The 490,767-nt window shown below is 48.4% G+C and overlaps 22 protein-coding genes and 1 long non-coding RNA gene across 53 annotated transcripts; 8 read left to right on the forward strand and 15 right to left on the reverse strand.

Moving 5' to 3' along the window:
- The first annotated feature begins 3,961 nt into the window (after positions 1-3,961).
- On the forward strand, positions 3,962-26,359 carry IHO1 (interactor of HORMAD1 1). Its single transcript, XM_064453702.1, has 7 exons — positions 3,962-4,017; positions 11,263-11,422; positions 12,797-12,954; positions 14,771-14,819; positions 15,492-15,579; positions 22,948-23,051; positions 23,849-26,359. Exons 1-7 carry the CDS (start codon positions 3,962-3,964, stop codon positions 25,169-25,171), a joined length of 1,938 nt encoding a protein of 645 aa, XP_064309772.1. The 3' UTR covers positions 25,172-26,359.
- Positions 26,360-29,804: 3,445 nt separating this feature from the next.
- PRRT3 (proline rich transmembrane protein 3) lies at positions 29,805-33,573 on the forward strand. The gene is made up of 3 exons (XM_064453670.1): positions 29,805-31,006; positions 31,093-31,233; positions 31,669-33,573. The coding sequence occupies exons 1-3, from the start codon at positions 29,899-29,901 to the stop codon at positions 33,417-33,419; spliced, it is 3,000 nt and encodes a 999-aa protein (XP_064309740.1). The 5' UTR covers positions 29,805-29,898; the 3' UTR covers positions 33,420-33,573.
- A 108-nt stretch (positions 33,574-33,681) lies between these two features.
- On the reverse strand, positions 33,682-37,316 carry CRELD1 (cysteine rich with EGF like domains 1). Of its 4 annotated transcripts, none has more exons than XM_064453685.1 (10): positions 37,136-37,316; positions 36,374-36,456; positions 36,177-36,287; positions 36,011-36,102; positions 35,711-35,887; positions 35,487-35,582; positions 35,260-35,343; positions 35,024-35,119; positions 34,797-34,940; positions 33,682-34,684 (listed from the first exon to the last, which is right to left on the reverse strand). In XM_064453685.1, exons 1-10 carry the CDS (start codon positions 37,301-37,303, stop codon positions 34,464-34,466), a joined length of 1,272 nt encoding a protein of 423 aa, XP_064309755.1. In that variant the 5' UTR covers positions 37,304-37,316; the 3' UTR covers positions 33,682-34,463. The 4 variants fall into 4 exon arrangements, with proteins under 4 accessions (XP_064309755.1, XP_064309759.1, XP_064309758.1 ...); XM_064453689.1 differs by having other exon boundaries at positions 34,509-34,684; positions 35,721-35,887; XM_064453688.1 differs by having other exon boundaries at positions 34,509-34,684; positions 35,255-35,343.
- Positions 37,317-38,124: 808 nt separating this feature from the next.
- IL17RC (interleukin 17 receptor C) lies at positions 38,125-42,276 on the reverse strand. Its single transcript, XM_064453675.1, has 17 exons — positions 42,060-42,276; positions 41,962-41,983; positions 41,503-41,873; positions 41,208-41,319; positions 41,094-41,138; positions 40,779-40,918; positions 40,518-40,577; positions 40,301-40,355; positions 40,016-40,200; positions 39,889-39,939; positions 39,771-39,816; positions 39,562-39,674; positions 39,415-39,483; positions 39,288-39,345; positions 39,068-39,163; positions 38,948-38,986; positions 38,125-38,755 (listed from the first exon to the last, which is right to left on the reverse strand). Exons 1-17 carry the CDS (start codon positions 42,141-42,143, stop codon positions 38,145-38,147), a joined length of 2,157 nt encoding a protein of 718 aa, XP_064309745.1. The 5' UTR covers positions 42,144-42,276; the 3' UTR covers positions 38,125-38,144.
- Positions 42,277-42,492: 216 nt separating this feature from the next.
- On the reverse strand, positions 42,493-47,475 carry IL17RE (interleukin 17 receptor E). Of its 4 annotated transcripts, none has more exons than XM_064453671.1 (16): positions 47,021-47,475; positions 46,772-46,938; positions 46,104-46,262; positions 45,904-46,010; positions 45,708-45,831; positions 45,496-45,635; positions 45,341-45,409; positions 45,153-45,219; positions 44,881-45,068; positions 44,658-44,705; positions 44,521-44,566; positions 44,254-44,402; positions 44,110-44,178; positions 43,970-44,033; positions 43,793-43,894; positions 42,493-43,595 (listed from the first exon to the last, which is right to left on the reverse strand). In XM_064453671.1, the coding sequence occupies exons 1-16, from the start codon at positions 47,473-47,475 to the stop codon at positions 42,997-42,999; spliced, it is 2,553 nt and encodes an 850-aa protein (XP_064309741.1). In that variant the 3' UTR covers positions 42,493-42,996. The 4 variants fall into 4 exon arrangements, with proteins under 4 accessions (XP_064309741.1, XP_064309742.1, XP_064309743.1 ...); XM_064453672.1 differs by having other exon boundaries at positions 42,494-43,595; positions 43,970-44,021; XM_064453674.1 differs by having other exon boundaries at positions 42,495-43,595; positions 43,970-44,021; positions 46,923-46,938; positions 47,021-47,152.
- On the reverse strand, positions 47,249-48,498 carry JAGN1 (jagunal homolog 1). The gene is made up of 3 exons (XM_064453698.1): positions 48,409-48,498; positions 48,053-48,159; positions 47,249-47,959 (listed from the first exon to the last, which is right to left on the reverse strand). Exons 2-3 carry the CDS (start codon positions 48,139-48,141, stop codon positions 47,497-47,499), a joined length of 552 nt encoding a protein of 183 aa, XP_064309768.1. The 5' UTR covers positions 48,142-48,159; positions 48,409-48,498; the 3' UTR covers positions 47,249-47,496.
- RPUSD3 (RNA pseudouridine synthase D3) lies at positions 48,447-50,646 on the forward strand. 3 transcript variants are annotated; one of them, XM_064453692.1, is made up of 9 exons: positions 48,447-48,574; positions 49,135-49,202; positions 49,285-49,329; positions 49,431-49,527; positions 49,618-49,725; positions 49,823-49,907; positions 49,987-50,113; positions 50,194-50,333; positions 50,414-50,646. In XM_064453692.1, the coding sequence occupies exons 1-9, from the start codon at positions 48,447-48,449 to the stop codon at positions 50,627-50,629; spliced, it is 1,014 nt and encodes a 337-aa protein (XP_064309762.1). In that variant the 3' UTR covers positions 50,630-50,646. The 3 variants fall into 3 exon arrangements, with proteins under 3 accessions (XP_064309762.1, XP_064309763.1, XP_064309764.1); XM_064453693.1 differs by having other exon boundaries at positions 49,648-49,725; XM_064453694.1 differs by having other exon boundaries at positions 48,530-48,626.
- A 481-nt stretch (positions 50,647-51,127) lies between these two features.
- TTLL3 (tubulin tyrosine ligase like 3) lies at positions 51,128-54,767 on the reverse strand. The gene is made up of 12 exons (XM_064455659.1): positions 54,639-54,767; positions 54,364-54,546; positions 53,953-54,264; positions 53,683-53,811; positions 53,479-53,593; positions 53,275-53,382; positions 52,842-53,010; positions 52,623-52,771; positions 52,304-52,550; positions 51,787-52,222; positions 51,527-51,696; positions 51,128-51,248 (listed from the first exon to the last, which is right to left on the reverse strand). The coding sequence occupies exons 1-12, from the start codon at positions 54,765-54,767 to the stop codon at positions 51,128-51,130; spliced, it is 2,268 nt and encodes a 755-aa protein (XP_064311729.1).
- Positions 54,768-55,312: 545 nt separating this feature from the next.
- On the reverse strand, positions 55,313-57,249 carry ARPC4 (actin related protein 2/3 complex subunit 4). Its single transcript, XM_064453700.1, has 6 exons — positions 57,051-57,249; positions 56,764-56,882; positions 56,315-56,426; positions 56,145-56,240; positions 55,854-56,024; positions 55,313-55,515 (listed from the first exon to the last, which is right to left on the reverse strand). Exons 1-6 carry the CDS (start codon positions 57,051-57,053, stop codon positions 55,510-55,512), a joined length of 507 nt encoding a protein of 168 aa, XP_064309770.1. The 5' UTR covers positions 57,054-57,249; the 3' UTR covers positions 55,313-55,509.
- Positions 57,250-57,435: 186 nt separating this feature from the next.
- Positions 57,436-60,424, forward strand: TADA3 (transcriptional adaptor 3). Its single transcript, XM_064453681.1, has 8 exons — positions 57,436-57,919; positions 58,043-58,293; positions 58,457-58,562; positions 58,742-58,883; positions 59,039-59,142; positions 59,239-59,348; positions 59,471-59,656; positions 59,751-60,424. The coding sequence occupies exons 1-8, from the start codon at positions 57,713-57,715 to the stop codon at positions 59,941-59,943; spliced, it is 1,299 nt and encodes a 432-aa protein (XP_064309751.1). The 5' UTR covers positions 57,436-57,712; the 3' UTR covers positions 59,944-60,424.
- Positions 60,425-60,766: 342 nt separating this feature from the next.
- On the forward strand, positions 60,767-64,761 carry CAMK1 (calcium/calmodulin dependent protein kinase I). The gene is made up of 12 exons (XM_064453680.1): positions 60,767-60,899; positions 61,403-61,536; positions 62,339-62,470; positions 62,724-62,798; positions 62,871-63,009; positions 63,122-63,248; positions 63,348-63,423; positions 63,509-63,621; positions 63,732-63,810; positions 63,922-64,009; positions 64,092-64,218; positions 64,298-64,761. Exons 2-12 carry the CDS (start codon positions 61,451-61,453, stop codon positions 64,351-64,353), a joined length of 1,098 nt encoding a protein of 365 aa, XP_064309750.1. The 5' UTR covers positions 60,767-60,899; positions 61,403-61,450; the 3' UTR covers positions 64,354-64,761.
- On the reverse strand, positions 64,710-66,737 carry OGG1 (8-oxoguanine DNA glycosylase). The gene is made up of 8 exons (XM_064453695.1): positions 66,651-66,737; positions 66,291-66,439; positions 65,944-66,206; positions 65,688-65,867; positions 65,438-65,616; positions 65,224-65,365; positions 65,101-65,150; positions 64,710-65,024 (listed from the first exon to the last, which is right to left on the reverse strand). The coding sequence occupies exons 2-8, from the start codon at positions 66,398-66,400 to the stop codon at positions 64,941-64,943; spliced, it is 1,008 nt and encodes a 335-aa protein (XP_064309765.1). The 5' UTR covers positions 66,401-66,439; positions 66,651-66,737; the 3' UTR covers positions 64,710-64,940.
- A 58-nt stretch (positions 66,738-66,795) lies between these two features.
- Positions 66,796-79,838, reverse strand: BRPF1 (bromodomain and PHD finger containing 1). Of its 8 annotated transcripts, none has more exons than XM_064453666.1 (13): positions 78,892-79,838; positions 76,759-77,718; positions 74,290-74,446; positions 73,053-73,184; positions 72,631-72,759; positions 71,337-71,649; positions 70,102-70,413; positions 68,606-68,893; positions 68,350-68,497; positions 67,760-67,896; positions 67,562-67,680; positions 67,306-67,460; positions 66,796-67,242 (listed from the first exon to the last, which is right to left on the reverse strand). In XM_064453666.1, the coding sequence occupies exons 1-13, from the start codon at positions 79,485-79,487 to the stop codon at positions 67,038-67,040; spliced, it is 3,651 nt and encodes a 1,216-aa protein (XP_064309736.1). In that variant the 5' UTR covers positions 79,488-79,838; the 3' UTR covers positions 66,796-67,037. The 8 variants fall into 8 exon arrangements, with proteins under 8 accessions (XP_064309736.1, XP_064309732.1, XP_064309731.1 ...); XM_064453662.1 differs by having other exon boundaries at positions 72,613-72,759; XM_064453661.1 differs by having other exon boundaries at positions 70,102-70,416; positions 72,613-72,759.
- A 193-nt stretch (positions 79,839-80,031) lies between these two features.
- CPNE9 (copine family member 9) lies at positions 80,032-87,250 on the reverse strand. Of its 2 annotated transcripts, XM_064453683.1 has the most exons (21): positions 86,991-87,250; positions 85,405-85,445; positions 85,281-85,327; positions 84,908-85,011; positions 84,670-84,709; positions 84,497-84,499; positions 83,967-84,043; positions 83,690-83,753; positions 83,496-83,599; positions 83,310-83,414; positions 82,917-82,958; positions 82,732-82,807; positions 82,606-82,659; positions 82,471-82,532; positions 82,163-82,209; positions 81,892-82,073; positions 81,600-81,727; positions 81,398-81,500; positions 81,263-81,320; positions 81,047-81,120; positions 80,032-80,932 (listed from the first exon to the last, which is right to left on the reverse strand). In XM_064453683.1, the coding sequence occupies exons 1-21, from the start codon at positions 87,065-87,067 to the stop codon at positions 80,780-80,782; spliced, it is 1,641 nt and encodes a 546-aa protein (XP_064309753.1). In that variant the 5' UTR covers positions 87,068-87,250; the 3' UTR covers positions 80,032-80,779. The 2 variants fall into 2 exon arrangements, with proteins under 2 accessions (XP_064309753.1, XP_064309752.1); XM_064453682.1 differs by lacking the exon at positions 86,991-87,250 and having other exon boundaries at positions 84,497-84,564; positions 84,670-85,327; positions 85,405-85,446.
- Positions 87,251-87,435: 185 nt separating this feature from the next.
- MTMR14 (myotubularin related protein 14) lies at positions 87,436-121,613 on the reverse strand. Of its 3 annotated transcripts, XM_064453676.1 has the most exons (19): positions 121,427-121,613; positions 121,201-121,346; positions 115,267-115,375; positions 114,166-114,241; positions 113,346-113,406; positions 112,678-112,800; positions 111,768-111,841; positions 109,224-109,294; positions 108,552-108,626; positions 106,031-106,097; positions 105,013-105,098; positions 104,635-104,711; positions 104,349-104,385; positions 102,823-102,893; positions 102,140-102,189; positions 101,780-101,918; positions 98,838-99,014; positions 91,050-91,205; positions 87,436-87,802 (listed from the first exon to the last, which is right to left on the reverse strand). In XM_064453676.1, exons 1-19 carry the CDS (start codon positions 121,547-121,549, stop codon positions 87,625-87,627), a joined length of 1,896 nt encoding a protein of 631 aa, XP_064309746.1. In that variant the 5' UTR covers positions 121,550-121,613; the 3' UTR covers positions 87,436-87,624. The 3 variants fall into 3 exon arrangements, with proteins under 3 accessions (XP_064309746.1, XP_064309747.1, XP_064309749.1); XM_064453677.1 differs by lacking the exon at positions 91,050-91,205; XM_064453679.1 differs by lacking the exons at positions 121,201-121,346; positions 121,427-121,613 and having other exon boundaries at positions 112,695-112,800; positions 115,267-115,369.
- Positions 121,614-121,774: 161 nt separating this feature from the next.
- LHFPL4 (LHFPL tetraspan subfamily member 4) lies at positions 121,775-139,160 on the forward strand. Of its 2 annotated transcripts, none has more exons than XM_064453696.1 (4): positions 121,775-124,977; positions 136,520-136,756; positions 136,976-136,992; positions 137,232-139,160. In XM_064453696.1, exons 1-4 carry the CDS (start codon positions 124,572-124,574, stop codon positions 137,238-137,240), a joined length of 669 nt encoding a protein of 222 aa, XP_064309766.1. In that variant the 5' UTR covers positions 121,775-124,571; the 3' UTR covers positions 137,241-139,160. The 2 variants fall into 2 exon arrangements, with proteins under 2 accessions (XP_064309766.1, XP_064309767.1); XM_064453697.1 differs by having other exon boundaries at positions 137,590-139,160.
- Positions 139,161-140,464: 1,304 nt separating this feature from the next.
- SETD5 (SET domain containing 5) lies at positions 140,465-209,548 on the reverse strand. Of its 6 annotated transcripts, none has more exons than XM_064453657.1 (24): positions 209,366-209,501; positions 183,052-183,226; positions 179,159-179,264; positions 178,071-178,282; positions 177,692-177,750; positions 177,096-177,283; positions 176,035-176,073; positions 174,252-174,494; positions 168,808-168,956; positions 168,366-168,483; positions 167,827-167,936; positions 167,295-167,541; positions 167,015-167,095; positions 164,416-164,679; positions 163,223-163,543; positions 161,410-161,652; positions 157,738-157,867; positions 156,249-156,502; positions 154,303-154,359; positions 152,326-152,793; positions 150,301-150,587; positions 147,177-147,310; positions 143,337-143,410; positions 140,465-142,784 (listed from the first exon to the last, which is right to left on the reverse strand). In XM_064453657.1, exons 2-24 carry the CDS (start codon positions 183,120-183,122, stop codon positions 142,185-142,187), a joined length of 4,455 nt encoding a protein of 1,484 aa, XP_064309727.1. In that variant the 5' UTR covers positions 183,123-183,226; positions 209,366-209,501; the 3' UTR covers positions 140,465-142,184. The 6 variants fall into 6 exon arrangements, 4 of the variants coding, with proteins under 4 accessions (XP_064309727.1, XP_064309729.1, XP_064309728.1 ...); XR_010373305.1 differs by lacking the exon at positions 140,465-142,784 and adding an exon at positions 144,260-144,749; XM_064453659.1 differs by lacking the exon at positions 183,052-183,226 and having other exon boundaries at positions 209,366-209,548.
- Positions 209,549-210,878: 1,330 nt separating this feature from the next.
- Positions 210,879-221,063, reverse strand: LOC104047989 (SRSF protein kinase 3). The gene is made up of 10 exons (XM_064453706.1): positions 220,940-221,063; positions 220,356-220,443; positions 217,604-217,691; positions 217,260-217,366; positions 214,915-215,077; positions 213,651-213,736; positions 213,099-213,206; positions 212,601-212,670; positions 212,419-212,511; positions 210,879-211,146 (listed from the first exon to the last, which is right to left on the reverse strand). Exons 1-10 carry the CDS (start codon positions 221,059-221,061, stop codon positions 210,959-210,961), a joined length of 1,113 nt encoding a protein of 370 aa, XP_064309776.1. The 5' UTR covers positions 221,062-221,063; the 3' UTR covers positions 210,879-210,958.
- On the forward strand, positions 211,081-225,524 carry LOC135313819 (uncharacterized). 3 transcript variants are annotated; one of them, XR_010373309.1, is made up of 3 exons: positions 211,086-211,160; positions 217,154-218,578; positions 219,739-225,524. It is a non-coding gene; the product is annotated as an uncharacterized LOC135313819 (long non-coding RNA). The 3 variants fall into 3 exon arrangements; XR_010373308.1 differs by lacking the exons at positions 217,154-218,578; positions 219,739-225,524 and adding an exon at positions 212,454-212,599 and having other exon boundaries at positions 211,081-211,160; XR_010373307.1 differs by having other exon boundaries at positions 217,154-225,524.
- Positions 225,525-228,490: 2,966 nt separating this feature from the next.
- On the reverse strand, positions 228,491-308,806 carry PLXNB1 (plexin B1). Of its 4 annotated transcripts, none has more exons than XM_064453703.1 (38): positions 308,736-308,806; positions 285,871-285,932; positions 266,772-267,915; positions 261,961-262,143; positions 261,414-261,542; positions 259,572-259,672; positions 258,735-258,867; positions 257,863-258,019; positions 254,878-254,986; positions 254,676-254,784; positions 253,192-254,052; positions 252,640-252,765; positions 251,452-251,574; positions 250,358-250,451; positions 249,942-250,108; positions 248,733-248,884; positions 246,705-246,810; positions 244,918-245,054; positions 244,135-244,311; positions 243,767-243,935; positions 242,397-242,639; positions 240,851-241,027; positions 240,364-240,512; positions 239,881-239,981; positions 238,854-239,071; positions 238,498-238,676; positions 237,744-237,810; positions 237,015-237,161; positions 236,362-236,539; positions 234,768-234,871; positions 234,019-234,103; positions 233,134-233,300; positions 231,912-232,072; positions 231,551-231,698; positions 230,755-230,819; positions 230,589-230,664; positions 230,143-230,217; positions 228,491-229,605 (listed from the first exon to the last, which is right to left on the reverse strand). In XM_064453703.1, the coding sequence occupies exons 3-38, from the start codon at positions 267,903-267,905 to the stop codon at positions 229,501-229,503; spliced, it is 6,612 nt and encodes a 2,203-aa protein (XP_064309773.1). In that variant the 5' UTR covers positions 267,906-267,915; positions 285,871-285,932; positions 308,736-308,806; the 3' UTR covers positions 228,491-229,500. The 4 variants fall into 4 exon arrangements, with proteins under 4 accessions (XP_064309773.1, XP_064309774.1, XP_064309775.1 ...); XM_064453704.1 differs by lacking the exon at positions 308,736-308,806 and adding an exon at positions 294,764-294,888; XM_064453705.1 differs by lacking the exon at positions 308,736-308,806 and adding an exon at positions 288,480-288,502.
- Positions 308,807-316,871: 8,065 nt separating this feature from the next.
- On the reverse strand, positions 316,872-322,246 carry CCDC51 (coiled-coil domain containing 51). Of its 2 annotated transcripts, none has more exons than XM_064453709.1 (5): positions 322,208-322,246; positions 320,395-320,655; positions 319,918-320,264; positions 319,451-319,615; positions 316,872-317,749 (listed from the first exon to the last, which is right to left on the reverse strand). In XM_064453709.1, exons 3-5 carry the CDS (start codon positions 320,224-320,226, stop codon positions 316,973-316,975), a joined length of 1,251 nt encoding a protein of 416 aa, XP_064309779.1. In that variant the 5' UTR covers positions 320,227-320,264; positions 320,395-320,655; positions 322,208-322,246; the 3' UTR covers positions 316,872-316,972. The 2 variants fall into 2 exon arrangements, with proteins under 2 accessions (XP_064309779.1, XP_064309778.1); XM_064453708.1 differs by lacking the exon at positions 322,208-322,246 and adding an exon at positions 321,994-322,131.
- On the forward strand, positions 322,212-327,280 carry TMA7 (translation machinery associated 7 homolog). The gene is made up of 5 exons (XM_064453710.1): positions 322,212-322,339; positions 322,413-322,468; positions 322,625-322,863; positions 324,793-324,880; positions 327,106-327,280. The coding sequence occupies exons 1-3, from the start codon at positions 322,324-322,326 to the stop codon at positions 322,826-322,828; spliced, it is 276 nt and encodes a 91-aa protein (XP_064309780.1). The 5' UTR covers positions 322,212-322,323; the 3' UTR covers positions 322,829-322,863; positions 324,793-324,880; positions 327,106-327,280.
- A 9,263-nt stretch (positions 327,281-336,543) lies between these two features.
- Positions 336,544-349,674, reverse strand: CCDC174 (coiled-coil domain containing 174). Its single transcript, XM_064453711.1, has 11 exons — positions 349,563-349,674; positions 348,032-348,136; positions 346,995-347,095; positions 346,343-346,401; positions 345,117-345,297; positions 343,071-343,166; positions 341,508-341,644; positions 341,012-341,106; positions 340,618-340,765; positions 339,459-339,593; positions 336,544-337,721 (listed from the first exon to the last, which is right to left on the reverse strand). Exons 1-11 carry the CDS (start codon positions 349,602-349,604, stop codon positions 336,766-336,768), a joined length of 2,055 nt encoding a protein of 684 aa, XP_064309781.1. The 5' UTR covers positions 349,605-349,674; the 3' UTR covers positions 336,544-336,765.
- Positions 349,675-490,767: the final 141,093 nt, after the last annotated feature.

The raw sequence follows: 490,767 nt of genomic DNA on the forward strand, positions 1-490,767 counted from the left end.
AGTTGCCAGGATACTGAGAAATAAAATGAGATGTCTAATGATGCCGGGGCTCCTGGGCCCCATCCAGCAACACAGCCCAGCCTCAAAGGATGTAGCACAGTCTGGTGCCTGGGAAAGCCAGATCCAGCTGTCTCCAGCTCTCCTGGAAAGAAACACCACATCTCCAGCTTACCGGTGCTGGGATGGGAAGGTAGGCTCCATACCGGTGCTGTCTGTGGGTGACACTTAGGGGTGCATAGACTGATGGGGGGGTGACCCCCCAATTGCCTGGTGCCGTGGGCTTGCCTGAGCCTCCTTGGTCTTGGCTCCATGCAGAGTCATGCACCCCAAAGCACAGAGTGGCGGTCGCAGACTCAGGTGAATGAATCGATCTTTCACTGATGTGACATTAGAAAGATCTCGCAGGTCTGGGTAAATATCAAGCACGGATGCCTGACCTTTCAGAGAAGACAGCTGGTGCAATCCTCTGATGGGTAGCAGAGCTGGAGAGGTGTGAGGCCAAATCCTAGCAGAGCAAGGCAGCATCCGGCACACCACTGGGGCAGGTTGTGCTGTCTGCCGGGGGCGTTACAGTGTGGGGAAAGTTGGAAATGATTTAGAGAACAGCATTCGCAAGACGTTTTCAGTGTCATTGCCCCTTCGCCTCTGCTGCCTGCCCGGCACAGTGACTGTGGGATCTGCCCTGACGTGCCGCATGGCTGTTTGCTTGGGGTTTGAGAGGAACATCCTGGGATACCTGCGCTGGCAGTTCCTTGGATGAAGCCATCCCTGCATCCGCCTCTGGAGTTGCCATAGAAACCACCACTGTGCCAGAGCCAGCATCAACAGGGAGCCCTGAATTAGTGATTGAGCTCTACCTCAGCAGCCGGGGGGATGTGCCGGCAGCCAGAGAAGGTCAGCAGCTTGTGCTGTGCCAGACAAGCTGGACAGAGGGACCCCCTCCTCTGATCACAATGTGGGTCCAGCCTTCTCCTATGAATATTGCAGAGCACCCCATTCTCACAGCGCTCACTGACCTGTGCTCAGCCCCGGTGGGCTTTTCCTTCCCAGGGTCCTGACCCCCTCAGTGCTGCTGTGGGCTGGGGTACCTCCTGCCAGCCTGCTGGCCCTTTCCAGAAGCCACTGAGGTACATAAATAAATAACTTCAGTCTCACTTCACTGAAAAAAAATTCAGTCATGGGGGACCCTAAATCACAGATCTGCATTGGAAATGCAGGCCTGGTTAATAAGCCTTTCCCACAGGAGCATCGCATGGATGGGATAAAGCAGACGCTGAGTCACTGGCAAATTGACATCCCTGTGTGCCAAATTCACAGCTTTCCCTGCGGCTGATGGGGCACCCAATGCTACTTTTTCCGAATTCAAGATGATGCCAGCTGCAAGAGCTGGGAGATGCTGGTAGGGGAAGCTGCAGCTCAGGAGCCCTTTGCTGTTGCAGTGTTTCCAGCAGTGACCAATGGTCCCTGCCCCACAAGGGGTTTGCCCCTTTCTCTGCAGCACCTTGCCTTGTGCATGCAATTGCCTGGCACATCGATGCACTGCAGTGCCGTTTGGCTTGGCTCTTCCACCTAAGGCAAATAGAAATCTATCACCTCTCCTAGAAGTGTGGATTTCTCATTCTTTTCTATCCCCTTTTTTGGGCACAGGACCAGTGTCCCATCCAAATGAGGGGAGAAGAGCAGCCAGGATGAAGGCCAAGGACATCTCAGGGTGGATGGAGAGTTCTTCAAAGGAATGATGGTCCTGCCCACCCTTGGAGACTGACATATTAACTGGAGAGGTCCTGTGAGTTTCTAATGAAATGTGCTACAAAGGAAAAAAAGTCAAGGGACATACCAAATATATTGCTGTCTATCTCCTGGCAGCTTCTGCTAGTTTTTACTAATGAAGGGCTTCAAGTAGCTGGCCACACTCCCTAACGCTAGAAGCACAGTTACTTCAGATGTAAGGAGAGCTACGAGCCAGTGCCTGGCAACATGGCTAATCTCCCCCGAGTGTGTTATGGATGGGGAAGACTGGAACTGGAGGTAGCTGTCAGACCTATAATTTTAAAAATGTGTTTCCTTATAGAAATTTCTTTCCATTGTCAGGAGAAATGGAAATAGAAAAATCTCATTTGTCATATTCCACAAACTCAGTAGACACTCAAACCAGAAAGCTCCAGCCACACCAGAAATAGGAATAGCCCTGTATAATAATCTAAAACAACATGCTGAGCCTTATCACCAGTGTGCAAAACACTGGCAAATCCTTTCCTAAGGGCAATGGAAGCGCTGTAAATGGGTACAGGGCTCTACAGTCTCTTCTGAAGGGAGTTCTGGGCCAGCTTTCCAATTATGAGCAATAAAATAATGGAAAATCACCATTTATGATCCAGGGCTGTATAGGACCTGGACGCACAGCAAGGCTCTTGGCGGCAGCGCCACGCACCAGGCTGTACAACGGAGCTGTAGGCAGAGCAGAACAAGGCTTTTATTTACTCAACAAGTGCAATAAACATTAATGTTCCCATCAGCATGGCTCTCTGGAGGAAGGTTTGCCCTCCAGCTCATGGCTGCCTTCAACAGCCTGGCCATTATCCCATCCCTGAAGCAGGAACACAATCCAGGCTGTGATTCCCCACTCCAGTCCTAGAAAATCAACTTGTTAGAAGCTCAACGTGCAGCTGAGAGTTAACAAGCTGCCATGATAAATAGCATGTATTTATACCAGCCCTAGCACTGCAGTGACAAGCAAAAACAATGCAGCAAAGCTACTCCAAGAAGTTTTTTATGGGTAAAAGTCCAAGCTTTTTTTTTTAAGTGAAAGCTTTATTTCTGTGGGATTTGATTAGTAAACCAGATATACACATCAAGAAAGCCATTATATTAACACCTCTGAGCTCCAAGCTGCCTTTAGTACTAAAGCCAAAAGAACATAAAGGGGAATTTGAGCAGTTCCCTTAATCTGTCCATAAATTTATATCAACCTTATTTCTAGGGTGGTTTAGTACTTACAGAGTATCTTCAGAACCAGCAACGAAATATTTCAACAAGTACTGAAATTGTTTTGAATTAACGGAGAAAAAAATAGGCAAGTAAGCATGCCTGTTTCACATTCCTGAAGACAGAGGATACAGAAGTACAAGGAAAACGTTCCAGTAAAACCATATTTGAGAATCTTTCTCCAGGGAGTGTTTAGATGATGGGTTATTTTTGTCATACTTCTAATGGGTGAAATTAAATCATTCTGCATTTCTGTGAGAAGTATTTACACGAGAGACCACACAGTCTCTGGACATGAACTAAACGGGCATTGCAGCTGCCGTGCTCCCATGGGAGCAGCCCTCGGAGTGCCAGGCTCTGAGCCTCCTCTTCCTCCCCCTGCCCCATGATGGCCCCTGAATGCCTGAGGGTCAACTCCCAGGTGGAGGGGTGGGCTGCCAGGGCCCAGCCAGGTGCCTGCTGTGGGCAGCCTGGGGAGAGCCTGTAGCTGGGACTGATCCTGGGGGCTGCAGCCTCAGGGTGAGATCCAGGGACCCCCAGCCCATGGCTGACCCCCAGCCCCAGGGTGAGATTCAGGGACCCCCAGCCCAAGGCTGACCCCAGGGACCCCCAGGGTGGGATCCAAGGTGACCCTCAGCCCTGTGCTGTGATGCCAGGACCCACAGGCTCCTCCCTGGGGCAGGCAGGCCAGGGGGGCAGCTGTATTCCTGGCCCATGGAGACCGACCAGGCCCAGCCCTGGAGCGGCCATGTCGGCCTGGCCTGCCCTTGGCCTGCAGGGCCGTGCCCCCACAGGCTCTCCCCACAGTGCGGGGGCTCATGGGGATGTTCCCCCCTGAGTGGGACTTGTCTCCATTTTCATCCTCCCGGCAGGGGAGTGTGGTGGCATGGCCACCACAGGGTAGGAGAGGCCGTGAGCGCTGGGGCCATGGTGAGGGCCCAGCACTCCTGGAGAGCCTGTCAGCTGTGAAAAAAACATGAATTTTAATGTCTGGAATATCAAGGAGATGTTGAGCACGCCGACAGCCACTGGGTGAGCTTGGGCTGCAGGGTGGGAGGAAAGATCGTGAGGAAATTGTCTATAAAATTAAACACTTCAGGTGTTGGATGGTGATGGGGTGAAACACATCTAGAATTGCTCTATGATTAATTCCGGTCTAGTTAACGATGGTTAATTAGCCTATGTCATGATCCTGTTTGTGCCTGCATTGCTCCCAGCCTGCCGGGCACCGCAATAGAGCCGCCATTGCCAGGAATTTAAAAACCAGCATCAGCTGAAAGCTGTTCTCAGGTTTATTTGGGGAAGTCCTGTGACCCACCTCCATCTAATTAGATAAGTTAAATGTTCCCTCTCGCCTTGTGCAGAGGGTAGATAAAATGAATCATGATTTGCAATATTGTTAGACATTATGTAACTCTAAAATTATTCCATATACTGCATTTATATGCATGGCTTAATTTTTTTCCAGCAGAAGCCAAAGAGCAGCTAGAACTCCCCACATCTACAACAGTGAAATAGCAAATATTATTTGGATGTAAATATCTGGAGAGCAAATACATAGGACAGGCTGCATTTTTGTACAACAGATCATCACCTCTTGCATCACATGTCTAAAAAGCAGAGCAAGATTTATCCCTTGTTTGATGCTGGAGAAGCTCATTGATGAATTCGGTCCTCTAAGCCTCTGTTGGTTAAATAACCCACTTACGTAACTAACTGTTGTTCACATTCAGTTTTAGTCATACTGTCTCTTTGGCCTGATGTGACCACAATGATGGATGATAATGGAAACATAATAGTAGTTTCCTTGCCCATTACAAAAATACTTGTCATATATATAAGAATTAATTGAATTTTGCACAAATGTAGGGGTCGAAGGGGAGCCAATTCAGGGAAAAACATGTTTATATCTGTCATGGTTTTGTCTTTATAAATATACATTGCCTAATTCTATTGTCTTTTTGGTACCTGCAGATTTCTTTTTTTTTTTTTTAATTTTGTTTTCAATAAGTTACTTCTAAGTAGTTGAAAATCTGTTACTTTTATTCTGGTCAGTGACTGAGCAGGGGAAATTTAAAGAATATATATAAAATATATATAATTTTTTTAATATACATATAAATCATTCTGTGGAATTGTGCGGTAGGAAAGAAAATAAGTGGAAGAAGTATGGGTGCCTGTTTGGAAAGGGTTCATTTGAATTCCATCCTCTTCCAAAGTATCCTATCAGCTACAAAGTTTTCCCTTTTAACTCATTTATTAATGCAGGAAGAAAATACAGGCAAGATTTTAACACCCACTCCTCAGCATTCCACATTTTTTGCAAGTGAGTTCAAAAGGGTCAAATAGGGCATAAAATGTTACTGAAAAATGCAGCTCAGTTTTGAGAGGAGTTAAGAAGGGGGAGAAGGTTCTCAGGAGGCAAATTAAATATTTTTAAAGGAAAAAAAGTTACTTATAGGAGCATATGTGTGTGTGTATTTGAAATGGGGGAAAGGTGTTGGTTACTTTTTCCCAGCTCTCTTTTGTTACCAGAAACCTTTCTCACCACAGCAGGGTATGCTGTATAATCCCCAGAATACTGTCTTTCAGGGAGCTTTAAAAACAAAACTTAAAATCAGCATATATTCTAGGCAGGGTATGAATCATGCTGTGAGTTCTTTACAAGTTTGAGTCAGGGTGTTACTTCTGAGAGTAGCTGCCACCAGGTCCCTAAGAAATGCAGAGCTCCAGTGACACAATACCCTCATAGCAGTGGTTCTGCAAAAGCCCAAGGTTGCTCTGGGTTTTATTCATTAGCTATCTGTCAGAAACACACATCTGTTTCTCTGTAATCGCTTGCAGCCTGAGAAATAGGGTGAGGGAACAAAAGTCCCTGTTTTACCTGTTTTTACATAAGAATATTGACATAATAGAGATCCTATAAATGCAGGAGAGGACAGATTATCTAACTGGACACTAATATCAGGGTGCCAATTATTTAAGAAGGTGGGAGGAGGTCAGAATGACAGCTATACAGTGGAGAAAACTTAGTCTCAATTTAATTGTATCGACAAATGAGAGAATTTTGGTGGGTTGAAATGCCAGAGTGCTGCTTTAGAGCAGCACTGCTGCCTGCCCAGGCAGGAGGGCAGGCCAAGAAAGATCGTGGAGGATGTGCGAACAGCAGCCGCAAAAGCAGTGATGCTTCAATCAGCCTTCTATCAACTGGATAAACATCACTGGGGCGTGATGCTGAAAGTACACTTTCAGACACCATAAATACCTGCCTTGGCCACAGAACTCCCCAGGGAAGAGATACGTCTTTCCTTAGGCCCTGAGCCAAGCACAAGATCCATGTTCAGGGTATTACTCTTGCAGTGCTACCTTAAGAGTGTCAGTAGGGAACTGGAGTAGACATCTTTGCAGGAGCAACAGAGGCCAAAACATCCACTACTGTTTAATCTCAAAAAAAGACATTGATGTAGTAGTAAGGGAGCTCATTAAAAAGAAATTAAACTGGATGGCCAAAAGGGTTAAATGCTTGCCTGAGGCATAGAGATTATTTAGACCTCATGCTGGAGCTCAGAACAAATGCGTACCAGCTATTAAATCAGATGCGAGAAGGACAAGTACCAGACTGGCACAGTAAAGACGACTGCTGAAAATGAGAAGGCACCCTTCAAGAAATGGAAGACAATAAAAAATAGAAACGAATGTATTATGATTTTAAGTTGAAGTTACCAGAATTTCTTTGTTCCATGAGAAAACTTGCTAAAGACATAAAACCTACTAATACACCTACTGCCGAAGACAACAGAGGCAGAAAGCCTGCCAGAGAGTGTGTAAAGCCAATATATGATGAAAATATTAAAATAGCATTCAAAAGAGATGCTGTAAGTTAAGGCCTACTTGGGCCACTACTCACTGTGGCTTATTTCTGCTGTTGAGAAAAAACTTCCAAACTTAAGAACCTAATTCAATCCATTATCCCATGAAATTGCATCCAACATAGCAGGGCCACATATTCTGAAGTCACCTTAAGGTCCCAGAATAAGCAGAAAATGAAGGAGACCGCAAGGACAATGACCGAGAGAGCAGCTGTAAAAATCCCAAGCCTTGGAGGAATGAAAAACTGAGGCTGTAAGTGCAGGCTGGAAGATGGCTTCAGACTGATGAGGGGGCAAAAACCCCTGTCTTCAGCTGTCTAATTCTTTATATGGTTGGAGATACATTTTGGGTAAGTACACAGGGCTGCTCCATGGAAATCTCTTAGCACCCCTTCCCAATCTCCTCCTAAGGAAAATGCCCTGTGAGCCCCTGCAACCGGTGACTGGCTCAGGACAAAGGGCTAACATGGTTTCCAAGGTGAGGAACATCTGGGCAGTATTGAATCACAGCCAAATGAATATGGAGTGGCTCATAGAAAGTAAAAATTACCTTGAGGAATTAAAACAAGACCAGAAGAACTCTGAGCCTGAAATCTAGAAACTGGAGGCAGTGTTTGAGCTAAATAACCAAGAGGGTTTTTGTTGTGGTTAATGCATTAGGGCTAGTGCCAAAACCTGTTTTTAGAAATTCCTTTTAGGATACAGCACGAATGATTTGCAGCAAGCAGGTCACGCTATTCCAGAGCACAGAAAGCAAATGATAGTTTTATGCTGTGGCTGTTCCCAGTGAAGAGATGGCAAATGGCTGGAAGCAGTAATAGCAGCTAAAACCCCTTGATTTAAACTCCTCCAGGCCCCTGGATGCTGAAGTTCCTCTGCACCCAAAGCCAACGCTGATCCTTGCTCATTTGCTGAACACTTTGGCAGGCAGCAGATAGTGATGACGGGAGCAGCTGAGCAGAGCTAGAAACAGTTCCTATAGATACCGACTAAAGCCAGGAGGAAAAGCAGGTGAACAGGAGCTCCCAGAATTTCAATTGGATTTGTTGTGATGCAGCCCTGGTCACTAAATGAGGAGGAGCAGAAAGGGCTGGGAGATTTTCTGGAGGGAAATCAGGAGAAGAGGAACATTATGGCACTGATCCTACTCAAGATTAATACCAGGAGAAAAAGATCTCTTCTTTGGGAAAGAGGCTTTACTGCATTTTGAAGAAATGTGTCAGGAAGGTGTAAGTGAGCTTCACCCACAGTGCTTGGGAAGAAGAGGGATGTTGGCACAGGTTCAGTGGGGATGACAGAACCAAATAAAACCACTTACAGCAGCACCGCAGATAAATTTTATTTTGCAAACTGTAGAAGACTCAGTTTGCTTTTCCAGCTGACTCTTGAACCTTGGTGTTGGCGTGTAAAGATGGATCCAAACAACAGAGTAAAAATTACTGATTTTAAAAAAGATGATAAGGCCTATGACAATTTATGGTTAGGAATTTTTAGCTTGGCAATGCCCCTAGAAGCATCTAGGAAACACAAGAAGAGGGTATTTATCACCTGCTATGCTCCTCTTGGTGTGTTGTATCTGACAGCTGGGTGGGGGCAAGGCAGAACCTTTGAATGAAAGGTGTACATTTGCATATGGTTGTGTTAAAATATTTGGAACTGGAAATTAGAACTTAGAAAAATGAAAGATGCTCCAAAAAGATCTAACCTTTCTTATGGAGATGGAATTCTCACTGACAACAGGGAAACTGAGACTACAAAGAGCTAGCTGCCTCCCCTGATATGCAGAGGGCTGCAGATTTTTTAGATCACGCTCATATTACAGAAAGGACTGGAGTTGCCAATATTGCAATAACTTCCATAAAGTTAGGTGGGAAAAAGAAACCATTCCATCGGTCAGCAGATTTAGCATTTTTTGGAGCTGACAAGAACTTACAATGGCACTTGCCTTACCTATCTAAAGCTGGTTTTGCTTTGGACTCACATGCTAGTGCGAATACCATAGGAGCATTATGGGCACAAATGCACGAACAACTTGTGGCTCATGGAATGGCTCGTGTTAACAGAAAGCTAAAAGTTCTTCTGAGATCGACTATTGCATCACCTAGGAGGGACTTCTAGCTGGAATTGCATATCTAGGATGTTTCCTTGCTGTTTATAAGGTAGGGTTTATATTTAGGACAGAGCATGCATTCCCGCAGCTCAGGCATCCTGAAGGGAACGGTCACAGAAGAGCTGTGGTTGTCTGATCTTGCCATCAGGGATAGGTCTGGGCCAAGTGTGGCCATGCTGATGTCTTGCCCAGATGGGGTTGTTAGTAAATTAATTGCTGGCAGTGTTAAGCAAGGGGGAAAGAAATCCATCGCTCAGGGGAATGAGCATAATCAAAAGAGACATCTGTTTCATCTCCCCCCACAATGTGCAGAATTTCTATCATTCCTAAACCAATCACTGAGGTAGTGGACTTAAGGCAGAAAAATTAGGCTCCGGAGCAGCCAACAGCCACCTTTGGTCATAGTGTCAGAGCAGAGCAAGCCTGGAAAGTCACTTGGATCATAAAATCCTCTCAGCTCAATACCCCTCAAAATACCAGTCATAAAACTCTTTGTTATAGGAATCTTGTACTTCAGGCACTAGGTAATGTGACTGAGAAAATGAGCAGGTTGTGGGATGTGATATTCACCAGCTGTACCAGACACTTTCAAAGGGGGTTTGGCAGGACAGTAAAGCACTTAGGGATTATAAAAACCCTTCCTTAAACCAAGAGGGGGCTTTTTTGGCTAGAATACAGGAGGAGTTAGAAAACTAGTGCAGGGGATGTGGTACTCACATTGCAAGCATGTGTCCTGCCCATGTGGGGCCTTGGCAGCCCTTGTGAGCACATCTCTGCCTGACACGCTGGCAGTAGATTAAGATTATTTTTTTTAAACAAAGCTTAGCTGAGATGGAAACAAGAAGCTGTGCTAGTGAAAGTTGTATTCAGATTTATTTCTTAGTAGATTTGGGGTCCACAGGCAGATCAAGGGAGAAGTTTTGAATTCAGACAGGCTTTTGGGGAAATCCAGAAACCCATACCTCATGTATTTTTGCCTGCGGCTCAGTGTACTCAGTGAGCTCAAAGCCAAAAGTATTAATATGATATTATCACTGACACTACTATATAATGAAGAGGGAGACCAAGCAGTTGAAGTACTGCTACTAAATCCCTCCCCTGTTGTGTGTTTGATGTTTGGGCTCCCTCCTGAACTGGGGATTAACCAAACGCATCACTGCTAATGAATGTCGGGGTGATCATCTTTTGCTATACACATGAATTAGTCTCCTGTTCCTTCTCCTTTACTTATATGATTTGATATGGAAGGAAAACCTTGCATAAGAGACTTTTCATTAATTTTTGTCTGTAATTCCCAGTTCCAAAGGCAGCAACACATCTCTCCATTTTGGTAGCTTAAAAAACAGCAAGAGCTGAGAGTATAAACCCGCCCAGCTTTTCTCATGTTGGGACCTGGCCTAAGCACTCCATCAGGCCTTGTGGATTTGGAGCGATGGAATAGTGATCATGTGAAAAATGAAAAAAGCCAGACCCTGACACAATGAGTGCAGCTGTGCGGGGAAACCCTTGTCTGAGGGAAGCTGGTACCGTGCCATGATCCTAGCCCATAAAGCGGTAGAAGCCATGTCTCTGAAGAGGAGTAGAATCAGAGCACATAGTGCAAGGTCAAGGCTAGCTGGAAAAGGTTTATTTGGGTGATGCTCAGGGGAACAAAGAGAAGTTTTGAGTAGCGTGTTATTATGTTTGCAATATTTCTAACAATTCAGATCAATTTGTCTGCCTGTATGCTACCGATTTATTTGTTGTTCCAGTGTGTCAGACTTCAGGCATCGGGAGAATAAATGCCTAAGAAAAGTCAGCTACCAGTCAGAAAGGTTTACTTTGTTGGAACTGCCTTCCAAATAAGCCAAGTAGCATCTGAGTAAGAACAGAAATTATTATTCAGAGTAGTGAAAAGGGAGAGACCTGGCACTTGCCAGTAGCAAACCCAAGGTGTCCCTTAAACTAGGACTGACCGACAAGGCTGGTAGGATGGACTGTTAGGTGGCCAGTCCTGGTTTAGGTCTTCTGTCTGCAGGACATGCTGGAGAAACACCTTCACCCCTGCAAGGTGAATGCGGAGCTACCATACCGCATTCGTGTGGATGCAGCAGTTTAAGATAGGGCAGTTGGCTTTGTGTAGCAAAAACACACTGTTAAATGTTATCCAGTTATAGGGTCGGTACTCTCCGAGTGGAGACCAAAATGAACATGTTGGCGTGGGCCATGCTTGAACAGTTTCAGCAGGTCCTGTAGGGAATTCTGTTTGGCTTTTTAATTGCTCGAGACTCATTCACAACCCACTCTGCCCCATTTCAGGCCTAATAAGTTTTCCACCCGGAGCAGTGCTCCTAGCGACTACTCAAGTTTGAGTGATTCTCAGCTGCTCTTCGGCTCCCAGTTCTGCCCAGAGAACGTGCAGTCGGCAGCGGCGCCACTGGAACTGGGCACGCAGCTGGGACAGCACAACTCCCAGGACGTGAGTCTCACTCTCATTCAGCTCTGTGCAGACACGCAGCCACCATTCAAAGTTAATGGAAAATACTGAAATCAGGTGGTAACATTTGCAAATGTTAACAACTGCAGAAATCAAGTTATCTTATTGATACATATAAATATTTACTGTTACTAGACCAAATAGCAGCCTGCTCAGCTGAAAACTCGGTATTTATAACAGATTGCTAAAAATTATTACAGGGATAGGTATTATTTTCTTTAATCACATTTTTAATTACTAAAATAATATGAAATTATTCTCAAGCTAATGTCTTTAGACCACCTAGCTAAGGCAGAATGTTCCATCTATTCCTTCTTTGAACAATACTGTCCTCTTCATTAGCTTTCTGCAAGAACGAGAGAGGTATTCAGTATTTACTTTCATTGACTAAAATTACGTTGCCGTAGAGTTGTTATGGCAGAGGCTTGAACGATTTTGGACTATGAGCTTCTAGGCTCAAAATCTTTCTCCTACAGCACATGGTTTCCGATGTTATCAGCCTCACTAAAATAGTTCCTGCACTGCTAACAGAGAGCACCAAATCCAAATAAAGACACTTGAGAGCAAAGATTAGGAGAGCAGTGGTGACAGTTCAGTGGCCCTAGGCTGTCCATCAGTTCCAGATCCTATCTGCTGTCCTCCAATGTTTGCTGGAGATCTTATCCATTAACTGCAGTAGCTTTTCATCAGACACAAAAGAGGAAATTCATTCTTCACGATGAAAGAAGACAATTTAATTGAATTTGCATTTTCCTATGTTTTAAGGAAAAGGCATTTCCATTTTGGTCACACAGTGTCTGGAAAGTTTGTAGAATGAAGAAGGTCTTTACAGCTTTCATATTAATATTAAATTTCTTGTTCTGAAATATATATTGAAGGGTGTGAAAACTCATCTACAGTCTGGTGGTGTTGCTAGTTGGCAGCAAAATGATGTCATCCACCAGGAACTTCAACAGGTTTTTCTTTAGACTGGTGTACAGGGATGTCCCACTGGAGTTTTTAACTTTTCCATAAATTCCAAGAAACTGGAATTAATTTATAGTCTCTGTGTTGCGCAGACAGGAAAAAAATCTGCACACCTGGTGATTGCAACCAACTGAAAACCCTCAAGATGGGAGAAAAGCTTGAGTCTGGAAGAATTTGGGCTAGGTCTCAATTCCACAGGGAGTCGATCTAACTAGGCACACTAAGTGAGCCATAATCTCATTAAATTCTTAATCTCCTCATCCAATCTAATCTGTCACGTCCAGTCGCTGTGATCTCTGTCTGCAAGGCACTGGGTACACAAATGTTTTTTGCTAATTAATGTTCTGATTATTTTTATACTTCAACAGTTTTCTTTCTTTTGTGCAACAGAGCGAGCCCAGTATTTTTACCAAATACCAGACAAAACCATACTTATTTGATGAAGATACAAAGGAAAAAGGTTCACTTAATTTTGGTGCAGGAAGAGTGAAAAGTGTCTTGGAAAATTTTGAAGTGAATAAAAACAAAATAAAGGACAAATATGATCGGTATGTAGACAACCCTTGGAAATTCTTTCTGTGCTGGTGGTTATCACTCCCTGCAGCTCCTCCTTCCCCTCTTAAAAATCACATATGACAAGGCTGCTTAATTCTCCAAGAAAAGTATATTTTCAGGTTTTAGATAATCTCTGATTGGAAAAAGTGACAGGATAAGAGAATAGGGTTTATTTGCAATGCGATTTATGTAATACACTCAGCCATAAGCCCCAAGGAACAACAAAACTCTAACCTGAATTTACCTTTGTCCTTCTTTATCTAATCAGCAGGTTTTTTTCTGTATTGATTCTCCGTGAAAGCCCATATTCCTCAAAGTTTTATAGGCTGTGCTGGGACAGATGAAAGCGACTCCAAGGACGTCCTTCACATTTGGGCCAGATGAGGAGATTGCCAAGCTTTCTTGTTTGTAGTGGAAGATGCAGTGATTGCACCTTTACAAATCTGCACATATTTCTAGAATTTTACTTGCATACAAGATTTTTATAGCTTGTGTCTTTGGTAACAAGTGTAATTTGCTAATGTAATTTGCATCTGCTCTTTATCAGATGTTAAGAATTAAAAGTATGTGTAGGTCCTAAAAGGCTTTAAGGAGCAAATTAACCATTTCAAGCTCAAAAATGAAAGATGGCAAACTCCCCAGTGCACCTATAAATAATTCTTGGCACTGCACATTTTGAAACGTAACATCCAAAGTGAAGCGCATTTTTGTTTAAAGGCTGAGTATCTCTCTCTCTTTTGCAATGGCCGCTATGCTCCTGATAAGGCAAAATTTGATTCTCTAGTACCTATTAGAGAAGAGGAGGATTTTTGTAAGTGGATTATGAGAAAGGAACAAATAGTTTTAAATGTTTAGGCAGAGCTTTTAATTATCCTTTATTTCTTCTTTAAATGAATTATGCTCCTTCCTACGCTCCAGACTCACTCCCAGATTAGAAGCCTGTTTATAGAAATAGCTTTATTATCTTTAAAAAGGTAATGTATAATTTGTCAATTTTTATACCCCACAAGTTTGACTAATAAAATGAATATCTTCCTTTCCATAAGACTAGAAAGATTGCAGAAGCCCTGCCTAATTCTCATAACTAGGCTCTACCTGGCCTCCACCTTTTTGGTTGTTGCAATTTAGAGCACTAAATGATTGATTTTAAATTACTTGAATCTTCAGAGAGGAATAGGTTATCGCTTTGCTTAGCAACCATCCTTGCATTTTGGTTTGATAGGTTAATCTTGAATATAGCCTGGTTCCTGATAGGCTCGCTCAGTTTAAAAGCATGGATAATGGAAACCACACGTGTAATCTCAGGAGAAAAGGATTTGCAGTATTTATTCTTTCTTGATGCTGCAGCTTTTCCCATATTTTTCCCCACAGTTATTTTAGTCCAAATACAATACCCATGTATCTCAGCAACTGACATGTCACCTCCACCAAGGCTGGGTCTTTCCGGAGCAGACAGCGTGGTGGGAACACCCAAGCAGCTAATGGACAGTTGTGTAAATGCCAACTAAAACTTCCAAGAGAGGCTCAAATGCTAGGCCAAAAATGGGAGAGTTAAAAAAAAAATAATGTATGTGACATATATGTGCATGTGTATATTTGGGTTTTTCTTACACTACATAGCAGCACCCACGCTTTCCTAAAACAAGGTGACTTCAAAGGGTTATGCCCCCTGAAGTCAGCGTGTTTCTGTGCTTACTTTATTCACTAGACTATGCTTTGCAGTGTTTCATGTCTCATGTTTACGGTGATCTTTTAAATTTCTTTCTATTTCAGTAACTTACATGTCTGTTTTATACTTTTTTTTTTTAGTGAGGTTTTAAGCACCTTTATTTCCAGTATCAAAGACAGGCTTCAAGGGGTAAGTTAATTCAAATTCAGAGTGCGGAATAATGAAACGTTAAAAATGCTACAGAACATTCACCTTCTCTCATTTACTGTGCTGATATCTGAATTATTACACTGTTTGCCTTGAGCACGCAAACACTTTAAACCAAGTTGTAAATTTTTTTGTATACACCATCGTCTTTGTGGCCTGCCCTTAGGGTCAAGGTCTTTTGGGTCTTGCCTCACAGTCAGCAGTGGAATTCCTCTGACTCTTGAGACCAAGAACAGGCTGTGATGGCTGTCTGCAACTATCAATTCCTTTTTTCCTTCTGCCTGAAGAAAGCAGTCTACTCTCAGGAATAAGTCAATGTGGTCTTACTGTCTGAGGGTGAAGGTCTCTCCCCCAACACTTTTATAATTAATTTGATTAATGTTGTTATTAATGCTTTTTTTACAGATTAGTATCTCTATTTCAAAATCTATTAAGATTTCTGCAGCATTTCATGGGCCTTTTGAGCCATTCCAGATCTCCTGTAGGGTTGCAACCAGCAGCTGGACAAATTGTTTCAAGCGACAGATAAATAACCATTTTCAGGCTGTTCCATTCCACGAGTTGCAGTCGTTGTTCTGTAGCATTTGGGGCTGTGTTTTTGCAAACGAAGAAAGGGCAACGTATTAATTGTCTCATTTACCTTTGTTTTTGCAGCTGCAAGCATGCTTGGACAAGTTTGGAGAAATGTTTGATTCCAGAAACAAATCCATTTTGGTTCACCTGGAAACCATCTCCAAGACGCGTAAGTTCTTTCTGTATTTCTGTTAACAGCAGAGGGCACAGTCAAACTGCTGAATGTCAGCCCGCTGTCTCCGAGCTGGGGTGAACTAGGCAAGTCACGCCACTCACAGCTGCTCTTCATGAGGGAGAAAAGCAAATACAACCTATCCACGGTGTGGGCTTGTCTATTTTTCCATACTTGCTCTATTATTTTCTCCTTTTCTCTGTTCTCTTGGGACTATGTCAAAGAACTTAGGTTGCATGGTTAGACGCCATGCACACAGAGATAAATGCGCCTCTAGGTTTTTGAGGTCTGCCTGGAGTATGATAATTTTTAGACTATCTGGAGCACTAATGGAATACACAGTAAAAATAACTTAGATATTTATATCTTGAGCATCCAGTGTCAGTTTTTAGGGCTTTCTCAGATTTTCACATGTTAGTTTGAAGTCTTCCATCTCTCCCCTGCACTTGAAGTGATCGTATTTTAGATATGAGCAAACCTAGTACTGCTCATTTCTTTAGTAAGCAGCACATAGTGAAGCACACTATTGCTATGATAAAAAGGTGACCTCCCAAAAAGCCAACAATGTAAAAAACTTTTGAACAGCCCCATCTCTGAAGTGGCTAGTCACAGCAGTTTTTACTGAGGGAAAGCGCCTCAGAGAAATTGTTTCTAATCTGGCTTAGACCTGAGACTTTGAGAGTGCATTAATTTTTAACGCTGGCATTATTTTATATCAACACCCTGTCAGGACTCTGCTCTGTGCTCGCCCTGCTCTGTGCAAGAACAAGGGTCCAGCTTCAATACATGCAAGAAATGTGACGTGAGTTATACCCTGTGAGTTCAAGATAGCAGACCTTCACAAAAGCACTATAGTATTTACTGTGCAGTAAAATGAGGCTTCCACGAAGCACAGCTTTGACAGACACCCTTTAAGTCAACACAGCCTTCTCAGGCAAAGAGAGTGGAGTGTGGTGCCTTCTGCATGAGGCCGTGATAGCCTGTACGTTTGAAATACCAATCTTGTTATACTAAGAACACTCCCTTGCTGTGCTTGGCAAGTGCTCTTGGTGGGACCTTAATGTAAGCAAGAATCTGTCTGCTCTGGCCAGCACAAAAAGCTTGCTATTACACATTTGCCCATCTCCTAATTACTTCAGTGCCTCAACTTGTCCACTCTGCGGCAGGACTTTGCCTAATTTCATATACCTCTTGCACAGAAATTGTTGTCATGGCACTGAAAATCAAATCTATTTGTTCACGATTCCCCCCCTTCATTCCATACCATTTGCTCAGCTGTCCTGTTTCTTCTCCAAACCCATTTTAAATAAATGTGCCTTGAATGAAATGAGAAACCTCCCAGAGGTGCCTGCTGCTAGATTTTCAAAGCAACTGAAAAGAAAAATTGGCACTTTCTGTAATGTATCATGCTGCAGAATTTTGAATATATAATGAAAATCATTGCACACTCCACAATGTTGTTCTTTTTATATTTCTGGGAGGTTCATCTGTCACTAGTTAATTGCTGATAAATACTGCCATTTGACTGGTATCACAGCGACAGATAATTAAGTTCGCACTAAATAAATTCCTGCACTAGTGCCTTGAAAAAATCCCAACTGAGGCAATTGCCTTGAAAAAATGGTATAAAATTCCTGAACTCAGGTGATAAAGAGCTAAATTCAGAACTGATAAAGCACTGAATGCCAGTGGCCAATGGCACAGTAACTTGGGACGTGGGTGACGTGGTAGAGATATATTCAATCATTGGCAGCAGAGGATTTCACACACAGGAGAGGAATGTGGGAAATGAAGACGCTCTCTTCAAAGAGAGAAGTAGTACACCAGGACATTCAAACAGTTCTTACAAAGCAAAGAAAGGTGGAACTTGAAATCAAGTCTGTCTTCATTAAAAGTATATAAGGAGTATCCCAGGCTTCATTTGTAGCAGTGGGTAGCAAGCCCATTTGGCACAGTCTGCATAGCCGCTGGGCGAGAACAAAACAGAAAATATTTTTCAAAATATATTTCCAAAGTGTTTCCAAATGCTGTTGGGCTGGCATGCTCTATGCAGTAAGCCAAAAAAAATATTCTCTTTTGAGTGTTTGTCCATATGTGCTTTCACACAGTGGATAGAGCTGTGTCTGGCACTGGAGATGAGACATTTGCCTGAGCAGCTTCCACAGAGGCACAGCTGCTCTATACCTTGCTCACACCTCAGTGTGCTGTGCACAGAGATGTAAAGAGGCAAGGACCCTATGTCCTCCATTCTTCCACCTTATATAGAGTTTTTCTAGTTGACTTTCCCACTCATCGTTTGTTCTTTCCTTCTGGTTTCATCTCCTGTAACTGATTTCTTTTTATATTTTTCTCATTTTCATTTATATACCCACACTTCTATCAGAACTTTCTATTTTGTTATACAAATCCTTATTTTCACAGCTCAGCCCTCTCTGAACTGCTTTGCTTTTCTGGTATCTGGTTGTTCCAGCTGTGACAACTTGTAAGAGCCATATCCTCCACACCACCTTGACTTCATTGCAAATGAGAAGTGTATTCCCAGCCAGTATACCACAAGCAATCCTCTGACCCTCCTGCCATCACGAGTGACAAAATAATGTGCAATGTGTCCCTTACAGAGGTGCCTGGTGGGCAGTTTTCAAACACGACTTGCTTTAAGAGTCCACAGGCTCAGTAGTTGCTGGCAAGGTTTCTAGGGAAATTCACTGTGTTTACAAATGTGTGATGTGAGCTTGTTCACTGTGAACAGCGTACTCTGAACTGCAACACCCAGGCAGTCCTCTTGTGTTCTGTGTTTGTAGATATTTGAAAAGTCATAAGGTTTAAAACTGATAAAAGAAATGCCTTTCTCATGCAGCTGCTAACTAGCCATGCAGTGACTGGCAGTGAAAGTTGTTGAGATGAGGGACTTAATCAGGCTCCAAAACACCTCAGCATGGATGGCGAGAGGCTGTGTGGTTGTCGTGGTGAATACTGAAATCTCTCAACATCACACTTCGGGGCTTGGGCACTATCTGCCGTAGAGCAGGTTGAGATCGGGGGCAGTTCCTCCCATCGTCCCCCAATGCAGACACCTTCTGCCATGTCGTGGAAGGGGACCCAGGCTAAGCAGGCACAAACCTGCCAGCTGACTGCTCAGGGTGTGTCTGAGCAGGATGCAGCTCTGACAGCCCAAATGTCTCACCCACTGTCACAGCTTGGTTACTGCCCAGGAAGAAAATGAAGTGTTCTGCTGAGCATCATAGCTGTCTTCCCTGCTCACGTCTCACCAGGTTTATACCACCTTCTATTTCCCCTACAGAACCCAGGCACGAGGGAACCAACCTCCCTCCAAAGTGTTATTAAAGCCTCTGCACTGTCAGTGCCAATCTCAGGATGAGTTGCATAGACAATGATAGATAGGGATCAGAAGCAGTTGCTGTTTAATATTCCTAGGCTGGGAGGCTGACGCTCCCTCCCTTGGCTTCTCAGACTGTAGTTTTCAGCTGTTGGGAGGGCAGCTGCACCCAAGTGCAGGCTGATTTCTGGGGAACCCTCTGCAGCACAGGGTGGCAGACCTACCCCAAGGCCCTAAAGCCTTTTATCACATGCCAGATTTCACATTCCGTATGTTATATTAATATAAAACACTAGCATCCAAAAACAATGGTACCGCAAATCAAAACACAGTGCTGCTCCAGGTTGAAAAAACAGTTTTGTTTAGAGTAAAATACCTTAAGAAAGGCACAAGTCTGTGCATGAGCCACCCACTAACCAAGTAAAGGTTTTCCCTCTATGATCAAGTTATTCAATAAGTATCTGCTGTGGGGTTTATTTGAAAAGAAGTTACTCTGAAGCAGCCGTTCTTGATTGTTTTCAAAGACAAGACGCTTGACTAACAGGATCCTTGATCTGATCTAGTTTGGCCATTTTGATGCCTATTTTTTTAAGTCTAGATTAACACTCATTTTTACTTTGTTTAATAGCATTTGACAAGTCTGAACACTCCTCTGGTGTGAAAGCCAGAGAGGGAAGGAGAGTACCCCTCCTCTGTACTGAGGGGCTTTTTATTGCAGAATACTCCTACACATACAAATGAAACGCATTCAAAAGACTGGTTGTTGGTTGCTTGCCTGCAGCACGCTGTGCTGAGTCAAACGTATGTGCAGATCACAAGCCCAGTGGATGCAGTGCTATTTTTAGACTGAGGATACCATGTTGTAGAAGAACAGACAGACTAGGGAAATCAGAAAGTTTTAAAAATAAATCTGAACTAAAATTAAGCGTATGGGGAAGAGCAGCAAGCCGAGGTAAGCTTGCTGATGCTGGCCTTCCTATACCCTCACTATGTAGAGATGAAAGGTGATGAATTGTTGTGAAAGGAGTTTCCTCCTGCAGTCACTGCTGCTTTCCTCCTCTTGCAGGCCAGGAGGCAGCTGGCAGGCTCCCCAGAACCTGCCCTTGGATTGCAGGTAGCCCTTAGGTTTAATCAGGAAGATGCAAAAGGCCCATTCAAACATTCACTCCACTGTTACAAACCCATTCTGCAAGCTACAGCTTTCCCCTGGTGATTTGTAAAAAAGTCTAAATCTGTCAGAGCAAAAGACTAAAAGCTTAAAAACAGCAGTGAAAGAGCAGGGGCAACCAAATTGCCTGCAACAGCAGAGAGCTTATTAGCTGAAATATGTGCATATAATCCTCAGAAATCAGCCACACTCCCACAGAGAACAAGGCAAAGCCCTGTGGTGATGGGCATCCTGAAAAAATAGAGAAATTCCCCCCGAGCCTGGGTCCGGGAGGTGGTTTAACTCGATGCGTGTGAGGAAGACGGATGGATGAGGTAACTGCAGGGTTCCTTCTCCCAAATGACAGTAGCGTGCACTGTGCCCAAGCATCACTGCTTCAGAGAAAGGCAGATAAAGATTAAAATAGAGCCTGGCACAGCACTTCCCTGCTGCCGGGAGGCAGCTCTTGGCAAGCACCCCATCCCTCGAGTAGCAACCTCACCACACCTGAGCAGCACCTCCAGCCCTGTGCCACCAGACACCTCTGGTTTGCATGGCTGAATAAACCAAACGCTTTCAATCTCCTTTCATAAGAGGAGATTATCACCTAAGCACTTAATTATCTTGTAGCTTTTCTCTGCACGTGTCCCAGTTCAAACTCTCTTCTTTTCCTTACACGTAGAGGGCTGGGACTGCGCAAGGGCTTCCAGCCCCCCCGGGGTGCACAGCAGTTCCCATCAGCCAGAGTCTGCACACCACCACATACCACACTGTCCAATCTCACCTGTAGCCCCTGGTGCTGGCATTTGCATCTTTGTGTCAGCAGCTAATTACCTAAATACCCACTGGCTTTTGCACCCAGGCCACTACAGCAGGTTTTAAGCAGGTCTTGAGCACCTTCCAGAGCTGCCTTGTCCCTTCATGCCTCTCAAGAGCTGGTGGTTTCCCTTTAACTGAGGCTTATCCACTAAATTTTTTCTCAGCTTTTTTCATATTACATGACAACTTCCACTGAAAAGCTTTGTTTGAATCTACAGAAAGGCCACAGCACTGCCTTTATCTAAGAAGTCACCTACCTTATCCTAGCGTATTACTTTAGTCAGGTACAAGCTGCCTTTTATAAAATCTTGTTCCATTTTATTACGTTTCCCTCCATGTCTTTGAGTACACTTTCCATTAAGGTCTATTCTAAAACCTTGCACAATATGAGAACAAATGAGTAAGCCCATAATTGCTCAGATCTTTCCTTTCTTCCTTCCAAAATGTATCTTTTTTAAATTACCCTGTTTTTTTACAGAAACAAAGCCTGTACAATCACTTTCTGCTTGTCTCTCCCTAATAGTTTTCAACTCTTTGACCAATTTCATCTAGAGTTCGATGGCAGGGCACAGCTCACTGAGATAATTAAGTCCCTGCAAGCTTAATGAAAATAGCTGGGCAGGAGGAGAGGAGTGCTCTGGAGCTCTGCAGGCTGTGAGCACACCTCTCTGGGGTGAGAGGTGCTGCAATGAAAACCTGAGATAAATACTCCACGTGCAGGAATAGCTTCAGTTGGGCTTTCAGCTCCACTGACACCAAAGTCAATCAAATGCATTGGATCTGTAGCAAAAGAGGATTAAGTAATTGCAGAGGTCTTATAGTCACTTGTTGGAACATAGGCTTTATTCTGGTTTTTCTCAGGCATGCAGTGCTAGTCCAGGACTCCAGAGTTTCAGTTATCCCGGCCTGGTGGCTTGGCAATACTTTGTTTTAGCGGGAGTGCTTTGCATCCTGTTTTGTTCCAACCGGCCAATGTTCCATCCCAGCCACACCGTCTGTACACACCTTCCTGCACTGTTCACAGGGAAGACCAGACGTGTTTAGCAAACACCTCATTCTCTCTGTCCTAATTTACACTTTTAAAGGAAGACTTCCATAAGACTGCTAAGGATTTTTCATCTCCACATATGCTACAAACTGCACTCCCATGAAATAGTGTAATAGGCACAGCAGTGGCTTCTACAAGGATAATTGCAGCTGCCTGGGGGAGTTATATTATTGTCCTATCATATATAACAAAATTTCCTATTTTTTATCAGTTTTTCAACAAGACTGACTGAAGCCAAGAGCATCTTGCTCCGATTTAAAACCCTTCCAGGGGGTCTGTGCCCCTACAGGACACTGCCAGGGCCTCAGCTGCTTTCCAGTGTCCCTGCTGCAGCTGTCCAAGTGCTGGGCACGGCTGCCTGGTTCAGAAGTTTTCTGGCCCCGTCTCTTCCTGCGTCCAACAACTGGAAATCCCAATTCTTTGCACACTCCTCCATAATTTCCCACTATCCCTTCAGGCAATTTTCCTTCAGTTACCAGCCTCCTGGGCATTTCTGTCATGTAGTCTCTGGTTGCACTTCTTAGCTATGAACCTCTTGCACCTCCTTGCCGTTATCAGCAATACTGTTCATCCCATCGCATGTTCAAGCTCCCGTTTACTGGTGACAGAAGAGGGTCAGTTACACCAGGGTGGGTCAGATATATTGAAGTCCCCCTCCCCTGGCCATGCCTTTTGTGAAGCTGGCATACAACTAAGCCTCAGCCTTCCTTGTATTGAGCCAACCAAGTTTTGCAGCTTCGCATAGCCGTTCATCTCCAGCTGCCATATTAATAGAGCACAGTAAGTGAGCTTTGGCCTATACTCAGCATCTTATAAATTTCAAGTGCTTTGCATTAAACATCTACCCTATTGCTAATCGCTTGGGGCTCAGGGAGATCTCAGCAGGCGAATCACTCTGGCTGCACAGCACAGTGAATGCCAGGCTGTGGAGGAAGTAGCAATAGTATTGATAGTACTTTATTCACATTTACAAATGAAAGACCAAATGTGGTTTTTATTGATTTCCCTGTTTAGTGCAAGATGCTCTTCAAAGTCACTGTGGCTCGGTGCTGAAAGCTCTGACAGATAAAAGCCAAATGGAGGAGGCACTGCTGGAGATGGAGAGGAGGCTTGCAGCCGTAAGTGCAGAAATTAATCTTTTATTCTGAATCTTTGTTCTGAATTTCTCCTGCTTCTTCAAAATATTAACTGAATATTAAATTGCCTTTGAATTGTGGATTATAAAGTAGACTGCTTATGTTGTAATGAAGGGGGAAAGATGTGTTAAAATGCTAATTCTAGGCCATATACTGATTGATGCTGACCCAAGTGCTGGTTAACAGTGCTGTAAGCTCTGGTGAAACCCTGGTCAGTAAGAGGGGAGCCCAACAGTGCCCTGTCGTGGCAGGCCACGATGGAGCACTGCTTCCTCACTCTGGCACATGCCTTCACTGGAGGAGGTGGTGCATTGTGTGCCTGCGAGGGGACAGCATCTTGCAGAAGTGCAGTTCCTTTTCCCTTCAGCTGGGTGGTTTTCCAGGGAGAGGAAAAAAGACCTCACAAAGAAAAAGGGTGTGAAAGGCAAAACAGTGGACTGTCAGAGACCTCCTGGACAGGTCTGGTTTTTCCAGAGACCCTGCTGCAAGAATTCCTTCCAGCAAGGATGTGTTGTGCCAGCATGTGAGAAGGCAATGCTCCTGGGAGAGGGGGCACACAGGGGGTTAGGGGTATGCCCCAATCCCAAGCCTCTCACTTGTGTGGGACAATTTGAGAACATGTATTACACAGGGAGATACAAATTGGTGATCTTTAGGTCAATACAAAAATTAAGGGGTCTAACTGGCACATAGTACCTAAAAGTTTCTTGCTTGAATACTATTATTGAACTTTTTAATGTGTTGCTTACTGCTTCTACTCTGCTCACTGTCCCCCCCAGAAAGATGTGGAGATTTTGGACATGAAATCCAGCATCCAGCTGCTGAAGGAGAGCCTGGAGTCGCTGCCAGCTCAGCTGAGTGATCAGCACCTGAAGCTGTGTGAAGAACTAGGCTTCCTGAAGCTCCCTAATGCCTTAGCTGAGCTGCACACATCCATTTCCAGTGCCAGAGCCCCCCCACACATGGCAGATAACTCTTCCCAGACATCCCCTGGCCCATGCCAGGGCTGTGCTTTGGGTGAGGAGAACGTGCACCAGCCGTGTTGCCAAGGTGGGGGAGGTTGCGGCTCCTCAGCTGGGTCTCAGCCCCCCTGCATGGCAGTGCGGGAGCAGCACAGAGACCCCACCATGAGGAAGCAGGTGACTGGGGATGGCACATCTCAGCGTGACCTAAACACAGCTTCAGGAGGGAAAGTCAGCCCCATTGGTATGGCAGCATGTGGCAGAGAAAACACCTCTTTGCAGGAGGTGAAGTATGGTTTGGAAACAGAGCGCTGTGCTAACTATCCTTGCACATGCTGCGCTAACAGTCATTTTTTGGGGGGTAGTCAGAAGAAACATTGTCCTGTACCGCAGGAGGTGCCTCTGCCAACTACACTGAGGAAGGCGGTCAGGAGAGGCACCAGAGGGTTTGGACCCGTGACACTGTCACAACAGAGGCAGCCTCAAGTTTGCCACCTTTCTGTACAAAAAGATACACCTGGGAGAAAAGACAATCAGCCGCCCATGGACAGTGAGGTGGAGAATGCAGCTGTAGGGAAGAAGGCAAAACAGAGGCCACGAAGGATCCCCTGGAATAAGGCAATGGGGAGGAAGAAAACAGGCCCCGCTACAAGAAAAGGTGAGCTCTCTCAATGTGCTGATGGTGGGCTGAAGCAAAGGAAGGCAAACAGGATTATTGAGTTGGAAAGCTCCAGAAAAAATTGTTTTCCCAGGTACACGGTTGCTCTCAATTTAGGAAGCTCTAACCTGGTTTCTGCAGCTCCCAGTCAGCAGATCCTTGGCAGTCCTCAGCCGAGGCTTCCAAAGACTTTCCCACCAGTGCCATGCTCCAATAAAAGCCTGCAACAACTTAGAGACAAAAGAAAGAGAAGTTTGGAAATTAAAAAAAGAGCAAATGTTTCCAGTATGAAAAGGAACCTCTGGGATTCCTCTCCCCAGGAGAATATATTTCCCCTGCGTAGCACAACAGGTGAAAAACAGATGAGCTGCTTCAGTCTCCAAAGCCCTGCATCCTCCAAGAAACAACATCCCATCAGTACACTGGCTCAGCAGAACATGGCCTGTTGCTCTTTAGTTTTTGATAGCGATTATTCTGATTGAAGGGATCTGTTTTGTGTTTGGAGTCCTCAGCGCGGGCTCAGCCCTCCCAGTCGCAGTTCATTCCTCCAGGTACGTTACCTGCTTAATCAGAGAGAAGGCTCATGCCTGGATGTTGAGAGTGTTATTGCCCACTTTGATACGTTGTGAGGGACCACGTGGGATCTGAAGGGAAGCTCTCCCATAGCTTGCGAGGCAGATGGGATCTGTATTATTTACCTTCCTGCTCCCAGAAGAGGTGCCCTGAGCTCCAATTACCATCGTATTTATGCAGCAGAGAAGCACCTGCAGCATCTGCCAAGACGTTCACTGGGGAGGAGAGGGCTGGCAGAGCACAGACACGCAGCTCAATTAGATTAAGCATTGAGATCTGCCTGAAACTTTTCAACTAGATTGATGTAATAATATCTCTGTGGCCAGAGGTTCTACTCAGTTTCTCACTTGCAGTTTCTGTGTTGGTTTGTATGTCTAAAAGTTCAGCTTTTTAGCTCCCTAGGCAGTAGTAGTTGGTGATTGATTTCCAGAGTGGTTGATTTCCATAAGGTTCAGATTTGTCCCAGGAGTTGTATGTGAGCTTTGGACAGGGACAGGTTTATCCGAGGAAAACCAAATCCCAACATCTTAGGTTCATCGACTGTTACATTTCTTCTTCTTTTAGGTTGAATTTTCTTCATTTTTCTTGAATTTTCTGAAAATTCAGGGAATTATTTTGTTTCTACTTTATTTGCCTCTAGTATTGCTCAGCTCATCAAGCAATTCTCCAGCACACGCTTTTCGAGGGCAGTGGTTCTCAAACAGAGGCCAAAAGATATGACATTCAGATTCAGCAGCTGAAGTCACTGATAGATAGTTCTCATCCTTTAGAAACCTGTACCTCTCTAGCAAGGAGTTGCTCCAAAATTTTCAAGTCAGAAGGGACCGGCCCGCTTGCCCAATCTGCTGTATACAGCAGCAACATCGTTAGGCAGCCCCCCCACTCCCACCCCGAGCAACTCATTCAGGGTACCCAGCTGCGACTCTCATCTTCCACTGCCTCAGATATTTGTATCGTGTTTGATTTTTTGATCTGGGATGTTACTAGCAAAAGAAGCACATCAGTGCTGACAAAGCAGGTTGATTGCCATGAATCCAACCAGTCCTGCTTTGTCCCCCTGTGGGGGAAGACTAGGATCCCTTTTCCCTGGCTTTAATAAACTCATTGTGTCTTCACAAAAGTCCAGCGTCTTTGTATCGGGTCTTCGGGAGAGGGAAGATCCTATTTCAGCGGGTAAGCAGGCGGCTGCTCTGTAGCTGTTTAACTCTCCTGGATTGTGGAACTGGGAGGATTGAGTTTTTTCCGCTCCTTTCTGATGTTTAAAGAAGGAAACCTCTGCCCTTCCAGTTTAAACATGGGTTCTGTGAGGTTAATTGGCAAGGAAGAGGTGGCAGAGGCAGCTGTGGGGAGCCCCCAGAGCCTTGGGACTCCGCCAGGTCAGCGGAGGGGCTGGGTGACAGCTGCCAGCAGCAGCAGCCATTCATTTCGCCTTGCCCTCCCGTACCCGCCTCCCTAGCATCCCCAGCACGGCCTCTCCTGGGCAAAACCTGCTCCGCGGGGCTTGCCACTGCCGGGGGTCTGCACGGTGGACAGGCGCAGGACCCTGCGCAGCCCCGGGCCCTGAGGCTCACCCAGGCTGTGCTGCGGTGAGCTCGGCAGCACATGGCTGAGCTTGGAGGGACCTCTGGAGGTGCCTGCCGCAAGCCCCTGTGCCGAGCCAGAGCGGGCCCGGCACCCAGAAGATGGAGTCCCTGTGCCGTGGGGTACAACGCAGGGCTGCCCTGGGGACCCCTGCAGCCCCACCCCCCACCCCTTCCCCAGGCACACGGTGGCACACGGTGGGGTCGTGAACAAAATCCCCAGAGAAAGGAAGTGTAACGGCACCCTGGCCCCACGCCTTGTCCCACTCAGGGTCTCCTCATGGGTTTTTGCTGCCAGCAAAAGCATTTGTCCCAGTGTTGCCACGACCATGGCAAGTCCTCGCCAAGCTTTACTAGACAAAAATGGAAGAGTGTGTGTGCTGCCGGCTCTGCCGGCTGGGAGCCACCACACTCCTGTGGAACCCAGTGGCCTTCCCGCAGCACTGTGCCCGTGCCCTGGCGGAGTAGATCCCATCTCCCAGCACACACGGCCGCCAAGCGCACCATCTCCGGCTCTCTGCTGGTGCCAGCTATGCCGCCAGGCATGCGGCACCCTGCACATGTGGCTTCTCTGGCCTTCACCACCGTGGGGCTGCCAGCACCCGTGTTTGTGGGGTCTCATCCCCACCCTTCACCAACGCTCCCCGGGAAAGATGCCTGGGGTGCTCCCCACCGGCAGCATAGCCAAGGGGGACTGCAGAGGGCATGGGGCAGCACCATAAATCACATGCAGTTGTCATGAAAATGCAAAGCTGGACTCCAGGTTGTTTGTGGGCACTTAATTGGGGCAATTTTCTCCTGAACTGGGGTTTTGTCTTTCTTCCTTGGGGAAGAGCCTGGGAAAAGGGGGAGACAGTGGCTAAAAGCTGGTGAAACCCAGGTGGCCGCAGGCACAGGGGTTTGAAAGCACAGGTGGCATCCTCTGCCCAGCGTCCTTGGCTGCGCAGGCATGCAGGCAGCCACTGCGGCAGCACGGAGTAGGGTGCTCATCCTTTCATCTGCCAGTGACTCAGTTGGCAGAGGAGGAAACCGCTGACAGCACCAGGGATGTGGAGGTGGCTGCTGCACCCGTGCCTCATGCTCAAGGCGCCCCGACGACTGCGGTGTCTGGGGCACAGCCAGCTCCCTCCCCACGGCCCCACGGCACGCTCAGCACCGCAGGGTGAGGTCAGCCGGCTATGGCACAGCGTGGTGCTGGCAGTGCCCAGCACGGTGCAGGCTCGCCAGCCACCCCCCGGGCTCTGCTGCTGCCCAGCTCTCCCCGCATGCGGCCTCCCCGGCGCTAATCCCTGGATTAGCTGCCTGCCCTGCCTGCTTTGTGGGAGCCAGCACGCCGGCATTGCCCAAATTCCCCGGCCCCTGTGCTCAGCTGGCTGCCGCAGCCCCCCCGGCCCCGCTGTCCGCGCCCAGCAGCGCGGAGGGGCGGACCAGGGCCCGGGAACGCGCCCGCGGTGAGCCCGGCCTGGGCACGATGCCCCCGGGGACGGAGGGGTGTCGAGGACCGGGGCACTGCGTGCTGCTGCCGGCGTGGCGCTGCCGTGGAGGGGCCTGAGGTGCCTCATGTCCCCGCTGTCCTGCGCGAGAGGAGAGCGATTGCGGTGACAGGGGTTTGCCAGGGCTGCGGCAGCTCAGGTACGGCCTGAGGGAGCCCGGGGTTCAGGCAGGGAGCCGGGGTGCATCACGGCCCTGAGTCGGTGTGACTTCGTGGTGCTGCGGCCGTGCCGATGCCAGCCCGAGCCCTAGCAGGACGGGCAGCTCTCCAGCGGGACAATTAGCTGATTAGCTAATTACCTGCACCTCGGCAGGGTCCCAGAGGCCAGCGGCTGCCAGGGTGCTGCGTGCTTCGTGCAGGGCGGGCAGGAGGCGGGGGGCAGGGGGGTGCCAGGGCCACCCACGGACCTTCCCGGGGACCCTGCTGGGGCCCACAGCCCACGCCGCCTGCCCCACGGCTGCCCTAAGACCGGGCACAGCGACAGCCCCCCACTGGGGACTGCCTGCTCCCGGGGAGGGCGCCTGCCCGCCCCACAGGCAGCATCCCCCTGCTGTGCCCTGCCCCGTGGGGACCTGCCCCGGTGGCCCAGGAGGCCACGCCCCGTGGGACCCGCCCCACGGGGGTCCTGCCCCAGGGGACCCCACCCGAGCTGAGCCCCACGGAGGACCCACTACACCTGGGAAAAGGGGGAGACAGTGGCTAAAAGCTGGCGAAACCCAGGGGCGGCCCCGGGCGCCCCACGCCCCCCCACCCCCTCCCGGTGCCGGGCGGGTTCCCGCGCGGGTGCCCGCGGCTCGGGGCGGCGCGTGACCGGCTGCCGCCGCCGCCGCTACCGCCCGCTCCGCCGCAGAGCCCGGCCCGCCCGCCCACACCGGCACCGGCACCGGCAGGTCAGCGGGGGGGCTACGGCCGGCACCGGGGGCCTCCCGGGCTGCGGCGGGCGGCGGGAGGGGGCTGGCGGCATCGCGGCCCGAGCACCGGGCCCCGAGCAGCGCTCCAGACGGGGTCCGCGGGATGCGGCCGGCGGCACCGGCCCCGCTCCGGTCCTGCGGGGCAGCCCCGCCGGCTCCCGCACCCGCACCGCGGGGCTGCCGCCGCCGCCGGGCGGCCCCGGCCCCGGCCCGGCGGGGCTGAGCCGCGTGTGCGGCGGGGACGGCGGCGGGGCGCACCGAGCCGGGCATCCCCCGGGATGCAGCCGGGGATGCGCCAAGGTGATCGGTGCACGCCGGAGCGGGGCTGCCGGCAGCGGGGACATCGGGAGGGACACCGGGGAGGGGACACGGGCGATGCTGGGGGTAGGGACCACTAGGAACCGCCAGCATCGGGGACACTGGGAATGGGGCCACTGGCAGCAGAGACAAGGGGGATGGGAACACTGGGAACAGGGCCCGTGGCCAGCCCGGGCAAAGATAGCCCAGCCGCTGGCTCTGTCCCCGGGCAGTGGGTTGCTGTAGGCATAGCAGCCCCATGGCCGCTGGGGTGAGCCCCCCTGGGCAGCCGCCACAGGCCTTGGCTCACTAAGCCCCCTGTCCCCGCAGGGCGCAGGGCCAACTGGGCACTCACCATGGCTACAGCACGGCTCGTCACCTGGGGGCTGCTCATGGCTGCCAGGGTCCCCGCTGGGGCCTGGGGGACCCTGCCAGCAGGGTTGTCCTCAGGTGGGACCCTGCAGCAGGGCAAGGGCCCCCTGCACGGCCCTGTCTGGGAGGCATCGGGGGAGCCAAGCGGTGCTGAGGCCCCCGGGAGCGAGCGCTGGGGGGGCAGCAGCCCCATGCGCTGGTCCCCACCGCCACAGGCTGGGGATGCCACCGGGTCACCCCTGGGGATGGAAACCACCATGGCAGGCGCTGGCACCGAGGCCTGGCGGGACAGAAGCACATCCCTGGCTGTGGCGGAGAAGCCCCTCATCACCTGGCAAGGACACGAGGCTGAAGGCCAGGACAGCTCCCAGGGGGGGAACTGGCTGCCCCACGACTCTGTGCTGGGGACACCAGCCCCCGAGGTGCCCACAGATATGCGGCCGGTCTCCCTGGGGACACCCTGGGCAGGGCAGGGCCTGTCCCCAGCCAGGCAGAGGGCCACCGGGCCAGCCAGCACCCCTAGCCATCGTCCAACTGTGTCCACCATCACCCTGACCCCCGTGCCAGCAGCGTGGACAGAGACAGGGACAGCAGACACCCACACAGGGGGACAGCCAGCAGCAGGGGGACCCATGGCATCCCTGGGCCTCCCTCGGGGTGCACAGCTCACTCTGGCCAGCAGCCAGCTAGTCCCTCTGGGCACTGTCCCCATCCCCCACGCCACAGGCACAGGGCCAGCCCAGGGTCCCCACACCAGCCTCAGCTCTGTGTGGCCAGTGGGCAGACAGGAGGGCCTGGGAGGGTCCCCCAGCCCCTCCCTGGCTTTGCCCAGCTCTGCCACACAACTGCCACCCGCAGCCCCTTCCTGGGGGCTGGCTGAGCCGTGGACCCAGGTGCTCCCAGCCCACCAGCGCAGCACCCGGAGGGCCCTGCTCAGCCGCGCCACTGCCAGCCCTGGGGACGAAGCCTCTCGCATGGACACCAGGCCAACAGGGCAGTGGGGACCCCAGCTTGCCCCGGGGGGTGCCTTTGGCACCAGCCCGGCACCGCTGCCTGCCTCCAGCACAGTGTCCCCCAGCACCCCTGGCACAGGTAGGAGCTGGTGTGGCATAGGGGGACCCCTCGGCAGGGACCAAGCCCCCACAGGCGTCAGCGCCCGGCTCTGCCCTCTCTTGCAGGGCTGCTGCCCGAGGAAGACGTTGGCTCCCCGCAGCGGGTCCGGGGTGCCATGGGCCTCGTGACTGCCCCAAACACCACCGAGGCTGCCCCACAGCCAACAGCACATCCCACCACAGGGACGTCTGGGACCAGGCGCTCAGGTGATGCAAGGCCACGGTGGGGATGCCATGGGAACCCATCCCCAGGGTGTCAGGGCTGGCAGGGTGGCTGGCAGCTATCTTGGGCTGCCCAGCCATGATGCGGTGACACCTTCAATCAGGATTGTGCCTGGCAACAGCCCTAATCTACTCCTAAGATTAGTGCTAAGTGCCCAGTGTGTGTGATCTTCCCTGGGTTGGGTCACAGACATGCCCAAGTCTGTGCCACCCCCTGCACCGCAGGTCCTGCCGGAGACCCCCGGTGAGTGCCAGTGGGCACCGGTGGGCACAGCCCCGGCTGACACAGGGCATTGCCCCCTGTGCTGTGCTGGCATGCTGTGGCTGATTCATCCTAGCCATGGGGTGCCAGGTGTCACAGAGCTGCATGCGTAGGGTCCCCCACACCCCACTGACCATCCCACTCCTTCCTCCCTGCAGACACCCCGGGGACGCAGCCCCACACCCATGGCACCGCAGCCCCCTCGGCCACGTGGCGGCAGGCAGGGGTGACGTCGCAACCGGCCCCCTGGCATCCATCCACGCGGCAGCCACAGCCCAGCCACCCACCAGCACCGGAGGCCAACGGGACTGGGCTGTGCTGGGCTGAGCTGCGGCGCCGGCTGGGCTTCGCCTGGGAGGCCCACGTGTATGGGGTGGCCGCCATCTTCCTGCTGCTGGCACTGGGCTGCCTGGCTGGGCTGGTGGGGGCAGCCGCCCTGCATCCCCCTCACCTGCTGCACATTTTAGGGGCCCATGGGTTGCTCCTGGCCGCCTGCTTGCTGCGGGGCACCTTCCTGCTGCTGGACCCCTACGGAGCGCGGGGCCGCCTGCCCCCCCGGGCCTTGCTGCTGCTCAGCACAGTCCCCTTCCCCCTGCTGCTCGCCGCTTTTGCCCTCCTGCTCCAGCGGCTCCAGCGCCTGGCCCAGCTCTGGCTGCTGCCAACCCAGCTCCGGGGTCTGCCAGCGCTGGGGGCTGCCGCCGCGCTGCAGAGCACAGTGCTGGGGGCCGCCGACCTGCTCCCACCCCGACTGGGCCCCACCGCTGGGCTGGGGCTGCAGGCACTGGGCTGTGGGGCTGGGGCCCTGCTGCTGCTTGGAGGGCTCTGGGGGTGCTGGAGGGTGCTGCGGGCACCCCAGGAGGTACCAGGGGGTGGTAGGGAGCCGGGGCTGCAGCGGGGGGCCTGGGTGCTGCTAGTGGCTGTGGTGGCGGGACTGCCGGTCTGCGGGCTGCAGCTCTACAGCACCCTGTGGCTGCGGGGGCTCCTGGGCCCCCCCGCACGCTTCTCCCAGTCTGGCTGGGCAGCACAGCTGTGGTTGAGGGTTGGCGAGCTGTGCACAGCGCTGGCACTGCTGGTGGCTGCCGCTGAGCCACTGTGCTGCAGGTGCCGCCGCCACCCCACCGGCCACTCCTGCTGGGCCAAGGCGCTGCGGTACTTCTGTGCCAGCCACAAAGTTGAGGCACCTGAGTACCCCAACAACTGCTACGACTGGGCTGGCGGCAGCAATGGCCCTGAGCGGGCACCCACCAGCGACATCTCCAAAAGCCTCATCCGCAACCCAGCGGAGCAGCTGCCCCTGCGGGCACTCAAGGACAGCAACGAGGCCTGGGCGGCTGCTGCTGGCACCACTGGGACACCGGGGCTCAGCCCCAAATGTCCCAACGCGGTGGCCGCCCGCTCCTGTGTCGCCTTTGAGCAGGGCTCATCCCCCTCACTGGGAGAGCTGGCCTTCCGCCCGCCATCCCCCATTGACCTGCGCCGCAGTATCGACCAGGCGCTCTGCCACCGGCACCTCCTGCATGATGGCCTCTTTGGCCGGCCTCGCCGTGGCTCTGGCACCTCGCTGCATGGCTCCCTGACACCCACCGAGACCCCTGGCTTAGGGCGCATGGTGCGGTGCAGCTCGCTGACGGAGCTGCCCGGCCCCAAGCAACCCCTGGGCACCATCACCGTCACCGTCACCGCCTCAACCAGCTCGCTGGAGAGCAGCTCGCTGAAGATCAGCTGGAACCCCTGGCGCCATGGGATGTCCTCACCTGACAGCCTGCCCCTGGATGAGGCACCTAGCCGTGCCCCCCTCCTGGTGCCCGCCATCCCCCCTGGCTTGGAGCACGAGGGCCACCGCGGTCTCCCGGCCCTCGGCAAGGCGGTGGACACCCGCAGCCTCTCCAGTGACACCATCGAGCTCTGAGCCAGGGAGATATGGGGATGGCAGAGACTGAGTGGTACAGGGACAGGCCCAGTGGGGGGCAAGCCCAGTGTGGGGGTCCAGGGGCCTGATCCTGTGCCCCTGCAGGGCCGGGCAGGAGGGGGGAGCTGGGCTGGGCCAGCTCTGCTTGTGCCAAACCAGAGAAATAAAAAGTTTATGTTGGGAGGAGGTGTCCCCATTGGTGTGCGGAGATGGTGGCAGGAACAGCACCCCCAGGACCATCCCCCCGCCCAAGCAGTCAGGCTGGGTGTGCAGAGCTTTTATTTCCTGAGATATGAACACACAGACGATGAGCACACCCTGATGGACAAACCACAGACAAATGCAACAGCCACGCTCATGCATTCGGCAGGGCCCCCTCACCCCCACCAGCACGGCACCCCATGAGCAGTGAGGGGTTCCCCTGACCCCCCTGCTCTGCAGGAGCCCCTGGCCTCCCCAGCCTGGGAGGGGTAAGCTGGACTCTGCCCAGGGATGTGGGAAAGAGGGTTTGGAGGGGCACAGGCCTCCCAGCCCCACAGCTCAGGGCAAAGGGGGAACCCAGCCCCCTGCTACCCCACAGGGAACAGTCTCACAGGGGGACACAACGTCCACAGGGTCCAGAGGACACTCGCTGGGCAGGCAGCAGGGCCGAGCTTTGCCAGCATCACCACCCTGGCACCCAGCCATGCCAGACCACCCCCTGGCCTGCCCCCACGCCCTCCCACCTGCCACGGTGCCAGGTCTCTCCTCCAGAGCACGAGGGGCTGGGGCAGCATGCTGTGCCCCCACCCCATCCCAGTGCCACACTGCTCAGCATCACCATGCCAGACAGAGGGGGCTGTGGGGAAGGCCCTGGGGACCACCAGGCACCCCTGTCTTCTTCTGCAGGGGTAAGGCAAGACCCTACACTAACAGGGCTAGGGGACACATGCAGGGCACAGCACCGTGTGCAGGATCTGGCCTCGGCAGCCAGCCCCGGCGGCGGAGGCAGTCCCGCACCCCAGGCTGAGCCTGTCCCCCCTCCCGCGCCTGGCAGCCCCAGAGCTATCTGCCCTTCATGAAGCCATCAAGGACGCGGTCACTGCGGTCAGAGAGCCAGTAGCCAGCCATGGCAGCCACGGCACCAATGAAGATGGCGGTGAAGACCATGTCACCCTTGGCGGCCAGCGTGGCCAGGGCGCAGATCATCACGCCGAAGAACATCTGCTGCAGCACCACCACCTCGTCCTCTGTCACGTCGTCAAAGAAGCCCTTCTCTGGGGCATCTGCAAGGATGGTGCTCGTTGGGAGGGGGAACAGAGAGGTGGGCAGAGACCCCCACAGCCCTGTACATCCCCGCCCACAGCCCATGCCCCTCCCTGCCACGTCAGGCTGTACCAGGGGGCTTGTCCTCCACACAGTGCCCATCCTGCCGGACGTGGCCACGGGCGCAGATGCAGCGGTAGCTGCCCTCCGTGTTCTCGCACACCTCCTGTGCCCCCGTGCACACCGGCTCCTCGGTGCTGGCACACTCATCCACATCTGCAGGGGGAGGCAGGGCTCAGGCAGGGCTTGGGCAGCAGGAAGGGGGCAGAGCTGCCCCCCAGCCCACGGGAGGCACTCACCCAAGCACTTGGCTCCGTCCCGCCAGTAGCCCTTGTTGCATTTCTTGCAGCGAGCCGGTCCAGCGCCCATGCAGCCAATGCAAGCCGTGGAGCAGTCTGCCATGGGGAGAGGAGCTGGGGTTGCTGCTGGAGCCCCCTTCCCAGCCCAGCCAGCATCAGCGTGGGCCAGGAAGGGATGGCACCAAGCAGGGAACAGCCACCTGCATGGAAAACCACCCCCACTACCTCTGCCTGACCTCGGCACTCGTAGGAGCCCTCCGTGTTGACACAGAACTGGTTGGCTCGGCAGTGTGCCATCTCCGTGCCACATTCGTCGATGTCTGGGGGGGAGAGGAGGGGGGGGACATCCCCACTGAGCCCCAGCTCCTGGGATACAGCCCCTCCCCCTGGGCCCCGAGCCCACAGCTGTGCCCACAGGCCCCAAAAGTGTCTGCTGTCCCCCCAGTCCCGCCACAGCCCTCACCAATGCAGCGGTGCTCATGCAGCACCCAGCCCCTCTTGCAGCGAAGGCAGCTGGAGTCCTCAGGCCCTGTGCAGCGCCCGCACGCCCGGTAGCACTCTGCGGGCAGGGGAGAGCGGGCATGGGCACAGGCAGGGGGAAGCTGCCAGCACCTGGTGCCAGGGCAGCACCGGGGCAGGCTCCTGGCTGCACAGCCCCCCTCCCCACCAGGCCAGACCCCTACGTACCGGCACATACCAGGTGGCTCTTGTTCCGTGAGGCCTCGTAGTAGCCGTCACCACACTCAGCACAGAAGGGGCCACCGTAGCCTGGACTGCAGACACACAGACCGGTGCCACGGCGTGTGCCGTCGCCATCGCATCGCCCATTGCCACTACAGGGCTGCCGGGGCCCGCCTGCGCAGGCTGCATGGGAGGAGAGCCATTGGCCAGCAGCCGGGGTGGGGGGTGGTGTGCCAGGGGCCTCTGCAGCCCGGGTGGCACCGCTGGCACCCCCACCAGCACCCCACTTTTGCTGCAGCTACTCACGCCGGCAGTCAGGGCCGTAGGTGCCAGGTGGGCAGCAAAGCGCCAGCCTGTCCATGCATAGCCATTGGAAAAAGTCAGGGTGCTGCTGCCGCCTGAGGAGGGGGAGACGTGACACTCAGCCCCCCACCATCCCATTGTTGCCCCACGTCTCAATCCCCAGACTCACTCATGGAACCACCACTGCTCCACGTGCTCCTCGCTCTGCTCCAGCAGCTGGTGGCAGGTGAAGTCCGAGGGGGAGCAGACACCCTCCAGCACCTCCAGCAGGCGCGTCTCGCTGGTGGGAGAGGGGAGTAAGTGCGGAGACATGTACCCTGGGAGCAGCTGGGCACCCCCGGAGTCCCCTGGCTGGGTGGCACCCACCTGTGCTGGTATTTGGCCAGCTTCTCCTCTTCCCAGGCTGTGTTGCCCCCGCCAAAGCCCTCGTGCTCTGTCCGCTCCAGGCCCTGGGCATGGGGCGGGGGTGGGCAGTGCAGGCACGGGACCCCCAACAACCCCCTCTGCATAGGGTCACCCCCCCAGCTGTGCTACCCTCCTCTCCCCAGGGACCTGCCACCCTTTCCCCTCCCCAGAGCCCAGCTGCTGTGCTCCTCCAGGACCCCCTCCGCTCCCTAGGGATGCCATGGGGGATGCCCCCTGCCTCACCAACGTCCTGCCACACCACACACACACCTGGTCTGGGCCCCCCCCGGGCCCTCCAGCTACATCACCCCAACCAGGACCCTCTTTACCCCTGCTCGCCTGTCACCCCCAGACCACATCACCCCGCACCAGGCCACCCCCACCCCCCCCCTCAAGGCTGCATCCCGCCATGCCTGTCACCCGTGGGATCCCCACCCTCACACCCTTGCTCCCGGCTGCCCCCCACAGCAGGGACTGTGTCACTCTATCAACCCCCAGGCCGCACCACCCCCCCGCGTCCCTCCCCGCGCCACGGCCCCCATCACCCCACCGCATCCCTCCCAACGCCACGGCCCCCATCACCCCACCGCATCCCTCCCAACGCCACGGCCCCCATCACCCCACCGCGTCCCTCCCAACGCCACGGCCCCCATCATCCCCCCCCGCGTCCCTCCCCACGCCACGGCCCCCATCACCCCCCCGTGCCTCCCCCACGCCCCGCACCCTGCTGAAGCTGTCGGCGAGGCCGCGGCAGGCTCGACAGGACTCGGCCCCGTCCCGGTCCTGGTCCGCGCGGGCGCGGGCAGCCACCAGCAGGACCCCCCCGAGGAGGGCGGCTCCCAGCAGGGGCGCCCCGCGCCGGGCCGGTAACGGCAGCAGCCGCGGCCCCATCCTCCCCCGCCCGCCCCGCCCGCCCCACGTGGGCCACGCCCGCTGACTCAGCGCCCACCGCCCCCGCCAATGGCAGCGCGCCCGCCCCCGCCGACCGCCCGCTCCCAGCCAACCCGCGCCGCCCGCCGGGTCCCGCCTCCCCGCGCCTTAAAGGGGCCGAGAACAAGGGCACTCGGCGTGGGGAGGGGCGGATGGGTGGGGGCAGTGACCCCCGCACGCACCGGGAGTGGCTCCGCGGAATGCACCGGCCCAGCTCTCGCCTGGTGGGCGAGCCCCTCAGCCCCCGACCCGACTGGGCCAGTCCCCAGTCAAACCAGTCTAGGTCACCTTCCCCCTCCAGCCAAACTGACACAGTTTCCCCTTCATCCCCCCGACTGGTTCAGTTGCCCCTCATACCCGCCCCATTGTACCAGTTCCCCCTCACCCCTCCGTGAATTAGCCCAGTTCCCCTCATACCCTCTTAAACTGGTCCAGTTCTTTCTTGCCCCCCCCAAACTGGCCCAGTTCCCCTTCATACCCCTGAGCTGGTCCAGTTCCCCTTTACCCACCTTGAACTGGCCCAGTTCCTGCTCATCCCCTCCTGAACTGGCCTGGCTCCCCTCATACCTCTCCCAGACTGGTCCGGTTCCCCCCCACCCTGCCTTGAACTGGTCCAGTTCCCCATCTACCCTCCAATCAAACCAGCCCAGTTCCCCTTCACTCCCCAAATTAGACCAGACCCCTCTCCTGCCCCCAACCCTCCCCTTACCTCCCCATCACCCCTCACCCATCCAATGCAGTCCCTATCCCCACACACACCACAGAGGATGGACACGTGCGTGTCAAAGCCACTGTCACCACTTTATTCCCCCACCGCCCGCCGCAGCCCCTCAGCCACTGCTGCCACATACGGCTCCAGCCACCGGCCCTGCCACCGACCCGGTCCTGCCAGTGCCCGCAGGAAACCCCCAGTCTCACTGGGCAGGGCGAAGGCAGGGGCTGCCCGCAGTGCAACCGGCACTGCCGGCACCAAGGCCTCAAGCCAGGCCACCACGTAGTGCCCACCATTGCCCGCTTCCAGCACTGGCACAGCACAGGACAGAGCCGCTGCGAACACCTCACAGGGTGCTACAGCAGGGACATCATCAGGGCTGGAGCTGTGCCGGGGGCCGGGGCCACTTCCAGTGGCCCCGGCCCCCGGCACAGCCCCAGCCCTGGTGTCCCACTGGTGTGCAGCAGCCACAGCTGCCGGAGAGAGGAGGAGGATGATGGTGTCACCATCATGCAGCGCCCGCTGGTGCTGGGCATGCAGCCAGGGCAGCGGCCCCCATGCTGCTACCCCGCTGCCACCTCCCGGTGCCACCACCACTGCCAGCCCCAGTGGGTGCAGGGCCGCCATCAAGGCACACGCTGCTCGCTCTGCCACTGGCTCCGCCGCATGAACCAGCAGTGCCCGCCGGCCTCGCAGCAGGCCTGAGGGGTACCATCAGTGCCTGAACCCCACCTGGGCACCCCCTACCCACCCTGTGGGGTAGCCAGAGTGGGAGGCAGGCTGGGACCATCCCTGACAGGGGACCCCCCCTGCTCTGCCCCCTAAGCCCTCTGCAGGGAAGGCATGGACATCCCTGCACACCCACCCAGACCCCAGGCTTGCCCCATGCTCACCCTCGGAGCCATAGTCAGCCCTCAGGGACTTCAGCCAGCCTGCAGGGAGGAAAGGCAGTCAGGCAGGGTCCGCGGGGGTGGTCCTGGGCCAGACACGGTCCCAAGGCGGGCACCACTCACCTTTCACATTCTCCTTCTTCAGCAGGAGCAGGAGCAGGAGGCAGGCAGCTCCCAGCAGCATCCCCATCCACGCCAGCACCCAGCGGGTACGCAGGTCTGCAGGCAGGGGTCAGTGCCTGCCAAGGGTCCCCGGCACCCACCCAGTAGCCCCACCGGATGGGTGCCCTCCCTCAGCCCCACACCGGCTCCCCTCTTCCCCAGCGCAGCTGGGGACACTCACACTTGTGCAGGGGACAAGCCCAGAGCATGACCCCAGTGCTGTTCTTAGGTTGCCAGACCTATGGGGATAGGGACATGTCACATGCTGCCTGGTCCTCATCCACTGCCCACCCACTGCCCACACTGACCGGCCTGCACTGCCCCGTCGCCACATCCCGATGCAGCTCCTGTTCCAGCAGCCCAGGGTGCCCAGAGCCCTGTGAAAGCAGCAGGGGGTGAGCCGGCTGTGCCGCCAGTGCCACCACCACCAGGACACAGGGTTCCCTGTCCCTTACCATGCTGGCGAGGGGGTTGCAGGCGCCCCATTCCAGGGCACACAGCGAGGTATTCCCACCATCCTCCCTGTGCTCCAGCAGCAGGAGGTCATCGGTGCGGCCAGGAAGCGCTCCTGGGGATACAGGGCGTTGGGAAGGAGTGGCTGGGGGGGCTCACCTCCCAACTGGACCTGGGGCTGCCCCTGCCCTCCCGCCCCACCAATACTCACGGTCCCGCAGGCACTGGGTCAGCCGGACCTGCCCGCTGCTCCACACCTGCCCCAGAGAGTGGGTTAGCAGCACCTGGGGCTGCCTGTGGGGCAGCTGTGGGGCAGGGAGGTATCCTACCTGCACACAGAGGTTGGGGTGCAGCTGCAGCCCCCCAAAATCCTGGGGTCCCTGTGGGTGGAAGGTGTACTGTCAGGGCCACCTGCATCTCCCCTGGCTCCTTGGCGCCCCACAGAGCCCCACTCACCTGCCCCACAGCAGGCTGCTGCAGGCCGGGCAGGGCTTGGCAGGGCCCTGTGGGCTCTGGCTGCCAGCAGGGCACCAGCTTGGCCGGGAGGTCACAGGGGGCTGAGAGGGAGCAGGTCAACGCCTGCCCCCCAGAGTGCAGCACCAGCTGGCTGCGTGCCCACAGCCGCTCCCAGGCATTGGTATCTGCGGTGACACCAGTAGAGGGGTGTCACCTCTGTGTGGTGCCCCTCGAGTCCCCCTGCATCCTGTCCCCCCCAATATTCCAGCCCCACGGTGCAGGTACCATGGGAGAAGGGGCACATGGTGGCCCGTGGTGGATCCTGGGTCTCTGGCCAGACCTGGAATGGGGAGAGAGAGAGGAAAGAAAGGATTTGGGCAGCCCAGGCTGTGACTGTGACCCGCTGGCCCCCTGGGGATGCTGGAGGGGGTGGCACGGTGCCCACAGCCCCTCTGCTTTGCCAGCAGCCCTGACACCCTCACAGTGCCCAGCAGACACTCACCTGCAGGCAGAGGCAGGGGAGCACCTCATCAACTGGCAGACTGTAGTTCATGGGGCCACTCTGCCACCGGGAACCAGATGTGGGTCACCCCGCAGTAAATCGCCCCCCGGCAGGGTCACCCAACACAGGGGGACCTGTCCCCGGGGGACCCTCACCCAGCACCCTGCCTGTAACATAGACACTGCTTCCCGGGGACGGGGGGCGGGGGCAGCACCTGGAGCCTGGCCAGGATGGGGTGTCAGGGAAGGGGTTCATACTCACCGCAGTCACCACACGCCCTGACCCACCAGTGCCATGGCTCTGGTTGTGATAGAGCCAGAGGGTGTAGCTGTGTCCTGCCGCGGCCCCCTGCACCTCCACGACCACCTCCTTTGGCCCCGGGGAGACCTGCAGCCTGGGCACTGTGCCGGAAGCAGCTCAGGGCACCCAGCACTGCCTGCCCGGTGCTGCAGCACAGGGCACAGCACCCCAGGAGTCACCTCTTCCCCAGCACCCACCACCCAGATCTCCCCAGGGGACGTGCGCCATGCCAGGGGGGTCCCAGTACTGCTACAGCCGGGGGATGCCAGCACCTACCTTGGCACTGGGGAATGGCAGTCTGTGCCACAGGCCACGAGCAGTCTGCAGAGACAGGGCGTCAGAGGGCCAGGGGAACAGGGGCCACCGTGGCAGGGCGTGCTAGGGGCTTACCTGGCACCCACTGCCACTGGCTCAGCTTCCGGCGGCCACGCGAGTTGATGTACGCCGTGACATGGATCTCAGAGCCCAGCGGCGCTTCGAAGCACTGGAAGGTCACCCAGCCCTGGGCAGGAAAACCACCACTGTGCTGCGGCGCACTGCTGGCACCCACCTCTCCAGGGCATGGGCAACAGGACCACTGTGCCATGGAGATGCACTGGTGCCAGCACCCACATCCCCATGCACCACAGTGCCTGGGACTGCTGGTGGCAGGGACGCTCATCCCTGGCATCCTACAGCTACGTACCAGGGGTCGGCCAGGCAGTGCAGGGGCCAGGGGCGCCCCTACCTCCACGGCCACGCAGCGGGAGGAGGCATAGGTGTGCCCAGAGAGCAGCAGCAGCCCACTGACATTGGGCTGGGACCAGGCAGCCCCATCCATCAGTGACGACTGTCCCCCCTCATCGCCATCCTCTGCCCCAGGGATGACCGACGGCACAGGGCGGCGGGGCTTGCTGGTGCTGATGCCAGGCGGCACGGCTAGGCGCAGGCGCACCGCCAGGCAGGGCGAGCAGGCCGTGGGCCCAGTGCAGCGCAGCGCCGGCTCCAGCTGCAGCCGAGCCAGGGCCGGCCCATGGCTGGGCCCCGGCAGCTCCATCCCACACAGCACATCGGTGTCTGGGGGCAGACAGAGGAGGGTGCCCGTGGGCATGGGGTCCCACGCCCTGGGTGGGCCGAGGGCCATGGCAGTGGCAGTGGCACTTACCCAGGAGGCGGCAGGCGAGGCCCTGGGGGGAGGCGGGGGTGAGGCCAGTGCCGGTGCCGGGGTGACTGCTGGCCCGCATGCCCGCGACGCCAACCCACCTGGGAGCATGCCAGGGTGTCGCGGGGGGTCCCGTGCCCACCCGCCACCGCCACCAGCAGCAGCAACTGCCCCAGCACACGCATAGCGGGGCCGGGGCTGTGGGGTGCCCCGGCCCCACGCCGTCCACTCCCAACAACCCCGCTCCCGGCTCCACGGGCCCCACTGCCGCCGCCGGCTCCTGCTTCCTGCTCCGATCCCGGACACCCGGGTCCTAGCGCAGCGCTGGCGACCGCCCCGGGGTGGGGCCTCCCCGCTCCGACCCACGGACAGGCTCCGTGCCCTGGCACCGCCGGGTTTGGCACAGTGAGCCCGTGGGTCGGGTTTGGGCCCTGCCCCTGCCCCACCGCATGGGCACGGTGCCCTTGCCAGCCCCAGCTGCCAAGGGGGCACCAGCCGAGCCCCAGCACACCAGGTGGACAGCAGGACAGGGTGAAACAGTGCTTTTATTGCTCCCACTGCAGACCAGGTCCTGCCAACAGCAGGGGAGCGAGGAGCAGGGCCAGGCTGTGCCCAGCACCCAAACCCCCCAGCCCCCTGTGCCCAGGCAGGGCAAGGAGCCCCACCACCACCCCACTTCTTCCAGCGCTGCCCCAGCCCTGTGCCCAGCCACGTTGTCCTTGGGGGCCTCCCCGCGTCCCAGCTCTCCTCCGGCACAGGTCCCTGTGTGGAAATAAAGCTGCCCCTGCCCAGGGCAGCACCTCTGCTCCCAGCCAGCCGCTCGCCCTGGCCCCCATGGCATTTCCCTGGCCAGGGTCAGCCTGCTCAGGCATGCACGGCCCCTGCCCGGTGTGCCCCATGGGCACCCCTCCTGCCGCCACAGTCAGCATGTTCAGCCTAGCCCCGCACCTCCATGACGGGGCCCCTGCCCTCACCAGGGGGCTGCACCCTGCCCTGCTGGCCCCGCAGCAATGCCCGGCTGAGGTCTAGCACAAACCTTCAGGTACCGGCAGCCACCCCAGGGGGCTGGGGGCTGCCCTCTCTGGCCCCCACCTCCAGCAGCTGGTGCAGGAGTCCCTCTGCCCTGCCCCGACAACGACGGGGGGCTGGAGGGCTGCCCCGCAGGGCACCCAGCAGCCTGGGCAGCTGCTGGGGCAGGCGGTAGGTGGGCAGAGGCCGGAGAGGCCTGGGGATGTCATGGGGGCTGCAGAGCTGGCTGAAGTAGGCCAGCACCCAGCCACCACCATACCCCGCTGCCCCCAGCTCCCCATGCAGACAGGCCATGGCTGCCCCAAAGATGTCATGGGCATCCCTGGGGGACCCATCAGCTGCCCCAACCCGCCACCGGTGGAAGAGCTGGGCACTGCCCCGGCTCCAGAGGAGGAGGATGGTACCATGCTGGCGGCCCACATGGCCCCGCTGGGCATAGAGCCAGGGTAGGGTGCCTGCTTGCCCCACGCCACCCGCTTCCCACAGGTCCAGGTGCACGTTGCAGCCCAGCCCGGCACGCAGCCGCTCAGCCAGGGCACACACCAGCCCCAGGTGCTCCTCCGAGTCCGGCGAGTACAGCAGCAGCACGGGGCGCCCACCTGGGGCACCTGCGGGATGGAGGGGACAGCAGTGACAGCACTGCCCAGAGATCTCCTGGCATCCCCATGGAGCACCCTGGCATCCCCCAAGGGCATGGCAGCATCCACCATACTGCCCCAGGACCCCCTGCAGCCCAGGGAGCTGGCACCTTCTGGCACCCCAGCCCCTGGCCACCCATCCCACAGCACTCTGGGGTGCCCCTTACCAGCGGCCGGCCTCCAGGTGCCTCGGCAGTTGAGGAGCACCACGGTCACCACAAGCCCCAGTGCCAGCGCCAGCCCCAGCAGCCCAAAGTGCCTGCGGGAGACTGGGAGAGGGGAGGTGAAGGGGGGCATCTGCCCATCCCCACCACCCCCCGTGGCCTCCCAGGATGCCCGCTCACCATCAGGACAGAGCAGCTGCTTCCGAGCAAAGCGCACATCCGAACGCCACACCTGGGGAAGGGGCTGGATGAGCAGGGGGTGCCAGGTTGGGGTCTGTCCCCGCTCTGTGGTGCAGGTGCTGACATGGGGGTCACCTTACCAGCACGCAGCTGCCCAGGATCTGCACCGGCAGCAGCAGCGCCAGCTCCCCCGGCGCAGAGCCCTCCAGCTGCAAAGCACAAGGTAGGGCAGGGTCAGCGTGGCTCAATCCCCACCATGTCCCCACCAGCCCCGCACTGCCCACCTGTGTGACGGTGTAGAGCGGGGCCTCGGGCTCGCACTGCCCACTCCGGCGCTGGCAGAGGGCTGCACTGAAGGCCGCAGGGACGCTGGAGGTGAGGTGTAGGTGCAGCTGCAGCCCCCGGGTGCTCACCGAGACATTCCAGGCGGTCTCTGCAGCCACCAGAGAGAAAGGGGGGAGATCACGGGATGCCCGAGGGAATGAGAAGTGTGAGGGACCCTGGGGCAGGGCTGCGCTCAGCCCAGGGGTGCCCCTGCCCGCAGAGCTCACCTGGATGGTGGGGACACTCCACATGGCTGCTGTTCCCGTAGGAGAACTGGGGGGAGAGGGGCAGGGTGAGCCACCATTGCCCACTGCCGCCCCCCAGCCCCTTCCCAGGCGGTGCCTACACCTCTACAGGGGCTTACCCGGAAGCAGAGCTGAGGGTGTATGTCCACCTTGTCCAGCATGTATGCCTGGTACGGGCAGAGAGCATGTCACCATCCCCAACCCACACAGCCCATGGGCACCCCAGTGTCCACCCACCGCCCCCATGGGGCCCACTAGTCCGGTGGGTGCCCCAGCCAAGGCCACAGCCCTGCACCCTTCCAGGCTGGTGCCCCATGGTACCTCAAAGCCAGGACCCCTCACCTGCTCCTCCTCACTGGCTGTGGAGTTGGGGATATCGTGGCAGGGCGCAGTCTCAGCTGCTGCCTCCCTCCAGCACAGGGTGGCCCGGGGGCGCAGAGGGCAGCTGGCACTCAGCACCATCGCCATCTGGTCCTTGCTGCTGGTGCTGTAGTCATGGAAGCGCACCGAGGACCACAGCTCGGGGCCATCTGCGGGGCACTGTGTCAGCAGGGGACACACACACATCCAGGGATGACCCCCGGGACCTGTCTCCCCTTGCCATGGGCACTCACAGGCGGCTGGCTGGTCACGGAATGGGCACCGCTTGCTGCGTGGGCTGTCATGGTGGGGGTAGGAGGCCTGGGAGAGCAGAGCAGGGGAGTCAGGGCAACGTGCCCCCACTCCTCCTGCCTCCCCTCGCCGCATAGGTGGAGGCAGACAGGGAGAGGGTCCCAGCGGCCACAAGGGACAGCGTCCACACCTCGACACACAGGCAGGGCACCAGGAACTCATACGGCAGTGAAACGTGGTGGCCCCCCAGCACCAGCACCTGCAGACATGGAGGCAGCATCAGCTTGGAAGAAGTGTGGCCGCCAGCCCGGGGTGGGGGTGGCTGGGGGGGGCCGGAGCCGTTACCTGCCGGTGGAAGGGCTGGGGCAGCTCCTCACACTCCAGGGCCAGCTGGTGGCACAGCCGCACCATCAGGGCAGGGCCCTCAGGCACCCACACTTTGATGGCCCGCTCCTCGGAGACCCAGGCATGGGCGAAGATGGGCCCTGTGGACCAGGCGGGGGTCAGCTGGTGCTGGTGTCCCCCCAGGACACTCCCGGGGTCCTCCCCAGCCTCACCAGGCGGCTCAGCAGCAAGCAGGTGGCTGTGGCTGATGGCCAAGCCTCGGTCAGGGATGGTGCGAAGGGAGACAAGGACGTGATGACCGCTCTCGGCCGGGAAGCAGTCGAACTGCACCTGCCACTGCAGGGAGCGTGGTGTCAGCGGGACACCCCCGGCCCCAGCGACTGCACCCATCGTGTATCCCAGACTCACCGGCGAGCTGCCCGGTGCCCGGTGCCGCCGCCACACCTGCAGCCAGCCAGCCCGGTTGGAGCCCAGCTCCAGGAAGTTGAGCTGCAGCCCACGGACATCGTCGAGCCCTGCGAGAAATCAGCGTGGAGTGCTGACACGGGTGGGAGGAGGAGCCCACCCCGCAGCCCGAGGGTGCCGGGCCCCCACGCCCCTGCCCGTACCTGCGGCGGGGAGGGCCAGGCGCACCCGCAGGCAGGGCTGGCAGGGCCGGGAGGGCGGGCACAGACGGGCCCCGCTCAGCGCCAGGGCGGGCGGCGCCAGGAGGGGCCCGGGCCAGGGCCGCGACTGGCGGCAGCGGGGACGGCTCAGCGTCCTGTCGGCTGTGGGGGGAAAGCAGAGAGGAGGGGCGGCCGTGCGACGGGGGTCCTGCCTACCGCCGGCACCGGGAGCCCTGGGGACCGGGAGTCCCAGGCCGGGGAGGGATGGGGGGAGCTCTGCACACCGGGAGCCCCAGGAAGGGGGAACTCTGCGGGGAAGGGGGAGCCCGAGGATCGGGAGGCCCCGGGGACCGGGAGGCCCAGGACGGGGCCGGGAGACTGTGCACACCGGGAGCCCTGGGAAGAGGGGAGCCTCGGGGGGAAGGGAGAACCCTGGGAAGGGAGGAGCCGTGGGGGACCGGGAGTCCCAGGCCGGGGGTGGGGAACTTTGCACACCGGGAACCCCGTGAACCAGGAGCCCCGGGACTGGGGAGCCCGAGGGTCGGGAGCCCCGGGGACCGGGACTCACAGGCGGGAGTGGGGGAGGAAGCCCTGCACACCGGGAGCCCCGGGAAGGGGAAACCCCAGGGACTGGGAGTCCCAGGCGGGGGCGGCGGTAAAGCTCTGCACACCTGGAGCCCCGGGAAGGGGGAACCCCGGGGACCGGGAGTCCCAGGCGGGAGCGGGGGAAAAGCTCTGCACACCGGGAGCCCCGGGGATTCGGAGTCTCGGGAGACCCCCCCCGATCGCGGTGGCCCCGATCCCGGCCCCGCCGCTACTCACCGGTAGCCCGGCACTCCTGCAAGCAAAGAGACGGGTTAAACACGGCGCCGCCCGCCCCCCTCCCCCGCCGTCCCCTCCCGTCACCCCGCGGTGCTCACGAAGTTAGCGGAGACCCGGAGGCGGGTGACGGCGGCCCCGGACCCCGGCAGCGGCGGCGGCAGCAGCAGCATCGCAGCGGCAACGACGGCGAGCAGCACCGGCTGCTCCATGGCTGAGCCGCCGCTCCCGCCCCGCCCCCAGCCCCGCCGCATTCCTCCGCCGGTACGTGCGGCCCCGTCCCCATCCCCCCCGCCGCCGGGCGGCGCTTCCTGCAGCGCAGACACGCGTGGGAGCGCGTAGCATACTTTATTTCCAGGTAACGACACGCGAAGGGACACCCGCGCCCCGTGGGAGGGGGGGCGGCAGGGACGCTCCACGGCTGGGGACCCGCCCCCCGCGAGTACAGAGCCGTGGCATGACTCAGGCACACGCATTGATCCCTGTTGACCCCGCACCCACGGGAGCTGCGCCAGCGCCGCCCCACAAGGCCCGGCTTCGGAACTCTGGCCCTCATGGAGCCCAGGCGTCCCCCTACTCATTTCTTCTTCTTCTCCTGCGTGCTGGTGAACCAGGAGTCCAGTAGCTTCTTGCTGTAGTAGAGCTGCCAGCCATGCACCTGGGCAGCCACCACCACTACCAGGTACATGACTGAGACGGCCGAGAAGCCGAAGATGAAGCGGTATGCTTTGCCATGCCGGTAGAGCTGCTGCGCCATGGGGAACATCTCCATGGCCCCATAAATGAGGGGAGCGATGGAGAAGAGGCCAGTGCTGATCATGGAGAGGACCAGGTAGCTGATGTTGTTGCGGGGGAAGGAGAGCAGGCCGAGGAGGGAGGGTAGGATGCTGAGCAGGTAGGGGTACTCCCACTGGTAGGGCATGGCGACACGGTCGTGGGGCAGCAGCTTGAGGTGCCCCACGCACACCTGGGCCAGCAGAAGCAGCCAGATCCCCACGTGTGCGTAGATAAGCTTCTTGATCTCCGACTTGAGGGTCACGCTGGGGAGAGAGGGGGCTGTTGGTGCCCGCCAGGGGGGGCCCTGCCTTCCTCCTCCCCCTCCCGCAGGCCCCCCCTCACACCGGGACACCCACCTCATCTGGTAGTGCGAGGCCACCCGCTCCCGGTGCTGGAAGTCGCTGCCATCAGTACCGGCGGCGCGGGGACCCCCGCGGGAGGCCATAGCAGCGACGGGAGCTGCCTGCGGGAGGGGGGGGGCACGGCGTGAGGTGGGCGGACCCGCTCCCGAGCGCAGCCCCCGCACCGCGCCCCGGTTGCGGGTCACCTCCCCCGTTCCCCGGGCCTCACTCCCTTGGTGACAGGCCCCCGGTGACAGCTCCGGGACCCACTCCCCGTGACTGCCCTGCCCCCGCCCGACCCCCCCCAGGACAGCCCCACGAGCACCCCCACAGGTGACGATCACGGGGACTCCCGCCCCGCCGCACCCCACCTGCCGGCGGGACACTCTGCCCACACTTCCGCCTATCTATGGCCGTAGCCGCCGGCTCTCAGCGGCCTAGGCGGCCGCTCTGTGCACCTGGAGGCTCGGCTCTATTAGCTGCGCGGGAGTGGCCCCGCCTCCCCGCGCAGACGCAGTGCCGACATGGCGGGCGGGGGTGTAGCCGCGCGCGTGCTGGCGCGCACGGGGCGAGGGGCGCGCGCCGTAGGGTAGTGGGAGCGCGCAGGGGGGCGCGTGGGTGGGAGCCACGAGCGGGGAGGTCGTGTTCGTGGAGGCGCGCATGCGTGGAGTGCAGGGACATTGGGGGTGCACACGCGTGGGTGCTCGGGCGCTTGCGGGAGGGACATTGGGGGTGCACACGCGTGGGTGCACAGGGCTTGCTGGGGGACATTGGGGTGCACACCCACCCACGTGGGAGCGGGGACATGCATGGGGTCGCACAGGGTGAACACAGAGGGGCTGGGGGAGCACAGGGGGTGCCGGGGCAGGCGTGGGGGTGCACACGCCGGTGCAGAGTGGCTGTGGGTGCAGGGGCACGCGTTGGGGGGGCGGGACATTGGGCGTGGGATCAGATTTGGGGGCATACACGTGGTGGTGGGGGTGCGGGTGAGCCGTGGGGGTGTGGGAACACGCAGGGTGGGTGGCTGGGGCAGGGGACATCCCACAGGTGGGGAGGGGGGCCCCACCCGTGCCCCCCACCCACTCCACCCCCCGCAGGTCGGGGCGACCACTGGGCTCCGAGGGGATGCTGGGGCTGCTGGAGGCCTCCGTGGTGCTCCGGGAAGGTACCGGGGGTGGGCGGGAAGCGGGGGGGTACTGTGGGGGGAGCAGCAAGGGGCCACATCCTGACCGGGCGTCCCTTCCCAGGGTCCCTGGTGGCGCTGAGCAAGCCCCCTGGCCTGCCCATCCTGGGTAAGTGTGGGATCCCTTGCGGGGGTGTCTCTCCCACTCTGGGTGGGAGGTTTGGCTGGGGATGGGGGGGTCCCAGCAGGTGCTGATCCCCCTTTTCCCAGGGTGCCCCGGGGAGCTGAGCCTGGCAGCACTGCTGCCGGCACTGAGGCGGCGCCTGGGCCTCCCTGTTGAGCTCCACGTGGTGAAGGCTCCAGCCAGGTATGGTTCCGGGGGGGGGGGTGGTGGTGGTGGTGGTTCGAGGGGTGCAAGCCCCCCCCGGCTAGGGCTTAGAGCTGCTGCATCCCACAGGCAGTGCTCTGGCCTTGTCCTCCTCTCCAGCAGCCGCCGTGCTACCGAGCAGCTCCAGCAGTTCTTCGCTGATGCCCGCCGGAGAGGCCAGTACCCTGCCACATACCAGTGAGTCCCTGGGACGCCACTGAGTCCCTAGGACCACACCTAGCTGGCGCAGGGAGGGCCCTCCCCTCCCCACCTCACCGCCTCTTTCTCCCTGCAGCGCTGTCACCATAGGGGTCCCGTCAGAGGCGGAGGGCGAGATCCGCACTGGGCTGTGCTGGCAGCAGCAGGGTGACACTGCCATGGTAAGGGGGTGTCGGGGGCCTGGGGGCACAGGGTATGGGGATGGATACAGAGGGTGGTGCTAGAGCTGTGCTGCCACAGGTGGTGCCGGTGCCGGCCCCAGGGCGCCGCAGCCTGGCCAGGAAGGAGGTGAAGAGCACCCTGACACGCTACCGGGTGCTGGGCGCCGCAGGGGGCTGCGCCCTCCTCCAGCTCCAGCCCAGGACAGGTGAGTGACCCCCAACACCCCTCCATGCCCCTCCTGGACCCTTGTGCCAGCATGGTCCCACCCTCTCCATGCCTCCCCAGCCTTCCCAGAGCAGCTCCCGGTCCACCTGACGCTGCTGCTGTGCCCGGCCCTGGGTGACCATGAGTACTCGTCCCGCGTGGGCAGGGTGCTGGGGGTGCCCTTCCTCCTGCCCCCTGCGGCTACCCCAACCCGCACACAGGTACGTGGCTGGAGTGGGGGCTCAGCACAGCTCCTGGGAGCCCTGCTGAGCTGCCCTCCCCACCCCACTCCCTGTTGCAGGTGCTGGACGAGGATCTGCTGCGCCGGCTGGGGCTCTCCTCGCAGCAGCTCCGCAACCTCCCACTCCACCTCCACCTGCAGCAGCTGGTGCTGCCCCAGGGCCCGCTCTGCGCCCCCCTGCCCCCCCACTTCCTACGCACCCTGCAGCGCCTGGGGCTCCTAGAACCTGTGGCAGAACTCCCCCCCCGATCCACTCCCCCTCTGCCCCCCCATTAAACCCCCAACTGCTGCCAGGGTGCCTTGGTGCCGTTTCTTTCCCTAGTACACATGGGATGCGTCCCCCTCATCCCCACAGCACTGCCAGGGCCACTGGCCACCCCCCCCACCCCAAGCAGAGCCGGTGACAGTGGCCTTACTGCTACCCCTGCACTTGACCTCGTTCCCAGCACCAATGAGCAGCGGCGGCACTGCTGCCATGGCTCTGTCCGCAGGCACGACCACAGGCAGGCAGGAGCAGAGGTGTCTTTTCCTGCCCCCAGCAGCCCCAGTTCCTAGCCACAGCCCCGTCCCAGGTTCAGTGCCGCTGTGCCTGCCCCCTCCCCGGACACAGAGGGTTAGAGCCAGGTTCCTTGTCACAGACATGTTTTGCAGCCACCCGCACCCAGTGGTGGAGTCTGGCTGTGACTGGGGGGAGCTGGGTGCTGACGTGTTGCCCCAGCTGGGATGGGCAGGGTGCTGGTATCGAGCCAGTCCCCTCCTGGGTGTCCTTCAGCGTCACAGCTCTTCTGCATCCCCCTGGGAGCCACCATGTGCCTCCTGGGCATGGGGCTCAGCTGCCCCGGGCCTGGCTGTGGTGTCCAGGCACTGGGTGCCAGCCCAGGCAGGTGCAGCCCCTCTGCAGGAGGGGAGAAGGGGGCCTGGCCCATGGGTCCCCAGGGGCTGCTGGCCAGCGAGGGTCCCCTGGGGCAGTGAGACAGGCGCCCTGGCCGGGAGATGGACACTAAGCCAGGGCAGAGCTGTGGCAGCCCCCGGCTCCTGGCACGGCAGCCCGGGGGCTGCGGTGGTGCTGGGTGGGCTGAGCTGGGGGGGCAGCAGCGGCTCCATTGCCCCAGAGGAGCCAGCTGCCCCTGCAGTGCTCTGGGCTGGGGGAGTGGGGCTGCCCTGCCCCAGGGCCTGGGAGGTGTGGGGTGCTGGGGCTTGCCAGCTGCGGCAGTGGGGGGCTTGCCAGCTGCGGTGGTGGGGGGCTTGCCGTGGGCTCGGCGGTGTGCCAGCTGGGCCTTCCTCAGGGAGCAGCCTTTCACTATCAGCTTCAGCCCCACATATAGAGGCACGGGCACAGCCGCCTGCAGGAGGACACGGGGGGAAGTGGGGATTTGGGGTGCCTAGAGGGTGCTGCTGGCCCCATAGCCCCCCCCCCCCCGCCCCAAGCCCACCTCCTTGTAGATGAGCTCAAAGGCACCAGTGGGGCAGGTGGGGTCGTTCCTGTGGTCGATGACCACGCGCAGCGTGTCCCGCTGGACGCTGGCACAGAGCCAGCCGGTCACTGTTGAGGAGGGGGCCATGGTGGGGCTGGCGTTGATCTCCAGCAGCCAGGGCTGGCAATCCTCCCCAAAGACAAAGTCGGCCCCATAGAGCTCAAAGCTGCCCTTGCGGGCCCCCACCAGGTCTTGGGCACTGCGCAGGGCGCCTACCACCGCCACCTTCATGCCAGGCACCATCACTGTGTGCCAGGCATCCGCGTGCCCCACATGTGCCAGGTACGCCTGGAGCTGTTGGCAGGACCAGGTCTGGTCAGGGGGCAGCTGGGGATGCCTGCCCCGCACTGGCCCACACTGCTTCTGGATGGAGACGTTGCAGAGGTGCCGGGCACTGAGGTGGGGAGAGCACAGCCAGGTCAGTGGGGTGCCAGCAGGTGCTGGGGTATTGGGGTGCAGCGCAGGGGGCACTCACGGGTCCAGGTGGCAGAGGGAGAAGGGCCGGGAGCAGAAGCGCAGGTAGCTCTCACGGTAAAACCAGACGGTTAGTGGGTTCCAGTCGGTCACCAGGAACCATTGCCGGACATCAAATTTGGTGCCAAAGATGAGCAGCAGCCGCTCCACATACTTCTGCACCACCCACTCACCTGCCCGCACCGGGGGTGCCACACAGCCCCCTGCCAGCCGTAGCAGCTCCTCCAGCTGCGCCTTGCAGACGATGCCTGGGGGACGTGGGGATGGTGGGGCCCCATCTTTGCCAGGGAGCCCATGTCCCCCACTTCCTCCAGCCTTACCCCTGCCACGGGATTTGGCACCGGGTTTGAGGATCCAGACGTTGCGGTCGCCCTCCATGCCGAGCTGGGGCAGCTGCCCTGCCAGGTGCCGCAGCAGGGCCTGGCACCGCTCCCGTTGCACCCCGCTCAGCACTAGCCTGGCCCCCTCGCTGTGGGGGGATGCAGGGGGCTCAGTGGCAGCCCCACTGCAGCAGCCCACCCATCCTGCTCGGCACTCACTGTGCCACACGATAGCAGTCCCGCAGGAAGCGGTCCCAGTCGGTGGCTGTCATGCAGGGTGCCGGGGAGTCCCCATCAATGTCCTGGTGCTGCAGGCTGCCCAGGTGCTGCTCACAGACCTGCAGGGCCTCCTCCACCAGCTGGGGGGGCAGGAGAAGCCCTGGACCCGCTGTGGATGGCATGGGGTCAGGGAAGTGACTCCCAGGGACCTGCTGTGCCACCCCTGGGGCTGTGGCACAGAGCCTGCCCATGGGATGGGTGGCTTTGGGTGCACAGGGATGGGCTGGAGGGACAGGGCACCCATAAGGTGGGGTGGTAAGTGAGTGGGGGGGGGTCCCAAGCCACAGCCCCGAGCAGAGGGTCAGCCCCTAGGCGTACCTCTGACCCCAAGCTCCCTGTCCCTCTCCTCCTAGGCCCAGCTCCACAAGCTCACCTGGCCCTTCGCCAGATTTCAGGGACTGCTCTGTCCCCACCAGCACATCCCCAGCCCTCTCCAGGGCCATTTTGAGCAGGCTGCGAGCTGCCGTCAGGCGGAAATCCTCTGCAAGGGTGGGTATTGTCCCCACCCGGTCCTGCACAGGACATGGGGGGACAGGAACGTGATGGCCACATTGGGTCATGCCAGGCCTGAGCTCACCAATGAAGGCTTGCCGCTCATCCGCGGCCCCCAGCCGGTAACACCGGGGGAAGAAGGTGTCGGGGTCCGCTTGGTCGAACCAGGGCAGGTTTCGCAGGTTGAGGCACAATCCCTCCTGTTTAGAGAAGGGTGGCAGCCCCCACTGGAGCCTCCCCACCTCTATTGTGTAACCCCACCCCCACCCCAGGGGCTCCAGGCTCCCACCTTGGTGGTGAAGGCGCCCACCCGGGCATAGTGGTTCACCACCTGGTCCTGCTGCAGCAGCTGGCAGTCAACAGCACCACAGCGGTTGGTCCAGATGAAGTATGGCACCTGGTCCCGCACCAGGCAGGACTGTGGGAGGGGGAGGCCAGGGTGAGGCACAGACCCCCCATCCCACCCTCACCCCCATCCCAGGCTGTGTCCTGCACCTGGGGGTCTTGGGGAAGGGTGCTGGGGGCTTGGCAGAGCCCAGCCCTGGTCCTCTCAGCTAACCATGAGGTCGTGGATGCCATCGGGTTCCGCATCCCGCTCCTCTTCCTCCTCTTCACCAGGTGGACATGGGGAAGACCATGCCCCACGGCATGCCGACCCCACCTCTGGCTCCAGCACTGCCTCCCCCTGCTCAGCAGTATCAGCATCACCTCCCTCCTCCTCCTGCAGCTGCTTCTCCCAGCTGCCACAATGCTGCTCCAGCTGGCTGCCCACCCTGCCTGTGCTGGGGAGCTTCCTCTCCACCCAGCCCCGGGCCCGCAGCAGGCTGCGGATGACAGGGTAGGGGCCCTGCACCGAGAAGATCTTCTTCTCCTGGGAAGGGAACCAAGGGTTCAGCTTTTGCCCTCTGGCCATAAATACAGTAAATGCAGGTGCATGGCCAGTTGCGGGGTGTGAAGTCATGCCCCTCACCTTGATGGCCCTCTCGACGCGCAGCTTGGCCCTCTGGAGCCGCTCAGGATTGAGTGAAGGGTGGTGGCAGCTGCAGCAGCTGGCGGTGGCAGATATTGCCTGCCCTGTAAGGACAGCCCCAGCTGACCCGACTGCCCCCACGTCCCCAGCCCTGTGGGGCAGGCAGAGAGGGGGAGAAGGGACCTACCTGCCTGCCTCTGCCTGACCCAGCCAGGGGTCCCCAGACCAGTGTTCACTGACCCGCCGAGCCTCATTTTGGTGCCCTGTGTGCCCACCGAGAGAACCCGCTCCCCTGCCGTGCTCTTGTTCCCAACCTGGCAGGCCAGGGGGCAGCTGGGACGTCTCCTGCTCTGGCAGTGCCCCGCCCAGCTAGGGGTCTGCATGCCCACAGTGCTGCACTCCATGGGGCACCCTCTCACGGCAGCCTGAGGGTGAGGGGAGCTGTGGGTGGCTCTGCCTCCCCCACGGACCAAGCAGATCCCCTGGTCCCCTCGTCCCACTGGGGATTGAGGTGGGGGGGTCCAGTGCAGGATTCAGTCCCCCAACCCTGGCCCTGCCATGACAGCAGAGCCCTGGGTCTGGCCACCGTGCTGGCTCCACTGCCCTGAAGTGGGGGAAAATAACCAGCCCCCCAGCGCCACGTGGTCACCCCACTGTGCCCACACCCCCTTCCTACAGCCCCCCCAGCCTCCTGCATCCCCCCAAACCCTTTCGAACTCCACACCTAGAGACACGCCCCCCAGCCCCCCTTCAAACCCTCCCACTCCCCCTGACACCCCCATACCCCTCCCTCCGCACCCCCAGCCATGCCCGCACCACCGGCGGCACCCCTTCTGTTTGCCGTTGCCATGGCGACCTTCCAGGCCCCGCCCGCCGCCAGGCCCCTCCCCCCGGTGCGGCGGGTCCCGCCTGTGCAGCAAGAGGGAGGGAGGAAGGAAAGCGACAGTGGTTACAGCAAACGACCGCTTTAAAAAAACGAGACGAGACAGCAGCAGCACCCGGGGCCGCTCTGCTGCAAAGCGGGGGCCACTCCTGGCCCGGCGAGGGGCAGGCGGGGGCCGGCCCGGCCACCCCCAGGGGCAGCAGCAGCAGGCACAGTGCCGGGGGGCACAAGCGTTGGGGAGCCACGGGGTCCTGCACCACGGCCTAAAACTGAAAAGCAAGAGGAGAAAAGAGAGGTGGCCATCAGTCCCTACCTGCGTGTGCTCCTCTGGCCCTCGCCCACCCTCCTGGGGTGTCACCAGGGAGGGGGACTCTGCATCCCACCACAGCAGCCACTGCAAGGGCTGCATCCCCCCAGCTGTTGCCCATCCCTGAGTGTGCTCTGGGGGTCTCAAAGCTGGCACTTCATGAGCAAAGGGGATGCGAGCTCCCCAGCTGCTCCCACAGATGGAACAGGGTGGGCTCTGGGCACAAGGGCCATAGCAGGTTGGAGCCCCCACCCCACTCCCAAAATAAGGGACCTGCCGCCTCCCGGTTCAGAGTCTCACATTCTTGAGGAACTCCTCTGCCACGATGCGGGCCCTGGCATTGACGGAGAGCTTCATCTCGCTGATCTCCTTGTCAATCTCTTCCATGAAATGGATGACAAAGTCCACCAGCTTGTGCTTGTACATCTGCTCCGTGTGGAAGTTTGTGATCAAGAAGCTGATGTCATAGCCCTGGGGACAAGAAAAGCACCCCAGGGATGAACACCTGGGCCACTGGCCATACGGCCTCACATCCCAGTTCCGCACTGGAGACCCCCCTGTGCCAGGAGCCGCTCCGCCCCATCATCTTACTTCCACAGGCTTCCTGCGCAGGATGAAGAAGTTCTCAGCCCTCATCATCATGAAGCGCATGAATTTGTGGCACAAAATCTTCTCGATCTCATCAGCCTGGGGAGAGGAAAGGGAAGTGAGGCTTCCCCTGTGCATGGCCTGAGCTGCAAGCCCACCGCCCCCTGACTCACCTGCTTCACCGCGATGCTGACACGCACGGAATTGATGGAGCCCTCGATGAGAACCTTCTCCTTCTCATTCCTGCTGATGATTACTGGCTGCAACAGCAGCTCTTTGCTGCTCCTGCGAGTGGAGGAAGGGCAGGACTGGCTCAGAAGGAAGCAGTTAGCGGTGAAAACAGGGATGGGGAGCACACAAGCAGAGGGCCACGGGGATTGCAGCTTTTCCTTCACATTGCCAGACAATGCTTTCCACCTCCCGGAGGCAGGCCCAAGCCAGACCCCCCCTGTTACCCGCGGCGAGCCCCATGCATGCGGGGTAGCAGCCAGTGGGTGCAGAGGCCTGCCCGGCTACACCGGGCCGCCCAGCGGACCGGCCCCGGCGGCCCCCAGGTCTGGCAGCCCGCCCGGCATAGAGCTCCGCCGATGCGTCTGTCCCCGCCCGCCCCCGGCCCCATTACCTGACTTCCACCTCAGGCTTGTTGTGCCGCTCCACCACCTGCGAGGAGAAGTTCTCCAGGCACAGCGCGGCCTGCAGCGTGGCGCGCACCGCGTTCAGGTACGGGCGCAGCGTGGCAGTCTGCGGGGACACGGCGGCGTCAGCACCCCCGCACCGGGACCAGCCGCCGCCCTCCGGCCCCGGCCCCGCTCACGACACAGACACAGACACCGCCGTGCCGTGCCGTCCCCCCGTCCCCCCCCCCATCCCCGCCCCCGGCCCGGCCCGGCCCGACGCCCCCCACCCCACCATGGTGGCGGCTCCGGTCCGGTCCCGGTAAAAGGAAGTGGCCGGTCCCTTCTTCCGGGATGCGAGGGACCGTCCACTGCGGCGGGAGGCGGGGGTAAGCGGGAGGTTCCCGTCCCGCGTTCAGGGCCCGGGCAGCAGCGAAGAGGCCTCGCTACGGAACAGAGCGAGGATGTGGCGGCGATGGAGAACGGTCACGGTGGTGGCGGCGGCGGGCGGATCCCGCACGATTCCTCCCCCCCCGCCGCGCTTGGTACGCTCCTGTCATCGCTTCCATATTAGGGAAGGGCGATGGAGAGCGGGCCGGATCAATGAGCGGCGGGCGCCTGGCGTGGCTGGGCCAATGGGAGAGCGCAGGGCGGGGCGCCCGCCGCCTACGGAGGCCGGAAGGGGCGAGCGGCCTAGGCTCGGCCCGGCCCCGCCCGGCCGGCGCCCCTCCGTGTCCCGGGTCCTCTCCGCTCTCCCCGTGTCCATCAGAACCCCCCGGTGCCCCTCAACCTTCGCCCCCTCCCCCCCCCCCCCCCAGTGCCGCCCCCCACCTCGTTCCCCTCAGCCCCCCGGTGATCCCCTCCCGGGTTCCTTTCAGCGCCCCGGTACTGCTCTGCTCCCCGTCCCCTCAGCTTCCCCGGTTCCCCCGCAGTCCCCCGTGCCCCCCCGCAGCCGCCATGAGCGAGCTGAAGGATTGTCCGCTGCAGTTCCACGACTTCAAGTCGGTGGACCATGTGAAGGTGTGCCCTCGGTACACGGCCGTGCTGGCCCGCTCGGAGGACGATGGTATCGGCATCGAGGAGCTGGACACACTGCAGCTGGAGCTGGAGACGCTGCTCTCCTCTGCCAGCCGCCGCCTCCGTGTCCTGGAGGCCGAGACCCAGGTGCTGGGATTGCGGGCGTGGGGTGGCTCCCCCATCCCGTTCCTTCCCACCAACGGGGCTGCCTCTAGTGCGGCCCTGCCCGGCGCTGGCTGCGGGACCCGACGAGGCATCCCTCTCTTCCAGATTCTGACGGACTGGCAGGACAAGAAGGGTGACCGGCGTTTTCTGAAGCTGAGCAGGGAACACGATGTGGGCACCTCTGTCAAGCACGGGAAGCCCAAGAAGCAGAAGCTGGAGGGCAAAGGGGGCCACGGGACCGGGCCTGGCCCCGGCCGGCCCAAGTCCAAGAACCTGCAGCCCAAGATCCAGGAATACGAGTTCCAGGATGATCCCATTGATGTGCCCCGCATTCCCAAAAACGATGCTCCGAACAGGTGTGTGGGTGTTGGGGGGCATTGGGATCATCCTCCTCGCAGTACCCAACGCGAGGCCTGCCCCCAGCTGGAGGGAAGAGGTGCCCTGGGGGGAAACAGGGAGTGCGTGTTGGCTCCCGTAGGGTCCCTATAGCTCTCCCTCACACTTTATGCGTCCTTGGAGGTTCTGGGCATCGGTGGAGCCGTACTGTGCCGATCTCACCAACGAGGAGGTCAGAGTCCTGGAGGAGCTTCTCAAGCCGCCTGAGGATGAGGCTGAGCATTACAAGGTGAAACACTCCTGAGCCTGTCCCCTCCCCTGTCCCCTGTTCCCTCCTGGCCTTCGGCTGCTCTGTCCCCTCCTGCACCTCAGAGCGAGCATTCCTGCCTGGGGATGATGCCATGGTGCTGGCGAGGCGGGAGGTGAGATGAGGGGCTCCGAGAGCTGTGCTGAGTCCTGCTTTCGCAGATCCCGCCCCTGGGGAAGCATTACTCCCAGCGCTGGGCCCAGGAGGACCTGCTAGAGGAGCAGAAGGACGGAGCCCGGGCAGCAGCTGCTGCTGACAAGAAAAAAGGCGTCCTGGGGCCACTGACCGAGCTGGACACCAAAGGTTCCTCTGTCCCCACCTGCCTTTGCCAGTGCAAGGGGTCTGGAGGGGCTGCAGGCACCCACGCTGGCAGAGCTGAGTCCTGGCCTCTCGCCCCCTGCCCCTGCTGCTCACCTCTGTGTGTTTGGGGTTGTTTTCCCCCTCCCACTTCTTCCTAGATGTTGATGCCCTGCTGAAGAAGTCGGAGGCCCAGCATGAGCAGCCGGAGGATGGGTGTCCCTTTGGGCCCCTGACACAGCGTCTCCTGCAGGCCCTCGTGGAGGTGAGGGGGCTCTGTGGGGCCATGCTGACCTGGCCCTGTGGGGCAGTGTCGCCCTGGCCCAGCACCGTGACCCTTCCCTTGTGCTCCCATCACTAGGAGAACATCATCTCCCCTGTCGAGGACTCCCCCATCCCCGAGATCGCCGGCAAAGACTCGGGAGCTGACGGCGCTGGTACATCTCCCCGCAGCCAGAACAAGCCCTTCAGGTGAGCAACTGGGGTGGCCCTGGAGCTCGGAGGTGCTGGGTGCGCTGGTGGCCCCCCTGCCCCAGCGAGTCGTGGGGAGCAAATGGTGCACAGTGGGTGGCAGCCGCTCTCTGCCCCGGCAGTGTCCCCCACACCAAGTCGTTGGAGGGGCGGATCAAGGAGGAGCTGGTGGCCCAGGGCCTGCTGGAGTCAGAGGACCGGCCGGCTGAGGACTCGGAGGATGAGGTGCTGGCCGAGCTGCGCAAGCGTCAGGCTGAGCTGAAGGCCCTCAGTGCACACAACCGCGCCAAGAAGCATGAGCTGCTGAGGTGAGTGTGGGCAGGGATGGGCACAGGCAGGGGGCTGCCCAGTGTGGGCTGACACTCCCCTTTGTGTGTGTGTGTGTCCGTTCTGTGCCCCCAGGCTGGCCAAGGAGGAGCTGCACCGGCAGGAGCTGCGGCAGCGTGTCCGTATGGCCGACAACGAGGTGATGGATGCCTTCCGCAAGATCATGGCCGCCCGGCAGAAGAAGCGCACGCCCACCAAGAAGGAGAAGGACCAGGCCTGGAAGACGCTGAAGGAGCGGGAGAGCATCCTCAAGCTGCTGGATGGGTAGCAGGGGCCAAGGACCGCCCCCTCAGCCCTGGACCTGGGCACCCAGGCATGGCAGCCGTGCCCCTGTCACCCTCAGGGTGCTGCTGTGCCTGTGCCCTGCCCGCACTCGCTCTGCCAGCATGGGACAGGGGGGAGCACAGCCCCCCAGGCCTGCTTGGCCTCCCCACCTGGGTGATGCCCCAGCTGCCGTCCCCTTGCTGTCTCCTTGCTGTCCCCTGCCTGCACGGGGCTGATGCCCACCCAGGCTGGGAACCCCACAGTGGGAATGGTCCCCCCACTGCTCCCTGTTATTTGGAGGGTGACATCAGCTTGGCTGCTGTGGGGGACAGACGTGGCTGCTGTGGTATGGGTGTGGCTCTCACAGTCCCCTGTCCACTCCCACGGCCCTGGGGAGGGATCCTGGCTCCCACGGGGTGGGGCGTGGGGAGGGGAAGAGGCTGGGTGGGGTGTGGATGTGACCAGACTCCCCATGTACCGGTTGGTTTCTGCGGCCGTGTGCAGGTAATAAAGGCAGCCTGCTGCAAGGTTGGGGGTGTGGTGGCCTCGGGGATGCCGTGGGGTGTGGGGACAGCCCTGCCGTGGGTAGGGTAGTTGTGGGTCCTGCTGGTGCTGGGCTCCGTCTGGGGCGGGGGGGGAGGTGGGTTGGGCAGTGGCGGGGCTGCCCTGCAGCCCGCTGTGGGGGTGTGCCATGCGTGTCCCCGAGGCACCCACTCGTGTCTACCCAAGGGACTCACAACGGATGCGCTTGCTCGCCGCACGCGTGACTCCCGCTCCCCCTCCCCCTTTTCTGCGCGGACACGCTCCCGGGTGGTCACGCGTGTCCCCCATCGGCATCCAGCCCCGCCCACGAGGGGCGTGGTCCCTCCCCTCTCTGTGACGTCACGGCTGTCCGGTGGCGCCGCGCCGGGAGGAGTCGCCGCCGCTCCGCGCGGGGCCGGGGCCGCCGCAGCGCCGTGGGTAAGGGCGGGGCAGGGGGCGGTGTGCCCACGCGTGGGGTGGGGGGTGTCGGCGGTTGCCCACGCCAGAGCCCAAACCGGCGGGCGGTGCCGGCGCGCGACACCCAGGGAAGCGCAGCCCCGTTCCCACGCGTGTCCCGCCCAGCGCGGCTGTACCAGCTGGCACCCGTGCGGGAGTCGCGGGTGGAGACCCGCCCCCATACCACCACCCCACACCCCCCGCCCCGCATTCACGCATGTGTCTCTGGCCCTCCCGTTGCCCGCCCATACAGGCAGGCAGGCAACAGGAGGGATCAGTGTGTGTCCCCCGTGGGTCACCCACCCATGCCAAGATTCCTGTGGGGGGGCTGTCTGTGGGACCAGCACAAAGGCACAGGGCTTGTTCCCATCACCCTACGATGACAACCCTCCTCTTGGCACCCCATCACCCTCCCCATAGTGTCCCCTTGCCCCCCACGCCCAGGCCACGTCACACTGACATCGTGCTTCTCATTCGTGTCACAGGTGGGAGTGAGTGCCCCCCCCCCCCCCACCTCCCCCCCACGGGGCACCATGCCGCTGGGGCAGGATGGGCCCAGCTGGAAGAAGAGGACCGAGGACATTCGGCACATCTACGACTTCCGAGAGGTCCTGGGAACGTGAGTCGCAGGCGACAGGACGGGGGGGGGGGTACACACTGGTGACAACTTACTCGTGTGCCTGATCCAGCTGCCCCTCTGGCTTTGCCAAACCCTCTGCATGGACCTGTGCCAGCGCAAATATTGGCTCAAGGTGGGGGGCTGCTGCACAAGGTCCCGCGCTGCCTGGTACCGGCATGTTTGCAGTGCTGCTGCCTCCCTCCAGCACCAGCTGGGCTTCCCGTGCCAGCAGCCCTGTGGCTGCGCCGGACCATGCCGAGGGTGTCCGATGGCTGGCAGAGGGCTCCCTGGTGGTGCCCAAAGCACCATAAGGCTCTTAGGCTGGATTAGCAGGTTAATTACAGCAAGGCTTAGGCCCTGGCAGGTTGCAAGCGTGCTGCCTGCCACCTGCCTCACCTGGGCGCCGCCAACGGCTCTGCCCTGGTTCCCACCTCGCCCTTCGGGTGGTCCCCAGGGCACCCATGATGCTGGGCAGTGTGTCCCTACTCACCCCGGGTGCTGTGGGATGGCGTGGCACAGGGTTGCCAGAACCCACCCGGGGGCTCGTCCCCATCCCAGCTTAGCCCCGGCCGTATCCTGCCTGATAAGGGGACGGGTGAAGCTGCACCGGGGGATGCCGGGCGTTCCATCCCCGGCAGTGCCTGTGACCGGCTGTCCTGGCGGGCGGTTCCCGTTTGCTTTCCTCCTATAAATAGCTGGACTTTCTGCCCGTCACCATGGCAATTGCGGCACGGCGGGGGGGTGGCGGCTCTGAGGCAGTGGCAACCCCTGCCCTGCTCACCCCTTGCCCCTCCCCCCCCAGGGGGGCCTTCTCCGAGGTGGTCCTGGCGGAGGAGAAAGCAACGCGGAAGCTGGTGGCCATCAAGTGCATCGCCAAGAAGGCCCTGGAGGGAAAGGAGACCAGCATTGAGAATGAGATCGCTGTCCTCCACAAGTAGGGGCTGTCCCAGTGCCAGTGGGGGGTGGGGGTAGGGTCCTGCTCTGCACCCCGCCCTGGCACAGCTCCCCACTGCCAGCACCCAGCGCTGGATGTTATCGGCAGCGCCCAAAATAGCCGGTGGCGCATGATGTCCCGTGGGGCTGAGCCCAGCTGCTCCCTGTCCAATGGGGACTGGGGTGGGGGGGCAGCGGGGCCCCCTCATCCCCCCCACCTCCCCCTTACCCCCCCACACCTCCCCCTCCCACAGGATCAAGCATCCCAACATCGTGGCCTTGGATGACATCTACGAGAGCAGCACACATCTCTACCTCATCATGCAGCTGTGAGTGATGTCATGGGGGGGACCAGATGGGTGGGTGGGGGCTGTGCTGACTGGTGCTGCCCATCCCCCCAGGGTCTCAGGAGGGGAGCTCTTCGACCGCATTGTGGAGAAGGGCTTTTACACAGAGCGGGATGCCAGTGCCCTGATCCGGCAGATCCTTGATGCCGTCAAGTACCTGCACGACATGGGCATCGTCCACCGTGACCTGAAGGTGAAGGGGGATGACAGGGTGGGGGGGGCAGACACACACGCAGATCCCCCGCATCATGGTGTCTGAGAGGGGACCCTGGCATTGCTCCTCCTTGACTCCCCCCTCTCTGCAGCCCGAGAACCTGCTCTATTACAGCCTGGACGAGGACTCAAAGATCATGATCAGTGACTTTGGGCTATCGAAGATTGAGGGCTGTGGCAGTGTCATGGCCACGGCCTGCGGCACCCCTGGCTACGTGGGTGAGCGCTGCCACGGGCTGCCACCATTCTGAGGGTGGGGTTGGGGTCCTCCGACCCCCAGTATTGGGGTGCCCCCTCACCCCTGCTGTCCCCCCCCAGCCCCTGAGGTGCTGGCGCAGAAGCCCTACAGCAAGGCAGTGGATTGCTGGTCCATTGGGGTCATCGCCTACATCCTGTACGTACCCCCCTCCTGTCCCCGCCACAGGGGCCTGGTCCCCCCCAGGCCTGCCCCAGGCCAGCATCTCCCTGCTGCCCCCCAGGCTCTGTGGTTACCCCCCTTTCTACGACGAGAACGACGCCAAGCTCTTTGAGCAGATCCTACGGGCTGAGTACGAGTTTGACTCACCCTACTGGGACGACATCTCGGACTCTGGTGAGCTGGGACCACTGGGGTGGTGGGGGCTGGGATGCGGTGCAGTGTTGTGGTAGTCAGGGGCCGGCGGTGTGCACAGGTGCTCACAGCTGGTCTGTGCCCTGTCCCAGCCAAGGACTTCATCCAGCACCTGATGGAGAAGGACCCCAGCAAGCGCTTCACCTGCGAGCAAGCCCTGCAGCATCCCTGGTAAGGGGGACCTGCTGCCCTCAGCTCTGCCCCGTGCCCCCTGGCTCACCCCACAGTAGCTGTGGGGCGGGGGGCCCTGCTGACACACACACACACACCCCCCCGCCCCAGGATTGCTGGGGACACAGCCCTGGACAAGAACATCCACCAGTCTGTGAGTGAGCAGATCAAGAAGAACTTTGCAAAGAGCAAGTGGAAGGTGAGGGCGGGGTGTAGGGGGTGCAGGGGAGTCCCCCCCCCGGGCACCCTATGCTAGGTGACGAATGCTGTGGGGTTGGCAGCAAGCCTTCAATGCCACGGCGGTGGTGAGACACATGCGGAAGCTGCAGCTGGGAACCAGCCAGGAGGGCCCTGGGCTGTCAACTGCCCCCAGCCCCCGTGAGCGGCTGCGGGGGAGCACCAGAAACGGTGAGCCCCGACAGCCCCCCCATCCCCATCCAGTATGCCCCAGGGGTGCTGCGGGCTCTCACCCCTCTCCTCCCTGCAGGGTCGGACTGTGGGCACCTGCCCATGCGGAGAGCTCAGTACCTGCCACCGGACTGAGCATGGCCCCACATAGGCACGTCCTGCTGGGGCCGGGGAGGGTGCCGGGGGTCCTGGCCCTCCCATGGGCCCAGTGTGGTGCAAGGGGCGCTGCAGTGCCAGAGCAGGGGGGTGGACACAGCACGGGGGCACCCTGCCCTGATTGCCCTGTCTCGCAGCCCACAGTGGGATGGGGGACCCTGCCCAGCCCCAGGCATGTGGGGCTGCCCTCTGCCGCAGGCTCGGAGCAGAGCTCTGCATCGGGGCAGGGGCAGCCTGGGGACCCCACCTCAGCTCAGGCCTGTGTCCTGGGCACCCTCCCACATTACCTCCCCACCCCTGGCACTGCCCCCCCCACCAAGCATGGTCAAGGAGAATTTTCCAAATGGATGTTTCTATTTTATTGCTTGTAATAAAGGTAAAAGGCCAGCACGGCTTGGCTTGGCTCTGCCCTGGGGGGGCTGGATACAGCCCTGCTCCCCCCAGGCACGCAGTGGGCAAAAGGCAGGCAGCTGCCCACACCCCTGCCCATCCCAGGCTGGGAGCGGGGGCAGTGACACCCCTCGTACAGCCACCGATGCAGGGGCTCTGTCCTTCCTGGGGCATCCCTAGGGGGACCCATCCCCACGGCTGTCCTGGCCCCGGCTGCTAGCTGGCTCCTGGCCCTTGCGGAGGTCAGCGCAGAACAGGACCTGGCAAGTGGGGGAGAGATGATGGGGTGGGGGGATGTGGGCTGAGCCCCAGGGCCCACAGGATGGGGGGACTCACCGCCTGTGCCCAGCCAGCGCGAGGGCCCCACAGCCCCCGGAAAAAGTCACCTGCAGAGAGAGGGTGAGCACCAGGGCCGGGGGCACCATCCCCCACCCGGTCAGTGCCTGGCCCTGCCCTCACCGATCTCCTGGTGGGCCCGGGGGGACAGGCTCCGGCTGCCCACCACCACGCCGTAGCGCTGCCGTGCGATGCGCCAGACATGGGTGTCCACCGGCACTGCCTCTGCCTTGTCCAGGGCCATCAGGCACACGCAGTCGGCGATCTGCCACCGGGCAGCGCTGTCAGCTACCATTCCCGCTCCCCATCCCCTGTTCTCCCCTTTCCCACTACCCACCTTGGCACCCACACCGGGCAGGGCGCACAGCACCCTCCTGGCCTCTGCATACGGTGTGGCACGCAGACGGTGCAGCCCCTTGGGGCCGAGCCCCTCGGCGATGGCCTGTGCGCTCCCGCTCACAAACTTGGCCCGGTACCCGAAACCCAGCGCCCGCAGCCGGGCCTCAGCGTCGGCACCTGCAGGGGGATGTGGGTGGGCACCGTCGATGCCACGGTGCAGTGGTGATGGCAGAGGGGTGATGGTGGACCTGTGAGTGCCGAGAGGGAGGGGAAGGCATGGATGGGCTGGGTGTCGAGGTGGCAGAGGCGGCGGCCGAAGGCCCGGCAGAGGCGCTCGATCATGGCGGTGATGCGGGAGATGTGGTTGTTGGAGGTGCAGATGAAGGAAAGGAGGCACTCGACAGGATCCTGACGCAGCACTCGCACCCCTGCCGACGGGACGCGGTGAGGGGGCGCCGGGCGGGCGCCGTAGCCGTCCCACGTGGCCCAGGAAAACCACCTCACCTGGGAAGTCATTGGCCACCTTGCGGAAAAGGGGGTCGGCCACCCCCCAGGTGCGGTACAGTGCAGTCAGTCCCACGTCCAGCTGGAAGTAGTCGTGCAGGATCTGGTCCAGCTCGGCACCGTCCGGCTTCGCCGCCTCTGTGGGACACCCCTCCTCCTCCTCGCCGTACACGGTGTACCAGAGGCGATCTTGGTCCTGCCTCAGCGTCCAGACGCGCTCCCCCAGCACGCCCGTCCAGCTCCCCGGGCTGCTCTCCCACCACCTGCCGTAGACGAGGACGTCGGGGCCGGCCCGGACCCTGCCGGGACCCCCGGTCAGGGGTGCCGGGACCCCCGGGCGGGCTCACCGGAAGGTCTGGCCCGAGGACAGCACCAGGTCCAGGCGCAGCTCGGCCGCCGGGCAGGGCAGGCAGCGCCACAGGGACGGGCAGGCGGAGGGGGTGTCCCGCAGCTTCATGGGGACCGGGGGGTGCGGTGGAGACCGGCTGCGTCCCCCCTGCCCCACGGATGTGGCGAGGTCAAGCACCGCCTGCCCCAGCTCTGCCGTGACACCCCGAAACCTCCCTCTGCCCCCAGAGCTGCTGCTACATGGACCCCCTCCTGCCCCGCACCCTCCCAAAGCCCCTCGCACGGTGCCCCAACCAGCCCCACACCCGCACATCCCCGTCCCGCACCTCGCCCCATTCCCACACCTCCCCAGCCCCCACCGCTAACGCGCCGCTCCGCCACCATAGAGTTCCCCTCCGCGCAGGCAGAGCGCCCAACGCCTCCCCCCAGCACCGCTCTAGCCCAACTTCCGCCCGCCCCGCCCCGCCCTTCCCCCCTCCCCCGCCCGCAGCGAAGATTTTATTTTCTAAGAATCAATAGATTTTTTTTTTTCTTCCTTCAAAATAAATACAAACAACGTCCGAGCGCGGGGTGGGGGGGCAGCGCGGGGGGGGTGGGGGGGGCCGCCCCGGCGGCCAGAGGATGGGCGGGCAGCGGGGGCGGTGGGGGAGGGGCGGGTCCCCCGCCCCTCCCCTGCCGCGGGTGCAGACCAGCTGCACGGGGGTCCCCGAGCCCCCTTAGCCCTGAGGTGCGTTGGGGCGCAGGGCTCAGTCACTCTCGCTGGAGTCGCTGCTCTGCTCGCCCTGCACCTTGTTGCGGTGCTGCATGGCGCGGTGGTAGGCAATCTGCACCGACTTGCGGATGTTGGACTTGCGACCCTCCAGCATCTTCTCCTTATCCAGGTCTTGGTTCACCCCCAGAGGCACCAGCTTCGTCCGGGGCAACCACTGCCTGCGGGAAGCAGGGGGCCACCTCGTTTGAGGGTTACAATCGTCTCCGGACATCCCGCCACCCCCCCGAAGCCCCCGGCCTTACCAAGTGCGCTTGTTGTCGAAGAAGAGGACAAGGTAGAGGTGCTCGCGTGCTTCCTGAGTCATCTGCTCCCCCAGCTTCAGCACCTCCAGGGGTGGCACGGGGATGGGGACCCCGTGGTGGAACATGCCTTCCCGCGGCATCTTGGGGTCGATGATCTGCCAAAGAGGAGCAGGCATCAGGGGAAGCGGGGGGATGCCTAGCACTGCTACACATGATGCGGGTGGTGGAGCGGGAGCACGCAGCCAGCGGAACTCACCAGTGCTGGGTAGGAGGGGTACCCCCGGCACTTAGCCCACACCAGGTCCAGGGCATCCAGGGAGGAATCCTCGTCCTCGGAGAGCCAGCCTGTGCCACGCCCCATGCCCTTCCGCACCACTGCACCAGGGGAGAGTGGAGAGGGGAGTCAGCCGTGTCCCCCACCAGCCTCAGTCGGCTCTGCGGCCGCCGTACTTACTGCCATGCCCCACGCCTCGCCCCGTGCCCACGGAGTACGACTCATTCTCGGTTCCCGAGGTGTCCTCGCTGCTGTCCTCTGGGAAGTTCACTCGGGAGAAGGAGGGCTTCCCTCTGCCCTGCTTGGAGGGCGTTGTGCTGCGGGGAGAGGGAGCAGAGCCAGTGGTAGGAGCCATGCGAAGCTCCCAAAAACTGCTTTCGAGGGGGCCAGGCTGTGGGCTCCAACCACTGGCCCTGGCACCAGGAAAGGCTCAGCTGGGGAGCTGGGGTCCTGGGGAGAAAGCTGGGCTGGTGCCTTTGCCAGGGTGCAGGCAGGAGCCAGCTGCTGGAAGTGCCAGTGCCAGAGCAGCCACTGTGCCAAGAGGGAATGCCCCAGTTCGTGCTCCCTACTGGCCCTTTGCCACACACTCACATCTTTAGGTTTTACATTAAAAATAAAAGGCACAAAACCCGCCGTTTAGCTCACAGCAGCCGGGTGGCAGGAGGGCTAACGAGACAGGCACCACCAAAGAGGCGCCTCATCTGGCAGCTCAAGGCCAAGAGCCACCCCGGGCAGCACCAGCACCGCCAGCGCTGGGCTGGGGATGGTACCTGGTACGGTCCGAGGCGGCACTGCTGCTGCTGCTGCTGCTGGACTCGGAGTCGGAGCTGCTCCGGGGAAGGTTGCAGTCGTTGCGGTACACCAGGAAGCTCTTCTTCACTGGTTGGCTCCCACTGCTGAAACCGTTGGCTGGCAGATCTACAAAACACCCCGCGGGAGGAACGTTATGACCATGTGGGACCCTGGCTGTGCGATCCCAGCAGGGCTGCCGCCGCCTGGCTGTGCGGGTGGAGCTGCCACACCCACCCATGGGAGCATCTTCGGTGGATTTATCGCTGTCACTGTCCGAGCTGGAGCTGGGACGTGGGCTTCTTCCTCGCTTCCTCTGCCGCTGGGAGGACCCCATTATGGGGAGCTGGGGGGGCCCAATGGGGCTGTTCCCGTGCCCAGGAGTGATCTGGCTGTCTCGATTCTTTGGGGGGCGTCCTGGACGTTTTGGAGGGCCTGCAGTTTTAGGGTTCTTCTTGGAGAAGAGCACCGAGGTCCTCCTCCCAACTTCATGTGCTGGGGTGGAAGAAGAATTGGGACCCAGACCTGGAAGAGGGGGGAGAAGGCATTGGCTGCAGCCTGCGGGATCTGGGAGGGGCCGCACGGTGGCAGCACCAAGAAACAGCTTCATTTCTCATGAATGTCATCTTGGAAGGTCCTCCATCCCGAGCTTTGCTGTGCTTGCACCCTCAGGGTCAAACTATCCAGCCTGCCAACAGTGAAAGCCAGACGGGGATACCAAAGAACGCTCTGCCAGCCAGGGACACCCTCCTTTCTCCCAGGCAGCAACCTCACAGAAACAGAAGTCAAGAATAGGAAGCAAGCAGGAATAAACCTTCTCCATGGCATGCAGCAGCTGAGAAGCTCCACTGCACCCCTGAAAGGCAAAGTCCCTAAAACACTCCCTGCCTGCAGAAAAGCCTGCTTTTCCCAGTCATCAGGGGGGCAGGACTGGGATGCAGAGGTGGTAAACCCCCAGTGACACCCAGTAGCATTGCCTGGAGCTTTCACAGTGCTCCCCATGGAGCCCAGCTCAGCGGCTCTGTCCAAGAGGCCAGGGAGCTGACAGCTGGCCCGCGTTCCGCTCACAGCCCCACGAGGGCGTTCAGAGCTTGGCAGTCAGGGCCACTGCAACTCCCGCCCATGCTCCCGAGCAGAAAGGGACACTGACAGCAGCCTGCTCCGTAATGACCCTGGAGAAACTGAGCAGTGGGGCAGAGCTGACAGGGCCTGGCAGGAGGAAACAACCCCTCTCATGCCCCACACCACACAGCTGGGACTGTCACGGCAAAGCACTCAGTCTCTCCAATGATATCCTGTTCCTCGGCCGCAAGCTCGCCCCAGCGTTCGGCCCCAGAGGCAAACGCACACCAGGCTGCAGCTGTTCCAGGGGCAGAAGGCGGCCTCCTTCAGTGCCAATACCCCCTGCTTGGCTGGCAAGGCTTACCGCCCACCACCCAGCAGGATACCGTTCTCACCAGGTACGCCAGGAGGGAGCCCGGGGAGGCACAGACATCATACTCTGCACCCATCCTGATGGGAGGTATGAGGAGCTCCCACAAGGGAATGGGAGATAAGAGACTGCCCCGCGAGGGGCTACCCACCCTGCTCCTAGGGAGGAGTGATGGGAGCTGCCCACACAGCCCTCCTGCCTCCAGAGGCACCTGGCAGGGCAGCCTCTCCCTTAGTCAGCCTGTCCAGAGGTGGTTCTCCACCCCTCCCCAAAGCCAGCAGTATTCGGGAGGCACCAGTACCTTTGCCTGTCTCCTGGCTGCTGCTCTCTTCTGCAGCGCTGTCTGTCTGCAGGTCCTTCTCGCAGGGGTTGTGCGACTGCAGGACTCCCCGGGCAGAGGAGCTGTGCCGCTCCAGCCCGTCTCGGCCTAGGTCCCGCGGGTGAGCGAGCTTCCGCCTTAGGACTGTGATCTCCTTCTTGATCATCTTGGCCCGGCGGGACCGTCCTATGCTCTGCTTGCCAGCATTGACCTCATCCAGCCGCTCCAGCAGGATCTTCAGCTGCTCCTCCAAGGGCAGGTGCTTCTGATTCTCTGAGAGCAGCAGCCGCACATCTTCTGGGGGGACAAAGAGGAGCAGACGGATGAAAGAAATTGGGAACTCTTTGGAGCTTCTCTATGTGAAGGGGCATGGGGCAATCCAGGAGGGAAGTAGCTGACATGGTACCAAACACCTTTGAACATGGGAAGTTACTGTAAAAGCCCTACAGAAGGAGCCCTGTGGGGGAAGCAAGCCAGCTGTGACTGCTGGGGCAGGCCTGCTGGTTGGCAGCTTGGAGAATACCAGAGTTGCCACCAGCTGGGGCAAGGACACAGCAGGAAAAAGAAAGGGGGTCCTAACAGGTAAACAAAAGTCAAAGGGATCCCGAAGTGTTTACAGAGCAGGGAGGTTCCCCTGACAGAGCCGGTGCTGGAGCAGGGAGAGGGGGACCCTGAAGGGATCCCTCTCTGACAAACTGTTTCTAGCAGCGCTCCCCACTGCCCCACAGAGACAAGCAGATCTCCAGCCACGGAGGCAGTGAGGTTTGGCTGAGAGCTATCAGGAGCTGTGGGGTAGGCAGCAAAGCCCACAGCTGGGGAGAGTTGGGGGAGCATGCAGCTCTGAGCAGGGGGAGTCCTTGCACCCCTCTAGCCAGGCAGCATGGCGGGAGACTCCAGAGCTCACAGGTAGCGCTGGGGATGGAGCAAGTGACAGCACCCACATCCCAGGCAGCCCCCTGCTCTGACCAAGAGGAGGACAAGGGACTGAAGGACTGGCAGGACATGCAGACAAGCCACTGCCTAGAACCAGCCTAACAGGGCCAACAGGTTACCTGGCTAGCAAAGCCCCTGCCTCTCTGGGGAGCAGGCTCACACAGCCTGGGCATCTGACTGAACCTCCCGTGGAAAGCAGCCCAAGCAGCCCCCTGGTGCTCCACTCTGTCCAGGCTTTACCTGCAAGCAGCCCTCGTACCCCAGGACAGGAGGCAAGTACCCACCGTCCTCAACATCTTGGACCTGAGCCTCTTCCACCGTGACACAGTGGGGGAAGTGCATGCCTGTCTCAAAGTCAATGCCCATCTTCTCCGCCTGCCGGCGAGCCTGCCGGAGAACGGCACCTCCCTGCTCCCGCAGACGGATGGCTGCCCGGTAGAAGATTGTGTCTTTGGCATTGTATTTCAAACAGTTGTTGATAATCAGGTTGAAATCCTCCTCAAAGTCATCAAAATTCAGATAGCGATAGGCTTCCAGGTTTTGTTTCATTGTCTGAAAATCCATCGGCTTCTTTATGTGATCCAAGTAGTCTGGGACCTGTGTGAGGAAAGAGGCAGAGCTAAGAGCCCGGGAGCCAACAGCTAGTGCTACCTGCTCCAAGAAAACAGTTGTTAGAGGAATCAGGTATCGCTCCCTATGTTCTGCTCAAATGCGCATCGGGGAATGCCGTCTGCTTTTGCAGCTTGAGGAACAGTAACGCCTCCGGACGAGGGAGCCCATGTGCTGTACTCAACGTGTTAAAAGCAGATACACGCTCCGAAGCATTTCTAAGGCTCTAGCGCACATGCCAGCATCCCATCTTCTCCTCCTGTCTGCGGGCAGCTGGGATGCAGAGCGCTACTACGCAGCATTCCCCGGGGGAGGGAGACACAAGTGCAGCCCCTGGGGGCGAGGGTGAGTGCAGACAGATAAAACAGAACCATCCAGGCAGCAGCGATGGCTGCAGGTGGGACCACGCTGCCTTCCTCCCCAGTCCCACCGCAACACCTCTGTGCCAACCTGCTGCCAGAGCGGTGCAGAGCCAGCACAGCCCTTTCCCCACCTCCCCAGGTGGGGACTCAATGATGGTCTCAGGAATCATTTCCCTTGCCCCCAGTGGTGACAGTCTTGGGGTCAAACCCATTCCTGTGCTGTGCTTGGTCTGTCATCTAGCAGAAGCCTTTGCGAGAGGACAGGTGAGAGTGTGCCGCCTGCCAAGGGCCGCTGCCTTTCCCAGCGGGAGTCCCTAATCACTTGCAGGCGCTGGGCAGACACCAGCGGCACAGTCAGAGGAAGAGCCAAGTGCAATGCTTCTGGCCCACGCCAGCTCAGCTGTTCTGCGTTCAGCTAACCCAGGAGGGCATCGCTGCACACCCGCCTCGGGTGAACGGTACTGGGATAAGCAAGCCAGCACTGGGCCGCCCAGGGGAGCTTCCAGACCAGGGAGCACCCTGGGCAGCCCTTGGCACGAGTGAGGGACAAGTTTGAGCGAAGTAGAAATCTGGGGGAGGGGGTTCTTACTTCGTAGATTTCTGTTACCTCAGACAGAGGGACCGGCTCGCTGAAGATGTTGCCCGTGTCTTTCTCCTGCAGCTGCTCAAGCGTCTTGCGGAGGAGGATGAGGAAGGGGGTCAGCTGCATTTCCAGTGCCACCTGCTGCACTTTGATCTGAAAGAGAGGAGCGGAGCGGGGCTGAGCCCCCGGCCCAGCGGTGAGGTTAGCCCCTGGGGAGCAGCAGTGCGGGACAGCGATGCCTCTCCTCCCCGGTCTCTGGAGAGCGGAGGTGTAACACCGGCGCCAGTACCTGTGCATCCCACCTCAGCCTTGCAGAGCAGCCACCTTTGCTCAGAGCTGCCGGGGCAGGGCGCAGCATGGCCGAGGGGACCCTGGCACAGCACCCTACAGAGCCCATGCTTGTGCCCACCCCAGCAGCTCCCGGAGGAGGGGCAAACAATTGTTACCGTCTCTCTCTTGAGCTTCTCCCGCTTGCGTATCAGCTCCACCAGCAAGCGTGCACGCTCTAGGTCATGGCGGAGGCGCTGCCATGACTTCAGCTGCTCCTTCAGGGCCCAGTTCTTATCCTCAGTGTCTCTCTGTGGGAACATCAGAGACCATGAGCTGACAGGAGATGTGTTCCCATCTCCACCTTCCTGACCTGTCCTGGGGCTCTTCCTGGGCAATGGGAACCACCACGCCTGACCTCAGCAAAGGCCCTGGTTCCCTTGTTGTAACCTAGGCAGGTGACTTGGAAACAGTCCAACGTCAGGCCGGAGCTGAATACCTGCTCCTTGGTCACCAAGCCCTTAGGCTGCCTGGAGGCAGACATCCTGAGCCTCTGGAAATGCTCTTCCTAACACAACCGACTGCCTGCAGGTGCCCAAGAGCACAGATGAATGATATCAGGGTCTGCGCTGCTGCTCAGAGCTCTGGCAAAGGGCAACAGGGCTCTGGTTGCTTTCACTGCTGGAGCACCAAAAAAAAAAGCCAACTTTTATTCTGCTGCAGCCAGAGATGAGCAGAAGCAGCCTCAACTCTTTGCCAGCAAATAAAAATGAGAGGAGGCAAAGGCAGGAGAATCCCCTGCCCGGTAACAGTCTTCAAAGGACGCAGAAAGAAAGATTTAGAGCTCAGACAGGGAGACAGAAGAAAAATCTTTCTGTCTGGCACCAGAGACTTCACATCTGTGAAGCACTGACTAAGGGCTGAGGCAGACAGTGGGCTGGAAGCGGCACCCACAGGGAGCGCTCCTGGAGCCATTTCAGAAACTGGAAGGAAGATTGGTTCCTTCCAGACCATTTCTGGAGATCTCCGGCCACCTCTCCCAACATGCCCTGGCACAGCAGCCTCAGACTAGTGCCATTTCTGACAGGTTTGCCATCGCCACCGGCTAAATGTGGGCGCAAGGATGGAGCTAACTTCTGCACAGCAGCATAAGAGGGCAGGATTCCCTTCCCATGGCAGGCTGCCAATGGCGCCGCTGCCTGGCAAATCTCTGAACGCCAAGAGCAAAGGAGAAGGCGAAGCAGCAAAAGCAGCTGGGGCTGCCCTTTCCTCATCTGGGAGCTCATACCCCTGGCCCCCCTTCTACACCCACAGGCACCACATGCAGCAAAGGCTCTGATCCCGCAGCTCCGAAGGTGCAGGAAGCACGCGCGCGCAGCCAGGATTCCCTGCAACACTCCAACAAGCAGGCCTTACCTGGTCGCAGTTTCTTTGTGACTGCAAGTGTGTCTGAAGGCGGCGGAGCAGAGGGACACCATTGCGGGACTGCCTCTTCAGAGTCCAGTAGCTGTGCAGCCTCTGCATGAACTGGCTCTTCCTCTGGATGGTTAAACGGTTTGTAATCTTGCTGAGCCTGAAGAGGGGAGAGAACCACAGACCCATCAACAAGGCAAGCCCAGCCGCTGCAGGAGAAGCCCTGCTGGGGAGCATGCAGCAGCAGGGCCGCCCCAGAGCAGCTGAGAAGCTCCTTGGGCAGAGAACACCCTTTCCCACGGCAGGAATTTCTGTAACACCAAGTCACGCAGGGTATCCACCCCGCCAAGTCAGCCGCAATGGAGGATGCCAGGAAACATCCAGCCTTGCCTCTCCAAACCAGACTTTTTCCTTCTACCCCCTGCCAATTTCCAGGCGAAAGCCTGGGGCTGGCTGTGCCAGGTTGGGGCACAACACAGCTGTATCAGGGGCCAGACCTTTCACAGCTCCCACGGTCCCCGATGCCACGAGTGTTACGGCACCGCTGTCCCAAGACCATTAAGTATCTGGCTGTGGGCCACTCATGGTGACAAAGGCCCTGGCCAAACATTAACAGAGAAACTCGAGCCCCAGGGAACCCATAACTTGACCAAGCCTGGCAAAGCGTGAGGAAGGAACAGGAGGCACGAGCACAACAGATCTCCTACCCAAACTAATGAAGGACTACCCTAGGTAGCCCAAAACACTACAAAAGGGATTTTCCTGCCCTCTACAACAGCAGAAAACCAGGAGAGGCTGGGACAGCCTCATTCAGCAAAGCTGGACAGAGATGCTCTGCTAGCGGGGTGCTGGAAGGATGAACCCCCAGCATCTCCACATCTCAGAGGGACAGTTCTTCGCAGGGGGTGACCTGGCCTGCGTCACCCTTGGCTGAAGAGGCTGGGGGGCGGCAGCCTCACGTGCCGTTGCCAGCCAAGCACAGCTCCCACAGGAAGACATTTGGCATTCTGTCGAGAGCCCTTGAAGAATAATTAATCCCAACAGGAAGGCCTGCGGAGAGGTTAACAGCTTCTAGCTCAGTATGGGTTTCACTGTGAGTGCAATGATAGCAGCAAGAGCCTACAAACTGCCCACCAGCGTGTCCACACATAAGAAAAGAGGCTCTGGCTATAGAACAAGCCCCGAGTGAGCAAAAACTGTAAGGTTAGGACAGAAACAGACCGTGGCAGAAAGCCAGCAGCCTTGTAGCAGACACCTGCCTCCACAAGTCACCAAAGCGCTGCCCAGACAGCAAAGCCCAGGGCTTCTGCGTGCTCCCCTCTGGCTGCACAGGAGATGGTCTCAGGTGTCCACAGGGACGCAGCGGTCCCATGTCCCTGTGCCATCATGGCCGTGCTCGACAGGCCAGCAGGTAGGGCACCAGGGTGTCATGGGGTTATGGCCCCGCACAGCTCCTGCTGCGGGGAGGGGGAGAGCTCAGCAGCTCAGGGTGGTGCTTCGCAACCACGAAGGTGAACGCTTCCATGCCCAACTGTACGATGCCTGCTGCAGGGGGATGGCAAGATCCAAAACCATCCTAAGATGCTTCTATGTGCTTTTGCAGGCTGCCAAGGACACCCAGAGTTATAAACTACACTGACAAATTCTGGCAAGGCTCTTAGGTGCTTTTGTTTCAGGATTTGCTGCCCACCCAGCGAACAGACCAAAGCGAGATGCAGGGCAGTTACCGCTGTAACTGCCAGGCGTTTGCGCCTTCCTGGGAGCCCTCGGCAGGCCTGAATCCTGCTTCTCTCCAGCCGCCCCTTGCAGGCAGCTGTGCAGGGGCTTTCTGTGCCCTGCTGCTGCCCGGCCCCATTCTGATGGGCAGCACCGAGGCAGAGCTGCTGCCTGCGACAGGCACGAAACACTGAGAGAGCCCAGCAAGAGGTAAGCGGTTTCTGGGATGGATGAGCTGTGCTCAGCAGGGCACGGGGATCCCGATAAGAGACCTCTCTGCTCCAGAGCCAAAACAGCCCCCAGGGTTAGCCCATTTCCCAGGCCTGAATCACTCCCACACTTCCCTCTTTTCCCCAGCACAGCCCAGAAGACAAGCCTTGGCAGAAAGGACAGCAGCCCCCTCCTCCCTCCCTGGTTTACTCTGGCACTGAGGTCAGCACAACAGGAAAGGATCGCTGGGAACCCCCAGCTGCTTCCTGACACGTCCGGCCAAGTTCGTTCTCTGCCATTAAACTAACAGCATCTATTTCCTGCCCCGCCGAGGGCCCAGACACCTTTGCGGGGCAGCGCGTTGCGCTGCTTCTCCACAGGACTCCCAAAGGAAACCACCAACAGCCCTCTGCAAGAAGAAAGTGAGAAGTACCTGTGCAAAAAGCTAAGGAGAGCAACAAGATAACACCCACGTGGAAAGTGGAACACGAGGCACTGAGAAAGGGAGAAGCTTCTCCCCAGCCAAGGGAGGGAGGCAGGCCGTACCTGTGGGGGGGGATGCAGGGCACAGACACCACGGGCGCTGCAGCTCGTTTCTCTGCCAGGATCTTCCGTGCCTTCTTCATCTTGATCCTAGACTTGGCCTTTGCTTTTTTGACTTTCTCAGAGCTCCATCCCTTCCCCTCCTCCTCCTCCTCCTCCTCCTCCTCTTCCCCCTCGCTGTGGGAGAGGGCGGGAAGCCTGCGCACAGAGCCCGGCGGCGTGTGGATGTCGCAGTAGGCGGTTTTGCGCACGCTGAAGGAGGTACCATTGGCCCCTGTCTCCCGGACGGGCTCCATCTTCATGTAGAGCCCGGCCTGCTGGGCACAGGTGACGTGGAAGGCGGTGTAGCAGTTGGCTTTATGACACTGGATGCAAGCCCCGGAGCCACGCTGCTTGCAAATGTAACAGGTCAGCTTCCAGCGCGCCGGCGGGATGTGCTCGATGCTGTCAATGGGCTCCAGGAAGACAGTGTTGGCAAAGCAGACCTCCGGGATCCAGAGGGCGCAGACCACGTGTGCCCAGCGCCCATCGTCCGTCTGCTTGAAGGCCCCTCCCTTGTTTGGGCAGAGGGCGCAGTCCACGGCTCGTGATGGTGACTGCAGGCACCGTCTGCAGAGCCACTGTCCCTCCGGGATGTAGGGCACCCCGTAGCACTCCTGATGCACCGCCAGGTTGCACATGTCGCAGAAGAGGATGACATTGCTGTTCTGACACTCCCCGTCGTTGCAGATGCAACAGACGGCATCCTCATCCACCAAGGCATTTGGATCCCCTTTGTTGTGGCTCTCAAAGTAGGACTCCTTCTCCAGCCGGTCCATCAGGTACTCAAAGATCTCCTGGGGAATGGGACTCACACCTTCAGTCTTCCGCCGCTCATTCATGATGTCCAGCCAGATGTAATCCTCCTCGTCCATGTCATACTCCACCTCCTCATCCAGCTCCTCCGCCGACTTCTCGATGTACCTGGAAGGCGAGCAGGGGAGGGTGAGGGCACGGCCGTCCGAACCCAAACTCCCATGGGCCATGGCGGAGGGAAGGTTTAAATCTACAGCCAAGCCACAGGTAAAAAAAAAATAAACAACCAACCCAGGGATGAGGCAGGAGGATGAAACGGGAGGTGCTGCTGCACCCCACGCAGCACAGCAGCACAACAGCACGTTGGGCACAACATGGGCAAAACGACACTTGTCTAATGGGCGAGGTATGGGCCTTGGAGGCTCAGCAGCGCAAGGTGGGAGCCTGCGTGAGCCACCGAGCAGGTGCCAGGTGCTCCAGAGACAGCGGCCTCATGCCCAAGGCACAACCAGGCACCGAGGCACCATGTTTCATTAATTCTGGTGAAGGAAGCTGTGCCCCCTTCTCTTTCACCCTCACTGGTGGGTGAGGGGGCATTATTTAGAGAGGAAAGTGCTTGAACCCCAAGGCTGCTGCTCCAGCAACTGACAGCAACCGCCCCCCACCACTGCAGCAAGCAGCGCTGCAGGTACCTCAGGGGGAGGTTTCTTTTCTAACACCCTGACACAAAATAACATCGTTATCCTGTCCCTGGAACACGATGCTGGTTTCTCAGGGTGTGTGGCAACTAGGACAGCAGGGATGGCTATGCAAGCCATACCTTGGCTCGATGTGAACTCCCTGTTTGAGGGATTATTTTGGGCCACTGCACTCACCAAACCACTCACAGAAAAAATGTAGGACAACAAAGACACGTTAAGCCTGCAAACACACACCTCTTCTGGGCAAACCTTGGCGCTGGGGGGCTCTAGAGCCATCCCAGAATACCTCTGAAGAGTGGTGAGGAGGGCAGAAGGACGCATTTGCTTTTTGTTATAGCTGCATCTGCCAGCCCAGCAAGGACAGAGCACAGCAATCCAACTGCCAAAACTGACCTATGCAGCGACTGAGTGCTCTGCAGGTGCAGGGACCCCCCAAAACCAGGGCATGACGCCAGGCAGAGCTCTGAGAGCCTGGAGGCACAGGATGGCCAGCTGCACACGACCCAGAAGGGTGGATGGAGGCCATTCCACGAGCTACGGACAAGCCGCCTGCACGGAGTGGGGCCAATTGTGCCTCCAGACCCAGGGCATGAGCTCGAGCCACCCCGGAGCCTCCCAGACCCCTGGCCACGGACAATACCTGTAGTAGGATGTGGGGCGTGGTGGGGCGTCGGGGGTGTCCTGCTCCAGCTCCCGGTACACCACCTCGGGGAGCTTTGGGGTGGCACCAGCCGAGGCGTTGTGGTGATGGTGGTTGGAGTCCTTACGCTTCTCCTTGTTCTTGTGCTTGCCGGATTTAGGTGGGACACTCTGGGTCTCCGTGTTCTCCTTATTGCTCCCGTTCTCGGGTACCTCCTCGGGAACCTCCTCATCCTCAGAAACCACGTCGAGGTTGTCGAAGATACTGATGCGATGGACACGGCCATGGAGGTCGACCTCTACCATGCGTTGGGCTTGGGCATAGGTCATCACCTCACGGCCCGGAGACTGGGAGGTCTCGGATGGGCTTGGGGATTGCTTGTTGGCAGCGCGGGCCTGGCGCCCCTTCTTCTTGTGCTTGCGCAGGGGGGTGTGCTGGGGTGGGGGCGGGTTGTCGTGGTCATAGTGGTACAGGTGGTACTCGATCCCGCTGTAGCTCTTGTAGATCTTGCGGCAGGTGCCCACCGGGCACTCGTAGGGGGGTTTGGTGGCCCGTAGGTTGTGGCAGAAGGTTTTGACGTCGAAATCTACGCCCATGGCGTCACGCACGCACCCGCCCGCCCAAGGGGGGGGTGGGGGTTGAGGCCGGGCCCCCCGCCCAGCCGCCCCCTCCCCTCCCTCCCGGGGCCGCGCTCACCGGGGCAGCGCTCACCGGGCGGAAGCGGCCGGCGGCGGCTCCATGGGTGGCGGCGGCGGCGGCGGCGGCGGCGGCAGCGGTGGCGGGGCCAGCAGCGGCGGCGGGGGCAGCGCTGGGCCCGGGCCGGGCCCCAACAATGGAGGCGGCGGCGGCGGCGGCGACGGGTGGCGCGGGGCGGCCCTGGGTAAAGCGCCGCCAGCGGCCGCAGCCAACGCACTTTCGGCACGGCCGGACCGGGCTGGGCGGGGAGGGGAAACGGGGGCAAGCGAGAGCGGGTGGCGGCAGGGGGAGGAGGGAGGGCGGCGGGAGGAACCGGGGTGGGAGGTCGGAGGGGGACGCCCCGCGCTGCACCGCAACGATTTGAGGCGAATCTGCCGCTCTGAATCACAGGCCCCGCCCCGCCCGCCGCCCGCCCCCCGGCCCCCGCACGGCATCAGGTCCGGTTGGAGCGGTTTATTTACAGTCGGTAACGCGGTACAGACCCGCCTGACCCCCGCTGGGCCCCCCCGGCACCCCCCGACTGCGGGCCAGGGCCAGGGCCCTGCAGCACCCCATAGCTGTGGGGCTCAGCCCTGCGCACCCCCCTGCTGTGGGACGCGGGCTGTGGCACCCCATAGCTTTGGGGCTCAGCAGTGTGCACCCCTCAGCTGTGGGGCTGGGGCTAGCGCCGGGGCACCAGAGCTGGAGGATCGGGGTGCTGGTGCTTGGCTGAGCGGTGGGGCGCAGGCAGGAGCGGGGCGCAGGCAGGAATGGGGCGCAGGCAGGAGCGGGGTGAGACCCCCTGCCCCGAGGAGCTGGTGGGGCTGGGACCCCCGGCGTGCACCCAGCCCCAGGGGCAGCCCCCTCCCCAGGAAGGGAGCCAGGCTGCCCTCCCAGCGGGGGACACACTGTGGCCCCCCAACAGCGTCTACCCAGGCACTGGCCCTGGCTGCGCTGAGGGATGGTACAGTCCGAGCTGGCCTCGCTGTGCTGGGGCATCGCTGCTGGCCAGGCAGGAGCAGAGGGTGGCTGGGGACATCCAGCCCCGTGGTCTCACTGACAGAAGAGGAGGGTCCCAGCCCCATTCACCAGCCACAGCAGCTGATTATTGGCCTTGGGGGGCCACATCTCGATGGCTAAGCCCTGACCAGCGGCAGAAGAAGGATGACACATGTTCTTGCCCCACCAGCTGGCCCCATGGCCCATGGAGGAGCTACTGGGGGTCTGCCCGGCAAGGCTTGATGTCATGGGTCTTCATGTAGGAGAGCAGCTGCTCGGGGATCTCAGCCAGCACATCCTTGGCCAGGCGGGCCATGCTCAGCACCTGGTTTCCCGAGTCGTCCACATAATCCCGAAAAGGCACAAACTTTGAGGGAAGGAAGTTTGCAGCCCGGTTGGAAACAACCCTGTGGCTGTGGGGGTCAGCAAGGGGCTGAGCATCTCTCGCCCATGGCGGGACCAGGCTCAATGTTGGTGTTACCTGTACGATGTCCCTCTCGGCGTAGCGTCCCCGGGAAGACACCCGTACCTCATCACCATCCAGCTCCTCCATGGCTGAGGAGTGACAGGTGGTGTCATTGAGCCTCAGTGGGGTAGCCACCAGGGATGGAAACAGCATCCCTTCCTCTGGGATGCCTCTGGAGGAAGGGATGGTGTTTCCATCCCCCTTCCCTAGTGTCCCCAAGCCCCAGCTCACCCTCAAACTCAGCTGGACCCACTCCCACGATGATGATGGACATGGGCAAGGCGGAAGCCTGTGGAGCAGAGGCAGGGTGGAAGCTGGGGCATCACCCAGTGTGGGGTGAACTCACAGCAATGAGGGTGTACTCACGGTGACGATGGCTTCCTTGGTCTGCAGCATGTCGGAGATGACACCGTCAGTGATGATGAGGAGGACGTGGTACTGCGAGCCGTCGGTCACTTGGGCAGCCGCCCTGTGGGGGACAAGGGATGGGGTCCCTCCAGCAGCCCCATTGCTGTGGGACCAGTGGCATTTGGGGATAGCAAAGGGGACAGAGTCCCCCTGTGCTCACCCAGCCACCTGGTTGATGACAGGGGCAAAGTTGGTGGGACCATAGAGCTGGACGGTGCGCAGGCTCTGGAGGTAGGACTCCAGCACGCCCTCGATGCCGGCACAGCTGGGGTTGTCCGCATTGTTGTTCTGGGGGACAGGGACGGGCCCTTGGAGGGGGACCACAGCTCCCGGTGTTCCCCCTGGGCTGCAGGACACCGGGGCAGAATGCAGACAGGGTGGGTGCTTCCCCCCCCAGTGCCAAACTGCTGTGGGCACCCCCACCCCAGCATTCCCCCCACTCCGGGGCGCACCAAGGGGAACTGGTGGGAGATCTTGCCGTCGGGTGGGAGTTTGGCGCCGAAGCCGTAGGCGGGGAAGAGCTTGTCGCTGTCGTAGTCCTGGATGATCTCCCCCACCGCCTTGAGCGCCAGGGCGTAGGCGCTCAGCTGGTAGGGGCTTGCGTAGTGCAGTGAGGTGGGCTGCGATGGCATCCCTGTGGCACAGTGCCCTGTTGGCACCCACCCCACTGCCAGCCCTACAGTTCTGCTGACAGGGATCCCCCCCCAGGCCAACCACACTCACCGTTGGAGGCCGTGAAGTCGATGGCAACGGTGAAATTCAGCTGTGTCCTTGTGGGGGGGAGAGCGAGGGAGGCTGCCGGCCCCATGGCATGGGGATGCCTTCTTCCAGCCCCATGGCGTGGTGTGTTCTCCCATCCCGGGACCCCTTTCCCCAGCCGCCACCCCACAGCCTGGGGCTGCTGTTCTGCCCCCCTCCCCAGCTCCCTCGTCACCCCAAGGCTGCACCAGTGCCATCACTGCCAGCCTCACCCAAGACCCTTGCTCATGGGGCAACTCAGGGAGACGGAGGGCACCTGGCCCCCCACTCACCCGCCCCGGATGTAGTCCACGAAGGTGAACTCGGACTCGACGGAGAAGGAGAGCAGCGTCACCTGGGAGCATGGGGGGTGGTCAGAGCCAGCCCCCTGCAGAGAGAACCCCCAGGAGCGCCCCAGCCCCACTCACAGTGCCGGAGTTCACATATTTCTTCTTCTTGCATTTCTTTCTGGGGTTCAGCACCTGCGGGCACAGGGGTGGGTCGGCCCTGGCATGGGGCACCCCCTGGTCCCCTGCCCTGGCCCCCAGCCCTACCTCGTACACTGTGAACTGGCTCTGTGCCCGGGAGAGCTCCCGGTAGCTGGTGGCAAACTCTCCGATGAAGTCGTGGCTGCAGGAGGAGCGCAGGGTCGGCATGGCTGGTCACCCCGGTTAGGGGCACTCCAGGAAGCAGCAGCAGCACCCCAATGTCCCCCACCGCCCCATGGGTATGGCCTCACCTCCCATCCCGGTCCCAGTCGTACACGTCTATCTTCACCGTCCTGAAAACAAAGGTGGGCAGAGGGTGAGCTGCCAGCCTGGCCAGCCCACCCTAACCCCCCGCTCTGAGGACACCCAACCCTGCAGTGCCCCAGCAGCAAGGACCCTGCCTGCCAGCTGCTGGCACAGCCCCCCGCCTGCCTGGCCCACATCACCAGGAGGCAAGCGGGAAATTTGGGTCACGGTGGGGGCCCTGGAAAGGAGGGGGATGCTTTTATATAATTTGGGTTGCAAAAGAGGAAAAATAAAACCCAGTAAGGACCCAGTTCTGAGCCACCTGCTGTCACGGGGTCAAACCTGCCATGGAGATGCTCAAACCCTGCTCCAGCCCCATGGCTGCCCTGTCCCCATACCGGTCATAGTCACCATTGCAGAGGGCGCGCACGGGGATGGTGAAGGGCTGCCACACTGGGTTGAGTGTGTTCTTCACCACCTCCGTCTTATGGCAGATGGTGAAGCTGCAGAGACAGGTCAGGGTTGGGGGCATGCTGTAAATTGATGCCGGCACCCTGCCCACCCCACCAGGTCCCCGCGCTCACGTGCCGTCCTCGTTGCTGCGGTAGAAGACGAGAAAGGGGTCGGATTTTCCAAAGAAGTCCTTCTTGTCCAGCTTGTTGGCACACAGCTGCATTGTGACAATATCCTGGGGACAGGGGACCATCACTGCCGGCCACCTCCTCGACCCCGGCCCCAAGCAGTCCCTGCCTTGCCACTGCTGGACACAGGCACTCACCCGGCAGTTGCTCAACTCCTCTGCCAGCAGCAGGATGGTCCCGCACCGCTTCCCTGGGACCCCCCTGGAACCAGAGACATCCAGTCAGCTTGGGGACAAGGACAGGACAGGGGCAGGAGGTGGGGCCAGGGCTGGGGCTCCTGCCCCACAGCTGGTGCTTGACAGCGTGGTCAGTGTCCCCAACAGGGGACGCACAAGGAGGGGTCCCATGGGGTGGGTGGGTGGCTGGGGACACGGTGCAGGACCCCCTCCTCACCCACCACGGGGTGTGACTCACGTGAGAGCTCTCTCCAGGCGGCCCCGCTGGGACCCGATCACCTCCCCTAGTGCTACGAACGCCTGCCCCAGGAAGTCCTGTGCCCCGAGCACAGTGCTGTGAGACCCCAGGGGCTCCTGCCCCAGCCTCCCGCTACCCACACCCACCCCTTGCCCTCCCAGCGTACCCATTGGACCTGAAGCTACCCTGCCCCAGGGCCACCCCAAGCACCCTGAACCCGCTGTGTGCCCCAAGAGTCACCCCCCAGCCCAGAACCCATCCTGCACACCCAGGACCACCCCAGGTGCACACTCCACATGACTCAGACTCATCCAGTGCTCCCAGGACTGTCCTCGACCCACCCTGTGCCCCTCCAGAGCCACCCCACATGCCCTGAACCCAACCTGCACTGCTTAGGCGACCCTATACCCATCCTGCACCCCAAAAGCCATCCCTGTGGTGTGTCCTAGCCCCATCCTGCCCCACCAGGCAGCCCCATGAAGGCCTGGCTCTCAGGGCAAAGCAGCGTCTGGTGCATGGTGGGCACCTACCTTCTGCCAGTCCCCGCAGGGCATGGAGAGATGGAGAGCAGGTTAGAGTCCCCTGGTTCTGGGGGTACCTGTCCCCCCCCAACAGCACCCGCATTGGGCATGGTCTTGGGGTGCCCCACTGTGGTGTCACACTGGGGTGTCACCGCGTGGCCCCCCGGCATGGCTGCACTCACCTGCTTTAAAATGGAGCAGCTCTTGGAGTCCACGTTGTAGCTGGTGACGGGAGAGCAGAGCCCTGAGCCTGTGCCTGTGGGGCTGCCCTGGCACGCAGCCCTGCTTCCCCCATCCTCTGTGCTTTTTGCTGCCGTATCCTCATTTATTATCCTTATTTATTATCATTATTTATTACCAACTCAACCCTTTGTTCCACCCTGAGCTGGGGCCGAGCCCTTCCCTGTCTGCCCCACTCACACGTCGAAGCGGAGGTTTTGCTTCTCCTCGAAGTAGTAGTCGAGGACAAACTTGCGGACGAAGTCAGGGTTCAGGGTGTTGTCGATCACTTCGGTGCGCCCAAACTGCAGGGAGAGGGGTAAGGGTGGCCCCCCCCCCGACTCCTCCCCATCACAGCTGCCCCGGCAATAATCCCAACAGGGGATTAGTGCTGCCAGCGGGGCCGGATCATTAGCGTGGACGCAGAGGGATCATTAGCATGGATGCGGGTGGCCATATGGGCCCGCTTAACCCAGCTGGGGATTAGCCAGGAATGGGGGCACAGGGGGCAGCAGCACCCCCAACACAGGGCTGTGAACCTCCTCAGGAACCCGGCAAGAGGGGTTGCTCTCACCTCCTTCCACTCACTGCTCCCCGAGCCCTGCACGAAGAGGACCACCACTGCGGAGAGGAGCAGAGCCAGGCTGCCGTGCCATGCCATACCCATGCCGTTCCCCCTGCCTGGTCCCACCACCCACCTGGGTCAGATTTGGAGAAAGTGTCCATGTCCAGCAGGTTTCTGGGGGGACAGAACCAGATGTAAGTCCCCCTGGGTGCCACCCACCTGGCTCCCCAGCTGGTCCCCATGTCCTCACTCTTGATCAGGGGATGGCACCACTCGGCAAGGCCGTGCTGGCACCTGGGGCCAAGAGCCCTGGCACCCTGGGGGACACGTTGGCTCCCACTGCAAGCTTTGGTGGGACAGCAGGGCGACTGGGGAGTGGCATCTCCAGCGCTGATGATGATTAAACATGACAGGGAACCCATTTAGAGGATGAAACCTTCTCCCATGCCGCTGGCGCCGGCGGAGTGCCTGCCGCACCCCGGCAGTGGGAGCATGGCTAATGGTGGGGCACAGAAGTGAGAAGAAAGGAGACACTTAGAGCCGGGCTGGGCAGTCAGCAGGGACCAGCTCCGTGTCCCCAACACAGCTGCCAGCAGAGCGATTGATCCTTGTCTTTTGCGCGGTGTGACACCGGGAAGTGCTGGGGGGCTGCAACCAGCTCCGCTGGGATCCTTCCTGCGCCCCCGGGGTGGCTGCACAGAGTGGGCTGGGGCACGGCCAAGGACTGTGGGGCTCAGCCAGACCCCCTGGCCCCAGCACGCAGGGCTGGGGCACAGGGGAGAGACCGCCAGGGTTCCCCCAGCAGCCCTGAACAGGGCTAGAGCTCTTAGGGGGCTGCAAACACAAGGCTTTCCCCTGCCCTGGGCCATCTCCAGGAGTAAACCCCGGCCCCTGCCCGGAGTTGCCAGGCCTCACGGCCTCGCAGCCCCTCTGCTCCTTGCCCGGGGGGCTGGCAGGGAGGGAAGGGGCTCGGCCGCGGGGAGAGAGCACGGCAGCCCCTAGCCCAGACTGGAGTTTGCAGAGCTCGGGGCCGTGCCAGAGCCGCCCAGCCGGGCAGGTGGACTTAGCGGGGCGGCCGCAGGCCTCCCCTGAACCCCCGGGGCGATGCTGCTGCCCGGAGGCCGCTGGTGCCGGTCCCTTGGGGCGAGACCCCCCAGCCGCAGGCACCGAGGGCAGCGGTGCCTCCGCCGGGCTATATTTAGCCGCTGACAGATGGGCTCAACTGTCGCCGCTTGCCCCGCGGACCCCGCCAGTAGCCAAAGGCACCGAGCAGCACCCCTCCGTTAGCCCCCGTCCCGCCGTGGGCCGGGGCTGTCCCACACACACCCCCCCGCCGCCTCCCGTGGGGCTCGGGGAGCCGGACAAAGGCGGGCAGCCTGCCCGCAGCCAGCATCGCTCCGAGCGGAGCCCTCCTGCGCCCCGGCCCCGGCTGAGGGCACCGGCTACCCCACGGAGCCGTGCCCGGTGCCAGCATCCCCCCAGGACCCCGCGGAGGTGACGGGACCTCTCCCCACGGGAGACAGCCGGGCGTTCGGAACACGTCGTGGCACTCAGCGGTCCCCGGGGATGGCGGGGTACCCGCAGCCCAACCTCCCCAGTCCCCCGGGGCGGGCGGGGGGGATGCTGCGGGACACGGGCACCCCGCGCCGCATCGCCGCCGTGTTTCGCACCCACCCGTGTCCGGGCACCAACCCACCCCCCGCCCCGCTCCCGGCTCACCGGCACGACACGGTGAGCTCCACCTTGGTACCCGGTACGCTGCCGGTCGTCGGTTCCAGCGCTCCCGGAGACGCCATCCCCGCCCGGTCGCCGCCGCCGCTCCGCACCGCCTCCTCCCGCGCCGCCGAGGTGGGGGCGGGCACGCCACGGCCACGGCACGGCGGCAGCACCGCCCCGGGTACCGGAGGGGGCTCGGCACCGGGGTCCGGCCCGACCCAGCCCTACCGGGACCCCCCGCCCGGGGCTGCGGGCTCAGACCCGCTCCCCAGCCCCCTCCGGCAGAGGCTCAGCCCCGACTCCTGCCCTGCCGAGGGCTCCCTCCCGGTCCCGGCTCGGTGCTATTTCGGTGCCGTCGCTCCCGAAGCGTGGGACAGGTTATTTATAGCCCTGCTCCTCCACCCCGGCCCCACCGCCCCCCACCCGCAGCCCAGAGAGGAGGCAGGAGTAGGCACAGCTCAGGTGTCTTTACTGCAGACGCTCATCAGAGCCACCCACACTCCCCCAGCCCCGGGCAGGGTGGGGCCGGTGGTGGGTGCTGGGTGCTGCAGGTGTCCACAACTGGGAATGAGGTCCTAGGGCTCTGCCAGGGGGAACCCTGGCAGGTCCTGGGTCTCCAGTCAAGGGAACACGGTGCTCAGAGTGTGCTGCTGCCTCTCAGTCCCACGCCCCGCACGAACTGCTCGAGGAGGCCGCCGATGGCCCCTGAGGGGCTGGGGGACACGGCCTTCAGGCCGATGGTCCGGCTGTAGCTGGCCAGAAAGGCGGAACGCACTTCTTCCAGCCGGGACTCACGGTCGCTCGCTGACACCAGCCTAGGAGAGAGAAGGGGGAGGTCAGCAATGGCAGCCATCCCTCTCTCCACCCTAGCTCGCACTCCTGCAGTGGGGCAAGAGGCTGGCAGTGGAGCTGGGGCTCAGACCACACAGCGCCTGTGGGGCTGTGGTGCTCAGCTGGCTCCAGGGGCCAAGCCAGCACCAGCCCCAGCCCCAAAAGGCTCCGCTGCTACAGGCGGCTGGTGCCACTGCCTCCCAACCCAACGCTCTCCCATGGAGCCTCTCGCAGCCCCAGCCTCCTACTCTCCCCTTGGTCTCCTCCTTCACCATCCCCCCCAGGTTCTCTCCCCACCACAGTGTGTACAAGGCTGTAGTTCACACAGCCGCTGCTTTCACCAAGTGAGTGCTGGCTGATGTCGGCTCCCTCCCCTCCTCACACAGCGTTCCCAGACAGAGCCTGTCCACATGTGCTGTGCCTGGGCAGTTGCTTCCAACCGGCCTCAGGCTCTCGTGCCTGCGCCAGCACAAGCAGCTTTGGGGCAGGGGGGATGCCAGGGGGCAGACAAGGTGACAAAAGCCCCAAGGAGTGCTCCAGCCGCACAAAGAGGAGAGCTGAGTGGTGTTTTACTTCTGCTCCCCGGCACGGCTGCTCTCTGCGAGCAGGAGGGCTGTATGCAGAGTAGGGCATGGCTTCCCCTGGGACCTGCTCCCCTCTCCAGCTGATGCATGCACCTGGTTAGGGGCAGGAGGAACGAGAGCAGAGGGACAGCGATATTTCAGCCAGAGGAGCAGGGGAAAGCAAGACTAGGGTTCAGAGGCACCTGTTCCAAGCACACTGGCCTGAAATGGGCTTGGCTGTGGCATCTCTGTGACATGCTGGTGGTTCCCAGAGAGAGTAAGACATTCCTCAAAGGTCACTCCAAGGGCACAGTGTGAACCTTTCCCATAAAAAATTCTCTTTAATCTCTCCAGCGCCTGGGCTGGCTATAAATTGGCACAGCTAATTTGAATGGAAGTGTTAACCACCCACAGCCAACAGCTTCGGTCCGGAAACAGCAGCAAGAGGATATGGTGGGAGGCCTATAAACAGCAAGCAATGCCGAGGCAGCCAACCGGGCCGCTGTTTACAGTGTCTGATAATGAAGGGAAGCCAGAGGGCAAGGGAGAAAGGCAACATATCTAAACACATTAAAAAGATGCTTCTTGGCAACCTAATTAGGACGTGGAACTCACAAACCTGCTAGCATTAAAAATAAGCTACATGAAAGCAGGACTTACTTGCACCCAAGTACAGTGATGTTAAACGTCACATGCAGAGGTAAGCGAGGGTGTGCAGCAGTTAGGTCCCGTGTCTTCTGGCTCTTTGTAGGGCAGATTTTGTATTTAGATTTTTAGGTTTCTGTCAGAGTGAGACACTCCAAGGCATGGGGTCGAGCGGCCGGCCACTGCCTGACACCAAGCCCTGCACTCCAGCTGCACCATTTCACTCTGAGCAGCTCAACCGGGGAGGCAGGTCGCACTTCCTCCCCAAATCCACAGCACTCTGCCCTGCTACACTTCCTACAGCCTGCCCGCTCATCTGCAGCTCGGGGTGCAGGATGAGAGGAGGCTGTCAAAGCCCCAGCTCTAAGTAAGCCCTGACAAGCCCCACACAAGCACAAGGAAGTAGGCTGTGAAAAGCATACCTTCGTCAAGCTGCTGCCAGCTGAGATGTAAAGTGGGAATTTAAATGGAATTTAATTTTCCAAGAACTCATGCTGTGCTGGGCTGTGAAAAACTGGGCTAAAACCACAATGGGCTCCTGAGCAAACAGAGCTGATGCAGAGCAGAGAAAGTGGAAGCCCTGGGTCAAGCTCAACACATCATCCTTGGGAATACTTCATCCCTTCCTGACAGTGCCTGGTCCCAGCACCACAGTCAAGCAGTCCCCACCCCCCGAGCACACCACAGCTCCAGTGAAGAGGGGCTGCAAAGCTCTTGCAGCATCTCCTGCACACCCAAGGGAGAGAACAGCACCACCACTGTTCCCCTCCCATTGAACCCAGCTGTCCCATGCAGCCGGCCTCCAAACCGCATGAACCTACGGTCTTGGCACAGGCAAACTCAGAGCTCAACTTCAATCACATTTCTCTCTACTGAATTCCCTATTCTGATGTTAGATCCGACCCCAAGAAGGGCAGCAACAACTTGCTGGTGATCAGCAGCCACCAAGCACGGCCAGATTGAGGGCACAATAAAGCAGTTGCTCCTTCAGCCACTCATCCTTCAGTCACTCCTGCTCCTTCAAAGATCTCCAAACAAATACAGAAGCAGCTCAACGTGCCCTCAGGAAAGGAGGGGAGCAAATCCCAGCCAGGCCATGTCCAACATTCCCCGAAATTCTTTGATCTGCCAGTTTGGGGGTCTTGTAGCTTAATCATAACTTGGGAGCAGCTGCTCTGCTCAGCAGCGCAGCACACAGCCATGTGAGAAGACAAGCCAGGGCAGCTGGCCTGTCTCATAGGAGATGTTAGTTTTCACATCACTTGTCCTCTGCCTCCAAACCATGTACTCAGACCTCGGCAAGGGACTGCAAGCTTTCGGCAGCACAGCTCCAGCACAGCTAGCTAGCAGCAACCCCTGATCTGCCATTTCAGTTTCTTGATCAAGAGTTTGCAACCTGATGGCACAAGCCAAAGTCCTCCTCTAACAGCAATTAAAGTGAATCTCCTGTCTTTCAAGCTTCCACAGCAGTGGCTTTCTGTCTGGGGAGGCGCATTTGCCTCCCAGCCATTTTACACAGTGAGATGCAGGGTCTCTGCTGCTCTGCACTGGCCAGATGCAGCACCTGCAAACGATGCTGCGCGTGATCAGACAAAAACTGGGGTGACAGGAAGAATGCCCGTCTCTCACTGCAGCAGGAATCTGAACCCAGCAGGGAGATGGAGACGAGTGAGATCCAAAAGCAAGAAAATCTGGGTTACCAGTCCTCTCCTGACAAGCATGCATCCTCAAATGCACTCAGTTATGCCCAAATTCAGCATCTTTAGAGAAGAGAGAAAAGTCTCTTCTTCCCACAGAAAGCAAAGTGCCCCCCATCATTAGGAAGAGAAAATGCCGGTTTCTTTCTGAGTTCAAAGCAGAGTGCTCAGTGACTTGATTTGTGGATGGAAAGCATCAGGGCAGGGTAGACAGGACAGCTTGTTACGGGCTCCCAGGCTTCTTTGAAAGTGCCAGGGTGATAAAGTTCCAGTGCACACAGCCAGCTGAGAGACCCAAGGAGAGATCCTGTATTTGAGACACTTACAGGCAAGTGCTAGGGAACTCATCCGGGAAGCTGCAAGGGAGAGAGGCGTCTGCGCTCAGGATTGCCTGCTCCTGAATACTGCCACACCCTGTCACCATCTGCCAGCTGCCAAAGTCTGTGGAAACGGAAGATCCGGGCAGAGAATGGTCCGCCGATCTGGGGCAGAGAGAGGGAGACGGCACGATCAGTCAGGTCATTCAGCCACATGCCTTTCACTAACACTGATGCCAGGGTCCCGCTGGGCTGATGGCCAGCAGCGCCTGTGCCAGCAGCTTTGACACTCTTGGGACCAGGGTGCAACATGCAGCTCTGGCTGGGCCCCAGGCCAAGCCTTTCCTTTGAAAGCAAGGGGAGAGCCAAGCTGGCTGGGGCCAACAAAGCAGCAGGAGTGCTCCGGGAGCCGGACGGGACAGAGCCAGCAAGAAGCAGATGGCCATGCAGAACTGTGAAACCCGTCAGTGAGATGCAACAGCACGTCCTGCCCTGAATCCCTCACAGATGTGGATGCCGTGCTGTACAAGGGGCATCCCCCTGCTGCTCGTTGTAGCTGTTAGCACATCCCAGGGCAGTGGCAAGGCCTGACAGAGAATCAAGGTTGTGACTTGGTTAGTGCTGAGGAAGGCTTAGAGATCCTTGGTCTGGCAGCCATTAGAAAGCAGATCACTCCTGAGGCATTAACATGAGATCTGAATAGAGCCAGTCACTGCTCACGATGTCCCCAGGGCACCCCCCAGCACCTGAAGACCTTTTTATTCCTGTGTTAGAAGAGTGGACTGTGCCAGAAACCAGGTGGCAAAACATCTTTAGGACAGGAAAAATAGCCAAGGGAGGATAATTGTTTGATGTATGCAACCTCCCACCAGGAAAAGAAGCAGCATGAAATCAGAAAAGTGAATCTGAGGCGTCCCTCCAAAATCTCAGACAAGAGGGTACAATTAGTTGAGACAAACCCAGAGCCCTTGATTTCCAGGGAGCAAGCAATTACTGTGTCCCGCTGCACAGCGGAGTGTACATAGCTGGAAGCACAGCCTGTGGCAGAGCTACTCAATTACACACTACCAAGATCTTCTGGATAATTTATCTGAGATCTGCTGGGCAGACAGCAGTGCACCAGCTCCAGCTCTGCTGGGCCAGGTACTTGCACACTGTCTTCACAGCTAAGAATAGCAGTGGCGCACTGCAGCTGCTCCCCAAGAGACCAGGAGAACAGCTAGAAAGACAGGATCTCCCACAACAAGAAGGACCTCAGTGAGACTGGAAGGCGAGGGTGGGGGGAGATGCACAGCAAGAAACCTATTTGCAATCTCAATCTAATTCCAAGCCTGCCATTTAACTAGTCTGATCAATACGGCCAAGTTTGAAAAGTCTGAAACACAGTCCTGAGCTGGCTGTGCAAGCAGAGGATGGGAAGCCACAGAGCTCCTTGAATGTCAGCTTCCCACCACAGCGTTCCTGCAGCTGCAGTTTGGGGGTGACATGGCCATCTGGAAGTTGAGGCTCTGGAAAAGCATCACAGGAGAAAATGGGAAGAGCAGATCTTCACCTGCTGGGTATGGCTCTTGTTCTCTGGCTGCTTGATGATCTGAGAAGTGATGTTCAGAGAGGTGCTGTGAGCATTAAGTATTGGGAGAACCCCTTCTTGCAGAAAGGTGTTTTTCTTGGAGCACATAACACTGTAGTCATAATGAGGGCATTTCATTGAAAGCGGAACTGCAGCATACACCCATAGAAAGACCTTTTGGAGATCAAACAGGGATAACCTTCCCTGGGATGCAAGGAATTCTTACGGGAAAGGGAGCAGCTGTTCAGTAACATCTATCCCTCTCCTTGACTTTGGAAGATAAAGCTGAGGAAATCAGCTTGACAGAGGAGAGGGGCAGGGCGTTTGGGCCGAGAGCACAGTGCCATGCTGGAAGCACAGTGGGAAGAGTGCAGGAAGCCAAGGAGAAGCATAGAGGAGCACTGCTTCAGTGCAGAGGGAAGGTGAGGATGTCACCTCCCTGAGAGTACAGCACAGCCAGCCAGGAAAACCAGGAGTGTCACACGCAGTGACAAGAATTTGAGCTAAAGCAGTAAAGAGATCTATAGGGTTGGGCTTGCTGCCAGAGAAGTAATGAAGCGCTGAAGAGAGGACAGATTTGGGGCCAAGCAGAAACAAAGGTTTTGAAGAGGGCGACTCTGGATAGCAGAGGAGGGATTGGGCCATGGCAGGATCTCCAGGTGAAGGTGAAGAAAACTGAGCAGAGCTCTGCAGTTCTTGCAAAGGGAGAGTAGTGTCAGGAGCCTGCCTAGGAGGCTGTACCTACGTGGCAAGCAAAGGAACAAGGCATGATCCAGGGCCCCAGGGACAGTAAAAAGTGTCCTCCTGCCCAGTATCATCAACCACACTGGCCAGATGAGTCTGTGTTAAAGAAGGTGAGCAGAAAATTGTTTCCTGCCTTGAGTATGTAGCCTCAGCTTCCAGCTGCTGGTCCACTTCCATGGCTGTCAGCTAAGATTAGACTGGAGATGGATCAAGTCACCTCTTGAATCCTTTCTTGGACAGGCTGATAGAAGCATCATGTACCTCCTGCAAGACTGACTCTCAATGGCTGTCTAGTTCTCTAACCCTTCCTGGGGTCCCCAACCCTGCCAAGCAGCTCTGCAAACTTCACCAAGTTACATCTAACCTAACTGCATGGGAGTTTAGGAGTTCAAGGCAGCCAATTCTGTGTCTTGCCTCCAGGCAGCAGAATAAACACTGTTGATTAATTAAACTGAATCACTCTGCAATGAGTCCAGGTCAGCTCTCTCTTGGCTTAGATACACCTGACCCTAGCCAGCAGAGCTAAGATATTGTGGCAGACTTTCCCCTCTATCCCCAATGCCTTCTCAAGGGAGGCTCCTGAGGAAGTGTCACAACCAACAAGCGCCTTCAAGAGCCTCGAGAGGCAGCAGAGGCCAAGGCTGGGTGAGACAGGCAGGGAAGGCATGGCATGAGAAATCCCATGTTTGCACTGCAAGGGCAGCAGAGCTACTTAAAAGCTGACCTTGGCTTGAGACCAAGACCAGATCTCTAGAGTGACTGTATCCCAGTGCAATCCAGTCAATGCTAGAGGTGAGAGTCTTCCTGTTATTTCTATCCCTGAAGGCTCCTTGTAAAGTCTTGCTGCAGAGACCCAAAAAGGGCTTCAGGGAGGCCCCCAGAGGAAGTCAGGGCTGCTGGGTCACCGGGACCAGTCCCCAAGCCTGTAAGAACAACAGATTTGCAACACATTGCAGCCATGCCAGAGGCTGGCGAGCTGCGAGGGCAGCGCCGAGGGTCTTGGGAAGCAGCCGGACGACTACAGCAAAGCTGACGTGGTTAGGAGAGATGAGATACAGCAAGTCTTCAAGTTGCTGTCTCTGCCACAGACATCTAATGGCAGACAGAAAGAGAATGAAAGTGAGCTTCACACACCCACCTCTTCAGGTCCATGAGTGGGAAGAAACTCCCTCAAAAGTGCAAGATTAACAAAATTAGATGAGCAAAACAGAGATGAGCTGCAAGCTGTTCCTTCACACGAGGAAGGACCTCTAGCAGGCCATAAACTGGCAACTCCTAGCCTGGAACGGTTCCTTTTAATTAGGTCAGTGCTTCCCATGCAACATGCTGCACAAGATAGAGTATTTCAGAGCACACAGACACCCACTTACCAGAGTGGAGCCAATACCGGAGGCAGAGCAAGTCATGGATCTTTCCCTTTCTTAATACATAACTGAGACGAGTGCCAGATGCCCAGCAGCTAGGCTCTCATCCTGCCCTGTGCCACCTCCACTCACCTGCCATATTTCTGCACACCTAGGACTATTTGCAAAGCAGCTCATTTGCCAGCATATGCTCTGTGCCTCAAATTGAAGAGCTAAGTCTGTAAGCACAGGCAGACTGTGGCAACCTGGAGAAAAGGGCAGCCCTGCCCACCTTTGCGTGGGAAATGTTGGCAAGGAGCACTTGGCAGAGGGCTGCACTGAGATCCCTGGCTGAACCCCAGGCAGCTATCTACAGGCTGCGTTAGTGCTCTAACAGCCTGAACAGCCAGTCCTCTGCGAACACAACCGTTTTTGATTGCACCACAGTCACGTGCCAGCCGGCAAGCTCATTTTCTGTCAGAGTTGTGCAATAATTCCAGAAAGCATTCCTGTAAACAACTCCTGTCCTGCTGCGATCACTATCACAAGTTGTCACATCGCAGATACAGCTTCCAAGCCAGGTGGCTATAAGAGGCAAGACACACAGTGCGTATGCAGTCTTATCACTACCAAACACAACACCCAAAGCCAAGGGACAGCAGCTTCTCTGTCCCCCTCTGTGCTCACTGCACTCCCTCCAGCCCCACACCTGAACCGCCTGCAGCCCTTGAAGTAAGGCAGCTCTCTCTTTCTGTTGACAAGAGCAGATCCTCCACAGTTTAACTCCTGCAGATCTTGACTCCTCAGATCACAGTACTTCAGGTTTTGTTTAATTGACTTAGCAAAATCACATTCAACCAAAGATTATCCAGCTGCTAATCCACATTAGTGCTATGTGCATACAGGCTAAATCCCTGACACAGATATGGGTTTTTTCTGCAGTGTCATGGGTTGCTTACACTATTAGTGTCCCATGCAAACACAGGACGTGGTTGCAGGCCGCTACCCACTTGCACACAGGGAGTTACATTCAATGCACGCTATCTGCCATACTCAGAGCTCTTCATTTGTACAACAAGCCCCACCATGTCCTACTCTACAAATAATCTATGCAGTATCTTCATGCATGTTTGCCCTCAGCAGATGTGATCTTACCATCCCATTGGGGTAAGCTAAAAAGACTGCTGTGAATTTGTCTTTGTACTGCTTTGCTACCAAGAACCATCCTGGGATTTATGGGTACCCAGGACTTTTGGATGAGAGCAGTTCTCAGGAGACAGGTTGGTGAGGTGACGTCAGCAGCAGACTGCTGATGTGGCCTGGCCAGGAGCGGGGCTTGGCTCCTACAGGCTGACTTGGTGTTTGTGACCCCTTCCTTTAGAGCACCCCAGTTCCTCTCCCAGGCCCTGCTTATCTCTCTCTGCTGACTTGCCTTCCCGTTCCCTCCGGAGCTCCCCCACCTGCCAGCACACGGACTGGGCTGTTTACGTGAGCTACCTGTAGGGTGCCTGCTGGCATTTTACAAGCAACCATTATTCCTCAACTGCTGCTGCAGTAGTTAAGTGTTTTGTTGCTATGGCCACACAACCAGTGGACTAGGAAGTCAAGTGCAGTAGTTTCTTCATCTTAACAGTCCTGGGTGTTAACCTGCCAACAATGCTGTAGAGATAAAGCTATCTTTGGCATCCTGATCAGTCTCTGTGCTCCAGCCTTTGCATCCTAGTCCCATCACTTTTCAGGGTATGAAGGAAGAGAATTTACCTCTTCTATCCATCAGAGATACACTCCTCCTCCAACCAAAATGGGACTCTTCCTTCAGGACAGAAAATGGTGGCTGAAGGTACCGTGATATCCATTACCTGCATGGAGCTCACCAGACAAATTCAGACTAACATTGTCCAGGCAGGGAGACCAAAGCCAAGTGGAGTTACACAACCCCTCTCTCTGTCGAAGACATACCATGTGCAGGCCCCAAAAAGCACAAGCCGTGTCAGCATCTGACCAGGCAATGCATTGCCCAAGTCCTTCACTAGCAGAGCCGTTAGCAGCATTACCCCAGGGGAGGTAGGCAGGGCACAGTCCGACTGATCTGGCAATGGCCTAGGAGGCAAAGAAGAATGAATGTGCCAGAAGACTTGGTCTGAAAGAGAAGCTCAGTTCAGCCGTTGTCTTGACAATTCCACCCACTCCCTGCAGGGTCTCCAGGCGACCCCAGAGATGGGGTGCATACAGGTGTACAGTCTCCACCCAGCACGAGTGTAGCAGGGTAACCATGTCTGTGTACAGGCTGATCTCACTGCTTTGGCTTTACAACTGATTCCCTTCTCCTGTCCCCTTGGTTCCAGGCTGTGCAAGGGGTTTGCTCCCTTTTTATCCCTTATTCCCATCACATGCTTTTTTTCTAGCCCAGCCCTTCACACTGCCTTGTTCACAAATGTTAACACAGGTTGGGAATGGACTGGTGCAACCTTGATGCACTGAAGGATTATAAAGTCTTTGTGCCATGGTAGAAGGTATCATAAAGGTCAGAAAAATGCTCATAGTAGAATTCATTGAATGTTTACCTGTTACAAAGACAGAATACTGCAACTCCTTCTCAGGGATATTTATTGGGCATAGGGAAAAGCCACCCCCAGAGGCTCTGGCCTGGAAATAATAAGCTTCCCTGCCATGCTTGCCTGCTGCCTCAAGCCCCGGGGGAGCCAGTTCTGAACACCTGACACCAATGGGCACTAAACATCCAACAGCTTATAGACACCTCGTCTAGACACAGCCAGAGGAAAGATTGACTTTACCAGCTCTGAGCCCCTGGAATGCAAATCCAGAGACTGTGTACGCAGCTCCTTCTCATGGTGCTCTTCTGCCTACTCTTTCTCCTCTTCGCTCTTGCGGAGCAGAGTCCGGCTGAAGTATTATAAACCATTTCTTCCACAGCATTGCTGCAAGCTCACTACCAGCCCAGCACTGAGCAGCCTCTCAAGTCTTGGCAATGGCATAAGATCACACACAGGAACTCTGGCATTACTGTTGTGAACAAAAGCAGCCTCCAAGACAAGCCGCTTTCTCTCCTATATCATCTTCTTTTCTTGGGAGATTTGTTTTGTCTTACAGAGAATGTAGAAGTGGGCCCCAGCAACAACAAAAAAATATCCTACCAATCTTTTACTTCAGGGACAATAGTTAGCACCATTTATGAACACTGTCAGACAGTGATTCTTCTCTGGAATCAAGAAACTTGGTAAGAAAGTCTTATAAATTTTCAATGCTTTACTTGTTTGTAATTTTATTTTCCATATGATCACAGAGTACCAAAATTTGGCTGCTGGCTGTTTCTGAAGGGAATCACTAGAAAAAGACTCATTGGAAAACCTGCAGAGACTACACAAGTGTTTGATGCTGTTAACAGCAACCTCTTGTCTAAGAGCCTCTTTATCCTCTGTCGGCCTAAACACATGGTGTCTGCTCCACAGACTCTGTTCTTTCTTCCCTAGCCTCACTCACTGCTCTGCTTTGCCCTACCACAGCATCAGACTCCGGAAGGGTGCCGGAATACCCTTTGTTACGGCATGAGATTAGGCCTGGGTCCAGGGTCCCCATTCCTTGGTTGCCCAGCAGGAACACACAACCTTCCGGGCCACACAGCCTTTGTGCCAGCGCAGCACTTGCACCTTGCTCCTAACTTGCTCCCAGCAGATTCTACTCCTGCTTGCCACCAGCACTCGAGAGTTTTTCCCCCCTACAGTGTCAGGAAGCTCAGCAGGTAGAAAGGGGGACAGGACAGATGCAGAGCGAGGCCTGCTTGGTTGAGCAGCTTTCCCCTGCCCCCAACACTGCCATTCCAAACCCCTGTAGATGCATTTGACAGAGAAAATGCTGTGAGCTCCAAGCATGCAGGGTGCAGAGATGTCAGAGTTCATGGAGTCAAGGCATGCGCTGGGGACAGGCAGAACAGACACCTAGCTTTTCACCTAGCCAGCATTTCACACAAGGTCAGGCTGGAGAGGAATAAGCCTCCTGAGGCTTGTTTGTAGATACAAACACATGTGCTCCAGGGTTCTCAGAGCCACACAAGTGCATCCTTGAGCTCCCTTTACCAGCCACTCATTTTGTTGAGAAATGCTCTAGTCCATCCCATCTCACCTGGATCTGGGCACCTCCAGTGGGCTGCTTCCAATCCTCAGGAAGTTATCAGAATGGGTTGATGAGGAGGAGCTGGAGGACTTGACTTCAACCATCCCTGCAGAAGGCAGCCTGTCTTCAGACTGCTGTGCCCTGCTCCAGAGCATGGCTTGTGGTGATGATGCACAGCTCTTCCTCCTGTGGGATGGAGGACTTCGGTGAGAAAGCTGGCTTTCCCATATACTCCAACTAGGAAGCCTTTCCACAACAGGCTGGATTTTACCCCAGCAGCTACAAGCTCTTGTTCCCATTGAACCTGCCCTCCTCCCTCCCAGGGAACCATGAGTCACGGGTAACTGCTCAGTGACTGGGGTAGACTGAGCTCTACCCATCTGAGCCCGTTCTTTTATAGATCACCCTCCACGTGACCTGGAAATCAGAGACAGGAGAATGCATCAGCCCACACACATACAGCGGCTGCTTTGTTTAGTCTAGCTGTAAAAATGCCTCAAGCAAAGGGCCTGCCAGCAGGGAAAGACCATTTCAACCTGCTCTGACTCTACAGAGCGTGTCAGCCAAGGAGCTCAGCCCAGGTGGGCGTTTGTGCGCACTGATGAGGGTGACAGGGCCACACCACCAGTGTTATTTTCCCTTTTAGTTATTCCCTTCAGGCACCACTGATCACACTTCTGACCATGTACTCAGAGCTTATAGTCTCTCCAGAAGTAGGTGCATTTCAGTCCTCTCCCTGTCTGTGCCGACCGCCTGGAATTGCTCTGGCTTCTTTTCTAGCCAGCACTTTCAGACTCAGGCGCAACTCACTGTTTGTTGCTGCATCAGGCCTTAGCTCACAGTACCATCCAGTTACATGTCAAACAGGCACACATATTTGGGACTAATTCACGTCACTGCTGCTCCACATTCAGAAGATTTTCTTTCTTACATCAGGTTTTTTTCTGCAGGAGTCCCAAGAAATTTCCCTTTCCAAAACCGCAGTGAATTAGACAAAGACTTCCCTATGTACACAAGTAAAAAGGAAAAGTCTAAAGCAAACAAACTCAAGGAGAAAAGATGCTGTTCTTCCTGGAATCTGGAAGGGCCTCTCAGCTTTGACTGAGATCTCAAGCACAGTCAGCAAGTGCAGCTAAAGACAGGCTCATTGAACAGTGGAAAGCATGATATTCTCTCTTCATTTCTTGAAGTGTGTCCACCCTCAAACATCACACCACAGCCTCTCTCAAGCATTATTTATCTCCTGTTGTCATAGCTGCCAACATCTCCAAGCACAGCCTGCAGAAACAGGCTTGTACAGCTAAAAACCAAATGTGTCTCCCTGCAAGAAGACCTCAAGGCCACTCATTTTCAGGACACCATAATGAAGCACATCCCCTCCTCTCCCCACTCATGCTATGCACAGCCCAGCTCACCCAGCTTGGAGGAAGCCCTACCTGTTCTCCAGGCTACACAGCCGCAACAGCCTGCAGCAAGACATCCATGACCGGTCCCCTCGCTAAGCACTCATGGCAAAGCTCACAATCTTCCCTTCCCAAAGCTCAAGGCCACCGCATAGGCCCAAACCATCCCCCTGGTAGCGGTAGTGAGCCCCAACACAGCCTGATGTCTCCAACAGGAGAGAAAGCAAACCAAAGTTAGAAAACACGTCACAAAATCAAACCCTGAAACACACAAGTGCAGCTGATCTCTTCCAGCATGCTCTGGCCACTTCACATCTTGTGAAAATCATGTATAGGTTCTGTGCTGCAGGATCTAGTCTGTATGTCCTGAGCATTCAGAGCAACATATATGCTTCCAGTTTACTACCCTGCAGACAGGCAAGTGGAAAGTTGTTGTCTACTTGCTGCAGTCACTTTGCTGTGGATAGATAGGCTCTGTGTGTTAAAGAGGACTCTGCACTGCTCGCTTGGCAAATGCGGTTTGGGACTCCCCATCACCATTTTGTGATTCTGCAGGAAGATTCTCTCTTGCCCTCTTCAGCATTTTATAAATTGAATCACAATGTGCTTTAGAAAGGCTGCTGCCACTAGCATGGCTGCAGGCTCAGTCCCAGAGGACTTCCAACTGCCTGCAGCACAACCCAGATTTAATTTAAAATAATTGCAATATAAAATAGCATCTTCACATGTGCTGAGGGAGAGGAGAGAAAAATTAAACTAAGAGGGGCAACCCTACAGCAAGGTTCTGAAATCCCCAAACAGCACCAGAAACTCCACAAGCAAGTACAATGCCTGTCCCAGAGCAGCAGAGTTGCCAGACACCTTCCCCAGTCCCCGCTTCCAGACAGCCACCTGCATCCCCAGGCGAGTCCTACGTGATCCTCTGTCACCCGGGAGCATTGGGAATTTCATATGCTCCCCCAGAAGTACTTCTACACAGCGCTGCAGACAGCAACCTGCTTTCAGCTCACATACCTCACACTGTTAGAGGGGCTAAAGTTTAGAGGGGATTCTTGGCCACCCAGCCTACCTACCACTAACTGCAGACACTTCCCTGTATAATCTCTTCCATAAAGTGATTAAGCTTCATTTTAGGGCAGCTAAACTGTCTCCACTTTTCCCTGGGGAGGCTGCTGCCAAATGTAATTTTTTTGGTAGTTTGGAACCACCTTTTAAAAGTAATGAAATCCTTTCTGGATTAAGTTTAACAGTGAAACTGGTGAAAAGGAAACAAAGCTGCTTTACTCTCATCAGGGGACAAAATTCAGGAGCATTCAGGCAGAAAAGCCCGACAGTCTTTAACATGGGGTGGTCTCCAATTTTTGGTGCAGAAATTCTATAGCACAAGTTGCAGCAAAGCCTCTGACAGCCAAATTCCTCCCTCCACCATAAGGAACCCATGCAACAGAGAGCAGACCTGGAGGGTGAGGGACTTCAGAAATATCTTTTCTGCTGTGCTCAGAGCCTGCCCCTTTTGATCTGCAGCCCACTGAGTGGTTATCTCCTCACCATGCTGCTTGAGCCTGTGCTCCGGCTGGCATCAGCTCCACTGCTTCATAGGTGAAGCTCCCAGCTGCTCCAGGGGAACTTTCCATCCCCAGGGAGAAGTCGCTGCTTAGACTTGTGGTGCTGCCTCGGTCTCTCTGCTCTAGAGAAAATAAAACAGAGCTACCTGAAGATTAGCTTGGTCTTGCTCACTTTCTTTCCCTTTAAGCAACACACTTCCCATGTGCCCCAGGGCCATGTTCTTGCGAGGTCCCACAGGAAGCATGCCCATTTGTTCCCACCTTGGTGCTGGGAACCCAAGCCCCAAAAGCAATCAACCATTACCAGCACCCAGGGGTGCTGGTGCTTGGCATCAGCACTCACTGAGCATGCAGATCTCTTCCAGGGTGAAGCCAGGTGGCAAACTCTTCCTTCTGGGGACAGAAAGACAAAGTTACCTCAGCCACACTTCAGGGCTGCGTGGAGGCTGGCTGGAGCCAGACCTCTGCAGCACAGAGTGGGCCAGAGCAGTGGGGAGTTAGCTGTGCTGGGGCAGAGGGGAGGGGATGGGGCCAGTGTGCAGTATCCAAGTCTCCTAACAGTCCCAGCCCACACATCCTGTGCTTCGAGAGGGTGGCAACAGGCTGCAGGCAGACATGTGCTTATTCAGAGTCTCCAGGGTGGGCTTTGTTTCATTCTGCCCCTCCTGAAATAGGAAGGGGTTAATGTTTAGTGGTCTGTTAAAAACCAGCCACCCTGCCCCCCCCAGCAGTGCCTGATGGAGCTTGCTGTGCAGCCTGCTTGAGCCAGAGCACACATCTCTGGGCTCATCCGTGCTAAAGCAGCCACGGACAGTCATTAAGCAGAGAGCACATTTCAGCATGGACAGTTTTTCAGAGCACAATGTGGCACCTCACAAGCCTCGGCCCCATTTTGCAGCCTTCAGAGTGCAGAATAAATTAAAGAAAACTGGGCCAGGACACCAGGGCTTCTGTCTCCCCAAAGGAACAGCACTAACAAGCTCCCTGGCTCTGCAGCCCATGCAGCAGCAGGCACAGGCTCCTTACCTCTGCGACTTCACAGCAGAGAACTCCTCAGAGGTCATGTGCTTCAGAAAATTGAAGCAGAAAAAGAAAATCTGAGCAAAGGGAGAGAGAAGAGCGGTTCAGGAATGAACCCGAGGCTTCATGCAGCCTCTTATCTTGGTGGAAAGTGCTGGCAGGAAGGAGATAGCAAGAAATCTGCAGCTACCAGCCTCCAATGTACCACAGGCTGCCACCATCCTATCCTGGGCCTTCTTTTACACGTTAAGCTGACCCTCTGTTCCCTGCTACGGGGAAGCCCAGAAAGGAAGGTGTAGAAGTCTCCTTATCAATCCGTTGCACACATGCTGCTAGCACATGGCAGGTACTTATGCCATCAGCGCAGCATGGAAAAGAGATGGCCGCCAGCAGCTGCTTATACACCCAGGTAAGCAGCAAACCCAGCAGCACTAGCAGGGTCAGGGCTGCATGCTCCACCTCAGCACCACAGCTGCATCAGACCTGGAAGCACACAGCACCTGTGGCGTCTGTGGTCCCAAGCTTATGCCCTGCCACATACCAGTCTGCTCTGCCGCATGCACCCTGCTGTGCCTCTGCCACCCCAGCTACCTGCACAGAGCTTGGCCCTTCTCCTCCTGCAGTGGAGAGCAGGGAGTGCTAGAGGCAGCCATGCCCCCCCTCTCCTGTTGCAGCTACCGATTCTGCCCTTGGCCAAGCAGGCACCAGAGCAGAGCTGCCAGGCTCATGCAAGCAGAGCTCTGGGAAAGGAATGAATGGGAGGAACAATACTCATACAGGGGTGCGGGACCCCTGAAAGATGGAAAATAGGCCAGGGTCCTGGCTCTGCTGCTCAGAGGCAGTGGATTCCTTAGTGAGGCAAGAGTCTGAGGAGCAGGGGATTAGCAACAGGGTTAGATATACTCTCCACCTCTTGATTTCTATCAAAAAATGATACTGCAGTGTACTGCAACTATAGTCAGAGCAATCATTTTTTGCGGTTAAACAATGATATATTTGAAGAGAGTTAGTTCCACCTGCTTCCCAGACCCATCTGTCCACCCACAGATATGCCCCGCCAAATACACACACTGGAACCAGCACAAGCTGCTCCATGAGCCCGTGATGACATGCGAGCCACATGCAGCTGCAGCACCCAGGCAGGAGGGCTGGCACTCAGGACAAGCACACAAGACTATATAGCTTTATTTCCAAGTCACAGGCCTTAAGCACCCCTTCTCATTGCTGAGCTGAATAGCAAGTCCGAGCACCCTTTGACCAGGGGCCTGAACACTAATGGCATAGCAGGAGAACTGGCAGGACTGACACCCACCAACCAAACTGTAGCTTGAGAGAAAAACAGTCCTATACCTTATGCATCAGGAAGTTAGGGGCAAGGCTCCTACATCGTAATTTCCAGCACCCGAACAATCTTTCTAGAGCCCAGCTAGACGACGGATATTACCAGAAGCAGGCAGTGAATGCTGCCTCCGTAAACAAGTACCCTGAGAACAAAAAGCAGTGCTCAGCACCGCCCCAGACCAGACACTCACCTCTTCTCCTTTACTGAGTCGATCGGCTAACATGTGCCTGGAAAGGGAGCAAGGGAAGCTCAGTCACACACTGGAAGCCAGAATCAGCAGAAGAGCACAACCTCTCAAGAAGGGCCAGATGCCTGAGCCTCCAGGTAAGAAAAGGCATTGGCCCCTCTTGTCACAGCTCATTGGGAGCTGCCCCAACATCCACGTTTGGTTGTGAGCAAACACCAAAGATGACCCCCTGAAGGCTTCTCCGCTGCTGCGCAGGGATGCATATATGAATAAAACTCTGTGTGCCTACCCAAAGAGAAACCAGTCATAGGCCACTGTCAGGTAGAGAATCTCAGACGGCTCCAGGGACGTGTGGATCAGCCCATCCTGCAAAGCAAATGAGAACAGCTTTCAGGCAGTAGCCCTGGGGATTGCGACTTGGGAATTCATGATCTGCTGAAAACTGTCATGGTGATCCAAGATGCCCAGCTTGCTCTACCTGCCTGTGATACCATGTCTGGTGGCAGGGCAGCATGTTGGGCTCCACATCAAAGCAAATTCACACCCTCTCTGAAGCCAAGACAGTCAAAAGGAACATTAACTGCTCCACCACCACTTCCTGGTGACGCAGTCACTCACCCTCCAAGCATTCACCCCTAGAAGCAGGGCAGGTCAGCCTGGTACTCACAGCCCATAGGGAGAGGCGCAGTAAGGATATGAAGAGAGGAGTTCTATCCCAGCCGGATATACAGTGCACCAGGAGCCCGCTGTCATCTGCTCCGGGCAGGGGTAGGAAGGAGAAGGAAAAAAAGGATGTTACAACAAGAGCAATGACTTTTCTTTATGGCAAATCTGTAGAGACAAGCTATTCTCCATCCCCACAGCCTGGGCTCAAGAGCAGAGCTCAGCCACCAAGCCAGAACATTTTGTCTTGAATACGGCAGCCAACAAATTGCTCAGAGTGTCCCAGGCTGTCAGCAGCCCCAGCTGATGTGCTGTCCTGGTCCTGACAGCTTCTCAGGACATGAAGTCACTAGGTATGAACATCACTTTGCTACCCAGGACATGCACCTACCCAGTCACAACCTACTATCACAATCTAAACCCATATCAGAGAGAAACCTGCTCCAACCACACACTTTTCCAGTCTCACCAACCCTCCTACTGATACACATTGAGCAGAGGCACACACAGGGCACAACTCTTGTGCTCTCCAGTGTGTCCAGGACAGTCTGTAGCTGGCCATGCTAGGTACAAAGTCACAGTGCTCAGAGGGAACAGGATGCCAACATAGAGCAATACACCCCTTCAAGGAGTTGGGGTGGCTATGATGACAGAGGGTGAAAGGCGCTCTTAAATAGGCACCTAATGAGACCCTGGGTTGGGGGCACAAAACACAGATGTCCAGTAAAAAAAGGGCAAAAGTCAACAATCAGAAACAAATGTTTCTTCTCCTCAGCTTTAAAGCAGTAAAACTCTAGGCAAAATGTTCGGATATCACTGCACTCTTAGGAAGAGAGGATCTTCAAGGGATCAGCAAGTCCTTCTCTAAGAGGGGAGCTGGAGCCCCGAGATGCTAGGACCATCACTCTGTTTCAAAGGGAGATAAGTGAAGCTCTCTATAAAGAGTGGCACTAACACCATCGGCTGTTCTAGTGACAGCGACTGCTCCAGTTAGACCGCTGGGTGCAAGGAATTTGTCTTACCATCACTATTGATGATGGAGATCAGCAGCTTCAGGTAGTTCTGTGTCTGCTGCACAAGGTCCCAGCTCTGCAGAAAGAGAAAGGTTGATGGTATGGGTCCGCCCACAGCAAAAGGTTACTCTGCAGTTCAGAGTCCACCATGCTCTTGACTTCTCTATCCAGAAGAGCAAAGCAGAAATAACCCCATGGCCATTCCTCAGAGCGACAGACTCCCTTGGTCCTCTAATCAATCCCCCCCATCCTCTAAGAACAGCACTCTGGGACAAGAAACCAGGTGGGGAGCGGGGTGGGGAATAAATAATAACAAAAATTAAGGGCCATCTCTTCTATCCGCCTGGCTGGCACAGAACCTGCTTGCCTGCGGCCCCGAAGCTCCGAGCAGACCATGCTCAGAGACACTACCATGAGCCAGCAAACACCTGTGGAGCGTTGATCCAGTTCTGCAGCCCCCTGCACGCGTGCACTTTACCAAATGGTCAGTAGCCGTGTTACAGCTGTGTATGTGATGCAAGTAGCATGATGGGGTGAGCAGGCCAAGGTCAGCAGCCTGCTCCCACAACCCAAGCAGTTTGCTCAAAACTCTCTGGCCCTTGTAAATGGCCCCAGCAGGCTGCCTGCATAGGGCTGACCCACTCCCAGCTGATCCAGACAGGCACTGGGCTTCTACAGTAACACCCAAGTAGCAGCAGCACCACAGAAGGGCTCTGAACTCTGAGAACTCCAACACTACAAGAGATACAGGTAAAAAACGTCAGAAGCTCAAGCGTGCCACTCTCGACCACTGTATCATGAGAAGATGCAGGGAATTTCAGCAGTCTGATCAGAGCCAGAACTAGCTCAAGGAAAATAGGATAGCACTGGCAAGGAAAAGGCAAGGAGAGGGGCACATGTTTCATTTTGACAGTGTTAGTGGTATATGTGATGTCTGACCACCAGCAATAGGACACTTGCTGTGTGCCTGCATGCGTGCACGTGTGCGTGTAACCACACTTAAGCCTACTGTCAGACAAAGAACATATTGCTCTGCCGAGAAGCCTGCACAGCAACAAAAGAGTAGGGAAATAGGGAACACACTCAGCCTGGGGCAGAAAAACACATAGTTCCAAAGTCTTTTATCTGCCCAATTCAACACAATCTTGTGCTTACGCCAGAAGGAATCATCTAATCATCCAGTCTAATCTCTCTGTACCACAAACCAGAAAGTTTTGTTCAGTTGCCCCAAATACAGCCTGAAGCTTGCAGCTGACAGCATCTCTGCCCAGAAAAGCACCTCAACTAGGGGTGACAGTTCATTGCTCCTTTAGAAGCATGTTCCAACAGATCATCCTCAAAAATAACATGCAAGACTGCTTTTCCTTAATTGAAGGTCTGATTTCATACTGCAGATATTGCTTCCTGTGCAGCTTTTCTTCCCCAGATTCAAGGGCCCTTTAGAATTAGTATCTTCTCCCTGCAAATGTACTTACACATTAATCAAGTCAACCCTCCATCACCTTTGTGATTAGCTCAACAGATTGAGAACTTCTGCTTTAAGTGAAGCACCTTCTCCAGTCCTCAGATTATTTCTGCATCTATTTATTATGCTCTCTTCAATTTTTAATATCCTTTTTAAAATACTGTCTGCTCAGTATTTTAGTGAACAAGTTTCTAGCCATAAACAACCTGTGGTCCCATCAGTTCTGCTTCAACACTGCAAGTTACTTTTCCCTGATTCTGCTTATGCTGGTACTTCAACATTATTTACATCACTGTGTGACAAACACCGGCCCACCACGGGGAGCTCTGCTAGTTCTGTGGTGCTTCCAGCCACAGAGCAGAGGAGCATGACACGCTCCAGCACAGTCAATCATCACAAAATCTGGGCAGATTGGTAGGTCCACTGATGTGTGGAATGGAGCACACTAATAAGCAGTACCAGGTGATGCTCCCTGGTATGAACAGACAAAGGTAAACCTTGAAGCTTGGGCAAACGTAAGAGTTTGAGTATTGTTTGTGATGCTGTCACAGTAATAAGGAACGGAGACGTGCTACCATCAGTTATGATTTTCTACTCTCTCATAGGACAGGTTCCTTGTGCACCCATGAAGAAGGTGCCTAGTCACTTGGCTACTGCTCACATAAGGGAAGGCTGATCTCTCTCAAGACTCTCCACAGCCAAGAAACTCTGCCCACTGCAGGCACTTGCCTAGTTAATATTGTGAACAAGCAATACTGCTTTCAGTTTGCTGGCATGTTCCTTGCCTTTGTTACTGACATATCTCCCTAATGGATTGCAAGCTTTATGGAAGCTACAGAAAAAGATTTGACGTTACACTCAGCTGCCTCGGGACACACCGAGCCAGGAAGCTTTTGGGTAGAGAATTTCCACCACTATACTGAACAATCAGGCCTGCAGCCCCACTTCCACTGTGTCGGTAAGAAGTGAGCCAGATTACTGCAACAGGAGCGAGTCAGACTTCAAATCTTTACTGATCCTTCCTGACTGATTCTGATCTCCCACAGAGACTCCTGCTTTTCTCACCTGGTACTCGCTCCAATCAATGTTCAGAGATTGGGTCAGAGAGACCGGGATACTTAATGGTGCATCTACGTAATCCTGAAAAAAATGCAAACACAATTGGTCAGAGAAAAGCCATGACGTGAAGGCAGCAAGTTCCAGAAAAACCAAAACAACAAATGCCAAAAGGTGTATCTAGAAAAAAGTGCCTCAGCAAAGCATCTTTAAATACAGAAACCTGCAGTGGTAAGAATTAACTCACAGCCTCTTAGAAGGACCAGCGGACAAGAGGAGCTTTTCTGTGCCCCCAATGGTGAAAGCCAGGTACAAGGCATGTTAGTTTTTTAACTCCTGTAGGGCTACTCCACTCAACCACCTCCCTCAGTAGGAGACAGAATACAAAGACAGAACTGAGAACCGAAGCTATCAAGATAACAAATTCAATAACAGGAGCAACCCATACCTCCCATGAGAGGTCATGCATCCTGGACTGCAGGATAACGATTCATTTATTCTACATACAAATTTCACAATGAATGCTTATTTTAGTACAGTCACTATCTGCTTTGTTCATCCTGTTGGTTTCCCTCTTGTGATCAGAAATAAGCACATGACAAACATACCATCGCTCAGGAACTGAGGCAAGACTTAAGCCCAGTAAAGCCCACAGCTCTCCATTTTGTAACATCCATGTACCTGTTTCCAGTTAAATATGAGACCTTCAGCTGTATAATCCCTGTCTTTGTACTCCTTAAAAAATTCACAGCCTGCAAGAAAAAAATAATGAACAACTGTTCAGCTAAGTGATATCTAACAACTGAAGTGTCCTGGGGACTGGAAGTGCTGGGAGCCCCAGGCTCCAGAGCACCAAGCCAATCAAAACTGCTGCCTGCAGGAAGGGAAGAGCAGTAATTGTCAGTACAGTGTGCTGCACGGCCTCCCAGCAGCAACAGCCCGGAGCACTCAGCAGTGAACACACTCACACAGCAAAGGGCAAACTCCAAACACACAGCAAATGTGGAGTTTGAGGGACTGATTTAATTCTTTGCCAAACAAGACGTTTGACTGAGGAGCTATGCTTTCCAGGGCCACTGGCTTTTCACAGATCTAAGGCATCAGCCTGGCACGCTGAGTGAGAAGGAACCAGCAAAAGGAGGTGCTGGCAGAGCCCTGGACAAAGCCAGCTTTCACAGGGCATCTGCTGCAGGTAACAAGAAAGGGCTCTAGCAGAGGCAGCTGTGATTTCTCTCACATTTAAGTCTCCTTTTTCAAACACGTGAATTGCCCTGCCTGAAGGAAGCAGGTACATAACCGCTTCCAAGGTTTCCCTCCAAGCCTTCCCCTCCTGAAGTTGTCCTTTGGCTCTGTTCTTCTCAAAAAACTTTTTGAAGTCTCCGCAGCAAACTGCAGTCACTTAGTCACATCCCAGCAGCACCATTAGCACTGCAGCTGCCTGCAGGCTACACAAAACATCTCTCCCAATGTACTGTGTACGCCCCAGCAGTGCCATGGTGCCCACATTACCAAGATACCCCTGTGCCAGGCACTGAACACGGGCAATGATTCTGCCCCTACAAGTCACAAGTAACTCCAATAGTGAAAAAAATATTTGTGCAGGACAGGATTAGCCCTCAAAAACACAGAGTCAGGAAGCAACCTGTCAGCTGAAATTTAACTCCAATTAAACAAAGGCTTAAAGCAAAAAATGGGGGATTAGGGCACTAAGTATCAGCACTTAAAAATGACAACTACCAGTCAAATGTAAAAGAGTGTTTTTCTGCACTGGAGAGCACAAAAGCTTCTACAGATACCCCATTTTAACCCAAGTCTTTCACCCTAGACAGTCATGTCTGGACACTGCCTCGCTCACCTAAGAGCAGGATCTCAGAAGAACTTCTCTCTGCGAGACAAATTGCAAACCAGAAATTTTTTCAGTGCAAACTTAGAAACATTAAGAACATATCACAGCATTAGGCCAGTCACTAGAGGGGCTGCTGATCCTTAGGTGTGTGTGCCTTAGATCTAACAGAATGACAATATTCTTTTCTGGACCAGCACTTCTGAAATCAGGCAACACCTGCAGGGAGAGTTTCCAGTTTTATAAGGTTTACCTCTAGTGTGGCAGTGAAGAGCTGCTAAAAGATAGCAGCTGTCCCAGATGGCAGAAAAGGAAGGACCATCACTGGATATTGCATATAATACACTGATCTCTATACAGTAACAACACTACAGCTTAACTCTATAGAATCGCTTCTTTCTCATTCGTTACAATCCCTGCAGAAGACCTCTGTGCACTCTCTCCCCCATGGTCTGTTTCACAAGGTATAGGGCAGCAACATATACTTGAGCCACATACTACAGAAACCAGTGACACTTATTTCTGTACACCTCAGCAATCTGCATGGCAAATTCGATACAAATCTTAATGCAACTTTTCTGAATTGTCACTAACTTCTGTATGAAAGGAAATACCTTTAAAAAAAATTAAGGGCAACAACTAGTAATCAAGGAAAAATTTTGGATCATACATAACAGTTTTGGGTTTTTTTTCTCCTCTCCCTTTCTTGGTGTGCAAGGGAGAAAGAAGAGTCCTTTCTTGCAGACAGACCTCACACACAGCAGTTTCACATTCAATCCTATCACTGAGCCTGACATCAGCAGGCAGGCAGCAATATTCAGCTCATCTTTAAGAGCTCAGCAAGTGACCCAGCAGTGGTTGCTAGGCACAGGGACTAATATAGCCAGGGAAACGGGTTGGAGTGGTCTGCATCTCAGTCGTGCGTTGCAGGCTCAGGTTAACAGTTCTGCCTAGCACTGAGGGTATCTTACAGTGGTGCTCTGAAACACTAGGACTAGAAAATACTCTTCAGAATTGGGGTTTTACATAACACAGAACAGGACATATATTTTGCATCAAGTAGTAATTTGGAGTTGTGGGAGTGTCAAAGGCCATCTTAACCCCAGCTCCACCCCGGGACTTTTTCTCCATGCTTGAATTAATTACAACTGCTGAGAAATTATTTTGCTACCTCAAAGAGTGCCTAATGCTGACTCACACCACCAGAGCACCCAGATTTGTTGCACTGTTCTTAGTTTAAAAGACCTTCTCTCCAGAGGGAGCATAGGAAACGCTCAGCATGCCTGTCATTGTACCACACGCACACAGAAAGGTAGTTCCCAGTCCCCAGAAACGGATTGTCACCTGTCCCTTGGGAGTCCCTCTGGACATCAGTCCTGTACCTGGGTATGGGATGGAGAGAAGTGTGAAATCAGCATAACGTTGAGCTTTGTCCACCTTCTCAGAAGACGTCACACTGCACAGGAGAAGAGGAAAACAGCAGACACAGAATCATAGAATCACAGAATGGTTTAAATTGGAAGAGACCTTTAGAGGTCATCTAGTCCAACCCCCTGCAGTGAGCAGGGACATCTTCAACTAGATCAGCTTGCTCAGAGCCCCGTCCAACTTGACATTGAATGTCTCTAGGGGTGGGGCCTCCACAACCTCCCCGGGCAACCTGTTCCAGTGTTTCACCTCCCTCACTGTAAAAAATTTTTTTCCTTATATCCAGCCTAAATCTACCCTCCTTTAGTTTAAAACCATTACCCCTTGTCCTGTCACAACAGGCTTTGCTAAGATATTGTCCCCATCTTTCCTATAGTCTCCCTTTAAGTATTCTACATTTGTAGAGTACTTTTCACAGAGATACTAGCACCCAAAATGCGACCGTCCCATCTCCCTGCAATGGCTTGACTCAGTAGTGAGCAGGGGCAGAACTTACTCAAAACATCCAAGTAAACAGGTATAGCCCCAAAGCACTAAAGCTTTCCTCTGCTCCTATACACAAGGAGAGGGCTCCTTTACCCTCCCCTTTCTGAAGGGGTGACTGTCACATCACTATAAGCTCTACAGAGAAAACCTACTCAGGCTGCAGAAGACAGACGAAAGCAGCTGTCTTGCCCATTGATACAGCTTTCGCTGGCCTAAAGCCCTGGGGTTCTCTACAGCATTGGCTAACAGATCCTGCTGTTAGGACTCTTCCAGGCACTGCTCCCAGGTTGCTGAATGTGTGCCCAATAACAATTCACATGTAAGGGCTACACTAGCGCAACCCAAAGCCTGCAGAAAAACAAATTAACCCAGACTCACTTCAAGCCAAACTTCACCTTCTTGTTTTCCACCATGAGGTCACAGATATATCGGACAGACAGGTATCGCAGCAGCTTGATGTCATGCCCTCTGACCTTGTCAAACAGCTGGGAGTCTGCATTTCTGCAAGGCAGAAGACGACAAAGCAAGATGAACATGAAAGACAGTGTTGAGTCTGACTCTCCACATAACACTGCCACGGTTCTTCTCTGAACTGCTTCTAGCCGTAAGCTGCAGAGCGCAAGCCTTGACTCCACAGGGTCAGAATCAAATTCTGAAATGAACTGATATGGCGAACTTCATGCTTAGGGTCCCTCTCCACATCTCACTCTGTGCTGCAACAAGCACATAAGGTACAGAACAATTTCTCCAGCATGGAGATGTACTCCCTGATGAAGTAAACACATATGTGTAATTCAAACACCTTTTTAAATGGCTCTATCCAGCCCTTCCCTCTGGCAATAGATTAGCAGGCTTCAGTTACACTGGATTCAGCCAGCCATTAGCATTCAAGACACTTTTTTCAAAAGCAAGGGAAGTACAACTGAGCTTGGTGATGGTCTCAAGTCTGACACAAAGCCCAGCCTAGGAAAGATCAGAATTGAGTGGCTGAGCCAGTCAGCTTTGGTCCAAACTCCATGTTCCCCATCCCAGTGATGTATACAAACCTAAGTGCAGAATCTTCCTCTGAAATGTCTTCTGCATCTGCCCAAGCATCATCAGAACCTCCTGCAAGGAAGACATTAAGAACTGACGCTTGTGTTTACCAACTCAATCCCCAATCTGACAAGACATGCACACACCCAAAAAGGTCATGGTTTGGCCCCCTCTCTCCACACATCAAGTGTTCTCTGGAGTTACCCACATTTCCTCTTCCTGAAAAGCCTGTTTTCTAATGTAGCCCACCCTTCCCTTGTCATTGCAAAGGACACAGGCAGCTCAAAGCCATTACTGACAGCCAGAAGGACACCCCAATAGCGCTACACAGTGCTTCAGTAAGCCAAGCTTCAGCTCCCACACTAAAGATACCCAGTACTCCCCTGAAAAGCCTTCCCTAGAGTCCAGTATATCTTACCATTAGCGGGATTTGATTCCCAATGATTAGCTAAGCAACAGCAAATTCTTATCCTCTTTCTTCCATTATTGCCACCCCCAATGTTTGGGAATCAGTACCCCGAATCCTTTGGGCTGCCTTACTTGCCTACATGCTTCCCAAAACCCACTCTTCAGCTTCAAGTTCGTTGCTGCTTCTTATAAGCTACAGCACTGTTCTGTAGTATGGTGCTTGGAAACAGATGAGAGATTTCAGTCTTTGCTGTATTATGCACGGTCTGATACAAGCAGCTCTGTGCTAGAGCTCTGCATTGGCTCTCAGGAAGAGCTTGCTCTTGTGTGTAGGTCAGGAAGAGCTTGCTTTCACGTGTAGGTCACTGTCCCAGCAATGACCAGCTTTACCAGGCAGACAGTGACAAATGGCTCCTCACTCACCTGAGAAGATATAATTGTAGCCAGTGCGCCCATAGAGCTCTCCCCAGCCGGCCAACGTTGCTGATCTGCAAATATGCTGGAGGAAGATTTTGTTATTAGCCACGCATGCTCCAGAGGCCTTTCCCTTATCAGATCTCTGGCCTATTTGCTGTCACGTTACACAGAAACGGTTGGTACCTACAGCTACCACCTCTCAGCAGTCTCCCCTGCAACCCTGGTCCAGATTGAGTTCTCCAAACACATCAAACTGCCAAGTGCCTTTATCTGTAGCTTGTTTTTAAATCACATTTTCACTTCCAGTTCTCCCATTCACTAATACAGTCAACTCCTAACAAATTAGCAACATCCATACTCTGTTTATACACTGCTTGAGCCTTACTTCCACATTCTTGTGGATAAGATTATGATGGTCCCAGTACGACTCTGGGCAGTTCACTTCTGCAGGAAAAGGTCAGCAGGTGAAGCACGATGCCTTCAGTCAAGCCAGATTATGGGTATGATTTTGCTCTTCATACAGTGTTTCCAAATTGAACTAAGAAACCTGAATTAAGCTACTTAAATTCTAAATGAGACTACTGCAGGCTTCAATACAGTTTAAGTAATCCACATAAAAATTAATCTAATTTCACTTTCTTACAGATCCCTTTGCAGACAAGCCCACACATTCGTAAGACCATTTATGCAATCTTGCCTCCCTGGGGAACAGACAAGGGAAACTTCTCTAAAGAGAAAAGTTATTAAAAGGGAGCTCGCTGCTGGGAAGAGTAAGGGGCAGAAAGTGACAATAGTTGTCTTTCCCCTCTCAAAGACCAAGTATCTTTAGTCCTTCAGAAGGGACATACGTATGGAGAAAACGTTAGCTCTTTGGTGCAATGCTCATGACATGGCAGGGTAAAACAGCCTGAAGTCCCCACTACTGATGACTCCTGCAGCCGAAACAGCAAATGCTACCTACTGCTACAGGCTGCCTGCTTGTACCTAAGAACAGATTTTCACAGCATTCAGGAAGGTGACAACCAACCGAAGACATGGCTGCACAGTTCGAACAACAGGGAGAGAGGTCATTTTCAAAGTTAAGACAGGTAACCCATGAAGCTTTACCTTTCCCTTGTACAGAATGACTGGGCAAACAAATCGTCCTCTACACCTCGCCATCTTACTTCGGTTGATAAGGTCCTGCAGTTTGCCAACCTGCACAGTGCTCTCAAACCTAGTGGACAGAGATTCAGTTCAGTACACAGAGCATCTTCTCAGACATCTTTCAGCGAAGCTGCTACAGACACCCTGGGCTGTAATCCCCATCCCTTTCACCTTGAAGCCAGCTCTGAAGTTAGCAAGCAAGAGGATGCTTCTTTAAGAATTCCTTCCACTGCTGTACAACATCTGTGGATGCTTTTCCATCTCCTTTTCTTTGTTTTGAAAGACCAGCTGCACAGTATATGACAGCAAGCATCTTCAGGGGCTTCCAGTATGAGTACTGTCAGAATCGTCTGCTACAGACTAACACTAACGAGGGACTACCACAGTAAGCCAGTGTCTACAAAAATACATGTCCTGCTTTCCTCCCCTGCTTTCCATCAAAAAGCAGCTCAGCACTACCATCAGAGCGAATTCATTATTGGAGTGATAATTTTGCAAGGCAAAATAAATAGAGAACCAAAGCTTTAACACTCAATGAACCTTAGTCCTGGTCACCTGAGCATTTGTGTTGCCGGATAATTACACAACTGTCTCCAAATCAGCTAGTAGGTTGAGCAGGGTAGTCAGATTAACGTCAGCTGCATCTGCATAACTAAATTTTGTTTGTTTCCCTGGTTAAAGTTAGAACAGAACTGTGTTCCAAGTCGGAGACGCTTTGGAAACAAGTTAAAATTGCTGCAATTTGTCCAAGCACCAGTCTACATATGACAGGAATCCAAACTGACTTCTGAACTATGCAGACCTTCAGGAGGAACCATCAATGCATGGAGGACTAGTGTTTCCACAAGGAACTGGAGAAGCATCTAGGCTGACAGAATAGAAAGCAGATAAAGTCTGGACATACAAGACTGCATGGCCATGCACATAAAGATGATTACCAAGAATTTCTAGTTAGCCCTTTCCAGTTGCAGAGCTCAGAAGACCCTAGATGAACTGACTGATCTCTGGACACTTGTCCATTATCAACACAAGTCATCTGAAAAAGGGACAAATAGGATCATGGTAAACTCTCCAGTGGGATGGAGAAGTACCAGCATTACCGTGCAAAGCACAAGACCTCAGCTGAGATACAGCATCTGATTCTAGTGACTTACCCATGCCTGAAAAGGCACAGTGAAATAATTAGGATGGCCAGGGGACAGCCTGTGCTGCAAGAGGAGCCACCACAGAATGACTGGCAGAGCAGATGAAGACAAAGTGAGGACACAACAATATATGCATTAGGGTGGAGAAGAGAACTCACAACGGAGGGGTAGGAGAACTCAAAGGCAAAGGACAATGCTGTCCTAGGAACAAATTAATACCTTCATGCTTGAAGTTATAAGAAAGTTGCCAAGCTTCAGGATCAGTGACAGCGTGGAGCAGCCTACCTGCAACTGCCATTCTGGGAAGGATTAAAAAAATTAATCTATTATTAGCATGCAAACTGACATGTTTGTAGAAAAGATCGTACAAGGTGGTACCAGTGGAAGCAGTGAAACAGCAAACAAGACCTTCAAATCTTACTTTTTTTTAAAAAAAAAGGATTCAATTCTCAGAATTCATAGCGAAGGCTTAACATTTTTCACGTGTTTCCCTACATACACAACTATTTTGGCTGTCCAGCCTCAAAGACCTTTGACATATACCAGAATTTAAAGAACAAGAACCCAGGCCAATCTTATTTAAGCACTGTGGATGTGGGGGAGCTAAGTGCAAAGACAGGAAGATACTAACACAACAAACTTTACACAGGAGCACGTGAGGTTGCGTGGAGGCAAGAGAAGCACACGCCTGATCAACACAGCCCAAACTCCACTCATCGCTGTCATTGCAGACAGCCAAGAGCTCTGCAATCTGCTTCCCTCCTCACAGAGCATGTGAATAACACGCCACAGGAGCAGCCTGCAAGCAGTTTGAGAAGAGATGTCTTTGTGTACGATTCCCAATACCAATCTATTCTGAAATTTTGAGAGATTCTAACATACAGATTTGGTTGTGGGGTTGTTTTTAAATGAATGCACACAATTAAGAGACACATCCTGCGTTCTGCTTCAGCTGTCTTTATGTTTCCCTTGTAAACGGAAATACAGAGGGAAACAAGAACTTTAATATGGTGTTACCAGAATAGTTCTGTGGCTGTGCTTCTAAGTCCAGAAAATGGCATTTGGCAAAAATCAAAAGCCTGGAAGAGGAGAAATAAGAGAAGCACCTCCCCGGGAGCTGAGACAAGCCAGCAGGTTTCACCTCTCAGCACACTAACTGCGCTTCTCCAGAGAGGCATTGCAGTGCTGGGGAATGAGTCCGGGAAGCTTGGCAGGAACCTGGGACACAGAGAAGCCCAGCACCCCACTGGGGACAGGGAAGGACGAGTCCCCCTCCCAGGCTCCCGTGCCTGTTCCCTGGGAAGCCTGCACGCACACCAGAAAGACCTGCTCTGCTATCCATCATGGCCGTGCTGCAAAGAGGGCCCTTGGACCTTCTCGTCTCAAGAACCATCATCAGTAAAGCTAGAGATAAATACAGTAAGTCGCACTGAGGCTACTGGAGCGAGGGGAAAGGCTGCTCTGAAGAACGGATGGAAAGCTCCTCAGGGCCAAGTGGTTAAATCCAGCATAGGTAGGAGTAAAATCTATTGAAAAAGGTTCAAGAACCAGAGCACTCCAACAGCAGTGTAAAAAAACATCGCTAAGGCTGCTTGGGACAAAGTAGAGAAAGAGGCAGAAGGAATGACATGGATGTGTAGCTTATCTTTTTATTTTTTGGGATTTTCAAGTAGGTTTTAGTGGCTTGGGTTTTTTGGGTGGTGTTTTTTTTCCCCCTTCAGAAGTTTGTTTTCCAGAAGATGCTGCGGGGCAACCTTACTTCTGCATTAGTCCCCTCAGCTCTCCCCACCAAATCACACCCCAAACCTGAATTCATCTTTTTAAACACAAGGGAAATATTTCCTATAAGAGCAAACAACTGTTTTGGCAACTGTGTATTTTATACAGGTCTGAAGCAGAGTGTTCCTCACATCATTCAATTACATACAACTAATCATATTCGTTTGGAGTACAGACACATAACAGCGAAGCCAAGCGTCTGCAAGTGAAACCAAAGACATGGCTCCTGCCCGAGACCTGCACATTTTCGTTAAGCCCAGACAGAGTAACTCTAAGACAGTGAGTAGAGAACTGAGTGCATCCCTCCGTTTCCACTCCCTGCAGCATCTGCCTGCTCCTTCCAGGGGGATGCCGAGCTCTCCAAGCATGAGGAAGCTGCTCCTGGCTGTGAGACATGCTCTGCTACTTCCTGTGGCTCTCCATGAGCAGGACCTGCCCAAGGGGAATACAGCCACCTTGCTCAAGAGCCAAAAAACACACCAAATTCCTCCCACTACCTCCTGCACCTGCCTAGATTTCAGAGTATTGTCAGCAAAGTTTGATGAAGCAACATCCTGTCCTCCCCCAGCTGCCCAGCTGCAGAATGATCAGGATCAGGCAGCTGACCTGGGTTAAAAATATCCATTTTTTGCTGTTTCCCCACACGGCTTCAGAAGCAGCTGTACCAGCAGAACTGATGGGGCATCACCAAGTTCACATAAGCGAGAATTGCTTCCAACAGACCTTGGTATTCTCAGAGGTGTGAAGTCTCCTGTACAGTTCAAGGAGCTCTTACCAGCTGACCAAGAACACTACAAAGATGAAAGGCAGCCAAAGATGCTCAGTCCTAGAGAGAGCATCCCGTTCACTTGAAGAGGTTCTTGTGTTCTGTAACACAAGAATTGCAACAGGCTTGTCCTGGTTTCAGCTGGGATAGAGTTAATCTTCTTTGTAGTAGCTAGTATGGGGCTATGTTTTGGATTTGTGCTGGAAACAGTAGTGATAATGCAGAGATGTTTTAATTGTTGCTAAGTGGTGCTTACACTGGTCAAGGACTTTTTCAGCTCCCACTGCTCTGCTGGATACACAAGAAGCTGGGAGGGGACACAGCTGACCCAAACTGACCACAGGGATATTCCATACCATATGACGTCATGCTCAGTATATAAAGCTGGGGGACGAAGGAAGGGTGGGGACATTTGGAGTGATTGTGTTTGTCTTCCCAAGTAACTGTTTTGTGTGACGGAGCCCTGCTTTCCTGGAGATGGCTGAACACCTGCCTGCCCATGGGAAGTAGTGAATGAATTCCTTTTTTTGCCTTGCTTGTGCGCGCAGCTTTTGCTTTTATGTATTAAACTGTCTTCATCTCAACCCAGGAGTTTCCTCACTTTTACTCTTCCGATTCCCTCCCCCATCCCGCTGAGGGGGAATGAGCGAGCGGCTGCTTGGTGCTCAGTTGCTGACTGGAGCTAAACCACGACAAGCATCTATTTCACAAGTATTCCACAGAGTACAATGATGCAACTAAAACCTGGATTTTCCTGAAACTATTTAGTGCCTTTTACAGAGATTATCACCCCAAAATCAGGAGGAGAGGGATGATGAAGGGTAGTCTGTTTCCATAACTCTCTGGAACAGCAAATCAAGACTTGGAAAGAATTCGTATTTAAAATGTCAATTGCTCCTGCTGCCTTGCAAAAGTCTTGGAAGAAAACAGGGCACTGAGGGTAAGTACACATGTTTTGAGCACTCATCAGAAAAATTAAGCATCCTTTGCTCTTCCACGAACAGAAAAAGCAGAAGCATTCGGTTTCTCTTCCCTAAAACCACTCTTACTTACATTTACAGCTTCAGACTTTAGTTTCCCTTTTTTTTGCAGCAAGGGGTTTAATCTTTCTAACCTGATCTAAATGTTAAGCAGAAATTCTCCCACCTGACAATCAGTTGTGGCTGTTTTCCAGAGACTCCTTCCTATGACACCCAGCCCACGTGCCCACGCAGCTGCTGACGGTTTGCCTTCCTAAGGCAAAGCAGCTGGCTGTGCCGCTGCCGCAAGGGGAACATGGTGACCGCCGTCCTTTTGAACACGTTACTCTTGGCACAGACACAGTTAAGACTGTGAAATTGCATTATGTTTTGTTGGAAGAGAAAATAAAAAACCAAGTGGCTGTTGTTAGAGCCGCAGGGAGCAGCTAACACTCAGCCACAAGCGAGACCAGGGCGATTCTGAGCTTGTGGGTCAAAGTCCAGACATGAGTTGGCTTAGACTTGAGCTAAAGTGCAAGCAAGCATTTCCCGTTAACTCGCTAAACCTTGGTGCCCACTGACCCACCCTCCATGGTGGGGGCAGACTATTTCTGTCAAGATTGTCTCGTCTGTCCAGCCCCTATCAGTGCTTCACCCCCTTCCCTGACACTTTCCAGACTAAAGTTTCTCTAATTAGAGGCCTTCTAGCAAGACCAGAGACACTTCGTCAATCCAGGGAGAGCATCACAGTCCCGCTCCCAGCCACGAGCTCTGGGAGCCTCCAGGTGAGCTGCAACACAGTGATCATAAGGATCCCACGCCGTGCTCAGGTCTGCCAGAGGAGAGCAGACAGAGGAGCTGGCACTGCCGGGGGCACCCCCTTTCCTTCGCGCCCCTCGGCTTCGCAGCTACCATGCCACCGAAACCCAAGAGACTCGGAGGAGCCCCGCAGGAGTCCGGCAGCGCGGCCTTGGTAGGCAGCGAGGGGCGCCCCGGGAAAGGCGTGCCCGGCGCCTGACACCGCCGGTTATAATTAGCCCCGTGCAGGCGGGAGGGGGGGGCTGGCGGGGCGGCCCCCGGGGGATCCGGAGCGACAGCGGCTCCCGGCAGGCGCGGAAGCTCCCCGGGGCAAAACGGGAAGCCGCCTAGGCCGGCTGTCAGCCGCGGAGGAGGACCGACAGAACACCGGAAGAACCGGGAGGGGACCTGGAGGGGGAACCAGGGCGGGGGACCCCGGTAGCCTTACGGGTCGCGGCCGGCGCCAGTGTCGCGCTCCAGGAGGACGATGTGCCGCGGGTAATGTGCGCAGACCTCGCCGTGCGCGTTGGGGATCACGCTGTAACGGTAATCGCGGCTGAAGAGCTCCAGGCACCGCCGCTCGATCCGCTCCACCTGCGGACGGGTCAGCCACCGGTCAGCGCCCGCCGCCCCGGTCCTCACCGCGCCGCCCCCGGCCGCCCCAGTCCCCTCACCTTCGCGGCGCCGCCGCCGTCCTTGGCGCGGTACTGTGCCCGTGAGAACTCCAGCAGCAGCTCGGCCAGGGCGCGGTCCCCGGAGCCCGCCGGGGGGCAGCCGCGGGCTGCCGCCGCCGCCATCCCCTCACCGCTCACCGCCGCCGCTCCATGGCCCCGCCCGTCGCTTCCGCCCGCCGCCACCGTCGCTTCCGCCCGGCCGGCCAATCACCGCTCGAGCCTACCGCTGGCGTCATCGGGACGCGACACGCTGCCGCTAGGTGCGCCCCGGCCGATGTCGCACGCCCCGGCCGATGCCGCACACCCCGGCCCTGCAGCCCGCCTTCCCCTCCCGCTCCGAGCGGACCCCCCTGGCCCCGATGCGAGCCCGCCGCGGGAGGAGCGGGGGCTGGGCCCGGGCCCGCGGGCGGGCTGCGCTCCCCGGTACCGGGCGCGGCTCAACGGCTCCGTGTCTGGGTGGGGACCGTTGAGGAGCGGGGTCCGCACGGGGACCGGGGGTATTTAACGTTTCCGTCAAAGACTTGGCGGGATCGCGCCCACCCTCAGCAGGTTTGCAGGTGACACCGAGCCGAGCGGTGCAGGTGGCACGGCAGAAGGACGGGATGCCGTCTCGAGGGGCCGGGACAGGGTGGGGAGGCGGGCCTGTGAGAGCCTCGTGGCGTTCAATCGGGCCAAGTGCAGGGTCCTGCAGCTGGGTCGGGGCAACACGGGTATCAATATAGGCTGGAGGATGAAGGGATTGAGAGCAGCTCTGCAGAGAAGGACTTGGGGGTACTGGGGGACAAAAAACTGGACATGAGCCAACAATATGCACTTGCAGCCCAAAAGGCCAACTGTATCCTGGGCTGCATCAAAAGCAGTGCAGCCAGCAGGGTGAGGGAGGTGATTCTACCCCTCTGCTCTACTCTGGTGAGACCCCACCTGGAGTGCTGTGTCCAGCTCTGGAGGCCCTCAGCACAAGAAGGACACGTAACTGTTGGGAGTGGGTCCAGAGGAGGCCACAAAAATGATCTGGGGGCTGGAGCACCTCTCCTACAAGGACAGGCTGAGAGAGTTGGGTTGTTCAGCCTGGAGGAGGCTGAAGGAGGACCTTATTGCAGCCTTCTAGTACTTAAAGGGGGACTATAGGAAGGATGGGGACAAACTCTTTAGCAAGGCCTGTTGTGACAGGACATGGGGTTTCAAACAAATGGTTTCAAACTAAAGGAGGGTAGATTTAGGCTGGATATAAGGAAAAAAATTTATATGAGGGTGGTGAAACACTGGAACAGGTTGCCCAGAGAGGCTGTGGAGGCCCCATCCCTAGAGACATTCAAAGTCAGGTTGGACGGGGCTCTGAGCAACCTGATCTAGTTCAAGATGTCCCTGCTCGCTGCAGGGGGGGTTGGACTAGATAACCTCTAAAGGTCCCTTCCAACACAAACCATTCTATGATTCTACTGGAGCTGCAGCGAGCTGGGGGCCACCGAGGCTTTGCATAAACCTCATTTTAGCCCTGAAGGGAGATGGGGCAAAGGTCTGTGGGCAGTGCTGAGGTGGTCTGGCCATGGCACTCTGCAGCTCAGCTGTGCCCAGGATGGGAGCAGGGATGAGGCCAGCTCATGCTGTTCATACCGGGGTTAGTGGAGAGCACTGTCACACCACTGGGGGCACAGGGCAGACCACTCCCTTGCTCTTGCAGGGGAACACAAAACCATTTTTCATCTGCGTATGTCCAGTTTGCAGATCAGCTGCAAACCTTGAGAAGGCCTGGATGAGAAGGAGGCCTTTGGAGCGTGTCATATAATCACAGAATCATTAAGGTTGGAAAAGACCTCTGAGATCATCAAGTCCAACCATCAACCCAACACCACTGTGCCCCCTAAACCATGCCCTGAAGTGCCACGTCTACGTGTTTTTTGAACACCTCCAGGGATGGTGATTCCCACCACCTCTCTCGGCAGCCTGTTCCAGTGCCTGAACACTCTTTCAGTAATTTTTCCTAATATCCAATCTAAACCTCCCCTGACACAGTTTAAGGCCATTTCCTCTCATCCTATTGCTAGTAACTTGGGAGAACAACCTCCCCACCTCACTACAACCTCCATTCAGGTAGTTTTAGAGAGTGATAAGGTCTCCCCTCAGCGGCCTGTTCTCCAGACTAAACCCTAGCTCCCTCAGCTGCTCCCCAGCCCCGCTGCCCTTCACACCCGTGCCGTGACGGCCGGGTTTGCGGCAGCTCCAGCCGAGCCTTCGGGAGGAGGGGGGCCCGAGGCAGTCGGGTCTCTGCTGGAGTTTCGGGGCCAGCGTGAGGCTGCGGGGCGGGGCAGGACCCTTTGCAAGGCACTCACCGCCATGCCCCCGCCTCAGGCTGGCAGCCTGCGGCGCCCGGACCCGGCATCCCCGTACCCCGGCCCGGAGCCGCCGGGGCAGGCCAGGGGCACAGGGCCGGGCCCTGTTGCTCCCGGTGCCGGTGCGGCCCACGCTGGCCGTAACTTGCTCCAGCCCTACCGAGCCGTCAGGGAAGCCCGCGGCCCGCCGCGTGGAGTGCTCCCCCGAGATCCCGGGAGGTTGAGTGTCCTCCCCGCGGGCCGGCTCCGGCCGAACGCGCCCACGCGTGTGTCTGCTGGCGTGAACCGGGGCGGCCCGGGGTACCGGAGGCGGCCCGCCGCCGCCTCGGCCCCGCTTCACCTGCCCGCTCCCAACCCTGCCAAGGCGGCCCGAACCCTGCCGAGACGGCCCCAACCCTGCCGAGGCTGATCCGAACCTCTCCGAGGCTGCCCGAACCCTGCCGAGGCTGGTCCGAACCCTGCCGAGGCGGCCCGAACCTCCCCGAGGAGGCCCGAACCATCCCGAGCCTCCCCGAACCTCCCCGAAGTCTGCCGAGCGCGATCCGAACCCCGCCGAGCCCGTCCCGAGCGTCGCCGAAGGTGCCCGAGCCCTCGGCGGGCGGAGCCGAAGGCGGCCGAAGCGGCCCGATCCCCGCGGGGCGCGCGCGGCGGGCTGGGCTCGGCTCCGCAGTGGCGGGGGGGCGCAGAGGCGGCAGCCAAGATGGCGGCGCGGGTGGCGCAGGGGCCGGCAGCCCTTGGGCGCTCCTAGGCCGCGGTCCCCCCCACCCCGGGCGGGCTCCCCGCCGTGGCGGCGCCCCCCGTTTGCGACCGGCAGGATGCTGCCCTCGCAGGAAGCCTCCAAGCTCTACCATGACAACTACGTGCGGAACTCCCGCGCCATCGGCGTGCTCTGGGCCATCTTCACCATCTGCTTCGCCATCATCAACGTGGTGGTTTTCATCCAGCCCTACTGGGTGGGCGACAGCGTCAACACCCCCAAGCCCGGTTACTTCGGGCTGTTCCACTACTGCGTGGGCAGCGGGCTGGCGGGCCGGGAGCTGTCGTGCCGCGGCTCCTTCACCGACTTCAGCACCATCCCCTCGGGCGCCTTCCAGGCGGCGGCCTTCTTCGTGCTGCTCTCCATGGTCCTGACGCTGGGCTGCATCACCTGCTTCGCCCTCTTCTTCTTCTGCAACACCGCCACCGTCTACAAGATCTGCGCCTGGATGCAGCTGCTGGCAGGTACCCACCGACACCGGGCACCACCGGGCACCGGCAGGCCTCCTCCCGGCCTTTGGGGCGTGGGGGGCGCAGGGTTTGGCCGGGACAGCAGTGCTAAGCGCAGGTGGTGGGTGCCTGGTGAGCCCCAGGCACTGGTAACGGGGCCCCTGGCTGCAGGGAATGCCAGGCTTGCCCGAGAAAGCTGGGCTGGGGACATGTACTGTGGATCCATAGGACGTCCCGGCCAGGAAATGGCCCCAGGATATCCCAGGGCTACCTGGGACACCCAGTCCAGGCACTAGTGCTGATGGAGTACCAGGAATGGGCACCAGCTCGGGGTGCTGGTACCCAGGGCTCCCCAGGCACTGGTAGCAGGGCCCTTGGCCACAGGAAACACAGAGCTTGCTCAAGTAAGCTGGACTGGGTCCAAGCACTGCAAGGCCATGGTTCCAGAAACCAGCCCCGGGGCTTCCTGGGACACCCAGGCCAGGCACTAGCACTGGCAGAGCACCAGGAATGGGCACTGGCACCCAGGACACTCCAGGGCTTCCTGGGACAGTCAGGCAAGGCACTAGCCCTGGCGGAGCACCAGGAAGAGGTGCCAGCTCTAGGCCCTGGCACCCGGTGCTCCCTGGGCAGAGGTTGGGTGCAGGGAACACTGAGATTGGTTCAAGGAAGCTGGGCAGGATATAAGCACTGCAGGGCCATGGGGCACCGCAGACAAGAACTGTCCCCAGGGCGCCCCAGAGCTTCCTGGGTCAGCCAGGCCAGGCACTAGCACTGACAGGGGGCTGGCAATGGGCACCTGTTCTGGACACTGGCACCCAGGGCTCCCCAGGGAATCACAGAACTCCCTGAGACACAGCGGGGAAGCTGGATGAGGGACCCACCTCAGAACATGCACCAGCCCTGGGGCACCTGGATAGCCTGGAGCACCCTAGGACAGCCGGGTCAGGCACTGGCCTTGGAGCACCCCAGGACAATCTGGGCTAGGGACCAGCCTGGGGCACCCCACTACACCCCAGTCAGGGACCAGCTCTGGGACACCCTACAGCAAGGACTGCCCCACAGCACCAAATACCAGCTGCAAGGATGCTCTAGGACACCCTGGACCTGGGACCAGCCCCCTGAGGACTCAGACCCCCCGGGGCACCCCACATCAGGGAACTGGTCTCCCTGTCTACCCAGACCGAAGGGCATCCCTAAGCGAGCCCACCCCTAGGATATACCCACCTTAGGGGGACCCATTCACTGGCAGGAACCCATGCACAGACCGCTCAGCCCTGTAGAAGCACCTGTGCACAGACAGACCCTCCAGCTCCCCCTTAAAGAGATGTTGTGCCCAGGCCCCCTCCCTCCAGCATCACGAAAGGGTTGTGAGGACAGGCCTTCCCCAGCTCTCTGCATAAAGAGACCCCAAGTATAGCACTTCCCACAGAGGGACACCATATGCTTACCTTGATGTCTCTTCAGAAGTGACCACAGGCTAAAGTCCTGTCACTCCCCCCAAAAGTGGCCCTGTCTATAGATCCTTCTTAGCTCCCTCCACAAAAGAAGCCCCACCATAGATGCACCCCAACATCCTCATAGAGTCACTGCTCAAAGGGACACTGTAAAATAACCCAGCGGTCTCCCTAGAAGGAGACCTGATGCATATATTATTACGGACCCCAAGTATCCCCTTGTGCACAGTCCTCCAAGCTGTCCTCACAGAGTGTCAGTCCTTTTGGGAGAAAGACCCTGAGAAGAGATGCTGAGCTTCCTCCAGTAGCGGGACCCTTTGCTTCCTTCTCTTGCCAGTTTTACCACATGTAGAAAGACATTGCATTACTCCCCACTACATGCAAAGTGGGAATAGACCCAGAGCTTCCACCAGAAGGACCCAGAGCCCCCTATATTCCTAATGGAAGGACCCCAGTCCACCCCTGTGGGAGAAGGGCCCCAGTCATTGATGTGGGAGGATCAGCCCCTCCCATGTCAAGGGCTTGTAACTAGCCTGGCTCTCTCCCTTGCAGCTGGCTTGGGCTGGAAAGCCTGACCTCTCCTTACCCGGATCAGGACCACAGCCAGACCTGGAGCTGCCTTGGCTTATCAGGAAATTCCTTCATCTTTAATTTTCCCTACCCCAAAGATTTACTGGTTTAAGGCAAGCTCAGAGCCCAAATCCTACCAATTGTCAGCAGCTTTATCAAGCGCTTGGAGCGCCTGGACAGTGCTGCTGCTGCGCAGGAAGCTGTGTGGCGGAGGGCACTGCACTGAAGGCAGCCCTGGCCTTCCTCCCCAGTGCTACTTGTCCTGGCCTGGCTCAGGCTTGAGTGGCCACAGCAGCACTCCGCTGCTGTCACCTCTAGGTACCCCTCTGCCCTGCCCTGGGGCATGTCCCTGCTCACACTTTGCCCCTCGCAGCTCTACTTGCGGGGCTCACAACCGCACTTGTGTGAACCCCGAGTGCGCGGCTTGCTGCAGCCACGGGCCGGCTCTCCTGGCCCCAGCTGGCCCCAGGCTTGGCTCAGAGCTCTCCCAGAGCAGCATGGCTACACAGCCTTTCTGTGTCAGGGAAAGTCCAAGGCAGCATTAACAGAGGCTGGCTGTCCACCCTGCCCTGAGGCAGCACGAGAGAGAGCTTCTGTCCTGCAGGAGAGGCTGGTGTCACCACCAGGGAGGGCCAGGGCACAGAGGTGGTGGTGTGGTGTGTGGAAGAAGGAACCTCATATCGGGGGAGCTGGGCAGGCCTGAACTTCCTTGGGCATGTCAGAGGCAGCCACAGGTGGATCTGTTACCTTGCGCATGGGGAAGGACCTGCCGTGACCCATGGAGAGGATGCCATGGGCCAAATCCCATGGGTAGGGCTGGGATGTGGCCCGACGTAGGCTCTGGTGCAGTGTGATGGCAAGCTTTGGAGATTCACCAGTCTGGGATGTTGGAGGGTTGTGCCAGAGCAGAGGGCTTGGTGGGGCAGAGAAGGGAAAGGCATTCCTCCTGCCTTGGTGAGGTTTTAGCTGAAGGAGGACTTGCACCACTCCAGCAGAAGCAACAGCAAGGCTCAAAGTTTCATGGGTTCACTGGTGAAAACCAGGTAAATGAGGTGAAAGGCAGAGAGACAGGGCAGAGGTGGGTCCACCCCGTCCCTATGGGATGGCCAGTGCAGAATACAGGGCTGCTGAGCAAGGGCACGAATGGGCTCTTCAGAGGAGAAAAGTCAAGAGCAGGACAGTGGGGGAGGAGGATGATCAGGAATTCAGTATCTCTTTCAGAAAAAAAAAAGTTTAAATCATCAATGTCTAATTAGTGGACAACAATCAAGGAAGGGTTTAATTAGAACTTCTCAGAAAGCTCCAGCTCAAAAGCCACTGCCCCCCTAGGAGGAAACTGGATCTAATTAAGAGGAAAGACTCTGCTTTATCGCAAATAGAAACATAGCCATCTGCCCTGTTCAAAATCCCTGTAATGCAAAACAGGAGATTTTGCTAAATCCGTCTGTTATAAAACCAGAAATGGGCATTTAACATGAGCATGTCAACAACTGTATGACTGACAGCATCCTGATGCCACCCCAGTCCTCAGAATTAGTGGAGGAGCTCCTTCAGAAAGTCCCAAGGGATGATGCTTACTTGAAGAGAAATGGGCTGCATGGGTAATCCCTCTCATCCACCCTCCATGGAAGGCAGGTACAGGAGTGAGATGAAGGCAGCTGGGCTGATTTTGTCTGCGTTCCAGCGACCACACAACAGTCACCTGCTGGAGACCCAGGCGCAGGAACACACCACCGCCACCACCACACACTGAGGTGGCTGCCCAGGAGCCTGAGATTTCCTCTGATTCCCTAATTCTCTGCTGTAACATAAGACGTGGTCACCCTGTGAGTTAACTCTGAGCTCTGAACATAGTTGTCCTGATGTCTGGCACTAATGCTGGAGCAAGAGACCCGAGCCACCTCTGTGTGGCACCACACTCACATACCTCCCGTGAGGATGGTCACCCTGAGTGGGTCCAGGGCTCTGTTTTCAGGGTGGCTTTGGTTTTGTACTTACAGTCTACTAAAACAGGCAGCCAGCTGGGCACACAGTCCCTCTCGCACAGAGGAAGTGGCTGCCCACATTTGAAGGTATTTCCCCATGCTTCAATTCTGGCAGTCAGCGTGGTGAGACCTTCCAGCGCCCTTAGGCCAGGCACAAGCGTGGCACACTGGGTGCTTTTCCACCCAGGGCCATGTCATTGCCCATGGGGCTGGGATTTGTCTTTATCAGTGGTATTTTGGCATTACTTATGCCGTGTCCAGGTGCCTTGCCTGATGGAGAATGTGATAATACTTATCCATCTCAGCCCTTTTCTCCTTTGGGAGACACCCTTCAGAGCTACACTCACCTCTCAGATGGGCCCTTCCCATCCACCAGAGCATGAACCAGGGAGCAGAGGCAGAGCTTTGATCTTCATCTTCTGCACCTGAGCTGAATTTGCCACCATCTGAGCTGGGACCCCTCACACGGTGCAGCTGCATGGCATCGTTTTGGCATGTCTGTGGAAGGGAGCGGTTAGGAAGCCCGTGGCCAACTGCTGGGCTGAGCATTACTGAGCTGCAAGGTGTGGTGGGTGGCTGCAGCCATAAGGGAGAGCAGGGTCTGGCCCGAGAGGATGCCGCAGCCCCAAAACACTCCCTGGTACTGGCAGCGATGCAGTTGCTCTGCTGAGCCACGTTAGGACAGGCTCATCTTCCCAACTTGCTGGAGAGCCAGCTCCTCTCAGAGAGAGTTTGAGGTGTCAAAGAAATTGTTTTAATGGATACAAAAGTCATTCACTGAAATTCTTAATGAAAAAAATGAGAGACAGATACCACTGCTCCAAACCAGCTGTGAGTGTAACTGGGACAGCTGCTGGGAATGAGGATGAAGTAGCCTCAAGCGCTTTCTCTGCCCAAGGGAGAAATAAGGCCAATATATGATCTTCCAGGTGAACTGCTTCCACCTGCTGACTCTGCAGTAAAAAAGACAACATCACTGCAAGAAAACTTTGCATTTGCTGAATTACCAGGTTCTGGCCCCAAGAAAAGCTTTCCTGAAGATTTCCCCTCTCCTTCCCCTGCCACCCCTGCCCTGCAGTGGGGATGGGCACAGCAACGCAGCACTGACCTCGCATCTGTCCAGTGCCTTGTGCTCTGCAGCAGCCAGCACTGGGGTTTGGAAGGCAGCGTAACCCTCCCATAGTAGCTGTTAATGTGGCTAGGGACCTGCAGGGAGGGGCTGAGCCAAGCATTCTGGAGCTGCTCATGTCCTGGAGCTTACATCCCTTAACTATTGTTCCAGATAAAGTAACTGTCAGTTCTGATTCATATAAACTTGTAACTATTCTGAATCCTGCTGATTTTTTGGCTCAGAAACAGCCTGTGGAGCAAAATGCCGTAAGGGAGCTCCTGTCTGTGTAAAAGGCTGGTGCTTGCTGTCCTGAGCATGCTGCCTTTAGTTTTCATTTATTTTTGAGGGATTTCTATTTTGGGCAAGGGAGGGGCTGTGTTTGTTCCCTTTCCTTTTGGTGCTCAGCTCTCAGGAGGCTTCCTAGTGAGAAGAAGTCACTGCAGACCCCAAAGGCACCTCATAGACTCTGTTTCCCTGGGGATTAGAGAATAATAGAACCATAGAATTGTTTAGGTTGGAAAAGACCTTTAAGATCATCAAGTCCACCACTAAACCATGTTCCTAAACACCATGGCTACACATCTTTTAAATACCTCCAGGGATGGTGACTCAACCACTTCCCTGGGCAGCCTGTTCCAGTGCTTGACAACCCTTTCAGTAAAGAAATTTCTCCTAATATCCAATCTAAACCTCCCCTGATGCAGCTTCAGGCCATTTCACCCATGTCCTGTAACTTGGGAGAAGAGACCAACACCCACCTCACTACAACCTCCTTTCAGGTAGTTGTAAAGAGCGATAAGGTCTCCCCTCAGCCTCCTTTTCTCCAGACTAAACAACCCCAGCTCCCTCAGCCACTCCTCAGAAGACTTGTTCTCTAGACCCTTCACCAGCTTCGTTGCCCTTCTCTGGACACGCTCCAGCACCTCCATGTCCCTCTTGTAGTGAGGGGCCCAAAACTGAACACAGTACTCGAGGTGGGGCCTCACCAGTGCCAAGTACAGGGGCACGATCACTTCCCTACTCCTGATGGCCGCTCTATTCCTGATACAAGCCAGGATGCTGTTGGCCTTCTTGGCCACCTGGGCACACTGCTGGCTCATGTTCAGCCAGCTGCCAACCAACACCCCCAGGTCCTTCTCTGCTGGGCAGCTCTCCAGCCACTCCTCCCCAAGCCTGTAGCGTTGCATGGGGTTGTTGTGGCCCAAGTGCAGGACCTGGCACTTGGCCTTGTTAAACCTTATACAGTTGACCTCGGCCCATCGATCCAGCCTGTCCAGGTCCCTCTGCAGAGCCTTCCTACCCTCGAGCAGATCAACACTCCTGCCCAATTTGGTGTCATCCACAAACTGACTGAGGGTGCACTCGATCCCCTCATCCAGATCATTGATAAAGATATAAAACAGAACTGGCCCCAAAACTGAGCCCTGGAGAACCCTGTTCATGACCAGCTGCCAACTGGATTTAGCTCTATTCACCGCAACTCTCTGGGCTTGGCCATCCAGCCAGTTTTTTACCCAACAAAGAATATACCCGTCCAAGCCATGAGCTGCCAGCTTCTCTAGGAGGATGCTGTGGGAAACGGTGTCAAAAGCTTTACTAAATTCCAGGTAGACAACATCCCCAGCCTTTCCCTCATCCACTAGGTGGGTTACCTGGTCACAGGAGGAGATCAGGTTGGTCAGCAGGACCTGCCTTTCACAAACCCATGCTAATTGGGCCTGATCCCCTGGTAGTCCTCATTGTGCTGTGTGGTGGCACTCAAGATGATCTGCTCCATAATCTTCCCTGGCACTGAGGTCCGGCTGACAGGCCTGTAGTTCCCCAGATCCTCCTTCTGGCCCTTCTTGTAGATGTGCATCACATTTGCTAACCTCCAGTCAACTGGGAGCTCCCCAGTTAGCCAGGACTCATGATAAAGGATGGAAAGTGGCTTGGTGAGCGCTTCTGCCAGCTCCCTCAGTCCCCTTGGGTGGATCCCATCCAGACCCATAGTCTTGTGTGTGTCTAAGTGGTGTACTGGCCACTAACCATTTCCCCTGAGATTATGGGGGCTTCATTCTGCTCCCTGTCCTTGTCTTGCAGCTCAGGGGGCTGGGTACCTGGAGAACAACTAGTCTTAGTATTAAAGACTGAGGCTAAGAAAGCATTGAGTACTTAAGGCATTAAGTACCTCAGCCTTTTGCTCAGGGGCTGGTGTGCAGTGCCCGGGGGCACCATGTCAGAGATCCCCAGTGGGGACCCCTGATGTGCCATCAGCATCATGGCGAGCGGCTGTGGGCACAGGGGAGGATACGGCACCGACAGGTTCCTCCCCTTCAGCACAGGTAGATGTGAGGGGCTGGGGGCTGGGGTGGGGTGTGTCACCGAAATGCTGGCAGAGAGGCCTGACTGCAGTGAAGGTGAGAGTGATGTGCACGAGGGCAGGGGCCAGCCAGCTTGCTGAACCCAAGGGAAGGCGAGCCACTGCCCATGGGGCCAAACACCTTGCTGTCCCCAAGCCAGGTGTAACAAGCCCCTTTAGGACCTAGCAGTTGCTGGTTTTCCCCCAGTTACCCCCACATTTTCTAGTTTTCAGTCCCTTGAGTGATGCCCTCTGGGCCAGTGCTCAGGGGGAAGGCCATGTCGCTCAGCTGCAGGGCATGTCCTTAACCCCTTCCACCCATGGCAGGTGAGAGCAGTAAAAGCCAGTCTTCACCCAGAGCTGCAAACTTAACTAGACAGCAAAAGTGATTAAAAATCACATTTGAATCCTGCAGGTGCAACTGCACAGGACTGGGGCAGCACCAGGATAACCCTTGTACTTGATGAACACACAGGTTACTCAGACAGTCCAAATTAGCAAATTCATCTTCTACCAGGGGATGTTACCCTGCCAGGAGGAGCTGCCTCATCTCTCCCTGCTAAAATCTTGCTCCAGTGCTGCAGCCTGAGTGATAACATTGATCTCCCTTCAACTAATTTCTTTTGCAAGGATATCAAAAGCCCTTGAGATGGCCATTTCATTTCTAGGGGACCCTGGCAAGGCGCCACCAAGGAGTGGGAAGCCATGAACCAGCTGCAAAACCAAGCCAAAAAATGCTGGTTTCCCTTGGGCCAGAGCTCCAGCCCCAGCCCCAGCAGGATCCTGCAGGCTGTTGTGAAAACTGCAGCCAGTTTGTCCTCCCTCTGCATACACCCTGCCCCGGTGATGACCAAAATGCCCAGTCCCAAATCCATCTGTCCAACTGGGAAAACTCTGGAAGAGGAAGTTGGAGCCTGGGAGGGAAGGATGGCAGCTGCGGGGCTTGACGAAGCGGCTGGCTGTCCTCGGTGCACCAGCAGTGGGGACTGGCACCACACCCTCAGAAGAACAGGAATTAAAACCAAAACAGATTATATGCATGATTTTTTTGCTTTTTAATAGTCTGTTGTAGGAGTCATCACTTGGTGTTTTTCATGTGGTTTCAAGGTGTAGAAATAGGCTGTTTTAAACAAAATCCAACATTTTTCTGCAGGTCCACAAGGGACCTCAGGGTGTTTGGAGACAGGTGCTGGCAGAAGGGTGCTGTGGGCAGAGGGATGGGCAGGCCGAGCCCCGGCCTTGTGCCCCTTGGACCTGCTGTGAGGGGTTGTTGAAAAGGGCAGTGCTGAGGCCTGTTGATCCTGTGGGGATCGCCTCCTTGTTCTTGCTCTGCGCTTCAATGTCGCTCCTTGCTGCGGGCATGGGAAGGTGTTTCCAGGACACGGGTTGGCCTGGGGACTTGCAGAAAAGGGAATTGATTGTGACAGAGCAGAGGACTCGGCTTACTTCTGGGAACACGTAGGACAGATGGGAAGAGGAGAGCACTGCTCTGCTCTTTGCTGGGAGGGGACCTGCCTTCGGTGGCATGTCCCCACCATGGCCGCTTCCCGGGGATCTGCACAGCAGTGAGGGGCTCGTGGGAACAGGCTGGTCGCCCTCAGGCAGAGGTGTTTGAGTGTGCATGGTGGCTTGGGAGCAACCCTTTGCCCTGGTAGTAAATTTGTGGTTTAATTCTCTGGGGCAAACAGGGGCTGTGAGATCTTGGGCAGAGCTCCTCGGGCTGTTCTGTGGGCCAGGGCACAGGGTCCCCTTGCCCCACTGCCAGCACAGAGCGTGCACCTGGGGAGAGGAGGAGCCAGGGCAGGCAGATACCAGCTAGAGCCAGCACCGGTGGTCCTGGCAGCAGTCATTGCTGCCTGTCTGCCGTGGCTGTGTTGTGACAACCTGCTGCACTGGTAGCTCACGTGCTCTGTGTTTTTCCCATAACTTTTGCCTTAAACTGTGTCTCTCGTGTCCTCCATGAGTGCCATAGCCCTCCAGCATATTAATCAACTGCCTCCTGCATCACTGCCCCATCCTGCCATGTTTGGGACCTGCCAGTGTCCTTGGAGGACCCTCACCATTGCAGCCTGTGGTGTTTGCAGAGCAGCAAGCTCTCAGCAAGCTCCTGCTTCACCCAGGCAGCCGGATCCACCTGGAGCCCAAATAAATGCTCAGAAATGCAGAGGAAATACTGATGCTCACAGAGTCCAGGGAAAGAGACAGGGGTTGCTGTTCTGCTCCTGCAAAGGACTGACCGAGGGCCATGCACAAAAGCTGGGAGCCAGCCTGAATCCCTGCTGATGCAGGTGAAATTGGCACCTGATTTTTTTTTTTTTAACTTAAATTTGCCTTCCCTTACAGCCCTGTTCTCTTCTGGGCTGAGAGGAGCTGTTGCCGAGGGCTGCTGCCCACCCAGGCAGCTGGAGTGCTGGCCTTGCTGCTCACCGTGCTTTCCTCTGGCCTCACTGTGCTTTTTTCCTCCTCACCAATTTCAGCAGAGCCATTGTAGCAGTGCCCATTTCCACACTGGGTCATGTCAGCCTGACCAGCGCCGTGGGGGCAAAACCCCACCCTTGCCAGGGGTGGCCACAGAGCACCTTAGCATTTTTTGCAGTTTCACTGCACCAGGAACTTAGTGGGGTCTTAAAATCCTCTCGGCATCTCTGCTGCCCCACGGAGAGTCCCCGGCACAGGCCTGTCGTCCCTCCTCGCTTTTGATTCAGTCACTCAGCTGAACTAAATGGCATCTAGCTTGACGGTGCCCAGGTTAGCAGGCAGGCCAGGTTGCTGCTCCCCAATTACCGTGCAGTGTATGGTGTCAGTGCTGATTATGTTTCCTTCCAGAGGGGATGGTTTTGGGTTGGTCTGGTCCCAGTGGACAGGGAGTTCCCCCAGATGTGGCCATGCTTGGCTGGGAGTCCCTGGTGATGGTGTGCTGGGAGATGCTGGCTTGCTGGTTCCTCACACGTGCACTGTGCTCTGCAGCTGTGCCGTGCCGGGGTGGCACGGGGGCTGTGTACGGTGGTAAATCAGCTTGCAGAGCTTGCCTCTGTCTGCTGAGATGCTTTTTCCAAGCAGGTTTGTAGTGTGGATGGAGAAGGCAGGCAGAGGCCAGGCAGCAGCTGGTGGGCGGTATTATGTGCCACTGTATGGGCTGCTGACAGCGACTCACCTTGGCATCCCTGCCCTTTCCCACGAGAGTGGTCGGTGCAGCTCATCAGGATGCCAGGGCCATGCCAAGTCCTGGTGCGATGCCCTGTGCTCACTTGCCCCCATTCCTGGGACTTCCCTTCCCCACCAAGAGCAGCTAAAAGCGCAGGTCAGCACCCCAAGAGCTAGCCAGGAGTTGCTGCCACAGCAGCACTCATGCCCAGCAGGGTTGGGAGGTACTTGTTGCTTACGTGGGCAGAAGCCTCTCAGGTCTTGCCTAACCTGGGACAAAAATACTCACAGCATACCCCAGCTTCTCTACAATGTCATTAATACTTTTAGCCTTACCAGCTGATGTGGGATGAGGAGCTTTTGCACTGGCTGTAGTTAGAAAAACCGTTGCCTCCTGACGTTGACAGTCACAGTCTTTGTCTCAGCATTTCCCTTCCCGTTCATCCTGGTGCTCCCTGACGTCTCCCTGCTCAGCAAAGGGTGCACGGGATGGAGGCACGCTGAGCAAGTGAGTCCCCACCCCGGGCATGGTGCTTGCAGGGCTGCGAGGTGGTTAGATGTGGGTGCTTCCAGGGATGATGACCCTCTTGGCAGGCAGCATCCCTGCCTGCAGCATGCTGGTAGCTCCTGCCCACGGGCAGGGAGCCTGTGGCGTTGAGGAAAGCCTGTGGGGAACCACTGGTCCTGTGGCTCATGCGTGAAGAAACCGAGCCCCTGATGTCCCCATTTGTGCGTGGGCCAGGTTTGGGGCAACCACATGCAAACACAGCCTCTGGGGCTGCCAGGGCAGTGGTGGCTGTCACCCGCTGTGCTACCTGCTTGTTGTGGGGCATGGTGGGCTCCCAGTTGGGGCACAGGCTGCTCTCAGGCACTGACCGGGGAGTTCAGCACCCAGCACTGCCACCCCTGTGTCCCCTCTGATGCCCCTGCCTCTTCTCCCCTCCTGCAGCGCTCTGCCTGGTGTTGGGCTGCATGATCTTTCCTGATGGCTGGGATGCAGAGACCATACGGGACATGTGTGGGGAAAAGACAGGGAAGTACTCCCTGGGTGACTGCTCCGTGCGCTGGGCTTATATCCTGGCCATCATCGGAATCCTCAACGCCCTCATCCTTTCCTTCCTGGCCTTTGTCCTCGGCAACCGGCAGAATGACCTGCTGCACGAGGAGCTCAAGACAGAGAGCAAAGGTGAGTGCCGTGCTGCCGGGGGTCCGGGGGCCCCGTGCCACGGTCCTGGGGAGGATCCTGGGTGGGAATAGCCTGGGGACTCAGCCCCTCTGGCAGCCTGCAGCCAGGCAAGGGTCCCACGGGCTTAACTGTCACCTGCAAAGCAAGGCAGGCCGGGCAGGTTGGGAGCAGGCTGCCAAGCCCCTGCCCTGCCTGATGCTCTCTTTTCTGTTTCCACAGATTTTGTCGGCACAGCGGTAAGTCCTGAGTGTCGCTGTCCCACCCCCTAGCCCTGACCATGCGGTGTGTCTGGGTGTGACCCTGCTGGGTGGCCCCACATGGGACGGGCAGTGAGGGGACCCTGGCTGTGTGGGGCAGCGGGGCTGGGGGCAGGGGGGAAGGGAGGCAGCTGGGATAGGGACAGGCATGCGCATGGCATGTGCTGGCGGCACGATGGCGGAGCCAGGCCTGCCGACCCACTGTGCTCTCCCTACAGAGGATATAAGGCCAAGTGCCTGCAGCAGGACCCTCTCTCCGCGGCCGGCAGCCTGGGTGCTCCCTCCCTGTCCTGCCCTTCATCTGCTGCCAGCGGCCACGCATCGTCCCACGCCGCCCCGGGCCCTTCTGCCCGCACCGGGGACACGCCGGCCGCCTGCTGCATCCACAGCCACCTCCATGTCCACGCCGGCACCGCCATCCCATGTGCCCTGCCAGCTCCACACCCCCCGCTGCCCGTGGGCCACCACCCAGGGAGGATGCCCCAAACTTGCTTCGTTCGAGAACAGCATCCAACTGTGGTTTTGTTTCGAGGAAAAAACAGTCTCAGAGTTTTTAACAGATTTCTACATCCCCAGGACTCCTGACCCGCTGCCTCCCACCCAAACGCACACCCAGTGATGCCCCGCGCCGGCTGCTCCAGGCCCCAGCCTCCTCCCCGCTCCCATTTTGTACAGCTCCGAGATCGTCTCCACAACTGGGGGACCCGGTGGCCAGGACGGGGCCCAACCCCTACTTTTACGTGTAAATTCATATTCTCTATACAGGGTAAAGTGACTTGAGCCCCCATCTCCCCCTGTCCTGGGAGCCTGGCCTCAGGACATGGTGTTTCCTGGCGCAAGGCCAGGGCCGCAGGCTGCTGCTTGCTCCCCCCCAGCGCGGGGACCGCAGGGGCCTCACTGCCGCTGGCTGCTGGGACACACGACTCGCGCCGCCTCCGCTGAATGTAAGCCCTGGTAAGTGGGAGCAGCTGAACATGCAAACACCCCCTGGGCGGGCACAGGAGGACCCCCCCCACCAGCCTCCTCCCAGAGCTGGCTGAGGGCTGTTGCCAAATGCCTTTCCCTCCCCATCCCCATACGGTGCTTTATCTCCACTGGTAACAGCAAGGCTCTCCCTGCCACGTGGTGTGGCTGGGGGCAGGCCTGGACACTCCTGCACCCACCCCAGCATCCAAGCTGTGTCCCCTGGCTGGACCTTGCTGGCATGTGGCGACAGCCTGGCGGGAGCCAGTGGCAGCTCCCAGGGCGGTGCTGAGCCCGGCAGCCTCCGACCACGACCCAGCCTCAATCGCACGCACATAGCACCCAGGAGCTGGCACCGACACCCCCGGCACCCTCCCCGGCACGGGCGGCCATGGCCCAGCTGCAACTCTGCTGGCCAGACCGGTGCATGTGGGCTTCCCTGGGTCCTGGCCGTGGGGGCTCAGGTCATCGCAGGCCTTGCAATGCAATAAAGTCCTCAGCACTGGCCGTGTCTCAGTGCGAGTAGCTGGGGGCTGTTTACAGGGCCCCCAGCTCTCCAGGGAGCGACAGGCCAAGGGGCTCGTGGGGGCCCTGGCAGAGCGGGACCTGGGTGCTGGGCAAGCTCTGGGAGTGGGGCTGAGCTGGGTGCCAGGAGCAGAGTGGGGCCCTGGGAAGGGCAGTGCCAGGCAGAGGAGCTGCTGCCAACAGGGCCAGGCTGCGGCGTGGGGAGGCTGCCGGGAAGCGGCAATGAAGAGCTCTGCAGGAACCACCGCCCAGCCTGGCGAGCTGGGGCAGCCGGGGCTGGCAGGAGCCGGTAAGTCATGCCCTGAGACCCTGTGGGGCAGCAGTGAGGGACGGAGCCATGCCAAAACACCGGCTGGGAGCCGAAGTCACCTGGGATGGCGTGGGTGCTGGCACTCCTCTGCCTACGGCTTCCGCCAGCCACAAGCCCGGCAGTGCCCACGTCCCTGGATCGGGGCCGGCAGGAGCCCCTGTGCCCGGCCCTGGCAGCACCCGGGTCTTGCCAGCTTGTGAGCGCTGTTGCCAGCTGAATTAGAAAAAACAAAGGAAGAAACATCAGTGGAGAAAGGAATACAGTAGCTGTAATATATCTGTATTTTAGTACAAAGTTTGATACAGTGTTTCACAAAACCTTATTGAAAAATATAATTCAAACCAGACAAGCTCAGAGCCCTGTGCTGTGGGGGGGGACTGGGACGGGCTCCTCTGGGCACTGCTGATGAAGATGAGAGGGTTTGCATGGAGGTTGTTGGAGGGCCCTGTGTGGGCACCAGCCATGGCACAGCTGCATGGGGTGGGGTGAGGGGCCAGGTGGGCACCCAAGCAGCGGCAGGGAAGGGAGGCTGGGGAGCTCGCCCTGAGCCTCTGGCTGTGCAGGCTGGCACACGAAGGGGGGGACAGCCCACAGGGAGGGAGGAGGTGGGGTGGGGGTCCCTCCCCTTCTGCCCAGCCACACATCCCCTGGGGCTGGTGAGCCACAGCACATCACAGGCAGGCTGTTGGCTTGTGGGCTGACATGGGCCAGCAGGAACCTCCTGAAATTCACAAAATTCCTGCAACTACGTGGACAAAAAAACCCCCCTAAAACTCATATGGCCCCGCAGTCCAATGGCGTGCTCTGGTAGACAAGCAGTGACAGTGCCTCCTGCGCTGTGCCAGTGTCAGGGCAGCCTGGGGTCCTCTTGGACATCTGGAGAGCTTCAGCCAGCTCTGGCCTCCCCGGTGTGGGACACACTTGTGGCCCTGGTGACCCCTGTGCAGGCACATGGCACAGAGAAGAGGAGGCCAAGGATGGATGGGCTTACTCAAGCCTCCAGGAGAAGAGAGTTTGTGGCTCCCCACAGCTGCCTCGGGGGAAGGTGCAGAGGAGATGGAGCCAGACTCTTCTTGTGGACACATGGGGACAGGACAAGGTACCACAGACACATTCTCCCATGGTGTTGGGGGAACATTTTCACAGTAGGGCGGTCAAACACAGGAGGCGATGGGCACCTTGGATGTGCTGGCTTTGAGGATCAGCACTTGGCACACCTGGGTGACCCTGCTCCAGGCTCAGCCCATCTCAGGCTTCCTAAGGAAAAGGCAAGCAGGATCAAAACCAAAAGCCCTGGGCACCAGCACACCAGAAAACAGGTTTTGAAGTGGATATAGTAGTGCAGGGGGCATCCTCCACCCCATCTCCTCCTCAAATGAGCTTGAGCAAGGAGAAGAGCAGCAGTGCAGCCACAATCTCACAACACCAGCTAGGAGGCTCTGGGAATTTCCCTTTCCCCAGGAATGGCGGCTCCCGGAGCAGCCCCTGGCTTCACCCGAAGTGCTGGCAAAAGGGAAGCTCTGCAGGGCCACTCCTGCAGGGATTCATCTACCCTCCAGGGACAGGGAGGAGAGACCAATGCGCACCCCCCTCACCCCATGACTTGGGCACCAGTGCTGAAGGCGGTAAGGAAACAGGGACTTTCAAAAATACTGGTTTTCAAGTTAAGTATTTTTATTATCAAAATTATTACATCTCTTGTGAAAGTTCAAATGTTACAGCATGGTGTAAAAACTCCACTAGAGTAAGAAGCTACAGCCCCCACCTTTCCAAGAGCTTTCCAGGGTCCCTCCCCTCCTGCCCCCCTGCTGTGCCCAAAGGTGCCAGAGCCTCCAGGCAGGGCCCCCCTGGCCGCCTCCTGCTGCCCTGGCAGGGCAGAGCCTGCCTGCCCCGTGCTGCTCAGAGCACGGAAGGGGAGGCTGCACCCCCAGGGCTAAGCCGAGTGAAGTTTACACCTATTTTATACAGTATACAGACACCCAACTGCGGGGTGACAAGTTCCATCCCAACACGCTCACAGCCAGACAGTGTGAGAAAGTTACTCTTTGTTTCAATATTTTAAAAGTCTCCCCTAGGTTGAACAAACACCTGATTTCAGTTGTGAATTAGAGAAACCTGTAACAGTCCTAAAAAAAAAGGAAGAAGACTGTGCATCTGAAAAGACAGGGGAGACAGACTCACAGCATTATGTTATCCAAGAGAAAGGAGAAGTTCCACTGCAGCACCAGGGATGACACCTGTCGTATATTAGCTAACCTACTATGGTTATAACTGAATATAAAATTAGATAAATAAAAACACGCCCGATATTACAGTAAACAAGTGAGAAAGAAGCTGGCAATCGTATGGAATTGAACAGACAGCGCACTGTGTCTGGGCTGGCTCTGCTGCCACACTCGGCGTGCGAGGGCAGCTGGGAAAGACACCCTGCACTGCACAGGGCGCGCCTGGCTCAGCACAGACCAGGGTCCCTGCTGAACACCTAACCACCCCGTCTGCAGCCCCTGCTCCTTGGCCAGGCGGCCCCACACGCGCCGCAGCGCCATTTCGCTTATCAGGCCCCCGGTTGCCCCCAGTGTGTCTGTGCACCGGCAGCCAGAGGCTCCCCCCGGCATGGTGGCAACGTGGCAGCGCTGCCACAGCAATGCTCCCGTTCAGACCTGCGACGGACGCGGCGATCGCGCCCTGTCGGAGCAGCACGCAACAGTGCATCCTGATCCTTTGCAGCGACAGGCACACGCACTCCAACCCCCCGCCCCGTGCTAGTTCACATTTGCGGAGACTCTTGTCCTGGAAAAAGCTCCGACCGTGGCAGTCATAACCCAGGCCCAAAGGCAGCTGGTGTGTGCTCGTCTGCTTGTGACTGGAATGATCGTAACGGATTAAAGCCCTCCCTAGAACGCACTGAGAACCTGACCTATAAAGAGAGCTTTGGGATTGGAGTTCAACTTCCCCCAACGTTTTCTTTAAACTGCTTTCGTATTCAAAAAGATGTCCGCACTGCATGAGTGACTATGGCCATGGGCACGGACAGAGACAGAGGCTGCACCACAGTCATTGCACTTGAACCATTTGCCTTTTTTTCTTTTTTTCTTTTTTTTCTTTTTTTTTTTCTTTTTTTTTCTTTTTTGCAATGTACCCACAAGTCAGGGAACGGCTTTGCTACAGTCTCTGCCTCAGAGAAATCTGCATTCTCCTACACGGCCAGAGGCCAATACTGCTCACAAACCTCACCCGTGCATTTCAGACCTCAGCCTCTGACCCCTGGCACCCCAGCATCAGGGGCAAGCTCCCAACACTGGCCCAGGAGCCACTTCCAGAGGTGACTGGAAGGAGCTATGGGCAGTTTGGTCCTCCTGGAGTCCAGGCAGCCCTAGGAAAGTCCTGTTTGAGTCTTTACTCCAGAACCTTGAAGCTGCTGCAGTCTGTACTGATGGACATTGCTTCCCCCGCGGTGTGGATAGTGTTGTGCATTGGAAATCACTGCCCCCCGGGAGCCCTGGTAGAGAACAGACTGCCCAGAATTCGGTAGACTGATAGTCCGCAAGTCTGACTGTAGTGACCTAGCACTTTGGGAAGCGGAGGTGGAGCCTGACGTGCCTGTGCAGGGCTGGGAGCCTGACTCGGAGGAAAGAGAGTCCACAGCCGTCTGCTGCGCTGGGCTGGCAGCAGCAGGGGAGCTCTTCTTCAGGAGGCTGCTGCTGATGCTGCCAGAGTGCTGCTGGCTGCTGTAATACCCCGAATTCCCTGTAAACAGGGCAGAGGAGTCTGTGGAGACCGAGTGGGCAGGGCTGGAATACGAGGTGGAGGAGAGGGATGTTTCTGAGGAACCATGAGAGAGGCTGTGACCTGTCCTCTGTGCTGCTGCTCGATAGCTGTACCCAGGAGATGGAGTAAGGTGTCCTCTGTAGGGGGAGGAACTCTGCTGGAGAAGGGTCTGTGATTCTGCCTGGGGACTGTCAGACTGCAGGAGCTGAACAAGTCGGTGGGGAGGGGGAAGAAAAAAAAAAACAACAAAAACCACACATCAGACTGACTTCCCTGTTTCCTACTGCCTTCTCATGCCAAAGGTGCTTAGTGTAGCAGCATTGGGAGTAACTGGCAGCCAAACCCAGTTTCACAGAATGGCAGGGGTTGGAAGGGACCTCTGGAGATCATCTCATCCAACCCCCCTGCTTGAGCAGGCACACCCAGAGCAGGGGGCACAGGACCGTGTCCAGGCAGGTTTTGAATGTCTCCAAGGAAGGAGACTCCACAACTTCCCTGGGCAGCCTGTGCCACTGCTCTGGCACCCCCACAGTAAAGAAGTTTTCTCCTCATATTTAAATTGAACTTCCTGTGTTCCAATTTGTGCCCATTGCCCCCTGTCCTGTCATCGGGCACCACTGAAAAGACTCTGGCCCCATCCTCTTGACACCTACCCTTTAGATATTTCTAAGTATTGACAAGATCAGTCTTCTCTTCCCCCCCAACCCTCTTAAAAGCTGTATTTCAGAATGGGTAGATAATACAGGAAAGAATTTACCTGGTAGCTGTATCGAGAAGGGCTGTAAACTGCTGGTCCTTTGTGGGCTTCTGGAGTGTCTCCTTCTGCTGTGTCTGCAATGTACAGGCAAGATGTTAAACCTTACCCTCTGGACTGAGGCCACAGCAGTCCCCGCTCAAAAGACACCTACACACACCCCAGCTGTCTTGTTCTACACCCAGCTACAGCTGAGACAAGAGCAGCTCCCTCCAGCCGTCAACATTTCAGAAGCTGAAGAACCCTAGCAACAGGCAACTGGAAAACCTTAACATGCATAAATCAGTTACACACATTAGGAACTGCTGCTTCTCTCTGATTTAGCACAAAGCTCACCTGCCTTGGGCCAGCCTATCTGAACAGCCGCACCTGGTGACACCACATAGACAGCTTGTGTTCCCTTGGCTTTCCAGAAGGATATGAGAGACAGAAGACAGTTTAAGGCCTCAGCAGCTCTCCGCTCGGCCTTGGTCATAGGAACCCACATTGGCTGCAGTTACAGCTGGGGAGGTAGAACTGTCTCTTCTTAGACGGCTGTCAGCAGGATCCTGCTGCAGGTTTTCATCAAAGGCAAATCCAGACACTATCGAAGACTGAAGTCTTGTGCTGCCAAGGCTGACAGCACCCCTGCTGCCATTCTGGGGATTATGCTTTACAAGTCAACTGAGCTGCTCCGAACGCAGTGACTCTTAGACCTCAGAAATGCCAATTCTGGAAACAGGGCAAGATGATGAAAGTGCTTTGAGGTTTCAGGGGTAACAGCAGCACAGTACACAGTGATCCACCTTAGTTATCTGAGAGATCAAGAGGAATAAGCTGCTTCTTGACAGGGCAAGCCTTTCTAGCACCTGTATCTTAGAGGGTGGGTGAGCTTCTTGTCCTACTAAATAACTGAACTTGAACTAGGGTAGGCAAGAAGTACTTACTGCAAGTGACCCAGCCACTTTGTCACGTGTTTTTCAGTTGCCACTGCTGTAACCATGGGGTTACAGCTGGCGATTGTGCTTTCTTTAGGAGGGAGTGAAAATGGTGGGACTCGAAGATTTCACATCAGAGTCATGCTGCAGTCTAATGAGACAGAGCTGTTTATCTGCAGCATCTCAGGGATTCTCAGCAGCTGTGTTTGAAATGCCTTGGTGAAATAGTGCTGGTATTAGTATCAAATTTATATGACAGCCGTGTCTCAGTCATGAAACAGGATACGCTGCCTTAGTCTGCTCTGTACTTCTGCCAGACAGGTCTGGCTTTGCACCAGATGCACTGGCATGAGCATCAGTGTCAGCCATGCCCATGGCTTTGCTGCGGCTGTCCTCTCCATGCTACATCACGGTTCCTGGCTTAGCTAAACAGGGATCTGGATGGAGTTGTCTTGTCTGCTGTTAAGGTTCAGAAGCCTTCTTCCTCAGGGCACAGGACCTGCACAGAGACCGGGATGTAAAGCTTCCAGCACATGCCCTGTGCCACCTTCCATCTTCTGAAACTACATCTGATGCAGCAAGTAGCTGTTTGCTGTAGGTGACATTCCAAATACTGCACTGAAGAGAGGCAAAACAAGCCCCAAACTTCAAGTTTTGTTAAGCAGTCATGCACAGAAAACATTAACTGGTCGACCCAGGAGATTGTGATTAACAGGAGTATGAGAATCGGAAGAAATCTAAAGATTTGTGGAAGAAATTGTGTCTTAAAGGGCCAGGCACACCAGCTGGACTGCATTGGCAGTGCCTGTTCACAAAAAACCCCCACCTTGACAGGTTAAAGACTATTGACAGGCTCTAAATTACAAGGTGTCAATAAAATATAAGCTTCCTGAATTTGCATTATGTAAACTTAAGAAAGACAAAGCCAACACTTCCCTTCCCCATTTCTTAATACCTGCACAAGGAGGGACATCAAGCAGACTGCTTTTCTGGGCAGAACTGGCCTGTGTCAATCTAAAGCATAGATGAAGCGACAGCTTTAACTGAGAGCAGCTGTAATACTCATGAGTGTGGCATGCACACAAATTCCACTTTGTTCCTACATGTCCCATCTGCAAATCATCAAAGCTTGGGGTTTTTAGCTTCCTTCACATTATTATCTGTAACAGCATCAAGTAAACATGTATCTTCACAATGCCTACAGGTGATACCAAGAATGGCAGGGACTCAGCCACTGCTTCACTAAGAAGCAGACCAGCAACTAGGGGAGGGAAGGTGCCTCCAAGAATCCAAACAAGCTACTGAAGAAATTGCTAGAATATGCAAAAGAAGAAAAAAATATTTTGCTGTACTGGGATGAAAGAGACAGAAAGAATTCTGTCAGCTACAGCATTAAGTTTTCACATCCTGGAGTGGGATGGGTATTATGTAATGAGGAAGAAGAATGGATCAATGTAGCTAAAAGCCTAACTCCAGCCTAAGTCTTGGGTGAGACCGAAGAGCCAGAGTCATACAGATTACAGTGGGCAGAAGGCCTGTTGTGAGTCTGGATTTTGCTTCCCCTTCTAAAAAAAACACCACCAAGAAAGCCACGCCCACTGATATGAGAAAGACAGGACACAGGCTCCCAGTGAAGTCCCATGAAACCAGTGAAATTTCTGATAGGGAAGAGGATTCCCTCTCAAGACCACCTATAGAAAAGGCACTGAGAAGAGATGTGCTTAGCGTACAAAAATAGCAAAACCCCAAACGAGAGGCCAGTTTTCAGAAAGTGCTCCCAAAACCACCTTACTGCAACTGGGGAAAAAGTCTGATCTGGGGTGAAGTAAATACCTACTCGCCCTAAAATGCTCAGAAATGAGATACCTCAAAGGCAAAAGTTGTTGTTGCTGCTGAATTACCCAAAGGGTGCTCTGTGCTAGCCTGGGTTAGAGGCTCTAGTCTTTCCATGTCTAAAACACCACATGACTAGGTTCTGGTTTCCAGAGAGATTCAGATCCCTATGACAGATCATCAGCAAGCTGTAACTGTATCGGCCAGGAGTCTCTAATGACAGCTCTCAGCTATGAGGAAGCAGAGGCTGATGGCAACACACAAAGTTATTTAAAGATGATGATCCATCCTGATAAGTCCCAAGGGTTCTGAGGGCACTATCTGTCAGAGAAAAACAACCATGTTCAACAGAGACTGCCGAATAAGTAAAAGAAAAATAACTCCATCTCACAGCTGAGAAATTGGGCCATGATAAAGTGCCCTGTCCCTCTCACAGAAAGCCATATCTCTCCTTTAGACCACAGATGGATAAAAAGGGGCATAATTTCAGCTCAAGTTACAAATGCTCACTGATCCTGCATGCTACCTGGTGAGGACAACGCTTTACTCAGCGAAGAAAGGAACGTCAGCACAACTGAATTAATCTCAGTAAGAATTTCACAAAACTGACAAATATCATCACTCAGGGAATCAGGTAACTTCAAAAAGAGCTGAAGTAAGGCTTGGAAGCTAAATTAGTTCTTGCACTGCCTAAAGCCTACACCTGCATTTTAGTGTGGTAATACATATTTCTGGATGTTCAGCCAACTAGAATTATTAAATGATAGCGCTTTTATCCCCAGTACACAGGGGCAATTGAGGCAATGCTGCTTAACCCATCTGCCCAAGGACAAAGAAGCTGTCGCTGCCAGAGCCAAGTCACAGGTAGTCTTGAATCCAAACCCTGGAGAAATCTGGAGGTCTTCCAGGCCTAACAGAAGAGCGATATTGCTCAGACAATATCTGAATAACAAAGTACGGTTTGCAGAAGGCTCTCATAAAGCATTGATAACGTTAAAGATGAAGGCACAACTAACTTCATAGACAAGTCTGCAAAGTTATCTGAGCCCATCATTTCCCACCAACCAAATGCTGAAAAGTTCCATCTTCCTACCTGCATCTCTCTCAACAGCACTGTCACAGGTAGGTGAGGATTCGTTTCTCTGGGACACCTTTGCACCACTTCGCAGCACCTTTTCGAGTATGCCTCGGCCCTCTCGAAGCCTCTCCACTGACGTTGGGACCATCCTGAAACAAAAACCCAGTCATAGCTGAGGACTGCCATTACGCAGCCGAAAGCAACATGACCAACGCACAAGGGGGCTCTGGGGTCCTTGGTATAATCACAGTTCAGGTTCAAGTTTTTGCTTAAATTCACTGGTATAACATTAGTGCAAATGCAAACCCCTGCCACAGGAGGGAGGGATCAGAGACGACCAGCTCTCTAGACAGATGAGGAATAAACTTCTGAACTGCTTTTGCAACGTAAATAGCCTCCTGTGGGATTTTAGACTCCAGTCACTGGCTACCATGATAACACTGCCCTCAGAAATACAAAATCTTTACTCTTATCAAAAACATGGTATAAACATCCAGTTCAGTAGATCACCTGATTACAGGACACATTCTCCCAGAAAAATTGTTTCAAGATTCAACAGCATTTTTAAAATCCTGGTATTGTTTTAAAATTAGATGCAGTTATTTTGCTTTGATTATTTTTATTCAAACTAAAGAGAAGCAAAACCCATACCTTTATGATAATATAGTGTCAAGATAGTACAGTCAGATAACGCAACATTCCTGGAGCAGAGCTAAGGTTGGCCATTTTGCCCATTAATGCTACTTTGTCCCATTTATTCTGTCATGTGAAAACTCTCCGCTCGAGATTAGTGCTAGATCTTGTTCCATTATATATTACAAGTGTCTAGTCTGAGGGTGAACACAGAAGTGAAGTGGCTTTCCTAAAGCCAATCTGTGAAAGGAAAACGGAGCCACAGCCAAACCCCAGACCCCTGCCTGGGTCAATATTCAATCTAGCATGCACAGGACCATCCAAATCTCTTTAGAAATGTGTTTTAACCTATATGATAGTAGCACCTTCATCAGGTATTCACAATGCCTTTACCCTAGACACTGAAGAAGACGCGCCTTAAAAATGCTTGAATTTAAATCTTTAATATAATATTAAATGCACTGCATACCATGTAAGCATGCAGCTTAACACCATACTATCAGATTTCTGTATGTAATTTTCTTTTTAGAAGATATATTAAAAACTGTGCTTTACATCAGCTTTTTTTTTTTAATAAATAGTCCAGACATTGAAGTTCACCCCTCACTGAAGCAGAAGGGAGAAGGGGCCAGAGTTGACACCTCATGGAGGTGAATGGGGTGAGGGGGTGAATTCACACCTTCGTTGCTGCTATTGTTTTGCTGGAGACAGTTTTCTGCAAGGCTGGGTTTACTGGGCAGCAGCACATCTGTTTACATTGTGATGGCTGTATCTTGGCAACTGAAAGAGACAGAAACTTAATTTTTTTTAAATGAAAGCTATTGGCAAATATTGTAGAATTCATCAAAAATCTGGACAACTCTAAAAATTAAGGCACGTAATTTTAGTTCCCACCATTTTCTTCTGTCCCTAATATATTATTGTGAATGTCTGGAAATGTATCTAAAATGTAAGCACTCAGAGTTAAAGATGAAATTGAGTCACAACTCTAACCCAGTAACATGCAGTTTCTAGTATATTTTTTCAAAGTAGAAGGGGACTGTACGTTCGTTAGCCTTGCCCATTAAAACACAGAAGAACAAGAATTTAAAAGGCAGCAAATCTGCTTAATCCATTTCAAACTGTATCAGCATGGTTTCAACTTTATATCCAGTGGCCCGTAACAATATGATCTTTATTCCCACACAATACTCACGAACCGTGTGAGAAACTGAATCCAGAGCACCTGCTGAGGAGCAGCAGATGAAGCTCACAGAACATAAAACATCATACTACAGCAAGGTTGCCACACTGACACCTCACCTCAAACTAGTTTTTTTTTTTCTTTCAGCTACGTTTTTCTTTCACCCTTTTGCAGGCAGAAGGAAGTGGCACAGGAGGAGGAGGGCATGTGATAAACACTTGCACAGAGTAATATTTGATTATAAAATAGTGATTATCATAGAATCATCAGCTGATGGCCTCAGCTGTGGCCAGTGCTGACATCTGGCAGAAGGTCACCTGGTAGACAGAGTACTGTCAGAGCAGTACAAGGCCAATTATTTCTATAAATGTCCACTTGAAGAGTAATGGAAGATTGGAAAAAGAAAGCAAGCAGATATTACTACTCCTGCAAATTCACCCAAAACAATGCGCTTCTCAAGCACTTTAAATACATAATTCACACTTCTCACTACCTTCAGCATTGCTTAGCATCTCTTCCCTTGCCACCCCCCTGCATTACATGAGCAGTGACACAGCTGCATACATGGAGAATCAGCATTAAGGAAGGTATGCCTTTCTTAATGTGTCCACGAACTGAACTTGAATACAAAGCAGCAGAGCCAGTGTATTACATCGCTCCAATCAGTAGAACACCCTAACCATCACTGCATTGACACTACAACACAACACACTGCATTTCAGTGCTGCAGTACTTAATTTTCTGGACCAGACATTACTATCAGGTTCAAGTTTTTGAAGACCAGCCTTTCCCCTTATCAAACCTTCTCATGGTAACATGATAAAGGTGGTTTTTTCCATGCCTTTGATAAGCCATCAACTGCAGTCTGGTAACTGCTCTTCAAGCTATATGTGCAAGGCATTAGGGAAGCTGGAGTTTCACTGTGCCTGCTCCTCACATGAAAATTTGCTAGCTTTCCTTCTGAATACGAGTTGACTTAATATCACACGTGTTCAAACAGGGTGGAGGTTCAGCAAGAAAGGACCTGGGTCAAATTCTCATCACAAGAGTAAGACCTTCAAACCAAGCTGGTGGAAGAGAGAGACAACTGTTTAACTTCATATCTTTCAAGACAGATTTTTGATATCTAAACCAAAAACTAAAGGGCAGGCTGAGAAGGCTGCTGGTATCCTTCATGGTTGTTTAGCAATTATGAAAGAGAACAATGCCAAGAGATGTGACAAAATCCATCCAGCTGCACTTATTGTTATGGAAATGCCCCCTAGACAGTTTGGTCCTTCTCTGTGGAGCAATCTCAGACTTGCTTGGAAGGAAAACACTCACCACCTACTGCTGATGCTCTCCTGGGATTTGCTGAGTGATGTTGAGGAACTAGCCCCCCTTGAGTCTGGTGGGCTGATGTCCTCTACATGAGGCAGGGAGGGATGTGAAGGGGAGAAGCCACTTTGTGGGGAGGACGGGGTTCGTACTACAGAGCCTGGCAGGCTGTTGCCATCTGTGTCAGTCACAGAACTGCTGCTGCCCTGTCGGGTAGGAGTCCCTGTACATCGTACTGAATCGCCTCCCTCCTTGGCTTCTTGTTTCCGCTTGCGGTATTCTAGTAGAGATACCTGGAAGAGAAAAACAGAGCCATGAGTCAGGGAATGCAGTGGACTAGGATAGGGGGAGGAACATGCCCACACACCATTTTAAAAATCTATTTCTCTGGTTTGTAGGTAAAACTTTAAAAGGTATACTGGGATTACAAAATCTTCCTGAATCTGCAGGTACTCTGGAAAGAGAGCTGAATGGTACAAATGTGGACCACTCATCGACTGCCATGCTCACCCACGTTTTACTCTTTATGACCAATATTTCAGTGGAAACATCCAGCTAGTTTACTTCTCTAACGATCTGGGATTTCACATTGCTTCAGTATATGCTTGCATATTCAAGCATCAAGCCTCTATATCCTCCTCTCAACACCCTTCACTCCTTTCCTCTGGTTTGTGACAGTATATAAAATATGTATCAGTATCTGTACATCTCAAAACCAGAGAATAAGAGCCTCCTTCACAGAACTGGTATCTTCTGAGACTCCTGTTCACCCGTACCAGTTCAGCCACATTAACACTAAACACCTGCTAAAGCCTTGCACAGAGTTTTAACCTGCTTAGAGCAGATTCCTACTACAGCGGTTCAGCAGCCAGTATTGCAACCTTCCAGCACTATCACCTAAATAAATTACTTTTAGCAAAGGTATAATGTATTTTGTGCAAAGCAGTCTCAGGTTTGTCAAAGGCACAGACCAAAAGGTCCCAGATAATGCAGTCGCATAACACAGGGACAGCAGAACCAGAAATACGCAAGTATTTCCAGCTGAGCACTTACCTGTCACTGTACCTTCCCTTAAGAGTTATCATGAGGCAGACCCCATGAAGTACTCACAGAAGGCAGCTCTGCTGAAGAATTCATCAGCTATGATTCAATGCTTGTACAGAAGGCTTTGAACAGGATGTTTCCAAAAGTAACTCAACTTATGAAGGTTTTAACATAAATGTAACTTTAAAAGAAAACCAAATGAAAAATCAAAATCCTCCAGAAATGGAATAGAAATAAGATATTCCACCTGGCTGGACACTTATACAAGTGATCTGAGTTACCACACTGGCAGTAAAACCCAAGTATAGGAAAAGCAACCACACAAACGTATGTTTATTTGTCCCGAGTACCCAGTTTTATCATAGCAACTCCTGATTTGTCATTTTCACTCACTTTTAGTCCCCTTAGGGTCACTGGCCTGCTGTTAGCAACCAATAAACATTTGCTTTTTTAAAAATAATGTTCCTGTGGTTCTAATTTCAAAGAGCTAGGTTTTAAGTAACAAACTTCATCTGCTTTTCTTGCAATGTTGCCATGTTTCCATATTAACAGAAATGTTCTAATACCTTCTAATAATGAGCCTGTGTTTTCTTTTGAAACAGTAGACCATCTTTCCTAGGAAGGATCCTTTTCATCCTGATAAATAACACCTCCACCAAGCAGTACAGTTGCACTGAGTTATTGCTTTGGGTCTTGTCTCAGTTTAAAAACTGTTTATGAAAGCTCTCTAAGCATTATGTTCTCCTTTCCGTGCTCCCAGAATAGTGTTTTCATTGTGGTTTTTCTTCCACCTCTCACATCAAAATCTTGCCTAAAGGGTAGCTTGCTCTCTTTTAACAACTTTTAGACTCTCTTCATCCAGGCACTGGACTCCTGGATTACTTGCTCAGCCTACATTTTAGTTTATTCTGCTCTCTTTCCTATGGAGCCCACTGTTCCTGCTCAGGTTCCTGAAATCTTAAGAGTTTCTTTTACAAGAATACTTGCCTTCTTCCTTTGTGGTGGATTCTGGGGAGCAGATCTGACGCCTTCACAAGCCTTCTCGCTGCAGGGAGACATGGATCCATGCACTGTCTCTTTAAGCAGCCCTGACTCGTGTCTGCTGAAATATCCTTCGGCAGGAGAGCTGCAGCATCCTGCTTCCGAATTCATTGGCTTCCTCTCTCCCAAAGGAGCAGATCCCCGCAACAACCCATCTACACGTGGCATAGCGTTCAATGGGGAGAAGGCATACATTAAATTAAACTCTGTCCGAAAAGCCTGATCAGAGCTTCGTAGCAGCATCTGTGCTTCCCCACTTTTCCCTGGGAAGTTCATCTCTGAAGTAGAGTTTATGGAGGATTGTGGAGTCAGATCAGAGGATCCGAAGCTGAGCAGCGATGGTCGTTCTGGGCAGGTGTTTGCACTGGAATCCAGGTACCCACCCTTCATATCCAGGTCAGATCGGAGGCAGAGCTGGAAAATCCCAGAAGGATATAGGAGGGGGGTGGGAAGTCAGGAGAAGGGTCAGGCAAGGTTGGGGAGAAAAACAGTCAGAAAGTACTCTGTACGGTGCTAGCTTACTGCTTTCTAGTTCCTTTCTGATCACCCCTTTGGTCCCTTCTTGCACTGTTCTGCTCATTCTACAGGGGAATGACTGAGACTAAATAATAACCAGTTTAGCTGTCCAGTACGACATGCCCCTTCCTCTTTAGCAGTCTTACTGCAGCAGAGGCTAAGGCTCAGCACTATCTCTGGGCAGTCAATGAAGAAAACCCAGCTTTTTCAATTGCCTCATATGTCCCAAGCTGATGTTAACATATAGTACTAGCTAGGTTTGTTAAGGGGAGAGAACAGAAAAAAATCTGCTGTCCATTTGCTGTTTTATTAGCCAAGTTCTTGACTGTCCCAAGTCAGCCACTACTAACTTCCTAACAATAAAACGCCCAGGACCTCCAAGCCATTTGTTTTCACTTATTGTGAGCTTTGGAAATCTCTAACAATAGTACATTCATTTAATTTATACGGCATTTCTACATTTTTATTCTCTAACAAAACCGTAATGGCATCATCTTTGCACTGTCACAGTTTCTGGAGCACTAGGCACTGACACAATGGTATACCCATTTATCTACTTTAAGTGCCAAAAAACCTCCAGGGCAACAGCATAATCGTCTCCCTCACCATGTTAATATGTCAGGATCTCAGACAATAAGCATAACTGACACAATTTCATCCTCTTTGCAGGACTATTGCGCTTAGGGAAAAACAGAGCAGCACCAAGCACCAGCTCTGTCCTACTGACTGCTGCTGCTGAGAATGTTTCCTCTGCTGTATCACAGTTCCGAGTAACCTGCCACATTGGAGATGAGTGCGTATTTTCTACTATGAAGCAATCTCTGTGCGAGGTACTTCCATGTAAAATATGAGTATTTTACAACAGGCCAGCAGACAAACAAAGTAATACTTTCTGGCATCTCCTCAACATTTTAAGTCTGCAGGTGAACAGGTGATAAATCAAGGCTGAGTAGAGCAGGTCAGGTGCTCAGACACAGGCCCCACTGTGTCCTCATAAGTCAAAACTCCTAGTGAATGCTTTCCCTTTTCTTCCCCCGTAGTCATTTTGGTGCTACTGAGTAAAAAATACACACCACTGATCTGCTGGGCCAGGGCTGAAGTTGATTATGGTATTTCCAGGGTCCCCAGACCTTTTGCCTTCACATCAGTAGCCAAGACATACCAGGTCTCCACACTGCCTGTTTCCCACCAGTGTCAACAAGTGACTAATGAATTCCACTACTCCATCTGCTTGCTCTCTTGTGATAACCCTGAAAACTCTGCTCAGCCTTATTGTGACTGATGCTCCACCCTTATTCCCAGCTGCCTCTGCACTTCCCATCCCTCTCCTCCCACCACAGCCTCTCATACACACAAAAGCACAGATGCTCCTGGCCTCAAATGCAACTGAGACGGTGTGATAACTACCTCGGGTGACATGGACTCAGGCCTATGCGCAGGGGAACTCTCAGGGGAGGACACGTTCTGAAGGAGAGAAAAGCATCTTGTTATCTACTTAAAAAGTCAAGAAACAAAATAAAAGACAATTAAAAAACAAGTACAGAGGTTAGCAATGGCTATTCTAAACACAGAGTAACCCAGGAACCAGTCCCAGTCTGGATGGCAACTCTGTCGGCTAAGTAATTTCTCAAGTTCCTGGAAGAACAGAGACAGGATTGGGTTACTATGCTTCATGCTATACCCAAGTCAGAGCACATAAATGTTAAGAAAAGCAGCAACTTATTCTTTGTATTTCTGATGCTGTCAGATACAGAGGTTGCACCATGAAATACAGAGAAAGCCATTTATGGCATTTAGTATGAGAACTCGGGAGAAATGGAAAGCCTGATCGTGCCCAAAAGGCAACTAAGATCCCTTGAACACTATAGTGAACTTTCATAGACTTTATACTAGAAAACAAACAAAAAAAATCTTTCTTTTCTCTTCCTACAGTGCCACAGGACTGAGGTATAAAGCTTTAAAGGTGAGCTGTATTCACTCAAGTTAGAATTAACAATAACTAAATGAAACAGACATGACACTGAAATAGAAGTGTTCTGAATAAGCTGCATTGAGGGAAATACAAAAGTTTAAACAAAGAAGCCTATGCTCTACCAGGCTGTTAAGACTCTTACTAGAGGCAAGAAAAACATGTAAAAGGGGCAGGAAGGTATGTATAGATGGCCAATGAAATCCAGGGTTCCCATGTCTTACACATGGCAACAGAAATAACTAACACTAAGGTGGGACAGGAAACCAGTGACTAAACTGGGGAGGTCCGTGGCAACACTGCCCTGACCTGCCACCTCACCCAGAGCAAAGGTAAAGATCACTTCCAATCAAGCTCTCTGCCGGAAAGAGTCTTTCACCTCTCTCCTCAGTGCTCCACAGTCTTCCCTGCTAACCTCTACAGATCTGCCTCTCAAGCAGCTTACAAGAAAAGGCTTGTGAGGAAAATAATCCAAAGCACACTAAGCTAAAAGTACCACAAAGGACTGTTTGCCCTGTTGCAGAACAGACGATGGATTCCTGCAAAATAGTCCCTAGTACAGAGCAGTCTGCCACTGCACAGTATTTTTTTAAAATGGTTTTAAATGGCAGAGTGTGAGCAGCCAGCCTGAAGAGCTCTGTTTTTTTAAATTAAAATAAGCAATACTAGAAAATAAAACTAAAATTGCAAACAGCATGATCCCTGTTCACAGGCACAGAGCAGCAACACAAAGTGGAAGGTCGTAGCTGGATGGATACTGATAACTCTCCCACAGAGTTTAGAGCAAGGGAAAGCACCCACAGAGCCTGCTCCGTACTTCTGCAACTTTTTGCAGAAGGAAACTGTCAAGAAATGAAAGGTATGAGGTATTTTCCTTCTACCCAGTCAAGGGAAAGGAAAACCAAAGGATATAGTGGAAGCGGACGTAAAGTATTTCTACCAAACTTGGCACTGTTGAAAGCTGTTTTGGGAAAGAGGAGCTGAGGATGTCAAACAGCCTTTAAGAAGTGGACCACTGCTGCACTCTTTGGAAGCCACGCTGGCACAGAGATCTGAAGCGGGGAAGGTGACTAAAGAACCCTGAAAAGCCTGCAAAATTTGGGAGCTGCTGTGCAGAAATGGAGAAAGGAATTACACTAATGTTACTGATAGCTATGAAGTGAGGGAAGGCAGAGCTGCAGCAAGGTTTGACTTTTAACAGAGCCGGAGATTTGGCCAGAAGTGGTGTAGAGGAGAAAGCCAGCAGTGCTCTTCAGTCTGACCCTATGATGCTGCTCAGGAATATAGTCACATACTCAAAAAGTAAGGTGTCCCTAGTGTTATCACTGCTGCAAATATTCCAGTTCCTCTCTTTTTAGCATTCCCAGTCCCCGGTCAGAATTACCTCAAACTGTAGTGGAGTATTGCAGCGACTAGCAGCTAGAGAAGGAATTGGTGAGAACATCACGCCATAACCATTGCGACTCTCCTCCTCTCCTGGCAGGGATGAGCAGGGTGTAGCCAGCTGTGGGCTCACTGAGCCAGGAACTGAAGGGATGGGAGGCGGAGGGGTGACGGGAGACAGTGGCCTCAGCAACTTCTTAACATTCTGCTCCATCAAGTAGCGAGACTTCCATTTCTTCAGGGGACTCAGCAGGTCTGAAAAAACAAACTGAGCTGAGGATAGGGCTGCACCATTAACTGTGTACAGATCACACACTGTCTCCTTCCCCCTACTCCCTGCCCAACTGGAACCCATGAATCTCCAATGCGACTACGAAAGCTTTCTAAAAATTAAGTACCACTGAAGTACTTTTACACCAGTCTTGAGATGTGTCTAGATACTGATAACAACAATACATAATGAGGAACATACAATGAACAAGGAAAGAAAATATTTCAACTAGAAGAAAGTAAGCACAAGAGGGACGTAGGGAAAGGGAGCCACAAAGGGATAAAGAGAGGAGAGGGGTCAGAAGGACATGTCACTGGCACTGCTATGAACAGACAGCTCAGTTTGCATTACCTGAGTCTAACAGTTCCCTACAGGCTACATCAATACAGCCCAAACACATTTCACTCCCACAAAGGATTAATGGCTTTCCCCCAGGCCTACCCCTATTTAAAATATCTTTTTTTGATGCTCCGTTTAAAAAAAACAAACAAACAAAAAAAAAAACCCACAAAACAGAACAAAACCAAACAGTATTCAGTAAATTCTGCAGTTCAGTTGTTTGCTTCTTCAGGTCTTGCTCAGGGACGTGCATTTATTGGTTCTGGCACTGTGTTCATTTCTTATTCATCTAACTTTTCAACAATCAATTCTGTATTATTTGTGTGCTGTCTAGCTTCCTGTCTGCCGTCCTTGGAAGACTGACCCCTGACTGGGCAGATCTTCACCCTCTTTCTCTGTAGAAAGATTCAGACACAATATTTAACCATTCTGCTGCTTTAATCACAGATTTTTAGCTTCTCCATCTTTGAGGCTTACTTAATGATTCACTTATTACATACGTGCCTGTGAGACTTTCCTATATCTTCCTACAGCCAGCAGATATAGTTGTCCCTCTAACAGCATCCTGCTGAAGAGATGATAGTCCTCTTTTTTCCCCTCTATTGAACAAATGATCACATGGTACTGAGACTGATGATGCAAGATAAAGTGATTATCTTTTCACAGGAAAATACTGAGAAACTTTACAAATGCTCAAACTAGAATGGGTCTGAAGAAATTCGAATGAATGGCAAAGTAACATTCTCACTTGCCATAAAGCTGTGCCATCAAGCAGCAGTACACGTTAAGATGTCATCTTATGCAGCTGCCTTTGTTATTCAGCAGCTTCCCCAATTGCACTCAAGTGCCCGTGCTGCCCTGGATGGTGCTAAGCACTTACCTGTGTCGTCTTTGCAGATGCTGGAAGAACTGCTGTGCTCGTTACTTTGGTATAGACATTGGGTTCTGTTCTCTTGTGGAGCTGGTGAGGTCTGAGTCATCCCCTCTTCCAGGGCTTGTTTGATCCAGCGCTGAAACAGAACGAGACTACATAAACGTGCAACCCCTCTGGTACTTTCCATGCAATCTTGCAGGATGTACTCAAACTCCTACACTTCTGCGCAGCACGGCAGACTGCTCAGAACACTGATATTACCTCCTTCGCATGCGCTCAGACAGGAACCCGTTAGAACACAGCTGTTAGCACTGAGTCTACCACCTACTGTGATGGGGCTGACTATGTGCTCTTGATGAGATGTATTCTGCGGATCAGCAGTCTTCAGCAATAACACAAAGATAAGTAAAGAGCAAATTATAAATAGATAAAATGCAAAACTCTGGCAGCTAAAACTATTAAAAGCAATCTTAATTAAAAGAAAAGGGAGATAAATAGGATGAACTATCTTAAAACCCTGATTTTCTGCAAAAAAGTTGTTTCCTGTCCAGGAGCACAAACACACTGTCCTCCAGCTCCACTAAGGAATATTAGAGCTTTACATAGATTCTGCTCTAACCATTCCAGCAGAGAAAGGTCTGAGTTTAATCACGTCACAATTCTTCCAGGACTGCGCTTGCTGTCAGAGACAAAGAGCAAAAAAATTTGATAAAGTACAAGCAGCAGCTTTCAAGGGGGGCTAAAACAAGAGGAGAATAATAAAGGCAAACTACTTCTTCAGCTACTAATACAGGAGATAGAAGTCACAGTGGTCTTCTGAACAGGGACCATAAAGAATGTCTCACATCTCATGCAAATGAATGTGAACTGAAGTCTCAGCAAATCAGCTGCTGCAGTGGGTGTGGTAGCCCTGTATCTTGACACAAACTGACTCCTGGTGGCAGGCAGGAAGCCTTTGCTTACTTTAGTATAAAAAATAACTGCCATAATATTAGGGAAGACACCCAGACGATTCAGTAAAATGACAACAAACTGCTGAGAAAAACCAAATGGTAATTTGCATTTGTGTAGTTTACCCAAGGGACTCAACTTTACCAGCCTTTTCTTCTCCCAGAGAGGTTTAAAATCACAAGTTTACCTTTCAGTAATCCAGAGTTCATCTGCGTGCCAGCAATATGTATCCTATTAGAGATACATGTATGTGTCTTATGATTCCTCAAAGCTATCATGAAAGTGCATCAGAAACTCGGTGGCCACAATCCTCAAAGTGAAAACTTCAATGTGAGGATGAAGAGCAGGTGACAGGATCTATTTTGATGGCCTTCACTACTGTACAGCGACGCTTCTTCTCTGTTCAAATATAACTCAATGGATTCCACTGCGGCCACCAGGAAAAGTGAGAAGTGCCGGCCAGTCTGGAGCGCTGCTACCTCAGATGTGGCATCTGATCTGACAGCCAAGTCACTATGCAACACGTGATTAACATGAGCAGGTTATACAGTTCAGTAAGACACTGGCATGCTTTGGATGCAAACTGAGATCATCAGCTGAGGTTTTTTGGCACAGTCCTCAGTAGTTTAAGCAAGAGGCCTGCTGACAATCCAAGAAAATATGTGATCTATTTCAACAGCCTTTATAAATCAACCTTCCTGACTGAGTAGTCAGAAGCACACAGGGCAGAAAGATCAGGTCTTGAGAGAGCAATGTCACCAAGTTCTGGACCATTTCTAGACCTCGGTTAGCTGTAAGAGTTTTCTAAACATTCCTGAACATGAGACAGACTTTTTCTACATCTCCAGACTGCTGGTGATAAAAACTACCAAATGCTACCAAGTGTTTTCCATTAAAAAGCTGGGGAACTCCTACAAAGTGGATGAAACCTTTAACTGGAACAGTTATCTATTATTTACTTACAAAAGGTTAAAATTACTTTCTGCAACATCTGTTCTGGACACAGAGAAGCTTTCACTATTTTATTGCTTCTTTAGATAACAGAACGGGCAGTGTATTTAAATTTACAGATTATACCAACCTGGGAGAAACAAAAACATGCTAGAAGACAATATTAAAGATTTTCCTACTAAACTGGGAAATGGATGGGGAAAAACAGCACACAGCTCAGCACAGGCTAGAACAACGTACCATATAAAGCCAGAAACAACCACATCAAAAACTACAGTCTAGAAAACTAATGGGTTGTTCTAACATAGTAAATTGTTAAATGAACACAACTTTAAATCAACCTGATAAAGAAAACTCAGTCTTCATACTGGGATGCACAAAAAGGGTGCAGGCTACAAGACACAGAGCAACTTTCTGCTTTGAAAACGCCCCAGCTGCAACACAACATCCAGTTGCAGACACTCAGCTTCAGGGAAGATGTGGACTAAATGGATGTCATCCATAGTGGGACCAGTCCATTCCCTTTCCAGCAGTGAGGATTATCATATGACTAGAAAATAGCCAAATGTAGCAAGAGATTGGAAGACTTGTTCCATGATGACAGTTTTCACCGAATTGTGATTTGCTGGCTAGTTGTACAGCAAATGCACCAAGCAGAGAACTCAGAACAACTCTGCCAGTTTTGCTCTGGATGCTTCTCTTTTCCCTGAGGCTCAAAAACACTGTTAAGATTCAAAAAAAGCTGCTCAAACCTTGCAGTTCTCAGTTTAAAGATGCATGGGGAGATTGCCCAGGCACATGGAAACAAACGTGGTTTTGTTCATATAAGTATATATGAACCAAGAGAGCCCTTAACTTCTTTTTGTAAGTGCCTGTTGGGGCACGACAACAAATTGCTGAAGGTGGAAACAGTAAGTCAGTAAGTCCAAAGCTTGTCTCTGGAAAAACTTCCTCAGAGAAAGGCAAAGAAACCAGGACATGGTACCTGATTTTGAAAGCTAGCAAGACTGGAAGATCAGAAAGAATTTCCATAAAACTGTTCTCAGGTAATCACAGAGGAACTGGAAAAGCCTCTGAGCAAAGCTGACAGGCAATAGGCAAGATGGATTCTGATAGAAATCTGACTGAGCTAACTAACCTGAACTACTGTTTCCCTGCAGATGGGTAAATGCTAGCATTTACTGGCCACATACCATCTCTGGAGGAATGAAGCCCTCAGCTGGGCTCAGTTCAGGCTTTCTGCACGGCCTCAACTATCTGTTATAGACAGTTTATGATCCCCAAAAAAGAGCTGTGGGCTTGCTCTTGTGAACAGGCAAACTCAGAGCCTTACTAAACAACAAAGGCTCTCCGAAGACAATGGATCTTGACAAAGGCACTGTATTCTTGACGCCTTTTGCAACTCTGCCCTATCCCCACAATGCCAACCGTCCTCTGACTGTGAAAGTAGCAACATAAAACATTAAGGGCAACAATTAGAACTCCTTGAATTGCATATGCTGGATAATAAACAGCCACTGCAGATTTGAGTGTACGCATTTCTGAGAGGACAGTCACAGAACAGTTGCTCTACCATGGTAAAAGGCAAGGATGAAGCCTGAACCCTGGGTAGGGGAGGGTCAGATGACATAGCCTGGAGACTGCATCAACACACCACAAGGTCAGCTCAGCAGGAATACACAGAAAGAGGTTCAAAGAGGACAACAACTTTACGAGGGTGCCAGTAAGAGCTTGATAAGCTTACAACCCCTGAAGGTAAGACATGAGCAAACGTACCTTTTTACAGGAGCTGTAAATTCCATCCAACAGAAAGGGCCTTCGACGTCTCTCAGGGTTGAAAGGTGAACCAAAACGAATGTAGTGTTTAGGTGTGGTACAAATTAGCGGGGAGTGGATGAGACCTGGCAACATATTTAGGGTAGTTGCCAAAACTGTTGGGTCTGTAGTAATGCGCAGAGGGCATTCAATAGGACACTCCTGCTTTTCTGCCTTGTCATTCAGCCATTCGGTAACAAGATACTGAAGGAGAACAAACACATGTCAATGCAACTAGCATAGGTGAAGAAGAAAGGCAATATGGCACAAAGGTGTATGGGGAAGCAATGCTCAGATTAGCCCACATGCTAAAACCTCTCTCCTCCTCAACAGGAAGGAACACAGCCAGGACTTCCTGTGTCAGATCCAATTCTCATCTGTTACAGGCACAGCAACAGGTAATCCTGTTTTACAGAAGTAGTCGATTTTATGCTCCCTTAATCTTATAAGAAGGTTCTCCCAAGACTTGACCACCTTGTCCAAAACTAGTTTCTAGCTGCAAGCCTAAAGACATTAATGGCTAATTTATACCCAGTATGTGGCAGCTGCCTGCTAGCTTCTACAGTTTTTCCTCCTTTCCCTTACAAGTTTCTCCCAGCTTGCACACTGTAGTCCACAGTCACATTCCCTCTTGGTCTTCAATTCTAAACTGAAAGCTAGCCTCTTCTACTTTGTCCCCCCAGCCTGCCATCCCACCCCATCCCAAAAAGATATTGCCAGATTCCCACACCAAACACATTTTTATGGCATTCTAAATCTATTCTTAAATTCCAGCTGATCTTCACTACATAATGGCTCCACTTCTCTTTGTTCTCTTGCTGGTATACTCAAGAGAACCTTTGTTTTGCTATCCTTCACAACATGCAACACCCTGGTTATTTCAAGGTGGTTTTGTTGTTGGCTTTTTTTTTTAAAGCAAGTCTCACTACAACTCTATGATGCTTGATTTAAGGTAACTTTCTTGGTTGACAGTCTTTTCCTCCTTGCTCCTAAGACACCAGGAATACACAGAAAACTTCTTGAGATCATACGCATCCAAACTTTTCCAATAAACATACTTTCTTTTGAGCTCAAAAGCTCAAAGTGTTTTTTTCGAAGTGCTCTTTTTCAAACTATCAGCTACCCCAGAGTTGTAACAAGCAGTTTCGCATGCTGCTGCCAAAAGCTTTTGCTAGCTTACTGTTCATAGATCCAAACACAGCAGCTCCCCCCCTTCTTTCTATTAGTACCTTGTTCCCCTGCAGGAACAACACAGCTTGTTGTCCTCATGGTCTTTGCCAGCCATCTCCCAGGCCACTCACTGCCCTCCACACGAGTACTAAAACACCTGCCTTTTGCTTCCCTCGCACAGGGCTCAGCCTCCATTGCCGAACTCCTTATGTTGCCAAGCCCCTCCAACCCTTCTCTCCCAGGGCTCCTCAAGCTGGAATCAGTTTCTTCCCACATACACAAAGCTGTATAATTTGTCTCTTTCTATACTTTTTGCCACACCCAAAAGTGAGACCCTTCCTGTTGTTGCACCTGTACCACACTGCCAGTATTTAAGGTCTATGTAGACTTGCTGTAAAGATCAGCTAATTTCTTTTTCTGATCTTTGTGTGTACAGGGCTGAGCAGCCAGGTTCTGAACCATGATGAGGGCTCTTAGCCACTATAGCACAAATAATACAGCAAAAGTCACACAATTCTGTTTTGAAGAACTGTTTCCCCTGAGCCCAAAGGCCAAACAAAACCTCTGTTTCCCCTCCCCAGTTTGAACACTCAATCATATTTACCTTTTTAGTTTTGGGGTACTTTACTGCAGCTCGATTAGACTGAGATCCTGCAGCGAGGATAGCAGCTGGGTCAGATCCTGCCAACTGTCTGCCTTCTCCTGGACCTTCTACATTGCTGACGTCTGTTGGGGCTACCAAGCTGGCAGTGCTTCCTTCCTCTGGGACAGCCTGTGCGAGTTCAGCTTGCTGGGAACTGGCTTGTTTCTGCCTTCTCAGTCTTTGTGCTGAACTGGTCCGGTATCGAGAGAAGCGACTTTTTGGTCGGGGCCTGGAGGGTTTTGCTGGAGCTGGCTTAGTAACTGTTTTTTCGGGAACAGTATCCTACAATATAAACCTGTCATTAGTCCAAGTACCTCCAAGAGTATTCCTTTTCTCTGTATACGTGATCAAGGATTAAGATTTGTTTACTGACACTACCTGACTCTCAAAATCTGGTTGGACCCTGTTTGTATTGACTCAAAAGATGGATTTGGGGACCCTTCTAAAACACTGGCACATTACCGTTTTGTCTGCTGCGTTCTTAAAGGGGTCAGCCAGAACACTGGTCTTAAGGAAGAAAGCAGTAGTATGAAACTTGCCACTTGTCTCAAGGTAACTGCTCTTACTCCTGCCCTGAGCTGGTATGTGCCATTCCAGACAAGCATCTGGGCCCTGCCATACAATGGGAACATGTGCATCCAAAGTAGACCAGGCCAAAAGACAAAGAGAAAGCAAAAGAATTCCTTAATCACTGCAGTTACACATGCAATTTAAGTTCACACCAGTACAGAAGAGGCCCGCTCGGTGAAGGAGCTGAGCTTCTTCAGCCCAGAGAGGATAAGACTTAGGGCAACCTAATAGCAGTCTTCCTACATCCAGACAGAAGCCACCAAGAAAATGCCGTGGTGCATCAGCATCTATACACTGAAATGAGAGGTTCAGACTGGATACCAGGCAAAATTCTTTCACCATGAGAACAGTCATGAATTGGAAGAGATTTCCCAGAGGGGCTGTGCAATCTCCATTGTTGGAGGTATTCAAGACAAGACCGGGTGAAACCCCTGGCCAACCTGGTCTGACCTCAGAGCTGACCCTGCCTGATGCAGAACATATTAGAACCCCATGAAGCTCCTCCCAACCTAAACTATCTTACGACCAGATATGCTGCAACTGAGGCTGGTACAAGCTATTGAACAGTCCTATCTTTGTCTTACCACTACTTGTGAAGACCGTCGTGTGTTCACCCCAGTACTGCTGTTACTGTTAGAAACATTTGAAGCCACGGCACTCAGTGCTGAACTTCCATCTTCAATTTCAGGAGTCTCTGTTTTTACTTCCTCCAGCTCAGGAGCTTCAGAATTGATGTTGATTTCAGCATCAGTGCTGTTACGGTCTGATGGTTGCTCTCGTCTCCTCTTTCTCTTTTCCAAGTTTTCAAACATGTGCATGATAGCTTCTACCTTCCTGTCTTCCCGGGACTAAAACACAAGAGTAAATTTAAGTCAGCACTGCAAATTATGCACATAAAGAGGAGGAGGCAAGAACAGATATGGGATGCAGCACAGGAAGGAGAACAACTGCCAAGTAGCAATGACAAAAGCCAGAGAGGGGACAGAGAGAAGCAGTTCTTTTCAGATATTTGCATTTTTCAACATGGCAAATTTCCCAGAATAACAACATAATCATGCGTTCAAAGAGTAACTAGAAGAACTAGACTTTGTTCTTAAATAGGACCACTTAGATACTACTGAGTTATGTTTATAAAATAGCCACAAGGGAATGCATAATTTTGAAAAAGTAAAAACTGTAAGAATAGAGTGAAGAGATGACTTGGAAACAAATAGAGCTACTTGCTAATGACCAAACAGTAGAAGCAAGCAGAAGTCAGAGGCAACAGAAGTGAACCATAATTTGCAGAAAGTATAACACACCACACAATCTGACTAAAATGATCCAGATTCATTCCTTCCCTGATATCAGGAGATCACCTAGCTCAAAAATAAAAGCTCTTGTCTAAGCAGCTTACATAGCGGATAAGAAAACCGGAACATGAGAGAATAGGGAGGCAAAACAAAGGTATTTATTAAGCAGAGAGGACAGGAAACCTTATCACCTAGCTGTGTCAGAAATAATTGGTAATTATGCATGTAAAACGCCCAGTACAACAAATGCTGCAGTGACTGGCAAAAAACAGGCTGAATCAAATGAATTTTAGCAAGTCAAGGGTCAAGTGCCTTCTGAGACTTGCCATGGAAAAGAAAGTATCTTGAAGCACACAGCAGTACTCAATTACAGGAGCCTGGGCTTTACAGTTTTCTGTTCAAAAATACCCAATACACAAAAAAAATCAGAGACTGGGAAAACTATACATACAGGTATTTACCTGGTGCCAAGTATATAAAACTGAATCTCATTAAAGGAGATTAACCGGTGCAACCTACAGGAACAGGGCTTACAGGCTCATGGGAAACTAACACTTCACTTAGTCTTCCTGAACTATACTGTCCCAGAAAGAGATCAGCTTCCCTGCATTAAAATGAAATCTTCCTTCCAAGCTTAAGGCTAGTCTAATGGATGACTGCTCTTATTCAAATGTCAGTAGAAACTGACTGCTTTATTTTGCCTTTTCTAAAAAAAAAAGTAAAAATCCATGAGATAATGCAAGGATCTCTGCTGGACAGCCCTCAGCCCTACAATTTGCTGCATTATCTTAACATTTAAAGAATTCTTAGGAAATTTACACATGGAACATCCGTATCTCTGATTAGAGAAAGACTAGTGATTAAGGTATTTGGTGAACAAATGAAAAACAGGGCTCTGTAGCTACAAAACATTTGTTGGCTGGCAGAAGGATGGGAACACTTTTTTTTTTTTTTCTTCCTTGGTTTTTGGGCCAGTTGGCTGATGTTTTTTTTTTTTGAGATTAATGAGTTGAGCCAGAACAGCTCCATTCACATTCACAAAATATTCTAACCCACAGAGCAATCCCAGGTGCCATACAAAGCACAACCATAAACCCCAGATCTACTCAGCACAGAAGGCAGCTGAAGAGGGACTGCATTATCAAAGATCCAAGAGCACTAAGAAATATTCTGATCAAAAAGACTGGTTAGGACAACAATGATTTGGGAGGACAAAGGGGTTTCCTAAAAAAGAATATAGCAAATTTTGTTGACTTGTGCCAGTAGTGCTGTTGGTTGTCTACCCCTCTTATTAACTTGTCACTTGATACTACCCTTTTCCCACATAGCAACATGTTTATGAACCCATACAGGGAACAGATACACATTAACAAACCTAATCCAGAAAAACCAGTCAAGTTTTAACAAAAATCAAGTTCTGGTTCATCATATGATCTAGTTGAAGATGTCCCTGCTCACTGCAGGGCAGGTTAGGACTAGATGACTTTTAAGTGTCCCTTCCAACCCAAACTATTCTATGATTCTATATGGCTCCATAAATTCTTGTACTGGCAATAAACAAGGGCAGCAGGAACATAAAAAGGGTGCAATTACCTGTTTCGAATCTGGTGCTGATTGTCTTGTTAACAGTATATTTTTGACTATGGAATAGCCCTGAATATAACAGTTAAAACTTTCAATCAGGAAACAAATCTGTCATATACCTTCTGATGTGCAGCAACCTAACATAAATCCTGTGATATGGAGTCAACCTGGGTGTTTTTTGTGTGGTTGTTTTTTTTAAAAAAAAAAAGTCTGTGTTGAAACAAGTGAAATTAACCAACTGGACCTGTTGGTCACTGCATGAAGCAAGTCCTAAGGGGGATGATACCCAGACTGACAAAGTACTTGCCCGTCGGCTGTGGACCAAGGCTCCTTGTTCATCTACAGGCTCCTCTTTCTCCCCTTCTTGTTTCTCCTCCTTCTCTGCCACCTGAAAAAGCCCAGATTTAGTACGTCAAACAAAATCTGGTACTGCTTTAAAGTTACCAAGATTCCCATGGTAATCTAAGGTGCTAAAGATTTAAAAAAAGGCCTCCTGCAGTTTCTGTTCTGAAGATCCCAGTGCTGACTGCATCAGATTCCACACCACCAAATGGTAATAATATGTATAACAGTGTCAAGGGTTTTACCTCATTGTCACTGACTGCTGCTGGTCCCTCAGGAACTTCATCCATTTGTTGACTGCTGTTCTCATCTGATGCTACACCCTGCTGTTCCATTTCGAGTTCCTTTCGGCGGGCTTTTCGCCGGCGTGTTTCTGCCCCAATCAGTGTGCCTAAAACAGGTGGAGGTAGGTGTTCTGCAGCATTTGGGCTACGTTTCTGCACAGGGCAATTCCGGTTCCCCTTGTGACACGCACAGTCCACTTTATAGTTGCTGCTCCAAAACACAAACATAATTCGTGTCACTCTTCATTTCTCAACCCTTGTACAGAGACATTCAATGCATCTCCTACTAAACATCTCACCACGTGCCAAAGCAAGGACAGCAGGCTACCTTATGGCCTCTATTGTAGAATATGCCAGCAGAACTGGACAGAATAGCCGGAAAATGCAATTCAGTAGAAAACGGAGCAAAATGTAGAATGCGAGGAAAGGGCTGGAGGAAGATGTCCAGTCCAGGAGGGCAGTGGAGAGCTCCTGGGCGAGGTGAAGGACTCACCAGATGTTGTACTCATAGTCAAAGGCGATGGTAACCTCTGTGTCCTTGGCAATGGTGGCAACAGCATAGATACACAGGTGGATCATCCCGTCAGCAATCACATGACGAACCTTGTTAAACAAAGTAGAGAGAAACTAACATCTCCACAAGTTGCACTTCTCACTTCCAAGAGGGAAGACTCCTTCCACAAAGTAGCTCTTATCTAATCCATGAATAATTATCCTAAATTCTCCAGAGGGAAAAGCCTGCTTCACTGCTCGTCTCATCCTGTGCTTTTCCACTTCCACTTACTATCACCTGCTTACCCTACCATTCTGCAGCCACATGAAAGCTATAAAAGAAACCCTTTCCTTCCAAAGAAAAACCTCATGGTCCCAAACTTTCTCATCTTCCAGGTATAAACCATCAAACAAGTAAGAGATGCAGACAATTTACCCCATTTACTGCATTTTAAGTTTGAATATTCATAAAAAGGGAATGCACTAGGCCTGTGTAAAACATGTATTTGCAGTTACAGCGATGGTGAAGAGAGAATTTACCTCTGCATTTGGAGTGCAGGAACGCCTGATGAACCTGGCATCATTACCAAAGGTGCGGGCATCAACACACATTTCAACGCCATTGAACTTGGAGTAGAAGAGCACAAAGGGATATGGCCTGGAGAAGTAATAGAATGTCTCAATCCCAAAATACCCAATTCCCATGGCACTTATAACAGGTATCTCTCACTTCACTGGAAGCAGTGCTTCCATCAGTGCTATTGCTCTGGATGCTTATGCACTTCCATCATCACAGTTTAACAGATCTACTTCAGAGGGTTTTGGTTGATAAGCAGAGCATCAAGCTGAGGTTGTATTTTTGATTTCACATTGCTATGGATGGCACAGCTGACAAGGCCCTTTAAGTGTACATCATCCCATAGAGGCACTAGGCCCTCTGTGCCATGATGCTCTCATACTAATCACTTCATAGTACTCTTACTTTTTGAAGAAATGCCCATTGACCTCGAATTGCTGTCGTAACATAACCTTCCCTCGATACTCAATTATAAGGGTATCTAGTGCCAAGTCTCTTGCTGCCCTTAGGATCTTCCGGTGTTTCTGAACCCGAGTCACCCTTCCCAGCTGCAGCTGTAACAAAAAACAGAGCAAAATATGAGAATTTAAACCAAAGGCCTTTAACTCATGAAGAATATCTTACTACATGAAAAGAAAAATTACTCTAATAGCAACACACAGAAACTGTCAGGCAAATATATTGTTTATTCTGTAACAGTTTAGTAATGACTAATGACCTTGATAATATTTATCAAAAGCAAAAAGTATTTATTCCTTTCCTTCAACAGCAAGGCTCACAAAGTATTTCACTCTTGCAGCTAGGAGGCATAACCAGACTTGTCAGTTGCTGCTAACACGGAACAGCTCTGCAATTATGTCCCCTTCCACAGCCAGAATAATTCAAATCTTCCCTAAATTGTGGGTTGTCACACATTAGAGAAAAACACCACAAGGTTTACCTTCTGCAGAGGATGGCAAATTCTAACTAACAGGCCAAAGACTTAAGCTGGCAATTTCTATCTCTACCCAGAAACTTCTCTTCACCTGCCCGCTCAACTACTGCTGTAGATTTTTTTTCAACATGAAGAAATAAATTTTTAACTAAGTAGTGACAGTTTGCTCAATCTTCTATATGTTGAAGTCTACAGCTCTATTACAGTGGATTTTCACAACAGCGCATCTTGACAGTGTGAAACCCCAACATTCTTTAAGCACACACATCCAAACACAACATATTTTACAAAATAATGGAAGGGATATTATAAGCACTAGGGCACAGGAAAGACTTCTTCCATAAAAACAAAGTACTTCTCTTTCTTAACAGATTGAACCTCTCTGCAAGTAAAAATTATGTGAAGATGGCTGGCTGCCTCACTACAAGAGCTGCGCCTGCTCTTTCCTAAGGACGCTATTCACTGCTCATAAGGACCCTGTTTTGATACTTCTCCAGAGTGAATTGAGGCATAAGTGTTCATACTTCAGTAATAACGACAGTCATCTATCTAAATTAGAAGTAAACCACAGATTTTATTAAAAACACGCTTGCAACTTTTAGTGCTAAAACTCTCTTTTTAGAAACAGCTACTGAGCAGTCTGCTCAAATGGCTAAAAATCACATTAGCTTAAGGGGCTCAGTCTGGACAATGACAGAACCCATGATGTTCTAACCTTGTGAAAATGAAGTTAATGCCTTAAGGCAGCACTCAGCACTGGGAACCAGACGAAACCCTCCGTACTGACCATATGAAACATTGAACCAGAGGGTTTTTTTTTAAGCAATCTTATATGTGCTCTGAATTAAACCTCTTTGGGAAGATGACTTTTGTTGTTTTAATATGACATTATTCTGCAGATCTTGGATCAGCCAGTAAAGTAAGCTCTATTTGTTGACATCCCTCACTCAGGTCCAGGATAAAGATAGCTTTATAAAAATATTCATTGGAAACCTATGCAGATGGGAGTAATGGTCTTGCTATTCCAGATCTCCTCTTAAAGATATATCCAGTGCTACATTTATCATGCCTACGGTACGTATCTCTTTTTCATACCACTGTATCTGCCGGCAATTGGAAAAACCTGCAAGTATGTATTGGAGACTCTGAAAAGCCTTGCAGGGTGTCGTTCATGTCTTCATATCTTGGGTCCTGATAGGAGCTGACAGAGGATTCCCCAAGTCCACTGAACTGGCATAAAATAAACATTTCCAGCCCAGGAAGCCACACTGCTGGCCCTGATTTCTGATCAACAAACCCATGACACAAGTGAACTGTAGGATAACAAGTCTTATGAGGAGTGGTTGAAGGAGCTGGGGATGTTTGGAGGAGGCTGAGGGGAGACCCTATCGCTCTCTACAACTACCTGGAAGAAGGCTGAAGAGAGGTGGGTCTCTTCTCCCAAGTTACTAGAGATAGGATGAGAGGAAATGCCTCAAGCTGCGTCAGGGGAGGTTTAGATTGGATATTAGGAGAAATTTCTTTACTGAAAGAGTGGTCAGGCTCTGGAACAGGCTGCCCAGAGAGATGGTGGAGTCACCATCCCTGGAAGTATTTAAAAGACGTGTAGACGTGGCACTTCAGGGCATGGTTTAGGAGGCATGGCAGTGTCGGGTTGATGGTTGAACTTGATGATCTTGGTGGTCTTTTCCAACCTTAATGATTCTATGATAAGACTGCTTAGACTGCCAAGAGTAGTGGCTAAATTATTTTAAAATGTTGCATACGCTTAGTACTATCCAACTGTGGTAACAGAGAATAAACAAACAAGACTAGATTTGCTAGTGTGTGACTGAAGGAGATAAGGAGAAAGTATCTGAAGTTAGTAGTTAAATTAGGACTGAGACATAAGTGTCTCCAACAGAATAATTTTGTGTCTATGCTACCGCTTGTTTGCTGTTATAATCAGTTTCTCATCTAAGCTGGCCCTACACAGGAGGGTAGGACCAGACAACCTTCAGTGGTTCCTCCCAACAGAAATTATTCTACTACTCTATCAAATTTTCTTAGTATCTTTCATAGATGAGAGTTAATGTCTGGTAGCTTTCACCCTCACCTTTGGCCCATGACTGTTTTGTATTACTGTTCCCCTGATGCTGGAAAACAGCTTGGGGAACACAGGTGGGATAAGGTTGGGTGCTGGGAAGAGAAGAGAGCCCATGAAGGAAACGGAAGCTCTGCATCTGTCAAATTTAACAATTATCTGAGTTTGGTAAAACAGGAATGATCTCATAGCTTTTCTGGTAAGACCCTAGCTCAGCTTGTTTTCTTTCTCTGAATTTAGAAATATGAAGAGGATTAGCTGCCATACTTTCATGTGTGAAAAGAACAAATGATTTTATTCATGTCATAGGCTAGGGATTGCTGACTGCTAATCAGACAAAACTGTTGTGATATGTTTGCAGATCAACATCTGCATAATACTCAGTGGCTTTATTTTATAAAGGCCCTTTCGCTCTTCACTTCAGAATGTGAAATCAATCAGGGGCTTGAGCTCAAGTCAGCAATTACCACAGGCAACAACGGGTAAATAGTGACCCTGGGTTTGGTCTGGCAGCAGCAGGCAGAAAAGTGACCCACAGCTTTCACTTTGTCAAGCATCTGGTAGTAGGCAGCACTAAGATGATTTTATTCATGACACTGAACAGCTTCGTATTTTCACAAGTTTCCCTTTGCATCATTAGGACAGTCAAGAACTGGTTTATCCAAAACATCGCAATGATCAAAATCCCATATCCTGCCTGTATAACTCTTAACTCCGTCTTTCCCTACTCCTCCTGGCTTGGGGAAGCTTTTAGGTCACACCTTCTCTTTCTCTTTTTAAAAAAGTATATACTTGCATCATTGCTTACCCAAGACAAACAACTCTCTCAACTGGGAGAGTATGCAGGACATACAAAACATTTTTATTCCTCTCTTCTCTCTCCAGAGTCTTCATGGACAAATAGAGCAGTTATGATAGCCATCTTCTACACACACCTGCTATCTGCATATTGACACAACCTCTTTAGTTTTTCTCCTAGCTCAAAGTACCTATCTCCTTATCTCCCAGAAAAGCTATTTTTATGTCCAGTAATGATATCTAGTTAAAAGACAACTGATGCAAACCAAGAAGCCTCCTCAGGTTGTCTAACAAAGATGAGACAAATGAGTGGAACAAAAATATGAAGCACAGGATGAGGGACCACGCACTCCGTACCTTACGGGCTATCCTCCTCACAACACTCCACAGCTGTCTGCTGAGCAGAGAAAACAAGGACATAAGGGCTGACAAAGAGTAGCCCAGGACAGCCACCTGGTCTTTCCTCAGTGTCCAAAAGGAGCTACAAAGCCACTAAGTCCCTTTAGACTCTCCCAGCATGCGCAATGACAGGTACCTACCTACAGCTTGTTTAGAGTAAGTGCAGCTCACTATGAAGTTTTGCAACTTTCTACCTTTTTATTTCTTTGGAATATATTGCATTTGGAGTCTTCTGATTTGGAATGCTGGCCACTCTTCCCTGTGGGGAAAACCTATGTCTGTACAGGGAAGGGACGTGGTAAGAAAGTAGGGCAAGAACAAGCACATTTATGTATGATATCTTTTATAATCATCTGTCCTGCTGTACTCTATGAAGGTGATAAAAAGAAACATCATATGTTTTATTACTTATTTCAGGACTTTTCCTAAAACTCATGTGAAGGAGGAAAAAGACTTTATATTTAGACTCAGATAATATTAAGATTTCTAGAGTAGCAGAACTTTTTCTTCCCTATATTTCCTCAGTTGCTCTCTCTAGGAAGGCTACGCACACAGTCAAGTAGAAGTGTTTCTCCCCAACCCCCCCAGAAGTCCTATTAGCACAGAACTAGAGTCAAGAGTAGAAGGAAGTTGAGTCCAAAGTTCTCTGTCTGCACTCTCCCTTACTGGCAGTATCTGTGCTCTGCCTGATGTGCTTCACCTACGTGAAAGCAGAAGGAAAGGTGGCAGGGAGCACGTGAACTTCAAGTGGTGAGTCAGCAGCTATCAAGAAGAATGATTCAAGCACAAACATATACCTGATATTCAGGTTTCTGACTCTGCTCCCCTTCTACAGAAGAGGTGCCCAACATCTGCTTTGGAGCCCATTCTTTTCAGTTGCACCTATCTCCATTCTCCTGGACAAGGAAACCCCACAAACCCTGAAACAACTGGGAATGCTGCTCTATGTTCAGTAAAGCACAGACCAGATGAAACATCAGCTGAGAAGAGTAGTGGGGAGAACATACACCACACAAACACATCCTTTTTCCTGTTTCTTCTTGTCTACGTGCACTCCATAAAGCTGGCAAGACACTAATCATTGCACATCTCAGAAGAGGAAAGTTAGGGAGAGAGAGTTCCTTAAAATAAACTGTAGCAGTGCAGAATTTGAAAGTTACCAGAGTCCAAATAATCATCCAAAAACATTGAAATAAAGTTGAAAGGTTCTTTAAAATAGCTTTCCACACAACAGAAGGGAAAAAAAAAAAGTAGTCATCAAAACCAAACCAAACCAAAAGGAGGACAGGAAAACTCAGCTGGAAAGCAGAAAATTTCCTATCTCCAGCAAGTGATAGATCTGGTTCTGCCTCAAGCCATTCAGTGACCAGAAGTATTTTACGGTAAAATACCTGCGAACCATATCACAGAACTGTACAAAATATCCCCAACTTAGCAATGCTGATTTGGTTGAATGCAAGTGTTTGTGAATCTGTCTTGGCACTGGCATCTCTTCTGTTTCTTCCTTTTATATCAAATCTATACCATTGGTCTGAAATTACATGATCAGCTACAATATTGCTCACCCATGCCCATGCCTCATGTCTAGAAACCAGAGTACCTGACCTAACCCTCTTCTGTCGCCATGGTTCTTACCTGCATCTGGGACCCAATAACAGTATTATTGCAGGCCAACTCTGTTTTGTTGATTGTGTCTAGCATAGCAGTTTTGCCCACATATTCTTTATTAGAGTTTAGATGACGCTCCAACAAATTCTGTACATCAGCGCTGTACTGGTTAGTAAAGGCTTCTTCGTACTGATCTGTCCAGAGTCGTATTCGATTCTCCCACCCTTCAGCTGTGTTTTCGTCCAAAGCATGTGCTTCAGAAGGGGAATTCTGCACCGAACAGCAAAGAGTGAAAGTTAGCACACAACAGGCAAAACCTATCATCCACAGTGCTCTGAGCATATGAACATGCTACGAAAAAAGGCAAATTTATTCCAAGCTAAGAAAGTGCTGGTTATGAGGACACCATTTTCAGAACCTGCATCCTCCAGAACACTGTACAACAGTGCCACTTATGAATCTATGGAGAACTCTGTGCAGGACTAAGGCCTCTTGAGAGTTGTTACATGGTACTGCTATATAGAAGAAAACTACGCTAGTACATGGGCAGAAAAAGTTTTAAAAATCACTTTGGAAAAATAATTAAGTAGGATTTAAAAAAAGGAACAGAACACACAAAGGCAAATAAATCTCATGTAGGCTTTTCCTAGAGTCAACCTGCTCGTGTCCAATGTAATGCCAGATGATGCTAGCTGCATCTCAATGTTTGCAGTGACTGATCCAAAAATACTTCTGAACCTTCTAGCTAAATGGTCATCAGGGTTTCAGGAAACTGAATGTAGCACATAAGCTAATACCCAGAGGGTTAAAACTGCAAGTCCTAAGCAGTGTAAAGAAGAGAGGGCAAAATCAGGTAATCCGTTTATACCACTTTGTAAGGGAGGGGAAAAAAGAAGCTAGTAGGAAAAAAAAAGCGCTTCATTCTTTATTTGACAATAGTTGAAGTAATTCAACAAATAATATTCCAGAGGTGAGTAACTCAACTGGCTTCATAAGGGACTGAGACATATGTGACACTGAGGTATTAGTGACAAAGATCACTGAAGAAGAGTCATTATTTTCATCATATACATTAAAAGCATTTAGAGTTTTCATGCATTTTTACCCTCTCATGGTGCTTGAGTACTAAGGAGATAGGTGCATACAGATGTGCCACAGCATTGTCCTGTTTCTCTGAGCCACCTGCTAGAAGCCACTGTCAGCTACAGTACTGGGGTGAGATGGAACTGAGTGAACTTTAAGGCACCTCTTGTGTTTGCAGGAACACAGTTAGCTCAAAGTGCAAGTTGTCTTTTTTTGACAAATAAACTTTCTATCAGACAGCCACACCTACCAGTATTGCAGAAAGTCAGAGATAAATATATTGTCCCATCCATCCCTAATAAGAGGATGTGGAGAGAAAGAAGGCAACTCTGCTAGGGACTCAACATTAAACTTGTGTACTGCTTTGATGCCCAAGCTTGAAACAGCTTTGATGCAATCAAATGATAACTGGCCTCACAGAAGAGTGGCCACAACCAGTTCTACATCCCTTAGATCAAACACCCCACTCCCAAGTGTCATGAATCAGTCATATTTCTTGGAATTGGATGACATTACCTTACAGAAAGCTATCTGAAGCAGAAGCAAGGTTCAAGGGGCAATTCCTGTGATACCCTTATCAATAGGCCTGCTTATGGTACATAGTAAAGGCTTCAGATTTTCTGATTGTAGGACCAGCCTCAGAATATACCCCAGGCAAACCAGGAGAGCACAAAATACAGGGCAAAAAAACCCACCACCATCACAGAGGGTTCTCGGTTCTACTCACCTTCATCCTCAGAGACTTTCGTGAGCCCTCTCGAAAGGCCTGTCCCCCAGTCAAGGAGAGGGAGAGAAAAAAAGCAAAGTATTATATATTTCCTCAGAATTAGCAACCCAGCACCTCATTAGATCTTACTCCAACAGACCAACCCTTAATAAAAGATGACAAGAATTACAGGAAGACCTACACAAGCAGCAATGGACTTGAACAAAAAGACTCTGCAATGCAAATCCAGTGGAAACTGCTGAAAAGCTTGTTGGCCAGCATTTCTGAACTAAAAAGGCCTGCATCATACTTAGTAAAAATCTCAAGATCAAAACCAAAACTGTCCTGACTAACCCACCTTGCTTTGACAGAAGAAAGGGCCAGCAACAGAATCAAGCTGGTTCACAACAAAAAAACCTGAAGACCTCACATGGCTCCTGCTCCCAATCTTTTGTTTAATCAGTGCCTACCAGAATCATGGTAGAGCTAGCAAAAGATGGGAAAGAACCAGCTGCTCACACACTTGCATTCCAATATAAACAATCCAAAATTATGTCAGGCCCCAAACCCTCAAAAACAAGGCAGTAAAGTGATCCCTCAACAAATTTTCATCATTACCTATGTAGTTTTCCACACAGGCACTACGCCTGTCCCTGAAGAACAGTGTCAAGCTGAAGCTCTGCAGCCCAGGTTCCTTAACATAGCCTGCTAAGAAATGCCTTGCTCCTTTCATTTTTCTCTCTATTCACACACTGCCCCTTTGCCACAAACAGACAGGCTCCAAAAGCTATTTCCCTAAATCCTAATAGAGCAGAAGGGAAAAATATGTAATTGAATCCAAGCTCTGAGCATGAATGGACAGCATTGGGAAATAAGGGTGGAGTTCAGTAAGGCAATTTTTAAACCAACAGCCACGTACTCTAGCAGGTCACAAACACAAGGCCTCACATTATTACACCAGAAAGAACAATTCCTGACAGGACAGAAGTTTCATGTCTACCGCCAGCTTGTCAGCCTGCTCTCAACAATACTCCCCACAGCATTTGGTAGGAACCTCAGCAACTTTGCCTCACTCCACATACCTTGATCTTTTTGGCCTTTGGAGCAGTGCGAGCTTTTTCTGTACTCCTCTTCCTCTTCTTAGGTTTGCTTCTACGGACGCGGTTGACAGTCAGCGTGATGCTTGTAGGGGTGTGCTGCGTAGCTGTGTACAGCACTGTAGAGGGAGATAGTTCTTCATCCCAGCTCTCAGTTGCACTGCTGTCCCCACCTATAGAGAGGAGTGCTTCATTAGCAACGTTTTTATTCATCCCAGAGAGAACAGCTTTCCCTTATGTCCATTTTCATCAAGATGACTTAATGACCCTGCATAGCTCTTCCCTGAGAAAACTATACCAGCTCAGTTTTCCCACCCAAACTGGGAACAGGTCTCCCAAACTTCTGGTATCTCACAGAACGGCACTGATGAACATTTCCTTTTTCTGTTCACAAGATAATCTGATTCTCCCAAGAGCTAACTGATGCGAGGCAGAAGGAGAAGAGAAAATCCCAGTGGCTAGGAGGCAAAGAACATTAGCGGGCACTGATCACAGTTAGATGATCACAGCAGCCAAAAGACAAAGGTCTTGTAGAAAGAATGCAAAAGTCACCATTATCAGAATTACACCCTCAAGCTCACCTGACACGTTGTCCTGCTTCCGGCGGCGGAGTCTGATCACCTTCCCCCTGCTCATTCCTCTGCCAAAGGAGAATGCACAATTGAAGCTGGTTTGTAGGAGTAAAGTCACTTGAAATTCAACAGGATGTCACAAGATGCGTGCCCTCAGTGGGGCCCAGGATGATAAGAACATCGATTTAACATCCTCATCTCCACTCCTGGTGCCACCAACACTTGTCAGGCTGACAACGCAAAGGAGGAGGGTCAATACTGGGTAAAGCACTGGGAAGAACGCTCCAGTTAGCAAAAGGAAGTCTGTCCCACAGCCCAAACGTGACACGGTTCGGTATGAGAAGTTAACAGAAGGAGCAGTCCAGATCTGCACTGCACCAAAGCTTACCTGCACTTTTCACACTTGAGGAGGAAACCATCTTGGGAGACACTGCAGTGGCACCAAGTGGGAATTGATTCTCCTTCTGAGGAGCTCTCACTGTCCCCGGAGTTCTCCTCATCAGGCGAGTGCAGGCCGTTCAGTTCTGCACGAGGTATAATGGTCTGAACAGGAGGAGAGGCTGGCGGTGTGGGAGGAGGAGGGGCTCCATAATTATGATCCTGAAAATGAGTATTTGCAGTACGACTTTTAACATGGAGATATAATGCCTAGAAACTGAAGTCCCAAATCCACAGTTCCCAGGTTATTATTTAACAACTGGTGTAAAACAGCAGTCCAAATTCCTCAATCTACCAAGAAGGTAAAGCAATATTTCTAAAAGATGTGAATGGTTTTCTTCTGCAGTAATGAATTAAATTCAAAACCTAAGAAAACAACTAGGCTATTTTGACATTAACTGTTGTACGGCTAATAATCCGAGATTACATCAGTGGTCAAACATGGGAACTGGTTGCCCAGAGACGATGTGGAGTTTCCGTCTGTTGAGATACTCAAAACCCAACTGGACACAGTCCTGGGAAACCTGCTCAAGCAGAGTCAGCTTGAGCATGGGGTTGGATTATGTGATCTCAAGAGACCCCTTCCAACCTCAGTGATTTTGTGACGTCCTGTTCATCCCATAATTTCAAGCCATGCTCCCATTCTTCCTGACCGTTCCTTGTTTCTCATAGTTGTAAATTACCAATAAGAAAATCTGCACAGTTGAAAAAAGTTTAAATAGTGCACAATAAACCAAATGGGGCATAAAATTACCAACAGGAAAATATTATATATTCACATATATTCACACTTCATTTGTATACTTCAGTTAAAAATCTATCACCTAGAACACTAATAAAGCTTGCTATAGAGTATGTGAGACTTCACAAACAATAAACACACAAATACAAAATATATGGCAGAACTCAGCTGTAACTCAGTGCTCCCTAATAAATAAGCCAAAACTCCTAAGGCTTAACAGGCAAAGAACTATGGAACAAGGAGAAAAGAGTAAAGTAGATAGTAAAGAGCTGATTCACTGCAGAGAGAGTACTCACTGCGTAAGGCAGCCCGCGATAGCTGTGTTTCTGGGTGGCCCCATAGCCGTGGCTGGAGTACACATTCTTCTCACTGACAGCTGGACTAGCTTCCACAGACTCTGGGCTGCAGAAAGGGCCAGAAGTAAAACCCATCAATATAACATCATTTTTTTTAGTGCCAGTATTTTGCTGTTCTATTCAACACATGAGCTCAAAATGAAGAAACTTCATGAAATCAAGGTGTTATGTGCTTCACCAGGCATCATGTGTGCAGAGGTTATACAGGATGAACCTGCTTTCAGAGAGAAGGAACTGAGTAAGGGCCACCCTGGATAACTCATTAAACTGGGTCTCAATCTGGGAAGTTAAAAAGATAATTAGCGTGCAAGCAGCTCAGTTTCCTTACAGCTGAGGAAGTTGGGTTTAGTTCAGCATTCCCATCTGAACTCAGCTAGCCTAATCTCAAACCTACTGAACAGTACTGCCACGTTATCTCTGCAACAGCTTATTTCAAATAGCAGCTAAGCAGCTTTCCTACATCTGCCCTTGTTTCTCTCTCCCTCAGATACTAATTGTTAGCTGAGTCCAACGTCCTGTGGTAAAAGTCTGCATGAAACCTGCAGCTGTCCTGACAGCAACTACCAGCAGTTGGAGATTCCTGCTTCAAAGAGGCAACAAAATTGATGACCTGGACAGGTAGTGGCCACAGACAAATCAGATTCACCCTGTTTTTTCTATACAGCAACATGGTGTGCAATGTGCTGAAGAGGAAATTTGCTGCTAAGGTACAATGCGCTTTTCCACCACACGGTGGTGAAAAAAAACAGCTAAAAATGTAAGGTATATCCTTAGCAGAAAGCTGCAGAAACCCTACTCAGAAAAGGTACAGCTGCAATTCAATGCAGTGAATATTAGATAATGAGGCTACAGACAGAATACCAGCAAGGAAACGTATCGTCTGCTTGTAACAGACAGTGGAAGTCAGCTAATCTTTGCACAGATCAGAAGTAGGGCCCATATCAGAATACAGCAGAACATTACCGAATCATGTCTGCAGGTAAAATCTTCAAAATTATAGCATGTAGCTGAGCAAGCAGAAAAGAAAAATACAAAAAGGAAAACTTTACCTTGGACCTCTGCTGCTCTGGTAAGATCTCACAGGATTCTCAGTGGGTCCTACATTGTCAGCATGAATCAGGCAGTACCCAAACAACAATGGCCAGTGGTCACGCATGGGGCAGCGTTTAGACACCACCCAAGAATGCTAACCCCTGTGCCCTTTGGACTTCCTATTAGCTCTTGAAATCTCTGCTGCACTGAAGTTTGCCCCACCCTGCCACTAAACCAGATATACTCTCCAACGCACTAACCTTCTGGCTTATTCTCGAGTAAGGTGGATCTATCTCTGCAACGTAAAGGAACAATAATTTTTTGTACAAAGAACTGCAGAAAGTAGAAGACCTTAAACCTATGCAAACTGCACTTCTGTAGCTCAGGATTTAGGAGCATGACACGATAAATTAATTTGGTTTTCAATATAACTACAGTCAGCTAAACTGTCAAAAGCAGGAGATATAGGTGGCGATACCTCTCAGAGGATACACTTAATAGAAGACATTGTGTAGAGCTCGTCACATAATCTAGCCTTGCTGGATCTTTGCAACAGTCCCTTAGGACTTCCAGATTGATAGAGTTAAATCCATTCAGGTTTAACCGTATTTTCAGAAACAGTATTAGAAGGAAAAGAGCCTCAACAGCATAAGCAGCAGATACGTCCTCTGTCCAAGTCACCCACATTCCTAACTACAGTCAGACCGGAATACCAGCAACGCTGCCGCAAGCATTAGCAATAAAACTTCATGATTGCTGGTGCAACAGTGTCCAGGGGCAACAACGCTGGGGCCCATGTTTCCTCAGCAGCAGCCTGCCAAGGAGCTTCAACAACGTCCAATATGCAGTCAGACTAACACAGCAGAACTACTCTGCAGCCTCCATGTCACTCTCAGATGAACACAAACACCCTTCATCATTTTCACTTCCCCTCTCTATCAGAGGCCAGGGGAAGATGCTAAAGTTCAGCCTGAAAGGAGGGCCAGCTGGTTTTCCTTTTACCTTCCCACTACCTTTGTGATGCACATCTTTGAAATGAATCTCTTCTAAGAGACAAGAAGCTCAGGTACCCCAGACTTCGTGCATGAAACTAGTAGAGTTTCAAAGGAGAAGTGGAGGATAGCCTTAACTTTGAACAGACTCAAGAAGGACACTTCAGCAGCAAGTAACAGTACATCAATGCCAAGCCTGGAGAATAAAGTCCTGGCATTCCCATTTTTTAGAAAACAGAGAAACCAATTCTGAAATCTTCAAAAGCTTTTTTTCAAAGCGCTCCAGCCTCACCTCAAGTTGGACCTACAAATTTCTTACAACCAGGGAAAAAGAAAACGCTTTGCAGAAGGTTTACAGACACTCTTTTTGATATTTAAATGTGACAAGGGACATGCGTAGTAGATATATCTGGCTCTCCTCTCTACCATGCTCAGCCCTGAAAGCAAAGTGCCTAGTACACGAGTAAACTATTTAGCACTCTTTCTCCTGTCATAAACAGTTTAAAATTCCTGCATGTTGAGTCTTTAAAGTGCTGGTGTGGGAGAAGCATGGTGACAAACAATACTGAATGTTAAACCTTGAGAAGTGAAGGATCATGTACCCACTGCAGATGAGTGACTTACTAGAGTCTGACTCCCCATTTAAAAACAACATGTAAAAATATGTGCTTTAGGGTGGAATAAAGCATCATGAAGAAGAATGCCTAGAACTGGGCCAGTGCCAAGACACACAAAAAAGAGCATTAGCAGTCTTGCAGAGAGTGCAACTGTGTAGTCAAACTCTGCGCATAGTCAAATCGGGACAAGAAGGAAGGGAAAAAACAATGATTCATACCCTAGCCCACTGCTCTCACAGCTCAAAATTAGAGTCTGGAGCAATATCTGCTCTACACTGATCAATCTGACATCAGGTATTTGTACAGTAGGTACCTTTAAGTAATACATGGGGAAAATCTATCTCCAAAAAGCCCTTTGTAAATTTTTGTAATGAGATGCTACACTCTGTACTTTAAATAAGGATGCAGGAAAGCAGGAGGTAGAAGCACACAGAAATAACTTGAGCCCTCCCTCTCGCCCCCGACAAAAACATAGTACTCATCTGAGCTGACATCATTCTAACAAGGGTTTTTAGAGGAGATCACAATGCAGTATGTTCTGGATTTGAAATGTTCCTGACTCCTTCAGAAGCAGAGTCTCAAAAGAAATGGTAAGACCCCTCCAACAGGCCTTCAGAGATGGGACCGCGGTGAGAGCCCTGCACAGGGTCCTGTGGTGGGGACCCTGAGGGATTGCCCACTGAGGTGTGCTTCTTGGAACGTGCTTGGGGTAGAAACAAAATAAAGGTGTCTACACAGGCTGATGCTGTCTCACACCTCTGGTCAAGCTCCAAAGGGGTCCAGATATCAGTCATGTAAGATTGGTACTGAGTCTGAGCTAGTAGGCTCTACTGAGAGGGAGGCTCAGCACGCTGACTCATATAACACAGCTTTTGGAAACGGAGCTGGATTGTACCTCACCAATGTCAAGCAAACACACAACTGCTTGCACTTGAGTATAGACTTACTAGCTAAGCTGATCTAAAACTTGTGGTTGAGTGCCTCATACTGTTGGAATTCTCCTTTTCCCCGTCTCCTGTATCAAACTTACCAATTTCCATAACACTGCATTTGTTAAACACTTAGAATCTGTCACAGCCAACAGACCAGCACCCCCTTTTTCTGGAGTGGGGAAAGCACCAGCACCAATCCTGCAGCCCCACTCCAGGGCAGCCTTCTAAGACCCTCCCCTCCTCCATGGGGTAACACTCACTCCGATCCTGCAGCCATGTCGGAGTAGGACGTATCTGGTGTAGTGACTCCCAGAGGGATTGCAATGCTCATGACGCCCGTCGGGGATCACGGAGTCCAGAGGGCAGCGACTGGCCGCTCCGAGGGCGGAGAGGAGCCGCAGAGCCTCGGCCAACACGTCACGGACATGGGGAAACCTACCAGGGTAGAAAAAAAGCATTGCATCTCCGTTACAGGGTGAGGTCCCCCTGTATACCCCTAAAGAAGGCTTTCACAGCAAAAGAAAAGCAGAAATAGATTTCCATCAGTGACATGCTGAATCATTTTTCCTTCATTTTCACATGTGGTGCCAGGGAAGAGGTAGATGGTAGTAGTTTGGTGGTGTTTTTTGGTTGGTTGGTTTGTTGTTTTGGGTTTTTTTTTTGTTTGTGGTTTGCTTTTTTTTTAAACAGTCTTGGATTGGCATGCAATGAGCTGCTCTGCCATAAAGCCGATAATGACAGTTTCCCCCTCCCCCAACTAAACTTAGGACTAATTATCAGATAAGCAATCTATTAGCTCCTTCTGCATATAAGCAGCAGATGTCACCTATCACCCACAGCCCTTCATCAGCATTTCCTAACTCCTTCCCCAAACAAGTTGCAGGCAAAGCCCCATCTGGGAGGACAATGAGACAGAGCCAAGGTGGACTGAGCTGAGACCTCTCACTCAAGATCAGCCTGTATTTGCATTCACCGGGTGCAGGGCATGGACGAGCGCAACCGGCAGAGTGGCGATCCCGGCGCCACCGACAGGCTCCCCATGGCAAGCGAGGTCCATCCTGGATTCTGCACCGATTACTCAGTCCGACGAGCCCTGACGCAGCGGGCCCCAACTTTCCGAAATCCCAGCTGACACCTCCCCGCGGCAGAGCCACGTCAGACATCTAGGCGCTCATGCATAGGCCGCTCCGATGAGAAAGACGGCGGGGCCATTGGCTCGGTGCAGGGAGCCGGGGTGAGTCACGGCGGCATCACGGGGCGCAGCCGCCGGCCGTGCTGGGGCTGGCAGGAAAGCCCGCGCCCAGGCTCCACCTTCCCTGCTGACCACAGCATTCTGCTAAGGCAGCAAGCGAAATTGCCAATAAACGCCAACTTTGAAGGGTCGGGTGGCAAATGGAAGTGCAACGGGATCAGCTCCTTGTTATGTAAATAACCTTAATAACACAGACGTTCATAAAGGACCTATTATTCTACACAGCTCTAAGGAAAACCCCCATAATACAGAGCAAGGCTGCATTTCAGCAAAGGTAGCTCCAAACCCAAAGGAAAACGGTGACAATTTAGCCACCCTCTCTGCATGTTAAACTTTAAGGGCAGCCTTGAGTAACTTTCCGCAGTCTTCCCCCAGCTCCAGCAGCGCGGATGAGCCAGTCTGTGCTCGCAGCCGGCCGTCACATGCTCCCCAGCATCTCGGGGGCTCTGCCAGCAAACCCTCCTGGGCTACAGAGAGGTGGCGAGCCATATTTTCCTGTGGGTAGTGAATTTCTCACAGGGAACTGCCTTTGGACACCATAGGCCAGCCATTGTTTAACACAAAAACCCCAGAAACACAAAAACACCTGCACACTCACTACAGGGACAAATGAAGGATGAGTGAGAGAGTCAAAAAGTTTAAATGCCACACACTGTATTGCCTTTTCCTGTCTTAAATGGCAGGCCCCTTCTCTTAGCACAAGGAAATATTTTCCTTCTCCAGTATATATCCCTAAGAGAAATCTTTCTGATAGTATGACAGGCATACAGCAAATTACAGAAGTAGCACACAAAGATTTTTAACTGGTCTGTGGCAATTCTCTGTAATGCCCCAAAGCAACCATCTTGCAGGGAGGTGGGAGATTAAAAAGAAAATAGGCAGGACTCAGCTCACAGGCAGCTCAAGCCCAAGACAGCACAGGTGTCCTTGAGTGTGTTTTTTGGAAAAATAAAAAGAAAAATTAAAGGACCTTTAGGAAGTGTCGCATTTATCCTTTCTCATGCTTGTGACAATGACACCAGATGAGACAAACTACTACTAAAATAAAGCTAAAAAGCTACAGACATCAATCCCTGCTTCAATCCAGTCACATAAACCCCTGGCAAAATATTAAAAGAGCCGGGACAGGTTTCTCAGCATCTGAAGCACCCCTCCCCCTTTCAAGGGACATAGAAACCTTTCCCTGCCCCATAATATTTTTAAATACTTAGATTCCACCCCCCCTGCATTGATCTCTTGCCTTTGCCATGACCATACCCAGCTGGCAGCAGCCCAAGATTTCATCAGGACAAATTCCAGCCTCCTGCCTGCTTGTGACTCAGCAGAACCAGAGTTTTTCAGGTGTGGCTTCTGGACTCGAGCGTCACAGAGTATCTGGTCGGACCTGGGGTAACTGGGACAAATTTTCAGAGTTTTCAGCCACTTCTCATAGGAAACCCTCTTTCCATCAATGCTGTACAAACACCAGACTGTTTCAGTAACTCCCACTTTTGGGAAAGAGACTACTGGAGAAATGTGAAATACCAAACAGAAAGGTTAGACAAGGCAAATTCCAGTTCAGTCGCTTTTGTGTTGACCCAGCAGTACTTGCCCAACCATCACCCATGCTCAGATTTTGCTGTTTGTTGCTGCTGTTTCATGTGTACTTTCAACTCTGACAACATAACATTCAAAATGAATTGCTGAGATGAATCTCAAGTGCTGCCCAAGACCACATCACCTTCAGGCTAGACTGCAGCCTGGTCTTCATGAAACTTGGCCTGGTAACACCCAAAACATTAGCCTGCACAGAAAATACTGGTGTTGAGATCAAAACATTCACCCATCCAACTAGCTAGCTAATCTCCTGTATATACATACAATCCCCAAGCTCCTTCATCCCTTCCCCCCCCCCCCCCCCCCCCCCCCAAAAAAAAATATACAGCTGTATCAGAGAAAAAAAATTGCACCAAGTTCTTTCCAGTGCCACTGGAAGAAGTTTTCCTAAAATTCAAAGTCTAAATGAAAATTTGATGAGCTTCAGACCACAGCACAGACCTATCTTCCTTGTCATACAATTCTTCTTGAAATCAAATGGAAACAGGAATTTTGATAGCTTAACAGGTAAATAATACTTGGCTGGTTTTGAAAATGCAGGATTTAAAGAGACATTTTGTTTTCCCATGTTTTACATCTACATTCCTTCCTCCTTAACCAGTTATACCAGTATAAAGACACCTGGTGCTCCCCAACAGCATCAAAACAGCCCAGATGAGCAGCCACCTGCGCAGCCAACCCAGCACTGGTATCCCCGATTCTCACTTGGCACAGGTCACACACCAAGGGACTCACCCACCTTCAGACCAAAACCTTAAGTGGTTGCTTTAGCTAAAATATAAATATATGCTATTCAATTATTTCAGATAACATCCTGTATCAACGGAAAGGACTGCAACAAATCTAAGCTGGCCAAGCAATGGTTAGCCAACACCTGCTATAACATTGGATTTAATTTTCAAAACTCTGCTTAGGATGCAACAGCTGCAGTGCTGCATTGGCTCACTTCCACAACCACTGCCGTCCATGTTACAAACAAAGCAGATGCAGAAAATTTACTGCTGGAAACTCTTTTCATTACTTGTGGTGTTAAAAGTCAGTATTAACAGGGACAATCAAGCATGGTCAGTCAAACAGCTCACTAGAGCTTTCTCCTTCAAGATGTGGTTGTTCCTGTTTTTCACTAAGGTCCTGGTCTCTCAGACACCTCCAGGCACCCGCGGTGGGCAACACTTGGTGACAGGCCCTACAAAATATTTGAGAGCTGTGAAAAACTTACCCCCCCAACAAAAACCGTGGGTGCAGCCTCAGAGACTGCATGTGTTACCTAAATTCAGATGCCTGGACTCTGTCACTATTCAGTGCTGCTGCTCATGTGCTGCTGTAGAATCTCGGGGTGGGGGAGCACTCCCCTGGCACTCTCCCACAGTCATAGGCTCAAGGGGAAAGCAGCTACCAAGCAGGGGGAGGAGGATGGAGACATTCAGCCCATTTCTCTGCAGTGTCAGCGCAGGTCTGCGTCTACAAAGGACTTGTATTTTAGCACTATGCGCTGCTGAGAATGATAAGAAGGTAACACTGGTACAAAACACACCATGGACAATCTGAGAAAAGCCTCTTCTGATTATATACAACTTCAACATGCGTGCTAGGGCAGGGAGGATGGGGAAATCCCTTCTGCCTGCACTAATGAAGGCCACTTTTCACATATCTCTTGTTTGCAGATAGCAAAGGACAAACCAGTACTTCCTGTATGACTCCCCACACCTCCCAACAACTTTAGTTACTGAATTCCCAAAATTGGATGCAGACCCAAGATTTCTGACAATCCAGGATTGCTGCCATCCAAATGATAACAACCATCCTCCTTCTTGTGCTTGGCAACAGGCCTGCAGGTCATCTATATGGGATAAGCTCCATATATAATGAGCTGCACATTATGCTCCCAAGCCATTACCAGTCACAAAACTCAAAGCACATTTTTCTCCTGCATCTCACACTGCCATAGGCCAATGCTGGTGGCAAACTGGAAATAGCAGCTCTGCCATGCAGCCTTTCTTGGCATCCTCTCCATTAACCTCATCTGGGGCAGAGCCAGCAAATTCTGACCGGTTCACACTTACGCTGTCATCTGCATCAGTAGCAAACCTCTCTGCAAGTGGAGCAGTATAAAAAATATGTTAGCAGGCTTATGGATCCTGTTCATTCATCTTTTCCCCTAGAAGTTTCAGAATAGCCAAAATCTATAGGGCATCTAATATAAACATTAGGCACTTCAATTACCGTATTGAAAACACCCTGTCTCATCAGCTGGTGCCACCCAAATACAAGTACAGTCCACCCAAGTCCAATCAAGCACTGCCCGTTCTTTCCAGCACACCCATACACCTCATGTCAAGGGCAGATCCTCACAGAAGGGCAAGCACCTTTAGTGCAAACAGAATCGGATCAAGGGTTTCTGTGTTTAGAAAGGCTAGCTCAAAAATGCGTCTAATCCCCAGAATTTCAGACGTACTGTTCCATAAGATCACCTACACAAAGGCAGGGGCAAAGCAGACAAATCCTTAAGTCATTTAACTCCAACTTACTCTGAAACACAGATTCCTAAAAGTACTTCAACTGTGCCTCAATCTGGCAATACAAATGCTTAGCTCTGCTCTGAAAAAAAAAACCTCAGTTCACTAAGCAGCAAGGAAACAGCTGTGCCAGTTTTAAAAAATGAAATATTAACATGAGTATTTACTATTATCATTAGTACCATATGTAATTTGCTAGCTGACTGACAAAGCAAGACAGCAATCCATCCATCCCACGGGGTCTGGGAGAAGTCAGGCCTACTCTACAACTGGAAGGATCAAAATAACAGGCAACACAAGTATTCATTACTAGCTACATACGGATACCATGATAGGCAAATCATTGACAAATGTAGTGCAATGGTTAAAGATGTATCCAGCTTATAGCTTTCTTAAGACTCTCTCCTGTTTTATATATAAGTGACTATATGCAAAAAGAATGCTTGTATGTATACATTTGGTTTGGAGTTCATCTTGCTCTCTGGGATCTGGAGAACCATGATTTGCTAAGTGTGTCAGAAAGCACCAACCCAGCGAGACCTGATCCTGCTCACCATGCTGCACAAGACCTGGACTCAAGGATCGGGGAAAGGCAACAAAGCTGCTTTTAGGACACAGGTGATTCCAAACAGCTTTTGGCATCCACAGGCATCAGTCAAGTTGTTCCACACAAGATACGAAATCATATTAATGGCTCCCATTTTTCTTAAAGTACTTTACGGAAGCACTGGAAACTACCTCAACACATGTCTACAAATACACCTACTTAGCTAAAGTCAGCATGATAACGCCATTCAGTGAAGGCTATGTAAGCCTTGTTTAAACCTGCAGTACAAGCAAGTTAAACTGATTTTGATAAAATTTGGTAAACAGATGGAAAGTAAAAGTCTTTTGATTAAATTTATTTAAACTAAGTTTAAGCTATTTTAAGGCAACTTTCATCGTGCTCATCCATGGGATTTCATCATTTTATCTGATGAAGAAAACACCAATTTTAGTTAAACTCTTCTGCAAACTACACCCTAAGGAACTACAAACGATGACAGTGAGCAACTGAAAGAGATTAAACCATCAAGCAGAGAAATTACAAAATGCCTAGTCAAGTATTCTCAGCAACTGACCCAAGACTGCGGAGATTACTCAAGGAAAGCAAAAAGAATAGCTTCAAAACTTTGCTGCTGCTTCATCAGTCAAGAAGTTCTGCAAAACCTCTTTGTTTTGCAGACAAAAAAAGAGAAAATCCTGTGGTTTTTCTTGTTGAATCACTAAGGATTTCAGGTATTATGATAAGAAACAAAAGAAAAATTTAGTAAGAGATCAAGGAAGGGCAGATAAGACTTTACTTCCAGAAATACCTTCTACAGGACAATCCAGCCACATTCTTTACAATCCAATACACTCCGGAGGTGGGGATGTCAGACAAGGGCTTGTTTGGACTTTCTTAAAACATCTAATTTTCATCATGGAACCTTACTGGAAAGTGTAATTTATATCGATTTGAAATTGGTTGAAGAGTCATACACAAGGATAATTCCATAAACAAACACATGCCAAATTAGAAAGGGGAAGCAAATTACAGGGTAGCGGCAATCCGTGGTAAACCAAATTATTCTGAGGTATGTTTATGGGGAGGTGGCAAGCAGACACCGGGAAACTTTGCCTGCACCCCACGCTGATGACAAGGGACCCAGCTGCATTTGCGTGGTCTGCACACACAGTTTGCTGAGTAGAATGGTGATAGAGATGACGTTTTAAAGGAATTAGAACCTCAGCGTAAAGGGAAAATTACTATCCCAACAGAGAACTTCACATGAAAGTCCTCATAACTTTACGGGCCATGAACAGAGGAAATCTTCAAGAAAACTTCACGGGACAATATTTTGAAAATCTAGCAACCTGTAAGAAATTGCTAACACCTTAAAAATGGTAATCATCAAAATAAAACTTAAAAAATAACAGTAATAGTGGAAGAATTCAGAAAAAAACGAAGACTCATTAGAAGAATTCTTGGTCCCTTTCTATGCTAAGAACACTGGTTTACGTTGCCTCTACCTCACAGCACGACAAGTTGATAGCGAAGATGACAAATTCTTCAAATCCTGAAGCATTTAAAATTATATGTTCAAAAACAAAAGGAAGGTGACCCCCTGAAAACACTTTTATTTTTGCAAATACTGTTTTCTATTCTTTCCTGAAAGATATGCAGCAATACAAGAGTAAAAAGAATTATACATGAGACCCACAGAAATGCTAATACAAAAATTACTGAAGTAAATGAAATAGGAAAGAGGAAGAACATCCCTCTCTTCTTTCAGTCCAACAAACTTTTGGTTTGGGACAGCCATGGGGTAAAATTATTCTGCAGTGAGGGGAACACATCCTAATTGCTGTGCTGGTTCTATGCTCTGAGATACTTGCTTTCTTTTCCCACGGCGTGAAGGAGAACAGTCAAATCTCTGTATGTCACAAAAATAAGAAATTGCAAACTAAAAGGTTCAGAACCGGTATTTTGAGATTAAGGGCTTGACAGCTAACCTCCAGTGAATCCAGCTGTGGCAGCTGATGTTACTGCTGCAACTGTCCCCTTTGCCAAAACAGCTGGCAGGAAGGAAACGTTGCCATGTCTCATCAAGTGCAGTTGATGGCAAGAAAACTGGACTGAAAGCAGAAACAGGTAAAATACATATTCCCTTTTACATACTGTTATAGGGGCAATAAATTTCTGCAACAGTAGAGCAGACAACTAGGAACAGCAGCACTAGAAAGCACCACTGCTCAGTTTGCCACACTTTGTACATATAAATCCTATGTTTCCAGACTCAAGAGGCCTCCCTACACCAGAAAATGGCTATGGTTAAAATAAGACTCAAGATTAAATTAAATAATGTAAATGATACTGGTTTAATCCTAGCAGACCAGGGTGCTTCTTTGTTCTAGGTTTTGTTGTTTGTGAATGTAATAGTACTCACATGAGTGGCTGTACCTGTGTAACTATTAAACTTTCCTAAGTGGACAAACCCTAAATTAAAAGGCCTGTCAGACAATACCCCCCCCTCAAAAAACCCCCACCACCTCTAGACCTTGAAATTGTGTTTTTAAGGCATTTCAGAGAAAAGCCTATACCCACATGCAAGGTCAGAGGTAAACAGAGCAATAAAGGGCAATAACTAGGATCAAATCCAAACCCAGAGAATTACAGTTCCCATGAGAATCTGGACAGTCCAGAGTCACGGGAAGTTGCTGAATATAGAAGGGGAATCAGCAGAATTTACTGGCACTGAGCGGTGTCCTGAAGTTGCAACCAGTGGAAGGCTAACCACAAACAAGTTGCCAGGAGTAGGATTGCAACCTCCAGTCCTAGAATTGGAAAAAAGATTTCTCCATAATCCCACTAAATACTCTCTGCCTCGCAGGTCTGGCTGTACGTCCTTTATGCATCTATTTAAGGCCCCCACGTGATGAAGGCTGCCTGCCTGGCCACTCCCAGCCGGGGCAAACAAGCCAGCTCCAGAGGAGACTCCAGCAGCAGCTTCCAAGGCAGACATTGCATCAGCCAGGTGTGCAGGAAGTGGCGGAGATAAAGCAGCTGTTGACGAAGGGGCTCTCGGACGGAGGCCGCTTCAGGAATCCCGTGGAAAGGACGACAGGAAGGAGAGAGATGCTCCGCACACAGAACAAGCTTCATCAGCTTCAGAAAGCCTTTGTGCTGGGGCTCCGGACCTGGCCTTTCTCCCAGAGATGATGCAACACTAAGGAACAAGGTCTGTGCCAGAGAAAACTATTCACAGGCTATGCAGATGGCAACGCGGCCAAAGGACCTTGAATCAAAACACGCCGGAGCCCATCCAGGCCTGGCGAGCACCCCCAGGCCTCCCTCCATGTCCCCCAGGATCCTCCAGTTCATGTTGCCACCTTGCTCCTAGCGCAACTATGGCTTCAGGCGGAACGAAGGACCTTACGATAGCAAGAAAGTAGTAAAAGCGGGTTTTAAAAGTCCTGCAAAATTCACAGCTTGTCCTCTGATCTGTTGGAGGGAAGAGATGGGGGAGAGACTGAGCTCAAAGCCCCAAATCTCCCCGCCGGGGATCCTCCTGTCACCGCAGCTTGCCAGCGCATGCCTGAGCTCCCCAAACACGTACGGCAGCTCTCCGCTCACCAGCAGCCTCGGCCCTGCTCTCACACACCAGGAAACCATGCAGGGACAGCCTGGGCAGCCATGGCAACATCAGAGTGTGGCAATTACGGAGCCACAGCTCCCAAGCGAAGGTTCAGCCTTGCTTTCCATTACAGGGCTCATTTTGACCCTTCCCCCCTGCTAAAAACCATCATGAAATGCCCTCCCGGCTCCAGCCTGCCCTCTGCGGTTTGTGACTAGCGGGTTTTGCAGCCTTGCACCTGGGCTCAAGATCACACAAATACGTTTTTCTCTGCATTGTAAGAAAGTTACTCCAAGCTTATGTAATGCTCTTGTGCTGCGCCCTGACAAACACCGGCTTGTCCAACGTGCCTCCAGTGGGAAGCCAGGCTATGAAGACACCTGCAACCTGCGCCACACAGAGCAAGTCGGATCCATTTACTAATTGAGCTATGCAATCACCGAGAAGCATTAAAATCCAGTGAATTTTACATGGTAAATAAGGATTTCAGCAAGCTCCAGTACTGTGGCAGGTTTCAGAGCTCAGCCCACTGCACTGCCCCACCACATCCCCTTCTCAGGGCCATCTTTGTAGGAAACACCGCTGACTGTGGCACTTGCCCAGGCACTGGTGCCCAGCAGCACTCTTGGTCATTTAAGATGGTTCTGGGACCCCTAGAAAATCCCTACATTTCCTGCAGATCTACTTTTTCTGCTTAAGAGAGCAGAGTGAGTCAGTAGGACAGTGACAGAGAGTAATCACAAAGCCCCAAAGGCAGCATATCAGCCAAAAAGCCTTATTTCGCCTTCTGGGGCTTCTACCTGCTTGCTGATCCTGACTCATGTTCAAGAGATATTCTTTACTGTCATTCACTTTTCTGGCTTATTGGCATCGCATGTTGTGTTGTATTTTGGAAAGATACGTGCTGATCCCAAAATGCTGGTACTACCGACATGGCAGCATGGCATGCCCTGGCTCTGCATGTTGGATCCTCCATGCACGGTCGATGTTCACCCAATTACATTGTTACAGTAGTCAGATTTACAGAATAAACCATCAGTAAACAACATATTGGACCATCAAGCTTTAAGGAACGTAAGTTTTGATAAGTTATTTTGATAGGTTTTTGGTAAAACAAGATAATCAAAGACTTGCTCTCACAACCACAGAGGAGAAGGTGTAACACTTATTCAGGAAGCTCCCAAATACCTGCTTCGTAACCACTGGCAAGAAATGCAAAGCTCAGTGGTACGGACAGCACTGAGAGCCACAGTCACTTTTGACTAGCCCATTTTTTGTCAACAAAGTGAAAGGTAGATAATCCAGTTGAACACATTTTCAAAGTAAATGCAGGTAACCAGAAATCAGCAGTCACAAACCTGCAACCGGTGACTGAAAAAAGACAAGTGTCACTTAAACCAGATTTATTTCTGGTGACTTGCAGAAAAATTAGTCATTTCTTCCTTTGAGAGGAGCTTCTCTATGAGTGCACAACACTATAACCAACCACCTTTACTGCACGTGGGTGGTAACACCAGAGTACTACATCAAACAGTTGGCCAAGACTGCTTGCTGTGGAGCTCATGCAAAAGGGATGCTGAGCAAGTGGTTCTGAAACACACCGGTAATGAAATGCTATCTGCTACCACAACCCCTGGGTTTTATGAATATTTAGTTATGAGCAGAGCAGTATATCGAGGATGTTTTCATGATTATCACAAATTCAACTAAGCACAGGTTTTACAACCCCACGATGAAACTAAGAGGTTGAAACGCGAGAGTTGCTCGTGCTGAAGAGGCTGACAGCCCTCTTCCAGCAGGTCATCTTGATCAGCCTCTCGATGGTGGGGAGAAGGGGGTGACGACAGAGCAGAGAAGAAAGGCAAGGAAGTGGGAAGATTTCTTTATTGCTAAGCCTTTGCAATCTCTTTTATGTGCAGCACTTTCTGTGAGCAGCCTCTGCAGGTTAAGACAGACAGGGCTGTCCGGAGAAGGTGAGTAGCAGGGATTGCTGCACTGGATCTTGAAGCTGGAGGCCTTTGCTTTACACACTGTGTAGTGCTCCAACACGTTTCTGTAGTTTGCTATCCCTTTCACCCTAAGCAAGGAAACTTGCAGTTGCTAGACAACCTCTTTCCCACCTCAGAAATAGCTCGATTTATGTGACAAATCAATAGCCTCAGCATTCGAAAAGCTACAGGGTTTTGAGCTGCCTCTTCTTCCTTAGGACACAGAAGTGTTTCTGTACTGCAAAGCTGCAGAGATGAGAGTGATGGGGCTCCTCCCTGGCTCGACCTGGAGGAGGAGAGGAAGGAATGCAGCCATGCAGGAGAACAGGCGAGAACAGCCCAGGTAGCTCCACGTCCTCCCCTGCGCTGGCAAGGAAGAGCATGTGCATCGGCAGGACCGACCAGAGCTCTACCTGCACAAAGCAGCAGATTTTGAGAGCTACCAGAAGGGAATTTAAGAGCTCTCCATGCCTGCAAAGCCACCTGGAACAAGGTAATCTATGGAAATCCAGAAACTCGGCAGCCATTGAGGGATTGGTGGAATGGACAAATGCAAATAAAACGTAGAACTATGATCTGGAGCCATTATCAAACGGAGTCACTCAATTCCCCAGGTGAATTTACAAAGTGAGGGAGGAATAGAATCACTGAAGTATTCTCATTTGGATGGCACGAAGACCAGCAAAAAAGTGCTATGAGAATACTGCTTCTAACAATTATTTAATATTGTTTCAAACACAAATAAACTGTCCGACTAAGTCCAGTTAACTTGAGAGGCAGAGAATATCCTACATAAATTTAAGAATGAAAACTACCAGGAGAGCCTGTGCTTACTTTGCCTCTCAGAGGAATTGTAATCATATTGCCATTGTACAGTTTCTTTAATACTGTTTCTAAAAAAGGATGAAAAGGATTTACAGACTTCTGCTGCAGTCAACTGGAATTCAGAAATGCTCATCTGAATACAGTGAGTGTACACAGTTACATCAGGGCTTCTCTGTAGAGGCTTTCAGAAAGCCTTAACCATATTTTAAACATCTGAAGCATCGCAGAATGGGAAAGAACTGAGTTCCAACGATGCAAGCCACAAAGCATTAAATTTCAGAGTTCCCTTCACATCTTACATGTCTTATGGAAGGCAGTATATCCTACCACCAGGTTAACTATTTCTCCTCTAAATTAATCTTAATTTCATGATCTTGGATTTGACTGAGGGTGCACGTATCTGAACTTGCACCAACTGATGATGGTATGAAACCTTTAAAGATTCTTAAACTCCATCATCAGGAAAGGAGTTTTACCATCATTAAAAAAAATAATAATCACAATATATTTTCTCCGGAAAGAAATGAGTTGGGCCTATGTTAAAAGACTAAGATGAACATTTGCTCCTTTCCCCTTTCCTGTAAACCAGTTTAATTATTATCATTGCTTAGAAACTGTCCTTCAATATTGAATTTGTCTAACCTCAGTTGATATTGCTATGCCTTTGTCAGCAAATCTCAAGCCCTTTCAGAGAAAGATCAAGTCTTCTCTCAATTGTCTTTTCAATAAGCTGAGTAAGTTGAGCTCCTTTAAGCCTCACATCATGAGGCTTATTTTCCAGTCCCTGGATCATTTCTGCAGCTGTCCTTTGAATTCTCTCCAAATACACTGGCATTCTTCTTGAAGCATGGAAACCAAAATTCAATTCCAATATCAGTCTCAGTGTTGCTGTGTTTATAAGATTACTTTTTTTGCTTCGCATTCCTTTCCCCCACTTTTTATTTTTCTCCTCAATATGCCCAAGAACCACATTAATACTTTTAAATAAAATACTGGCCCAAATACCACGTAGAGGCCACAAGCTATAAAGACCTTAAAGCCCTCTGAGCTACTGCTTTCCAAAATGCTGTTCCACAACATATAGTTTTGCTAACAAATGCATCACCTTGCAATGGATGGATTCACATCCTTTGTTGAAATGCGGCAAAACAATTCACAGCTCCCTAAACATACTTTATTATCCCACTAGTGTCTCTTTGACAGAAGCTTTATCAAATATTTTATGCTATCCAGACAAAAAGATTCTAAAGAGCAGTAAATTAACAGCTGATTTCATCTCACAACCTTCTATAAAGCTAGGTGTGTCCTTTCCAAGTCATAATCCCAGACATTTTAGATCTCCACTGTTAATGCAATTTTTCCAGCACAACCATTTCTAGTGTCAGTGTACCCTGCCTTCTTCCTCCCAACTCTTGCCCTCTCCACCCAAACCAGGCATGTCCCCCACACCTCCTACACCCAGTCCAGCTTCCACAGAGCCACAGAATAATCCAGGTTGGAAGGGACCACTGGAGGTTCACTGACTGAAACCCCCTCCTCTCCCCAAAGCGGGGCCGACTTGGATTGGGTTGCTCACAACATTGCTCATTTCTTCTCCAGGGCCACTAAGTGTTTGTGTAACTATGTGTTTTAAGGCCAAAAATAACCTTCTGATGATCTGACTTTCCACCTAACAAAGACTGGAAAATCTCACCTAGTCATTTCTACACTTGGCATCATAGCTTACAAATGAGCTAGACCATGTTTGTCGAGCACAGCCTAAAACAGCATATGGATTTACCACAGTTCTCTGGTGGGAATTTAAAATCATGCAACACACTGTGGCTTAGAGGTCCCCAGGCAGCATCAACCCAAGCCATTAAGTCTTCACAGTGAGCACAGTACATTTGTAGTTCTTATGGAAAAAAGTGTAAAACTTTTTTAAAACTAAAACTACATCAAACACTTTCTCAGAAGCCTTTGAAGAATGCTTCAAACTACCCAAGTGAAGCTGCAGCTCTAACCACCCCTCTGAAGGAGATGGTTCTTCAGCTGCATACACAGGTGACTTGAGATGTTAGCTTCCCCGTAGTTTCATAAAACATGTTAGTGGCAAACGTATCGATACAATTTTAAAAGTTATCTTCCATGTCCACAGTGGTAAGACTTACCAGCACCTATCCTTACCAGTTCGTTTATTTAAAAAACACTCACAGGTTCTGTTTCTTTGACTACCTAAGCAAGGATGCCCATCACCCCTTAACTAGCACAGAATATCTTTCAACTCACACAGGCCAGTTCCTACAAAGCTTACCAGTTCTTGCTTCAGTCACTAAAAAGATCTCCCCCATGCCTCCAAAAAACCCATAATTATATAAACAAAGGATTAATCTATCCATACAAAAGCATGTCATAATAGTCAAGTTATCCCCCTTTCCTTAAAGAAGTCCAAAATGCCTGAGAGCAGGGCTGGATTTAATGTAAGAGCATGAACTACTACGCTGAAATTAGAGACATTAGCCAAGATCCTGTGATCCTTTCACCTTACATTCTTCCCTAAGCATCAATTTTTGGCCCTGTCAGGTGAACAAAACCTTCAGTCTGACTCATGAGAGTCACTCTTGCTCTCATGTTACGTTCTCTGCTCTCCTGCCTGGGATTATCAGTGCTGTATTCCCTGCCAACAGCAAGGAACTTCTTTAAACCTGGAAAAATTGTGGAACAGAATAATAATAAAAAAACCCCTGAAACCCATCACGTGAATAAATGAGGCTTGACAGCATGATGGATGCTGCAGGTTCACAAGTATGAAGGCACTCCTAAGAAGATGGCTTGCGCCTGTTACAGCTTCACATAAGCATAAAGGATGCTGGTTTGCCACATTCAGGGGGGAGATGCTCAACTATTCCGATTGGACGCATTTTATATAAGACTGAAGATGACTAAGCCACAGCTGGACAGATTATGTTCTAGACACAAGCTACGCGCTCCTCCCTGTACTTTAAGCACCAGCATTTCCTCATCTGCATCTTTTCTCCTTTCCCTTTCAAACACAAGACGCTGAATTCTCCCAAGAAAAAAGTAGGCAGAAAATATTCAGGGCAACGTGCTTTAACTGAGAGGAATTTCACACGCACCAGTCATTGTAGGGCTAATTTGATTTTGTCATTATGGAAAAACTGAGAACTATTGAGACCTCAGCTGTGTAACAGTCGGATGGGAGACTGATCTCAACACAGGAGGAAAACAGCACAGACAGGAATTATCTTCCTGGATAATGCAGATAGACTTTGTGTGCACTAAACATCCAAACACAGTTTGCCAAGATACTCTGAAGTCTCCTTTACACAGTTTATCGGTCCTGATGGTACAAATCAGTAGCAACATTGTTCCTAACCCAAACTATCTTGTAGCATTACAATGCTAGTAAAACAAGCAGCAAAAATGCCCTGGCTCATACTACCACACCTGTCCATCAACAGCCGGCACAGGAGATTCTTCCACCTGTATCCACTACACAGCGTATCACCGCACCTATTAACGCCAGTGTTAAAACCACTGGTGGCTTTACTGAAAGAAACCAAAGGTACATACGGAACATGGATGTGCGGAAAGAGGTGAGGATTGTCGTGGGTGAGATGGCTACCTAAAAAATTCTGAGAGGCAATTTGTACCACTAGACCAGGAGTTTTACCTCCACGTTGTCTATGAGATGTCCTATGCAAGCTAATCCTTCTTTGCACTTCAATTTTCCTATCAGTAAAATCAGAATACTACTTCTGAGATGTCACATGCAATGTTCCAAGCCATACATGATAGCTAGAACTAAATCAATAGATTTAAACAGAACAGGAGCGGGGACAAACTGCCCTGACAGAACTGCATCTTGAAGTGCTGGGTGGGGAAAACACACCTGAAAAAAAATGTAAATCACTGCGGCCATTTCACTTGTTTCATTCACGGTCAGTACAGGCTAAGTACCCAGGCATGCATCCTGGGTGAGATGCAGCAGCCTCCCCAAAAGTTGTGATGATTTGGTTTAACCAGAAAAATTTTAACCTCAGCTAAATTAAACTTCCTCAATTCTCACAGAACTCCATAGTGAGTCCCATTGTTCAAGGTGAGTTTTTACATTTTAAACCCACATACCATTTCAGTAACAACCATCTTTCTTAACAACTTAGGTAATTTCGTTTTATAAAATGCTGAAAAGTTTCCATCATTTTTCAAATATGTGTCAAGGCCATTTATTTCCTCCCTCACAACCTTCTCTTTACATAAAACTGAAAATATCAGAATTCCTTGCAAATGTTGCCCCAACACAGAGACTCTCATGGGAACAGCCTACTTCACTATCACTCAGAAAAAGGAGTGATGCCTAAAACTTTGACGCTTGAAAAGCATCACAAAGCTACAAACTTTGCTCACAAGAAGAGCCTGCTCCTGCTCCTAAATCACCCTAATCCATCACTGATGTGGAACATGGTTTTAAAAAAAAGTCAAAGGATTTCTCCAAGAGGGTCCTGGTTATATTTTCATACAGTTCTGCAAAAAACAGAGAAGTTATATCAACATTTGGACATGCCATTTCATTCTCCCTGCTCCTTCAAGGTCCTCTTCTCCACGTGCATTCAACAAATTTCTGCCAAGCAGTTTCAAGCTGACAGCCCCAAGCCATGCCTAAGAAAGGCCTAACTAATGACCACAGGTTTCAGTGTATAGCCTCACTTTTTGAATATGCTAGCTCCTTTATTCTTTATTAGATTTTTACTTCTATTTTCACATTAAGACTTAGAAATACAGGAGCAGGGAATAGGAACTGTGACATATTAATTTCACTCTTACGTTCTCTGGCAGCTTGTGGGGAAAGTCTTTACCCAGTTTGTGAATTTTTCATCTTCTTACAACGTCTGTATCTGAACTTTTCCTAAAGGATATTCTGAACCCACAGTGGCTGAAGAGAATCCACTAAACAGTGGACTTGTGCCACCAGATACAAGCCCATCTGTGTTTGGCTTCTTGAATTTCTCCGACCAGCCCACACCGTGCTCGATGTGTTTCAGGATTTAATATGGAAAGGTAACAAGTGCCGCTCTTCCAGCAGCACTAACAGCAATTTCCATAGGTGTGTGAAGGATGCCTCCGGCTTGGCAGGTTGGCATCCAAGTGCCTCTCACCTCAGGCAGAGCACCCAAGAACAGCCTCTCCAAAGAGGACCATCGTGGGGCAGCATTAAGGTACTTTCTTTACATATCTCACAAGTTGTAGTTTTAACGTCAGCAGAGATCTTCCTACTGACAAGACGCTTATCTAAAGAGACAGGTTTGGGACGACATACCCCAAAATACAACGTCTATTTCTTAGTAAAACTTTCCACCTTCTGCCCGGCTGCTGTCAGATAAAGGATGTGTCCCAACCCTGGGTACTTATCTGGGGGCACGTGCAGGGAGCGGACGCAACGGTTCAGATGAAGTGCACAGAAACTCTACCTGCATACATCACCCTACTGCTCACCCAGGTATTCAGCTACCATGCTGCAATGTCAAAACAACTGCTATCAGCTGTGAAGCATAACACAGCAAATACAATCTGCTTAGTTCCCTTACTGCAACATGATTGATTTGGAGCTATTTGTGAAGATTCTCATTAAATAAAACATTACCCTCAAAACAGATGAGATTTCCTGCTTATGAGGCATACAGCCCACACCCAACATGAATTTTTTGCACAGCAATATGCATTTGGAGATGTCATGACATGCTAACTTTTAAATAACTTCATTCAAACTCAAACAGCCAAAATGCTGCCTCAAGTTCTACTAGACCAAATAGTCTCACCAGGTAGGAAACTAAAAGCCCCAACTCATAGTGAGCAGATGCAGCAGCACACACTGGGATTTGCAGTACACAGACAATTGCTCTGTTTCAAATATATGCTGCTATAACCAAGTTTTCCATATTAAAGAAATAGGATTAAAGTTTCTGCTGCAATTGGCATTGGCTGAATTAAATTTTTGCACTGTTCCAGTCACATTCATGTCTCTATACATTTTCAGCAAAGCTAGATGGAATTCATGTTACTGGTATTTTTACTACTACATTTTTTATAATTTGATTGACAATGCACCCTCAGAAAGTCATAATTTTCTGTATGCCTGGGTACCTCACAAGTCATAATGACTGGCAAGTAAATGCAAAATAAAGACTTTGTAATTACCAGATTTTAAAAAAAACAACCAAAAGGGTACGCTATATTGTGTGGTACGTTTATTTACACAGGTCTGTAATAGTTGTATACCAATTAATATTTTGCCATCTTCTGAAATAAGACATCACTTCAGCTCTGTGCTGTATTTACTTTCTGCAAAAATATACCTACAAGAACTGGCTGTTTTGAAACAGGTTATAACACCATTCCACTACCATAAATCAAGCCTACATTAAAACTCACATCTGACCAGCTTCCTGAGCAAATGAGCAGAAAGGAAAGACTAAACCGCCAATTTTCACACAGAAAACTACATGCTTATCTAAAGAAAGTACTTCATGCACAGCAAGCAAGGGCACAAACCCACAGTATTTCACAGACTGAGCTACCATGCACTGTGTGGTGAGCGCTCTCCTTTCAAAGGAGTGAAGTTCCAGGGGACAGCCTGAGCTGGCCGCACTGGGTGCTGCCACTGAAAGGCGGAGACCATACTCCCCTCCTCTGGTCCCCACCACATCCTCTGCGCTTCCACCCATATGCTCTCCCCCATTTATTTTGTATGGGCTCTGGACACTTTTCAAATCTCTTGGTGAGCCAATTCAGGTCTCTCTCGGCAAAAAAATAGTCCAGCAAAAACCAAAACATAAAATAACCCCAACATGGCTTTCTGCTGGGTTAGCGAGCTGGAGGAGTTCTGAAAACAGATCCGGCAAGAACCAGAGCTGGCAAACAGAAAAGGCAGAACTCCCCATTGGGTGGGAGAGGAAAGGGGAGCAAAACTTCCCCCATTCAGCAGCAGAGCTGTTGGACGTACTCAGCTGTCTCGTGTAACTTCACCCGGAGTAACCTCACACACAGGGTGCAGTTCTGCAATAGTTTCAAGCTGACTTCAGTTGGCACAGCTTCAGTGCAGCCTCCCCATCCCTTTCTGCACTGGTGCTAACCTGACCCCACAGGCAAGCAGTTCAGGCAGCAGAACACTCTTACTTCCAAAAGTGAAATGTACTTGTTTCTGTCATGGTAGCCTTCCTGAATAGCTCACTACTGCAGTAGGCATGGCCCAGAACAGAGGCAAATGTGAAGGTGGGAAGGAGAGCGGGACTGTGGCAGCAGCACATCACATCAGCTTGAATTGCCACGGAACCGTATCGCTAGTGTGCACCAAAAACCTGCACAAAGCCGTGCAAAGGATATACAGTGTGTCACAAACACCCATGCCAGTTTAACACACAAATTTCCATATACGAGCAAACCCTGAGGTAGATATTAGAACTGCACAACAAAGTGCATTTGTGGCAAGCTTAGAACCTGATTTTTACCCTACAAGCATCCTTGTTCCCTATTAATCTCCAGGCCATCTTGAACCCCTACATCCTTGAAATTCATGAAGCAGCAAAAGAACTTTGAATCAGAAAGCCAGCCTCCTCTACAGTCAAGCAGTTAACTTAACTTGATCAAGCAGTTGTCTTTTCTTCAAAGGTTCACTTTAGCTGTATTTATACAGGAAGCCTCCAGATCTCTGCTGTGGCAAAAGTTAATCTACAGCCACATTACTGAAAGCATTCTTGTAGCATGATTAGAAGTTATTCCAACCTAATGCCACCAATACACAGGAAATTATTTGTTTTAGTGTCTTTAGTTAAAGGCCACATGAATGCAAAATGCTCATACATTCTTCCAAGTATCTATAAATTGATACTGCAACTCAGGTTGAGACATGCCAGCTATTTTAAGGGCTCCATGCTGGGCCCCCAGGGTACTTCAGTTTCCTAAATCAGTGGTTCTTAAAACCTTTCCCAGTGTATTCCTTCCTGTCTACAAGCAAGCACATTCTCACCTCCTCGCTCTCTCCCATAAAAACATTTGAGAATTGCTCCTTGGGAGCAGCTTCCACACTGACATCCTGGAGGGGCATCAGTCCTAGAGAGCCACTGAGCATTACCAGAAAGATGTAATTTGGGCAGAGGCACAGCTGGGGAATAGGGCCACACTGAAGAACACTCCTCTGCTCCCACTCTCTGCACTACCTGGAGCTGTGACGAGAGCTCTGTCTTACCCGTCCCGTCCTCCTACAAACTATCACCTCTGCAGCTCCCACATGCTGCTCCCAGAAGCAAGCTGCATCTTTCCCCTCTCCAGTCTGAGCAACACTGTCAGACATGGGCTTCCTTATCCAAATAGTTCCATGCAACACAATCCTCAAAACTCCTCCAGCCACTTATTTTCATGATTCAAAGCCTATGCAAAACCAAGAGGCTGCATTATCTGGCACTGACAAACTAAAACTCCAAGCTGCATCCTGACTTTTTTTTTTTTCCTTTTACTGAATCATCAGCAGCAGGCACATTCTGTTAAAAAGTTTGATGGCGGGGTCTCGCACTCCTTCCCTATCAACGACTTGCATTTCAAACTGCTCACATCAATGTCAGGAGGATTCTTCTCAGTATCAGAACTTCAAACTGTTTTCTGGGCTGCTGGCATGGTCACTGAAAAAGTTTTGTCCTGTAAGTCTACAAGGCTGCAGAAGAAAACGCTGGTATAAGCTCTGTAAGGACAACAGGAATAAGCCTGAGTCACTAAATGAGCAGCTACCAAATCCAGACAATACCTTCTTGTCAATGTGTATGATTGCAATTGTAATCACACTCTAAATATGAACACATCAAAAGCACTGTGACCTTTCTACTCTGAAATTACTTCGAAATATTTTAAGGCTTAAGCATTTTTGTTTTAAAACTCATGTTCTGTCTCAAAAGGCCGCTTGTAAGTAAAAAAAAAAAAAAAAAACAAACCAAAAAACTAAGCTCCTTTAGAATGGGATGAATAAGCAAAAAAGTTCGCTACCTTGAAAACTGCATAGATCTGACTGCTCTGGATACCTTCTCTTTGCTAAACTTAGCCCTTCTGTGACCCTCGGGGAGGAATGCAAGACCTGTCTACGTTATCAAGTTTATAAGGATTAAACTTTAGCATAAACAACAGATGACTTCTAAACTTCACTCTAAAAGCCAAATTCCTGACTATTTCTCAATGCCACTCTTCTATGTTCCTCCCTCTTCCTTCCCCCTTTTTTCTTCATGTTTGGTGAATGTGGGACTATTAAATTCCTGACCGCAAAAGAAACTACTTCTCCTGCTCACTAAAAGCTTGCCACTCAAACTGCTGACAAGTCCTCCCACATTTTTCCACCTTGAAGTCTGAGCACTCCAGTACACTTCTCTGAGTATTTCCCATAATGCTCATCAAAATTATTGGGGTTTGTGTGTGTTTGGTAGGAAGAAAATAAAACTCACCAAGAAAGCTTGTCTTTCTCAAATTTGTTATTTAAAAATTTGTTTGTTCTACTGTTTAAGCATTTAAATTAGATTTAAGGATCAGAAAGTTGCAGGTTTACAATTTAAACAATACTAATGCTCCTATAGGGCTTGTGGCAACAAAAAGTAGCATTAGGGCTATTATTCACTGCAGATTTCTTTTGGGCTACAGCTTTTCAAGTTCAGACTCATCAGCTGAAGTGAGGGAAAAATCCCTTTAGCTATTTTTGTTACAGGAAAATAATACTTCATGAGCACAAGGGGAAGGGGGATGATGAACAAGAATCTCCTGATTTGTCGTGTAGATCATCCTCTGAGACAAAGAGCATCTTTACTAATTATAGAAGAAAAATAAATTTTAACTAGGTGCAGTTGAAAAAACCGTTTCTCAGCATGCTCAGTGGGCACTAGCTGCGATTTCAGCAGCTTAGCAAGTCCCACCCCTGCATGAGCTCAGCGGGGAGGCTAGGAGCACTGCACATTCTCCCTGCTCAGCAGGGACAGGGGCCGCCACTCGGCTGATTTGCTACAGGAATACTGGAAAATTGCCACCAAAATAGCAAATCCTGTGAAAAAAAAAAACCAAGCCACCCAAAAAACAAAACAACCCACGAACCCAAGAAACCCCCAGCAACTTCAATAAGGAATTAAGAAAAAAAGTGTTAAAAAAAACCCTCAGCTCCCACAGTTTCAAGATGTTGAACTCTTGCTGCATTACAGTCCAGGGCTTTTTCCATGATCAAAAAAAGCAAAGGTTTAGGCTAAGACAGATTTATACAAAACTCTAACAATATAAAAAGTGCAAACTTAGTGTGCACTAACTCCTGCCACAAGTCAGTCAGGGAAGCCAAGGTGTGGCTGTAGAATCAGCCTTAACATCCATTGCGCTTTTTTTTTAATTTGGAAGAGAAAAAGCTAAGGAGACAAGTGAAATGCAACAAAGTCTTTATTTTAACATCAAACAGCAGCTTAAGTTTCACAGCGGCAACTGAGACTTAATATCTCACATGCTATATATTTAAACATACATTTAATGCTTTCAACTCTAGTAGTACTGCTACTACATCTTGTATATATATAAAAAAACCTGCGTATTGCAACCTTTCTGATATACTGCACATAACACGAGATTTCACTGGCGAGATTTCAGAGTCACACACACAAGCAGCACCAGAGTAAGAACACAAATGTGCATCTGTAATACAGTAATATTGCCATGAGACCAATGATTTTTGAAGTTTCAAACCTCTGAACGCTCATTATGTTTGTTTTACTATTGCCAGAATAGATAGAAACATTTTTATCTCATCACATCATTCAAAGTAAGTTTGTAAAAGTCTGATCACCCAAAACGGGAGAAAGAATAGACTGGTCAGGCCAATAAATTACATGGCTGGGACATCGCACATTTAGTTCTCCCTTGTGTGCTTCACACCTGGAACTTTGAATTAAAAATGCCTTTTTTTTACTTCATCTGGAAAATTCAAATCAGCAGTAGCTGTTTGATTCCCCCCCCCCCGCCCCCCCAAAAAAAAACAAACCAAAAAAACCACACATAAGCCTTTGCACACTCTGAGTTGCCAGTTCAATGCCATCTCTTTCCTATGGGTTTTTTTTCTACCTATTACTTTCAAAAAAAGATATGGCTGTAACCAAGTCCTCTTTCTAAAAAGGAATTTAAACGTACGTGGGATTTCACTGCCTCACTTTGGGGTAGTGAAATCGCAGACAACGTTAGCTAAGGACTATTACTTTCAGGTCACTTGGGATATGACAGTAAACTGAAAAGCCAGGGCCTTGTCAAAGTGGTGCCAGTTATTCAACAGGATGCAAGGCAGCGGATTAATTCCCCATTATAACATACAGTGAGACTGTAAACAATGCACAGAGACTGTAAACAAAGACTGAGGGACCATGAAGACCACTTGCTGTATTTTATTAAACCGAGGAGCTAGTTTTCGTACTCACAAACCCCCAAGTTCCTTACTGTTGGCATGCCACGCCATGCTAGGCAGTGGATACCACATTCAGCCCCAGCTATGGAGGCATTCTAGGTGGGTTAAAAGTTGCTCACCCCCCTTGTGAAACAACTTGGGTGCTACAGATACTCAAATACAAGAGCTACTCAGAGTTTGGCCTCTACCACGTGACTGCTGCCAGTCAAGCAGATTTAACGGCATGCTTTAATCTCTCTCACATTATTCTGTGGTCCTAAAATTTTTCCTTCAAGGCTCATGGTAGTTCTGATTTTGGTAACTCAGGCCAGCGCAAGGGGCTCCCCATTAGAGGTGTTAGTTTACAAAGATGGCAGTTGTTTTCTAACACTAATGTATTCCCATTTCCCACACTGCATACCTCAACTAGCAGTTTCATCTTTAACAAATACACTGGAATACACGGATAGCTCCAAGTCAACAATACAATATCATACGAACAGCAGCCAGTGCCAAATGGCTGTTAGTTAAGCAGATAAGAAAGGCACTCATTCTTCCTTTGGGGGGAGAAAAAAAGAAAAAAGGAAGCTATTGCAGTGAAGTAGACAGAGTGTGGGGATAGAAGCTGGCAGATTCCACAATACAGAGTCATGTCAAAAATGGCCTCCTGCAAACTGTTCCTTCATTAAGCATTTGAGTCAACCAAAAGAGAAGAATCTTCCCCATTATTCACAAGAGGTTTCAACTCCCTATTCCACAGCAGAGCATCATTTTCTGTACATTTTGACATACAGCTGCCCAGGAGGTGCAGAGGGTAAATTTTACTCTGCAGTGGAGGAAAACTCCTCTCGCTCCTTTCTGTTTGCAGTCCCAAAGTTGAGCCGGGCCTTTATTTTGACTGCTCCCTGGTCTGTGAATGGAAAATCCCTTCTCAGCACTAGCAGGCTGGTGTCTGCTGCACACACCCACTGCACACAGCAGAAATTCCAGTCAATAAGGCAAGTGGGGCCCAGGCGATGGAAGGGGAGGAAGGAGACATACAAACAATAAGGAAAGCATCTGGCTCTGTTACTGGCTGGAAAGGAGACTGGACTTCAAACGAGACACGACTGCAGCCTTCGCTTAACAGGAAGATCATATCAATTCTCCCTATTCTACTTTTCACATGGACCAAAATATCTGGAAAGAGTAACTCGGGGTTTCCAGCCCACACTTTAATGCAATTCCATTAACTCAAGAACAGCGACGAAACCCACCTTGTAGGTTTTTGTCTCACCAGACAAAAACATACCCTGGCATCTGCTTTGGACCTGTGGAAACAGCCTGAAAAGTAAAGCCCTTTGCTGAACGCGAGCCAGCCATCTCCCCACCACCACACTAATGGAGGCTGCTCTGCTGTCCTTCCCTGGAGATAGCAGCCAAGTCTACTGAAGCTTCTCTCATAGCAACCAGAGCTCCAGAGCCAACAGCAGCTGCTGTCACTGCCTTCAACGCTTACCCACAGGATCCAGAGCAAAGCAATACCCTCCTCCCTGCACCTCTAGAGAGAGGAAAAAAAACCAACCAAAAAAAACCAGAAGGCTGGCGACAAGATGACTTCCTGGGTCAACCACAAGAAGAAGAAGAAAAAAAAATCCTAGTGTTTCCTATCCAAGTGAAAAGGGGAATCTCCTGTTCTACTGAAGAAATAGTTAATTCCTTTTCTGGGTTTGGGTTTTGCCTTATGGCAGTAACACCCAGCCGGGGGGGGACGACAACGGTCTGAAACCCCCGATGTTCCGGCACACGCCGTCGGACACCGAGTTCTCGGAGCCTCGGCGGCATCCTCCACGGGGGAAGAGACCCCGGCTCTCCCACGGCACCATGGCCACAGCCCACAGAGCCCCCGCAGCCCCAAGCCCGCCCGAGGACCCCATTTTCTGGCAGCGGAGCGGGGGATACGGCCAGGAAGGAAGGGACTGTGACACCCTCCCCCCCACCGTTACACCCATTTCCCCGCTTCCATGGGGCCACACGCGGCCTCGCACCTCGCCTCCCTCCGCCCCAGCCCCGGGACGGCGGGAGGCTGCCCGCCGCCGCTTCCCCGCCCAGTGAGCTCCGGTCACCGGCACCCAAGGACGCAGGCGACGGTGACCTTGTCGGTACCGTCAGAGAGAAGGCGGCGGGAGTCGGAGCGGGGCCGGGAAGCCCACCCCGCAGCGGCCACGCGTGACGGGAGAGGGGGAAATACGGGAGAATCCACGCCGCAGCCCCCGGAGGCGGGCGGGCGAGCCGGGGGGGAGCGGGGGGTTACGGAGGGGAAAGACGCCGCAGGGGCACCATGAGAAAGCAGAAAATGCAGGTCAAACACCGCCTCCCCCGGGGCCCGGCGGCTCGGGGCGGGTGGCGGCGGCGCGGAGGAGGCTGCCCCGGGTGGGACGGCGACTCCCGAGTCGTCCCCCCCCGGGACAATAAGGGGATGAATGGGGAGCGGAGGAACACAGCCTGCAGCGGGTCCTCCCCGCCGCTCGCCTCCGCCGACAAAGCCCCGCGGCCCCAGCCCCGCACCGGCCCCAGCCCGACCACCGCAGGCGGGCGCGCAGCACCGGAACCGCCATGATGGCCCGGGTCGGCTCGACCCGGGCCACTGCCCCACCGCGGCAGCGGCGGAGCCCTGTGGCCCGGACCCCAGACGCAGGGCAGTGCGGAGCGCCGGGCAGCGCGGAGCGCCGGGCCGCGGGCCGCACCGGGACCACCCCCCCCCCTGCCCGCCCCAGCCTTCCCTCCCGCCACCAGGCACGACAGGTCCCCGCTTCCCCGCGCCTACCTGGCCGGCCCGTTCCCCGGGCCCCCGCGCGGCACTAGGCCCGGCTGAGCGCCACGGCGTTTCCTGGGCAGCCGGCGGGAGCGAGCCCTCGGCGGCGGCCGCGGCGCCAGCGCCAGCCCCTCCCCCTGGCAGCGGCAGCGGCGGCTTCTCCCCAGGCCGGGCGGAAACGGCGCTGGGCGCACGGGGATCCCCGGCGCCGGCGCCAGGGGCGCCCCGGGCACGCCCACTCCCGCTCCCCGTTGGCTACCACGGCTCTAAGCCCCGCCCCGAGGGGCCGCCCACCATCCCTAACGCCCCACCTACCCCCTTTTCTCATTGGTTATCTCGCCGCCTTGCCCCGCCCGCGCTCCCGCCTCGTTGGAAACCGCCCATCCACCCCACCCCTCGCCCCACGGTCCTGGCGCCCCATTGGCACGGGGAGCTGCCAGTCGGCGAGAGGAGAAGGGAGGGAGGGGTGGTGGCGGCGGCCACCAGCGTCGAGGCGGTGCGGGCGGGCGGGCTGCGGCAGTGCCGCCGGCCGGGCCGCGCTACGTGCCGAGAGGCGGGGCCGGCGGGGCCCGTCACCGCCCCCGCCGAGGCGCTGCTCTCCGCGGGGTAACTCCCGCGTCGGGACACGTGGCAGAAAGAAGGGGCGGTGCGGCCGGACGGGATTCCTGGGCGGTGGCGGGAGCCGCCGGCTGCGCCGCGCATGCGCGGGGCGGGAGGGGAGGATGGGGGAGCGGGGGCCTGCCGCTCCGCACGTCCGCGACGGCGGCGGGGCGGGGTGGGCCTGGGCCAGGGTCCCGGTAGGGGAGCAGGGGTAGGGACCTCACCCCGCTGCTGTTGCTTCCTTCGCAGGCTAAGCTGCTCTGCCCCGGTGTTCACCCACTCGGCGGGTCCCCCTGAGGCGAGGAGGGGCAGGACGCGCCAGGGCTGCCGCCTTCCGCGCCCCCGCACAGGGGGCCGGCGCGCTGCGGGAGCTCAGAGCCGGCTGGTTCTCCCTTCCCGGAGCTCCCATAAAGACATGGCGTCGGGCGCTGAGGCGGCTGTGTGAGGCGGAGGAGGGGTGCGGGAGGGACGCTGCGGAGCCAGTGGGTGCCCGGTGCCCGCGTACCGCCTCTGCCCGGAGAGGGGATGCGGCGCAAGCGGCCGCCCTCCCGGCCGGGGGAAGGCAGGCTACGCCGCCGGCCCGCCCGCTGCCGGGGAACGGTGAGGAAGGACGAGCGGGGCGGGCACGGAGCGGCCCTCAGTGCTCCTACCCCTCGCTTAAACAGGACTGCGGGACTGTAGGAGGCCAGTTACTGCTCCTAGTTGACGCTGCGCGCGGACTAGAACTAAAGGGACGCTTAAGGAAGGCGAACGGAGCCCCGGTGCGGGAGGAGCGGCGGCGGCCAGCGCCCCGCCGCCGGGACCGCTCGGAAGGGGCCGTGTGGCGGCCCGGGGGCGGCGGGCGAGGGGCGGCGGGAGGCTGAGGTACCGCCGCCATCTTGTGCGCGGCGCCCACCCGCTCGCTGGCCGCTGCGGCGGGGCCCGAGCCCCGCAGAGCTCCGGGGAGCGAGGAGGAGAGGTGGTTCCGGCGGGGGTGCGGGGCCGGGGGTCCCCCCGCGGGGCCGGTCACGGCGGGCTCAGCCAGGCGTGCTGCAGGCACTGGGCGGCTGTGGCGCGGCGCTCGGGAGCGTACCGCAGCGCGGGGAGGAGGAAGGCGGCGAAGGGAGTAACCTCGTGTTTTGTCCAGTTGTGTCTGTCTGCCAGGATGCTGTGGAGGCTGCGGGGGGAAAGTCTGGAGATACGCAGGAGAGCGCCTAGCAAAGACAGCGTAAGCACAGTACCTTAGCTAACACTGGCAGGACCGAGAGGCTACCGCTTCTTGCCCTGTACAATTAATCCAAAGCATCGTGAAGGGTGTCCTCCCTTCGCCTCTGAATCTTCCTCTCTGTAAGCTTCACCTGCACTGCCCCTTGCAGGTTTGGCTCACGGGTGTTTATCAGAAATAATCTTTCCAAGCTAGTGTTTCGAGTCTCCCCATTCCTGAGTACTTTTTAGGTAAGCATGTGCCAGGAGTGAATGAAGTGTTCCCAGAACAGCCATGCCAAAGCTGCTGCTGCTTGTTCCCTCTGCCTGTCCACACACAATCCAGAATGCATCGGGCCATTCCAGTGCCAGAGCTCACAAGACACTAATGTTTATTATGGTTTGTGCCTGCTAGCTCCCTGGGGCCCAGAGGAGTGCCACTACTGACCGAGAAGCTGTTCTGGTCCCCAGGAGTATGTGGTGTAAATGTAGTGATTCAGGTCAGGCCACTTTGGTTCACATGGGGAATGAATATAGAACAAGAACTAGTTTTGACTAATTTCTTTTGAGTGCCATAGAAGGAATAAGTGTGAGCAAAGGATATGCATGTGCGGGGAGGTGCTTGTTCAGCTGCAGCGTGGGACTAGCACTCAGCATGGAATGAATGGTGGGTTGGCTGAGGCTGTGTGGCTGGTGAGCGTTGAAAGCTGAGAAGGAGGAGGATGGACTAAATTGCAGAAGGATGGAGTCATGTGATGACTTGGAAGTCAAAGACAAGGATTTCAAGCATCATGAGTCAAAGGGAAAGGAATCAGGGAGAATAAAACAGAAGAGATGTTACAGTTGGGTCAGGAGACTAAATATAGCAGCCATGTTGGAAGGATATGAGTGTCCCATTCCTGATCATCGTTCTCTGCCAGTGAACGGGTGAAACCCAGCCAGTTACACACTCTTCAGCCTTCCTGGCATGTAGCCATTTCCTGTCCATATTTCCATTCTCTCTAAATCCAAAGGAGAAAGAATGGAAATGTTTTTCCCTGTTGGGTGTTTGCTATGACCATTCTTCAGGATTTTGCATTCACCCCTGGCACGCTCCTGGCTTGCAAAGGTAGGCAGGGCAGGGAGCATTGGTGCTCTTTATGAAATTGCCACTTGTGTTCTGTCCTGCTTGTAGTCTGTGTTGTGTAATGTAACTTTGGGGGGCTTTCAGTGTGAGCTGAGTAGCAGCGTGTCAAGAGATTCACAGCAATTTTTAGAGTAAGCTTCCTTACTCCAATTCTTACCTGGCCTGCTGAAAAATTTTGTTGACTTGTTCCAGGAGAAAGCAATTTGAGGAGGAATTCTTCCCAGGAGCTCAATAATACGAGCAACGTGATCTAGACAGAGGGAGTGAAGATAGACACATCTAGATACAAGGACTGTGACACTTGTTTCAGTGAAGCGAATAAAACTGATGGAGTCCTACCATCATCTCTGGAGAAATACTTCCCAGGTTGAGGATCAAATAGACACTCCCCAGTTGCCATTTCAAATGCCTAGAAATGGAGTAGCATTGTTAATTCACTAACTGATGGGGAATTTTTCTTCTCCATTAACTGATAGTACCCATTTCCCTTGCTATCACACAAAACTGATCCTAAAACATGGATGTGGTCACACTGGTTTGATCCATACTGTGGTGAAACAGCACCTTTAGCTCATCAGGATGAAAAGCAGTGTGTGCCTGCTTCAGTCACGCCTATGAGTTAACATACTCGGAGTGTGAATTGCCTTATTGCTTAAACTAATTAAAAGTGAATTTTATCAGCAGCATACTTTCAATGCAAAGTGCATGAGTGCAGACAGCCCCTTTCTCCTCTGCAAGGAAGCCTTGCTCCCCACGTGGGTGGGAGCCGAGGACACGCTGCCTTGGCCTGTTAGTGTTGGTCACCCCCCACGCACACAGTGTCCTCCCCTGTCCTACCAGGCAGCCTGTGCTCCAGATATCTGCAGGTGTGCTGTAGTCTAATCCCAGAAGCACTTCCAGGGCACGGTACGGCTGGGTCTGTATCTCCTTGGAAAAAGGCTTGTACTGAAACAGAAACAAACTCCCTTTGGTTAGCCTCCATAAACGGGCAACAGCAACACTTGCGGTCGCGAGCTTCCCGCACAGCGAGGAGGACACTGCAGGGCAGAACCAAATGTGTGTGTGAAACTGCGCAGGGCACGGCAGGCATGGTCTTGGCCCTGCTGACACCAGCGGGGAATTTATCTCCCAACATTTCACATTGAACACAGTGTTGAATTTCTAACTGTGGGGGCTAACTGCAGGCTAAAAAACGTCCAGAGTTGACTGTCTCCGGAGTCCAGGGGCCAGCTCTGAGCTGGGAATGCTGAGTGTAGCATCACCCAAAATGGGTGTCTCTTCAGCACGCTGAAATAGCTGTTCAGGTGTAAAAGCACAGACACCCCAGGTGGGATGGGAAGCACACAGCATCCCACATTGTCACGGGATGGAGACTTGGACCAGACTCACTGTCCAGCATGCGCTGCCCAGATCTGCAATTTTCACTTCTATGCTCATTAAATCCAATTCTTCCAAACGATTCCCAAGATCACCTCCTAGATGGAGAGGACAGAGAGAAATCAGGTCCTTCCAAACGAACAGGTACGCATCACTTACCTCAGGAGAGGCACATAGGCCTGCCTCTCAAGTTTTTCGACCTAAAAGCTCAAACTGCTTTTTATCATCAATAGAATACCACCTCTGTTGTTTGAAGAAGCATCAAGGAGGAGCTGGTATCCAGCCAAAATCTAAGAGGACGTTTGAGGGGACAGTAGCTTGGAGTAGAGTGGTGTGACCACGTGTTCCTGTCCTGCTGCAAGGTTCCTCTAGTGCCGATGTTGAATACTGTGGGCCCAGAGGAAAGCACATCCTACCAGCAGTAGTCAGGCATAAAATGTCTGTTATGCCTCTGTAGCCTTCAGCATTCGTGGCTGTCACAGGCCTCAGACACAGCCTGCTTGGCAAGCACCGTAAAGGTTATGTTTTTATTTGACCCTGGAAAAGGGTAATTTTTGGTGTACTGCTTTACAGTGAGCTGTACATCTGTGCCTAATACTGTGTCTTTGTTCTCTGAGCAAGACTCAGTCACTAAGTTAGCATTCCCCAATTGCCCCAGAGTTTGAGAGACAAAACGGGACCGTCATGGGAGAAACGATCATGGGAGAACATTGTGCGAGGAAAATATTAAGGGTCTCATTGCTGGGATATAAGCTGATCTCTTGAGAAACTTTACAGCCCTATGTCTTGTTCAATATTGACACCATTCTCTGCAAATAAATTATGCCTCAAAAGGCCTTGAAGATTAGCAGTATGTACAAGTCTTCCACAAACCTCAGAAACGGGAAATAAAGAGCCAAAGTGTCACACAGCTTTTTTGAGCAAGTATGTAAAGCTTTCTGTGGCTGAAAACAACAGACACGCTGGAGCTATCCTGTACCTAAAGCCAGAAGAATGAGCTCCGCGGTCATGGTGGGGCTGTTAACGGATGCCTGCGATCTCTAGTTGTCCTCCCCACAACCCTACCTGTGAGACCACGTTTCTGTAGGTGCCTTGAGTAGCTTGTAGCTGCTCGGCCTGATGTTTGTACTGATCAGAGATGGGAGAGGGCCCTCAGCAGCGTAAGATGGCTGTACTGTTTTGTACTGGCTGTTGCAGGAGATGGGAACTCTATTTCCCTCCTGGCAATAAACACACAAGTCCCTTTTCTTTTTAAAATCCCCCCTGGAGCACTCACCTGGTCCTTTTAGCCTTAAATCTGTTCTCTGGTCACAGTCGAGCATATCAGGCAGGAGCCTTTGGAGGCTTTTGGCCTGTCCGTACAGCAAGATGTTCTCCGGTTTGATGTCGGCATGGATGATGCGGCAGCGCTTGTGCAGGAAGTGCAGCCCTGCCAGCACCTGGGTGAGCAGGCGGCAAGTCACGTCAGCCATGCCAGGGTCCCCACCAGCCCCCCTGCCCCAGCAGCCATCAGAGCAGTCAGGCACAGCAGAAATGCAAGTTGTGGATGTTCTGGTATTGGAGAAAGGGGACACTGATGATAACTGTCTGCAGTAAATTATTTCTGTGTAGCAAGTGCCCTGTACGAAGCCGGAGGTGCAGCCAGCAGAGCGGCGACGTTGGCTGGGGTGGCCCTGTGGGAGCAGGCATCAGGGGTTTCATTGCGAGAGGCGGCTGCAGGAGCAGGTGCCAGAGCCCCGTGTGCCCAGTGTGCCGAGTGAGGGTGTGCCTGGGGAGCCCAGCAGGGAAGGGACTGTTTGGGGGAGGCAGAGGTGACATGCGGCAGAAGGTGGCATGAAAATAGATGGGTGTCAGCACAGATGAGCTAAGCCCAGAGAGACAGAAAGTGGATAGGGTTACGAGGAGGCGTTATGATCACAAAGCTGAACTTTCTCCTGAAAAAAAACCACCCCTGTTTGTGTGGCTGTTCTGTCCTGGGCCCGCCATGCCTTCCTGCTGATTATTATTCAAATGGAAGTTGGGGGCTGGTTCAGAGCGACATGGCACAGGAGGGCGTCCCATTATAGGAGGAAAGACAAGGAGGTGCAGCATAACCCAGACAGGAGGAGGGAGAGATGATGAGTGACTGCGTGTAAAGAGAACTTAAGGGTAGTGCTGGAGAGCCATGTAGGGAAAGAACAGCTTACGACGGAGCAGGGAGAGTCTGGCCTGTCACAGGGGAGAGATGACGCCCACCAGAGAGAAACAGTCACTATTGGAAATCAATAACAGCAAAAACGCTGCTGGGGGTGGTGTAATATTTTTTTTTTTTTTCAACATTATGGTAAGTCATAAAGGACTGGCAAATATTCTCTGTATTATCAAATTCTATTCTGGGATGAGCACCAGCCCTGGGGAAATACCAACCTTAAATGGTAACTGTGAAACACGGGGAAAGATTTAAATAGCTAAACTGGAATGAATCAGAAGTAAATACTGCCCCAGTGCTGATCTGGAGGGGAAAAAGGATTCTGAGATTTTACAATTAAAGCAGGTAAGGGAATGCATCAAGCAAAAGGCTTGGGTGTGAAATGGGGTATGTAGATTAATGCCGCTGCTTTTTTGTATGACTTATTCAGGTGTTAGTGGAGCTTCTGTAGAGGAAGAAGAGGCTACTCCAGAAAACAGGATAAAGGAGGAAGCAGTTTTCTTTCTTAGTGTCCCTAGAAGGGCTCAGGAATCAGGGTGGCAAATCTCCTTCTTGGCAAGTGTGCAGACTTCTGATAAATCTCAGCGCGAGAGGCAAAATGAATTCTAACTATTCTGAGGCCTCACTCAAGTTTCCCACTCCTTAACTATTCTCAACCGATGCATAAGAAACTCAGTTTTCAGGGTCTTTTTGGTCAGCACACCACATCCTTACAGGGGATGAAGGAAGAGTTGGCTCTGAGCAGGAAAACCTCAACGTGGGTGGAGGACCAGCTGACCAAACCAGCAATTTAGAAAGCCCTGGAAAGACATCAGTGCTGAGGGAGCCCTCGAGCAGCCTTTGGTGGAACCATGCAGAAAGCTGCTGGATCTGCCAGCACTCCTGCAGCTGGATGCTGAGGGGAATGCCAGCAGGTCTGGCACTGCTGCTAGAGGGGACTTCTAAGGGTGGCGGGAGGGCAGAGAGACACACTGTTTGCCCACAAGAAGCATAACTATGGCAGGCTGTTTGTCCCCCTGCTACTCCTGCAAGAAGCAGAACTGTGGGAGACCTTGATGATTACTGAGATGAGGGGAACACAGGTGCCACCCCTGAGTCCCTGGTGTGGGTCTGCAGGCTGCTGACTCCTTGTGGTGGTGGTGCCGACTCCTTCCCAAACCTGATGAGACTACAGGCTTGGGCAGTAGCGTGCAGTGCCCCTGTATTAACAGGAGTGTGACGACTTCCCACATTTTATTTAATGTTTTCTCTCCTTTTACCCAAAAGAAATAGTTACTGGTTTTTAGTTGCCTTAGGCACTCACTATGCATTGTCCCTTTCTTTGCAGATGCAGCCATAGAATTCATGGCAGATGACCCCAGGATGAAGACTACGGCATGTCCCCTGGCCAACAGTCCCTTGGTGCCCTCACCCAGTTCCAGCTAACTTCTCACCTGCTGTAAAGATTTTTTCACAAAAGGCAACGGCAGTCCCTGGGCTGTGTATTTGCCCATCAGGCATCGCAGGGAAGGACCCAGCACCTCAAATACCAAGCACACATGTGGGAAGAGTCAGGGATTCACTAACAGAAGATTCTACCGCCAGCCTTCTCCCCCTCACCAGAGCAGCCCAAGTATCTCCTTATCCAACCTGTCCCCTCCAGTCACCTCCATGTGCCCCTGTCCAGCTCATCCTCCTCACGGGAGGACAGCGCTCAGCTTTACACCATCCTGGGACTGTCTGGGGCAAGCCCCGGCTTTGCTGACCCAGCGCTGCAGCACTCTCAGCAGAAGGATATGGAAGCCATTTTCTCCAATCATTCTGAAGTTGTCTAACAAAGAGATGATGTTTTCTCCTGCCTGGTCCTTCTTCTTCATACTGCTCACCTGAGGGAGGATTCCAAGAAAGCTGCAGTTAGAGACATATATAAGCACAAGGACATGTTTTACCCATTTTGTCCCATTCTACAGACTTTCTCTTCTAGGAGCTGGCACTTCATGACAAATCCCATGAAAACAGCATCAGGAAAAACAGGCTCCAAACACACAAGTCTGTTACCAAGGAATGAGTTTCTGTATGTTGTCCATCTCGTGGCCAGGTGGGACCATCACCTTCACAGTGTCTGAATAACTCAAACTGATCCTGCTAATAGTGCCTAGAACACTTTCCACTGCTTATTCTATCCCATGCAGGCCCAGAAGGTGCTCCTGCTTGTGCTGGAAGGGGATTCCCCCAAGAACACGCTCCCTGCTCCCAGAAGCAATGGCTGTCCATTTCTTTTGCCCCTCTGCAGCCTCTGCTCCTTGCCCTCAGAGCGGGGATGGCACTGTCCCTGCTCCGCTGAGAGCAGCAGGTGGGACATCACCTTTTAAAACCCACCCCTTCCCTTCAGCAATTTCTTGCAAGGGCTTGCAGAAAGGCAGAGACCTTGTGGTTGTCTCCAGCCACTTGAATCATAGAATCATTGAATCATTAAGGTTGTAAAAGACCTCTAGGATCATCAAGTTCAACCATCAACCTGACACCACCGTGCCTCCTAAACCATGCCCTGAAGTGCCACATCTACATGCTTCTTGAACACCTCCAGGGATGGTGACTCCACCATCTCTCTGGGCAGCCTGTTCCAGTGCCTAAACACTCTTTCAGTAAACAAATTTTTCCTAATACCCAATCTAAACCTCCCCTGATGCAGCTTGAGGCCATTTCCTCTCATCCTATTGCTGGTGACTTGGGAGAAGAGACCAACACCCACCTCGCTACAACCTCCTTTCAGGTAGTTTTAGAGAGCAATAAGGTCTCCCCTCGGCCTTCTCTTAAAGGAGGCTACCTGTCCTATCAGGTGGAGAGCAGCTTCCACGCCTGGAGGAAACCAGCAAACTAGGCTTCTTTGGGCTGAAAAAGGGTTATCTATGGGCAACTACTGCAGAAATCTAGAAGATATGGAGTCGTGGTGGAAGGAGTGAACACAGGTCTTTCGTACAAGAACCAAGGGGCATAAAACCTAGCACTTGGGAGGTTCAAAAACAAAGCTGAGGAGATGGGTCTTCACGCAGCACCTGGGTAATTGGTGGCAGTTCTTGGTTGTCACAGTGTGCTGCAGCTGCAGAAGCCAATAGGCCTCTTCAAGGTAAAGCCATTGAGAATTACTGCCCACACAGGCCTCACCCTTGGCCCAAGACATTTCCAGCTGGAAGCTGCTGTGGGCCAGGGGAGCATTCAGTGGGAGCAGCACCCTGTGCTTAGCTTGTCTGTACACCCATCTGGATATCTGCTGCTGGCCCGGGGTGCTGGGCTAGGTGAAGCCCCAGTCTGCCCAAGCATAGGTGCTGCAGTACCCCCAGCTCTTGCACCAGCCCTGTAGACCCGCATGGCAAGGTGTATCAGGAGTTTGCTCCCACAGAGCACTGATTGTGGTCCAGGATCCTTCCTCTTCACAGCCATAACTGTCAGGATTTTGGTTTTGTGTGCTGTGCAGCTGCCGATCCGCCTGCACCAGTGCCAGGAGGTTCGTGCTGGTATGACAGAGATGAGCAGCCGTGGAAGCAGGGGAGACCAGATCACCTCTCCTGGCAGCTCTGCAGGCACCGACCACCTCATGCTGGCGGGAACAGCCCTGGGAACCAGCTACATTGTGCTGAACAGAAGGCGTGTCTTTCAGAGTGAGTTAGTAATAAATTAAGAGTAAGGCTCGGTCTATACGCAGGATTGTGCTGATGTGTAGAAAAGCAGCCCTCTGATTACATTAAATTAGTGCCACTTGGTACTTCCTCTTGCATCATGAAGTCTGGCTCACGTCCGTTTGGACAGGGCCTCCAGATTTACAGGTGCAAACAAAACCTTTCTCAAACCTGTTGGAGAAAGGCCTCAGAGTAATTTGAAATGCAAAAATTAATGGCTTTTACTCATCTAAAGCTGATGTAACTTTCTATTTAGGCAAACTGGAAGAATTGTAACCACGAACTTTCTAGAACTAGCAGGTCAAGCCACCTTCAAAGGCTGAGACCCAGATACAGGCACCTAATTACCACATCCATTAGCAAAGGTAGGAGGAAGCTTTCTGACTGCAGAGTTTTATTACATTTTTGCTACATCCTGCCTTTTTTTTTTTTAGATATTTGCTTTTACTTCAGTATCAGTGTTGTGACAGAGGAATGCCCTCTGAGCTGTGAACAACACAGATAAAATGGACACACTCCCATCTCCTGTTTAGGAATATTACTTCTTTTTTTTCTGTTAGTTATCTGCCTTATCTTTCTGCGGGTGCCTCCAATTTACTGTATTTTGGTCTCTGCTAAAAGAAATGGGCTGACAGGGCAAGTGGGGCACAGCCAGCGTGTCCCATCATGACAGGAGAAAGGAGACGGTGCCTGTTTCTGAAGCCAGTGCTGAGCCAAGGTGAATACCATGATTATCTAACTTTTCTGGGGGGTTGTTTTCTGGTCCTCAGACTGAGACCTGGAGGGAGAAGGGATGATGAGACTGATATACTCAGACCTGAACTCAGTGGTCATCCCCGCGGAGCAAAGCACAGAGACCCAGAGCGTACATACACAGTGGAGGAGAGCGACCTCATCCTGGGCAGCCTCAGCAAAGCCTTCTCTGCTTTTCAGGACCTTCACAGCTACGTGTTTCTTCCTCCTGGGAAATGAATCACAGCTGCCAGCCAACATGTGCCAGTGTGGCCCTAACCAGCAGCACCTCCCCTTCTCCCAGGCACCCAGCCCTGGGCCCATGGGTGGCCACTGCCCTCTGACAGCCAGCCTTGCCCATGGTCTGCAGCACACCAGGCCCGTGGGCACCCCTCCAGTGATGCTGCTGGCATCTGGCAGCACAGCCTCCCCAGGGACCAGCAAGGGACTGCAGAGAAAAAGGCAGAGCATGGACACTGCAGGGTGTAAACAAGAAGAGCAAATGCAGTGGAAGGGCTGAGCCCACCTCATTTACGTTCTTTGGTTTCCAGGGAGCAGCTCTGCTTGTTTCACCCCAGCAATCTTGCCGCCAGGTTTGCCCCACGCTCAGGGGATGCCAGAGTGCTCCCAGGCAGGCAGCTGGTCTCCGCTGCTTCTGCCAGAGGGGCAGGTCCTACCCAGGAGATCAGCCTTCCCACCTCTGCAAAAGACCGTCAGCTCCTCACCTTGTGTCCTGGCACAGCCAGACGGTGGCAAAGGTGCCACAGCCCAGCTTGCGCAGAGCCTGGTATCGCATGTTGAACACCTCTCCTTCCCATGTGGGGTGGTGGCCTCCTGCGGGGACCATTGTCAAAAGACGTTACTGACATCTCTAAATGTGCTTAGACTAAAGGAGCAGCTGAGGACAGCTTTCCTCCCGGAGGAGGAGCAGCCGGACAGGTCCCGGCAGCCTCCTCTGGCCTGGGAAAAGCCTGGCACTATCTTGACTGTGGAGCCGTGCGCCTGAGGACTGACCTGTGCGCTGGGCTGCTGGCACCTCCTGCACCTGCTCCTCCATGGCACCAGGGGATGGAGGCAGTGGGGAACCGGGTCATGGGGCACAGGTGGTGTGATCTTCAGCCTATTACTCCTTTAAAGAAAGTTGGAGAGCTGCAAGGCAGCCATACCTCTGCTGCATGCCGTGCATGTCAATTCCCTCTTCTACCCCTGCTGCCTCCTCACCCCCTCCTTCCCATCTGCTTCATCAGCCCCTGGAGCCGGGCTGTTACAAATGCTTTTGGTACTTCACGGAGGCAGGGATTATTTTAAAAGTTCAGAAGAGGAAAGCTGGCAGGCTGGGGCCAGGCAGGGATTCTGGCTGGGCCAGGGCCAGGTGGGAGGCTCAGGTTTCCCTGTGCCCAGCATGGATTATCAGGGGCTTAGTGGGGACTGTGGGATCCCCTTCCGTGGCTACAGCCGGGGAAAGCACCCGCTCCCCATCCCGGTCCTGCCTGAGGAGGGGACACGGACATATCTGGGCTTTCGCTGGCAGGAGGAGCCTCACGCTCCACATGGGTGTGAAGCAGAGACTGTGTTTTATACACTGCAGTGCTGCACATCTGTCTGCAGCCCAGCCCTGGGCCCCAGAGCATGGGTTTATCTCTGACCATCCCCTGATGCCTGAGCGAGAGGCCGTGATGGAGAGGCAGGCTGTTCCTGGGGTTTGTTACTATGACAGCCCGAGGTACAAACACCCAGATGGTGCAGACGGACTGATGCAACTGCTGTCCCCCTGCCCCACAGCACTGGTGGAGAATTGGCTTGAGCACCAGTCACCTGAAATAGCAGCCCAGAGCCTGGGTTGCTAACTGAAATATAGATGTAAAGATGTAAGCCACCACAGCTGGGGTATTCCCAACCCAGCCTGGGAACTGTCACTTGCTGTACGGCCAAAGCTCCAGGCTAACACACGTTGCCAGAGCTCATGACAGGTGATAATAATCCCAGCAGACCATTAGCATGGGTAGAAATATCGACCTTTAAATCCTTCAAATCAGGTCGCTAAAGCTAAGAGCTCATCTGCACCAGAGAGTTTTCAGAAATAGTTATAGTGGGCTGGCAGTGGCGGTGGCAGCAGGAGCCGTTGACAGGGAGTTGTTCTGCGACAGTAACATCTTCCAGGTGCTGAGACAGAGGTGTGCCTTCCTCAAAAGACTAAAAGGTTTCTTTTCAGATGCTGATGGTCCCCTCCCAGCATAGCAGCCAGAGCTGCAGCCTGTCTTTGGGCAGTGAGCAAACTCCCAGCATGTTTCTAATTAAGGGTCAGGCTGGATTGGAGACTTCGATCCTGTCAGGGACAACCCCTATTGCCAGACCTGATGTTGCTCCATCCACCCAAGCCCATACAGCAGTCTGAAGGGAGCTCAAAATCTCTCTCCCTCCTTATACTTTCACACCTCTAACCATGGTGTGTACACTTTTCAGAATCAGTAATTTTTAAGCATAAACCTCCAGGATGCTGCACGTCCATATGGCCCCGCTTTTCAGCAAATGCTTACTAACGTCTTAGCTATGAAAGAGGGGAAATCAGAATTGTCCTTATTTGTGCACAGTCTGAGCGTGTCAGGAACCTTGGAAGCTCCTGCACCACCAGAGTCCACCCAAACCCTCTTCACTCATGTCAGGAGGACAACAGGAGCTGATCTGAGAGCTGGGCAACAACCTTAAAGATTTTATAATGTTGCTCTCTGCTCATCTGCTAAAGGGAAACTCAGAAGCATGTGGAGGCAGGAGTTCAGCAGCATTTTCTCTGGGTGGATTGTTATGGACATAGGAGATTTTGGTGGGAAAGTAGGACCCAAAGAGAGGCTCAGAGCGTAAAACGCATCCTAGTGCTGGCACAGATTGAGCTTTTGGGCAGCTCACCGGGCCCTGGTGTACTTGCCACGGAGGCGAGGCAGGCCCATCCTCAGGCGTGCGAGACACTCCCTCCACCCACCCTCGTTACATGGATGCACTGACAAAGGACGAGGAGTGCTGCTCTGCCACTCAATATAGGGGAGTGAAAAGTACTTTTCTAAGCTTTGTAATAAAGGACGATCAGTGCTCTAAAGTCCTTCATCGCTTAATGGCTTTACGTTAAAAACAACTGTTATTTTGCTTCTGTCATTCAAAGCTACGTTGTGCAGAACCTACTGGCTTGCTGCAGGCCTGGACCAGGGCAGACAGCTTCAGCCCAAAACCATACTGGTCCTGCCTGGTCTGTGAGAGCCATGGGCAGGCAGTGGGGCTTCGCCTCTGGCCTGGACAACACCTGGCCTGCATGGAGGGGTGTATGGAGCTGCCCACCACTGGTCACGCCTCAAAGCGCCTGGGCCTCAGGAGTCCCAGAGCTCACTAGCGACACGTGCCTTCACCTTCTGCACGAACACAGACCTGGCAAGCCCTCGCTGAACGCAGCATCCCTGCAAGTCGCAGCACGCAGCAAAAAAGCAGCCCTGTCGGCACACAGGGCTCCAAGCCCCAGGGGCCCTGTGCAGACTTACCATGCAGCAGCTCAGAGGCAGGGCATACTGCTCCGTTTGTCATCTGGCTCGTTCTGGAGCTCCCCAAAGTGAGATACCAGCTGGTCCTGCTCTCCTTTTAGTCTGCGCTGCCTGGGAGGGGTGTCCTTGAGCAGACCAAACTCTTCCTGCATCGCTGGATAGACGTGGTGAGGAGTGGGGCAGGGTATCGGATCACAGCACTGCTTCTGGGAACAACCTTGGCTTCGGGATAGCTGGAGACCTAGGACAGCTGCGGTGGGTTCACTTTACTGCTGGCCTCTCCCTGCCTCCCCCCAGCTTCCCTGGCAGCAGGTCCATCAGCCTGCTACAGCTCCACAGGAACTATTTATAGAGGGAAATTCACAGCTCTACTGAGATGGAAAGGGAGAAATCCTTTCCCTCTGTTCCACTATCCCCAGACCCAGAAACCATGGGGCCGCCTGGCACTTCCCACCACTCCTGGCAGTGTGTTGGCAGGACTTCTGGCCCAGCCTCGCTGCTGTGGCACCACCTCCTGTCCCCGCCTGGCACAACGGCCCTTGACCTGTGCCTGGCAGAGGAACAGGCTCCCCAAGCCCACCCATGTGCTGCACCGGCGGACCTGAGGCACCGCAGCCTCCCCCAGCAGCGCCCGCACGCAGCCGAACACAAATCATAGCGTGGAGCCTACGCTTCTCCCGTTCTGTTTTCGTGGAGAGCAACGGTGACAGCAGCATCCTCCCTGCTCACCCGGCAGCCCTGCCCCACTGAGGTGGGACCCGAGCACCCCAGCACCCACGCGACACTGAGGAACAAATGGCCACACACAGAGTAAAAATCACTTTTTTTTTCCCCCGCTGCCACATGCTGCAGCCTCACAGCAGAGCCGGGCATGCCCCGGCCTCCCCCTTGCTGGGGCCCTGCTGTTGTACAGCTCAGGTTTCCTCGCTGAGGCTGCAGAGACTGAGCTGCAGTCCTGAAGCAAAGGGTTAACACTGCCTAGCAGTAGCTCTGCTGCAGATCCAGGCTGCCAAACCGAGGTCGGGGCCTCCCAGAGTGTTTCTCCCCTTGCCTGTGCCCCTCTCCTCTCACCTGCCTTCCCCATGCTAAAAATAATGAGAGGGGGCAGAGGCTGCGGCAGGCTGGGTGCTGAGCCAGGGTAGCACCTGGGGGAACAAGTGACTTGCAACCCCTCAAAGGCCAGCAAGAACACACATCTAGGGGAAGGAGGGACGTGAGCAGCAACGGTGCGTAGATCAGAGCTGGGAGAAGCAGACTATCTAAAACTGTGCTAGTGAAGGAAAGGCAGCTTTTTGCCTAGGAAGAACTGTGCAACTAGTTTTAGAATTGTTTTGCTAATTTAGGAACGCTGGTTCCTGTCTCACACTGGCGGACAACAGCGATCCACACAAAGCGTACCTTGAGCAACCCCAAGGTTGGAAAGCCACAATGGGAGCTGTGAGGTGCCCAGTGCCCCCAGTCACAGCTGCAGCTGCAGCCCAGCTCCTGCAGCAGGAAGGAGCAGCAGGGATGGTAGTGCAGCCCTGGAAGCTGCAGCAGTGTCAGGATGCAGGATGGGCAGCGGAAGGTGGCACAAGGTTACCTCGAAGCAAGTCAGTCGTAGCTCCTGGACTAGGGAGGAGGGAAAAGCCCCACACTTGCTCCCGGCCTGGCTCCCAGGTCCTGGCGCTCAGAAGGACACAGTTGCCACACAAGAGGTGGATAGATTTTGGGCAATTGATCATTGTGCAACACAAGTGTGACACACAGATTGTATATTAAAATTTATTGAATTATTGTGTAAGAATTCTTTTTATTAAAATCATTTGGACTCTAAACTGATTATTTACAGACAAAACCTCTTATATCACCAATAGATTCCTACATCTCAGAACAGTATCTACAAACAGTTATTACACTATGTAACAAAATTCAGATTTTTTTTTTCAAGCTTTTTATATTAATTATTAATTCCAATTTGAGAAAGACAGTACCTCGGGTGCTCTAAGCAGAACTCAAGGCGTGGCAGGGCGTAAATGCAGGTCAGGCCATTCCGTAACAGACAAACACCAAGTCACAAGGCTGGGAGAGGGCAGAGTCACCAGGACAGGGGACTGGGACAAAGACTGTTAGAACAAACACATGGGGTGTTCTGGAAACCAAAAGAATCATCCCGACAAGAAAGGCACCAAAAAAGCAGCATCTCACTGCAACTGGGGCACACCCTGAAAAAGAAGTGGCATTCCACCGAGGCAGCAGCCTCCGAGAACCCTCTGTTTCCATTCAAAAAAAAAGAAAAAAAAAAAAATTAGCCATCTTTTCTACAAAAAAAAAAAAAGCACTTCCAGGTACAGCCTAAATTTGCCACCTGAGAGATGAAAGCCAGCGCTCTCACACCTACCGGGTGTGGGTGCCAACTACTCGTAGTTGTGCCAACGGGAGAGACATTCAAATACGCTAACGGGCATTTATCTTAATACTGATCAATTCTCAGTGCTTCATCCAGACCACGGTGGAAGCCAGTTTCTTTCTCTGACCACAGTACTAAATAAACCTTAGTGCCGGCCATTCAAGAATATCGTCTTTCTGAGAGTACGATTAAAGCAGCGACATCCCCCTGCTGCGCTTGTGTCTTGGAGAAGGGGAAACGGTCGCTGTGGCAGGGCGCTCTCAGCTGGTGCCCGCAGAACCAGCTACCTGTAAGAGAACAGGAACATCTAGAGAGGATTCTCCGTCCTTGAGAAGGAACATCCGTCTCCAGAGTGTCTGACAAGCTGGTCATGGAATCAGGCAGAGACTGGAAGAAACTTTGAAGGATCATGAGAAATAAATAAGTCTTCCCCGCAACAGGGAATTTCATAATAAAACCTGTTTTGTGCAAATTTAAATGCACAGAACCCTGTCGTAGTAAGGGGCTTTGCCACAGGAGAGGGGCATGGACGGAGAGAAGGGGAGCCATGGCTAAACCCGAGCGAGGGGCCTTCCATGCGTGTCCGCAGGGGAGGAGGATGCCAATAGCGAGAACACCAAGGACAGACGGATGGAGAGAGAGGGGCACTACCGGCTTTCTGCCCTCACTGCACCTGCGCTGGGCCATGTCTCCTGTCCTGCTGCGCAAGGACAGGCTCAAGATGTTAAATAAGTCAATCACCTATGTTTAGCTCTATTTTAAAGTCTTGATTATTGCTCTAATAAAAGCAGACTTTCACAGATACACTCAGAGAAAGCAGATAATTTCCAACACCCAGGAGCACTGCTGAGAAGCAAAGAGGATGAGGAGCCCATGTATCCCACGGCCCAGGTCAGCCACGGGGGCAGAGGCCATGCTCTCAGCAGACACACCTGGAGACCTGTCACTACAATTCCAGGAGGGCCACCAAGTCCTCCTCCCTTTGCCAATGTGAGGTGGATCTGGAATTAAGCCCCAGGCTGCCCTGTCCTGGGAAAGTACAGAGAGAATTCTACAAAAATAGGGGCAGATGTTAACAGCCTGCAGAGCCACAAATCCCGAACAGAGCCTGTGGCTCCTGGCAGATACTCAGCAAGGTGGAGAGGCCACAGACTTGCTGCCTGGGACAGAAAGTCCATCCATCAACACACAAGGGGACAGTGCTACTCTGCCGCTATACCTGCACCTGCCTCAAACCAAGGAATCGCCTCTTGTGGTTCCTAAGGGAATGGGCTTTACTAATGTGCATTGTATCTGCTTTTTTCCCATCTGCCAGCCCCTTCCTCCACCCAGCTTTTTGGGGGCTGATTTAATCAGATTTGATCGAGACAGAGGTTTCAGAGGTGCTGAGTCCCCATAAGTTTCATGGAGATGAACAGGCAGGAGCGAGACCCAAACTGGAGCCCACCTGGAGGAATAGAGGCAAACTGCCCCTGCCTTTCTGCCTGGTACAGCCAGCTCGCTCGCCTGCGGCTCGGTACAGCAGGACAGGAGCAGGAGGTGGCACAGGGATGTTGGCTGTACTCTGGGCACACCACCTGGGCATACTGCTGAGAGAGGGTCACAGAAGAGAGCTGGCTTTCTAGGAAGAGAGGCCAGCATTAGCTTGTTGTTATATTGCTCAGAGAACAGTTTTGCAACTGTGCAGCACTCACGCAAAGCCACAGGGCTGATCTGATAGGCCTGGGATTACTGCTATCTGCAACGTAAAGAGAGGCAGGGACATGAGTCTGCCCTGTGTTAGCTCTGGTCCCTCCCGGCCCCACAGTTTCAACCTCAGGGAAGTGACAGAGAAGTCAGACCAGTCTACTGCGCCCAGGCATGCAGGACATCATCGTGGGATTAGCAGTGGGGGCTGAGAACGAGTAGGGCACCCTTATAAATAGGAATTTGCTCCCAGAAGGGCAGAGCACCTGGTTTGGAAGGCGCAGGAACTGAGAAGGGAGCAGCAAGGAGCTGCCCAGTGACAGCTGGCAACTAACTGTGCTTGTGCCTGCTCCAGCCTCTCCTTCCTCATGCAAATCATTCCTGTTCGCAGGACACCTGATGCTCCTTGGGAACAACGCAGTTGTGCTTCATAGCTTCCTTGAGTTCACAGCTCACCAAATAACCCTTCTACGTGCCACAACAGGAGAGTTTGGGAAGTGAGACTGTGAACAAGGTGTAAGGCAAGCCTAACAGAAGGGCACACAGCTAAGCCTTGAACTGAGCTGTGGGGAGAAGGGAGCTGCTGTTACAACAACGGAGACATCTACGAGTTATCCCTGCAGACAAAGCAGTGGAGAAAACTTTGCTCCAGTGCTGACAGACGTTTGTCAGTAGAAGTGCACAGAGATACTTCTCCATGAAAAGCTTTGTCTCAAAGCCACAAAATTAAACATTCTCCTTTAGCATTTAAATACATTAACTTTCTGAGGGTATTTACAAGTCCAGTTCAGAGCAGCAGAACAGCCAGACACCAGAGGAAGGGGAAGTGGCACAAGGCATTTGTTGTGCTTTTCCAAAGAGCAGGGCAACCTCTGGCCACAAGGAACCAGGAAGATGGATCCTGAGCTGGGTCAGTGGAGGCTGAGGCAGGGCAGGCAGCAATTCTCACATGCTGAATTTGTCCTGAGGGGAAGGGTGAGGGACTGCTGTCCGTTTACAGTAGGCCCCTGGGCAAGCACACATGCTGGTGAGCATGTTACATCCAAGCAGGTGTCACGCACGAGCTGTCAGAGACCAGAACACCGGGGAGCAAGAGACCTTCGCCATCAGACAGTCTCCTTTCTACATCCAACATCCAGAACCCGTGGGGACATTGCTGCATGGAAGTTTCTCAGGTGTGATACTGCAGGAGTGCTTGCTAGCTGGGGACAGAGGTTAGCACAGCTGTCAGCCTGGGGAGAATTTCCTGTGTCCCCGCTGAAGTGAGTGGCTGCAGCCAGGGAGTCTGCAGCACTGGCAAGGGCATCCATTCAAGGCCAAGGACTCCACAGACACAGTGCTTGCTGTTGTCACCTGACTCTTCAACAACGTTGTTTGGAAACTTGGCACATTCACATAACATCTGTGGAAAGGAGCCGTGTGGTCCTTCTGACAGTCTGCCAGAGGAAAACCAAAGTCTGGGTTTTTTTTTTGTTGTTGTTTGTTTTGCTTTTAAAAAGAAAAAACGGTAAAAAAATATTCTCTGAGATGCAAGGACGCTTGTACTTTGTACTGCCTTGGCCACCCCTGTTCATGTCACCTGTGGGTTCCTTGGAGAGTCTGGTTCCAATGGCAGCAGGACACCCTGTGTAGAGCTAGGATGAGCACTGTCCCTGTTTGCCAGGGGAGAGCAGTTTGTCTGTGCCTGTCACAAATCTGTGACTTTATTCTCTACAGCTGCTGCAATCTGTTGTAGTCTGTATCCGAGCTGCATCTTCTGTGCCGTTGGGTCTTCTTCCAAGGCAGTAATGATCTGCAATGAGACAGAGCTCACCGGCAGCCCTTCTCCAGCACACAACACTGCCAGCCAGCTCACCCCCATGCACAGTGGAGATCCCCGAGCTGGAATCCAGCATGCTCAAGACTAGAGTGGGTATGTAGTAATTAATCTCAAATTAACCACAAAGTAAGTATTCTAGATTCGTCCTAATAATTTATAAACTTTATAGTGCAAAAAAACCTTCTCACCTGAAAATGATATCTTCAGTAAATGAACCTGAACTAACTGCATTTCTTTTTAGGTGGAGCATTTGGATACCAGAGTCAAAAAAAAAAGAAGCGTACATGAAATCCCAACAGCCACCAAGTTAGAGATAAGTTCTTTTTTATGATTTCCTCCCTCCCTCTTTGATAAGAATAAAGCAAACTTATGACATGGAAGTTATGCATGCCAATGAAACAGATCGCAGCATTGTAATAGTCTGGCTGCTCTTAATTAATCTTTGGAGGTTTTCTGATTGGATGGTAAAAGGAGAAGGCATGTTCATACCTGCTGGAAACACACACTCACCTGGTCATAGTATTTATTGATGTATTTGTACAATTCGTGTAGAGCCACCAGGGAATTGAGGTCACCTGAGTAATTCTGAACAAAAGAGGAAGTTAGACAAAACCTTGAGACACCTAACCATTGTTCTTTTAAGTTCTGCATCCTCACAACTCATTAGGAAATGTGCCTGTTGCACAAAGCTACAGGAAAGGAATTCACCAACGGTTCCTAGCAACGGAAAAATCACACGTACTCCTTGCCCTGAAAACCTGACTACACTTTTCAGCACTAGCTGGGCAGACCCTCACCCTCCCAGTGGTGCCACAAAGCAGAGCAGCCACTGGGAATGGTCAGTACATCTGAGCAGAACTGAATGCTCAGCTGGACTATCTCATCTTTGCATTACTAATGTTCTCTCGGATGCACAGGTGAGGGGTCAGGGTGACTTCTGAAATAGTTTTATTTACCCGTGATAGCTCAGCCAGGGCAGAGTTCATCTCCTGGTCACTGGCAGAGATGGTCTGACGAATGTCCGCATAATACCTACGCAGTGGTACACAGACAATTAGCACATTGTTCCTCCCAGCCTCCTTCTTACCGCTTGAACTGCGACTCCTCACATTCACTGCTTACCTTTCCACCATCTGCTTGTAGCGAGGAATGTCCCGGGCATAGAGCAGCTTATTGATCGGAGAGTCCTTGAACATCCAAAACCAGAAGTGATTACACAAAGCTCCTTCCTCATGCTGTGGACTAACCTTAGCAGGTAACACCATCACCGCTGTTTTCTGTCATTCATTCAGGATTGGGAACTTTTGTCCTCTGCATGGAGAGGCACTTAAAATACCAGGCTCCCTTCTAGTAATGCAGTCTGAGGAACCATGAGATGTGTGGGTGAAAGGACCTCTGGGGTCCCTAGGCCCAAGTGAAGGCCTTTCACTTGGAGCTGAGTGATCCCCAGCATGAGATCACATTGGCTATGGCTTTGCATAGCTGATTCCTGAAGTCCTCCAGAGATCCACCCATCCCATCTCTGGTGACCTGGGCAGGGCTGTTCCACCCTCAGTACAGGGTGAGGCACGGTGGTAAAAAGTTTTTCTAGTGGCCAACCTCAATCTCCCAAGCTGCATCCTGTGACTTACACTGCCACAGCCAGCTAAAGTTTAGCTCTGTCCCCCAGGTAGCTGAAGGCTGTAAATAAAGAGCACCCCTCAACAACTTCTGTACAGAAGTAGTATTTGTATGCTAAACAAAGTCTCTTCTCTCTCCCCAGGAGTCCCCATCAGTCTCTGGTGCTCCAGTGGCACATGGGAGCAAGGATGGGCCTGGCTGTCTGTCCCAGCAGTGCTACATAAGCATTATTGCCTTCCTGGTGCAGCACTGCTTGACTCTCTGTGCCAAGCACACTCCCTTCTCCCTCTGTACTTACCCGCCCTAACTTATGGTCAGCTATTGTACAGGAGTCCATGAAGGTCTGCGCAATGACCAGGAGCACAGCATCTACGTTATCTGACGTCTGCACATCAAAAACAAACTGGGGATTCTTGATGATGTTGATCCAGAACCGCAGGGGCAGGCTGTGGAGAAGACGGAAACACACCAGGGTATCAGCAAAGGCAGCAGCTACGGTGCTGAAAGATATTCTGCACCTCTCAGCTTTGCCCTCCCAGCAAAACCAGCTTTTCTGCTGCCTTGCACTCCCATTTTGCTCCTCCTCAGTAGGCAAAGGTGGCTATCGCTTTCAAGCGATCAGCTTAGTGCCTCCTCTGGGGCCCAGAGGAACACCATACCTGTTTGTCTTCCAGATATGGATGGTCTCAGGGTCTGCAATCCCATAGTGTATTGCCTGCTCATCCAACAGGTCAAAGAAGTATTTGACTGCCAGAGGGACAGGGCGGTTGGTACTGAGGATCACCTGGAATAAGTCATCCACAAACTTCTGCAGAGTGCCCTGTGAAGAACCGAGCAGGACTGAGTCAGCATAGGCAGAGGAGAGTGGAGAGCCCCGGCCTCACGCAGGTGAGAGGTGACCCTCTGTGGGTCAGCAACCTCCCCTCCACTGCAGGGAACAGCAGCAGAGGAGAAGAGGCCCCAGTGGTTTACGGAATAGAGGCCAGGGAAAAGCTCATGAACAAAGTGAAAGGTAGGGGGGAGTCAGATGCACTTGGAACCACTGCAGGTAAAGGGCATTGCTACAGGGGAGAGAGCTTACAACAGGATGGAATGGCACTGAACTGTAGAGACTGCACTGAACTGTAGAGACCTCCTAGCAGAGCGGGACTGCTGGCTGCCAGCAGCTGTATTCAGCCAGACAGAAACAAGAAGGGGTTTGCTCAGCAGCAAGAGGAAGTTCAGTAAATGTGAGAAGAGCACAAGCACTGCCTGGCAAAGTGCCTGGGCTGTCCCCTGAGGGATGGTACTACTCCAAGCAGGGCATTGCTGGGGAACCTGGATGCCAAAAGCTGATCCTTTCTTGAGAACAGAGCAGACACACAAGTTCCTCGGTCAATTTTTTAACAATGACACTGTAATAAGGCAAAAAGGAGAATGTGAGCAGGCATTATGCCTGATTTATGACGGCAGCTGAATCTGTGCATGGCTGGTATGTACTATTAACATCATCTTGCTGCAGCAGGTAACAGGTCAGTCGACCTTTTGGCCTTGGGTGGGGTGAAAGGTGAGCAGACATGGCAGACCAGTGGACACAGCTGCCAAAGAAACTCTGCTGCAAAGCACAGGGTACCTGCTTTTTTCTGTGGGACACACAACAACAAACATGGGGTGGACACAGGGATAAAACCATTTCTTACTCTCCTAGCAGCTCTGCAAAACTTAACCCATTAGTAGGAGAAGAAGTCTGGCACTGCAGTGCTGGGATCGGAAAGGAAACAACCAGCATGTACAGAAGCCCAGGTAAAGGGGCTCTTCATTGTCATACACATCCCTGCAATCTGCCAGGGACATGAAGGAAGGCAAGATCCAGAGCACAACGCAATCTGCGCTTCTTCTCACCTTCATTGAGAGTAGACGTGTCAGATAGATCTCCGGGATTGCCTTGGCTCGCTCCCGATCTCTTAAGCTCCCACGCCGATGCTTGGGAAGCTCTGGCTCTTCTGTTGGTTTTACCAGGTGCCAAAGTTTGATCCCACCTTCATCTGCATCCTCCAGCATTGGTGTTTCTAAAACAAGCAATTGTTTACAGATGAGTGTCAGTTCTCTTGGAGTAGAGCTTGGCCAGGTGAGCCCCAAGAAAGCAAGATTTCACAGTATGATAGAAACACAAATGGGAAGGAACCTCTGGAGGTCTCTATCCAGCCTTCTGCAGAGTACAACTGTTGCTTGTACTACAGCAGGTTGCCTTTGTCCACCCAAAACCTTCAAGGTCTTGGAAACTTCCCCAGACAGAGATCCCCCACCACCCCAGTGCTCTGTTCCAGGGCTGCATCACCCTTTTGCTGAAGAGGGTTTTTTTTGACATCCAATCTGAATCTGGTAAGCTGCAGCCTGTGGCTACTGTCCCTGGCACCACAGGAGTACCCATGGAGCTGTTTGCTCTGCCAGGCAGTAAGGTAACTGCCTGGTGACCCATCACCACCCTCAGGCCATGCTCAGCACCTGAGGGTATTAAGATCGTGCTCCACCCTAGGGAGTCAGAACTAGAGAATTGTCCTTATCCTGCATTTTCATGCTCAGTGTGGCTTTCCTCCGCTCTTACGCTCTTTTGCTTTTCTGTCATCTCGCCTGCCCAAGCTTTCAGTATTCTGACAATCCTATGAGGGTCCAAATTGTGTATCAGCCTTCTATAGCAGCATAAAGCTGGGGCTATGGCAAGAGACCTGTCTCCCTAAATGGCAAGTGCTATAAAATAATTTTATGAGAACAGGACATCAAACTCACTCTCTCCTGGGATGTAATCCTGATTCTCCCTATGGATGTGCTTGGTCAGGCGTGGGACCAGTGCTACTGTTGCTCCATCAGGCACCTGCACACAAGCAAAAATCAATGTTCAAAACAAATGGCATGTTTCTCATCAGTGCAATGGGCAAGTGTTTGTAGACCGAAACAGACTCTACCATTACTAGAAACAGGGACAGGAACTGGGATTCTGGGGTACCATCACTGTCTTTCCTGATGGTGGGGGAATCTTATTTGTACCAATTAAAAAACTGATGTGCAAAATACGATGAAGACGATAATACTCAGGGTCTGAGGTCAATCACATCTACAGCACGTTGCAGCAAGGTATGACATATTGGTGCAAGATATGACACGTTGGTGCAAAGTAGTTAAAAAACCTCCTCTTTCCATTCCTAGAAGCTACTTTGTGGATCAGTGCGCCATCACCTGCTAACCCATTTGGACTGGAACATTAACAGATCCAGCAGCATCACCTTCACTGCAACAGCCATCAGGCATGAACTTGGTGTCTCCTTCCAAGCCCTGCACCTCAGGTACAGGTTAAGAAGGGGGCTATGCTTGTGGAAGTCAGAGTGCAGGCCACAGCATTGGCTTAATTTGAACATGCTGCTGCAAGAAAGCTCCAACCTTTTGGCAGTGATCCGACCAGGAGCCAGAGCCACAAATAGAGCATAGCAGTGTGGAAAAGACAAGAGGAGACACGAGGCAATGGTAGACTGAATTCTGACCTTGTAATGCTGAAGAGTATTCAGGCGTTTCCAAGTTCCTTGAACAACAGATGTCACATCCTCATCGGACAGTATCAGATGACCTGCCAGCCCCGATCTCCACTCTACAGCCATTAAAACACAGAAAAATGAAAAGATAAACTCTTAAGTTGAGGCGTCTCTGAAGTCTGTTGTGCTTCAACCTGAACTAGTAGAACCCTATGCCAGAGGAGACTAATGCTCAAGCTACATCAGCATCATGGAAGGGCTGGGACTTCATCAGCCCAACACTCAGGGAATAGGAGAAGGGTCCCATGGACACACTGTTATGGTGCACACATCCAAACCATCTGTGTACGTAACCCACCCAGGATTAATTTTCTGTACATAAATCCCTTGCATCTACTGGCACTGAGGTTTTTTTACCCAGTTATCGAATAACAAAATCTTCTTCTGCAGCTTTTCAGAGACCGCTTCAGGTTTGACTGTCCTGAATAAAAGGGGGCATGATTTGCCAATTCAGTCTAACGACCACCTTGAAGGAAGAGGATTAACAGAAAAGTCTTTAACGTCAGATATTTTCTCCATTTTTAAAGGCACTGAGTCACATATCAGCCTTCTCTTCAACAAGCTGAATATGTTAAGCTCTTAACCCCTTTCAGGTTTGCCTTCCATCCCCAGGATAATTCAAAGGTCTTTGTACTTGTCTCTGTTATTTCCATATTCCCCTGGAGAGTGAGCAGCAAAATCTGGTCCTAGTAGTAGCCCTGCCTCAGCTCACAGCACCTGTGAGATCACTGCCTTACTTTGACCTGCCGTATCCCCTGTTACACACCCACTGATCCTGGTCAACCTTTATCCATGCTGTTTCACAGACAGCATAATCTGAGCAAGTACCTGTAACAACACAGAGTCCTGCAGCCTCCTAGAGCACAGGGAGAGACGGCCTGGCCACCCAGGTCTCTCATCTGACACTTGCAAAGTTCCTAGGAATTCTGTCAGATTGTGACTCTTCAAGTAGGTGATTCAAACCACAAATATGTGCTTACAGTTCTTATTACCTGCTATTCCCCCAGTACCTGCTCATCTATAAATGTCACCACTATTCAGCAACAGCCAAAGAATGAAGAAGATGGAAAACTGAGTGGCTTCCCTCACAATGCAAGTTCTACCTTTCATTAACCACTGTGGGAAAAATCCTCCCTGACATACATCACTGCCATTGACTTCGCTGGCAGGAAGAGCCAGTCTATGACTACAGCATCTCTGCCCTGCACTCAAATCATCCTCCTCTCCTACACATTCTCCATGCTTCCCCCCACCCTCGTGTGCCCTTGCCCGAGCCATTGCCATGGTCCAAAGTCTGGCAAAGAACACCGTGAAATGGAAGGGAGTGGACTCAGCTGCTTCTTTCCCACCCCTACCTCTTGCTGTTAGCCTCTTTCCTGCATCATGCCCTGTTGAGTCCAGCCGGAGTGCAAGATCCTTGGTCAGTGACTCTGCACACTCAGCAGAGAATGACAAACGTCATGCGTGCTGGGGTGCTGTGCACAGATAGCGCACGACAACTCTGCCACTTCCTTACTGAGTTTTGGCACAAAGGAGTTCTGCTCACCGAGGTCCAGGGTGTCTGGGTCTGGTCGGTGACAGTATGGTGTCCCTTTGTAGATCTGATCTAGGATTTTCTCCTTCACCTGTGTTATGGTGTCACAGTCTAGCACTTTTGCAGAAATCCCTTGGGAGTCCTCTGCCCCTCCTGTAGCACCTCCTGCTTGTGTCAAAGCGTTTAAGGTCTGGGAAAGAAAAGAAAAGGTCGTAGCTACTCAGCTGATAAGATTACATATGACATGTTTACAGCTTTGATAGTTGGCATGAAGGCAAGTTAACAGCTAGTCCTTTCACTGGGAGAGTTTCAGAAAAGAAGACATCACAGATGTGTTCTCAGTTTAGTGTCAAAAGCTGGAAGCCAGTTCAACAGCATTGGAGAGGGGCTTTCATGTACTGTTAGGAATTTCATCCCCTTATTTCTAGACACAGAGCACAGCACATACACCAGATTGCTGTGGTGATGGCTCCTAAAAGCCTAGGGCAAAAGTACTCGATTTACCAAAGCTCTTGCTCATCTGTGGAGTTGTGCTGCTGGAATAAGCCTGGCTCCCAGGAGACAGAGGCAGGGTGCTGCACTTCTGCTGTAGCAATAATAGGAGGAGAGACATTCAACCCTGTCCCATCAGAGAGCCCAGAGAGAACAAAAGATTTGGTGCTTACCAGAGTCCGGTACTCGAGGTCCTCTCTCAAAAGGCGGTTGTCATTTAGGGTATATTTGGCTTTCCCTGTCACCCAGTCAACTGGCCCTTTGTCCACCTGGTGCTTGATTCCTCGAAACAGCATGTAAAGTGGCTCCCCAACAGAGTCCTGACGCAGAAAGGAAGGAGTTTCACCTCAGAGAAATTCAGCTTCCTCCTCCCAGCAGAGCCCAATGGCTTGGAAATATGGACACCCAAACAGAGAAGCAGGACTGAGGGTACAGCAGCTAAGCCAGAGCAGGCAGAGACAGAGCCTCTGCGGACAGCTCCTACTCCATGCACAAGGGAAGTGCACGGGCCAACTACCAGGTGGGCGCACAGGACGAAGGCATTACTCTGCCTCTGTGTCACTAATCTGAGAGACTGTCCTTGCCACCCCCTCTCCAGGGAAGGAACCAGATCAGAATCTGTGTCCTCCCCACACACAGACCAGCCTATGGCCAGTGTGTCTCAGGACAAAGGAGGTACACTGAACCCTCCATGATCCAGCAAAACATCCTGGAAACACTGAGTGGTGTTAGTGCTGATTGAAGCATACCTCTCCCCAGCAAACAGTCCAGGTCTGTCATTCCCCACCCTGAAATACAGGGCAACTCTGGCACTATTTCAGCTACGAGCAAGGCACAAAGCAAATCTGAGGCTGCCTCCCCTCTTTTGGCCCCTCTGCACCACAAAGGGACAAAAAGCTTACCCTCACAAATGCATACAGGCAGATGGACATCCAGTTGGTTAACAGCTTCTCTACCACTGTCTCTGTCCTGAAAGAGAGCATGAGGTTGGTCACAGGGATATGGTGCACAGCAGGGAGGGATCTGGAGATAAAGATCACTCCAAAAGAGCATAACAAATGATGGATACAACATCAAGGGAGAGAAAAATTTTAAAAAGGACTTTAGAGACCAGTAAGGTGAATGCTTTCAGTACTACTTATTTGAGGCATTTCTTAGCCTGAAGGAGGCACCAAATTACAGGCAAGCAGGGGACAGAGGAAAGCCTCTGGTAGGTCTCAAACAAGGGAAATTTGTTCAGATCAGAAGGATGGGCCAGACAGGAGGCTAATGGGCATCCAGACACAGGAGATATTTCAGTTTCACTTCCAAACATGGCATGACTGTGAGCCCAGGGACCTCTAAACAGCAAGGAGAGATTAGCAGACCTGCAGAACCCAAGTACCTGAACAAAAGGAGAGAGTTAACGTACAGCAGCTTCAAAAGAAGAGGCATTTGGGGTGGGCAACTCCAGCTGCCTACTCTTCTCACACATTTCCTGCTATTTTCCCTGCCAATTGCTGACTGGGGAGATGGGTATCATTGTTACTGTTTCCTCCCATTTGGTGTGTGTTGTCTGAACAGCTGCAGCCCATGCCACGATGTTACCCTACCCAGAGGAGTTTCGGAGCTTGAAAGCTGGGCAGAAAGCAGTGGGACCATGACTGGCTTGCTCACCTCCGCAGCATCAGCTTGGGGTTCTTGGCCACATACTGCTCCACAAGGTCATTCAGGAGTGTTTTGAGGATGTCAGTGAAGTACTCCAGCTTTCCGTGCAGTGACACAGTGAGCAATGATGCCACATAGGCCCGGTCTCTCGGAGAGAAAGTGCGCTGGATTTCCAGAGTGTGGATGAACTGGTGGGAAAGAGATAAGCCAGTGTGTGATTCTGCTGACAACAAGGCACTCGCATCTACTGGCTCGTGGAAGAGGTGGTGCTGCAGGGAGCTATTCGGGAATGAACTTTAACAGACACTGCTTGCTTCCTGTCACCAGCTGCCAGTGATGTGGCCCTGCAGAGAGAGGGACATTACCTTGGTGAGGAAGAGTTTGCTGTTGAGCAGGTTGGAGAGCTGGACTAAGCCCTGCTCCACAGTTTGCCGCCGGCACTCAGGGATGTCCAGGTCCCTTTGCAGTGGTGACTCGCGATGGCCCGGGAAGAAAATGCGCTCCGCATAGGACTTGTAGTCCAAGAAGGGTATTCCTGTGCCCACAAGGTCACTTGTGAGGTCCATCATCTCAGTCATCAGGTCTGAGGGAAAGGAAATGTCCATGAGGTTGACTACACGATCACACAACTGATGGTGCAGAGCATGAGGTGAGTGCAGGAACTAGGCCAGCAGGATGGGACTGAGGAAGGATGTTTCCTATTGGGAAGAGGCACATTGGGGTCCCACTGCTAGAACATTTAAAACTAGGCACTGGGATAAACTGCTGTAGGAAGCTTCCAGCCTTGGGGAGGAACCAGAATGTGAACTTGGTGATTATTTTAATTTACAGTCAAGGGCTGTCTTCCAGCTTTATAAAGAGGAAGACATTGTTCAGCACAGATCTGTGGTTACAGGCATTACTTACAACAGTGTCTCTGATTATTAGAGATCTGCTCCTCACTGCTTCCCACATTAGTTGGAGATTACAATCTGAGTCACCTGCACAGTTTTAGAGCCCCAGGTCTCCCAACACAAGGGCTCACTGCTGTAAGAAGCTGAAGGTTTGCAGGTCCAAAATATGGGATGTAATTCAACTTGCCCTACACACACTGGACTAGCTGTCCTTAAGGTCTTTGCAAGTGCACTGTCTTGACCTTTAGCTCTTCATCTGAATCTGGAGGATGAACTGGAGAATCTGAGGGGTCAGTATAGAACACTGTGCTCTGAATTAAAGAGAAGAATTAAAGATGGAAGAATTTGGCAATCTGTTTCAATGCATCAGCACAGGATAAAGTTATTGCCTGCTCTGAGCTACCCAAACAAGTACATAGAAAGGGAAAGAGAAGTAGGGCTGAGAATGGTTATTCAAGCTTCCTTGAAGTTGCAAGAACCTAGGAGCGCTGTGACTGACCTGTGAATTCCTTTTTGCATCTGTCCCGAACACTTGTTTCCAGATTTTCCAGCTGGATTTGAACTTTCTTATAATCCCTGAGAGCCTGTTTGCTCTTCCTCCTGCAATGAGAAGCAGAATTGTTCCCAGTGGCCCTAGCCCAGGGACTGTCCTTGCCAACTGTTGTGTTGCTGCAAAAGACTCCAGGGCAGTTGGTGTTTAGGTGATTTCTACTGAACATCTCCTGAATAGGATACCAAACAGTGTTCTGTAAACTAGATGTGCCTCTTGGAGCACCCATTAGGTGGGGGCTCTGAATGAGCCACTGTGCAGGCTGTGACCAGCAGGTGCAACATGCCTCACAGATCCAACGCCACCACGGGCTCAGAATTTGGCACAAAATAAAGAAAAATAGGACCTCGTTTAGGCCCAACGCTTGGTCACATCCACTGAATAATGTTGTAGAGGCACTTAAAGGCCTCCTACAATGCCAGAGTTTCTTACCTGTATACAAAGACAATGACCAGAACAATCAGCGCCACAAAGGATGCACCAACACCCAAACCAATCTGTGCCTCCAGTGGGAAGGTGAGCTGGCTTTCTGTGTCATATTGCACTCGGCCCAGGAGGAAGTTCAGGTTTCCCATCTGTACCTGTGAGAAAGCACATGCCATGGTATGAACTCAGTGCGGCAATGCAAAGCCACGGGGCTTCTCCAGAACGGGTGCAGGTGGCATACAGCTCTCTAGCAAAGCTGTCCCACAGCACAACTCCTGAATCCAGCTACACCATTTGCTTTCAGCCAGTGTGTGGCACCTAAGTGTACAGTTGAGAACAAGAGCAGCTCCTTGCCACCCCTGGTGTCTCCCCTGACCCCCACCAGGGCTTCTGCCTTTCCTCCACTTCCCATCCCACTCCCTGTCTCCACCACTACTTCCTGCTTCTGCTTCAACAAACAATAGGATTTCTTGCGGTACTGCTGACTCCCTACCGTGAACTCCGGGAGCAAGTCTGTGCCCTCCCGCTTTGTGCGGTGCCGTGGAGCTGGCTGCTCAGGGGGAGGCTCACAGTAGAGGTGATTCCTTGTTAGTGTCTTCACCACACAGACTCCTTCCCCAATCATAGCCATAACTTCATCCTTGGAAATAGCCAGATCTAGATTTTCCCCCTAGAACAGATGTGGAACAGCACATCAAATCAGGGAAAAAACAACTCTGCACTTTCATGGTTCCAGAGAAGATGGAGAAGACCAAGAACATAGGATGAAAGCAGCATTTTTTTCTTCTCTGACTAGGCTCACATCTGAATTGGCTGCAGGAGTTCATTTTGTAAGCTAAATAATTCACTTGCACACAATTTACATTATAGCTTTAGGACCCAAACCATGCTTCATAAGTACAGTTATAAATAGCCTGTCTTCTGAAGACTCTTCAGCCACAGCACAACTAAGGTCAACTCTCCACTCTGCGTGCATATGCATACACATACACACGATGTGTATATATCTAAAAAGGTAGGCTCGTGTCAGTTAACCCAAGCACTTGGGCGAGTCAATCAATGCCTTTTGAAGCTGTAGCATATTCATGCTACTGTTCTTATCTGCTACACAAATCAGCTTTAATTTTGGGGATTAAGACCTTTTTTTTTTTTTTAATAAAACCATGCTGACTGATGTTAATTACATTTTTATGCTTTAATGCTTTCTAAGCTGAACCCTGCAGCAGTGTTTTCATGCTTTTGCCCAGAGCTCTGTCAGGGTACGCTGACAGGTTGGTAGATCAACAGATCAACTTCCTTGCTCTTTGAAAGTTTTCATCTTGTTAGTTCTCTGTCAGCCTTCTCAAATTGCCCTTCTTCTCCAAGATGCATTCAGTACTAATGGCAGCAGTCTGGATATTTCTAGACTAGTACATCCTCACAGTTTTTACTAATACACAAAAAAAGAGCAAGTGGAGAAGGTGCATCTCCAACTGCAACCATTAACTTTCTTAATGAGTACTGGACTAGAAAGTACCTTTCCATATAAAAGAAATACCTCAGATTTTTTTTCTCGCATGTACAGAAAAAAACATTAGCCACTCTGCCCTTCCATATCGTCTTTAAAGGAGGATTTTCCTACCTCCACTTAGTAATAGGTCTTCCCTACTGCCAAGATTCTTTTACTTCTAAGTTACTTCTATAAGAATCTTAAGAAGTTATGAAAAAGCCAGCAGCTGAGAATAGGATGTGGGGTTTATTTAGTACTAATATCTCATATACAAATAGTTTATTAGGATTAAAAATGAAAAAGCACAGCAGTTTCCACAAGCCCTGTGAAGCCTTTCACAATGATTTATGAGCTTGAGAGGCTTTTTTAATGCACTTTTCCCCCCTCTTCTTATGTACCATTTCTCACAGGCCAAAGTAGATGTGCTGTGACAGGTTGTAAGCCCATCAAATGCTTTCAAACTTGGATGCTGCATGACACCAATTTAAAACGCTCAGGTTAGAAACAACTTTGTACAAGGAACATTATTTCCAGCTAGTTTTTGTGTTACCTCCACAGAGATGACGCTTCCTGGCTTGTGACGATATGGTTTGGCAGGGTCTTCAGCATTCAGTGGTTTTAGGATGGGGTTGACTTCATAAGAGAAGGGCATGGGATGCAATGAGTTGAAATCAAAGCTCAGATTATCCAGAATAAATTCCAGCTTGATATGGACACTCCGCAACAGCAGGTTAATGGCTGGAGTTTTGCACAGGATCAGGTAGGAGGAGTTAACAAGACATGGTTCTTCAAACTAAATGTGAAAGGCAAAACAGCGTCAGTAGCGAACACTAATGCTTCTCCTGTAGCTTTGCAATGCTTCCCAACCCTGAGCAATCTGGGGCCAGTCTGCATTCCTCTCATCTGGAGCAACGCCAGAACAACTCTGCTTAATTGTAGAGGGAAAAATCCAAGATCTAAGGAATTCCCCATGTTCCTCTAAATAAAGTTTTCATAGCACTGCTTTTTTTTTTTAAGTACCTAGGTCTCAGCAGTGGGAATCAACTCTGACATTCCCCCAGCAGAAAATTCTGGAGGGGCATCACCTTTAGATCTCCCTGCTCTGACAGAATGGGACCAAAGAACTTCAATGCAAGGCTGATTCCCTAGCCTGAATGCTTCTGTGAAAAAAGTGTTCCTTCATCTGGTTTGATACATTTTATACATTTGGTGAAACTATTAAAGTAAAAATTTTTTTCTCCCCTACAGCAACAGATGCCTTCCATGAGTAAAACCAACTATTATTGATGCATGTGCATCAGAGCCATATCGTCCCAGTTTACGTACAGGAAGCTGCCCATCATTTGCACCAATAATGCAAACCCTTCTTGTACTTCGGCTGCCAAACACTCTCTACCTCTGCAAATTCTGCTGTATGACCTTGGTGACCACATCGATACCTCTGTAGTGACCCATCTCAGGACACTGGCAGCAGGAGAGCAGAAAATGTTGGTAGAACTGGTAGTTTTGCTGAACTCTGCCTGTTTTTGTATCTCAGAGTGAAAGAGAGCCCAGGGGCTATAGAGGTGGGCTGAAGTACACAAAAGGAAGAGTCTGGAGTGCAGAGATGCTGAGCCACACAAGATCTCTGGCTCAGCTGTAGATTTCTGTATCTCCACATGGCTGCCCTGCTGTTTCTGTCCCACATCACAAGTCCTGCCCACCTATAAGCAGAAACAGACCCAACTCCTGGAAATGTTTGTGAAAGTGCTTAACCTCTCAGTCTGGCAGAGAACACTTCCGCTTGGCCAAGACTGTTGGTGCAATCCAAGCAGATAACGGCAAGTGGGGGGAAAAGCCTTAGGGACAGAAAGTCCACCTCTCCAGAGGAACAACCACCCTTATGTACCCTCAGCTCCACTGAGCACTTGGCTGTGCTACCTGCTGGATGCTGCACAGAGCGTCCTCAGGGCACTCGGTGTCTGGGATGATTCTGCGCCATCGTCCCAGTCCTCGGCGCCGGCGTTCAGATGGAGAAACTGTAACTCGGATCTTTGGTTTCTGTACAACATCCAAGTTGTATCCATGAACTCTGAGCACTCTCCCTCCACTGAAAGAGAATAAATGCCTGTTCTCACCCACCTCTTACTCATTAGCTCTGCCTTTGCCCATACTCCCACCCTTCTGCTTATGCTCATTCCTACAAGCCTGGCTTTACTCCAAAGTGCAACTCAACAAACAGGTGCCATTGGTGCTGTGGTACCTGCCTCAGCACACAGCCCTGGGGAAGGGGCATTCAGTCTTTCTACCTGAGGAAGCTTTTAGGTGGCTCTGCAAAAGTGATGTTGGGATCCAGAGTATATCTGAAGAGGGATCCTTCCAGTCTCCGCTCTTGGTCCCCATATTTGATAGTGACTGGGAGTTCTGCAGACACATTGCTGGGACTTGTCTGGCACGCCAGCTGATCCTCCGTCTTCTCAGAGAGGCTTGGAGAGACAGAAGAGAGAACAAGGGATTAACACAGCCACTGCAGAGACATATTTTATAGTACTATGCCTTGTTCTTTGCAGACAGTCCGCAGATGTCTTCTGGTACTTTCCCGAATTTATTGCTGAAAGGTCTTCTGCCTTATCTAGTTAAGCAATAATAGCTGGGCAGTTGTCAGTGAGCAGCATATGGACATAGAGCATGTACAGTCACTGTCCAGACTGAAGAGACTGGAAGCATGCTTCCAAGGTCTGTGCATCCCAGGATGCAAAAGAACAAGCAGCTCTTAGTGTTAGTCTGCAGGAGCCAAAGGCAGCTCCCCATCAGCAAAAGCAGAGCTGTCGGGATTGGGTATAGTCCTGTCAAGAGACATGCAGAACAGAGGACATGCAGCACTCTTCACATCCAAGGGAACGTGGGCAGGAATGTAAGATGGTCGAGGTTGCTGCCATGACCCTCAAGGGGAGGATCTCCTGGAACACAGAGGACAGCAGAGCTCCAACAGCCTGTGCTAACGGCTGAGCTAGGCAGCATCACACCCTACAGGGCTCTGGGAAGGACTCCGGGCAGTGCACAGCCAGCACATCAGCAGGCTCTGATCTTACATGTGGCAAGGGAGGTCTCCAAGCAGGACACTGATCTCATTAGGATGCCCAGTCAGCAGCTTTGAGCCCAGAAGGGTAAGGCAGGTTCCTCCCGCTTTGGGGCCCTGAGTTGGAACAATGGATTTCAGCTCTGGGTTCTAGAAGAGGGGAAAAGAGAAAAAAAGAAAAAAAAAAAAAAAAAAAAAGAGGTGAGTGACAAGGATGTCAAAAGATAAGGCAAGGAAAGAAAACAGCAGAACGTGTTCAGTGACCTCCAGTGCTATGAAAACAACCTATAGGTCCCAGTCACAGGCAGGCCTCAGCTAGGCTCCAGCAGCTACCTTATGGAGCAGAGGCAACAGAGGAGGGATCAATCACACCGGCAAGAACCACAAACTGGGGACCAGTCTTTCCACAGACTGCAAAAGGCAGATAGATGCTGCAAACAGCAGAGCTGTGAGCCTCACACACAAACCCTAGGACTACCAGTTCAAAGGGATTGTTCAGATCAGTAACTGGATTAATCACCTCAAGTTAGGAAAAACAAGGTAGCAAATAAATTATCTGTTTGTCTAGCAGATGAGAAGATTAGCAGCAGGGAGCCCTAAGAATGTGTTGAGACCTGTGCTGTTAAACATACTTGTAGGTGACCTGGAATGGGGAAATGAAATTTGATGAATTACTCAGAGTAACAAAAACTTAGTACCGCTGAGGAGCTACAGCAAAATTTAGAGGAACCAGAGTGGCACAAGTAAGTCACTGCTGATAAAGAGCAAGATACAAGAAGTGAGAAGGAGCACGGAGACTACAGCAAAAAAGCAACCCAACAATATGAACACAGTTGTGAGTTTTGAAATAGCTCCTGCCCAATCAAGGGTGCTTTGGTACCTATAACAACTCTACCAGCTGTAAGCACAGATCTCAACAGAAACACACCAAGTGGTAGGAGTTACTGGGAAGGGAATTAAGAAAAAAGATTTTTATGCCACAGTAAAAATTCCTTTTGCACTTGCCTCTTGAACATAGTATGCAGGTCTCATTACCCTGCCTCAAAATGGTGATAACAGAACCAAAAGCAAGAAACAAGCATAATCCAGTATATGAAATGGTTCTATACAGCCAAAAATGAAATAGCCTAATACTTTTCAGGCCTCTCTTTTCCATTCCCGTGGGACAGAGAGACATGCAACTAGGTACATAGCTTGTAAGTTGCACAGCCAGCATGTAAAGCAAATAATTGTATCTAAAAACTACTTAAATATTATTTCATAATTGCTGGGTTTAATGTATCAAAAAGTTATCAGAAATGTGTTCAAAAATTAATAGGAAACATTTCTCCATACAATGCCCAGTAACTTTAGATTTAACTGCCTCTAGCTGCTGAAGATAAAAAGTGTGTTCAAGCATCAAATTGCAAATTAAAAGGAAAGTCAGAAGTCTTAATAAGATGTTAAGTCATCATCAACAACAAAAAAAAATCTCAAAATCAGAAAGGCACCCTGTATTTTTCCTTTCTTTAAGCATTTAATAGTTACCATTGTCAAAAAAACCCATCACTAGACTACAGAATCTTTAGTGTTACCCAGTACAGCTGTTCTTATAATCTAAGGGATGGTGGGGGTGTGTGGGGGAGAAAACCCACAAAACAAATAACCCCCCCCAAACACCACACAACACGAACACCAGAAAAATGAGATAAAAAGAATAGCAGCAAGTGCCTGGTAGAGTCCCACCAGTTCATGCACAGCCATTTGGCAGAGATACTGGAAGAGCAGGGAGAGGTATTAAAGAAGCAATAGTCACATTACCTGATAGGTGAAAATATGCCCAGAAACTCCTCGTCCTCCTCCAGGCACTTCCACCACAATGTGCCCAAATGTCTCAGCCCCGCTCCTGCCAGTGATGCATACGATACTGTAGGGCAATCCAAGAACAGTGTCACACCGTGGAAGAACAGATGAGCTGTACCCATTACATCATGTCCTAAAACCTTCTAGCAACCACAGCTCCCTTCCTTCAGCCTTATCACATGCTTGGAATATACAACCAAACATTGAGAAACACCTTTAAAACCTGGATTAGGTGCAGCAGGAAAAAGCAGGGGGTGGTTCCAAACAGGCCCATCCTATCCAAGATTATTCTTTCTGGGACAGACAGGATGAAGCCCATAGTATCACAGAGAGACGAGGAGTCTAAGAACTCTGCTGTTGTCCAGAGCTGATAAATCCATCACATCTGGAGTGACCCCAGGCTAGCAGTGGTCAATCCACACATTAGCACTGTGTCTGATGCAGAAGAAAACTCAAGACTGTAGGTTTAGCTGGCACTGGTCTTCAGCCAGTGGCCTCTGGGACTAGCCAGTTCCCCTGATCTGCACCAGCCATCCCTCCCAGCCCTTTTCACAGCCAGAATTTGGTATGGGAGATGCTGACAATGTGAAGTGTCAGGTTGCACTTAGAACAGGGCAACAAGGAAGCCCATGTTACAGCACCAATTTGCTAACAAAAAAAAACCCGTACTCCATGGGATACTTCCCAGCCTTCCTGCACAGGAGGAGATTAATTTTATCTGGGCCTTGCTCAGGAGTGGGTTCCAGGTTCACAGCTATATCCCCTCAACCAAAAGGCTCAGAATTTGAACCTAGGCAGCGGAGTCCCAAGCCAGGACCCTGTGATGCCAGGTGATTTACAGAACAAAGACAGTGCTAACCCCAGAAAGATTATGCTCTAATTCTAGAATGAAAACAGAAAGCAGATGGATCCAGACAGACAAGGTGCACAGACAGGACAACACTGCTCAACACAGCAGGCCATTTCCCAGCAGGCTCTTACCTGGCTCCGAGGGACAGGTGCTACAAAACTACTGCTACCATGGAATGGAAAAATGGGTTTATGATAGCTGTGATGAGAGGTTACTCACAATTGCTCTCCTCTTCTCCTGCTTGTTGCTCGGCTCATCTCCCTCCCTTGTCAAATGCTCCCACCTACCTGCCCTCCCACAGGCCAACTATATAAATATTCCTTTCTCCTTGCTTCCTACCTACTCCCCAGTCACACCTCTCAACGCCTGACTACACTGCCTTGTTATATGGTGCTGCCCTGGCCAGACACACCAGCTACCCAGTTATCTATCACTGACATGAGCTGGATTCAGCAGGACAGGTCTCTCCACTTCTCATCCTCCTCCTACCCACTACTTTTACAAGTATTGTGTGACCTGCCAGGCACTCCTAGCCACCAGAAGAGTGGCATAAGGTCCATCAGGACTCCCTGGTCTCTCCCTGGTTGAGAGGGTCCTTTCATGGGGTTTGTTCCTGGGAGGTAGAAGCCTGGCTGGCAAATGAAGAATGACAGCCTAGGGGTGTGCCCACTCAAGCAGTGGCAAGAATCTGTGCCGTACTTCCAACCACATGTTCCCATTCTAACCCTGTGCTAACATGGGTCAGGATATTTTCCTAGCAGTGACACTTGCACAAGCCATGTCCCTCACTTTCTTGAAATCACCCTGCGACTGGGAGAGACACCCATGGTTCCATGGTGAAACTGCATAGTTCCAAGCCTGTGACTCCCTGATCTGGCTGGCCTGCGGGCTCTGCCCTGGCAGCATGGTTGGTATATGGCAGCACTGTTTGGCCATTGCCTTGTATGCAATGGTAACTCTCCAAGGTCACTGCCTGAGTAACTAATCAGACAGTGACCTTACTGAGGGGCACTCCCTGGGGAAGGGGCAAGGCTCAATACCTGCTACAGCAAAGGCAATGACATCTCAGGCTGGTGTCAGCAGCCAAGGGAAAAGCCAGTGCCTGCCTCTGGGAGGAGGTTTCACAGATACTCTACCTGCTAGAGATCTCATACTCTTGAGCATCTACGGCACAGGGAATTCCTGCAACAGTGACAGTTTCTGCAATGTCTTGATGTTTCTGCCCGAGGTTTGAGCCAGTGATGGTGATTCTAGTGCCACCTTCCACTGGTCCAGACAGGGGGTACACCTGCAAAGACATCCGCGCATGTGTAAATGTCACAGTATCTCAGACCGCTGCAGTCTGGCAACTGATCTACAGCACAGGGCTGTTCAACTGCCCCATTACAAACTCTGCCTGGTTGGATCACTGCTATGGATTCCTTTTACTGGCTTGGACTAGTACCAAGTTGCACCCTCATCAGAAGAGAGGCCATAAAGAGCACCACAGTTGGAGCCTTCTTTCTGATACCTCACTCTTGCCAGCAGTCTCCCCCCTAGAGGTGATAACCCACTATAGTCTTCTAAAGGCAAGGACTGCCCTGCTTTGCCTTCTCATCAACATGCTGACCACTCCATAAGGCATTTCTGCTGAAGAGTGGGAATGCACAAGCCAATATGTGTTACTAGTATTGAAGCAGCAAGCACCATTCCCCCCTCAGCATCAGTACGACAATGAATTGCATGCTGCACAAACGTCAAAGCTCTGTCCCTGAGCAGCATCCAAGATAAACTAAGACAAGATGCAGCACATGGATGTTGTGTGCCACTGGAGGGAGGACAAGCTGACAGCAAAAGGGACACATGGCTACAGACACTTGTCATGTGGCAGTTAGCAAGAAACATTTAAAATAAACAGACAAAAATAATTAATTTCAGTAACCTGTCATGCCTTTCCCATCCTTGCTGTGCTGTTATCATTAGGTTTTGCTCTCTTTTGACTCAGGCTCAGTTGGGCCAACCTGTTTCAGGGTCTGGCTCGGGACAGTTGGAGGATCCAATCTGTGGACCCTTTCCCAGCTCCTGAATGATTCTGTTCCTTCTGGTGTGGCAGTTTCAGCTCACACGAGATACAAATGCGCCTTTCCTCACTGTTTTCTATCAGCAAACTGAATGCCCAGCACAAAAGTCTAGCATCCTTACAACACCGAGGGCTCGCAGTAGAATAGGACTAACTTGCTCTTCAGATGGCCCATGTATTATTGAGCTGCGCTGTTTGCACTCTGAGTTCACAAGCCTTTGATTTCAACTGGAGAATGGAGCCCTCCTTGCCCCAGATGCAGTACTCTAGCAAGCAAGTTACTCACAGAGTGAATGAGAGGTGCTGGACACAGGTCTTCTATCTCTTCCTTGCAGGAGCCCCTGAAGATACAGCTGGGGTTGCCACCTCCACACCATACACAGTTGTACTTTGAGTCAGCTGTTTGGCAGCGGCTACAATCAGTGTGTCCCACAGAGCAGTTGTAAAAAGTCACTGCAAAGGAGGAAAATTCAGAGGCATCTGCAAACATCCTCTAGGGCACAGAATAATCCACCAACCTGGCATCTTGCACAGAACCCTCTCCTGTATCCCCTGTGACAAGCAACAGAAATGAGGATATACATCTTCCTTAGTTTCCCTTTGACAGGGCTACTAGAGGTGGAAAAAGCCTCATTTGAGGATTTCTCAATTCTCTTCCACCTCATATGCTGTCTTTTTGCTGGGGAGGTATTGCACTCCTACCATGAAGATCTGCAGCACTGTCCACTCGAAGGTGTTGTCGCCTCTGTACAAACACCACAGCATTGAATTCGAGTTCAGGGGCTGTGTAACTGTACTGCAAAGACAAAGACCATCAGGACAAAGGACTTAGTAGAGGCACAAACAAGCCAGCTGAATAGGCAAAAAGCAACAGCATCCATCCTGAATAGAGCACTGGCACATGCAGCCTATGCAGATCTTCCTGTGAGTGCAGACAAGCCAACGTTAGCTGGGGCGGTGGCAACGCAGGCCTGTCCTCACTGGTTTGTGCAGTCACAATTCTGTTCTAGAAAGCATAGCAGGCATTGGTTCACTAGGACGAATGCTGAAGACAAATGTATGCTCACAACAATACTTGTCTAACTTCCTAACTGCATTCCTAAATGGCTAATTCCTAACTACCAGCCACCTGCTCAGAAAGCTGCTCAAGCTGCAATTTCTGCAATTTCAGTAGAGATGAAGATGTAGGATTACAATTGGTCCACAGGGCTCATGTGCACAAGAGCCTGTGTCATTACTCTCCCTTAACTATATGAGTTTGGGAACTAAAAATACCACCTCTACTTGCAAATCTTGCCCTAAGTAAAATCCACACATCATCCAGAACTGTACGTGGCTGGTTTAATTTTGCCTGTTAATCTTACAATCCCCAGGCTAGCTTCCACCACTAAGAAAAAAATGGTATTAACAGCATTTTTCTTTTCACAAAAGAACCACCATCACAGAAGTCACAATCCAGAGAAACATGAACAACAGTGCCTCGAGCTAAAGCAGAAGTGGCACTGTCCTGGCAGGCTGCAGTGAGTGGTGATTCAGAGATGGCATCACCCCGTACTACAGCAAATGCAACAACAGGTTGTATGGCTTAGACTACACAATCTTTCTGTAAGCTGAAGATACCAGTACCACCGGACAGCAGCATCACAGATGAGGGCCCTACAGTGCTAAATATTCTACAGATATTTTTGCAAAATATGTCCCTTTCCCCAAAGAGTTTGCCTTCCAGCCTGCTGCTTTGCTGAGCAAAAACAGCACCAGTGTGAACTCTGAAATAGCATTGTATTCCAAGCACTCACCTGGTTCATCTGGCAGGTGATATAACAGATGGAGTGGTTTGTTTCTTCTTCTTCCACGTAAGCATCCATCACCACTGTCCTCCCTTCCAAATTCAGGACACACTCATAGTCCCACTGCTGGTCCTGCAGAGAAGATACACATGGCACCATTTCTCAACTACACAGAGCTTCCTGCGACACGACAGTGTACTCCTGCCTCTCCAATTCAGTACTTCTTAGCAAGCCACTTACTGTGCAAGCAGTGTGCCCTTTTCATTCCCTTTGTTATGCCAATTCTACGCTATATTTAGAGGCTCTCTATGCTGTCACTGCCTCTACGTATGAAAGGTAAACCAACACAAAACAAAACACCTTGAAGGGAGCATGTGTACCAGTGGGACTGTGAAGTTATGCCTATATGTCTGTGAAACACTAGCTTGGAAACGAAGAGTGGAGTACACAGATTAGGGCAGTGCACCTCAAAAAACACTAAGTGTATTTTTCTTCTCTCTCTCTCCTGTAAATCTTCAACTGAATTGCATAGATACTTCCTGTAAAAAAGATGGATACGCAACTGTAACCAGCTCTGCTCCTCTGAGCAGTGCAGTATATCAGGTTTGACATATAAAGTAACAATTAGTCTGTGGGCTGCATGTTCCTGAGGCGGTCATTTGTGAAAGGCTGCTAAATCAGTCTTCTGTCTTGAGAAGCAAAGAGAATTTTTATCAGAGGCACACCCAAGAAACATAGCTTTCAAGGGTGGTTTTCCCTGTTGCAGAAGTTTCAGGTATGACAGGAATAGCTGCACTAACATGAGCATGCCAGAAAGGAAAGGGAACATGACTTTAGCTTATGGAGACACAATCAATCAGCAGAGATTCAGCAAGAAGTTATTCCAAGAACTACTATCTACAGTGCAGCACAGGTGCAACTTAATCCAAACACATGCAGATTTTCTTCAGCAGGTTGGTGCACACCTGTACTGTACTGTAGGAGGTGGGCGACCTCCTACCCACCAATAAATCCAGCTATGTAATCCTTTATTCACAGAAGTAGATAATTCCTCTAGGTGTTTCTGCGAACAGGAGAAACCCAGGCAAAGCCACAATTGTGTTTTACGGGTATTTTTAGTAGTCCAGTGGACAGGTTGCCCAAACAGTGCTCTGTATGAACACAGTTTCTCAATGCTGATGGCACTGTGCTGACTACCTGATAGAGGTGGAAGTTCTTTCCCAGCAGGGTTATCTTCCTCGCCACGTTGACTGGAAACAGTGAAGGCCCCTGGATTCTCTGCACACAGGGACATGCATCTGGACCCCAGCTAAGCTCTTCATTCTGAAAACAAACACAGGTCTTCACAGAGAGAGACCTCCATGGCTCTGATACAGGGAATCAAAGCTAACATGTCAACAGAGAAACAAGACCTGCCTGAATGAACACAAGGCTGTGCTTCTTTACCATGGAGTTACAAGAAAGCAGTGCAAGATCCCAAGGAGGTAAACAGCAGAAAGCTGTGAATATGCTGCATATCACAGCAGCTGCCACTTTCAGGCCAGCAGCATTTCTACAAGACCCAGGAACCTTGCACACATTTTTTTCCCTTAGGCTGCCACTTCTCATTCTGCACATTACAGCTGTCAGCTTCTACAGTCTCAGAGGGCACCACCTCTCCTGTGTGCTGAAATACTAGACCAGCAATCTGTATGAAAATTTCAAAGTGTTACAGCCTTAGACTGTGAATTCCAAAGCCCAGCAACTTACCTCCTCCCAAAACTCAGGGGCATCATACTGATAGTCGAGGTCAGGGTGGAGGATCCTGGGAAAGTCAGGGACATCTCTCTCTGAAGAATCACCATCACCCGACAGAAGAGTAGAAGCAGAGAAGGGAGATGTGTCATTCTCAGCTTGCAGCAGATCCATCCAGTCCTCTGTGTCCTGGAGCTCCGTGCCTTCTTCCAGCAACCAGTCTGGGGGAGCTGACGGCGGGAGCTCTGAAGCAGGTAGTTCAGTTCCCAATAATCTGGGAGAGTCATCAGAAGCAGCAGGGCCCCCTGGCACCTGGCTGGGTGTCTGGGGGGATGGGATGGCAGATGTCAGTGCCTCTGTGGTAGGAAAAGAACTCGGAGGCCACTTGAAACTGGTGACACGAGGGGAAGGTGTTACTGCTACTGCAGACGTGTGCAGAGGGCTACCCACTAGGGTGGTGGGTGGGTCGGTGTGCCATGGCTCCGGGGCAGCGGCTGGCCCTTCAGTGAGCAAGGCTGCGTGATCCATGTTTTTAGATGGGCTGGTGAGGACAGATGCAGCGGGAGAAGTTGTCTCTGGCACAGTGACAGCTGGTTTGTCTGCTGGTGGTGGTAGAGGGGATTCTGTGATGGCCTGGAGAGAGGCTGCTTTGGTTGAGAGAGTCACGTATGTATAGCTGAGGGTTTCTGTAGGCTCAGTTGTCATACCCAAAGCTGCAGAGAGTGTGACATGGTTGGGCTCTGTGGGGGGCACAGTGCTTGGTACCGCACGCATGGGGGGAGTGACAGGTTTTGTGGCCGTGGTTGGAGCTGTGGTAGAGGACTTGGTGAGGGGAGCTGCTGAAGAAGGAAACACACTTGAGGTTGGGATCTGGGCCTAGAGAAAAACAACATGGTGAGGTGAGAAGAGAGAAAGAAATGAAACAGAATAAAAGCCAAGCAGGAAAACACTCCATATTACTTCCCATAGCAGTGTTCACAAGAGGCTGCTTCACCCTCTGGATTTCAGTGACAGCTACATCTCGTGCCACCTTGTCTTGGGATGGGACTGGGGAATGCCCACAGTGCAGAAGATCCAGCAACATTCTCTCCTCTCACATATTCCTGCACTCGCCTCCACTCAGACGGAGGTCTGCCTGCCTTCATCCCCTGCAAAGCTGCAAGGCCACCTGTGGCAACCAAAAACTGGGCATCTGTCCACCTCCTCTCTTGCAGCCTCTCTACCAGCTTGCGCTTGTCCCTTGCTTTGAAAACACAGGCTGGATAACCCCAGAAGTGTGACCTGCTTCATCTGATGGCACTTCCTCAGAAACCTAGCAGGGCATTGTAACATCAGGGACACAGAGCCTTGTGTCGCTCCAAGGGAAGTCTTTGCTCCAGCAGCTCACCTCCTTGCTAATGTGACTGACAGCTGCTATTTTACCTGGGAAAAGATCTGACTCACTGCGACTTGCTGAGGCTGTTAGAGCACATGGGACTAGGACTGAGTAGGAGACTCACCCTTTCATTGTAGATAATGGTTCCTTCCTCACAGGCTGCTTTGTGGGTGCAGAGGTGCTGCTGGATGCACCAGTTACATCCCCAGAGACTGCTCACACACTTCTGGCACCTGGAACAATGATAGAAAAACAGCTGCTAAGACGACCCAGGAAGGGACAGCCATGCTCCTTATAACTACAGAAAAGAAAAAGCAGATGCTCACGGTGACGATTTCCACAGCAGGGCCACTGCAGCACAGTCATAGAAAGAGAAGTCCACAGAAGCAATGAAGATGTCATGGAAACGCACTACGAGCTTTATGGTGACATGATCTGAAAATGAAAATAAAAATTTCTTAGAAATGGAGCCACTATAAGTCTGCCATACTGTTAAGAGACAAAATATGCTTTAGAAAAGACACTGTCAACCATGAAGACAGATTCCCTTCCATGCTTCTTGCATCTCAATCACTGGATTATCCTATGGACACTAAAAACAGGTTGGACAAGTTTGTCAGGAGTAGTTTATGACAGCTTCTGCTAACCCACGGGAAAGAATAGTCTGAAGATCCCTCCATCTTTATCTACCTATAATCCCACTGTCACCTCTGTATTAGAGCAAGACATAAAATTCCAGGCTCAAAGCTGATTGTCTTCCTTTGTCATCCACAGGAAAACCAAACCCTTAGAACTGACATGCCCTTCACATACTGCCTTCACTTTAAGAGCTTTGTTCTATGTCCAGACTAAGAAGTGAGTCAGTGAAGAGGTTTATAAGACTTGTAATCTCACTTGCAATAACTGAAGGCTTATCTGTTTTAAATCCAGGTCTCATGTCAACTATAAGCCTCAGGGTAGCCCAATTCCCTTTGGGAAGAGACTATCACTGTTTTCTCATAGACCAAATAGCTGCAGAGATGGTCAAAACTTACTGCAGCTGATAGCATGAACTTCAAGGAGATATTTCGCATATGACTACAAAAACAGCTAATTAATCTAGTTCCAGACAAATGCCCCCAACCCTAGAGTTGGGTATTAGTTCTCCAAATAATGGAGGTGTATTGCACGCTCTGCTCAACTCCAGGAGCTGCCCTTTCTCCAAGATAGTCTGCTGTAACAATAAGTAACAAGAAGCTTGTCCATTGTTCCCCTCACAGAATTCAGACCTCCTCTTACAAGAAAGCTCTATTCACAATGAAACAATTAACATGTCTGGTGAAGGATCAGTCAGGCCTAAGCTGGGTTCCTGATAGGATGACAAGCGAAGAAGTATGTAAGTAAAACAGTGGATGATGAGGTGTGTATGAAAACCCACAATTAGGGGAAAATAAGTGTATCATACACAGCTGGAGGCAGGAGTCACTGCAGTACTGTCAACTCCCATCACTGTCATAGAGGTGATAGCATTTGGCAGTGGTGGAAGGGCTAACACCTCCTAGGATTTCGGGGTTATGACACCATATTTATAAATATTCTTTTCTCCAAAAAGGCCATTATTTCCCATGACTGCCAATAATGTTGTTCAACAGTACAGAAGATGAGGTCGAGCGCTTGTAAATTGAGAGCAAGAGTTTCTGCTATCAACTTAGACGTCAACAGCTTAAAGTGACAGATGAGCTGGTATGCGACCTTTAAAACAAAGCTGAAAAAAAGGCAAATATTTTAGTGAGCTGGGAAAAGTATTATAAGTAGGAATAGGAAAGTGCTGGTATCTAAGGCCCTGATGAGACCTAATTTAGAAAACAGTGTATGATTCTGGTTACCAGCTTTGAATTTGTCTCAGCACAGCACAGAAGCCATGCAAAGAAGGGCTAGCAATACAGTGGAGGAAAGAGGAAGTCTGAGTAACAAAAGAACACACAGAAAAAGTTGTTACAGTTAACACAGCAAAACTCTGTGCTAAGAATGCCTGGCCGTAGTTCACTGAGTGGGAGAAGAGCTGTGGAAGCAAAAGGGCAACACAAATATATCAAATGGGCACAAACCATTCATGACCAAGTTTAGGCTAGAAAACAGAGAAACTTGTTAGGCCACACAGATGCAATATGAAAATAACATAGGTAAAGCATCTATGGAATCTTGAAATAACAACAAGACTGACTTACACAGGAGTCATAAGAGTATCTGAATAAGAATACCTGAAGCCTGGAATAGTGAGAACTAGACTGTGGCTTTATCTGCACTGATTTTTCACAACTGTGCTTAAATTCAGGCCCACATTTGCAGAACTAAACAGAGGAGCCAATCCTGCCTGTAGTGGCAGTGCACAAAGTCCCTTCCCTCTATGCCTGACCACCCTGAATTGAGCCCTGGTTGGTTTGTTCCAGACTAAGCAGTGTGAAAGCCAACAGATACAATAATACTGTAAATAATATTGAGAATGAAGGAGTTTGAGATTGAATGAGTGTGTTAGCTGGGTTCTGCTGTCATGTTAGGCCCATGGAGGTTGCTTCAGACCTATTAGCCAGCTGCATACTTGCACAGAAAATCTGTTTAGCCATTTAGGTGAATTGTGTGGAATGTTTCCCAGCCAGCACCTGCCTTTTACTTCAGATGAACAAGCTGTTTGAAGAGATCAGCTCCTCAGAGCTCACACTGACAAGCTGGGTAAAATCCAATGCAAAGACTATAAACTGAGAACTTTCCAGGTTATTTAGAGTGGCCAATTGGCAATACTCAGCCAGTTATTGTTCACAGTAATAGAAGGCTGACTATGTATTTTCTGATGTTATGCTGCATTGCAGGTCCATTTCTAACTTCAAGGACTGTGGGTCTCTTCTTGCCTTTCCTTACATGTACTTCCTTCTCCCACTACTAAGTGGATTCTGAGAAGGTTTGCATTTTGTTTGATTTAAATAATAAAACAGTATTTAAGAGACTTCTTTCTCCAGATTTATGACAAAGCTGCCAAACCAGCCACCACTCATGACTGCATTTCAGATCATATTCAGATTTGCATATTACCCTTCAAGCAGGATCTCCTTTCCAACTACCAGAATTTGGCACTGGAATTTGGCAACAGCCCAAAATAGCACAGGATGCGTGTGACACACAAGTAGAAAGCGAACAGATATTATGACAGAATGAAATGAACACCTGCTGACATCCATTCATGGCTGTTAATACTGGCAATCTGATGGACCTACAACGTACTTTCTCCCAACAATGTTATCAGACCTATCATGCTCCATTTAAAGCATTTCACTGACCTGCTCCTGTTGGCAAAGCTGTTGCTTGGCTGGGATCTGGAGAAGGACACATGATTCCTGACTCTGTCAGAACTGCTGGGCTTTCATATTCTTCAAAGTAACATGAGTAAAATTCTTCCTCATGCAGAGAAGGTAAGTCCGAGATAGCCAGGAATATCTACCAATTCAATAATAGCCAGTAAATAATTTGCCCTCTAACACATTCTTCTTTATTTCATCTAATTTTCTGGTTCTATTTTTTTCAAATTAAGAGCCCATAGAGTGGTTATCTACTTATACACCCATTTTCTTATAAAGCCTTCTAGGACTGACTGTTCATTCATCATCTCTTGCCATTCCCAAACTGAACTTGGCATCCACCAAGCAATTGGCAACTTCCCCCTTTGCCCAAGTCTCTAGCAAATGACAGGTTCTTGCCACCTCCTGACACAATGACAGACTTCGAAACACTGCAGCACCTTCTTAGCTTCTCTGCCAGCTCTTGGATGCAGACTGAAGCCATAATTTTTGGTAGCTCCTTTCAGATCTTCCTGACAGCAAGTGTCAGAAACACTGTGAAACCACAGATGTGGGCACTTTATAGATACTGCACCAAGAGGGACCCCACCCAAACAGCCATCAAATACTCCAGAATACCCAGTAACTCTTAGCAGGCAAGAACATTTAGTTTTAACGGGGGGTGGGTGGGGGAGAAGAGGAATTATCTGCTGGTACAGCCAAGCTGTTATGTCCCTTATGTGAGGCAGACAACATGTGCTTGAAGGCTCAGTGATTCAGTACCCCACTGAAAGCAACAAAGACTTGGGACTCCTCAGAGTTTGCAGGGGACTTTCTACATGCTTAAGCATCATCAGAGGATCATCACCACTCACATTTCTCTTTTCCTCTCTGCTGATATTGGCTGGAGTTAGTGACTGGACAGACAGACACTGCTGTGTAGAGTTAAAGCTCCAAAGCCACTGCTCACTCAACCTGGACCGCAAGCACTCAGAGCGACGGCTGCACCTGCGGGGAAATAGCGAGAAGCCCTATGAGAGATCTGTGCAGCCCTAGCAGGACACATTTGGCTTCCAAGCGGACACTGGCTGTCTGAAGTCTTGCTAGAGTTTTGGGGAAGCTGCTATACAAGCCATGGAAGTCCCAGGCTTCCACCACCTTCAATAATAGGATGAACTGTTGCCAAAATATAAATGCTAGGCACTTTTTGGGCTTCAAGGGTCATAAACTAGTTCCTATGGCATTCTACAGGAAGACAGAGTCAGCAAGCAGACACACAGGCTGGAATAAATCATGTCTCATTGAACAACATCAGTAGGGGATCAAGAAGTAAAAAAGAGTGCTAAACAAGAGAGTGACACCAGAAGAAAAGATAAGATGGTTCCTCTAAATTTGAAATGGGGCAGTTTGAGCTGCAGTCAGACTAAAATCAGGCCAAAGTCCACTGGACAGGATCATCATGAGTGGTGACCAAAACCCCAAAAAGCAATGGAAAGATACCCTTGTGCGCAAGTGTGGCTGCTGGTGGTGTTTTAGGGAGGCAGACAGGAATGGTAAGTTACAGAGAATATCCCATAAAAGAACTAAAAATAAACTAAATACAGACACACAGACATACACAGACATGCAGACATAAGGAAGAGGGTAAGTGGAGACAATCCCTAAGCACTATCCCTCCAAAATCCTTGCAGGTGAACAGGGATCTATCTTACCGTCCCTGAAGGACACACCAGCCACAGTAGGGATCTTTCAGCGCCAGACAGGATTCACAGTCCAAGTACAGGGAACATTCCAGTATGGGAACCTTTACAACCTGTCAGAGAAAGGAGTCAGTGAAAACACAGCACAGGCTCCAGGTCTATGGCTTCTGCCTAACTAGCAAGTCCTATCATCCGATGCTCACTGAAACAACTTCTTAATCCCCAATACTGCATAAAAATATAAAGAAAAAAGGAAGAAGTTTCCAGAGCCCATCTGAATGGCCATTTCACATATTGGTGAAGGACATCTAAATATCAGGCTGTACAGAGGCACTGAGGCAAGCAAAGTGTATTGCTATTAACGGGTTATCTGTGACACTTTTTGCAAGAAGGAGACTTTATTTAGTGATAAAACTATTTTTTAGCAAAATGGATCAGAGAATAGCAGACTCAATACCATCCACTCTTTTGCTTTTCTGGCCTCTGTTATGGGAGATCATCTCTCTTGACATGTAGGTGACTAAAGCCGGACACAGCAGCTCCAGCTGAGGCCTCTAAATGCACCGACACTATTGCCCAGGTCTGTCTGGCAGAACTGTAATTTTGACTGAAAGTAGACCAAGAAGCTTTGATCAATGTGGAACAAAAACCTTCTGCCACCTGGGGGTAAGTTTTACTTGCAAAAAACCCCCTGCTTTAACTTACTATCCTTGTGGATTCCAGCCTCTTGCCCTCTTTCTAATCCGCTACTACACTTCAGTGACTATACTGTCGGTTACTTTAAAATACCAATTTCTAATCCCCAACCTATTACTTTTCCCAAGTACTGGATGTAATTTGCATTTTTTTAATTGACAGAACAATTACTGTTAAGGATATAGTTCAGATTTCCCTAATCTTCTTTCACTCACAGATTTCAACTCCTCCTTTGAAGTGTTACAAAATTTCTGAGTATGTCAAAGTGCTCTGGGGTAGGGGCGGGAGGTGAAGGGAAGCAGTGGTTTTCCAGCACGCTCTCATTTTTTGTTTGCTCTTTCCTTCAGAGTTACTCAAGGGCTGCTTTCCTCTTTGCTAGGAGGATCCTTTTCTTTCCAGCTCAAGGAGCTGATCTCAGGAGCCTAAGGCACCGCAACGCCTCTTCTCCAACTGCCACTGGGCACAAACAGAATTACAGAAAGCAGGAGAAGAGGGAAAGGTGCCTCACTGTGGTCCCTTATACAGCTTTATTTCATCTGCAAGACTGTTGTTATACACCTGGTCAGAGTGCACCTCTGCTTTCTGAAGACATTTCCTACACATTGCTGCTTTTTGTATGTTACATGCCTACAGAAGAACAGCTTAATCTTTTAACTGATTAAAAACAGGAGAAATGCCTCAGTTTTGATTACACAAAACCTCCCTTTTCTCTTTTTAATCTTTCGCAAAACCAAGACAGGTCACATTACTTGTGAACCCAGAAGGCTCACATTCTTCTGCTCACATGCAGGTGCAAATGGTTGTCCAAACAGTCCCTGCTCAACACAGAGGAAACCAGGAATTTGCAGTCCCTTGTCTTCATGCCAATAGAGCAACATTTTATAGCCTGCACTTCACATTCCTCCATCACTACTAATACAGCCTGGCTGACTTAGGGAAATGCACATGCAAACAGGGCACAGTTTAGGTTAACAAGACTTCCTTCAGCTTTTGCAAAAGGCCAGTCCCCATCCCTGTAAGCCGGACTGACAGGCAGCTGCTGCCCAGCACAGGCTTAGCTCAACACACTGTCTCTCTGCCTCCCCCACTCCCATCGGTAATTTGTCTGAACCTCAAACGCTTACAGCTCTTCTGTGGAAGAGAGTTTATTGCTCTTACCATTGACTGGGTCATGACAAAGAGGTGCTCCTGCAACTGATCAAACAGCAGGTCTCCACTCACCATGCTATTTAACTGGATAGTTAAAGAAGCATATATATGTGCATCTCCCATTGCTCCTAAGTACACCTGCAAGAGAGTCACAGTTGTATGCAGGCAAAGCAGGAGCTGGGAGCACCCATCACACATTAGGAACAAGTTGGAACCACTGCTGTATGCAAGGATTTCAACCTCCCACCGAAATCTCAATGCAATGACTTCAGCCACATGGAGCGTGTGCCTAGCATTACCTGCAGAAGCCACATAGGATGTACCAGCCCTGACACAGGGGCTCAGTGCTGATGTAACCAAAGGCAATGTGACCACTGTTTGGGGCATTCACATTCTCAAAAGTCAGTACAGTGTGAGAAGAGACCATCTGATATTAATGATCTGTAGTAGGAACCTGACTTCCCAAGGGACAAGAGAAATTGCCTTTTCTCCCCTTCCACCTGAGCATTCCTGATTAGTTTTATCCTCTTTGCTTCCTGTTGCACCCAGATCATACCTTGTGCAGTCTCCCTCTGCTGTCTCCTAGAAAAGCAATGGTGTGGCCATCTTCCACATTCACTGCCACAGCTGTCAGACGGGCCTCTCTTTTTTCCAGGAGGGGGGCTGCTTCCAAGGGTACCCGGCTGGCCATAGGGCTGGGAGTGTGGTCAGAGCCACAGGGGTATGCATACAGGGTGTCCTTTTTTTAGGGAGTGGAAAGAACAGGGAAATAAGCACACACACCAAAAAATGGATACAAGGAACATTAGCACCTTTAACACTTCCCACCATCCCCTTCCACCCGAATTCTTTAAAGAGGTGCCCCTGCAGTGAAATCAGCTTTGAACCCCTCTAAACTTTTTTTATTGACAGTAAAAAAACCCAGCTTTTAATAATTAGTTTAGGTGTGTTGGCTGTTTGTACCCTCACAGAATCCTGCAGGCATTTAAGCAGGTCCATTCAGCATCAGTAATGAAATGCATCAAAACTCTACTAAACTCTTAAGTTCTCCAAAAAACCACTGCTGGTTCTACACTGCCACGATATAGCTTTGGGAAAGATTCATTCTATTTTTCAGAACAAACCAAAAAGATGAGAATTCCTGCTCCCAGTGCAAAATCACCTGGTCACAAAGCATCACCTCCAACAATTAGCACAGTTTTGTTGTATAACCTACAAATTTTAAGCCTGAAGTAGAATCCCAAAGGATCAGGACATACATAAACACAGGGTGGAGCACAGCCTGCTCCAAAGAACTCACAAACTACACACAGAAATCGTAGAGGACATTCAACCAGAGACCCACAAAAAGCCAGAACAAGAGTCATCTCTGTATACTGCTTCAATTGTTCTGAGTCTTGTGAGATTTCTGAAAATTAACTCCACAGCACTGTGCAAAACCTTCTTTTCCAGTTAGATCCCTCCAATCCCACCAAACCTTCACTTACTGAATTCTAAAGGAGAATGAAAGCTGCCAACTTACTTATATTTGTACGTGAGAGAGAAGATATTTCATTATGATTCATCTTTTTCCTAAGTAACAAACTCAGCCTCATCTAGGATATTTCCTCTGTTGCTTTATATCTTTCTCGACACTTTGTTCTGTGTTCACTTTAATTTTACAGTAGCCTTTTGGAGACACAATGCAGGACTGTTCACCCAACAATTACTATTAAAAACACAATTTTTTAAACAATCAGTGGCTTATCTTCAAACAATGTGGCTGGAGTATACTAATGATTTTCATAATGAAATCCTTTATGCATAACATTTTCACCCTCCTGTCCAGCCCCTTACTAATTACTCTTGCAAAACTGCATGTGGAGCAGAGGTGTTAACTGCACAGTCCACGATGACTCCAGCTTCCTCTCCTGCCTCGGGCAATGTGGTTGAATTTATACTCCTTGCGAGCAGGCTTCCATATTCATTCTGTCTGATGTCCGTGGCTTTGCATTTGGCAGCACTGAGCTGCATGGTACCATCCGGCACCAGGCAACAGAGCTGCCCCTGCCGGAGGTCAGTGATAACAGCACAACGTGGCATTCTTGAGGCCTCCACTTATCACCTCTCACCAACCCCATGGAAAGCTGATCCTTTTTCCCCCTCTCCTCCCATTTCTCTGGGATTTTTTTTTGTTTTTGTTTTGTTTGTTTTTTAATACTTGATTGCTTCCTGGAGAAACTAAAAATGATCAGGAGCTTTTGACAAAGTCCATGGAAATCCCATGTTAAAATATATTTAACCTGCTAACCTCTATTCACACTTCTCAGTTGTATTGCTATCTTAGCAGCGGTTTCAGGTAAGAAACCATGCCAGTTAGACTAAGCACTACTTTCATTCTGATATTTTGTTGTTTTCCTTTCAAATACTAATTCAACTGACTTTGTGCACACTAGGTGTAAGGCTCTGACTTACAGCCTGAGAGGAGGTTACAACTTCTAAGGATTGTTATTTTTTACCATCCTTTAAGCTATCATTCATTTTTAGTGACAGATTTATTTTGCGTATCAGCTCTGTTATTTGATTCTTAAGCCTCTTCTAACTACCTCTTGTAACTTAAAGGTTTCTATTTCTCCATTTGTCCAATTCCTACAAGATTTATTAGGAAGCAGTCCACAGCCAAATTGCTGTACACAAAGGCATCAAATGTTTATTTTGAATGTGAGTCTAGCTATCTTTTGCGACATTTGTATCAATTCAGACAAATGCTGGAGCCTAATGGCCTCACTACTGAGGCTGATTTTTCAAACTTTGCTTAAAAAACCCCACATACAAGTTAGAAATAGTTGTACCCCAGTTGTGCTTAGCACTGCTGTCGCCTATATGAGATGCCAAGGGCAAGTCACTTCACACACAATGTTTATCTACCGTGAACGTGACCTGTGCAAGCTCTCCCAGCGCTGGCACAGCCTGCCTGTGGCCTCGCAGGGACTGTCTGCAGTGCTGTTAATCACAGTCAAGAGCTGAAACTTGTGCTGTTCTACAGGATTAAAACCATGAATAAAGTGCTTATATAAATTTACATAGAAGCTGTTTGAATTGTTTTCGGTGAGTAACATCTTGGCGACGTAGCAGAAAATACACTTCAGGGTTCATCCAGTGTCCTACTGTGATGCAGCAAGTTTGGATGAAGTTACTGCCGAGATTTCTGGTGTGTGCTTCCTCCCTTGCATGGGTAGCAAGCAACAATAGGACAAATCTATGTGTATGCACGAAGAGGACTGAAAGCTAGGTGCAAAAGGACAAGTTACATACCTTGAAAACTACACCCACAGAAGTATGCGGCCTTCCCAAGCCTTACAGAAACATGTTTTACACTTCCAATTATCAAGTCACTAACAGCATCTACATAGTCTCCTGCATCTCAAGACTAATGGATCTCCAGCAAACCAAACAAGTGAACTGGTTCTGAAATTCTTACAAAAACAAGCATTTTCTTCCAGCTGAAGAGACTGTAAAACTAAATATTAGCTTCTCCTGATGGACTAAAAATCTGAGGCAGTGCTAACTAGGGAAAAGGGCATACCTTGTGCACAGGCTGGTTTGGAGGCAGAAAACCATGAAATTAATTAGCATTATCTTTACATACAGCACAAGCTGCCACCACTGAAACCAAGTTAAAACTGTTCCTGCATAAAATGTTCATTGACAGCCGCTTCCACTCAGCACTGAATGGAGCAGGCTGGAGCTGGCACGGACCCTTATGTGTTGTTAGATACAATCTTAATGACAACCGCTACCATGTACTGAATGGTGAAGGATAAAGTTTGTTAGGACATTTACATACCATTGGACACACTTGTTAATAAGGTGCCATACTTTAGGCAGCCCACTAGAGCCAAACCATGCAGCTGGGACCCTGGGATCATGCGCGAAGAAATCACACAGCAGACACTGGCCTTTTTCCTCCTACCCTGTGCACCCACTTCTCCACTGGATCAAATGGTACAGGGGGACTCTACATGATTTTGTATGAAGGATTTTTCTAAAGTGCTCACACCGGTTTGACATTTAACTCCCTCAAGCTGCCCTAAAAATCAGCTGTAACAATTCCTTCCATGCAGCCCTGCTAAGGACACATGGAGCATGACTGAGAAATACAGTGAAAGCAGGACACCAAGCTGGGCAGTGACTTGCTTCCCAACTCTTACGTACTCCTCCTGACCTTACATTTGTCCTGCTCTAAGTCCGCTCCTTATCCTTGCCTTTTCCTGCAAGTATTCTACAGTCAGCTTTAGCTACTGAAAGGAAAATGGTATTTTTAAAACTGGTTTTGGACCACACATCCAAACCCAGAGACTTCCAAAGCTCTGTGGTACCACTTTGCTCTTTGTAGCACAAGGCTGGGAAGAGGCAATTATCTGGACAGGCTGTTCTGTAGAAGGAAGACACAGGATAACATGTTGCTCTGCTAAGGACTAGCAACGCCCTTGGTGAAAATAGGCTGCTTGCAACCACAGAGCCTCATGCTAGTACACTGCATCCAGCACCACCCCAGGAGAACGCTGCTGATCTGTGTTTGTGTCACCATCCCTGATATCACAGCACCAGCCAGCATGGCTGATGGATTCAGCATGGCTGCAAGGATTCAGGGTCACAGCCACTTAAGTTCACATTTTTATCCTGCAACATCCGGTCATGCCTTTGTAGTAGAATTTAAAGAAGGATTATCATGTCCTACAGCTCTGGAGACAAAGAAGAGCCAGGTCAGGAAAAGGTCTTCCTTGAGCATAAAGTTCTGCAGGACTAAGGCAGTCTATAGGGAATTAGGATTTTGTTGACACTTGGTTTTGCTTATGTTCTTTTTTGTTCCTGGGTGCCCTTGCAGGAAAACGTTGTGAGGTCCACCTTACCATAAGCAACAAGACACAGCACACCTCTTAATTTCCCTTCCTAACACACAGGTGCACATGCACATGCTCCTCTCCTTCCCTGCAGTACAGACCAGGACATGAAATTACTGATAAAGAACAACCTGAACTGCAGCTTCAGTGCTCTTGCCTGGTATTGCCATGAGACAGGTCTCAGGGCCAGGTCACACCAGATACCCTCCCCATTGCCACACACAGTCCATGTCCCTCTGTAAGGAAACCTGCCCATGTGGGGCAGAGAGCTGCAGCAGCAACGAGACAGACTGTACTTGAACAGGATGCAATGGTTCTTGCATTGCACTGCTGCAGTAGCAAAGAAACAGCCTGAGCCCAAAGGCTTTTAACCCAAACAGATTTCAACACCCCTCTGTGGGAAATGGGCTGAAGTCAGGAACACAAAGCAATGCAAGAACATGCTGAATGCTCCTTACCCTGGCTAGGGTGCAGAGCCACTTACCGCTGGCAGCTGGACACAGTTGGAGCTGACATCGTATTCAATATATGCGACTTCTATCCCTTCTTCCGATTTCCCATCTCTCATGTAGCAAACATCTCTAGTCCAGTTGGTCAGGCGATCCACCTCCTCCATTGCGTAGACACAGAGCGCAGACTCCTCACTCAGTTTGCCAGAAGAAGCCTGCCAGGCAGAGAAGGCTGCAAACAGCACTTCTCCCTCGGTGTCCAGCTGCCCCTGGGCCAGGCCTTCTCCCGGCTGGGTGACGTAGGCTGCTTGCAGGAGGCTGTAAGTGTTGGCTCTGCTCTGGCAGAGCAGAGGTAACTCCACATACGAGTAATAATGAGAGTCATCCAGGCAGATTCGTGAGATGTAGGTCTTGTACTCACGCGATTGAGACTTGAGGTCCCGACGGTAGAATAGGAAATAGACGCTTGAGCGATAAGTGAAGGATTTAATGAAATGGTGGTTGTACTCAGAGAGCCGGCCCACAGCCAGTTTTGCTGTTTCTTCATAGGAGAAGATAGAGTGAGAGTCTGTTGCTTGAACATCCCCGCTGTGGGCCCTGAGATTTCGGGTAGTGATGGGAGGAATCCCTCCTCCAACTCCTCGGCTAGTGTACCCTCGTCCCACAAACAGCAAGGGAACGTCATCTTTTGAGTAGGCTATGAGTCCCACAGTGGTGATATTGGGATCATTGGCAGCAACATACTGAGTGTCACCGGGGCTCTCTGGTCGGAAGAGGACATGGTCAATGGACGTGAGACTCCTCTTCTCACAGATTCCCTGGTGCACACTGCCACACACAATGAGCTCCTTCTGCACCACGTTCACCAGCAGCAGCTTGTTGTGATTGTCAGTGTGGTGAGCCTGAGGGCACTCCAGCTTTGAGACCGGGGGGAGGCAATCTTTACTGTCCAGAACTGGTCCAGTCTGAACCACCTTCTTCATCAGCAGGTCAGATGTCAGCTGAAAAAGAAAGTTGGTGGCCCCCAAGTAAATAGTCCCAGATTCCAAGTCCATAGACAGGTGGAGGAATTTTGTAGTGTTGCGCGAAAATGTGACATACTGCAGTCCCCGTGGAATTGCTGCTCCCAAGAAACAGAGAACAGGAAGAAGGAACGTTCCCAGAGGCATGGTAAATGCTCTGCAAGAGAGGAAAGGCTGTTATAACTCCTCGGAAACCAGGAGTGAAGATTGACACTCAGAATCCTTCAATAGCACTCTTATGAGAGGTGGGCAAAGAGGACATGAATAACCATAGAAAGCAGAAGGTTAGTCATAAAGAGCTAACACAGGACTCTTGCAGAAACACCAACACAATGAAGCCTGCAGGAGTATCAGAGACTTTACGCAATCATCTCCACACCAAGATGACAGGCACGGTATCTTCAGGAGAAGCTGCAGTTCTGCAGGTAATGTTCTTGGGGGCTTTCCCAGAGACTGCTGGGTGGTACTGGGGAAAGCTTCTCTTCACAAGCCCAGGACTTGTACTAAACTTACTGAATAAACAATCCAAAGCACAAATTCATCAATCTAGGGACATAACCTAAGGAGAAAGGCCCTATCTATGCTGTGAGAGAAGGTGCTTCAAACATTGAAACTGATCAATATTCTTGCAAAGTCAGGAAAAGCCATGTTTAACCTGACTCCTGCACAACTCTTTCCCGTAATGGTATATCGGAAATTCTCCAGGGCAGGACCACATTCCTATAGCAGCCAGAAAACTGCATACATTGCTAATGAGTAACACCACAGCAAAACAAACCACTCTCCAAGACAAACACAACCTACAGGACCATTGTTCAAATAAACTGTAGCTGGGATCCGTTTCAGAGCAAACTAATAACCCCTTTGTTCTGTATTTGAGCTAGATACCATGGTTGATCCTTCTCTTCCTTATCGCTTATGGCTATCAACAGCCTCTTTTGAGACTAAGGCTCTTCCACTAGTGCTTCAGAAGAAACCTTACCACGCCATCTCTGCCACCAAGCATCGCCCACCCAAGCAGGACCTGGGTGCCAGGATGTGGCCTCCAGAGTGTCTGTCATAACAGCTCCCAGCCACCCCCCTGGGGCCACCAGCCTGCCCCCAGCCCTGCCAAGCCAGCCCCTGTGGCCCCCACCTCCTTGGGCAGTTAGATGGCATGTCCAGGCGAGGGGGAGACTTCCTTATCCTGCTTACTTGTTACTGTGCTCTCTGAGGCAGAAGTCTCTTGCTAGCACTCATCTCTCCACAGCATCTCTACCAGTACTGTAAAAGGCGATTTAAACATGCTTGGTCTGTGGACAACGCTCCTTTTCTTTCCTGTCCCATGCCTCAAGGTGCAGGCGAGGGCAGATGGGGTGGCTGTTAGACAGACCCAGGGAACCACTAGACCTGTTCTGCTCCTCTCCAGAGGATCTTTAGATCAAGCCCTCTTGAAATCTGCTGTGACACACATAAGCCATGCCTCAGAAGGGAACAACTGACCTGAACAGCATGGGGAACCCCACAGCATGGTGGAAATGTGGTAATAAGTACTTGCAACATTTAGATTAATGCTTTCCCCATGGAGAAAGGGCAGCAGCTGCAAGTACTCGTAATTTACTATGAGAGCCACATTATTTGAATTGAGAAGTAGGTAGTGGTGCAGCTGTGAATATTCCCTTCCCTTCCTCCTGCAGACAGGGTATCAAAGCTACATGCAGCTACACATATGGCAAGCTGGGCCAGAGGCTTGGAGCTGATGGGTGCAGTGTCTCTTCCAGAACGGGCCTGTAATTTGCTGTGCTTATTTTGGCAACTCAGCTCCTCAGGAGCGATGTTAATTTTGTAGTTAAAGCTACAAAAACTATCATCACTTCCCTCCTACAGCATCATCCCTCTTGGATCTTCTTGGTAAGTTCAAAGTGCTATTAGCCCAGAAGTGCTTAGAGTAAAGAGGTAGAAAAAGATCTGCAGCATTTCAAGAAAAGACTACCCCAGCATTTACTGCAGGACTTAACCAATTTAGGTCACCACACAAACTGTGTCTTACACTCGTTCTGTACAAGACCCAGCACACAGTGTGCAGGAAACACAGTAGCAATAGTGACAACAATAACTGTAAGACTCTAGATCCATCTTTTATTTCACTGCTATTGCCAAAAAAAAAAAAAAATTTCCACAGAAGTCTGCTTTCCAGCTCCTTCGTCAGTAAAACTGGCATCTTTGCTCTACTGAAAGGGCAGTTGAGAGGATTAGTCTACTTGTGAAATCCAGCGGATGGAAGGTATTATAAATACAACACATTATTAAATATAGGCTTTGTGAAGCTCTGGAAAAGCTCCACTTCACATGGTTATTGTTGGTAAGTAGGTAGTACTGTCAGGATATACCCAGACGCAGGAATGCTGGCTCTAGGCTGGCAGCTTTCCCCCAGAGCACACAGCCACTGCTTCACACCGTACCAGCACTGTTTAGGTTACTTGCACACTAGGGCTTTTGTTTGCCCTGATAATAGACAGTGCTTTCTACTCTCAGTGCTATGAACACACTCTGCTTCACCCAGATTTGCAAACAGTGCTGAACTACCCTTGGAGTCTCTTTCCAGGGTGGTGAGAGAGTGTAGCACCTGACAGCAGCCCTCTTCATGCAGGAGATGTTATCTGTGAAGCCTGATGAAGGGTATTTATATAGCCAGCAAGTAGATACATGTACGACTGAAGGATGGAGCTCTAACTTGACTCTATCGCCTCAGGTTTACATTAGCAGAGCATACCTTGCCCCAAGTCAAACATGTGAGTTATTTTTATGCATTCTCACCATTTTTATTGGGAAAAAAACTTTATTCAAGGAGCTCCTTAACCACACAACTGGTTACCTCGGTACCTCTGCACTGCCATCATGCAGACATCACGATGGCCTGTTGTGCAACTGTCTGGAGTCTCCTCAGTTTCAAAGCTTAAAATGCCTGCAAACAAAACAATAGGCTGATGACCATCCAACACCAGGACTTTGGCTACATCATGACAGAGCCACGCTGACATGGAGAAGAGTGTCTTTGATCTGGAAGCAGCTGAGAATCACAAGACATCATTACACCACTTAGAAGAATCTCTAATCTTTCTAGCTATTGCAACCTTCCTATGCCAGCACTTACACAGTAAAATCAGCATGTGTCTTCAGAACTTATGAATTCTGAAATACTGGCTTTCTGGCTAGAGGTCATGCCTATGAGCTGCAAGGCTCTGCTCTGTCCACCACATACCATCACTGACAACTGCTGGGGTAGAACTAACACACATGCCACCAGTACTTGAACTCAAAACCCAGTGCATGACACCAGTCTAGCAACACAGATCTTTTTACAAGCTCTTTGATCTGTAGTTGAATCTATCGCTAATGTTTCAATGAAAGCATTTTATCTATTGGAGCACCTGTACTGGAAAGAGAGGGAAAAGCAACTAGCCCTTTGTTCCAGCAGACCATAATCAAAAGCAGATCTTGCTGTGGTCAAAGCTCTGACCTGAAGCTATTCTTCTCTCAGTCACCACATGCCCCTAGAAGTCACTTTGTTAAGAACTAGTCCTCAAAGGTGTTCAGTTAAGAAACTGCTATCTAGTCCTCATGACTCAGGGAACAGAGGGCAGCTGAGAAGATGGGAAAAAAAGGGGTAGTACAGCATGTTCTGCAAGCTAGTTCTAATCGCTCTGCACAATGGGTAAACACTGAATACAGTGCTCTTGTTGCTCTTTACTGAAGGGCCATTAGCAAATGAACTTGTACTTATTGCTAGGTGAGCAAACATGCATTAGAAATGAGCACCAGTGTGCTGCTACCAGTAGCTAAAAGCATTCACATCCTACGTGAAAATTGAGAGGAAAAAAGCCAGGAGCATCTTTTGATTCAATTTTCCAAGTTGTTTCTCAGGCATGGACATCACTGCCCTTTTTATTCTTGCTTCTTCAGTTAAGCCCATCACAACCTCTCTGGGAGGACAGGAAGGAGGAGGATAACCTACATTTAAATCTGATGGTTTCATGACAGGCTACACTACTGAGCTCTTTATGGGTTTACTGAGCCGTTCTGCTTCTCGTGCTCACCGCTAGTGTATAACACAGCTGTCACAGACAGATTGCACTAAAAGTGTATAGCCTTCAATTAATTCTGAAGGCAATTGCCAAGGCTTAAAGATTCTTTTTAAATATTCCATTTTTCTGATGAATTCCCGTTAAACAGGAAAATGCTCCAGACAATGCTCTGAACATTGCCTCTAACACAATGTAAAATATTAATATCCAAATGATACTTCTAAGTTTCATCTATTTAATCTGGTTCACAGCAGAAGGGCTAGAGGATTAGTCAGTTCTGCCTCAGAATATTTATATCATGTCCACAAGACAACCCCCAATAACATGGAAGCAACAGCACTATTTTGTTACCTGGAATTTGAAATAAGACCGTATTTTCTGTAGCACTATTTTTACCTCCCTGACCTCACATATCCCTCTCAGACACTTTACTCATTTATTAAAGAAACAAACGCAAAACTCATTTGGACACATTTTAACAGCGTATCAACACACAAAGATTATTTCAAATCCTCACAGATTATTTCACTAATACCATATCCTATCCCCCAAATACAGAGAGGTCAGATGATGTTCCAGCTTCTAGGCTAGATTCCATACTCAACACCAATCCCAGCAGAATTATCCTTGGAAAAAGTAGGTCCCTGAAATTTGCACCTGCAATTTCTACTGTATCATTTGCAGAGCCAGCCCACAGTGAGAGCACTGAAATATTTAAAAATTAAAAGCATAATTATTCCAGCTGCACAACGACACTTGTGCTCCAGCACATTCAAGCCATTTACCCAGCAGCAGGAAGATGACAGGAAGATGCTGTGCTTTCTGCACAAAAACCCTGAATTACAGCCCCTTTCTAAGTTTCATATGCTCCACAGAGACTTGCTGTTTTCTGCTGTGAAAGGTGACATTCCCATTAAATAATTCAATCTTTTTTTTGAGTCTTATTTACTACTACCAGGCCAGTTCCCTGCTTTGCTGTTTTAGAACACTTGCAGCAAGCAGCTCTGGCAGAGATGAACACAAACCTCTGTTTTCCAAATAAAATTGACCCCGAGGAGAATCCCAAGTCCAAGCCATCCTGTCGGAGCAGGACCGGCACAGACAAGGAAGCTCTGTTAAACCAGATGTGAATAACACCAAAGCTGAGGCCAAAATAACTTAAAAAAAAATCCTCTAAAGACAAAATACAAAATATGAAACAGCGAGGGAAGGTGGTAGAAAACCTGTACTTTCAGGCTACAGAATTAACAGCATTAGCAGATAAAAACTTGGGAAAATTCTGTTTTCTAAACCCTTGATAGTTACTGCTGACCATTGCAACGTACTTTGCTGGATGGGGTTGAAGAAGTTATACTAAAACGATGTTACACAAAATATTTTGTCAACTTTGTGACTCTATTACCATTTTAATGATGCTTGTGCATTTTTACAGTTCTTGGAAAAACTGTATAAAGTGCTTCTACACCCCTGGGCATACCTAAATATTAATTGATGGTAGTGGACAGGTATTTCTCCTAAACAGCTCTAGCATAACTGATCTCTTTTCTTGCACACATGAAAATATATTAAAATCATGAGTTTAAGCTTCCAGTACAAAAGGTTAATGAAAACTTAATGATTAATACACTGCTAAATAGCAAACTTTTTATAAATCAAGACAAACTATGCAAACATTTACAAGGCCTATAAAGCAACCACAAGATGCTTACTGTTAAAAGAAGCTTTCTTCATAGGTATTCTGACATTGTAAATTGAGAGATGACTTCTCACTTTACCATCCTCTCAAACTCTAACAAAAAGTGAACTCAAGTACCATGTTGTATATACATTTTAAAAGGGGAAATCAAGGCAGCTGTTAGTTTCTCAGAATCTTAACACAATCAAAGGATAACTTTCTTCCACTGTTATACATTTGAAGATTAGAGTCCTTTAGGATCTGCTCCAACTTTCTGTGTACTCAAACTGGAGAACACCACTAAGCAATCTCTTCTTCTAGCCCATGAACTCCTGACTAAAGTCTCCCAGTGAAAGCAGAATTTTGTCTTAGGGCTCCTAATTTACAGAAACTACCACCTTAACCCAGGAAGCTGGTCCCTGAGGGTTATTTACCCCAAGTAAAATGCCTTGTCATTTTGTCAAACTTAGGCTTGTCACAGGATCTCCCAGGTCAAAGAAGCTTCTAGTCGATTTTTGCGTGAACAGTTTGATAACTAATCCTTCTTATTAATCCTCCTTGGGCAAGAAGATAACAACAGCTATTCTAACTCAGAGGTCCACCTACACAGAAACCCTGGCTCCAGCAACAGACAATAATAGATGCCTAAGAAGTAGTATAAAGGCAGACAAACATAAGGCAATCCTTCCCCTACACATCCTGCCAGCTTTGGGCCTTTCTGAATCGCCGACTGCAGCCACATGTAATCCTTTGGATGGATATATTAGGTGGTCTGCATTTCTTCAGTTAGAAATAATTAATTTTTTTCTTGTAGCTCTCTGAGCCCTTTCCAGTTTGTCAGCATCCTTTTTTTAAGGTACCTGACCTGTATGAGCATCCCCTTTTCACAGCATCTGACCTGGACAGGCTACCCCTTTGGCTTTCTAACAGACATTACCTTTTCCAGTTCGACCCACCAGGCCTCCATTTACCTGCCCGAGAATCCCTTGCTCTTCTAGCTGCCACATCATACGTCAAGCTTGTATCCAGTCAAATACCATCAGTGATTCAAATATTCTTCCAGGCAACTAGTTAGAAAAAAAAAAAAATCCCATTCTCTAGCCTTTAATGCGTAGAGTACATCCAGAGAGCCTAGATAGGTTTAATCCAGCTGTAATAGAATCCTGCTGGGAAAGCAGAAGCTCACTAAAGTTACCCATCCAATTCACCCTGCTAAGCAAATCCACTGTTTCTAAGCAAATCTATGTAAATCTAACCCCATCACCTCCTGTAGAAACATATTTGCTTGCAGAAGTTCAAGAACCCAATTGTTGATCAAAATACAGACTAATTTGGAGCAGAGAGAAATCCCTGCAGTAACCAGGAAGTTCTAAGAGCAGATTTCCCATTTCCAGTTAACTGAGATCCAAGAAACAGTTTTTAATCTGCTTAATATGAACTAAGCTAATTTTAAAAAACCTGTCAGCGAAGACTCTTGGAAAAAAAGGTTAAGCTGTTGTGGAATTAAAGTTACAGTCTCTATCATGATTTAATAAGTAGTTAAAAGACAGGAAACCAAAATAGTTTCCCCATCAGAGGAAGGTTATCAGTGAGATCTGCCAAGAATTTGTTCTGCAACCTGTGCTGTTCAATATGTTCGCATAAGATCTATGAAGAGAAACATGTCTAGAAGTGCCAAATTTTATTATTAAAAAATTATTCATCACATCAAATTCAGAGAAGACTGCAAAAAGTAACAGAAATCATGTGCTCCTAACTACACAGAATCTGAGGTCCTGCACATGGGTAGGGGCAGTTCCAAGCACAAATACAGGCTGGGCAGAGAATGGATTGAGAGCAGCCCTGAGGGGAAGGACTTGGGCTGTTGGTTGACAAGAAGCTCAGCATGACCTGCAATGTGCACTTACATCACAGAAAGCCAACCATGTCCTGGGCTGCATCAAAAGAAGCATGACCAGCAGGTTGAGGGAGGTGATTCTCCCCCTCTACCATGCTCTCGGGAGATGCCAACTGGAGTCCTGCCCCCACAATAAGGACAGACATGTTGGAGGGGGTCCAGAGGAGGGCCACGAAGCTGACCAGAGGACTGGAGTACCTCTCCAATGAAGACATGCTGAGAAAGTTGGGGTTGTTCAGCATGGAGAAGAGCAGGCTCCGCAGAGACCTTATAGCAGCCTTCTAGTACCTGAAGGGGACCCATAAGAAAGCTGAAGAGGGACTTTTTACAAGGGCATGTAGTGATAGGACAAGGGGTGATGGCTTTAAACTGAAAGAGGGTAGATCTAGATTAGATCCAAGGAAGAAATGCTTCACAATGAGGGTGGTGAGGTGCTGGAACAGATTGCCCAGAGAAGCTGTGGATCCCTGTAAGAGTTCAAAGCCAGGTTGGACGGGGCTTTGAGCGCATGGTCTAGTGGAAGGTGTCCCTGCCCATGGCAGGGGGGTTGGAACTAGATGATATTTAAGGTCCCTTCCAGTCCAAACCATTCAATGATTCTATGTCAATAAATATCAAAAGCAATACCCAATATTCTAATTATATAAACATATCAGGATCCAAGTTAGCTGTTATCACACAGGAAAACTTTGGAAACTTGGTAGGTCAGTTTGGTATTTAGTATCAAGCAAAAAAGCAAAAACAACCTTCAGAGTGATTAGGAAAGAAAACACGCATCACCATTATGTTGTTGAATGCCGCAGGCAGTTCTGATTCCCACATCTTAAAAAGGAGACAGAATGACAAAAAGGACAACAAAGATGATCAGAAGCATAGAGCAGCTTCCATATAAGGAGAGACTGAGCAGAGCAGGACTTCAGATGGACAAAGAAACAACCAGGGGAAGATATGGAAAATTTAAGAGAACTGAAACATGACATAGTGTCAAGATGAAAAACATGGAATAATCAACTACCATGTCTTACAATGCAGAAACAAGAGAGTACCCATGAAAGTTACAGACAACTTTTGTAAGCCAGTTCAAGGATATTGGCCCTTGGATGTAGAATATTTTAAATAACATTTAAAGTGCATAATTAAATTGTAGAGCTCACTGCTGTAGGATGTCACAGAGACTAGAAACATAAACAAGTTAGAAGAGGGATTATATAAATTAATGGAGAATAGATACAGTCAAGATCAGATAGTTAGATACAACTCCTGGCCAAGGAGGGCCCTAAACTGGTGATGGTCATAAGCTGGGAATAAAATGAGGGGGGAGAAAAAACCAAAACAAACCCACCACGTTATACACGCCCAGTTTCTTACAGCCCGCATTAAATGGCTGCTTCTGGATCTCATTAAAGGCAGTAACTGAGCTACACAAAGCTTTGCAATTTGGCCCAGGATGATACTTCTATTTAAACTTCTTATTTTATGGTACATTTATAGGTTTTATTTATTTTTAAACATTAAGAATGTAACTTTAGCTCTGCCTAATCGCATATTTAGGAAGCCAGAAACCTAACCTCATTGACTATTTCTAAAGGCACTATCATATTAACATTTAGATACCATCTAACTGAATCCTGACAGAGCTGCACAAAAGTTAATGCACAACACAGCAACAAAGCAAGCAAACATCACCCTCAGCAGACTGGGAAACCAAAGTGAAGGCCAGAGCCACAGTGCTCAGAAGTGGCAGAATTGAGTTTAATGCACCAACAATGTCTTCTCCAGGAACAGCTTTTCCTGTCTGCTAAACATTTCATGAAAACTTCTCACTCAGACACTGACTGAACAAAACAGATAGCATGTGTTTGCCGTACGTACAGCTAAGCATTGGGTAGCATTCAACAGAACTGCTATTGCTAAAAGTAGGTCAGGACCGTCTGTTCGAACCATGGAGAAAGGAAAGCTGAAGCACACCAGACTATTTGGCCAGGTATTACAGAAAATCTTCATCTGGGATTTCATCACTACTTCAAACAGACATGATTCATATTTTACCAGCCTCCGCCTCAAACGAGGCACACCTTCCCAACCGCATTGCCCTATCATTAGGGGCACCTCTCCCCAGCCTTAGCCAGGATCTTCCTGTTCTCAGCTTTGGCTCCATAGGCTATGTAAGCCAGAGTGCTGCTCTGCACCAGCTGCTTTAGCTATTCTGTGTTGATTTCTATAAAGAGGAAAGGCCCAACCGTTTCACCCAGAAACAGCCAGGACAGCACGCTATCTTCTCGGTGTAATTGCTTCTGCCTTAGAGTCTATTTTCCTTGGCAGGGTGCCCTCCAGAAGGCAGGGAGACAACCTCCTGCAACCAGTGCATGCTTCCCAGAGGATGGCACCGTGACCCCTAGCCAAGCTCTCACATCCCAGAGGCAAAGGCTACACTCCCAAGGCAAGTCCTTTTGCATTTAGCCTGACCTTGGAGTAATGTAGCAAGAGAGGAAAGGAGCTTCAAACATCTTGTGAACCTCCTGTGAAAGGAGGCCCTGCAGAATTGCACAGTGGAATGGAGAACAGAGAGTCCTACTGCAAAAGGATTTCATGCTAGTAGTGTTACAGACCACAAGCAGACACACAAGGACCACATCCCAAGTACCATCATCCAGCTGTTAAGATGCAAATCAGAACTGTTAAACACTGGACACTGCCTTGAATCAATCCTTTTGCTCTGCAGACACCGAGCAGTGCAAGGTGCTCTGGCCTTTTAAAGAACAGCATTTCCTTGACACTCCAGAAGTCTTCCGTTTTACTACCACAACAGCTCTATAAAGAATTAATATGCCCTAGGTGGGCAGGAAGAAATTCTTCTCCCTGGAGTTTTCCTTCACTTCAAATAAAATTCACTTTTCTGCCCTCCCCAGTAATATTCTGGAGAACCATTATGGCCTGACAGCAGTTTGACAGTCTTCCCCCTATCACTCCAACAGTGTCAGCAGTTCTGGCTACAGGCAGTAACGTGCAAATAAATTTAATGCAATGCAACCACATGAGTACCATCTACCACCCCTCCCACCCAGAAGAGACAGCAAAATCAACAGAATTCCACATCACTACCACCATCTGTTTATGGTTTGCCTTCAAACCAAGTTGGAGCATATTCTATTTTGTATTACTCAACTAATTTTAAAGCATTATCAGAAACGAAGCTTTGATCAATTAATCTTCCATAAATTAGTGCTTAAGCTTGGCAGGCTACTAGTAGTCAGCTACAAACTATTAGGCTCAATATTCTGATAATTGAGTTACATAGGTCTGCTAAATAATGATCCAAGTTGAGGTGGCCAGACATCATCTTCCACCTCTGCAAGCCAATACCAAAGCTTTCATCAGGCCAAGAACACATAGCAACACACAATGCTGTTCAAAAGCCTGAGCCAAGTTGCTCATGACATGTATAAAACACAATAGCTCTCACTGCACTACTGCAGAAGACTGAACAGGCTGGGTGCAGACTTGAGAGCCAGGATCAACTTGGCACCAGTGTCAACAGCCCTGAGCAACGACTTTCCCACACAGGCTGGGATCTTTGATATCTGGTGCTTCCAAACATAGTCCAACATAGAATGGTGGCACAGGAACCATCCATGAAGGGCTCTCAAGGTGCATGTGGTCAGGAGCCACAGGCTGGCAGCAGTGATGCAGCATACTCTTCCACCCTACAATCACCGCCCTCCATCCCAAACATTGTCCACAGCTGGAAGGTCTTGTTTCAAGGATAAAATTCAGCACACCAGGCTGCATTTGGATAGGGGTTGGAGGACTGCTACTGTGCATGGGCCAGCAGGCAATGTTCTTCATTCATACCGCTGTGGGTCCACAATCTGGAGGAGTGAAAATGAGCAACATGAAAATTAAGTGGCAAAGGAAGCAGAAGCTAGGACACTGCAAGATTTGGCACTTGCAGAAATAAACCATCTGGAGCAAGAGTTCTCCAGTCACTTTGTTAACAGGCAGACATCTAGTCACACCTTATCCAGAGCAAGGAATTGTATTACAAGACAAAATTCACCATAAGAAATTTTAACACCATCAAGTGGCTTTGCAACATGAGCTTCTGTTCTTACCTGTACACTCAGATTGAGGAGATCCTAACTTTTCCTGGCAAAATATTTGAGCTCCTGGTCCTTTTCAGGGCTGAGAAGACTTCTTTGGTGCTGTCCTAGAAGCACCAAGGTTCAGAACTGGCTACCTCTTCAGGGCAGCTGTGAATTTTAAAGGCTTTTTGGTTGAGACTGTTCTCCATCTGGTCTGCTACCCTCCCACCTTCAGTATGACAGCCACTGGCTGGGCAGGACCAACTGGCTCTTTCCTTTGACTTTCAGGGAAGCCCAGACACCTTCACCCTAGGGCCACAGAGATGCACTAACAGGTCTGCTGCATAAACTGCAGTGCTAGACTGAAATGCAAACTGCTATGAGCAGGAATTTCAGCCAGTATAACTGGCTGACTGTTGGCACTGCAAGAGAATGCTATTACCTTACCATGGTAACCCCTGGGGCAAAAGTGCCCGGGAGACAAGAAAACCGGATTTACAGTGGTTTGTTAGGAATAGCACTGAGAGTTTTACATCCGAGTGGCTGCTCTTCTGCTGGAAGGAACAGCTAAACAGACCAGAGAGGCTGGTAAGGGGAACAAAGAAAAAGTATGCGCATCTGTGCTGAAAGGATAAGCCATAGCCTATGGTCAGCACAGTTCTGTTTGCAGACTGTCCCAGTTCCAGGCACTCTTCCTCTGTCATTTTAAGCTATATACTCCACACAGCAGGGACTGTGCCTTCCTCTGGGAAAGGAAACTTCAGCTCTGCCACAACATAGGTAACTAATCAAAACCTAACAAAAATGTGGCTCGGGCAGCACTCTTCAGACATATACATGGACAAAACTGAACAACCGGCCACCTGATTTCACAACCCAGGAGGCTACAGTGGGGCTGGTACAAGTTTAGCATCATAAAAATGTTTTAAATTACACTTTCTCAAGGCTTGGTGGGAAATACACTAGTTGAAATCATGGACCACAGAAATAGAAGAGGTCATACAGGCTAAAGATGGGTTCAAACTAAATCTAATCTGGACAGATTATCTGGACAATGGCAGACAGGTCCAGCACTCACAGGAACAGGCTGAGAAAGAATCATTTCTGGAAGAAAACTACTGATGAAAACAATGATTGAGAAATTGAGAGTGAAACGGGAAGAATGCTCTCTAAATGATTTAACAGCTAAGCCCATTGCTACTGTGCAATGATGAGACTTCTGGTTTGGGATAGAGACTTCTTCCTGCATCAAACAGCTGACTAAATAGGTGCAACACATCAAGATGATATGGGAACAATCAACAGGAAGGGAACTTAAGCCCACTCCACCTAGTCCCAGTCTTCCCCAACATGACCCTTGTCCTAACCCTGTATGTGCCCCATCTGTCTTCTTGTCTCAGCCCCAGGCCTGTCTGTACTCCTCATAGCTGTAATCTGAGCACGTGGCTTCTCAGCCAGTCCACAAAGTGGCTTTCACTGTAGAATATGAGATGCAGTCAAGTCAGTTTCTGTATTCTTGCAAAGGGACTGTAGTTTTCCAAAACACATCAACTCGGTTGTTTTCAGTCATAATAGCACACCTCCAAGAATATATGTCATCTTGGTTCTGCTACCGTCAGCTTTCCATGGCTGTTCCCCAAGGTTAAAAAAACCAAAAATGCTACCTTATAGCAGAGACCATGTCCCTAGGGACAAAAAGGTAAGATGGCCCGGCATTGTCTCTTCCTTCTGAAGGAGAAAGGGGAAGTTCAAAGGAACAACTAGGACTGTTCTGTACTGTGCCCTCTGCAGATTTGGGTAAGCATCTAAAACCAAGTGCAAGAGCAGACTTTCAAGGGTGAAACATCTAGAAGTGAACCCTATTTTCAAGTTATTTTTAAATGTTTAGACAGGACCTAAAATAAGACCAGTGTTTGGAGTACTTTTGAATAGTACAAACCTCATGTAGGCCATGACATTTTTAGTTTGAAAACGCTTTGGAACAAGGACTGTACTGTTTATACATCTGCTTATCACCCATTTTAGCTCAAATTAAGTTATAGTCCATTACCAGGCAAAAAACACTCTTTTAAAGGGAGGAAGTTCACAAAAATAAGATTTAGGCTATCAGCAGTAAGACAGTCTCTGTAACTCAGTAAAACACATACCATCTCAGAATAGTAGGAACAGTATATGCCACAGAGAAAGGAAGAAAGTCAGCTTCTCTGCTTAGAATGTCTTCACACCACCCTTCCTAGCTGAGTACTTTCCAGAAATATACACTCCACCTCTCTTCAAATTCAAGTCAACAGTCTGCAGACTCCAACAGCCCACAGGCAATGCCTTTAGCAAGTAAGAGGTGTATGTGGTACATCACAAGCAGCACAGGACCAGCCTAGAACACAAACTGTGCCAGTCCCTGTTTTTACAAGTGTTATTTTAACCCCCCTTCCTGCTCATGCTAAGAAACTACATTGCAGTTGTCTGGCTCTGGCGATGGCCTGAAATATAAGTACGAAGTAAGCACATAGTAGCACTTTATCTCCCTGAATACTCTCCTGGGCTTCAACAATGTGCCGCTCAGGGATTTCTTGGGATAGAGGTGGTTTCTATGCATTTAGTAACCTTCAATAGCTCCTTCTTCTACGGAGCTGCCCTGCGTCCTCAAATACACACAGATGTTTGGCATTTATAACATCCTGTGGCAAGAAGCTTCCCAGGTTAACTGCACACATCAAGGACTAGGTCATTATTTGTTTTTGAGCTTAACTACATGCTGACTCCATTCAATACCTATTCATACCAGTAATCATAGAGGCAAAAAAAGGTTGCTCCCCCTATAACCTTTCCATACCATTCAGGATTTGAAGATAACTATCACTCATAACTTTTCAGGTGGAAGAGTCCCAGTTTATTCAGTCGCTCTTTGTATGGAAGGTAATTCTCACCTCTGATCACTGTTGCTGCTGTTTCATTTCTAATAACTGGAGATACTTTTCTTAAGATGCAACCGTTTTCCTAAAGCTGTTGAAAACTCAACTTCCATAAGAGCTGGAGAAACTATCATGACAGCTATTAAACACAGCAGGGATTCCCAACTGCTAGAGTGAACTGCTAGTCAGGTACTTCTCTGTTAAAATATTCAGCCTAACTTCTTAAACGGAGTTTGCTCAAATGCAAGTTTACTTTCATGCAACAACATCAGCTACACCTTCTTCCTGGTGTGTATTTTTCAAAAACTTTCTCTCCCCATTAGTACTTTGAAAATACAAATTACCTTATACTTGGTTTAGCCTGCCCCAATGAATGATATATCCCTTGCAACAAAGGTTGCATGCCAGAGCTTTATTCTGTTGTATGTTCTTTATGAACATTTGAACCACCAATTTTTTTCCTCAAGTATGGGCACAGTATTTAGTGATTTCCTGTTGCTAGTTAAAACAATAATATCCTTACTAGACCTTGTTCTCCTACAGAGTCACATAAGAATATTTGGGTTTGGACACTGTTTTTATCATGACTCCCTCAAAATCCTGAGTAATTTCTTCCACAGATGTAGTGATCCTAATTGCTTCCTACATTCCTGATTATCAGATGTAGGACTTTATTATTTATACACACTTAGCTCACTAAGCAACCTGAACTTTCGTGTCAGGCTGAAGTATCTGGCTTTTCTCTGTTCTTTGCCAGTTTCACTATTAAGAGTCAAGCACTTTTTAAAGATGCAGAGATGTAGAAGTGTAACTGGAATTAAAGAAAAAGAAGTGAGGCCATTAAAATCCAACAGAGTTTAAGAAAGGGCAGATATATTACTTATAGTTACAATACTAACAGCATTTTAAAAAATATAAACCTACCTCACAATTTAGGGCTTTGAGCCATTATCTAGGGGTTAGAAGGAACACCTCACCCCACAGACAGCCCATAACTGGTCATGATCAAGGGAGAGAACCCTCCTTGCAAGGTTCTAAAAGCAACCTGTGGTGCTTTTAGAGGCAAAACATAGAAGCATATTTGGAATTTTGTTCTTTACCTTACTGTCAATATGTGTAGGTCTCCATTATTTTTCCACTGAGAGAAGCTCAGAACTACCAAAGACAAGAATCTAGTTGTTGTAAGGTTAAATAATTAAACAGATGGAGCATCTGTACCTAGTGAGGAAGAGCTCAACATGCAGTGGGAGACATCTCAGAAACAGAACTGGAAGACAACAGGATGCAAGCCCACAGAGCCATTTGGACTAGTCTTTCCCTGAAATACCACATTTGGAACTGGAGCTGGAGTTTGAGGTAGCTCTGCAAAGGCTTTACATCACATGTGAAGGTAGTACATGGCCCCAGGTCTAGAAATACCCAAATCCCAAGCTGTTCTGACCGCTCTGCAGAAAGCACACCATACAGAACTGTTTGCCAGGTGTAGGAAGCAATGAGAAAGAAATGTCTACAGCCAAGATATCATCACAGTTTGGAAAAACGTGCCCTTCACCCCCTGAAGGTGAGAGTTTCTCCCGAAGAAGTCTCACCTTGCACACAGCACAGCAATTTTTTGTTTATCTTTACTCTAAAAAAGAAAAAGTGGTGGTCCACAGAAGATCAGCCCCTACACTGCTTAAAAAGGAGGAGAGAGAAAAGAAGGGAAAAATAACACTGTCCTAGATAACACTGAATTGCTACTCTGACCGCACCGGAATGAAGTAGAGTGCGACTCAACCATAACTCACATTTCAGAAGTTACTTTGTTCAGCCATGATCTTTCGCACTTAATGGTACTAAAAGGCATGTCCTCTAGTGCACTTCTGCTGGAGCACTTTTTCAATTGGATCTGGACATAATCAGCTCAATATCTAAAAGAATACAACATACAGAGCTCTGCTTTCCTTATGGTCTTTTATTTTTTATGTACCCTGAAAGCATGGATCCAGAAGAGACTGGCCTGAATTCAAGTCATCTCAAGTACTTAGTCATTCCCTATTTCAAACAGTTTTGATTTAGTAGTTTTACTTGAATCACCCAGAGCAACGCAAAGCTGAGGAAACCAGACTCACCAATCTTGGTACATGCATTTTACGTACTCAGGATTTGTTCTTGGAGGCTCCAGATTGACACAGGTTTTCCAAAATCTTGCTCTTTACCATCCAAGAGTTCAATCCAGGTCTACTACCAAACTGATACCACACGAGCTGAACACACATGGAGTCTGAGCTAGGGGTTGCTGTCCGGCTTTGTTCATTGTTTTTACTTCTACTATAGCTGCAAGTCCAAGAAGCAGACATCCTTCTGATGAAGGGCTCCTATACTCCCAGTGCTCTAACGCAATACTCATCTCTCCAGTGCAAGAGTCAGTGACTCATCTAAATTAGCACCTACTGTCCAGATGCCAGGGTTTCACTCCCCAAACAGAAGTTCATGCAGATCTGCAGATCTCCAGCAGCTCATTCAGCCTGGGATCTCTTCTGTACCACCCTATATTTGATATTCAAATTCCCATATTAAAATTCCACACATTCACTTACAGAGTGCTTCACCAGGCAAACTGAAATAGGAGTTGCAGCTACCCTGTTTAACAGGAAGCGGCCTGAAAGGATAAGTCAGTTTCAGGGAGACATTTCTTCAAGGGTCTATAGCTGTCAACACCACAGAGCTCACCCAGCACAATGCAGCGCATCACACTCCATGGTGATTGACAGCCAGATATGAACATCACTCCTGCTCCAGGAGACTGTCTTCAGATTTGGCACTACTCGCTGGCACATTTCTGGCGATACATTACCATCAGAAAGTAGTTTTTTCATTTTGATGTTCCTGTCTGAAGGTTAATTGCATTCCCTTGTACAGAATATTCAAAGTTTAAAAGTGTTTTTTTGCATTGCAAGAGAGATGGAAGTGCAGCGCCAGAGGTGTTGAGAAGATCCTTGCAAAAGGTGTAGAGTGGCCTGACTTGGGCACCACTTCAAACCACAAATCCCAAACAGTCCCTCAAGAAAGGGGGGTGCAGCTGGGGAGGAGGACCAAGACAAAGACAAAAATGACAAGGTAATAGACAGGCAACCTTTGGAGTAAATACATCTGGTTACAGGAGAAATCTACAGATCAAAGCTTCTGTTGAAGAGATGCCCTCTGTCCTTTGTAGGATTTCCCTATGTAAAGGGAACATTCCCTTTGCAAAGGGAACAAGTGCATATTCTCACATGCAGCCACTCACTTTTTCCAGTAGTCCACGTGCCTGGTGAACCCACTCATTCAGCTAATCACAGGTGGTACCGTTCATCAGGTGGGTTCATTATGCAGCAGCATCAAGAGGCTGCCCAGGATTACACTGGCCACACAAACCGAAATGATCAGGAACACCGAGGAGCCCAGGGGGCTGCAGCAGTCCACGGGCATCCCGGTGCTGACTCCCGGCGCATTTTGCTTACCATCTGGACTCTTGGGAACGTTGAGACACCTTCATTTCTCTTATCGAAGACTGTGCCTCAAGCTGGAAAAAACAACATAACATGAAATGCAACGACTATTTTTCCAATAAATTACATCTCTGTTGCACTTGACTCCTGCTGTGGTTCCCTTCTCCCGAGAAGGCAAGGTCTGGCCAGCTGCACAAAGTCCAGGCAGCCCTGGGAAAACAATGGGATCTTTTTCTTGCCAGAATGAGCCTTCCCGTTCACCCTTCTAACCATGGCACAGAGGACACCCCCAGTGTGTCTGCAGGGGAGAGGAGTCTGTTGGCATAGCAACAGTACACCCTAACTCTCTGCTAATGAACAGGGATAAAATGTTTTGTTCTCATTAGGAAAAATACAGACACATTCCTGATTGGTGAGTAATGTCTCTGCCTCTGGGAGATTAGCTCAGAGCTGTGCAGCCTGAAACAGCTTCCATTCAGCCCACTGCAGTGCTTCCCTTGAACAGCCACTCTCCAAGGACCACACGTCTCTCAAGGGCAAGCCTTCAGAGCCTTCTGTAGCACTTTTCCTTCAGGCCTGAGACAGCTCAAGGCAAGAATAATGAGAAGAGGCTTGACAGGAGCAAACCAGAACAGGGACAATGGGAACACACCCCCTGTCCCTGCAAGATCACGGCAGAAAGGCCAGCTCTTGCTGGTGCATTCGCTGCACCTGGGTCCCAAGCTACCGCCACAGCAGGGGAGAGTTTCTCTTTATGCATCCACCACAGGTCTGCCTCGCACAGAGCTCAGTTCAGAGCAGGGCTCTGGCTCCCACTCCAGCCATGTTTCCCATTGCTGGGCAGGTAAATGGAAGAGGAAAGAGCTGCAGTACACTCAAAAGCAGAGCTCAGTGACCACTAAGTGCGGACAACCAAACATTAGCAGCTGCCTACCACTCGTTATTAGGATTTTGGCATCTAAAAATCAGCAAGATCCACCAGGAGAAATCTCTATATACTTTGGTGTTTGCAGAATATTTGCATAGACACTGTTGTTTCATCACTCATGTCTGTATCTAGGTGCTGATCCAGGCTACACCCTTGGTCTTGCAAGAAGTAAAAGTCTCTGCCCTTAACAGACAATACTGTTTCCCAAACCCTCTCCCCCTCCAGATCCTCCTGCCACAGGGGCCAGCACAACAAGTGGGAGGATCACAGTATTTCAGCCTTCACAAAGAGGATCTGGGGCAGGAGCAAAGCCAAATATCCCATGCACAAACAAAAATCCAATCTCCAACCACATATTTCCCATGGTTTTTGGCATAACCTGGTCTGCACAGCACAAGCGCAGCCCAGCAGAATTAAACACGGAACTGCACTCCGAGCCCATGGTATATCTCTCCTTTATATTAGTACCGGGTCCCATTCACATACATCAGTTCTCCTCGCCTTGAATTCAGAAGCTGTTGAGAACAGGGTGTGGACACCTTAGTCCTCAGAGAGGACTTCAAAGAGTATTTCTAGGGGATAAACAGGTACTCTAACTCCCTTCTCACTCTGCTTGGAAGTTGGTGCTGTCCAGGATTAGTACCCCATGCAGAGATACACACAGCTCTAAAGCAAACTGGGATGTGGCAGAGCCCTCTTGCTCTCCCGGCCCCCTACACTGATGATGGAGATGTGGTGGGATCTGGGCTATGAGGCAGCCACAGGCTGTGCTCCAAGCACTTGCTAACTCCCTTCCCTGGTCCCTCTGACTTTCACCTGCTCTCACCCCTCTTCCTGCTCCTCAAACAGCTCAACTCAGCAGCTCAAAATGGTGCAGGAGAAGAAGGTGGAGTCAGCATCTGGAAAGAAGGGCCCTGCTCTCTTACACCTTTGAGAAACTTGCATGTCGTGTAGCGTCCGACGCTCCTTCAAACACTGCTGCTTTCGCTCAGCCACAAAACCCGTATGTTAACCTGTGCTGCGATCTGCTCGTGGAACTGCTGGGACTTGATTTCTACTTTATATCCTTCCAGCTGAGAAATAATGTATTTCAGTCCCCTAGGCAGGAACTCTATTGCCTGCAAAGCCATCTCACTCTGCCTAAAGAAAGGAAATAAACCCAGCGGCCAGCCAAGCAGCGACAGACCCCTGCCTTAGCCAGCAGCCTCTGTCCAGCCTGTGGTGAAGCTCAGATCCCTCCCAGCCCAACACAAGGCCAGAGGGGCCAGGGTGCTGTTTTCTAGCCTCTGGGCATTTTACTTCTTTCCAGGCGAGATCCCTCCCCCAGCCCTGGTCAGAAAGGAAAAGCCGTGGGAATGGAGCTCAACATCCCGAGGTAGGCTCACCCCCAGCCGACGAAGAGCACTTAACTCCCTCCACGCCGGTGGGCAGCCCTCTGCAGAGACTGCCGCCACATGGACGCCTTGCTGGCAGGCCCTCCAGCAAAGGGTTACAGCTGCAGGACTGGCCCCATCCTGCTCCCCAGGCTGCTGCTTCCCCACATTGAGAGGCTCAGCCCACGTATAGGGCTGGCCTGCACCAGAGCCTGCAGTGCTGTGCCACGAGCAGGGAAGACAGCTGAGGGCAGACCTGCCACTCACCCACCACAGTCCCTTATGCTTTTCAAGGACACCTGTAGGCCTTGCTGCCCTACCTTTCAGTGTTTCCATCCTCCACCAGCACACAGAGAGCAAGCCAAGAGAGGAGAGCACTCTTTCCGTCTTTCTACACACCCAGCATGTCCCAGAGGCTGCCCACTTAACAGAAAGATATCTTCATCATTGCATCAAAGCACTCTTTCTTCCTTTTACTCCACATGCTGCTGTACGAAAGCCATGCTGCCATACAAAGCAGCCCCTCACTCGGTGCAAAGCATGCGGTCAGCAATCAGCCGGCATGTCAGGAGTTAAGTTAGCATTTCCATTCTCCTGACCTGTACCAACACTGGCTGAATATCGAGCTATTCTTTGCAGCCTGATAAAGCATGAGAAAGCTGAAGGCCTCACACACTCCACTTTTCACAGCTTGGCCTGCTGCCCACAAGCTGTCACTCCCTGGCACGCAGGGCAAAGAGAGAGAAGAAGGCCAAACTGCAGCCAGCTGCAATGAATCACTCTCTCCCCCCGGTCCCCTCCTCCCCAGGGAGCCTGGATCCCTCCTTCCGGCAAGGGGATAATATCTGCCTGGCTATGCTGGCTTCTTTCACAGAAAAAGCCATCCTTTTCGAGGCAGGGGGTGGGCTCCTATTGCAAAGGCTCCTGTCACAGAAAAGCGCAAAGCGGCTCCCAGCAAGACCAAAGAACAAGGATTTCTGCTCAGTGGCCAGATGGGAATGCACTCCTGCAAGTGTTCAGCACAAACACCACTTAAAAATCTGATGTTGGCTATTTGTCTAAATTTCTGGAAATTCTGGAGAAAGGCTCAGGCACAGAATGTGATTTGAAGGATACCGCTTATCCTTCATGCCCCACTCATGCAATATTCATTTCAGGGACCAATTCCCATTGCAGTCCCTTCCTAGCCCCCCTTCTCCCCCTCACTACAACATCTAAGCACAGTTACCATGTCTATCCGAGCCCTTCCAACCACCACCACCATCACGTTTGTTTTGATGGGTTCCACCATACCAGCTGCTTCCCCATGTGGGAGTTCATTCTTCATTTTTAACATGAAGCAGCACAGAGAAACACATGCAAATCTCAGGGTCGGAGGAGTCCAAGACAAAAAAAAGCAGTGGAGGTGGCACAGGAGCACCAAGATCATCGCATACCTTCCTTGTGCTATAGGCTTGAGTTTGGAGAGCAAAGCCTTTGCAAGGTAAAGGTGTTGGCTGTTTGCTAAGGAAGGGGATATTTATCGATGAAACACACAAACTCAGCCCCTCACAATCAGCCTAAGCATGAACTAACCAGTGGCACATGGGTCCTCATGGCACATGGGATATTTTCATCCACTTATTTCTGACTCCTGCACTGAAAGGTGTTCATTGTACAGTATACAGTCCTCGCCTGAATGCTCTCATCTCTCTCCTGGTACAGAACAAGAAGCTGCAAGCTGCAGTTTTACCAGGAGAAGGGTTTAACACCAAGCCCAGTCAAGACAGTATCTCACTGCCTCCAAGGAGAGATGAGAGGTTGCCTTCCCAACAGCACATGCTGCCACCTCCAGCATCCCACTAGCAAACCTGTAACCTTCCCTATCCCAGTGCCTCATATCCCTAACAGCATTACAATACTCCCCACTCCCTTTCCTCCGTAAGGCAGCCACTTAGGTTCCAAGCCCAGCGTACCTGTCTGCTGGTAACATGCTTCAAATTCAGCCAGTGCCAGCGCAGGATTATAGACATTTATTTCTCTTATATCTTCCTGCACTTGTGGGGTGATGAAGGAAGGGTTGCACCGTTCCCACCTGACAGCCAATGCGTACTCAAACAGTGAGAAATTAATCAACTTTGGGTCACTGAAGTGATCTACAGAGGGTTTCTTTTATTATTGCTGCTGTTTGGGTTTTCAGGGGGTTTGTTTTTACAAAATCTGGAACAACACAAGCTAAAATATAAGTCATGAGAAGAAAATTTTTTTTTTTTTAAAAAGAGAAGTGGGAAGAACCTGTACCATTCCTAAAGTTACTTTCATCACAAACTAAACCAAGTATTAAAAACGCTTTTTCAGGGGCACAGCCTGTCAAGAATCACAAGTAACCATGTTCAACACCATTTTATCAGATACTCTGTCATATTACACACTGCGTAGAGATTTATGCCTTATGATACATTTATAGCAATTTGTAAGGTTTCTGTTGCAATTCTATGTACCTACATCAAAAAAGTGTCTCCTCCATAACACCTGCAGCCACACAGCTAGTATATTGAAAATATTATTACACTGAACATCCACAAATTAGCAAACTCTGGAACTCAGGTTACCCCTTGTGCAAATCAAATACAAAACACTCCCTAACCATGAAGACAGACAGACAGACACACACAGTTTTGCTGCAGGAATGCTAACTCATTCAACATCACCCTGTTCTGCCAGAAGGATCTCTAAATGCAAAAACTTAATAGAAACAGTTAATATCCCAAGCATGGCTCTGAGCCACCTGAGCTCTCTATGTAATATAATAGGGTTCATAATGCTCAGAATAGCACTCTGGAGTCCTAGTACAGACTAAGACCTCACTGTATTAAGTGTTGTGTAGATAGTTGTAGCGGTGCCGTTTGCTCTTCTGTAAAATTACTGAGCACCATATACAGGAACCAATGGTAACCTATATTTTACAGAAGTTAGGACACAGGAGAGCAATGTATACTTTTCAAATGTCTTTTTCTGGCAGCTAAATCAAGTTAGTATTTTCACAGACACACAGGGGGAGGGAGCAAAGTGAACACTGAGGTTACTCTCTCTCAGGAGCAGACAGGCAAAAACCCAGTTCAGCCAAAGCTCACTGAGGCTCTTTATGTTCTTGTTCAGTGACAGAGGTCATTTGTCAAAGGCTAAACCAGATCTGGTACTGGGCTGCCTGCTAAGCACGCTGGCAAAAGGATCTGAGCTATACCCTTCCCTGCAGTTGTTTGCGTTTCTTCGGGAACACCAAAGGCCTGGAGTCCATCCCAATGCTGCTTGTACCACCTTTGCTAAAAACATGCCTTTTAGCTCCAAAGTAAAATTTGCCTTAAGTTCCTCACGCCCCAAAGGAAGAATGCCTGTACATAGGATCTATGAAGAAGGTAATTGGTTGTGCTTGCCAAGACACTTCATTTACGCAAATTCTCATTCTTTTGGCTCAGATTTCAGGTTATTTTCTTACCATAAATACAGGTTAGGTCCATGTTTGAGCTGATCAATCTGTGATCCTCTTTAGGTTCACATTGCACTGCGGGTGTTGCAGCATGCTGATGCTTCCCAAGCATCCAGAAGTCACAGATCTTCAATTCATTGATTTTTAAGAGGCACAAGGTCATGCTGTCTGGCCTTCAGCTGATCACAGTTCATGGGCTTTCTGCACATTTCTGGCTTAGGAACTGTATGTGTTTGAAATAAATAGACACTAGATGTCTTTTGGCAAGGCGCCTGAAGCAAAGGTCTCAGGAGAGAAATCCACCATTTCCCAGGCTGATACAAATGGACAGGCATCCCCTCACTTCAGCTTTCATTCCCTATTTGTGAGAAGGCCAAGGGAGCTGTCTACTACAAGGCGGAATGGAAGAGCTGTAGGGTCCAATGCAGTTGCAGGCAGTGTACTTGAAGAAGCATCTTGCAAGACAAAACAGAAGTAGGCAGCCAAGTACTTAAAAAGGGGAGCCCTCTGCAGAAACAAGGCAAATACCACTGCAGAATAATCTCTTAATATAGGTTGCTCCTTCAGATTTGCACTAACCTAAACACCCTGATGCAGTGCGAGAAAATGCTACGTGATGGGGAGCAGGAAGGGGCTATGTATGGGCATGAGCAGGAGGAGGATACATATGAAGGAGGACATTCTCCTTTCAGCACTGTTTTGCCTTTTCTCTGCTGCATTGTTTCCCAGCTGAGAGGAATCCCATCAGCCCATGGCACAGTGTCTGATCAGAGCCCAACCTGCCTGCTGCCTGTGGCATGGGGCTCCCCAGGGACTGCTCAAAGAGTAAGGGACAGAAACAAAAGGAGGGCACTAAAAATGTGCCTGCCAAGGCCTGGGTGCCAGCATGTTCTCCTGAGCTCAACAGGAGAAGTGAGGAGACAGGAAAAGAAACTTCACAAAGCTGTTTCTTAAACCAGTTTTACAGGGATACAGTGAAACAGGGTAGGGTCATGGGTGAGGGGAGACTGAGCAAGTTAATAACTAACCAGCAAGGCTGCCATGAGAAACCACAACCTACAACAGTTTTTCATAGGGAAACGCTGAATCCAAAACCGTCACATGCAGACCAGCTGGGAACTGCCACTGCCTCCACTCTTTCTGTAGTTGTGATTGCACTGCAATGGTACAGTACTATCCTTCCCTACTGAAGTGTCTGTTCCTCTAAGAGGAGCTCACAGTCAAAACTACCTTCTCTTATTTTTTTTTATTTTTTTTTGTGCCGAGAGTGATGAGGATCTGAAAGTCTGGGTTTTGGCAACTACTTACTGCTGTGAAAATGTTACTGGCGATTTTTGCCAGAATAGGTGAGAAGAGCTTTCCAAATTCTTGAAAAGGTAGTGTGTCCAAAGGCAACCCGGTGCAGAGCTGCAGGGACAGCAAAAACTGGAAGCTCCACTGCTGTGGTAGATGTTCCTGAAGCTGTTGGTGTGGGAAAGAGGATGAAGCAGGCTGCTGCTTTACCTATAGTCACTCAGGAGACAAACCATCAAGACCTACAAAAATTCAGGTGGTGTTATGAAGAGCAGTTTCTAGGAGGAAGATTTTTCTTGAGGATATTCTTGTCTATTGGTTGAATAACTTCTTTGTTCCAGACTACAGCTGAAAAAAAAAAAAAAGGCCTTCCTGCTATTGCTTTGCCATTCAAGACATTGTCATTGTCACCTTTCAGATGTGTAAGCATAAGAGACAGCAGCAGCTGAGCTGTGGTAATTAGGAGGGAGAGATGTGCAGGCCTTGTCTCACATCTTTCTGTTAAGATGAGGTTTACACTTTGGCAGGTTTAACAGTCCCCAGTGAAAATAAGCCATCTGCATCTACTCCAGCAGACCATCCTCATTTCTGAACCCTTCAAACAGTTCTGTAAAAATCTGCATTGCCTCCCTGCTTTCTATCGGGCCCAAATGCAGTCACAAACCCATTAATTCTCTTGCAGCAATACAGGAACGCTGGCTCTAGACCTGTTCGCAAGATATCTGCTTCAAAAAGAAGTTTCCCATTTTATTCAAGCGTCTACGGAGTTCAAAGTTTCACTGCTCTCTGTACTTGCAGCAGGGAAGCTAACAAGGACAGGACCAGACTCATTCAATTCTATTCACAAGCACCCTTCCTGAGGAAAGCCAATAACTTTCTGAGAGTCTCTGCAGACTTTGCTCCACTGCTTTGCACGCTGAAGAATGGCTAGTTGGTAATCCTCTTTTCACTTAGTGAGCACAGACCCAAAGGTTTTCATCCCTGTGAGCGCAGAAATTTCCATTTCCATTTGAGAGAGACATTTTCTTGGCAGTTCTCAAAAGATGCATTTGTAAAATAGGAAACAACCTCAAGGAATGCTAAAGCAAAGGAAGAAAGCTGTACGTGGACAGTCTTTCTACCTCAGCCAGGAAAGGAAATTCCTTCTCAGCACTGATACCCCATAAACACAACCTACCCTGCAACTACCAAATACTTGATCAACATAAAAAGTGACCAGCTGCCCACCCTACCCTGTATAAATACCCAACATTTTCCTAGGTTTTGGTTTCAGATCAGCTGGGGCAGCAGCCACCAAAAACCTCAAAAGAAAGAAGTCCAGCAACACATATTTGTGTGTGCATGCCAGACAAGAGAGGAAAATAAGGGGTGCATGTCAGATGGCTGGGACAAATTATGGAGAAGTAAAGGTATTCTAGTGACCTCACTACAGGGAAGACACACTCTTAAAGCCATAGTCCATAGACTTTTGCTGTCTGCAAAGGTAACTAAAAAAGCAAATCCATTCCTGTATCTCTATTGGAAAATGTTTAGAAGTCTGCAAATCCAAAGAGGTTGAAACTTGCTTCTTTCAAGTGCAAAACATTCAGATGGACCAAAGCCAAGTCCCAGAGAAAAAGCCATAGTCAGTAGCTCAGGAATGCCAGCTCTTAACACAAACCAAAAGCATACAAACCCTCTGGTCGGGCAATTCACATTACCGTCTCCCACCAAAAACTCACTTAAAATTGCACTCTTAAAATTGCAGCTATCATCCACCTCCTTGATTCTATGCCAGGGAAACCTAACTGAAGTCTCACTTTGACACTCTCTAAAGTAATCAGCTGAGTGAGCCATTTTTCCTACCTGGCTTTGGGGAATTCCTGCTTAGTCTCTCTGTGAAGTGAAACAAGAAGGCTTCACGCTGCATCAGGCAGGATCCCTTCCATCAGTCCTTAGCAAAGGCATTCCTGAGGCACACTGTGCCCTAATAAATCAACAAAACCGCTCCAGGTTTCCCCGGCAGCTGGAAGCTGGAATTCTGCAGTGAAGGCAAACACCTCTCCAGCCGAAGCAAACACGGTGGCAGAGCCCCTGCCGAGCACCCACAGCTACTGTCAAAAGAGGGATGGAGAGAGAAGGTGGGGGTCATAAGGCATCTGGCCGACAAAAGGCAATCCACCTTAAAGACAGAAGATGGCCATGAGTCCAGCCCTGACCTAGGCATTCCTCTGCGCAGGCACGTGCTTGCCAAAATGTTTTATCAGTGCAAAACCACAAAACTTCATTTTTAGAGCAACGACCATCTTGCCCCTGACATGGATGGTAGTTTTGCCTTTAAAAGCATTTTATTTTTAATATTTAGGAGACTCATGTAAAAGATCCTGCAAAAGTAGAGAACAAAAATAGCCAGTCTTAAACAGCTTATAGCTTAAATCTAAAATAAATGAAGACAAAGGAAACATTACTGATCAGTACGAGGAGCAGTCAGCTCAGCAGAACAATACGACTGCTGTTTCCAGGGGTAAAGAGAGGTGTTTGGGTTTTTAAAATTCTTTTAAAACTACCTAACAGAAAAGACCTGATGAAGGATTTTTTAAAAGAATTATTAGGTGGGTTGGCATACATTTATGGGCCAACCACCTCTCACACAGAAACCAAACCAGTTTTTTTCAAAAGCAACACAAGGAAACAACAGAGGCTAATGTTACCAGACAAACAGGAGCAAGAGTCCAGCTTCCAGCACTCAGATTTGCTAGACTGCATACAAAAAACTAGACGGGCTGCTTCAATACCTCATTTTCAGTTGCACTTGTGAGTAAGGGAAAAGAATAGCCAAGGCAGAGCTGAAACAGTGACAGTAAAAGAAAAGCAAGAGTTGACTGCCTCAAATGCTCTCACAACAGGCACAAACCCACCAATACCTTAAAAATAAATCTCATTTACTAAAACAAAGGCATCTTCCTCAGACGCATTTCAACATCTGCCACTCCCGGTGGGTATGCTTTCCCACCAGCAGTTTCCAGGGAGAGCCTTCAGCACGTGGATGGGACGTAGCGCAGGATAAGTGTGAACAAACCCCACTTACACCTGATCTGTACCACAAACCTGTCTTCAGCTTCCACAGCATCATTTGGACCCCTTGCTTTGAGACTACTGTAAGTGATATTTTCCTTTCCATTTCCTCGAAGAACCACCAGGTCCCAGTCTGTAAGCAAATACTGCCTTTAAGAGAAATCCTGGTCTACCTACACACAGTCAACTGAGACATACACATGCCAGGCAGCTAACAGTGCACAGCAATGGTGGAAAGCCAGCAGACCCATTAGTAGGTGAGTGCCAGGATCTCTCTGACCACAAATCATCCCCTCCAGCCTCCAATAAACAAACTCTCAGATTGCTGCACGAGATTCAGCCTACAGAGGTGTGTGCTGTTTGGGAAGACCCTGACTGGCAGCAGGGCACTTAGAAACCCTGGGTCTCAAGAAAGGAATCACAGATGAATGTGTTGGGTGAAGGACTCGTACATATGTATATGTAGGCTCAGACACAAAGGAGGGCGGAGAGGAGGGTGGGAGAGAGACAGTGGAGACTTGCCTCCCAGCTTTATGCTTATTTTGACCTTTCAGTTACAGATTCTCCGAAAAGGCACTGTTCAGCCCCAAGCCTGATTAGACATCTTGGGAAAAACAGAGCACAAAGCATCACACATGAATGAGCACAGAGCCATAGTATGATCTTGATATTCCCACCCATCCATATGGCCAAAAAAAAGCAAAGTTCTTCAGTGCAAACATTGGCAGCAGCAATATGAAACTAATGGGTTAATTAGCAGACTTCACAATCCAGCACAGGACAGAGATTGCTCATGTTGGCTATTATATAGTCAATCAGAAGCCAAACAGAACAAACACCATGTTAGTTAACCCATTCAGAACAAAGTTAATAATTGGCTAATTACAGGTTTCTGGCATGAGTAGACCAAGGTCTGTTTTCCGAACCTCTTTTGTCAGAGAGATCTTAAACTGTATTTGGTGTGGCAAGCTCTTCACTCACAACTCTTCTCTTCATTAACATTCCATCTCAATTCAGATGTTCAGCTTAAATTCAGGGAAGCCCACTGACTTTTGTTACACAACATTGGACTACATGAACTCAATGATTTGACTGGCCTTACAAAACTAGAAATTCATTTTCAGCCTGTAAATGACCACAAGTTACACTGAAATTATCATAGCCTAACATTCATCAGATTTACTTCTTGTACAGGATTTCTATGCTGAATACAAGAGAAGATTAATGAAAGTGAAATAAATTCCAATTGCATTTAAGTAAACGCTGTTCCTCGGGGTACATGGGTTTATACACCAACTGCTTAATAAAACTCTACTTTCCTAGAAATTTTAATCAGTAAAATAAGTGCCACAAGACAGGTCAGATAGACAGAAAGATCAGCATAGTGGTGACAGAAATATTGTGAGAAATATAAAGAAAAATTCGCTCTTCAGGAGACATCTGAAGTACAAACCTCAAGGTAACACTCCTGCCTTGAATGACATTCTTCATATCCAGGATATGCCACTTACATTGCATAAAACTTTTAGACATGAACAAAGTTTGGGAGGAAAAAAAGCAGAGACAAGCAACACAGCTGCATTAGTCTTGGGGTTATTTCTAAAGCACGGAACAACAGAAATCGATTGCAGCAGGACTAGTCAGAGTCACGTAATTCAAGGTAAGGCCACTCCAACTTCCTGCCTAACACACAGGCGCTGTTCCATTTTATCCACTCACACCTCCACAAAACCCATTAAGTGGTTCTGTGAAATGTAGTGGTTTATGGCATCTAGACTAGAGGCCTTTGGAGGTCAAAACATAAGTTTCACTACTCTCCTAGCTGTTTGCTCCAATGGCTCTATCTTTCTTTCTGGCAGCAAGGCCAGTCTAATTTCTTATTTGTTTGCCTTCTGCCTTGAGCCATTAATTCCTTCTCTGCTGATTAAAGAGTAGCTCCTCAGAGTCAGTTATGCACGTGATTTAACCAAGCCACCTCTCGATAGCTTTTTTGGCAATCAACAGATCAGTCCCGTCAGTGTCTCATTACAAGACACCTTCTGTGATGCTTGAAAAACTTTTTTTTTTTAATATCAATTTGATTGTCACCCATCAACACCTCCTCCCCCTTCTTCAGGGTCACTGCTTTGGTGAAGCACACAATTGGTGAACAATCAGCATCTCTGGCACATAGAAGTCTATACTTGCCTGTATCAAATGGATGTTATTTCACTAGACCCATTTTACAGCATAACGGAGGAGCTACAGAAATCCTAGACTGCAAAGATTGTATCAGTTAGCTAACAGTTAATTATCTGACTCTGAGTATAAGGAGCTCATGCCTTTCTTAGTCACCATTTAATCATTTCCCCAAAAGCTCCAAGGAAAACTTCACTACCTGATCCCCATTCTGCCAAATATTAACGTACTATTCAGGGTCTTCAAGCAAGAAAATCCCAACAGACCTGTCATTTCCAGCCATGGTTTTGAATTTGCCCTCAGCATTACCTGCTTCTCTGTGGAATCAAGATTAGCAGTGGCTCTAGATTTATTTCCAAAATAGCGATGAACTACTGAACAGCACTTAGTACTGGTGCTCGCTGAAGACACCTACTAGGAGTACCACTTTCTGATATGCCCCCAGTAACCCATGATTTCAGATGCATCAGCCTTTTTTTTTTTCTAGTTAAATAATTATGAGGTATGTTGTTGGTGTTGGCACAGACCAATTATTCATACCATTGTACAGCTCCAAGTCAAACATCCTAAGAAACACATTACTTGAACATAGTCACCTGCTGCTGTCTCACCTGGTGCTTTGCAGCTGCTTTTTCTTAATATTCACACAGCCAAACCCTTCAGAGGCACATATCCTCTGAAGTATACATAAAAACCAGTAACTACCCACCTCGAATCTCCTAAAAGACTCAATTTATTCAAGACCACTGCACAAAAAGCATTAATCCCTTGTAGACATTAACCAGGCACTCCATATCATGAGGACTAGTATCTCCTACTGCTTCTGCTCTAGCACGAGGCCCATTGAACTTCCACCTCCAACCAGCATTTCCATTTAGTGTCAGTTATCGTTTTCTATTTTATGTCAAATGCACATCTAAGTTTGCAAAGAGCACAAGGCAGAGATCTTATGCTCTGTGTGCAGGCAGAAACACAGCCCAAGGTCTGGGTGCAGGTCAGTGTAATAGCAGGAAGGGCTCTGCCCATTATACTGCTCAGAAGAAAATAATTCCAAGGCAGTAGTGTAGAATGAGACATGTGGCTTTTATCAATCCTTAACTTGGTATTTTCAAATCAAGAAACTTACTTGCCAGCCCAGCTACCTGGGAATATGCATGCCTGGCTATCAGGGACACTTGGATCCCCTTTCATCTCCTTGGATGAAATCCTCAACATTGTTCCAAGAAGGAGAAATACACAGCCTATGGAAAGCTGGTGGTGAGGAAGGCTACCCATGAGTTTTAACAGCAGAAAGTCTGCTCATATTTATGCATGACCGCTCAAGTGAACTGCATGACTGCTTTTGTTGATCTGCTCTCAACGATCTATTCTTTCAGTAGAAACACCAGGAGGAAGCCACGCTGGGACTGGGCAAGGGAAAAAAAAAAACCCACCCTGTGGACATACTGAATGGGACAGAAAATTCCCCTACAGATTCTCTACATTTATTTGTAGTGATGCTTTGCATTGACTTTTCTAGCAGCTTTTTGGGACACCTTCACACATCAAAGCCCAACCCAAACCACAGTAGTCATTCTGACTAAGTCTACTTTAGAAATTGATTAGAACATTGATTTTTTTTCATCATTCAAATAGATGACCTTCCCATCCCACAAAAACCAAAGGTAATTAACACATGTAAACAGAGCCTTCATTTTAAAGGAAGAAGGAAAGCTTTTTGCTCCCTTAGAACAAAAGTTCTGTAACACTCCTTTCCCACAAGATCAGTTCTCCTTACCCCACTTGAGCTTTTCACCTTTCTGTCCAAAACAGGCCAAAGTGACATGACTTCTCTGAGCATACACAGAAGAGCAGCCTGAATACAAACACAAGACACAGGTCTTCCTATAGGCCACTGAGAGGTAAAGAAATCAGCACCATTTTGTAGACTGTTTTATTTCAGCCTTACGAGTGAAGTGGCATCACAGAGGAGAGTTCCCAGTACAGAGATAATTTTCACAAGCACAAAATGTTTAAGGCTTTCTCTACACAGACGTTTTTTTTTGAGCTGCATTTTTCCTTACACAGTGGAACAAGGATGTTCCATATGCTTACATTGGTTGAAATTCTTCCCTTCGTGAATCACTGTATGCATATGATTTCTACCTGCTTAAAATAAACACATTGCATTTTGGGCAAAGTTCCACTTTTAGGATCTTGCACCTTCTGGTGCTTCCTACATGGTGCACTTGGGGATGCAGATTACAATCCTAGAGCTGAACGGCCAGGTGTCATCTGTGTTTTGATGATCCGACAGGCTCTGGCAGCCTGCGAAGAACACAGCCTGTAACTGTCACTACAGCTCCTGTTAGGATTACGCTGTGCTGGCAGCACTGGGAGGGAAGGTAAACAGATGCATAACCCAATGGCTTTTGAACATTCAGGGGGCAATACAGGCAAAGGAAAAGGATGAAACCTCAGAACTGTAAGTGCAGGTCATTCTCCTGCAACAGCTTTGCTCAGTGCAGCACCATCGTCAGACTTGCATGCTACTGCTAGCCACCAGTGCCAGACACAGACGCAAACCTTCGATCAGCCACAGAACACCAAACTACAAAACTACTTAACCAGAAATGTTCAAGTTTATTGGGGCCGCCAGCATACAAGTTCCTCCCAGCAGGATGCCCATCACTGTCATCGTCTGGAAGGTAAAGACTATTTAGGTGTTATTCATCTGTAGCTAACGAGTTTGGCATTCATAGATCCACTGCAAAAGCTGTTGCTGCAGCAGGTCTGTGATAGTGGGATGCTGTAGATGTATTTGCGTGGCTGGCTCCAAAATAATATTAGTCTGCAATATGGCCATCAGCTTGCCTACTCTTTCTACTCTACAACTTTTATTCAGTCTTCACATTCTCCACAGTGTTGTGAAGCCTAGCTATGCGCTATGGAATGGTGATGGGTATAAAAATGGGCCATTAAGGAAAGCTTCATGATGCCACCGCCACATACATACGGGCCTCGCTACCGCAATGAAACAGAGCGATTATTTGCAGGACTGTTGATGGCAAGCAGGCCTTCTGTATTTTGTGGACAGAAAATGTGTTTGCAAGGTTCAAGTATCCAGAACACAGTACTGTAATGACACCACACAGGAATAGTTTTAACATACAATAAGCAAGAAAGCGTGATTGTCAGAACCACCCCAGAAGCCCTTAGATTTGTGGCACTCTGCTGAGCTTGTTACTGAGGCTACTGATACAGGCTTTCAGTTCAGTGTCAAGAAGGAAGGGGCCATGGTGACTTGGGCCCTGTGAGGACAGAAACTTGACTGTCCCAAGCCCAGAAAAAAGCAAAACAGGCTAAATGGCTCTTTCATCTGTTCCTGTGCAGCTGCTCATATGGCCACACTGCCAACACACACAGCCCCTACTCCCCATCCTTGCTGCTGTGGAGAGTAACCTTGCAGGTAGCTGCCCTCTTGATAGTGCAGAGAACAAGAACAGCACTTGTAGGGCAGCTACTCTACCTCGCTGCTCCTTTTTCTTTAGCTCTGCACCATCTCAGCAGTGCTGGGCACAGAGCACAACCAGACACGCCAGCACTGGGATTCCAACTGCCTTTTACTGCAGCCAAGGAACCCAGCATACTGAGTCACTCAGGGATGGCAGTGCCGCAGGGACAGCTCTGCCTTCTTGCCAATTCAAATTTTGCCTATGCTGCCAAGACGTCAAGCTGGTAGCAGGCACCCAAGGCCATTTTGTCATTGCACATGCACCTCTGTAGGCTGTCACACATCTGGAGATGCTTTCTGGTTACAAATCCCCAAAAGACAGGAAAAATCTAGATCAAGGAAACAAATAAACAGTAAGAGAGCCAATGCTACCCGTTACAGCAATAGCAGTCCCCCAGAAAGCAGAGTCATGCAAGGGAACCACACCTCTTCTTCGTAGACATGAGAAAGCAGCACTGACATGCCAAACAGCAAAAAGCCCTTGCCATCTTTGCCTTAAATCTCTCTCAACAATTGCAGGTGAACATGAAATGCAATCCAAAATATGTTTCAGCTAAGCTAAGGATCAGATTATAAATTCACAAATGCCTTAGTCTCCCTAGGTCCTTCAACATCTCTGCAGTCTCATTTCAGCAATTTCTCTCAAAATGCTAAACTAGCTAAAAAGAGTTGGCAAATAAAGGGAGTCCCCGTTTACTACTGCTGTATTTCCCACAGCGGCGCACACAGCTCCCATGCAATTAATTCAGCTGCACACCCGTTTTACCATTCTCTTGGGCTGAATCATTCAGTAATGGACTGCAATCTGTATGCAAGAAGTTCAGCAGTATGCAAATAGAGATGGAAACATTGATGGCAGTGGGATTCACAAGTCCGGGAACTGCTTTTGCACTACAGCTCTCTGGCACATACACTTTTTGGCTACACTAAAGGCAGGAGACAGAACATGTAAGAAGAGCTTGTGACTCTAGTGTATGGAAGAAAGCAGACAGATGATCCCAGAAGAGTTACCAAAATGCTCTCACATATGATTATCTACTATTAGGTAATTCACAAACAGAATTGCTCACTCCAGCTTTTTAAAGTTAGTCTGGTGCAAAAAATCTGGGGATCAAAGCTAAAAGTGCTAAGCAGACGGTTGCTTCAGGGCCATTAGCTCCAAGCTGTCCAAAACCCTACGCCAACTTTGGGGATAACAATTTCTGACGAAGTCTGGTCTGGCAGGTAGGGAAGCATCTCTGAAGCCCTGGTTCCTATGTTTTAAGTTCTTGTTGTCTGAAGAACTTCCAGCTGAGCGCAGAGCACTTGCAGGGCACTGTCAGGAGCATAATCTCAAGCATTTGCTTGGCCAGCTGTTCATAGAGGTTGGTTAGTCTTTACCGAGATTAGAGCACCCAGAAACTCCTCACTGTATCACACAGGAGGATGGGGCATGGCCACTTGTAAGCAACAGAGGGATTTCAAGAGAACACAGTCTCCAGGAGTCAGAACCAGAGAGGGGAAACAGGCTGTGCTCCAGTTCTTAGTGTAACTCCACGCAAAGAATAGGGGGGGCACCTAACCAAAATGTGAAATGGAGCAGTATAGGAGAGCTAAAGGAGCAGAGACTGAAACAAAAATAATTTTGAAATAGGCATACATGGGCAGAAGCCTTAAGCTGAAAACACTACTTCTATGTAGTAATTTTCAGAATTATTATAATACGGTAAGATGTCAAATATACCCATGCTATTTATAGAATAACATACAATTTAGTCAGAAAACTAGTTTCATCAGCACAGACAAATGCTTGAATACAATCAACTTCCCCCACCTGCAAGGTCCTAAGCACAACTACTCTCCTGCCACGGTAGAGCTGCAGGGGAGGGCAGGACTCCTTGTGATAATTTCAGCAGTGGGATGAATCCCATCACTGCGACTCAGTTGACAGGCAATACTACATTATTCTGAGATAAGCCGATCAGCATGTTTTTTCACCAGAACCCAGAAGCTCCAAAGGCAGCATTGCCTTTACATTCGGAAATAAGGAAAAGTGCAAAAGAGAATGAAAATGGTGATGACTAGAAACTCTCTGCACCTGCAGACATAAGGGCAGCAACAGCAATCCATTTTGTTAATACTTTACGGCTGTGTAACCCCATGGCTCACCACAGATTCTAGGTGGGTACTTGGAGCAAGCAGTCACACAGTTCTTAAACTCCGACCCCCAATACAGAAGCAGCCTAGCTAAACTAACACCAGTAACAAAGGTCTCCCTGCAGCCCCCGTGACAGCCGGACAAAAGACTTTCCACATGAGAGAACGGGAACAGATACAAGTAGCAAGATAAAATCACAGTGTTCAGATACTCCAAGCAGGGAAACGAATTACCATTTCCTAAAAGGGAGTAGCTATGAGGTTGCAGGAATTTTAAGAGCAGCAGCGCTGGTGCAGAGCAGAGGCTGGGGAAACTCAACCCACCAGTTCCACACTGTTCTGCAGTTAAACTTCAAAGCCAAAAGCAATGCAAAATCTCACACGTTTGCCAGGCACAGGAGAAGTGTTCCTCACAGTACCTGCAAGCAAATAACTAAAGGTCACACGCGATTGAAGTCTGGCATCTGGGAATTTCCTTAGGCTCTATATCATTTGAAGATTCACCTCACATTTTGATCAACATCTAAAAATCTTCCTATCACATCATGCTAACACAAAGTTCTTTTCTACTTCATTTCCTCCCCCCCCCCCCCCCCCCCCCCCTTTCTTTGTTGGGAGTGGCAGGCAGGATTTGAAAGTGAAATTCTGGCATTAAATTCATAATATTAGATATAATTTAAAAATTGGTTCAATTAAAAAAAAAAGTCAAATCCACCTAAACTGACACCATTTGTTTCTTCTTCTTTCTTCCCCCACAAGCATCAGGAGGCAGTTCTTACTTCTAATTAATGAAAAGGAGACCTAAATTGCTTCCTGCAACCTCAAAATAGCTCAAATGTCTTAGTTACTACTTGGCTAAATAAATAAATAAATAAATAAAAAATTAGCAGTGAAAACAAGTCCTCCACATTTATTACTTAAGCAGTTGGGGAGAGAAAGCAGAGCCTTAAAGAGATCACACCAAAGCACTGTGGTTCTTCCATTAGTCAAGGCTGCATGTCAGTACAGGTTGAAACATCCTGCTTCATGTTTTCACAGCTTAGCAAGCCTAAGCTCCAGCGACTACAATCCAGGCCAGTTTATTAAGCAGGGGCACATCTGAGCTATCGCTACAGCAAACCATAGCACAAAGGCTGATCCTGTATGGTTCTAGACAGCTACACAGTTCGCAAAAATCCCTCCAAGAGGTTTTCAGAGAGCCCCTAGACTGAGCATGCTGAGAGATAAGGTCTTTCGGTTCTCACTGCAGCACTGGAGTGAAGACTGTGCAACCCATGAGATTACTGTTTCCCAACTGAATCAAGCACCTACTCTGCCTCCTGGAACAACGGTATCATGTCACAAGAGCACGCACATGCTCCTAACACCTCAAATGCTTGTCCCTGAAAAACACATGCAAGAATTTTCTAAGAACTGCCTTCCAGCACCAAGACCAAACCAGACAATGCTCAAGCAATGATAAATATGAATCTTCTCTAAATACATAATCAAAACCATCAGGTCATCAGAGATGCTTCTGATAACAGCACAAGGAAAATGATGCCAGCACAATGAAAGACCAGCTGGCACATTCCCATAAAGGCAAAAGCAGCCCTCCTGTGGTTTTGATGAACAGCAGAAGATGAATCCTTTCAGATACAGTAATCCTGCAATCAGATACTCACAAGATCCACAAATAAATGCAAATCAAATCCAGGGCTTTAACAGATTATGGGGAATGTAAAGGAGAGTCAGAAGAACACACCAGCTGTCCAGCACTTGGAGCACAAAGACATTTCACTGAAGATCCAGGTGAGTGAAAAGGGCACCAGTCCAACCCCTGCTTCCTGAAACTACCTTATATCTAGAGGGCTAATTCTTACAAGAAAGCAGGCAGGTTCATGCCTCCTCTGACTGCTACCACCCTGCACAGCCTGCCAGTTGGGAGGAATCAAAGTCCTATCATCTTTCTCCAGGATGTCCTTATGCAAGATTGGGAGGGTCCCACTCAGAACTTGGCTACAACGGCCAATTTGAAGTTTCAGGAGAAAAAAAACCCAACACCTACAAACAAACAAACATAAAAGAACCAATGGAGAGGCTGCCAGGGAGGAGGAGAAACCAAAGCCCTTGTAAGTTTGCTTCCAGAGACAGCAGGAAGGACTAAGAGGAAGATGACAGAAGAGAAATAACGTGAGCCTAACCAATTCACAAGCAGAGCTTTTACCACAAAAAATACCAAGCATTTGTGGGAAGTGGCTGCTTCACTTTCTTCTAAACTTCCCCTCATTCATTTTTCTCCCTCCTCAGGTGACAATAAAACATTTCTTCTGCTGAAAAAGACACCATGCCTCCCTGAACCCAACACTGCTGGTTAAATGAACTACTCCAGAAAGCAAATAGCAATAGCAGAAGACAGCAAGTGCAGTTGCTTTTGTTTTTCTGTTGGACAGTGCTGGATAGCACACACCCCACACACAGGCAACCTGGGTGGGTGCTTGCTTCTTCCTTCAGAGCACACCCAACATACAACTGGCATCGCTTATTTGGCAGGCAAGTCTCTCTCCAGGCACATGGGGCCACCTTCAGTAGCAACAGATACTTTCCAGGCTCGTTCAGTCCTTGCAGTCTCTGCTGACGCTGCCAGGAAAGCCTAAGCGTGCCAGCAGCAGTAACGTTCACAGCAACAACCCTGCTTTACACAAAGACTGGCACCACAGCAAAGGGAATGGCTCTGTGTGCTCCTTACAACCCTGTCAGCTATTCCCTCTGCCCTTATATGGGAACATCCCCTGGCCCTGCTGGAAATATGATGTTGGTGGATGTGAAAGGTAAGGCAATACCTGAGCTGTCAGCACACGAGGACGGAATTTTTCATGTTGAAAAGCAAGCAGAGTCTAGAAGCCCAAACTCTTTACAGCAGTTATGTGGGAGAAAGCAGAGATTAGAGTGTCAACCGCTGACAGTCTGCACCCACCTTTCTCAAGAGGGTTATGCTGGTAATTTTAATCTTATTAAATATTGTTAATCGTATTACTAACCTAACTCTTTTCACATGTTGCAAGAAATTTAAAGAGAAAATTCCATATATGAACATGCTATATTAAATGCTTTCTAGCCAAATCTCAATTCAGGGCAAGTCCCTGGATTGCACATTCCAGTTCTGCTACACACAGGTGTGGATGAGCATGGAAATATTCCGCTCAGGACCAGATTACTGAAGAGTCACCTTCCCTGTCAGATTCTTCTCTGTCCACAACCTGCTTGCTTTCTTCTCCTGGGATTCTGCTAGACATTCCTGACCTCTCAAAGTAACCCTATTAAAACCCATGCAATTCTATGCCCAGTTTGTAACAATCAAAGGGAAACACCAATTTCCCCATTAGAATGCAAAACCATGTAGCAAAACAGCTCAGTGCATCACCTTCCTCCTGAATCAGGGCAAATGCCTCCATCACTGGCTTAGCTCCCAACATCACACACACAGAGACACATCATTAACGTAACGCTCATCGACTTCTGCATTTTGTGTGTGAGCCGTAACACAGGACTCCTGTGACATCTGTTCAAAAAGTGAGACCAGAAACGAGCACACCTCAGTCAGCGCTCCACCTTACACAGAATAAGGCCCTTGTTTAGTAAAACACTGACCCCACCGTTTTACAACACTCAGGATTGTAGCCCCTTTCTTTGTAACTACTGCAGCAATCCGGATATTCTCTCAGGACTACTCCTGTTCCAGGTTGCTGCCCTGAGATAAAGCAGCAGTCACAGAAAGCTTAAATGTGAGAAAAGATAGATCTCAAATTGCACTGATGTAGCAGAAAACACACCTGCTTAAGGGGCCCAAACACTGTCAGCAAACTGCTGAAAAGGAATTCGTTCAAGGTGGAAAATGAGATCTCCAGAAGAACAGGACTTAACCACTCAGTTTCAATACAGGCAGGAAAACCAATGCTGAAGGGGAAAGAGATGAACACATGGCCTTCCAGAAGTCAGAGGTATTGTATTTACCAGAAAGCCACCTCTAACCTTTTTTTACTGTTGCTGGAAAGAGTGTTGAATAGATTGAAGAAGGCTTGTCTGCCAGCCTCCCCCAAGTTCATAATTTAAATGCATTTGTTAGTTAGCAAAACAGACTTAATTATTAAGCCACTTTGCTTTCTGTAGAAGGCAGTTATTGCTGCCTCTGAGGCTGAAGTTTCAGGAATACGATGATACTGACTCGGAATGCTATTTTTTTTAAACACTGCTTTGCTCCAGCCATTATTTACTGCCGCACCATTCGCTACCAGCCCTCCGAGCCCTGGTACAGGGCTGCTCCCTGAAGACACTCGAGTCGCATGTCAGTCCCTTTGCTGATTAAAAAGTTTATCTTGAGCTCCTCAAATAGCAAAACCCCCGAGTAACTTCTGCCTCTTCCCTGCATCAGAAATTTCTCACCATCCTTTGAAAAGAGCATCCACATCACGGCCGTGCTGGAAGGGCTGCCCGGTCCTCGCCCGCCACCGGCCCGGTGCCGCTCCAAGCGCCCGGTCCTCGCCCCGCCACCGGCCCGGTGCTCCCTCCAAGCGTACCATGGTTGCCGCTGGACGCCCCCAGTCCCACTCCCCGCCTCTTCCCCGCCGCTTCGCCCTGGCCACCGAGGCCCGCCCGCCAGCGGAGGGGGTCGCCAGTGCGGGCGGGGGCGGCTCAGGGGGCGTGTGTGGGTGCTCGGGGGGGGGTTACCCCTCCCCACCGGCTCGCCCTGCGCGGGAGGCCCGGCCGCGCCGCGGCCCGGCCCCGCCGCTCCTGAGGGGCCGCGCCCATCCCCCCACGCGGAGACAAAGCGCGGCCCCGGGCGGCACCTGCCGCCGGCCGCTGACCCCCGGCAACGCGCCGTCAGCGCCACCCGGCCCGGGCGGCGGCGGCGGCGGCTGCAGCCCGCATCCCACCCACGCCCCCTCACCGCGGACCGCCGCCCCTGCCGCCCCTCACCTGCCCCGCTCCGCTCCCCGCCACCGAGCAGCGCTGCCCGCACCGAGCCGCGGAGCCACGGCCCCACCCCCGCCGCGCGCCTGCCCCGCCCCGCGGGGGCACGCCCCCCGGCCCCTCTCCTCCAATAGCAGCCTGCCGCCGCTCAGAGGCTGGTCAGAGCGAGACGCCCATTGGCTGCCGCCGGCGGGGCGTGGCCCGGGGCCCCCTCCGCGCCGCAGACGCCTCCCCTCAGCAGCGCCCCGCCGGTGTCGGTGCCCGACGGGCCGGGGGCTCCCGCCGCCGCCAGACAACGAGCCTCTGCATTTAACGAGTCAACCCGCAGCCGTTGCCGCGCGAGGCCCGGCAGAGGACCTGGCCGGGGCGGGTGTTCTGCATCCCACCGCCAAAAGAAGCCGTGGCTGCCAGTGGGGCAAACGGCTCTTCCAGAGGTGGTCGTAGGCCCTGTGTTGAGATCTGGGCTTAAAACCGTTCGTTCTGGAAGAAATCACAGCGGGTTTCCTCTCTCTGTATTTCGTAGCAACACAAGTTCAGTGTTTGGTTCGACAAGCCTTTGTGCCGTCTTTGGCCAAGAGGTGTGGGCTAGCGGGAATCCGCAGCGATGCAGCAAGCACGGTGCACAGGGAGAAAGTCCAACAGCAAAACCCGTTTCTACTTATTTAGGAATCATCCTGTACAAGCACAGCATGGTGTGGCTGAGAAACAGCACAGTTCCCATTTGCAGAGTATACGGGAACCAGCACATTAGCAAGACTCAAGAATGTGTCAAAAGCATGGTTATCTCTAGTTACAAAACAGTGAAGAACATACCGTTCTAGCTGAAAGTCGGTGGAGACAAAAGCATTGTAAAGCAGAAGAACCTGAAGTGATCTGTGTAATATGAACTGACTGCTGGTTTTGTGATTTTTTACTCCTGTGAAGCTGGAAGCTCCAGTCTTGAGAAGAGCAGAGGCTGGTGCTCTGTATAAGAGACAGGCATTTCTTGCCCCCGATAAGTGACTGCATAAAAAAATATCTCTCTGAATTAGGGGTAAGTTCTCTCTGTAACAGCTCTACAGAGGGACAGAATTAATGCTCCCATTTTTCTTGCTCACACTGAAACTTCTGTGTTCCCCAGATGTGCTGGACTCTGTTGTGTCATTGATCAGCAAGCATACAGTTAGTCTAACAACTGACTTGCTATACGTGCAGTGACCGGCTATATATACTGAACACAATGACACAGCCCAATGGCCATTTGCCTGCTGAGCTGACTGCCAGATGTTTGGAAATCCCAGACAAAAGATGAAGTTATGCCTTCACCACCCAGCCACAAATTCTGTGTGGAAGAAGAGGGCGTATCTGAGGACATGCAGAAGTGATACAGGAGCTGTACGTTAAAGCAAACTCAGAGGAGGAAACAGGCACTGCCCTGTATGCCAGCGGTGCCCAACACTTTTCCTTTTTGGCCAGATGCAGCTACAGTGCCCTGCTCAAGACACAAAGCTGCTCTGAATGTCTGAATCAGGCTTCCCTCCCACGTGCATTTCTGACATTTCAGAGGAACATAGTTGGTAAAAGTCCCATGTCCAGAAGTGTCATTAAACATCTACTCTCTTTGTTACAATCCATCAGCCTCTCACGCTCCCACCCCCAGCCCAAAAAGAGACTATTTCATGAAGGAAAAAAGTATGTTTGAAAATTTAGAGATGCTGAACAGTTGCCAGGATCTGGCAGCACGATCACAGTCTCCCAAAGGGAGATTTATTTCAGAGGCAGTGCCTGCCTCTCTGGACCTTTGTTCCTTGGTGCTTCATTGTGCTGAGAGGTCCTTGGGGCCCACCATGCAGAGCCAGGAGGGCTCTCATGAGATGATCCCTTACTTGCTCCTCTCCCCACGCAGCCAAAACCATCCTATTACTACACCCTTACCCACTGACTCACTATTCAGGTTAGAGCTCACTGAACAGAGTATTATCATCTCACTATTCAGAGACATTTTAACTGCACTCAAATTGCTTCCACCAAAATCCAGCTGTGGTGTCTAAGAGTGTTAAAACCCCCCAATTTTTCATTGCTCCAACCCATTTCTGACTCAAAACGTTAATCCCCTTCATGCCTTTCCTCCAGAGCCAATCCCAGGCTGCAGCTCCTTTTGTCTGATAAAAAAACATCTGCAAGCTTCACTTAAAAAGCAGCAAAAAGCCCCATGAGAGTACATTGGAGAAGAGCACCTTTTTCTTCCGTCCCTTGGCAGAGCTGGTGCAGGGATCTGGCTGCAAGGGTCTGCCTTGGGAGCAGGGCAGGAAGAGCTTCTGTGCACCTGAAAGATGTTATAGTGCCCCCTCCTACCCCTCTTCCTGCACTTACAGCCCTCCAGAGGGACAAGGATATTGTAAAACCACCATGGGATTACACATTCCCTCCTCAGGGAGGAGTTTTGGTTGGTCTGCACAAAATTCTTTGGCAGTTCTTACAAATAAACTAAAGAAAAAGCTAGTTCTCAAACATTACACAGCTGAAAACAGCATCACACAAAGAATGTACCGAGGAACAAATTTAAGCAGTTTTTGACTTCCATTTGCCCAGAAGCTTTTAAAAATACATTTAAATCCATAAAGGATCCTCCTCTACAAAAACCCTTGTTCATATCTGGTTCTAAGCAGGTTAGCTAAGTTTCTTACGTAACTATTATGATAATCACAAGGCTAGCAGCTGCTTATACTTCTTTTGATTTTCTTCTTACTCTTCCTCCCCTCCAAGCAGGGGATGAGACAGATTAAGAAAGTCACGAGGGATATCTGAATACTGTCTACAGCTTCTGGGAATAAACTGCATTTACAACATCAGTTCAGGGACCAACAGAAGGTTGACTACATCTACTCTACTTTATATCTGACTCTGTTCCTGTCAAGTTTTCAGTTTATCAGAACATTTAGAAAAGCACTAAGGTCTTCATTACCCCCATTTAGGCACCTACAGTTTTGCTAGCAGCAGCCTGCTCAAAGATATGCTTTTGAAGACGCCTCGTAGACCGCACAGCCTGAACAGAGGTGAACAGTCCAGAACCTGCAGGAGCAGAGTAGGAGACTCTCTTAGCACACACTGATTTGCACAGGTTTCCTTTTATTTCTGCAGAACGCAGCAAAACAAGCTTGGGATGTTTGTGGCAATCCCTTTATCTTGGAGCTTTGTGGCCTGAGCATTTACGCATGACATGTCCAATGTCACCATGAACAAGTTTTTTTGACGTTGCAGGTGAGGGCACCAGCCACACAGATTGTCAGAGTCACCTCTGTGAAGAGCAAGAATTAGATGTATTTGATGAAGCAGATTACATGCACCAAGCTGATAAGAGGGTTGAGCGATCAGCTCGCTGAATCAACACAGATTATGTGCTTTGGGTTTTGTTTTGTTTTTTTTTTAAACACGTCTTGAAGCACAGGGAAGTTCCTGAGAGCGTATGATATACCAGTATTTAAATAGAATAATCTCTAATGGGCCAGCTTGCTTCAGGCAAACTCAAGAAAGGCCAGTGTAGGCTGCAGCCATTTAAAAGGCTTACAGCAGAAGCGTGCAAAGGTCTGTTAAAAGAAGCCTTCAAAAAACCTCCTTGCATAGCATTTCAAAATTGGTTGAAAAGTCACCTTACAAATTTGATTCTGACAAATAATTACTCAGGTGATACCTTTAGGGTCATACTTTATTGCAGCTGTGCATACACACACTCCCCCTCTCTCCTGGTGCCTAACACCACACAGCCCATACTAAACTGAGCTATTATTTTCTCAGCACAACACTTGCTCATTCTGCTATAACTTGCACTATAGGATAGCCTGCAGTAGGATGACTAGGACTTCAAATTGTCCATAGACTCTCCCACTTTAATTAAAAAAAACAAAACAAAACCCAAAAAACCAAACCAAAGAAAACAACCAAAAACCCAGTTCTTAGAAAAGTATGAAAACTCTTGACCGGATCCATCCTGTCCCAGGACAGGATCTGTCTATATCTGTATCAAACCCAGTGTTATTTGTCTAAATTGCTCTTAAAAACTTCCCACGATGGAAATGCCAAAACCTTGTCACAACCACGATTACCTGATAGCTTAATTCTCCTTAAAAGTAAAAATTGTGGCCCAGCTGTTTTCTGCCCACACCTTCTTAGATTATCCACCAATTGCCTAACACCAGAAATCGCACTTCTCTGTGTTTCATAAGGAAGGTCACAAATATAACTTGTTAGCAAAAGTCTGGCAATAAAACACAGTTCTAAATATATAATGGACAAACCCAGCATCGTCTCCCTTTTCCTAGTTCACAAACCTCGCTCCTACTGCAAATCTCAATCCTGTTTCTGAAGGAAACAGGACACCACTACCACTCCTCAGTCCGATAAGGAGGGAAGTATTTGTTTTTAGAAAGTATTCTGTGAAAAAACCTATGTTTCCAAACAGTGAGTTACAATGACATCAACAGGAGCACCTGCAACTTCCGACCAGGATCTTAGAATGTTGTAACATTCTAAACTAGTGTTAATAAATAAATATCTATATCCTGGTTGTGACACTGCATACAATTGCTTTTGTCCTGTATTCATAAGCAACACTTGCTATTCCTTTCGTGAGTGGAAGGAATTGCAACTTTTCCCTTCAGAATGCACCTACTGTTAGAAGTCTGCAGTGACCTCATAAAAAGTTATTTCCGTAGCCACTAGGCTGTTTGCTTTTGAGTTACTAGTGGTTTCCCATGCAGCAGTAAGAACTCAAAATAACTTAGCATGGGCCAAGCTCAGGGCACTGCCACCCCTTTTTCTATAGTTAATGTCTATCAAAGGACTTCCTGTTGCTCGTAATATGTTCCCTCTTTAACTTCTTCTGGGTCTTGATTGACAGCCGAATTAACTTGAAGCAGCGCTGGCTTTCTCTGACCTAAACACAATGCCTAGGTCAGTTCTCGGCCTCATTAGCCCTGTACAAACTCTTGCAACCACCACCCCTCCTGGCTGATGAGCATTTGAGACACAGGGCTGGCTGAGCCATCCTGCCCAGAGAGGACTTTGCTCACAGAAAGAGCAAGAATTTAAGTCTCGAAAGGCCTTAGCAAGCAGAATGTTCTTGTTGAGGAAAGCTTCAGCTGAGAGATGTCTTTCCAAAAGCAAAACTCAATTAGCTATTATAAACTTTGTTAATAATCCATAGGTATGTAACAGAACACTTTAAAAAAAAACCACCCAAAACCTAAAATAGCCCAGGAGAGCGCAGACAACAAACTATTCATTTAGCCACGGCTGAGTCACCAGGAAATATGCACCAAGATGTCACTGCACGTTGTGTAAATCACTGTCAGTACTGCAAACGTACCTGAGCTAATGCAAGTGCTCAGATAAACACCTCTGTATGGCTATGCTGGTTTTGTTCAAACTTGCATATTTACTGCCTGCGTTACCATGACAAAAGTTTAGCATAAAGTACTGAACAGATTATGCGCAGCCTGTGTTATAGCAGCTGCCTAGGTGCTGCCTTCAGCTAGCCAAAGGTACAGCTGCTACTCTCGCAGCCACACCTGCTGGCTTTGGGATACACATATGGCACAGCACCAAACTACGCGTTTAGATCATTGCCACAATGGAGCTATGGTTAATCCAGGATTGAAGGAATATACGGATCTGCCTTCCTGATTATTATATAGACACAGTTAATTACAAGTTTTTTTCCCTAATTGAAATTATTCTGCTGTCACTTCACATAGGATTTAGCAAGGAAGAGCAGAAATAAGAGAACCACAACAACCACTTGTAACAGTGAGTTCCGCCAGCTGTACAGCACCACACACAGTATCTATTGCTGAACCTTCAAAACTCCCTACCGTGGATAAGATCCAGTTATTTTCGCTCTGATATGCACCACACCATCCAGCTCTTCTCAAGTTCAGCCTGCGTATTTCAATCTCTCATTTATCACAGATTTATTTGCTACTGTTCTCATTGACAGACTTCTTCCCACAACAGTAAGTTATGTGAAAGCTACCTGCTACCACCTTCTTTACATGGGTAGAAAGCAGATCTCTTTAGAACAATAAGAGAATACAAAAACAAGGGTTGTTTACTCTATACAAGTTTAGCCTTGGACCTCTAATCATTTTTGATGCCATCAAGTACAATTCAGTGAGTGTTGCCTTGACTTTCAAGTTTAGCTGCCGAACATGCAGCATTTTAAAACCACGCTTATGTATATAAAATCCGTGCTTTTCAGTGATGCTGAGTATCTAAGATTCAGCCAGTTGCCTAATACGGGGCCTAACTTTACGTAGCTAAACTGAAAAAAACCCAAAAACCAAAACCAGAACAAAATTCTCAGTGATTAGTGCTGGCAAATTACAAATACAACCATTGTACTACTCCTTCCCCTTTAATTACACACTTGTCTCTGATTTTCATCAAGCTCCTGCAAGAAATATAACCTGTAAAAATATTTCTGAAATAAGAAAATGAAACATTGTATGGATCTGTACATATACTTTATGCATCTCAAGCCATCACATGAAACAGCTTCCCTGATAATTGCTTGTTATTCATTTTACACTCTGAACAATCAATATAAAAATCAGAAGTGGTCCTTCCCAAAACCACCTTTTGCATACTTCATCTCCCTGACAAGTAACGAATCATCACAGATCTTTCCTAATATAGTTTGTTTATTCAGACATGTTATAATAGCCCCTGACGATACCAAATGAAGTTAGTGCTTCATAGAGCAAATGTCCCTGTCCCAAAGACTTAAAGTCTTAGGAGCTTATAATCAAAACCTCAAACTCTTTTAATATGGTTATTGGCCAGAAGAAACTAGAAAGAGCTGATAGAAGAAACACCCCCTCCATAGCAGACTGTGTGCTCAACACAACTTAGTCATTCTGAAATGCTTACACAAAGGCATTACAGCATGAAGCAAGCTGTTGCTCCTTTGTCTGCAAAGGTCCCACAGAAGTGCTCACAGAGCAGGAGTTTTGCATCTGATTTGCTTATCTGCTACCATCACCAGGAGAAAACTATGTCTTATCACAGCGATACCAACGACTTCACACACAATTACTGATCTTTAGCTGTTTAGACAAGCATTTTTCCTCACTCAGCCATTCTGCATCCTTCCAGGAAAAACAGGCAGCTGGACTTTTCACTTTTTTCCAAATATTATTTTGGAGTAGTTTGCATAACACTGTTACCATTAACGTACTGGCTTAAAGGCACCTGCTATGCAGTAGCATTTCAGTCTCCAGACATGACAAAATTGAAAAAACAATTAAAAATTGAGAAAGTGCCAATGCAATACTAATAAGGATAAGAAAGTGATTGCTCCATAGATAAATTACTAAACCCACAAAATACCTAAGGGAATGACGGGTTAAGAAGTCCGTAGAGAAAGGATAATTGGCTTGCATCTGCAGAATTAACACCATCATACTTAATACATATCTATATCAAAACCCTTCTTCCCTGCCTGTGAGCCTTTAAGAACATGAAGCTATCAGTAACAAATAGCTAAAGGTCCAGAAATGCTTTTGGATACTTCATGATAATCTGTCCTAGCAAAAAGTTACCACATGTAACCAAAATGTATTTTAAACGCATCCTCTGGCTGTACAGCCACATTGTATCATGGCAACTTCAAGCCTCCTTATTTACATGGCCCCTGCTGTTTGTCCTATTGCAAGTCACTGCATCTAGAATTAAAAAAAAAAACAACACACCAAAACCCACAAAAAACAAACCACCAAAACCCAAAAACCCAAATAAAAAAAAACTTCAGGGCAAATATTTCTACCTGTTTAGTAAAACGACTGCTAATGCTCTGTGTATGGACAAACTGAAAACTATGAAGAAATCAGGAGAGAAATTATAAAGGATTACACATGAAGCACTTGGATCAATGACAGATTAAAAGAATCATTTGAACAGGAAATCACAAATACAGCTCCAGAGTGAAAGTCACCAACTGGCATGATATACAAGACTAGACAGTGAATGAAATCAACAGATGAAACTGTGGAATTTCCTTTGCGTGAGGAGTTAAAAACCACAAGGCATGACAAAGACTTAACGTGGAGCCTGCAGCTGTAGATGGACTAAGTCTTTACAAGTTTTCCAAATATACAGGAGAAAGCATAATGAGAAATGCTAATGCAACTTTATTTGGACTTGTACTACAAGTACTTATATAGTGCAAGTTTACTTTTATTAACCTAGGAAATTGTGGCAAGTAGTGATCAGTTCCCTTTAAGTATAATATAGAGTACTGGCAGAGTAACAGCAAACATAGCGCATGTCACGGCAGTGCTGTAAATAGAATTTCTCTTGATTTGTGTTTCCAGTCTCCGCTCGGTATCACACAGCTCTAAAATCACATCTCTCACAGCAGAAACCTGGCTCTTACCCTCCACTGAAGACCTTGGCATCACTCTTTCTGTAGGTCTAGAATGGACCGCAAGTTTAACGCTCTGCACCTCCGAAATCATTTGTGCTAGACTTTCCTGGAGACTGTTAAACTGCTGCTGTAAACTCCCTAGACATGAACTGACTTGCTTAGTGTAGTTTAGCTGTTCATTTAAAGGAATTAAAAGAGAATCTATTTTTATGGAGTCATTCCTGTCTGCTCTAATTAATGAAGCGCCTTCTTTTATTTCCTGTGATGTCCTTGTTTGCAGCACATTTTTCAGGTCTGCTATGACGTCACTGAGATCCTTCTGCTGTAAGTAATGGCTGGAGGCCTGTTCTTTGATGGCTTCTTGCAGGTTTATTGGGCCCTTCTGTGCTTCAAGCACCAAGACTTTTAATTCTTGCAGCCTCACCCGATTAACATAGGTGGAACCAAGAACACCTATAATGGCTCCCAGTACAGAACCAATAATAGACCAATTCTTCGTTTTTTCAGCTCTTGTTCGCTCTTTCTCATGGCTTTCCCTTACAGCTGCAGAGAAGAGAGAGAATTTTTCTCTCTCAGATTCTTCTGCATTTAAATACGCAGCTCGGTACCTCTTCTCTTCCTGCAAGAAATACAGTGATTTGAAGGAGAAGATATAAGATGAAGCTCTAAAGTCTACAATAAAAAAAACCCCAACAAACTAAAACAAAAAACCCAACAAACCACCAAAACACAAAACCAAACCAGAAAACCCCCAAAACCCCAATGCAGATGAAGGAACTGAAATGAAGAACATCCATTAGTTCTGTTTCAGAAATTTTCCTTTTAATGTGGGGTTTTCTTTATTGAGCCTACTTAAGTCAATGCGACATCATTTTAAGTCAAAGCTGAAAAATGGAAAAGGCCATCAAGAATTACAGCTCAAGAACCCCTACACAAGAATCTGTCCTATGCTGATGACAGAAAACGGTATGTGTAGGTAAGGTCTTTCTCCCCTTGTAACCTTCACTTTTTTCCAGCCCCGCCCACTTCTCAAAGCACTACCTTTACCACACTTCTCCCTTTCAGTTCTAAACCCCTTAAAAAATGGAAATGAAAATACAATTGGAAAGGATGTCTTGGATAGATTCATCTCATGAACATATACACTTCTTATCCCTCTGCCTTCTCTTTCTTACCCTGCTCACAGACAAGTGTCTTGCCTTTTTCCCTTCTCACTGGCTTCAGCACAGCAGTTCCTTTTGTAAGCCATTTTCTCTCAGCAAAATAGCAGAAGGTTTCCTGGTTATCTTCCTGCAGTAAAATTCTGGTGTTTTAGCAAAGGAATCACTGCTATTGGCAGAGGTAAGCTTGTCTGCCAGCTAACTGCATCTCCCAGAATTATTCTCATTCTTCTGAGCACATATTTCTTTTGTAAGGTGACACCACCACCTTATGGACAGTGGTGACTTGAGTTTTTACCTTTCTTCATAGTCACACAGAGCTCCAATTCTTTTTGGCATCTCATCCACACAGACCAGATCTCTAGTTCTTTCCTGATGTTCTGCCCACTGACCCAGGAGCTCCGTTTAAGGTCATGCCTGAGTACCCACTTCTTGCTTAAGTGTTGACATAGGTGCGTACTTGTTTCCAGGCCTGTTCCCAGCTGTTCCTATGGATTTCCTGGATTGACTTCAGCTGCTACCTTCCCTTTCTCTGTGATTGATGGCTGTTGATAAATGTGCTCCTGTCACCAGCCCTGCTTGGGTGATCCAGCTGAGGTGTGGTAGGGCCATGTCCTGTCGGTGAGGATATTGCCCCTACCTGCGCTGCAGTCAACCTCATTTCCTTGCTTGCCCTCCCTCATGGGGGGAAAGGTCTGCCCTTCCTCATGAGGGGGAAGACCTCCCTCATGCTTGCCTCACCCTTGCTGCTGACAAAAGCTCCCATGAATTGTCTAGGTGGTGCAGCCACATGGAAGGCAGGTAAGAGAGTTTTCACGGATTAACAACTAGAAAGGAGCTTCTCTCGTCACATGGAAGGTTAATTCATTGAATTACAGCTTTTGTTGACTACTCATGTATGGGTCACCACTCAAACAACTAATTTCCTAAGCTCATTAACTTCAGCTTTCTTCAAATTTGCTGCCTACATTAGTGTTAACATCTACAATTAGTAGAGCAGATCAAAAAATCTCAATTAACTAAAAGAAGTATCATCAGAAATTGACTCAGATCACTGTACTTCAGAACTGAACTGCATCTGCAAAAACAGTCACTGGTGACAGAAGCAAAGCACACAGATTTTTGTCATATTTGCCAGGGCTCAAGTACCAACAAATTACCTGCAGCAACCTGTGTTCCAGAGTAGCCAGTTCTAAATACTGGGTGTCATCCCGAGAGACCCTGTCTAAGCGATCTCGAATTTCCTTCAGTTTAGTCTGCTGGGCTTCTACATTTTCTCGAGCCTCTCGCACTATCCCTCGAGCTATCATAAAGACGTTTTCAGCCTGAGAAGAAAGAGTACTTATTTTAGAGACTTATTACCAGACAAATCTAAATCGCTAATTATAGAAATCTGGGCAGGGAAAAACTCCAACCAAACACACCACACTCCCTTTCAATCTAAGGAATGAGTTCTATTTACTAACAGGCATGGACTAGAACACATTCATAGTATCTGCACAGACAGTCAAAGCAGAAAAAAAGACAATTCTCATTGGAGGCTCTTTTTTTTGCCTCACAGACAGTGTTTATAGTTCATATATCTTATCTCATATTTTCAAAATTTCCACGTTATCTCCATGTTTACCTCTGTCACTTTTCCCTGAGCCTCTCGAACTTCATTAATTCCAACAAACTCTTCATATCTGTCCCACCAACTCTTGCATGTTGCAGACATTTTTTGGAGAGAGTTTTTTCCCATAATGGTCCCAGCTTCAGTCAGCCGATTCAGAAGACCCATGGCCACTTCTGTTGCAGACTTGGCTTCTGGCCTCTTAGGTGCTGATGAGCAGTAAGTCCGCACTACATGTAAATTCATTTTTGGACTCCACTTTATCAACAAATGGTGATATTGCAGACCACAGGAGACCGAGGCCACACCCGACTTATACTTCATTGGCTCCAAGTCTTGAATTTAATCACTGAATAAAAGTGCTACAAGGATGAAGAAGCAAAAGATGTTATTGAAGTATGGCCAATTAATACCTCTTAAAACCATATGTGTACCAAAACCAATAAAATTGGAGAATGGCTAAACCATCACAGGTTTTACACAATTACTTACCTAGAGAACTTTCTGCAGTTTTCAACAAAGGGCAGTTCTGCCACAGATTCCTGCTTTTCTGCTGTTAGTTAGTACTCCCATCATGCTACTTGGTTACTAATTCCCTCACTGCATGAATAGTGACCATGTGCAGGTCCAGTAGCAGCGGGAGTAACTTCAGCGTAATTTAATGCTTTAGGAACAGAAGTGATTGCTGTATGAAATTTTGCCTTGTGCTTTCACACTTGAGTTTGGTGTACCATGTCACAGGTACTAATGATTCTGCAAGAGAACAGAAAAAGAAAAAACACACAAAAGGAAAAAAATCTTCATAAGAAAAGAAGTGGGGCTTGATCATTCCCTTTATCTGACACTCTACAGATGCATAAAGTATTGAAGAATGCAAAGACAAAAACATAAAGGACAGAGAGAAAACCCAACAGGCATTCTCATGAGACTGCCTACAAAAGTAAAACACAGGGCAGAGCCTCAAGGTTAGAAAAGTATCAGGTAGTGAACACACAGCTAGGGCTGCATTTTAAAATGAGCTTAAAATTCTTGCCTACACTGCAAAAGCAGACTGCTAGTTATGGTTTATTGTCTACTGATTTGTAAATAAGATCTTAATTTTATGCAGAGCTCATTCCTCTAGAAACCGTAAACAGGAAAACTTTCAAATAAGGTTTTATATGAAGTTTGAGTATGACTAACTAGGTTTTGACTAATGTAATATAAAAACATGGATTATTGAGAAAGCTTGACAGCTGCTGCATAGATTTTCAAAATTATTTTAAAACAGTTTTCTATGTTAATTTTAGGTGGCTAATAAAACCAAGCAGCATTGTGAAAATCTTACCAGTTGTTTTATATGCATAATCATACGGTAGATCAAAACCACAAGAACATGGAAATGAAGTAAATTCTCTCTCCTTCCAGCATCACTCATACGTCTTACCATTACACCACCTACTCTACATTGCAGGCCATGTACTAAACCTCAGCTCAACTTTGTTCCAGACTGCAAAATTTCCCTCTTTTAATTGCACTGCTACATGAAGAGTTTTACCAAATACTCAGGCTACTGAGACAATATACCAAAAAGAGAGACAAAGCCAAGGTTTTTAGAAGAATTTCTACATAGACAGTTGCAAACAGACTGCAAAGAAAGTACTCTTAGTCTGAGCTAATAGGACCTAAGGCAGTTATGAAAGCTTCATCTGAGATAACATGCCTTGACCCTCTATCGCTTCCTCTTGTAAGAAAATTAGTTTCCTCTGCCTACAGCCATTGACATAAGCATTGTTTCAAAAGCTTTACACCCCAGTTGCTGCACGCACCGGACATCGGTGGTAATACTAGCTTTTGTGGGTCCCGTCTTATTTTGCAGCAGCCTTTTTTGCCACTGCCAAAACGTAAACCCAGAATTTCCGACACGCCACTGCACATTCCCAGCTCTACTTCTCACCCTTGATGGGGGAGAAGATCTGTTTTTCCGCATGACCGACCCCTTCCCGGCCGGAAGAGGCTCCGCCACCGCACGCAGAGCTGCGAGACCACGCTCCCGCCACCCCACGGACCAGACGCCTCTAGCTGCCACCGGGTAGCAGCAACCGGGCTCACCTCAGCTACACAAGGCGACCCGCACCGCCAGCCCTCGCCCAGGCCGCGCCCGCCACCGCCACCAGGGGCGGCCCAGAGGATCGTGAGCGGCTGGGCTAGGCGGGGCCGGGCCGGGCAGCACAGCGCCGCTCCCTCCCCACCGCGCAGCTCTCCCGGAGAAGCCCGCCGCGGCTGCCGGCCCCGCCGCACCACCCAGCCCAGCAGCACCTCCCACCTGCCTGGGGACCGGCCGGGCGCCTCAGGCGGAAGCGTGAAGGCGGAAGTCGAAGGCAGAAGCGCTACGGCGGCCGCGCGGGGTCAGGCGCGGTGCGGAGGAGCGGAGCGGGCACCATGTCGGGCCGAGAGGGTAAGGCCGGGTCCGGGGCCCTCGCCGCCGCCACCCCCCTTCCCGGGCCTTACCGTCTCTTCTGTCTTTGTAGGTGGGAAGAAGAAGCCGCTGAAGCAGCCGAAGAAGCAGTCGAAGGACCTCGACGAGGTAGGGTGGGGGCAGCGGCAGCGGCGGGGGTGCAGCGACACCGGGCCGGCCCCTCTCGGCTCCGGCCTGAGCCACGGCCCGTGCCGGTGGCGGGGCTGCTCCGTGCGCTCAGCCTTCCCTAGCAATACGCGTTTTCAGAAACGTCGTTTTCCGTAGACTCGTCGTTCTGACGGAAAAACTTACGGCTGTAAGGGGAGACGAGGTGACGCGCTGCCTTCCGTGGTCCCAGTTCTCCGTGCTGTTCCCCCGCTGGCATTCCGGCTGCGGCCGCGGTCACTGCGGCAGCGCTGGGTAACGGAAAAGCCGGTGGCGCGGAGGAGGCCGGAGCGCCCTCGCCGAAGCGGCAGTCTAACGAATTAACGGGTCACCAGAGCCTGGGACAGGACACGCAGCCTGTGGGTTATCAAGGGGTTTAAATAAGTTAGGTACTAGTGAATCTCGTGATAGTGGTACTTAGGTGTAAGGGCTCAGAGCACGGGTGTAAGCCGTTATTTCTGAGGGTCTGGGGGGTGGATGAGGCACCAGTGGCTGTAAAAAGACAAGTATGATGTCTCTTTGAAAAAGGGGAAAAAAACCCGTAGCTTTCTAGATAAGCTTGATAGTTAGAGAAATGGTAGAACCAGTTAAGTGCTTACAAGGATCCAAGTTATAATAACATAAAAATTAATAGCCAGTATGGATTTTATTACAACTGCAGCAAACAAAGGAAATTCTGTTCTGTAGCCAGATGGTGCCCTGTGTATGAGGAGAAAAAGAGTAGGTACAAGGTTCTTGACGGTAGCTCGTGTCACGTTCTCAAGTGCAAGGCAGGGATGGAACCTCCACAGATGGCGGAAGGTGAGCGTGCAGCTTGCTGGAATACCACGCTCTAAAAGCAGTTACTAACAATTCGCTGTCTGACGGGAAGGACAGATTGAGCGGGGTTTTGCAGATTTTTGTCTTTGATTGGAGTCTAAGTAATTTGATTAGTGCCTTGGCTGGCTGAGTTATTGACAGCACAGCTTATTGTCTTTGTAGAAAACAAAATTTTGAGGGGCCACAGACTGTCTGAGGACAAGACTGGTCAAAGTAATTGTAACAAATTGGAGAAAATTTGAAAAAAAAAAATAATTTAATTAAGCATGTATTCAAAGTCTCCTTCTTTGGTAAGAGTAATCAACTTAAAAAATACAAGGAGAATGACTGGCTAAACTCCAGGTCTACCTGAAAGGATTTGAGACTTGGATCATACACTGAATGTGAACCTGCAAATTCAGGTGTTGCAAAAGAAAAAAATCATACAAGATGTATAAACAAAATCTTGTGTGTCAGACATGATGTAATAATACTTCTTTTCCTCTCAGCACTGCAAGCACATGGGGGCAACACATTGCAAGAAAAAAAAAAAACAACACAAAAGTGGATAAATGGGAGGGATTGATTTACTAAGAGAGACAGGAGTCTACAGCTAAGAAAGAGAACAGTGGAAAACATGGAGAAACAGAATGTTCTGTGTGGGGTAGATAGGGGAAGTAATAGGCTTATATTGCAGCAAGGGAAGCTGTCACTTAAAGAAGAGGAAAGCTTATCAGTTATAGAGGTGGTTGAGCTGTGGACTGGATTGGTGAAGAATCTATACAATCTCAGTTGTCAAAGCCCTTGGTTTAGTTACCCCAAAATCCTGAGTGCTGAGGAAGAAGACTTATGGTCTCTTTTGGCCTTGATGTCTACAAAGAGTATGTGGCTCAGGGACAGAGTATGTCTGAGCTCTTTTGAATTCTGGAGGCTGTTTTAGCAGGGATGCTCAACGCCTGGTTTGCCTGTACAATTTGCCAGTGGTCTCATTAGATTTCTTGGAACTAATACAAACGTATTAAACCCAGCAAAAATAATGACATATGCATGGAAGGAATTTTTTTAATGAATGCTTTTTTTAAGGTAAAAGCAACCTTTTTTTCTGAGATTGCACATAATCCAAGTTTTATTGTGAGACAGCTCTTGGGTGCTAGGCTCCCAGTATCACTGGTGGCATGCTAATTAATGCTTTTAGTGCAAACATTGATTATTCAGAGGGCAGAATGAGATTATGCCATGGGAAACAACACATGTTTAATTTCAGAAAGATCAAACATAGACAGTTAAAGATTAGTCACTGTGTTCTGGTACAGCAAAAATACCCTTTGTCACAGTTTTGCATATTTAGTAGTAGTCAGCCGACTTGCATCAGCTCAGTCAGGTTTTTATTGCTGTTAGAACATTACATTTGTTTCTCATTGCTTGTCAGTTGTTTTTTACTTTTTTTTGGGGGAGGAGATGTTAACAAACGCTGTTGTTCTTTTCTTTAGACAGATCTGGCATTTAAACAAAAGCAGAAGGAGGAGCAAAAGAAACTTGAGGAGATGAAAGCAAAGGCTGCTGGAAAGGGGCCCCTCAGTAAGTGAGGTGCCAAACTGGCAGGAAAAATTGAGGGCTTGCTGGCTTCAATAATTTCATGGTTTTGCTTGACAAACATAAAAAGGCATGTACCTCCAGATTATTTAAAATACACCAGCAAGTCGATGGAAGGTGGAGACAAATAACAAATAGAGGCTATTTTTTTTTCTTTCACTATGCAATTTCACCCCTAAATTACTGATGCGGGTGCAGGTTTAACAGGTATAACAGTGTGTCTGACATGCTAACCTATTCTGGTGGGATGGTGCAGAGACATTTCTACTCTTATTTCAGCATACCATCCTTTTCTTTCCAGATATATTACTTTTAAGCTTTGCCACAGTCCTGAAAGTTTAACAAATCCAGTACTTGTTCTCTTAGGGGATGAATTTCTTCCAGAGCAATAAATTCCTTGCAGAAAAAACCCCAAACCAACAACCTGTGGCTGGAAGTTAGTCTGGTTTCAACTCTTTTGCCTAAGTGCCTGTAAAGTACACTGTGCCACAGAAGGAAGTTTGCAGGGTCCATCTTGATGGTGCATCTTTGTCTCAGAGGGTGTTAGTAGGAGACAGCATCACCTTGCACGCCTCCAGCATTTGCAATGATCAGATTAGCAATGTTAAAGGGTACACCCTGGTGTCTGTTCCCTCTAGGTGTTTCTGACCTGTGGTCCATTAACGTGACTAATCCCATCTCCATTCCATGAAGACCCTTAATTGTAATACTTTGCTTCCTATTCTTTAGCAAGCTTTAAATCTTGCAAAGTCCTAGATGGACCTTTTGAGCAATCCCATAGCAATTTAGTTTCCGTAACAACCTTTGCTATACAATCTTGTCAGATGCTGTTTGAAGGTATGAAATCCCCCGGATGCACTTTGTCCATAGACCTATTGATGCCTTCATGGAGTTCTAGCAGGTCAGTGAGGAAGGATTTACCATTTACGGAAGTCCTTTAACTTTCACATGACCATGTTTATCCACTTGCTTTGTTACAGACTCTGTTACCTTCCCAGAGATCAAGGTCAGAATTGCTGGTCTATAGTTCCCCAGTTCTTTATAGAACCCTTTCTGTATCTGGGAGCTGTGCTGGCAGTCTGAGTCTTCTGAGAGAACAGCTGTAATGTTAAGTCTCAAATCTTAGCCAGCAGTTCTGCATTTTCACATCAGAGCTTGTTCAGTGCTCTTGGAGGGAGTGCCATCCAGTCCTACTGACTTGGAGTAGTTCTTGTTTATTTATCTCAAATTGATCTAGCTTCTCTGGTTTATCAGCATACAAAAAATGTGCTGGGTGTGAGACTCAGAATGGTGTTACAGACCAATGCAAAACAATTCACTGAGGCTCTCTTCTGTGTCCTTACCATCCAAAACTTGTTCTGTATAGGGCGCTTCAGCTTACAGATTTCTTCATACTTCTTTCCTGCCATTATTACTCTGCCTTTTTCTAGACTGAATTTCAGTCATCGGGTCCTTGTCCAATGCTTGCCAAAGCAGGTAGTGATTGTTATGTTATTGTGGGAGGGCTAGACTATTCCCAAGAGCCTCAGCAAGGCAACGCTGTTAGAATCATGTTGTGGTGCAAAGTCTGCTGGGGACCATCAGCTCTTGCAGGCCATCTTGCTGCAGCCTTGCTGTTCTTTTTTCCTTTCCACTGGTCATACATGAAACATGCTGTAAAATAGCATTTACAAAAAATGCCACACTTGTTGCCGTGTTAATATAGTTTCTCTTTCACCCTGCTTTAGTCTCTTCAATAATAGGGACTGCAGAGAACGGATAGTTGCAGAGAACTGGAGTTCTCATAATTCCAGTACCTGCTTCTGTAAAGCTTTGGTCCCAAGTGGGGGCTCTGGTTGCTGTAGGGATACCGCTGCTTTTATTCCCTTAGCCTTGAATTTGATTTGACCAGACTATACTCCTGCTATATAAGAAATAAACAGTGGAGGGTATCCATGGAGGAACAAAGGAATTGTTGAAATATCTAGTTCTGTTGTAGATTTATAGGCATATTTGGTTCCAGGAGAAACTTGGTTTCTCATGTTAAGGAAGTTATTCATACAAAGTATGTGAGATCACAAACACAGAAGAGTAACACATGCAAAAACAATTCACCAGTGGGGATCTGAGTTGTACAGGCAGTCTAGTGGGGGTCTGATTTTATGAGAAACTAAATTTGTAGCTAAGCTCTGTAACAGTCATCTAACCAGTTGTGTTGTTTCTTTTGGCAGCTAGTGGTGGAATAAAGAAGTCTGGCAAAAAGTAGTTTGATCAAACTGCGGGATAAGAAGTGATCGAGTTACTCAATGGACCTGCAGACTTCAGAGTTTCATGAAAACTCACTGTCACTTGGGAAACATTGTACATTTTGTTTAGTCTGAATAAATCTTTTTTGTTAAGATGTAATATTTTCCCTCTTTACCTGTACGTTTTGTTTTAAAAAAGGCATTACTGTTTTATACTGGAAATGATGCTTTTACTGAGGACCACTTGTGACCTTATGCAGCCTGAGTGCATCTGCTGGTTTCATAGTCATTTGTGAGAATAAATTTCAACTTCTGCTCTCTTTTGACAATGTCAGTCAGGGTCTGAGTGTTAAAATCTGCAGTTTTAATCTGGAGGCTCAGCTTTAGCTGCAGCTGTCCAAGATGTGACTATATCAGCATATGCGCTCCTAAGACCTAGAAGCTTTCTCTAAACAAAAGGCAGGGTTATACTCCCATTGCCAGCAAAGTGGTTACCTTAGGGTCAATCACTATCCTAAGTAATACTTCTTTTCATAGTTACTACTTAGGTATGCTGTGGTGCTATGCGCAGTGTACGCGCTGTGGTGCTGTAGTCCCAGTGGCTGCTGAACATACACTTGCCTTTGTCCTACAAATACTCACCTACACCTTGTTTTCCCTGAGCTGCACGCTGGAAACATCACAGCCCTTTTACGCTCCCAGCAATGCCTTGGGGGAGCGCGGGGAGAACTGCACAGTGCTTATGGGAGTAGAACTTAATTTTTGAAATGGATAGCAGTGACGGTACGCTGGGTATGGAAACTTCAGGGCGGGAATATGGTGCTCCTGAGACGGGAGTTAAGGGGGAATTAACGTGGGGGCTTCTTACCTGGGAGAGTGGTAACAGTGGGGCACAGGCTGCTCCCTCTTGTCCGTTGTGAGTGTCGCTTCTGCGGGGAGTTACGTAGTAAATCTGAAGACACGTTCTGAGCTCGTAAGGAAAAGGCTGCGGATGTTGGTCGTCAGTGGGTGAGGTGCTACTCTGAGGGTTTCCTTGTAAGAGATGTTCCTAGAGGGCTGGGGGTGTTACGGTCCGAGGCGGACAGCGGCCCCTCAGGCGGGCGGCGGGAGCGGGGATCGCGAGCCTCTGCCGCCCCCTAGCGGTCCCGCCGCGGCGGTGCAGGCAACCGCCGAGCGCATGCGCAGTGCAGCCGCGGGATACCACACCCCGCCCGGACACCTTCCTCACCCACACCGCGGGTGGGCTGTGGACTTGCGCATGCGCACGCCTTCCTCACGCCGAGGGCCTGCGAAATCGCCGCTGACGCATGCGCACTGACGACGCGGCGCTCGCTCACGCACGTCCTAGGCTTGCAGGCGTGCAGCTTGCGCATGCGCGACGCTTCCCGCCGCGGCAGCGGGTCACCTCCCCGGACCTCCCAAGGCAGGGGTGTAGCCCCGTCTTTGCCTGCTGCCCGGCAGTGCCGCCGCGGTGCGGCTCCACGGAGCCTCCCACAGGGCCACGGCCGCGGGCGGCCGGTGGCCCTGCCCGGCAAAGCCACCCGAGTGCCTGCTCGCCCGGGGAGCGCCGCACTGCGCATGCGGTGGCCGTGCAGCCTGCGCGCATGCGCCTTGTGCCGAGAGGCTCCCGCCTCACGGCGAGTGTCGGGTGGGCGCTGGCACTCCGGGGCCGCCCACCACAGGGTCAGAGCATCCCTAATGCGGTAAGGGAGGCGCTTGTGTGCAGGGCCACAGCTTGGCATCTCGGGCTGACCGTTCTGTAACATGGAGGCCTCCCCAAAGAGAAAAACTTTCTACCCCTTTCCCTGCTGCTGTGTTCGCTGCTGGCTCTATGCGTGAGAGAGGTGTTTTCCAGCATCTGTGGACAAGGTCCTGGAGGTCTTGTCTAATAGAGCAAACCTTGGACATGTTTTGTTATGGAGTTCCTCAAGGACTACAGTCGTCCGTATGTTTGTGCCACAGCGTCCCACCACCTAGAACCGTGCAAGGACATAATGTTAATAGTTTTCTCAGTGCCCTTTGTGCAGAAGTTATCCGTTTTTTTGGGAGCTGGATCTTCTGGAAGACAGCACAGTGTGGTGGCCCCTTTCTGGTCTAAAACCATGCCTGTATGCTCTTTAAAGCTTTCGGTGAATCAGCTTTGGTGTTACTTTGGTGGGTTTGGGGAGAGGGGTAGCCCTGGATGCTATGAGGGAGAGGATCTCCGGTGTTCCTGTATGCTACTTAACATATATACTCCTGTATTCCTGTCTTAGGGGTGCAGCCATCTTAGTGGTGCAGCTACAGGAAAGTATGGGAAGAATGTCTTTGGAAACGTCAAGGCATGACAGGGTAAACAAAGTGAGGGAGAGATTGTTAGAATGAGATGAAACTGTTTAGTTGTTACACAACTATAGTAGATTGGCTCCTTAGTATCTCTGATGAAGCTACTCTGGATTTCTTACCTGAGTGCTAAGGTATTTCACAACCTATATGAATAAATTCAGGTGATTTACACTAGTCCAAGTGAAAAGAACACCTAGAGCAATACAGGATAGGCAGTGAATGGTGTTAGCACCTCTGGATAAAGGCTAGAAGCCTCTCTGAGTGATACAAGCAGAAGGATCGTTCTCTGAATTCTGGTCACAGCTGCAACATGATCTGGCAGGCTGGGTAACTGCAACAGTTACAGTCATACAATGCTTCTGTCTGAAAAAGCCCGTGTTACCATAAATATATGTAAGGTTTCAGTCACTTTGTACTTAAAGGTCAAAGCACATTAATAATTGAGTGCAATGGGGGCTGAACACAATTGGGCACCTCTGTGTCTCAAATTATGACATGAGTTTGTGGCTTGGCTGGCAGCACAACACCAGAGCAACATCTTGCATTTCCCCTGGATCCCTCTTTTTAAATGAGGCTAACCTCATTTTAAACTTCCCAGAAGTACAGGGGTTATTTTTCTTCCTTAGATGCTTCCTAAGGATATTATTTACTTCTCAGACTGTGAAAATGGAATTTTGGTTTGGTTTAATTAGAGAAAGCAAGCAAAGCACTTTCCTAAGTACAAAGTAAACTTCCAGCTAGAACTGTTAAATTTCAATTGAATTTTTACGTAAGTTCAACTTTCTGTGGCCTGCTTGGGGCTGTATCTTTGACAGAGGGAGAAATTAATCCAATCATCTGTACACTAACCAGCTCCTGGTATGTTTTTGCATTTGTTCTTGCCTCTGTTTAACCTCTTCAACTACTTTATGATGCAAAGTCAGTACCTTGGGTCTTATGGGTCAAGGCTGGTCATAAATTTTAGCCAAAATTTCAAAAGACCAAAAATAAAGGAAAGGAGGGAAGGTCTTGGTCCAAGTTCACTACAAGGTGGGAGACATTAGGTTCTAGCAGGACTAGGTTTTAACAACTCTAGAGCTACTGATAGAACTGGTATCAGGACCAGGCCTTCTGGACACCCAAGGACTTGGAGAGCCATTTGTTTTAAAAACAAGTAACAAGGACAATGTAATCGATACCATATCTGCCTCTAACATTACAGAACTGCAGAGGATATTTTTACCTCTTCTAGCAGCCTTGTCTGACATGCTAATAGTTCACAGACAGATCCAGATCCCTGCTGACCTCCAAGGGGGTAAAAAAATCAGCCTTTGGTGACACAGAGAAAATTGTGTTTGCTAACGGTGCTTCTCTGGAGACCAGATTGAGTCCTGCCAGCTAGATAGAGCAGGTGAACGTTGAAATTCAAGCCTGCTTGAATGCTTTTTGCATTTTGGACAAAGATAACTTGTGTATCAGAAAAAATACTCGCACAAAGGTGTGGGGCAAAGCCACTTTAGATGTGTTGCCCGTCTGTGTGGAACACTGAAGGCAACAGGAGCCACCACTGGTACCTTTTGGGGCAGAGCTCAGTTCCAACACATGAACTGCAACCATAGATAGAGCGTGCCCACAATTTTGGATGCTCAGAGAAGAGTGAAAACACAAGGTTGCTTTGCTTTACTTACATCAGTCATGTACTGATGGTGGCAGATCCTTACCAACGCAGCCCAAGTGCACACCCATTTTCCACTGGTGTCAAGGCAGGTAACTTGAGGGGTGTAGTTTAAAATGGGGAGGAAGAAGGAATGGGAGACAACCTCCTCTAGATTTGGCCAGAACATGACAGAAATATAACCTTGGCAGTGTATCAATAAGCAATTATTTGCCCCAGTGTCGTGGTTTAGCGGCAGCTCAGCCCCACACAGTCGCTCGCTCGCTCTCCCACCGGTAGATGGGGGAGAGAATCAGAAGGGTAACGCTCGTGGGTTGGGATAAGAACAGTTTAATAATTAAAATTAAAAGAAACAACAACAGAAATGGAATGTAAAGGAAAACAACGAGAGGCGCAAAGCCCCGGGGGAGGGGAGAGGGGGAACGAACCGCACGCGCCGCAGCCACTCCCTGCCCGCCGACCCGACGCTGCGCCTCCCTGGGCCGCAACTGCCCCCCCCTCCATGTACTGGTCATGGTGTCACGTGGTATGGAGTGAACCTGCCATTGGCCAGTCGGGGTCAGCCGCCCCCACCATGGCCCCGCCCCTCCCAGCCCCCCCCCCCCCCGCCACGCGGCAGAGCGCGGGAAGCTGGAAAGGCAGCCGCCCCCCCACAGTGAGGAGAATTAACCCCGTCTCAGCCAAAACCAGCACACCCAGGAATTACTAAATGAAATTAATGAGGTTGTCCATCACAGTGGAGCTAACTTGGGGTGGTCTGAGAGAAATAAGAATCAAATAGATTGAATATAAATGTGTGCTCCACAGCATGAGAGAATATGCAAAAGCGTTTCAGCCAAAAATCAAGACGAGAGGGAAGGAGACCAAATGGCAAAGTGACAGATTGCTGCTGTGGGAAGGCTGTTCTCAATAGGTTTCAGTTTAATGTAGACATTGAACTGCCTTCCTGGCCAAGAGTCCTCCTGTGTTTAATGTTAGGCTACGGAAATGAAGCTGAACAAAGGAGCACTTTGATTGTATGTTTCTACCTAATGCTATGTAATAAATGGCATTTCATTCCTTAGTGCAGCTTCAGCTCAGCGTTAAACTAATGCAAAGACAATATAGGTCCTCAGTCACATAGATACTTAAAATTACCCACAGTCTGAAGGGCGTAGAAAAAACCAAGGCCAGAAGGCAGTAGGGAATGAATGTCAATGATTAAAATAGTAGCAGAATAGATGCAAATATTCTTTATAGGGAAATCAATCGAAGGATAGGATTGCCATAATGAATTCAAGTCGATCTCTAATGTTTTAAAGTACTTAACCCACTCTTTAGCATTAGTTCAGCTCCAAGGTAATCATACCGTACTCTGAATGACTTCCACATACTGATCCATATGAGGTCTTAAATACAAAACTTCTCTAGCATTATGTCAGCCAGCCTGGAGGACTGGGTTTGAACTTCTGCTCTGCCATCAACTTGCTCTGTGACCTTGTGTAAGACATTTTGCCTTTTAGTCGTCTTCTTTCCACAAAATGGGGATAGTGTTATTATCTTACGTCAAAAGAATATTCTGAGGCTTAATTAATAAATAATTGTAATGTATGGTGATTCTAGACTGAGAACAGCTAAGAAAGTGCAAAGTACGCAACCCACAACATCCCAAAAGGCTTCACTGCACTGCCCAGCAAACTTCAAAACATGCTGGGGAGGTTCTCATGCTTTTATGTTTCAGTTGATCCTTCCTCCCACAGCTGCCTCAAACAGACAAAAAATGAGAAAGAGGGACACAAGGTAACACAGAGATACAATGACAGTTTGAGCACAGAGCTCCTGGGTCTAACTTGGCACAGACTAGTGGTTCCTTTGCAGCCTTTAGCAGCTCTGCCAAGCTCCATCTTCCACTTCCCTTTCCTCCAGACTGTAACGGTACCATTTGGACCCCCATCTTCAAAGGGCTTTACAGGGGCTTCTAAGTTTTGACCTTTCAAAGATATAAAATACATGTCAGTTTTTAAAATCTTTTTTCCCATTTCTTTCAAAAAGCAGAATCGCTCATTCAGTCTGATTTTATTTGTAGGAACCAAGAAACTATAGTACCAAATTCTTTCTTGCTATGAAGTTTAAATATGGATTAGTTAAAGCATCTCTGGTCAAAAGGGATTGTTTTTCCAATAGATTTCAAAAAATACTTACCTGCTTTAAAAAAGCAGTGTTTCTAAGCTGCAAACCACTTCTACCCTGCCTCACACATTGAAATTGCCTGTTCCAAGTGAAGTCTTATGTGGGGGATGGATTTGCAGGTAACCTAGCACTGTTTGACACGTCTTTGAACTGAAGCAATGCGGCAGTAAAAGACAGAAACAGGAATTTGGGAAATGCCAAGAAGAATCTGAGTAAGCAAAAACAAAAACAAAAGCAAAACCAGCCTATTAGAATGTAGCATAAGGCGTGTGTTTAGAGCTAGCTGATGAATAACAGAAATTGTGCGCGTGATCACGTGAGGAATGTGTCGAAAAGATATATAAGCAATGAAAAGCTGACAATAAAGGGCTTTTGCAAAACATCTGTCAGGAGTCCCTGACATTCATCCCTGCAGTCTTAGATGTTTATTCCCATGTTTATTCCAACATACAGCTAAGCTGTTTTGAGCCCCAGCTTAGCATTCGCTCACGTGCACAGAAGTTATATTGTTTGAACAAAGCTTTCCCAGACTGTTGTTAGGATCTGAATGAGGTCCTTTATTTCTTGTGCTGTAACAACCAGCCTGCCCTAATTAAATAGCTTAAACATGACAGTCACCATTTAGTCACTTCTGTTGACATGGTATTAGACATGTTCCAGTCCTACGAGCGGATCATGGTTAAACATGAGGACAAAGGCGGGGATCCCCCTGGTGAAGCACAGCAGTGGAATCTGGTAGCGGACACCTAGGAAATTTACTCAAACTAGTTTGATACCCTAAAGAAGTAGTAGAGTCTTTGCAAATAACTGTAGTTTAGTAATTAGCTTTTGCCTTGCTCACTCTGTGGGCAGCCAAACACTTCTTTACAAAATATTATGACATTTAATATCAGTTTCTATGTACCAGTTGAACAACTGGTATCATTGCAAGATGACTGTTTTCCTAACTATTCAAATTTGAAATTTGTGTTTTGACCACTTACTACCTTTGTGGAAGAAAGCTGCTAAACACAACACATCTGTTTTCAACTCAAAATTTAGTATGAGGTGATGCAGCATTTGAACAAATTCTACTCAGATCAGGGTCATCAGAGACTACTTCGATGTTACTATGAAATAAGTAGCAGAAAATAAGTGTATACTGGCAGAATTTCATACAGGAAATTGGTAAGACTACACTGTCTTCTCATGGATATTGACTAACCTGAGATTGTACCAAATTTATGAGTTGTTTATTTATGTGTTGATGCTGTCACATTTAGTAAAAAACAGATGGATTTATAACATCTTCCTTTTAGTGATTACTGTGCAATCATCACTTATTTTCAGGTTCTTTTTTAACGCCGAAGAGATTCAAGGAAAGGGAGAAATATCCACCCTAACGCCACACAAAACAGCTGAGTTCAGGTCAGTGTCAGCAGCAGCAAAACCAAGAAGCTGCTGCTGAACTTTCTGTGCATTTCAGGTGGGTGTGGCCATTAATAGTACCATACTATCCTCAAGTTCTAGGTCTGTTCAGAGAAACAGAAACCCAAAGTTACCATAAAGCTCTAGTCTCTTAACCATTTGGTAAGGATAGAAGATGGGTATTTTGTGGCTTTAAAATGGTACTGCTGGTGCTCTTGTGGGGTGTTATTCCTCCTGTGAGGCCCTGTACCTGCTCTGCAAATTCCTGTGCAAAAGCCAGTGATACAGGATTGGGGAGAGAGGGAAGTGCATTTACTAGCTGAAGTTAAAACAGAGTTTGGGAACGGTGAATGTGTTCTGCAGGTTGCTAAGTTTGCTCAGTGACCTTGAACACACTGCTGTTCACCAGACTTTGCAAAGCAGCCTGAAATCTGACTGAAGCACTCAAGAGTAGCACATTATATCTCTTTGTCCAGTTCACCATTTTATTCAAACGTTCACTACTTTGACAGTATCATTGCCATTTAACTTTAGACGCTTGTCCTGGTTTCAGCTGGGATAGAGTTAAACTTCTTCATAGTAGCTAGTATGGGGCTAAGTTTTAGATTTTGGCTGGAAACAGTAGTGATGATGCAGAGGTGTTTTAGTTGTTGCTAAGTAGCACTTACACTGGTCAAGGACTTTTTCAGCTCCCCCTGCTCTGCCAGGTGCACAAGGAGCTGGGAGGGGACACAGCCAGGACAGCTGAGCCCAACTGACCAACGGGATATTCCATACCATATGACGTCATGCTCAGTGTATAAAGCTGGGGGAAGAAGAAGGAAGGGGGGGAAGGTTTGGAGTGATGGTGGTTTGTCTTCCAAGTAACTGCTACGCGTGATGGAGCCCTGCTTTCCTGGAGACGGCTGAGCACCTGCCTGCCCATGGGAAGTAGTGAATGAATCCCTTGTTTTGCTTTGCTTCCGCACGCAGCTTTTGCCTTACCTATTGAACTGTCTTTATCTCAGCCCATGAGTTGCCTCACTTTTACTCTTCCGATTCTCTCCCCCGTCCCACCAGGGGGGAGTGAGCGAGCGGCTGTGTGGGGCTTGGCTGCTGACTGGGGCTAAACCATGACAACACTCTATGGAATTCTCATTCTAACCTGCTTCTCTAGATCTTACCCTTATGAGAGCTTTTAAAAATAGAAATGGGTATATCTAAATTATCTTCACAAATAAAAATGTTCTCCAAGGTAAATACATATTATTCTCGTTTACTGAAATTCTCAAATACGAGCTTGTTTGGTAAAGGTCAGTCTGCTTTTTACATACAATGACGGCAGTATCACAGTTTTTGGAAAAAAGTATTAAATAAAACTGTAGCTATAACAGGTGATGCAAGAAAAATGCATTTGGGGAATTATGAGGGCATTTTCTAAACCATTAACAGTAATTTCAGGTGTCAAGACTTTTCCTTCAGTGAAACGTTTGTTCTTTGTCTAACAATCAGCCTCTCTCCACAAAATTATGAGTTATATACTGACCTCAGACATGCAGAAGCCATTATGACCATGTGAACTACTCTCCACCACTGTTCACTAGATAATATTCTGTACTTCCTCAAGGCAGGAGATTAAGTAGGTAACAAATTTCCTAAAATCTTTCTGTATTTAGCAGCAGAGGGCCTGCCATTTCAATACTGTTTCAACACACATCACTGAACTTGTAAGTACCTCCAAACCAGAAGCGAGCTGGGGAATCACAGAGTAAAGGAAGAGTTAATCTTTTGAAAGAAAGCCATTAATATACCCCAAAGCTCAGGTGTTAGTGACAAAGAGTTGAAATGAAATATGTACTAAACTAATAAGTACTAAAAAAACAACAACAAAAAAACACAACCCCACATAATTTTAATAAAGAGGGGAAAAAAGAACTCCAACAGGACAAAAGTACAGTCGTGATGTAAAATAGCTTAGGTTTCCAGAAATTTATTTTGATCTGCTTACAGAAACTTGTTTTTCCCAGATGTGGGAAAATAATATTCTTACCAAGAAGAGAATTCTATTTCAGTTCTTTAAATCATGATTCTTGCTTATCTTTTTGCGCAGATCAAGTCACTTGTCTGTAATAAGACAGCATGTCATCTAAACTTTGGTAAAGTGGTTCTTGATTTTGAGCGTCACTGCTGTCAGTTTGCACTGACGGCGGCACATCTTGGGCGTCACAGCCGCAGGCCTGCGCTGATGGCGGCACATCTTGGGCGTCACAGCCACAGGCCTGCGCTGACGGCAGCACATCTTGGGCGCCACAGCCGCAGGCATGCATCGCCGGTGGTACATCTTGGGTGCTGCAGCCGCAGGCATGCATCGCCGGCGGCACATCTTGGGTGCCGCAGCCGCAGGCATGCATCGCCGGCGGCACATCTTGGGTGCCGCAGCCGCAGGCATGCATCGCCGGCGGCACATCTTGGGCGCCGTAGCCGTAAGGCTGCATTGGAAACGGCATACCAGGAGCGCCATAACCATAAGTGTGCATTGGTGGCAGCACACCTTGAGTACCGTAGCTGTAAGCCTGCATTGGAAAGGGCATATCATGAGCGCCGTAGCCGTAAGCCTGCATTGACGACAGCACATCTTGAGCACCATAGCCATAAGTCTGCATTGACTGCGGCACACCTTGAGCACCGTAGCCATAGGCCTGCATTGACGGCGGCATATCCTCATCATCGCTGCTGTCATCCTCTGTTGATGATGGTGCATTGCGAGCGTCACTGCCACAGGCCTCTCTTGATGCTGACTCGTCTTGAATGTTGCTGTGGTAAGCCTGTGCTGATGGTGGCACATCTTCAGTGCTGCTGCCGCTGGCCTGCACTGATGGCATCTGTTGCTTTTGTGCTGTATCTGTTTCTAGTTTTTCGGAGGAGGTTTCAGGACTGTTCAAATTCTGACTTCTGTAATCATCATCTTTCTTTTGTCCCATAAAGTAATCAGAAGGTGGCGCAAATTCTGGATCTCGCTCATCTCTGAGTTCTTCCTGTTTCTTTGACCATTGTCCAAACATCAATTCTGTTAGAAACAGGGAAAATGGTAGATTGAATATAGATTTTAGGGTCTGAAGACCAGTCAGAAAGGAGGGAAACAAATTAGCAAACAGAGAAGATGCAGCTGTGCAAAACCATTTGAAGCTACTTTTTCATCCAGTACTAGGTTGCTGGCTAAGCTGACAGTCCACTTTCTTTACAGAGCAGGAATGTACGCATTGTGCATTAAAGATAACTGCCATCTTCTATGTAATTCATCCTAGTCACTTTAAGATCCTTTAACGATGTGGTCATTGGTTATGAAAAATGACTAATTAGTTAGGGGTGAATCAAAATACAAACCAAAACCAAACAAAGCATTAAGAACTTAGTTATTAGAAGACAGATGATGAGATTAACTCTAGTGGGCACACGCAAAAACCAGTAACTTCTTTGTTTCAACAGAAGTGGTAGATATTCCAGTTACTATGACAGCAGGACTATTTTTAATCAGAAATCAGCAGAAGTACTGCAATGGAATCACAGCTCAAGTTCACCACACTTAAAAAGACATCCCCCAAACCTGCTCCGAAGATGCCCTCCAAACCTGCTCTCTAAAACCAGTAAATTCTTTTCAGTATTCATTTCTACCAAGACTTCTGTAATAAATTAAGTAGAAAATTTTGATACAGAAGGGCTACACGTTTGTCTGATGTAGCAAAATAGAGCCCATATCAGAGAATTTCTCCCTTTGCTGTGGCATAAATGTAAAAAAATATGAAATAAGGAGTAAGGAAGAAACCATCTAAGAGTAAAGAGTTTTGTTTATCCCTTCTTATACTAATTTAGATGCTTGTGTTACGTTTATGTTCAGCAAACCACAGTTACTTTACTTCACATTTTAGAGCAAGTTGTCGTCTGCTTTCTGGAGTGTAACATTTGTTGCGTAGTACAGTGCTGCTTGGGTGTTGGTCAGATACGAGGATTCCTCAGAGGTAGTAAAAAACCAGTATCAGGCAGGATAAAGATTTAACAGAGGACCTGAAAGTTTTGGGTTTTAATGGAACCAGAGTTTCCCCTCAGAATGATGTTCATTAACTGAACACAAAAAGAGACTGTGAAAAGCAAATAGAAGCTGGTAATACCAGTATTGGACAGAATAGGAATGCTGCTTTTAACGGAGTACTGAAGAAGGTGGACACTGATGTGCTTTGCCTATTCTTTGTTTGCTTTTACTTAGGAATCAGGCATCAGACTACAAGAATGGCATGAGCTTAGATAACTGGTGCAAAACGAGTGAATGGGCTTGGGAAGGATCTAGAAGACAGCCATCACTTGATGTCGTGACAAGGAAGATGCTTCAGGATGGGAAATTGGCACTGAAGTGGCCTCTGCTTGCATCATTTTTTAGTATCGTCCTGTACCTGTTTCAGTGTAACACATCCTGCCATCACATAGCACAAACTACAGAAATACATCAAGAAAACATCACACTGAAAGACAATAAATCTTACGAACTATGAAATCTGTCATTCTGTCAACCTCTCTGGATCATCCAGAAATGGAACAACTAATGTAGAAGAAAAAACTATGGGGACATTATAGCAGCTACGGGCGCTAAAGCCTTGTCAATGGCTGCACTGGGCACTAGATAGTTGTCAATACTAAGGGAGGAAGTATCTAGTTGCTTCTCAGCCTTACCATACTTTGCCACAAAACAGAAATAAAAATAGCAGCGTGCACACTGCTTCCAGAGGATGCTTCTGAATTTACATTTCCTTACCTTTGCCTTTATCCCACTCTCGGACATAAGGCACACCAGGCTTTGTATCTCTTCTCTCCTGGATGACAACCTCTACCTTTCTACTCGCTGCAGTAACTTTCGGAGCTTCTGGTTCGTCAGTAACACCTTTCAACTCTATGTTACAGAAAGAGTTGTTTTTGTTAGAAATGGGATAAAATCTATATGAACTTCATAGGAGGAATAGGAAGCAAGAGTTATTTGCATTTATAGAGCTCATACTAGCAAACAAATTTAATTCTAATAGTGAAATGCATCTGAGTGGGGATGTTGGTTCGTTTTTTTTTAAATTACTGCATATTAGTTCAGAAAAGATAATGGGTAAGACAGATAATCAGGCAGCCTGTCTACCAAGAGACACTTTGTTAGCTGTCTAGTTGTATCAAAAAGACTGCTCTATTCCTAATAACCCAAAAAAGGAATGTGCTGAGTGTTATACTGAAGTTAGAAAATTAGATAAAAACACGAACATTAGCATATCATCTCCATTTCATTTACTGGAGAAAACAGTTTGCATTCTTACTGTTCTTTGTTTTCAGAACACTTCATAGTTAATCACTTGCAGAAAATTCTGACACAGTGAAACATTAGCTACATTTTACAGTAGAAGACACACAGTACAAGTTTACTAGCAGTGCCATAAGGGAGACACTGCAGAGATTCAAATTCATTATCCTAATTCCTGAAGTCAGCTGTATGTCCAATTTACCGACTGCACTGAAACTGTAGGAGTGTATATGATACCAACATTAACTTGTTACTACTTTTATTTAACTTCTTCTTAAAAAAAGTAAAAGCCAGTAAAGTTTCAGCAGCTCTAACCTCAACCTGCATAATTAACTCACGTAATTCCTGCTGTCAGGTGTGACTCAAAAAAAGCCTACAATCTACGTATCTTATTTCTACCTGCATTATTAAGCTATTTCTGGCATGATTTTGTATCTACACACAACTGTATGAACTCTCACTATCTGAACAGTTATAGTAATTGCATATATAGAATACATAATACTTATTATATACATAATACTTACGTAATATATTGAAAGTCCAAACCTAAATCAATTTGAGTGTGCCTGTCCATCAGTCATGCACAAGATGAAATAGCAAGTATTTAACTTAAAAAGGCAGCAGATCATACCTCCATTCTCCAATTTTTCTGCCTCTTCATCTAATCCAGCTTCCCTTAACTTCTTAATCTTCCGTGCTCTAAGTTTAGACAGCCTTGCATCTAGAGCTGCCTTCCTTTTTTCTTTTAACTGTTCACGTTTGGTCCTCTGATCAAGTGTCTTAACAGGAAAGAAAAACAGAAATTAATCTTCCTTTGTTATTAGAATCAACTACGTATCTTCCTTCACTAAACAACTAAAAGCAATCCTCATCAAGTACCATGTTTCAACAGGGAAAAAGATGCCCAGTTTTTTTTGGAGTCAGTTGCAGGCATCACCTCGTGTAAGACTTACACAACAAATCTAATACGGTGACCACTGAAACTAGGATGCCCTTGTACCCCAATTTGCTCTGTGAAGTCATACCTGCTCTCTGAGCATATCCAGTGTTGCCCGTTGTTTATTCCTAAGTTCTTTGTCACGAGAGAAGGCAAAGTAACCAACACCAAGCTGTCTGGCCTCTGAAAACAGGAAGAAAAACCAATAAATTTAAGTTACACTCAGTTTATGACTGACAGTAACTACAAGCACCATGCACCCTGCTTTCAGGCACCGAGTTACTCCCAACAACATACACCGCATTAGTTTTAGATGGCTAAAATAGGCTTGTTTTAGATGATGCTTCCAGAAGAGGAAAACAGGAGAATGTAATGGAATTTGAAAAACACATTTGAGAAAAATACAATTTGAGGAAAAATAAACCTAGATTTATGTACTGGAAATTTGAATGGTTATTACACACATGGCTTAACATACACCTGAAGTTCGCCCTAAAGGCACAAGAAATAACTTTCCCTTGCTTCCTCCAAAACCAATCTCTTTGGTGATATAAAGATATGTGATATACAGTATGGAAGCATACCATTTTCTCGAATGTCCTCATAATGTATGGGTCCCATTGGTTTTCTGAGGGCTTCTTCTTCTTCTTTTTCCCACTGCTGCCTCTGAAGTTCTCTTCTCATGTCTTCAGATAACAGAGTATTCCCATCAGGGACTTGTCTAATTAAAAAAAAAAGTTATGGATTACAGAGCAAAACTTACCAGTTTTACAGTGTCAAACACTGAAAGTATGATTGCGTCTGATCCACTCCTGCAGCTTTTACAAAACAGATCGTTGCAGGCACCAGTTAGTGACGCAGCATTGATGACTATGGTGCATGGTGAAGACAGAAATACAAAACTACCTCTGAAACAAGGTCCTAGTTGAACACATCATTAAAAGACTTAAAATAATATCCTTTCTTACAGGAGTTATGAAATCATTATCAAATCACAGAATGGGAGATGAGATAATCACTTTTATTGGCATCTGTTGGGGTGCTAGCAACTGCATATAGAAACATTTCAGATTTAGTGTAAGAAAATGAAAGGTATTTGAAATAATGAAAAGCTAGCCATTAATTTACCCTAGAAGTCCATGCCAAATATTAATACCCAATATGGGAAATATTTTTGTTTTCCCAAGAGAAGCAGCAGGATCTTTTATTGTCTAGCCAAACCCGGTTTTGCTGACCGACTGTTACCCGTATCGATGCAGAGACTGCAATTTCAAGGCACTCGTATTCTCCATCTTACATTTAAAATATACATAACACGCTAATGTGTAGTTATGTGAAAGAATTTTCACTACAGCAACAGTAAAGCCTCAGCTGAGGTGCCTTTAGATTATTTTCTGAAAACAATTCCCAGTGCTGCCATAATAATTTTAACAGAAGACCTGTTCAACAGCTGTTTAACAGAACAAACAAAAACCAAACAAATGGAGATCTAACAAATTCCCTTTGAATGCCGTGATGAATTTAGTATTGCTAAAAGACTATAATCAGTTTCCAGGTTAAACAGAACTGGGAATCACTTCTCTGGCATTTTCTGGAAGGTATAATAAAATAAAATCTCCATACAAGGACCACAGTTTTAAAAGATGCATCAAATATCTGAGAGATTGCCAAGTTAATTCGTTAGAAATTTCTCTGCAAGCTGATTTGGTCAGCAGTTACATCAAAGAGCGTGCCTCAGTAATCTACTAAAAATTTCATTTGGGCTTTTATTTTATATCCACGACCTCCATTCTGTTGCAATTTAAAACCAATACACCAGCCACGTATTTCAAATGGTGAACTGCCAGGGTGAAATAAAATAGAAGCCTTGGAATACTATATGAATTTATAATATTTTGATAAAAAATTTTATTTTTAAGTTTGGTAAAATCAGAGTCATGCACAATTGCTCTGTAGCTACTCTGTCTATTTTTCAAGGCACAATGTAGTAACCAGCAGAAGTTGGCGTAAAGTATATCTACAGAAGCCGTAGCATCAGCAATTCTGGACTGAGAATGGGATAACAAAGAACAGCCTCTCTTCCTTCTCAGGAAAAAAATGTATGTAAATACTGCAAGAAACATGTGCTTCCATTAGAGAAACCACACCTTTTCCCTTGAAGTTCTTGATCCATTTTAAGCAGACTTGGCAAATCCTTCTTCATACAGCGTCTAGATCGGCCCAAGAAATCAACATAATCAACCCTGTAAAGAAAGCAAAGGAAATTTGATGCAGAACGTCTGTTTGCAGATTTACAGAACTCTTAACCAGAAGACAGAAGCAGTGACGCTTTCCAAGGAGTATTCATCACGTCTCGGTCTCTCCATGTGTGACAGCTTCTACCTTTCAATTAACAGACTTGCAGGTTAAGAGGATATATTCCGAACACGGCACATGATGGTTTTATCACAGACATTAACTCAATCTCACTTTGAGCTGGCTGTTTGCCTTGGCAATAAGACGGTATTAAAAAAATGTTCAAAAGTTACAATGTTGTGTAGTTCTCACACCAGAATAATACTGAGCCTAGTATTTGCTTCCCATGTGAAATTAAGGAGGTGGCATTGACTTCTTGCGGGTATGAAATTGCTACAATATATTTCAGTTATCAGTCTAAAGCTCATTTAGAATAGGCTGATAGCGTTCATTCAACTGCCATAACAAAGGCTAACTAAAATGCAAGCAAAATGTTCCTTTGAAGCACATATTGTGCTTCTTATTCAACTCTTTGTAGTACTGAACACTTAATTTACAGTGTCAAAAAAGCTGTTAAGAGCTATACTTATTCTCCTGTAATGCTAGAAAGTTCTTTAGCATCAAGCTGCCTCAGTTATCCCATTCTAAAGAATTAATATTACATCTGAAAAAGTATGACTGGCAATCTAGTTCCCAAAAATCAAACTTTTGAAGATCTGTGCTTTTAGCAGGTTATGTATTTTACATAATTTGTAAGGATATCTAAAGCTTAGTGTATACTCAGTGGTCTTTTTCATTATAATGTAACATCGGTAGGAAAAAAAAAAACCTGCATTCCCTACAGTGAAGATGTAACTAGAGGTAATGAAAAATGCTAATTATTCTGCAGCGATCAATGGTGCTAGCACCCAAATATCCTCATTAGGATATGGCCTCACCGCAATAGATAATATATTATTAATAATACATGTAATTGATGTAAGATGCAAGCAATAATAGAAAAGCACCATATGAACAGTGAAATATATCAGTTCAAATTTCTGGGACTTTACAGTGACAAGAGCACAAGGCAGTTTGAGCCCATCGCTCACTGAGAGTTTCATCTTGAATTTCAGTTAAGATGCTGGTAATGGGTGTACCTGCCTTTCCAACCTAGCAGTCTTCTGGTACTCTGCTGGATTCATCCTCCCAGTTTATTCTGACACATTACATTGCAAATCCTGTCTTGGCCTAATAAACTGGAGAACAGAGCTGCCCTGTTTCGTACTGGTTTCTGCTGTTTTAAACTGACTACCAGAAGTAAAATCTCTGTTCCGTAAGCATTTTAAACAAACGGGCAAGGAAAATGTTTAGTCAGACTGGTTGCATAATTACTCCTAATGTCTTGGATGAAAAACCAGTGGTTACTTGGAATGCCACAGAAAATTGTCACAGGCTATTTGCTGTGCTGCATTTGAACAGTGGAAGAAGTGCTGGAAAATCATGTTCTTTTTCCAGTCAGAGTTTCTATCTTTGAAGAGGAGGTCATACAATGAAAATGGCTGCTCATTTTGCAAGTCACACATAATTAGAGAAGGGAATGTTTTGCTAAAGTACATTTCAATTCAAGACACCAAAACATAAAACTGTATCAATACTGTGGATCAGAACTCCCATAAACTATGTGAAAAAATAAGTCTCACAGTACATTTCCCTGATTGATATTTCACAAAATCCTGGATGTAGATGAGATGTTACCTCATAGAGAGGGAAGTAACAACAATGACTGTCTTTTAATGAGACATGAGATGAGAGAATCTTACCATCTCTTCTCCATGTGTAGGATTTACACACACCCCCACCCCCCCACCCCCAAAAAAAGTGCCACTCCACATACTTTGGAGAATAAAATGATTTTCTCATGCAATTGTCAAGAAACAGACTGGTCAGGCCAGCTTAGCCCAATCAGTAGTACCAACCATTCTTCATCAGGGTCCATGGGTGGTGGTATTTCTATTTCAGGTTGAGTTTCCTCATCATCTGTCTCTTTTTCTAAAGTCTTTCTAGCAGTTTCGCTCTGATACAGTTCCTGTACTTCGTGCTGTTTGTCTATGATCTTCTGAGTGAAATCCACTAGGTACAAATCCTCAGTTTCTTCATCTAAGGCAGAAAATCAATTCTTAGAGAACAGCCATGAAAAGAACAGAACTGAGCAAAAAATCAACACAAAATAGCTGCAATCAGCTTTTCAGCTGCTAGCAATGCCCTTGGCCACGCTATTGAGGAATACTTAAATCTCATTCACCGCCAAATTTAGGGCTATAAATTGGCTCCACAGTGATAACCTCTATTTCTGAATGTAAGTTTTAGGGGGTTTGTAAGCAATTAGTTGTTTGTGTACAATCCAGAAAAGGTTGCAGCCTTTGCACTAAACTTTGCTCATTAACACTTGCAGAAGCACAGGGTTTGTTACGTAACAGTTCAAACACTTACTGGATGCTTAACTTTTGGTGTGTTGGCCATAGTTACATAGTGACTAGAGTACTTTTCTAAAAAGTAGAGAAAAGCAGTGGGGTCATATGTGGCAAGGATGGACACCAGTAAATAAAACATTAGAGATTAACTGCAAGGAGATTTTGATTCTATTTTAATAGTTACATCTTGCAAGGGACTGAATGAGTGAGAGAAGAAAGGGACAGATTAGAACTCTCTAACCCCATTAGCCGCATGACTGGCATTCACATATGGACCAGCCAAACTCCACTCCTCTTCTGCTTCTCTTCATAAAGATCCAAGAATTAGAATGCAGGACAGAAAATCAGCAATGCAATCCAAAGACTGCATAATGGAGAATCAATTAATTTTGGTTTTCTAAGATTGTGTATTGAAAAACCAGAATATATTCCACCCACTTAATGAATGACCGAGCAAAACAAGCCCATAGTGCTTTACTAGGACAGGCTGTCCTTCAAAAAGTAATTTTATTTTCTCTAGTACCTATATTTTTTCTCCCTTTCAAAGCAGAATAACCCATGTCAATCTCTTTGTACAACAACTCAAAAAAAATGTCCCATGTAAGACAAGCAGTGAATTCAGTGTAGCTGCTGTAAATCATCAGACAGTCAAAAACGCCAACTTTAGAAACACATTTACATATATATACACATATATTAAGAAATACTAATTTTAGACTAGTTTTGTTCACCTGGGAAGTCGCCTTTTGTCATTTTCTCATACAGCTTTGCTTTCTCTTCTAGTTTCTTCCTGAATGGGAAAAAAAAAAATTAACATTGCAATCCCACCAATTCCCAACACAGTTTCAAATGACCAGTTTAGCCATAGATAAATGGAACAGGAAAGTACCAGGAGTGCTTGAAGTATTTACTAGAAGCTGACTTATGCCTGCTTTTTGTTTTGAACCTTAACTGACTTTTCTAAAGATACAGATATCCAGTGCCAGAATTTATACTGAAAATAATTTTAGCGAAGTTACAGAATTAATTTTAAGCGGTTATTTGTCAAGTAGGCAGGAACACAATGTAACAAGTATTCCACCTCTAACTGCTGCGGTCTGTCAGATAAAATACTGGAAGCTAAACCATTATTTGCAGGTATGACATACTGAAATACTTTTTTACAGGAAAAACAAAACAAAAAAAAAGACAAGAGAAAGATGTAACGTGGAGTTACACTTATTCTTAGAAACTGAAGAGAAAACCTTAGCTAATTTCTGGAATAGTAGAAAACAATTTTGACGAGCTAGGAATTGCTTATAAAAAACTTGCTTTATGTGCTTTTCTAAACACTGAAAAACAAGTTCTACAAAGCATTCCTTTCTTTCAGAGCCTAAGAGTTACCTTGATTTATCTAATATATGCTCCTCTTCTGTCTTCTGCTCAACATCTTTCTCAGCTCGATTTGCAACTCCTGCGTTTTGTTTGTTCCAGATGCTTGGTTTCTGTGGAGACAATTTTATAACAACAAAGAAATAAATAAAAGTATTGAAATGATAATGATTAAAACCTCATAACGGAAACTTTGGAAATCGGTCAAGAAAGACTTTGTAAATAACATATTAAACATGTTTGACTTGAAACTATACCTACTGTGCTGTAGGATGCAGCAGGTATATACTAAAATTACACAGATTATAGTACGATATAATAGTTAAGGACAGGCTGAAAAGCAAAAATATCCCCACTCAGAAATCAGACAAAGTCTATTCTGGCAAAGATGTCACAGTTAAAAAAATTAATAAGAACAATCTTGCTGACTACTGAAGTAATAACAAAGCTATGGATTGTTTCTGTTCCCCATTACCTTCACTTTAGATATAAAATACAATCAGTTTGCCTGTTTATGGCATAACACCGTGAAAGCTGCGTGTTCTTCAAATATGGCAGCAATACTACATTCTACTACTAGAAAGCCACAGAATGAATAAAAGCCAATGTGCAGCGAAGAGTAAAACATGGGAGGCAGTTCTGTATTCTTTATTATACACTGCGATACAGAGGAACAGATAGCAGAGCATTTATCAAGAAAGTTCAGTGATTCTGGAGGAGCCTCTCGTCCTCCGTCTTTCACGGAGCCATACAACATCTTGGAGAAAGAAAGAACCATCTTTCCCTATAGGTAAAAAAGCTGTGGGTCCCTGGGGAATGAAGATTATGAGATGATTTAGATGAGCATAAGCATGAGATAAGTCTTCTGCTGTGCACAAGAATCTTGCCTGGAAATGAGTTGATAGAAATCTAAACAACATCCTCATCACGCAGATTCTCTTTGAATAGCAACACAGCTCTGAGTATTTATTTATTTAGATTTGAATATGAACTTCCTTACTTTAAGGAGACAAAAATTACAGAAAACAACAATGGAAAAGTATCTCTACCTTATTAGAAGTTTTGGGCTTTGCAAAGATGCCAGCATCTTTCAATAGCTTTTCTTTCTTGAATTCTTCTTGCTTTCGGAAGAGTTCTGCTTTGAGATCTACCAACTACATCAACAGCAAAATAAACAAATAAATAACCAAGACACATCACATACACATACATCAGTTACTGTAATAAAGCAATAATTGCATTTCTATTAAAACAATTGGGCATTTACAGTTATATGGGCATTTGGTTGCATTTCTATGTGGAACTTCAAAGCACTGATCTGATCACAAAGATTACTCTTAAGTTTACAGCAAACAATATACAAAAACCATGGAATCAAATTACAATTAGGGATTTTAAAAAAACCCCAAAGATATCCTTGATCCTTGAATGGGGATAAGAGAGACCTAATTCCATACAGATTTTACCAGCCTCCTGATGGCAAAAAAAAGATAGAGAGGACTAAAGAAATAACGCTACTGCATTTGAAAAGGAAACTTTTAACCATTAGATAATGGATAAAACCCCGTCTCACAAAAGAATTGATAAAAGTTTTCTTTCATGAAATAGATACACTGCCCCAATGTTTTATGTACTATTTATATATTTTCAGATTTTCCTTTTTTAAAATAGATTCTTTTTTTTTAATAGGTGAGCAGTATTGCCATCTGTGACCAATGCCCATCTCATCACGAAACATCACCAGCAGGGGCATTATCTTGAAATTGCATTAAAAAACCTGATCTGGAGGAGGATATCGTGCCACTTCCCCTGCAAGTCCTAAAGAAGACAAGTTTCACAGAGATACCTTAAATAAAAATGTTGAAGACTTTGGTATTAATGCTTGTTTCAAACACTACAGCAGTTGCTTTTCAGGTTGCTGTAACAATGATGTAGTGTTGTAAATGAAAACCTCCTTTTTCCCCCTTAATGCTTAGAAGTGATCATCTAAAAAGTCGACGTTAAATGTTTCATAGACAACAACCCACAGTTTAAATTAATTGTTTTATTTGGAAAACGAAGCGTTTGGAGCAACCCCTTGTTACCAGAGCACTGGAGAGCAGAGGAGCAGCGCCTGGCTGCTCCTGGGGGCCGAGGCCCGTCCGCCGAGACAGGGACCTCCTGCTCCTCGGAAAAAAGGCGGGACATAAGCTCACGTTTCCCCCTCGGACCCCCATTTGATCATCACTTCACGGACGGGGGCAAACTCAGTCATGAAGGCGAAGGGGTCAAGCCCCCTCCCCCAAAACCAAGAGGCGACGTCACAACGCTCCGACATAACCGTTTAAATCAGTATTTCCATTGATGGGAGTAGACTTCAGAGGGCTGCGGTTAGGGCGAGGGAGCAGAAGCACAGTCCCGGTGCCCCGTTCTCCCTGCGGGCGGCTGGCATTGGCGGCTCCGGGCCCAGCCCCACGGTCTGCGCCGGCCTGGCCCACCCGCAGCCACGGCCACGGAGCACGCCTGGCCACCCTCACACCCTTATAATCCCTTTAGGAGGGGTTTCATTTTGCTTCTTCCCGGCCAGGTTCGCCCACTCACCGACGAGGCAGCCACGTCCAGCGGTTTCTTCCTCCGGTCCATGGCGGCCTCCGGCAACCGCCTCAGCTGGCCACCTTCTTCCCCGCTTTGCGGCCTTTACCATAAAGCGCGGCAGAAGCGAGGCGCTTTTGCGACACCGCCGGTGAGGGCAGACGGGTCCTTCCCCGCCGCCATGTTGAGGAGGTCAGCGCGGGCCCGGGGTGCCGGCGCCGGGAGGAGCGTGGTGCCGTCGGCACCGCTGTCCCCGCTGTCCGGGCCCCAGTCAGGCAGCAGCTGGCTGCATGCCGCAGTGACAGGCCCGTGCTGCCTCAGAGCCCCTCGCTGTGACTGCGGGGCAGCGGGGGACACTTGCTCAGCCTGGTGGGGCTCAGAGGTGGCTGAAGTTCTCCCTGCTTATGGCTTCTCGGCGGTGCTCGAGTTGTGTGTGAAAATGAGGGTTCCTGGCAAGGCGAAGACCAAATTGTTCGGGTCCCCCGTTGGAAACGGCCACGTGTGGCCTGGGGGCTGGAGTGCAGCGAGAGTGGTGTGGGGTGCTCTGGGGCTGGGGGAGGCCACTGCGGCCAGAGATCAAGTTGGGCTTGGCAGGAGTGTGGGCCTGCCTAGAACTGGGGTTGGGGCTAAATAAAGAAGTACACGGTTGAAATTTGGTATCAACAGCAAAAAAACCCACCAAAAACCCAAACCAAAAACCAACAAAAACCCAAACAAAACCAAAACCCAGAACCTCTTCCCTGCCTTAGATGGTACATGAGGACTGGGGAGATGAGACCTGAACAACTCACTGGAGCTGGAGGCAGCCATGTCCTTCAACACTAGTCTGGGTTTAGCCCTGTGACCATCGCCCTCTGGGCTGCCTTGTGCTTGGGATGAAGTGATGTGGCTGTCCTTGGTCCTCTCTCTGCATGGATCCATGCTGAGGGAGGTGGGAGTCAATGAGCCACAGCTTTACAGGACTGACAAGTGTGATCCACAATAGCCAAATACAAACCCACCTATATGTGCTGGAGCCAGCTCTGTAACCTCAGAGGTGAGTGCAGGTGGCTCTTGGGGAGCGAGGTTCAGTGTTTTATTTAGACTGGGTAGCTCATTGGATCCTTTATCATCCCCATGAAGAAAAAGAACTGTCTGATAGGTTTTAATTCAAAGTGATTCTGATGATCGTAATTATCTGGAGTTGCAAGAAGAAGCTGCCTTTCACTCGTCTTTATTAAAGTAGAAAAATATAAGGTACTCCGATGTTGGTGCTTGGCAATGTGACAGCTGATAGAAGCGTCAGATACAGTTCTTTTGATTTTTGAAATGTGTTGCTTTTGTGTTTGGGAAGCTGGGTCAGGCCTGTATTTAAATAGTTTATGGACACAGAATTGCAAAGCTGACAGAGATACTCAGTTGCTAAGTATTCCAGGGAGCGTGAAGTGTGCAATTCAGAAAGAGCAATTTCTGGCCCTAGTGAAGGTGCCTTGCTTCTGGCTTTTTAAAAGGAGAAGGGAAAATGGTGGGAGACCACAGATACAGAAAAGTGTAGGTCATATTAAAGCCATAAGGTTTACTATTTTAATCTGCAATAGGAGAAATGAGCATTACTGAAAAATAGGACAAAGCAATGAAAACATCTGCGCTGTTCTAATTAAATCTCACTTCAACAAATCATGCATTGTTGCTTGTTCAAACCTCACCTAGTGACAGCACTGAGAAGAGACACCAGCCCAAACCCAACCCAGGGCTGGTTCTGAATTATTCCCACCTTTTATTTTATTGGAGGCAGAGTCTGTGTGAGGGCACATTTCCCCCCTGAATGCATTAGTTCTCCATATTGCTCACATGCTACACTGCAGTGATAGGACTCACTTACTCACTCATCTGGGTTTCTAGTGCTGTAGGTGTTGAGCACTTTCAGGACCTCAAGAGTATTTTTACCTTGAGGTTTGCCTAACATGAAGTGTTCCTGAAGAGCTGACAGTCAGGCTTGGTCCTGTATATCCCCTTATAACTGCAGGTGCAAAACCACATCAAGTCTCTTGAAAACTTGGCATTTAAAATTTAATGGCCACTGGTTAAGCTGAATGTCTGAGGCTTTGGGATAGGAACCCTATGTAACCAGTTTTAGAAATGTAACAGTAGATAGCTGTATAGGTACTTCACTGCTTCTTTATATTTTCTGGCTGAGATGTAAAATGATACAAATGCTGAGTCTATTCAGGCTACTGCTCTGGAAGCCACTTTTTCACCTGTCTGGCATCTCTCCGCTTCAGATGCCTGAAACCAGACCTTTGCTTGCAGGATTCCTTCTTCCTTGGCACTGCCCCTGTAAGGCTGCTCGCAGCTTATACTGCATTCTGTCCTTGCTGCTGCATTTTCCCCCCATGACCTGCCTATATCTCTTAGCAAACTGCTTGTCACACCATCCAGATTTCAATTCCTAGCAGCACTTTTCTTCTTCACAAGAGAACTGACTCTCTCTTGTAACATTAGAAGCATGTTCTCCTTATCCAGATTTACAAACCCATTTCTTTAATTTGCTCTCTTCTTCCTGCAGTCTCTCGTTTTGTATTTACCTGTCCTAACCATGCTGGAGCAGCACTCTTTCTGTTTTGGATGTTGCATAAAATGGCTCAGTATCATCTTGGCAGCCCTCTACGTATCAGGTGTTGGTTGGATAGTCTTAGGGGATATGTGAAGATGGAATGAGGCCCTGGAGGGGTCAGCATCTCTCTTAAAATTTTCCTTTCTGGTTGAGGGCGAGATGCATGACTGGGGTTGTAAAGAAAAGCTGTGCTACTGAGTGGTTACATGACAGAATGTGGAAAGGGATTAATCTTAGAAATTTCAAGGTAGCTCATGTTGTTGCTGTGAGCGAGGATCGCACTTGCAAGAAACAGTAGATTATTTTGTGGGTAGCAAAGGTCTGGCTAGACATGCCTGAACTGGGAAAGAGTCAATCAGTGTCACTGATGCTGCATGTAACTGGTGAACTCATGCTATGAGATAACCTTTAGCTTCTGTTCTCTCTCGGTTAACATCAGGAGGACTAGCAGGCAGCGATAAAAACAGACCCAGACAGAGGGGAGCACCACGGCTGCCAGAGCCATGGGGCTGCTCTGCATGCTGTTGTGCTCCCCTAGGTGTGGGATTTGGCACTCGAGAAAGCATCCAGACTGGTGGCTTTCGGAGCACTTTGTGAACGTCCGTTCAGTAGTCTTGTATTTATGGTCTAAGAACTGACAAGCTTTCACATGTATGGTTTCCTCAAAAAGGCTTGATGTTGACTCTAACCTGTGGAAGGCTATGCTGAGAATTTTTTTTTTAATCCAGCCCACAGACATTCATAAAATGCCAATGAGGGAGGGAGAGCTGGAATAAGGTTTCCAAGTTGTGAAGCAAAATTAGCTTAACGTAAAGAAGTGAGATGAGGAAGGGGGGTGGTGGAATCTGTCTGTGTGTGTATAGTATAGGCTCAGTGTGGCTGTTCCATGCTTATTTCTTGTCAGGAATCTGTGAAAGCTCTATAAACGACGAGGTCTGATCTCAGACTGCTGATGGCCCTGAATTCCTGGGGAATAATTGATTCAGCACTTCTCATTAGTATGCTGCTCATTTTGGCATAAGGCCTAATTGTGTTTACTTCCACAAAGCTGCATCAACACAAAAAGCTTGTTTATTATTTTTGAGGAAGATGAGGGATCACAGCAGATTGTTCTTAGGGGATTTTGTATGAAATGGTGGTGTTTCAGCACCTTGTAAGATTGGTGAGAGATGCTGCACAAACTTGAAATTAATCAGTTGCAAAGCTTTGGTGTGGACTTCTCCTATATCCCCCTTACCAAAACTAGACTTCCAGGAGTCCAAAACCAAGTTATATTGTTGTTTGGGGGATTTGCTCTTCTGAGACTGATTGTCTTATCACAGACACTAAGGTTTCATCCTACCCTAAGGCTTTGATTTTCTATCTTACTTTCTACATCTTGGCTTTAAGATGAAAAAACTGTGAGCAAGTAACAGCTGGACATTTTGTGAGATAAGCCCTGGTGCAGGGGACTGTGGCCTCACACACTTTCACAGCCACTCAACAAAAAGCAACTTATCTGAGGGATGGAGAAATCCCTTCTGGTTTTCTCATTTTCAGGCTCTTCATCTCAGAAGTTATCATATGAAAGAGTTTGTGTTTTGTCAACAAATACGTTGTTTAAAACAGAGCAAGATTTTTTTGCTTTCTCCAGTTTTCATGTTCCTGTTTGCCTAGAATATTAGTTTGTTGAATTTGTGTGACTTAGTATGTGTGAGGTCATAAACAACTGTGGCACAAGCAAAATTATTCTTAAACAAATTCTTGTATCATGAGAGCTCCAGAAGTGTTTCCTTCTGTCATAACAAAGATGGCGCCTTCCCAAGACAATGCCCCAGCATGTCTTTTTTTTTTTTCGCTTACTCCTGTATGTTTTCCTAAAGGCACCTAAAGCATACCCTAGGTTTTTGTATTTTAGCATTGCAGTTACAGAAACATTGAATTGCTGCAGCAAAACAAAAAACCTAACCCCCTTTGGTAAAAAGTCTAGATGGACACCATGGATCATTTTTTTGCAGGAAGACTAAAAACTAAAACCATTTGCATATGTAATTTGCAGGTGTGCAGGTTAGGAGAAAAACTGTAATTTTTTGATAAACACTTGAGGTTTTTTTGCATGATCCTAGGCAGAAAGTCCAAACAGAAGTGGTGCATAAGAAGAGTGTTTGTAACCTTCCTGGCACACCTGTGGCTCTGAGTGTTTGTAAGCTCTTCCTGGCACATATGTGGCTCTCCATTTTTTACTTCTTGGGTCACAAGCCACAACGTCAGACTGCTTTTGTGCTAGCTTATTTTTGCTTGCAAACTACAAAATGGGCACAGAAGACAAATCTGGTGGTCATTTAATGCTAAATTGAAAAGAGATCTAAAGTAGCCTTGTCCTGTTCTATGGGAACGTGTATTTTATGTTCAGTTTTATAATGCACTTGAAATCATGTCTTGTGTCAACAATAGTGTCCTCTCTTCTCTCTTTGCCTGTGCTACAAGAGAGGGAGTGCTGTTATGTGCTACTTGTGTAAAAATTGTAATTGCTTTTAAATACAGCTAGAAAGTAGGGATTCCCTAAGAGCGTCCAACAACTTAGATCAGAAATAGGCTTAATGCCATCTTACAACAGAATCTGTAGAAGGGACATAGTTATTGCAACTGGAATTAGCTTAGAAAACTGTTATTGATAGCCATGATTTTTTTAGTATGCATTTTAGCAAGCCTTGATGAAAATGGGCATAATGACCCTTCCTCCTTTGGGGAGCATGTGTACATGTTCTTAAGCCTGACAGGCATAAGAAAAAATTGGGTACCAGTTCAAAAGATGAGTATGTTTCTCACTATTTTCCTGCACTACGGGATATAAATCCATACATTTTCTAAACTGGAGATGTAAGAAGCAAGCAAGTTCCAAAGAAAGCTGGCTTATTGATTATGTTGGGGGGCAGCTGTGGATATTTTCATCCTCTGAAGAGGAACGTAAGCTATTGGACTACATTGTGTTGTGAATGTATTGTTGTCTCTGGTTTCTGTGTGGCTGGCATAAAAGGCAAACATGCCCTTTAAGAAATTGCTCAACTCCTTGAGATTTACGCATTCATCTGTCCACCCTTCTCTCACCATCTGTTTCTTTTGCTGTGGACATGTGAAGTTGCTCCATCCCTGCAGCAAAATGCAGCCTGGATGGTTCACAATCAGGCTTTCACATGAAGCAGGGTTTTCTTGTCTTTGCAAGCACGGATGGACTTGCCTCTCCATCAAGGTGTAGCCCTATAAAGAAGCTGGGTTTTGTATTCCACCTGCACATCTGCAAGCTCCTTCAGGACACTACAGACTTGTATTTCTTTGTCTCTAGGTCTGGGATGCCAGGCTGGAGGAAGAGCCTTGTGTTTTGTCTGCAAAGAATGCAGGACAGAGGTAAGACAAGATGGGAATATGACAGTGAAGGGGGAGACTATAATCTAGGGGATGCTCATGAGAAGGGGTTAGGTTCAATGCTCCTTCTTCCACGCATTGATATTGCTGAAGCTGCAGGGTCTATCCCAAAACTTGTGACTCTTTATTTAAAAAAAAAACCCAAACCACAATATAGCTTTCCCATTAGAAAGCATATTTTTAACTTGGAATCTGTTTCTCTTCCAAAGTACTGGTCCAGATCTCCACAGGACGTTGTTAGTGAATGCATATGTGCTTTGCTTACAGCTCTGTCTTTAATTTGAACCTGGCCTGGCATATACAGCTTTTACAGTGGTAAAATTTTGACTATCAAAAGGCATCTACCAGATCATAACAGGAATTTTAAAGCTCGTGTACCTACTTCATGCTCTGTTTTCCTTCTTTTAAAGAAAACACTGGGCTATTGATTGTGTCAGGTAGGTAGGCACATGCTCATTGTAGCTGTAACTTTCCAAAAAGGCTACTTTATAGCTTTGAGTTTAAACCCTGTTATTTGTGTTCATTTAGTGTCAGGGTGATGGTGTGAGCCATATTTAATCACCTTCACTGTTTGTGAAATGCTTCTGTCTATGTCCTGCTGTTTGAGCTGGATTATTTTAAACCAGCAGGCTCATGGCAGCAAATTCAGGTTTTCTGACATGGTGGCAGGAATCTGCATCCTGTAGCACATTGCTAGACCACTTTGGAGGAGGGGGATAATTTATATCTACTAGTCCTGGCACAATATCATTGAACTGCTGTTGGTGCTTTTTAAACATATATTGAATGGTGTCATTAAAGTGTGAACTGAGTGGGATTTCAGCTTAGTATAAAGCAGCACATTTTTTTTCTTTGGAATCACAGAAAACTAGCCTGAGGTTTCGCGTTTGTCTTCTCAGGCTAGAAATGCCAAAGCATGTGTTTGTTTTAAGAATAAGCGTGTGTGTGTATATATATATATGTGTGTGTATATATATATAAAGTCTTTGTTCTTTTGGTTATCAATGATCTCTGAATTGCTCTTTGAGATGCAGACATGAAGACATCCCTTCTGCGCACTTTCCCTTTATGGAGTGTCTCGTTCTTGACACTAAGCAGAAGATGGGCTGGCATAACTGAGCAAATTATGGCTCCATGTGTGATTTCCCAATGCATTGGAATGATTAAATCTGCATATTTGGGCAGGACATATCTCTGGCGTATGATCATTCTTACCTTGGTGCACTGGAGAGATTTAAATCAGCATAATTGGGTATGGAGTTTCTCTACCATATGGGCATTGGTTACCTAGCAGTCATCTACCATATGCCTGTATGGACGGCTAAATGGCAGCTATGATTAATTTATTAAGAGAACACAACTGTCCTGTGTATATATATTCCTCCTCTGATATTCTAGTGATGAAAAGGTGCTTTTAGATGTTTTAGAACCAAGGGAATTTTTTCCCCACTGTAGGTCAAAGCCTTGATCTATTCTGGTTTGGATTCCTCTTTATTTTCAACAGTTATATTTATCTGCAATAAAGTGTTCTTTTGCTATCCATCATCCCACCAATTGCCCCCAAAACATGAAGTGGAGGAGGTAAGTTGTCTTTCTGGACAAAGTAGTTGGGCATTGTGTGTGTTTGAGGAGATGCTCGAACGGCAGTATAGCAAAATATTCCCCAGGAAAAGAGATAGCAGCACCTAAGGAAGAAAGGGATAGCTGTTGATGGCTCACTCCCAGCTTCCCTCTGCAGCAATGTCATGGAGGTGAGTCACTCATGCTAGTAATGGGATCTCAACGCAGTAGATGGCAGTACAAGACTGTTATTATAGCCACGTAGTTCATATCTCAGTGGTACTGTGAGGACTTAGCAGAGGTTACCTTATATAAACGAGCATCTCCCCCTGCAGTTTCCTGTCATCTCTCCAGCATTTGGGGACTAAAATGGTTTCTTCTCCCCATTCCCCCAGTCTCGTACATGTAAAGTTAGGTGAGAAATAAGACAAGCAGAGAACCCAGAACTGCAAGGAGAGTTGACCCTGAATTTCAGGCTGCCAGTTCAAATTCTACCTGGGTTAGCTGGACTCAAGTTTTGGCTTCTGCTTTAGCCAGCTCTCTGAAATAAAAGTTGGACAAGTGCTTGTATGTTAAGTAGCATGAGCATAACAGCTGCTACCCTTTCAAACTCACAGCTGACAATGGCTTTGCTAGGGATAAAACTAAGATTAAATAGGTAAGGGATTCTCCAAAAGGGCTGTTAGCTTTGCAGGGGCACCAAGACACACACCCTTATGAAATCCACATTTCTTTTGCTTGAGTGATCCCTGTCCTGTTGCTGAACAGGACTCCAGCCCCCAGGACAGGCCTCCTGATACAAAGGTTACTTAAAATAGAAGCCCAGAAGGCACCGAAGTGTTGCTATATGTATCACAAAAGAAAGCTTAGAATGATTATAGATGTTATTTTAGAAATAATTGAGAAAAGAAATATTGAGTCTCTTGTACATAGCTTGGAAATGTGTGTGGCACTGCTGCCATTAGTCAAATATAGACAAGTGGAATGAGATCTAGAATAATTTTTCAAAATGAATAACTACATCAGGCAAAAGTCCAATGATTGCTTTATTAAAGCCTTGATGAGTGCCAAGCAACTCCTCAGCTATACCAAGGAGCTGTACAAAATGTAAATTCCAGTATTTTATGAAACACTGGGGTAGGGAGCCTACACTAAATGGAAGTGAAGGGGGCTTTACATTTTTTAACTCTTGCCCACAGTACTTGTTTCCTTACCAGGTAGCTTGGGAGAGATCAGAACACTGAAATGGCAATTATTGTCTTTTTCCATCCCCTTTGAATGTACATGCAAAAATACAGAGTGTTTCCATTAAGACTAACAGTGAATCTCAATGATTTGCAACTGACTTGCCTCCTTCCCTGATCTAAAATGGACTGTAGTCATTAATGTGTTACTGACAGCTGGAGCTGGGTCACAATGAAAAGGGCAAGGAAGCAAGACAGTCATAGTAATGACTTTTAACATATGTTGACAGAGCTGTAGCATTGCTTTCTGTACCCTGCTCATTTCTCAGACTGCTACTGTTCACCAACCAGAATAAAGAAGAACACTGAATTTTATCTAGTGGCAATATTGAAAGTGGTCCTCATGAGATGCAAATGTTCCTTACTGAGAGGTGAATGAATAATGTTTCCCTGCTTACTATCAAGTGCAGTAGTTCAGAGTGGTTTTTGGTGGAATAGATGAGTTCTTAAAGCCAGCTCTGGTTTCAGGAAGGCTCAGGAGGGAGCCTGGGGCTGTGGAATGAATGAAGGGTGAGTCCAATCCTGTCTTCATGTCCTGAGCCATCTGCCACTGATGCACAACTGAAACTCAGCTCACAAACTTGTTTAGCGGAGCTCCTGATTCAGTTCATGGGATCTAGACGGAGTAGGATCAGCAGGACCAAACAAGTCAGAGTCAAACCTGCCAGCTGCTGCCCTGAGTCTCACTGTCCTGAGCACCTGGGATGGTTGATCTTGTCCTCTCTTCCCTTCCAGTGTAGTTGTAAATGGAATTCTGGGTATGGCAGATCCTGCTGTCACGTTAATAGATGGCACAGAAGTACTTCTGCTACGTATTCTCCCATGATTGTTAAAAGACACTAAGCTATTCCTGGGAGAAATGACAAATCCCAGGTTAGCAACCAGTTTTTACATGCACAGCTGGTAACCAAAAACGATGCGGTTTGGGAGTGTAGGGACAGCTTAGAGATCCTTCCCCAAATAGGAAAGTTTGTCAATCAGGAAATCAAAGCAAAATGTAGAGCATGTCCTAACTGGAAATTTTCCCAGGCTGAGATCTGTCTGATTCCTGGGGTTCTTGGTGGTGGTGCAGTGCCAACTATCCCATACCTGGTAACTCTTTCACTAAGTGATTTGTAGAACTTCCCTGGGGCACCTCTGCAATGAGGAGGAGAGATGAAACCTTATGAAGCCAGAGGCAAATCCGGCTGCTAAGTGAATGCCTGGAATGAATACCTTTCTATAGTGGTAGGGTGGTACGGGGATCTTTACCATGGGTAAGCGATGATAGGCAGTGTTCTTGCTTGAGAGGATTATGTGATTCCATGAAGGTGAACACTTGGACATGGTGCGAATGGGTGACATTTTATTAGTGATGCTGTGTGTGTGTTTAAGGGGAAAGATGGTGTGTGTGAGGGTGAAATTAACAGAATTGAAAAATGGAAGACGGGAGTTCTGAAAGCAGTTTTGAAGGGGAAAGAACATGTTTCCAGCAACAGCATCTTCAATCATAAGTTAGAAAAATGACTCTTGCATTGCTGTGACTAAGTTCAGGCTTGTTTTCAAATTCTCCTGTGTGATAATAGTCCAGATCACACAGCATCTTCACAGTAACCCAGTCAGCTGGCCGTCCTAAGGAGGCTTTCACACAAGATGGGACCCAGTGGCGTTGTCTCTTATATTGTAACCAAACATTAACAGTATTAAGCAACTGTATCAGCTGTTAGTTCTTCAGACTCTGTGCTGACTGCTTTGATTTGGAGAGTAGACAGAATAACACATAGCATACATGGTCACCTCGGTGTATTGAATTTCTGACACATGCCTCAGTAGCCTGGAAATCAATAGGCAGCAGCTGCAGTGGAGCTCTGTGCACCGCACAGCCCTAAACCCTGCTGTTAGCAGGGGAAGAGGCACAGACCTCTGAGTCTTGCTTAAACAAGACTTTGGGCTTAAACAAGGTTTTGAGCAAAGAGTGTGGAAGATGCAAAGCTTCTCTGGCTTTATCTTGCTATGCTGTGTAGTCCTCCCAGCACTACATTACATGTTCCTGGGTCACTGGTAGGTAAATGTGGAGAACCTCTGTGGTGTGGCATTGGCAGTAAGTGATGAGATTACGTCTGAGAGCACAAGGTAGACATTCAGTCTAGTGTTGTTGGCAGAAGAGGTGTCTGGTGTTTGCGACTTGCTCTAAATGACATCTAAAAGTTAAGAACCCTCAAAAGAAGCAAAGCCAAAGCTTTGGCACTAGCATCAGCCCAGCAGTTGGGTCAGCAAAGACAGGCCTTGTTCCCAGGAGAAGAGACCTGATGACAATGGTGTTGCAGGAGGAGGAGAGCCAGGTGGAGATACCTCATACCACTGGGTTTGCTGGCTGGCAGGCAGCCTCGCTGCTTCAGCTCTCAGAATCCATTGCACACTTACTTTGTAGGGCTCTTGCAGAACGAAGATGACTTTGGAGGGAGGTAAGGGACTGGTCTGAGCCCCTTCGTGCTTATGCTGTAATTTCCAAGGAAGGAGGTGAGGAACCAGTTTCTGAGCTGACTCCAAGTGTGCCTTTGGGACAGAAACAAGGAGTGCTTAAGCTCCCTTCCAGCAGGAACAGAGCACAGCTGTGACCATATCCTCACAGTGTCTGTAAAATGTGGTGTATACTTGTGTCAATGAAATCCAAGGACATTCTCTCTGTCTGTCTAAAAGGTATTCAGCCTTTCAGAGAGATGAGTATCACCCAGAAGAGGCAGAATGACAGATCGCTTCCAGCCTTCAAAACCTAGTTGGATATGAGCACTCTGCAGAAGTCCGTAGTATGAATGTATGCCCTGAAGTTCCTAACAAGAAGCAGGCAACAAAATGAGTAAACTGTTTGCACTGCGTGAGTTTAAGGCAAAACAGACCAAGCTGGATTAGTAAGTAAACTTGCTATTAATCAACCTCTGGTGGCGGTAGCAGAATGAAGATAATCCATTTTAAAACTGCCTTTAATCTTTTACCATGACAGGATTATTTGAAAATTCCATGATCTCTGTGCTGTTCACTGCTGTCTGTGGGTTAGGGGAGACACAGCTGCCTCCAGGTAAGAGTGTAGCAGTCATCAGTAAAACAAACCCATCCTGATACTGTGTTGTGACAGAGATTTATGCCTTGTATCCCCAGTCCCATCCCATGTGCGTGGGAGGTGAAAGTAGAGACTGGTTCTTCATTAAAGCAGCTGTGTGCTATTTACATATTGTGGTGGGATGGAAATAGGTTGCCCGTAGTTCCCTGCCTGCCCCATGTACAGTTGTAAGGATACAGGGTGTACTGCTTCAACACTCAGCAAAGTAGCCCAGCCTTGGTAGAGAAAGAGAATTTATCTTTTACTTAATTAAGTCCAGGAGGGAGAGAAAGGAAAAGATTATTCTAGATACCTAAATAGATGTCCTTTGTGCACAGATACATAGGTCAAAGTAATTTCTAGCTTGATCTTAACTGTTGAATGCTGTCAGGCAGTAGCAGTGGGTCAGTGTGGGAGGGAAAAGCCTGCAGTCGTCTCCATTTTCCCAGCGGGTTTCATGATGCCTCCAGATCACTGCTGAAACAGTGTGGCCTCGGAGATGCCACCTCACTAGTGGTACTTCTTCAGTCAAGCTGCTGGGAATGGTGGGAGGACATAACACTGCTCCTAAGGGTCTCCCAAGTGCTAGATCTTCACTGACTCAAACATGGCAAAACAGGAACTCTTAAATAACTTGGTCTGGGGCTGAAAGTGAAGATTGTCTCGTTTCACTAACTTTTTGTGTTGCAGGGAGTCAGGTTATTCTCATTGTGGGATGAAGAAGTGAGTGACCTTCAAAGTGAGGGAGCACATGACAGGAGAATTTACTAGAGATGTCTGGAGGCATACAGATCAAGGACAAAATGGAAGCTAAACATCCTGGACATTCTCCCTTAACCCTTGCAGGAAAATGGGATTTGTACTTGGGAGCCTCCTCTCACCACATGTGCGATATCACTGTCTGCTCACCACCCAGTGCATCCAGTGTCAGGAAAGTCCGAGATCCATCTGACGTGAAAAGCCTGATTTGCATGCTTGGTGACAGACCTGAACCAAAGCTCTGTAGCCAGCTCCTGGGATTAGAAAGCTTGGTGCTTTCATCTTGTCATCTTATAGCTGTAGTGGTATTTAAAGCACAGTGGACCCAACTTTCTCCTCTCATATGCCAAAGAAAGCTGCTGGGAGAGGGGTGCAGAGCTTGAAGCTACCTAGGGCTATAGAGAATATGTTCTCTACAAACCTGTTAAGAGTAAACCTGCAACTCAAGACCTACTGTCACCCTACCAGCCCTAGAGAGTGTCGTGGTTCAGCCCCAGTCAGCAACTAAACACCACGCAGCCACTCGCTCACTCCCCCCACTCCTGTGGGATGGGGGAGAGAATCAGAAGAGCAAAAGCAGAAAAAGGAAAATTTGTGGGTTGAGATAAGAACAGTTTAATAATTAGAATAAAATAATAATGATGATAATATTGATTATTATAATAATAACAACAATAATGATAATATAATAAAAAGAAAGAGGGAAAAAAAAGGTAAAAAACCAGAAACACAAACGATACAACTGCTCACAACCTGCCGACTGACGCTGCCAGTCCCCAGGCCGCAATTACTGCCTCCCTCCCTCGGCCAGTTCCTCCCAGTTAACATACTGGGCATGACGTTACATGATATGGAATACCCCTTTGGCCTCTGAATCCGCTCTCTTAGCTGTGCCCCCTCCCCTCCCGGTTCTTGTGCACCCGGCAGAGCATGGGAAGCTAGAAAAGTCCTTGACTAGTACAAGCACTACCCAGGAACAACCAAAACACCTGTGTGTTATCAACATTGTTTTTGTACTAAGTCCAAAGCACAGCACTATGCCAGCTGCAGTGAAGAAAATTAACTCTATCCCAGGTAAAACCATGACAGAGAGACACCCCAATACATGTGCAAGGAAAACTTGCTTTTTTTTCTGAGCTATGCTGCCTGTTTAGGCTGCAGGCACTGCAGGGCAGAGACCTTACCATTTGCCCAACTTACAAGCAGCTGGGACTGCACTCATGTTGTACTCCGTGTGTGTTCCTCAGAGGGGCAAGGAACCAGCTGGCAAAAGTCAATGCACAGGGCATGGTTAAGTCTTCAGTTGATCAAAACAGGTCATCCTGTCCCAGAGCATGTGGCCGAAAAGGAATCTCTGCCTCACAAATTTTGTTTGACGACCGTTTCTGCAGGACGGTGCAGCTGGGTGGGAGGACAGCAGCACCTTCTAAAGTTGTGGCAGTATCCATGTCACCGTGCGGCCTAAAATGTTACAGCTGGACATTTCAGTCATACAGACAGATCAGACATCGCTCAGGGTCATGGGTATTCACTTCTGAGGTTTCCTATGGACTTTTTCCAGCTTGAAATATCCCTCAGTGACTTCCCTCCAAAGATGTACCATAGCATCTGTCTTATATTGATTCTGCTTATGAATTCACTACCAGTATTTTAGCTATGGTATGTTTTCTCTAACACAGTTTCCCATGTGAGTACTGAAGTTAGGCTAACGTGCAGTGCTTGACAAAATCTCACCACGCTGCTTTGGTCTTTCTACAATAATGTACGTGTCAAATTCAATTGTTAAAAGCCCTGAGCTATATTTTCGGCTAGTAATGTGCTTGCTATTTTCATGTTTAATTATTTCTGTGGCACCAATGTCTTTTAAAATTAGTACTGTTGTAGCCATGATGGTCTACAGAGATTTAAGGGAAAGCCTTTTATGAGATCAGCCCATGTAAATGGCAAACTCAGATGAGCTTTTGGGTACAAAAAGCGTTGATTTGGCCTTACTTTTTAAAGTCCCTTCCTATGTCATGTTTTCCTCAGAGTCTCATTACTTTTCCTGAGAGCAATGTTAGAATCAGTAATGATCATTTTTCTGGCAATCCTTTTCTAATACCCAGAATCTGAATATCATCAAGCAATTACAAACTACAGCTGAGGAAACTACGGCACAGAAAGGGCAGGTGATTTGCCTGTGTGGGTGGTTGAATCAGTCACATAACAGCACTTGTTTCCATGTGCTGGGTTTTAACTGTTGAACAAGCATCGTCTCCTTCCACCAGGCTGTATGCTGGCTTCAGATTAGTCCTTCTTTAAAAAGCTTTTGAGTTTTGCTCTCAGCTAGAATATTTGGCACATATCACAAATTACTGATAAGTTAGTGTGATATGCCCTGATCTAATCCAGCTATGGAGTTGTGATTTGTTGCAAGTCCCAAAGGTACTGGGTACATTGGCAATGAAATTACAGGGGACTGTGCTTTGCCCTGAGGAGCAAGCTGTGGAAAAGTGCCATGTTTAGTGTAACGAAAGGAGCTCTTTAAGAAGTTGTAGCTAGGTGGGGAGTCAATCCCTACTTGTGTTTGTACTTGATGGTAAATGTGGGCAAAAATATCTTTCTGTTTCTGAATTTCTCTGTGCTGCTAGTGGGGGATAAGCAGGGTCTGAGCTGCAGCAGTGCTCCTGCTGCTGATAGTCCTTGTGAAATCTCCCTTAGAAGTGATTGCTCCAGCTGGCTGGAATAAGCCTTCAGGTGCCATTGCTCCAATCACTGTCCTTTAAACTCCCTGGTTAGAAATACAGAAGAGAGTCAACTTGCACAGTGTTACTCTTCTTTGCTGTGATGGGAACCTCTCACACAGTTCTCAGGTACTGCACACCACTCTGCCTTCTGCAGCGTTGCAAACTCTTAGGCTGAAATGAAGAGGGCTGTTCTCATGGGTTTATGATTATCCCAGCTTAACTCACTAGGAAAATGCTGTATTGACAGTAACTTCAAAACAGATTCTCTCCAGCCTGGTTCCCACATTGCTCTTCAAGAACCTGTGAGGGGGGGGGATAAAAAAAATATTTAGTTAATTTAACTGTAGGTCTTTAACTCAAGTACCTCAGCTAGGATCTTCAGACTCCCCCAAAATTGTGGGCTTTGGTAGGTTTCTGCTGAAACCAGTTTCCTCCCTTGACATGGACAGAGCTACAGGAGGTTGTTTTGAGCAGCCTCTCTCCAAAGTGCCTTTGGGTTGAGCCACTTCAGTTTTTGCCAGGCAGCGGAGAGGTTTCCAGACTCCCGCTGCCCGGCTTGGCATGCACCAAGTCACACTTGGCTGCGCTGTAGACCTGGCTGCCAGGCCCTGAAATGGCAAATGCTTCTCAGATGTGAACTGAGGGAAGAGCCTGGGGGGTGAGGCTGCTGCCCCTTAGCCAGCCGCTCGGCTGCTTTATGACAACTGCTTTTCCTTCAGGTGAGGACAGAAAAGTTGGTCTGAAAATTAAGGTGAAGTCCATATGGATGTATCTAGATGGATGTATTCCTTTGGGATTGCAGCTGCCCTGTCCAGTCCAGATGGTGTCAGAGGCTAGCCTTCTGAAACCGAGATAAGCTCATGCTATCCAAGGAGAGCTCGGTCCATAATATTTTAGACTACAGCAAATGTTGCACGTAATATTACTGCTGTCACAAAGGGAGGCAGAGATGCAGAGTGAGACCTACCAGCCAGCTAATAAAAGGCCTAATGAAGAACAAAAAAAAAGCTGCTAGTCACCGCAGAGATATGTTGCCCCCAGGAAATTAAAAACATGAATACCCTGGCATATGCAATAAACACCTCCTTTGTATCTGTAAAAGCACCAAAACCTCTAGAATATTGAGAAACGACAAAGATGCTTTTGAGTCGCCCCCCTCCACCCCCCCCCCGCACTTCAGCCGCTCGCAAGCAGTCGTGAAAAAGGTGGAATAGCTCAGCCTGACTGTTGTGCAACTTTATTTACCAGAGAACCCAACTTCAGCATAAATGCACGCATCGGTGAGCACACCTGTGTTTGGGCAGTGAGACAGCTGCCGCGCATGGAAGGGACGAGGCGCCACGTTAAAGCTGGAAGGGGAAGGCAGGACGCGAGCAGCGTGTTTTCTGTACCTTTCCTGTGCGTTTGTTCAGCATCAGCTGGCGATCTGGGACCCGCAGAGACACTGGTGTGGGTCGGAGCGCGGCGCCTGGCCGCAGGCGGGGGCCCACGCCACCTAAGCGCACCACACCGGGGGAAAATACATAAAATAGCTCTCTCTATAATTTTTTCTCAGGACGCCCGCCCCGGTGTTGGCTCCCGCGGGGGGGGCGGGCGCCCGGCGGGGCTGTGCGCAGGCGGGGGCGGGCAGCGCTCCCCCCGCCCGGCCCGGCCCCGCCGCCGCCGCATGCACCGCCCGGCGATAAAGCGCCGGGGAGCCCGGCCGCGCTCGGCAGCGCCGCTCCCGCCGGCCCCCCCGGGCCCCTCCAGCCGTGCCGCTGCCCCGGGGGGCGGCAGTGCTGCCCCCGCCGCGATGCCGGGCTGGAGGAAGAGCCTCGCCCTGTGCCTGCAGCGGATGCAGGAGGACGGTGAGCGCGGCCGGGGGGAGAGGAGATGCTCGGACTACCCTCCACCTCCCCTTTTCCCTTTTTTAAATTTTTTTTTTTTTGGGGGGGAGGGGGTAGTCCTCTGCTGGCATGGAGCTCCGGGAATGAAGGGGCTCGGGGCGGGGGGGATGCTTTTTGTGCCGGTAAACTTTGCTGCAGCAAATCTGTCCTTCCATCCTGGGCTTGCTTGGTTTGGGATTTTTTTTTTTTGTTGTGATTTTTTTTCTTCTCTTCTTTAACTGGTGGGAGCAATCCTGAGCGAGAGGTGGCCGCGCGGTCCCCTTTGGGTATTTAGAGGGGCTTGTGGCATCTGAGCTCCAACTTTCTAAAGCTACTGGTGCTGCTATTTTCAAGTGGTAATTCCTCTCAATGCCCAGCTCCAACTGGGAATTAAAGGGTTTATGAATTGCCCAGAGGATGCGTCGCGGTAGCATGATTCTTATTGTGCTGCTTACTGTTGCTCACAGTGACTGTGAATTATTTTGTTTACATGATCAAGAGTGTGATGTTAAATAAATGCTGGACCTGCAGCTCATGAAGTCAGGAGAAGACATCCACAAGGTGGCACAGCATCAGGGAGGTTTAAACCTTGCACTCCTGATTCTGGGTTTATAAATGAATAGGGGTGAGAGTGGTGGGAAAGTTTATGTCTCCGAAATGGAGTGCAGTTCTCATGTGCTCTCATAAGGCTCAAGTGGAGGAGCTGATCTGGGATGGGCAAAAGTAAGCAGAAATGTGTGTCTTACTAGCCTCAGCTGCTTTGGTGCAAGTGGTTAATGGCAGGCTTTTATTTTGTATCCCTTCCCCAACTGCCTCTCTAGATTGTGTGCTGGTAAGCAGACTTACCAAATATCTGAAGCGGCACTGTTGCATCATTTGTTGTGAGTAATGCAAAAATCATGGAATTCTCTGGTCCCGCTGGTTAATATGCGTGGAGAGAAATTGTGCTGTCAGATACCTTGTAAGGTGTCAGGACAGAGTTGTTAAGCTGCTCAGTCTTTCTGATGCTGCTACCTTGCTCCCACTGCTTTTGGAGAACACCACCTATTTTTCATACCCCTCTTTTTCAGACCTCTCTGGGACGATAGCTTCCCACGGGGGACTCCAGCCACCTGAGAAAGAGCCGTTAACAATCTTGTCCTGTAGAAGAGTAAATCAGTCCTCTGTTTAACACCCTGAGAACTGTCGGTGTGAATTCAGCCCTGTTCTGGTGCAGTGCCTTGTAATGCTGCCCTACTGCAGCTGACAGGGATGCTCTTGCACTGCTGGACCAGGAATGGCTTTAGGGACTTCAAGCATTTATAGCAGCAAGCTCATGATGTACAGGTGTACTGGGTTTGTGTGTTTGCCAGGTTACTTTCTCTGTGACTTCATGTATATGTATTGGCTCTTGTCTCTGGGGTCTACGTGATGCCTTTCCTCCCCATCTTCCCTCCCTCTGCCTTCAGTCCTAGCACTGCAGTGAGGCTGTGACTGGTTGCATCCCTTCATGTACAATGGGCATTTTCCCTAGTGAGGTTGCATTTATTTCCATGGGTGGCTCAAAAATAGTCGGTCTTTGCAAGTTACCATTTAGTTAATCACAGAATGGTTTGTCTGGAGGAATAAATCTTGCAGACTTGAGCTGATGTGCTGTATAGAGGAGGAGGTATATGCTTGCTAAAGAATGTGCTGAGTTTATAGGGAACTTCTTTCCCCTTTTCCCCAAGGTGACCAGTTTGATAGTTGTATTACAGCATATAACTCTGCAGGGGCAGCAGAAGGAGGTATTTAGTAACGTTTTTGTAGCACTGCAGTGTTAACGGTTATGGTATGGGGTTTAACTGGGTGCTAGAGAAGGTTTCATATCATGTCATGTACAATGTTACCAGGAAACCGCTACAGGGTTTTATTCAGATTTTGGTTTTTGCAAACCAACCTCCAATCAGTCTATGAAGAAATACTGACTTCTAGTTTTCCTTATTCAAAACAAGTTATGTCTGCCTCATTGGCATCTCCATGGCTATGCAGATGTGATAGTTTTTGTTTCAGATATCTAAACGGGGGAGCTTCTCCTCCAGGCATGAGTGGTCTGGCCCATCAATGTGTCAACTTCCTCTGAGGAGTGTAGTACTCAAGTTTCCAAGGGAAATGTCCTGGTGTTCAGCAGGAGCACAGTTGTGATTAGAAAAGCGGTATATTTTGGTTACTGAATATTAATGTGATGAGCATCTCCTGCAATTTGCAGCCATTCAGTGCTGGGTTGGAATTGTCATTAATCACAGTTGGTATTCGAAAGGTCGGCTGTGGTAAGTGATGTGGGGAAATGCAAGATGTACATGAACTGTGCTGAAGTATGATTGCCACTTCAAAACACCACCCACAGTGAGTTTCCTTATGCATGTTTTGCCTTTAAATTTCTATCCCTTGGGGGATAGGGGTGACTCCTGACCAGTATGCAGAAATGCTTCATTCTGTAATGTATTGTTGTTCCCTACCACAAGAGGGTTGGTACATGGGATGTGCTACTCCTTATTCTGTTTCATGCAGGAATAAAAGAATTGGCTTGGAAATTCTTGATGGAAAATGTGTTCTCTCTAGCTGTATTGTTAACAGCCCTGTTACTCCCAAGTCAGGGGGTTGATTTGCTTCTCTCTGTGTAACTACGGGGATGTCTCGGACTCGGGAGCAGAGGTGAGAGCGTACAGTCCAGCAGTTCTGTCCATAGCTGTGCATGCAGAGCTGTATGGCCAGATCTTGTGCTCATTTACCTTCCTGACAGCTGGTCCTCTCTCAGGGCAGTGGAGAGAACTAGTTGGCTATGCCAGACCTTTTTCTCATCCTGATTTTCCCCCTTGTGCTGCTGTCCTTTTAGTGAGGACTGCAGGTTTTGGACTATATCCTTGCTGCTCCCAGGGTTTCAGCAGCAAAAGAAGCAAAGGCTAATTTCTGCTTTGGGAGCATGAATATATGTGGGCAGGTGGGAAAGTCTCTGGGGATTTTGGCATCCAGTTTCCACATCCACTCAGATGTGCCTAGGAAGGATAAACTATCTCTGCAGGCTGAGCAGAGGAGATGCTTTTATCCTAACTGATGGAAAAAAGTGTTATCTAGATGTATATGACTTGTATAACATGGGCCACAGTAGTGGGCAGACATCCTGTGCTAAACCTGAGACACTTTTCTGATTCTACTGGGAGGGAATACAGAATTTGAGTGTAAATTTAGGCAGTTGATATAATTCCCCTTCCTCCCCCAGATAGTTTTCCTTCAGTAAAACCAGAAAAATCTTACTCTCACCTTAAAACTCCAATATGATGCCTTATTTAAAAAAAAAAACAACAACAAACCCAAGCCGTAAGAAAGACTGATGTAATGGGATTATAAAATGTGAAGTGAGTTACCCACACCTTGCGTGAATCATGGGGCAGATGGAAAGGAGGGGGAGGAAAGGGCAACTCAGACCTGCTCCAAAAAGTGACAATATTGCAGGATGGTGTTGCTGCTCTTTGCTTCCTTCCCTTGTATAAGGCTCTGTGCTGGTTACCTTGGAAACAGCTGTAAGAGCATATAGGGGCATTTTGCTGCTGTGCAGCCATGGGCAGAGGTGTCCTGGTGTGTGGGGAGAGGGAAATCCTTTGTGGTGCAGGCTCATTTACAGAAGGAGGGCAACAAAGTAAAAACCTATTGCAAGATCTCCCCTTCTTGCCTGCTTTTCTTGCTGCAGGTGTAATTGGGCAGGAGTGGGACCCTGGGGAAAATTTAGCGGGGTGGTGGTGGTGGTGTTTTTTCATGGTTTTGGCAGAGCTGTTTAAATTTTTATAAAGGGAAGGTAAAAATATCACAGCTGCCTGTCTTGAGGGGTTTTATAACAGCTGGGCTATAAACATCAGCTTTTTATTCTGTCCTCAGAACAGTGTACCACAATGTTTTGCTCCATAGCTGTGAAACTATGATTGTGACTGGAAATGGGATGCTTAATCACACACATCAAGGAGAAACATCCCAATAAGATGGAAACTTTCTGGTTTTGCATGATTAGCAGAAAAACAGAAGATCTTTCATGGAGTTCCATGTTGTTTGTGACGTGCACATGTGGCATGTGAAATAACTAAAATAGAGTAACTGTTAAATAATGGGAATTGTCTTTCGTTCACTTACCCATAAATGTTTCGATCCTGTGGGCTGTGGTGTGCATAACTTGAAATCAGTTCAGCTATTCTGCTGCTAAATTTCAAGTGTTTGCTTTTGTGCTTGTCATTCAGAAAGGATGTTTTTGTATTTATCAAGTCCTCTTAGGACCATTTTTCAGTGTCAGGTTGAGTTTGTTCAGTTTTAATATGTTGCCTTTCAGAGTCCTTTTGTCCAAACCTACAATGACCTGATCTACTGTACTGGCCCTTAATTTTCAGTAAATAAATTCAGCTGGATAGCTGTCACTTAAATAGTGTGATTGAACTGCTCTGTGGTTGAAGGGCTGTTATGTCTGTCTGCTGAATGCAGTGTATTAATATATTCCTGCATGTGATACTCTTACTTTGCAGCACATCCAAGTTTTGTCAGAGATGAGGACTTGCACACGCAGCGTTCAGGAATTTATGGGCTGCTGTTTGTTGGTAATACTCATTATACAGGCCACTGCTTTTAAACAAAATGTAAAAATAGAGGTTCTGACCCTCCAGTGAAGTGTGGTGGGGAGTTAAGATTGCTTGAAGGCTGCAGTAGTAATGCTTAAGGAATAATGTTCATTCATCAAACTGATGGGACAGCAAGAGCAAATCCTGCTAGACTTTCATGGGGTCTTTTTCGTTCCTTAATATGTTGATGTGGATTTGGCACCCATGGAGTGAGGGAGTAACGGCTGTACCTGAGCGCTGTGCTTGCCTGCTCCCCTTCTCGCTGGCTGTTGTACTGTCATGCTGCCCTGATTTTGGGCTGCTGCTTTTAATCCTGTACTTCAGCAATCGTAAAATTTAGCTCTGAGAAGTCCTGCACAGCTTAGGGATGAAGCCACAAGGGTTTTATGGAATGACTGTAATGCCTTGTTGGAATATGATTAAAGACAGATTGATCATTGTTTTGCTTTTTGAAGTGGTCTGCCAGGTTTTACAACCTGAAATTGATCCTGTGTTCACTGAATTTGGCCATATGAAACTCTATGGATAGTGTGTGGTTCTGATCTCTTGCTCAAGCGGTTACTCTGTAGGGCTTCTTGCAAAGGAGCTTTTATTAGCAATATCGAGTGATGCTGCTCAGTGCTGAGCAAATGCATCAGCCGCAGTGGCTTGGCACGCTTTCCCTTTAGAGGTGCCAGGGTTGGAAAATGTGGTGGGGGGGAGCCTTTCAGGAAGCTGAAGACCTTGATGGAAACCATGAATTGTGGAAGCCAGGAGACTTTCAGAGTAAGAAGAATTGCCAGATCTGTCTGGATTCAGGCCATACTTGTTGTTCTCCAGATCTGTTGGTGTTCCTCTGGGCTCATGCCAAGCATAGTGGAAAAGCACGTGGGCAATTCCTAGGAAGTGGACATAGTATTTGAAACTGCTCCAGTCTTGAGCTGCGATTGCAGCTGCTGACCCACAGGCCCTCTGATGCTCTGGGTTGCACCAGTATGAAGATTGCTCAGGTTAAACTAGGTGTGTGGCAAATCTAAGAGGCAGATGGTTTGTCCTGCCTTTTTTGGTTTGCTGTTTGTCTCTTCTAAGTAGACACAAGTGGAGGGGAGCTGCTTAGTTATACCCACGGTCAGACCCTTGCCCTGGTGGAGAGCCCTCTTTTGACTATCCACCACCATGTGCTCTGTGCCAGGTTATCCCTTTCTGTGGTTAAAACTGTGTAGGCCTTCCTATAGGTGCCCCACTTCAGAATAAAAATGACTGTTTTTCAAATTATCTGACTTCATTATAGTGGAATAAAATTAAATTAACTTCTGTTTAAAAATAAATACAGAGGTGTAAATATAGTAGAATAATTATCAGGGTATAGCTCTATTGAAACTATCCCTTGGTAGATGAACCCCAAGACAGTCAAGCAGGAGCTCTGCGTCACATAAATGGAGCTTCTTTTAAAAGCCCGTCCTAATCCTTGAAGTTCAGAGCAATGATCTATGCCTGAAAGGCTTGTGTAATGTCTAGGGCAAGTCGAAAACTTGCTGTGTTTTTTCCTGTGATGATCTCTTGTGTGACTCTTCTGGGGGGGAAAAAAACCCAACCCGTTTCCTGCTCCAGTGAACGCTGGTGATGACCCCACGTGTATGTGGACTCCTCCTGCATGCACGTCTTGGGCCAAATGCAGTTATACTACGTGAACATCTGTTTACGTTCCTGAAATAAGTATGTCGACTGTGAATTAACACTGATGTAACTGGGATTGGAGTGTAGGCAGTGCTTGATCTGGAAAATAGATCCCATGCTGATGGCCTCTGCTGGAAATGGTAGCTTCTGTTCTGCAGTGCTTGGCTTGGGTGAACTACACACTGGGATAAAACATATCTTTTTGGAAGGGTCTGCACTTTGTCCACTTATACTTGATCTTCCCATGGAGACCTTTGAGAGTAAAAGTAATGAAGCATTCAGTTTAAAATTCAGGTAGGATTTTTTTCACCCCAGCCCTCTTGTTTTGTCAAGAGAATGAATTACGCGCACACCCCCTGCCTTTGTCTTTGGAAGATGAAGGCATTCAAATAAGATAACTAAAACAAATAAATTCTACAATCATGGTGATTTCCCTGTTACTGACTTTCCCCCTCATTAATGTTAGATGAACTTGGCATCTAGTAATTACTGGCTCTCATTTTTGAGCCAGAACTGTTTCCTGGCTCCAGCAAAATCTGCTGATTCCACTGACAGCATTGGGAGTGCTGCCTTCCACTGGGACATTAGTTCAATCAAACATGCCTTCCACTGGGACGTTATTTCAGTCAAACATATTTTCCTCTGACAGCTTCTGGTATTTTGCATCAGGATCACTCTGTATTTAAGGATAAGGTGGCTACCATGTGCTGTTTAAGACCAAGGAAATGCTATACATTAAGATGTGGTTAGATCTATACTTAAATACACAGATAAGACAGAGGTGTCAGTGACCCTGCCAGCTAAACTGCTGCATCTTGACGAGTAGAAACTTCTTGCTGAGCCTGCAAAACAAATTCAGTTCTATTCTCCAAGTTGTTGAATGTCAGTCTAAAAAGTAATACACTTTTTTGCTTAACAACTTTATTTCCTCTGTGAACAAGGAATTACAGAGCTCTTGTTTTAGCAGTTATATTAACCTTGGCTGCTGCTTTGTTGCCAGAGTCAGAGGGTATTATGAGTATTTATTTGGATTATAGGTGCTGTCGTCTTTTCTTGTACGTGTCATGCAGTTAGTGATCTTGGTGACACTTTGTTCATCTGTGCAGAGAAGTAAAGGTCCTGGGTCACATTTGAGTATGGCCTCATACAACTCAAGAGTGTTGCTGCTTCTAGTGGTGAGGATTCCTTCAAGCTTGAGAGATCTCGCTTGGATCTTGTGGGATGGAGCAGAGATTGGCCTCTGGATTTTTTTTTTTTCTCCTGTCTTCCATTTAAAAAAAAAAAAAAAAAGCTTTCCCCCTCTGTTATCAGGGCGAAGTTTAGGTGATCCTACAGTGTCTGGCACAGGGGGCCCCTGTCTTACTGTTGGCCCCAGTTTGACAAGAGCAGTCACCACAGAAAGGATGCGTGAACTAGGGATGGGGGAGCCAGGAGGGTTTGTATTAATTTGCATCCCCTTGCAGCACAGACCCTGAAACTTTAGCAACAAATTAGATGCAAAGAAACAAGGAGAAAAATGAGAGAATAAGGCAAACTGTCAGGCAGTGTGACAGTTCACAGAAATTAACAATGCTAAGTTGTTCTCTTCTCACTTGGTACTAGTGTGCTTTCTTGATGCAGATCCAGTCCTCTTTGTGTTTTCCAGAAAAAGATGATGTTTTGAGGAATGGGGTCTCCCTCATTAAAAACAGCTTGCCTGGATCCATTGCTTTTGGCTACTGGGAATCTGGGGCAATTTTCTGGGGCTGTGATAGGGGGATGAACTTAGTAAAGAGCTGGGAGGATGAGTTAGTAAATATTTGTAGCAGCTTGTTTCAGGGCTATGTATGAATCCTGAACAGAGGGGCTCTATTAGGAATGAATATTTTCTTTCTAGGTTAAATGTTCTTTTGCTTACTTTCATCTTGGACTAGGAGGCAGTCAATCTCCTTATTGTACATGCAGTCATGTCCATTAAAAAGAAACAAACAAAAACCCCAAACCAAACAAAAAACCACCCCCACCCCCCCAGACTTCATGAACCTCCCTTTTGTGGTGCGAGGCAGTGAGCAGCACTGTGGTGCTGCCTCTGTGTCTTACTCCACTTTGGGAGCATTATGTCTTTAGCTCTTCTTCCATCTCTGGGTTTTCCCTTCAAGCTAGGATATGAGTGGTCTCTGGCTGGCAGTCTTCAGTGACTGAGAAAGAAACCTCATAGCCAGCATGCTGCAAGGTCCTGTTCTTGTAGGATGTAGCCCTCCAGTTCCCAGGAGAAGAGCAACTCTGATGTCTGTGCTTGAAGGACATAGCTCCTCAGTGCTGGTATGTGGTTGACCTGCACACCTTATATACAGGACTTGGACATAGCTGGCAGCTCCGTGCCTCTTCTCTACCTCAGCGTCCAGAGATGACGTGGCTTTTTGGATACTGTGAATTCTTTCATTTGCCTACTGATTCCTCGTGACATGTGTTATCCTTTAAACTGTGTGAGTATTTTTTTTTCTCTTAAATAAGGAAGTCTTTCTAGACCAATATGAGAAAATGGGGAATAGAGGAACAAATATTAAAGACAGTGCTCAGTCCTAGGAAAAGTGAGCAAAATGACCAGTGGCAGAGCTGTTAGCAGTGCTGGAGGAGATGAAACACAAGAGTTGCTTTATGTCTGCACTGCAGAAATCAGTACAAGTTGCTGGAGAATGAATGAAGATGAAAGAGAAATAACTTGGTGTTCCTGCCTTTTTTTAGTTATTTAAATAACACTTGCAAACAGCTTTGAACAACTGGCTTAAATTGGTCTTTAACGAAGAAGCCAAAAATTATGGAGGTTCCTTCTCAGTGAGTTGGAAGGTAGCTGTAAATAACACATTTGGGCTCTGTCCCCACATAGGCCTGGAGGCTGGTGTGCTGCCTCTAGGTAGCTTCAAATGAAAGTGAAGCGGAGGCATGCTGCAAATCCTATGGCATGTGTTTAGATGAGACATTGATGCTGTGAGCATGCTCCAACTTACTGGTCGTATTCTGATACTCTGGCATGTTTCATGGGCTTTGTGTCCTTTTTACATCCTACCAAAACACCTCATGCAATGTGGTTGAATTAAATAGCTGCTGTGTTCCCAACAGACCAGGTTGTAGTCCAGTGGTAACTACATCAATTTCAGTGTGGCTGGCACTTACGAATTCATTGGTTAGTACTGGGATTTGAGCTGCAGGCCTCTTGATCCTGTGCCTAGCTCTGTTCCTAACAGAGTGTAGGGCTTTCAACAAAATAAAATTATTTAGTTTCTCAGAGTGGTGGGGAATTTTTCCTCTGTCAGTTGAAATTAATGGGACTGAGGAGTTCTGTGCCACTCAGAAAACCAGCCTGCAAACCTCTGCACGCCCTGGTCTTCACATCTGCAGAACACGGTAATGACCCTACTTTCAAAGGCTTTGATGCTCAGGTCAGAACAGATATGAAAGGGAAGATATTGAGTGTAACTTCATGGCTTTCTCTGCTTAACGTTTTCAATATTCAGAGCCAAGGCAGCTGTGCCAAATATTTGGAAAAATAACCAAAATGTGGTAGAAAATGCCTTTCCGGCACAGGGTTATAAATCTATTGCAGTACACAGCTTAGTAAAACAAAGTTCAGTATAAGTGGGTGAAAATTTTCCCCTACAGTAATGATGTCTGTTGTGAGTTTACCAGCTATCTAATCTAGTTTCCATCCGTTACATCAAGTGATAATCCTCTAGCAAATTAGGTGCCGTTAGCAGCATTTCTGTCAGCCTGGGTCTGGCTGCACATCTAGGCAACCTGCCTTTGAGGAATTTCAAAATTCACCCTAGTTAGTCATGCTGCTTCCTCAGCCTCTGGAGACTGCATTTCAAACATAACACAAAGCTGAACTGTCTGTCTTGCTTCTTTAATTGTATTTATTCTGCTTTTCTTCCCTCCCTTCCCCCCCCCCCCCCCCCCCCCCCGCATTTGCCAAGGGTGTTTGGCCATGTATAGAGATGGCTCCTAGGTTGTTTTTTTGAAATAGCCATTGTAATTGGCTTTTTGGCATATTCTGTCCTACTTTAACATTATTCTTTCACTGTGCTTACATGGGGGCTTGTTAGCAAGTGGGCTGGGGATCAGAAAGCAAAAAATTTGCAAACCAGGCTGTGAGTCTGTTTCTTGAGGGCTTGCTGTAAGGTGAGGCTCACTGGCTGTAATGTGTCATCGCCCGGGGATGGGCTGTGCAGCAGCTGTGTGCCTCCAGCTCACAGAGCCAGGCTCGTTCTGTGGTGAACCCTACACTGCTCTGGCAGCCAGTGCTACCCCTGCACTTTGGGGCTGCCCCTTGCCAAGGGTTGCATACTGCCTGGGAGTAATTCAGTGACAGGCGACAATGTGATGAATGCCATCCAGTTTCTGTCTCTGAATAATTAAGAGGGAGTGTGGCTTTTGGCCAGGGAACACTGTCCTCTGCCACCCATCTGCTTCCCCGACTGTTGCTTGAAGCAGCTGCTCCTCTCCAGGGGCTTCCTGGCAGGGCATGGGGACACTGATTCCCCAACACCCTTCACTGCCTTGCTACTGACCTCTCCAGTGAGCTTAAAGTCCTCAGGGTGCCATTTTTTCAGTGCCGCTTTTCTCTCCTGCGGAATCATGCCATGATGTTTAATTGCAAGCTGCAATGTTGGTGCTTGTTTTCAATGCAGTGGTGGGAGTGAGGGGCGGGAGCTGGAGGAGTGTGGCATGAGGGGGCTTGTTTCCTTGTTATCTCCTTCCACAGCTGTGAGTTCCTTATAGGTAGCTGGCTATAGGCTAGAGGTGCTGTTCAGCAGCATGCAGGGAGAGCAGTGTTGAATTACACCGCAGGGATGTCCTCTTGTGCCCAGGTCTTGGCATGATGGGCATGCTGTCAAAGCCTCTGCGTAAAATGGGTGGTCTTTTTAGCAGGGTGTAAGGGAAAAGCACTGTCAAAGCAGCCCTTGCATTACGGGGCAGGTGGTGATGGCCACCTCTGCAGTGTTTTAAAACAGCTGAGGAATTTCCTCTGTATATGAACATGTGCAGGCTTGGATTTTTTTGATGTGAATCAAACTCTGTGGTGAATTGAATATAGAGGCTTTTCATAGCCCCAAAGTATGTGCAATATCCTTGTTAGCTGTGCCCCTGTAGAGTGGGGTGGTCCAGGATTTGACTTGTTGAAACCTCAATGTCATATAAGTGAAAGCCAGGAAAACACCCTCAAGTTGTCACAGCCCCGAGCTTTGCAAACTCCTCTCTGGACACTGTACCCCACTGCAAACCCTCCTTCTTCCCCACCCACAACTTTCCTGATTCAGTTTTTCACTGGAGCCCGTCAGATTTCCTTGACGCATGACCACTCTGAGACGATGTGACAGTTGGTGTAAGAGTCCTGTTTCCCATCTACCTGTCACCACCTCAGTCCGCCGCTAACCAGCGGGTTGGTTAGCCACTGGCAGGCTATTAAACCCTTAAACAGTTTTGACATGGTGAATTAAGCTCACGAGCTGGGGGTGAAATAGGCCTTATCATACAACACAAATACTTTGATTTGTGCTATGAGAGGAGAGTGTGCTGATGGTGGTTTGGGAATGTTATGTGAATAAAGGGGGCAGAGCTCTCTGAAGAGATAATATTTTTGAGATATTTTCCTTTTTTTTTTCCCTTTTCCCTATGCATAGGAACTTGAAGTAGAGTGGAAAAGAACAACTTGGGGATGGGTAGGTGGAGTAGGAAAACTCATTTATGCAGCCAAGTAAGCAAGAGAATGGAGGTTGTTTGGACTGTGCCATGGCTGGACAGGTTTATTACAGTGCAGCTCTAATCTAGTGTATGATATTCCCATTTCATTGCAAGAGAAGACAGCACAGATCTGCTCAAAATCCACAAAAACTCCTTTGTGGAAAGGTGTCCTCTTCCCAGGAGGTAGTTGCTTCCCACCAAGAGAATAAGTCCATCTTCGTGTCTGACTGTGGTGACCCTGCATCGGTAGGGACTTGTGGGGTCTACTTCCCCTGTAACTGAGATGGTGAAGCATTGATCGATCATCCAGGATAATGCTGTTCCAGGAGCTCATTAATTTTTAGCAGAGGGAAGTAAGTTAAAATGATGAGTCACTGACCTACTCGAAAATGAACAACCTTCTCAGTGTCATTAGAAGCCGGTAATAGATCATCCTGGACAAGAGCTGGTGAAAGGGGATTAAGGGGTCCCCTCGTGCCTGCCGTTGCTCTACGTTGTGTGTGACTGCTGTTGCACTGACAATTTTTTTAATGGAGTGGCACATGTTATATATATAAAGCCAACAATTTCTTATAAGTATAATTGAAATTGTAAAAATCTATTCCTTACTAGTCCAGCTATAACTGTTACAGAAAAAGAAAGAAGAATAATGCAGCTAAAATTGTTATATGTTCACGTTACTCACCAAGAGGGATACGATGTTCATATTGATGGTTTCTCCTTCCTCAGTTAGGATCTGCTTGGGATCATTTTTTGTTTGCTAAGACACTTTCACACCTTTACTCACCAGTCTGCAGCTCCAGGTTATGTGACAGTTTACGTATGCTGGGTGCTATTTGTTCTCTTCATTATACCTACAAGAAGTTTAGCCCAGCTCCAGGTGTGCGCTTCTTTAACTGAACATTGGCAAGTTGTTTAGAGCTGTGAGGTCTCCAGTGTCAAGTCTGTGGCCCATTGCTTGCCATCCTGTACTGGTGTTCCCCTCTGCCACAGCCTGTATCTCTGCTCCTCAAGTGCACTCTTTCTCTATACTGTGTCATCGTGTTGGTTATAAATATCTCATTCTTCATAGAATAATGGCTTGTTATAAATGCCCATACAAAGCTGTGGCTGTACCATACAGAGATGTACAACAAAGCCACAGATACCTGGTCAATTAGAGAAACTGCTGCCACAGCTGAAGTAAAACAAAGCTGTGGGCAGGTCAAGAAAAGCTCAGACAGAGCAAGCCTGGTGAGCCTCAGTGCTGAGGCCGTGCAAGCTCAGTACAGAGCTTATGGCCAGTTACTGGCCATGGCAATGCCATATACCAGGACTGCATGTTTATGCTGCTGTCAGCAGGGACGATGCATGGAAGAGCCATTGGGAGTAAGGAAAGAGAGGCCAATGCTGTGTTGTGCTGGTAGGCAAAACGGGGATGTGCACCCTGTGTTCAGGTGTGGCTGTGGTCTCTCTGTTGGCCTGCTGGTCTTGGATGTTGTGCCCTTGCTGATGAGACCCAGCAGTGATGGATAGTGGGGCTGGAGCTGGTGTAAAGCAGCTTTCCCACTAAAGAGGTCCTTGTATGGGGATGTCTGAATTATCTTGCAGGCAAATTCCCTGCAGCTTTTCTTCTCTGACCTCCTCACTCTTCCCTGTCTGGGCTGAGGAGCTGCTTTCTTGTTCTGGGCTTCTGGTAGCCACAGGAGATGTGGAGAGGACATGGAGAATTGAGTGACTGAAGGTCTGGCATTGTTAATTAGTAAAATTCTCTGGGATCATTCTTTGAGAGGTGATGAACAAATGTAAAATTTCTATTTTTAAAATAATACTGTAATGATTTTTTTTGTGTCTTATAATGTAGATTAACATATTAAGCCCATGCTTATCTGCTATCTTGCTATTAAAATTTCAGTCCCTGCCTCTTGATCACTTCTTTCCTATCTCTGGTACCTGTACAGTGCTTTGGGATAATAAAGTGAAAGTCTGTTACTGGAGTGTATTTTATAGGTTTTATGCCAAGCCATGACTTCGGGAGTTCAGTCAGTGTTGTGTGTAGATATGATCGATAAAGCTCCTAGTTATGTACTTTGCTGTTAAGTCTTAGTTAATTGATTTAAGGAGTTACCAGGAACTAGGGAAATAACATGGTTAATTAAGTTAATTAGATTGTAAGGCCTATAGGGATTGTGCCTTTCTGTCTGTTCTCTGAAGCACCTCAGACACCTCTGATTGCTATAAAACTTTCCTTCTGTACTATTTAGTTGCTTTAAAACCGTTTGCATTTCAAGGCAACTAACTTCTACATGAGCCATGGAGTTATAGCTTTGTAGCCCTTGGCTTTAGAGGTTGAGGTAGAGGTGGGGAAGGTGATTTTTAATAGGGCTCAGCTAAATGATCCCAAGGAACCTGGATCCTTGTATTTGTTTGTCAAGATGTCTTGCTAAGTGGTTACCTGTGCTCTTGGCAAAAACCTGTGGGGCAACTTCTAGTGTGTTGGTGTTTTATATCTTGGCCTTGGAGTTATAATGTTTTGATTATGTTCCTCTTGCTATTCAGCAAGGCATGCAAAGAAATAATATATCAAGCTCTAGATAGGTCTAGTCTCTGATATTCATTCTTCAGGGAAATAAGTAAACAGATCTCCCCCTGTCTAAAATGAAAATTTATTCTGGGTATATAAAGTGAAATCTAGCACAGAGGTATTCTTCTGGAGCTTATATTTCTTCTAATTTCTTCTAATTTATAGCTCCTCTTCTTTTCCAAGTGAATTGGAGACTTAAACCTCCCATTATGGGTCTGTAATTTATGTTTTCAAAATTCTACGATTGTTATCTTTCAGTGTTTTTATGAAGCTCTGCTGTGGAGGTGCTCAGATAAGGTTGTATATTAAGTATTGGCCAATTCACTAGGAGCAAAACTGGGATTATAAATTACTAGAAATATTCTCCCTCAGCGCGAGCTCGTTCTCATGTTAATTTCTTTAACCTCTTTTGAAGAATTAGAGAAGATGAGCTATGGAAAGAAGGACTGGATGAAACTATTATGCAGCAGCTGGAAAACTGTACTTGAGCTTATCTGCCTGGTGATTTGTTGTCACTGTGGACAAACAGATTGAGATTCCCCTGGCATCTCTTGAGGGTCTGGTAAAAGTCAACCCTTTCATTAATGAGCTATTGAAGGAAACAAGAACATACTCATTGCATTTTTAAGATGGCACAAAGTTGTAAGTTGTCACACAAATATTGGTGAGGAAAGCATGGACTTGGTGATCTCTTAAGACACCTTCGAAATATTTTTCTGATTCCCATGACTTTATAGGAAAATCAAAGACTAAATGATACTGAGGATGCTTGAGGACTGCATTTGGTCCTTGTATGAATTAAGGCTTTTGGTGTGTAGTTTTTTTTTTTGGGTGGTTTGTTCCCCCCCGCCCCCCCTTCTTCTAAGTGGATACTAGGGAGAAAGCACTTCTGTGCTGCTTGGCAAGGGACAAATCAAGTGAAGAAAAATTCTTGAAATTGTATTTATCTTGAAACTATCCTTTTAAGGTTTTAATTGTAGACCTCAGCAGTCTGTGCTGCCTGTGTCATCCTTTCTGGGTGTCTTGGGACTTTTCCCAATGTTTTCAGTTCACAGGATCCAAGGAATCATCCAAACCTGGAAGTTAAACAAGTATTTTTTTGGTTGTGTGAGTTGTGGTGGTGTGTGGTTGATTTGGTGTGGGTTGTTTTTTTGGCTTTGGGTTTTTTTCCCCCACCGGCCAAAAGCTCAACATATTTTAATTTAGGAACCTATCTGCTGCCCCAAATCCAGACGTGGGAGCAACTTGGCACTTTTCTTTTTGGCATGGCTGTTGTCTTTTTCTGACTGCTATTTTTCAAAGTGAAACAAGTTGTCATAGAAAATGTTACTATTTCCATAGTGCTATCTGTGAGTGTATAAATTACCTATTCCCCCTCTTGCCCCACCAACTGTCTTGCCAGGAAAACACTCAATCCTAAACCTTGTTAGTCAAACTTGTGTGTACTGTGCTGCTGCATGTTGGTATGAAGTCATGTTTTGAAATTTTTTTGGTTGCTTGGTGGGTTTTGTGTGTGGGGTTTGTGTGGGGTGTTTTTTGGTCTGTGGTTGGGGTTTCTTTCTTCCTTTTCTCTACTAAGAGAAGAATTATTTCTTTACCAAAATGCCTTCCTTCAAAAAGGCCAAATTATTTCCTCACAGGAGGCTGCAGTAACTGCTACATGTGGTTGGCACAAAATCAGAGGTATTGAAGAAATGCCTACCCCAACAGTAACTGAACTCCATGAGTGCAGGTTTTCTGAAGCATCTAAGTATTGCATGGTTGGAAGTAGGAACTGGTGTTGATTGTGTGGTGTTTTTTTTGGGTGTGTGTGTTTGTGTGTTGTTTGGGTTTTGGTTTCTGTTTTATCTTCTCTGCGCGTGGATGTGTGTCTTAAAATCTTGCCTGCAGATACCTGCATTTGCAGAAGCTGGCTGTCGCTTTAATGAAAGACTGTCTCCTTGTCTGTCATGCCTGATGTATGGGTAATCTTACCGTCATCAGTGGTAAATTTATTGGCTGCACTGTGATTAGATGGAGGGCAATGGACTCGTGCAAGCAGTGCAGTGTACCTCGCTCTCTATTGCGTTGCCATCCCTGTGGACAGGAGGAGCAGGAGAGGAGAGGGTGCTGGGGTGGTCTGCCATCAGTTCATCATGGTTTTTGTCAGTGAGCATCTATTGCTCTTCACTAGTTCCCTGCAAAGCTGCTATGAGATGCATGACCAGACATATAAAGCTTGCCCTCCTTGTTTAAAGATTCCTAGGTGCTCTGCAAACACATCTCTGATTTTTTTTTTTTTTCCCCCTCCAATTTACGCTAAGTCCCTTTATGCAGGATTATTCCAGCTGTTTGCGAGAAGTTCCTCTAACTAGCTAGGACAGCCTGTCTGTTTTATTGGCTGTCCCCAATGTTAGTAAAATTCTTTTTCTTTCTAATTTCCACTGCCTGAATGTTACAGGCTCTCAAATTAATTTTTGAGAGCTTGTGCCTATGTGTGAGCTGAAGCAGTGCAGGGGAAGTGATGATCCTGGAGGCCAGGTTGAAGGCTTGCCCTGGGCTCCTCTGGTTTGTTTACTCTAGAAACTTGTGGACACAATAAGTTTCTACTTCTGTAAACCCAGGAGAATACAAATCTCTATGGTATGGAATGAGGAGCTTTAAGCTTAGTCTTATGGTGAAGTATTTTAGGTCTAAATAATTGCATTATTCAGGCTGCAATCTTGCAAATTACATGCAAAGCTGAGCAGGTCTGTCCATTCTTCCCAGGCTACTGAGTCATCTGGGAGGCTGCTGCTTTTCTCTCTCTTAATTGATAGTGGGGTATGAGCTGTTTGGTCATATTGAAGCACTCCTGTAAGCAGTGTAGGTGTTCTGCCAGCTTTGTTCCAATAGTGCAGTGCTGGTGTGGGCACCTGTGTGGGTACAGCCAGCTTTTAGACAGCAATCCTGAAATCCTCTTTTCCGACAAGTGATGGCTGTCATCGCAACCTTTATCCCGAGGGACACAGTAGGCATACACTTATCTCTGTGTTAACCCCCTGTACACACAGAAATGCCTTTGCTCCTTGATATATCTCTGCATGCAACTGCTGCTTAAATGGCATCTCCATGCTGGGCTGTGAGATGTCCTGGATTTCCCTGGCCTGCAGGAGGAGGGGTCACTGGAAGCCTCACAGTGGGATTCCTGTAGGAATGACAGTGCTTGTGTGGGTGTTGTAAGTGTTTGTTGGAGGGAATAAACACCAGTGCTGGAGAAGGGGAAGAGGCCACAGGGAAGGAGATGTGGAGAAGAGCTGGTACTGATACCCCTGTCCAGGACCAGAAGCTGCAGTAGGCAAAATGCTGTTGTCAATAAGCTATGACGGAAGTCTCATGACATCTGGAGGATGAATGCCAAAGTGCTCTGGAGGAGAAAGATTGCTGGTAAGAATTGAGAGCTCTTCCAAATGCATTGCTCTTGAGGAAAGAACTACTCAGAAGCTGAACCCAGTGAAGGGATGCAAGGTCAGTTAGGTACACTTGTTCTGTGAGCCCCTAACCTCTTACCTCTAACCCGAACACCTACAGCAGGGAGCCTTCTGAGGAAGTCATTTTACTTTATCTGTATGTGTAGGCTGTCTCAGGCAAAACACCAGAAATCCATCCAAAAAAATGAGAAGGAAGGGAACAGTAAAGGACTTCCAAACTACTCCCAAGTGCTGCCTCTGCAGTGGATACAGCTTCCAGCAGCACAAATCACTGCATTGCAAACAAGCAAAACAAACAGAAGAGCTTGCACCTGAGTAATGAAATAAGCTGCAAAACTTAAAATAAATCCTTGCAAGCAGCTCAGCAACAGCTTGTTTAGTTCTTGGAATTGTTTTTGGGGGATCGTGGTGAAAGATGATTTAAGTACTAAAAAAAACTTGAAACAGTCTTCCCCACTGTGAGACTCAGTTTGCAGCAAACTGCTTATGTCTGGTAGTAAGATTTGGGTGTACAGAGAGGGAGTAACAGTTTGAGGCTCTTTTGAATTGGCTTGGGAGGCTGAGCAGTGCAGCGTGTGTCTCTTCACTTGGAGTTTCAAATAGATGTTGTGACACTTGTCACTTTTGTGCCCTGGCACCACCTTGGTCTAGCCTTCCAGTGGGTGTTTCAATTCTCCCTGTCCAGAGTCCTCTTATCAAGACCACTGCAGTAGCATTTGTCATCTCTCTGGTGAGCACCAGAGATGCTATTGCTGCACAGCAGTTCCCAATGCATGGATGAAGCCTTTGCCTGTCCAGGGCCACTGTGACTTGAGCAATTTGCCAGTGAGATTGTCTCACTGCTCTGCCCTGTGCACTTACACAGGGCACTTGGCAATTCACAATGGACTTGAAAGCTTACCTTTCAACACTGGCAATACTGAAGTCTCTGATATGACTTGCTCAACATTATTCTCAAGGTTGTTATGGACCTCTTCTGGGGAGTTTTATCATTTTTATGGCTGCTTGTCTGCTAAGCCCTTATGCCATCTTTATCAGTGTCCCAAACCTCTGAAGGATACTGTGGCCAGAAAGAAGAGGCCATCTAACTTCAAGAGCGTCAAGGCTGGGATTTGAAGAAATGAGGCAAAAGAAGGCACAAAGGCTGGGAGGAATGCAAGAAGGTGTACGAGAGTTTAAATACAAGCTGCTGGCTTTATCTCATGAATGAAAGATGGAAGAAATCTTTGTTACAGCTTGATAAACTTTAACTTTGTAGAAGTGATGATTTGGTTATTTTATCCTCCTTTCCTGCCTCCTTTCCCAAATAAGAATTGTAAAATTCTTAAGCTAGTGTTCAGAAATACAGTTATAGCTCAGGTCAGAGGCAAGGAGGTGTAGATGTGTGAGGATTGCTCACCCCCTCCCCAGTGAACCACCTGACTGTGGCGTTACCTTGCTGCTCAGGACTGCCTTGGCCTTGCTCTCATGTACCCTTGTTGTCCTTGTCTGGCTGTTGAGCATCATCAGACAGCCAGTCTGAGCTTGTCTGCTGGATGCCAGTCCTCTCCCAACACTCTGATAACACCTTCCATCTTTGGGTTTTTTTTTGTGCAAGGTTTTGATGCATCACCCACACCAGTACCATTTCAGCTCATCAGATGTCTGTTAGCTACAGCACTGGAAATTTTCATTCAATGTCAGCAACACTTAGTTCTCGGGTTCCTTTTTTTATTTTCCCCCAACACTTCATTTTAAGCAGATGGTTGGAGGCTCTCCCTGTTGGCAAGATCCAAATGAAGATGCTGTAGGATGGGATTTGTTTGCCCAACTTAGCCTGTCTCTGCCTGCCTTAATTACAGGAGGGAAATCGGTGGTTTTCTCCTTTTGCATCGGTTTGGATACTCAGAGTAGCCATGTGAAGCACATCTGCAGTGGCTGCTTCCTCCTTCGGCTGTGAAGGGGAGCTGGGATGACTGCCTGGAGTGGAGACACCCATGCTGCAGAGTCCAGCTCTCTGGACAGGCATGGTTGGTAGTAACTGAGGGGTGTAATAAACAGGGCCCAAACCGTCTGTTAAAATGAGAAGTGTTAATGAGGCAGGTGAAGACATCTGGAGAGGGTGGGTGTCCCTGAACAGGAAGCCCCTTTGCTGACTTTGAGGCAGGAGGGAATGGAACTGGAGGTTCAATAAAAGTGAAGTTTGAACTGTTCTTCAGCAGAGGCTGTGACTAGTGATATAGACATACCAGTTAGTCTGTTAAATCCTAACCTCACTTTTCCAAATCCTCAGAGACCTCACTTTTAAAGTAGAAGGACTGTGAAGGTGGCTAAGGGCAGGAAGAAATGAATGAGTGAAAGATTCAGTGTCCCAAGATGGACTGGTGTCTTGGCTGACTGGCAGATTACCTCTCCTCTGTTGGTCTAGTCAAAAGACCAACTACTTGGTGTGTAAATCCCTGCCCTGCTGCCTCCTAGAGATCTTAATTTAGGGTAGTCCCTTCTGCCCGTGTTTCCTCCAGCATACTGCAGGCATCAGTTTAATTAGAAATAAAAATTGATTAGCATGTTCCCTAGTGGCTCTTTCAGAGGTTTGGCAGCAACTGCAAATAATGTGTGTGCAGCTGCTTAGTTAGGGGGTGAGATGGCTGTTATTCCTCTTAAATTGATCAGTGCTATTCCTGGGTATTGATCTGAGCCTCCTGGACAGAAGATGAGCCAGCCCTGTCCAAGGGCAGGTGGGTGGCAGCTACTCAATGAGACTGGGAGAGAACAGCCCACTATGTAGGAGAAGAAAGTTTACTCTTCTTGGTTCTGTCTTGTATTTTAACTTTTTTTTTCTTGAAGAACTTGTGTTACAGTCATGCTTACAAGTTTTGAGTATGGAAGTCCCCAGTGTTTAGCACCTAGTGGAAGCTGTAAATGGCGCTCTGGCTGTACAGATCTAGCACATGTCAATGTTATATATTTGCTTGGGGAAAATATACATTGCATTTCCCAGGCATAATTCACTATAGTGAATGTAGGCAGGATGCCAGTCCACTGAGGAGCTTTGCTCTAGCTCATTCCAGTGTTGTATTTAGTTGGTTTGTGACAGTAAAAGAATTTATTTAAGTCTGTATTGGCACAGTGGGAAAGCAGTCTGTCTGCTGGTGGCTCCAGTGCTTGTCATCCTTTCCTATTGCTCTTCATTCACAAAAATCCACGTGCTTTGCTGGGCTCACCCAGAGCTATGTGTTTATCTAAGCTCTGTTAAATGTGAAGGGCAGGCAAGGTGTGGTAAGGTGAGGACCTTGCCTAAGGAAAAAACATGCCCACAAACCAGAACTGGGGACACTGTTATATGGGATTAAATACTGCTGTACAGCTCATCTTGCCAGCAGGAGGTCAGAAGTGATGCCTAATAAACAACCACCTTTGTGTCATGTATTCCCCTTCCTTGTCACTCTGTCCCCTCCTGAAGGCTGAGCTTGACTTTGCCTTTGTAATAAAACCTTGTTCCTCTAATCAGCTATCAGGGAGGGGTTTTAAGTCCAGATTGCTTGATTTCTAGCCAGGTGTCCCCATGCTAGTGTTTCCTCTATTGTACATGCCCTTTGAGCCTGCTCCGGCTATGGAGCCTCTTTGCTCGGGCACTGCCAGTTCTGCAGGAGCTGTTAGCTGGATGCTTATCCTAGGCAGTGCCTGGCTGAATTGGAGCTGTGCTAGGGCCTGGCCCTAAACCACTGTGTGCAGTAATGGTATGATCTCTTTTTATCTTATGTTGGAAATCCATGTCCAAGCACTAGAAGCTAGCAGGGTGGGTTTTTTGTGTGTCTTTCTGGTTGTGTGTGTGGTATGTGGTGGGATTTTTGTGTGTGGTTTTTTAACTTGCAGCTCATAGCTTTAATCCACCTTGAAATGAAGAATTGAATACATTTCTGTTGTCTCTATGCCCCAGGGAAGTCAGTGTGTGAAAAGAGAAGGTTAGAGAGAGTTCAGGAGTTTGTCACATGGGATCAGCTGGGAGGCAGATGGGGACTTTTTTTATTCTATTAGTAGTATACTGAGTCTGTAAGGGTAGAAGATTTGTCCCTGTTTATATATTTTCATGGAAATTTATTTGAAAATGGACACATCTGTCAGGAGAAACAAGTGCTGTTGTGTACCCGGCTGTTCCTACGTGGTCAGTAGTAACTGAGCAGGTCAGGTGTGTCAATAGCAGGAGGGCCATATTGTTTGCTTCTGCGTTGGCTCTAACAAAGCTCATGGTGTCTCTTCTGTATAGAGTTACACTGTCAGAATCCCAGGGTGCTGTGGGGCTGGACATGTTGCCTAATTTAGTGCTGCTTCTGAATTCTATAAAGTGGGGTTTCAAATGGACTGGGATCTAGTGTTTCTAAGCATGTGGCTCACTGGTGGAGGTGTCCGGCCCTGCCTATGTTCCCATGTGTGGTGAGTGATGCTGCGGGGCAGTACCCAGAGCCTGGGTTTTAGCATGCAGAGTGCCAGCACCTGTACCCAGCCCCAGGGCTGTCTTGCCCTGCTCTATGCTTGGGGTGATGTGTTGATGCCTGGCTCACACTATGTGCTTGTCGTCCAGCTCTGTGCTCCTGAAGGCATCTTGAAGGCATTAATGAACAGGGGAAAGGGATGCTTTTGGACTTGCTGTTGAGATTTACTGTTGCTCTGAGCCAACAACAAAGTCCTCATTGGACTTGAAGGAAGCAGAAGTGGAAGAGAATTTGCCTCTAGGGCATTTACTTTACAGCCAAGATAGCAGCTGAGGAGAGGGAAGTGCAAACCAAATGTCCCAGGATAAATTTCTCAGTAACAGACCTGGCTGGAGGGGCAGCAGCCTCACAGGGGCAGTTAGTGCTGGTGCTTCCCATCCTCAGCATGGCATGAGAGCAGCACAGGGAGCAGTTTGGTGTTGCTGCTTGGTACCTCCTGCAAGAGACCACAGCAAACTTTTCCGTGCCTCCCTCTTGGGGTTTTCATGACTGTTAATTACTCATTTCCCTTTTCTCAGGATTTTTGGGTGTATGTTTTTTTGTGCAAATCTCAGTCCCGCATCACCTTCGCATCCTGTCTAAGATTATTTAATATCCTACAAATATCTGCCTAGAGCAGGGCTGCTGGCTTTTGGGTGATGAGACTATTAGCTGTGCTGCTGACAGCTCCTTACATTTTGTGCTAGAGGGTTGCTTAAACAATGAAATAAGCCCCTTGGGGAAAGAGGTGGGAAGGCCACTGGGTGATATGTAACACTTGACTGCACAAGGAGGGCATGGAGAAATCAAGCCCCTTGGGAAGGTACCAGGCATGAGGCCCACACAGATGAGGATGTTGGAGCTTCCTGGGTCATGGGCTGGCTGCCCCATCGCTTTATCAGGCAGCTTTGTTGTGATGGTGAGCACAATCCCTGGGTGATGCTGTGGGAGTGAAATAGCTACTAATTGCAGTCTGGTCCTCTTGTTCTGACTTGCCAGGATTTCCTCAGAGACTTGCTTTACTAGATCGGGCTTCTGGGGTGTGAAGTACGACCTCCCACAGTGGGCGGTTTCTGAAATGGCTAATCTTATTATGTCATTGTGTAATATGTTGGACATCTTATGTGGACAGTGGGTGAAAGTTGCTCCATACTAGAAAATATATTGCAGAATTAGGGAGTACTGAGAGGATGGAAGAAGAATAATTAATGAAATGGAAAAACTTTCTTCGGAGTAAAGAAAATAAAGACTGTGAGTCTACCCCAAAAAGGTCTACAAGAAAGGACGTCAGTAAAATTTATACTGTAATGACCAGATTAGAGAAGGCCAAATGGTAGAGTTTAGTCTTTCTGTTTTGGCAATAGGGAACAGCAAAAGGGGTGTAAAATCTTAACACAAGAGTGATGTTTGTGGTTGGTGAAGGAAAATACATTGTTGTTAGCCATACAGTGGGGCTGTGGAGTTTAGTACCTTCTGAAAAAACATCAAGGGCAAGATTTTTTTTTAAAAATATTCATGGAGGGGTTGACTGTTGCAGGAGTAGTCAGAATTCATTCTAGTTTGACATGTCATTAGTGAGGTTTAGGAAAGTGGTGGTGGAAACTCCAAGGAAGCCCTCAGCAAGGCTTTAATCTGGAAGACGCCTCAGTGTAGAGCACTTGAGGATTCGGATAAGACCTCTGACATGGCAGAGTATCTCAAAATATATTTTTTTCCCCTATGGGCCTCTGAAACCCTGGATTTACCTTGTTTTGTGGTGGTGTGCTAAGGAGACAGCAACTTCTTTGATCTTCTGAAATGATCGTCTTGTATCCTGAAGTGAGACATTGACTGAACACCAACCAAAAACACAGGATACCTACTCGGACTACCTGAGCTGATGTACTCTGTGTCTGTCAAGCTACCCAGGGAAATGCAGTCCCATGGAGCCAACCAAGGATATGTATTTCTGCACCATCTATTGGCATGCTTTATGTTAATGACTGACCTGGAAGCAGAGCTGATGTGCCTTCCTGCGGATTTGTGGCTTGGCTACTGGGCACCTAACAAACCTGGAGGGATGCTCTTAAGTGCTGTTATCCTCAGGGTTGTCTGGCCCATGTGCTGGGAAATGGAGATAGTATGCAGAATGAAGTCCCAGTTCTTGAAAAGATGGCAGTCACTGACCTGCTCCTTCACCTGGATGTTCACAAGTCGATGGGGCTGGGTGGGATCCACCCGAGGATACTGAGGGAGCTGGCAGAGGAGCTCGCCAAGCCACTCTCCATTTATTAGCAGTCATGGTCAATGGGGGAGGTCTGAGATGACTGGAAACTAGTGACTGTGATGCCCCTCTACAAGAAGGGTCAGAAGTAGGATCTGGGGAACTACAGGCCTGTCAGCCTGACCTCGGTGCTGGGAAAGGACATGGAGCAGATCATCTTGAATGCCATTCCGCAGCACATATGGGACACCCAGGGGATTGGGCTCAGCCAGCATAGGTTTATGAAAGGGAGGTCATGCCTGACTAACCTGGTCTTCTATGATAAGGTGACCCACTTACTGGATGAGGGGAAGGCTGTGGACATTGTCTACTTGAACTTTAGTAAGGACTTTGACACTGTCTCCCACAGCATCCTCCTAGAGAAGCTGGTGGCTCATGGCTCGGATGGGCGTACTCTTCACTGGGTTAAAAACTGGCTGGTTGGCCGAGCCCAGAGAGTTGTGGTGAATGGAGCTAAATCCAGTTGGTGGCTGCTCACAAGTGGGATTCCCCAGGGCTCAGGGTTGGGGCCGGTCCTGTTCAATATCTTCACTGATGATGTGGATGAGGGGATTGAGTACACCCTCAGTAAGTTTGCAGATGACACCAAGCTGGGTGGAAGTGTCGATCTGCTGGAGTGCAGGAAGGCCCTACAGAGGGACCTGGACAGGCTGGATCATTGGGCCAGAGCCAACGGTATGAGATTCAACAAGGCCAAGTGCCAGGTCCTGCACTTGGGTCACAACAACCCCATGCAGCACTACAGGCTTGGGGAAGAGTGGCTGGAGAGCTGCCCAGCAGAGAAGGACCTGGGGGTGTTGGTTGACAGCTGCCTGAACATGAGCCAGCAGTGTGCCCGGGTGGCCAAGAAGGCCAACAGCATCCTGGCTTGTATCAGGAATAGTGTGGCCAGCAGGAGCAGGGAGGTGATCGTGCCCCTGTACTCGGCACTGGTGAGGCCACACCTCGAGTACTGTGTTCAGTTTTGGGCCCCTCACTGCAAGAGGGACATGGAGGTGCTGGAGCATGTCCAGAGAAGGGCAATGAAGCTGGTGAAGGTTCTGGAGAACAAGTTTTATGAGGAGTGGCTGAGGGACCTGGGGTGGTTTAGTCTGGAGAAGAGGAGGCTGAGGGTAGACCTTATCACCCTCTACAACTACGTGAAAAGAGGTTGTAGCGAGGTGGGGGTCGGTCTCTTCTCCTTATTAACAAGTGATAGGATGAGAGGAAATGGCCTGAAGCTGCGCCAGGGGAAGTTTACATTGGATATTGGGAAAAATGATTTCACCAAAAGGGTTGTCAAACAGTGGAACAGGCTGCCCAGGGAGGTGGTTGAGACTCCATCCCTGGAGGTATTTAAAAGAAGGGTAGACGTGGTGCTTGAGGATATGGTTTAGTGGTGCACTTGGCAGTGATAGGTTAGCGGTTGGACTCGATGATCTTAAGGGTCTTTTCCAACCTTAACGATTCTCTGTTTCTAGGATGCCTGGTGCTCTCCTCTCCCATTTCTGAGGTTGGGTACTTGGTCCCTTGTTTCAGTTCTTGGTGCCCATGAACTGCGGTGTGACACCATGCAGAGCTGCTCCTGGCCCGTTTGGTTCAGTGCATCATCCCCTGCTCTTCTGGGGATGGAGCTGTTTGCAGTAACATGGGTGCTGAGAAATGACACTCTCTATATGCCAACAGAGCATCTTGTTTGTTTGGTTTTTTTTCTCCTTTTAATTATATCTCTAGAGAGAATTACATCTCTAGTGAGGAAGGAAGGATAGATCTTTTTTCTTCAAATATGGGAGAAGGCCTGGATGGTTCCCTCAATCAGCAACATGAAAGACATGAAGTCTTTCATCCTTCACAGCCTGGTAAATCTCCCATGAAAAATCAATGAAATGGCTTCAGGTGACACACGCAACAGCGGGTCAAACCTGATACGGCAGAGAGGTTCACAACAGTGTTCAATCCATTAGCTGATCCATGGCTGGGTCAACATTTTGTAGATCTCCTGTTGCCCACTGGCAGAAGACAACCACTGTACTCTTTGCTTTCCCTACTTAGCTAGTTATCTTTCAGCATGGTGGTAAACTAATCTCTCTCTAGGAGAGGAAAGGAGCCTGAACATCAGGATAGTGAGGAGGGTGCTGCAAACCAAGCAATGCTACTGGAACTAACTTTCTAGGAGTGGCAGGTTTGTCATTACTGAGCATGTGGATTGACAAAATAGCGAGCTACTGAGCCATGCTATGTGTAGTTAAAAAGTACAGCACTGCTTCTGTCTTTCTGCACACCTGATCTTACCTAGTGTTGGGCAGAGTCAGAAATAATGTTTTCTTGGTAAAATAATTTCAGAATTTCCAGGTACTTGTTTTATTTTAAATAATTGTAAATTTTAAAACTCCTAAGAGAGTAAATATGGAAGCATTTGGATGCATGACTTTTATTAAAAGTGTGTGTGCATGTACATATATATATCTGAGAATTTAGGCATTTATCATGTTTAAACTGAACTGATTCTAACCAGCATGCTGAGTCTAATTTCTAACATTGCTTGCTTCCCAGCATTTCTGCTGTGCCCTGTTATAAAGAAATATTACAAAGCAGTTGGGATGCATCTTGCAGGCAGGATGTGGAGACCTGGAGATTTGCAAAGCTGTAACAGGACCTGGTTTCTGATAGTTTAGTAGACCCTACTACCTACCTTGCAGGTATGACAGAGACCCCCTTTGCAGCCAGAAGCTTTGCAGCCTCTGGGGTTTTAGTGCAAGGAGGTTTTGCTGCTTTTACGATCTGGGGGCAGGTTTTGGCTGGAGAAGCTGAAGGTGGTGTAGAAACTAATTTTTTCCCAGACTGCTGTTGTCAGGCTGTGGGCCTTCTCTCCTTTCTTCCCTTCTGCAGAACTTGGACTTGGAAATGGCTCCTCACTGAAAGAAAAAGCGATCTTGAAGCTTTATGGCAGTCACATCATTGCTTAGAGTACTACTATAATGGTCATCATAGCACTAAGGAAACTGTGGCAGCTTTACTCTTGCTAGTCACTGAACTGTAAAGCTAGTTTATAGCAGTATAAAAAGTGGCATTAAACTGGTCATAAATCACTTGGTTGGCTGGGAAAGCTGTTAGGACCATTCCTGTCCCATGGAAGAGGTTCTTGGCTTGTGAGGGCAACTTGAAATGTAGCTATTAAAAAAACCAAACAAAAACGCCGGTTGTGTAGTGCAAGCAAGAGGTTGCTGTTGGCTGGAAGAGGTCAGTACTAGCAAGTCTAGAGCTGAAATAAGCAATTTGGTCAAAGTGGATGAGTTTAAATCCTTACTGGGCATTGCTGTTTCTGAGCATCTCTGGAATAGAGGCTGGCATGGCTTCTTCCAAGAGCAGTGTAACCCACCTGATGCTGCCTGCATGGAGCAGAGTGTTCCCATGGCCACTTGAATTTCCACATACAAAACTGGAGTTGTATTTCTATCCTCCTACTGCTCTAATCGTGGTACAGAACAAGATGTTTCAGGTGCATGCTGAAGATGTGTGCTGAGTTCACTGGAGCTGCTGCTGCATGAAGCAGCAGAGCAGTGCGACTTGCCTGCAAAAGGCCTGTCTTGTTATCTGCTGCGTGTGTGTCCTTTTGTACCAAAAACCTCAGTGCTAAAAGCTTCCAATTAGACTAACGTGTCTGTTCAGAGCTGGGAGTTAATTCAAAATAGATTATTTAATGCTCGCAAATCCACAGCCTTTTTTGATTGCCCTAACAAACACCAGTGCTCATCCCATTTAGGCTGCAGCTGTCTAGCACATGGCTTGTGACCTCCAGCTTGTGTGCCTGGGCTGGGAAATGGCAATTGTTTGAGTGCTGTTGGGCAAACATTTCTGAAGATTATGGAAAAAATACGTGTGAACAAAAATTAAATGCCACTTCTTGGACATAGAGAAAAAGGAGGGAGCTTTTCTCACAGCTCAAGTCTATTAGGGCTGCTGAAATACTAGATGCTTTGCTTTCATCCCAAAAGTTCATTTTTCTCTGTGTGTGAGTTACCCTACTTCATTTAAAATTGGTCTTCAAATCGGTTTTGTTAAATTAATGCAAAATCCTGTGTGGATGCTTTTCAGTTGATTTAATCTTAGTTTATGTTGATTTAGTTACTTGCCAACTTCTGCTAAATCCATTTGAGACAGAGTTAAATCAACTTATGAGTGTCCTTGCAATTTAATTAAATCGACTGATGTAGCTAATGTAACTGATTGTAATTAAACGCAACCAGCTTTTATATAAAGACAAGCCCTGAGGGTGTTCAGGAAATCCCATCTCACGTTCCCATTAGCCCGTAAAAGGAGTTTGCTCACAATTTACCACCTCTGCCTCTGATACTTGTCCCAAGCAGAGCTCTGCTGTCTCGGGCTATGCTTTGCATTTATAATAAACCTCATTCCTGGTGGCCTAGCTCTGTGGCTCTGCCATACCGCCTGCCATCCCTTCCACCGCTGCACTTGTGTGGCCACGTGCCAACAGCCCTTTGGGGAATGGCACTGGGTTACTTGCTGCCCTAGATGGATAATAACCTCCTCAAATGAAAAATAAGCGTGCCTGCAGAAAAAAGGAGTTGTGTAGTTTTCCCCCACCTTCTGTGGCATCCAGAGTCATCCTGTGAAAAGCTGAAGCAGTGATCTGTGGGGATGGGGAGTGTGTGTGTAGGGGTTAGAGCAAGGTACCTTATGAAAGAAGCTCATATTCAGCATGAGTTTATGGAGGATTTTGCTGTCATATTACTGGTTTCCAGGTGTTTAATACCTCTTGTTTCTTATGAGGGCAGTAATTCTGAATATTGGATTTTGCTTAGAAGTGCATTGGTTTTTCTTGTTCTCAGTCTCAAACTGGAGGCAGTGGTCTGTAATGATGTAATCTTTTGTACAACAGCCAGATCCCACAGCCCAAAGGCTGCTTTTTGATCTCCAGCAGGGAGCCTTGCTATTCAAGGGAGCAAAGATCCTGTGTTAACTTGAATTTCTGCGGCTTTGAATGATAGGAGAAGAAAGGACCAGATGGGAGAGCAGGCTGTAGTATCTTGCTGTCTCTTCTGGCATTGCATGGACTCTGCAGTGATAGCAGTAAAAGGAAAGCTCTTCTCCCACCTTCTGCTTCTAATGTCCCAGAAAGTCTAGGTAGTTAGCATGGGATGGGGCAGGGGAGGCACCATCCATGTCAAGGCAAGCTTTTAATTTTTTTTCTCTCCTGTTCTGTTTCTAGCTCTGCTTACACATTAAAAGGACATGAATAGCCTCTGATGATAGTTTTGTGCTCTGTTTGCATCCCTCCTAACGAGACCTGCTCACATCTGTGGGAGTGCTCCCTCTCTGAGAGGAGGTGCTGTAGGTGGACATGCCACTAAGTGACAGCCCCATGAACAAAGAGAAACCCACAAGGATTTTTTGGGGCTTTTCATGCCCTGGTGCTCAAGGCTGGTCCTTCTCAGGGTCTTCAAAGATCAGCGTTGGGCCCTGGGGCTCTGGACTGGGCTTTTGTGTTGCCTTGGCTGCCAGATGTTCAGATGGAGGCTCTTTTCCAGGGGCATCAGCCCTCCACCTTGCCAAGGGCTTCTAGGCTCTCTTTTCCTTCTCATCCACCTCTTTTTCCAGCCTGGGGTAACCCTGAATTTTTCTAATGCCCTATTATCTCTCTTTGCATCTGTGCCATGCCTGCAAGAGCAGTGGGAGAGTAGGGCTTGGGGCTTAGCAAGCTAAGCAGAGCTGTTAGCTCAATGAAAGGGGAAAGTGGCCAAGAAGAAAGTATGTGCAGGGGGTGCTAAGGTGTATCTGTGGCTAAGGAATATGAGCTCCTCTAATCAGGAAATGAGGTGGGAGCCAGCAGAGCTGGAAGATCATCAACAGGAGGAGATTTGTGGGCAGAAAGGGAATCGACTGGCTTTAAGGGGGGGAAAAATCCAAAATCAAAACAAAACAAAAAAAACCCCAAACCCCACCCCCACAGGTAAATAAAAAAAACCCACCCAAATGGTTTCTTTGCATGATTATTCATAGATGGGAGTGGGGGACATGACAGAAACAGCTTTCCTAGAATGGAGTTACTGGTGGAAATTAGGGTCATCTTAGAACAGCTGATTGTGAAATCCAACTGTCTGAAGGCTGGTAAGTCCTAAATCTCAGAGCAGTGTGTCAAAAGAGATAGGACAGCCTTCGGCATACATACTTCAAGAAAGCATTGGAAATGGGCCAGGCTGGATGGCTGAAGTGAAGCTGACATCTTGCAGAATAGCTGAGGAAAGCTGACCAAGGAAGAGGTGAACCTCTGAACCAGCTGGCACGAGGCTGCTTGAAAGCCTTCGTGAGGGAGGAAGGGTGCTCTGGAAGACATAAAACACAAAAATGAACATGTTAAAATTTTTCCCAGTGGAAGTTGAGGGGAAGAAAACCTTAAAGAAGGGACAGCACAGACATTCGTCTGGGTATTAGGCAGAGCAGATCAAACCACTCACACCTAAAAATAGCGTTTCCAAAAGGAAAACCTATCTCAAAGAATGAGTTCAAAACAGTTTTTTTCATTTGTTCAAAATTCTTTTTGGCGTGCTTTGCTCACCCATAAAAATGCATTTCAATTTTTTAATGAGTGAAAACATTTGGAAAGTGATTTTGATGATTTTTGATGATGTTGAAAGAAAAGTTAATGAAGGAGAGAAAAAAGGAGGTTTATAACGTTTCTCAGCCCTCTCTAGTACCAGAAAGTGTTTTTATACAGCAGGATCACAACTGTCTTGCTAACCAACATCAAGGTAGAGAAAGGAAGGTGTTGGCAGAGGTGCTGGGGAGCAGAGGTGGTGGGGCGTGAGATGAGTGTATGCTGTGTGCAGTATGTATTTGTGATGTGTATGGAGCACCTATATGACAAGTCAAGAGCGCAGTTAAGTGATAAAAGGAGAATGTAAATGCTATAAACAAGGAAAAAGCAGTGGGGCTGCTGGTGCAAGGATGTGCCATGAGAATCTGAGCATTTAGGGCAAAACCCCCTATAGTATGTTTACCCTGGAGGAAAAATGGGGGGGTGGGGGTGGGGTTGGTTGTTGGTTTTGGGGTGGATCTTTTGTTTGGGCCTTTTTTGGCCAAAAAAGCCCTGCAAAACCAATAGCATCAATTTGTTACAAAACTCCCCAAGCCAGTTTCCATGCAGTTTTGGGGCAAGATGTTCCAATTGGTGGAGGGGAAAGAAATCTTACTCTGAAAACTATCATCTTGCATGAAAAGGAGATGGTTTGTGTGGTTGTGTTTTGTGTTTTTTCTTTTGTTTAGTTTTTTAAAGTTAAACAAACAAAACCAAACAACAACCAAAAAAAACCCCCAAACCAAACCCTACAACACCCTCTTACACTATGAGTGTATCTTTAGTTATCTGGAAACCATGGTCTCATCCTGTGGAGGAAAAGATCAGGGAAATCAGTGACTGCATTTTAAGGAGTGTACTCAGTAGATATTTCCTATTTTAGCTGTGGAAATGTGGAGCAGCAGGGAGAGAAGGATGGAGAGGACGGACTACAGAAAACAAGAAATAAAGGGAGAAAATAAGGCATAAAGTAACCACTGCTGATGTGCCAGTAGATGGTATTTGATTTATTTATTTTTCTTATTCTATTGTATTTCCCAGCAGGAGTCCTCTGATGCTAGAATGGTTTGGAGGAGAGGGATAGGATGTGAGCTTTGAATGTTGATATTAATGTAGCTAGCAACTCTGGATTTCATAAAGAAATGATTGCATGAAAGAAGTGGATAAAAATCACTAACATTGACCTGGCTGTGTGTGAAACCCTCATCTGCTGCCTGGTAACAAATATTCAATGCAAACCTGAGCTTTTTTTTTGTAAAAGTTGTCCCTTGGGTTATTTTTTCAGAGGCTCAGTACAGTATTTGAGAACGGTTTCAGCAGATGTGGTTGGTGATGTTGGGGTCAGTGTCCCCACCCGCACCCCCCAATGAATGAGTTTGCCAAGCGCCCCTGTCCTCCCCAAACCAGTCTGGAGGTGGGATCCTGGGAGAGTGATGATGCCCATCCTCCTGTCATCATGTGCTGGTTACTATTGGCAGGAAGAAAGGGGAATGCCAAGAGTTTATAAATATCCTATTCAGGGATCTGCAAAGCAACATGAGGGAGTCCCAAAAAGGGCAGGAGATGGGTCACAAATCGTGTACGTGCACAAAGTGTGTGTACCCTGTGCAAGAAGGGAGCATGTGGTCATGCAAGAGCAGCTGGGTGGGTTTTGAAGTGTGGTTTTATTCCATTAAACTTAAGTGTTTTCCAGGATACCTTTTTCAGCCATGGAGAGCCTGTCTGGCAAGCGTCTTCATGTTTTGCTGCTTAGTAGACTATGAAATGTACTTAGTCACAGTGCTCTGTCCCTGATCGCAGAATCACCCTGATCTCTCACTAATAATACTTTTTTTTTTTTTCCCAGCTTGACATCTTCATTCCCTGTGGAATGGGAGCAAATATATATTCCCAGCGCATCTCTGACGTTCCTGGGCAATAATTTCTTTCCCCTCTCTGTGCTCCCAAGATTCATAAGACTTATTTTAAAACTAAACCAAAAGGCAAGGCAGACTTTTGCAGAGTGTCTTTATGGAGAAGGTCCTGTTCTTCCCTGGAGTGCTGGCTGCAGGGTGCTCTTGGATTTGGTGGGGTCTGAGCACTGTAGAAACTGAGGCACAGGCACTGTGTGACTGCTGGTGGGTGGTGGTTTTGTGTGTTCTCCGCTGCTAGGGCTGAATTGGTGGGATTTATTCTCAAAATGTGCTTAGAATAAGGCTCTAAGTACAAAAGGGTTTGTGTTACACAGTCTTCACTCTGGGTTGTCTTACAGCTGTGGAAGTCCCATCTGTTCCATGCAGAGAGCCAGCTCTTTAAAGCTGTCTTTTTGCCTTCAGGTTAGATGATGTTTTTATAATATTCAGCTAGGTTTTTTTTTCTAAATTTTCAAACAAGACCACCTTCCCTCACCTAGGGAACCCATATTTCTCTGATGTTACACTAGAGTGTTTTGCAGAGGTCTGATTAGTGCAGCCCGCTGATATAGCCTTATGAAAGAACAAGGTTTGTTTTACAAATATGTCCAGAATGCCCCTCCCAGATTGTGCAGTTCAAGAGGGAAACTGGCTTGATGCAGCCATCACAGCACCTCTCTGGAGAGATCTAGTTCTCTTGCAGCAGTACTACTATAGCAATATGATTTGGCCAAATCCAGAGCCTCATGCGTTGTGCTCACCCTGGTACCCAAACCTGCATTAGGGAAATGATGGCATAGCATGAAAGACCTACTAGGAAAAAGGTCTTCCCATGGTCTTGCAGTCATTTGATGACATTATATTTGCAAAACCAAGAGGACTGAGAGGTCTGAATACCTTACAGACTGTGTTGGCACTGAGGCTGGGCTGCAGCCTAGCACTGGGGTTGTAAGTGTCTATCATGAGCTGGGGAAGGGTCCTGAAGCAGGGTGCATTTCTCAGGATGCTGTGAGGATCCTGCTGCCTGTACTAACTAGGGTCTCCTGCCTCCTTGGCCCTGGGGTGGCAGGTGGGTGCAGCAGTCTTTTTCATGTCCTGGTTGAAATGAGAATTGCCAGCAGCTGCAACAGCAGCATTTTAACCTTCTGGCCCTAAGCTCGGCCATGAAGGATGGCTTCCTCTGATGGGCTGCTACCAAGGAGGATTTTTAATTTTGCATCCAACAGGGGTTGTGGAACTGGTGAGATTGTATCAGTGGGGATGTAACTGCGTTGGGGAGAGGTGACTGGGTGCAAGAGGAGACAGAACAAAGCAGCAGGCAGATGTGCAGAGTTGGCTTTAAAGCAGAGGTGAAGGCTGCCAGGGTTGTATCCCTCCCCAGTGTATCAGTCCATCTTGGTGATGGGCAGCCTCTCTCGGCCTCATGCCTGGGGACCAGGTAGCATTGGGGAGAGAAGTTTATTAAAATCTTCCAGTTCGTAGGTGCTTTATGTTGTTTGGCTTCCTATTCTGTAAAACTACTAATAGGTGTTTTCCATGTCAATCCCCAGCTATTGGCATAAAGTAAAAGTGAAATACCACATTTTTGTGTGTATAGTATAACCTCCTGGAAAAGAAGAGAAAAAGTGATTCAATAGCACTCTAGGTTTTATATTTAGATGTTCATAATGGGAGGGAAGTGAACCCAGAGCACTGCTGTCCCTGAGCCTTTTCCTCTGTGATGGCCAGTGGCTGCCCTGCTAACCCATGGAGAAAACAAAACCACTGAATCACTTCATGGGCTGTTGCATTTGGCTTGTGATTTGTGGGGTGGTTTATAAGCACCTGATAAGTACTTGGTTTCAGTACCTGTTTTAGGAATATGTGTATGTCTTCTCCACCCCCTCCAAACACTGCTGTTGCTCAGGATTTTATATCAGTCCACTAAGAGGTTGAAACAAAGTGAAGCTAAGCAGGAATAAGCATGGGAATTAGCTGTGAGGTAACCTAATAGCCTTTTGGTAAAATAGGAGCTCACTTGTGCCTCAAATTAGAAATGAAATTAAAATAACTTTTCAGATGTGCTTTATTCCACTTTCCTCTGCTCCTCTGGGAGTTGAAATAAGAGAGGACATGACAAAATACTGAGCTCGAGCCTGCTTTCCTGCTAAATCTGGCCCTGCTGTAATCCTAACTGCTTGTGACCGAGCAGTGTTTGAAGGATCACAGGCAAGGGATTTTTGATGTGCCCTCCAAAGAGATTCACATATGAATGAAGCCTCCCTGGCTGTATGACTCTCAGCTGGTCTTTTGTGAAACTCTGATTTGGCTGTATGGTATCTTCTGCTGAATAAACTGTAGCTCAGCCTGCAGCTTTCAAATATGGATAACTTAATGATACTGCCCAGATTTTCTACAACCTCTGTGCAAATTTCTACTTGGAGCTGTTGTACCCTGGTGTGTTATACCTTGCTGTGGCCAAGAATACTTAAGCCTCTAACTGGCACAATTGTGCTTCCCTGTACAACTGCGTTTGTCCTACCACAACAAATGAGAAGGGAGGTGAGGTCAGGATATAACTGAACTGACAGCTAGGGGAGGATCTGAGTAAACCTGTTTGATGTAAGGTGATCTGAGGAATGAGTGATGCAGAGAGCTTGTCTGTGCAGGGGTGAGTGTTCTCTCCTGTGTCTTCACATCCTGAAGGAGCATTGAGCTGTTGCCCTGGGCCCATGTAATTGTTCTGGTCACCTATGCTGCTGATCCTGCTCTCCCCATCTCTTGGCACCGGCTGTACAGCAGTGGGCTGTCTGTAGCAGGGCTGTGCAATGGCCTGGCTGTGTGTTAGCCCCTGCCCTGCTAAAAGGAAGGGGGGCTGCCACCCTCTGGTAGTATACCTGTAATGTATGGGTGTATAGGATCTCATGGGTATATGGCATCCTAAAGCTCTGCAGAGAGGTAAGAGGTAGCTGTGAAATCTTTCACAGCTGCAGACATCTTCCTTGAAACATTCCTGGTCAGCCAGGGAACAGTTCTGTGATCAAGCCAATGACATCCTCTTTCCTATGGTTTGTCTTAGGAGGTACAGGAGGACCAAACTTTAAAGGGCTTGTTCGTCTGCAGCCTTGCCCATGCCAAGGCACAGGATATCTTGTCTCTGCTGTTCTGCATCTCGTTGGAGCTGCTCATCTCTCTGCTTCTCTGTCCAGTGTGTATGGATCTGGCCACGGCTGGGAGGTTATTGGGTGGTATACATGGCACTAATGCAGCTGTAGACCCTTCCTTTGCAAAAATGGGAGGCAAGTAGAAGCTAATGGCATTTAGTTCATGGCCCATTTCATGTCTGCCAGTGTGTAGAGACATCTGCTTGTTTGATTTAATAGTGGCCACTCAGCTGGACATCCTCTCCTGCCATTTATACTGGAGATGTGTCTGGCTATGCTGATGCTATAAACCGTTGTTTCCTTCGGAAAACAGGCTGAAACTGCTTTTTGCTACCTGGTGGCCAACAGCCCTGAGAGCTTGCTTTGGAGCAGACCCACAGTACCTTTGCAATCGCTGTGTTTCCAGAATTCCTTTTCATCATGCCCACACAATATGGATATGCTTGGCAGAATGTGCTCCAACAGCCTTGTTATAACAAGTTAAAAACAATTCTAGCTCTCCGTCTCACTGAAAACATTTGAATGGTATCAACCAGTAGTCCTGGGAGCCCATCTTTTCTGTGCTGATTCATGAGCTGTACCAGGGTGTGTTTTGGTCTTTGGGCAGCACCTTCCAATGATATTTTTTTTGTAGACTCAGAATGTTACTAAAGAGGCTAGTATTGAGACCCAAATCACCATTTTTTTCATAATCTCTGAGAACTCATTTTCAGCCAAATGCTGAGTCCCTAACGTGCCTTAAAAAACTATAGTAATTTATCATATAAGGTATTATAGTTTGTCAAAGCTGTCTTTGGTTTAGGCACAACATGTGTTTCCTGTCTACTGTGAGGATGACTTGGGGGGTGAGGAGTTTTGTGCCTTCACAAATATTCAGTGCATCTTTTTTCCTTCTAAGTTAGGACAATTTTTGTCTTGGGTCTGTACTGCAGGGGAGGTTAAAAGGCAAACAAGAAACCCCTTAAAAGCAAACTAAATATTCAGTGAAATAAGCTTTGTGAATTTTCCTCATGAATTTTTAGCAGGATTCTTGTATTCCCAGTCCATTCTTGCATCCAAAAATCCACCACCACCACCCCGAATTAACAGACAGTCCTTTTCAGCATGACTGGGTTTGTCCACGTGAGCAGTATTTAAAGTCCTTGCCTGCAGAAGACATTTAGCCAGCATGGCTCTGACATGGGCTGAGGTCTTGGCCTGGGTTACATGTGGCCAGTGGAGATGATGACAAACTCTTCAAATAAGAAACTTCTCTGCTTATAGTTGGAATAATTCTTCAAACTCCCTTTCCTTTTTTTTGAGACTAGTGGCCTTTAGCCCTTGTTGACTAACAAGCTGCCATTGGCTTTTGAAGCCCCTTTGGGGATGTCTCATGCAAACACTATCCCTCTTGCCATGTACAGTGAAATGAAGGATGTTCCCAGGGAACGCAATCCTTGGGAGAAGGCTCACAAGGGCCTGTCTCACTAGTTCATTGAATATTGATTTTTCTCCTAAAGTGGGCCTTGCAACATGCTCTGCCACACAGGCAGTCTTCTAAATTTAATTTTATTGCCCCCAGAGATGAGCAGACAGAACTTCTGCAGGTCATTAAGAAGAATGGAGGTGGTTTGGCCCCAAAGTTCTCAGTGTGGTGTAGAGAAGTTGCTGAACAGAACCACCTGTTTTTAATTAATCTTTTGAACCAATTTGGTTCTAGCAAACCTATTCCATTAACAGGCTAAGCGGAATAATGACAGGCACAGCTGCTATAATTCCTTGTTATGCTTCTAGTTAAAACAAAATCCTCTTTGCGTCAGGAAACACTAATCTAATGTTATGACTGTGCTCATTATGAAATCTTTGGTAGATGAGCACATCCAAATGCTTCATATGTGTTTTCATAACTTTCCCCTCCCTGCTATATGACCAAAACATGTAAATTATGAGATGACTTCTCCCCAGAGAAACACAGCTAATTGGTGCATTAATGTTCCTGAGATAAATCAGATTGAAGTCCCCTGCTATGCTTAGCTATAGGGTGGACTTACATACTAACTTTAATGTTCTTTGGGATGATTTAATTTTATTTCAGTCAGTCTTGTAGCTCACTTACCAGCCAGATGTGGGTTCAAATGTCCAGTTGCTGTCTTCACTTCAGAGAACCTGAGTGTGCTGGGTTAAGCTTGAATTAGCAAATGGTCTCAGCTGATAAGGAAAAGATACCTGCCAGACTGGCTCAAATAATCTATCGCAGTTATTCCATCCCTGATAGTACTAAAGGATGCACAGAGAAGAGGGACAGGGTTAGTGAGTGCATTGGGCACTTGTTCCCAGTGTGCAGCCTTTCCCCTGCTCCTGCCTCCCAGTCCTGGCTGGGTGTCCTACTCCTTGAGAATTGGCTGTGAGTTGGGTGATGTCCTTTTGAAACCTGCCTGTGCTTTTGGCCTCCCTCCCATCCTCCAGCTGTGAGTTTCACAGTGCAGCTGTAAACTGTGCAAGAACAACAGCCCCACTTTATTTGGTTTAGATGACATGTCCTTGTGTGTGCACTGAAGCACCAGGGTACCTGTGTCTCCAGCTAAAATGTCAAACTGCTCAGGGAGGAGGGAGGTATTGCAGTGTTGGGGCATGAATGATCAGGTTGTGGAGTAGGCAAAATGTGAAACCCAAGGAGGCCAGAAGGGAATGTAGGTTCAGATCTGACTTGTGACCCAAGACCAAGCTTTTGAATGGATGTTTGCTGCTTGTTACGCCTGCTATGTGCTGTGCATATATGCGATGCATGCTACTGTCCTTTGGGGATTTACAGCTTACTCTCAGGATCTGACATTGCTAATTTCTAAAGTGCTAGTTTTCCAAGAAACTAAGAAACAGCTGAGGTTTCATGGATTAAAGTCAAACCATCCACCCTGAGAGATAGTGCAGAAAGCGAGGTCCTGGCATGGGCTGCATTTCTTCCCTCCTGGAGCAAGTGTGAAGCAGGAGGGAGCCCAGGTTCTCTCCTGTGCCTGAGGCTGGGTGCTGCCTCTTAGCCATGCTGCAGTGTTATCACTCAACTCCTTGCCTTTATGACATCCTCAGTGATGCAGTGAGATAAAGTTTTTGGATCTTGCTAGCAGCTGCAGCATCTTTTGGTGCATGGGCTTTATGTCTAGCTGGTGAAACATCCTGGCCACTAGCTGTGAGGGTTTGCTGCCTGGAGTCATGCAATGGGGGTTTCATGCTCAAAAGCTGTAATTTAACTTCAGATGGGATGCTCTTTTAAACCACTGCAGTTCCCCTATGTATTTTTACAATGCATAGCCCATTAAAGCCTTGATGTGTATTTGGAGTTTCTTACCCTACAAACAGAGCAAGAAGGGTACTGTTGAACTCTTTGTAGAGGTGCTGGTTTGCCATGCTGGGGATACAATTGCTCATGTGCCCTTAGGGATATGATGTAGCTCTTCATGTGTGGATCCTATTCCCAGCTGCTGTGTTTGTGGGGTAACTTTTGAGTTAGTGACCAGGCTGGCATTTATGTTAGGTTTGCACTGTGCACGAACATGGAGAAATGGGCTCTTGATCTTTGTGCAAATGACATCTTCAATGAAACAGCACACGGCAAGGGAAGAGAGACATTTAAGTCACCGAGATAATTTTGAAACTGTCTGCCCTGCTGTGAGATTTTGCTGAGTGATTTGAGAAGTGATGTTTAGCACAGCTTAACAGCTTAGCTTAGTTAAGAGGAACAAGAAATTAGAAGAGTGATGGAGGCCAACCTTCAGAGACCAGCTTTGCCAGAGAAGGCAGCTGCCAAGCAGAGCTTTACATGACTTGTGCGCAGTGGAGCAAGACCATGGAAATCCGTATGGCTCCAACTTTAAGTGGCTTGCTGTAGATAAACAAATACACAACCCTCTGACCACATCCATCCTCTCGCATAGGTGTGTCCATGCATCTGCAGGCACATACGCACACCCTCTCAGTAAGCACATCTGTATTTCAGCTTTCCTGCCTGTGGTACCTCCAAACCTACTTTAGGAAGATAAATGGGGAGGGCAGATAAACCACTGCTGTGACTGCTCCCCATCTGGGCTTTGTCTCTGCTATGTTAATTGGGGAGAATCAGGTGTCCGAGCTGAAAGCTGCCAGGCATGTGCAATGGCAGTGTCAGGAGGGGAGTGCAAGCAGCTGAAGCACCCCTGCAAAGGGAAATATCATACCCAGCTTGATTGGTCCTTGTGTTACAGAGCTGCATTGTTTCCATAGGACGTACCTGTTGCCCTTTGCCATTGCCCTCCCTCTGTCAGTGTGGCTTCTGAAGTATGTGGGCGTTCAGGGGATATCCCAGATAATAATGAATCTGCTCTTTTTACGGTGAAAAATCCAGGGTAGCCAATGGAGTCACGCCAGCAATGTATTTGGCACAGCAGGCCAATTGTAAAATCTGTTTGTTTTTCTGTGAATAAATCCTTGACACCTCATTTCACTGAAACGTCTGGAGGGTGATGTGCAGCTTTTTCCAATAAATACTAGGTGATCAATGAGGATGCTAAAAACAGTGAGGCCATCTATTGCTAATTATAAATCTGTTTGAGCCAGGCCAGTAAACCACGATGGTTTATCCACTGTTTGCTATCAAAACTCACTGTATTTGCATGATTTGGAAAACATTTCTACCTTTTAGGCAATTATGTTGAATGGGATGGCACTTGAACTACTGCTCCCAGAGTGTCCAGCATAAGCATTGCTCCCAAAATTAAAACAGGAAAAAACAAAACACCAATTAAAAAAATACCCCCAAAACCCCTGCAGTAGCAAAGTAATCACTGTTAACATTTTGAGGCTTAATGATTCTGCCATGGTACTTAATCGATAATTGAAATTGCAAGAGAAGTGTAATGCTTGAAATTCATGCGGTTAATTTTATTGCTAGCACTTGTAATTTGAAAGTAATTCTGAAATCAATATCTGTGTGCCTTTTGCATGGAATAGGAAAGCCTGGAGCAGGTTCAACCACACACAGTTCGGTATTTAAGTGGGAATCACTGTCCTGTGAGAGATCAGGATTAATTCTACCCACTTTTTTTTCTCAGCTATAACTAACATCTTCCCCCACCATCTGGGTTCATTTGGTGTTTCTAAATTGCACGAGGTTGTATTTCTCAGAGGCTTCAGATGCTTCTCTCAAGTTTTCTCTGTGTCCTGCAGGCTTCTCTGAGTGCCAGTCGGGCCGTGGGAGAGGCCAGGAGAAGGTTACAAAACTTTTTCCTGCTTAAATTCCACTCTTTCACACTGATACAGGCTGCTGCACAGCTTTCCGAACTCTAGCTCCCCACTGCTCCAGGCTCTAAAAGAGGCATTAATCAAGGCAAGAGCATGCTGGGGTGATTTGTACGTCTACGTCTTCCTGATGAGCCCATTGCAATGGGCTCCTCCTGGGCTTGCTGGGGGCTGTAGTGAAGGTAAAGTACAAGGGCTTATGCTGGAAAAGCATTGCAATGCCCTGTCTTTGCCTCAGGTCATTAAAGCTTCTGTAATTACTCTGCAGATGAGCAAAGAGGCTGGCTGGGATGGTTGAATCCTTCAGAGATGCCTGTGTGTGCTGCAGGTGTCGCCGTGTCCCAGAAAACTTTGCTCTATATTAATAGCTTGGGCCTCAGTAGGGTTGGGGAGGCTCTCTGGGCAGTCCTGGTGGGCTTCTCTGAGGAGGTAGAGGAGGCCTGGAAAGGCAGCCGAAGTGCAGAGGGTGAAGGGGTTGTTGCATGTGTCTTGCAAATACTTATATCAATGGGCAAGTGGGCTGATTCTGGCCTTAGAATGTCTTTGGCAGAGTCCAGGCAATTTCATAACATCCCATCCCCTTCCTCTTCCTAAACTGCTGTAGCTTGGCAAATCAAACAACAACAAAAGGTATTGGATCCAAAGTTGAGTCTTGCTACTGTAAATCTTGGTTTCTGTCTCGTTGGCTGGAGGACCCTCATTCCTTTCTGAAGCAAGTCAGATGTGCTGTGGCTTTTGAGCCAGCCCTCCTTAGATGTCACGATGTGAGAGTTGGCAGCTTCAATACCCTGTGGTTTGCCTGTGTTTCTCCTGTTCCAATACAGCTGCATTTATGGGCACAGCAATAAACATCACTTATTTTGCAGGCTGTCTTTGTGGCACTGAAGTTCAAAGGTTCTTTTTTGACACAAAAATCTAAAATGACTCATGCCCTCATGAGGAGCTTGAACCTGATTTGTGCACCTGCAGTGTAAGCAGGGAGCAGCATGGGCCCTTTGTCTCCCCTGAGCAGGGATCGTGACTGAATGCTGCCATCCAGGCTGTCTAGCTGCTTATTCAAACCAGCGTCCTCTTGATCTCAGTGGGAGGGCTGACAAATTTAAGAGTAATGATTTCTCTGTATGTAAAACAACCAAGTAGGCTAACTTTAGAAATAGCAATGCTCTGATTGTTTTCCAAAATAGCTTTGGTGTGTAACTTCCAATAGCTGGCAGAATTTGGGGGTGGGTGGGTGGGGGGCTGTATTTAAATAAGAAAACTCTTCTTTACCTTCAGTCTCATCCTTTATCAGGCTAATTAACTGATCTTATGCAGGGATGCTTTGTTCCTATGCAATGCCCTCCCCCATCCCAGTCAAGACATCTGCATGCACAGGGTGTGTTATTCCCACCCTCTACACTGTATGCAAGTACACTGACACTTTCTCATTTAGCTTTGTTTTAATCTTTCTCTCTTCACCCTGAGCTCAGCTGAAGTACATCACAGGTTCTGCTGCTAATTAGCACGATTACAGCTGTCCTCATCAGGTTGGGAGATAGAGTTAGAAGCAGTCAGGATCCCAATGTACTGGAGTCTCATTACTGAGTCTCTAGTGCAGCCGCATCTAATGAAATTCAGACAGATCAGGTTAAATTAGATTAGCTAATGGAATTCTCATCTTCTCAGTTTAATGTAATTCTGAGCAGTGCATCTTTAGTTTACCTAGAAAATAAATGTTTCTTTGAGTTGGACTTGACCTAACCCTGCAGGCCTGAGCTCCTTGGACCTCAGAGAAGTTAATGTCCAGGATCAGAACTGTGTAGGCTCAGCCTGTTGGTGGCTTCTGGGGACCTTGTGCTAGGGGATCTGGGAGTAACAATGCTGGGAGAGTAGAAGAGGCTCTGCAGTGCTCTTTCTTGGTGGCCATAGTGTGGCTCCAAGTGACTTGCATGGTGGGTCCCTTCTGCTCCAGGTGACCACAGCTGGGACAGAAGTGCAGAGCGACTGCTTATACTCCTGCAGGGAGCACAGTAGTGATTGCAGAGTGGCCAGAAGAAATACCTTCTGTTGCAGCGTGCTCTGAAATGTTTGTCTCATGGTGCTATGAGCAACTTGGTCCTTTGTCCGGGTACTGCAGAAAGAGGAAGGATGAAGCAGGCACCCAACATGTAACTCCAGCAATTGCCCTGCTGGGTTGATGCTCTTGTTCCAAAGTAGACAAATTTCTGGAAATATAGTAGGATCTGTTTCTTTGCAAGACTGGGGGGAAGAACATATTGTAAAATATTCCCTTTTTTTTTTTTTAAATAGTGGCATTGTCTTGCATGTTCCCTTAGCAATCCCTAGTACAGGTAGCAAAAATGGCAGTGCTGAAGTGAGCTAGAGCAGCCTTCAAAGCTTGACAGGGGCCTGCAACGTTGTGCAGGACTTGGCAAAGCTGCTGAAGTGTCTTTTTGCTGTAACCCCTTTGGTAAGCAGCAAGGAAATGGCCAGATGCAATGGAATGCCCGCCTGGCTGTCACTGGTGTGTGGTGTTGGTGGGAGGTGCAGAGACCTGAGATTCACTAGGGATGGCAGGGTACTGGTGCCTGCCAGGGCTGGCTGTGCTGAGGGAGGGTCCCTGGTGTATGGGCCCTCTTAATCCTGGAGTGACATGTATACTCATGGGGGGCTCACTGTGTCTTCTATCTGGTGGAAATGGCAAAAGTTGCCTCTCTGTTTACTTACTGAACAAAAGTGTGAGTAGGAAAGGATTCATGTCCTAGTATCCAGTGGAGGGCCAGGGAGGCAGGCAACTGGGCGGGGGGAGAAAATCCCAAATAATATTTGCTGTATTTTTGTGTCCTTAAGCAAGCTGCTTCACTTCTTGAACCCTGTCAGTGTGGCACCTTTTGCAAGTGCTAAATTCACTTAATTTGCGATGGAGTTGAGCGTGGTTACTTGGCGTCGCTGGCTGACAGCGTGAAGGCTTTTGAAAGGCCATTAGGGCTGCTGCTGCATTCAGCTCAGATGCCCTTCATTTGCCTTCTTGAACACCAGGTACTTTTCCTGACCGCGTGGCGCCCGCAGCCAACACACCATGCGGGTAACTGTGCCGCACCGTCAGTCCTGAGTCCCCCCGGATCAGATGAAGCGTTTGACTTTTTTCTTCCCCATTTTCCAGCAAACTGAACAAGTTTTGCTTAGAAGAAAAGTAACTTTAGGACATACAAGGATACTCTAAAGACTTTGAGCTTCTTCTCCAGGTAATTTTGTTGTCACAGCATTGCTTTTGGTAACAGCTGCTGGTAAAAATGAAAGTCTTGGGGCAAAGGCAAGTGTCCTCGTGCCAATTTTATTTTCTAAGGTTCTCCTTTCTGCAACAGCTATGCTCTGTCCTCTGGGGGGTTTGTGGTTTGGCACATGTATTGTCCCTGTGTGTGTCTGCTCACCCACCCAGGCTGAAGTACCACACTGCAGGTATGATATATTATTGCTGGTTGTAGGGCGCTGCTGGGACTGGAAGCAGTTATTCGTAGCAGTACTCGTTGCTTCTTCCTTAATACATGTTTCTGCTCAGCTGCAAATCCCATTGCCAGCATGATAATGTTTTCATTGCTTCACTGGGAGTAGGGAGGTTAACATCTTGAGCAGCAGCTAAAATAGACAAGAGCAAATAGCACAATAGCTTAATGCCCTGGAAATTACTCTTTTCAGTATGGAGTTATGTTTCCTTTTTATCTCCCCTCCTTTTCTTTTAAAGGGCAGATTACATTTTATTTACAGCTGAGCCCAGGACCTGTAGTCTGCTGCTTTTGCATGCAGAGTCACTGAATATTCCTCTGGATATCCTTTTCCCAAAGGGAATTTCCCAGCTAGAGGGTTGCAAGACCCCAGTGACGCAGGGAGGAGCAGTTCAACCACATGGCTTCACCTTCCCTGAACATGGTCTGTTGTAAATGGCAAATGAGGTCCCTCAGTGGAGCAGTGGCTCTCTGGTCCTGCCTGCAGCGGGGCTGGGGAGGTGAGCTCAAGTTCTCATTGCAGAGATGAGCAGCTTCCAATGTACATAAATATCCAACCCTTCTCTGTTGACTCTATTGCTTTCCTTATAAACAGACACGCAGTCATTTTCTAAGTGAGCCATCTGGGTTTGACAGATGTCTCCAGCTTTTTCTGGGCCCATTGTTAAAGGGGAAAAAGGGAGGGAATATTCTGAATTGAAGGAAATAGCTTCTGATGGCAGCCTGCAATTTCATGGGCTGGGAGATGAACTGCCCCTCTTTCCCTCAGTTGCCATCAACTCCATTGATTGTAACTGTATTTGCAGCCTGGGAAGCATCACTTCTTGTGGGAAGTGCTGGAACTGTCACTTCTTGGGAAAGGAAGTTCAGGTGTACTTTTACCCTCGATACAGAGCTAGTGGTCTTTTTGTACTGGTAAGAGAGATGTAACAGTTGGTTTCTGAAGCCCTATAAGTGAGGTCTTTACAGCGCTTATCTGGGACTTAACTGCAGCTCTTTGCATGCCTTTTATCCCAAAGCTTTGCAGACACAAGTCCAATGTAAGGTCCCCCCTCCTCTTAGTCTTAGCCGTGTGTGTTTGCACGCTCTTAAAGTCTCTGAATCATGTAATTTACTTCCTAATATAGAAAGATCCCCACGTCTAATCATTGCTGACAAATTATGAAGTTAGGAGAGTTGACTTTATGGCTGAATACTAGCACAAAATTTCAACATTATGCTGTCTACATTTTTTTCCTTTTTTTTCCTTTTGGATTTTTGTTGTTCTTGATGAAAGCACGTGAAATATATCAGCTTCCTGAAAGTGATGATATTAAAAATAGAAGGGATGAGGGTAAAGTGCTTTCTATGCTAAAGGTCATGCATCAGAAGTAAATTTCAAAGAATACGTTCAGATGAGAGGTGGTGATGAGACTCTTTGCTTCTCCTTTCTAATGTGTGTGTGGGAGTGAAGTCTGAAGCTCTCACTTTGTTGACACACACATACAGGTTTTGCTCTGCTTGGAATTTTCTGCCATCCTTGTGGTGCCGCTGTTGGTGGTTGCAAGGCATCTAGCACAGAAGTCTGAACGTTTGGAACTGCAGGGCCACAGGCGTGCTGTCACGTACTGACTGTGAACATGCAAATTATGATAATGCTTCAGTGAGAGCAAAGTCCAAAGGGCATATTTAGGACAACTTTGCTAGAAATGCAGATTTTACGTTTGCTTTTAGAGCTTATGCCATTAACTGAAGAGGGGAGGAGAGACGCAGGGGGAGCACTGTAATTATTGAATACTGCATTTGTGGCAGCATACCAAGCGAGAAATAGTTAAAGATAGAAGTTTGGTAAAGAAATCTGTCAATACTGGAAGCCTTATTTCCTCCTCTGCGTTATATTCCCTGAGGGAGGCAATAAAGGGTGATATTACATAAACTTTGTGCTAATTTGCTGTAACAAATTCCCACAGACCAGTGATTACAGAATTATGATCTACGGGCCATCGGTGGTCCAGAAGGTCATGGCAGTATTGCCACATGGATTATTTTCCATTGTTAAATTTTCATTTATGAGATAGACGTTGAGATCCCTGCTCCTTGAGAAATGTGCCATTGGACATGGGAAACGTTGAGTTACCAGTTGTTTGATGGTGCAGAAATTTTGGAAGCACCCCATTGCCCTAGAGGGGTGATGTCCAGGAACATGAGCCAGCAGTGTGCCCGGGTGGCCAAGAAGGCCAACAGCATCCTGCCTTGTATCAGGAATAGAGCGGCCAGCAGGAGCAGGGAAGTGATTGTGCCCCTGTACTTGGCAATGGTGAGGCCACACCTCGAGTACTGGGTTCAGTTTTGGGCCCCTCACTGCAAGAGGGACATGGAGGTGCTGGAGCATGTCCAGAAAAGGGCAACGAAGCTGGTGAAGGTTCTGGAGAACAAGTCTTATGAGGAGTGGCTGAGGGAGCTGGGGTTGTTTAGTCTGGAGGAGGCTGAGGGTAGACCTTATCACTCTCTACAACTATGCGAAAAGAGGTTGTAGCAAGGTGTGTGTTGATCCCTTCCCCCAAGTGATAGGATGAGAGGAAATGACCTGGAGTTGTGTCAGAGGAGGTTTAGATTGGATATTAGGAAAAATGTATTTACTGAAAGACTGTTCAGGCATTGGAACAGGCTGCCCAGAGAGGTGGTGGAGTCACCATCCCTGGAGGTGTTCAAAAAAATGTGTATACTTGGTACTTTGGGCCATGATTTAGGAGGCATGGTGGTGTTGGGTTGACGTCTGGACTTGATCTCGGAGTTCTTTCCAACCTTAATGATTCTATGTCTGCTGATATTTCCTGTAGTCCTTTGGCAACAGCATAGCCCACATTTGGAGCTCACTCTGAAGTCCTTGGTTTTGGGTTGCTCTGAGAGCAACAAAAATGACGTAGCTCATTGGGTCCAGGTGTGGGTACCCTGGATGCTTGGATGCATGTTGGAGGATGTGCTTGATGAATCTTGGGCACATAGATTTATTGAAGGAGTGCTGCCCTTTTCTTAGATCTAAGCCACCAAACCACACATTTCTTCTGCGTTTGTGCTACAGAAGTGTTTTCACTTTGTCAGCTTTATATGCCTTTTTAACACAAAGGTGTCTGCCCTGCATTGTAAACGTTTCTGAAAAGGTTTTGTCCTTACTGTGTATTGCATAGCTCAATGTTTTCTTCCAAATTGTCCTGGAATAGAGCTTAGGTTCATGCCTTTATGTGACTCTAGGGAAAAATGGTAATTTGTACAGTCAGACCCTTCTGTAGAATAATTGTAAGGGATATATGGGCAAGAATGAAAACAAACAGAAACTAAGTGGCCAGCACTTTATATCAACAGAAGTTTTCTCATGTTAAAAAACCCTATTAAAACATTATTTGCATTTAAATAAGGTGGGATTCAGGGCATGCACAGAGCTTCAACTGCCTTTCCTCATCCATCTGCAGGTTCTGTGTTGTGTGGCACTAGTGGGCTCTTTCCATAGGAATAGCAGAAACATCAGCTCACTGTGTGCAGCCACCCTGGTGAGCTACTACAGCCCCATTAGGCATGGGAAAGCTCTGGGCCTGTGCCATCAGCAATGGGGTCTCCCTGTGGTTTCCTTGCTCCTCTTCTACAGCTCCTTCTCTATCTGGCCCCACTACTGTGCTCCTCTTATATAGCTTGCTGTGGTGCATGTTCTCTGATGGTTGATGGCATGGGAAGAATCCCAAATGCCTTTGGTCTACCAAGTGTTAGAGGAGGCACCTCATCAGCCTGGGACATTTGCAGAACTGGCAGTGCATCTCCAAGAGCTGAGCCCAAAGAGGGCTTCAGGGGTGTGCTGACCTGCTTGTGGTCTTGGACTGGGGTGAAACAGGCAAACCACTGGGAAATATAGAACATTGTGGAGTCAAAAGGTACAGGTACGCTTCAGTATCCAAACTGGAAGGCATAGAGTCTCTAATGCTAGATTGTGTGAGTGGATCTTCTGCTTGATGCATTTATTTTGCTAGTCAAGATCGGCTTGCTAGTGGTGCCTGAAAGCAGTACTTTCACTGGCCGTGCTGAAGAAGTTAATATTAATGTGAAGTTTGTAATTTCTAGTGGGCTCCATGGAATTACATGCTTAAATCAGCAGTAAATGGTGGCATTTAGCTCCCTTGGGATAGTTGGAAAACCCTAGCTTGCAAACATCAATTGATTATGGCTTTGTGAAGAGAAGTATGATAAAGGCCTTTGAAAAGCTCAGCAAGAGACAGGAGGTAGCATGAGGCCTCTGCAGAAAGGGATCTTTGTATTTAGCAGCTGAAATGTGGTCTCAAACAGCAACTAGATGAACTGAATTTGTTTCAGGGGTCAGTGCCCAAATAAATATTTGCAGTAAGACATTCACTAGCATTTATTAAACCTAGACTGAGGCTAGCCTGTACTCTTTGAGGCTGTGAAGAGACACGAGATAAAAAGATTGCGTTAGTATTGATAGTTTATGTTTGGGCAACGATTTTTTTTGTCTGTCTTAAAGAGATGATGGGTCCAGGAGGTGTTTGTGAGATGACAAAAGAGGCGCTTTGGGACATCAGTTTTCCTTTTGCATGCATTTTTAGAACACCTGAAGCTGGAAAAGCTTTGCCTTCAATAGTGCCCATGAAACTCAAAATTTGCTTTCAAGTGAAAAAAGAGCTGCAAACACACACGGGAAGGCATAGGGCAAAATGCTGCTTTGAAGGAGTTAAGGGTGTGGAGTAGAGCACTCTTGATAAAGTCTGCTTGGATTTTTCAAAGACACTCCTCACAGAAGGTGTTTAAGGAAATGGAGCAGCTGTGGAAAATGAAGGGGAGTGTCTTTACTTAAAAAAATAGTTGGTTAAAAGAAAGTGAACAGAGAATAGAAGTAAATAGTTAGTTTTTTGTTGGAGGGAAGTCACCAGCAGAATACTGCAAGGTCTCATGCTGAGACCTTGGATCCTTCAACTATGTGTCAGGGACTTGAAAAAGGAACAAAAAGGAAAGAAATGGATTTTGGCAGCATAGCAAACTATTTGGGGTAGTCAAGACAGGCAAAGTGTGAAGACGTGCAGAAGGATGTTCTGAAACAGAGTGACGGGATGCTAAAATGACAGATTAATTTCAGGGTAGGGAAATGTGAAGTGATACACATAAAAGTAATTCTCGGTGTACACAAGGCGATGAGCTGTGGGATGACAACAGGCTTTGGGGGCTCGAGGTCCTGGGTTATAGCAGAGCTCTGTGGTAGTATTGGCTCGGTGCTCAACAGTGATCAAAACCAAATTGAACATTAGGAGTTATTAGCAAAGGCAGGGGGAAGAAAACCTAATGCAGCAGTGTAAGCCTGTGGTTACACTGCCTGCTGCTCACTATCGCCTGGCTCTGGAAAAAAACAGGCAAACTGGAAAGAGGCTCAGAGCAGGGTTAAAATCAGAGATACAGGGTAGTTTTTGTACCAGGAGTTTTCAAGGAGACCAGGATTCCTTAGGCTGAGAAAGAGATGGTTTAAGGTGAAATATTGCAGTGGTCTGTAAAAACAATAGGAGACAGTGAAGGTAAGTAGGGATTGAGCTTTGGTGGTCTGTCTCTATCCTGGTACTAAGGGGCATCAGATGAAGGGTGAGACTTCAGGTTGTGCTTCCAAGGAGGAGTGTAGACAAGGATGTGTAGTTGTGGCAATGTATGTGAAATAAAGTGTTAGTCATGGGCGCTGTGGCCTTTTTGTAAATGTCTAGGAAGCCTTTAATGAAAGGTTAATTGGGCGGTGGATAGGTAGAGAGGTGTCCAGGGAGAATGGGGTTTTGCTGAGAGAAAAGGGCGAGTGCATGAGTGGAGACAAATTGACTTCATTTCTGTGTACCACAGTAGGATGGTAATTCATGCTGTTCTGTAACTGATGTCTACTGAAATTGCAATGCCACTGTTCAGCCCATGGCTGTCCTGCCATTGTGGCATGGGTGCAAATTGGACCTTTGGCAACACGTGCCATTTCTTTGGCTTGGTTTGGGGCTGATGGGGCTTGGGAGGGGCCTGTCCTGGGAGACCTGGGTGTCTCACAGACTTGCCTTATTGTGGGAGTATGTGTGATGCTGAGCTCTGTCTGCATTAACCTTGTTGTGATCTGTTCAGAGTGGGTCTGGGAAGCAGTGGGCTCCACTGGGTTTGCTTCTCATCACTACCCATGTCATGGCATGCTGGTACTGAAGAAGCAAAGCTGATGAAATCCTGTTCTTGGAAGTGTATCTGGGTTTTATCTCTAATAAAAAGATAAAGGTTAAAGGAAGCTCTGGAAGGGGGAACAATCTTCAAATTTTTTTCTAACTGGACAGATATCTTGAAGATCTTTGTGGTCAAATCAAGCTGGGATCTTTCCTCTTGCTCAGGGCAAGTGTTACCTTGTCAGAATGAAATGTTCCTGGGATCTGAGTGCCTGCCAGCAATAGGGCTGCAGACCATGTCAGACTTTTTTTGAAGTCTCTTTTATTTCTAATATACTTGGCTGCATTTCATGAATTATCCCTGAGGTTGCTACTGTAGTTTTGTTAGGCACAAAACTACACCCCATGCACGCTGCTATTTAGTCTGCTGTTCAGTCTCTAACCTTCTAATTCTACATAATTACTATGGAAATCTTCCTTTCACCTGTTTGTGTAATTACTAATGTAAGCATATGCTGTCCTGTCTCTTGGTGCCACCTAACATCTGTGTGGGTGGGTCGAAGGCCCTTCTACTGGAGGGTTGGCTTTGGCATGAGGGGCACACACTATGGGCCATGACCAACACGATATTCTTCATTTGGTGCCCCAGGAACAGGTCTGTTCTCTCTACCATGGATTGACAGTGAAGATCAAGTAGAGTTGGATTGGGTCAAAACCGGCCAGGTAGATGCCAGGTCTTATTTAGAAAAATCCCACCTGGTGTTTTGTTTGCATTTGGGCATGGTAAGTTTAAAATTAAATTTTTAAATTTTAAATTTAAATTTTAATTAAACTAAATTTTATTTTTGTTTAATTTTCAATTAAAAATTCTTTAAGTTTAAAATCTACAGTAACAGGAGGAAAACTGCCAACAAGACCTGAACTCTGGGTATGAGGAGAATAGACTTCAGGTTGCTCAGGGAACTACTTAGTAAGGTCCCCTGGGAAAAAGCTTTTGATGGTGCCAGGGTCCATCAGTGCTGGTTAGATTTTTAAGTACCACCTCCTAAGAGTGCCAGAACAGGCAACTCCAAAGTGTAGGAAGCAAAGCAGGTGAGGCAGAAGGCCTGCTTGGCTAGGAAGGGATCTTCTAGAAATAAGGAGAAAAAAGAAAGTATATGGCCAGTGGAAGCAAGGTCATGTGACATGGGAGGGCTACAGCGATGCTGTTTGCCACTGCAGGGAGGAAATATGTGTGACCAAAGCTCAATTAGAGTTGAAGCTGGCCAATACTGTGAGGGACAGTAAGAAGGGCTTTTTAAAAATATGTTAATGGCAAAAGGCAAGCCAGAACTAACATGGGCCAGTTGCTTGATGAGCATGGTCACCTCACAAACAGGCACATGGACAAGGCAGAGATGTTTAATGCTTTCTTTGCCTCAGTCTTCAACACCAATGGTGGGCTCTAGGACCCCCAGAGCCCTAGGCTAGTGAACCACGACTGTGGGAATGATAAACTCCCAATCAACCCTGAACTAGAGTGAGACTTGCTGTTCCAGGTGGATCCCTATAAGTCAATGGGGCCTGATGAGATTCATCTGAGGGTACTTAAAGAGCTGGCTGATGTCATAGAAAGACCTCTCACTGATCTTTTTCAGTGCTCTTGGGAATCTGGAGAGTTCCCAGTTGACTGGAAGCTGGCAAATGTTGTCCCTATCTTCAGGAAGGGCAACAGGGATGACCCCAGTAACTACAGGCCTGTCAGTCTCACTTCGGTTCCTGGAAAAACTGTGGAGAAGATTATTCTGGGTGTTATTGAAAAACACCTGAAAGACAATGGTCATTGGTCCTAGCCAGTGTGGGTTCACGAGGGGAAAGTCCTGCTTAAGAAACATCATTTCCTTCTGTGCCAAGGTTACCCACCTAGTTGACCATGGAAAACCAGTCAATGTAATCTTTTTGGATTTCAGTAAAACTTTGGATACTGTCTCTCACAGTATCCCCTGGTCAAAATAAAGCTGGATAAACATGTAATGCAGTGGGTGAGCAATTGGCTGATGGGTTGGGCTCAAAGGGTTATAGTAAATGGGGTTACATCGGGCTGGTGGCCAGTCACTAGTGGGGTTCCACAGGGATTCATCTTAGGGATGGTACTCTTTAATGTCTTCATAAATGACTTGGATTCAGGACTGGAAGGAATACTAATTAAGTTTGCTGATGACACAAAACTGGGAGGAGCTGTTGACACTCTGAAGGGCAGAGGGGCCCTGCAGAGAGACCTGGACAGACTGGAGAGCTGGGCAATCACCAACCATATGAAGTTTAACAAGGGCAAGTGCCAGATTTTGCACCTGGCGCACAGCAACCCTGGATGTACAGACAGACTGGGGATCGAGAGGCTGGAGAGCAGCTCTGCAGAGTGGGACCTGGGGGTGCTGGTCAATGGCAAGCTGAACGTGAGACACCAGTGTGCCCTGGAAGCCACGAGGGCCAACCATGCCCTGGGGTGCATCAAGCCCTGCATTGCAGCCAGTCGAGGGAGGGGATTGTCCCGCTCTGCCCTGCGCTGGTGCGGCCTCACCTCGAGAGTGTCCAGAGGAGGCCCACGAAGTTGGTGAAGGGTTTAGAGGAGAAACTGTACAAAGAGTGGCTAAAGTCACTTCATTTGTTCAGCCTGGAGGAGAGGAGACTGAGGGAGGACCTCATCGTGGTCTGCAGCTTCCTCACAAAGGGATGGGGTGGGTCAGGCACTGATGTCTTCTCTCTGGGGACCAACAACAGCACCCGAGGGAATGGCAGGAAGATGTGCCAGGGGAGGGTTAGGTTGGATATTAGGAATAGGTTCTTCACCCAGAGGGTGGTGGAGCACTGGAACAGGCTCCCCAGGGAGGCAGTCACAGCACCAAGACTGCTGATATTCAAGAAGCACTTGGACAACGCCTTCAGAGACATGATGTGAATTTTGGGGTTGTCCTGTGCAGGGACAGGAGCTGGGCTTGATCCTTATGGGTCCCTTCCAACTTAGGACATTTTATGTTTCTATGGTAGAGACATCTGCATTGATTCTTGTATATGCTGAGGACATATGGCTGCCCTGAAAATAAATGAGTATTTCAATGAGCAGCATTTATCGTCTGCTCACCAAAAGATTAGACCAAATGGATGTTTAGTGCATCAGGCTTTATACAAGGCTGAGACTGCAATTGCTCTCCTGTTAGGTTTAAACTCTTTGGATTTACTCCTTTTCTTATTGCTGTTAGCTTTCTTTCCCCCCAGAATTACTTTGGTGATGTAGAAGGGGAGAGCAAGAGGACTTGAACGGTGCTTTTGTGGCACTCTTTTCAGAACATCAGCCCTTTGTTTAGACCCTAAATTGCCTTATTCAGACTTGGATCTACCACTTCTGGTTGATTATTTGCCTCCATTTTTCTCGTCTTGAAATTTTGGATTATCTCCAATACCAGTGTCCATTAGGAATGCACACATTACTCTTCCTATGCTTTTTATCATTTGTGAGCTCCTGTGAGGTCCTTCTGTTAGCTGCAAGCCTTCTGATAGGCTTGACCAGACAGAAGAGCTTTCCTAAGGAAAAGCTGGGGTAGCAGGTGGGAGCATTGTGGTTGCAATTCTCCTAAGGAAAGTTGATGTCTGCTCTCTGAGAAAACGACAGTGTAAGTTTCTCTCTTTCAGGCCAAATTAGTAAACCAGAAAAATTTGGCTTTTAATTGTTTAAAGGCTTGTCTGCTATTGGCTTTTTTCTGAATTGTTCTAATAAAAAAAATTTTAATAGGTAAAAAAGCTGATAGTTACTGGTTGATAAAATTCTCTCAATCTGAGAATTAATAAATCCAGGATAAGAGTTCAGATGCATAAGATTTGCAATATTATGTAATGACCCACTGGCCTGGTGATGTGTATGGGATACTGTAGAAGAAGGTATTTAACAATATGCTCTTGCATGCTTGATAGGGCATCTGCATAAGTAGAGTCATGTTCTCTCTTCTGTGCTGCTTGTGCACCAGCAGTATTTCCTAAAGTGAAACCTACACATCTTAGAAAAGGTCACAAATGTAATGGATTTTCTTAAGTCTTCTGATTTGAAGGAAGAGTCCTGGTAAATTGCATGACATCTGAAATTTTGCCCTTTTTTCAGGATGCTCCACCAATTCTCTGATGAGCAACCAAGCTCAAGTCCCTCCTGGTGCAGGCAGGTGGAAGTGAGTGTGATGAACCCTGGTGATTGTTGATGAGGAGGTTTGAGCTACCTTGTTCTTGTGGAGGTCCCCCTGTTCTGTGTCTTCCCATGGCTCCTAGATGGCAGGCTGGAGGGGCTCCCATGCCTCTCCTGCAGCCCTGAGCGTGTGAGTGGGACTGAGTCCTGTCATACAGGCTGCAGTGGGCCCTCTGTGTTCTTAAAAGCATGTTTTTCTCACTGTCGCCACCAGCACAGTTTCATGAGCTGGCACTATTAGCATGTGTGTTTTCCCCGCACACTGTGCAAGAATAATTACCCTCTCTCAGCAGTGTGAGTGTTTCTGTTCCCTCTGATTTATGGAGGCAAAGAACTCATTTGGAAGGATGAGTCAGAAGTAATTGAGCTCCAGGGGTGCTGTATTTCATGGCTTTTCCTCTTTTTATTTTTGCCCTGTACTGTACCTCATGGTTACCAGTGCTTTGGCCTTGCAGGGAACATGCATTAAAGATTAGAAGTGAGCTCAGGCTGTATACTATCTTGATTTGCATTTAAAAATCAACCTGATTCTGTAACTCAAGAATGTGACACAGATTAACTTTTAAGCTTTGTAATATTATCATAACTATAATATAATTCATCGTTGGCTATTCCCAAACACTTGGCATCTTGTGCAAAATGTAGGATGGATGTGAGAGCTGCTCTTCAGGAGCATTCGTATGCAGCTGCTGCTGGAGGGGTGATTTGGCAGCTGTTGAGTTGCAGGGAGCAGCACTGGGCTTAGGTGCAGAGCACAAAATGAAGAGGATTGCTAGGTATAACTGAAGCTCCTGGAAAGACTGTCATTTAGAGGCCAGGGCAGACTTTAAGGAAGGGCTGGTGCTTCTGCAGAGAGGAAGCCAAAGGTATGCACATCTGAGGAGGGGGAGGTTTGCATCAGTTTGTGTGTGAGTACAATGCTGTTTCACACTGCTGTTGCTCAAGCAAGTCATGAAGACAGATCCCAAGTGAGTGGGGGAACCGATGGCGTGGGCTACAGAACCATGATTTACTGAACTGACATTAGTGATAGATGGGCAGCAGATGTATCTTGCACCTTGTCGGCTAAGGTCTGTGGGTTTGGCCTCCCCATGATGTTTTGAGAAGACATTTGAATCTCAGTGTCTGGGTGAACATCAGGGCAACGTGAAAGACCTGTGATGGGGTGAGCTGCTGGCTACCCAGCTGCCAGCAAGGAAAGAAGTTTTTATTATCCTCTTGAAATAATTCCTGTGCTGGTGCTCACAGGGGCCTCAATCTCACACTCAGGATTTGAGCCGAGGAGCTGAATAGTTTCCTCTACCTTTCTAGAACAGTGTGGAAAAAGTCAGTGACAATGAGCTAATTTGGGAGCCTTGGGCAGTGCAGTTCAAGTTGGAATGTCTGCCTTTTTTGTTGGTGGTTTGTCCTCCTTGTGCAAGTATCACTTGTTTTAATTCAAAACTGCTGGAGCTCTCTGATAGGAGACAGCGAGATGGTTCGTGTGGTGCCCCATTCCCCAGCTATTTTGCACAACTCCTTTGCTGTTAGCTGAAATGGTCGCCTGATTCAGCTGCTGGCTTCTCCCAGCTTGGGGCTGACTGACAAACTTCTGTACAATCCGCAATGACTGACGACTCTGCTCTTGCGTTTCCATTTCTATTTACAGTTTAATTTATCCCTCCCTCTGTCAAGTGCTTCTTGAGAACACTTCAGTGGCTTTTTCCTTCAAGTGTAGCAAAACTAAACAAAAGAGCCTGATGTTTCTTTGCTGGGCTGAATAACTTATTGTTATGATTGATAATGGTGAAACTGGTTTATAATCTGTCTGAACAGTGATGCACATCATTAAAAACCAAGTAGACAAACTCCAAGTCCTCTACAAATCTGATTGCTTTGAACAGCAGGTGATCTCTGGGGAACTCAGAGTGGGAGCTCTAGCTCTGAGGGTGCTTTGCAACAAGAAGCTGAATGCATTGTAAGAAGTAATTGTGAAAACTAAGGCGATGGATCAACAGTTCATTGATCTGTATGTGCCTTTGATGGGTAGAACTGTCTGTTGCAAATAGTTTTTGCTAGATTTTAGCCAGTAATCTGTTCGTTGTCCCCCCACTGCTTATTTCTGTTAAAGAGTCTGCACTGTCTCCGAATTAATCCTATTAGTTAATTAGTCATCTTTTCTCTGTGGCTTCTTTAGTCCGTGGATCCAATGGCAATGATGGATGGCAGAGTATTTTTTTTCTTCCCTGTGCTGTGGCCAGCTCAGATTTGGGGTGTGGAGGCCTGTGGGGATTAAACTGAAAGCACACACCAGTGTTGTGGACTCAAGCTATATTTTCCTTAGTTGCATCCACTTATGCTGTTTGTCTGCAAGAAGAGTTTTAGGAAACAAATAAAAACACAATGTAAATCTGGTTAGGGCAAAAACCTGCAAAACATGCAAACAAGCACTTGTGGAGAGTTTCCTGGTGAAGCCGCCAGCCTTCCTCAGATACGTTTTTGCAAACTGAATTTTCCTGAAAAGGTGCCCAAAGTTTGCCATGTCCACAGATTTCTGGCTCTGATCTGCCCTTCAGGTCATGTAATGCATCCAGGTGCTTGTTGCTTAAGCCATTCTTATGGGTGAAGGTGGTGCCTGGTGCTTCCCCAGAGCAATCAAATGATCGATCTATCTGTCCACCTCCCTAATGGACTCCATCACTGTCTGGTCTGACCTTTAAAACCATGCAATGTCCTGCCATGTACAGCTTTCATGGATGAAAGGAGTTGTTTCTCTTTTGCAGATAAAGGCCAGTGGTGATTTACTTCCAATCATGTTAAATGTTGGGGAGAGATTTTAAACCCAAATTTTCTGACCATTGGGCTATCCTTCATCTCTGAGCTGAATTCCTCTATGGACAGTTTTGTGAATGCATGGATTCCTCACTCTGAAGCACTACCTCCCCCACAAATGGAAACACATTCCCATTTCTTTCTGTCACTTTAGGAGCAGCTGGTGTGCTCAACACACCAAGATCGTCTAACAATTACTGTGTTAATCAGAGCTTATTTTGTGCTTTGCTACTTTGAACACAAATATCCCAAAATGGCCCAAAGATGCATGGTTGAGAAGCCATGTGAAACAACTTCAGCCTTCCAACAAATCCAAAATACAGGTGGCTGCTAAAAATGATATTGCCTGGAAAAGTCCTGAGACCATTTGATTTACCAAGGGCAGTAACTGTTATCGGATATCTGTGGCTTGTGTCAATGGACTTTGAAGGTTACTAGTAGATTGCAAATAGGAGATTAGTTCCTTATTGCAGGGCAGTATAAAGTTGGTCCCAAGCTACTGCTAAATCATGTTGGGTACCAAGAGGAGCAGAGGAGCTGTAACAGAAGGTGTGAAAGAGGTGTTTGCTGAGTTTCAGCTTGGAAGGCAGTGTTGTAATTCAGATGGTGGAGCGTAAGATACCAGATTGCTTTAAATGTGTTGCACCCCTGTGGTGTCAAGAGTTTGATGTGTCCCCAGGGGCTGAGTGATGGGGAACAGCCCAAACTCTGCTAGGCTTTGGAAACACATGGTATGCAGAAGCCTATCCTCTGCAAATGCCCAGAGACCAGCTGGGTCCTTCAAGAAAATGGATTGCTCACAGCTTTCAGAGAAAGCCTTGTGCTGGTTTTGATGGCACTGCTGGATAGCAGCGTTTTCACTGCTGCTGGCACTGCCTTGTTAATATTGTATCGCTCCCTTGCAACAGGGATTTGAGGATGATTTAAGTGTCTTTGTTGTTTGGAGGAGGTGTGGGAGTTAGAAGGAAATCAGTGTCAGATGTGCAGGACAAGATGGGCACCTGCTGTCCAGGGAAGGCAGGGTGGTATGGTGGGGGGCTAGCAGAGGTGGAGATAGGTAATGAGGGGCAGTCAGCATGGCCGCAGGCAACTAACTGAAAGGGCAGCAGGCAGGGCAGGCGGCTTCCTTGCCTCAATGGTGGGTTGCTGTGGGAGACGCTGCTGGATCATAGAGACACCCCAGTGCAAGACATCACTTTTTGTTGACATTGAGTGGAATTTGCTTGTCCAAATTCAGATGTCTGCACTGGGAGTGAAGAGCTGGGGTCCTTCCACAGTCCCTGGGGGGACAAGTAGCTGTAGAGCTCAGACCTCCTTGTCCCAAGGTAGGGGTAAAGATAAGGTAAAGGGGCCTCCCTCTAGCCCGTGGAGGGAAAGTGTGTGAAAACACCCCACCTCCTGTCAGTGAGGACCACTGAGCCCTGTTGCTTTTTTAGCAGTGGAGGTATACATGTGCTTTTCTAAGAGCTGCTGTTAGCCTGGACCTCCGAAAAGAACAGTGCAAAAATTCCTTGTGCCTGTTGCATTGCAGTGGCTGTGAGGAAATTGAAGTTTTGATAAGGAGGTATAGGATGAGTCAGAGGTGAGCTTGATTCCTCATGCTGCTGCCAGTCTACTGCATTATGTCTGTACTTCTGGCTTTCCTGTAAAACGGGGCTGATGCTGCTTGCTACTGAAGCAGGAGAGGCTTATGCACTACCAGAGCCTGTGCCAGTGAAGCAGGTCCTGAAGGAAACAAACCCTGATCTCTGCAATCTCATGTGAGAGTCATTTTCTCTCTGGAAAACCTTCTTCTGAAATGAGAATGGCCCTGTTGCTAATGAGTGCATCAAAGACCATCAGGGGGCACACGGAAGAGTGCAGTGTTTCTTTTAATTCCCTGCACTTTTATGCTAGGGCAAGAGGTCTTTTAAATTTGATTTAAGGTCCTTTTGCTGATAAAGATACAGAATATGGATGCAAATACTTTTTCAGCTAATGACATTTGGAGATTAGTGTGTTTCTTCTAGATTTTATCTGGAGGGTATTTTGTTGTGTGTTTTGATTTGTTAGCATAAGTAATTGCAAAGTATCTCTGTGCTGGGCAAAGGTTTGATGCAGTGCCACCACATGCATGATTACACTTCTTTCCCTGCCATCCTACATCTCCCTTTCTCTCTTCTCATGATTGTCCACACAAAATGAATTAAACAGGCAAGTGGGCAGCTGCTAAACCCAGGAGGCTCCAAATGCTCTCCTTCTTGGGAAGGACCAGAAAGCAACAGCTGGAGTTTTGTTTGTCCCAGAATTTTAGGTGGAAAAACAAGGTTAGAAGTTGCAGTTGTTATAGCTGTGGCATGAAATTATACATCCTTTGGATTAAGAATTTTCTTTTTTGTGATTTATATCTTTAGCCTGATATTTTATACCAGGAATGCTGGAATGATTCCCCCCCCCCACTCCATAGCTTGAAAACAGAATTTCCATGGTGGGGAGGGAAGAGGTTTAGCACTGTTCATTCCAGTGCTAACTGAAACTGGGAGCCTTCACAGCATGTTGGGACTTGTACTGCTAAGACAGGAGACATGCACTCTGGGAAGAGGCTGTTTGTGGGGGGCACGGGAGGTGGGTTGGTGTGTCCCTTCTGCTGGTTCTTTCCTGCCAGCTCCGGGCCGGGCACAGAGATGACCTGACCCTGCTCGTGCCTGATCTCCAGCAAACGTCTGACCCATTGAGTTGTAGAGGCGCTCAATTATTTCAATGAGCGATTGCCTTTTGACCTGGGAAAATGTTCTGCAAGCGTATGAAACCCCATCAGCTTGACGTGAATCGGCAGCTCAGTTGGAGGTTGCTGGGCAGTGTTTTTCAGCCGTGCTTTGCTTTGCAAGGACATTGATAGCAATTTTAATGAATCCAGCCCTGAATGAGCGGATCATTTCTTGCAGTTGACAGGGCCCCCTGGGGCTCACCTCACTGGCCACCCTGCCAGAAACCCTGGCTCAGCCTGTCCCACCATCAGCCTTGGAGTGGCCAGATCCCCCTGAGGCTGCTCATGTCCTCTGGGAGCCACTCGCATGTCTTTCCCACTTGCTTCCCTGCCAACCGTACCTGTTCAGAGTGGCTTGCGAGGGGGTGTCTGTCTCTCCCCCGACACCTGCCTCAAGCAGGATTGCTTTGGGTTTAGTTATTCAGCAGAGCTGGTGTTTCCTGAGAAGGGTTACCCATGGCCTGCTTCCAGCCTGGTATGCGTGCCCTTTTTATTATTCAAATGGAAATAAATAAATACATGAAAACTGTGTTTCTTTAATTGCTATTAGAATGCACTTGCTTTCCCCTTAGGAATGGAAACAAGCATCCCAAATGTCATATATATTTTTTTCCATGCTTTTCTCTGAGATGTAGAATAGTCCTGTAGACCATCCCCCCCTTCAAGCTCAGTCCAGCTTTTTCAAATTGCATCTAATGAGATTCCTTCCTTCACCCCTCCCCCTTTATCCCCCCCCCCCCCCCCCATGAGGACAGTGGCTAACCTTGTCTCTAAACCCCAGACCAGTAGGGATTCTGGGGTAGATCATGGGGTCGATATTATAGACCAGCACTGTATGCTGACTATTGAGTGTCACTTCATAGGTATGTGGTGGGAAATCTGGGTTTACTCTGTTTTGTTCTCGATCCCCTTTGCTAATTATTTATCAGCCCTATCACAGTAGTGTCCAGAGGCCTCTGATCAGGTTTCCACTGTTCTAAGCAGGATTCAGAGAATCCCTTTGGGATGGTAAATCAGGAGTATGAGAAAGAGGGTGGCTGCAGTTCCAGATGAGGATGAAGGTTCAGGCAGATGAAGTACGTGGTACCAGAGCAAGGAGCTGCTAAACACAGCATGGTCTTGGTGGCATCAGCTTCTTTTTTGGCATGTTTGTGATAGTGTTACTTTAGGAAGAGATCTCTAAAGACAGTCCCAGAGTTTAATGTGGTGCTGGCATCCTGATTATTTTGACTTGCACTTGCAGGTCTTTATTTGCAGACTAGCATGTTCGTGGCTGTGCATACCATCTACATGGCTGCGCAGATATCTGCAAACCTGTGGTGCAGGCTGCAGGCCAGTGCGTCAGGACAGCTGTCCTGCTGCTATCTACAGGTTTGGAAGGGTTGGTGCTGAGGAAAAGGGAAGATGCTTTGCTTGAATGCATATCTCAGTAGCTACAGCACTTTATTTTTGCATTGTCAATTATGTGGTTTTTTGTAATATTGCCATAACTCCCTCTGGTGGCTAATTTGACAGTTTAATCATCTGTTTAGATGGATTTTTATATCTAGATGCAGCATAGTTATGTCTTGGAGACTGCCTTGGATGGAAAAGGTGAAGAGCTTGTGCCCTGTTGGGGTAATGTTTGCTGCCTCTTCTTGCAGTGCAGGTTTGCCTTTCTCTGAGTAAACCCCTTCCTTTTAATTGTCTTCTACCTCACAGCTACTGAGTACATCTGTACCAACTGAAATTACCATCACAAGGGTTTGCCTAGTCTCTGATTTGCTGCCAGTAGGGCTGTGTCCAGAGATGCCAGCTGAGGCTGTGCCTTGGAGTGAGTTGCTCCCTCCTCTGCAAGCACTGCTGCAAAAGGAAATCCCAGGTATGATGGGAGCACCATGCCATGGAGGTTCCCAGGAGTTATCTGACATAGCTAGCAGTTATTAACACCATGCTAAAGCTGAGGCAGGCAGCTGTGCTCTCTCCTAGCTGGAAAACTCAGAGGTGGCTTGCAGTTTTGGTCTCTGCACCTCTAGGTTGCACCTATGTGTCCTGTGCTGGGAGCATCACCTGCCTTTGTGGCATTGCTGATCGCTGCTCACATGGACGCCTCCTGCCTGTTGGCTCCATGTCCCACTTCACCATGGGGAAAAGAGTTTGTCTCTCTTCCACAACTGCTCACGTCCCCAGCCACAGGGCATTTTAATACACTGACCTTTTGATGTAAAAATACACAGAGGTTGACTTTACCTGTGTTGTATAAAAACCACAGAAGAATTGCTTAATGAATATCAGCTCAGCTACAGAATAAGTACTGTATTCCTGCAAAGGCATCAGTTGTTTTTATATTTTTATTTTATATATACATATATATGTGCATGCCTCTGCAGGAACTTTGGTGCAAAAATAATAAATAACAGGTTCCTGTTTCCCCAGCATAACAGAAAAAGACAGATGCTATCTCTTTGTTCTCTGAGTATTATTCCTTGCTGCTTGGTATTGAGCTTAATTGAATTCTGGACATTTAACTCTTAAAGTTGATGGATTATATTTAAAACCACATACTGGCTAGAAGTATTTTGGGGATAGTGCTGAAATGCTCAGGAGCCATTGGAGCAGAGCAGTCTTCTCCTGCTCTGGCCCCTAGGGGCTCACCTCGATTTAGTGCAGAAGCACTGAAGTGCCAGGTTCCTTATCTATGGCTGAGAAGCTGAGAGACATGGGTGGTTTGGATCAGAGTTGAAGTCTGACCTATATCCTGATGTATTTTGCTTGTTTAAAAGTAGAATTTGAGGTTTTCTCCTCTTTCTTGCTTTTTTTTTTTCTTTGTGCTGATGTAAGTGCTGAGCTTGGTGAACTTGTGTATATGCCAAGCCAATGTAAGACACTGGGGGAAAAAAATCAGCCTTTTTGGCACTGGCTGAGTTAACCCAGGTTTGTTTTGGTGTGAGGAGAGTATGGAGTTGGTGGTTTTCTTGTGTAACCGGTAGGTGTACTGGGCTGAAGTCTGCATTTCCTTATGTACATGCAACACACCAGTGCAAGAAGTCTAACTGGGGACATGTCTGCCCTCTGGGCTAGAGGGGGTGTGTGGGCATCCCCTGCCACCCCCCAGACCAGGAGCCAGCGTGGTCATGTACAGGGATGCTGACAGCATCCTCTCTGTGGGCGGTAGAGACTTATTATCTTTGTAGGGCAGCTTGGTGGGATGGAGAGGTAGCACAAGAAAGGGAGCCAACGGGCGGAGATGAGGAGTGAAGTCTGAGCTGGGGAGAGGCAGGCAGTAACTGTCTTGTCTGGTCAGGGCAGAGCTGAAATCCTCCTTGAAAGACCACCTTTCCCTGGTGGGTTACGTAAGGGGTAAGTTACAGGCAAGAGGTTAGGCAATGCAATTCCCTTTTCATAGTTGTAAGAACATTAAATCTGCTGACCGAAGCTGGATCTGTAAAATTATAAGAAACATCTGAATGGATCAGTGTGGTCCGTTACTACTTGCAGGTCTGAGATGATGGCATAGGGCTACCACAGGGGAGAGCAGTGGTGAATCCTGATAGGAGGGTTAATCTAACCTGGAGCTGCGGTAGGCTGACCCAAGTTGTCAGTTCTGAGACCTGGGAAACTGGCACTAAGCTGGGCTGGAGGAGATAAAACGCTGCAGTAGCAGCAAAGCTGTGCTGCCTGTCAGCACCCCTCGTCGGGGGGTGACAACTGCTGACGCACTGTTGAACTCAGGGACTCAGGCCGTGGAGCCAAGTGCTGGAGGTGCTGCAGACCCAGCTGGGGTGGTTGTGGCCCTTTATGCTCAAGTGCTTGTTAGTGTGGGTGTCAAAAGGAGGAAAAGTCATCCTGACCTGAGCATGCTTCTGCTGGTGGTAGGAAATCAGTGGGCTCCTCACCTAGCCCTTGCCAGATGTTGATACCATGTTCCCAGCTGTACCTTACCTCTTGCCTGTGCTTTGTCTGCCAGGAAATTTGTGACTGGGGAAACTAGTGACAGAGGAGCTGCAGCTCTCTTTGGAGAGACCAGGAGGGTGGTTGGTTTTTTTGGGGGGTAAATGCCCTAGCACAGTGCTTAGACTTTCCCAGAGGGTTTTGACACATCTCAAAAACTGGTGGTTGAGAACTGGAACTTGGGGAGCTGCCTGCGTTGCACCTGTTGTCATTTGTTGTAACTGGAAAAAAAACCAAACCTGCAGAACTGGGGAATGTATTACAGTAATTAACTATGGGGTGAAGAAAGTGAGGGGACGTTCTGGACACGGAGGAAATTAAATGGAAAGTGATATTGAGTTTATGTGGGATGGAATTGCAAAGAGCTTTGTTTATGGGGTGGAAATTAATTATTGAATTTTGTCTAAAGCGGAGTTTGAGAGAGGCATGTCTCAGTCTTCTGAACTTTGCCACTTCAACTCTTTGCTTCTCTGCTCATTAAAGAGGCACAAGTAATGACCTACCTGGTGACAGCTCAAGCCAGCTCAGTGGGGCTGGATTGCTAAGATTGCTGATGTTTTCATTCAGGGATGTTTTAGTTTAGTTGACTGAGGGCATTTCAAATCTGTCTGCCTGTCGCCCAAAATGCAAACCCCTGCACGCTCTTCACATGCTGCTTGGTAGCTTGTTGCCTTGAAGAGGGATGTGGTATATCGCAGCGCAAGCAGGGTGAGAACATTGAGCTGACTGTGAGATCTCCCAGTTCCTCCAGGGGTGTGGGATTGCCTTTGCCCTTCGCTGGCAGCCAAGAAAAGTGGTTGCTTTGGCCAATTTGCCCATGCTTTAGCTTCTCTGATGCTGCTGGACTTGGGCATGTTCAAGATGGGACATCCCGGTGGCAATCACAGGGCGTTTGCTGCCAGCAGTTGACTCTTTGCACCGGTGACTATTCATCAGCAAGAGAGATTCAGAAGTAAAGGATCTGGACTGTTATGGTAGGGATATTATTACTTGCTATATACTTTTGCAGGTATCCCACAGGAGCCCAGATCGTAGACCAGGACTGGTAGGCACTTCTCAGACACAGAACAGTGTTTAATTTATTGATTGTTCTGCTACAACCTTGACAGTTGTTGCGCTTTTTTCTTTTTCATTTTCCCACATGCAGAGAGCAGCCTCAATATTCTTCTCTATATGTTGACCTTTGCTTGAAATGAAAGCAACAGAAAATTGTAGAAAGCCCCAGTGAGATAAGCCAGAAGTCAGTCTCCTTAATGTACCGTATGGCTTGTATTTCACAGAAAGGCTATTTGGTTAAAATGTTTTAATCAAAATTCTTTTTCTAGGAGAAATGTTTTTTCAAAGGAAGCAAAACATTAATGAGAATTCTTACTGTTGCAGTTTTTAATATTTTACTGAAAGACATATTATTTGCTCATTCTTTTTTTAACAAATCTGTGGGAAATGTCAAACACTTTCCTATTATTTTTTTTTTCCAAAACCAAAAGACTTTGGTTTCATCATAGAATATGTCCTTCCTAGTTTTCTAATTGTTCCTTATCAGTGCACAGAGAAATTCTCTCTGTCTTAGCAGAAATAGTAAAAACAGATGTTTTTCATAGGCAATTCTGATGAAAAGTGATACAAAACAAGAGGGAGAAGGTGATGCTCTGCCTCAGTGCAGCATATGACAGCACAGGTCCTACCTGCGAGGTTGCCCTATCCTCAGAAGATAGGAGAGCAGAAAACTAGAGCTGTCCTGATGTCCTGAAGCTCTGCAAGAATGTATTTAAGTGGAAATAATAATGATGCAATTATTTTTCCATAAGAATAGCATTTATTTGAAAATTTAATCCTTCCAAAAAAGAAAACCATAATGACTAAAAAAATTTAAAGAAATCTTTATTATAAAATTACCTTGGGGATAATACAGTTAGTGGTGAGACACTTCTTCTCTGCTGTTCTTATGGAAGCTTATTGTGTTTTATTTTAATAACGAGAATACGGTCTTTGTTGCTGATATATTTTAAATATTCTCCTAAAATTGTCTTCCATGGGATATGCATAGGTTTGGTGCTGGCGTGGAGAATGGCTGGGGTAGCTCTACAATGCAGTGTGCTGCTGAGCTAGTGATCTCTTTACTAGTGTTTTGATTTTTGGTTTTGTATCTCTATAGTATTTATGGAAATATATTTTTATATCTATCTGTAGTGGAAGAGATTATTGGGATATCCTTCCAGTGTGTTTAAACATGGGGTTTTGCTGATTGTTCATTTGTATGTTGGTTGGGTTTTTTTAAAAAACTTTTTGTTTTTTCCCCTCTTTTCCCCTTCACTGGAGCAACTGCTGCAATCTTCCTTCTCTGTAACAGGGCTACATTACATCCATTTGGGGGACGTTATGCTCAGAGTCCCTTAGATATATTTCTGCATATAATTCAATGGGGAGCTGAAATGTGACCCGCTGTAATGCACTTGCTCGGTGTCTCTGGCCCCTTGCGTTGGTTACCCCCTCTGGTACAATCTTTCATGGCCTTTTCATGGGGAGAAGTTAAGCAACTGGAATAGAATGTCAATACCTAAAAGAAGGGTTATCTTCTGTAAGATTCCCAAGTGGCCAGACGATAGAGACAGGTCACTTATTTAACCTTGTGCTGTAACAGCAAAGATTCAACAGACCTCACGTAAACTGCTAGATCATGAACTAAAATCTGACCCTGTCAATTTTGTATAAATGTGCTCAGAATACAGACTGCTTTCAAGATGTAGGTGATGGGCATTAAGAGGAGCTCCTATGGAAGTGAAGTTGCAGTTTCCAGCTCAGCTTACCACTTTCTGATCAAAGGACTCTCTGCTCAGACTGCTCAAGTGTAGCAGGCAAGGGAGGCAAAGCCTTGTAAGCGTCGCTCCAGGCTCAGCATAATTAATGGTAAAGTGCGCTCCTCTTTAACATATTTGGAGGGAGTGGAGGAGAGGCTTGTGACAGAATTTGACAATACCTTAATGAAGTGTTTGATCTTTCTTGATGCACAGCATGCGCTTGCTAAGCCAGTGAGCTCTGCCCTGGTCTGTAACGGACTGTTGCTGCCCCACGGTGCAGCAGAGTGAAATCTGCAGAGGTGAGAGATAACCCAGACAGGCAGCTGATGTCTGGCATCACCTATTGTGCTGTCCCCAAACCGCTGGCTCTGGTGTTTGGGAAAGAGCTGACAGAACTCCCCAGCGCTGCTTAGTTTCAGACCATTTTGTTTTGGTCATTTAAAGTGAGTGATGGATGAGCTTCCCGTGTGGATTTTGAAGGGTCTGAAAAATGTGACAGGATTGCTTCCATTTCTCACTTTATTTCTGACATAGGAAGGGAAGATGAAGAGCGTGAGGCGCCTTCCTTTAAATGTGCAAGACTTCTGCCTGATGTGGTTAATAATTAGTATATCTGATAGAAATGGAATAAAGACCTGGAAGCATGGACTTAGGGGAGGAGTGCTGGATAGAGTGAATGTGGGAGCAGGATGTGCGACTGGTACAGTTGTTATTCTGCGATAGCAAGGCAGAAAGATTTACATGGAATGGCAGGGTGGGGTGACCCCTTGGAGCAGAGACCCTGGTGCAGCTGAGACAACTTATAAGCTTCCCTAAAGGCAGAATGTGTGTGCAGATGCTCTTATTTTTTCCCTTTGTTAAATCAGGAGAGATGTGCTAATTAAAATCTTTCCTTTCACTTTACCATGTGTTTTGGTTGACCTGAGAAGTAACAAGCAGCACATCTGACCTTCATGGACTTTACCTGAGCAGTTATTACTATTTCAGTCCAATCTGATATCACCCCTCACAACACCTGATTGAAGGCCTGGGGAGGTACAGAGTCTTTAAGCAAAATGATTTTTTTTTCCATCTGACTGTGTGCACTGCCACTGAGAGAGAGGCTAACAAAGTGAAGTAAAAACAAGAGCGGAAACTCAGTTCTGCTTTCTGCTGTGTAGAAATCCTTTAGTTCTGTCAGAAATGTCTTTCCACCAGCATATGAGAGACTGCAGTAGGAACATGTGTGTTTTCTGCTTCTCTTCCATTAACTGGGATGTATTTCCTTACAGTACAATATCATGAGACTGGCAAGTCCTAGTAATTCCTAGTAAGCCCATAGATTTTTTTGAAATGGTGAAGCTTTATATGAGCTGTGATACAGAAATATGGTGTGTGGTCACAGTCTTAGTTTGCCTGCTGATTATTTGCACCAAATGCTCAAGTCAGTGTCTTTTGTGTGTGTGTGTAGCTGAATATTTGATGGAAATTTGGGGGAGGGGAAGATCAGCAGCAGCTCAAAAAGAGAAAATAGGGTTCAAAGCCAACCTGAGCGTCCTTTTTATTTCTTTTGTTGCCTTCTGCAGTCCATGGGGTGTCTTTACTTCAGCTTGTGTGAAGTTGCCTTTTCTGTTCACTGTTGCCTCTCTGTTTCTGGGTGTTTTATGTTGGTTATTTTCTGACTGCTGGATTTTTTTCTAATGTAATGTATGCTTGCACCTTATCTTTTGTGGCTGCTTTTGTCTGTTAGTGCAGCTCCTGAAATCACGACACCAACACTCAATAATGAACTTCATTAATCACCTTGGCACTGTGTAGGGTACTCTACTATGTGCAGCAGAGGTGCGTGTGCCTCTAATGATGGAGGGAACTGCATGCTCAAGAGGGAGGAGTGGCACTGGCAAACACTTCCAGAAGCACAGGACAGTGAGGCTGGAGGAGATGGTGAGGTACTACATTGACTCACCAGTGGGAGGGCAAACGTGCCCACCTCTTCTGCACTCTGTGGTAGACATGGAGATAAGCTTTACTTGTTCAACCCTCTTCCACTTTGGACCTTTATCTGCTTGTATTTGCCCTTGGTTACATCCCTGTGGCTGGTCCAGCTCCTGGCTGTCCCATGTGAGCAACTGCTTCTGCACCCAGGGCGTTTCAGAGCCCAAGATTTTGATTTCCAGTCTAATTGCATCAAAAGGTACCACCTGCTTTTTCTAATTCTTTGTGCAATTTATCTTATCTCTTTTCAATATCCGTCCCTGAAGTCTGCTCTGTTCTGTGTGTGTTTTGTGTGTGGGGACAGGGTGGGTCCTGATGGCAGCAGAGGGAAGCGAGGTGGGAACAAATGCTTTTTCTATTAGGGCTGCAGTTTGGTGTAATGAAAGTAACGGAGCTGCAGGTGCTGCCACATTTCCCAGAGACTGCATGAAAGCAAAATGGGAAGGGGAGTTGTGATGCTCTGGAAAAGATTTTTAAATCCTTGTTTAAACTTTACAAAGTCAGTTGAATTAACATCAGCAGTACTTGGAATCTCATCATCTTGGCGTGTGTCCCTCAGTGAAAGATGCAAAGTTTGTCGCATGAGAAGATCATTAGCAGAACACCTCCACTCTTTCAGGCATAATTGCATGTCAAATTGGACCCTTTCCCAAAGAATTGTGAACATGATCAGACTCCCAGTGGGGATTCTCCCATGAGGTGTGTGAGATGGCTATGGAAGTAATTGCTTTCCTCTTCCCAGCCTGCAAAAAGACCAGACTGTTAGTCAAATGTGCACCTTGGGTCAATGATTGATACTGGGGAAGAGAGAGTTGCTTTGATTTCACCAGTTAAAATCGCAATTTTTTTTTAAGCAATTATATGTAATGTTTTTTCAGATGCCTCGCTATTGAAGTTTTCACATTTTTTCGTTATATCCACACATGCCCTTCTCACCCCCACCAGCCGTTTCTTTTTAAATTACAGTAATTTCCTGTTATTGAGTAGCAATTAACAGTGTTCCTGTAGTGGTGGAGAGGTGCTGATGGTGCTGTCGATGGATGCAAGTGCTGGAAGGAAGCAGAATTTTGTTCCGTTATTAGCTCCTTCATAGAAGAGGGTGAGACTACATGTTAATCTTACTTGAGATCTCCTTGCATGTCCTAGACTACCCTAACCCATGGAATCCCAAATGATGTTTTATACACTTCTGTGCTGTCCCTGCTTCCCATCCTTTACCTGTCACCATTATCATGCCCCAACCATTAACACTTTCAAGTGGGGCATTGGGAATGACATGCAGATCCAGAGATTTGTCTTTGCTTTCAGCTACTGATAGAAATTAAGAGCTCAGTTGCACCCTAAAATTGTGGCTAGTCAACTAGTTCTTGGGATAGGGAGAATTCTCTGCATGGATGGTGTCCAAAATGCTGCACTGCAATATGTGACAGTTGGAGAGCGCAGTGACCTGAAGTAAGTTGGTGCAAAATCCAAGTTGGGTATGTGTCAAGAGAACAGGAGACTGGAGCTGTTTGGGTGGGAAGGATGTGCAGGACTTGGTTGGAGTCAGCCCTCCCATTTCTAGCCTCAGAAGCAGCTGAACTTCATATGAAATCTCACCCTTCCTCCCAAATTATATCTATACACAGATATATATGTGCAAGTGTATGTGTAGCCTGAGGCAAACACCTGACATGAAAAATGTCATCCCAATCCATTCAAATCTGGTGGAGATTTAAGCAACAAAAGACAGTCTTATAATAGAAAACAGAGTGCTCCCAGCACAACTTAGAGTCCAGCGAATGGAGAAAAATGTCTTGAACTGTATTGAATGGACCACATATTTAACAGATCACATATTGAGCTGTGCTGAACGGATCACTGAGGGTGTTGTTTCCAGGTGTTGAGCATTACCAGTTGGTCCTTTCAAAGAGGCTGAGTAGAGGGATGTGTAATTGTGTGGACAGGTATGTAAGCATCCATGGCTGGATTTTACCAGGTGTAAATCAGTTTAGTTCTGGGGGCTTCAGAGTGTGGTTGGTGATTACATTGACTTAAGCTGAAGCCTGTTCTACTGGAGTTAATGGGGAATGCCAGGCTCCTGCCATTCTTAGTCTCTCTCTGTCCATCATCATCCCCTGGGCTGCAAGATCAAAACTCACGGCTGGAGCATTAAAACCTCAAGAGACAGATTAAAAATTAAGGGATTTAAAGAAAAAAACCCCAAGTTTCTCTTTTTATTTTAAAAGTCGTTTTGAAGCTTTTCTATGCACTTGGGTCACATTTTCAAGATTTCCTGTCATTTATTTTGCAAAACTAGAGGCTATCTTGTATTCGCACAAATTTAGGACCACAGAGAAAATTTAAATGTGGTGAGGCTTGGAATAAAATTAGACTGACAACACTGAGCTGCTAACTCCATACTGGATTTGCCAGAGTCCAGGAAAGGCTTAGTTCATGTTTTGAGCAAAGCCAACAGTCACATCGTTCTTTAATTGCTATTTGATATGAACCATGATAATTTCCATTATGAAGCCAGATTTAATTAAGCAAACAAAACCCCTCTGCTCTTTTTTTCGGGCCAGCTTTTGATGGCTCCTTCTGAGCTGTAACAGGTTTTGATGTGCTTTTCAAATGCAGCAAGGCTTAAAAGCTGTAATAAAGCAGAGAACCATTTGCATGCCCTTAAGCAGTAGCTTTGCATGGTACAGAGGGCATCAGTGCTTGCTACTGGCTACCAAGTAGGGTTTTAGCCCACAGTAAGCAGTAAGTGCTGCGTTGCTTGGGGGTCTGTAAGGTGATGTGAGCTGAATGCAATAATTTAGGGGATCAGGAGGGCTTAAACTAGCAGGGAGATGCTTTGTTCTGGTTGCTGCAGCTTCTGCCCGAGATTGCAACTCCAACTGCATTGGAGGGAGAGCCATAAATCCCTAATTATTGTTATATTCTCTCTGATGAGGGAGAGTCAGTCCAGGCCCTTTTTGCAGAGGAACAGTCATAAAATGCCAGGCTTTGGCCAGAGTCAAGGCCAAGACTGGCAGATGTTCGAGCCATTTTCTGCAGGGTGTGTACATGGGCTTCTATGCTTGGATTAGGATTCCTCGGCATCTTCCAGGGGCTTTGAACAAAAGATGTGGGAAATTAAGAATAGCCTGCCTTGAGGTAGTTGAGTGAGCTCATGGTGCTGCTCATGGCATGTGTGACCTGTGCCCTACTGAGAAAGCCCCAAAAGATGGCTCCAGGAAAAGTAGGACCCCCATCTAGGTATGTAGGGAATGTGGGCTGAGAAAGTCACTGGGGGGCTGATGGACAGCAGTGGGAAAATCACTTGCTGCCAAAGGGCAAGGGAATGGTTTAAAGTAGGCAGATAGATGTAGACAGCAGGTAATTTATTTCTGCCCATCACTTGTAAATATTAATGGCACATAAATAATATATAACAACCTGACACCTGAATAAATAATGGTCAAGGTTGAGTTCAAGCAGGCATGTGACTAGTTTTGCTTTTTGCTTCCCTTTGGACTAGCAAGAGAGTTAATGATACAGTTACTAGAACTTACTCATGCTGGTCCCTGCGCATGGCCACAGGAATCTTAAGATTTAAAAATTTTGTAGGCCTTCAGGTTGTGCTGGTGTTTTGCAAGAGAGTGGAGAGGATGGTGGTTTCACAAATACAGCCTAGTGGACAAGGCTGGATGGGTACAGGTGGAGGAAGATCAGATCTGCTTATATTCCCCCCATATGGTCTTACTGCATCTGTGTGAGGAGGATAAATGAGCATTTGCCCAGTGTTAGTTCTCCCTGCACCAATGACTAGAGCAGTACTTTGCTGTTTGTTCATTTTAAGATTGTGGGACTTCTTTTCCCTCATGGTTCCCTGTGAAAAATTTGAGCTAAATACAAACTTTTAGAAATAATCCCAATTTAAGCAGTTGGGATAATTTACAACTAATTATAATACCCTGCTGCTTGAGTCATCCTTCATCCTTTCAGTTGTCTGATGATATTTAGACAAGGGTAGTCTCTTCCCAAACCACTTTCTATGATCCTTATAATATTAACTGGGTTCCTTCCCATGCTGGTGGTGCTAATGGCCACTTTAAATATTAATGCCCTTTTACTAATCATATTGGTAATATAGCCGGGGCTGCTTAGCTGTGATCCAGCTGTCCTAGTGGAATGAAATACATTAAGTACCATTCCCCAGTGAGACTGTAATTCATAAAAGCACGGTGGACAGTATGTTGTGCCTGTCTGATGTGTTTTAGAGAACATCTCTGCTGATGACTATACTTTGGAAAATTGGAAGAACATTTCCCCGGGACATATAAAGTGGCTGTCTATCAGGGACATGTAGAGGATGTGTCAGGCTTTTGAGACATGTACTAGAAAGAGAAATTAGGCTTGAAAAAGCCGATGCACTGAGGAAGGCAGGCAACCCCTTTTTTTTTTTCCAAGGTGGATGAATCTGAGTTCTGTTTAGACATGCATGCAATTTTAAAGCTGCATGTACAGGCTCAGGAGGGATCAAAATAACATTTTCAAGAGGCTGGCAGAACTTGTCTGAAACAACAGTACCTCATTAGCAGATACTGATCCTATCAGGGGGGAAAAAAAAAAGGTAATTGGTGTCTTTCGCTTCACTGAAGAAAATACCACCTTAAACCCTCTCCCCCCAGCAGGAAGAGAGAGGGAGTCTTAAGGCAGCAGTGATTGAGCGTTGGAGCAGAGCAATCCTGAGGGGAGACCAAGGGTTCAGACAAGTCCAGGAGGCACTGCAGAACTGTTAATCCTGTTTGATTTATTAGTGGGCCTCATTGCAGGAAGGCGATGCGTTTTGGAGTCCATGTACCCTCAGTGCACTGCTTGGGTAGCAAGCTGGAAGACAGGTCTGGTACCACGTGTGAAGTCTTGCTTTTGAACAGTAATTGGGTGGCTGTGAGGGTGTTCCCATGGAAGAAGGATGGCAGTGTCACTCATGGAGACAGCGGGCTATGAAGTGCATTGGACACAGCAAGTGAAAACAAGGAGAGAAGCAGGGGGCTGCAGTTTTATACCCTAAACCTTAAAGTGAAGAAACTAATGCTGGGAAAGGGATGTTACTTTGGATTTTAATTTTCATTTTTGCTATACATTTAGCGTGGCCATCAGCATGGTGAAGGGGGATAGTTGGAGGAGAAAAAGGAGGACAAGTAAGGTGGAAATCAGGGTTGCAGAGTTGGTCTTTCATTCCTCAGGTGTATGGATGAATTCAGGCCTAGGTGATACAAGCTAGCTTTGCTAATAATTCTTCTCATCAGTATTTAGGGGGTGGGGGGGAAGTGAATGCATCCTTAGCTGTAAGAGTTGTGTCTCTGATTTGCAGTGCTAAAGGGCTCAAGGGTGAAGATTCAGGATAATAAAAGATTCTCTGAGCTCCAGCTGGGTTATAGAGGAATCTTTTAGTCAATCTTCCCACCACCAGGAGCCAGCAAGTGGGGAGGGAGGAGTAATGGAAAGAGCCATTATATCCAAGTAGATTGTATTAATGATTGCCTGTTGTGTGATGTGTACCTGTGAAGGGATTCTGCTTGCATCTTCATTCCCTCTCATCTTAAAGGGTTTCATTAACATTTAATTGATGCTTGTTTTCCTCATTCAGAGCATCCAGGTGCTGTACAATGCTTTTAATCAAGTGTGAAAAGATCATTTGTCAAGAAAGCTCCTGCTCCTTCAGCAAAGTGCTTCTGAAAAGGTTTGGCCTTTGTTGTTATCTAGGGATAAAATAAGTGCCAAGAGTTTTGACCTTGACTGAGATATTGGCCTGCTCCTACCAACCCTACCTCTGTGCTCACATGTCACAGTAGCTGTCCTGGTTTTGGCTGGGATAGAGTTAATTTTCTTTCTAGTAGCTGGTGTAGTGCTGTGTTTGGATTTAATATGGGTATAATGTTGATGGTACACTGATGTTTTAGTTGTTGCTAAGTAGTGCTTACACTAGTCAAGGACTTTTCCAGCTTCTCATGCTCTGCCAGGTGCACAAGAAGCTGGGAGGGGGCACAGCCAGGACAGCTGATCCAAACTGGCCAAAGGGATATTCCATACCATATGACACTGTGCTTAGTATATTAACTGGGGGAAAGTTGGCTGGGGTGGGCAGTGATCACAGCTCGGGGACTGGCAGCATTGGTTGGCAGGTGGTGAGCCGACTTGGGTGATGGCCCATCCCCCGTCCACCCCCCCACCCCCCCCCCCCCCGGTTTTGCCTCTCTTTCTCATGTTCGTAGAATCATTAAGGTTGGAAAAGACCTCTGATATCAAGTCCAACCGTCAACCCAACACCACCGTGCCTCCTAAACCATGTCCTGAAGTGCCACGTCTACATGTTTTTTGAACACCTCCAGGGATGGTGACTCCACCACCTCCCTGAGCAGAAAGGTGAAGAAAATGTTGTTTTCCTTTTCATTACAATATTATAGTCTTTATTATTTTTTTATTAAACTGTTCTTGTCTCAACCCACAAGTTTTCTTACTTTTGTCCTTCTGGTTCTCTCCTCCATACCACTGTGGCAGGGGAGTGAGCGAGCAGTACTTAGTTGCTAACTGGGGCTAAACCACACAGTTGCATAGCAATGAAGACCTCATCTGAAGAAACTGGAACTAATTTCATGGGATGATGCTGATGTTGGCCTCTATCAGTGGCTTGCTGAGCTGATCATGGGGCAAGCAGGTCCCTCAAACAGGAGGGTGAGCAGTGAGCAATGAGAGATGTTACTAGAAGGATAAATCCTTTGTACTGTAGGACTGGAAGAGTGGCTGGGGGTGGCAATCAGAACAGAACTTCTATGGGTTCCCCTTGGCCTCATGCATCTTGTTTCAGTCAAAAAGGGTAAAGTGAGAGATGTTCCTGAACTGGTGTAGCAAGGGGAATAGCTCTTGTTGATGTCAGGAGCCTTAGATTCAGACCTTCCCTTTATCTTGCACCCTGTTGGTCCTGTTCAGCAGGACCTTGAGATGATCAGAGTGGTGCTGGTGGTGGACTGTCCTCCCACTGGCAACATACAAGGCTTGAGGACTCAGATGTGTTTGCCCACACCATAACCAGTGACACTGGGGAGCTTGAAGTGATAGTAAGGTTATAAGAATCCGTCCTTTGTCAGAAGGGATACACATTCTCCCCTGCCTGATTGAAACTGACTGTAGAAAACACTAAAAGCATTTTTACCCCTCTGCCTGACAGAATTAATCCAGTGGAAACAATCTGGATTTAAGCTAGCATAGCTGGCATCAGAATAAATACCTTCTTTTTCAGGGCTATTAGGATGTTTGCTAACTATTGGCCAAAATATCTGCTGGTATGAGTTCACTAAATTCAGTGAAGCTTGGATTAAGGTCTCCATTGGCATATTTTTCATCCAGTTCATTAAGCAGCAAGCAGTTGAATCAGATAGGAAACACAAAGTACAAAACACTTGCTGAGAATGTAATATCCTTCATTAGTCACTGGTTTTGCAAAAGAGCAGGGAGACAGTTGTACCCACATCATCAAAGTCATGTCAGCCCTCAGTGGGTATCTCGGCATGTGTCTCCAGTCTCTGCGTGAGAGGTGCTGTGGAAGAGCTGTGCAGATGCGGCTGTATTGATCAGTGGTCTGAGATGGTATGCATCTTGCTGAACTGAAATGGCATGCTGAGGAAAAATTTCTGATGGAAAAAGTGAGGGACAAAAAGAATAAAAAAAAAGATGAGAAAACACATCCATCCCACAGAAATCCTGTTGATGCCATGCTGCTCCCAGGTGTTACTGATGGCAAAGGGAAGCAGCTGGGATGGCTTCTGCAGAGCAGCAGCTGCAGGACCCAACAGTCAACTTGGGACCATAAGGAAACGGTTATGGTGCTTTTTAAAAGGAAGACCAGTGTGGGTGGGGTTTTTGTTTGGGTTTTCTTTTTTTGAGCCAACACAGTTCACAGGGAGCCTCAACTTTATGACAGATTGACAGTGAATTTAGCACGAGCTAAACCTATTCATGAGCTTGCAGTGAATTTCCAAGTGTGCTGGAAAGGGTAGACATCCCATGTGCCCATCTGAGAGTGGTGTGCCAGTCCCTCCGCGGCCTCCAGCATGAACATCCGTGGCTGTGTGTGACTGGGAGGAGGGAAAAAGGCAAGGGTGCAGGAGGGACACTGCAGTTCCTTAGAAATGTGGAAAGGAGGATTACACCCACAGTGTTTGATACTGGAGAGTGAGGATTGCTGCCTGTGTGTGACATCATGTGGGAGAGATTAAAGTCACCTCAGGCAGGCAAGAATTGGATGTGAAGCAGGAAAAGAGAGAGGGATTAGGCTGAGAGGGGTGTGATACAGGTAGAAGGAGTGTTCCTCTGGGTGAAACACAGTGCAAGATGACAAAACTTGGATGGTAGGGTAGCAGGTGAAGCTGCAGCAGAGGCACGAGGACCGAAGGATCTGAAGGACTGAGCTGGTGTCACTTCCAAATCTTGAACTCCTCCTGGAGATTTCTGTCCTTCCAGCTTTCTGAAGCAGGTGCTATGAAGCTTACCAGAACAAGGCTTTGATGTTCAGCTCTTAAGATTGGGGTGATGCAGGATGCTTCAGAGTTAGGGTGAATTGTAGAACATCAGGGCAGTCTTATTCTCCAGAAACTGGTTGTTGCCCTTATTGGAGATGTTAGAGGCTCTCTGCTTTTGGGGTAGGTTTCTGGGTTCCCCAGTTGTCACTTCTTATCAGCTCCATGGAGAGCATGCTGCCACTGTGAAGGAATCTCTAGCCTATTCTCTTCACAGTTGAGATGCTCAGAAATTACAAAGAAATTTAAGTCTCCATTGTGTCAAATACTACATTAAAATGTAATAAGGGATAGCTTTTGCCCCAAAGAGATTTTTGGCTGTGCTTGGGAAAGAAAACAAAGTATGGTATAAACCAGCCCCCAAATAGAGGGGCTGTTGGTCTTGTCAGTGCATCATCTCATGGATATGAACATCAGCATGTCTGATACAAGGGAAGACTCTGGAGGTGAGCCTGGTGGGATTTAGACCTGGCTGGAGTGCTTTACAGCTGGTGTTTAAGTGCAAAAGTATGGAGAAGACAATCTGCTGAGTGTCCAAGGCTGATGCTCCAGTTATGATCCATGTAGGGTGTCTATATTGTTTACTTACATTTAAAATCCAACTATAAAATTTTATTTGGAGTGGCTGTTACACATTTCCTGCTCCAGGAGCAGACTTTCAAAGCCCATAAAAAAATTCACTTACAATTAGGTCTGATTTAAAGGGAAAAGATCTGTGGCTTGGTAGCCTTAATAATTTGCTCAAACAGCTGTAGATTAATGAAAGTGTTGCTCAAGGCATGTTTCCAGAAATAGTATGTAGCTCAGCCCTCCGAAGTCACATTGGGTTAGGAAATGTGTTTGTGTGTTTAGTGCTGGGAGTGCACACAGGGGGTGATATACCAGAGCTCTGTGGACTCATGGTCTAGCTGGTTGGGTGATGTCTGGAAAAGCTTGAAAACCATTTCTTTATGGAATTGCAGGGGGTCTTAAGAAGTACCTTGCATTTGGTTTTACGTATTGCAGAGGGAATGTCAGCCTTGCCCCAGCTAGTAACCACCAAGCACTCTGCAGCCAGAGCACTGAAAGCCTGATGAGATTTTTCTGTCCCAGGGAGCCAGAAAGCAGATCTAAATCTGTTATTTGAAACACTCCGGTTTTGAAAGAATCTATTAAGCTTCTCACTCTCTAGTGTTGGACAGTAGTTTGACAGTTGGACACAGATTGAGTCTGTGCTGTGTTCACTGGAAAAAATGTTTTTTGCTGTATTTTTTTTTTCAGTCCATTGTGTCTTAATTTTAATGAGGACAGAATGACTACGGACAAGAGGCTATTTAATAAGAAAATTGCAGTCATCAAGTCCAGCCAGTTCTCATTCCCCTCATCATCCCCCTCACACGCAGAGCCAGAGGGACCTTGCTCTGTAATGGGCAACATGCTTTCTGTAGAGAGAGGTGCAGCTCCATCCTGCTATATCCCAGCCTGTAATGGAGTAACTGCAGGGATTGCTCGGGTGTGGCGGTGGCCAATGTACTGTAGTTGTTGCTCATGTCACAGTAGTCCCCGATGGGTCTGAGTCATCATGTAAGTATTGGATGTATGTATGGGTCCCTGACTAGGCGGTCTTGTAGTGGGGAAGTCCTGTGGGACCACAGCCCTCCTGTGCAACATGTCATAGTGTTGTCCCCACTTCACTGAAGGAGAGCTGGAGCAAATGTCTTCCTTGCTCTTGCTGCGATCTCTGGTCCATAGCCTTGAAAGTGGGACTGTCCCTCCCCTGTGATCCATGGAGATCTCCAGGGCCTCTGGACATACCTGGTTTAGCTGTGGATATGCATTACTGTGGGAAGATAAACCTGGATTTTTTGTTATTAGTCTGCAACACTGCAGGTGGATGTTCTCTGGTGCCTTTTGGAGGACTTCTGCTGGGACAGACCAGCTTCTCCTAGTCCAGTCAAAGGTTTAGTGTGAAAGCAGTTAGTGTCTTCCAGTGATGTGTTGTTAAAGGACACGTAATGCCCTGTTAAGCAGACACCTATACTGGAGATAGCCAAAGTCAAGTACCTCTTCTAGCATGCCACCACCATTATCCCTTGGGGTTGTTCTGGCTTTGAAGAGAAGCATATGGTGACTGGTACAAATGCTGAGCTCTGCTGGGAGGGTAGGGACCTTGCTGGTCCTTACTCTGATCATGAGTTATGGAGTCCAAGGTGTCCTGTAAGGTACAGGATTGTCCCAAGTGGTACGAGAGCAGGGCTAAATAGGATTTGCTCCTCTGTAAAGATCTGATGATTCAGTGAGTTGTGCCCAGCAGTGGAGCTGGCAAACCCTTCCCGTAGTCGTTGTTGCTCATCATTGCTGTGGTGGAGAGCTGAAGATATCTCCCCCCCGAGGCTGATAAGATGCCCTACTCTTCCCACTTCAATGAAGCAACATCTACTGTTCTGCGTAAGAAGCAAGAAACCTGCTAATCTGTTCAAACACTGCTGTCCTGCAATAACACATGATTTTCTTCTTAGACACTCACTTGATTGGGATATTTCCATTGATGTCTGGCCTGATTTATCTGTTTCAAACATGACCGCAAATAAAAGCAGCAGTCATTGAGCTGATCCAATTTGACCTGACAGGGACAAAATGACTAGGGCTGGATGGAAATTATTTTCCAATAGAAAATGACAGTGGAAGATGGGGGAAGATATGGCTTGGTTGGTATTTTCCATAGAATTGATCCACTTCGTTTTGTTTGTTTTTTCCCTTCATTTCTTTCATGAGCCTGAATACAAATTTTATTTTCCTTTTCTTTCTAATGAAAACAACTTTTTTGCTCATTGGCAGTAGATGTCTTTTATTTTTCTGGGGGAAAATTGCTTTATTTGGGGAAAAAATTGATGCTGTTGGAAAACTTTAGACCAGCCTTAAAAGGTCTAACTTTGTGATATGTGTCTCTGCTGAGTGAACTGGATCCTGGCTGTGTATGCCTCAGAGCAGTAAGCTTTGTTCATCCAGCGTAGAGGTTTGAAAATACCAGCTGACTCTGCTGTTATAAACCACTGGGCACAAATGCAAGTGGATCTGCATGGGGCAGGGGTGGCGGAGCTCATGTGGGTTGTATTATTGTTTCTGTAAAGCCAAGTGAAGGTGGTCCTTGATCCCAGAGCTTTTGAGTTGTCTCCAGATGCGATGATGTGAGAAAACCCTGTATGATGGGGAAAAGGGGTGGCAGGGTCAGAGAAACAAAATGTATTCCAATTGTAGGGAGGAATTGGCTCCTGGGAAGTGGGAAGATTGTTTCATTTCTCTGCCTGCTCCTCCATTTCACTGGGATTTATTGCTCTGAAGACTGCAACTGTTCTCATTAACAATCCTCTCTTCTGTACTGCTGTGGGTCACTATTAACACCTTTGCTGGTGTGTGCATGGAGAGATGTGGCAGCTGTTTGCATCACCTCAGCTATACTCAGTCTTCAGAAACTCCAAAAGGAAAAGTGCCTGAACTGCACTGAATCCATCGCATTTCTTGGAAAATGCCCTCGTTCCCCAAGGACGCTGAAGATTGGTGTGGTGTGCTGGGTGGTGTGTGGCTGAGTAATGGGAACACAAAAGGCTGATGGCTTTGGGTCTGATCGAAATTGCTCTTCTGTAATTTGTGTGGAGTAATGAAGTGATGAGACTTTTATGGAGCTGACCATTGTTCTGGGGGCAAAAAAACCCACCCCAATGAACTTAAAATTTTTTTTCTTAAAAGAAAAAAGTTTGAAAAGACCCAACCAATTGCTAGCTTCAGTCTTTGAGAAACCATTAACAAAATGAATTCTGGAACTTTTTCAAGAAAAGAGGGTGTTTTCCTTAGAAGGCAGCGCAGAAACGCTACTTGTTTTGAGAGAATACTTGTCTCCTGGGGAAGTGGAGAGGCTTTTGCTACCTGCAGTTGCTGCTGCCTTTGAGGGCACCGCCTTTTGTGGCAGTTACATTCTGGTGCCAATGCTCATCTTACAGTCTTACAGGCCTCCCTGATCTGTCATCAGGCCTCAGGGTCACCCTTTGCAGAAGTTGTGATCTGTGTGTTTTTCTTTTTTTCTTTCTTTCTTTTTTTTTTTTAAAGGCTTTGCAGTTAAGGCACATTCAGAAGAAGTAAAGTTGTTCCTTTTGGCTGAAGTCCCCTGTGAGTTGTGCTCACTTTCTCAGCCTAAAATAAAGCTGATGGAAACCTGCATCCCAACAGGCTCAGTGCAGTTGGCGGGAACACACACTGTAAATAAGCAAGTCTTTGGGATTGCATTCATTGCATGGCAGGATCACACCACATATACTAACGTAACGTAGGGCCTGATTCTTGGAGGTGCTGAGGTTCCTCATGTCCTGTGGATGTTAAGGTGCTTGGAGTCTTCTCCAGCAACTTTGTGCCAGTGTTGCTGTATTCCAGGCAGCCCTGCTATAACCATGGCTCTGAATGACACAGAAAAAGCAGGGAGAGGTTATTAAGAACCATTCACAAAGCAGATAGCCTCTTCCTTTCAGACAGGCTCATAATTTCTTGCCTGCGTCTGTAGAGAGCTCATCAGCTCTAAGGTAGCTTGGCTGGATTGTATGGCCATTGAGTGCCCTTGCTCCGAAATCTATCACCACCCCACGCAGAAGGTCTCTGAGCACCCAGTGTTTCTTCAGTGATCACCAATCATAGAAACTAATGCTTCTCTTGAAGGTGCTCCCATCCCCTCCTTCCCCTTTGCTGGCAGCACATTTTGCAAGCCCTGTCCTGTGTGTCTGGCAGGGTGGATGGAGTTGCTTCTGTGATCTCTGAGATGAAACTTCTGTACTAGGAAGGCACTGAGAGCAGCCTTTGGCAGCCTCAGTGCTTCTCGTTGTGGGGTCAGCTGGCATCATGCTTCAGTTGGAGGTATGTGCTCTGGCACTTCTAATTTTGACCCTGGACGGGGTCTGATGGCATTATTTGTCTTCTGAGTTTTTCTTCCTGCATTCTCAGGATATGGTATACCCCTTCTTGCCAAGGGCCAGAGCTAGGAGACCTCTGGGCTATTGGACCTGTTCCTGGGTCTCACAGATGCTGTCTGGAGCTTGTAAGTTAAAAAAAAAATCAGCTCTGTGATATCCTGAAATGTGCTTCCTTCAATTCCTAGCACCTGCTGACTCTTGATGTTGTAATATAACCACCGTATGACCTGGAAGGGTAGGGAGATGATTTTGGGAGTTCTTCTAGGCATATCTGACTGTGCAAATTAGGAGAGGACACTGAACTGTACCTTCTTGTACTTAAGGCAGAGGTAACTTGCCTGTGCCAGGGACCGGAAATAGTGACACAGAGTTACTGCTAATACAACGTCCTCTCAGAGAAGTCCTGTGGAGCATCAGGGCTGGCAGCCACTAAATCAGTTGTCGTGAATTTGGAAGCACTGGGGCTTGCTAAGCAAGTACTAGCTGCTGCACCACAAGCAAAGGCAAGGGAGGAGTTGTTACCACACTATGGTGCAGCACCAAACACAATTTAACAGCTTGAGTAATGCCTGTAGGGTGAGTAGGAGTTGGAATGATGAAAAAAACCCTATTTATTCCCTTCGTTTAGGCTGTTTTGTAAATAACTGAGCTAGGATGCTTGTGGCTGGATGTGGCAGTTTGCCCCTCCACAGAGGGGCCATTCAGAACAACTTGAGCTGTTCTGAATGCTTTAAAGCTGTTTGTGTCAACTGGTCTTTTCCCACAGGAAACCTGAAGGATAGTATCTCTTCTTGTTCCCAGCCCAAGAAATGCTTCTTGGTTTCAAGGGCATTGACAATGTTGGAGATGAGTCTACATTTTCAAGACAAGACAGTACTAAAAGATTAATCATGTTTGCAGAAGAAATGCCAAAAGGACTTTCTGTTTTTCCCATGCACAGGTTACCAGGGAGAGAAGGGGAGTAGGGATGGCAAAGAGCTTGCAGAGTTTCACAGTATTGCACGTTTAGTTCTGCTTGGAGAGATTTAATTGCAGGCTTCCTGTTTGCCACTAGATGACAGTCTTACTCTGTGCACCGAGGTCTTGGTTATCATTATTAGGGGGCAGGGAAAGATGCTCTTAAAGGACATGTCCTACCGGTCTTGCTTCCAAATGCCTTCTTGCAAGGCAGGGAGCTGGTGCAATTACACCCTCTGAATGGACAACTTGAAATGGTACTTGAATTTTGGTCATACTTCAAATCTGGGCAAATCAAAAGGTAAAAGCAAGAAACCCCACTTCTTTCAAGAATGAAAGGATGGATTTATTTTTAGGAGCAGGGCCATGCTGTTTGGATTGTTTCTGCCAGCCTGACCCAGTGTGGTCTTGAGGCTGGGAAGTTCTGAGCTCCACACCTGGGCTCCAGGCTGACTCACATCAATGTTCATAGTGAGTTTCCCTGTGTAGGGACCTGGCAGAGCCCCCTCTTCCACTTAGCAGAGGGAATGAGATGCAAGGATTCTTCCCTTCAGGTGTGTCACCAAGGAAAAGTCACTTAATCTCCTGGTGCACTTCTTTATTTCTCCTCTGCATTTTTCCTGTCTTTGGTGTACGCCATAGAACGTCCTAACCCTTTGCTCTTCTGTTTTGTACACATGCAGATGCAGGAATCCAGTTGCAAGGTACTATTTTTGGGCAGAGAGTCTCCTCCCCTTCCTTTGCCATCCTTTCGCTAGTGTGGCTGTAGTATATAAAGTAATGAAGAGATCAGCAGGGCAGGTTTAATGGCATGAATGATTTCACACTGCACACTGAATAAGTGTTTTATGTCTGGGCTGACTTTGGGACTCTGGAGCTGTGTCTGAAAGGAATGCAAAGTGGAGGAAATAAATGCAAGAGTAATCAGGGAGATTTTAATGTTGGCGATATGTGACCCATCTCAGCCCTTCAACGGGGACTTTTGAGGAAAGACCTTTGCAGAGGTTTTGAGGCTTTTGGTCAACCATTAAATCATATTTGTACCATACCATGCCCTGCTTCAATGCATTTGTTTTAGTTGCAGTCTCGACAGCCTTGAGCCCACCTTGCTTGGTGGCAGGTGGCACTCCCACCTGAACATGGCTTTCCTCCTTTGCAGGATTGAAGACGTCCTGTTGGGCTGCTCCTTCTGGCCCTGCTCAAGTAGAGCATGACTGTGCTTTGGGCTATATTTTGTCTAATACGTTGTCTGTCCCAGGGGCTTTGCCTTCAGCCAGGAAAGCTAAAGGGCATGTAGGTGCCAGCTGGGAGGGGCACCTCAGTGACCAGAAGCAAGTTGCTGTCAGGCTGATGTTGAAGAAGCTGAGGTATGAGATTATTATTGATCAAGATCTTCTGAAGCTTGAACCACTGAACTTACCTTGTATTGAATTATTTTCTCTCCCTCTCCTTTCATTTACTCTTTCTCCATCATGCAATTTGAATATGAATTCATTAATTGTGAAACGTGCCAGATTATGGATATCATAATAGCAACTGTGATTAGAAATTTCTTTCAGTAGTGGATGGTATGCTTTAATCTCTGTACAGGTCACAGTGTATATCTGTACCTGCTGTGTGTATGTGGGAGAGAATTATGTATCCAAACTTGAATCCATTCCTTAATACCTGGAACTTCGCTGTTCATTTTTCATCAGTAGGGTGTGAACATTCATGTATCTCAATTCTTGTTAAACCATCTTGCAAACACATCAGATACCTCTTCTAAGTTTTGTGCCTTACACCAAAGTTTGCATATTTGCATTTTGCAAATATTCAGCACAACTTTTTTGACCTGACTAATATGAGATTGGTGGCACCAAAGCCAGGGGATGATCTCCTCCTCTGATGGAAGTGTTTCTGCATAGGTTTCATGGTTTGTGCCATTGGGAAACTGAGGCAGCAAGCATGCAAGCAGTGTGTTTGCAGAGCCAAGAATAGATCCCAGGCTTCTTGCCTTCCCATGATGGAGAGCATTTCTTGCATGGATGCAGGATAATTTTGTGGCTAAGGCAGTGAGCTGAACCTCAGGAAGAATATGATGGTGCTATGCAGAGGCCGGGTTTGCTGCTTCCTTTTAGGTAACATCCTTTCTGATCTCTGGGAATACCTGTCTGTGAGCTGGAGCCAGTGCAGACTTCAGAATTTAATTCCTATCTGTCTCTTCAGAATTGTCTATCCAACACTATGCTAGCTGGAAGGTGTCCGTTTCTGCCAAGCAGTCCTGGATGGCTTGTGCCTGACGTATCACTGGCGTTACTGAATTAATGCCTCTAGGCTGATCCTGAGCACTGGGACGTGAGCAAGTGCTGATAAGGAGCAGATTTATGGGTGCTCAGTTTAGCTCTTTGAAAACCTGGTAACGGCTTGGTGCTGTTTCAGTGCATGTTGGCTCAGCCTTGGAAGGAGGGCAGGGATGGATGCACCAGAGCACAGGGAGGGGGGGCAGGCAGCCACTGAGCCAGCTTGTCGGGGCAGGAGCCTGGAGGTAACGCCAACAAGCACCAACTCACTGCTGTGCCTCACTGCAGACTCAGATGCACCCTCTTGCCTGCAGCACTGAGCCTGCCCTGGGCGAGATGTGTCAGGAAAAGACGCAGAATAATGTATAATTCCTTTGTACGTTATGTTACACATGCACACAACAGCAGTGATCTTGTCTTTAGTACAGCTGCTGGATAACCCCTCTGACACAGCCTTTGCCTGGATGTGAGCATCGCTACCATCTCTGTTTTGATTAGGGTGCTAATACATATTTATATTTTATCGCTTTCCACCTATCAGCTGAAGAAGGGATGTGCTTTACAAGTGCTTAGTTAGCTGGTTTTAATGGGCATAATGTATAAATAATAATAATGAGAGGGGAAGGAGGTAACACATGGAGTGGAACTCATTAGTTACTATTTATTAGTCATTAAGGAGTGAAAAAAGTGCTAATTGAAGTGTGTGAGCTTGACTAGCCATGAGTGTTTTCATATGGCTGTAAGAAAGTCACTGCTTTTCAAAAACCGTTAGAGCATTTTGAATGCTATTAAATTTTTTTCCATCCTTGATCTTTGAAGGTTTTCAAGCTATGATGTTGCATGATGATATCTGCTAGTAATTTTCAGTGGAACCTCTAGCCTCTAGAAATTTGTTGGAGACTCATCCTGATGTTTGAAGTACTGTTTTGTTTTGTATTTTATTCACTAGCTAGAACATGCCTGTCTCCACAAAAATAAAAAACAAAAACAACCAGCACAAACCAACCCTTTTTGTGTTCAGCTGAGTGTCATGTCCTTTCTAGGCTAGATTCTGGTTTTATTCCCACCTTTCTATGTTTGCAAACACACTTTATATTTACTGACAGAGCTGAGGTTGCATTCTGTCTCCAGGTGTTTGTGTGTGCCGCTGCCTTCACGCGTGTGCACATGCTTGTGTGCAAACATCTGACTCTTCATTATGAACTGTCGTTGTAGATGGCATGTTTTGCTGTTTATTTACAGTTTGCTACCTGTCCTCATTCTGTTTGAAGGAATTGCACAGTAACACTGATCACTGCTCTGCTTTGTTCTTTGCAGCTGCCTTTCCCTTTCCTGTGTCTTTCTCTTATTCCTCCTTTCCACTATTTGGATGCTAAATTGGGATTTCTCCTTGCTTGTGAGAGTGCCTTTTCTGGCACTAGATATGTGGCAGTACATCTCAGAACATAGCAGACCTGCAGGCTTGCCTGCCAGGGCTGTACTCCCCACGCTGAGGGGCACATTGTGAGATGCCCCTGGTTTCAGCGACCTCCTGCTCTGATGCTTCTTGACAGCTGCGATCGTGTCCAGGAGGAGCTCTGAGCAGGAGCATGTCTCAGCCCTTTGCTCTCATTTCTGGCTCTGTTATGAAGAATGAAGCTTTCCAGCACATTAAACATCCTTTTGGGAAACACGAACAGAAAGCGCCGTTTCCCAGCTGCGTGTCCAGTTGCAGTGGCTGAGCCTAGGGCGGGCCTTTGCCTTACGCTGAGGGCTGCTGTGGGGCAGTCACTTGTGGGTGCCCTTGAAGAAAGTATGGGTTCTGTGGGAAATGGTTTTGTAAATTGCAGCAGTGGCTTTTCAGCTCTCTGTGCTGGTGATGCAGTGTCTCCACAGGCCATTTCCCTGCTCTCCCTGAGCCAAAGGACAGTGAATATTTGTCCTGGTTTTGGACAGTGGTCCTGAATTTTAAAGACCTGGTGTGTAACTTGATATGGAGACACCCAGAGCTGTCGCTGGGGAACACTGATGCAAGAGAGATTGACCCTGGGGCCTCACTATCATTTTCCCAATGGAGAGAAATAAGGAATTGGATGAAAATCACAGACTGCACCAAAAGAGAAAGCCCCAAACCTATGAGCTGTTCTCTTCCCCATCCTGCTTTTGTTCCTTATGGGAGGATAAGCCTATCCATCAGTGAAGGGCAGGGGTGCTCTATAGGATATAACCTTACTTGGACAGTGACCAGACCATCGTTTTTAGTCCATTTTGATCACTTGTAGCATGTATGATCTTGTCCAGGACTAGGGCCTCTAGACATGCTATCAAAGATTGATGTGGTTGTGTGGCATTTATGCTCTCCTCCTTTAGCAGAGGAGCAGGAGAATGCAGCTAGCATGGGCTGTGCAGGTTTCACCATGTCCAGCAATGCTCCAAGTCCAGCTGGCTGCAGGTAACGAGCACAGGCATTCTCTCAGTGCACCCAAGCTGTGGGTAGGGAGGCTCCTGTCTTTCCTTCCAGATGAGGAGTGTCACCAGGATTTCTGAGCATGGATGGCCCCTCTTGGAGGAACATCTTCATCTGTATTGAAGTTTGCAGCTGGACTTTGTTTTTTCCTTTTGTTTGTTTGTTTTAATATTAGCTTGTTAATTATCCTAAAAAAGGAATCTGTGTTTGCTTTTCTAAAAATAACAAATCCATAAATGCTTTTGTTCCTGAATAATCTCAATTTGGTGACCCACAAACCATAGGCAGTAGCATAAAAGAAATAATTTTCTCTTAGGAACCAGATGGCTCAATTCAATATCTGTGACATTCTCCAAATGAAATTGGGTTGTAGAGGTTCAGCGAGAAACTCGTTTCAGGAGTTTGGGAGAACTCTGGAAGGGTGGAGGGACCAAAACCACAAATTATGTATCTCAACAAGGGACAGGAGGGAAGATGTGGGAGGGAGAAAGAAAAAAATTGTAACACAGTATTTATTCTAAGCTTTTCCTTCCTTTTTTCTCTTCAAAGAAATTGCAAAATACACATATTTATTCAGTACTCTCATTTAATAGCAAACTTGTCGGTCTGTAATTCTTGGCCTAAAGTTGTTAATTGAACAACTCCTTAAAGCTGTTTCCAATTCATGTTGTGGCAACTTGCTACATACATCAGCTGGCAGTGCTGCGCTTTTCCCATATGTGACCACGGCAGCGTGAATTTGGAACAGTGTGTTTGAACACTTTTACAGATGGATAGCTGTACGGCTGGAAGTTTGTAGCCTGCAAATATTTGAGTAGCTGTGTGTAAAACTGGCTTTTTCCTGAGTGTTTGCACCTGTAAAGCTCAAGCATTAGAGCCGGTACTGTGAGAAAGACTTAAGTTTGAAGAAACAGGGAGGAGGAAAAGGATGATTCAGATCAGTCATTAGGATCATCCAGTGCTGAGAGCATTGCTGTAGTTGAAGGCAAGAGGGGAAGAGTGACGATTCTGTAGAGGAAATGAGGATGTGTAGGAAGGGGAGAACAGACTTTAGGCTGATCAGCAGCTGCTGAGGGTTCATCTGTCAGAAGGAAATGGCTGAGCCCATGAGGTAGGTAGAGGATCTGGACATGATGGAGAATTGTGGGGTTCCTGCAGCCCTCTTGCTGGCTGGGTTATTGCTCACTTCCCAGGCTGGGGGGTGGTTTTGGTGGGTGGAAAAGGTGCACGAGATCAGCAGAACCATGGGAAATGGTGGCAACTCTGTGTTGTGGTGACTTCATTGCTTTTAGTCATGTGCATCATATTTTAGTAGAGAACAAAATTACTGTCAGGAGTAGATGAGTGCTGTGGGAACAGCTTGGTTTTAGCTGCTCCAGTAGTGCAGCGCTGGAAAGCAGAAGATGGCAGGAAAAGGCTGGAAAGGCCTCAAGGACTGATACATTTTAAAATGTGCAAAGCCACTGAGTTGGGTCTCTGGCACTTACATCCACTCATAGGTGATGATTTCTATCCTATTTTTAAGGATGATTTCAAGCTAAACGGGATGTCTGTGCTACTGTGTCATGAAAGCAGGGGCTGCCTCTGGTCTCTTGAGCATCCTTTGACAGATCTGTTAGCCATCGTGTGCCTCAGTCTACCCAGGATTGATATGAATATTGATTTTTTTTTTTTTTTTTTCCTTTTAGAATGTGTTTTGGCATCGTCTACCATAATATTACAAGGCACTCGTGAAGATAATAAATATTGCCTTGCTGTTATAGAGTTTCTGGAGGGAAGAGGGTATACAGAGTAAGAAATGCCACTATAGGAGCATGTTTGATCAGAAAATAAAACACAAGCAGTAGAACAGAAAGATGAAGAAAAAGGGGAAAATAAGTGTATTCTGGTTTATTCTCTAAACAAATCATGCTCTTTTTTGTTTTCTCTTTCCTCCCTGGGGCGAAGTAAGGTACAATTAATGTAACCAAGTCTGACACGTTAACAGAGAGGTGCAAAGGTTTGCAAAGCTGTGGAAGTAATTGCTTTGACTCTTGCACTGGAGCTTTAGGATAGCTGAAGAGCTGGATGATATTTTTTTCTGCCTCTGTCATTGTCTCCTTGTTTGTGTGCATCACCTAACACAAACAATATCCCTGCAGGCTTTGGAAACTGGCAAATTGTCATCTCGCCATTACTGACTTTTCCTTTAACAGCCAGTTTGTATTTCCATAGCCTGCAGCTGCCATCATCAACTTCCTAAAGAAAGGAAGGAGTGTTTTGTCCATTTGTTCCTCAATTTCTATATTATTTTATCCCCTTTTCTCCTGGGGTGTGTGTGCTACATTTGCTTCCATGCTATGAGGAAGAGCTTGCTAAGAGCTTTGTCACTGTCATTAACTGCTGTAGGCTGGAATTGGTGGTGTGCTTTATGAATTTCCCCCTTTCCCCCAACTCCTGTCCTTCCAGCACACTTAGTTGAGCAGCCTCTGGAGTAACCCCCAGTCTTTGACAGCACAGGGTTAACTCCTCTGGTCTGTCTTCCCAAGTCCATCTTCCTAAAAGCAACAAAAGCAAATTATTATTTTACCTTTTGCAGTGGAGGGTATTGAGGCATGGAGGGGTTGAGTGGCACAGTGGAGATTGAGGCAAAGAACATATTCCAGGCTGAGGAAGGAAAATTCTAATACTGGCTGTCCTTTGTCATCTGGCCTTTCTTCCCCTCTCTAATGAAAGATCATAAAATTTGACCTTCTTTAATTAAAGTTTACTATCTTGTAAATTTTTGGATGGTAAAACAATCACAATCCTGGAATCTGCCTGCTCTCAGCTGGGATAGAAGCACTGGTGATGAAAGTGGTCTATGATTGAGGTGTGATAACCTAGCTCTCTAGCTGGGCCTGTTAAGTCTTGGATTAAATGCACCTAAGAACAACTGGACTGAGGGTATAGTATTCAGACTTAGGTAGTTTTGTTAGGTGTTGTGATCAGTGACATCAAAATATTGCACGCCCCTTTTGCAAGCTGTCTGCCTAAAGCAGGATTTTGCTAGGTTTTACTGTTCCTGTGCAACATCCAGCACGCTGAGTTGAGAAGCCCTATGAGGCAAATCTTAACCTCAAAAGAAAGGTCTCTTTGGAAGGTAAATAAAGCATGAAACTAGGGCGCTAGAGCTGACCTGGCAGTTTAAATCCAGCCCTTGCCCCTTGAGCCTTGAAGTGGTTGAGATCCAAAGTTATTCTTTATTTTGTGTAGCTACTAGAGTCATGTGTGCCAGCAGCTTCCATGACACAGATGTGCCCTTGAGAAACTGAGATAATGTGTCCTGTGGGCCTGTGACGTGCCATATCACAACCTGCTATGACTGAGGAAGAGTCATTGCTGTTTGCTCCTAGACAATGTTGGATTTTAACAGTGGAGTTATCTGCTCCAGAGGTGAGGGACCTTGCATCTCCTTGTCCCCTCTGTGAGTGTTCCATCTGCCTCAGAGGAGCAAAAGATGGCTTTGCTCTAATAGCTACTGTGTTCTTCAAAGGCAGGTGAAGTATGTGAGCTTGTGAGCTCTAATGTGTTATTTTTTAGCTCTGCCAGGAGGATTTGGTCATTTCAGTTCAATATTACTGATTTCTTTCTTTGTGTGTGTGTGACATTCAACCTATAGTTGTGGAACATCTCTCGTTGATGACCTCTTTGAACAGCCCTGCAGTGCCACGTGGTGGAGCTGTCTTTGTATGGATGATTGGTTTTGAGTCTTGGCAGCCAGAGAGGAAAAGTGGAGTGGAAAACTGATCCTGATGAGCAGTGAAGGATTAGCTAGGGAGATTGTAAATTTGCATTTCCTTTCCTAGATAGTCCCAGGAAATGCAGAGACCGAGGAAGCACAAACATCAACCAGAAAACTGATAGTCTTAAGCTAGTCTTGAACTTCAGAGAAACATCTAGTTAGTGTTTAAGGCAGAATTACAGACCTTGTTATCCAAGCTCATCAGTGCTGTGGGGCTGGTGTCTTGGGAGCTGTGGAAGAGTAGGTTGGCTTCTCTTCGGCTTTGGCATTAATGATTATATACAGCAGTGTGGCTCTGATTTTTATTTTTTTTTAAACATAATGTTCGGCAGCGATGCATGAAGCAAAAAAGAAGTTGTTGGATTTCTCCTTCCCCCCCTCCACCCCGATAACCAGCCTTAGGTTTTTTTGTATACTGTCAGCTCAGGAAAAATCATGTTGAGACTTTAAGTGGAGTAAATAAGATGAGAGAATAATTAGGAGGGAAAGAAATAAGGTATGCTAGAGTTGTTTAAATTTGGTTTTAGAGTTGTATAGTGGTGATGTCTTATTGGATGTGGTCAGTACTGATGGGAGACACTGTAGGAGCTGGAGGCAGCAATTGTAGTGATGATGGTGTGGATACCAGTCTCTTCAAGGTGGGACTGAACTGTAGGCTGCAGGAGCAGGAGGCTTTTCTCCTTGGCCTGAAAAAAATCTGAGGGCGCCAACTGCAGGCTAAAGACCACTTGCTAGCACTCTTCTGTCTCCCAGTCCCTCCTAAACTGGTTAAGGGGGTAGTCAGATCTCAAATCAGTCTTGAGAGCTCTCTTGTTTTCCAAGAGACAGGTAGCCCCTGAGTAGCAAGGACCCAAGCTCTTAAGGGTTTGAGGTTCAAACCAACAGCCTCCCATTGGGGAAACAACTGGCAAAGCTCACTCAGAGCTGAAGCATCTAGAAACTAGAGGCTTGGAAGAAGTCTTAAGGGGTCCGTTAAATGCTTGATGTAGGAGGCACCATGGCTAGCAATGTTTTGCACTCTTCCCCATAGCCTTCTTGCTGCTGTAAGCAGGATTACACAGAAATCAGCTGGTCCTCATCCAAACTGGTGGCTCTCGGGACCACAGTGTGGTCCGCAGCGTGCTAGAAGCCACTAATCCAAATAAGTTGAATTTTCGTCTGTTATTAGATCATCAGTCCCTGAAATAAACGTGGCTTCTGTCCCAGCCCCAGCTTACACTGTGTGGCCATTAAAAACTTGTAAGAGGTGTTCAGAGTTTCTTTACTTAATTTTTCATTACTTAATTTCTCATGGAGGTTGTACCCGTAACTGAACTGAACCTTCATCATTCAGTCCTTCATTGAAAGACCACAGAAATCAGTGGAGAAATTCCCAATGACTTTGAGTTGTTGTTCATGCTCTAGTCTGTTTTTATTGTGTCTTCATTTGGGATGTTTCTGGCCCAGATGCTGTACTCTGTTACATTCTCTGGACAGCCTCACTTGCAGTGTGCAGGACACTTGGACTGTTCATGTTGTACCAGAGAGATTATGAATTTTGAAGAGTTTGGTCAACTTTCTGGCTTGGGAGACCTTTTTTTTTTTTAAATTCAGAGGCACGTAGACAGCAGAGACATCAGTTCATTCTTCCACCAGTTCATTTAACTTGGTTTAATTCACTGTCACTTCATTTGGTGGAGCACGTTTTGGTAGCTGAAAGGCCTAACCTATTGTAACAGCGCTTCCTACTCCTCACCTGCATCGATTGCCCTTTTGACTTTGTCGCTGGGAATGGGGAATAGGGTGGTAATGCCACGTGAAATGTCAAGCACACAAATGCTCTATTAATTTGTACAAGCAAAGGGCAGATTGCACAGAGCACCTTTGCTTAAAGGCTATGCTGAAAGCAAAGTCCACAATGAAATAATGGTAGGCTGTGATGAGAAACCTGCACCAGGCAAGTTGTTCAGAGCTGCTGCTGCAGCAGGTATCTCCTTTGCAGAGCACATTTCACTCAGTGGCTGGGCATTCAGGCTCTTGTGACAATGCCTTTATCCCCTCCTGGGGCATCTTACCCATCATGCAATGTCCAGGAGACGTGGGCTACCAAGGCAGTGTCATCTGTTGGGGAAAGAGTCCTATTTCTCCAGGGGCCTTTGGGGAGGACAGCAGCTGCTAATGGACCATGTTTTAGTGGGAATGGAAACCATTATCCTCTTGTTTTGTAGGGATACCTGACCCAAGGAAAGCCCTGCATTTTCTGATCCTCCTCTAAAAGTCAGTGGTGGTCACTCTCTTGAGCTGTTGTAAGCTCTTTTGAGCTTTCATGTTCAGCCCTATTTTTGCTCATTTTGCTTTTGTGTTTAACCAAATCGCTTCACCACAAAGGGAAGGCACAAAACTTGGTAAACTTTAAAATGTTCTTAATGATAACTTAAAATAAACTGAAAAGGCTCAATGTTTTATTGAGAAGCAGTGGGCCTTGCAAACTCAAGGCAGTAGTAACAAGATAGAGCCTTTCCTTTACAGATTGCCAGGCTGAATTTAGTCAGACTGTATGAGAAGCATGTCCTAAGTAACAGTTCACCTCTCATCCCCATGTGAAGCCAAAATAAATCCTCTGTTGATGTCCCAGTTGTTTCTGACAATAATCAGGAGTCTACTGACAGCCAGGGAGGCTATCAAGAAGAATAAGCAGCAGGGGAAGAGCCTGTGGTGACTTCTGCAATGGAGACTGTATTTACATAGGAGCCCCTAAGGAATAATTGATAGGTGATGCACTCGAGCTGACAGTGTGATGCACCAGGGGAATGGGTGCAGCAATGTGTAGGGGCCCCTGCTGACCTTTGGAGTTTAAAACAGTGGCGGGGAAGTATGGTTTCTCTGCCTGCAGACTTCTCTGGAAGTGATAGATGGACACCTATGTGTAGGTTTAGATCCATGTTTCCTAGACCGCGCTTAGGATGCATTTATTCATGGTGGTAGAACCCCAGAGGAGCTTATGCATTTAACATCAGCCAGAAGCTAATCTCCACAGATTCCACTGAAGGTCTGACCCATTTTTAACATCAGTCAGGTGGTGTTGATGCCTTCCACAGGTTCTTAAAATTTTGCTTGAAACTAGCAATAGTTTCAGGAAAAGTCACTGTAAGATGAACCTTCATTTAATTTCTTTCCTCTTTTAGCACTCCAGCTATTTGGAGCTTGAGTATGAGGACTGAGCACTGCTAAGTGTTAGGGCTGGATGTTTGTGGTTTCTCAACTGGCTGTTTTCTTGAGCATGAATGTGAAAAATAGACTCCTTTAGGAGGGTGCACTTCCTTTGCGTTGAGTAAAAACGCTGCAGGAAAATAGTCTCTGCTGGTATATTATGGCATCTGCACCTCAATTCCTGAAGTGAAACACTTAAGAGGGAGAAAAGCAAAACTGAAATATGAATAACCATTTCTGAACCTTTTGGATGGACATGCTATGTCTTCAGCCTGAAAGTGGGCAAATGTCTTATTTTCCAGCACAGACTGGTTGAAGTTACTACATTTGGTGCAGTGAAGGTGTTACGAAGTTCTTGGATTGGTTACTAGGTTTTATTTTAGATTATTAATTTGTGAAATAAACCCATGACCGCTTTGCCCTTTCAATAATTGAACACTCTAGTGACTTCATATGTTCTTCTTCCAGCACAGGTGAGATTCCATCTTCTCCAGAAAAACCTGTTGTTTGAGCTAAAATAGGTGGAGAGGGTATTTGACAAACAACGGAGCAATCCTGCAGCATTCCACTGGAGGGAAGTGTTTGACATACAGTGCTGAGAGTATCAGTGTAATATTTTTTCCTTAAATCTAGATTTATTTTTTTCTTAAAATGCATATGGGAAACCATGCAGCAAAAAGGCAAGCAATATGCCTCTCTGCAGACTATTTCAGCAAATCCTGTGCCCCTGCTTTCTGTTCAAAATAGATGCTGTAGTTTTCCAAGACTACCTCTGAGATGCTTAGACTTCTGGGGGAGGGAAAAAACAAAAGTCAAAATAGCAGGTTTTGGGGATCTGTTGCTTTTCAGAGCTGATTGAATTACCGTTGTTGTCTCTTTTGGCCTAGATCTTTGACATTTGACTGAGTCTGTGGCATTTTTTTTTTTGAGAGATGGTGAAAACATTAGTTTTGTCTTTCTAATAACAGACTAATAAGTCTTAGAGACCGAAGGGACATGTTTCAGCTCTTACCCGTAATTGCTCTCTGCCTACCAATGAAGTCCTGTCCCCAAATGTTTTCTCAAGCTGTGTTAGCTGGTACTACCACTTCTATTATTAAGTCAATTGCAAAAGCTTAATTTAGAGAGGTATAAAAGAAAAAAAAGTAGCCCTGGAAAGTGTGCATGTGCTGGATGAAAAATGGCAGAGTGTGGCTCAGTGGTTGTGGCACTGCTGACTCTGATTTCAGCTGAACACTCTCAGGAATGAAACCTGTGATTTGCCAATTGAACGCAGGTTTTCCTGGGTAAGTGGGGCTTGAGGTGCTCTGCTTCACACCTCCTTTGCAGGACTGAGCCCTGAGCGAAATTAACATTACCTGAGTCTATAAAAACATTTCCAGGAGGTCTCAGTCCCAGTACAGCTGTGTGCAGTGGTGAAACATGATGTTTTCTACCAGAAGGTGTTTGATTTCTGAGTGGTAATGGAGGATCAAGCTGGGTCCAGGCTCTGTTAGTGAATTCTGTGCTGCCAGGAGACATGAGTACACTAGTGGTCGCTGTTACATTAAAGAAACATTGGCTGTATGCAATATAATAAGATGGGTCTATTAGAGAGGTTGCTTGGTTGGTATTTAAGAGATCTTGGTTTAATTCTCTCCCTTTTTCACAGGTTCCCTCTGACCTTGGATAAATCACCAAGGGAAGCCTCAGCCCTGTCTGAGGTTTTGCACCTAGAGGCAGTTCCTGGCTGGGTCTATATCTTTGGGGACATACAACCCACAGGAAAGCAAGGTGTGAGAACTTGCAGAGCTGAATCCAGGTCTTGGCCTCTGTGTTTCAATTACCTGTTCACAACATGAGGATGGCAGCTAACGGTGCTCCCTGGGGAATGCTGTGAGAATAAATTGATTTAAGATGGTGACTGGTGAGAGATGATGCTGCGGACAGTAGGGAGTTAGTAGGGGTGAGCTAGAAGAATGCCAGAAAACCAGTTTTAGAATTAAGACACAGGCTAAAAATTTGGGACACGTATTAATGCAGACATTTGCATGTAGATTATCTTTTCTCTTCTCTGTGAGCAGACAGACCAGTTCCCTCTTGCTCATAACTGCAGAATTATCTCCTCCGGTCACTGCACACAGAGTGACTCAGTGGTAATTTCTGATTCCGAGGCAGGAAAGTGACTGTAGGAAAGTGCTGGAGATACTTTTAGCAGTGGTTGAACAATTGGCACTGTGCAGGCTGGTGTGGTGTGCAGGGCTGGGAGCGCTGGCTGTGGAAATGCTGGTCTGAACATCTTGCCTCTTGTGTTCAAGCTCCAGCAACCTTTTCTCCCATATGCCCTACCTTTTGTCATTTAAAAATCCTAATCAAGAGCAGGAAGACATAAATGCAGCCAATATATTTGGAAAAACCCTTCCTTTTCACCTAGGCCAGGTCTAGATACTCTACTTCAATGGAAGTGCTTTGCATACCCTTGTAGGGTGCTTTAAAATCATACAGTCAAAGGGCACTGTGGTGGATTCATGATAGTTTTCTGTTCTCAGCAGTGTCTACTAAAGGTCTGCCAGTCTCTTCTGTGCTGTAGCGTGAATATAACCCTGAGTCTCCTGTCTAAAATGAGACTGACATTGCTTCTCTTTGGTGGGTGGCTGGAGGTTTAAGTAATTAAGGTGCCATAAAGATTTTCCCTATTGTGAGAAGTACTGGATCTAGGCAAATTTTGTTGTAATCCTTAAAATATGCAAATGCTCTTTTATTTTGTCTTTTTTAAGAAAAAGCAATAGTTTAGATAAATCTGGACTCTTTGCAGAGGGGAAACAGCCAAAAAGATGGGCTGAGGTTGTGCGTGTCAGGGTAGGAGGCTTTTCCTGCAAGCAGTCTGTGCTTGTCTGCAAGGCACTGTGCTCCCCTGAGCATTGGTGAGCTTTTAAGGCGATGGAAGAAGAAAAGGTTGCAGCCGGGGCTGACTTTTTCTGGACATCCTGTCTATGTGCCGCATGGGATAGAGTGTCCAGAGTTTGTTACATGCATTTAATGTGTGGTTGATGCCCATGTGCATGCCTTGCTATTGGTGTCGGTATTGCCTGGTGTAGGTTATTCTGAGGTTTGGCTTTGGTAACTGGGGAGTTCCGAGTAGTGAAAAGCACTGGGAAAGCTTCTCTAATGGAAACCTGATTGCTTTTGTGTTGGCTACCATGGAGTGTTACCATGCAGGAAATGTGCTTGTTCAGTCAGTGGGCAAGACGCAACGTGGCCTTTCCTCTCTGAGCTGTGAAGTTTTCAAGGTAGAGCTGATCCAAAGAAACCCAGGAAAAAAATCTTGCTTATCTTGCTTTGGTTTTCATCCTCCAGGTGCAGCAAGGATAAAATTCTGCTCTGTGCTGAGCTCTGAGTGAACCTCCCCTGTGACTTCAGTACCCTGGTGGTCCCAGATTTTTGGGATGCTGGGAGTAACCTCAGGAGTGATGCAAGTGTGCCTGAGCAGTTCTTCAGCTCCCAACTGGTTCACAGATGTTGCCTGTGCCCTGGGAACATTTTATGTGCTCTGCTCTTCACAAGGGCATGATTTTTCTCATTTTTGTATCATGAAGTGGGGAGGCTTTCATCTTTCCATCAGTGACTCAAGCTTTGTCTGAGTCTTGAGTCACTGGGAGAGGTGTCTTTACCATCTGGTAGCTCCTCTGTAACCTGGGAAGAATAATTTGGTGAGTGTTGGTTTAGTCCCTACTGGGACAGATGTCTGCATCACAAAAAAATCAATTTGCTGTTTGAACAGAGAGGTTAAATGGACTGTGAAGACTGTTCTCCTTTCAGCTCTAGAAGCGATGATGTCTTGTGATTTTATGATATCAGACGTAAGGCACCTTGATAGGACAGAGAAGAAAAAGATTGCGTTGCCAGGGTACAGTCTGCAGCTACTTTGGGGACTAAATGGTCTTTTCCTGGCTTGGAATAATTGGGAAGTATGCCAAAAATACATGGATCTGTTTGTGTAAATGTGTGCTTGGGCACATGCACCTGTGCATATGCATATACACATGAAAGTGCGTATAGTGCATATGGGAAGAAGAGAAAGAGTGTGAGTCAAATCCAAATGTTGACAGATAACAAGAAAATTCCCATTTAGTTGAAACATCTGAAGAACCTCCAGGAAACAGACAGCTTGACTCTCAGCCTTGAAATGTTCATTGGTGACCTGAATAAAATCATAATGTAGACCTGTCTCCTGCTTTATCCCCTTTTTACAGGCTTTTATTTGCCTGCCTCATTTTCTTGCCCACATCACAGTTCAAATCATTTTAGCAAGATGGCTGTGCTTAATCTGTCTCCTTGTGCCATGTGTATCTCATTGATTACAGACTCTTTTAAGATGCCATTACGAATGACTCTTTGCGTGCCCTTCTGTCAGCAGCTTTTGCCTTCCTTAAGCCTCTTGAATGTCTTTGCTCATGGGATTATAAGCCTTTCAATAAGTACAGTGTGATTACTGAATTAGTGTAAACTTTGCTCTGGGATTGCCAGTCACTTAATATTTGGAAAGCAACAGCATTCAGAGACACCTGTAGATGGTCTGTGCCAATGTCTGATGGAAACCAGAAAAGTAGCACAAAGATGTCTCTTTATTTCCATGCAAATCATGTCAGGAGTTGGTGTTAAAGGAGATTTTGGTCTTGGTTGATGTCTGATTTTAAGCTCTAGATAATTTGGGAATAGGTGGAGCAACGTGGCCCCTCTGGGTGCACAGGGGTCCTTCCCACTCTCTGGTGCAAGCTGGGCTGGGGTGTGATAAGAAGGGCCGGGGAAGGGGAGAGTGGGTTGGTGGACAAAAGAGGCAAATAATTCATCAAGCTCTACTAATTTCTCAATCTCTTGTCGAGAGCTCAAATCTTGCAAAGCACTGTGCTTGCAGCAGCAGCAGGTATTGGGATATGCAGCGATATACACTGTTAAAAAAAAAAAGCTGGTGGAAAAAACCCCTTTGAACATACTCAGGTAAGTGGTGTGACTCTGCCATCTTTCAGCAGCAACCACAGAAAAGTAGATGAGATGCATCTGAGTGGTCATGTATCCGATTCATTTTAGACCATGCCAAACACATCTCGAATTTCTCCCTGCCTCAGTTTCTTGGTTTTGGTACAGTGATGTGAGAGGACGTATTCCAAAGAGCTCCCTGTCCGATTTGCACTCTAAGATGACAGAGTTGCTTTGAAAGATGGTACTCACATTTTAAGATAAATACTATGCTGGAATGCTTGAGCAGCTCAGTGAAGCGCTGTGTTGTTTAACTCCAAAACCCAATCTTGGTCTATGTCTCACTTTATCATGCAGGGTATTATTAGAGGACATCGCATTAATTACTTGTTCAGATCTAATGCATTACACATTTTGGATGACATTTTAAAAATTCTGAAGTGGGTTAGGCAACAAGTCCCACTGATTCTTTATACACCCTGTATTCCTTAACTAGTTGGTTGCTTTTGAGAAATCTCCTAGGAACACTAGGAGAAAAAGAAGAAAGAAGGAAATTACAAAGCAAACACCCAGTGTATCCCAGTAAGTAGCTGCTCTCAGTTTGTTTGGCAGAGTACCCACAAGTAACAGCTAATGGCATGAGAGGCAAGGGCTGGGGAATGCACTTTTCTCCCTGCTGGAAATCAAAAGCTGATTGCCTCCCTCCGCCACAAACTGTCTCAAAAATGAGTTTGATTTGATTAGAGTCAACCTTCTGAAACCAATCTCGGTTTCAGGTTGCAAAGGGGGAGTTCTTTATGGACTCAGACTAGCTCTGCGCACCCAGAAAATGGCTGTCAGGGGTCAGGCTGTGGCAAGTGTGACACAGCTTGACTCTTTATGAGTGTGCGTGGACTGGGATTTGTCTGTGTGCTACAGGAGCATGTCCTGGAGGGTTACTGGGGGGCCCCAAACAGTCGTCATCTCTGCAGACCCAAATTCCAGTGGTGCCTCAAAGGACTCACGTTGACATCTGTTCTGGTCCAAGCATCTTGTGTATAAGGCAGGCTGCAGCAGATCAGGTTAAACCCTAGAGGAGAGGCCAAAGATGGATAATCCAGGAATAGCATGGATGCAAGTGAACTTGTACATAGCTATTGGAGACACTGAAATGGCAGATGGAAATACTGGTGTGTGCTTTTCCTTTCATCTTGGTGATTCTGGCATGGGCAAGTCTTCAGGCATGTTGACTTTTTGACTATTACCATGAAGTTCATAGTATTCTGCTTGGAGCCTATAGGCAGAGAAATACTTGCTTGGGGATGACAGTTACTTTTATGCCTCACGCACTGATTTGATAAAAGCAACTGGTGCAACAAATGCACTATTTGGATAGATTTTGGTTTTGTTTTTTAAAAAACACAGTATCAGGATTTTTTTAGAGTGGAATCCTTAGTTCCTAGGAGGCAATTCTGTTTGATAATGTTTTCTGAAAATTAGAATGGAAATTAAGTGTTTCAAAGAAACACTTCTCCCCTCCCCCCATTAAATTGGCAGAAAATTGTGAAACTTTTGGGGATTATTACTGCTTTCATTTCATGTCCAAGCAAGCACAAACTCCTGAAGCTTTCATTGTAAGTGGGTAAAGAATAAAAATGGACATGGGAGCACTCAGAGATAGCTTCGCCCACTTTGAGCAAATTTCTTACTGCCCCTTAGCCACGTGTTGGCATCGTGCCATTCTACTCTGGTAGCTTTTGGTGGCATTAAACCATGTGTCTCCACCAATTACAAATTTGGCTTAACCTCTCCCCTCCCCCCCCCCCCACCCCCCCCACCCCCCCCACCCCATTCCTTTGCTGGCTGGCTTTTGGGATAATCTTGGGAAGTCAGGTCAGACAGTAGGACAGCTGAGCAGATGGACGGTGTCAGGGTGGTATTTCCTGCAGTGATAATAACTGAGGTCTTCCAGACCCCACAGGAGAAACTGGCGTGTTTTTGGAAATGGCAATTATCAGATATTTGACTGTGTCTGATTATATCCTTCAGCTGTGTTTTATCTGCCTGTGTAAGTGTAATGCAAGGGCAGTTGTCCAGGCATGCTAAGTATCATAATGATTTTGTTAACGTAGCAAATGCTTTCTATTTAATACTTTTAGAGCGGTGTGTTTTGCTTCCTGTTCTATATATTACAACATTTTGCTGCTCTGTTAAATTACCCGTGTACCTCTCCTGGTGCATGTTAATGGCAGATGAATGGGTCTGACAAATGGGTTTCCAAAGCTGCAAAAAGCAACTGAGATGAGCAGAACCCCATTTACCTACACATCTGCAGTGGCTGTGGCCATGTCTGTATTGTGTGCATGTACGAATGTACTCTTGTTTTTAGATCAAGATATGGGGGAGGTAAAAACTCCAGCCTTATCTAAAGTGATTTAGTGTAATGTGTCCCTTGAAGTCCCTGTCTGCTGTAGAAATGAGAGGGGTGGAATCCCCTGTTGCAGGAGGTGGCTGGTGCTTCTCTCTGCAGAATCCCTCAAAGGGATTTTCCCTGGTGATGCAGGTTGTATCCACAGGAGGCTAGTTTGGGGGTAAAACACTACAATATGTATGTTCTTGGTTGTCTTATCCTCTCCTTCCACGCAAAGGAGACTCTTTATAAGCTATATATAACCTGCCTGGTCCCTCCTTCCTCCATCTCCCCCTGCCCCTTTGCTCTTGGTTTCCTTAGAACATCAAGGCTTCCACCAAGCCTGGGCAACTCTATTGATTGATGTTTCTCCTGTAGCTGAAGGGAACAGCAGCACACCTTTGCAAAGCAAAAAGCAACCCTTCTGTGGCAGTAAGAGAGGAGGTTTGAGAAAACTGCTTTTGCTAGTTCTTTTTCAAGATCATCTAATGAAACAATGCAGTTCAAGTGCTCCTGTGAAGCAGAACTCAGTGGTACCCAGCTTGGTCCAAGCATGGAGCAGGAATGAGATTGAATGCATGGCTGAGCCATACTGATTTATTTTTTCAATTATTGTTTAAGGTCAATATTGCAACAAAATAAGCGGCAACATAACAAAGCTAGACATGGAGGAACATGGGAGGTAGAATTTATGGTCTAGCTCTGCACTCCACACTTTGAGCAGACTTTAATGGGAACTGTGTGTGCTTAGCACCTGGGAAAAATCAACAACCATCTGCTAAGTGGTTGTGGGAGCAGATTTTTCCTTCTGTCCAGGCAACTCAGAGTTGGACTAGAAACCTGGAAAATGGAGCCCATTCAGAAACTAACCACAAATCAACTCAAGGACAGCTCTGTTTCACTAGCACACTTTTTTTTTTTTTTTAATCTGTGGTTAAAATAGCCCTGGTTGCTAACTGGGTTTGGGGAGCAGACGGGGCACCTGGCACTGCCTTTTCATTGTGTCATTTGTTTGTTAGTTCAGAGGTGAGAGAAATAAATTGAACGATCTCTGCCCTGTGCTCCCTGCTTGGCCCTTGATTTTTCTAAAAGCTTTGATTCAACTAACGGGCTGGTGTTTTGGTAACTGTTGCTTGCAGGGTGTGAGGCAGAAATCATAGAACATGGACTGGGAGAATTGCAAATAAAACATTTTGGTGTGGAAGGGAATAGGACAACATTGATTTTTGTAATTGCCAACAACCTAATCATGGTATTTCTGCTTTTATGCTCCTGTGGCATTGGTCTCTTGGGTGTAACAGGGGACCACTTATTATCTGTGGGTGTTGTACATGGCACTTGGCAGGGGAAAAGCAACTCCTGCCTTGCAAATTACAAAGAGGTGAAGCTCAGCACTGGGATGTGCAAGGGGTGTCGTGCAGCTTTAAATGATGGGCTGCGGCATCCTGGTGTAACAGATCTGTTAGGATCATTCACACGATCCTAAGTTCCTTGAGTTCTTTGCCTACCTGTTAGTTTTCAGTGTAATTTATTCCAAAATGTTCCCATTTCAGCTTGTGGTTTGCAAAGTCAGTGCACAGTTAACATGTTTCAATCTTTTTGGGGAATTAAAGAGGTGAAAGGCTGTGTTCACGGAAGGACATGAGTAGCAGTAGACTGCCTGACTTGAAAAACTGCTTATTTTTTTCAGTGCTGCTGATTTCTGGATAATGATGGATGCTTTCTACTTCTAGGTGAGAAAGAACAGGAGAAAAGAGATTATTTGCTGTGTGGGTGGCCAGTGTGCTTCTGCAAGGAGTTTGAGGCCAAGGCATTCAGGTTCAGCTGTCTGAAATGAAAGATCTGGAATAGAAAGAAGAAAACTGAAGCTGAACTGGCACCACAATTTACACACAGTCTAGCGAGTGCTTTTGCACTGTGGTAGTTGAATTCTTTCCCTTTTCTTTAAAACTTGAAGGTAATTGCTTTCACAATTCTTTGTGCCATCCAACAAGCTGAAATGATTTAAAGACAGTGTTGAAGAAACACTAAGTATCACCAGCCAGAAATTGGGAGAGTTTTAAGAGGAAACAGTATGTGAAGCTCAGCAGAGCAATAAGCAGTTACGGCTGTCTGTTCTCCAGAGCTGCTGGACCTCTGCTGCCTGCTTGGGAAATACCTTTGGGAATGAAGGGTCTGAGTACTTCAAGATCCAGATTTTACATCCATAATAAATAAGGATTAAATGAAAGGCTCCTAATGTTTTATTCTGACCTGTGTTAATGAGCAAGATCTTATTTATGAATGTTCCCCTGGTGATGTTTGTGTTTGCTGGCATGGTTGTGGTAGGTGCTCTCTGGCTGGGAAAGAGTGCTCATTGCAGTTTGAAGGGATCCGATACATTGTTTGCTTTTCTCCATGTACTCTTTGATGTTTTTACTTAGTAATGGATGTCTGTGTTCACTAGATGTTGATGTCTGCCTTCGTATGCATTTTTAGAGTGGAACAGTGCTGTTATAAGCACATACAAATAAAATTTTCCCATTAAATTTTGACATTTCCTCTAGTTTGTGGCTGCTTAATCTTTCAGACACATGAGGTCTGTTTTGCAGATGGCAAATGAGAGGCTCTGGGCATCACCCATGTCTATAATCAATAGGTCAAGAAGAAAGAGACTTAAAATAGCAGATGGGGAGGTGGAGGTTAGGAGAGAGCTTTAGGGTTAGGAAAAAAGCCAAAGCTTTATCAACAGAGGTAGCTGGTTTTCTTTCCCCTTGGGGCAGCCAGGGCAGCTTCACAAATGGCAAGGTGTCCAACCTCCAGGAAGACAGGCAAAGGAAGGATCCTTATTTCTGGTGTTCCTGATTGAGGTAGTGTCCCTACATCCCCAGCAGACTCGCTCCTAAAAGTGTCCCATATGGCCTGAGGTTAGAGAGGGAGGAGAATAAACATGTGCCAGTTTCCATCATCAATTATTCTGTGATTCAGCCTGCACAGGGCCAAGCAACTGTCCCTGCCAACTTCTGAGAGGTCCCTTTTCACCTAAAGACAACTGAAGGCTAATTAAAATTGTGCCCTCCAAGATTTGGATTTAATAAGCTGTTTAGTGACAGGGAAGAATAAATTTTAAAAAACCAAAACCGAACCCCATACTTCAGTAGGAGGACAATTAAAACAAATTTCCAATGGTTTTAAGATGCATGGAAGTAAGTGTAGCAAGAGTTAGGATCCCACCCTTCTGGGCTTGGGTGTGGAGATGTCTCTGAGGATTTTCCCCAGCTGTTCCCATCTGGATTGAGGAACAGAGTGCTGTGATGAGGATGGACTTTGCCCTGAAGTTACCCCCTCTGTGACAGAAATTCTAGTAAAGATGCATTCAAAATGCTGGCAGCAGCACTGGGACCTGAAGTGCTCTCATTTCCATCTTGTTTTCACAGTTACCTGTGCACCGTTTAGATGGTACAACCCCAGGTCTGTCGGTGTGGTTTACTGAGGTTTTGCTTTGACTTCCCCAGGTTTCAGCAGTGAGAACAGAAGAGAACACTGCATGTAGCCCAAAAGCACCTGTGTTCTGCAACTGTTCCCCTTAATGTCAAAAATGAAGGTGCCCTCAGACTTTCCTGAGTTCAGAAGAAAGTAGAATGGCACTTCTGGGGATTGTTGTTTGTGATTGAGATGCCTGAACTTTACCTTGGCAGGCAGAGCTCCCTGTGACTGCTTTCCTTTACATGTCTTTCTGTCCTTTCCCTGTGCAATAACTAAAAACACCCAGGTGTGAATTTGCCTTGTGCCTCCATCCTCTGACACGTTAATGTCTCACTGAGCCTGGGGCAAACTTGCAATGGATCTGGTTTTATGTATAAACTAGAGCAGTTTCAGGGATATGCTTTACTGCCAATCAAGTGAGACATGCAGCAGATCAGGGTTGCAGTTTTTTCTGGGTCCCCCTTTTCTCCCTACACCCTGACTGCAGCAAGGCATCCTGCTTTTATCAGCAAAGACTTGATTCTGTATAGCGTGGAGGGTCATCTACTCAGCCAATATAAAATGACAAAGGGCAAGGTCAAAATAGTATTTTATGGGAGATGAGGCTCAGGCCTCTCGGCCTCTGGAAAGAGGGAGGTGTGGAGCAGCACCACGTATACAGAAATGCTGCGCAGGAACCATGGGCATGGTGCCACCCACTTTGGACTAAGTCCAGGTTATTTTCCCCCAAAGAACTTCCTTTTCACTGTATATTGCATTATGTTTATGTGTTATGATTTCTTGGAAGGATGTGAGTTAAACCTTAACGAATTTCGGTCCAAAAGGCATTGTGAAATAAATGCAATTCTGCCTCTTTGCTCTTGTCCCTGTTCTCTGGCTTCTTTCACCTACCTCTTGTCAGACCAATCACATAATCATATGTTGCTGAATAAACAAAATGGCCTAATGTTCTGAATGTGGTGTAAATGGAGCAGTAATGGCAAACGACACAGATTTTAATTTCTTTGATAAACAAATGTGCTCAGGGAGTTGGTTTTGCTCACCAAAGGGGCATGGTGGCACTCTTGTCCCTATTCTGTGCTGGCAGTGGTGTGGATGCTGAAGGACCAAAGCAGTGGGATCGGAGGGACTCAGCTGGCTGCACAGCTTTTGTGCCAGCTGGGTTTTGTGTTAACATTGCTGCCCAGTTTCCTTGGGATTGTGTTTGCCATGGGCTGCTTCCCAGCTGTGCAAAGTCTCTCTGACCTGCCTTTAACTTCCAGGATGCTTCTTTAATATTTGTTGCCAGAAGGATGAAGAGGAGCCTGGAAAAGGAGGACCTGTCATGTGAGAGCTGTGGTACATCAGATATAGAAGGGTATTTATTTCATCATTCTTCTTGCAATTTTTTTCACAATTTCATGGTCCTGGATAGGGCAGCAGGATAGATGAATTGTACCTGTCAGTCACAGTGTTTGCTGAAGGGTTATCAGGAGCAACAGAGAAAGTGAAAAAGAAGATAAGGCAAAAAATCAGCTGGGTTTTAGTGGGAGTTTTCATGCCTCCCATGCTCCCTCGCCTTGTTCCTGCTGTTATTCCAGGCAGCACAGTTAATGGCTGGCCAAGGACCATATGAGGCTTGACCAGATTCCCACCTAGGGACAACATGTCTAGGGACAACATATTGGGTGAGTTTTTGCAGCTCAGGAGATGGTGGCTGTGCTCCCAACCACCGCTCTTACCCAGCTGTGGAGAACCTTTTACTAATTCATTATTCTTTGTTTACTGTTGGCAACCAACTCTGTAATATTCAGATCAGTGAGTGTTGTTCCAAACCCTGCCTGGGAAACCTGATGCTGGAAGTTTCGGTAACTCTTGGGATTTGGGGTCCTCGGGAAATTGAAGTGCACTTTGATTGTGTTGTCGATGTTCGTGTTACCACCTCTGGCTCCCTGTAAGCTCACAGTGTGAAATGGGGGATTGTAGGTAGAAATGTACTAATTTTTTATAGCTGGATCAAGTGTGGAGGGGCCTCAGATCTGAATGAGACTTGATACCTTAATTTTGCCCTTAGCTTCTCACCTTGAAAAGTAACCACTGAAACGGTTTTCCTTCTACTGCTCTGTTTGCTTGTGTGCATTTCAAATTCTTCAGGGCAGAAAGGAGCCCAGGAGGCTAAACCTAACTTTTTTTGTGACAAGCAAGTGGGCCTGGGTAATGGCTAAATGTTTGTGTATTGAAGGAACAACAAAGAAATAGAGAATTTGCTTAACTACATAAAGCTATAACCCCCTTAGCACCCCACTGTAAAAGCTGTGAATTGCATGGGTGCCTCCGTGCATTGCATAGCTGTGGGGAGCCCATATATTATGCTGTCAGGATGAGTGATACCCTGTTTTGGTAGGAACAACAGGAGTCATTCATTACTTCTAGAGCTCTTTTCAAGCTGACAAGGTGGCAGCCTGTGCTCACAATAACATCTTTTAAATCTTGTGCTATCAGGAGAGGGTGGACACTTAAAGAGCTTCTTCCCGCTGATTTGGCATTGGCACCATCTGTGGGGCGAGTGCCCTGCTGGATCTCCTGCAAGCTGCTGCAGGAGGTGGAGAAGCAATGGATGGTTTTAAGGGTTATTGCTGTGTTTGCAACCTTACCACAAATTCTGATTTAAAGGTAATATTCGCAGAAGTGCAGAAGTGATTTATGAACTTAGGTGGCATGGAGTGGCAAAGGACTGCAGGCACCAAAGTTGTTTTAGAGTTTTTGACATGCTTTTTCCCCTGGCTATAAGTGGAAATGTACTTGAGGATCTCAGCTGGGACACCATGACCAACAGTTATAGACAGGATAAGGACTTTTGGATGCTTAGCTTGGCAGATGCTTTTCAAAAAGCGCTGTGTTGCAGGAATCGGGTCTTTGGCCTGTTGAACTGGAGATCCAGAAAATGGTGATGTCCAAAGTCAGTGGTGGCTCTTGAAGGCTTTCTAGTGCTCCTGACCTGCAAGCAGGATGGAGCTGTCTGTGCAAGAAGGGGGTGGCATACAACAGCAATGCCAACCAAGAAGTCGAACAGTGGAGCTGTTTGAGAGGCACTGATTGAAGCTGTGTGCTCAAAAGTGAGAAAGCACCTCATCTTCAGTCAGTATTAATTAGTCCCTTGCTTACAAGAACACCAAAGTAATAAATAATGAATTAGCTCCCATCAGTGTTCTGGGCATGTATTTGCTGAAACCCCCAAGTAACTTTTCTGGCTCTGGTAGCTCTAGTGTCGATGCACAAATGCTTTACAAACATCTTTGCGTGTTCACCTTCGCCTGGAACAGCAATCCTTATGGGTTGCAGAGCCCTGAACTAGAGTAAGAGGCATGTGCTGTGTCTCAACATCTCCCCTCTGCCCTCACTGATGTTCTGTGCTGCCTTGTGTCTCCCTAATATTTTCCTGTGTTTATTATTACTTTTAGAGCTGGAGAAGTACTTTAAATTATGTTTTTTAAGGCTCTTCATTCACATGCAAAATTGAGTTGTCTTTGACTCTTTTTCCACATGTCATTTTCTAGTACTGAAATATTCCCTGAATTAATTCTCTTCAGCCAGATTTGCTGTCCCTAACACCTCAAAATGAGAGTTTAATTGTTGAATTATTATTTTTCTTTACAAATAGTATATTTGAAGTCCTTTATGTGAATTATGATTCCTTAGCCTTTAAATCACAGTCAGTTTATGTTTTCAGAGCTTTTTCTTTGGTAATTGCGAAATTTCTAAAATAAAAACTGAGATTCTCTCATAATTACTTGCTTTCAGGAATTGCAAATCTAAAAGAAACACCAAATGTTGTGAGACTCAAAGTGAAATCATAAGGCTTGACCGCTCTGGGAATACCCTCAGATTTTTAATTTGACAGGTTAAGCACTGATAGTCTTTTGAGTGGTGCATTTCATCCAACAGGAATGAATTTTAAGAGGCTTGTAGGGGATTTTTTTCCAAAAGTGAGTGCTGAGGCTTGCAAATGTAAACTCTCATATGGGAAAAGCATGTCCAGTCAGCAACAGAGAGAAAAACAAAGCCAAAGTGTAAAGCAACCCATGAATTCACTCAGGGCTGGCCCGCACCATCTGAATATTGATAAGTTCCTTGCAATAGTTTTTACTTCTGGGGTCAACTGTTGTTCCATCTTAGTCAATGTCAGACTCCCTTCGGGCATCACTGGAGCACAGATGTCAGCCTTGTCTCCCGCCTCCGCATTTCTTATGTAAGGATGTTCAAGCTCTGCAGTCAGGAACTGTTTTCCTTGGCGTTGAACAGAAAAAAAAAATATAATCCCTTCTCAGTAGCTTTGTAAAATTAGTTATTTCTTTTTTCCTAGATAAGTACATTCAATCACAAGGCTTTGGTATGGAGGACCTAATTACAGAGGCTGTGTTGATAGTTTCCCCTCTGCTTCTCTATTTTCAGTTGCCTGATATTAGGTCATTTGTCAGCATCTGCTGCCTTCATCACATGTGACATCATGTTTCTCACACTGTCATGTACTATCAGAGGGTGGCAATGGCTGTGGTAAGAGCAGACCAGCAGCCTTGGTCTGTTAGAATGGAACATTCAGCATGCAACTGAACTGCTGTGGTTTAAGTGAGGATCTCTTCAACATATCTGGGAGATCTGTGTGCTTTGGGATTTGTCCAGGACTTCTGTCCCATCCACAAAATTACCTTTGTGCTGAAGAGAGTGGCCCATGGTGGCACTGATCTCATGTCTGGGCCTTTGGACCTCCATCATGGGAGCTTCATTTTGTATGAGCTGTATGTTCATTCATTCTAGGCTTAAGAAGTTTTTATGAAACTCCTTCATCCTTAAAGCAGTCCTTTCTCTTTTATGAAAGATGGTATACAGAAAATATCTCATTGTGTTATGTTCCTGATCATTAACCCTGCTGACCAAAGTGTTGAACCATGCTATGCACCAGAAATGACCATGGGTCATTTCTAAAGACACAGAAGCGTAAACCCTTCCCCTGAGGTGTGTCTTTTCTTCCCCCCCCTTTTCCTCATTTCTATGAGAAATCTCTTTGCAGGTGCGCAGAGCTGGAGGTCTTTGCTACAGTTCGGATGCAGTGACAGTAAAGCTCGCTCACTGCAGGGAAACGCCTAGGAAGAGTTGAGATGGTAATGAACACCCAACCGATATGCCATTGTGGACTGTGCTACAACTATACTATATATGTCTATATCTACATATACACACATGTGCGTGTATCTGCACCGAGGAGGTCAGAGCTATTGCTCTTGAGATTTTTGTGAACTTAGGTCAACCTTCAATGGAAATACTCATTCTTGTATCATTTTTATCCTGTTGAAATCTGAATTGACTAGGAACCTAAACTATATAGTAAAGTTTGGATTTGGAAATTTGTAAGTGAAATCTCCCTGATGCTGCAAAAAAACTGAACCAGTTTTATCCTATCACTAGTTTTTACAAGACAGAAAAAGGATCAGTATTAATTATTTCTTCTTATCAGAGTAAGAGGCAGCTTAGGAGAAGAAAATAGTTGATAGCTCATGGATGACAGAATACAATTGCTGTAACAATTGCCATAAACTGGGGTAGTTGGGGTAGGATTTTCATAGAATCATAGAATTATTACGGTTGGAAAAGACCTCTGAGATCATCAAGTCCAACTGTCAACCCAACACCACCCTGCTTCCTAGACAATGCCCTGAAGTGCCATGTCTACATGTTTTTTGAACACCTCCAGGGGTGGTGACTCCACCACCTCTCTGGGCAGCCTGTTCCAGTGCCTGAACATTCTTTCAATGAAGAAATATCCAATCTAAACCTCCACTGATGCAGCTTCAGGCCATTTCCTCTGGTTCTATCACTAGTAACTTGGGAGAAGAGAACAACGCACACCTCACTACAATCTCCTCTTATGTAGTTGTAAAGAGCTATAAGGTCTCCCCTCAGCCTCCTCCAGACTAAACCCCAGCTCCCTCAGCCGCTCCATATAAGACTTGTTCTCTAGACCCTTCACCAACTTTGTTCCCTTCTCTGGACATGCTCCAGCACCTCCATGTCCCTCTTGCAGTGAGGGGCCCAAAACTGAACGCAGAACTCGAGGTGTGGCCTCACCAGTGCTGAGTACAGGGGCACGATCACTTCCCTGCTCCTGCTGGCCACTATTCCTGATACAAGCCAGGATGCTGTTGGCCTTCTTGGCCACCCGGGCACACTGCTGGCTCATGTTCAGGCAGCTGTCAACCAACACCCCCAGGTCCTTCTCTGCCGGGCAGCTCTCCCGCCGCTCTTCCCCAAGCCTGTAGTGCTGCATGGGGTTGTTGTGGCTGAAGTGCAGGACCCGGCACTTAGCTTTTTGAATCTCATACCGTTGGCTGTGGCCCAACGATCCAGCCTGTCCAGGTCCCTCTGTAGGGCCTTCCTGCACTCCAGCAGATTGACACTTCCACCCAGCTTGGTGTCATCTGCAAACTTACTGAGGGTGCACTCAATCCCCTCATCCACATCATCAGTGAAGATATTGAACAGGACCAGCCCCAACCCTGAGCCCGGGGAACACCACTCATGACCACCCACCAACTGGATTTAACTCCATTCACCACAACTCTCTGGGCTTGGCCAGCCAGCCAGTTTTTAAACCCAGCGCAGAGTGCACTTGTCCAAGCCGTGAGCAGCCAGCTTCTCCAGGAGGATGCTGTGGGAGACAGTGTCAAAGTCCTTACTAAAGTCCAAGTAGACAACGTCCACAGCCTTCCCCTCAGAAACCTGTGCAGGCCAGCCCATGTTAGAGCTGCATACCTGGCCAGGCTTGGTTGTCAGCAGAAGTGCCCAGAATAATTACAGTGGGGAAAAGGGACCTGTAGCAAGCCATTTTTTTTCCTTTTTCTAATACGGCACATGTAACATTTATAGCAAATTATTATAACCAGAATCAGGTTGTATTACCATCTGCTTCTTCAGATTGCATACAAATCTCCTCAAAGCCTACTTCTTCCTAGATAGATGGAAAGAGATCATCCTCCCCCCTCAGAATTTTGCTAAATCTGCTGTCCCAGTGTTTAACTCTATGATGTTTAACATCTTTGCCAAATCTAATTTGTGCAAAATCAGCCACTTAGCAGGACTGCACTCAGCACAAGTGACTTTAGCAGCATGTGGACATCATGGTGATTGACACGACATGCGGCAATCCTGGACCTCCTGGGAGAGACTTGCCTATCTTGCATTGCGCTCTGCCATGCTGAGCTTATGAAGCAGACCTTGCTGTGTGGCCAGAAAGGTTAAAATCTCAGATGGCAGATAAGCATATTTAACTGGTCAACTGAGGAGGCTGCAGCTCTTTTTCTGTGGCCTGGCAGGCTATAGGGTTTTGGTAGGTACAGGTGGGAAGGGAGCATGACATATTTTGGCAGAGTGTGATTCTTTTTGTCATATTTGCTGGTGTTGAAGAGTGCAAGTAGTAATGAGCAGTTGTGAGTTGGAGAGGGAGGAACCTGTGATTGGCCTGAAGTTTCAAACTTAGTTTCCAATACTGACTTCTCTGTGGATGATGCAAAGTCATCTGCTCACCAAAACTGACCTAAAGGTGGCAGTTGTAAAGCTCCGTTCTCTGTTGTCCTCTAACAGCCATGCTCAACCTTCGTGCGTAGCAGGGACACTTTGTGTTCCCTTCCCAAATGGGATGGATGTGGAGGTGGGTGCAAGCTGCTTCATGCTCTTTGTCTGTGCACCTTTCCATCAGCCCATTGGTAGAGGGGAAAGAGCTTCTGATGCTGCAGATCCATTGCACTCTTAGCCCTTCCTGTGTAGCTGGCTGAACACAGTGACACACGGCTGTTACTCGTGGTTGGATAAATCAGGCTGCGAAGACTCTGTAAGGAGAGTCCAGACCTGAAGTGCAACTAATTTTCAGATCAATTTGCATCTGTATGTGTGCCATTAGCTCAGATTGCTCAGAGGGCAATCAGCTGGAGGAGCTTTCACTGCTAACCTTGCTCACAGCTGAACCAGAGACACAGTGGTGGGCTACTGAGGTACACAGATTTCAGCTGTACCTGTAAGGAAAATGTATTCTGTCTCCTAATTACTATTATTATTACCTACTCTGATTCCCCAAATAGTTGTTCTAAAATTGCTTTTTCCCTGAATAAACTTAGAAAATAGTAAAAGTTAGGGTTTTTTATCTTTTGATACTCAAGCATGTCCTTGCAGTATTATTTGAAGTAATCTAGAGGTTTGGACAAGAACTTTTTAAAAATAATTACAGAGGTATAAGTTTGTTTGTTTATGCCATCTTTTTTTTAATATCTGGTCCTGCAAGCACAGAAACACATGAAAACTATTACAGATGCATAAAGTATTGTACCTATTTACAGGTGTTTTGGGTATCAGGGCTTAATCTTTGAAGTATGGCTTGAAGCCAAGTATACAACCTAGGAAAGAAAGCTGTAACACATAGTTTACAAAGGCTATTGAACAAATATTGGCTGTGAAAAACCATTGACCATCCTATGCATCAAAGATCAGACTAGTATTTAATGTCAAAGTTCTGGTCAGTGCCCATACTCATTATGCCTCAAATATACAGTTGTGCTGGTTTTGGCTGAGAAGGGGTTAATTCTCCTCACTGTGGCGGTCAGCTACCTTTCCAGCTTCCCGCGCTCTGCCGCGTGGCGGGGGGCTGGGAGGGGCAGGGCCATGGTGGGGGCGGCTGACCCCGACTGGCCAATGGCAGGTTCATTCCATACCATGTGACACCGTGACCAATATATTGAGGTGGGGGCAGCTGCAGCGCCAGCGCGGAGGCGGCGCGCGGCTGCGGCGCGGGCGGTTTGTTCCGGCGGTTCGTTCCCCCCCCCCCCTCCCCCGGGGCTTTGCGCCTCTCGTTGTTCTCCTTTACATTGCATTTCTACTGTTGTTTTCTTTTAATTTTAATTATTAAACTGTTCTTATCCCAACCCACGAGCGTTTCCCTTCTGATTCTCTCCCCCATCTACCGGTGGGGAGTGAGCGAGCGGCTGTGTGGGGCTGAGCTGCCGCTAAACCACGACAACAGTGAATGTTTTCTGTTCTGAAAGGTATGGGTCTAGTGATTCATCAAATTGTCTAAGTGACTGCCCGTGAGTTGCGTTGCCTTGTAAGGACAGAGACCTGGGAGAACAGTGTCTCTTGATTGCTACTGTAGCTTTTAAGCATAAAGTTGTTTTCTAAAAAAAAATAATGTATTTTTTCCATAATGAAGTATTTAATATTTATAAGATATACAGATACTGATCCAGCTGTTTACCTAAGCACCACAAGGCATAAAACACATATGCCTAATTTGTAAGATGGATGTGATCTAAGATATTCGGGCAACATTCAGTTTGCATCCAAGGGATTAGCCTAATGGGTCCTCTTGATAGGACAAGAGAAAGTCATGTATGCTTCTGTGAAAGAAGGTCACTTTGTATGAAGGATTCAGGACTATCTAACTCTTCTTTTGTATAGAGATAAATCTCTCACATGGCAATTTGTCATGAATATATGAGAAGGAAAGATTTAGGGAGTTTCTGACTGAGATTTTAGATGAGTTATATTAGTCAGTAGCTTAGGCTGCAGCAGGTGTACAAGAAAAGTCTTCCCCCTTCCCCACAGTGATGGTTGAGCTTCAAACTTTGCTTTACCAAAGGCAGAAAAGCATCTAGACACTTGGGTATGCCTTCAAGTATTTTTCTGAGTCCTTTTGGTTTGCTTACCAAAAGGATTTTGCAGTGGCTTAGTTACAGGATATAAATAAGTACTCCTACTATGAGAAAATACTGGATATAAAAAAGCTCTTTAATCTAGCAGAGAATTGCATAACAGGAACTAATGTCTGAGAGGTGGAGCGAGATGAATCTACAGCAGAAGGGATATGAATGTTTTAAAGAGTAGTTTTGAATATAGAGTCTAAGGAGGTAAAGAATAGAGTGGAGTTGCCATCTCTCAATACCTTCAGCTCATGTCTGAAAGCCTTTCTGAAAGATTTTTCAGGAAATTATGCACTGCTGAGCTCAGTATAAAGATAACTGGGCAAAAAGAAGTGGTCTGTGTTAGAAGAGAGTTGTCACCAGTTATCAAACCGTGCCTCCTGGCCTTAGCTTAGAATTGAAGCAGTTGAGGACTTGGTACGCGATGGTGTGAAAGGCATTTTCTTGTAATGTTTCTAGGACTTCTGTATGGGCTGAAAGTGCAGGTGTAAGTTAGCTCTGAAGAGGGAGTAACTTTTTCACATTAGTTCTAACCCTTTATGATATTTTGTGGGGACAGTGAGACAGGTGAAGAGGAATACTTCAATGGTTCCTTAAGAGGTAGATGTATCTTTTCTGTCAACAACACAATTAAACCCCTTGTTTAGTGCTTAAAGTTAAATACTGGAGCTAGAGCTAATCTGAGTTGTGAACTAAACCTTATGAGCCCAGGGTAATCGCTTATGCAGATGTCTCACTTCAGATATAAAGTATATAATAATTTATGATTGCTTTGTAATTTGACGACATTTTCTTGAGATCCTCTATTTTATAAAGATTCAATTTTACAATTTTATTCAATATTATAAAGGTTTGTTGCTTTGCTTTGAGATACTTTAATAGAAAAATCTCACATAGGCAGGTGGTGTCACAAAGGGGAAATCCTGCATGGTAAAAAAAATCTCATCAGCCACAGCATGTAGTATCTGTCCCTGGGAATGTTTCAGTGGAAAGGTGCAGTGAAACTAGAAGAAGAAAAAAAGTATTAGATGTTTGACTAGTACCTGAATTTTACACTCGCACATAAGTGATGGGTTTTTTTTCTTCTATCACTATTTGAAGACGGACTCTTATTTCACCCTTGCATGGAAGAGTTGCAGATACTCCTCCCTGGTGCCAAGTACTGCGCTGGTGGCATCACTAAGGTGGAGGTGAACCCTTTTGTAGGCTGGTAGAGGGTCTTTTGCCACTTTTGCTCCAAGGATGCCATCTCCAAATTGTTTCACATGTAATTTTTAACTGGAACATTGAAGTCTCTCTCTCTCCTGAGAGTCATCACATGGAACTCCTGGTTTTTTTTTTTCACTGAGATGGTCCCTTGAGGAGCTTCCCTGTCAAACTATCAAATCTCTGCAGAGATCCTGGCTTTTCTTGCTGTAGTAATCCCTTCTGCCAACTCTTGGAACACATGTGGATCTGAACATTGTCAGAAAGGCCAGTAGTACATATTAGTGGAAAATGCTTCTGACAGAGCAGCAGGTGTTGCTCAATATAATCTTCCCCATAGAAGTCAAGAAGAGCTTAGTGTCTGCAGAAAGTTATGAGACAGCAGTTGCTGGTGGAGTCCAGCTCTGTCCTCCTATCCCAGACATCTATGCAAGTACAGCTGTCTCTTACAGCCTTGCAGAGCAGATGTTAATTGAGGTGGATATATGAATATATGCTGGGGAGGAGTGACTGGGACTGAAGGCAGAGATGGAGAGGACTAGTTTCCATTATAACTTTGTCCAGTTTTCATCTTTTTTTTTCTCATGCAACAAAGTGTGGTTGCTCTATAAGAAGGGATGATGAGCTGGGTTGACCTTTCATCTGATATGCTGCATATTAACTTGCTACATAAACATTATTTCTGCTGATGAATTGTTAGTACAGTAGCAGTGAAACTCCTCATCCTTCAGGAGCAAATCATCAGTTTTCTGTTCCCCATGGGTGGTGGTGGCTGGCTGTCACGCATACCTCATTGCTCCTAGTTGGGCCTGGGTTATTTAGTGGATTTCGTCTTATGACACTTGGCATCAAGATATTGCAGTGATGGAATAGTATGAGTCGTTTAGGCAGGTACAGCAGTTTACCTGGAAAAATATGATACTGAAACAAGGTGAGAAATTTTGTGTCTGGAAAATGAAATATTGAGAAACTTGGAACTCTAAACCCAACACATCTCTTGTGGAGGTACATGCACACGGTCTGGTTTTCTGCTGTCTCTGCACTGTGTGTGACTCTGCTGTAGGATCTTGCAATGGAGAGCCACCTTTCCACTGATTATTTATCCACACAGCAATGTAACTCAGCCTCTGAGTGAGGTATTTATACCAGTGGGAACTTAGTGCTATATAAATAATTGCTGTATTGCAAGCATTGCCTGCTGACTGTATGGCATAACCACGCTATTTGTATGAATCTGACAATATAACTATAGCTGTGGAAGACAATTTAAATACAGCCAGCAAAGTAAGTATACCCTTAGGAAGGTATAACTAACTACACAGATGATAATATCAGGTAACTGTACCCACAGGAGAGCATAAACATACAAATAATAGCCACAATGTAAGTATGATATAGAAGTCAGAGGGTCTCAATATTGATATAATAGCAGTAGGGTAACTTTACTCATAGGAGAGGAATGTAACTGTCTGAATAACAGCTGCAGCCTAACTGCAACGATGGGAGAGGGTAGCTCAGAGAATTATAACTGTGGTCTGTAACTCTCTCAGTAACAGGAGGTCATCTGCATGTGGCCAGAGCAGTGTTTGGATTTGAAACTTTAAGGAACTGGGACCTGGAGGATAGGCAATTAACTGCAGAGGGGGTCTGTTCCCAGGAAGCAGGGTGCTGGGGAGCAGGGAGTTGTGTTTTAGCACGGGAGGATGATGGAGGGAGGAGTGCCGTGGATTGGGCATGCAAGTGGCTGCTTTCCTGGTCACTTCCTCAGGAATTCAATTGGAGAACACAGTTTTAAGGTGAAAGGCAGATGTCCTCAAAGAGAAAAGGTTTCCCAACATGTGAAATGGTGATGGGCCCATCCAGCTGTAGAGCAGTGGCATCGTGTTGTGTGTGCTGAGTATGTGGTTAGTAACCTCTGCCAAAAAGGAGAGGATGGGAGAGCAGAGCAACTTGAAAGCAATGCTTTGGACATTGATGAACACCAAACATAACGGGAAACTGTCAAAAATAGCGTCTCAGTTTGGTCTTCCTTCTTTTTTTTCCAAGTTGGTCTAATTGACCCTCTAAATACAGATGGCTCTATTTGTTTTATTCCTGCGCCTCCTAAAACTAAAAAGAGAAATAAAAATAATTGCCAACTACCCTTTATTTGTATACAGCTCCACAGCAACAAACCTAACTGAAGAGACAGCAGAAGCAATCTTTGCTGCTGCCTGCCATGTTAGTTTGAGACTGGTGCTGTGTTCTCTAAGCTGTGTTCAGATAGAAATTGGACTGAGTAAAATAATATGTCTGTTGTGTCCTCTAGTCCTTCATATGGGCTTTATATCTTTCATAAGAGGTGCATTTGACAGCAGAAGGAGAATGACTTAGTTTTAAAATAGAATCAGTTTAAAACTTCCACTCAGTGCTGGTCAGTGTATTGTTGAAGACAAGAAACTCCGTTTGGTGTGGGTTTTTTTTTTGAGTTAATTTTTTCATTAATTGTTTGGAAGATGCTGATTATCAAAACCCAGAATTGAATACCTGAGGAGCTGTGTTGAGGAAGAGCACTGAAACATCACCAAGTCCAGGGCTCAGTGTTTCTGAGGTTGGCAAATCACCCGACTTATTTCTGAGAAGTTGCTCTGATCAGTTCTGATTTTTAGAAATGTTAGAAACAAAAATTCCTTTATATCTCTTTGAAAATGTAGTATAAATATGTAATGATTAGATTGGTTTTCCTTTGTCCTTGGTGCAATGACAGCTGTCTGAATTCTAAGACAGCTCCATAGGAATTGCTGCCTGGAACAGACTGGTGATTGTCTAAGGGAGCATTGTATCTTATGAATGGCTCATTGGAAACTTGAGAATAATCTCCATTATAGAGGTGAGCTGAAGCATCTGGCCACTTCACCTTAGTGTGACAAGAATATCCTTTACTCCACAAGCAAGATGATCAGGAAACCCTTGAGGCTCAGTATTAAATTTCCTAGAGGGTGCAGGGATGAAAACACAAAGTGCAAAGACCAAATGAGATAAGAGGTAGATTTTCTGCTTGAAGCTTCCCACTTACGGGAGGAAGGATGTACACTTGTCCCTGAAGAAAGCTTCTTTGGGAGGGTGTCTTATTAGCAATGCATATTCCCCTTTTTAAAGTTCAACCTGGGAGCTTTTCCTGATTTGAAGTGACTGGAAAGTGATGGGGCAGCATGCTAGTGGGCTGGACATGGGTAGTAAGAAGCCCTACAGGTAGAAGGAAAGGCCACCAAGAAGGGGAGGGGGGAGGGAAGGGATGCTGAACGCAGAGAGATGTCAGCTACATTATTCACCAATTTCCTTCAGGGCAGCTGCAAGACTCTGCTCTGCTCTGCTGCATTCAAAAATCACTGTGGTAAGTGCTCTGCACAATCTCCCAGCCGATTTAACAATGCCAATGGATAGATTTACCAGATAGTATCAGACACAAGTAGCAATATCTGACAGGCCCCCATAATCACAGTTTATATTGGTTGAAACCAAGGTTTTTGGAATGGCATAAAGTGCTTATATATTGGCTGCACAATCTGGTTGGGCCTAGTCCTAATCTGAGTCCTAAACAGGTCAGTAGCTGGAGAAATGAGGCAGACTTGAGGATATATTGGTTGCAAGCACTAACAGAGGACTTCTAGGGGTCCTCTTCCTCAGTCGTAATCTTGTCCTCAGTTTTGGTCCTTCCTCCAGAAGGTACCTATCTAGTGCTTGCGGTGTTAAAAAGAATAATTATCGATGATGGACAAACACTTTTTGAGAAAAGACTAATGGTTCCAAATCTCTGCAAGAATAGCAAGCAAACAAACCAAAGAAAAACCAATTTACTGCTGACAAATAGAACCATAATTGCCAACCTGTTGGAGGGTCTCCCAGCATAGGCAGTCAGTGTTCACACTACCCAGTTTCTGTTGTTCATTTAAGCAACTTGGGTACCTTGTCCCTCTGGAATTGCTCTCAGGTTAATGGAGGGGAGTATGGTCCTTTGGAGAGTGATTTAAGGCATGTCAGGAAATGCCTAATTACGGTGTCTCGATCCCTCTGCCACTTCTATTGCTTCTCTCTTGGTGACTGGTGAAAACATGGGAGGATTGGCCCGTAATGAACACAGAACAACTGAAGCTAAAGAAAGTGTGAACACAAAAGGAGAACCGAGTGACGGGAAGATTCTTCTTTTAGGAAATTAACTTATATAATTAAACCTTGGTAGGCCCAGGAATCTGTTTTTTGTTGCAGATCAAAAGCATCCTATTTGCCAACGGACCTGGTGGTGTCACTGGGTCACTTATGGTGCACAACTGGTAGTGCTGGCAAGGCTATTCGTCATGGCTTGTGTGGGGATGAGTGTCTTCACCTGTGTAGCTCACAGGTTCCTGTCAAATGGTGGTGTCTTGGCAGCCTATCTGACAATCTCAACTCAGTTATAAGGAGATTGAGACAGTCATTAGTGCTCTCATCGGCAGTCCTAGGAGGCTGAGCATGAGGGACTTTACATGGAGCATAAATACCCTTCTTGCACCTAGATAAAGCTCTTCCAGGGCAGGTAGAGCTACAAAGGCAAGCTGGTGCCATACTGCTGGGGAAATTATGCTGACACTTCTGTGATCAGTAGATGGACTTGTCAGCTTTTCCTTGAGCACGGGTAGAAAATTAATAAAACAGTTGATTGTCTTTCACAGGTTCTGGCAATAATGAGGTGAGTGCTTCTCTGTGTTTTTGCAGTGTGAAAATAGTGAAGGGCATTGCTGTGGTCTGGTGGTACTTCCCATCTGGAGAGGTTGACGTGCTCAACTGCTCTGCAGTCTGCTGCTGCTAAAACACCCATTAACCTCATTCATGCTGATGAGACTGTGCATGTGCTTCATTTTCCTCTTTGGTGGCTGATACAGTCCTGAAAAAGGAAGGGAGCAACATAATTTCTTTCTACTGATTTGAAGTTTTTGGGGGTGTTTCAGCCTTGGCCACAAAGCAGTGAAGTGCTTTAGTCTTGCCATGATCCTGCTAAGTTCTGTTTTCCCTTTGAATCCCAAGGTAACACAGGGGAAAGTTAAAACTCAGCTTGAATGTTCATTTGCGCAGCGAACCAAGAAGATCTAGGTACCCAAGAACAGGAGTAAGCAGAGTGTGGTTCCTCTCTTTGGAGTACTTGGTAGCAAATATGTGGTTAAGATTAGGGTAGAGAGGAAGTTCTGAGAATGTGCTTTTTTTTAAAAAAAAAAAAGTTAATTTCTCTGTCTATTAAAGTGAGTGGAAGTTCTTAACATGACCTGTGGCTCCAAGCCTTTTACGGTTCTGATATTATTTGTTTAGCTCCCCATAGCAGCTGCCACTGCAGACTTACTGGGTTTGGTTTAATTGTATTTTGTTTGGATCCAACTGACAAGATCTGTTGCAATTTATTATCTTTATTGCACTTATTCTTAGTGATTAAGGAGTTAAATATGCTTCTATTTAGCTAATGACCATAAATTGTGCATTATAAGGTTTTAGTCCCAAAATTCCATCATACGATACTTTTTTGTGCAACAGTCAGCTGCTTTGTGTCAGTCTAACTTTCAAAGAAATGTAATAACAATTTAGTGGTAATGGTAAAACAGTTGTACTTCATTAAATGCAGTCGACTTTTCCTTTAGAATTTCAGCATTGCAGATTTTACTTGACTCTGACTACTGTTTCATAACTACTCTTGCTTAAGGCCATTTCAGAATATCCCACCTCAACCCATCCATGCTTTATGATGATAATGGGCCAAATTCTACAGACAAAAAGAGGTGGTTCACAGTAAACTTGTAGAATTCCTTTCCAAAGAATGTTGTAAATGCAAGGAGGTTTGTACAGACCTCCTCTCCATACACCTAAAAGAAGTGCCTGGTAGAGAGATGTGTTGATCAAGATCAGGCTCAGAAGAACCAACAGAAGAATATATTTGAAGCCTGGGAGACTGCTTGGGCGTGTCATATGCCTGCCCTCTTTTTCGTCTTCGCTGGATGTCCTCTTGTGCCCACTGCTGAAGACAGCAGGTTAAGCTAGATGGAACCTTAGTTGGGGTCAGGGTGGCTGATGCTATGTCACCTTTGTTGGCTACTGTGAAGCATGAGATTTTTTTTTTTTAATTGGTGACTGAGTTTAGGATTTCTTGATTTTTTTTTCTTTTTTTTAGATTTTTCTCTTTTCACTTTTGCCCCTGAACAGCAATGACCCTCTCCACCTCAGCTGGCTTCCTGGCAGTGGTCACAGCCATGCCTCCCTCTCACTGGACAGTGAGAGGCAATGGTAAAGCTCAGTTAATTTCAAAGTGTTGGAGATTTGCTGAATTACTCAGTGGAGGATTAAGGTTAGTGTAAATCCATTGTTTGGATGTCAAGTCCTTCTTATTTGGTGACTGTTCTTAGGAGGAACTGGGGAAAAAGGGAGAATTTGTGTCAATCAATAGCAGTTTTCATCAGCACCTTA

The sequence above is a fragment of the Phalacrocorax carbo genome, chromosome 6, assembly GCF_963921805.1.
Source record: "Phalacrocorax carbo chromosome 6, bPhaCar2.1, whole genome shotgun sequence".
NCBI classification, from domain to species: domain Eukaryota; kingdom Metazoa; phylum Chordata; class Aves; order Suliformes; family Phalacrocoracidae; genus Phalacrocorax; species Phalacrocorax carbo.

Excerpts from the sequence above, each read along its gene's own strand:
- LHFPL4 (XM_064453696.1), top strand. The coding sequence starts at position 124,572 with ATGCTGCCCTCGCAGGAAGCCTCCAAGCTCTACCATGACAACTACGTG. Across the intron at positions 124,978-136,519 it reads CTGGATGCAGCTGCTGGCAG|CGCTCTGCCTGGTGTTGGGC; the intron begins GTACCCACCGAC and ends CCCCTCCTGCAG.
- CCDC174 (XM_064453711.1), bottom strand. The coding sequence starts at position 349,604 with ATGGACCGGAGGAAGAAACCGCTGGACGTGGCTGCCTCGTCG. Across the intron at positions 346,402-346,994 it reads CATATATTAGATAAATCAAG|GAAGAAACTAGAAGAGAAAG; the intron begins GTAACTCTTAGG and ends TTTCCCATTCAG. Across the intron at positions 343,167-345,116 it reads ATGGACCCTGATGAAGAATG|GGTTGATTATGTTGATTTCT; the intron begins GTTGGTACTACT and ends CTTTCTTTACAG.
- OGG1 (XM_064453695.1), bottom strand. The coding sequence starts at position 66,400 with ATGAAGCTGCGGGACACCCCCTCCGCCTGCCCGTCCCTGTGGCGCTGC. Across the intron at positions 66,207-66,290 it reads TCCTCGGGCCAGACCTTCCG|GTGGTGGGAGAGCAGCCCGG; the intron begins GTGAGCCCGCCC and ends CGTCTACGGCAG. Across the intron at positions 65,366-65,437 it reads TGCCCGGTGTGGGTGCCAAG|ATCGCCGACTGCGTGTGCCT; the intron begins GTGGGTAGTGGG and ends GCCCGGTGGCAG.
- PRRT3 (XM_064453670.1), top strand. The coding sequence starts at position 29,899 with ATGGCTACAGCACGGCTCGTCACCTGGGGGCTGCTCATGGCTGCCAGG. Across the intron at positions 31,007-31,092 it reads CCCCAGCACCCCTGGCACAG|GGCTGCTGCCCGAGGAAGAC; the intron begins GTAGGAGCTGGT and ends CCTCTCTTGCAG. Across the intron at positions 31,234-31,668 it reads GTCTGGGACCAGGCGCTCAG|ACACCCCGGGGACGCAGCCC; the intron begins GTGATGCAAGGC and ends TCCTCCCTGCAG.
- CCDC51 (XM_064453709.1), bottom strand. The coding sequence starts at position 320,226 with ATGAAGTATAAGTCGGGTGTGGCCTCGGTCTCCTGTGGTCTGCAATAT. Across the intron at positions 319,616-319,917 it reads CTCAGGGAAAAGTGACAGAG|GCTGAAAACGTCTTTATGAT; the intron begins GTAAACATGGAG and ends CTTTCTTCTCAG. Across the intron at positions 317,750-319,450 it reads TGGAACACAGGTTGCTGCAG|GAAGAGAAGAGGTACCGAGC; the intron begins GTAATTTGTTGG and ends TATTTCTTGCAG.
- LOC104047989 (XM_064453706.1), bottom strand. The coding sequence starts at position 221,061 with ATGGTCCCCGCAGGAGGCCACCACCCCACATGGGAAGGAGAGGTGTTC. Across the intron at positions 213,737-214,914 it reads TTTAAGGCTAAAAGGACCAG|GAGGTGATCTTGGGAATCGT; the intron begins GTGAGTGCTCCA and ends CTCTCCATCTAG. Across the intron at positions 213,207-213,650 it reads TGGGCAGCGCATGCTGGACA|TACAAGCCTTTTTCCAAGGA; the intron begins GTGAGTCTGGTC and ends TTTCTGTTTCAG.
- IL17RE (XM_064453671.1), bottom strand. The coding sequence starts at position 47,475 with ATGAGGGCCAGAGTTCCGAAGCCGGGCCTTGTGGGGCGGCGCTGGCGC. Across the intron at positions 45,220-45,340 it reads TGCCCTGCCTGTGTGTCGAG|GCCTCCTACCCCCACCATGA; the intron begins GTGTGGACGCTG and ends CTGCTCTCCCAG. Across the intron at positions 44,567-44,657 it reads ACCCTCAGCTCTGCTTCCGG|TTCTCCTACGGGAACAGCAG; the intron begins GTAAGCCCCTGT and ends CTCTCCCCCCAG.
- TMA7 (XM_064453710.1), top strand. Across the intron at positions 322,469-322,624 it reads AGTCGAAGGACCTCGACGAG|ACTCGTCGTTCTGACGGAAA; the intron begins GTAGGGTGGGGG and ends CGTTTTCCGTAG.
- PLXNB1 (XM_009508383.2), bottom strand. The coding sequence starts at position 285,694 with ATGAGTGGGTTCACCAGGCACGTGGACTACTGGAAAAA. Across the intron at positions 261,543-261,960 it reads GCAGAGGGAGACTGCACAAG|GTGTACTTAGGAGCAATGGG; the intron begins GTATGATCTGGG and ends ACTCTCTTGCAG. Across the intron at positions 250,452-251,451 it reads TCACCTGCCAGATGAACCAG|TACAGTTACACAGCCCCTGA; the intron begins GTGAGTGCTTGG and ends TTGTCTTTGCAG.
- TADA3 (XM_064453681.1), top strand. The coding sequence starts at position 57,713 with ATGAGCGAGCTGAAGGATTGTCCGCTGCAGTTCCACGACTTCAAGTCG. Across the intron at positions 58,294-58,456 it reads AAAAACGATGCTCCGAACAG|GTTCTGGGCATCGGTGGAGC; the intron begins GTGTGTGGGTGT and ends GCGTCCTTGGAG. Across the intron at positions 58,563-58,741 it reads ATGAGGCTGAGCATTACAAG|ATCCCGCCCCTGGGGAAGCA; the intron begins GTGAAACACTCC and ends CTGCTTTCGCAG.
- CRELD1 (XM_064453685.1), bottom strand. The coding sequence starts at position 37,303 with ATGGGGCCGCGGCTGCTGCCGTTACCGGCCCGGCGCGGGGCGCCCCTG. Across the intron at positions 36,103-36,176 it reads GAGCAGTGGTGGTTCCATGA|GCGGCAGCAGCACCCTGACT; the intron begins GTGAGTCTGGGG and ends CCCCCTCCTCAG. Across the intron at positions 35,120-35,259 it reads GGGCTCCTACGAGTGCCGAG|ACTGCTCCACGGCTTGCATT; the intron begins GTCAGGCAGAGG and ends TCCCCATGGCAG.
- BRPF1 (XM_064453661.1), bottom strand. The coding sequence starts at position 79,487 with ATGGGCGTAGATTTCGACGTCAAAACCTTCTGCCACAACCTACGGGCC. Across the intron at positions 72,760-73,052 it reads AGAAGCTCAAGAGAGAGACG|ATCAAAGTGCAGCAGGTGGC; the intron begins GTAACAATTGTT and ends CCTCTCTTTCAG. Across the intron at positions 67,243-67,305 it reads TTCGACAACAAGCGCACTTG|GTGGCCCCCTGCTTCCCGCA; the intron begins GTAAGGCCGGGG and ends CCCTCAAACGAG.
- RPUSD3 (XM_064453692.1), top strand. The coding sequence starts at position 48,447 with ATGGCCGTAGCCGCCGGCTCTCAGCGGCCTAGGCGGCCGCTCTGTGCA. Across the intron at positions 49,330-49,430 it reads CCCTGGCCTGCCCATCCTGG|GGTGCCCCGGGGAGCTGAGC; the intron begins GTAAGTGTGGGA and ends CCCTTTTCCCAG. Across the intron at positions 49,908-49,986 it reads AGCAGGGTGACACTGCCATG|GTGGTGCCGGTGCCGGCCCC; the intron begins GTAAGGGGGTGT and ends GTGCTGCCACAG.
- MTMR14 (XM_064453676.1), bottom strand. The coding sequence starts at position 121,549 with ATGGCGGCGGCGGCAGCCCGCGGCTGCCCCCCGGCGGGCTCCGGGGAC. Across the intron at positions 113,407-114,165 it reads CTACAATTATATCTTCTCAG|GAGGTTCTGATGATGCTTGG; the intron begins GTGAGTGAGGAG and ends TCTTCCTTGCAG. Across the intron at positions 104,712-105,012 it reads TGCGCCTCTCCCTATGGGCT|GATGGGCTGATCCACACGTC; the intron begins GTGAGTACCAGG and ends TTTGCTTTGCAG.
- CPNE9 (XM_064453683.1), bottom strand. The coding sequence starts at position 87,067 with ATGGCGTCTCCGGGAGCGCTGGAACCGACGACCGGCAGCGTACCGGGT. Across the intron at positions 85,446-86,990 it reads GAGCTCACCGTGTCGTGCCG|AAACCTGCTGGACATGGACA; the intron begins GTGAGCCGGGAG and ends CTGTCCCCCCAG. Across the intron at positions 84,710-84,907 it reads CAAAACCTCCGCTTCGACGT|CTACAACGTGGACTCCAAGA; the intron begins GTGAGTGGGGCA and ends TCCCGTCACCAG.
- SETD5 (XM_064453657.1), bottom strand. The coding sequence starts at position 183,122 with ATGAGCATTGCAATCCCTCTGGGAGTCACTACACCAGATACGTCCTAC. Across the intron at positions 163,544-164,415 it reads GACGGTCTTCACAAGTAGTG|GATACTGTTCCCGAAAAAAC; the intron begins GTAAGACAAAGA and ends TTTATATTGTAG. Across the intron at positions 154,360-156,248 it reads ATACTCCACTACAGTTTGAG|AACGTGTCCTCCCCTGAGAG; the intron begins GTAATTCTGACC and ends TCTCTCCTTCAG.
- CAMK1 (XM_064453680.1), top strand. The coding sequence starts at position 61,451 with ATGCCGCTGGGGCAGGATGGGCCCAGCTGGAAGAAGAGGACCGAGGAC. Across the intron at positions 64,010-64,091 it reads TTGCAAAGAGCAAGTGGAAG|CAAGCCTTCAATGCCACGGC; the intron begins GTGAGGGCGGGG and ends TGGGGTTGGCAG. Across the intron at positions 64,219-64,297 it reads GCGGGGGAGCACCAGAAACG|GGTCGGACTGTGGGCACCTG; the intron begins GTGAGCCCCGAC and ends TCCTCCCTGCAG.
- IHO1 (XM_064453702.1), top strand. The coding sequence starts at position 3,962 with ATGAATTTTAATGTCTGGAATATCAAGGAGATGTTGAGCACGCCGACA. Across the intron at positions 11,423-12,796 it reads GACAGCACAACTCCCAGGAC|AGCGAGCCCAGTATTTTTAC; the intron begins GTGAGTCTCACT and ends TTTGTGCAACAG. Across the intron at positions 23,052-23,848 it reads TGGAGAGGAGGCTTGCAGCC|AAAGATGTGGAGATTTTGGA; the intron begins GTAAGTGCAGAA and ends TGTCCCCCCCAG.
- TTLL3 (XM_064455659.1), bottom strand. The coding sequence starts at position 54,767 with ATGGAGTGCAGCACTGTGGGCATGCAGACCCCTAGCTGGGCGGGGCAC. Across the intron at positions 54,547-54,638 it reads CAGGGGAGCGGGTTCTCTCG|GTCCCTTCTCCCCCTCTCTG; the intron begins GTGGGCACACAG and ends GCAGGCAGGTAG. Across the intron at positions 53,011-53,274 it reads GAAATCTGGCGAAGGGCCAG|CGGGTCCAGGGCTTCTCCTG; the intron begins GTGAGCTTGTGG and ends TGCCATCCACAG.
- ARPC4 (XM_064453700.1), bottom strand. Across the intron at positions 56,427-56,763 it reads AAGCCTGAGGTGGAAGTCAG|GAGCAGCAAAGAGCTGCTGT; the intron begins GTAATGGGGCCG and ends CTCCACTCGCAG. Across the intron at positions 56,241-56,314 it reads TCAGCATCGCGGTGAAGCAG|GCTGATGAGATCGAGAAGAT; the intron begins GTGAGTCAGGGG and ends TCCTCTCCCCAG.
- JAGN1 (XM_064453698.1), bottom strand. The coding sequence starts at position 48,141 with ATGGCCTCCCGCGGGGGTCCCCGCGCCGCCGGTACTGATGGCAGCGAC. Across the intron at positions 47,960-48,052 it reads GCCTCGCACTACCAGATGAG|CGTGACCCTCAAGTCGGAGA; the intron begins GTGGGTGTCCCG and ends CTCTCTCCCCAG.
- IL17RC (XM_064453675.1), bottom strand. The coding sequence starts at position 42,143 with ATGCGTGTGCTGGGGCAGTTGCTGCTGCTGGTGGCGGTGGCGGGTGGG. Across the intron at positions 41,984-42,059 it reads ACACCCTGGCATGCTCCCAG|GGCCTCGCCTGCCGCCTCCT; the intron begins GTGGGTTGGCGT and ends GCCTCCCCCCAG. Across the intron at positions 39,817-39,888 it reads ACCCCAACCTCTGTGTGCAG|GTGTGGAGCAGCGGGCAGGT; the intron begins GTAGGATACCTC and ends TCTCTGGGGCAG.